The sequence below is a fragment of the Dendrobates tinctorius genome, unplaced genomic scaffold (assembly GCF_039654945.1).
Source record: "Dendrobates tinctorius isolate UK_male_01 unplaced genomic scaffold, ASM3965494v1 ptg000013l, whole genome shotgun sequence".
In the NCBI taxonomy this organism is placed as follows: Eukaryota; Metazoa; Chordata; class Amphibia; order Anura; family Dendrobatidae; genus Dendrobates; species Dendrobates tinctorius.
In genome coordinates, this window is record NW_027361681.1 from 1,939,357 (window position 1) to 2,516,072 (window position 576,716).

The following is a 576,716-nucleotide window of genomic DNA, read 5'->3' on the forward strand; positions in this document are numbered from 1 at the left end:
CGTAATAAGCTGTGTTTTTTCTGTGGAGATGCCTCGCATATTATTTCTGTTTGTCCTAAACGAGAGAAACGCTTTGCACACACGTTTTCTGTTGGTGGTGTTCAGCCTAAGTTTCTTCTGGCAATTACTCTGATCTGCTCCCTGTCCACATTTTCCTCCAAGGCTTTTGTGGATTCGGGAGCAGCACTAAACCTAATGGACTTGGATTTTGCTAAACGTTGTGGATTTCCGATGACACCTCTGCAGACGCCTATCCCTTTAAGGGGGATTGATGCTACTCCTTTGGCTAAAAATAAACCTCAGTTTTGGACCCAGGTGGTCATGCAGGTCGCCCCAGACCATCAAGAAAATTGCAGATTTTTGGTATTGCATGGTCTGCATGATGCCGTTGTTCTGGGGTTTGCAAATTCATAATCCAGTTTTGGATTGGAAATCTGTGTCTGTGGTGAGTTGGGGTTGTCGGTGTGCCTTTAGTGAGGCTCCGGTTTTTTCCACCTCTCCTCAGTCGCATGATGTTCCTGACTATTTGGCGGACTTTTATGATGTATTTAGTGAGAATGAGTCTGCGTCCTTGCCTCCTCATAGGAGTTATGACTGTGCAATTGAACTAAGCCCGGGGTGTAAATTTCCCAAGGGTCGGCTCTTCAATTTATCTGTACCCGAGCACGAGGCTATGCGGTCCTATATTAAGGAGGCGTTGGAGAAGGGTCATATTAGACCATCCTCTTCACCCTTAGGTGACGTTTTTTTTTTTGTGGCCAAAAAGGATGGTTCTTTAAGGCCTTGTATTGATTATCGTGCCCTCAATAAAATTACTATTAAATATCAGTATCCGTTACCCCTGATTTCGGATCTATTCTCTAGAGTTAGAGGTGCTTGCTGGTTTACCAAGCTTGACCTCAGGGGGGCGTATAATCTTATCCGCATTAAGCAGGGTGATGAATGGAAGACGGCGTTTAATACTCCGGAGGGACATTTTGAGTACCTGGTGATGCCTTTTGGGCTCACTAATGCCCCTTCTGTCTTCCAGTGCTTCATGAACGATATTTTCCGAGACTTTGTCGATAAATTTTTGATTATTTACCTGGATGATATTTTGATCTTCTCCAAGGATTGGGATTCTCATGTGGAACATATTCGGACTGTGTTCCGGATCTTGAGGGAGAATTCCCTGTATGTCAAAGGATCGAAATGCCTTTTTGGAGTACAGAGGATTTCATTTTTGGGATTTATTTTGTCTCAGTCAACTATTGAAATGGACCCGGCCAAGGTACAGGCCATTTATGATTGGGTTCAGCCCACTTCTTTGAAGACCCTCCAGAAGTTTTTGGGTTTTGCTAATTTTTATCGGAAATTTATAGCAAAATTTTCTAGTATTGCCAAGCCATTGACTGATCTGACTAAGAAGAGTGCTGATGTGTTGAATTGGTCTCCTGAGGCTGTTGCTTCCTTTCAGGAGCTGAAGCGAAGATTTACCTCCGCCCCGGTTTTGCGGCAACCTGATGTCTCACTCCCGTTCCAGGTAGAGGTGGATGCTTCTGAGATTGGTGCAGGAGCTGTTTTGTCCCAAAAAGGATCCTGTAACATCTAAAATGAATCCCTGTGCTTTCTTTTCCCGAAAGTTCTCTCCATCTGAACGTAACTACGATGTGGGGAATCGGGAACTGTTGGCCATGAAATGGGCATTTGAGGAGTGGAGACATTGGTTGGAGGGAGCTAAACATCAAGTTGTGGTCCTCACTGACCACAAGAATTTGATTTACCTAGAGTCGGCTAAACGCTTGAACCTTAGACAGGCTAGGTGGGCCTTGTTTTTTACACGTTTTGATTTTGTGGTCTCTTTTCTTCCTGGAACTAAGATTGTAAAGGCAGACGCCCTCTCTAGGAGTTTCTTTGCTGATTCTCCTGTGGTAACCAAGCCTGCTACCATCTTAGGCGAAGGGGTAGTTCTTTCTGCCATCTCGCCCGATTTGAGACTTGCTCTGCAAGAGTTCCAGGAGGACAAACCTGAGCGTTGTCCCAGTGGAAAGTTGTAAGTTCCTGACCAGTGGAAGAAGAGAGTGATGTCTGAAGTTCATTGCTCTGCATTGGCTGGTCATCCAGGTATTTTTGGTACTAGAGATCTGGTGAGTCGCTCTTTTTGGTGGCCCACCTTGTCTCATGATGTCAGGAATTTTGTGCAGTCCTGTGGGACTTGCTCCCGGTCTAAATCTTGTTCTCGTTCTAGTGGGTTGTTGATGCCTTTGCCGGTCCCCAGGAGGCCATGGACCCATATTTCAATGGATTTCATCTCTGATATGCCGGTCTCTCAAAGAATGACTGTTATTTGGGTGTTTTGTGATAGGTTCTCTAAGATGGTTCATCTTGTACCACTCCCTAAGTTGCCATCTTCCTCTGAGTTGGTGCCCCTGTTTTTGCAATAGGTGGTTCGCTTACACGGGATTCCTGAGAACATTGTATCTGACAGAGGAGTTCAGTTTGTGTCTAGATTTTGGAGGACTTTCTGTTCCAAGCTGGGAATTCAGTTGTCCTTCTCCTCTGCTTTTCACCCTCAGACCAATGGGCAGACAGAGAGAACAAACCAGACCTTGGAGTCGTATTTGAGATGTTTTATTTCCGCTGATCAGGATGATTGGGTTTCATTTTTGCCCTTGGCCGAATTTGCTTTAAATAATAGAGCTAGTTCTGCCACTTTGATGTCACCTTTTTTTTGTAACTTTGGGTTTCATCCTCGATTTTCTTCAGGGCAGGTGGAGCCTTCTGCCTGCCCAGGTGTTGACACTGTGGTGGAGAGAATGCACCAGATCTGGGACCAAGTGGTGGATAAGTTATCTCTCTCCCAGGAAAAGGCCCAGCGGTTTTCCAATCGACATAGGACCATTGGTCCCCAGTTTAAGATTGGTGATATGGTGTGGTTATCATCAAAAAATATTGCTATGAAGGTGGCTTCTCCTAAGTTTAAGCCTAGATTTATTGGACCTTACAAGATTTTGGAGATTATTAATCCGGTCTCTTTTCGTTTGGCTCTTCCTGTCACATTTAAAATCCATAATGTGTTCCATAAGTCCTTGTTGAAGAGGTTTGTTGAACCAGTTGTTCCTGGGGTGGCACCTCCAGACCCTGTATTGGTTGAAGGTAACATGGAATATGAGGTAGAGAAAATACTGGATTCCCGTCTGGCTTGACAGAGACTCCAGTATTTGGTTAAGTGGAAGGGTTATGGTCAGGAGGATAATTCCTGGGTCTCTGCCTCTGATATTCATGCCAAAAGATTGGTGCGTGCATTTCATCGGGCTCACCCTGATTGCCCTGGTGGCGTGGTTGAGGGTTCGGTGACCCCTCCTCAAGGGGGAGGTACTGTTGTGAGTTCATTTTCCCCTTCGTCACTGGATTCTGGTGAACTCCCTATTCTGGAGAAGGAAGGTAATGAGCCTGATTATCAGGCACCTGAGTCTAATGAGGATGACTGGCTGAGTGGAGTCACAGACTGGATATAATGCTGCCGACGCCCTTCTGCCCTGCGGGTGAATTCTCTGTGGACTCCTAGGACACCAGTCTGATTCCTGCTCCTAAAGCTAAGTTTTCTGTTTTGGCTGTTAGCCTTTTTGTTTTGTTTTTTGTTTTCCTTGCTTTTCAGTATTCTGCCATCCCCTGCTGGGGTGAGCTGAATCTCCTTTTGTCTGTAGCTCTGTCTTCAGTATATTCCTGAGTGCTGACATAGTTTTTTGAAGCCTAGCGTCTTCAGGGCTTTTTTCACTGTCAGTTTGTTGGCTCTTATTTTCATAGGGTTTTTCACGGATTGCAGACAGCAGCCTTCCTGTCCTTTCCTATGTAGTTAGCTTGGGCCCCTCTTTGCTCTATCTTTCTGTCTGTGTTAGTATTTTCATCTTGCTTCACCGTCATTATATGTTGGGGGCTGCCTATTGCTTTGGGGTCTGCTCTGGGGCAGTTTAGATTTCCCCTTTCTTTCTTTAGGCCTATTTAATTCTCCAGCTTTGATCGAGGGGTCTAGGGCATCGTACGAACCCCCCACGGCTACTGCTAGTTGTGTTGATAGGTTCAGGGGTCTGCAATCCGATAGCTGCCAACTTCTCTGGTTTTCTGGACTTAGCTAGCATTTCTGTTTTTGCCTCCTACGGTGACTCAATCATAACAGGGGTGTACGGAGTGGAGCCGTGTGTGTACCAGGTGTACGGAGCGGGGTCGCGTGTGTAGGGGTTGTACGGAGTGGAGCTGTGTGTGTATGGGGCGTTCAAAACGGAGCCCTGTGTGTAGGAAGTGTACGGAGCAGAGCCGTGTGTGTATGGAGCAAAACCGTGTATGGAGCAAAACCATGTGTGTACAGAGTGGAGCCACGTGTGTATGGAGTGGAGCCGCGTGCGTACGAGGTGTATAGAGCAAAGCCGCATGTGTACAAGGTTTACGGAGTGGAGCCATGTGTGTACAAGGTGTACAGAGCGTGGCCACGTGTGTAAAAGGTTACGGAGCAGAGCCGCATGTGTACGAGGTTTACGGAGTGGAGCCATGTGCGTACAAAGTGTACAGAGCGTGGCCACGTGCATAAAAGGTGTATGGCACAGAGCCGCATGTGTACGAGGTTTACGGAGTGGAGCTGTGTGTGTGCGAGGTGTATACCTTAGAGCGGAGCCGCGTGTGTACAGAGTGGAGGCGCATGTGTACAGAGTGGAGCTGTGTGTGTACGAGGTGTATGGAGCAAAGCCGCATGTGTACAAGGTTTACGGAGTGGAGCCATGTGTGTACAAGGTGTACAGAGCGTGGCCATGTGTGTAAAAGGTGTACGGAGCAGAGCCGCATGTGAACGGGGTGTACAGAGTTGAGACGTGTGTACGGGGTGTACAGGGTTGAGACGTGTGTACGGGGTGTACATGGTTGAGACGTGTGTACGAGGTGTACAGAGCGGAGCCGCGTGTGTACGGGGTGTACAGAGTTGAGACATGTGGGTACAGGGTGTACGGAGTGGAGCCGTGTGTGTACCGGGTGTACAGAGCGTGGCCACGTGTGTAAAAGGTTACGGAGCAGAGCCGCATGTGTACGAGGTTTACGGAGTGGAGCCATGTGCGTACAAAGTGTACAGAGCGTGGCCACGTGCATAAAAGGTGTATGGCACAGAGCCGCATGTGTACGAGGTTTACAGAGTGGAGCTGTGTGTGTGCGAGGTGTATACCTTAGAGCGGAGCCGCGTGTGTACGGAGTGGAGCCGTGTGTGTACCGGGTGTACGGAGCGGGGTCGCGTGTGAAGGGGTTGTACGGAGTGGAGCTGTGTGTGTATGGGGCGTACAAAACGGAGCCCTGTGTGTACGAAGTGTGCGGAGCAGAGCCGTGTGTGTATGGAGCAAAACCATGTGTGTACGGAGTGGAGCCACGTGTGTATGGAGTGGAGCCGCGTGTGTACGAGGTGTATAGAGCAAAGTCGCATGTGTACAAGGTTTACGGAGTGGAGCCATGTGTGTACAAGGTGTACAGAGCGTGGCCACGTGTGTAAAAGGTTACGGAGCAGAGCCGCATGTGTACGAGGTTTACGGAGTGGAGCCATGTGTGTACTGAGTGGAGCCATGTGTGTGCGAGGTGTCCAGAGCGGAGCCGTGTGTGTACGAGGCATAAAAAGCGGAACCGTGTGTGTATGAGGTGTGCGGAGCCATACATGTACAAGGTGTATGGTGGGGAGCATCCATACCTCCCAGCGGGACAGTCCCCATTTTGAGAGTCTGCCCCGGCCGGGAGCTTACTTTTCCCGCGGACACAGGATTACCCAGCGGTGGGCCGAGGAGCACTTTAAAATTCGCACATGACGTTCCACCGGAAGTGACCTGCTAGAAGCTGACCGGAAATGAGGTAATTTCGGGAGGAGATTGTGACTGAACCATGGAGGCACTTTGGGGAATGCTTCAGATCCATCACCGTGTCCTCCGACAACGTGGACAGCGGGATCGCCTTGGACTCGGGGATGCCGACCATGTGAGCGGATCATGATATGTCTTGCATCGGGAGGCTCAGGTGGGCACTACAATGGGAGCCGGGCTGCTATATTATCTTTATATAATCTTTCTTTCGCTCTCCTTTCTCTCTCTAATCTTTCTTTTTTCTGTCTCTCTCTGTTCTTTCTTTCCTCTCTTTCTCTCTCCTTTCTCTGTTCTTTCTTTCCCCTCTTTCTCTCTCTAATCTTTCTTTCTCTCTGCTCTTTCTTTCCCCTCATTCTTTCTCTCTCTCTGTTCTTTCTTTCCTCGCTTTCTCTCTCTGTTCTTTCTTTCTTTCCCATCTTTCTTTCTCTGTTCTTTCTTTCTTTCCCCTATTTCTTTCTCTCTCTCTCTGTTCTTTCTTTCCCCTCTTTCTTTGTTTTTTATTTAGTTCCCCATCTTTCTCTCTCCCTCTCTGTTCTTTCTCTTCTTTCTTTCTCTGTTTTTTTCTTTCCCCTCTCTCTCTGTTTTTTCTTTCCCCTCTTTTTCTCTCTGTTCTTTCTATTTTTCCTTTCTTTCTCTGTTCTTTCTTTATTTCTCTTTCTTCCCCTCTTTCTTTCTCTCTGTTCTTTCTTTCTCTGTTCTTTCTTTCCCCTCTTTCTTTCTTTTTCTCTCTCTGTTCTTTCTTTCCCCTCTTTCTTTCTTTTTCTCTCTCTGTTCTTTCTTTCCCCTCTTTCTTTCTTTCTCTCTCCTTCTGTTCTTTATTTCCCCTCTTTCTTTTTTTCTCTCTTTCTGTTCTTTTTTTCTGTCCGCTCTTTCTTTCTCGCTCTCTCTCTCTGTTCTTTTTTCATTCCCCTCTGTCTTTCTCTCTCTGTTCTTTCTTTCCCTGTTTCTTTCTTTCTTTCTCTGTGTTCTTTATTTCCCCTCTTTCTTTCTCTCTCTTCGTTCTTTCTCTCTCTGTTTCTTCTTTCTTTCTCTCTGTGTTCTTTATTTCCCCTCTTTCTTTCTCTCTCTTCATTCTTTCTTTCTCTGTTTTCTTTTTTCTCTCTCTCTCTGTTCTTTCTTTCTTTTCCTCAGTACCAGTCAGTGTGCCCACAGTACCGGTAGAATAAGAGGGGTAGGAAACTAGGTGGCACTGGTCACATTGAGCCTTTCATTCTTTTTACTGGTGTATAATCATATGCGCTGAGCACCCCCATAAAGTGGGCCAGCCCCAGACAACAGGGTACAAACAAATCACTATTACTATCAGTCCAAGTGGACAATTATATACGTAAAGTTAACGATGTCCCTGTGCCAAGCAGTGCGGAGGATCAGAATACACTGAGAATTATATGGGGTCCATTATGCTGTATGAAGTAATATATGGTGCCCATTATACTGTATGGAGTAATATATGGGGCCCACTATGCTGTATGAAGTAATATATGGGGCCCATTATGCTGTGTGAAGTAATATATGGGGCCCAATATACTGTATGGAGCATTATATGGGGCCCATAATACTGAAAGCAGTAATATATGGGGCCCATAATACTGTATGGAGCATTATGTGGAGATAGGGGATGACTTTCTGTTTGTTGTGGATCTGACCGCTGGGACCTCCATGATCCTGGGAAACGTAGCTTTGAAGAGCAGTGCAGCTGTGGTCAATCATACGCACTGTGGCGCCATTCACATGTGGCTCTTCAAGTAACTCCTTTGAGAGTGATGAGGGGACGACAAAGTATAGCAAAAAATTCACTGATCGGGGTGAGGAGTGTTATAGTTTGTGGGCTGGTGGGATTTGTGTGGCAGAGCTGCATTTTTGTCCCAGTCCGGCCCTGTGCCAGGCCTACCATTGCCATTAATGACCCTTCCTCTGGATACTTCTGTGTTGTTCTTGTATGTGCGTGTCATGGCGCTGACATCCTTGTGTTTGGACACCTTTTTTTTCTATTTATCTAAATCAAAATGTCCACTATTGTACTTAGTTTTACATATAGATATAAAAATTTACTTTGTGTGCGGGGGGGGCGTCATTTTGCTGTTCGCCTCAGGCAGCAGAGAGGCTAGGTTCACCCCTGTCTGGTAGTGTATCGACCGAGGACAGAAGAGATCGCCGCGGGACACTCGTGGATTCCTGCGGACAGGGAGTATACATGTTGTTTATTATTTTCTATTTTTTTTAGGGGAACGATGGCTTCGGGGAACAAGATGTGCTGTATGGTGAGTATGTAATGTATGTTGTATGTCATGTACATGTATTGTATGTACAGTATAGACCAAAAATTTGGACACACCTTCTCATTCAAAGAGTTTTCTTTATTTTCATGACTATGAAAATTGTAGATTCACTCTGAAGGCATCAAAACTATGAATTAACACATGTGGAATTATATAATTAACAAAAAAGTGTGAAAACTGAAAATATGTCTTATATTCCAGGTTATTCAAAGTAGCCACCTTTTGCTTTGATTACTGCTTTGCACACTCTTGGCATTCTCTTGATGAGCTTCAAGATCTAGTCACCGGAAATGATCTTCCAACAGTCTTGAAGGAGTTCCCAGAGATGCTTAGCACTTGTTGGCACTTTTGCCTTCACTCTGCGATCCAGTTCACCCCCAAACCATCTCAATTGGGTTCAGGTCTGGTGACCGTGGAGGCCAGGTCATCTGGGGTAGCACCCCATCACTCTCCTTCTTGGTCAAATAGCCCTTACATAGTCTGGAGGTGTTTGGGGTCATTGTCCTGTTGAAAAATAAATGATGGTTCAACTAAACGTAAGCCGGATGGAATAGCATGCCGCTGCAAGATGCTGTGGTAGCCATGCTGGTTCAGTATGCCTTTAATTTTGAATAAATCCCCAACAGTGTCACCAGCAAAGCACCCCCACACCATCACACCTCCTCCTCCATGCTTCACGGTGGGAACCAGGCATGTAGAGTCCATCCGTTCACCTTTTCTGTGTCGCACAAAGACGCGATGGTTGGAACCAAAGATATCAAATTTGGACTCATCAGACCAAAGCACAGATTTCCACTGGTCTAATGTCCGTTCCTTGTGTTCTTTAGCCCAAACAAGTCTCTTCTGCTTGTTGCCTGTCCTTAGCCGTGGTTTCCTAGCAGCTATTTTACCATGAAGGCCTGCTGCACAACGTCTCCTCTTAACAGTTGTTGTAGAGATGTGTCTGCTGCTAGAACTCTGTGTGGCATTGACCTGGTCTCTAATCTGAGCTGCTGTTAACCTGCGATTTCTGAGGCTGGTGACTCGGATGAACTTATCCTCCGCAGCAGAGGTGACTCTTGGTCTTCCTTTCCTGGGGCGGTCCTCATGTGAGCCAGTTTCTTTGTAGCGCTTGATGGCTTTTGTCACTACACTTTCAAAGTTTTCCCAATTTTTTGGACTGACTGACCTTCATTTCTTAAAGTAATGATGGCCACTCGTATTTCTTTACTTAGAATTTGTATTATGGTAAGGAAAAAGCAGCTAACAGTCTATTCAGTAGGACGATCAGCTGTGTATCCACCAGACTTCTGCACAATACAACTGATGATCCCAACCCCATTTATAAGGCAAGAAATCCCACTTATGAGGCTGTGTGCCCACGATGCAATTTTTAAGCGTTTTTGCCGCGATTTTCGGCGCGAAAACATTTAAAAATCTTGTACAGAACGCACCCCTTGCATTCATATGGCATTCCGCACATGCTGTGCTAATGCTGCGCTTTTTTCCGCGGCGGAATCGCATCGCGGAAAAAATCACCGCATGCTCATTCTTTTGTGCGGAATCGCAAAGAATTTCCGCGATTCCGCACCCATAGGAATGCATGAGAATCGCTTACTTCCCGCATGTGGCTATGCCCACCATACGCAAAGTTAAGCGTCTCATGTGCGGTTGGTACCCACGGTGTGGAGGAGAGGAGACTGTCCTCCAGGCCCTGGGTACCATACCCCTGTAAAAAAAGAATAAAAAAATCGGAGTATATTTACCTTCCGACGTCCAGCGCTGCCATCCCGGGCCTCAGCGTTCCCAGTAATGCCTTGCGGCAAGGTCCTGTAATGATATAGTCTTGCGTGACTCTAGCGGTCTCGTGAGATCGCTATAGCAACGCGAGACCAACGTCATCACAGGTCTCGCAAGGCATCGCTGGGAACGGGAGCGTCGCTGAGACTGCGCGGGACGTCGGAAGGTAAATATACCCCGATTTTTAAATTATTTTTTACATTCTTTCTTTTACTATTGATGCCGCATAGGCGGCCTTAATAGTAAAAACCTGGTCACACTTGTCAAACACTATATTTGACGAGTGTGACCAACCTGTCAATCACATTCCAAGCAATGCTACAGATCGCTTGGAAAGTGCTTGAATATCGCACGCGAAAATCGCGAACATAATGGCGGTAAAATCGCGCGGAACAAAAACGCGCGATTTCTGAGAAGGAGTCCGGTTTTCAGTGTCCGGATTTAAACGCTACGTGGGCACATAGCTTTAAACCTGACAGGGCACACCTGTGAAGTGAAAACTATTTCCGGTGACTACCTCTTGAAGCTCATCAAGAGAATGCCAAGAGTGTGCAAAGCAGTAATCAAAGCAAAAGGTGGCTACTTTGAAGAACCTAGAATATAAGACATATTTTCAGTTGTTTCACACTTTTTTTTGTTAATTATATAATTCCACATGTGTTAATTCATAGTTTTGATGCCTTCAGAGTGAATCTACAATTTTCAGAGTCATGAAAATGAAGAAAACTCTTTGAATGAGAAGGTGTGTCCAAACTTTTGGTCTGTACTGTATATTGTATGTGTTGTACTTTTTTTTTTTTTTTACATGCACGATTGTGCTAGGTCACCGCAGGGACTACTATCCCATCCTATATCCGGATGGGGGTAGCAGTCCCATACGCCGACTATGCACAATTGTGGTACTACTGTCGCATGGGGACTGACGCACACAGACACATACAGACTGACACACACATATACAGACAGACAGACACACAAACATACATACATGCATACAGTCATGGCCAAAAGTATTGACACCCCTGCAATTCTGTCAGATAATACTCAGTTTCTTCCTGAAAATGATTGCAAACACATTCTTTGGTATTATTATCTTCATTTAATTTGTCTTAAATGAAAAAACACAAAAAGAATTGTCCTAAAGCCAAACTGGATATAATTCCACACCAAACATAAAAAAGAGGGTGGACAAAAGTATTGGCACTAAATCACACCTGCAGCCAGTTGACATGGATTAAAGTTGAATCTACCTCTGTCCTGTGTCCTTGTGTGTACCACATTGAGCATGGAGAAAAGAAAGAAGACCAAAGAACTGTCTGAGGACTTGAGAAACCAAATTGTGAGGAAGCATGAGCAATCTCAAGACTACAAGTCCATCTCCAAAGACCTGAATGTTCCTGTGTCTACCGTGCGCAGTGTCATCAAGAAGTTTAAAGCCCATGGCACTGTGGCTAACCTCCCTAGATGTGGCCGGAAAAGAAAAATTGACAAGAGATTTCAACACAAGATTGTGCAGATGTTGGATAAAGAACCTCCACTAACATCCAAACAGGTTCAAGCTGCCCTGCAGTCCGAGGGTACAACGGTGTCAACCCGTACTATCCGTCGGCATCTGAATGAAAAGGGACTGTATGGTAGGAGACCCAGGAAGACTCCACTTCTTACCCCGAGACATAAAAAAGCCAGGCTGAAGTTTGCCAAAACTTACCTGAAAAAGCCTAAAACATTTTGGAAGAATGTTCTTTGGTCAGATGAGACAAAAGTAGAGCTTTTAGGGCAAAAGCATCAACATAGAGTTTACAGGAGAAAAAAGAGGTATTCAAAGAAAAGTACACGGTCCCTACAGTCAAACATGGCGGAGGTTCCCTGATGTTTTGGGGTTGCTTTGCTGCCTCTGGCACTGGACTGCTTGACCATGTGCATGGCATTATGAAGTCAGAAGACTACCAACAAATTTTGCAGCATAATTTAGGGCCCAGTGTGAGAAAGCTGGGTCTACCTCACAGGTCATGGGTCTTCCAGCAGGACAATAACCCAAAACACACTTCAAAAAGCACTAGAAAATGGTTTGAGAGAAAGCACTGGAGACTTCTAAGGTGGCCAGCAACGAGTCCAGACCTGAATCCCATAGAACACCTGTGGAGAGATCTAAAAATGGCAGTTTGGAGAAGGCACCCTTCAAATATCAGGGACCTGGAGTAGTTTGCCAAAGAAGAATGGTCTAAAATTCCAGCAGAGCATTGTAAGAAACTCATTGATGTTTACTGGAAGCGGTTGGTCGCAGTTATTTTGGCTAAAGGTTGTGCAACCAAGTATTAGGCTGAGGGTGCCAATACTTTTGTCCGGCCCATTTTTGGAGTTTTGAGTGAAATGATCAATGTTTTGCTTTTTGCTTCATTCTCTTTTGTGTTTTTTCATTTAAGACAAATTAAATGAAGATAATAATACCAAAGAATTTGTGCTTGCAATCATTTTCAGGAAGAAACTGAATATTATCTGACAGAATTGCAGGGGTGTCAATACTTTTGGCCATGACTGTACATACCAAATCGATAAGACGCCCCACATCGATCCCCATGCGATGGTAGCCTTCCATAATGGCGACGGCTTCTTCCCTACACTATACTCAGCCCACACACTTCCTCCCGCCTGACATCACTTCCTTATGCAGCGGTTTTGACACCCCAATCTGCAGCAAAAAACGCAGATCTGCGGTATTTGCTGCAGATTTTAAGGACTCTATACAAGTCAATGGGTGCAGAACCGCTGCAGAATCGCCAAAAGAATTGACACACTGCGGAAATGAACCCGCAGCGAAACCGCACGTTTTTTTCCGCACCATGTGAACAGCGGTTTTTATTTCACATTGACTTTAAGGGTACTGTACAACGCTACGGAAACTGCTGCGGTTCCGCAGGGGCAAATCGGCTGCGGAACTGCAGCAGAATCCGCAGAGTGAGCACACACCCTAATGTTATAGTGTGAGGCATAGATACATCGAGGAGACAGGTAGTAAAGTATAGACCTCCTGTCTTATCTGCTCGGTACTCCTCCATGCTTTATACTGCATCACTTCTTGTAGAGAATATCACTTCTATTAGACTATGGGCAACTTTTTGGGGATTTTTTTTGACACGGCAAAAAACCTCTTTAAGAGAATGCTCACTTTTTGGACTGTTTTTCAAGAATTTTTGCAGAGATTTCTATTCTAATCTTTTTATTTCTTTATGGGAGGAGGGGGAATTTCAAGGTTTAATTTTGCAGTGGCCAAGTTCCAAACTCAAAAAAAACCACTCAATGATGCCCAAAACAGAGCGTAAGGGCCCCAGAACACTGACACAAACTAGGGCCCCAGAACACTGACACAAACTAGGGCCCCAGAACATTGGAGAAGATGGAGGAGGTCTTTCTCTGTGGCCTCCAGAGATTTCATGGACTACAGAAGGTTCTGGTACCAGACTGGAGGCTCTGCCGACACTGATTATGGGGTCATGAACAGCATTAGTTACAAGGTGCTACCCAGGAGCGCCTACAGAGGCCCTCCACCTGTGGAACCAAGAGCGGGGCCCTCTGCAGGCAGGAAACTCTATAGTGGCCACTAATGGACGTGACCTGTAATGTTCGGAGTTCACAGATACGAAATACCCCATAGTTTCCTATTGCGGACGTTATAGCTGTGTTAGGCTGGTTTCACATTAGCGCTTTTGTGCGCAGCGCATCGTGTGCACCCGTGCGCATGCGTACTGCGTACCTATGTTTAACATGACGTGCGCATGGTCGTGCGCATGCGTTTTTTTGTCTTTCGCGCCAGGCGCGCCAGACACAACATGTTGCATTTTTTGGTCCGCTCTGTCTTGTAAAAAAAAAATGCATGCGCACGGAATGCGCAAAAACAACACACTGAAGTCTATGGGAACGCATGCGTGCGCATGGTCTTGAGCACGCTTGCGGTTTTTTGCACATGCGTTTTTGAGGTAAACAAGTCTGGAATGTGGTCTACACAATGGAAAAAATGTCACACCTAAAAACGCATGCGCATAAAAAACGCAAACGCATGCAAAACGCATGTAAAACGCAAGCAACGCTGCGTTTTGACGCATCAGCATGACGCTAAAAAAAGCGCGTTTGTTTTGCGTTTGCATGCGTTTTTCTTTGCGGTTTTTTATGCACACGATGCGCTGCGCAAAAAAACGCTAATGTGAAACTATCCTACTAAAGCTGTAATGGCCGCATGTGCTGCCCTCCGCCACACCGCATGAGACCACAGTGACGTGCAGTCACCCAGCTTTCCCAGACAGATGCACTCACGTAGGACAAGACTACAGGCAGCACAGTGGACCCCAAGGATACTCACTGTCGGTCTCCTCTCAGGCAATTACTAATAGCGACCAGTCAGAATCCATGACTCATAAACTCAATGCAGGACAGAATAAAATAGCCGAACTTTGATTGGCTGATGTAGTCACAACAGAACGTCCATTTAGGGGGCTTCTTCTTGGACGCTGTGATCTTTTGGCACTGCCCCCAGGACAGGCTGCTCTTTTAACTGGTTAAGTCCCCTGTCAGTCATGTGTCCATGGCGCCTTGTGAAGACTGATGTCTCCTGCAGTAGTGTGCAACTGTGCAGTCTGTGCTTATCCTAAATCATATTACAAGACTTGTTAAAGGGTTGACTGTGACTTGTAGGATCGCAACTACCAACAGATGGCGCTATAGAGTTCAAGTCCTCTTTCTCTAGCTGAAGAGGCAATTTGCATATGGCACATAACTCATGGTTATGTGTCATAGGGACAAGTTATGTTCCAGGGGGAAGATAAGAAATGTGCTGACTGGCTAAGATACAGCAGAGAGCATCGCTCGTGATGGGATTAGATACACAGCTCAGCAGGCAGTATCACACAGGATAGGATTACATACACAGCTCAGCAGGCAGTATCACACAGGATAGGATTACATACACAGCTCAGCAGTCAGTATCACACAGAATAGGATTAGATACACAGCTCAGCAGCCAGTATCACACAGGATAGGATTACATACACAGCTCAGCAGGCAGTATCACACAGGATGGGATTAGATACACAGCTCAGCAGACAGTATCACACAGGATAGGATTAGATACACGGCTCAGCAGTCAGTATCACACAGGATAGGATTATATACACGGCTCAGCAGGCAGTATCACACAGGATGGGATTAGATACACAGCTCAGCAGACAGTATCACACAGGATAGGATTAGATACACAGCTCAGTAGGCAGTATCACACAGGATAGGATTAGATACACAGCTCAGCAGCCAGTATCACACAGGATAGGATTAGATACACGGCTCAGCAGCCAGTAATCACACAGGATAGGATTAGATACACGGCTCAGAAGGCAGTATCACACAGGATAGGATTAGATACACGGCTCAGCAGGCAGTATCACACAGGATAGGATTAGATACACAGCTCAGCATCCAGTATCACACAGGATAGGATTAGATACACGGCTCAGCATCCAGTATCACACAGGATAGGATTAGATACACGGCTCAGCAGCCAGTATCACACAGGATAGGATTAGATACACGGCTCAGCACACTGTATCATACAGGAGAGGATTAGATACACAGCTCAGCAGACGGTATCACACAGGATAGGATTGGATACACAGCTCAGCAGATGGTATCACACAGGATAGGATTAGATACACAGCTCAGCAGATGGTATCACACAGGATAGGATTAGATACACGGCTCAGCACACTGTATCATACAGGGGAGGATTAGATACACAGCTCAGCAGCCAGTATCACACAGGATAGGATTAGATACACAGCTCAGCAGGCAGTATCACATAGGATTAAATACACAGCTCAGTAAACAGTATCACACAGGATAGGATTAGATACAGGGCTCAGTAGACAGTATCACACAGGATAAGATTAGATACACGGCTCAGCAGACAGTATCACACAGGATAGGATTAGATACACAGCTCAGCAGTCAGTATCACACAGGATAGGTTTAGATGCACAGCTCAGCAGACAGTATCACACAGGATAGCATTAGATACACGGCTCAGCAGACAGTATCACACGGGATAGGATTAGATACACGGCTCAGCAGACAGTATCACACGGGATAGGATTAGATACACAGCTCAGCAACCAGTATCACACAGGATAGGATTAGATACACGGCTTAGCAGACAGTATCACACAGGATAGGATTAGCTACATAGCTCAGCAAACAGTATCACATTATAAAATTAGATGCACAGCTCAGCAGACAGTATCACATTTGATAAGATTAGATACACAGCTCAGCAGAAAACTATCCAGAAAACTTATTTTATTATAAAGCTGAATACATGATGGGGGTTGTAGTCAAGTGCCAGGTGCACTCTCTGCTCCTCCCACCCGAATACAGTATATAATATTCATCTAGTCAGACATCATGGAGGGATTACACGACAGCCTCCTAGCGTGGGTTATTCTGTATAGAAACGAATACAATGACATTTGATCTCCTGTTACATTGTTAATGATCAGTAACCGAAAGGCACAAGTAGATCAGCAGAACCACAGTGCAACCTCAAAAGAGCGACCGAGGGTCGAGAAGGAGACTGGAAGAAGTTCTGAAGAACTCTGTGAAAGGCCCTGAACGCATTCTCCATGATGGTGGACCTTAGTCCATAGTTGTCTCCTCCAGATATGAAGACCATCCTTCAGCTATAACCAACAGGCCTCATCGTCAGCACCATGTCAGTGGAGGCTGAGTGTGATACTTCTCCAGATGTCCTACGTTGTACAGTATGCTTAGAAGACTACCGTCCCTATGGACCCCTGAAGCCTCGGATCTTGCCTGTGTGTCTCCACACATTCTGTGAGGGCTGCCTGGAAAGATTAGGGGTGGATAATGCCTACAGCATCTCCTGCCCAATATGCCGAGTGTTCAATGATGTCTTCGGAAAGGATGGCATCCAAGCACTGCCCATTAACACCAGGGTGCCCTACTTTGAGACCATAGAAGAGGAGATGGAAGAATCCGATATCCTGTCCTTCATTGACCCGTCTATTCCATCTTGTCCAGTGTGTGGCAGTATAACCCTCTTTGCCCCTTTTGGTTTGGAGGCCGATATAACCCAATGCCATACTTGTCAGTGGGTGAGTGTGGAGGTCATGGGGTTTGACAAGACTATCCTACCTGCTCCGGACACCATAGACATCAAGATTGACAGAAATGGACCAAGGGCTAAGTCTGGGCCACCATCCCAGAACTGTGTCTCAGAGGATCGAAAAAGGAAGTCTTTAGTGGGAAGACTTATGGGCTACTTGAGGTGAGTTATATCAGGTGGCAGGTTCATTAGGCTTGACTTATTTATGACTCGAGATCGAGTATACGATGACTCGAGCCCTAGCGCGGCATGGAATGTACCCACACATTATTATTTATTATTATAGCACCATTTATTCCATGGCGCTTTACATGTGAGGAGGGGTATACATAATAAATACAAGTAAAGTAATCTTAAACAATACAAGTCACGACTGGTACAGGCTGAGAGAGGACCCTGCCCGTGAGGGCTCACATTCACCCAGAATCGCAACCCCTGGCCTAAGCAGATGGACTATAGCTTTCATATGGAGGCTGCAGCCCAACGCCACTCATCCGACTAAATCACGCCCAGACTTCCCGACGTATGGTAGTATGAGACAGGTACTTTTGTGTTTTACAATTTAGAAAATTTTGGTAAAATTTTACATTGTCTTTCAAGTTAGAACATTTCGGTAATTACTATTAAATCTTTTAAACTAGAAAATGTTGGTCAAGTTTGACCTCAACAATTAGGCTAGAACATTTTGGTAAATTTTAAATAATTGCAGACATAAAGAATTGCAAATATACTTTTGTTAACTGACACTTTATTGTTCAGGAAACGGTTTTCTTCCCGCTAATGTGCATCTCCCTCCCCGGGGAATGAAGATGGAAATTCAGTGGAAGACAGAAATTGAAAGAACTCATCTTATGGCTCCGATGTGATTGTATCTGGTCACCACAAAAAGAATTCCTGATAAGTATTGGACACTGCCATGTTATCCCAAGCAGTGTCACACCTACCAGCCATTACTATTTCATATATATTTCATTTTTAGAAAGCAACCAAAGCTTTCTTGTTCTTAGCTAGACTTACAGAGCAGTCCTCCAAAAAGACCCATGTGGTGGAAATTCTCCCAACAGATTTCAAAATTTGCCCCTTACAGGGTAACTCCAACCTTACAGGCCTAGGATGTGCCATTACTTAATGATTGCTGGAGGTTGGACCTCTAGGACCCCACTGATTGTGAGCATAAAGGGGCCAGGGTGCCCATTCACAGTCTTTTCTCTCCACAGGGCCCCAGATGCAGTGGAAAAAGAAGCAGAGCTATGGCCTCTTTATTCTCAGGACTCCAGAGGTCTGACCCTAGTTAGTGATCTAGTGATGGCCTCCACTAATCCCCCCCCTTTTACTAGATAACTCTTACTTTTAGCTACATTTTGCTATGTTGTGAGAGGTCATCACAGCCCCTGTCCCTTCTTACCAGTTTTGGATTTGAAAATGCACATGATCTGAATGATGTGAATAATTAAACGATACAGCCACTAAAATATTTTTGTCTTTCTTGGCTGACAAATACTAATCTTCTTTGTCTTGTGTATACCGCTATTGTCAAGGGATCTCCTCCAGGATGCTTCCTGTAGATCAGTGGTCCCCAACCTTTCTGACCTTGAGAGCCACATTCAGCTTAGGGTCCCGTTACACTAAACGACGCACCAGCGATCCCGACGATACGACCTGGTCAGGATCGCTGGTGCTTCGCTACATGTTCGCTGGTGAGCTCTCAAACAGGCAGACACACCAGCGATCAGGACCAGCGAGGATGCTGGTATCCAAGGTAAATAGCGGGTAACTAAGCGCATGCGTGGCTTAGTTACCCACTGTGTACCCTGGATACCAGCGTGCTCACACTGGGAGCTGGTATCAATGGTAAACAGCGGGTAACTAAGCGCGCGGAGCTTAGTTACCCACTTTTTACCTTGGATACCAGCTCCTAGCGCGAGCACTAGAGTTGAGCGAAACAGGCCGGTCAGATTCAAAAGTCGCTGACTTTCGCCAAAGTCGGGTTTCATGAAACGAAACCCGACCACAGTGTGAAGTTGGCCATGCAGTCGGCGACCCAAGCGACAAAGTCGGGTTTCGCCGAAAGATTGCACGTGACTTTTTTCAGGAAATGAGAGAAGCGGAGAGGAGCTGGAGAGAGAGACAGAGAAAGGGAGAGAGAGAGATTTCGCCGCCTCTAGTGTTAAAATTCATGCCTGGTGTGTTTACAGTCCTCCACTCACTGCCGACTTTTTTCCCCATTGACTTGCATTGGGTTTCGTGTTTCACATTTCCCAACTTTTCCCTATAGTCGGCCGATTTCGTTCGACTCGACTTTTGAGAAAGTCAGGTTTCATGAAACCCGACTCGACCCTAAAAAAGGCAAAGTCGCTCATCTCTAGCGAGCACGCTGGTATCCAGGGTACACAGCGGGTAACTAAGCAACACGCGCACACGCTTAGTTACCTGCTATTTACCTTGGATACCAGCTCCCAGCGTCTGCTTACAGCGCTGGGAGCTCGCTGATCGTTGGTCTCCCGCTGTCACACGATGCGTGCTGGCCAGCGGGAGTCCAACGATCAAAAAATGGCCCAGGACATTCCTGCATGATCAGCAATACCCGGCGGGGGGGGGGCGGTCGCTGATGCGTGCCACACACAGCGAGATCGCTAGCGAGATCGCTGATGCTTCACAAAATTGGGGACGCATCAGCGATCTCGCTTAGTGTGAAGTACCCCTCAGACAGAGGGTCACGAGCCACATTCAGCTGCCACCCCCCCTCAAAGTAGAGTCAACCAAAGCCCCCATTACAGGTATAATCATAACCAAAGCTTTTCCACATAAATCACTCCAAAGCAGTACACGGAATATTCAGTATTTTCCCAACAAGGACTCCCACCACACTGTCACATCCAGCTTTGAGCACCTCCTCTGACAGGTAGTATCATCTTCCAGCGTACCATACCTAAAACATCTCTAAACCCCAAGACAGTATATGTGAATCCAGATCTGCTCTTCTGTGCAGGGCTACTCACAAAATTCACCATTTTGAGATGTTCTTTTCATACCTGTTTGCTAGACCTGGAGCTAACGCACCAAGCTAGCAGACAGTCGCGAGCCACAATTCATGGGACCGCGAGCCACATGTGGCTCCCGAGCTACAGGTTGGGGACCCGTGCTGTAGATGATGTACGGCTATTCCCCCACAAAAAGTCTCTTTTCTTTACTGCAGTCAGCTGAAGTTTGCACGGTGCCTGTGACATGCATGTTGCTACACAGAGCACAGCCAGTGTCTCCTCTCCTGTGTCCGTGTCTCCTCTCCTGTACCCATGTGTCTCGTCTCCTGTGTCCATGTCTCCTGTCCTGTACCCATGTGTCTCGTCTCCTGTGCCCGTGTCTCGTCTCCTGTACCCTTGTCTCGTCTCCTGTACCAGTGTCTCCTATCCTGTACCCGTGTCTCCTATCCTGTACCAGTGTCTCCTCTCCTGTGCTTGTGCTTCCTGCGCCCAAAATAGCCTATAAGAAACTATGAAGACCTTACACAGTACCATGTAATAATACAATAGAGCTATAAACCAGCTTCACTGAGGGGTGACCTTGGGTAATATGGTGACACAGTGCATGGCCGATAAGCTTATAGTCAGAGAAGAAATCAGATTAGGTCTGGTTTAGAGGATTACTCCGCCTGAGTGACTGCGCACTCACAGAATACTCATTATTACACACATCTATACAATATATGTTCTTTTCTTTTGCAGCTACCCTGGTTGTACTGCAAAGACGGTGGTAGTTCATGTTGCCTGTATCACATGATTTCCTGTCTGGGCGATCACATGTAGGTGCAGACATTTCTTTCTGCTAACACCAAACATTAAAGCTCCCCCTAGTGGGGGCAATAGGTATCCAGTACTTTACCTTACAATTCTTATGAAGTGTGAATGGAAGCAGGGGATTTGGAGCTATGTATCAGAAACATAAAGCTTCAAACTGTTGTTAATACACCCAATTTTTTTTATTTTCAAAAGGGATATTCTGATAAAGTGTTGGTTTTTGCTACCAAATGTCACCAATTTATGATATGTGGAACATCGGAGTCTGAAAACAAAAGGCCACAGCGCAGCCTTTAGTACTGCATCTCCTTTGCGCTCCTGCTAAGATACAGGTAGGACCCCAACGATCACGAAATAATGGCAAATCTCATGCCCAGAATACACCTTTAAGCTACCACCATTACCTACAAACCCTAGGATGCTTCTTGGTATATAAATCCTGAAATTGTTAAAAATGTTGCAGGATGGTGCATAGAATAAAGCAGTCCTGAGGGTGGACAACCGCTTGCAGACTAGTGTTTTCTGTTATCTGGCACATGGTTATTGCCGGGAAGCCTGGCGCTCATGGAAATAACGCTGATTAGTTGCATCTTATCCATTTACAATGTGGCTTTATTGTCTTACTTCCCCAAAATAATTAGTAAAATAAAGATGAGAATTGGCAAAAACAGCAACGCAAAGCAGAAAAACTCAGCAAAAAGAAAAATCACCAAAAGAAAAAGATACAAGCAGCGGCAACGTCGCTCGAGCTGGGTCAACCTGCTCATTAACCTGTGCGGATTCCGGATACAAGCCGGGAAGAGGAAAAGACGCCCGGTCCGGAAACGCTCGTGGAATCTGTATTCCAGTGACCCGCAAAGTCCAGGTCTCCTAACAAGTGGCTGTGGTGGGACATAGTCCTGCTGAACACAGACACCTCCACTTTCCATCATCTGCTCCTGCATCTTACGGACCTCCCATTCCAACATGGGTGTCGTCTGCCGACACATGGGACAGGTTACCCGGCAGAGGTTGGCACGGTTGGCCGTGTGGACCATGGTTTTGATACAGTTGTCACAGAACACATGGTTGCAATTGAGTAAAGACTGCTTGTGCTTGGTAGTATCATATAGCTCAGTGCATATTGGACACTCCTGATGGTCCTCCTCTAAAAGTTGAGAGGTCTCTTCTGGCTCCTTAGCCTTGTTTCCTTGCAGGTCTTCATCATCTTTGACCTGAGATCCAGAAGTTTTTGGCAAATCATAAAGCAAGTCAACCCCATGATTGTCCACTGGTCCACATTTGGGGCTTGCGTCTCCAGTGATGGATACATGTGTGACGCAAGATTCAACGCTTACAGCTTCTATGTCTATCTTACAAGAATCATTAGCGAGTTCTCGCTTGTTGACAACTGGCGGTCCCTCACAAGTCCTAGGAAGAAGATCACCCCCTTTATGAAGGTTTTCCATGACATCGGAGCTTTGATCTGCTGTCTTTTTGGTCAGCTTGGTACCACAGACATCACCACAGGTCACTACCAGTTTGGTCATTTTCACAGAATCCTGAGGTGAAGATCTCGCTTCCTCTGCTATGGTTGGGTCTTCACATTTAGCTCTTTGCTCACCCATTCCTCAGAACAATGGAGCTCGCAGGAACCGGGCCTGGTTCTTCATGATGGGACCTGCATGCAGAAGGTCAATTAGATGGGTTGTAAAGACAAGTGTGCAGCTGCCGTTCACCTTAGGCAGTGGTTTAGCTCTGTATTTAACATTCCTGATCCTCCTCCCCCCTCCATCAGTCTCGTCAATTGGGGAGAAGTCGGAAGACCCCCATAAACATTATCTGGCCAACAGCCTCATCTGACATTAATCTGTATGGGAACTTTTAGTTATATCTGCATCTAGGAAAGCTGGGTGATATCTATCCAAAATGGCTGACCTTAACAGTAGCTTTCATCCAACTTTCCCAGACTCCTGAATGGCAAATTGCCCAGCTATGCAGTTCTTACTCCTAAAATGTTCAAATCAGATTTGTCTTAAAGGGCAGAGGGAAAGCTGAGTGACAACCCTCTATACTGGCAGCCATATTGTATGCCTCCAGAATTTAGAGGAAGCAAATGGATTAACACTGTCGACAACCCAGCTTTCCCAGAAACAGATATGGACAAACCAAAGCTTAATTTCAACCCATCTCATGCCACCCCTAAAATGCACCCTAAAGGATTTTGTCAGCCCCTTCCCCCTAGGGTGGGTGGTCCTGACCTTCTTACAGATATCCGGGCCAGTGCCCAAAGCCTTCTAAACCCCCCCCTCACACACACACACACACAATCCCAATCCTTATGTCTTACCTCTTCTGAGATTTTTGAGAACCCTCACATCTTCCCCCAATCTGCAGCTCCACATCCAGAACCTCCAAGGTCTGTACTATGGCTGAGCACAGACCCTGCTCTGCCCTCCTCACTTCCAGTACAGGCAGCAAACTGGAGGAACTGGTCTGTCCACATTTATCACCAGCCAATAGCAGGAGATAAGAGCCTGATACAGAAGGGGCAGGAAGTGGGGACATGCCCAGGTGGTGTGGGACAGTCAAAGTCAGACCACTGGGGTCTACTACAGGCGACCCCCTGATGGGGAGGGTTATTGATGTATTTTGGGGATACTTAAAACCATCTTGCCTATTTATTGCTGCAAGTTCTTGAAAGGTAGAAGATCCAGGAACAGTCCCTTTGCTAAAGCTATCTATGCTTCAGAGCCCTGTTGCACTCCATCTGTGAAACTACAACAACCAGCATGTCTTGACAGGCAAATGTACCTGCCCTAGCATCTTCCAGAGCTGAGGACCAGGATGCATATGGGAGGGGTCTCAATTATATGGATATTACATGATAATTGGCCATTGCAGCCCCCAATACTCACCTCAGGAACCAGGCATGCACCAGACAATAGGAGGGGCCGAGTTTGTGAAGTCTCATTTCCAAGCCCCCCACCTCCTCCTGCATGTTCTGTAAAGGTATAGAGATAGGAAACTGCTGCACCCTTCACTCCTTTATCTACCACCCACCTGCTGCATCCAGTTCTGTGTGTGCGCGCTGTCTCTTTAAGAAGTACTGCCACCAAACAACTGCAGATTCTGATATCAGACTGGGGCTCATCCTACTACAGTGAGCCTGGTATGGCTGACACCGGAGGACAATAGCGTGACCAGCTTCACAGACAGGTTTAGTATCTCCTTAGGTTATATTGGGCGAGACTGAACCAGAAGCGCGATGCCGGAGCCGGTTCTCACCTGTAACAAGCGGCAGAAATATCCACCCTGCTCTGCTTGCGGGGTGAAGGGTTATTTTTGCAAATTACAACTAAAGACAGTAACAGAAAAAAAAGAGGATGAAAAGGAGAAAGATTGTAGAGCCACAGAGTGCAAAACAGTGTGACGACCCTGCAAGCAGCACCCAATATCTCGGGTTCCAGGAACGATAGGAGCATTAGAAGGGGTGTACTCAAATTTAAGTTTTCCCCTATCTACGGGATAGGGTATAACTTTCAGATCGCTGGGGGTCTAAATGACATGGCCCGCACCGTTCCCGAGAACCAGCCACGTCGGCAACACCTTTTTCGTGCTGTTGTGGAAGTGAGAGACACTGAATAACTCGGAAAACAATTTTAGTCTGCACACAAAGTGACTGTGAAATAATAAAGTAATTTAATATCACATATATACATATGTAGATGCCCTCCCTTTCAGTGGTCCGTATAGAAGTAGCTGTAAGTGGCTGCTGTCTGAGAAAACCAGCATCATACCTGTCCAATTCTTCTCTATAGACATTAGAAAATCCTACCTGTCTGCAGACAACACAAGGGGGAGCGCTCTGCACACATTTACATCCCTGAGCTCCCCCTAGTGGTGACTACAGGCAGCTGAAATTTTACAATTCAAGTATTGTGGCCCGACTGCAACTGTGAAGCCGAAGCGGAAGCTCGACTGTCGGATATTATGCACTTACACAGTGCAAAAATAATAATGCCCTGCGGAAATAAGCATAAACGCCTCCATGCTACCCATCCTGTGGGAGAGGACTGCACCTCCGAGTATAGCGCGGAGAGGACCTTTTCTCCAGCAGGATGTATGTAACGGGGGAGAGTCCTGGTCTCTTTAATGGTCCACAGCTCAGATCTCAGGGTCTGTAGTCTATGACCAGGTCTCGCTCTGGAAGCGTCCACATTTCTCCAGCATGACCAGGTACTGCTCGGCCTCCAAGGCAGACATCTGACCCTCAGATTGGAAGACGGATTTCAAGGCATCGGTCACTTGGGTTGGCATTGATTTTGCATTTCTATAGACATAATAAAGGGTAGCGTTGTCATAGCGCATTGAATTGAAGAGTGCGGGGCCCCAAAACGCAGAGACCCCCAGTGATGCTCTGTTGAGCAGATGGCATTACCCGGCTATGTAGATGAAGGCTTGTCTATTACCGATTAGCTCCCACAGATACGCCCCATTCTCCTGTATCCGATGCTGGACGTAGATTTTATCCTCCTGTGAAATAAGAAAACTTCCATTACTGGGACACAAGCCAAGTCATCAGGTGCAGCCATTGATAGTGAGGCCCATCAGCAGTGATGATCAATCGAACGGGGAGACGCAGCTGTCATCAGGTAACATCATCCTTGTCATGTAGAAAGTGAAGGACCGGTGGGCGATAGAAGTTTCTTCTAACGTGTCAACAATTCAAGGGGGCCCCACACTAATATTGCAACTCTTGGGGTGCCCTACACTGAAAATGCAACTCTTGGGGGGCCCCACACCGTGACTGCAACTCATGGGGGGGGGCTCACTTTGTAACTGCAACTCTTGGGGAGGCCGCACATAATGACTGAGACCAATTGGGGGGGCGGTGGTCGCACATCGTGACAGCAACCTCTGGGGGGGGGGCGCACATTGTGACTGCAACCCATGGGGGGCTGCACATCGTGACTGCGACCAATGGGGGGGGGTCGCACATCGTGACTGCGACCTATGGGGGGGCCGCACATCTTGACTGCAACCCATGGGGTGGCACACTGTGGCTGCCTCCTCTTACAGTGGGGCACACTGTGGCTGCCTCCTCTTACGGTGGGGCACACTGTGGCTGCCTCCTCTTACGGTGGGGCACACTGTGGCTGCCTCCTCTTACGGTGGGGCACACTGTGGCTGCCTCCTCTTACGGTGGGGCACACTGTGGCTGCCTCCTCTTACGGTGGGGCACACTGTGGCTGCCTCCTCTTACGGTGGGGCACACTGTGGCTGCCTCCTCTTACGGTGGGGCACACTGTGGCTGCCTCCTCTTACGGTGGGGCACACTGTGGCTGCCTCCTCTTACGGTGGGGCACACTGTGGCTGCCTCCTCTTACGGTGGGGCACACTGTGGCTGCCTCCTCTTACGGTGGGGCACACTGTGGCTGCCTCCTCTTACGGTGGGGCACACTGTGGCTGCCTCCTCTTACGGTGGGGCACACTGTGGCTGCCTCCTCTTACGGTGGGGCACACTGTGGCTGCCTCCTCTTACGGTGGGGCACACTGTGGCTGCCTCCTCTTACGGTGGGGCACACTGTGGCTGCCTCCTCTTACGGTGGGGCACACTGTGGCTGCCTCCTCTTACGGTGGGGCACACTGTGGCTGCCTCCTCTTACGGTGGGGCACACTGTGGCTGCCTCCTCTTACGGTGGGGCACACTGTGGCTGCCTCCTCTTACGGTGGGGCACACTGTGGCTGCAACTCATTTGGCTATCTGACAATTGTATGTTCATCGAAGACAAAAATCAGTCAATAAATATCTAATAATCACACAAACCTGATCCCGGCTGAACGCTGTGAATAACTTGAGGAGCCCCCTCATCTCCAGATCCCTCCACTCTTCTTCATAATAGAAATCTTTGTTTTTTCCTCTGCATCCAAAAAACAGAATATTCCCTAATGATAAGAGAGGGTATGATATTAGTTTTCTCCAGCAGAAGGCGATATTGTGGGAATCAGCAGCTAAAGGACGCATTACGTACCAGATTTACCAAGTGCTGCTCTCTCCTGTATGACTGAATGGAAAGGAGCCACTCCAGTCCCTGGTCCCACCATAACCAATGGGGTGTCTGAGTCAGTGGGGAACTTTAGATTCCCCTTTTTCACCCATAATGGAACCCGTTTATCTGTAGGAGAAAAACACAATGCTTAAAACTGAAGATGGCATAGTGAAAGTCATGCATTCAAGAGGCCAACAAATAATTACCATCCTCCAGACTGATGGACGCCAGCCACGAGGAGCACAGACCTCGCCGGACCTCACGCAGCCTTGTTTTGTACTGCACCACAGCCATCAGGATCTGCAGCTTGTTGGGCTTTGCCTTATTGACAGAGGGGTGCAGTGAGAATCTGCAGTCATATCACAAGCCAGTCTCATTTCCCAGCATGCACTGTGGCTGTTACCTGCATGGCGGAGGCAATGGAGAATGCTCGGGGTCGGATGCGAGGAATCAGATCCAGAAGGTAATCTGCGGGGATGCTGGAAGTCGTGTGAGGGAAATCAATGAGGACCTGCAAGAAACAAATAATATCCCGATATTAAACCTCACAGAGGCACAAGGCACGCGAGGACCCTACAAAAACATCAAAGCTTTGAGGAGAAACTTCCTGTAGCCACCATTAGGGGGAGTAACCTGCACATGTAGTCATCACCACATAGTAGTGGCTGCCATTCTTTACATTGTGGTGCAGGGTTAAGATTGAGACCTCACCTCCAGGGTCGTCCTCCGCGGCCGGTTGCAGTATGTATACAGTTCTTCCTGACCGGTGGCTGAGCTAAATTCCTGTAGCTTCTCTCTTTCCTGCTCGTCTGGAGAAAAGTAGGAAAGAAGTTGGAAGAAGGAGCGGCGCGGAACAGAGCGGATATCCAGGTATCTCTCCACCAGGTGCCGCACGGAGCAAGGCTGAGGAAGATGTGGAGGGGCCGGGGTGTCTGTGGTCGGAGAGTAAGAACAGACGGTGATAACATTCTAAGTGCTGGCGTCTACCAAGCAGGATGTCAGCCGGCTTCCCAAACCTATAAGATAACCCCCACCACACGAGTTACATGGATTTTTCTGAGTACTCACCGTAAAATCCTTTTCTCCGAGACGTTCATTGCGGGACACAGGTACTGTGGGTGTATGCTACCGCCATCTGGAGGCTGACACTAAGTAAACAACACAAGGTTAGCTCCTCCGCCGCCGCATACACCCTCGCCCCGATTACGGGCGGAAACCAGTTTAGTGCAAAAGTAGTCGGAGAATAACAAAAAAACAGCCTTAATGCAGATAACAATATGTCTGGAAAAGATCCACCCAGACATTAAAAAAAAAAAAAACAGCACATTAAATAAACCAGAGCCAACTTGGCTAACAGGGTGGGTGCTGTGTCCCCCAATGAGCGTCTCGGAGAAAAGGATTTTACGGTGAGTACTCACAAAAATCCATGTTTCTCCTTCGTCTCATTGGGGGACACAGTTACTGTGGGACGTCCTAAAGCAGTCCCTCGGTGGGAAGTTGACTCACCAATCCAAGCTACATGCACCTCCTGTCTAAAGGTGCGCCACCGCTGCTTGGAGAATCCTTCTACCTAGGCTCGCATCCAACGAAGCCTGAGTATGGACATTGTAATGTTTAGTAAACGTGTGCAGGCTGGACCAGGTCGCTGCCTTGCACACTTGATCCGTCGAAGCCTGGTGCCGAAGTGCCCAAGAGGCGCCCACTGTCCGAGTAGAGTGTGCTCTGATCCCTGCTGGAACCGGCGCACCCCAGATGCGGTAGGCCTCCTGAATAGTTAGACGGATCCATCTGGCTATGGTCGATTTTGAGGCTGCGAGTCCCTTCCTGTGCCCTTCGGGGAGCACAAACAGCATGTCCGTCTGACGAAAGGGTGCCGTCCGCGCCACGTACCTTCTGAGTGCTCTCACCAGGTCTAACGTGTGAAGAGCTTTTTCCACGCGATGTACTGGCGCTGGACTAAACGAGGGCAAGACAATATCCTCATTAACGTGGAATGAGGATACGGCTTTCGGCAGAAAGGGGGGAGCTGGTCTGAGCACCACCTTATCCTTGTGGAAAGTGAGAAACGGTGCTCGGCAGGACAAGGCCGCCAACTCAGAGACTCGCCTAATGGAAGTTATGGCTACCAAGAATACTACTTTCCGGGAAAGGTACGACAAAGGAACATCTTGAAGTGGTTCGAAAGGAGCTTCCTGCAGAACACTCAGGACCAGATTAAGGTCCCAGGTGTCCAGAGGCACCCTATAGAGCGGTACCAAGTGGGAGACTCCCTGGATGAAAGTCCTCACCTGCATATTGGTAGTGATTCTTCGCTGGAACAGGATGGACAACGCCGATATCTGTCTCCTAAGGGAGCCAAACCTGAGTCTAGGCCTGACTGGAGAAAGGCCAAGATGTTGGGAATCGAAAATGTCAGTGGAGAAAAACCACAGTCTCGACACCAAGCGAAGAAGACTTTCCAGGTATGATGGTAAATTCTCGCCGAGGTAGCCTTCTGGGCGCTAATCATTGTAGCGACCACCTCGCGCCCAAACCCCGCCTGGGTCAGAATCCAAGATTCAACGGCCATGCCTTCAAACACAGGGCCCCTGAGTTCGGGTGGAAGATCGGGCCCTGGGACAGTAGATCTGGGCGCTCTGGCAGTCGCCATGGGATGTCGGCGAGTAGCTGCACTAGATCTAGATCTGCGTACCACGCTCGACGGGGCCAGTCTGGGGCCAGCAGAATCGCTGGAACCCCTTCTGTTTTGATCTTCTTGATGACCCTCGGGAGTAGTGGCAGTGGGGGAAACAAATATGGAAGGCGAAACTGGTTTCATGGCAGAACCACCGCATCCATGGCGATCACTCGCGGGTCCTGAGATTGGGCGATGAACACTGGCACCTTGGCGTTCACTCTGGAGACCATCAGATCCACATCCGGTGTTCCCCACCGCTGGAAGACCTCAGGGTGCAGAGACCATTCCCCCGACGCGACACCCTGCCGGCTGAGGAAGTCCGCCGCCCAATTTTCCACGCCCGGGATATGGACTGCTGATATTACCGAATGGTTCCTCTCAGCCCAGTGAAGTACGTGTCCCACCTCACGCATGGTTGCTCTGCTGCGCGTGCCTCCTTGACGATTTACGTAAGCCACCGCCGTGGCGTTGTCCGATTGAATCAGGACGGGACGTTCTGCTAGAAGGTGCTGAAAATGTTGCAGTGCCAGCCGGATGGCTCGTATTTCCAACAAGTTGATCGAGAGGAGTGCCTCCTGCAGGGACCATCGTCCTTGGGTGGTGTGGTGGCAAAAAACTGCTCCCCAGCCGAGGAGGCTGGCGTCGGTTATGACCACTAGCCAGTGATCTGGGGGAAAGGGTTTCCACTGCAGAAGGGAGGACGTGCTCGTCCACCACTCCAGTGACTGTCTGACCTGCGAGGATAGCCGGCACTGATGATCGAGCGTGAATGGGTTCTTGTCCCAGGCTGACAATAGGGCGTGCTGTAGGGGGCGAAGATAAAATTGGGCAAATGGAATCGCTTCTATGGCTGCCACCATCTTCCCTAGCACTCTCATCCCAAACCAAATGGTGTGCGGGACTGGCTGTTGAAGCTTCTGGACTCCTTGCCGGAGCGCTAGAGCTTTGTCCTGAGGGACAATTACCAACCCTCGGGAGGTGTCGAAAATCATCCCTAAAAAAGAAATCCTCTGGGCTGGGACAAGGGATTATTTTTTCCTGTTGACCAACCACCCTAAGCGGGAGAGGGTATCCAGCGTGATGCTGACATTCTCCTCGCATGCACGAAACGAGGGGCCCTTCACCAAGAGGTCGTCTAAGTATGGTAAGACGACTATGCCCCGAGAGTGTAAGACGGCCATCACAACTGTTATCACCTTTGTGAACACTCTGGGAGCGGTTGCTAGTCCGAAGGGCAGTGCTGCAAACTGGAAATGTCGGCCATTGATGGTGAACCGCAGAAACTTTTGATGCGGAGGAAAAATGGGGATGTGCAGGTAGGCATCCTGGATGTCGATCGAGGCCAAGTATTCTCCTTGGCCCATGGCCGATATAACTGAACGGAGAGATTCCATTCGGAAATGTTTGATCCTGATGAACTTGTTCAGGAGCTTCAGATCCAAAACCGGCCTGACTGTCCCGTCCTTTTTGGGGACCGCGAACAGATTGAAATAAAAACCCTTCCCCTTCTCGTGCTCTGGTACGGGAACAATGACTCCGTTGCGCTGGAGTGAGTTGATGGTCCCTAACAACGCCCTTGCCCGGGTCTCCACTTTGGGAAGTCGGGACAGAAAAAATCGTTTTGGGGGAAACTTGAAAAACTCTATCTTGTATCCTGCGGACACCAGTTCCACCATCCATGAGTCGCGTGCTATCGTGACCCAGACCTGGCGAAAGCAGAGCAGGCGGCCGCCTACTCTGCTGATGTCGCCTAAAAAGTGCTCTGAGTCATTTGGCTGAGGGTCTCTGGGCCCCGGCTCCCCTCGCCTTGGGCTGGCGAGCACGTATTCTCCCCAATGGGTTGGTTCTATATGAGACCTGTCGCTCCCTATCCTGGTTGGAGCGACCTGGAGCGGCAGAGCTGGCCGCTGCTGTCCACCCGGGGTTGCGAAAGGCCCGAAACCGTACCTGAGCCTGGCGAAATGGCTGCTTGGCCCTTTGTTGCGGGAGGAAGCTGCTCTTTCCCCCCGTAGCATCGGAGATGAGCTGGTCTAATTTCTCCCCGAACAGGCGGCCACCTTGATAAGGCAGGGAAGTTAACGACTTCTTGGAAATAGAATCGGCCGGCCATGTCCTTAACCATAGGGCCCTCCTAAAGGCTACCGCATTTGCGGCCACGAGCGCCGCACAATTGGCAGCATCCAAGCAAGCGTTGATTAAGCAGTCACCAGCCATAGCGATTTGACTCGCGATCTCTGATATCTCTGTAGGCAGGTCTCTATCCTGCAAGACCTTGTTCAATGACTCTGACCATGACATCATGGCCTTGGCTACCCACGTTGCCGCGAACGAGGGAGAGAGTGCTGATCCTGATGCTTCAAAGACTGAGCGAGCCAAACTTTCTATGAGCCGATCAGTCCTTGATAGAAGAACCACTAGGTAGAGATAACACGGATTTCGAGGCCAAGCATGACACTGGTGGATCCACCACTGGGGATTCCGCCCATTTTTTACAGAGCTCCGGGGCAAACGGATATCTCGACTATCGTCTTCTGGCCCGAGAAACGCCTATCCGGCTGTTCCCTGTGACGCTGCACTATGTCCTCAAATTGTGGGTGAGAGCCAAACACTCTATGCGGTCGCTAAGTCCGCTTGAAGGATACCTTATGGCTTGACGCCAAGGTGACGTCATCCTCAACCTCCAGAGTCTGATTAACAGCATCGATGAGGCTGTCAATTGTTTCCCGACACCCCGGGGTATCTAGGTCCAGCGGCTCATCTGAGTCATAATCTGAACTCTGCCTGCTCCCGACAACTGGTGAAGGCGAGCATGATGCCGAACTCACGGATGCCGAGGCACCGGATAGGCCGGAAGATGCCCTGTGGGTTCGTTTCCTTTGCGCCTGCCTGGAATGAGAGCGGCCCCTGCAGGCCGGAGGCTCTTGTGAGGTGGAGGACCCCTCCCAGATCAGCGAGGCACTATCCTTGCCCCTATCTGGGGCGTGAAGAGACTCGATCGCCTTTGTAAGCAATGCCATAGACTGCGAGAGCGATAAGGCCCATTCCGGAGGATTTAAATCCCTGGGCTCAGTCAAAGGGGAGGGCTACTGGGCGCGTTCTGAGTCGCAGGCCTCACATAGTTTATTGCTCTGCGCCCGCGGAAATGAGGGCCTACAGGCGATGCATGCAGCGTATAAGAATGTGTGCGTCTTCCCTTTCACAGCCATATTGAATCCGCCCGGTCTCAATGCTGCCCTGCTAGGGGTTGGGGGGAGGAGGGACCTTTGCTGCGTGGCCTCACACAGTCGGGACCGCACTTACCCGGTCTTGTGTGCCCCACACGTCCTCTCCTGCTGCACAGTCCTGCTGAGGGCAGGCCGACCGTTATTTCCTGGTCGCGGCCTACCCTGAAGCGAAGCCGGGGCCTCAATTTATCCAGCGTCCGCCCAGGCTCCGGAGGGCGGGCCGCCGGAAGTGATGTCGCGCCGGGAGGGCGGGACTTCTGGCCGCGGCCTACCACCGGCTGGATCTCTGATGTCCGCCCGCGACGGGGGTGGCGTCGGGCGGGCCGGGCGCCACATAGTAAGGCCGGCGCCTGCGTCTACCGGCGCCAGGCACGGCGTCCACTCCGCCGCCACCACCACTGCAGCAACGTTACTGTGAGGACTGCTGTGGGGGGGGGGGGGCGGGAAAGGGGAGGGAAGAGGAAGGGGCCTATGCCTGGACTTCTGTCAGCCTCTGCTGAACGCCTGAACATAAGGACTCCGGCCCTCTGGACGCCGCAGGGCTCTCCCTGGCCATCCCCTTCATACCGTCTGGCCTTCTCCGATCGGGTACAGGAGGAAAGGGGGGTAAATACGGGATGGTGCAGGCACCCTAGCTCCGTCCTCCTTCCAGGGCTGAGGAGAGGGACCGTCCGCCGCCTTGCAGCACCGCCGTCTAGCGTTGGTGGAGCAGTGGGGGCCATACAGACTAGTCTTGTGCCTCTGTACAAGCCCATGGTTTCCATACCTAGGGGTGGAAAGGGCTAAGTCCGGCATCATGTCCCACGTCGCGGGAGAGTATACGTGGAGGGACACTCGCACGTGCTCGCCCGTTGATGGTTTGGGGAAATCGGACCCTTTCAATAGGATCCGTTGCCCCTGTCTAATCTTCATAGCAAAAGAGAAAGAAAAAAAATGTCTGGGGAAAAAATGGCCCAGATATGTCCCACAGTGCGGGAAAGGATACGTGGAGACGATACTCAACACGTGCTCGCCCGTTGTTGGTTTGGGGAGATCGGACCCTTTCAATAGGGTCTGTCGCCCCTGTCTTATCTTCATGGGAAAAAGAAGAAAAAAAAAAAAAAAGACGCCTGGAGCAACCCAGACATGTGTGCCTCCAAAGACACTAAGCATAAAACTGGTTTCCGCCTGTAATCGGGGCGAGGGTGTATGTGGCGGCGGAGGTGCTAACCTTGTGTTGTTTACTTAGTGTTAGCCTCCAGATGGCGGTAGCATACACCCGCAGTACCTGTGTCCCCCAATGAGACGAAGGAGAAATTATCCATCACATGAGATAAACTCCACCACACGCTGCTGCGTAAATGGTGATAACTCCTGGGGTTGAGAGACACTTAGGGTACCGCCACACTTGGCAACGCACCAGCGATCCCGACAACGATGCGACCTGGTAGGGATCGCTGGTGCGTCGATACGAGGCCGCTGGTGAGAGGTCAAACAGTCAGATCTCAACAGCGACGCAGCAACGATACAGAACGATACGAAGGTCAGTGGGACCCTGTCTCTCAGACCTGTAGTATTGAGGTCGTTCGTCGTTGTCCCTGTCAAACACAGCGATGCATGCTGGCCAGCGGGACACCAGCGATCAAAAAATGGCCTAGGACATTCGAGCACGATCAGCGACATCGCAGCAGGGGCCTGATCGCCGCTATGTGTCACACTTAGCGAGATCGCAGGCGAGATCGCTGTTGCGTCACAAAAACGGTGCCGCAACAGCGATCTCGCTATGTGAGACGGGGGCTTTATATGAGCGGTGATCGCGGCCATGTTTGTCCATAGATTTTCTAGATTACTGGAAGCACGAAGAAAGGAATTCCACCTTAAAAATGTATAAAAATATGTATTCACCTGGATCATGGGGCTGCAGGAGGAACGCACTGTCCGGGTCCAGGCGGAGAAGGGAACAGAACTCCTGAACATCCTCAGGGGAATTCTGAGGCTGAATCATCACAACATCACCAGGGGCAAAGCTGCGAGAAAAGGACACGAGGTACAATGATAAGCTAGAAGAAAATGTAAGTGCCCCCTTCCACATTCCTCCCATCCTATATGCATAGACATTAATATGGAGTTGTCCCCTCTGCAGATATAACAGCCTCCGCTCATCTGGGAAGGATTTCTACAAGATTTTCGAGGCGTCTGTGGGAATTTTTTCCCCTTCATTCAGAAGAGCATTTGTGGGGTCAGGCCCTGATGTTGGGGGGAGGCCGGGCTCACAATCTCCACTATGAGATGGGGCTGAGGTCCGGGTCCTGTGCAGCCGCTCATATCCACCATCCCCCTCCATGTCTGTGTAGTCCTTGTGCACTGGGCACTGTCATTGGGGACCGAAAAGGGTCTTACCCAAACTGTTCCCACAAAGCTGAAGCTACAATAGTTCACAATGTCTTGTGGAGAAGATTAAGATTTCCCTGTACTGGAACTAAGGGGCTGAGGCCGATCCCTGATAACAGGCCCATATCATTATCCTCCTCCATCATCTGTACAGTGGGCACAATGCAGTCAGGGGGTAACGTTCTCCTGGCATTTACCAAACCCAGACTCCTCCATCAGACGTTAGATAGAGAAGTGTGATCCGTCACTGCACTTGATATTTACTGGCCGTTATGTCACATATTAGTAAGGCGGTTATACACTGGAGGCAAGGTGCTGGAGGTTATACACCAGTACAACAGGATTGGATGTTATATACCAGGAAAGGTGGGACGAGGGGCTGGCTGTTATACATTGGGGGCAATAGGACTGAATGAGAAACCTGAATTCAACGATTAAGACATGTGGCCCAGTACTTTTCTCTATATACTGTAGCTAGCCTGATAGACATGAGACAGACTGATGCCTGCTACTATTAGGACACACTATTTTCCATGTTTCCTGTCTTTTCACTACTACACTGAACTCACTGTATGCCGGATTCGGTGATGTCAAACTCGATAAGCCGCACATCTTGGAAATGCTCCTGTGCGGTCACACGTTGGTTGGTCACAAGAAGAGCATGGTACGGCTGCTGTTCTGTCGGGGGGTCCGTGGTGCCTTCTCTCTGTGCAGAATTCCACGTAGTTGCCTCTTTATCCAGGAAGCGGAGGGAAAACTTTGGGGGCAACCTGGAAATATAATCAGGATTTCCTAATTTTCAGATGAGGAACAAAAGTATGAAATATGTTTTCCATTTAAAGGGAACTTGCCAGTCAGCAGCATGAATAAGATTAGTGAAGACCTGAGCTTCCTGTTGCTGCCACTAGAGGGCATTCTGTAAACAAATACTATACAGAATGATAGGAGCCATTCAGAGCTATGTAAAGATTGCCACCTAGTGTTGGCATGAGGAACAGCACTCTGCGCTAGATAAATGAAGCAATGGAGCTGTATCGCTGCATAAGATTGTTCCTCTCCTGATTTTAGCTTACAAATACTGATGTAAATTACTGACCAAACACTGAACATGGCTTAGGGAAATAGTCACTGCTGTCGACCGCAGAACATGGTCAATTATATATTTTTTGTTTCATTCTTACCCCTGCTTTTACCAAAAGTTAAAACCTTTTTTATTTTTCCATTTACAATATACATACCCATAAGAGGGCGTGTTGTTTTTTATTGTACCATTTTGGTATGGAATTTATTACTTTCTTATTGCATCATTCGTAAGAGATGAAGCAACCGGAAAATTACGGTGTGGAATTTTACAGATGTGGCATTACCAAATATGTTTGCTTTTCTAAATTAATGTCTTTATATTTTAACAAAGGGGGGGGGGGGGGGGGGAGTAAATTTTATGATTTTTTTTTTCTACTTTTAAAACATTGTACAACTTTCGCCTTTGACAGTCCCCATAGGGGACCTGAATCATTTGACTACTTTCTCTCCAGAATATTTCAGCGTCGCAGTATATGGTGAAAATGGCCATCTCCTATGAAGACCACCAACATGGCAGTAACAGAAGCCTTCAGCAAACCCCTTGCTGCCATTGCCAGCCTTTGGCACCCTGCGATCATGTTGCATGGAGGCCAAGGAGCACCCAGGCACAATTGTGTGGCTTAGGCTAGTTTCACACTAGCGTTCTCGGGCGCAGCGCAGGGACGCCGCTAAGCCCCGCACCTATTCCGGTCAGTTCCTCCTCTGATCGCATGACACTGCATGCGATCACCGTACCCTATATTTAGCGTTGGGTATGCTGACCGTGCGCTGACATGGATTTGCTGGCGCTGCGCCCAGCACACAAAAATGCAACACAGTGCGCTTTTGGGCGCTGGGCAGAGCGCCAGCAAAATCATACCAGCGCATGGTCAGCGTACCCAACGCTAAATATAGGGTACGGTGATCGCATGCAGTGTCATGCGATCAGAGGAGGAACTGACCAGAGGGGGCGCGGCCGGGGCTTAGCGGCGGCCCTGTGCTGTGCCCAAGAACGCTAGTGTGAAACTAGCCTCAAATCCTGCAGTCAGTGACGTTTAAGGGGTCCACAGCTTCCAAGCCTGCTCCGAATACCGACATCACAACATCATTTCATGACGTATACAGTATATCCGTTATGGAGCAGGAAGGGGTTAATACAGGAAGAAATGGCAATGAAGAACTAGTAGCATGTAGACTGTGCTTACATGACGAGATCACCGATGACACCGACACCGGGAGGGAGAGGATACAAGGACAGGACCTTATCCCAAAGGTCGTTCAACCAAGGGTCCACCGCGGCATCAGGGCTGCAAGAAAAACAATTCTATCCAGCATCACAATAAGTAGAGGGTGGTGCAATAACCGGTAGGTGGCCTCCATATCCCTGGTGATCAGTGGGGGCGTCCTCCTCTATAGAGCAGTGACAGGCCAGGAGCCAAGGTTCACATGCCCAAGCTACACCATACAGACCGGTCCTTACCCCAGATCATGCTGGTCATCCCCCAGGGCCGGTGACTGGAGAGGATTCGCTCCGAGCTGCAGCAGGCGCTTGTGCAGCTTTTTTGCAATGAAGTTAAACCTGATGTAAGAGAGAAAATGGGAATCTGGGTAACGATATCCAATGAGAAGTCACGGCATACAGCCACATAATTAATGGGGACCCCCACTAATGACCCCCAGCACAGACTGATCTGTTACAGTCCTCCACACCCAAATCACAGCAAACCTTCCCTCAGTAAAACAGAATTCTGAATGCAGCTCTGGATGTGACTGGAGGATGATACAAAAGCAGCAAAAAGGAAATAATGTTAAGTTTTCATATAGTATCTAAAAATGTACATTATTACGACCTCCTGTTTCTTGCACGGATGACATCATGTTCATCAATCATGTGACCGATACAGCCAGTCACTGTCCATGGCAGATATGTGCCCTGTGTGAGGTCACTGCAGGACCGGCGGAGGACAGAATAGTGATGTAAAGCTTCTCTTATTTCCACACATTTCCTATTCTTTGTTATATTTTTTAAACTCCTTTAAACCCTTGGAGACCTGACCATTTTAAGGGGCTTTTTGTGCTTTCATTTTTTTCCCTCCCTGGGCTTTACCCTGTGCTCATTTTTTCCTCCCTGTGCTCATTTTTTCCTCCCTGTGCTTCTTAAATGTCCTCGTCGTGATTGACAGCAGCAACTATGCGGCAAAAACATGGATTTTTGTGAGTACTCACCGTAAAATCCTTTTCTCCGAGACGCTCATTGGGGGACACAGATACTGTGGGTGTATGCTTCTGCCGCTAGGAGGCTGACACTAAGTGAAAAAAAGAGGTTAGCTCCTCCTCCGCAGTAAACACCCTCGCCCCTATTGCGGGCGGAAATCAGTTTGGTGCCAAAGCAGTAGGAGGACTAAAAAACAGCCTTAATACAGGTACAACATGTCCAAAGGAAAACACCACCCCTATATCAAATAAGAAAACACATATTCATTTAAACAAGAGCCAACTGGCTAATAGGGTGGGTGCTGTGTCCCCCAATGAGCGTCTCGGAGAAAAGGATTTTACGGTGAGTACTCATAAAAATCCATGTTTCTCCTTCGTCTCATTGGGGGACACAGATACTGTGGGACGTCCTAAAGCAGTCCCTGGGTGGGAGATTGACTCACCGATCCAAGCTACATGCACCTCCTGTTTAAAGATGCGCCACCGTTGCTTGGAGACTCCTTCTACCCAGGCTTGCATCCGCCGAGGCCTGAGTATGGATATTATGTTTGGCAAATGTGTGCAGGCTGGACCAGGTTGCTGCCTTGCAAACCTGTTCTGTCGAAGCCTGGTGCCGAAGCGCCCAAGAGGTGCCCACCGACCGGGTAGAGTGCGCTGTGATCCCTGCCGGAATCGGCGTGCCTCTAATGCAGTAGGACTCCTGAATAGTCAAACGAATCCATCTGGCTATGGTCGACTTTGCGGCGAGTCCCTTCCTGCGTTCTTCAGGGAGCACGAACAGCGTGTCCGTCTGAGGAAAGGGTGCCGTCCGTGACACGTACCTCCGGAGGGCTCTTACCAGGTCTAACGTGTGAAGAGCCTTCTTCCCCACGGTGCACCGGTGCTGGACAAAATGAAGGCAAAGCAACATCTTCAGTGATGTGACAAAGAGGACACGACCTTCGGCAGAAGAAGAGGGGCTGGTCTGAGGACCACCTTATACCTATGGAAAGTGAGGAACGGAGCTTGGCAGGATAGAGCCGCCAGCTCTGAAACCCGCCTGATGGAAGTGATGGCCACTAGGGGAACAACTTTCCAGGAAAAGTACCTAAAAAAGCGATATCCTGAAGCGGTTCCAATGGAGCTTCCTGCAGAACACTTAGGACCATGTTAGGAACCCAGGCGTCCATCGGCGCCATATAGGGAGGTATCAAGTGGGACACTCCCCGGATGAAAAGTTTTCACCTGCAAATTGGTAGCAACCCTGCACTGGAACAGGACGGATAAGGCCGACATTTGTCTCATGCGGAAACCTGGGGCAAAGCCCGAGTCTAATGCTCTACCGACTGAGCTATCCGGGCTCTCTGAGCCCGACTGGAGAAAAACCAAGATGTTGGAGATCGAGAATCTTAGCGGAGAAACACCGCGGCCTCGACATCAAGCAAAGTACACCTTCCAGGTGTGGTGGTAAATTCATGCTGAAGCAGGCCTCCGGGCGCTAATCGTTGTAGCGACCACCTTGCTCCCGAACCCTGCCTGTGTTAGAATCCAAGATTCAATGGCCCTGCCTTCAATCACAGGGTCCCTGAGTTCGGGTGGCAAATTAGCCCTTGAGACGGTAGATCTGGGCGCTCTAGCAGGCGCCCAGGAACATCGGCGAGCAGCTGCCTTAGATCTGCGTACCACGCTCCACGGGGCCAGCAGAAATCGCCAGCCCCCCTTCCGTCTTGATCCCTTTGCTGACTCTCGAGTAGTGGCAGTGGGGAAAATAGATATGGGAGGCGATACTGGTTCCATGGTAGAACCAACGCGTCCACTGCGAATGCCTGCGGGTCCCTGGCCCGAGCGACATATGTGGGCACCTTGGCATTCACTCTGGAAACCATCAGGTCCACATCCGGAGCTCCCCACAGTTGACAAATCTGTTGAAGAACTTTGGGATGTAGAGACCACTCTCCGGATGCAAGACCCTGCCGGCTGAGGAAGTCTGCCGCCCAATTTTCCACGCCCGGGATGTGGACAGCCGAAATCACAGAGTGGTTTGCTTCGGCCCACTGAAGAATGTGCTCCACCTCGCGCATGGTTGTTCTGCTGCGGGTGCCCCCCTGACAAACTATGTAAACCACCGCCGTGGCGATGTCCGATGGAATCCGGACGGGGCGGCCTGCTAGAAAGTGATGAAACTTCTGCAGAGCCAGCCGAATTGCTCGTATCCCCAATAAGTTGATCGGGAGGCGTGCCTCCTGTGGCGACCACCGTTTCTGGGTTGTGTGGTGGCGAAACACCGCTCCACAACCGAGGAGACTGACATTGATTGTCATTATCAACCCATGACATGGGGGGAACGGTTTCCCCTAGGCCAGAGAAGAACTGGTTATCCACCATCCGAACGACTGCCTGACTTGAGAGGACAGTTTGCACCACCGATCGAGCGTGAAAGGATTCTTGTCCCAGGCTGACACGAGGCGTGCTGCAGGGGGTGAAGGATGGAACTGGACGAAAGTTATCGCTTCGATTGCTGCCGCCATTTTCCCTAGGATCCTTATCGCGGATCGGATGGTATGAGGGACTGGTTGGCGTAGTGTCCGGACTCCCTGCCGGAGACTAGCGCCCTTTCCTGAGGGAGAATTATCAACCTTCAGCAAGCGTCGAAGATCATTCCTAGGAAGGAGATCCTCTGAGCTGGCACAAGGGATGATTTCTTTGCATTGACCTACCATCTAAGCGGCAAGAGTATCTAGCATGATGTTGACACCTTCCTCACATGCCCGTATTGACGGGCCCTTGACCAAGAGGTCGTCCAGATAAGGCAAGATGACTATGCCTCGAGAATGTAGTGTGGCCCTGACAATTGCCATAACCTTTGTGAATACTCTGGGAGCCGTGGCTAGCCCGAAGGGTAGCGCTACGAACTGCAAATGCTGAACGCTGATGGCGAAGCGTAGCCGCCTCTGATGAGGAGGAAAAAATGGGAATATGCAGAAATGCGTCCTGGCTGTCAATTGAGGCCAAGTATTCTCACTGCTCCATGACCGCTATGACTGAACAGAGAGACTCCATCCGGGAATGTCTGATCCTGATGAATTTGTTCAGAAGCTTCAGGTCCAAAAAACAGGCCTGACAGACCCGTCCTTTTTGGGAACTGCAAAAAGGTTGGAATGAAATCCCTGAGCTCTTCTGTGTTCCGGCACTGGAACAATGACTCCGTTGTGCAGGAGCGACTTGATGGCTCCCAATAGAGCCCTTACCTGGGTATCCACCCTGGGAAGCCGGGAAAGAAAAAACCATCTTGGAGGGTATCTGACAAATTCTATTTTGTAACTGGAGGACACCCAATTCTTTTACCCATGCGTCGTGAGCGATGTTGGCCCAGACGTGGTGAAAACAGAGTAGGCGGCCGCCCACTTTGCTGGTGTCGTCTGGTAAAGACCTCGAGTCATTTGGCCGATGATCCTTAGGATCTGGGTCCCCTCGATCTGGCCTGTTGAGCACGCATTCTCCCCAATCGGTTGGCTCTATATGGCCTGCCGCTCCCTATCCTGATTGGAGCAGCCTGAGGTGGCGGAATTGGGCCCCGTAGTCCACCCGGAGTCTTTTAACGCATGACCCCGGACCGGTCTCCTATTCGGGTCCCGGACCAGGCTCAGGCTGCTTAGCGGCCACCACCTGACCAATGCTGTCACGCCCGGCCTAGAATGGCCGGTGGCACTGCGAAAGGCCCGAAAACGTGCCTGAACCGGGAGACGAAAAAAAGATTTAACCTTCTGTTGAGGGAGAAACCCGCTCTGTCCTCCTGTGGAGTCGGAGATAAATTGATACAAAAATTGGCGGCCGCACCGATAAGGCAGGGAAGTCAAGGACTTCTTGGAAGTAGAATCGGCCCGCCATGTCCTCAACCACAGGGCTCTTCAGATAGAGATTGCAATAGCGGCAGCAAGTGCTGAACAATTGGCAGCATCCAAAGACGCATTCAATACATAATCTCCGGCCATCGTCATCTGACATTTGACCTCCGAGATCTCTGCAGGTAGATCCTGCTCCTGCGTGACCTTGTTTAATGTTTCTGACTATGATATCATAGCCTTGGCTACCCAAGTTGCTGCGAACGAGGGAGCGAGTGCAGACCCTGATGCCTCATATACTGAACGACCTAGGCTCTCAAAAAGACAGTCCGTGGGATCTTTAATCGAGGAAACCCTAGGGACAGATAACCGGGTCTTAGTGGCCAGGCGTGAAACCGGAGGATCCACTATCGGGGATTCCATCGATTGTTTACGGAGGTCTGGAGCAAACGGATAACGTTTCGAGTGCCTTTTAACCCGAGAAAAAAGCAATTTTGGACGTTCTCTGTGCCGCTGCACTATGTCCTCAAACTCAGGGTGAGAGGAACAAATTCTGTGCAGCCGCTTCACCCGTTTACCTGCCACTTTACGCCCCGTAGCCGCTGCGGTATCATCCTCAATCCCCAGGGTCTGATTGATGGCTTCTATGAGGCTGTCCACTGTTTCACGTGACCCTGGAGTGTCCAGGTCCATGGGCTCGTCTGAGTCACAATCTGAGGTCTGCTCGCTATCAACCACTGGTGACGGGGAGCGAGAAGCAGATCTTACGGATGCCGAAGGCACCGGATAGACTGGGCGACACCGTGTGGATTCGTTTCCCCCGGGTCTGCCTGGAGTGAGGGTGGCCCCTGCAGGCCGGAGGCTCCTGTGAGGTGGAGGGTTCCCTCTAAAGGCGGCGAGACACTGTCCCTGCCCCTATCTGGGGCTTGAAGGGATTCTATTGCTCTCGTAAGCGACGCCATGTACTGTGACAGTGATCGGGCCCACTCCGGGGCATTTGACACATTGGTCGCGGTCGCAGGGGAGGGCTCCTGGGCGCGTTTGGATTCGCAGGCTTCGCATAAATGCTGCTCTGCACCCGCGGAAACGCAGCCCGACAAGAGATGCATGCCGCGTAAAAGAACGTGTGCGTCTTTGCTTTTGTTCGGACATGCTGTATCTGTCCGCTGCTGGGGATATGGGGAGGAGGTAGCCTCTCGGGCAGCACTTACCCCAGTCCTGCGCCCCCCCGTCCTGGATGCTCCTTTAAATCGCATGCCGACATCTGTGGCGCGCACCAGCCTGTAAAATCGCTCTAGGGGCGGTACTCCCATCTTGCGGCCTAGCCCGTGCTCTGAAGCCGGGGCCTCGATTTTTACCGCCGCCGAGTGCGGGGCGGGCTGCCGGAAGTGACACGCGGCCCCGAGGGCGGAACTTCCGGCCGCGGCCTAGCTCCGGCCGAAGCCGCGGCCTCAATTTTTCCCATACCCGACCGGGGGGGGGGGGGGCGCGCGGTACCAAAAGTAGCACTACTGACCGGCGCAGTGTTCCTGTCCTGACGGATCCAGATCCAGCAGGTATGAGGGGGTCTTTGATAAAAAATAGGACGGTGCAGGCACCCTAGCTCCATCTAACCCCTTCAGGGGGTGAGGAGAGGGACCGTCCGCCACCTTGCAGCACCGCCGTCTAGCGTTGGTGGAGCAGTGGGGGCCGCACAGACTAGTCTTGTGCCTCTGTGCAAGCCCATGGTTTCAATACCTAGGGGTGGACAGGGCTAAGTCTGGCATAATGTCCCACGTCGCGGGAGAGGATACGTGGAGGGATACTCGCACGTGGTCGCCCGTTGATGGTTTGGGGAAATCGGATCCTTTCAATAGGATGCGTTGCCCCTGTCTTATCTTCATAAAATAAAAAACAAAGAAAAAAATAGATGTCTGGGGAAAAGTCCCAGAGATGTCCCTCGGCGCGGGAAAGGATACGCGGAGACGATACTCAACACGTGCTCGCCCGTTGATGGTTTGGGGAGATCGGACCCTTTCAATAGGATCCGTCGCCCCTGTCTCATCTTCATAGTAAACTAGAAAAAAATAGTCTGGAGAGATCCAGACTGTGTGCCTCCATAGGACACTAAGCAAAAAACTGATTTCCGCCCGCAATAGGGGCGAGGGTGTATACTGCGGAGGAGGAGCTAACCTCTTTTTTTCACTTAATGTCAGCCTCCTAGCGGCAGAAGCATACACCCACAGTATGTGTCCCCCAATGAGACGAAGGAGAAAATGTTGCGATCGGAGTTAGCTCTGATCATGCAGTTACTCACAGGTGCCAGCTGTATAACACAGCCAGCACCCACACTGTACAGATCAGGCTCAGCTCCTGACCCTCTCCATGTAGTGCATGTCCGACGTACATGTATTGCCTGGGTCCCCGAAGGGTTAACCTAATCCACGCCACTCATATAAAGGGGCCGCACCGAGTTGCTGCCACTGATCATCTTACTTTGAATAAGAGGAATCGCCCAAACCTAGAACGGCGTAATCCATCTGACACAAGGAATTATGGGGCAGGTGCCTGCGGAAGATGAATCTCCAAAAGTTCTGGGAAGAAATAAAGGAAAAGTTTGGCTTCATTAGGTCTGCAACTTTCTAATACGTTTGTGAATCACTTCCTCACCATTGTTAAGATTGTGATCAGTGAATGGAAATGGTCATATTAAACTAAAATCCCTCTCAGGAAAAGAAAGAGATTTGCTCTGATGAGGTGTTTGTTACAACTGTAACAAGCCTTCAACTTTGAAAAGAATTAAATTCCAGCAAAACTGTTCCCTTTCATTAACAATAAGTGCTAATTTCTTACACTGGCATTTCCCAGTCTCATCACTAGGAGGCGATGTTTCGCCATCACATTTACCTTCATGTTATCTGGGGGGTCACCTTGTCCGGTAGTAGCACAGACAAATATCACCAGCTGCTCATGGACAAGATTCACCTACAGAAAGAAAAAGGACAAAGTCTCCACCATACATCACATTTACAGTCCTCAGCTGTTTCCCATCTCTGTTCCTGTCTCAACACAGGCCAAGGCTTCTTCTTTATCCCTCATACTTTACACTGCAGCTGTGATTGATCACATTAAATGACCTCCAAAAACAGGATGAGACTTACAATATTGTAGCTGTCTATGGAGTCCACCTGGCAGGTGAAGTGTCTGCGCCGGGCCTCTCTCCCGACTCTCTCCGCCATGTCCTCCGCTGTCCCCATCTGACTACCATAAAGAATCAGCAAATTCCTCTCGGCTGTCTGGGAAGTCTAGAAAAATACAAAAATAAATAAAAATTTAATCAACACTGATTTATATGCCTTTAGAAAGCGCCAAACCTCTATACCCACTGATCCTATCACACCCTTCTATTTATACCCATTGATCCTATAACACCTCTTTTCTTATACCCACTAATGCTATAACACCCCTCTTCTTATACCCACTGATCCAATAACACCCCCAAACGTCTATACCCACTGATCCTAAATCACCCCTCTCCTTATACTCACTGATCCTAACACCCCTCTACTCATACCCACCGATCCTATAACACCCCTATACGTATGCCCACTGATCTTAATACCCCTCTACTTATACCCACCGATCTTAACACCCTTATAGTTATACCCAGTGATCATATAACACCCCTCTTATACCCACTAATCCTAATACTGCTCTACTTATACCCACCGATCCTATAACACCCCTCTATGTATACCCACTAATCTTAATACCCCGGTACTTAAACCCACTGATCCTAACACCCCTTTACTTATACCCACTGATCCTAATACCCCTCTACTTATACCCACTGATCCTATAACACCCCTATACTTATACACTCTGATCCAGTAACACTCCTCTACGTATACCCACCGATCCTATAACACCCCTCTATGTATACCCACCAATCTTAATACCCCTGTACTTAAACCCACTGATCCTAACACCCCTTTACTTATACCCACTGATCCTAATACCTCTCTACTTATACCCACTGATCCTGCAACACCCCTATACTTATACCCACTGATTCTATAACACCCCTATACTTATACACTCTGATCCAGTAACACTCCTCTACGTATACCCACCGATCCTATAGCACACCGATAAGTATACCCACTGATCCTAACACCCGTATAATTATACCCACTGACCCCGGCTTCTGCCCCCACAGATGGCCTCACTCAGAGCTCTGGCCTGTTACACTCTGTAATACCCGCTGATGGTCACATTATAGCCCCCTAATACACTGGGGGTCAGAAGATACAATTATGTGGATGTTTGAACGTTCTAATACATAAATATAGTGAGTACAAGTGTAGAGGAGTTATAGGGGGCGGTGGGTGCACGGATTACAGGGGTGTTGTGGCATGCAGCATGACCAGTAGTCAGAGGGTGTCATGGTAGTGTGGCAGTGGGTGTATGTACAAAGCATAGCCCCCCAGGGTCCCCTCCCTGCAGCCCCCTCACAGCCTTCACCTGCGCGGTCCCATCCATTCTTATTTCTTAGACCTAAACGCCGGTGACTTCACCCCGCCCCTCCCGATGACGTCACCGCAACGCGCCGACTAATGACATCATCGGACAGTGATGGCGAAAGTGCGAGAGGAGGGAGAAGTGGCAGCACCGGAGCTTGGTGAGAACCGAAACACCTCATAATGTAACGATATCCTCTAACGGTCTGCGTCCTGTATCGGCAGCTGCAGCCACATTGTATCGTGTGAGATATTACTCATTGCGAAATATAAACCTAAGTACAAGACCCCAGACTGACACAGTGTCTACATAGCACCCCCACACTGTGCTTGCGTAATACTGCTATACAGCGTCCATATAGCACCCCCATACTGCACTCACGTAACACTGCTATACAGCGTCCATATAGCACCCCCACACTGTGCTCGCGTAACACTGCTATACAGCGTCCATATAGCACCCCCATACTGCACTCACGTAACACTGCTATACAGCGTCCATATAGCACCCCCATACTGCACTCACGTAACACTGCTATACAGCGTCCATATAGCACCCCCACACTGTGCTCGCGTAACACTGCTATACAGCGTCCATATAGCACCCCCATACTGCACTCACGTAACACTGCTATACAGCGTCCATATAGCACCCCCACACTGTGCTCGCGTAACACTGCTATACAGCGTCCATATAGCACCCCCATACTGCACTCACGTAACACTGCTATACAGCGTCCATATAGCACCCCCATACTGCACTCACGTAACACTGCTATACAGCGTCCATATAGCACCCCCGCACTGTGCTCGCGTAACACTGCTATACAGCGTCCATATAGCACCCCCATACTGCACTCACGTAACACTGCTATACAGCGTCCATATAGCACCCCCACACTGTGCTCACGTAACACTGCTATACAGCGTCCATATAGCACCCCCATACTGCACTCACGTAACACTGCTATACAGCGTCCATATAGCACCCCCACACTGTGCTCGCGTAACACTGCTATACAGCGTCCATATAGCACCCCCATACTGCACTCACGTAACACTGCTATACAGCGTCCATATAGCACCCCCATACTGCACTCACGTAACACTGCTATACAGCGTCCATATAGCACCCCCACACTGTGCTCGCGTAACACTGCTATACAGCGTCCATATAGCACCCCCATACTGCACTCACGTAACACTGCTATACAGAGTCCATATAGCACCCCCACACTGTGCTCGCGTAACACTGCTATACAGCGTCCATATAGCACCCCCATACTGCACTCACGTAACACTGCTATACAGCGTCCATATAGCACCCCCATACTGCACTCACGTAACACTGCTATACAGCGTCCATATAGCACCCCCACACTGTGCTCGCGTAACACTGCTATACAGCGTCCATATAGCACCCCCATACTGCACTCACGTAACACTGCTATACAGCGTCCATATAGCACCCCCACACTGTGCTCGCGTAACACTGCTATACAGCGTCCATATAGCACCCCCATACTGCACTCACGTAACACTGCTATACAGCGTCCATATAGCACCCCCACACTGTGCTCGCGTAACACTGCTATACAGCGTCCATATAGCACCCCCATACTGCACTCACGTAACACTGCTATACAGCGTCCATATAGCACCCCCATACTGCACTCACGTAACACTGCTATACAGCGTCCATATAGCACCCCCACACTGTGCTCGCGTAACACTGCTATACAGCGTCCATATAGCACCCCCATACTGCACTCACGTAACACTGCTATAGAGCGTCCATATAGCACCCCCACACTGTGCTCGCGTAACACTGCTATACAGCGTCCATATAGCACCCCCATACTGCACTCACGTAACACTGCTATACAGCGTCCATATAGCACCCCCATACTGCACTCACGTAACACTGCTATACAGCGTCCATATAGCACCCCCACACTGTGCTCGTGTAACACTGCTATACAGCGTCCATATAGCACCCCCATACTGCACTCACGTAACACTGCTATACAGCGTCCATATAGCACCCCCACACTGTGCTCGCGTAACACTGCTATACAGCGTCCATATAGCACCCCCATACTGCACTCACGTAACACTGCTATACAGCGTCCATATAGCACCCCCGCACTGTGCTCGCGTAACACTGCTATACAGCGTCCATATAGCACCCCCATACTGCACTCACGTAACACTGCTATACAGCGTCCATATAGCACCCCCACACTGTGCTCGCGTAACACTGCTATACAGCGTCCATATAGCACCCCCATACTGCACTCACGTAACACTGCTATACAGCGTCCATATAGCACCCCCACACTGTGCTCGCGTAACACTGCTATACAGCGTCCATATAGCACCCCCATACTGCACTCACGTAACACTGCTATACAGCGTCCATATAGCACCCCCACACTGTGCTCGCGTAACACTGCTATACAGCGTCCATATAGCACCCCCATACTGCACTCACGTAACACTGCTATACAGCGTCCATATAGCACCCCCGCACTGTGCTCGCGTAACACTGCTATACAGCGTCCATATAGCACCCCCACACTGTGCTCGCGTAACACTGCTATACAGCGTCCATATAGCACCCCCATACTGCACTCACGTAACACTGCTGTACAGCGTCCATATAGCACCCCCGCACTGTGCTCGCGTAACACTGCTATACAGCGTCCATATAGCACCCCCATACTGCACTCACGTAACACTGCTATACAGCGTCCATATAGCACCCCCACACTGTGCTCGCGTAACACTGCTATACAGCGTCCATATAGCACCCCCATACTGCACTCACGTAACACTGCTATACAGCGTCCATATAGCACCCCCATACTGCACTCACGTAACACTGCTATACAGCGTCCATATAGCACCCCCGCACTGTGCTCGCGTAACACTGCTATACAGCGTCCATATAGCACCCCCATACTGCACTCACGTAACACTGCTATACAGCGTCCATATAGCACCCCCACACTGTGCTCGCGTAACACTGCTATACAGCGTCCATATAGCACCCCCATACTGCACTCACGTAACACTGCTATACATCGTCCATATAGCACCCCCACACTGTGCTCGCGTAACACTGCTAGCCAGCGTCCATATAGCACCCCCATACTGCACTCACGTAACACTGCTATACAGCGTCCATATAGCACCCCCATACTGCACTCACGTAACACTGCTATACAGCGTCCATATAGCACCCCCACACTGTGCTCGCGTAACACTGCTATACAGCGTCCATATAGCACCCCCATACTGCACTCACGTAACACTGCTATACAGAGTCCATATAGCACCCCCACACTGTGCTCGCGTAACACTGCTATACAGCGTCCATATAGCACCCCCATACTGCACTCACGTAACACTGCTATACAGCGTCCATATAGCACCCCCATACTGCACTCACGTAACACTGCTATACAGCGTCCATATAGCACCCCCACACTGTGCTCGCGTAACACTGCTATACAGCGTCCATATAGCACCCCCATACTGCACTCACGTAACACTGCTATACAGCGTCCATATAGCACCCCCACACTGTGCTCGCGTAACACTGCTATACAGCGTCCATATAGCACCCCCATACTGCACTCACGTAACACTGCTATACAGCGTCCATATAGCACCCCCACACTGTGCTCGCGTAACACTGCTATACAGCGTCCATATAGCACCCCCATACTGCACTCACGTAACACTGCTATACAGCGTCCATATAGCACCCCCACACTGTGCTCGCGTAACACTGCTATACAGCGTCCATATAGCACCCCCATACTGCACTCACGTAACACTGCTATACAGCGTCCATATAGCACCCCCGCACTGTGCTCGCGTAACACTGCTATACAGCGTCCATATAGCACCCCCATACTGCACTCACGTAACACTGCTATACAGCGTCCATATAGCACCCCCACACTGTGCTCGCGTAACACTGCTATACAGCGTCCATATAGCACCCCCATACTGCACTCACGTAACACTGCTATACAGCGTCCATATAGCACCCCCGCACTGTGCTCGCGTAACACTGCTATACAGCGTCCATATAGCACCCCCATACTGCACTCACGTAACACTGCTATACAGCGTCCATATAGCACCCCCACACTGTGCTCGCGTAACACTGCTATACAGCGTCCATATAGCACCCCCATACTGCACTCACGTAACACTGCTATACAGCGTCCATATAGCACCCCCACACTGTGCTCGCGTAACACTGCTATACAGCGTCCATATAGCACCCCCATACTGCACTCACGTAACAATGCTATACAGCGTCCATATAGCACCCCCATACTGCACTCACGTAACACTGCTATACAGCGTCCATATAGCACCCCCACACTGTGCTCGCGTAACACTGCTATACAGCGTCCATATAGCACCCCCATACTGCACTCACGTAACACTGCTATAGAGCGTCCATATAGCACCCCCACACTGTGCTCGCGTAACACTGCTATACAGCGTCCATATAGCACCCCCATACTGCACTCACGTAACACTGCTATACAGCGTCCATATACCACCCCCATACTGCACTCACGTAACACTGCTATACAGCGTCCATATAGCACCCCCATACTGCACTCACGTAACACTGCTATACAGCGTCCATATAGCACCCCCACACTGTGCTCGCGTAACACTGCTATACAGCGTCCATATAGCACCCCCATACTGCACTCACGTAACACTGCTATACAGCGTCCATATAGCACCCCCACACTGTGCTCGCGTAACACTGCTATACAGCGTCCATATAGCACCCCCATACTGCACTCACGTAACACTGCTATACAGCGTCCATATAGCACCCCCATACTGCACTCACGTAACACTGCTATACAGCGTCCATATAGCACCCCCACACTGTGCTCGCGTAACACTGCTATACAGCGTCCATATAGCACCCCCATACTGCACTCACGTAATACTGCTATACAGCGTCCATATAGCACCCCCACACTGTGCTCGCGTAACACTGCTATACAGCGTCCATATAGCACCCCCATACTGCACTCACGTAACACTGCTATACAGCGTCCATATACCACCCCCATACTGCACTCACGTAACACTGCTATACAGCGTCCATATAGCACCCCCATACTGCACTCACGTAACACTGCTATACAGCGTCCATATAGCACCCCCACACTGTGCTCGCGTAACACTGCTATACAGCGTCCATATAGCACCCCCATACTGCACTCACGTAACACTGCTATACAGCGTCCATATAGCACCCCCACACTGTGCTCGCGTAACACTGCTATACAGCGTCCATATAGCACCCCCATACTGCACTCACGTAACACTGCTATACAGCGTCCATATAGCACCCCCATACTGCACTCACGTAACACTGCTATACAGCGTCCATATAGCACCCCCACACTGTGCTCGCGTAACACTGCTATACAGCGTCCATATAGCACCCCCATACTGCACTCACGTAATACTGCTATACAGCGTCCATATAGCACCCCCACACTGTGCTCGCGTAACACTGCTATACAGCGTCCATATGGCACCCCCATACTGCACTCACGTAACACTGCTATACGGCGTCCATATAGCACCCCCACACTGTGCTCGCGTAGCACCCCCATACTGCACTAGCGTAACACTGCTATACAGCGTCCATATAGCACCCCCACACTGTGCTCGCGTAACACTGCTATACAGCGTCCATATAGCACCCCCATACTGCACTCACGTAACACTGCTATACAGCGTCCATATAGCACCCCCATACTGCACTCACGTAACACTGCTATACAGCGTCCATATAGCACCCCCACACTGTGCTCGCGTAACACTGCTATACAGCGTCCATATAGCACCCCCATACTGCACTCACGTAATACTGCTATACAGCGTCCATATAGCACCCCCACACTGTGCTCGCGTAACACTGCTATACAGCGTCCATATGGCACCCCCATACTGCACTCACGTAACACTGCTATACGGCGTCCATATAGCACCCCCACACTGTGCTCGCGTAGCACCCCCATACTGCACTAGCGTAACACTGCTATACAGCGTCCATATAACACCCCATACTATGCTCACGTGATACTGCTATACAGCGTCCATATAACACCCCCACACTATGCTCACGTAATATTGCTATAGAGCATCCATATAATACCCCATACTGCACTCAGGTAACACTGCTATACAGCGTCCATATAGCACCCCCACACTGTGCTCGTGTAACACTGCTATACAGCGTCCATATAGCACCCCCATACTGCACTCACGTAACACTGCTATACAGCGTCCATATAGCACCCCCACACTGTGCTCGCGTAACACTGCTATACAGCGTCCATATAGCACCCCCATACTGCACTCACGTAACACTGCTATACAGCGTCCATATAGCACCCCCACACTGTGCTCGCGTAACACTGCTATACAGCGTCCATATAGCACCCCCATACTGCACTCACGTAACACTGCTATACAGCGTCCATATAGCACCCCCATACTGCACTCACGTAACACTGCTATACAGCGTCCATATAGCACCCCCACACTGTGCTCGCGTAACACTGCTATAAAGCGTCCATATAGCACCCCCATACTGCACTCACGTAACACTGCTATACAGCGTCCATATAGCACCCCCACACTGTGCTCGCGTAACACTGCTATACAGCGTCCATATAGCACCCCCATACTGCACTCACGTAACACTGCTATACAGCGTCCATATAGCACCCCCATACTGCACTCACGTAACACTGCTATACAGCGTCCATATAGCACCCCCACACTGTGCTCGCGTAACACTGCTATACAGCGTCCATATAGCACCCCCATACTGCACTCACGTAACACTGCTATACAGCGTCCATATAGCACCCCCACACTGTGCTCGCGTAACACTGCTATACAGCGTCCATATAGCACCCCCATACTGCACTCACGTAACACTGCTATACAGCGTCCATATAGCACCCCCACACTGTGCTCGCGTAACACTGCTATACAGCGTCCATATAGCACCCCCATACTGCACTCACGTAACACTGCTATACAGCGTCCATATAGCACCCCCACACTGTGCTCGCGTAACACTGCTATACAGCGTCCATATAGCACCCCCATACTGCACTCACGTAACACTGCTATACAGCGTCCATTTAGCACCCCCACACTGTGCTCGCGTAACACTGCTATACAGCGTCCATATAGCACCCCCATACTGCACTCACGTAACACTGCTATACAGCGTCCATATAGCACCCCCACACTGTGCTCGCGTAACACTGCTATACAGCGTCCATATAGCACCCCCATACTGCACTCACGTAACACTGCTATACAGCGTCCATATAGCACCCCCACACTGTGCTCGCGTAACACTGCTATACAGCGTCCATATAGCACCCCCATACTGCACTCACGTAACACTGCTATACAGCGTCCATATAGCACCCCCACACTGTGCTCGCGGAATACTGCTATACAGCATCCATATAGCACCCCCATACTGCACTCACGTAACACTGCTATACAGCGTCCATATAGCACCCCCACACTGTGCTCGCGTAACACTGCTATACAGCGTCCATATAGCACCCCCATACTGCACTCACGTAACACTGCTATACAGCGTCCATATAGCACCCCCACACTGTGCTCGCGTAACACTGCTATACAGCGTCCATATAGCACCCCCATACTGCACTCACGTAACACTGCTATACAGCGTCCATATAGCACCCCCACACTGTGCTCGCGTAACACTGCTATACAGCGTCCATATAGCACCCCCATACTGCACTCACGTAGCACTGCTATACAGCGTCCATATAGCACCCCCACACTGTGCTCGCGTAACACTGCTATACAGCGTCCATATAGCACCCCCATACTGCACTCACGTAACACTGCTATACAGCGTCCATATAGCACCCCCACACTGTGCTTGCGTAACACTGCTATACAGCGTCCATATAGCACCCCCATACTGCACTCACGTAACACTGCTATACAGCGTCCATATAGCACCCCCACACTGTGCTCGCGGAATACTGCTATACAGCGTCCATATAGCACCCCCATACTGCACTCACGTAACTGCTATACAGCGTCCATATAGCACCCCCACACTGTGCTCGCGTAACACTGCTATACAGCGTCCATATAGCACCCCCATACTGCACTCACGTAACACTGCTATACAGCGTCCATATAGCACCCCCACACTGTGCTCGCGTAACACTGCTATACAGCATCCATATAGCACCCCCATACTGTACTCACGTAACACTGCTATACAGCGTCCATATAGCACCCCCACACTGTGCTCGCGGAATACTGCTATACAGCGTCCATATAGCACCCCCACACTGTGCTCGAGTAATACTTCTATACAGCGTCCTTATAACACCCCCATACTGCACTCACGTAATACTGCTATACAGCATCCATATAACACCCCCATACTGCACTCACGTAATACTGCTATACAGCGTCCATATAGCACCCCCATACTGTGCTTGCGTAATACTGCTATACAGCGTCCATATAGCACCCCCATACTGCACTCACGTAATACTGCTATACAGCGTCCATATAGCACCCCCATACTGTGCTTGCGTAATACTGCTATACAGCGTCCATATAGCACCCCCATACTGCACTCACGTAATACTGCTATACAGCGTCCATATAGCACCCCCATACTGCACTCACGTAATACTGCTATACAGCGTCCATATAGCACTCCCATACTGTGCTTGCGTAATACTGCTATACAGCGTCCATATAGCACCCCCATACTGCACTCACGTAATACTGCTATACAGCGTCCATATAGCACCCCCATACTGTGCTTGCGTAGCACCCCCATACTGCACTCACGTAATACTGCTATACAGCGTCCATGTAGCACCCCCACACTGCTCGCGTAATACTGCTATACAGCGTCCATATAACATCCCCATACTGCACTCACGTAATACTGCTACACAGCGTCCATATAGCACCCCCATACTGTGCTCACGTTATACTGCTATACATCATCCATATAACACCCCCATACTGTACTCACGTTATACTGCTATACAGTGTCCATATAACACCCCCATACTATGCTCACGTAATACTACTATACAGCGTCCATATAACACCCCCACACTATGCTCACGTAATATTGCTATACAGCGTCCATATAATACCCCATACTGTGCTCACGTAATACTGCTATACAGCGTCCATATAACACCCCCATACTGCACTCACATTATACTGCTATACATCGTCCATATTGCACCCCCATACTGCGCTCACGTAATACTGCTATACGGTGTCTGTATAACACCCCTATACTGTACTCACGTAATACTGCTATACAGTGTCCATATAACACCCCCATACTATGCTCACGTAATACTACTATACAGCGTCCATATAACACCCCCACACTATGCTCACGTAATATTGCTATACAGCGTCCATATAATACCCCATACTGTGCTCACGTAATACTGCTATACAGCGTCCATATAACACCCCCATACTGCACTCACATTATACTGCTATACAGCGTCCATATAGCACCCCCATACTATGCTCGCGTAATACTGCTATACAGGGTCCATATAATACCCCATACTGTACTCACGTAATACTGCTATACAGCGTCCATATAACACCCCCATACTGTACTCACGTAATACTGCTATACAGCGTCCATATAACACTCCCATATTGTACTCACGTAATACTGCTATATAGCGTCCATATAACACCCTCATACTGTACTCATGTAATACTGGTATACAGCGTCCATATAGCACCCCCCGTACTGCTATACAGCGTCCATATAATGCCCCCATACTGTACTCACGTTATACTGCTATACGGCGTACATATAACACCCCCATACTGTACTCACGTTATATTGTTATACAGCGTCCATATAGCACCCCCATACTGTGCTCACGTTATACTGCTATACAGAGTCCATATAGCACCCCCATACTGCACTCACGTAATACTGCTATATGGTGTTTGTATAACACCCCTATACTGTACTCACGTAATACTGCTATACAGCGTCCATATAACACCCCATACTATGCTCACTTGATACTGCTATACAGCGTCCATATAACACCCCCACACTATGCTCACGTAATATTGCTATACAGCATCCATATAATACCCCATACTGTACTCACGTAATACTGCTATACAGCGTACACATAACACCCCCATACTGTACTCACGTAATACTGCTATATAGCGTCCATATAACACCCTCTTACTGTACTCATGTAATACTGGTATACAGCGTCCATATAGCACCCCCCCGTACTGCTATACAGCGTCCATATAATGCCCCCATACTGTACTCACGTTATACTGCTATACAGCGTCCATATAACACCCCCATACTGTACTCGCGTTATATTGTTATACAGCGTCCATATAGCACCCCCATACTGTACTCACATTATACTGCTATACAGCGTCCATATAACACCCCCATACTGTATTCACGTTATACTGCTATACAGCGTCCATATGGCACCACCATACTGTGCTCACGTTATACTGCTATACAGAGTCCATATAGCACCCCCATACTGCACTCACGTAATACTGCTATATGGTGTTTGTATAACACCCCTATACTGTACTCACATAATACTGCTATACAGCGTCCATATAACACCCCATACTATGCTCACGTAATACTGCTATACAGCGTCCATATAACACCCCATACTATGCTCACGTGATACTGCTATACAGCGTCCATATAACACCCCCACACTATGCTCACGTAATATTGCTATAGAGCATCCATATAATACCCCATACTGCACTCACGTAACACTGCTATACAGCGTCCATATAGCACCCCCACACTGTGCTCGTGTAACACTGCTATACAGCGTCCATATAGCACCCCCATACTGCACTCACGTAACACTGCTATACAGCGTCCATATAGCACCCCCACACTGTGCTCGCGTAACACTGCTATACAGCGTCCATATAGCACCCCCATACTGCACTCACGTAACACTGCTATACAGCGTCCATATAGCACCCCCACACTGTGCTCGCGTAACACTGCTATACAGCGTCCATATAGCACCCCCATACTGCACTCACGTAACACTGCTATACAGCGTCCATATAGCACCCCCACACTGTGCTCGCGTAACACTGCTATACAGCGTCCATATAGCACCCCCATACTGCACTCACGTAACACTGCTATACAGCGTCCATATAGCACCCCCACACTGTGCTCGCGTAACACTGCTATACAGCGTCCATATAGCACCCCCATACTGCACTCACGTAACACTGCTATACAGCGTCCATATAGCACCCACACACTGTTCTCGCGGAATAGTGCTATACAGCGTCCATATAGCACCCCCACACTGTGCTCGCGTAATACTTCTATACAGTGTCCTTATAACACCCCCATACTGCACTCACGTAATACTGCTATACAGCATCCATATAACACCCCCATACTGCACTCACGTAATACTGCTATACAGCGTCCATATAGCACCCCCATACTGTGCTTGCGTAATACTGCTATACAGCGTCCATATAGCACCCCCATACTGCACTCACGTAATACTGCTATACAGCGTCCATATAGCACCCCCATACTGCGCTTGCGTAATACTGCTATACAGCGTCCATATAGCACCCCCATACTGCACTCACGTAATACTGCTATACAGCGTCCATATAGCACCCCCATACTGCACTCCCGTAATACTGCTATACAGCGTCCATATAGCACCCCCATACTGTGCTTGCGTAATACTGCTATACAGCGTCCATATAGCACCCCCATACTGCACTCACGTAATACTGCTATACAGCGTCCATATAGCACCCCCATACTGTGCTTGCGTAATACTGCTATACAGCGTCCATATAGCACCCCCATACTGCGCTCACGTAATACTGCTATACAGCGTACATATAGCACCCCCATACTGTGCTTGTGTAGTACTGCTATACAGCATCCATATAGCACCCCCATACTGCTCGCGTTATACGGCTATACAGCGTCCATATAACACCCCCATACTGCACTCACGTAATACTGCTATACAGCGTCCATATAACACCCCCATACTGTACTCGCGTTATACTGCTATATAGCGTCCATATAGCACCCCCATACTGTGCTCACGTTATACTGCTATACATCGTCCATATTGCACCCCCATACTGCGCTCACGTAATACTGCTATACGGTGTCTGTATAACACCCCTATACTGTACTCGCGTAATACTGCTATACAGCGTCCATATAACACCCCCACACTATGCTCACGTAATATTGCTGTACAGCGTCCATATAATACCCCATACTGTGCTCACGTAATACTGCTATACAGCGTCCATATAACACCCCCATACTGCACTCACATTATACTGCTATACAGCGTCCATATAGCACCCCCATACTATGCTCGCGTAATACTGCTATACAGGGTCCATATAATACCCCATACTGTACTCACGTAATACTGCTATACAGCGTCCATATAACACCCCCATACTGTACTCACGTAATACTGCTATACAGCGTCCATATAACACTCCCATATTGTACTCACGTAATACTGGTATACAGCGTCCATATAACACCCTCATACTGTACTCATGTAATACTGGTATACAGCGTCCATATAGCACCCCCCCGTACTGCTATACAGCATCCATATAATGCCCCCATACTGTACTCACGTTATACTGCTATACAGCGTCCATATAATACCCCCATACTGTACTCACGTTATATTGTTATACAGCGTCCATATAGCACCCCCATACTGTACTCACATTATACTGCTATACAGCGTCCATATAACACCCCCATACTGTATTCACGCTATATTGCTATACAGCGTCCATATGGCACCCCCATACTGTGCTCACATTATACTGCTATACAGAGTCCATATAGCACCCCCATACTGCACTCACGTAATACTGCTATATGGTGTTTGTATAACACCCCTATACTGTACTCACGTAATACTGCTACACAGCGTCCATACAACACCCCATACTATGCTTACGTGATACTGCTATACAGCGTCCATATAACACCCCCACACTATGCTCACGTAATATTGCTATACAGCATCCATATAATACCCCATACTGTACTCACGTAATACTGCTATACAGCGTCCACATAACACCCCCATACTGTACTCACGTAATACTGCTATATAGCGTCCATATAACACCCTCATACTGTACTCATGTAATACTGGTATACAGCGTCCATATAGCACCCCCCCGTACTGCTATACAGCGTCCATATAATGCCCCCATACTGTACTCACGTTATACTGCTATACAGCGTCCATATAACACCCCCATACTGTACTCACGTTATATTGTTATACAGCGTCCATATAGCACCCCCATACTGTACTCACATTATACTGCTATACAGCGTCCATATAACACCCCTATACTGTATTCACGTTATACTGCTATACAGCGTCCATATGGCACCCCCATACTGTGCTCACGTTATACTGCTATACAGAGTCCATATAGCACCCCCATACTGCACTCACGTAATACTGCTATATGGTGTTTGTATAACACCCCTATACTGTACTCACATAATACTGCTATACAGCGTCCATATAACACCCCCATACTATGCTCACGTAATACTGCTATACAGCGTCCATATAACACCCCATACTATGCTCACGTGATACTGCTATACAGCGTCCATATAACACCCCCACACTATGCTCACGTAATATTGCTATAGAGCATCCATATAATACCCCATACTGTACTCACGTAATACTGCTATACAGCGTCCACATAACACCCCCATACTGTACTCACGTAATACTGCTATACAGCGTCCATATAACACTCCCATATTGTACTCACGTAATACTGCTATACAGCGTCCATATAACACCCTCATACTGTACTCATGTAATACTGGTATACAGCGTCCATATAACACTCCCATACTGTATTCACGTAATACTGCTATATAGCATCTATATAGCACCCCCATACTGCACTCATGTAATACTGGTATACAGCGTCCATATAACACTCCCATACTGCTATTCAGCATCCATATAATACCCCATACTGTACTCGCGTAATACTGCTATACAGCGTCCATATAGCACCCTCCCGTACTGCTATTTAGCATCCATATAATACCCCATACTGTACTCACGTTATACTGCTATACAGCGTCCATATAACACCCCCATACTGTACTCACGTAATACTGCTATACAGCATCCATATAACACTCCCATATTGTACTCACGTAATACTGCTATATAGCGTCCATATAACACCCTCATACTGTACTCATGTAATACTGGTATACAGCGTCCATATAGCACCCCCCCGTAAAGCTATTCAGCGTCCATATAATACCCCATACTGTACTCACGTAATACTGCTATACAGCGTCCATATAACACCCCCATACTGTTCTCACGTAATACTGCTATACAGCGTCCATATAACACTCCCATATTGTACTCACGTAATACTGCTATATAGCATCCATATAACACCCTCATACTGTACTCGTGTAATACTGGTATACAGCGTCCATATAGCACCCCCCCGTACTGCTATTCAGCGTCCATATAATACCCCATACTGTACTCACGTAATACTGCTATACAGCGTCCATATAACCCCCCCATACTGTACTCGCGTAATACTGCTATACAGCGTCCATATAACACTCCCATATTGTACTCACGTAATACTGCTATACAGCGTCCATATAACACTCCCATATTGTACTCACGTAATACTGCTATATAGCATCCATATAACACCCTCATACTGTACTCATGTAATACTGGTATACAGCGTCCATATAGCACCCCCCCGTACTGCTATTCAGCGTCCATATAATACCCCATACTGTACTCACGTAATACTGCTATACAGCGTCCATATAACCCCCCCATACTGTACTCACGTAATACTGCTATACAGCGTCCATATAACACCCCCATACTGTTCTCACGTAATACTGCTATACAGCGTCCATATAACACTCCCATATTGTACTCACGTAATACTGCTATATAGCATCCATATAACACCCTCATACTGTACTCATGTAATACTGGTATACAGCGTCCATATAGCACCCCCCCGTACTGCTATTCAGCGTCCATATAATACCCCATACTGTACTTGCATAACACTGCTATACAACGTCCATATAACACTCCCATACTGCACTCACGTAATACTGCTCTGTATCGTCCATATAGCACCTCCATACTGCACTCATGTAATACTGGTATACAGTGTCCATTTAATACTTTCATATTGTACAATTTAGCTTACTAAATACTACTGTACAGCTTTAATATAATAGTCCCATTCTATGCTCACAATTTTTCCTTCTTTTAGTGCCTTATAAAACTTCCATGCACTGCCTGACACGTGCTGTCATAAAGACCCTAAATACCAGCACCATATAATAGCGACTGACTTAATATTTGCCCTCTTTTATACTCCCAAGTGGCACCAATTCTACTGCCCGCACCCTGCCCCGTGATACTATGGCTGCCATTCGTAGTCATCACCCAGCTTTCCTGAGTCCTGCCTTTCTAGTTATACAGCAGCACTGGAGCTGGCTATATCTGAGTGGTGGTCATTGACTCAAATGATCCCCCCTCCATCTTACTGGTGATCGGGGTTCCCCCATAATCATAGTTTACAGGTCACTGTACCTGCAGTTACTAACAATCTACGTTCCTGTCTCCTCAGTATGTTCTCCAGTGTAACCGCTACCCACAACCCATGGTGACCCCAGTGCTCTGAAGCCCCCCCTAGCACCATGCTGTTCTCGCTGCGGGAACTGGTCCAGTGGTTGGGATTCGCCCAGTTTGAAATCTTCATCCACATTTCTTCACTGCTGATATTCACCATCCTCTTGGCCATGAAGGTTGACAAACTATTGGACCTGGGCTGGTGGAACGTCTTCATCCCGTTCTTTGCAGCGGATGGATTGAGCACCTACTTCACGGCCATTGTCACAGTGCGTCTGTTCCAGGACGGGGAGAAGCGTCAGGCCGTGCTGCGTCTCTTCTGGATCCTCACCATCCTCAGCCTCAAGTTTGTGTTTGAGATGCTGCTGTGCCAGAAGCTGGTGGAACAGACCAAGGGGCTGTGGTTCGGACTTATTATGTCTCCAGTGTTCATCCTGCTGCAGCTGCTGATGATCAGAGCCTGCAGAGTGAACTAGGCGGCATCCACGAAGACCACTGATCACCTGATCTGCATGTCTATTTATTAAAGCTTTATGTAAAAGATCAGTCATATCTTTCCAGAATACATGATGTGTGATAACCAGTATGGCCGCGATTACTGCTCTTACAGGTGTATGTATGTGGTACTAGCAGGTACGCAGGATGCAGTGACGAGACGCGAGACGGTCTGGTGTTTCTAGTTATAACTTTTATAGGTAACTATCCGCAGGGGTAGTCTAAGCAACCGAACAAATAACAGGAATTGCCCTCACAGGGACTCAATACAAGCAAATACAGAAATATGAGAACACGACTACGTCCGGCAAAAGCCGGTCACTATAGGGCCGCTGTATGGCCGACAACGGGTCCTTAGCTATATCGTGTCACTTAACCGTCCCGACGTCCCTCGGCGTCCTGCACGATGGTTCTTCGGCGTAGCAGCTGCTGGTCCCAGCCGCTGAGGATCTGTCATAGTCTTCGAGCGTTCCGACGCTCCGGTGAGACGGGCACAACAGGCCCCGGAGGAGTCCTTGGGCAGATGGGCCGCAGCCCCCAGATAGGGGCAAGCAGCGGCGATGCGGGGTGGTGGCTGGCAGGCCACCCGCGCAGCCAGCGGCTGCAACGGGGGATCCGCGGCGAGCAACGGCCCAGCCCTTGCCGCGGAGTGGAGCGGGACAGTGGTGGCCGCCGACGGCACTGAACTAGCCGCGGCCATGGGTGGAAGCGGGGCGGTGGCGGGAGACAGGCCGCAGCCGCGGGATGGAGTGAGGCGGCAACGGCCGCTGGTGACCGCAGGCAGGAGCGAGGCGGCAATGGCCGTGAGTGACTGCGGGCAGGCCGCAGCCGCGGGCTGGAGTGAGGCGGCAGCAGTTCTCGGACGGTCGTCTTTGCGCCGTCCCACTGAGGTCCAGGGTGAGAGTCTCTCCTGCCTCTGCCCTCCTTCCTGGCGCCGGTAAGTTGCGCTAGCTCTCAGTCGCTCCCACGGTCTCCTGCTCCTTCTGTCCCGTTCTTACTGTGACGTTCCCCGCCCCTTTTATATCGGGCTCCTCCCCCAGACCACCTGTCAGTCTTCACGGCCCGTCCCTGAACTCTGTCCCCCGGAAACTGTTTCCCCCGGAACCTAGATGACGGTCCCCTTGGTTCCGGCCTGGACACTTGGCGGGGGCCCTTCCTCCCACACTTGCCCATCCTGTATGCTCGCCAGTCCTCGGGCGAGGGCTTTCGTAGGCTTGAGTTAGTCTCTGGAGACGACAGTTCTTGTCGCCATATGACCTGGTACTGTTCGTAATGCTTGGGGGGTTTGCCAGCTGTTGACCGCTCGGAGCGTCTAAGTTCGACTGTGGTAGAGCTTTCTGGGGTGTGGATGGTGGTAGGTTGGTCGATTCTGGCGGGCTGAGTCTGCTGCAATGTCACTACTTGGAGGGCCCGCGGATGTGGCTGGGAAGTCCTCGTCATCCAGGTCCCAGACCGTCGATGGGGGGTCGGGGACCTGAGGGATCGGCTCGGGTCGCATGGGATCGGTGGACACACAGGGGCGCAACATATTTCGGTGCACAGTACGAGTGAGTGGTGCACCGTCTCTTTCAGATTGTATTTCATACACGGCCCATCGGGGCTTACACGGCGCAACACTCGGTAAGGGTTTTCCTCCCACCGTGGATCTAACTTGTTTTGGGGGCGTTGATCTCGTACGAGTACTCGATCCCCCGTTTGAAAGTCAGTGGGTGGCGACAGCGCCCTTCCCGGGTGTTCTAGATCCTGTAGCTTTGTATGGACGATTCGGTGGAGGGTTTGTAGCCGGTGCCGGTGATTTCGGACCCATGATGATACTCCGGTCCAAGGTTGAGGTTCCTCCGGGTTTAATTCCACTTCTGTGATTCCTTTGCCTTCTCGCCTAAATAGCAGTGAGTAGGGGGTATAATCGGTCACCCGGTGCACTCGGTTGTTATAAACCCACACCAGTTCAGGAACATACTCAGGCCATCAGGCCTTTCGGTCACTCTCCAGGGTACGCAACATTTGAATTAGTGTCCGGTTAAATCGTTCGCAGGCTCCGTTTCCCTGCGGGTGGTATGGTGTAGTCCGGGACTTATCGATACCATAGAGACGATGTAATTCTTCCATAACTTTTCCTAGGAAGCACGCTCCCTAGTCTGAATGTATTCGTTGCGGGCAGCCGTACACTTGGATGAAGTTTTTACAAATTGCATAGGCGGCCGACTCTACAGTTTTGTCTTGGGAGGGGGTTGCCACGGCGAATTTGGTGAAATGATCCACCATAACGAGATAATGCTCATATCCCTGGTACGCGGGACCTATGGTTAAATAGTCCACCATGAGAAGCTCGAGGGGAGTTGATGTCTACTATTGTTTGCACCGGGGCTCGTTGCGCGGGTGGTTTAGCGAGCTCGCATGGGCGGCAGGTTCGGCAAACTTCCTCCACAGCAGCGTGCAAGCGCGGATGGTAAACTATCTGCTGTAACCATTGTAAAGTCTTTTGAGCACCGAAGTGAGCCCCTTTTTCGTGGGCTTCCCGAGCCAGTTCACCTAGTTGGGCTTCTGGCACGACCACCTGCCAAGTTATATCAGACGTTGCCCGTAAGGTACTCTGCGAACCACTCCGTCATTGCCCACACTACCGCGAGGAGCTCAAGCTTAAAAGAGCTGTAAATGTCAGGGTTACGTTTGGAGTCATGAAGTGCAGTATGAACGGTTGCGAGAAGTCCACATAAGCTAACACTGGGGTGCCCGAGAGTGCAGCCTTGAGGTCTTGAAAAGCGTCTTCTTGCGGTTGTTGCCACTGGATTTTCCGCCCATTCGCCCCGGCAGGAGCCCCCTTTAGCAGGTCTTGCAAGGCCCGGCGTGCAAAATTCTTTACGAAACGACGGTAGTATCCGGCTAACCCCAGGAAGGCCCGCACGTCTTTTACCGTCTCGGGAGTAGGCCATCCCTGGACTGCAGCAACCTTTTCCCGGGACGGTCTAACGCCTTCGGCCGAGACTGTAGGCCCCAGATATTCAATCTCGGTGCAGAACAGGTGGCATTTCTGGGGTTTTACCTTCAACCTGTACTTCTGCAGCCGGCCGAGTACCTGCCCCAACCGCCGCAGGTGGTCCTCAAACGTGGCGGCATAGATGATGTCATCCAGATATATCAGCGTGGCCTTGAAGTTGAGATCTCCCAGACACCGCTCCATCAGTCGCTGAAAGGTCCCCGGGGCGTTGGCCAGCCCAAACGGCATCCGATTGAACTCAAAACAGTCCCATGGGAAGAGTGAACGCAGTCTTGGCCCTGTCTTCTTCCGACATCGGCACTTGCCAGTACCCGCTGGCCAGATCTAGAGTCGAGAAGTACGTTGCCTTCCCCAGGGTGGATAGGGACTCTTCTATCCGAAGCAGCGGGTATGAGTCTTTGATGGTACACGCGTTCAATTTCCGATAGTCCACACAGAACCGCTAGGTGCCATCCTTTTTGCAAACCAATACGATGGGGGCTGCCCAGGGACTCTGGCTTTCTCGGATGACCCCCTTCCGCAGCATCTGGCCCAGTAAAGTTTTCATCTCCTGGTATAGTTGTGGGGGAATCTGCCGATACCGCTCTCTGATGGGAGCGGTTCCTGCCGTGGGAATGCCGTGCGTAATAGCTGTGGTACATCCAAAATCGTCTTCATGGCTGACGAATACCTCCCTGGTACTGGCCTAAAAGCGTTTCTAGCTGGAGAATTTGGGCTGGTGTATGGCCAGAGAGTTCTGCTCGCATTCTTTCCAGGATGGCTCGGCCCTTCTCTTCTGTCGAGGTCCCGATGGCCTGAAGAGACCGGATAGACACCGCCCAAGGGTCCCCTGCCTGCACTTTCAGTTGAAACGCAGGGGTCGGCAGCACCTCTTCCAAAGATCTCACCAGTTTTGCCATTTCGGCTCGTGGCTTCAGGACGATGTCTTCGTCTTCTAGGTTGATGCAGCGCACCAGGACGGTCCCCTCCCTCACGGTGGCTAGGGTGCGGGCCACCAGGACTCCAGAGGGCAGGCGCTCCGAGAAGCACGGCTCCACCTGCATCTCTACTCCCTCCAGGGGCCCGAATAGGCAAGGCTACTACCGTCTACCCATGTGGCAGCACGAGTAGAGTAGCTGCCGGCGCGATCACCTTCCCCAGTACCTCGCCCTCCTGGCAGTCCCGGAGGACTCGCGCTCCCCGCACCAACTGCTGGAAGACCCGCCCCTGGGCCGTGCGGGAGCCCCACTGGCTCAGAGTCTCTTGCGTGGGCTCATTGAGGAGGAGGTTGCCGAACTCGTAGTATGTTCATACCCAGAGTAACCGGATGTTTGCTGTTTGTGTTTCCCTGGGTCAGGACCACTCCCCGGCGGCCGAGTGATTTGCCGCTTATCGAAATCTGCATCTAGGCTACTCCGACGACAGGAACTGGTAGCTGGTTGGCGGCTACCAACTTTATCATGGACCCCCACTGAGGTCTCACTGCTTTGGGAAAATGCTGCCAAAAATAAGTCTCTGGCATGGTCGTTACTTGCAATCCCGTATCTACTAGGCATCGTACGGCACGGCCTTCGACCTCTGCCCATATCACTGGACACCGTGCGATCAGGTCTTCGTGACTTCCCTCACCCCGTGTGGTGGGCTGCGGCTCCAGCTCCGGGCGGCATCTTCACGGCTCAGGGTCCTCTGCTCTTCTTAGCCAGAGGGGCGGGTTCCTCCTGGAACGTGGGCACTCTCGGGCGGAGTGTCCCAATTCTCCACAATCGTAACAGGCGAATGGTCGTGGGGACCGACTTGGGTAAGGGCCGCGGTGGTTCATGCCTCCTTTACCCGGCCCTGGCCGACTCATTGTGGCCTCTTTCTTGGCTTTGGCCAATTCGCCTTTAATACTCTGTATCTCTTGCTTCACCTCTTGTACCCAGTGGGGTTCGCCCAGGGCGCTTACGGATACCTCGATACTCCGAGCCATCCCACGGTGACCGTCACCTCTTGCTCCTGTTCCCGAACACATGCCTCCTTCCCTATCTCTGAAAAGGTCAGATGTGGGTCCACTCGCACCCGCTCTCGCAAAGCCTATCTCGTCAGGGTGTCTCATAACCCAGTCACTAACAGGTCACGTAATGTTACGTCCACGGTCCCCACGCCAACTCCATCCTTCCTTGCAATGGCTAGAAGTTCCTGCAACACATTCATATACTGGGTCACTGTTTCCCCCTCTTTCTGCATGCGACTAAACATCCGGGTTCTCAGTTCACCCACATCGGTCGGGTCCCCATAGGCCTCTTCTAAGATCTGTAACACCCTGACGAAGGTGTTTCGCTGCCCCCAGGGCCTCAACATTACGGAATCCCGGGATTCCCCGTCCAACGCCATCAGGGCCACTTCTGCCTCTAGGTCAGGGGTAAGCGGATGCATCCTAAATAACCAACGCATTCGCTCCGTCCAGTTCCACAGCATAGTATTGCTGCTGGAGAACCTGGGTAGATTGCTTAGCATAGCCCCCAAAGAAATGCTGGGCAGGGGGCCCTCGTTGTCCGCGCTCGGAGACTGCATCCTGCCGACTACGCCAAATGTGGTACTAGCAGGTACGCAGGATGCAGTGACAAGACTCGAGACGGTCTGGTGTTTCTAGTAATAACTTTTATAGGTAACTATCCACAGGGGTAGTCTAAGCCAGTGGTCCCCAACCTTTTTTGCACCAGGGACCGGTTTCAAGCAAGACCATTCTTCCATGGCCCGGCAGGGCGGGGATGGAGGTGTGGCAGGGGCGGGGCTTTGGTCATAAGGGGCGGGGCTATGGACACGGTTGTAGTGTAGCAGTGCATACTTATAATTAAATAACATTTATAATGTGACTCAACTCACCATAGGTTTTGAATAAGTGCTCCATCACCCCCTTCTCCCCATCATTGCCTTCACCCCATCACTCCCTTCTCCCCATCATTGCCTTCACCCCATCACTCCCCTCTCCCCATCATTGCCTTCAACCCATCACTGCCGTCTCTCCATCATTGCCTTCACCCCATCACTCCCTTCTCCCCATCATTGCCTTCACCCCATCACTGCCATCTCTCCATCATTGCCTTCACCCCATCACTCCCTTCTCCCCATCATTGCCTTCACCCCATCACTCCCTTCTCCCCATCATTGCCTTCACCCCATCACTGCTGTCTCCCCATCATTGCCTTCACCCCATCACTGCTGTCTCCCCATCATTGCCTTCACCCCATCACTCCCTTCTCCCCATCATTGCCTTCACCCCATCACTCCCTTCTCCCCATCACTGCTTTCACCCCATCACTGCTGTCTCCCCATCATTGCCTTCACCCCATCACTGCCATCTCTCCATCACTGCCTTCACCCCATCACTCCCTTCTCCCCATCATTGCCTTCACCCCATCACTGCCATCTCTCCATCATTGCCTTCACCCCATCACTCCCCTCTCCCCATCATTGCCTTCACCCCATCACTCCCCTCATGGCCTTCTCCTCATGTCCCCATCTCCTCCAGGGCCAGGCTACACATACATACATGTACACACACAGACAGACATACATACATACATATATACACACAGACAGACAGACACAGACAGACATACACACACACCACCTCTCTCCTCTCACCTGTCGCAGCATCGCCCGCGCTTCCTCGCTCTGAAACAGCAGCGGCCGCGCTCTCCTCTCTGTGTCAGTCAGAGACAGGAAGCGCGGGCGGCGGGCAGGAAGCTGGACACAGTGGACGGGTCCTTGCAAATCCGCTCCTGCTATTCCCTCTTGCAGGCAGCGGAGCTGCTTGGATCGCTCCCTGGCCGCCGCTAAGAACTGCTGCGCGCCGCCCCAGCCCCCGCTACGCCACTGACCGCCCCTGGCTCCCCTTGTGTCCGCGGACCGGCAAGGGCACTGCAGCGGCCCGGTGCTGGGCCGCGGACCAGCGGTTGGGGACCCCTGGTCTAAGCAACCGAACAAATTACAGGAATTATCCTCGCAGGGACTCAATACAAGCAAACACAGAAATATGAGAACACGACTACGTCCGGCAAAAGCCGGTCACTATAGGGCTGCGGTATGGCAGCGGCCGCTCGTCGACGCGGGGCAGCGGTTCTCGGACGGTCGTCTCGGCGTCGTCCCACTGAGGTCCAGGGTGAGTGTCTCTCCTGCCTCTGCCCTCCTTCCTGGCTCCGGTAAGTTGTGCTGGCTCTCAGTCGCTCCCACGGTCTCCTGCTCCTGTCCCGTTCTGCTGACTCACTATGACTAGCGTTCACCGCCACTTTTATATCAGCTCCTCCCCCAGCCCACCTGTCAGTCTTCACGGTCCGTCCCTGAACTCTGTCCCCCGGAAACAGTTTCCCCCGGAACCTAGATGACGATCCCCTTGGTTCCGGCCCAGACACTCGGTGGGGGCCTTTCCTCCCACATGTACACAGTGACTGCACCAGCAGAATGGTGAGTGCAGCTCTGGAGTACAATACAGGATCAGTAATGTACGTACACAGTGACTGCACCAGCAGAATAGTGAGTCCAGCTCTGGGGTATAATACAGGATGTAACTCAAGATCAGTAATGTATGTACACAGTGACTGCACAAGCAGAATAGTGAGTGCAGCTCTGGAGTATAGTACAGGATGTAGTTGTACACAGTGACTGCACTTTGTATGTTCTTCAGTTCTGTATGTAAAGCTGTATACACACATCTGTGTTCCATAGTCTATGTACGAACTGCAATGCCCAGACCGGCCATAGGTATACAGTACAGATCAAAAGTTTGGACACACCTTCTCATTCAAAGAGTTTTCTTTATTTTCATAACTATGAAAATTGTAGATTCACTCTGAAGGCATCAAAACTATGAATTAAAACGTGGCATTATATAATTAACAAAAAAGTGTGAAACAACTGAAAATATGTCTTATTTTCTAGGTTTTTGAAAGTAGCCACCTTTTGTTTCGATTACTGCTTTGCACACTCTTGGCATTCTCTTGATGAGCTTCAAGAGGTAGTCACCGGAAATTGTCTTCCAACAGTCTTGAAGGAGTTCCCAGAGATGCTTAGCACTTGTTGGCCCTTTCGCCTTCACTCTGCGGTCCAGCTCACCCCAAACCATCTCGATTGGGTTCAGGTCTGGTGACTGTGGAGGCCAGGTCATCTGGCGTAGCACCCCATCACTCTCCTTCTTGGTCAAATAGCCCTTACACAGCCTGGAGGTGTGTTTGGGGTCATTGTCCTATTGAAAAATAAATGATGGTCCAACTAAACGCAAACCGGATGGAATAGCATGCTGTAAGATGCGGTGGTAGCCATGCTGGTTCAGTATGCCTTCAATTTTGAATAAATCCCCAACAGTGTCACCAGCAAAGCACCCCCACACCATCACACCTCCTCCATGCTTCACGGTGGGAACCAGGCATGTAGAGTCCATCCGTTCACCTTTTCTGCGTCGCACAAAGACACGGTGGTTGGAACCAAAGATCTCAAATTTGGACTCATCAGACCAAAGCACAGATTTCTACTGGTCTAATATCCATTCCTTGTGTTCTTTAGCCCAAACAAGTTTCTTCTGCTTGTTGCCTGTCCTTAGCAGTGGTTTCCTCGCAGCTATTTTACCATGAAGGCCTGCTGCACAAAGTCTCCTCTTAACAGTTGTTGTAGAGATGTGTCTGCTGCTAGAACTCTGTGTGGCATTGACCTGGTCTCTAATCTGAGCTGCTGTTAACCTGCGATTTCTGAGGCTGGTGACTCGGATGAACTTATCCTCTGCAGCAGAGGTGACTCTTGGTCTTCCTTTCCTGGGGCGGCCCTCATGTGAGCCAGTTTCTTTGTAGCGCTTGATGGTTTTTGCCACTGCACTTGGGGACACTTTCAAAGTTTTCCCAATTTTTCAGACTGACTGACCTTCATTTCTTAAGGTAATGATGGCCACTCGTTTTTCTTTACTTAGCTGCTTTTTTCATAGTCATGATGAAAACTCTGAATGAGGTGTGTCCAAACTTTTGGTCTACTGTATATGAGGCAGTATGTAGACCTATGGCAGGTCTCTAATGCTAATCTTGGTTGATGTGTAGGTTGCAGTAGCTGTGTATATACAATGGTGCTCTGTCCTATATTATAAGAAACAGAATTGTGGAATTATTTTTTCCTAAAAGTATTGTGTTTCGGAGGTGACACTTGAGCATGATGGGAGTGACATGTACGAAAGATTCATTTATTTAAGGGGCTTTTCCTACCACCATGACATGTATCACCTGTCCACAGGATACATATATGATCTCTGGGGGTCACAGTGCAGGTACCTTTCATACGCAACTTTAGGATACTTGTTCTGAGGAACCCTTGGGACCCCACAGATCACACATTTATTAGTCATCCTGGGGATAGATTTGCGTGCAATAATAGTCTTTTTAATTAATTCCTTTAAAGTGGTTCTCCAGAAAAGATGATTATGGCACATTGCAGAATTAAAGGGGCTATCCACTTAGACCAGTCCCTGCGTGTAAGGACACGTTCAGTATTTGGTCAGCATTTCACATCAGTATGTGTCAGGCAAAACCAGGAGTGGGTGATAAATACAGAAGTGGTGACAGGTTCCTATTATACTTTCCCATGGATTGTTCCTCTCCTGGTTTTGGCTTACAAATACTGATGTAAAATACTGACCAAAAACTGATAATGTGAACTAGCCTAAGGACTCATACTCATCTGTGAGGAAAAAGGGCGAGTGCAATCTGATAAAAAAAAAATCGGATTACACTTTGACCAATGTTAAACTATAAGTCACAGCTCAGCTGCTATTTTTTTCTCAGCCTAAGTCAGAATTTTCATTGCAGAGAGCTGTGAGCTTTCATTGCTGTGCAGTAGCGTGCACAATGTCAGCCGGAGCTATCCTGCTGCGGCCGGCGGTCATGTGTGCGAATACTTGAGAAATGAACGTGACTGCCGGCCGCTGCAGGAAGGCACCGGCTGACACTGTGCGCGCTACTGAAGAGCAATGAAAGCTCACTGCTCTCTGCGATGAACAGTCCCGGTGAGTATTCCTGCAACTGCTGGCAATGGAGCAGGACACTGCGAAGGAGCAGAGGTTGTCGCCTATCATTCTGAGAGGGACAGTGATGAACCTTTTCCTCTGTCCACGTCCGTGCTTTCTGATCTAGAAACTGCATCCGGATAAATGGGTGGGAAAGAAACACTAGGGAAGGGGAGAGACAAGGACAGCAAAGAACAAATAGAAAAAAAAATATTGAAAATGTAAGCAAAAATTCCTAACTTTAAGCAATAAAGCTCCATAATTTCCAGGAATAGAAAACCTGGTCTATGGCTATACCTGTGGAGTAAAACCAGCCCACTAGGAAGAGAAAAATTGTAGCCACAGAAAAAATCTTCAGGAAGGCGTAGCCCAACACCTTAACCGCACAGAGGATTAAAAGAACTATCCCCTGTTACAAGGCAAGCCAGGTCTCCCCCCAGGCACATAACCTCAATATTGTGCAGGATTACCCGCCTACAGAAGAATTCAGCTTTGATCACTTAAACAGAAAACTAAAGATATGCCTGCAGCGGTGAATACTTTTTTTTTTTTTTTTTTTCCCCTTTCCACTGTTTTCTTCCTGCTAAAACAACTTTTTTTAAAAAAAAAAAAAAATGCAAGAGGAGAAATAATGTATTAAAACAGGTATGACATTTCAGCGGAGGCCCATTAGGGTTGAGCTTCTACCACTCAAACGTTCCTTTCTTCTCTTTTGAGACCAAACCGGAGATGGAAGCGGTCCCATAAGGTTAGGAATGTCCAAGTCAGCAATCTTACGGACTTGAAGCCCCAACTTGTCACAAAAGTTTGGTAGATCCTCCAGGGTGCGCAGTGTTGCTGAAACCCCCCTCTCTCCATGCTGTTAAAGCAAAAGGGAAACCCCATCTATTCCGAGGTCTTTTAGGATGGACAACAGAGGCCTAAGGAGCATCCTTTTTTGCAAGGTGACACGGGATAAATCCAGAAACAACTGAACAGCAGAGTCCTGGTACAGAATCTCCTTTAGGGACCTGGCTTTTGACATAATTTTTTCTTTGGTTTCAAAGTCATGCTGGCAACAGATGTCACGTGGGTATGGTGATGAACCCTTAGGCTGCAGGGCTTGGTGTGCTCGATCAAATTTCAGGGCTGTAGAAACTGGGTCTCCCTGGATGGAATTAAAGATGTCCTGCAGAATTAGTTTAACATTTTCCTGATCATCAGCTTCAAGGACACCTCTCACCCCAATGTTACATTTCCTGCCCCTATTGTCCAAATCTTCCATCTGAACCTGGAGATCTCTAATCATTTTCTGCTGCAAAATAGTTGTTTGATGCAGCTCAGCCATATGGGATCTCGTTACATCATGTTCGCCTTCTAAGGAGTCAATTCTGCACGACAAAAGTTACAAGTCCTGCCGGACACAAGACCAAAAAGTGTCCTTTACCTCTGTTATTAAAGCTTTAAAATCAGCTTTTGAGGGAACACAAGAAAGAAACTTTAGCCATTGTGGGGGGAGATGCTCATCCAGATGTTCTCTTTCATCATCGGAAGACCCCCTCTAAATAATCACTCATCCTCCTCATTGATGATACTTGGGGTTAGTCTGGGGGATCATTTTGGGAGTTAGAAACCCCTTCTTTCCCCGGTCTACCAGACCCCTCCTTGATAGATACTGCCTGGTTTTGCTGCAACAAAGACGCTACAACCCATGCATGGTAAGGGGAAGGGGAGAGATGGCCTCCTTTTATTGATTGTTGCACACTGCCATATTTATCAGGATGGTAAGTGGGGGAAGACCAGCAACTGCTCCAATCCAGCAGGGCCACGCATGCCTGGGGGTGCTCTCCTTTCCGCCTCCTCCTTACACCCCCCCCCCATCGGTCCCGTTATCAGCCTGCTCCAAGCGCTGCAGCTCCTTCAGTCTCTCCTGCCGTCTCCTCTCCCCTACAAGATAGCCGGAACCTCGGCTGCACCCTGCTCCCACTGGAGAAAGGTGTCCAGGGCCGTCACCGAGTCGGTCAACCCCGTTCTGGAGAGCGCAGTATTGCGCCCCCTCCTGCGACCCATTGGGGGATATTAAGCAGCACTGGTGTTGCCCAACACCTGGTTGTCTAATGGTTAGACAGAGACCTCGAGAGGCATACAAGCCATAGTGTCTTGCACCCACTGTGATATTTGGTGGAGGATCGGTGATGATCTGGGGATGCTTCAGCAAGGCTGGACTTGGGCAGGTTAATCTTTGCAAAGGACGTATGAATCAAGCCGCATACAAGGTTATCCTAGAAAAACAGTTGATTCCTTCTGCTTAGGCAATGTTCCCCAATAATAATAATCTATTTTTATATAGCGCTAACATATTCCGCAGCGCTTTACAGTTTGCACACATTTTCATCACTGTCCCCGATGGGGGCTCACAATCTAAATTCCCTATCAGTATGTCTTTGGAGTGTGGGAGGAAACCAGAGTACCCGGAGGAAACCCACGGACTGGTTTTTACAGCAGGACAATGCGCCATGCCACACAGCTAGGTCAATCAATGTGTGGATGAAGGACCACCACATCAAACCCCTGTCATGGCCAGCCCAATCTCCAGACCTGAACCCCAATGAAAACCTCTGGAATGTAATCAAGAGGATGATGGATAGTCAAAAGCCATAAAACAAAGAACTGCATACATTTTTAAGCCAGAAGCAGTGTGAAAGACTGGTGGCAAGCATGCCAAGACGCGAGAAAGCTGTGATTAAGACTATGTGCACACGTGCGGCATTACCACGGCAATTGTGCAACTCACTGCCGCGGGAAATCCGCATGTGGAATTCCCACCAAAAAAATAGCGTTTTGCAATTGTAATTAGCTTACAGAATGCTAGCGTTTTCCAAGCGATCTGTAGCATCGCTTGGAAAACTGATTGACAGGTTGGTCAAACTTGTCAAACACAGTGTTTGTCACACTTGTCAAACTCGTTTACTATTGATGACGCATAGGCAGCCTCAATAGTAAAGATAATGTTAAAAATATAAAAAATTAAAAAAAAAATCGTGATATTCTCACCTTCCGGCGTCCCCAGGCCTCAGCGATGCTCCCGGTGAGTTGTTCCCAGCGATGCCTTGTGACAATGACCCCAGATGACATAGTGGTCTCGCGAGATGCTACGTCATCACAGGTCATCGCCGCAAGCCATCGCTGGGAACGGGAGTTGCCGGGAGCATCAGTCAGGACTAGGAAGGCTGCTGGGGCCACCGGAAGGTGAGAATAACACCATTATAATTTTTTTTTTTTTAACAGGGATATGGTACTACAGACAGATTTGAGTAAATTGGAGAATTGGGCTGAAAAATGGCAAATGAGGTTTAACACAGATAAGTGTAAGGTTATGCACATGGGAAGGAGAAACAGATGCTACAATTACTTACTAAATGGGAAACTGCTGGGGAAATCAGACATGGAAAAAGACTTGGGCATCTTAGTCAATAAGAAGCTAAATTGGAGTGCCCAGTGTCAGGCGGCTGCCACCAAAGCAAATAGGGTCATGGGATGCATTAGAAGAGGTCTGGGGACACGAGATGAAAACATAATTCTCCCTCTGTACAAATCACTCGTCAGACCACACTTGGAGTATTGTGTGCAATTTTGATGCTCAAGAAAGACATTACTGAACTTGAAAGGGTTCAAAGGCGGGCTACTAAAATGATAAATGGAGTTGGTTCACTACAATACCCAGAAAGGTTATCAAAATTAGGTCTATTTACTCTAGAAAAGAGAAGACTTAGGGGAGACTTAATATATATGTACATGTATATCAGAGGGCAATACAGAGATCTCTCCATTTAACTGTTTGTACCAAGGACTGTGACAAGAACAAGGGGGCATTCTCTTCGTTTGGAGGAAAGACAATTTCTGCCACCAGCATAGAAGAGGGTTCTTCACGGTAAGAGCAGTGAGGCTCTGGAATTCTCTTCCTGAGGAAGTGGTGATGGCCAACTCACTGAATGAATTTAAGAAAGGAATGGATGTTTTCTTGTGAGTAACAGTATAGGTTACGAATAAGCCGGATTACTTACCGGTAATGCTCTTTTAATGAGTCCACGACAGCACCCACTGGAGGTATCGGATCCGCCCATTTGGAACAGGAAACCCTACAGGAAAGATAAAAGGGGCGGTCCGCCTTTCCTCCTCAGTTTTACGTTTCAGAGTACCAGAAGGACCGCCAAGGATTAGGCAATGTTCTCTTATTTTCACATCTTTCTTAAAGTATATTAACCAAATAATGGATAAGAAAGATGTGAAAATAAGAGAACATTGCCTAATCCTTGGCGGTCCTTCTGGTACTCTGAAACGTAAAACTGAGGAGGAAAGTCGGACCGCCCCTTTTATCTTTCCTGTAGGGTTTCCTGTTCCAAATGGGCGGATCCGATACCTCCAGTGGGTGCTGTCGTGGACTCATTAAAAGAGCATTACCGGTAAGTAATCCGGCTTTTTACTCTTCGCCACGACAGCACCCACTGGAGAGGTTCCAGAGACCATCACATGGGTGGGACCACCGTGCCAAGGATAGTCCTGCCAAAGCTTAAGTCAGAGGTTGATGAAAGATCAAGTCTGTAGTGGTTATAGAAGGTAGAAGGGGATAACCAAACCGAGGAGGAAAGCGGACCGCCCCTTTTATCTTTCCTGTAGGGTTTCCTGTTCCAAATGGGCGGATCCGATACCTCCAGTGGGTGCTGTCGTGGCGAAGAGTAAAAACATAATATTATAGGTAGATGGCTGACCCAGCTTAGGGGAAGTAATTTTTTTCCCTATGGAGAAAATTGGCTTCTACTCTGTGGGTTTTTTGCCTTCCCCAGGATCAACAATGCAGAACAGCTGCACTAAAAATAGGCTGAACTAGATGGACGTAAGGTCTTCCTTCAGCCTTCAAAACTATGTTATGTTACTATGTTATGTTACCCAGGGCCTGGAGGACAGTCTCATCTCCTCCAGACCCTGGGTACCATCTGCACATTTTCCTCTTACTTTGCACATGGTGGGCACAGCCACATGCGGAAAGTAAGCGGAACAATGCAATCCTATGTGTGCGGAATTCCAGCGATTCCGCACAAAGAATGAGCATGCAGCGTATTTTTCGGCGATGCGCTTTTGCTGTGGAAAAATATGCAGCATTAGCACAGCATGTGCGGAATGCCACTGAATTCAATGGGTTGTGGATTTTTAGCGCTTTCCGCCGCGAAAAAACGCAGCAAAAATGCTAAAAATCCACACACGTGCACATAGCCTAAAATCATGGTTATTCCACAAAATATTGATTTCTGAACTCTTCCTGAGTTAAAACATTAGTATTGTTGTTTCTAAATGATTATGAACTTGTTTTCTTAGCATTATTTGAGGTCTGAAAGCACTGGAGTTTGTTTGTTTTTTTTTTAATTTTGACCATTTCTCATTTTCTGAAAATATAATACAAAATTTAGTGCTTGGAAATTCGAAGACATGTCAGTTAGTTTATAGAATAAAAGAGCAATTTACATTTTACTCAAAAATATACCTATAAAGAGAATAATCAAACTGAAAATATATGTAGATTCTCTGAAAATGAGATATGGTCAAAATAACAAAAATGACAGAATTGCTCTATGTAAAAGCACATGTTAAAATTTCATAGCTATCAGATCAACATTCGCATGTTAATCGGATACTAGCTGTTAAAATCGGATTGTACTCACATGATAATTCCATGACACTTGTCAGACTTTTCAGGACCGAAATTGGACTGTTTTTTCACGGTTATCGGTACAAGCCCTTAGAAAGATAAGCTGATCACAAAAAATCTTGGGTGCAAGGACCCCTAATGATAAATAGCCAATGTCGCTGTAGCACCACCACAGGTGGAGTGAAGCATTACACTGTCCATTATCAGTAGTGGTCAGGCTGTTAATATATAGTTATGCCAGGGACAGAGACGCTTTATTCTGTATGGCCAGCAGAGGTCACTGTTGCCCATTGCTCTCTGTGGCGCTGTCTCCGATGCGATCACGTTGCGCCATTTACACGTAGGTGTGACTCTTTTCTTTTCAATGGTTTTTTTATTGAATTTTGAAGGTATAATAACACCAACCTTAATAATCAAAGTCAAATAAGCAAGCATATGAGGGTGTAAGGTGTGACTCAATGTTTTGTATTTTGGCTGTCAGGGAATTTGGGTGTCACTACGTGACATCATTTACATTGTACGCAGCTAACACAAGCCCAAGGCCAAATATATATATAAATACACACACACACACAATATGTGACACTCCGGTAGGGAATGCACCACAGATTTACTTTGCAGCTTAGAGAAAACTACCAGGTGAAACGTCTGCTATGGCCGGCCAGGTGACCTAAACAGGAGCTCATCCCATTACCTGCAATCCAGAGACCAGTGGATTGTGGGAGCCAAAATAAAATTATGACTGCAGCTTTGGTTGTGACTGGAGAAATAACACGATGTAGTTTGTGGTCGTGCCTGTCCTGTGATGGTTTTGGCTCCCCGTCCTTTTAATCAGCAGTGATGATGATATCTGGCTGCGTTTTACGACGTGTGGTTACCTTCCTATGATTTTTGCATGTGACCTTGGTGTGCAGGAAATGTTGGTTTATTGTAGCGACAGATCTTTATGAGTGTGTGGCAAGTACAGAGAACCGGGAAATGGAGCCTAGAATAGCAGCGGGCACAGTGTTATCACAGGGGCAGAGGCAGTGGACTGTGGACCGCCACACGTGAAGCATCGGACCAGTATGGAACCGAGATGGGGGCTGAAGGGCAGGAAACTAAAAATGCTGTGCTGCTGGGAGACCCTGCCCAATATAAAGCTGAAACTCTGCACTTGTCTCCTTACACCCAACCTAAAATGCTCGGTGCTGCTCGGGAACCCTGAACCGCCCAATATCAAAATAAAATGTCATTCTACTCTAGTCCTTACACATGTCCTGAAATGCTCTGTGCTGCTGGGGCCCAGCACCTTCCACTATTGGTCTGTACTTTCCCACATCATGGTACTGCTCCATTACATGTAAATATGTCCTAGCCAACCTCATAATAATGGAATTAACATTGCCTTCTAACAAGAGATTTCTGAAATACTCTGTGCTGCCCCTTTCGTCAATCTTCAGTTTCCACTTTACTCCATATCCCTATGGAAGTGCCCATTTATAGAAACACTGGGCAAAGGTGATACACTGTCACGCCATGTGCAGGGGGCATGACAGAGGGGATATAGAGACAACCTCGTGCATATCCCACCCAAAGTAGAACAAGTAGCATGGGTCCTGGAGACCCCCTATTGCTGCTGGTGGTTATGAATGCGCCCACCTTCACCACAAAAAGCTCTGTTATACAGGGCAGAAAACACATTCTGGGCAGAAGGTACCTACAACAGCACCATGGTGATCTACTAGAGATAATAAATACTGCCTGTGTATAAGATATAAAGCGCTATACCGAGAACACCACATGTAACAATGCAGTCGAGGAATCTAGTGTACGCTTCATCAGAATGAGGAACAGAGAGCAGCAACTGCCATCCTTATACACATGTGAAACCCTAAACACAAGAAAAAAAAAAAAAACACCCACACAACTGATTACATCTAACAAAATATAAGTTGTATTATTGTACATACGGGCAGTATTATAGTAGTTATATTCTTGTACATGGCAGCAGTATTATAGTAGTTATATTCTTGTACATAGGAGCAGTATTATAGTAGTTATATTCTTGTACATAGGGGCAGTATTATAGTAGTTATATTCTTGTACATGGGAGCAGTGTTATAGTTACATTCTTGTATACAGGGGACAGTATTATAGTAGTTATATTCTTGTACATAGGGGCAGTATTATAGTAGTTATATTCTTGTACATAGGGGGTAGTATTATAGTAGCTATATTCATGTACATAGGGAGCAGTATTATAGTAGGTATATTCTTGTACATAGGGTGCAGTATTATAATAGTTATATTCTTGTACATAGGAGCAGTATTATAGTAGCTATATTCGTGTACATAGGGGCAGTATTATAGTAGTTATATTCTTGTACATAGGGGGCAGTGTTATAGTAGTTATATTCTTGTACATAGGGGGCAGTGTTATAGTAGTTATATCCTTGTACATAGGGGCAGTATTATAGTAGTTATATTCTTGTATATAGGAGCAGTATTATAGTAGTTAGATTCTTGTACATGGGAGCAGTGTTATAGTTACATTCTTGTATACAGGGGACAGTATTATAGTAGTTATATTCTTGTACATAGGGGCAGTATTATAGTAGTTATATTCTTGTACATAGGGTGCAGTATTATAGTAGCTATATTCATGTACATAGGGAGCAGTATTATAGTAGGTATATTCTTGTACATAGGGGGCAGTGTTATAGTAGTTATATTATTGTACATAGGGGCAGTGTTATAGTAGTTATATTCTTGTACATAGGGGCAGTATTATAGTAGTTATATTCTTGTACATAGGGGGCAGTGTTATAGTAGTTATATTCTTGTACATAGGAGCAGTATTATAGTAGTTACATTCATGTACATAGGGGTAGTATTATAGTAGTTATATTCTTTATATGCTTGTACATATGGAGCAGTATTAGAGTAGTTATATTCTTGTACATAGGGGACAGTATTATAGTAGTTATATTCTTGCACATAGGGTACAGTATTATAGTAGATATATTCGTGTACATATGGAGCAGTATTAGTTATATTCTTGTATATAGGAGCGGTATTATATTAGCTCAGAGATGAATAAAGGAGGCAGAGTCTTTGTTCCTTTTCCTGCAGTGAACATATTTATTGATCAGCTCTTTTCCTGGATATTCGGTTACATCAGGTAAACTAATGGGGTAAATCTACAACCATTACAAAAAGTAATATCATCCATAGTCGGGAAAGTAAATCCAACTTTACACAAGAACACTGGAAATGGAGGCTTTGGCCACGGTGAGCACATCTGGCTACGACAGGAACAGCTGAAGATTATTATATATTACATTCTATTTGTTACGTCTTAGAAACTTTAGGAAAATCAAGTGCAATGATTTTTTTTGTGACTTTTTACATTCCCCCTTTTACAGATAACATCACAGACTCGCACAAAGACACAATAGAGGAGTGGACTGGACACCGGAGTGTGTGAAAGTGCCGCAGAATATGGTGGTAGAACTAGAAGTCTCAGAAGGCTCTACCAAAGCTTGGCCTTGTAGTCTCACCACTCCACTACTGAAGAGTCGCTGGAGCGGCACAGGAGTGGAGAGTGCGACATGCTTGGTTCCTAGATTTGCATGGGTTCATGGAGATAACCATATGATGCAAATCATGAGGGAGGTCAGAGCAGCGGGCACCAATTCTGGGGTTTCTATGCCCTCTACAAAGACCCTGCAGGGTTACACAGGCGAGAACAGAGTGCAAATTGCAAATGAACATTACATGGCGCTCAGGGACATCGCTGCTAGGAGCGTTCACTCCGCTCCCCATTGTATCACAGCATGCAAATACGCACCACCATTAGCTCAGACAGACAGGTGCTGCCGGTTCCTATGTACAGAGTGCACACCTGTCCTCAACGCCCTGCAGCTCCTCCGCTGGAATGGGACCAGAGGAGGAGATCGACCACTACCACTCTGAGCATACTTAACTAGGATAAGCATATACCTTCCATATATCACTAGTGACTAGACGCCCTCGATTATCCCCTTTTTCTAGCAGTTTCTCATTTCTTTCTGAAAAAGTTGGGCAACACCTAATATGACCTTACATGGCAGCCACCAAGCTTTCCTATACCCTGGCACGGCTTCTGGACGCTAGTGCCGGAGATATCCAGCTACATAAGTGGGAAGATTTGACATTTAGGATTGAAGAGCAGTAAATTCACCCAGCTTTCCCACTCTCAGATAACCAAGACCTTAATGGAGGCAGTACAACTACAGATCTAATGGCTACATACTACTGGGAAAGCTGGAAGACAATTATAGATGACATTACAGCTTTCCCAGTAGTTGATAACCAAGATAGGAAAGCTGACCTCTGGGTTCGTAATCTCAGCCATTCTAATAGCAGATCACCATGAAATTTGAACAGGTGACATTACAGTTTTCCCAGTAGTTGATAGCGAGATAGAATGGCTGCCATTACAACACCCAGCTTTTCCAAGCTATGCAGAGAAAGGGAGCCGTACATGTGGCCATATTGGTTATTACTCAGCTTCTCCATATAGAACCGAGAAATGGTATGTATATATATATATATATATATATATATATATATATATATATATATATATATATATATATACACATACATATACATATACACACACACACATACACACACACACATATACACACACACACATACATTGCTTCAAGGACTGGAGCATTTATTTTTAGTGGAAACTTTTTTTTTGAATTTATAAATCTGATTAATAGCATTACCTGCATTACCCCAGAGTCCTCCCCAAAATAGTCACAGAGGTTAGAAAGAAGCCCAGTCATCTCCTTTTCGATCGATCACTGCCCTAAAGGCAATGGTCTCCGACCTGTAGCACTCTGACAAATGTCACTCACATACATACAAAAAAGATGTCTTCAAGTCACACCCCACAGTCCGCACACTGCGCCCCCCACCTCTAGAGGCGCTGGGACATAGAGTTAATCTCTCGGCAGGCTGGTTAATTAATATAATTAACATGGCTCCGCCGCAGGCAGCAAACAAGCTGCTACACTTACTATGGCGGATTTCATATAATCAGCCAATTTTGCGAATGCGTCATTTTTTTTTTGGGTAACCCCCACAGCAAGACTGCAGTCATTTCCCAGGAGGCTTTACAGCACAGGCGCCATTGATGAGGACAGACGTCAGGGCAGTGACCATAGTCCAGATATATCTGACTGTCCTCCATCTGCTGAGGTTAGAAGTACAGGGCCGGCTCGCTTCGGAAACCCATGTGAGCGCTGCTGTCGGCTGGCGTGAGCTGAAAGAGAGAAGAGACGGTTACAGATCACTGTTTGGACACAATGAACGCTACATAGCAGGTTGCATTGACCAAAATCACGTGACAAGGGTATATTCAAAAATGTGCAAACCGCGTTTCATTATCTTACTTCCAGGAGGTGATCTAATCATATGAAACTACAGGCCCAAAGCCTGAGGCTGCACTACTGAGGGAGTCTGACATTTCCTCTTGATTTCTCTTAGCGACAGTGCTGTCACAGAAACCTTGTGTGGATCAAAGTTAGACACATTAATGTCTACACCCTGCCTATTGCAAAGGTCTCCATCACAGTGCTAGGAGGAAGAATTTCAGTGGTGCAGCCTCAGACTTTTCAGCCGTAAACTTAAATGATTGTATGTCAGCCTAGAAGACTGGTATTCAACAACAGTTTTCACATTTATAATGCATGTTAAGCACACTGTACATTAGGAGAAAATGGATAAAAAAAAAAAAATAACCATTCCCAGAATCTTCAAGGGGAACTCCAAAGAGGAGGTTAGGGCTCACCATGTCCTCGCTCGGTGCATTGAGGTCCAGAGTTGTGGAGCCCCCTCTAGACGCTTCATCCTGCCATTTACTGTACTCCATGGAGTGTTTAGGGGTGTAATTTGATAGACCTACAGTGAAAGAAAATTTATAAAATACTATAGGACCGTATACTAGAAGTCCTATAGGACCGTGAAGAAGGCACATAGTGCTGAAACATGTAGTCCCTTGCTGGAATGTTACCAATTGTTTGGAGTTCCTCACATATTTTTTATATGATTTGATGGATAAATAAAGAAGAAGATTTTATAATTCTGGTGAACTTTCATCTTTTTGCTGGATCCCAATTCTCTTACATTCCTATTTGCTGGGGCATACTCCCTGCCTGGATCCGTGCAGAATATAAGGTGAACACCGACTATTGCATTAAGAGGAACTCCTTTATGGTGAGCTGGCTATATGTTTTTTACATTGTTTGAAAAAAAAAAAAATATATATATATATATATATATATATATATTATATATATATATATATATATATATATATATATATATATATATATATATATATATATATATATATTTGACTAATCCAATAATCTAGCACTTCTGTTTTCAAGATCATAAGACCTGTGAAAATTTACATTTTTCTGCACGACGGCTCGATCGTGCCCACTCATCCTCCTCGCTTCCACTTGCGTCACGGACCTGGACCTTTGAGCTATGAACTGCAGATGTTGCGTGGCCCCTGCACCAAGATATCGGGGGAGGGGGCACAACACACTTGTGGGTAGTTGCCGCACATTCATAGTTGGCGTTGTGAACACATGGGCATGGGAGCTTATCCTCTGCAATCTCAGAGGGGCTCCTGCCACAATGCACCGGATCAGAGAGAACTCCAATCCCAGATGTCGAACGCCTTAGGCTGGTTTCACATTAGCGCTTTTTAAGCGCACGCACGGCCGGGGGTGGCTCCGCCCCCGAGCCGGCTCTCTGCCCGGCGTGCCCGCCCCTTGCTTGTAGCGCCGCCTCCTAGCGGACAGCGGCGCCTGCGATCGGCGCACCCTATCTTTAGCATAGGGTGCGCAGATCGTGCGCAGGCCGTGCGCTAGTTGCGCTTTGACCTGCGCTGCGCACTTTTGACGGTGCGCCGTGCGCGCCAAAATCCGAAAAGTTCGATTTTGGCGCGCACGGCGCACCGTCAAAAGTGCGCGGCACAGGTCAAAGCGCAACTAGCGCACGGCCTGCGCACGATCTGCGCACCCTATGCTAAAGATAGGGTGCGCCGATCGCAGGCGCCGCTGTCCGCTAGGAGGCGGCGCTACAAGCAAGGGGCGGGCACGCCGGGCAGAGAGCCGGCTCGGGGGCGGAGCTACCCCCGGCCGTGCGTGCGCTTAAAAAGCGCTAATGTGAAACCAGCCTTAGACACTGTGGACAATGGCGACTGCTACATGTTAGGGGGTTTGTAATTAATGACAACCCTACTACTGCTCCCCCTGCCCCAACAGAATAGATAACTATTCTAATGTCCCCTGTTATCTGCCATTTCAGGCTTGGGAAGAAAATCTGCAATACAGGGAAGAATTGGAAGGAAATCCGCAATACGACGTGCAGACTTGATCCCCACTAGATTTCACATACTGATGAGTGACTGACACGGGTTGTTCCTCTCAACTCTTCATGTCACGCTTTTCCCCTGTGGTCAGGCATCGCACAGTCAGAATGGTGTGGCTGATAACAGTTTGCAGTAGATTTAACCTAACCACAGGGCAAAGTCAAATAAAACTAATTTTACTGTCTCTTTAAGCAGTGATGACTACTAATAAGCCGCCTGGTAATCCACATCAGCGCAGCTCCGCCGTGACTCATTGTAGTGACAATAATAAATACAATGAGGGATTAAAGGTTTCCGACACACGTGATCCGACGTCCACAGCACCACGGCGGAGAAATGTGACCAAAACATGTCACAGCAGAGCGATCAGCGTACACACCCTTCTAGGAAACGAGCACCAGACACTGCAGGTACAGCTGAGCCCAGTAGGCTGCACAGCAGGAAAGCGCTGCAGAGCAGAAATCTCTGAACCGAGACCCTCCATCAGCAACTACAATTCACAGCATGCATTAGGTGGGACTTGTGGAATGATATGTCACAGAACGCATCATTGCGGCCATTACCTGAGTTTGCAGAGTTGGCCCTCAGACCGTTCCCACCGGCACCACCACTCACAAATTGTGGCCGAGGTAGAAAGAGACCAGGGGGCTTCTCATCTTCCTCGGACTCCGAGCCAGACACCTCGTTGGCCTCATCTTCCCCCATATCTTCAGCCAGGGAATCCTCAGATGGGTATTCAAACATGGTGTGAATGTTCTGCTCATTAAAGGAGATCTTCATCTGCAAGAAAAGAATCCAAAGTGTCAATGTGTCCAACAGATCCCTGCACCACACACATCCCCACCATCAGCAACTACCAGGGGCAGCATCAGGCTATGTTCTCACATTGCCTTACGACTTTAGGAAAAATTCTAAGCCGATTTTTACAGTATTAACTAAAACTATGACATTTCAGAAGTCTCACACGCGTGCTTTTTTTTTCCTGACTAAATTGGAAAACAACTGCATCTGAAGACTGCAGCATGTCACTCCTTTCAGTGTTTCTGCAGCGGGTTTTTTTCACTCATAGAAAGCAAAAAGGGCAAAAAAGTAGCAAAGACATAGCAAAACGAAACGACTTTTTACACCATTTTGGGTGAGAAAAAAAAAAAAAAAAGCAGGTACAGCAGGATGTGAAACACAGTTATGGTATATTTGTAATTTTGCCAAGTTTATAACATAATGGCTTGTTCTCCTTACATGAGCATGGTTGTTTGTATTAGTACAGTACAGTTTCATTAACCCCTTAACGACCGCCGATACGCCTTTTAACGGCGGTAATTAAGGGTACTTGAACCACAGCACCGTTAATTCACGGCGCTGTGGAGAAAGTGAATAGCGCCCCCCAGTGTCGGATTTTCTCCGGGGTCTCGGCTGCCGGGGGTAGCCGAGACCCCAGAGAACATGAATCAGGTTGTTTTTTACCGACCCCACTTTTGCGATCGCTGTTATTAACCCTATAACGGCGACCACAAAAAAAAAGAAAAAGCTGCGATTTTGCATTTAAATCCTCTTTCCTCTGATGTGATTGCACATCAGAGGAAAGAGAAATAAGGTCCCCGATCCCCCCGGTACCTCTCGGTGGTCCAGGGTCCCCTCCCGGTGGTCCCCCTCCCCCGTTTATCATCCCCTTAGTTAGGCAAACATAATGAAAATATTTTTTTTTCCATTTTTCCATTAGGGTTAGCGGTATGTTGGGGTTAGGGTTGGAGTAAGAATTGAGGGGTTTCCACTATTTACCAACTTGGGGGATCTAAAAATTGGGGGTTTAAAAAAAAAAAAAAAAATCACTTGTGGAAATAAAAGACTTTTTATTTTCACGGCTCTGCGTTATAAACTTCTGTGAAGCACTTGGGGGTTCAAAGTGCTCACCACACATCTAGATAAGCTCCTTGGGGGGGGGGGGGGGGGTCTACTTTCCAAAATGGGGTCACATGTGAGGGGTTTATACTGTTTAGGCACACAGGGGCTCTGCAAACGCAACATGACACCTGCAGACCATTCCATCAAAGTCTGCATTCCAAAATGGCGCTCCTTCCCTTCTCAGCTCTCCCATGCGCCCAAACAGTGGTTCCCCCCCACATATTGGGTATCAGCGCACTCAGGACAAATTGTACAACAACTTTTGTGGTCCAATTTCTCCTGCTACCCTTAGGAAAATAAAAAAAGCGGGCTAAAAAAATCATTTTTGAGGAAAAAGTGATTTTTTCTTTTCACTGCTCTGCGTTATAAACTTCTGTGAAGCACTTGGGGGTTCAAAGTGCTCACCACACATCTACATAAGATCCTTAATTTCCAAAATGGGGTCACTTGTGTTTTTTTTTTTTTTTTTTTCCACTGTTTAGGCACATCAGGGGCTCTCCAAAAGCGACATGGCGTCCAATCTCAATTCCAGCCAATTCTGCATTGACAAAGTCAAACGGTACTTCCTCCCTTCCAAGCTCTGCCGTGCGCCCAAACAGTGGTATACCCCCACATATGGGGTATCAGCATACTCAGGACAATATCGCACAACTGTGGGGGTATGATTTCTCTTGTTACCCTTGTAAAAATAAAAATTTCAGGGGGCAAAAAGATCATTTTTGTGGAAAAAAAAAATGGATTTTTTATTTTCACGGCTCTACGTTATAAACTTCTGTGATGCACTTGAAGGTTCAAAGTGCTCACCAAACATCTATATAAGTTCCTTAAGGGGTCTAGTTTCCAAAATGAGGTCACTTGTTGGGGGTTTCCACCGTTTTGGAACATCAGGGGCTCTCCGAACGCAACATGGCATCCGATCTCAATTCCAGCCAATTCTGCGTTGAAAAAGTCAAACGGCGCTCCTTCTCTTGCGAGCTCTGCCGTGCGCCCAAAAAGTGGTTTACCCCCACATATGGGGTATCGGCGTATTCAGGAGAAATTGCACAACAAATTTTGTGGTTCATTTTCTCTTTTAACACTTGTGAAAATAAAAAAAATTGGTTCTGAAGTAAATTTTTTGCAAAAAAAAAAGTTAAATGCTAATTTTTTCCTTCCTCATTGGTATAGTTCCTGTGAAGCACGTAAAGGATTAATAAACTTCATGAATGTGGTTTTGAGCACCTTGAATGGTTTAGTTTTTAGAATGGTGTCACTTTTGGGTATTTTCTGTCATGTACACCCCTCAAAATGACTTTAAAAATTATGTCGTCCCTTAAAAATAATGGTTTCGTAAATTTTGTTGTAAAAATGAGAAATCGTTGGTCAACTTTTAACCCTTATAGCTTCCTAACAAACAACAAAAAAAAAAAAAAAATTTGCTTCCAAAATTGTGCTGATGTAAAGAAGACATGTGGGAAATGTTATTTTTTTAAGAAATTTGTGTGACATCTCTCTGATTTAAGGGCATAAAAATTTAAAGTTTTAAAATTGCAAAATTTTCAAAATTTGCGCCATATTTCCATTTTTTTCATAAATAAACACGACAGATAGAAGAAATTTTACCACTAACATGAAGTACAATAAGTCACGAAAAAAACAATCTCAGAATCAGCGGGCTCCATTAAAGCGTTCCAGAGTTATAACCTCAAAGTGGCAGTGGTCAGAATTGTAAAAATTGGCCTGGTCATTAGGCTGTGTGCACACGCTGCGGATTAGGTGCGGATTCATCCGCGCGGATTTTGTAAAATCCGCAGGTGAAACCGCAGGTCAAAAGACCTGCGGTTTTACCTGCGGATTGCTCTGTGGTTTGGCCCTGCGGTTTTTCATCTCCTCAATGGAAGAGATGGCAAACCGCAGGGGAATCCGCAGAAAGAATTGACATGTCAATTCTTTCTGCGGATTGAAAACCGCAGATAATCCGCGCGGAAAATTCCGCACCGTCTGCACTGCGGTTTTTGATTCCCATAGGGAATCATGGTACTGTACACCGCAGCAAAAACTGCTGCGGGTCCGCAGCGGCCAAAACCGCTGCGGAACCGCAGCAAAATCCGCAGCGTGTGCACACAGCCTTAAGCTGCAAACTGGCTGTCACTAAGGGGTTAAATTAGTGAGATCTGTGAAAGTATACAATGCCTGACCAATGTGTGGAAGTATACAATGCCTGACCAATGTGTGGAAGTATACAATGCCTGACCAGTGTGTGGAAGTATACAATGCCTGACCAGTGTGTGGAAGTATACAATGCCTGACCAGTGTGTGGAAGTATACAATGCCTGACCAGTGTGTGGAAGTATACAATGCCTGACCAGTGTGTGGAAGTATACAATGCCTGACCAATGTGTGGAAGTATACAATGCCTGACCAATGTGTGGAAGTATACAATGCCTGACCAGTGTGTGGAAGTATACAATGCCTGACCAGTGTGTGGAAGTATACAATGCCTGACCAGTGTGTGGAAGTATACAATGCCTGACCAATGTGTGGAAGTATACAATGCCTGACCAATGTGTGGAAGTATACAATGCCTGACCAATGTGTGGAAGTATACAATGCCTGACCAATGTGTGGAAGTATACAATGCCTGACCAATGTGTGAAAGTATACAATGCCTGACCAGTGTGTGAAAGTATACAATGCCTGACCAGTGTGTGAAAGTATACAATGCCTGACCACTGTGTGGAAGTATACAATGCCTGACCACTGTGTGGAAGTATACAATGCCTGACCACTGTGTGGAAGTATACAATGCCTGACCACTGTGTGGAAGTATACAATGCCTGACCAGTGTGTGGAAGTATACAATGCCTGACCAATGTGTGGACGTATACAATGCCTGACCAATGTGTGGACGTATACAATGCCTGACGAATTCAACTTCTCCCTGCTGTTTTTACATATGCAGTTATGCATTTGTTCACAAACATGTATAACCTTAGTTCCCAGGTTCACTTTATACATGAATCCAACTTTTTTGTCCAGAATAGGTTTTTTTTTTTTTTTTTTCAGGCCATGTTTTTCAACTAAATAATTTGATCAAATTGCCCTTTATTCCAAAAACGTTTTATGGTATCACATGTCTTGCATTGGTGGCCTAACACTCCTTATTCGGCAAGCTATAGTGCTTACAGAAGATTCATTGGGAACTCCCTGGAGCGCTCCCAATGATCAACTGTTTGGTGTTGTAGCTGCATGTGTCACGGCTGTGTGACAGTGAAAAATGAAGATGAATGAACTCATGGAGATCAATATCCAACACTGCGGAGACACCAATCACATGTTTCTCAACGCAGTGATTCTAGAGCAAGGCCCCCATACCTTATGGGAAATATGTAAAAACATGCAAAACACAAGCCGCTGAGACACAATCACATGTTTCAACGCAAGCAGTGTTGGATGTTGATCTCCATGAGTTCATTCATCCTCATTTTTCACAGTCTTTTACTAGGCATTGCTCCTACTAGCCAGTTTCCTACTCCACACTGATGAGGGGCAATACCCCGAAACAGCTGTATGTGGATGGATACCATGTTTTGGCATAGGTGGTTTCCTTCATTGGAGACTGCCCTTCCCGTGGTTGTTCCTTCCCAGGGAAAGACCTGGCTAGTCATTGCTTGCGTTGAGAAACATGTGATGGTGTCTCCGCGGCTTGTGTTTTGCATGTTTTTACGGCTGTGTGACAGTCACAACACACAGGCTCTCCATGCATGTGTGCATGTGTTGCGACTGTCACACAGCCACGACACGTTCAACTGCGGCATCGAACATTATCAGAGTGCTCCAGGCATCCAGGTTCCCGCAACAGCTTCTTCGATAGGCGCTATAGCATTGCTGAATAAGGAGGGGGCCAGAGATATTCGCTCATCTCTACCCAACACCTTGTATTATTTATTATTGCACACTGGAAGCAAGCTGAACTTTGGGAATCGGGAAAAAAAAAAAAGAAGCAAACCCTGCATTTTATTTTCAGCTTACTGCCAAGAGATCATGTTTTGGCTGCAAAAAAGAGCATCTGAATATAGCTTTATAACATTACCTATTTATAACATTATCTATTACCTAATGTTATAAATGGGTAATGATAATATTATCTATTACCTACTCATTACCTCTGACCATATCAGCATGGGTTTATGAGGAATCGCTACTGTCAAACCAATCTAATCAGTTATGAAGAGGTAAGCTATAGACTGGACCAAGGCGAGTCATTGGATGTGGTATATCTTGATTTTTCCAAAGCGTGATACCGTGCCACACAAGAGGTTGGTACACAAAATGAGAATGCTGGGTCTGGGGGAAAGTGTGTGTAAATGGGTAAGTAACTGGCCTAGTGATAGAAAGCAGAGGGTGGTTATAAATGGTATATTCTCTAACTGGAACGCTGTGACCAGTGGGGTACGGCAGGGGTCAGGAGGACCTATTCTCTTCCACATATTCATTTTAGATCTGATAGAAGGTTTACACAGTAAAATATCGATATTTGCAGATGATACAAAAACTATATAAAAGCAGTCAATACAAGACCATTGCTTAGATCTTACATAGGGGACAGTATTATAGTAGTTATATTCCTATAAATGTGGCCGTATTATAGTAGTTATATTCTTGTACATAAGGGGAAGCAATATAGTAGTTATATACTTGTACATAGGGGGCAGTACTATAGTAGTTATATACTTATACATAGGGGCAGCATTATAATAGTTATATTCTTGTGCTTAGGAGCAGTATTATAGTATATTCTTGAACATAGGGGCAGTATAATAGTAGTTATATTCTTGTACACAGGGGGCAGTATTATAGTAGTTATATTCTTGTTCAAAGGGGGAAGCAATATAGTAGTTATATACTTATACATACAGTAGGGGCAGTATTGTAGTAGTTATATTCTTGTACATAGGGGCAGTATTATAGTAGTTATATTCTTGTACATAGGAGCAGTATTATAGTAGTTATATTCTTGTACATAGGAGCAGTATTATAGTAGTTATATTCTTGTACACGGGGCAGTATTATAGTAGATATATTCTTGTACATAGGGAACAGTATTATAGTAGTTATATTCTTGTACACAGGGGCAGTATTATAGTAGTTATATTCTTGTATAGGGGGCAGTATTATAGTAGTTATATTCTTGTATATAGGGACAGTATTATAGTAGCTATATTCTTGTACATAGCAGTATTATAGTAGTTATATTCTTGTATAGGGGGCAGTATTATAGTAGTTATATTCTTGTATATAGGGACAGTATTATAGTAGCTATATTCTTGTACATAGCAGTATTATAGTAGTTATATTCCTGTACATAGGAACAGTATTATAGTAGTTATATTATTGTATATAGAGGGCAGTAGTATAGTAGTTACAGTGGGGAAAAAAAAGTACTTAGTCAGCCACCAATTGTGCAAGTTCATCCACTTAAAAAGATGAGACCAGTAATTGACATCATAGGTAGACCACAACTATGAGAGTCAAAATGAGAAAACAAATCCAGAAAATCACCTTGTCTGATTTGGCAAGATTTATTTTTCAAATTATGGTGGAAAATACGTGTTTGGTCATTAACAAAAGTTCATCTCAATCTTTTGTTATATATCCTTTGTTGGCAATTACGGAGGTCAAACGTTTTCTGTAAGTCTTCACAAGGTTGGCACAGATTGTTGGTGGTATGTTGGCCCATTCCTCCATGGACTTGTAAATCCCTCCAAAGGTTTTTTTGGGGGTTGAGATCTGGAGACTGGCTAGGCCACTCCAGGACTTTCATATGCTTCTTACAAAAGCACTCCTTCGTTGCCGTGGTGGTGTGCTTGAGATCATTATCATGCTGAAAGACCCATCCATGTTTTATCTTCAATGCCCTTGCTGATGGAAGGAGGTTTGCACTCAAAATCTCACGATACAAATTCTCCATTCATTCTGTCATGTACACAGATCAGTCGTCCTGGTCTCTTTGCAGAGAAGCAGCCCCAAAGCATGATGTTGCCACGCCCATGCTTCACAGTAGGTATGATGTTCTTTGGATGCAACTCAGCATTCTGTCTCGACGAGTTTTGTTTTTACCAAACAGTTCTACTTTAGTTTCATCAGACCATATGACATTCTCCCAATACTCTTCTGAATAATCCAAATTCTCTCTAGCAAACTTCAGACGGGCTCAGTCATGTACTGGCTTAAGCAGGGAGACACGTCAAGCACTGCGGGATGAGTCCCTGGCAGTGTAGTCTGTTACTGATGGTAGCCTTTGTTACAGACCCAGCTCTATGCAGGTCATTCACTAGGTCCCCTCATGTAGTTCTGGGATTTTTGCTCACCATTCTTGTGATCATTTTGACCCCACGGGGTGAGGTCTTGTGTGGAGCCCCAGATCGAGGGAGATTATCAGTGGTCTTGTATGTCTTCTATTTTCTTTTTATTGCTCCCACAGTTGAGTTCATCACACCAAGCTGCTTGCCTATTGCAGATTCTGTCTTTGGTCTTCACCATAGTGGAGTTTGGAGTGTGACTGAGGTTGTGGACAGGTGTCCTTTATACTGATAACAAGTTCAAGCAGGTGCCATTACTACAGGTAATGAGTGGAGGACAGAGGAGCCTCTTAAAGAAGTTACAGGTCTGTGAGTGCCAGAAATCTTGCATGTTTTTAGGTGACAAAATACTTATTTTCCACCATAATTTGCTAAATAAATCTTGCCAAATCAGACAAGGTGATTTTCTAGATTTGTTTTCTCATTTTGACTCTCATAGTTGTGGTCTACCTATGATGTCAATTACAGGCCTCTCATCTTTAAGTGGGAGAACTTGCACAATTGGTGGCTGACTAAATACTTTTTTCCCCCACTGTATATTCTTGTACATAGAAGCAGTATTATAGTAGTTAAATTCTTGCACATAGGGGCAGTATTATAGTAGTTATATTCTTGTACATAGGGGTAAGTATTACAGTAGTTATATTCTTGTATATACAGTTGTGGCCAAAAGTATTGACACCCCTGCAATTTTGTCAGATAATACTCAGTTTCTTCCTGAAAATGATTGCAAACACAAATTCTTTGGTATTATCTTCATTTAATTTGTCTTAAATGAAAAAACACAAAAGAGAATGAAGCAAAAAGCAAAACATTGATCATTTCCCACAAAACTTCAAAAATGGGCCAGAAAAGTATTGGCACCCTCAGCCTAATACTTGGTTGCACAACCTTTAGCCAAAATAACTGCGACCAACTGCTTCCGGTAACCATCAATGAGTTTCTTACAATGCTCTGCTGGAATTTTAGACCATACTTCTTTGGCAAACTGCTCCAGGTCCCTGATATTTGAAGGGTGCCTTCTCCAAACTGCCATTTTTAGATCTCTCCACAGGTGTTCTATGGGATTCAGGTCTGGACTCATTGCTGGCCACCTTAGAAGTCTCCAGTGCTTTCTCTCAAACCATTTTCTAGTGCTTTTTGAAGTGTGTTTTGGGTCATTGTCCTGCTGGAAAACCCATGACCGCTGAGGGAGACCCAGCTTTCTCACACTGGGCCTTACATTATGCTGCAAAATTTGTTGGTAGTCTTCTGACTTCATAAAGCAATGAACACGGTCAAGCAGTCCAGTGCCAGAGGCAGCAAAGCAACCCCAAGACATCAGGGAACCTCCGCCATGTTTGACTGTAGGGACCGTGTTCTTTTCTTTGAGTGCCTTTTTTTCTCCTGTAAACTCTATGTTGATGCCTTCGCCCAAAAAACTCTACTTTTGTCTCATCTGACCAGAGAACATTCTTCCAAAACGTTTTAGGCTTTTTCAGGTAAGTTTTGGCAAACTCCAGCCTGGCTTTTTTATGTCTCGGGGTAAGAAGTAGGGTCTTCCTGGGTCTCCTACCATACAGTCCCTTTTCATTCAGACGCCGACAGATAGTACGGGTTGACACTGTTGTACCCTCGGACTGCAGGGCAGCTTGAACTTGTTTGGATGTTAGTCGAGGTTCTTTATCCAACATCCGCACAATCTTGCGTTGAAATCTGTTGTCAATTTTTCTTTTCCGTCCACATCTAGGGAGGTTAGCCACAGTGCCATGGGCTTTAATCTTCTTGATGACACTGCGCACGGTAGACACAGGAACATTCAGGTCTTTGGAGATGGACTTGTAGCCTTGAGATTGCTCATGCTTCCTCACAATTTGGTTTCTCAAGTCCTCAGACAGTTCTTTGGTCTTTCTTTTCTCCATGCTCAATGTGGTACACACAAGGACACAGGACAGAGGTTGAGTCAACTTTAATCCATGTCATCTGGCTGCAAGTGTGATTTAGTTCTTGCCAACACCTGTTAGGTGCCACAGGTAAGTTACAGGTGCTGTTAATTACACAAACTAGAGAAGCATCACATGATTTTTCGAACAGTGCCAATACTTTTGTCCACCCTCTTTTTTATGTTTGGTGTGGAATTATATCCAATTTGGCTATAGGACAATTCTTTGTGTTTTTTCATTTAAGACAAATTAAATGAAGATAATACCAAAGAATTTGTGTTTGCAATCATTTTCAGGAAGAAACTGAGTATTATCTGACAAAATTGCAGGGGTGTCAATACTTTTGGCCACAACTGTAGGTGCAGTATTATAGTAGTCATTCTTGTACATAGGAGCAGTATTATAGTAGTTATATTAATGTATATCGCCATCTTCCAGCATTGATCAAAGCATGCTGGGAGCCATAGTTTCTCCACTAGTATACCTCAGTATATAGTGATATAAATGCCGGTAATAAGTTAGCGCAGCCTCCAATGTCCATACTAATTAGAGTTGGCTCAGTGACTGCACCTATCTCGCAGGAGCAGGGCTGTTCCTGGTACTGTACACAGCAGATAATCTACACGCCAGGTCCTTTCTTTGCACAGTGTTTTAATCAGGCAAGACAGAGCCCTTGAGAAAAAAAGCATGACAGATTTACATGCCTCTGTGGTGCAGTCTGCCCATACCACAATGAATACAACCTCCCATTGATTACAGATGCATTGCATTGGGGAACCACAACGAAATGTGTTTAGGGAAGCAGGTGACAACTCCGAAGAGATTTACTTGTGAGGGACTGGTGGTCGGCATCGAGAGCAGAAAAGCCAAGCAGGTTTCTATACTGAAAGGGAGTGTCCACTACTTTATTAACCCCTTCTCCTTCCTCATGTTTGGTCCCCCAAAAAATAAATAAAAATTTCAGCGCTGGTATCACTGTCCGCGCCTTCACAGAAATCTAACATCAGCAGGAAGTCCGGGCTGCGGCTGATCTCTCACTTCCTCTTGATGTATGATTTGTCTGAAGGCGGGGCCAGTAACGAAGGCACTGATTGGGTGCAGGGCTCGTGTGACACAGCAACAGCACGAGAGCACCGATAACGCGAGTGCCGACACCGCTGAAACGGCGCCGACATGGGAGGGGAGTATAAGTGTATTTTAACAGGGCCAAACATGAGGAATGAGAAGGGGTTGTCCACGTAGTGGACAACTCCTTTAATATGCTTGATTTAAAGTGGTGTTTCAGTGCCAAGTATAGAGGAAAATCGATTCAGACTTCCTCAGATTCCTATAAACAACGCAGCTGAACTGGAACCAGCGCTTAGACTAGTTTCACATTAGCGTTTACGGCCACGTCGGCTTGTGCACGGCCGCCGCTAAGCCCCGCCCCCTGCTGTGCCTCCACCGGTAGCTCCGCCTACGGACGCATGACGCTGCATGCGTCCTCTCTTTAGCACTGGGGACGCAGGTATGCGTTTGGCGGCGCATGTGTCCTTTTGACACTGCGCCGACCAGTGCCAAGCGCAACAGGCTGCAATTTGGTGCGCTCGGTGCAGCGTCAAAAGGACACATGCGCCGCCAAACGCATACCTGCGCACGGCCTGCGTCCCCAGTGCTAAAGATAGGGGACACAGGATGCATGCAGCGTCTTTCGTCCATTGGCGGAGCTACTGGCGGAGGCGCGGCAGGGGGCGGGGCTTAGTGGCGGCCGTGTGCAGCTCGACGCTGCGGCCGTAAATGCTAATGTGAAACTAGCCTTAGATTATCTAAATCCCCATCATACAATATCCGTTAAATTTTAAAATTCTGTTTGTATGCAGCCATCACTAAGGGGAGCTACAACTCGTACATTGAGCTGAACATTATAACAGTATGCCAAAGGCCTCCCCCTATTGGGACAGGCTCTTCTGTATCTCTGTATACAGGAAGCTCCCCCTAGTGGTGACTGCAGACAGGACCTTATGTATCTCAGTATACAGGAAGGTCCCCCTAGAGGTGACTGCAGACAGGACCTTATTATGTATCTCAGTATACAGGAAGGTCCCCCTAGAGGTGACTGCAGACAGGACCTTATTATGTATCTCTGTATACAGGAAGGTCCCCCTAGTGGTTACTGCAAAATTTAAAAGTTTCCTTCTATGAGCATCCTGAGTTTTTGGAGCTCTGTATCAGGAAAATAAAGCTAATACCCATTTCATAGATGGGCATTAATCTTAGTCATAACCTCAACAATAAAGAAGATGGGTCACCCCCATGTCACTACTAAGCTCCAGCAGTCTTTTCTCGATGTTGCAGGATCTGGAGTGACTCTTGACTTCTCTGTCATTAATAGACTAACAGTCCATCTGCCCCGATTAGTGGATTATAATGGGCACGGTCGGTATCCAGCAGTGGCTCAGCCACAAAGACTGCAATAGACTGCAACCTCTTAGGGATGGAAAAGTAATCAAGATGCACCAAAATTACCAGCAGGGTCAAAACGCAAAACAGTGACCCATAGATTAGGAAGCCCCAATATCTGATCAGTGGAGAGGGGGCATTTCATATTTAACCAGAGGTTCCCAAATATTTAGGATTTTGAAGCCTTTGATATGTGTTATCAATTCAGCCATGGCCATAACCATTTTCCTACACCAAATAGGATTCTGGTGAAATATGATCGATACATTGTTGCAACACAAAGGCCAATGTTGCACTTGTTCCCTAGCAACCAAATTGTTACACAATAAAATAATACCAGGGTACAAATAAAAAGATCACACCCAACCTCCGCCCAACCCAGAGCGGAGAAAGCCCGAGAAGACTGCTCCTCCGTGTGTTCTACAATGAAGTGAGTGGGTGTAATATCACATTACAATCACTGACTGCACCTAAAAGGAGTAGTAGTTTATGATTTCTGGAAACAGGTATCGCAAGCGGCTTCTTTTCAGCAGTTATAATAACTTGACGGCATTTTTGGGTAATGTTTAATTGAATCGTTATCAGATGTCAAAGCTCTAAATTGGCTCTGAAAAGTGGTAGCGCTGTTGCATTGAAGTCTATGCAGTACAGTGGTGGAAAGCGGTACTGTAAGCGATTCATGAATATGGACATGAGATTTAAAGGGTGCATTTCATTCCCATGCAATAGCAAAACAGCTATAAAAGAGAAACATCTTTTTTATGACAATTCTCAAGTGTTTATAGACATGGGCCGGGTGGCTCGGGCATTGTTCTAAGTTTAGCTGCACACCTGGCTGACCTTTGGAAAATGAAGTGACAGAAATGCAGCTTTTGTCTGTTGTTACGCCTAGTGGCAGCACTGCACATTAGGGATGAAAGGGCCATCGTTGATCAGATATATTCCAGGCATCACTCATACATTTAGCCACGTCACGTTGTTTAAAGGGGCAGAAACATGAGACAATGGCTGTTGGTACTAGGTACTTACTTCAGGAGCTTGAAGATCCCCCAGAATCAGCGTTCAACAAATTCAAAGTTTGAAGGGCTGTTCAAATAGAGATCATGATGCAGCGGTGGTCCCCCGCCTCCAGAAACTGTTAGCTGAATGATTACCTATTCCTCCACACCCCCAAACATAGCAAGCGTGCTGTGAATAGGGAATGGACCGCTACCAAACACCCTTCTGAATAAATGTTGGCGCATGTTGAAATTCACATGCCCAATCCATTATATCCCTGATCAGGGCAATAATACACATTAGATGGTTGTTCTCGTCTTCAGACCTTGACAAGTTCAGACAATATTAACACAATATGCATGGCTCCTTTTTAGGAGATGTGAAAACGGGGGTCTTAAAATGACACCGAATTAAAGGAGTTAAGGGTTAATGTGCTCCTTAGTTAAAAAAAAAAAAAGACAAGACAAATCCACTACAGTCCTAAATTGGTATTGTCCGATGACCCCCCTAACTTGTTAGAAGTCAGTAGGTACTCAGACATGGCTGCCATTTTTCAGTGAAAAGCATAGCCATAGGTGGCAGCCACTGACTTATGCTGACCGCATTGCTTTGAAAAGTCGTGCACTTCTGAAGACATTTTGTTTGGCTCCGATTTGTTGCTTTTGTGAATGTCTTCGTAGACTGCTGAGACCTCAAGAACGTCAAGATTGTTTGGTTCCATTACCCATAGCTTAACCCCAACCTTGTGTGATCATACAGCCTGGGACAACTGTGGTGACCTTGAACACCATCTTCTATCATACGGACCTCTTCCGACCAGGTTTCACTTTAATAGTTGGGTAGGACTGCAAGATGGACATCCCAAAGAGGACAACATTCTTCTGGTGGGATCCATATGGAGATGTGATTTATACTATTGCCTGAGGCTTCCACCACAGACAGTCACCTTCAACCCCGTTGAGATGCGAAAATTCATATTGGTTGGCTGCGACCATTGGACTTCCCTTGACTATTGGTGATCTTCAACTATAATGAAAGTTATGTAAAAAAAAAAAAAAAAACAAATTCCAAGGTGAAGGAAAAAAAAGAAAAAAAAAAAAAAAACACAAATGAATCATCGCCAACGCAAATGTGGCAAGAGTCATTCAAGATACACATTAGACCAACTATGGCCGAAACCGCTGATATTGGCCAACAGTCTCAAGTGTGTTAATGCCTCCTGAATCTCCACCCGACAATGAGTAGGCAAAAAGGCAGTGGTATTTGTAGCGAGTAAGAGGAGGTGGTGGCAGACAAGAGAGTAGCATTGGTGATCAAGGCCAGGAGGGGCGGCAGTTGAGGTAAAGCAGCAGTGGTGTTAGAAAAGAACAGCGGTAGTCAAGGACAGGAGGAGCGTCGGTGGAGGCACAGCAATGGGTTCAAATCCCACCAAGGACAACATCTGCAAGGAGTTTGTATGTTCTCCCCGTGTTTGCATGGGTTTCCTCCCACATTCCAAAGACCTACAGATAGGGAATTTAGATTGTGAGCCCCATCAGGGACAGCGATGATAATGTGTGCAAACTGTAGAGCGCTGCGGAATATGTTAGCACTATATAAAAAGAAAGATTATTTATCATTAATAGTGGTGGTCAAGGACAGGAGGAATGGCTGTCAAGGTCGAGCAGCAGTGGTGGCAGAGAGGAGCAGCGGTAGTTGAGGAGAATGGTGGTCAAGAAGGTTGGTACCGTAAATTATTTAAAGTGTGAAAATTGCTCACAACTCTCCAAGGAGTGCCAATATATTTTGGGTCCTTGTCTATGAATACATCCAGTCTACTAAAAAGTCACATTAGCCATAGTAAAGATCTTGCAAGCCCATACAGTCTACTGGTCCTGAAACCAAACAGAGGGCATCACAGGGCTTGGCACTATCCTCCCCAATGTTCTGCACTGTTAACTATAGGAAATGAGCAACCGCTAATGGAAAACCAGCAGAAATCTCCTCTTCCTTTGCTCGGCCTCCTGACTCCACTTGCAGCAGCCTTTCCAGTGCCGATACAGACGAGTATTCATGGCTTGTGGCAGGAAGGACTGCCGTGTCGCCATGATCCATACACCCAGGAGCGATTCCCATATAGATCACTAACAGATCATGGGAGAAGGACACTTCCGCCTGTCAGCTGCACATCAGGTTGGCACGGCCAATTGTTTAGTAAACCTGAGGGCAGAACTTTCCGATCACAACTTCCCCAAAAGCAGCGACTATTCGTCTCCCAATATTAGCAACAAACAACGCAGCCGTAGTAACGGCAGCCGAAGTCCTCATAACCACAGGCTACAACAGCGGCCAGAACAAGCCAGTGGCGACACAGTGTAAAACCTGTGCAATCATGTAGGCACAATACACCCAGCTGCAGGGAAGAGGATAAAAAGAAAAAGTGGAACGCAGCAAGACACTGCCCACCTGACTAACCCCTCTAAGGGGATTCTTTCTTTATATGGCACATGGACTGATGTGCCTATTAAATCTAAAAGAAAAAAAAAAAACAACCATTTGGCACCAAATAAACTAAGGACTAGTGAAGCGTGAGCATGCTATCAGAGCAGGTGTTATCCGAGCATGCTTGAGTGTTAGCGACCTGCTCAAAAATTATGCTTAAATCCCCACTGATGCACGTCTCGCAGCAGTTCGACAGCCGGAATGCATAACACATGTAGGAATTAACCGTTTGTTAGGCAATCCCTGCATGTTTTGTGGCTAAGAGCCGTGAGACATGCAGCTGCGAGGACTTGAACATATTTTTTGAGCATGCCACAGATGCTCTAACACTCAAGTATGCTCAGAGAACAACTTATCCATGCACGCTCACTCATCACTACTCAGGAAAGATTGGAGGCTGAGACTCTTCTCCCTCCTGCAAAGTATTATGCAATGTGACTTTTTAAAAATCTACTATACTGAAAGGCCCAATAAGAGGATGTAATCACTGAAAGGATCTGGTCTCCGTGACAGATGACCCGACTACATCTGCTTGGCATCTAATCTACTGGAGGGGCGCACCTGTAGTGTAAACCTCCTCGGGGTGCGGCCCACTCAGTCTTAAGTCAGAGGTCAAATCTGGATCAACATCTTGAACAAACTTTTCGGGGACTTCTGAGAACTAGGTAATAGTAGAGGTAAAGCTGACAGAATGATAACGAAGACCAGACGATGCCACGTATTGGCCGGATCATAGGGCACGCTCTACCCAAGAGGCCATGTAGGTCCAGAGAGTGGCAGGAGGCGTAGAGCTATGAACACACAGCTGACTCACCACAGCACAATGCACCTGGTACAGGTGAGGGTGACATGACACGGCTGCTGCAATCCACCACGTCTTAAAGGGGTACTGACCATAAACTCCATCTCCTGTCCATGAGCTGTGCATGTTATATGCAATTTATAGTTCTCTGTTATCAGCCACTAGGGGCTTGATCTTCAGGAGAGAAACTTAACTTCCTGATAATCACATCCAGAGGACCAGGATTAGAGGGCAGCCATAATCTGTACAGGGTCCTCGTTTGTGGATTAGCAGCTCTTGACAGCCAGTTTGTAAGACATTATTGTGTACACAGCTCAGTCGACAGTACCACACAATAGAAGCGGAGATATGCAGCAGAGCTGCATACACCCTTTGGACATAATGTTGAGAACTTCTCGGCTGTATGGGTTGATCTAGGACAGAAAGTTCCATGGAGTCCAGGTTACGACGTGTCAGACATTTCCCATTTGGCGCCGGACAATATGTGCGATTTCAGCCTATGGTCTGAGGGAGCGGACCTTCGCAGGCTCGGTCGTGACGGCCATCAGTGCTCGTCACCTGTATTTATACACACGATGTTACGGATTCTACCAGCGGTTTGCATTTCCGGGGCGGGGGGCCTGAAGGATTGTGCCCCCTCCTCCCTGGCTCCATGTGCTGAATTATTGAGCAGGAATCACATCGCATGCAGGCCGTGTCTGGCACGGTGACCTTTCACCCCAGCTTATCAATTATTGCTGGTTGGTCTGCAAATGAAACCGTGTGTGCCACATTATCTGACTGCAGCGAGATACTGAAAGTGAGAGCAGGATTCACACCGGGGATGGCAGCCAACGACATTTGCACGGCAGCCCCTCAACGCATCACATACATGCAACCAGTTCATATATTAATGAGGCAGAACTTTATGGCAAATCTGGCTATCCCTTTAATGGTGGCCATATTGGCTGTTATTCAGCCTTTCCAGAAACAAATAACTAAGAAGCTGCTTGTAAAGTACCATTCCAGTACCTATCCAGAAGCACCAGACCTTAGACCAAGTGATGCTCACACAGCTGAAGTGCGTTACAATGCGTCAGTACAGATCACAGAAATCAGCCCAGAGTCCAGGACAAGCGAGATCTGTGCTGCCCCGAAGCCTTTACAGTGTAGTGATGGCACCACCGACAATATAGACGGCCATCCATAGTGCCTGGCAATGGGAAACAACTCACACCAGAGAATCCAGTGACAACATTTAGGCAATTGCTCATCACTGACGTGATCCAGAGCCGCTGTATAGGAAATTATAAAATAGCTCAAATGTTGAAATTAATATGGATAATGAATGACAAGTTATCCTCCCTTTGCAGGGTTTAGGGTGGAGAACACACGAGTGATGCAAGCCCAAGTTACACCACGTCTGTACTTCTGTTTTACAACAGAACTCGCACCAAAAATATCTCCACCATAAAGTTCAGGAAACATCCTGCATTATACTCCAGAGCTGCACTCACTATTCTGCTGGTGCAGTCACTGTGTACATACATTACATATCCTGAGTTACATCCTGTATTATACCTCAGAGCTGCACTCACTATTCTGCTGGTGCAGTCACTGTGTACATACATTACATTACTGATCCTGTACTGATCCTGAGTTACATCCTGTATTATACTCCAGAGCTGCACTCACTATTCTGCTGGTGCAGTCACTGTGTACATACATTACTGATCCGGAGTTACATCCTGTATTATACTCCAGAGCAGCACTCACTATTCTGCTGGTGCAGTCACTGTGTACATACATTACATTACTGATCCTGAGTTACATCCTGTATTATACCCCAGAGCTGCACTCACTATTCTGCTGGTGCAGTCACTGTGTACATACATTACATAACTGATCCTGTACTGATCCTGAGTTACATCCTGTATTATACCCCAGAGCTGCACTCACTATTCTGCTGGTGCAGTCACTGTGTACATATATTACATTACTGATCCTGAGTTACATCCTGTATTATACTCCAGAGCTGCACCCACTATTCTGCTGGTGCAGTCACTGTGTACATACAGGATGTAACTCAGGATCAGTAATGTAATGTATGTACACAGTGACTGCACCACAGAATAGTGAGTGCAGCTCTGGAGTATAATACAGGATGTAACTCAGAATCAGTAATGTATTATACTCCAGAGCTGCACTCACTATTCTGCTGGTGCAGTCACTGTGTACATAGATTACTGATCCTGTACTGATCCTCCTGAGTCCACACTTGCTTCCTAACATCCGATCTCAGCTTCCTAGACTGCTGCCCCCTGTGGGCACCCCTAGTAATGACCTCCCTGGGTGAATGCGCTGTGCAGAGGACAGTCATTAGGACAGGGGAGGCCTCTAAACAAATGTCCTTATGTCTTCCTCACAATAAGCCCTTTCTTCCGTTCAATGCAAGCAAGCGTGTCCCCCTGCTCTGCAACTAACGCACGGTCACAGCCAACAAGCAGAGGACTGGGAATCCTCCCGCACGCTCAGTGTTGGGGACGGGGGACTGATAGCAGATTTTAGTGCCCTGTTTCTATGACTTCTGCACTGGCCGCACCTCGAGTCTCCTGACCCATTTAATGAAAAGTCAGTGGAATGAGAGGAATGTCTCCGCTATGCCACGTTCCCATGACCAGGATGCTGGGCGGCTATGCCAAGACAGAGGGGTGGGGGCAAGCAGACCATAAAGACAGGCAATTGCCCCCCATGATGGGCTGCTCCAGACAATCCTACAGCAGAGTAAGACCCTTCAGCATGTCTGACCTGTGCTAGCCAACAACCAATATGGCTGTAACATGGGCCTCACTGGCCGCCTGGCTCTCCCAACTGATGGGCTCCTTTTCGGTGCTCTTTCCTCTTTGGTTAATTGGAGGTCGGCGTTTCTCCCGGCATTAACCCAAATCGGTGCAGACGTGGGAAGAATTAAGGTCAATTATAGCGCGGGAACATTGTGAGGCCGACCCCACGTGCCCCAGACGCGGCTTACTGGTTATTACTGGACGGAGAGTGCCGCATACCAGTCTAAATCACACAACTGGAAAATCCAGATTATGTCCCAAGAAGGTGCTGAAGGGGCTTATGTCGGAACAAGGTCCAGGATCCAAGACCGCGGAGAATCGGGCACCGCACTCAGAGGACACCCACTGGCTCAGCCTGCGATTCCGGGTCTAAGGCCATGTTCACACGTTCAGTATTTGGTCAGTATTTTCTCTCAGTATTTGGTCAGTATTTTACCTCAGTATGTGTAAGCCAAAACCAGGAGAGGAACAATCAGAGGAGAAGTATAATAGAGACACGTCACCACTTCTGGATTTATCACCCACTCCTGGTTTTGGCTTACAGATACTGAGGTAAAATACTGACCAAATACTCAATGTGTGATCGTGGCCTAATAGGGGAGATCGATCTACAACCGATCACACCGCAAGGAGCCCCTACTGCCCCTTCCTGTGCCTGTCTTCATTTTAGAGGTCATGTAGCAGATGGCTCAGGATGAACACTTCATGCTTTGGTCTTTCCATCGCTTCCGATAATGGAGTATTTGGAATTCTCTCATTTCGAGGAGTCAGATGATCAGAATTTTGCTCCAATTCATCATCATACCCAATAAAAATCACATCACGGCGCGCGCGGCACCACATGGCCCTGCACCTGCCGCACGGCTCCCGGGATATGACAGAGCGCCTTCACCCAATTGTCTTAGTGACGAGGGATCGCAGTCATTGTAAAGGGATTAAGTAATTTGCCGTGTGTCTCCTCCGCCTTTGATGATGCAATAAATGCCTCTCCTCTTGTCACTGCTAATTCCCGAGCGGCAGCGTCCTCCAGGAATAACAGCGGCTCCTGCTCATCCCCGACCAGGAGACAGCAGAAAATCCATTGCCAGAAAGCCACTTGGTTTCTTCGCTCCACGTCAAGATCTCGGTTTGCCGTCAGTGGACTGGAGGGTCCCAGCCTGCGGTGCACACACAGCTGAGGGGTTTGGTACAATGTATCAGTGCAGGCAGAACAGATCCCATATGCCACACTGATAGGATGTAACAAAGTACACAAAGAATAATAAAGGGGAAATCCTCATCATTCCAAAGTGGGGGGCCCGGGCTGATGGGACGGCTTTGCCCACTCCACCCTTGCTGTTATTTTCCTATAACTCCAGGGTTATTGCCGGTAACGACTTTACAGTCTCTATATTTAGCCGCCGTAATCTGCACTGCGATTTATAACGGGTCAGTAAAAAAAAAAAAAAAAAAATAGTGATAATCCAGGAGCTGCGTCACAAGCGTTTACAGCCAGCGCTGGACTCCTGCCCTGGCTCCATACGAGCCGATTAAAAGCTTTGACTTGTTTTCTAAGTGGCTAATTCCAAGAATGTCGCCCACGGAGTGCGATGGGTTAAAGGGGCGATCAGAGAAATAAACATGGGGCGACCACAAGGTCAGTCACACATTAAAGAGACGGCAATGCGAAAAAGCTGAAGACTTCGGTAACGAGGCACCTCCATTTTCTCCCTATAATCACCCCGCACCCCCGTGTCTGCCGCTCTGCAGCACATTATGCATCGCGCCTCCTGCCCCAGGATCCGCTTTCACGGTCAGATTCTTATCTGGAGTGAAAATATGGTGCTGCGAGTGCCGACAACACCAGATCTGGTTTCTCTGATCCCTGCCAAGACTGGAGAACGCCACAAGGGAGAGGATTAAAGGAGGCCAGGCAGCTGCTCTGGTAGTAGGGAACGCAGACCCTGCAGCCATTGTGATGCTCAAACACTACAACTCCCAGCATGCACTGGAGAGCGACATGCTTTCCTTTCCCGGGCACTGTCCAATCCTTTTTTTTTTTTTGCAGGATGAGTCGCAGTTCTGAGTAACATTACTGAAAAACAAAACAGGTTCTAAGTGGGGAGAAGGGGTGGGAAAAACAATAAAAGGCAGCGCCACCATTGTTAAAGGTTTTGGTTTTACAGTGCCCATTCTGCAGTGAAGATGGCCCGACGACAATTATAATTCTCCCGGTCAGTCCAACTACAGCGATACCAAATATTATTACATACACACAATTTTTTTTTTTTTTTAATTAGTGGCGTATACACAAATTCCAAACTTTGTACAAAGAAGAAAAAAAAAATTGTGTTTGTTCCATCCTTCTGAAAATATTAGATGCCATCATAGATACCATTTTGGGGTACATGCGACATTCTGAATTCCCCTTGGGGTGCGATTTGTAGTTCATTTAATTTCCCTATACGATATTTAATGTCTATAGTTTCATAGATGGGATTTTTACGAATGAGGCGACAGCGAGTCATCACTTCTCAAGAGAAAAAATGCTTTATAACTGGGGGGAAGCGCGGTGCTTTTCATTCACTTCACACCACTTTTTGTTCTTGTAGAACAGAACCTGCGATCGTTCATACTCTTCAGTATCGCAGTCTATAGTGAAAGCCACGGTCTGTGATGAAGCCCACTGGAGTACCAAGATGGCGGTGACAGAGCCCGACAGTACACCCTTGACTGCCATGTCAATTTAGCGGTTCCTAAAGATCGCGTGACAGGGGATGGGTGGCTTAATGACCAGAATTAGGGCTGAACATAAATTTTAGGTTTTGGGTTTTTTTTGTGGGGGAAAAAAACAAAAACAAAAAAAAAACAAAAAAAAAAAAAAACCAACATGGTTTCTTACTTTCTACGTCGATTTAGCTAAATAATATAATTGAGTGTGTGTGTGTATATATATATATATATATATATATATATATATATATACACACACACACACACACACACACACACACACACATTAGGGTGCCAAGGAAAAGTGAACTTTGCAGATTGATAAGTCTTACCCCTCAAATTTGTTCCTTTTGGCATAAGGATTCACCATGTAAAGTATGTTGACATTAAATTTAGATTTACCACTTGCTTAAATAGATACTAGCTGAAGAGCCCGGCATTGCCCGGGCATAGTAACCAACTGTGGTTAGTTATAACAAATTATAATGATTATATTGCACATAAAAACCGTGCATCTAATCCTATCCTGTGTGATACTGTCTGCTGAGCCATGTATCTAATCCCATCCTGTGTGATACTGACTGCTGAGCTGTGTATCTAATCCTATCCTGTGTGATACTGACTGCTGAGCCGTGTATCTAATCCTATTCTGTGTGATACTGACTGCTGAGCCGTGTATCTAATCCTATTCTGTGTGATACTGTCACACATTTGGTATTGCCGCATTCAGAAACGCCCGATCAAAATATAAACTCAATTAATGTGATCGGTAAACAGCATAAAATACCATACATAACGCGGGATATGCATGACGATAAATACTAAAACATTTAAAACTGCAATATGATGTGCCATTGAGCAACCAGTAAATCTCTATATATAAAAGTGTGTGTGTGTCCAACCAATCACGAAGCATCTTTCAATTCACCAGAGCTGTTCAAAAGAAGCTGAGCTGTGATTGGTTGCTATGACCAACAGTTTTCCCACTTGACAACACCCCAGCAGACATTGACATGGTGGGAGAAATCTAGCATCCCTGGGAACATAAGCTCCCAGCCATTGTCTGCCCCCCTGAAAGGAGCAGAGAGCACATGAAAGAAATGAATCCCCCCTCCCGTGCCCATATCCCCATCACACATCCTCCCTCTTAAAGGGATCATTGGTATGGAAGTCAGAGCAAATCCATCCAGCGCTTTGGTTTTGACCCCAGGCCTCTGTTAAAGGGATCCCCGGTATGGAAGTTAGGACCGTTCCATTCAGCTCTATGGTTCTGACCCCAGGGTCTCTTAAAGGGATCATTGGTATGGAAGTTAGGGCAAATCCACTCTGCGCTTTGGTACTGACCCCAGGCCTTTCTTAAAGGGATCTCCTGTATGGAAGTTAGGGCAAATCCCTCGGCGCTCTGGTTCTGACCCCAGGGTTCTAAAGGGATCATTGGTATGCAAGTCAGGGCAAATCCACTCAGCGCTTTGGTTCTGACGCCAGGCTGACTGGATGATGTGGGATATTAGGAGTAGTAGTCCGGTGGCTCTGGCTGACGGGATGATGTGGGATATTAGGGGGAGTAGTCCGGTAGCTCTGGCTGACGGGATGATGTGGGATATTAGGGGTAGTAGTCCGGTAGCTCTGGCTGACTGGATGATGTGGGATATTATGGGGAGTAGTCCGGTAGCTCTGGCTGACGGGATGATGTGGGATATTAGGGGGAGTAGTCCGGTAGCTCTGGCTGACGGGATGATGTGGGATATTAGGGGTAGTAGTCCAGTGGCTCTGGCTGACAGGACGATGTGGGATATTAGGGGTAGTTGTCCAGTGGCTCTGGCTGACGGGACGATGTGGGATATTAGGGGTAGTAGTCCAGTGGCTCTGGCTGACGGGATGATGTGGGATATTAGGGGTAGTAGTCCAGTGGCTTTGGCTGACGGGACGATGTGGGATATTAGGGGTAGTAGTCCAGTGGCTCTGACGGGATGATGCGGGATATTAGGGGTAGTAGTCCAGCAGCTGTGACGGGATGATGTGGGATATTAGGAGTAGTAGATCGGTAGCTCTGGCTGACAGGATGATGTGGGATATTAGGGGTAGTAGTCCGGTGGCTCTGGCTGACGGGATGATGTGGGATATTAGGGGCAGTAGTCCGGTAGCTCTGGCGAATGGTATGATGTGGGATGTTAGCGGTAGTAGTCCGGTAGGGCGCTACACTCTAATATATATATATATATATATATATATATATATATATATATATATATTTTTCATTATAATTTGTTATGACTAACCGCAGTTAGTTGCTATGCCTGGGCAGCGCCGGGCTCTTCAGCGTGATAAAGAATCTTAAAAAAAAGAAAATTATAAAAGATCTATGACCAAAAAGGAACAAAATTAGGAGGTAAGACCTTCAAAAACTTGCTACTTAATTTTTACCATGCATTTCCTTGGCACCCTAATACACACACACGTTATAAGGGGATGTCCACTTTTTTTTCCCTATCGCTTAAGTTCATTAATTTTTCTAATTGGCCTTTATTAAACTTTTCACCGCTTGTCTTCTAATGACCGCAGACCACAACAAACGGTACAAAATGTTTAGTGTAGCCAACATCAAAGGTGATTTTTAGGCCCAAATACCTGTATACAGGTTATTAAAGATAAAGGCCCCATAAGACCACGAAAAATCATTGTTAAGAATAGAAAAACAAAAAAAAAACCCTGTCACAAAAACAGAGCCGCCTGAGAAAAGCTTCCCACCACCCCGCTCATTATACGGCCTCTGTGGCTTCGGCAGTGGCTGCTGTATGATGACAGCTCTGAGGCTCGCAGCGCCGCTCCCACACAATCACAGGCTGTATCTCCTGCGAGCGGCTATTAATACCCGGCAGTGGGAATACTCCTGGGTGTGGCGCTCATTTTCCCACTCGTTCAAATATTTATGACAACTGCAGTTTTGGGCACCATCGTTTCCACGTTGCAATAAACTTTGCACCACCAGGTCTAGACTGGGGTGAAACTACAAGTCCCAGCATGTCCTGACAGGCACACGTTCTGCTCTGCAGGATAGATGCTGGGAGTTGTAGTTTCATGTTATTATAGGATTGAGCCAGGTCTGGACCAGGGACTTGGCAGAGACGGACTACCCCACCCAATGGAGACAACTGCCCCCATTTTCCCTGTTCCTGACCGTTCTAAATATCACTGCTTGCTGTCAGTGAATGGAATACGCTGTACGGACATTGTGGGCTACAAGTGGCAGCCAGTATCATATAAATGGACGTTTCACAGGAGCCTGGGGTCACCAGCGTCTCAGCGGAGACATGGGGAGCAGGCGATCTGGAATTGTCATGTAAGCAATTCTCTACCAGGTCAGCCCACACTGCCTCCCCTGAGCGTTCACCGAAAGGTGCAGATAAATCAAAATTCTGCCTGCCAGACTGTCATGAAGCCGTCACTGCCCATCCTGCCCTACGAGAGCGCGGAGGCGGCCAACCTGTCCAACCGGAAAGATTAATCATTTACCTTTAAGACCAAAATACTGCTGATGTGACATCAGGAGGCTTATAGAGGTGACCGCACAGCATTCGCTGCCGAGCTGCCCCGCAATCCATGGGCTCCGTTTATCTGTTTGATGACACCCCCATATTGTAAGGACAATGCCGGAACCAATAACTACAGGGCAGAACGCGTAGTGTCGGGGTAGTGGGACCGACATTGCACCTCCATCATTCAGCATCCCCAGAACTGCAAACGCTGACAGCCAGAGCGGTGCCACTGAACTGCGTGCCTGGATCTGCCACAGCCAGGGAGGCTGCCAGACAACCACAAGGTTACTAGATCCTGTGATATAGGAACAAAATGGCTATTTTATCACCCAATCAAATGTGGACTGACCGGTAGTCATGGTCAACATCAGATTGGAGATAAAATGCAGGTCCCATTACAAATTTGGCAACATTCTATAATGCAGGAGAACATAACATACTGATCCCGAATTACATCCTGTATTATACCCCAGAGCTGCACTCACTATTATGCTGGTGCAGTCACTGTACATACATTACTTATCCTGTACTGATCCTGAGTTACATCCTGTATTATACTCCAGAGCTGCACTCACTATTCTGCTGGTGCAGTCACTGTGTACATACATTACATTACTGATCCCGAATTACATCCTGTATTATACCCCAGAGCTGCACTCACTATTATGCTGGTGCAGTCACTGTACATACATTACTTATCCTGTACTGATCCTGAGTTACATCCTGTATTATACTCCAGAGCTGCACTCACTATTCTGCTGGTGCAGTCACTGTGTACATACATTACTGATCATGAGTTACATCCTGTATTACACCCCAGAGCTGCACTCACTATTCTGCTGGTGCAGTCACTGTGTACATACATTACTGATCCTGAGTTACATCCTGTATTATAACCCAGAGCTGCACTCACTATTCTGCTGGTGTAGTCACTTTGAACATACAATACAGTGTAATGTACAGAGTAAAGCGACTCCACCAGCAGAATAGTGATTGCAGCTCTGAAGTATAACAGGATCAGTAATGTATGTACACTAGGGTGACCGCAAAAAAATCGATGTCAGAATTTTGTCCGTCTGGACCCCACAAAACGATTCCCCTTTCCAGATATTGAGATAGCCAAAATTTGAGCTCGATCAAACGACGAACCATCAGAGCACGCTAGGGTTGTAAATCCAAAAGTTAGGAAAGAAAAATTAAAAGAGGTAGGAAGTAACCGACTTTAACGACCTTCTGACAAAAGATGAAGAACAAAAGCAATATGTCCTGCAAGTTGTAAGCAAATGCCGAGCATTATATTCTGACGTTTCAAAAACTACTTTAACAAAAGCTCTAGAATAGATTAGATAACTATGTAAAATTATCCACTCATGTAGGTTAGAGTGCTATGATGGTTCATCTGTGCTACTGAGCAATTTATTAGCCATTAACAACTTTTCATTGTCTGTAATGGTGGGATCAAAAAACGATAATCCCACCAACTCTGCATTCAAATACCACAAATGGTTCGAAAATTTGGTCAGGGCTATTTCTGCAATGTTGTTGTCACATTCTTTATAGTCTAACAGACTATGCAAAATACCTAAATCTTAAAATACCTCAATTTGGATTTTTTTCAAACTTTGAGCGACGAGCGGCACGGGTTAACGTCGTTTGATCGAGCTCAAATTTTGGCTCTCTCAATATCTGGAAAGGGGAATCGTTTTGTGGGGTCCAGACGAACAAGATTCTGACATTTTTCCCCCCCATATGAGATTCGGTCACCCTAATGTACACACTGCACCAACAGAATAGTGAGTGCAGCTCTGAGGTATAATACAGGATGTAACTCAGGATCAGTAATGACTGCACTAAGCAGAATAGTGAGGGCAGCTCTGGAGTATCCCCTCTCGCACGTGTAAAGCTGTGTGCAGGATGCTTACTGGGATCATTAAAAGTGCAATTTACAAGGGCGCAGTAACTTTCCATTTCTCCTAACACTCATGCAGTAATGACAGGCTTTAAGACTGATAATAACGGAGTAGCTGCATGTGAGCGGCAGACAGTAAATGCAACCTCGATCCCGCATCACTGACGCTGTGCCAAATCATAGATCAAGAGCTCATGTGCCGGATTGGAGGGAGTTTGCTGGATTTTGTGTCTGTGCCATCAGTGGCTGCACCAGAGGCCACCAGTTATTCTTAAAAGTCAAATCTCCAATAATCCAGCGCACTGGTGGCCCCGGGGTATAGCGGATTATTGGACACTTACAGGTGTAGACACAAACTTGTCATCTTATTGTCTCTGACGTTTACTACATGTTAAAGGTCAATGATTAAATTGGAGGCTGAAGTTGCTGCATAATCCCAAAAGAATAAAAATGAGAAGGATCCACGGGTGCAGGCCGGATTCACCGAGAATGAGATGAAATGAAGATCCACGCTCAAAACAAGTGCAGTGAAGCTCAGTCTCATCATTAGATGTAGCGGTAAGAAAAAGGCGACTTCACACTGCGGCAATCAGCCGGGCGAAACAAAGCTATATATACACAGATACAGGAGAAACATGGACGATACATCAGCAGTGAGAGTCAACAATGATGTGATGAACCGCACACCTGCCAGATAACGTGCATGACACCTGTCAATCAGGCGCTACGGCAGGGTGCAGTTCGTAACATCAGCGGCACTCACTCACTTGTGACGAGGAGGCGAGAGGCTCCGCACGGCGCCAAATCACCCCTTTAACGGCCGAGAGAAAAAGGTAGCTGATCCAATATGAATCCCGGCACTGCAATCATTCTGGAATCTGCAGCAGAGTGGCCTCAACATGTGAACACACAGCCTGAAAAACCAGGGGGGCATACAATCAGATTTTATCAAGGAGCTAAAAAGAGGTGGAATAAACATGAAAACTAGAATAAGATAATAGAAAAAAATATTAAAATAAAATGAGGAAAAATAGAAAAAATCAAATAGAAAATTTAAGAAAACGAGAAATGTTAAAAAGTTAGAAAAAAAAACCTATTATAACCGACTGAATTACAAGATGTATGGGAGCAATTGTGTAACAATATGAGAGAGTAGTGAGCACAGACTGGGTCCTGCCCTGCTGCCGCCCAAAAGAAGTGTCAGCGCCGGGCCTGGATTGCGCTGGGACAATATTTGACTTTCTGTAATAATCATTGATCGCGCAGACGAGTAAATAATTGTCGCTGGCTGAGCGCGTTACCTGACAACTGGCGATCATTTACCTTTTTCCGCGAAGAGCCGATCTTGGACAGACAGGACTTGGACAGGGACTGATATCCACCGATCACCTGGATCTCCTCCGCGGTCGGGTAGCGTTTTTTCAGCAGCGCTCCCAGGTCAGAGTAGGGGGCCTCAGATCCATCCGAAGATTTCCTTTTAGACCTCAGATCATCCTCCTCATCATCTTCCACCACAGGGGTCCGGAAGGCCTCCTGCTCTGTGAGCGGTTTCCTCTTGGGTACCACGGTGAAGGTGTTGCCTCCTCTGTTGCGGACGGAGGACACGGCTGTGTGCGGCCTGTAGGGTGGCTCTTCTACTTTTGCAGCCGGATTGACCTCCTTGTCCTCGATGTGGACTATGTCGTCTATGTTGGTGACCGGTATGTCAGGTCTCACTGTGTCCTCGTGTATTTTTGTCACCGGCACATCGGTCAATACAACCGCCTCGTCCCCTTGCTGAACGCTACTAAAATACTCAAGCTCTGCCCCTAGATCAGTAAACGACTGACCTTCCGTGGACGATCGGGGTGGCAAGAGTCCACTTTTCCAGTCGAAATCGGACAAGGAGGGTACGCTGGAGGCTTTCAAGGTGTCAGGACTATCAGTCTTACGTAAATCGGCGTCGCCATCCACCTGGACATCTCGGGGTGACGCGCGAGTTTCATTTTTCCGCGGCCCGTTTGGGGTGGGAGCAACGTTTTTGACTTTTGGCTTGTCGTTAGTCTGGACCATGCCATCCTGTTGGGTGACAGAGGAGGCCTGCCTCTTCTTTGGGATAAAAACGAAAGAATTTTTGGATTGCATTCGGATATTCGCCAGAGCCTTCGCCTGCATGTCGTCGTCCGGGATACTGCTGAGATCCGGCTTGGGCGCAGGTCTGATCTCGAAAGAGTCATTCGAGCTGGTGGAAGCGGACACTTTGAGCCACTGACTAGGAGTGGTGGCACTGGCAGAGGCCTGGTCACAGTGGTTGATGGATTCGTTCTCAGAATACGTGGCACTGGATTTGGGAGGGATGCTGCTAGATTTTGGTGGGTCCACCTCAGACTTTGGCCTCCAAGTGTTAGCGCCTTTGGGTATCTGAATATTGGGGTCACTGGATGGCACTGGACCACTGCCCTCAGGCATCCTCTTTGCCACAGTTCCCTTGGGTCGCCTGCTCTTGGACAGAAGATCTTGAATACTGATAGAACCACCAGTCTTTACATGGGGGTCCACGTGACCGTTGGTAAGTGGGGGACAGTCCATCTCCGTCCCTCCTCCATCCATGCTGGGCAACTTCACCCTGTTAGTGGACACGGCTTTGGGGTTGATGAGGGTGGTGTTGCTTCCAACCTTTTGGGTAACATTGACCAGTTTTGGTAATGGAGGAACGTTGTTATTAGTGTGCCCCGCTTCGAATTTAACCCTGACCGTGGCCACGATGGGTGACGGCGGCGTGTCAGACATGGACAGGGGCGAAGAAGGGTCGATTGCCACTGGCGAAGTCACCGGACTAGAGGGTCTTTTATGAAACAGGTCAGGGTCTGGTAGAGGGTGGGGGACAAGTACCTTGGAGGGAAGCCAGGATGGGTTGTTGAGGGGGAAGCGCTTGCTGTCCTCTTCTAAGAAAGAGGCAGATGATGGGGACACTTCTCCAGATCGCTTAGGTGACCGGTTTCGGGGGGATTCAAGGATCAGAGGTTTTGGCAATATGGCGGGCTTATTGTCTCTCTCCAGGAGGTTCTCCAAGCTCCTGGTCCTCACCGGTCTACTTTGGCCATGGTCAAATTTCTCCAATAGCCGACTAACCCTCCCGGCTTCTTCCAAGACCTCCATGTGCTCTAGTGGCTCCTTTTTGGGGGTCTCCAGGACTTTCTTGGTTGGCTCCTTTTTAGGGAGCTCCTTCTTGGGGGGCTCCTTCGTGGGGACCTCTGGCTCATAGATGACCACTTCGGAGGCTCTGATCTCGGCCACCTTGCTGCCCCTCTTGGCCAGCAGCTCCTCCACAGGGTCTCCATGGCTGGTGCTGGCCTGGCTGAAGTAGCCGGGGTCGGACTCGATGATGATGATGTTCTCGGCTCGGATGGTCCTCATGCCCGGGACGTGGCTGTACATGTCCAGCAGGTGGCGGATGGGGGAGCTGCCTCTGCCCGGGGAGTGCTGGGACCGCCGGTGCCGCCGCCGCTCCTTCTCCTGCTTAATGAACGGGTTCTCATGGAGCGGCCCCAGGCTATCCTGCAGCACCAGCCGCTCCGGGCTGCCGGCACGGGACGGGGAGCGGGGCTTGCGGCTGGGAGACGTCTCCTTACCCCGGGACATCGCCATCTTCGCCCGCTTCCTCTCCAGCACCTCCAGCTTCCATGCCGGTACCTTGTGAGAGTGCGGGTCCAGCCGAGCCCAGCTGCTTGTGCCGCTCACTGCCATGTTTGCAGCACTAGACCCGCCGCGCAGCCCCGCAGCTCCTGACTGACAGACTGCAGCCGGGATCCGGGAGAGGCTCCTGTCACGGAACTCCACGCCCCTACTCCTGACGTCATTACATCAAGCAGGTGTCCACCAGAGGCGGGGAATCTCTTATATAACCCCGCCCCCTTAACTTTGGTCACACGCCCACTTTACCTATGTGCCTGTAACGTCCGCCCGTTATCCGGCCCTCGTCAGAAGACACGCCCCCTGCCTGAGCATCTGTGGAAAGACAGTGTGGACTCCCCTCCAACCTCAGGGGTGAGCTTGAGGCGTCCGGCAAGGAAGCCCCTCTGCTGCGTGGTTCTGACACTGGGACACGCCCCTTACAGTATCACACAGGATAGGATTAGATACACGGCTCAGCAGTCAGTATCACACAGGATAGGATTAGATATACAGCTCAGCAGTCAGTATCACACAGGATAGGATTAGATACACGGCTCAGCAGTCAGTATCACACAGAATAGTATTAGATACACGGCTCAGCAGTCAGTATCACACAGGATAGTATTAGATACACGGCTCAGCAGACAGTATCACACAGGATAGGATTAGATACACGGCTCAGCAGTCAGTATCACACAGGATAGGATTAGATATACAGCTCAGCAGTCAGTATCACACAGGATAGGATTAGATACACGGCTCAGCAGTCAGTATCACACAGGATAGGATTAGATACACAGCTCAGCAGCCAGTAATCACACAGGATAGGATTAGATACACGGCTCAGCAGTCACTATCACACAGGATAGGATTAGATACACGGCTCAGCAGTCAGTATCACACATGATAGGATTAGATACACGGCTCAGCAGTCAGTATCACACAGGATAGGATTAGATACACGGCTCAGCAGTCAGTATCACACAGGATAGGATTAGATATACAGCTCAGCAGTCAGTATCACACAGGATAGGATTAGATACACGGCTCAGCAGTCAGTATCACACAGGATAGGATTAGATATACAGCTCAGCAGTCAGTATCACACAGGATAGGATTAGATACACAGCTCAGCAGTCAGTATCACACAGGATAGGATTAGATATACAGCTCAGCAGTCAGTATCACACAGGATAGGATTAGATACACAGCTCAGCAGCCAGTAATCACACAGGATAGGATTAGATACACGGCTCAGCAGTCAGTATCACACAGGATAGGATTAGATATACAGCTCAGCAGTCAGTATCACACAGGATAGGATTAGATACACGGCTCAGCAGTCAGTATCACACAGGATAGGATTAGATATACAGCTCAGCAGTCAGTATCACACAGGATAGGATTAGATACACAGCTCAGCAGTCAGTATCACACAGGATAGGATTAGATATACAGCTCAGCAGTCAGTATCACACAGGATAGGATTAGATACACAGCTCAGCAGCCAGTAATCACACAGGATAGGATTAGATACACGGCTCAGCAGTCAGTATCACACAGGATAGGATTAGATACACGGCTCAGCAGTCAGTATCACACATGATAGGATTAGATACACGGCTCAGCACACAGTATCACACAGAATAGTATTAGATACACGGCTCAGCAGACAGTATCACACAGGATAGGATTAGATACACGGCTCAGCAGTCAGTATCACACAGGATAGGATTAGATACATAACACAGCAGTCAGTATCATACAGGATAGGATTAGATACACAGCTCAGCAGTCAGTATCACACAGGATAGGATTAGATACATAACACAGCAGACAGTATCACACAGGATAGGATTAGATACACGGCTCAGCAGTCAGTATCACACAGGATAGGATTAGATACATAACACAGCAGTCAGTATCACACAGGATAGGATTAGATACACGGCTCAGCAGTCAGTATCACACATGATAGGATTAGATACACAGCTCAGCAGTCAGTATCACACAGGATAGGATTAGATACACGGCTCAGCAGTCAGTATCACACAGGATAGGATTAGATATACAGCTCAGCAGTCAGTATCACACATGATAGGATTAGATACACGGCTCAGCAGGCAGTATCACACAGGATAGGATTAGATACACAGCTCAGCAGTCAGTATCACACAGGATAGGATTAGATACACGGCTCAGCAGGCAGTATCACACAGGATAGGATTAGATACATGGCCCAGCAGGCAGTATCACACAGGATAGGAATAGATACACGGCTCAGCAGTCAGTATCACACATGATAGGATTAGATACACTGCTCAGCAGACAGTATCACACAGGATAGGATTAGATACACAGCTCAGCAGACAGTATCACACAGGATAGTATTAGATACACGGCTCAGCAGTCAGTATCACACAGGATAGGATTAGATACACGGCTCAGCAGTCAGTATCACACAGGATAGGATTAGATATACAGCTCAGCAGTCAGTATCACACAGGATAGGATTAGATACACGGCTCAGCAGTCAGTATCACACATGATAGGATTAGATACACGGCTCAGCAGGCAGTATCACACAGGATAGGATTAGATACACGGCTCAGCAGACAGTATCACACAGGATAGGAATAGATACACGGCTCAGCAGTCAGTATCACACAGGATAGGATTAGATACACTGCTCAGCAGACAGTATCACACAGGATAGGATTAGATACACGGCTCAGCAGTCAGTATCACACATGATAGGATTAGATACACGGCTCAGCAGTCAGTATCACACAGGATAGGATTAGATACACAGCTCAGCAGTCAGTATCACACATGATAGGATTAGATACACAGCTCAGCAGTCAGTATCACACATGATAGGATTAGATACACGGCTCAGCAGTCAGTATCACACATGATAGGATTAGATACACGGCTCAGCAGTCAGTATCACACATGATAGGATTAGATACACGGCTCAGCAGACAGTATCACACAGGATAGGATTAGATATACGGCTCAGCAGTCAGTATCACACAGGATAGGAATAGATACACGGCTCAGCAGTCAGTATCACACAGGATAGGATTAGATATACAGCTCAGCAGTCAGTATCACACAGGATAGGATTAGATACACGGCTCAGCAGTCAGTATCACACATGATAGGATTAGATACACGGCTCAGCAGTCAATATCACACAGGATAGGATTAGATACACGGCTCAGCAGTCAGTATCACACAGGATAGGAATAGATACACGGCTCAGCAGTCAGTATCACACAGGATAGGATTAGATACACTGCTCAGCAGACAGTATCACACAGGATAGGATTAGATACACGGCTCAGCAGTCAGTATCACACATGATAGGATTAGATACACGGCTCAGCAGTCAGTATCACACAGGATAGGATTAGATACACAGCTCAGCAGTCAGTATCACTCATGATAGGATTAGATACACAGCTCAGCAGTCAGTATCACACATGATAGGATTAGATACACGGCTCAGCAGTCAGTATCACACAGGATAGGATTAGATACACGGCTCAGCAGACAGTATCACACAGGATAGGATTAGATACACGGCTCAGAAGTCAGTATCACACAGGATAGGAATAGATACACGGCTCAGCAGTCAGTATCACACAGGACAGGATTAGATACACGGCTCAGCAGTCAGTATCACACATGATAGGATTAGATACACGGCTCAACAGTCAGTATCACACATGATAGGATTAGATACACTGCTCAGCAGACAGTATCATACAGGATAGGATTAGATACGCAGCTCAGCACACAGTATCACACAGGATAGGATTAGATACACGGCTCAGCAGTCAGTATCACACAGGATAGGATTAGATACACAGCTCAGCAGACAGTATCACACAGGATAGGAATAGATACACGGCTCAGCAGTCAGTATCACACAGGATAGGATTAGATACACTGCTCAGCAGACAGTATCACACAGGATAGGATTAGATACACGGCTCAGCAGTCAGTATCACACATGATAGGATTAGATACACGGCTCAGCAGTCAGTATCACACAGGATAGGATTAGATACACAGCTCAGCAGTCAGTATCACACATGATAGGATTAGATACACAGATCAGCAGTCAGTATCACACATGATAGGATTAGATACACTGCTCAGCAGACAGTATCATACAGGATAGGATTAGATACGCAGCTCAGCACACAGTATCACACAGGATAGGATTAGATACGCGGCTCAGCAGTCAGTATCACACAGGATAGGATTAGATACACAGCTCAGCAGACAGTATCACACAGGATAGGAATAGATACACGGCTCAGCAGTCAGTATCACACAGGATAGGATTAGATACACGGCTCAGCAGACAGTATCACACAGGATAGGATTAGATACACGGCTCAGCAGTCAGTATCACACATGATAGGATTAGATACACGGCTCAGCAGTCAGTATCACACAGGATAGGATTAGATACACAGCTCAGCAGTCAGTATCACACATGATAGGATTAGATACACAGCTCAGCAGTCAGTATCACACATGATAGGATTAGATACACGGCTCAGCAGTCAGTATCACACATGATAGGATTAGATACACGGCTCAGCAGTCAGTATCACACATGATAGGATTAGATACACGGCTCAGCAGACAGTATCACACAGGATAGGATTAGATACACGGCTCAGCAGTCAGTATCACACAGGATAGGAATAGATACACGGCTCAGCAGACAGTATCACACAGGATAGGATTAGATACACGGCTCAGCAGTCAGTATCACACAGGATAGGAATAGATACACGGCTCAGCAGTCAGTATCACACAGGATAGGATTAGATACACGGCTCAGCAGACAGTATCACACAGGATAGGATTAGATACACGGCTCAGCAGTCAGTATCACACAGGATAGGAATAGATACACGGCTCAGCAGTCAGTATCACACAGGACAGGATTAGATACACGGCTCAGCAGTCAGTATCACACATGATAGGATTAGATACACGGCTCAGCAGTCAGTATCACACATGATAGGATTAGATACACTGCTCAGCAGACAGTATCATACAGGATAGGATTAGATACGCAGCTCAGCACACAGTATCACACAGGATTGGATTAGATACACAGCTCAGCAGTCAGTATCACACATGATAGGATTAGATACACTGCTCAGCAGACAGTATCATACAGGATAGGATTAGATACGCAGCTCAGCACGCAGTATCACACAGGATAGGATTAGATACACGGCTCAGCAGTCAGTATCACACAGGATAGGATTAGATACACAGCTCAGCAGACAGTATCACACAGGATAGGAATAGATACACGGCTCAGCAGTCAGTATCACACAGGATAGGATTAGATACACTGCTCAGCAGACAGTATCACACAGGATAGGATTAGATACACGGCTCAGCAGTCTGTATCACACATGATAGGATTAGATAAACGGCTCAGCAGTCAGTATCACACAGGATAGGATTAGATACACTGCTCAGCAGACAGTATCACACAGGATAGGATTAGATACACGGCTCAGCAGTCTGTATCACACATGATAGGATTAGATACACGGCTCAGCAGACAGTATCACACAGGATAGGATTAGATATACGGCTCAGCAGTCAGTATCACACAGGATAGGAATAGATACACGGCTCAGCAGTCAGTATCACACAGGATAGGATTAGATATACAGCTCAGCAGTCAGTATCACACAGGATAGGATTAGATACACGGCTCAGAAGACAGTATCACACAGGATAGGATTAGATACACGGCTCAGCAGTCAGTATCACACAGGATAGGAATAGATACACGGCTCAGCAGTCAGTATCACACAGGACAGGATTAGATACACGGCAGTCAGTATCACACAGGATAGGAATAGATACACGGCTCAGCAGTCAGTATCACACATGATAGGAATAGATACACGGCTCAGCAGACAGTATCACACAGGATAGGATTAGATACACGGCTCAGTAGACAGTATCACACAGGATAGGATTAGATACACAGCTCAGCAGACAGTATCACACAGGATAGGATTAGATACACAGCTCAGCAGTCAGTATCACACAGGATAGTATTAGATACGCAGCTCAGCAGTCAGTATCACACAGGATAGGATTAGATACACAGCTCAGCAGACAGTATCACACAGGATAGTATTAGATACGCAGCTCAGCAGACAGTATCACACAGGATAGGATTAGATACACGGCTCAGCAGTCAGTATCACACAGGACAGGATTAGATACACGGCTCAGCAGTCAGTATCACACATGATAGGATTAGATACACGGCTCAGCAGTCAGTATCACACATGATAGGATTAGATACACGGCTCAGCAGTCAGTATCACACATGATAGGATTAGATATACAGCTCAGCAGTCAGTATCACACAGGATAGGAATAGATACACGGCTCAGCAGTCAGTATCACACAGGATAGGATTAGATATACAGCTCAGCAGTCAGTATCACACAGGATAGGATTAGATACACGGCTCAGCAGACAGTATCACACAGGATAGGATTAGATACACGGCTCAGCAGTCAGTATCACACGGGATAGGAATAGATACACGGCTCAGCAGTCAGTATCACACATGATAGGATTAGATACACGGCTCAGCAGACAGTATCACACAGGATAGGATTAGATACACGGCTCAGTAGACAGTATCACACAGGATAGGATTAGATACACAGCTCAGCAGACAGTATCACACAGGATTGGATTAGATACACGGCTCAGCAGTCAGTATCACACAGGATAGTATTAGATACGCGGCTCAGCAGTCAGTATCACACAGGAGGATAGGATTAGATACACAGCTCAGCAGACAGTATCACACAGGATAGGATTAGATACACGGCTCAGCAGTCAGTATCACACAGGATAGTATTAGATACGCAGCTCAGCAGTCAGTATCACACAGGATAGGTTTAGATACACAGCTCAGCAGACAGTATCACACAGGATAGTATTAGATACGCAGCTCAGCAGTCAGTATCACACATGATAGGATTAGATACACGGCTCAGCAGGCAGTATCACATAGGATAGGAATAGATACACGGCTCAGCAGTCAGTATCACACATGATAGGATTAGATACACAGCTCAGCAGACAGTATCACACAGGATAGTATTAGATACACGGCTCAGCAGTCAGTATCACACAGGATAGGATTAGATACACGGCTCAGCAGACAGTATCACACAGGATAGGATTAGATACACAGCTCAGCAGACAGTATCACACAGGATAGGATTAGATACACGGCTCAGCAGTCAGTATCACACATGATAGGATTAGATACACGGCTCAGCAGTCAGTATCACACATGATAGGATTAGATACACTGCTCAGCAGACAGTATCATACAGGATAGGATTAGATACGCAGCTCAGCACACAGTATCACACAGGATAGGATTAGATACACAGCTCAGCAGTCAGTATCACACATGATAGGATTAGATACACTGCTCAGCAGACAGTATCATACAGGATAGGATTAGATACGCAGCTCAGCACACAGTATCACACAGGATAGGATTAGATACACGGCTCAGCAGTCAGTATCACACAGGATAGGATTAGATACACAGCTCAGCAGACAGTATCACACAGGATAGGAATAGATACACGGCTCAGCAGTCAGTATCACACAGGATAGGATTAGATACACTGCTCAGCAGACAGTATCACACAGGATAGGATTAGATACACGGCTCAGCAGTCAGTATCACACATGATAGGATTAGATACACGGCTCAGCAGTCAGTATCACACAGGATAGGATTAGATACACAGCTCAGCAGTCAGTATCACACATGATAGGATTAGATACACAGCTCAGCAGTCAGTATCACACATGATAGGATTAGATACACGGCTCAGCAGTCAGTATCACACATGATAGGATTAGATACACGGCTCAGCAGTCAGTATCACACATGATAGGATTAGATACACGGCTCAGCAGACAGTATCACACAGGATAGGATTAGATATACAGCTCAGCAATCAGTATCACACAGGATAGGAATAGATACACGGCTCAGCAGTCAGTATCACACAGGATAGGATTAGATATACAGCTCAGCAGTCAGTATCACACAGGATAGGATTAGATACACGGCTCAGCAGACAGTATCACACAGGATAGGATTAGATACACGGCTCAGCAGACAGTATCACACATGATAGGATTAGATACATGGCTCAGCAGTCAGTATCACACATGATAGGATTAGATACACGGCTCAGCAGTCAGTATCACACATGATAGGATTAGATACACGGCTCAGCAGACAGTATCACACAGGATAGGATTAGATATACAGCTCAGCAGTCAGTATCACACAGGATAGGAATAGATACACGGCTCAGCAGTCAGTATCACACAGGATAGGATTAGATACACGGCTCAGCAGACAGTATCACACAGGATAGGATTAGATACACGGCTCAGCAGACAGTATCACACAGGATAGGATTAGATACACGGCTCAGCAGTCAGTATCACACGGGATAGGAATAGATACACGGCTCAGCAGTCAGTATCACACATGATAGGATTAGATACACGGCTCAGCAGACAGCATCACACAGGATAGGATTAGATACACGGCTCAGTAGACAGTATCACACAGGATAGGATTAGATACACAGCTCAGCAGACAGTATCACACAGGATAGGATTAGATACACAGCTCAGCAGTCAGTATCACACAGGATAGTATTAGATACGCAGCTCAGCAGTCAGTATCACACAGGATAGGATTAGATACACAGCTCAGCAGACAGTATCACACAGGATAGTATTAGATACGCAGCTCAGCAGACAGTATCACACAGGATAGGATTAGATACACAGCTCAGCAGACAGTATCACTCAGGATAGGATTAGATACACGGCTCAGCAGTCAGTATCACACAGGATAGGATTAGATACACGGCTCAGCAGTCAGTATCACACAGGATAGTATTAGATACGCAGCTCAGCAGACAGTATTACACAGGATAGGATTAGATACACAGCTCAGCAGACAGTATCACACAGGATAGGATTAGATACACAGCTCAGCAGACAGTATCACACAGGATAGGATTAGATACACGGCTCAGTAGACAGTATCACACAGGATAGGATTAGATACACGGCTCAGCAGTCAGTATCACACAGGATAGGATTAGATACACGGCTCAGTAGACAGTATCACACAGGACAGGATTAGATACACGGCTCAGTAGACAGTATCACACAGGACAGGATTAGATACACAGCTCAGCAGACAGTATGACACAGGATAGGATTAGATACACAGCGCAGCAGACAGTATCACACAGGATAGGATTAGATACACGGCTCAGTAGACAGTATCACACAGGACAGGATTAGATACACAGCTCAGCAGACAGTATCACACAGGATAGGATTAGATACACGCAGAGGCGTATCTAGGCTTTCTGGCACCCGGGGCAAGAATTTGGTTCGGCGCCCCCCCCCCCCCCCGCCCAAGTACATATGCGACTTGCACAGTTAGTCATGTACCCACGAACTGCTCTCCCTAATGCTCTCAATGTTCAGTAAAAAACTGAAAGCAGGAAGAGAAGCTCGTTGTCACAGGACCATAACTATGAAAATCGCATATGAGTGAAGTGTCCGTGTGATGACCCTGGAACCTGCAGAGCTGAATCCTGACATTGCAGCTTCTGAATTCTCACAACGAATGCACTGCACACATTTAGGATTCTCCCTTGCCGATGTACAGTCATGTCAACACAAGTATGTGATTTGTATACTTCTGGCCACATTCCGACTAGACGTGCCCGGCCTCGCTCCGTTCACTTTCATTGAGTGAGGCCACACATGTCTAGTCAGCATGTGACCGCATGTATGTAAATTACCAGCACGAGAGAATCCTGACAGCGTTCAGTGAGCACTGTGAGAATTCAGAAGTCTGCAGTCACATAGAATGACAGCAGACTCAGCACAAACCTGGACAACCCCTGTAATGCTCCTGACATAAATAAAAAACATGAGAATTAGTCAATATCACAAATAATATTTACATCCAGGTACCTTATAGATGACGTCGTCTTTGGAGTCGTTCTCCTTTTCTTCTTCTTGTCCAGACTCCATGATGAGTTTTCTCATCCACATCTCGTCTCTGCAGACTTCCATCTTCTCCGGTCTTCTGCAGCAAAACTCCAAACGATCCCCTTAAAGATAGAAGTGTCATTATAATGCTCCTAAATAAAAATATCTGCAATATACTGTCACCTCACACTATTCACCTCCCTCCTCATACTATCGCCTCATATATTTACCCCCTCACTCTCTATACTGTCTGCTCACACATATCCCCGACTCCCCATACTGTGTCCACATGCATTCACCCGTTCGCACCCCTTACTGTCTGCACCCATCCCCCATACTGTTTCCTCATACATGCCCTCATACATACTCTTCATTTTGTGTCCTCAAATCTCCCCACATACATTAAATACCATCCCCACTCCAAATCCCCCCCATCCCCAATCCCCCACACACATTAAGTACCCCCCATCCCCACTCAATAACCCCTCGTCCCTACTCCCAAATCCCCCCACACATTATGTACCCCCACTCCAAATCCCCCCACACATTATGTACCCCCACTCCAAATCCCCCCACACATTATGTACCCCCACTCCAAATCCCCCCACACATTATGTACCCCCACTCCAAATCCCCCCACACATTATGTACCCCCACTCCAAATCCCCCCACACATTATGTACCCCCACTCCAAATCCCCCCCACACATGATGTACCCCCACTCCAAATCCCCCCCACACATTAACCCCCATCCCCACTCATTAACCCCTCCACACATTAACCCCCATCTCCACTCATTAATCCCCCATCTCCACTCATTAACCCCCATCTCCACTCATTAACCCCCATCTCCACTCATTAACCCCAATCCCCACATTAACCCTCCACATTAATCCCATCTCCACTCATTAACCCCCATCTCCACTCATTAACCCCCATCCCCACATTAATCCCATCTCCACTCATTAACCCCCATCTCCAATCATTAACCCCCATCTCCACTCATTAACCCCCACACATTAACCCCCATCTCCACTCATTAACCCCCCCACTCATTAACCCCCATCCCCACATTAATCCCCATCTCCACTCATTAACCCCCATCTCCACTCATTAACCCCCACCCCCACATTAACCCCCCTCTCCACTCATTAACCCCCATCCCCACATTAACCCCCCTCTCCACTCATTAACCCCCATCTCCGCTCATTAACCCCCATCCCCATCTTCGGTGGTTCTTCAGCTCCACAGAGGAGCACACTTACCACCAGCGTTCGCTCTGGGCGCCGGGAGTGACGTCAGCAGCGTGATCACATGACCTGATCACGCTGCTGACGTCGCTCTGACCCGGCGGTCAGAGCTTCAATTGTACTGGCGTCTATAGACGCCAAGTACAATTGCTGCCTGGGAGTCGGCGCGGCCTCCTTCTCTGCGTCGGCTGTCAGCTTGACAGCTGACACAGAGAACCGCCGACTCCCAGGACTGGTAGCGGCAGAACACAGCAGCCGGGGGGGGGGGGGGGGGGGGGGGAGATACTGGCATACTGCGGACCGCTGCATTAGGCGGCCGGGCGGCTCGACTGCGCCCCCCTGCTGCCTGCGCCCGGGGCAACTGCCCCGGCTGCCCCCCCCTGGATACGCCACTCGATACACGGCTCAGCAGACAGTATCACACAGGATAGGATTAGATACACGGCTCAGCAGTCAGTATCACACAGGGTAGGATTAGGTACATGGCTCAGCAGTCAGTATCACACAGGATAGGATTAGATACACAGCTCAGCAGTCAGTATCAGACAGGATAGGATTAGATACACAGCTCAGCAGACAGTATCAGACAGGATAGGATTAGATACACGGCTCAACAGTCAGTATCACACAGGGTAGGATTAGGTACACGGCTCATCGGCTCATCAGTCAGTATCACACAGGATAGGATTAGATACACAACTCAGCAGACAGTATCACACAGGAGAGGATTAGATACACAGCTCAGCAGACAGTATCACACAGGATAGGATTAGATACACAGCTCAGCAGACAGTATCACACAGGATAGGATTAGATACACGGCTCAGCAGACAGTATCACACAGGATAAGATTAGGTACACTGCTCAGCAGTCAGTATCACACAGGATAGGATTAGAAACACAGCTCAGCAGGCAGTATCACACAGGATAGGATTAGATGCACGGCTCAGTAGACAGTATCACACAGGACAGGATTAGATACACAGCTCAGCAGACAGTATCACACAGGATAGGATTAGATACACGGCTCAGCAGACAGTATCACAAAGGATAGGATTAGATACACGGCTCAGCAGACAGTATCACACAGGACAGGATTAGATACACAGCTCAGCAGACAGTATCACACAGGATAGGATTAGATACACGGCTCAGCAGTCGGTATCACACAGGGTAGGATTAGGTACACGGCTCAGCAGTCAGTATCACACAGGATAGGATTAGATACACGGCTCATCAGTCAGTATCACACAGGGTAGGATTAGGTACACGGCTCAGCAGTCAGTATCACACAGGATAGGATTAGATACACAGCTCAGCAGACAGTATCACACAGAAGAGGATTAGATACACAGCTCAGCAGACAGTATCACACAGGATAGGATTAGATACACAGCTCAGCAGACAGTATCACACAGGATAGGATTAGATAAACGGCTCAGCAGACAGTATCACACAGGATAAGATTAGGTACACGGCTCAGCAGTCAGTATCACACAGGATAGGATTAGAAACACAGCTCAGCAGGCAGTATCACACAGGATAGGATTAGATGCACGGCTCAGTAGACAGTATCACACAGGACAGGATTAGATACACAGCTCAGCAGACAGTATCACACAGGATAGGATTAGATACACAGCTCAGCAGACAGTATCACAAAGGATAGGATTAGATACACGGCTCAGCAGACAGTATCACACAGGACAGGATTAGATACACAGCTCAGCAGGCAGTATCACACAGGATAGGATTAGATACACGGCTCAGCAGTCAGTATCACACAGGGTAGGATTAGGTACACGGCTCAGCAGTCAGTGTCACACAGGATAGGATTAGATACACGGCTCAGCAGTCAGTATCACACAGGGTAGGATTAGGTACACGGCTCAGCAGTCAGTATCACACAGGATAGGATTAGATACACAGCTCAGCAGACAGTATCACACAGAAGAGGATTAGATACACAGCTCAGCAGACAGTATCACACAGGATAGGATTAGATACACAGCTCAGCAGACAGTATCACACAGGATAGGATTAGATACACAGCTCAGCAGACAGTATCACACAGGATAGGATTAGATACACAGCTCAGCAGACAGTATCACACAGGATAGGATTAGATACACAGCTCAGCAGACAGTATCACACAGGAGAGGATTAGATACACAGCTCAGCAGACAGTATCACACAGGAGAGGATTAGATACACAGCTCAGCAGACAGTATCACACAGGATAGGATTAGATACACAGCTCAGCAGACAGTATCACACAGGATAGGATTAGATACACAGCTCAGCAGACAGTATCACACAGGAGAGGATTAGATACACGGCTCAGCCGACAGTATCACACAGGATAGGATTAGATCCTAACAGACCGGACATTCAGCGTCTCCCACTCACACACCACCTCCTCACCTCGCCCCCTATCTGTCGGAGTCCCACAAGGTTCAGTCCTAGGGCCCCTGCTGTTCTCTATTTACACCTTTGGCCTGGGACAGCTCATAGAATCTCATGGCTTTCAGTATCATCTTTATGCTGATGACACACAGATCTACATCTCTGGACCAGATATCACCTCCCTACTAACCAGAATCCCTCAATGTCTGTCCACTATTTCATCCTTCTTCTCCACTAGATATCTGAAACTCAACATGGACAAAACAGAATTCATCATCTTTCCCCCATCTCACGTGACCCCCCCTACGAACCTTTCAATTACAGTAAATGACTGCCCACTCTCCCCAGTCCCACAAGCTCGCTGCCTCGGAGTAATCCTTGACGCTGATCTCTCCTTCAAACCACATATCCAAACCCTTTCCACTTCATGCCGACTTCAACTCAAAAATATTTCACGCATCCGTTCATTCCTCACCCAAGAATCTGCAAAAACCCTAGTCCATGCCCTCATCATCTCTCGCCTTGACTACTGCAACCTCATGCTCTGTGGCCTCCCCTCAAACACTCTCGCACCCCTCCAATCTATTCTAAACTCTGCTGCCCGACTAATCCACCTGTCCCCCCGCTATTCCCCAGCTTCTCCCCTCTGTCAATCCCTTCACTGGCTCCCAATTGCCCAGAGACTCCATTACAAAACCCTAACCATGACATACAAAGCCATCCACAACTTGTCTCCTCCATACATCTGTGACCTCGTCTCCCGGTACTTTCCTGCACGCAACCTCCGATCCTCACAAGATCTCCTTCTCTACTCCCCTCTTATCTCCTCTTCCCACAATCGCATACAAGATTTCTCTCGCGCATCACCCCTACTCTGGAACTCTCTACCACAACATATCAGACTCTCACCTACCATCAAAACCTTCAAAAAGAGCCTGAAGACCCACCTCTTCCGACAAGCCTATAACCTGCAGTAACCACCGATCGACCAAACCGCTGCACGACCAGCTCTACCCTCGCCTACTGTATTATCACCCATCCCTTGAAGATTGTGAGCCCTCGCGGGCAGGGTCCTCTCTCCTCCTGTACCAGTTATGACTTGTATTGTTTAAGATTATTGTACTTGTTTTTATGTATACCCCTCCTCACATGTAAAGCGCCATGGAATAAATGGCGCTATAACAATAAATAATAATAATAATAATAATAATAATACATCTATCACGCACCGAGAGATGCTACTGCACAAGCGCTGCCGCCGGCGCCATTTTGTTGTCGTGTACATTCTTTTGGCTGCAGCCGGCGGTGGCGCTTGCACAGTAGAATTTATCGGAACACGATAGATGCTGATGCGCATGCACACCCAACGGCACCATATTGATAGTGATTTTCTTTTCTCTGAAAGATTATAGGCACTAACCGACAAGAGAAAGTGCACAGGCACCGCCATTCTGATTAAGTGACCTATTTATTTCAACTACACACATTAGTATATTCATTATGTAAACTAGGGGGCAGGTCAGTGAGGGATCAGTGACCTGTCAGTAGGCTGCATTATGAATGCCTAAGCAGAGCACCACATGGAGTCCTCCCCACAGGCCACCCCAGAGCACGAGCACATCATTAACTACAGGCAGAAAATAAAGATTAAGAAACAACAACAAGATGGATTTCATCACCAGGTATCGTTGTAAGGCTGGGGTCACACTTGCGAGAAACTTGCACGAGTCTTGCATCTCAATACCCGGCACTGCTGCTCTCGGGACCGGAGTGTGCGGCTGCATGTATTTCTATGCAGCTGAGCGCTCCGGTCCAAGTGCCGGCGGCAGTGCCGGGTATTAAGATGCAAGAATCGTGCGAGTTTCTTCCAAGTGTGACCTCGGCCTAATCAGGCTAATGGCGCCGACCTGACAGTGCCTGTAGGTTACTGTGCACAATCCTGCTGATGGGTTCCCTTAAAGTATATAAGTATGTGTTGTAAGAGGGTGCCAGGACTTAGTCCTGGCTAATTGGCTGTCATTGTTTACCCTGTTATTACTGCCATGTTTGAGTGCATCATAAGTGACTTGTGTATGTGTGTTTGCGGCCATAGGGCATTATGTATAGACATTAGGTAGTGTAGTACTAGAAAAGGGACCCAAGATGGGGGCACTGAGCACATTTAGATGGGAGCCTTTAGGAGGGCACTAGAAGGGATAACTAGGGGGACATTAGAGGAGTGGCTAGCGGGAGCTAAGGAGAGACAGAGTTCCTGTTTGAGTCAGTGCAGCCGGGGGCAGCCTCATGGTACAGATGCAGAGGCAGAATTCCTGGTGAGTCTAGCTGACGGAGACTAGTGTTGAATCAGAGTCCCTCAGCCATCCTGAGAAGTGAGAAGCGTTCCTACAGCAGCAGCCAGTGAGAGAGTCACTGGAGGCCATTAGCTAGAGACTGGGAGCTAACGTGCTAGTGAGGCCAGTAGGGGAGCCTCTGGAGTCAAGTCAGCGTGTGTATAGAAGCTGAAGTGACACTGAAGCCAGACTGTTGGAGTCAGCCTGTGTCTGGGAGCTGTTGAGCCAGGGAGATCAATAGAGGAGTCCCTGTGGAGACGACAGCCGGAGTCTGGAAGCTGTTAAGTCAGGGTTTACAGAGAGTCCCTGTGGAGAGGACAGCAAGTGTGTGGAGCTGAGCAAGCAGTCGAGTGGGCCACTTGCCTAGGGCATGAACAGAATCACCAGTGCCGTAAAGGGGTGAACTGCAGCGTAGAAGACGGTTACCTTCGTGGTCTGTAGTCGGTTGCCAGGAGGGAAGACGAAGAGCCGCATTCACCGTGTTTCTTGTTCTGTGTTCGTCGTGTGATCCGCATAAGTGTGTCTGAAGAAGGGAGGTGCTGCTGTAGAAGATGTATTGCTGGTACCGTGCTGACAGCCCTAAAGGCAGAGTGGATGTGCTGTGTCCTGAGGAAAATAAAGTTGAACTGTTTAAGTTTATTCCGGCCTCTCACTACAATTCTTCGAATACCAGGAAGAGTGATCATCATACCAGGAATGAAGCAGCCTCCAGCACAGTGAGAACTGGAGCGGCTGAGGAGGCTACCCCCCCCCGGCGGCCGGTGTTTTACAGTGGCATCCTAACTCTAGATATCACATGAATCCAGAATAGAGTACAATACTGTGCCCCCCTGAAGGTCCAATTGCAACATGACAAAGTTTAAAAAAATGTGATGAGTTCTGAATGGTTGTACCATGTGAGATATACTGGGGAGAGTAAAAGATAAAGCTATATGGTTTGTAGAATAAAATGCGTAAATTGCATTGGTCACATGTAGAGATGAGCAACTTTGCCTTTTTCAGGGTCGAGTTGGTTTTCATGAAACCCAACTTTCGCAAAAGTCGGGTCTAACGAAATCTGCCGACTATAGGGAAAAGTCAGAGGCCGACTGAAACACGAAACCCAATGCAAGTCAATGGGGAAGCAAAGTCGGCAGTGAGTGGAGGACAGTAAACACACCTACAGTGCCCATTTCAATGCCAAAAACATCAATTCTTATTACTGAAGCTTGTCAACCTTAATTTACTTCATAATAATAGTTGCGCATTGAAAACTGGGGGTTATTTGGCTAAAGTTGTGGGGGGGTAGGGCTGGCTCCAGGTTTTCGTGTGCCCTGGGCCAAAGTGTCAGTGCGCCCCTTTAACACATACCACAACTCATGATGCTCCGATACGGCACAGAAATATAGGTACAGTAAAATGACACATACTTCACTGCTTACATGACATGACTGATCTATTTTAAATTGTGCAATAGCTCAAAAAAAGGACAGTATATTACTCCATACAGTATTATAGCCACCACATTGTGTGCCCTACAGAGTAATGAGGCCCATATATTTCTCCATACAGAATAATTGGTCACATATAATGTTCCATACATTATATGATGAGCTCCACATAATGCTCCAGTATATGATGGGCCTCATGGATGCTGCTCTAGTGTATGATGGGCCCAAATAATGCTCCATATATAATGGGCTCCATTTCTAATGCTCCAGTGTATAATGTGCCCCATAGATGCTGCTCCAGTGTCTGATCTGCCCCATTTATAATGCTCCAGTGTATGATTGGCCTCATGGATGATGCTCCAGTATATGATGGGCCTTAATAATGCTCCATATATAATGGGACCCATTTCTAATGCTCCAGTGCTTCATGTGCCCCATAGATGCTACTCCAGTGTCTGATCTGTCCCATTTATAATGCTCCAGTATATGATGGGCCTCATGGATGATGCTCCAGTGTATGATGGGCCCTAATAATGCTCCATATGTAATGGGCCCCATTTCTAATGCTCCAGTGTATAATGGGCCCCATAAATGCTGCTCCAGTGTCTGATGTCCCCAATCTGGAATGCTCCAGTATATGATGGGCCTCATGGATGATGCTCCAGTGTATGATGGGCCCTAATAATGCTCCATATATAATGGGCCCCATTTCTAATGCTCCAGTGTATAATGGGCCCCGTAAATGCTGCTCCAGTGTCTGATGTCCCCCATTTGGAATGCTCCAGTATATGATGGGCCCCATTTTTAATTAACCCAGGCATGGTATGTGAAAAGAGCTCCATGGAGTAATCTGAAGTGTGTGCTGCCGCATCCTTCACTTTTGGTGTGGGTGAAGGACACAAGGAAAGGGGTTGCTCCTGACCAGAAGCCTGCAGTTATGACTCAGTGCTTGCATTTTGTTAAACTTCAGAAGAGGAGGCGATAGAGCTGGAGACTGTTTCAGCAATGTAAGTCAAAAACAGTTCCTCATGCTCCAGCTTTAAAAGCAGTCTACCTACTCCCAGAAAAGGCCTTACAGGCCTTCCAGAGCTACACCATGACGCAGGCTCAACACCTCCTGCCTTAGCTGCTATTGTGTTTTTGGCACTACCAGCAGATGCACCACCACCACCGTCAGTACCAGGTGGCCCCCAACACCCACGTCCGCGTCCTCTTCCACCATACTTCCTCATGTTTTGGACAATGGACCCAAAATGCCAGCGGATATGGTACTGTATATAGTACTGTATCAGAAGCGTACAGCTCTATACAGTCTAGGGATAACAGTAAATCTCCGTATACATTTCATGAGTCATACACAGACGCTCACAGGCTCAGTATGGATTACCCAATAAAATAAAAAGGTGAAAAAGGGTACAGTATCACCAGATACAAGGTATATATAGTATAGTGTAAACATTCTTAATCTCCGTATACATTTCAGGAGGCAGACACAAACGCTCTCAGGCCCAGTATGGATTACACAAGAATATGAAAAGCTGTAAATGGGTAAGGTAACACAAGCATACAGCTGTATACAGTGTTGGGGTAATCTTAAAGCTCCTAATATATTGCCGGAGTAACAGACAGACGTTCACAGGCTCATTATGGAATACACCAGAATCTAAATAGCTAAAAAGGTTACTGTATCAGAAGCGTACAGCTGTATACAGTGTTGGCCAAATTTAAAATCTCGGTATATATTTCCGGAGTCACCCTAAGACGCTCACTCAGTCTGGGTTTGACCATAATAAAAAATGTTGTAAAAAAGGTACTGGATAGCAAGTATATATATTATAGGGTACAATTGAAATCTCCGTATACATAGTCCCGTAGTCACTCTCAGACGCTTACTCAGTATGGATTTGACCGTAATACCAAATGTCGAACAAAGGTACTGTCTAACAAGATACAAGCTGTATCGAGTATAGGGTAAAAATTGGTATCTCCGATTCACCGTATATATAGAAGGCGTAAACCACACACGCTCACTCACTATGGATGATACCGTAATACAAAATTTTGAACAAAGGTACTGTATCAGCACATAGCAGGTGTATCCAGTCTAGGGGTAATTGTAAATTTCTGTCTATACTTCCGGCGTCAGACACAAACACTCACAGGCTCACTATGTATTACAACAGAATTTAAAAAGTAGAAAACGGGAAAGGTAGTCGAAGCATACAACAGTATACAGTGTTGTGGTACTTTTAAATCTTCGTATATATTTCAATCTCAGTAACCCAGTTCAGACTCTCCGCTACTGGAAACTACATGGATACAAGTACAGACGGAAAGTCGAGTGTTAGCAGAAATTTGGGAATTACTGATCACGGGAAACCTCCCGGTAGATGTTGCAGAGGCAATGCAGACCCTCAATTACTGTGTCTGTGGAGACAGCAAAAAAGGTTCTTTGTGAAGAAAGGATTGCTTTATCGCAGTAGCGTGGATCACATCACCGTTACTCATCTCCATCAAATTGTGATCACAGGGAGAGATGTAGACATGGTTCTCACTGCCTATCACGATGTGTCTGGTCATTTTGGAGTGCAAAAGACAGAAGCCACAGGCCGTAGGTGATTCTATTGGATTGGCATGAGAGGAGACATTGAAAAATGGTGGTAGGAATCTCACACGTCTGTGACAGACTAGCACCACTGCATCCGCTTATAAGTTGACGTCCATTACAAATGGTAGCCATTGATCATCTGAAGGCAGAGGCCAGCAGGACAGGCCATAGCTACATCTTAACCATCCTCGATCAATACCCCAAATTTCCAGTGGCCGTCCCTGTGAAGGATTTAACTGCCTAGACTACACGGCGGTGGAGCAGGGAGAAGTATTGCAACTTGCAAGTGCTGTGGCCCTGACCAAGCAGGGGGGGCACACTCGTGGTCGACGGTACTTGGACAGGGCCCCTCATAGTACGCTGGTGTGTCTGACAGTGAGTGGGCCCCCTCACCGTCAGAGACACTGTACTGTACTATGAGGGGCCCTGTGCCAGTGCCGTCGGCCATCAGTGGGCCCATCCACCTGTTCAGAGCAACGGCACTTGCCCGGGTGCGCCAGGTGTTGACCCCAGCACTTGGGGGGGGCAGCCCAGTTAGGGAGGTTTAAAGATTGGCATATGTTGATGTGTTGGCTGGACATTCAGCTGCTGCAAAGGGCGGAATTGGGCAAGTCCGAGGAAGAAGAGGACAAAAGCGAGGCAGTTTTCTGGCAACCTATGTGTCATCAGGGGAAGGTGGGACAAAATCCTTTGAAACCCATGCATGGTTCATTTTCATGAAGGTTAGATCATCAGCATTTTGGGTCGACAGACGGGTCCTTTTTTCTGTCAGGATTGATCCAGCAGCACTGAAGACTCTTTCTGAAAACACACTAGCAGCAGGGCAAGAGAGCACCTGTAAGGCATATTGTGCCAATTCAGGCCAGGTGCCCAGTTTAGAGGCCCAATAGTCAAAGGGGAATGACCTGTGAGGGAGAACATCAATATGGGAGGAGAAGTAGTTTATAATCATAGTTGACAACTGCTGCCTCCTGTCACTTTTAATTGATGCAGTATTAGCAGTCGTGTGAGTGGTACTTGAGAAATCATTCCACAACATGGTCATTAAACCCCTGTCTGCAACGCCACTTCGACTGTGTGCACCACGAACACCTCTTCCATTGTGCCCACTATGGCTCGTGGGAGAACCAGCACCGCTGCTGTGTGCTGGGAAAGCCTCAAACAAACGGTTTACCAGAGTTGCTTGTTTGTTAGCCAATATTATCTCTAGGTTCTCCTGTGGCATGATGTTGTGTAATTTGCCTTTGTAGCGTAAATCGAGGATGCTGGCCAGCCAGTAGTCGTCATCCCTCATCATTTTGGCAATGCGGGGGTCCCTTTTTAGGATCCGCAAGGCATAATCGCACATGTGGGCCAATGTTCCAGGAGTCAATGATGCACTGCCACTGCTGGGTGGTGGAGCACTTTTTGGCAAATCCACATCCCTACAGTCACGCACAAACACTGTACCTGACCTTGGAACGCCAACATTTTCTCTTGCCCCCTGAGAAGCATCCTCCTGCCCAAAATAATCATCCCCCTCATCCTCCTCCTCCTCATCCTCTTCTTCCTCCACCTCGTCCAGGACAGTTCCCTGACCAGACAATGGCTCACTGTCATCAAGGCTTCCCTCCTCCTCTGTTGCAGAAGCCTGATCTTTAATGTGCATCAAACTTTGCACGAGCAAACGCATAAGTGGGATGCTCATGCTTATGATGGTGTCATCTGCGCTTACCAGCCGTGTGCATTCCTCAAAACACTGAAGGACTTTACAGAGGTCTTTCAGCTTTGACCACTGCACACCCGACAATTCCATGTTTTCCCTCAAACTGCCTGCCCGTGTATCCTCCCACAAATGCATTACAGCCTGCCTCTGTTTGCACAGCCTCTCAACCATGTGCAGGGTGGAGTTCCACCTTGTTGCAACGTCTATGATTAGGTGGTGCTTGGGGATGTGGTGCAATCGCTGCAGCTTCTGCATACGAGTGAAGTGGACATTTGAGCGACGAATGTACGAGCACAGTCTTCGCACCTTATGTAGCAGGGATGTTAACTCCGGATAATTATTAAGGAAGCACTGCACCACCAGGTTCAAAGTGTGAGCCAGGCAAGGTATGTGTGTGAGTTTTGCACGGGCTATGGCTGCCACAAAATTACGGCCGTTATCACTGACTACCTTGCCTGCCTCAAGATGTAGACTGCCCAGCCATGACTCGCTGCAAGTAGTCGGCCAGTAACTCCGCGGTGTGTCTGTTGTCGCCCAAAGACATCACCTTTAGCACAGCCTGCTGACGCTTACTACTAGCTGTTCGATAGTGGGACACCTCGTGTGCAACACTGCCAGCTGCGGATGGAGTGCTCGTGCGACTGCGCTCTGTGGATGAGCTTTCGCTGATGGAGGAGGAGGGTCGAAAGCCTACAGCCAACTGTTTCCTATACCGTGGGCTAGGCAGCACTGTTCCACCACCGCTGTCCCCTGTAGAGCCTGCATCCACCACATTAACCCAGTGCCCAGTGATGGACACGTAACGGCCCTGGCCATGCCTACTGGTCCACACATCTGTTGTGAGGTGCACCTTTCCACTCACTGACTGTTTTAGTGCATGGACAATGCGGTCTTTCACATGCCGGTGGAGGGCAGGGATGGCTTTTCAAGAAAAGAAGTACCGACTGGGTAGGTCATAGCGTGGGACAGCGTAGGTTATGAGCTCGCGGAAAGCTTTGCTTTCAACCAAACGGTAGGGCATCATCTCTAATGAGATTAGTTTGGCAATGTAGGCATTCAAACACAGTGTACGTGGATGAGAGGATGAGTACTTTCTTGTCCTACTCAGAGTGTCTGGTAGGGTGAGCTGGACTGGAGAGCTGCATATGGGGGAAGTAGCGGTGGACCGGAGTGAGTGAGAGGGGGTTGGTGATGGTATTGGTGGTGATGGCCTAGATTCAGTGTTATGTTGCAAAACCATTGTGATTCCCTGAGTGCTTTGGCTTTGCGACGACACCTCCACATTTAGTACTGGTGGTGTGCTTAATGGTGGCGGTGGTCTTACAGTGGGGGAAGCGATGGAGCGTTGCTGGCTACCTTCAGTCGGAGCAGGAGCACATGTGCTACCTGAGGTTTTGTAGTCCGTCCACGCTTGCAAGTGCATTTTGATTAAATGTCTAAGCATGCAACTGGTATTCAAATTTCTGAGGTGTTTACCTCGTTTAAAGGTCCTTCCGCACTTCTTACAGGTAACCTTTGCTTCGTCAGAAGGATTTTGGACAAAGAAGTGCCACACTGCACTCTTCCTACTATGGTATACATTTTCTGGCCTTGCACGCTGTGCTAAGTTCACCGTCTGGCCAAGCTGTCCTGCAAATCTTTTAGTTTTTGGTCCACGTTTTTGGACAGCAACGGGCCAGCCAGATAACCGCTGCGGCGATATCAATGCCTGCTGCGGATCCTTCTCCTTATCTGAACTATTGCCAGCGCCACCCTCCTCCCCCAATGAATGTCAATCCGCGACAAGAACGGGGTCATCCATCACCTCCTCTTCAAAGTCATATGCACCTTCCTCTTTACCTTCCTCTGTGTCACCGTGTAAGGTGGTATAGTATGCGGGAAGGGGCACCTGAGTTTCATCAGGGTCAGATTCTGGCTCAATAGACTGCGAGGGCAATGTAGTGCTCTGGGTCAATGTACCAGCAGAATCATCTAGTAGTGGCTGTGCATCAGTGCACTCCATGTCAGATTCATCTTGGACTGGGGAATTCAGGATTTGACTGGATAACCCAGGCATGGTATGTGAAAAAAGCTCCATAGAGTAATCTGAAGTGTGGGCTGCCGCATCCTTAACTTTTGGTGGAGGTGAAGGACACAAGGAAAGGTGTTTTTCCTGACCAGAACCCTGCACTGAGGACTCCGTGCTTGCATGTTTCGAACGTTCAGAAGAGGAGGCAATAGAGCTGGTGGCTGTTTCGGCAATGTACGCCAAAACCTGTTCCTGATGCTCCGGCTTTAAAAGTGGTTTTCCTACTCCAAGAAAAGGCAACTTTACAGGCCTTCTTGGGCCAGACGATGACGCAGGCTCAACACCTCCTGCCTTAGCTGCTATTGTGCTTTTGCCAGAACCAGCCGATGCACCACTATCATCAGTACCAGCTGCGCCCCCCTGCCCACGTCCGCAGCCTCTTCCACCATACTTCCTCATGTTTGGGAAAATGTACCAAAAATACCAGCAGAGAGATGGTACTGTATGAGGAGCGTCTACCTGTGTAAGGTGTATTAAAAAAATTAAATCTACGTATATATTTTGTTAGTAACAGACGCTCTCACAGTATGTATTTGACCGTAATCCAACAAGCAGATATACGGAACTGTATCAGAAGTGTACAGCTGTATACGTTTTTTGTGTAACTAACAATCTCCGTATATGTATTTACGGAGTGTCACACACACACACACTGACTCTGTATAGATGTGACTGTAATGCGAACGGCAGATATACAATACTGTTTGAGAATCGGACAGCTCTATATGGTGTGTGTATGGAAAATTGTCAATCTCCGTCTATTTGTATACGGACTGACACACACTGTCTCTGTCTAGTTTTGACCGTATCAAACAGCAGATATACGAAACTGTTTGAAAAGCAGACAGCTGTCTAAGGTGTAGGTCTGGAAAAATGGAAAATCTCCTCGGCTTGTTTTTCCAGAGTCACACACAGATAGCTTCTATTTGTCCGTGATACCAGCCGGTACACGGTAGTGTGTGAGGAGCGTACACCGCTATATGGTGTCTGTATGGAAAATTGTCAATCTCCGTCTATTTGTATACGGACTGATACACGCTGTCTCTATCTAGTTTTGACAGTAATCAAACAACAGATAGACGAAACTGTTTGAAAAGCGGACAGCTCCATAAGGTGTAGGTCTGGAAAAATGGAAAAACTCCTTGGCTTGTTTTTCCAGAGTCACACCCAGATAGCTTCTATTTGTCCGTGATACCAGCTGGTACACCGTAGTGTGTGAGGAGCGTACACCGCTATACGGTGTCTGTATGGAAAATTGTCAATCTCCGTCTATTTGTATACGGACTGACACACGCTGTCTCTGTCTAGTTTTGACCGTATCAAACAGCAGATATACGAAACTGTTTGAAGGTGTAGGTCTGGAAAAATGGAAAAACTCCTCGGCTTGTTTTTCCAGAGTCACACCCAGATAGCTTCTATTTGTCCGTGATACCAGCCGGTACACGGTAGTGTGTGAGGAACGTACACCGCTATACGGTGTGTGAAAAAATGAACGCTCAGTAACTCACCAGAACAAAATAATAAAAGTTGGAGTGCTTTGAAAAAAGCAATTTGAACAGCAGTGTGCACACAGCAATGCAGCTAGCAGGTAGCCTTAAAAGGCAGCCTAATCACCACCAGCGCTGCTGCACAGAACAAAAATACTCCCGTTTCACTGCAGACTAACTGTACAGTGAAAAGCACTAGCAGCAGAAGCAATTTTTTTCCTTCTTCCCTGCCTAACGCTCTCCCTATTCAGAATCATCAGCAGCAGCACCTCTCCCTATTGTAAGATCGGCAGAAGTAAGATGGCGGTCGGCGGTCACGGCCTTTTATACCCACTGTGACGCCACACAAAGCCAGCCAATCACTTCAATGCCCTTCTCTAAGATGGTGGTGGCCGCTGCGCATGTGATCGCGTTGGCCACAGTGTGCGTCCTCCATCATTGGCTGAGAAAAGGCGCTGGAAGCATTATTTGAAACGTGACTTTGGCGCTCAAGTCGGCGACCTCGTGGCCGTCCTCACGCTATGGTCAGGTTTCGATCGGCGAAACTCGACTTTAGCTAAAGTCTGCTATTTTTTAATTTGAGCGACCCGTTTCGCTCAACTCTAGTCACATGCTGTACTGGTGTCATGGCTCCCAGTGCTGCTCATTGCACATGTGGCCACAGATTGGCTGCAGTGGTTATATAATGACTGAGTTATTGGGGGAAACAAAAGGAGAGCATCGCTTATTTTGTCATTTTATTACACCTGTAGCAGTTATGACATTTTTCTTAAGATCTGATGAAAATCTGTTACAAATGCTGCAGATCTTCCCCAAGGTATCCACGCTGCAGTCCAGTAGGGAGAAGGCACTTCATTTTCTTTTCAAACAGTGACCACTTGTGGTAAGACTTGTTAATTTCATGCAGAGTAGAGTTCCACCTTTGGCACTTTTATTTATAAATTTTCCGTTAAAAGTGAACAATTCCAATAAGAAGGAACATCAATATATGGGATATAACTGAACTGTAATATCTCATATGGTGAGAAGGACTTATTTCTGCCACTATACAGTGACTATTCTAACTTTTCTGCTGCATGAGGCAAGTGCAATTTAAACCTGCAGTGAATAAGCATAATTTCATCATTTTTAAGTTAGGTTTTGCTTCTATGTTATTGAACCATTATTATTTAGTCCTCTTAGGGGACTGGAACATGTGATTGTCTGATTGCTTACACTATATACTGTAATATTACAGTATTGCAGAGTATTAAGTAAATCATTGTTTCCTATGAAATGATACATAACCAAAAGCATTATCACTACATGAATACAGTGCCAGAACCACTATCGGTACATGAAACATTACCAGAACAAACCATAAGTGCATGAATATAGCACCAGAATCACCATCAGTACATTAAGGGTGAGTGCACACATTGCGGATTCACCTGCGTTTTTTTCTGCGTAGATTTGCAGGTGAAACTGCAGGTAAAGTGACCTGCAGTTTTCCTGCGAATTTGCCAGTGGTTTTCCCCTGCGGTTTGACACCTGGACAATGGAACAGGTGGAAAACCGCTGCGGGATCCGCAGAAAGAATTGACATGCTGCGGATTTAAAATCTCATTGGCTGGACACTACGCTGACAGACACACAAACCTTCTTGCCACAGCTCACATTGATGTGCCATCCTGGATGATTTGCACTACCTGAGCCACTTGCGTGAGTTGTAGAGTCTGTCTCATGCTACCACGTGTGTGAAAGCACAACCAACATTCAAAAGTGACCAAAACATCAGCCAGAAAGCATTGGTACTGAGATGTGGTCTGTGGTCCCCACCTGCAGAACCACTCCTTTACTCAGGGTGTCTGGATAATTGCCAATAATTTCCATCTGTTGTCTATTCCATTTGTACAACAGCATGTGAAATTGATTGTCAGTCAGTGTTGCTTCCTAAGTGAACAGTTTGATTTCACAGAAGTTTGATTTACTTGGATTTATATTCTGTTGCTTAAGTGTTCCCTTTATTTTTTAGAGCAGTGTATATACTATTCATCAGACCGCATAATGTAGAGTGCTCCAAGTGCTATTGCAAACAAATAGTCACACCTGGTGGAAAAGAGTCTCAATGTATGGTAATGTGACTGTAAATCAGGTCAATGCCTGTAGATCCACATATATGAGTGCTAAAAGAGCAACCACTGCGCTTAACAAGCCTTATCAGTGGGATGTAAGCAGCATCATGAATGAGGCATTCTGAGTAATAAGCACCAAAATACAACAATGAGTTATAGGATCCTGCTTCCTCATGTCAAAAAGGAGTGTCAAAATTGCAAGCATCGGTATTGTAAGGTGTCATTAGTAGCTTAACATGTTTAAATTCATAGATATTGGTATACCATAATCAGCATACACATAAGTGAAAACACAATCAGCATGATTAGATCTCACCCAAGTAGCCAGAGGAGCCATTTGTTCAACATTTTTCTCTGATTGCAGCAACACAAAAATCTTTTCCATGCTCCCCAGATGATACCTTGTTTGGATTAAACGTGTCAGGAGACGAAAACTGTGATTGAGGCATAAACCTATCATCCTAAGACAGAGAAAAATATTGACACCTTACAATACCGATGGTTGAAATTCGGACCCTCGTTTTTGATATGAGGAAGCAGGATCCTATAACTCGTATTTTGCTGCACATTACTCAGAATGCCTCATTCATGATGCTGCTTACATCCCACTGATAAGGCTTGTTCAGCGCAGTTTGGTGCACTTTACATTATGAGGTCTGATGAATAGAATATACATTATCTCATTTATATGGTACAAATAAGTGGTGCTTATAAGAAAAGGATGTTATACCCATACATGTTATTGTGACTTACTTGGGCAAGTGGATGACATATCCTATGGGCAACTATAATCATTTTGCTATCAGGTCAGATTAATATTGAGGATCTGAGAGGCCAGTAGTACCTTTTTAACAACCCCCCTTTTTCTGTTCATTCTTTATAGGGCACTTCCTTCACTGTGGTACCCCTTTGTTTTTGTTCTTTGACTAATTTGACTTTTTAATTTTTGCCTAATAAAGGTTAAGTTTTAATATCCACCTTGTTACACAGATAATCTATTTTATGGATAGTTCTATTCCTGCTTTATATTCTAATTAAGGGATATTATTACTGCAGTGTTGTATTTATTTTATTTTTTGAGAATACTGTTTTAAATGGGGGACGGTTCTGTTACTGTGCTGAGCAAAATTGTCACTCTTTTTCTTCATCTGGTGTAGTTTAGAATTTAGGATAAAATTATGTAATGTGTTCTACAAGCGATGCTCTAGATAACTGTGTTATTTTCTGCAGAGACGAGTCCTGGCTGGAAGACGTGATGGCGGTCTGTGCTGGATGAAAGATGAAAAGCAAATTTGAAGGACTTCACCTAGAGACATCACTGGTGAGTCAGTGGGTTACCTGTGCACTGACTCCATACACTGCATACTGTATACAGCGGTATAATGTAACTGGATCGCCCGCCAAGGCAGTGGGGTACTCGATACCGGGCCGGTATCTCAGAGGGAAGTGTCACAGTAGCGGTGACCCGGTCCGTGGCCCTGGGCATCCATGTAAAAGGGGTTGAGTGTGGCTGATTAAAGTTTATAAGTGGATGATCCGTGACGCCATCTGTGGTGCTCAGCAATGAAGGGGTTAAGCCGACGCTGCAGGCAGATCCTCTGAGACAGATGGTATAAGGCAGCAAGATGTAATAGCTCCCCACAGGTAGAGCTGTAGTCCCAGGGCAGTAATGATAGGTGTTGAGGAAGAGGGTGTAGTGTTAGGCACAGAGATGTAGCAGTGCTGAAGGGGTTGCAGGACGAAGGCAAGGACACAACAGGGTGCAGTTTCTTTTACCTCTACTTTGCTTTGCAAGTGCAGTCCAGGATCCAGATTACAGATGGAACAGGAGTTGGCCAGCCTGGAAGCAACTTAGGAATCTCTCTATGCAGATGGGTTGTGTAGTCTCCTTTCTAGCGCTTATCTGAGGTACATGCAGTACTGAATTACACTGAAGTTCCTCTTGCTTGCTCTCTTTTAGAAGCCCCTCATATGGCAGACAGCTGTAGCCTCCTTCTCCTGGCTCACACGTTGCTGTTGTGCCTCCGAGTCTTATGTGGGAACAGAGCATTTACAGCTTCCTATTCCTCCAGTTTCTGCTGCAGGAACATCAGTATCCATACAACCTCGGAGACTGGACTCCGGAACATGCGCTACGCTAGAAGTGAGCCTGAACTCTGCTCAATCCTCCAGCTCTTCTTCTCCCGTCCACACACTTCGCCCTCCTCACAGGAATTGACTAACTTCCCCTTCTTGGCCCCCATAGAGCAGTTCCTCCCCCAGTTTTGGTTCAGAGCTCCCTCTGCTGGCCTGGAGTGGGAACTGTGCTGTGTGTTGAATTTACCTGACAGAGAGACCCTTTATTGCTTGCAAGCATGACATCACACTCCCTAGGAGGAAGGTAATGCCACTGTGGCGACCATACTCCTGGGGGCGTCACATAACCAGTGATCACTATATTACCTATACATTATATACAGAGCTCCTGTGTATAATGTCACCGGTAATCACTGTATTACCTGTACACTGACACTATATACAGAGCTCCTGTGTATAATGTCACTAGTGATCACTGTATTACCTGTACACTGACACCAAATACAGAACTCCTGTGTATAATGTCTCCATCTACACCTTTGGCCCGGGACAGCTCATAGAATCCCACGGTTTGCAGTATCACCTCTGCGCCAATGACATGCAGATCTACCTATCTGGACCTGACCTCACCTCCTTAATGACCAAAATCCCAAAATGTCTGTCTGATATCGCAGCCTTCTTTTCTGCTCACTTTCTCAAACTGAACATGGACAAAACAGAATTCATCATCTTTCCCCCATCTCACTCTACCCCTCCACCAGACCTATCCATCAATGTCAATGGCGCTCACTTTCCCCAGTCCCGCATGCTCGGTGCCTTGGGGTGATCCTTGACTCTGCCCTCTCTTTCAAACCACATATCCAAGCCATTGCTTCCTCCTGCCGCCTCAAACTCAAAAATATTTCCTGGATCCGTGCATTCCTCAATCATGAAACCACATAAACACTAGTTAACGCCCTTATCATCTCCCACCTCGACTACTGCAACCTCCTATTCTCTGGCCTCCCCTCTAGCACTCTGGCACCACTCCAGTCCATCCCACACTCTGCTGCCCGACTAATCCACCTGTCTACTCGCTATTCCCCAGCCTCCCCACTATGCCAGGCCCTTCCCTGGCTTCTTATTGCCCAGAGGCTCCAGTTCAAAACCCTAACCATGACATACAAAGCCATCCACAACCTGTCTCCTCCATACATCTGTGACATGGTCTCCCGGTACCTACCCACACGCAACCTTTGATCCTCTCAAGATCTCCTCTACTCCCCCTTATCTCTTCTTCCCACAACCTCATACAAGACTTCTCCCATGATTCCCCCATACTCTGGAACTCTCTTCCGCAACACATCAGACTCTCACCAACAACGGAAACCTTCAAGAAGAACCTGAAGACCCATCTATTCCGACAAGTCTACAGCCTGCAATGATCCTCAGTCTACTGAACCACCGCACAACCAGCTCTACCCGCTCCTAGTGTGTCCTCACCCATCCCTGTAGACTGTGAGCCCTCGCGGGCAGGGTCCTCTATTCTTCTGTACTTGTGTGTCCCTTGTCTTACACATGTTTATTGTACTTGTCTATATTTCCCCTTTTCACATGTAAAGCGCCATGGAATAAATGGCGCTATATAAATGAATAATAATAATAATAATGTCACTGGTGATCACTGTATTACCTGTACACTGACACTATATGCAGAGCTCTTGTGTATAATGTCACTAGTGATCACTGTATGACCTGTACACTGACACCATATACAGAACTCAAGTGTATAATGCCACTGGTGATCACTGTATTACCTGTATACTGACACTATATACAGAGCTCCTGTGTATAATGTCACTGGTGATCACTGCATTTCCTGTACACTGACACTATATACAGTGTTACGGGCTGGCGGAACACACCAAATAATAAGATGGTGTTTAGGTGCGTTCGCAGCCCGGGGTCCACCGTGCAGAGGTGTTAACTGCTGCTCGGTAATGGCGGACGCGATATGGCGGTGAAATAATGGCACACACGGGGTTAACCTCACCCAAGGTGTACCGAGGCGAACTCTTATGACTTAGAGCCGCACTACCGCAAATAATAGATGCCGTAGCCTGTTTTCGCTCACAGAGCTCGGCAGAGTAAGCGCTAGCGTAACGTCACAGAACTCAGCCCTTAGACAGCAGGACTGAAGTCCCTCTAGACCGCTAGCGCCCGGCACCGTGACTGCGATACCAACAGGGATCAAATAAATGGCGTGTGCAAGTGTGCAGACGGCCGGTATGCACTGTGGCCTACAGGCTAGCCACTAGCAGGCGCTGACTCAGACTCTAAACCCTAACAACAGACGTATCAAAGGGTAGGGGTTTCATAATGAGTCAGACACCAGATACATGCATCCATCATCATACACACCAAACTATTTGAGTCTATCTTAGCGCATGGCCGAGCGGCCATGCGAACCTTTTATAGCCGCAGGCGTCCGTGATCCTCCTTGCTTCTCGGATGGGCCAATCCGAACACGAGCAGGACCTGAGCACATGACCTTTGATCTCCAATGGGAGATCACTCCACAGGCATGCTCAGTGGCCCGACATGAGGACTTAGTCCCTGGAGGATCTTGCTGCAGAGCAGCATGCATTGCCAAAGCTGAACCAGGGGTGGCAGCAGCAAGCAAACCCACGGAGCTGGTCTGGACAGAGCGCCGGGACCGACGAGTTTGCTGAGCAAGCTCCTCTGCGGCTGGGGAGGAATGGGAGACCGTCGGAGGCAAGGCTCGGGATTCCCGCTGTGCAGCGCCGGAAATCCGACGCCTAACATACAGAGCTCCTGTGTGTAATGTCACCGGTGATCACTGTATTACCTGTACACTGACAATATATACAGAGCTCCAGTGTATAATGTCACCGGTGATCACTGTATTACCTGTACACGAACACTGCATACTAAGTACAGATCTCCTATGTATAATGGCACTTATGGTGATATTAGTATTGTTTTTTTTATTACTGATCAGTTTTGTAGTATTCAGTCACTATGTGGTGGTAATATGTTGTCTGGCCATGGTGTGGCGAAATTTGTTCCTTGGATGTGCTATTATTTGGTCACCATGTGATGGTAATATGTGGTCTGGTCATGTGTGGTGGTTTTTCCTTGTATGTGGTATTATTTGGTCACTGTGGTGGTAATATGCTGTCTGGCCATGGTGCAGTGGTATTTTTCCCTTGTGTGTGGTATTATAGATCACTATATGGTGGTAATATGTGGTCTGGTCATGGTACGATGGTATTTGTCCCTTGTATGTGATATTATTGATCATTTTAAAAATTGAAAAATAAATAATATACCGAAATTGTATTGGATATTTTAACAAATGTTTAATAGGTTAGAGTAGAGTAGGGCCTGGCCAAAATAGACTCCCTTTTTGTGGTGGCGGCTTAAAAAATCTTTTGGCCAAAACAAAAGCTGCTGGCTATATGTGTGATCCGGTGATGGGAACTTGGTGAGAAGTGGAGTTTTTCCAAGTGAGAGTGATGGGGCTGTGAATAGTTTCAGGGGTGGAGCCTGGGCAGAGTCTCAAGGGGGCCCTGAAAATTTTGCCAGTATGGGGCCCCAAAATTCCTAGTGGCATCCCTGCCTGTGTGCACATGGGCAATGTTTGCTCCCAGGAAGGTGCGGAGGCGGGACAAAACAGGAGGAATCTCCATTGTCCTTACAGCATATGTTACATTATTACTAAGCACTAATTTATAAGAATTATCACCAGTTTTATTCACAAGTATTTTGTGTCAGCAAAATGACCCCAAATCCTACCCTGGGTGTTGCTGATCTATCCAGGTTCTCTGCCCCCTGTGCCATGCTCCTAAATGCAGAAACACTGCGTTTTTCCACATTTCGTCTTTAATATACAGTGGGGAAAAAAAGTATTTAGTCAGTCAGCAATAGTGCAAGTTCCACCACTTAAAAAGATGAGAGGCGTCTGTAATTTACATCATAGGTAGACCTCAACTATGGGAGACAAACTGAGAAAAAAAAATCCAGAAAATCACATTGTCTGTTTTTTTTTCATTTTATTTGCATATTATGGTGGAAAATAAGTATTTGGTCAGAAACAAGCAATCAAGATTTCTGGCTCTCACAGACCTGTAACTTCTTCTTTAAGAGTCTCCTCTTTCCTCCACTCATTACCTGTAGTAATGGCACCTGTTTAAACTTGTTATCAGTATAAAAAGACACCTGTGCACACCCTCAAACAGTCTGACTCCAAACTCCACTATGGTGAAGACCAAAGAGCTGTCAAAGGACACCAGAAACAAAATTGTAGCCCTGCACCAGGCTGGGAAGACTGAATCTGCAATAGCCAACCAGCTTGGAGTGAAGAAATCAACTGTGGGAGCAATAATTAGAAAATGGAAGACATACAAGACCACTGATAATCTCCCTCGATCTGGTGCTCCACGCAAAATCCCACCCCGTGGGGTCAGAATGATCACAAGAACGGTGAGCAAAAATCCCAGAACCATGCGGGGGGACCTAGTGAATGAACTGCAGAGAGCTGGGACCAATGTAACAAGCCTACCATAAGTAACACACTATGCCACCATGGACTCAGATCCTGCAGTGCCAGACGTGTCCCACTGCTTAAGCCTGTACATGTCCGGGCCCCTCTGAAGTTTGCTAGAGAGCATTTGGATGATCCAGAGGAGTTTTGGGAGATTGTCCTATGGTCTGATGAAACCAAACTGGAACTGTTTGGTAGAAACACAACTTGTCGTGTTTGGAGGAAAAAGAATACTGAGTTGCATCCATCAAACACCATACCTACTGTAAAGCATGGTGGTGGAAACATCATGCTTTGGGGCTGTTTCTCTGCAAAGGGGCCAGGACGACTGATCCGGGTACATGAAAGAATGAATGGGGCCATGTATCGTGAGATTTTGAGTGCAAACCTCCTTCCATCAGCAAGGGCATTGAAGATGAAACGTGGCTGGGTCTTTCAACATGACAATGATCCAAAGCACACCGCCAGGGTAACGAAGGAGTGGCTTCGTAAGAAGCATTTCAAGGTCCTGGAGTGGCCTAGCCAGTCTCCAGATCTCAACCCTATAGAAAACCTTTGGAGGGAGTTGAAAGTCCGTGTTGCCAAGCGAAAAGCCAAAAACATCACTGCTCTAGAGGAGATCTGCATGGAGGAATGGGCCAACATACCAACAACAGTGTGTGGCAACCTTGTGAAGACTTACAGAAAACGTTTGACCTCTGTCATTGCCAACAAAGGATATATCACAAAGTATTGAGATGAAATTTTGTTTCTGACCAAATACTTATTTTCCACCATAATATGCAAATAAAATGAAAAAAAAACCAGACAATGTGATTTTCTGGATTTTTTTTTCTCAGTTTGTCTCCCATAGTTGAGGTCTACCTATGATGTAAATTACAGACGCCTCTCATCTTTTTAAGTGGTGGAACTTGCACTATTGCTGACTGACTAAATACTTTTTTTCCCCACTGTATATATTATTTCTTGCTAACAATCTGCTCCGATTATTGGGTCATTGCTGTATTTTTTATGTTTCCTAGTGTATGTATTTTTGGTGTAGATTTAATGCTGCGATTCTGCACCCTAAGCACCACTTTGTGTTTTTTTTGGGGGGTAGGCTGCCCTGGAGTGGTACTTCTAACCTATGGTCCCAGCCCTGCTCCTATACTCCATGCCATCTTCACCTTTTATTAGCACCATCTTGTGCCTGCAACTTCTGTCTGCAGGAAGTCAGGAGCAACAGAAGCACGCTATCAGGCCGCATTCACACATTCAGTATTTTACCCTCAGTATTTGTAAGGCAAAACCAGGAGTGGAACAATCAGAGGAAAAGTATAATAGAGAAACGTCACCACTTCTGGATTTATCACCCACTCCTGATGTGGCCATACAAATACTAATGTAAAATACTTACCAAATACTGAACGTGTGAATGTGTATTTAGGCTGGTTTCACACATCCTGATATTTCCGGCAGCGGAAAAACCGGTACTGGAGATATCCGTGTCCGTGTGTATAATACGTGTGGCAACTGTGTGCCGCCCAGGTGCCACATCCGTACCACATGGACATCTGCTGGGGAAGAAGCGCTACAGTAAGCATTGTTCCCCGACCAGGGGCGCATCTAAAATGAAGCAAGTTGATTACTTTGCCTCAGGCGGCATTTGGATCGCCCACAAGGGCAGCGGGGTACTCAGGACCGGGCCGGTATCTCAGAGGGAAGTGTCACAGTAGCGGTGACCCGGTCCATGGCCCTGGGCGTCCATGTAAAAGGGGTTGAGCATGGCTGATTAAAGTTTATAAGTGGATGATACGTGACGCCACCTGTGGTGATCGGCAATGAAGGGGTTAAGCCAACGCTGCAGGCAGATCCTCTGGGACAGATGGTATAAGGCAGCAAGATGTAATAGCTCCCCACAGGTGGAGCTGTGGTCCCAGGGCAGTGGTAATAGGTGTTGAGGAAGAGGGTGTAGTGTCTGGCACAGAGATGTTGCAGTGCTGGAGGGTTTGCAGGAAGAAGGCAATGACACAACAGGGTGCAGTTTCCGTTACCTTTACTGTGCTTTGTAAATGCGGTCCAGGGTCCAGATTACAGATGGAACAGAGGCTGGCCAGCTTGGAAGCAACTTAGGAATCTCTCTATGCAGATGGTTTGTGTAGTCTCCTTTCTAGCTGTGGCGTCCGTCCGCGGATCTGGACTGCAGTAGGGACAGCACCCTGAGAAACCCCGAGACCCTTAACCCCTATACAGCGATCTGGAATTGTAGCAAGGCCCAGGGGGTGGCTGCTTGGTGGAGCAGTACGCCAGAGCAGGACAGTCGCCAATAGGGAAGAAGGCGGGGAACCAAAAACGTAGTCAGAAACCGGGAGAGCAGCGGCGGTACAGAAACGGCAGGCAGTGGCAGAGTCGACAGTCCAGGCCAAGGTCACAAAACGGGAGAGTGGCAAGGTACAAAATCGTCAGGCAGTAGAGGGGTCAGAAATCCAGGCTGAGGTCAGAGTCAAACAATAGCAAATCACACAGTAGCACATAGGGGAACCAAGAATATATCCAGCGGCTTGCAAGACCAGTCCCAAGGTATTTGACGGATCAGGTCATCCCTCACAGGCTCCCGGACTGATGATGTCATCAGGACCGCCCCCAGGACCAGGCCAGATGGTGATGAACGAACCCCATCATGATTGACAGAGGAGCGGAGCCTGCGTCCATCAGATGCCTGCGCAGGAGCCCCTTCTCTGTCGCCGCCATCACTCGGGGGGCGAACCACGGCGCCTCCCAGTGGCCGAGGCAGGAACAGCAGGCCCCGAGTCTGACGGCAACATGACACTAGCGCTTTCTGAGGTACTTGCAGTACTGTGTTACACTGAAGTTCCACTTGCTTGTTCTCTTTTAGAACTCCCTCATATGGCAGACAGCTGTAGCCTCCTTCTTCTGGCTCACACGTTGCTGTTGTGCCTCCGAGTCTTATGTGGGAACAGAGCATTTACAGCTTCCTATTCCTCCGGTTTCTGCTGCAGGAACATCAGTATCCGTACAACCTTGGAGACCGGACTCCAGACCATGCGCTACAGCTAGAAGTGAGCCTGAACTCTCCTCAATCTTCCAGCTCGTCTCCTCACGTCCACACACGTTTCCCTCCTCACACAAACTAACTAATTTCCCCTTCCTGGCCCCCAGAGAGCAGCTCCTTCCCAATTTTGGTTCAGAGCTCCCTCTGCTGGCCTGGAGTGGGAACTGTGCTGTGTGTTGTATTTAACTGATAGAGAGACCCTTCATTGCTTCGTAATGCCACTGTGGCGACCATACTCCTGCGGGCGCCACACATTGAGTCCCTGAAGAAAAGTGTAAAGATCAATGTTTCAAATATATTCCTATTTAAAAATGTATGTATTTTACATGTGCGTCAGGTTAGGCTACTAAAGAGTAAACCAGATTTATTTGTACTGATTTTAATTTGGGGGGGCGCCATTTTGCAGTTTGCTTCAAGCAGCAGAGAGGCTAGGTTCACCCCTGATAACGGGCGATCAAAAGATCGTATCTGCACCAAAATAGTATAATTAAAACATCATCTCGGCACGCAAAAAATAAGCCCTGATCCAGCCTGAGTTCACAAAAAATGGAGACACTATGCGTATCGGAAAATGGCGCGTTTTAAACAAAGTTTTGATTTTTTTCACCACTTAAAGACCGCCGATATGCCTTTTAATCGCGGTAGTTAAGAGTACTTAAACCACAGTGGTAAATCCACGGTGCTGTGGAACAAGTGTATATCACCCCCCAGAGACGGAATTTCTCTGGGGTCTCGGCTGCCGGGGGTGGCCGAGACCCCAGAGAACATGGTTGGGGTCACTTTTTACCGACTCTGGTATTGCGATCACCGTTATTAACCGTTTAATGGTGACCGCAAAAAAAACTTTGTGCCAATTAATTTCTCCTCTCATGTGATTGCACATCAGAGGAGAGAGAAATGGGGTCCCCAATACCCCCCCCGGTACCTCCCGGTGTCCCTGGGTCTCCTGACATTCAACACCGGCTGCCAGCATTTTCTTCCAGTATGAAAATGGCGGGCACATGCGCAGTGCGCCCACCGAGATCTTCTGGCCGGCACCCAGCAACAATAGGAAGATTTTTAAAATTGGTTCATTTTGTTCACTGTGTTAAGACCCTATCACAGTGATCAAAATAAAGAAAAGTAAATAAACTCCCCTTCTGTCACCCCCTTAGTTAGGGAAACAATGAAATAAAGAAAATATATTTATTTTCATTTTCCCATTAGGGTTAGAGTTGGGCTAAAGTTAGGGTTAGGATAAGGGTTAGGGTTGGGATTAGGGTTAGGGTTGGAATTAGGGTTAGGGTTGGGATTAGGGTTAGGGATTAGGGTTAGGGATTAGGGTTTGGGTTGGGATCAGGGTTAGGATTGGGATTAGGGATAGGGGTGTGTTAGGGTTAGGTTTGTGGTTAGGGTTAGAATTGAGGGGTTTCCACTATTTAGGCACATCATGGGGTCTCCAAATGCGACATGGCGCCACCATTGATTCCAGGCAATTTTGTGTTCAAAAAGTCAAACGGTGCTCCCTCCCTTCCGAGCCCCGTGTGCCCAAACAGTGGTTTACCCCAACATATGGGGCGTCAGCGTACTCAGAACAAATTGCACAACTTTGGAGGTCTATTTTCTCCTGTTACCCTTGGGAAAATAAAAAATTGGGGGCTAAAAAATCTTTTTTTGTGGAAAAAAAAATTATTTTTTATTTTTACTTTCACAGCTCTGCATTATAAACTTTAGTGAAAAACTTGTGTGTTCAAAGTTCTCACAACACATCCAGATAAGTTCCTTGGGGGGGTCTAGTTTCCAAAATGGGGTCACTTGTGGGGGTTTCTACTGTTTAGGCACATCAGGGGCTCTGCAAATGCAACATGATGCCCGCAGACCATTCCATCAAACTGGACCACAACTTTTAGGGTCCAATTTCTCCTGTTACCCTTGTGAAAATAAAAAATAAATAGTGGCCTAAAAAATCTTTTTTGAGGAAAAAAATGATTTTTTATTTTCACGGCTCTGCTTGACAAACTTCTGTGAAGCAATTGGGGGTTTAGGCACATCAGTGGCTCTGCAAACACAGCATGACGCCCGCAGACCATTCCAGCAAAGTCTGCATTCCAAAATGGCGCTCCTTCCCTTCCGAGCTCTGCCTTGCGCCCAAACAGTGGTCCCCCCCAACATATGAGGTATCAGCGTACTCAGGACAAATTGAACAACAACTTTTGTGGTCCAATTTCTCCTGTTACCCTTGTGAAAGTAAAATTTTGGGGTGAAAACATCATTTTTGTGGAAAAAATATGATTTTTTATGTTCACGGCTCTTTGTTATAAACTTCTGTGAAGCACTTGGGGGTTCAAAGTGCTTACCACACATCTAGACAAGCTCCTTGGGGGGGTCTAGTTCCCAAGATGGGGTAACTTGTAGGGGGTTTCTACTGTTTAGGTACATCATAGTAACATAGTAACATAGTAACATAGTAATTTAGGTTGAAGGGAGACTTTAAGTCCATCTAGTTCAACCCATATCCTATCCTAACTTGCCCTAACATGTTGATCCAGAGGAAGGCAAAAAAAACCCATGTGGCAAACAGTAAGCTTCACATTGGGGAAAAAAATTCCTTCCCGACTCCACATACGGCAATCAGACTAGCTCCCTGGATCAACGCAACACTAAGGAAACTAGTGTATATACCCTGTAATATTATACTTTTCAAGAAAGGCATCCAGTCCCCTCTTAAATTTTAGTAGGGAATCACTCATTACAACATCATATGGCAGAGAGTTCCATAGTCTCACTGCTCGTACAGTAAAGAATCCGCGTCTGTGATTATGCTTAAACCTTCTTTCATCCAGACGTAGAGGATGCCCCCTTGTCCCCGTCACAGGTCTAAGAGTAAAAAGATCATTAGAAAGGTCTTGGTATTGTCCCCGCATATATTTATACATTGTAATAAGATCACCCCTAAGCCTTCGATTCTCCAATCTAAATAACCCCAAGTGTAATAACCTGTCTTGGTATTGCAGACCCCCCAGTTCCCTAATAACCTTGGTCGCTCTTCTCTGCACCCGCTCCAGTTCAGCTATGTCTTTCTTATACACCGGAGACCAGAACTGTACACAGTATTCTAAGTGTGGTCACACTAGTGACTTATATAGAGGTAAAATTATGTTCTCCTCATGAGCATCTATGCCTCTTTTAATGCATCCCATTATTTTATTTGCCTTTGCAGCAGCTGCCTGACACTGGCCACTAAATGTGAGTTTGTCGTCCACCCATACACCCAGGTCTTTTTCAGTGACTGTTTTGCTGTCACGTGGGGCTTAGTCCCACTAAGGCTGTAATACCCGGGGGCCCTGTGATGTCCCTATAACTAGGGGAAACCCTGTCTGACCCTCAACCCAGGGTTTTTGCTGATGGTGCAAATGCCTGAGCCTCCACCCTTTCCTTGTCTCCTGCTCAGCCCTGCACTTAACCCTCCACCCTCCACCCAGTGAGGAGACACACCACCAAAGCCCCCACACAAATAATGACAGACAGGGAGAACTTAAACTGCACCGCGCCGCATACACACAGGACTATACAGTAATGTGAACAGGGCACAACTAAACACAAATATGGGAAGGAGAAAGGATAACAACGGATCATACGACACCAGATACGAATCTCTCTCTCTGCAACACCTCCACTCCAGACCGGAACCACTTGGTATGAAACACAAGCTATAATCGGCGACGCCCATAGGCCAGCATGACTATTTAAAGACCGTGGGCGTGACTAACCATCCAACCTGGTCTCCAGCAGGATTAACCCCCGAGAGCCTGAAGATCAGGCCGGCGCCACTGAGGCTATAGTGGCTGGAGGTGGAACTACCTCTGCCTGCCGGACGCTGTGGTGTGAACAGCGTCCGACATGACATTTGCCCAGTGTTTTACAATTAAGCACATAATTATACATCTTGTTCATTCTACCCAAGTGCATGACCTTACATTTATCCTCATTAAAGCTCATTTGCCATTTATCAGCCCAAGCTTCTAGTTTACATAAATCCTCCTGTAATATAAAATTGTCCTCCTCTGTATTGATTACCCTGCAGAGTTTAGTGTCATCTGCAAATATTGAAATTCTACTATCTATGCCCCTTACAAGGTCATTAATAAATATGTTAAAAAGAAGCGGGCCCAAAACTGACCCCTGTGGTACCCCACTGCTAACCGTGACCCAGTCCGAGTGTGCTCCATTAATAACCACCCTTTGTTTCCTATCCCTGAACCAGCTCTTAACCCACCTACACATATTTTCCCCTATCCCCATTGTTCTCATTTTATGTATCAACCTTTTGTGTGGCACCGTATCAAAAGCTTTTGAAAAGTCCATGTACACCACGTCCACTGCATTCCCTTGGTCCAGTCCGGAACTTACCTCTTCATAAAAGCTTATCAGATTAGTCTGACAGGAACGGTCCCTTGTAAACCCATGTTGATATTGGGTCATAAGTTTATTCTTCTCCAGATACTCCAGTATAGTATCTCTTTGAAAACCCTCCAGGATTTTATCCAAAGTTGAGGTTACGCTTACCTGCCTATAATTTCCAAGTTCAGTTTTTGTCCCCTTTTTGAATATTGGCACCACATTTGCTATACGCCAGTCCTGTGGTACAGACCCTGTTATTATGGAATCTTTAAAGATTAAAAATAATGGTCTATCTATGACTGTGCTTAATTCCTGCAATACTCGGGGGTGTATCCCATCCGGGCCCGGGGATTTGTCAATTTTAGTGATTTTTAGACACCGCCGTACTTCCTGCTGGGTTATGCAGGTGACATTTAATGGACAATTTTTATCCCTGATCATGTTATCCGTCATGGGATTTTCTTGTGTAAACACTGTCGAAAAAAGTCATTTAGCATATTGGCTTTTTCCTCATCCTCCTCCACCATTTCACCCAGACTATTTTTAAGGGGGCCAACATTATCATTTTTTAGCTTCTTACTATTTATGTAGTTAAAGAATATTTTGGGATTATTTTTACTTTCTCTGGCAATGAGTCTCTCTGTCTCAATCTTTGCTGTTTTGATTTGCTTTTTACAGAATTTATTTAATCTTCTGTATTTAGTTAATGCCTCATCACTACCTACTTGCTTTAATTCTTTAAATGCTTTATTTTTATCTCTTATTGCGCCCCTTACAGCTCTATTTAGCCATAGTGGTTTCCTCCTATTTCTAGCATGTTTATTCCCATACGGTATATATTGTGCACAGGTCCTATTCAGAATGCTAATAAACGTCTCCCATTTTCTTTGTGTATTTTTATGTCTCAGGATATCGTCCCAGTTAATTGCACCAAGATCATCTCTCATCCGTTGGAAATTTGCTTTCCTGAAGTTTAGTGTCCTTGTAACCCCTCAACTACACATTTTATTAAAGGATACATGAAAACTTATTAATTTGTGATCACTATTACCCAAGTGACCCCCAACCCTTACATTTGATATGCGGTCTGGCCTGTTGGATAATATTAGGTCTAGCAGTGCCCCCCCTTGTTGGGTCCTGAACCAGTTGTGAAAGGTAATTGTCTCTCATAGTTGTCAAAAACCTATTACCTTTGCTGGAACTGCAGGTTTCGGTTCCCCAATGTATTTCCGGGTAGTTGAAGTCCCCCATAATAAGGACTTCTCCTTGAGTCGCCGCTTCATCTATTTGCTTTATGAGGATATTCTCTGTTGCTTCCATTATTTTTGGAGACTTATAACAAACCCCTATCAGTAATTTATTATTTTTCCCCCCTCCCCTTATCTCTACCCACAGGGACTCTACATTTTCATGAGATTCATATATATTATCATGAAGGATGGGTTTTAAGGATGATTTTACATATAAACACACGCCTCCCCCTCGTTTATTAGTACGGTCATTTCTGAACCGACTATAGCCCTGTACATTAACAGCCCAGTCATGGCTCTAGTCCAGCCATGTCTCAGATATCCCCACCATGTCATAATTATGCTCCAACAACATTAACTCCAATTCCTCCATCTTGTTGGCGAGACTTCTGGCATTAGTATACATGCACTTTATGTATCTCTCTGTACCTCTATTCTTTCTTAAATTATTAACTGTTCTAACCCCACCCCCCATGCCACCCCCACCCCCAATGTCATTATTTGTGCCCAGGTCTCTATCTGCACTGTTTTCCCCTCCTATAAAAGGAATACCCTCCCCCCCCGTCCCTAGTTTAAACACTCCTCCAACCTTCTAGCCATTTTCTCCCCCAGCACAGCTGCACCCTCCCCATTGAGGTGCAACCCGTCCCTAGCGTAGAACCTGTAGCCAACTGAGAAGTCGGCCCAGTTCTGCAGGAACCCAAACCCCTCCTTCCTACACCAATTCCTGAGCCACTTATTAACCTCCCTAATCTCCCGTTGCCTCTCTGGCGTGGCACGTGGTACAGGAAGTATTTCCGAAAATACCACCTTGGAGGTCCTTGCTTACAGCCTAATTCCCTGAAATCATCTTTAAGGACCTTCCACCTACCTCTAACTTTGTCATTTGTGCCAATGTGCACCATGACCGCTGGATCCTCACCAGCCCCTCCCAGTAATCTGTCAACCCGATCAGCGATGTGTTGGACTCGAGCGCCAGGTAGGCAGCACACTGTTCGACGATCCCTGTCTTTGTGACAGATTGCCCTATCTGTTCCCCTAATAATTGAGTCTCCCACTACCAGAACCTGTCTGGCCTGCCCTGCTCTCCTATTTCCCCCCTTACTGGAGCAGACACTCATCCGGCTTTCAGAGGTCATGCCTTGCTGCAGCAGTGCTACTCCTGCACTAACACTCCCCTCATCTGCCAACTTAGCAAACTTATTGGGGAGTGCCAGATCAGGACTAGCCTCCCTGGTGCTTTTCCCTCTACCCCGCCTTCTAACTGTCACCCAGCTAGCTGCTTCATTGTCCTGCAGCTCCAACCTAGCATCCCCCCCCCTCATCTATCCCATTGAGCGTCTGCTCAGTGAGCAGAAGACTCCTTTCCATATTGTCTATGGATCTCAGTGTTGCCAGCTGCACATTTAGATCCAGAATCTGGGCTTCCAAATGCACAACGTGCTCACATCTCGCACAGCAGTATGCACCCTCGACCGGCTGTTCAAGGATTTCATACATGCGGCAAGACGTGCACTGGATGGCATTGGCAATAGTGGAGCACATCCTAATGGGGATTGCAAAAGACAATACGATAAGCAAAAATAAATAAAAAGTATTAATAAAATATAACAGCAATTCAGTAATACCTCCCTTGGAAACTCCCTGAATCCAAAGTCACTGAATCTCAAGTCACACACTTACCACAGTTCGCACTTACGCTCAGGTCACACTCAGCTCGTTCACACTCGCTCAGGCAGAAGATTTAAAAGATTTTTTTTTTTTTCCCCTTTTACCAGCACACCACCTTGCTGCTCAATGCACTTCCAAAAGGAGTTAAGCCCCAACCAGCTGCCCGTTATAAACCCTTAATTACTGTATGAACTCCCACCCTTAATTAACCCCTTGTGAATATAGTTACACCTCAAGATTTAAATGCAATATAGTTAACCCTTAAAAACACAGATAGTAAAATAAGAGATTAAAGATTAGAGAGAAAAAAAAAAAAATAGGTTAAACAAGCCCCCAAGCCCCCCAAAAATTGGACAGGTAGAAAGCACTCAGCAACCTACAATTCAGCAACTCACACAGGTATTTGTTATAGGTTTTCCAAACACCTCTTCACTGAATCTTAAGTCACACACTTACCACAGTTCGCACTTACGCTCAGGTCACACTCAGCTCATTCACACTCGCTCAGGCAGAAGATTTAAAAGATTTTTTTTTTTTTTCCCCCTTTTACCAGCACACCACCTTGCTGCTCAATGCACTTCCAAAAGGGGCTCTGCAAACGCAACATGACGTCCGCAGACCATTCCATCAAAGTTTGCACTTCAAAACGTCACCACTTCCCTTCTGAGCCCCGACATGTGCCCAAACAGTGGTTCGATCCCCCCACATATTGGGTATCAGCGTACTCAGGACAAATTGAACAACAATGTTTGTGGTCCAATTTCTCCTGTTACCCTTTTGAAAGTAAAAATTTGGGGGTGAAAACATAATTTTTTGTGGAAAAAATGTGATTTTTTATTTTCAAGGCTCTACGTTACAAACTTCTGTGAAGCACTTGGGGGTTCAAAGTGCTCACCACACATCTAGATAAGCTCCTTGGGGGGGTCTAGTTTCCAAAATGGGGTCACTTGTGGGGGGTTTCTACTGTTTAGGCACATCAGGGGCACTGCAAATGCAACATGATGCCCGCAGACCATTCTATCAAAGTCTGCATTTCAAAACATCACTATTTCTCTTCTGAGCCCCGACATGTGCCTAAACAGTGGTTCCCCCCCCACATATGGGGTACCAGCGTACTCAGGACAAACTGGACAACAACTTTTAGGGTCCAATTTCTCCTGTTAGCCTTGTGAAAATAAAAAATAAATAGCGGCCAAAAGAATCTTTTTTGAGGAAAAAAAATGATTTTTTATTTTCACGGCTCTGCTTTATAAACTTCTGTGAAGCAATTGGGGGTTCAAAGTGCTCACCACACATCTAGATAAGTTCCTTATGGGGTCTAGTTTCCAAAATGGTGTCATTTGTGGGGGGTTTCCACTGTTAGGCACATCAGGGGCTCTCCAAATGCAGCATGGTGTCCGATCCCAATTCAAGCCAATTCTGCATTGAAAAAGTCAAACAGCGCTCCTTCCCTTCCGAGCTCTGCCGTGCGCCCAAACAGTGGTTTACTTCCACATATTGGGTATCGGCCCATTCAGGAGAAATTGCACAACAAATGTTGTGGTTCATTTTCTCTTTTTACACTTGTGAAAATAAAAAAATTGGTTCTGAATTAAAATGTTTGTAAAAAAAGTTAAATGTTAATTTTTTCCTTTCACATTGCTTCAGTTCCTGTGAAGAATGTAAAGGGTTAATAAACTTCTTGAATGTAGTTTTGAGCACCTTGAGGGGTGCAGTTTTTAGAATGGTGTCACTTTTGGGCATTTTCTGTCATATTGACTCCTCAAAGTGACTTCAAATGTGATGTGGTCCCTAAAAAAAGGTTTTGTAAATTTTGTTGTAAAAATGAGAACTCGCTGGTCAACTTTTAACCCTTAAAAGTTCCTAAAAAAAATTTGGTTTCCAAAATTGTGCTGATGTAAAGTAGATATGTGGGAAATGTTATTTATTAAGTATTTTGTGTGACATATCTCTCTGATTTAAGGGCATTAAACTTAAAAGTTTGAAAATTTCAAAATTTTAACATTTTTGCCATATTTCCGTTTTTTTTTCATAAATAAATGCAAGTCATATCACTAACATGAAGTGCAATATGTCACGAAAAAACAGTCTCAGAATCAGCAGGATCCATTAAAGCATTCCAGAGTTATAACCTCATAAAGTGACAGTGGTCAGAATTGTAAATATTGGCCTGGTCATTGAGCTGCAAATGGCTCTGTCACTAAGGGGTTAAATAAAAAAGAACTTCGGCATGTTTGGTGTCTATGAATTGGTAATGACCTGGAGAATCATAATGGCAGGTCAGTTTTAGCATTTAGTGGAAAAAAAAAAATGTGGGATTTCACTTATTTTGCAAATTCACCACACTTGGAATTTTTTATCCGTTTTCAAGTACACAACATGGTAAAACCAGTGGTGTCGGTCAAAAGTACAACTCGTCCCACAAAAAAAACCCCTCACATGGCCATTTTAACCAAGAAATAAAAAAGTTATAGCTCTGGGAAGAAGGGGAGCAAAAAATGAAAATGCAAAACCAAAAATACCTCTGGTCGTTAAGGGGTTAAAGCACGTGCACGACAGGGAAATAAGGAGAACTAAGGATAATAATAATTGAAACAAGAATAATCTCCCACCAACCTAACTGAGGAGAAAGGAAAGGTGCTGGGAAGGCAGACAAACAGACACACAGCAGAAATACAAACAGTCAGGAACACCGCACTGAACTTGCTCACTGAGCCAGTGCGCGGGTCCTGAGTAAAGCGAACTGTGCTCAAAGATACCTGTGGAGCGGGCAGCAGCCGAGTAGGTGTGTACTTCAGAACAGCAGGACCTGAAGCACGTGACTGCTGGGGGCGTGGCCTAAGCTCCAAAGAGCTAGTGTCAGGACTCAAATGTCAGGATGCTGTCAGCGTCGGCAAACTGCCACGCCGAGCAGGGTGACTTACCCCCACTATGGGAGAGCGCGGGGTCCAATACAGTAGTGATGGTTCAAGCAGACAGGACCTGCGGCACTGAAAATAATAAGGAGTCCCAGGACCTAGATCATGTGACTGCAGGGGGTGGTGTTATGAATGAGTCACCGTAGGAGGCAAAAACAGAAATACTATCTAAGTCCAGAAAACCAGAGAAGTTGGCAGCTATCGGATTGCAGACCCCTGAACCTATCAACAAAAACTAGCAGTAGCCGTGGGGGGTTCCTACGGTGCCCTAGACCCCTCGATCACAGCCGGAGAACTAAATAGCCTAAAGACAGAAAGGGAAATCTAAACTGCCCCAGAGCAGACCCCAAAGCAATAGGCAGCCCCCAACATATCATGATGGTGAAGCAAGATGAAAAAACACTCACACAGATAGAAAGATAGGCTGAGCAAATGATGGGGCCCAAGCTAACTAAATAGGAAAGGATAGAAAAGCTGCTGTCTGCAATCCGCCAAAACCCTATCAAAACAAGAGCCAAAGGACTGATAGGGAAAAAAGCCCTGAAGACGCTAGGCTTCAAAAAGACTATATCAGTACTCAGGTATTTTCTGAAGACAGAGCAAAAAGGAATTCAGCTCACCCCAGCAGGGAATGGCAGAAATCCAGAAAAACAAGGCAAAACAAAACCAAAACACAAATGCAAAAAGCAGAGCAGAAAACTTAGCTCTTGAGGAGCAGGAATCAGACTGGTCTCCTAGAATCCCTCAGAGAGATCACCAGCAAGGCAGAAGGGCGTCGGCTGCCTTATATCCAGTCAGCAATTCCAGTCACCTAGTCATCATCATCCTGCACAGGTGCTTGGTAATCAGCCTCACTACCTTCCTTCACCAGAAGAGGGAGTTCATCAGACCTCAATGGTGGAGGGGAAAGTTAACTCACAACAGTACCTCCCCCTTGAGGAGGGGTCACCGAACCCTCATCCATGCCACCAGGGCGATCAGGGTGAGCCCGATGAAAGGCACGCACCAATCTTTTGGCATGAATATCAGAGGCAGAGACCCAGGAATTATCCTCCTGACCATAACCATTCCACTTAACCAAATACTGGAGTCTCTGTCTAGCCAGACGGGAATCCAGTATCTTATCTACCTCATATTCCATGTTACCTTCAACTAATACAGGGTCCGGAGGTGCCACCCCAGGAACAACTGGTTCAACAAACCTCTTCAACAAGGACTTATGAAACACATTATGAATTTTAAATGTGACAGGAAGAGTCAAACGAAAAGAGACCGGATTAATAATCTCCAAAATCTTGTAAGGTCCAATAAATCTAGGCTTAAACTTAGGAGAAGCCACCTTCATAGCGATATTTTTTGATGATAACCAAACCATATCACCAATCTTAAACTGGGGACCAATGGTCCTATGACGGTTGGAAAACCGCTGGGCCTTTTCCTGGGAGAGAGATAACTTATCCACCACTTGGTCCCAGATCTGGTGCATTCTCTCCACCACAGTGTCAACACCTGGGCAGGCAGAAGGCTCCACCTGCCCTGAAGAAAATTGAGGATGAAACCCAAAGTTACAAAAAAAGGTGACATCAAAGTGGCAGAACTAGCTCTATTATTTAATGCAAATTCGGCCAAGGGCAAAAATGAAACCCAATCATCCTGATCAGCGGAAATAAAACATCTCAAATACGACTCCAAGGTCTGGTTTGTTCTCTCCGTCTGCCCATTGGTCTGAGGGTGAAAAGCAGAGGAGAAGGAGCTTGGAACAGAAAGTCCTCCAAAATCTAGACACAAACTGAACTCCTCTGTCAGATACAAGGTTCTCAGGAATCCCGTGCAAGCGAACCACCTGTTGCAAAAACGGGCACCAACTCAGAGGAAGATGGCAACTTAGGGAGTGGTACAAGATGAACCATCTTAGAGAACCTATCACAAATCACCCAAATAACAGTCATTCTCTGAGAGACAGGCATATCAGAGATGAAATCCATTGAAATATGGGTCCATGGCCTCCTGGGGACCGGCAAATGCATCAACAACCCACTAGAGCGAGAACAAGGTTTAGACCGGGAGCAAGTCCCACACGACTGCACAAAATTCCTAACATCACGAGACAAGGCGGGCCACCAAAAAGACCGACTCACCAGATCTCTAGTACCAAAAATACCTGGTTGACCAGCCAATGCAGAGCAATGAACTTCAGACATCACTCTCTTCTTCCACTGGTCAGGAACATACAACTTTCCACTGGGACAACGCTCAGGTTTGTCCTCCTGGAACTCTTCCAGAGCACGTCTCAAATTGGGCGAGATGGCAGAAAGAACTACCTCTTCGCCTAAGATGGTAGCAGGCTTGGTCACCACAGGAGAATCAGCAAAGAAGCTCCTAGAGAGAGCGTCAGCCTTGACATTCTTAGTGCCAGGAAGAAAAGAGACCACAAAATCAAAACGTGTAAAAAACAAGGCCCACCTAGCCTGTCTAGGGTTCAAGCGTTTGGCTGACTCCAGGTAAATCAAATTCTTGTGGTCAGTGAGGACCACGACTTGATGTTTAGCTCCCTCCAACCAATGTCTCCACTCCTCAAATGCCCATTTCATGGCTAACAGTTCCCGATTCCCCACATCATAGTTACGTTCAGATGGAGAGAACTTTCGGGAAAAGAAAGCACAGGGATTCATTTTAGATGTTACAGGATACTTTTGGGACAAAACAGCTCCTGCACCAATCTCAGAAGCGTCCACCTCTACCTGGAATGGGAGTGAGACATCAGGTTGCCCCAAAACCGGGGCAGAAGTGAAACTTCGCTTCAGCTCCTGAAAGGAAGAAACAGCCTCCGGAGACCAATTCAACACATCAGCACCCTTCTTAGTCAGATCAGTCAATGGCTTGGCAATACTAGAAAATTTAGCTATACATTTCCGATAAAAATTAGCAAAACCCAAAAACTTCTCGAGGGCCTTCAAAGAAGTGGGCTGAACCCAATCATAAATGGCCTGTACCTTGGCCAGGTCCATTTCAATAGTTGACGGAGACAAAATAAATCCCAAAAATGAAATCCTCTGTACCCCAAAAAGGCATTTTGATCCTTTGACATACAGGGAATTCTCCCTCAAAATCCGGAACACAGTCCGAACATGTTCCACATGAGAATCCCAATCCTCGGAGAAGATCAAAATATCATCCAGATAGATAATCAAAAATTTATCCACAAAGTCTCGGAAAATGTCATTCATGAAGCACTGGAAGACAGAAGGGGCATTAGAGAGCCCAAAAGGCATCACCAGGTACTCAAAATGTCCCTCCGGAGTATTAAACGCCGTCTTCCATTCATCCCCATGCTTAATGCGGATAAGATTATACGCCCCCCTGAGGTCAAGCTTGGTAAACCAGCAAGCACCTTTAACTCTGGAGAATAGATCCGAAATCAGGGGTAACGGATACTGATATTTAACAGTAATTTTGTTGAGGGCACGATAATCAATACAAGGCCTTAATGAACCATCCTTTTTGGCCACGAAAAAAAAACTGGCACCTAAGGGTGAAGAGGATGGTCTAATATGACCCTTCTCCAACGCCTCCTTAATATATGATCGCATAGCCTCGTGCTCGGGTACAGATAAATTGAAGAGCCGACCCTTGGGAAATTTACACCCCGGGCTCAGTTCAATTGCACAGTCATAACTCCTATGAGGAGGCAAAGACGCAGACTCATTCTCACTAAATACATCATAAAAGTCCGCCAAATAGTCAGGAACATCATGCGACTGAGGAGAGGTGGAAAAAACCGGAGCCTCACTGTGAAGCCTTCAACAGCTTTCTTCATAATTGTTTATTTATTGTCCTTCTGTGATTTCTTATGCTTGTCATTTATAATGCAACAGCGCCACCTACTGTCTGTCTGTACAAACAGCTTTGGAGTTCGTTCTAGTCTACTTCTCTTGTTTGATCTATCCGGCCACCGTAGTCTCTACCTTTGACCCCTGGGAGACATCATATAACCTTATTCTCCAGGAGCCATTTTAGTTTTTAATTCCATGTGGTACTGAAGCATCTCTCTGCCTCCCGGCTTACAGAAGCACTGTCGGTAAGGAGATTCAGGTTTTGACTTAGGACTATCTATACGTCAGCGCTTTGTGTTTCTCCTTTGTAGTCAGCATTAGTTAGATCTTGTTTCCGTTTAAATAGGAACTACTTATGTACATATCTGTGATTTCAGTTCATGTATTACTTTACTATGTATGTACCATGTACTAAATCCTTCTATTGTTGTTTCACAGTTTCACTCTGCTTCATTGCAATAAAAGTTGAATACGGAAACTTCTCCAATCAATGAGTTGCGTGAAGGGAGTTAGCTTTATGTCGATTTATGTACGCCTTACACATAAAGAGGACAGAACAGTGAAACGACGCTTCTAGAAGCTACGCAGTGCACCGAACCCAATCAGTACTATAGATCAGTGACGTTAGAACCAACATGTCAGCAGCAGAGGGAAGCCAATGTGAGACACGGTCACACGTCTCTGTCAACTCCGGAAGCTCGACTAGGTCAGTGACCAGCTCCGCAGTCGCCAGAGCTCGCGCGAGAGTCGAAGCCGCAAAGGCACGAGCGACCTTTTCAGAAGAGGAAAGACGATTGAAATTAGAAAAAGCACATCTAGAAATGGCATTAGACAAACTAGCAGCCGAGAAAGAAGTTGCAGCCGCCATTGCTGAAGCAGAGGCCTTACAAGAGGCCGCAGATGCGTCAGAGAAAGAACGTGACAGCATATCCTGTCACTCACAGCGCGTTCTAGACTATGTAACGCAACACGTTAAGATAGACGACAACTTGCACCCAAGAACTACACCAATTCCTGCCAATGAATTCACACAGAAACCTATTGCACTGAATGCAACCCTTATGACCCAAACTCCTTATATGGACCAATATGATCATCCCGTATACCGTGAACCCGCAATGCGGACGTCACCTAGATCAACAAACTTCCACAACATGAGCACAGGTTTCGAGAAAGTTGATGTTTACTATGCAGATGAATGTAAAGATTACTACGGTCGACCAGCCCCGACAAATGACAACTCAATGAGTAGAGATCAAGGTATGCCTGACTTTCTTAAGTTTTACGCACGACGAGAGCTTATAACCAAGAGCCTCCTAAAATTTGACGACCGTCCAGAAGGTTATAGAGCTTGGCGTTCTTCATTTAAGAACGCTATCAGAGATCTCGAGCTGTCAGCAAGTGAAGAAGTTGATCTCCTAATCAAATGGCTAGGTAAAGACTCCGCAGAGCACGCAAAGCAAATTAGAGACATTTGCATCAACCACCCTAGTAGAGGGCGAGCCCTTATATGGGAAAGACTCGATGAATGTTTTGGATCACCAGAAGTGATAGAGAACACTCTCTTCAAAAGGGTTGAAGACTTCCCTAAGATTTCTAACAAAGGGTACCAGAAGCTGAGAGAACTAGGGGACCTGTTAATGGAGCTCCAAGTCGCCAAATCTGAAGGTGACCTACCAGGTCTCGCGCTGTTAGACACTTCACGTGGGGTCAACCTCCTAGTGCAAAAGTTACCTTATAATTTACAGGAGAGGTGGATCACCCAAGGCTCAAAGTACAAACAACGACATGGTGTTTTGTTTCCCCCCTTTGCCTTCTTCGTAGAGTTTGTGAATCAACAGGCAAAAACCCGAAACGATCCTAGCTTTGATCTGTCTCCGCTTGACGCTGCTTGTCTTAAAGTAGGTAAACCCACATTACTTCGCAGCGGGAAAGGCATGCCAATAGCTGTCCACAAAACTAGTGTATCCTCATCAGACTCTTTACACAATCCTCTACCCTTAGAGGACCCAGAGAAGCCCCATGCAAGAGACTTAAGCAAAGAGTGCCCTCTACACAACAAACCCCACTCACTACTAAAGTGCCGAGGATTCAGGAGCAAACCCCTGAAAGACCGCAAGATATTTCTTAGAGAAAACCGCATTTGCTTCAGGTGCTGTATAACAACTGCTCATTTGGCAAAGGACTGTACAACAGAAGTCAAGTGTGCCGAATGTGATAGCAGAGAGCACAACACAGTATTACATCCAGGATCAGCTCCTAAGTTCCTTACTCCTCTAGACCAGGCTACGGACCACGGAGGGGAGGAAGACGCCACAGCATCTCCCGAAGTGACGCCCCAATGTACCCAGGTTTGTGGAGAAGGCCTCAGTAACAAATCATGCTCCAAGATCTGTCTTGCTGTAGTCTATCCCGTTGGACAGAGAGAAAAAGCGGTAAGAGTATACGTCATCCTCGATAATCAGAGCAACAGGTCTCTTGCTAGCTCAGCTTTCTTCGACATGTTCAAAGTTGAAGGAAACACCTTTACGTATCTGCTCAAGACGTGCACAGGTGTGAGTGAGACGGCGGGGAGAAGAGCAACAGGCTATCAAATTGAATCTATAAATGGAGAACTATCTCTACCTCTGCCTACGCTGATTGAGTGCAATCAAATCCCAAACAACAGAGAAGAGATCCCTACTCCTGAGGCGGCATTACATCACAGACACCTGAGAGCCATAGCCGACCACATTCCTGCACTAGACCCAAAGGCTCAGATTATGCTTCTGCTAGGAAGAGACATTATAAGATTACACAAGGTGAGGCAGCAAGTAAATGGCCCTCATAATTCGCCATATGCGCAGAAGCTCGACCTAGGCTGGGTCATTATAGGTGACGTCTGCCTAAGGGATTTTCACAAACCAACCACCGTGAGCTCTCTGTACACAAACTCGCTAGAGAGTGGACGCCCATCCTTTTTGCCACCCTGCCCTAACAAGTTCCTATTTAAAGAGAATCTTAGTGGCCCTGTGCACCTTACCTTTAACGAGCGAGAAGACTACTCTGGTGGTACAGTCAACGACCATCTAGGATGTACAGTCTTCCACAGAACAAAGGAAGATAACAAGATAGCCCCTTCAATCGAGGATAAAGCCTTCCTAAAGATAATGGAGCATGAGTTTCTCCAGGATGAGACAGGAAGCTGGGTCGCACCACTCCCTTTCAAGACACAAAGGCGTCGCCTCCCTGACAACAAGAGTCAAGCACTAAAACGCTTTACTTCTCTCAGACACAACTTTCAGAGGAGACCAGACATGAAAGAACATTTTTTACTGTTCATGAAAAATATATTTCAGAGAGGGCATGCAGAAGTAGCTCCACCTTTAAAGGAAAAGGAAGAATGCTGGTACCTACCAATCTTCGGAGTCTACCACCCTAAGAAACCAGGACAGATTCGGGTAGTCTTTGATTCTAGTTCCCGTTATGAAGGCGTCTGCCTTAATGATGTTCTCTTAACGGGGCCAGATCTTAACAACACCCTCCTTGGGGTCCTCATCCGATTCCGTAAAGAAGCAGTTGCCGTCGTCGCCGACATACAGCAGATGTTCCATTGTTTCTTAGTGAAATCAGAGCATCGGAACTTCCTAAGATTCTTCTGGTTCCGAGAGAACGATCCTACCAAAGACGTCATAGAGCATCATATGAAAGTACATGTTTTCGGCAACAGCCCTTCCCCTTCAGTTGCTATTTATGGACTCAAACTGTCTGCACAGAAAGGAGGGGAAGACGTCAGGCGCTTCGTAGAAAGAGACTTTTACGTGGACGATGCCCTAAAGTCTTTTCCATCAGCAGAAGCCGCTATCAATTTGCTCAAAAGGACCCAGGACGTGTTAGCCCATTCAAATCTCAGGCTACATAAGATTGCTTCAAATAGCGAAATTGTTGTGCAATCTTTCCCCAAGTAAGATCGCGCTAACGATCTGAAAGATCTAGACTTGCCTACAGATTCCATCCCTGTTCAACGGAGTCTGGGGCTCAATTGGGACCTCAATACTGACACCTTTATTTTTCAGGTTGTCCGTGATCAAAAACCATTCACAAGACGCGGCGTCTTATCCATGATAAACAGCTTATACGATCCGCTTGGGTTTGCAGCACCAGTGACGATCCAAGGTAAGGCTCTGCTCAGAGAGCTAATTACAGATACGTGTGACTGGGACACTCCACTCCCTCTTGAAAAGGAACTGTTGTGGACAGTGTGGAGAGATTCTCTAGAGGTATTGTCAAGCTTACGCATACCCAGACCATATGCACTTGTCCCTCTTGATGAGGTCCAGTCTAAGAGACTACACATCTTCTGCGATGCTTCCAAAAAAGCAATTGCTGCGGTAGGTTACCTCAAAACTACAGACATTGGAAATCGAGCTCATATCGGCTTTGTAATGGGCAAGACGAAGTTGGCACCACGTCTGGAACTCACGATACCGAGACTAGAGCTTTGTGCTGCCGTCCTGGCAGTAGAACTATCTGAACTGATTGCAGCAGAAATAGACGTAGATCTCGAAGATACAATGTTTTATACAGACAGTAAAGTAGTGTTAGGCTACATTCACAATGAGACCAGGAGGTTTTACGTCTACGTAAGTAATAGGGTCCAGAGGATCAGAAAGTCAACACAACCTACCCGGTGGCACTATGTGTCAACTAACCTAAACCCAGCAGACTGCGCCACGAGAGGTGTAGCAGCGTCTCGCCTCAGAGACACTATGTGGCTCACAGGACCAGTATCGTTATACGAGACAAAACCTGAAACTCTGGAAAGAAATTCATTTGAGTTGCTAGAACCAGAATCTGACATAGAGATTCGTCCTCGAGTCTCTACACTTAATACAGTTGTTTCAGACAAGCAACTCGGTATTGGACGTTTCAACAAGTTTTCTACCTGGCGGTCTTTGTGTAGAGCTATAACCCATCTACGTCACATAGCTAGATCCTTTAAAGCTGAATCACCACAGTCAGAACATTGCAAAGGTTGGCATTGCTACCGCAGACCTTGTACCTCAGATGAACTCTCACAAACTCAGGACTTTATTATACAATGTGTTCAACGAGAAGCTTACGCGCAAGAGTTTGAATGTTTAATGAACCAAAGATGTGTCTCCAAAGACAGCCATCTTAGGAGACTCGACCCATTCTTGGATAAAAACGGATCGCTTAGAGTGGGAGGTCGCATTTCAAATGCAAGGATAGAGAGCAACCAAAGCTACCCATTAATACTCCCGAGTAATCATATTGCGTCCTTACTTGTGCAACACTACCACGAGCAAGTTAAACATCAAGGTCGTCTGCTCACCCAAAAGGTTGGTACAGTTGCTGCACCTACTGATGAGTTTCCTTCAAAAGACCTATACAGGTGCCAGTGGAAGAAAGTACAAACTCTTTCTAATACCTTCTGGGAGAAATGGAAAAAACAGTACATTTCTGTTCTCCAGACACGAGACAAATGGCAGGTTGACAAACCTAACATGCAGGTTGAAAGTGTTGTCTTAATCAAAGACCCTCAATCAAAGAGAAACCAATGGCCTCTAGGACTGGTCACCAAAGTGTTCCCGAGCGAAGATGGAAAAGTTAGGAAAGTAGAAGTGAGAGTTTGGAAGCAAGGTCACTCAAAACTTTTCTTGAGACCCGTTACTGAATTGATCCTGTTAGTTTCCCCTAAAGTGTGTTAAAGTGATATCTTCAAGACATCAGACGGGGAGTGTGAAGCCTTCAACAGCTTTCTTCATAATTGTTTATTTATTGTCCTTCTGTGATTTCTTATGCTTGTCATTTATAATGCAACAGCGCCACCTACTGGCTGTCTGTACAAACAGCTTTGGAGTTCATTCTAGTCTACTTCTCTTGTTTGATCTATCCGGCCACCGTAGTCTCTACCTTTGACCCTTGGGAGACATCATATAACCTTATTCTCCAGGAGCCATTTTAGTTTTTCATTCCATGTGGTACTGAAGCATCTCTCTGCCTCCCGGCTTACAGAAGCACTGTCGGTAAGGAGATTCAGGTTTTGACTTAGGACTATCTATACGTCAGCGCTTTTGTGTTTCTCCTTTGTAGTCAGCATTAGTTAGATCTCGTTTCCGTTTAAATAGGAACTACTTATGTACATATCTGTGATTTCAGTTCATGTATTACTTTACTATGTATGTACCATGTACTAAATGCTCCTATTGTTGTTTCACAGTTTCACTCTGCTTCATTGCAATAAAAGTTGAATACGGAAACTTCTCCAATCAATGAGTTGCGTGAAGGGAGTTAGCTTTATGTCGATTTATGTACGCCTTACACATAAAGAGGACAGAACACTCACTAAGGGCACACCGACAACCCCAACTCACCACAGACACAGATTTCCAATCCAAAACTGGATTATGAATTTGCAACCAGGGAAACCCCAGAACAATGGTATCATGCAAATTATGCAACACCAAAAATCTGCAATTTTCTTGATGGTCTAGGGCGACCCGCATTACCACCTGGGTCCAAAACTGAGGTTTATTTTTAGCCAAAGGAGTAGCATCAATCCCCCTCAACGGGATAGGCGTCCGCAGAGGTGTCATCGGAAATCCACAACGTTTAGCAAAATCCAAGTCCATTAGGTTCAGGGCTGCTCCCAAATCCACAAAAGCCTTGGCGGAAAATGTGGACAGGGAGCAGATCAGAGTAATTGCCAGAAGAAACTTAGGTTGAACACCACCCACAGAAAACGTGTGTGCAAAACGTTTCTCTCGTTTAGGACAGACAGAAATAATATGCGAGGCATCTCCACAAAAAAAACACAGCTTATTACGCCTTCTGAACTCCTGACGTTGCTCCCTGGACAAAACTCTATCAACATTGCATAGGTTCAGACACTTGTTCAACAGGTGGCAACACCTCTCGTGCAGTCCTGCGTTCACGTAAACGCCAATCAACCTGAATGGCTAATGACATAGAATCGTCAAGACCAGAGGGAACAGGAAATCCCACCATAGTATCTTTTACGGCTTCTGACAAACCCTTCCGAAAGAGAGCTGCCAAGGCATTATCATTCCGCCCACTTTCGGAATTTTTGACAGTACAATTCTGCAGAATCTCGACCCTGGCTCAATGCCAACAGGGTCTTTTCAGCCTGATCAATAGCATTAGGTTCGTCATACAACAACCCCAAGGCTTGAAAAAATGCGTTCACATTAGTCAGAATAGGATCATCTGGTTTCAAAGAAAACGCCCAATCCTGGGGATCGCCACGCAGCAAAGAGATGACAATTTTAACCTGCTGCGCGGAGCTCCCTGACGAGTTAGGCTTCAAGGCAAAAAATAATTTACAATTATTTTTGAAATACAAAAATTTAGACCGATCCCCAAAAAACACATTAGGAGTAGATATCTTTGGTTCAGCAGCATGTGAATGAGCAAGGTAGGCGGAAATTCCCCACACTTCCGCAGCGAGCTGCTCCACACGATCAGACAATTGCTTTATCTCCATTGAGAGAAAAAAAAATTCCCCCTACGGCCTCAGAGATATAGAGGAAAGAATATACACCCTAGGATCTGCGGTATGGCTGGTGATTCTGTTATGAATGAGTTACCGTAGGAGGCAAAAACAGAAATAATAGCTAAGTCCAGAAAACCAGAGAAGTTGGCAGCTATCGGATTGCAGACCCCTGAACCTATCAACAAAAACTAGCAGTAGCCGTGGGGGGTTCCTACGGTGCCCTAGACCCCTCAATCACAGCCGCAGAACTAAATAGCCTAAAGACAGAAAGGGAAATCTAAACTGCCCCAGAGCAGACCCCAAAGCAATAGGCAGCCCCCAACATATAATGACGGTGAAGCAAGACGAAAAAACACTCACACAGATAGAAAGATAGGCTGAGCAAATGATGGGGCCCAAGCTAACTAAATAGCAAAGGATAGAAAAGCTGCTGTCTGCAATCCGCCAAAACCCTATCAAAACAAGAGCCAACGGACTGATAGGGAAAAAAGCCCTGAAGACGCTAGGCTTCAAAAAGACTATATCAGTACTCAGGTATTTTCTGAAGACAGAGCAAAAAGGAATTCAGCTCACCCCAGCAGGGAATGGCAGAAATCTAGAAAAACAAGGCAAAACAAAACCAAAACACAAATGCAAAAAAGCAGAGCAGAAAACTTAGCTCTTGAGGAGCAGGAATCAGACTGGTCTCCTAGAATCCCTCAGAGAGATCACCAGCAAGGCAGAAGGGCGTCGGCTGCCTTATATCCAGTCAGCAATTCCAGTCACCCAGTCATCATCATCCTGCACAGGTGCTTGGTAATCAGCCTCACTACCTTCCTTCACCAGAAGAGGGAGTTCATCAGACCTCAATGGTGAAGGGGAAAATGAACTCACAACAGGGCGGGGCTTAGCGTCCTACTGCTGCAGATGATATAAAGTACCTACTGCAAGGAAACTGTAGTAGAGGAAAACGCAGGTCAGACAAGAGAGGGTTCGTACACGGAGAGGGCTGTGCGGTACCAGAGGGACGAGCAGAGAATTGTCAAGTCACGGGCAGAGGGTCATACACAGAGAGGTAGCGCAGTACAAGAGGGACAGGCAGAACTCGTAACAGGGACAGAACCGGATCAAAACCCAACAAGCAAGCAAGATATCAGGCACAAGGCACACGTACGCACGAGGTCAACTAACTCAGCCGAGGGCAGGAGTATAACTGACACCGGACCTAGGTCAAGTGAGCATTAAATAGCCGCCCTCTGCCAGAGAGAGGCAGAAATAATTATCCCCTGTCTGACCAGGACGGGCCAAAGACAAAGCCCATCCTGGATCATGACAGCTAGGAGCTGCAAGAGAACTCCTAGCAGGGTAACTGCGAGACAAAGTTACCAAGGGGCATAGACAGGGAGGATAATCAGGACGTAGCTAATGAGTCATACACAGAGATAGCTGCGAGGTAGAAGAGGGGCGAGCAGAGAGTAGTCAGAAAACAGGCAACGAGTCATACACAGAGAGGATAGCGCAGTACCGAATCAACAGGCAAACTCACAACGGGGGAACAGAACCGGGTCAGAACCATATAAACAAGCTATAACAACAAACAGGCACACGGAGGCCACCACACTCGGCCAAAGGCAAAAGTATAACTGACAGGGGTTGGAGCTTCCCAGGGGTTTAAGAAGCTCTCCCAGAACCAAAAATAGGCAACAATCATTAACCCGAAGTGTCAAAACCTGCACTGAGCTCCAGACATTAACCCCTGTCGTGCAGCTCAAAAACCTGCACTGGGATCATGACAGTACCCCCCTCTCAACGGGGGGCCTCTGGACCCCCATGCTTCCCCGGGTACTTGGCATGGAAAGCCCGAACCAGGCGATCTGCATGTACAGAGCGAGCAGGGACCCATGAGCGCTCCTCTGGTCCATATCCCTTACAGTGGACCAGATACTGCAAAGAGCGGCGCACCCGCCGAGACTCCACAATATGTCCAACCTCATACTCCAATTGACCCTCCACCAGCACTGGAGGAACAACAGGCTTGGAGTCCTCTTTGACAGAACCTACGGATTTCAACAGAGATTTATGGAACACATTGGATATTTTTAAGGAGGCGGGGAGACGCAACCTATATGCCACTGGGTTGACTATCTCCATAATCTCGTACAGACCAATGAACTTTAGTCCCAACTTAGCTGATGGTACCTTTAAGTTGATGTTACGTGTGGAAAGCCAAACTTTCTCTCCCACCTGAAACATGTCACCCGAGGCTCTCTTCTTGTCAGCAAAATATTTGTACCTCCCCAGGGCCCGAGAGATATTACGCTGGACTTCAGCCCAGAGGTTTTTTAACCATTGTACGGACCCCTCTACCCCTGGGCAACCGGAATCCACCCGTGAAAACTCCCCAAAATGCGGATTAAACCCATAGTTAATCAGGAATGGGGACATGTTGGTGGACTGACTCACCCGGTTGTTAAAAGCGAATTCCGCCAATGCTAACGCATATGTGGCGCCCCCAGGAGTATGGTCGCCACAGTGGCATAGCCTTCCTCCAGGGAGGGTAATGTCAGGCTTGGAAGCAATGAATGGTCTCTCTGGCAGTTAACCATAACATGCAACACAGTTCCCACTCCGGGCTAGCAGAGGGAGCTCTGAACCAGAATTGGGGGAGGAGTGCTCTCTGAGGGCCAGGAAGGGAAAATAGTCAGTTCTGTGAGGAGGGCAAAGTGTGTAGACGTGGAGAGAGATGCTGGGAGACTGAGCGTAGTTGAGAGCTCGTTCCCAGCTGGAGCGCATGATCTGGAGCCTGGTCTCCACGGTTGTATGGATACTGACGGTCATGCAACAGAAACCAGAGGAATAGGAAGCTGTAAATGCTCTATTCCCATCTAAGACTCGGAGGCACAACAGCGATGTGTGAGCCAAAGGAGATAGAAGGCTACAGCTGTCTGCCATACGAGGTAGATCCAAAAGGGAACAAAAAGGAGGAACTTCAGTGTAACACAGTACTGCATGTACCTCAAGTAAGCGCTAGGAAGGAGACTACACAACCTATCTGCATAGGGACATTCCTGAGTTGCTTCCAGGCTAATCAGCTCCTGTGCCATCTGTAATCTGGACCCTGGACTGCACTTACAAAGTAAAGGTAAAGAAACTACATTCCGCTGTGTCCTTGCCTTCTTTCTGCAACTTCTTCAGCACTGCTACATCTCTGTGCCAGACACTGCACCCTCTTCCTCAACCCCTATTCTCTTCATCTACTCTGCCCTGGGACTACAGCCCTACCTGTGGAGGGCTATAACATCACTGCTGCACCCTACCATCTGTCCCAGAGGATCTGTCTGCAGTGTCGGCTTAACACCTCCCTTGCCGAACACCACAGGTGGCGTCACGAATCACTCATAAACTTTATTTCATCACTCAATCCTCTTTTACATGGGCGCCCAGGGCCACGGACCGGGTCACCGCTGCTGTGACATTCCCCTCTGAAGGACCGGCCCGGTACCGAGTACCGCACAGCCCTGGGAGGGCGACCCATTTTGGCGTCACGAACAGGATTTACAGAGTCCGGTACCCCCGGGTCCTGTGTGCCAGAGACTGCGTTGTGTGCATTTGACTGTTTGTATCATTGCCGCCATTATCCCGCTGCTTGGCGTGCGCGGGAAACCAAAGAGGCGGGCCGTCGTGGGTGGAGCATGCCGAAGAGCGCGAAGTGAAATGTTGCGCGGGAAGAGACCAGCGAGCGAGAAGTGGGAGGAGCAGAGGCCTACAGCCCCGATCATCCAGCCTGCAAAGCTGCAGCTGGTAAGCCTGCTCAACCCCGGGGCCTAGCTAACGTTAACTAGGGGGGGAAGAGAATGTCGGAGGCATGCGCCGATGCAGCGGCGGATGCCCCCGCCAACCCCTCAGCGCTGCAAGATGCAAGGCCCAATGCAGCTGCGGCTCCAAAAGCACCCACCGCAGCAGTCCCCATAATGCCGCTGTCTATGCCTTACTGGGAGCAGCGTGGCTACCGCAGTATTCAGGGGAGTCACATACCCTGAGTGACTTCAAAGAGAGACTGTGCAGTTTGTTTGAAGTGTATCCTCTGTCTGAAAGCCAGAAGGTGAACATTCTTATTGGGCAGCTAACAGGTGCAGCACAGAGAGAAGTAAAAGCCTGGCAGGACACTGATAAAGAGACTGTTAAAAAGATTCTGGCTAAGCTAAGAAGCACCTTTGACACACGCGCTGCAGCTGAAATCAAGATGAGATTCTTTGGGTGTAAGCAAAGAGTGCAGGACAGTATTCGGGACTATGCTCTTAACCTGCAGGAGGCGCTGTGAGCCGTCAAGCAGATTGACCCAGACAGTGTGAAAGATGGAGACGGACTGTTAAAGGAGCAATTCAACGAGGGACTCCTATCCAGTACCCACAGAGCACAGCTGCGCATCATAGCCCTACAAAACCCTGACCTAGACTTTGTTGATTTCAAAGACAGGGCTATCCGGGTGCTGCATGAACCAAATGTCAGCCGTCCAGCGCCCCCTAGGCGCCCAGCGATTACATACCACCAGGAAGCAACATCTTTCCCTTCCATCCCTGTGGAGGCTGATGCACAGACTCTGGACAAAGATCCATCTGCAGAACTGCGTCTTCAGGTCCAGGAGTTGACCAAGGGTATGGCTGCACTTGCTAAAACCGTGCAGTCCCTGCAGGTATCCTTCAAGGAGAAGATCCAGCTCGCCTCCAGTCCAGAGGATGTCCCGTGGCTAAAGAAGAAGAGGATCCCGCCACTCCGAGGAAGGAACAACGATCGCTATGACCAGGACGGACGTCCCATCTGTTGTCACTGCCACAACGCAGGCCACCTTGCAAGATTCTGTTATTTAAACGAGCAACCCCTGGGGCAGAGGGCCAACCCCCAGGAGCAGGACCACAAGGCCCAAAGAACTGGCGAGCCAAGTATGCTGGAGGGAGACCAGTCCTCCCAGTGGTGATTGACGGTATCCCCATGAACGCTTTGTTGGCCACTGGCTCCCAGGTGACAACTATGCCCTATATCCTTTACAAGCGGTATTGGGCTGATTCTGAACTTAAGGGGGTTTTACACTAAGCGATATCGCTAGCAATATCGCTAAAACGTCACTGGTTTTGTGACGTTATAGCGATATTGCTAGCGATATCGCTATGTGTGATACTTACCTCCGACCGGCTCCCCCGCTGTCCATCGCTGATCGCGCGAGAATGTCTGGCTCCATTTCTCGTCGGGCGCTTCCTGCTGAGACTTCCTGCTGTGACGACGAGCAACGCTGGACGCGGGCGGGAGGACGTCAGGATCGCTGTGTGTGAAAGGTGAGTATCGTCTGCTATATCGCTGCTGCATCGCTGTGAGATCTTTCTGTATGAAAGCTCACTAGCGATCATTTAGCGATGCACCAGCGATCCTGACCGGGTCGGATCGCTGGTCGGATCGCTGGTGCATCGCTAAATGTAAAAGGGCCTTTACTCGCAGCCCAAGTGATGAACTCACAGTAGTTGCCAGTAATGGTCAGTCTTTACCGCAAGTGGGATGTAAAGAAATTACTGTTAAAGTGGGTCAAGTAGAGATAAAATCTCAAGGTCTGATAGTTGTGGATATTGATCGACGAGAATGTAACCCAATGATGACTCTTGGTACCAATGTGATTGAAAATTGTCTTTCTGAGGTAATTGTCTTGTTGCAACAGGTGGCTGAGACTGCTAGCTCCAGTGAACAACAGTCCTGCAGAAGGAGATCAGAGCCCTGATGCAAAGACAGCAGGTAGAACTGTCTGGTGGAGAAATTGGCAGCGTCAGAGTGAGTGATTCTTTCCCAATTGCAATACCCCCCAGATGTGAAATGTTGATTTGGTGTCGGGCAGCCATAGGCCTCAGAGGAAAAGATTACCAGACAATGGTAGAACCAGTGTACTCTGATAGCAGGCCCACTGTCCTGACAGCCAGAGGGGTAGTTGATGTCCGTAAAGGGAGGGTACCTGTACGCCTCTTGAATTGTGGGGAGGAGGAGGCCACAATACCTCGGTTTGCCACAGTTGCTAAGCTGCTTACTGTCAGTAACAAAGCAATGCAGGCAGCAGAGCCCTTGGTCTCATCCGACCAGGTGGAGGACAATGGCTCTGTAAAGCAGCTGGAGGAATGGTGCCAGCAACTGCAGGTGGGGACTGACTCCACCCCTTCATACCAAAAGAATTGGGTTTACCGAGTGACTCAGGAATATGAGCGGGTATTCAGTAAACACCCTCTAGATTTTGGGAAGGCAAAAGGGGTTCAACACCATATCCCCACTGGAGATCATCCACCCATTAAAGAAAGGTACCGGCCTATAGCCCCAACACAATATCAATGTGCCAAAGGTATGTTGCTGGAAATGAGCCGACTCGTCACTTTACTCGATACGGGTTTTCTTCCCACAGATTTTGGATCCGTCCATGGGTAGTCCTCTTCTGTATCCAACTCCAGCTCTGTGATACCTTTTCCTGCTTAGCCGAATAAAAGATTATAGGGAGTATAGCCAGTGGTTCAGTGCACTCTATTGTTGTACACCCATACTAGTTCTGAGACATACTCAGACCAGCAGGCTTTCGGGTCTTCCTCCAGGGTCCTCAGCATTTGAATTAGTGTCCGGTTAAGTCGTTCAAAGGCACCGTTACACTGAGGGTGATACGGCGTGGTGCGGGACTTCTCAATTTGGTACATACGATGCAACTCCTCCATCACTTTTCCTAAAAAACAGGCCCCCTAGTCAGAATGGATTCACTTAGGACAGCCATAGACTTGAATAAAATTTTTACAGATGGCATGTGCAGCCGACTCCGTGGTCTGATCTCAGGTTGGAGTCACAACGGCAAATTTTGTGAAGTGATGCACCATTACTAAACAATATTCATACCCCTGATGGGCCGACCCGATGGACAGATAATCTATCATTAACAGTTCTAGGGAGGCAGACGTCACATTAGTTTGTGTGGGGGCTCTCTGCTCCGGTGATTTAGTTAATTCGCATGTCCAACATAACCTACAAGCCTCCTCCACCACAGCCTTCAGGCGGGGGTGAAAGACAAACCACTGTAACCACTGAAAAGTTTTTCTTGACCAAAGTGAGTTCCTTTTTTGTGCACCTTAGTGGCTATTTCAAGCAACAACGATTCTGGAACTAAGACCTGCCAGGTGGCACCCAGTTCTTACTGAAGCAGCACCTTTCAATACAGTACTCCATTCTTCATCTGAAGGCGTTCCCAGTGTCGAAGAATCCGCAGAGTCTCCGGAGATAGTCTCTCTCTCGAACTAGGTAGTCGCTTTGATGTCACCCACTGCCTCAGCAAAGCAAGTTCTCTATCTTCTTGTTGCACCCGGACCCACTCATCCCGGAATCGCCCCAAGACTTCTTCCCAAGTCAAAGTTTGCACCTGGTCCTGGATAAAGCATCGACATGAGTGTTTTCAGCCCCTCTTTTGTAAGCAATCTTATACAGAAACTTTGCCATTCTGGCCACCTATCGTTGTTCCAAAGCTCCCAGCTTCGCATTCTCCATGTGAGCCAACAGATTGTTGTCAGTGCATACTAATACTTTGGACCCAGATAAATATTCCACGAACCTCTCTGTCATAGCCCACACTAACACCAGCAGCTCTAACTTGAAGGAACTGTAATTGTCCGGTTTACGTTCGGAATCATGAAGGGACCGACTTTCATAATGTTAGCAGCGGATTAATCAGCGTAACATCCAGAGTCAGCAACACAGAATGTAGATTTATTCATATCCAGGTTGAACAGCTTACAGCATGAAATGTGATCAGTCTGGTATCTGCTGTGGCTTGCAGCATGGGAGTATTACAACAACAAGAAGGGAAGAGAAGGAGGGGGCATCTTGTCTGTTTTTTTTTTTGCTGAACTTTGTTAACAATCTCACAATATGCACAATATATAAAACAGTACAGTAGTAGTAGTTGCAATACATACAGATCAATATGCATTATTCCAACACCCCCACTTAACAACTACTTATCCTCTTAGTCCCAGTGTGGTTCTCAATTCTTGGAACCTGGCTCGTGGCAATGGCTTTGTCATAATGTCAGCTGCGATCTTATCAGTTTCACAATAGACGAACTGAATTATGCCACGATCTATCAAATCACGTAAATGATGTCTGACGTCAATGTGCTTGGTTCTAGCACTGATCTTTTCACTGCATGCAAGTTTAAGGTATCCTTGGTTGTCCTCATTAGCAGCATTGATCCACTTTGTTCTTTCGTGGACAGGTAGTCCTTGCATTTCATCCCATGACTGCGGCTCTGATTCAGGTAGTGTCTTGACTATGTAGGATAGATGTTTAGCTGGTACGCCTCTGTTTGATCTTGAAGATCTCCTGATTTCAGATTCACCTGATTTTTCTGTTGTTCCTTCAGTGGTTGAAGAATCCAGCCAGACCTCTACATCCTCCTTGTTATTGTCTTGTAATTGTGACTTCAGCTGGACTACTGGTGTGATGTCACAAAACTTGGGGGACACAAAGTTCTCATCAATCACTACATCTCTACTTATTGTGACCTTGTTTGTTTCTGGGTGTAGAATCCTATAACCTTTCTGGGTTTCACTGTAGCCTACCAAGATCCCTTCCTTAGCGTGAGATTCCCACTTAGTTCGCCTTTCTTTGGGAACATGTACAAGCGCTTTACTTCCGAATATTCTTATGTGATGTAGTTTTGGCTTTCTGCTGTTCCATTGCTCAAACAGAGTTTTCTCTGTAGCTTTACCTGGTAGTCTGTTCTGAAGATAGCAAGCTGTCATGATTGCTTCACCCCAATATGCTGTGGGCAGATTTGCATCAAACAACATACTTCTTCCACTTTCACAGAGTGTTCGGTTCCTTCTTTCCGCGACACCATTTTGCTCAGGATTGTATGGTACACTGGTCTGAAATAGGATTCCATTTTTCTTTAAAATGCTCTGTGTCTGATCACTTGTGTATTCAGTCCCATTATCTGCACATAGAATCTTTGGCATTCTCCCAAATTTATTATATACCTCAGCTAGATATACTTCAAGTTTCTCTGGAACTTCTTTCTTGCTGTGAAGCAGATGGACAACTGTATATCTTGAATGATCATCAATAAATGTGAGAAAATATCTCTTCTTCCCAGGAGTCTGAGTGCTCATTGGACCACAGACATCTGTATGTATTAAATCTAGTGTCTGTTCTGTTCTTGTAGTACTTCTCTTAGGAAAAGCTTTTCTAGACATTTTCCCTTTGATGCAGCTAGTACATTTCATTATCTGGTTACATAGATCAATTGTAATGTCCTCAGCTAGTTGCTTTTGAACTAACTTCCTTATTGCTTCTGGGTCTCTGTGTGCTAGGCGCCTATGCCATACATGAATGCAGTTATTGTGCCTTTCTTCCTGAGCAGTGTACACACACTCTTTGCATTTAAGCTGGTAAAGTTCATTTGTGATTTTTTCCTTCTGCTAGTGTGTGGCCCCCTTTTTAGATGATGCAGCTATCATGCTTAAATGTAACTTAATTTCCTTGTTTTGTGAGTTTCTTCACAGATAGTAAATTACTCTCAAGACTAGGCACATAGAGCACATCTTTTACTGGGATCTTCTTGCTTTGTGTTGGTGAGATTTGACAATCAATATAACCATCTCCTATACCTTGTGAAGTCATGTACTGACCATTAGCCATAATCACTTTCTTTGACTTACTTTGGTTAAGCTTAGAAAAGAAGTCCCTGTTATTAGTCATGTGACTAGTTGCTCCAGAGTCTATACACCATGCATGCTTTGATGTATTTACACTGACAGTAAATGCAGTTTCAGTATTCACAGAATCAGTTTCTGCAGACAGAGCACTTTTAACCCTTTGAAGACTGCTTTGCTTTTTCAGCTGATTAATTCTAGCTTTCCAGACTCTGCAGTCGGCTTTCAAATGTCCTGATTTCTTGCAAACAAAACATTCACGTGTTTCTTTTTGGTGCTTTCTGTTATCATTTAGATGTTGTGTCTGTAAAGCAGATTCTGCATCGCATGTCCTGCTGTTTACACCTTCCGCTTTCCGCTTTATATTCATCTATGAGCTTCCCTCTGACATACTCCAATGTAAGCTCATCATCTGGGCGCACATCTAGTGCGGTTACAATCGTGTCATAGTTTTCTGGAAGACCACTAAGCAGTAATGCGGCTACATGAAAGTCCTTCAAATCTTCCCCAATGCCTCTCAGGCGTTCTACAATCTCTAGAATGCTTGTTATGTAGTCCTGCATATCCTGGCCATTCTGTAGTTTAGACTGGTACAATTTTCTCATGAGATAAAGTTTATTGCTTAAATTTATCCTCTCATGCACCTTTTGCAGCTGCTCCCACATTTCTCTTGCAGTTTCACTTTTACACACATGCGCAATCTGATCATCATCTATACTGAGTGATATGGTACTTTGTGCTTTCTGATCCATCTCTATCCACTCCTGTGATACTGGGTCAGGTTTAGGCTCCTGTGTGTATTTCCACGTACCTTCTCTTATCAGCAGCATTTTCACTTTGAATTTCCAGGATTGATAATTCTGGTTAGTGAGACTTGGTACTGTAAACTTCATGGAGTTGCTGCTGCTGGTGGCCATCTTTGCTGTCTTCCTTTCTTTTCTTTTCTCTGTGCTCTGGGGATCTGGGACTCTAGGACTCTGGGCCCATAACCTGTTAGCAGCGGATTAATCAGCGTAACATCCAGAGTCAGCAACACAGAATGTAGATTTATTCATATCCAGGTTGAACAGCTTACAGCATGAAATGTGATCAGTCTGGTATCTGCTGTGGCTTGCAGCATGGGAGCATTACAACAACAAGAAGGGAAGAGAAGGAGGGGGCATCCTGTCTGTTTTTTTTTTTTGCTGAACTTTGTTAACAATCTCACAATATGCACAATATATAAAACAGTACAGTAGTAGTTGTTGCAATACATACAGATCAATATGCATTATTCCAACACATAAGCATTCATCTTCTCTCTCCCATCCTATATCTGTGACAACACAGCCCCAAGTCCATGCAAACTCCCATCAGTGTGGAGAATAAACGGTTGAGAAAAGTCCACATAAGCCAACACAACTTTCTGTCAAGGCCTTCTTCAGGTCCTGAAAAGCTTTTTCCTGATGCTCTTTCTACCGAATAGTCCAGTTCTTTGCACCCGGGGGCACTCCCTTCAGCAGTTCTAGCAACGGCTTCAATATGCGTGCAAAATTCTTCACAAAATGGCGGTAGTACCAGGTCAGGCCTAGGAAAACTCGGACATCTTTCACTGTTTCTGGAGTGGGCCAATCCTGTATCACAGCAATTTTCACTCCCTCAGCAGAGACCACATGACCCAAGTACTCATTCTGGGTGCGGAACAAATGACACTTTTGGGGTTTCACTTGTTTTTGAAGGCAACTTAACACCCTTCCCCTAGTCTTTGGAGATGATCCTCAAGTGAAGCAGCATAGACTATGATATCATCCAAATAAATTAGCATAGCTTCAAAGTTCAAATCACCTAAACAATTTTCCATAAGACGCTGAAAGTTCCAGGAGCAGTGGCTAGACCAAATGGCATTCGATTGAATTTAAACAAGACCATGGGTAGTATGAAGGCGGTCTTTGCTCGGTCCTGTTCCAACATTGTTACTTGCCAACAGCCACTGGCGAGGTCTAAAGTGGAGAAAATTGTAGCATTTCCTAGTGCAGACAAGGATTCTTCAATTCTGGGCAATGGGTAAGAATCTCTCGCGCTACAGACATTGAGTTTACGATAGTCCACACAAAAACACAGAGTGCCGTCTTCTTTCTCACTAGGACTATAGAGGATGCCCACGGACTCTGACTCTCTCTAATGATGCCTTTCTGTAAAATCTGACTTAGCATACTCTTCACTTCTTGGTACAACTGTGGGGGAATTTGCCGATAATGCTCTCTTATGGGTGCAGTATTTTCAGTTGGTATTTCGTGTGTGATGGACATAGTGCAGCCAAAATCGTCCTCATGATGGGCAAATACATCGGCATAGGTTCCCAACAGATCTTCTACCTGCAGCACCTAAGCCTGAGTGAGTTCGGTCATCTCGGCCCGCATCTGCTCCAAAATATACCGTCCCCCCTGGATATGCTGGGGTTCCGGCGTTGAAGAGGAGTTTACCGTTACGATCTAGGGTTCTCCTTGCTGTACTCTCAGCTGCAGAGCCTGAGGTGGTATTACTTCCTCAGGCATGCCCATAATCCAAGCTATTTCACTTTTGGGAGAAACCGTGATGTCTTGATCTTCTAAGTTGACAAAATGCACAAGAACTGTTCCATCATGCACAACGGCTAACGTACGCACCACCAGAAGTCCCGGAGGAAGCCGCTCTGAAACAGAAGGCTCAATTTGGACCTCTACCCCTTCTAATGGGGTGCGAGCTCAGACTGGCAGTGTGAGTACCGTCTGCCCGGGGGGCAGAGTGAGTTTGGAAGAGATCTGTCCCAGATCCTTTCCACAAATAGATATTTGCATCCACACCACCTCTGTGACCGGGATGGGCAGTTGATTGGCAGCCGTCAACTTTATCACTGGGCCACACTCAGGCCGCCTGGCCTTAGGGAAATGTCGTTGGAGCTAAGCTTCTGGCATCATAGTCACCTGTTGTTACGCCACGCTCACCTGGTGCTGGGACTCCTCGCCCGACGTCACCACTTCCGGTGCCGCGGCCGCTCCGTGGATCCCATCCGGTGCGCACGCGCACCTCTCACACTTGATCCTGTGGCTGCACGGCTATGCCTAGAGCGCATGCGCGCCCTTCTCTGCTCTGACTGCAGCCACGCCATTTCTATGGTCCTGGAGGAGCTAACCCGGAAGTCCCAGTGCTCTTGCCCTATATCAGGCTGCTTCTTCCTATGGGAGGTGCTTGATTATTGTTGTGCTTCCCTGCTTGGCCCCTGCTCGGTCGCTCCCTGTACTCAGGTCCCCTGTACTGTGCTCTGCTGTGCTTCCTGGCACATGCTCTGTTCCTGTACTGTGCCTTGTCATGCGTCTTAGCACTCTCTCTGCCTCTGCCTTGTGCTCTGCTGTGCTTCTTAACACACGTTCTGTTCTGTGCTCTGTCGTGCTCCTTAGCACACGCTCAGCTCCTGCCTTGTGTCCTGTCGTGATTCTTAGCACACCTTCTGCCTTGCCTTGCACTCAGGCGTGCTTCCCAGCGCGCGCTCTGTCTAACCTTGTACTCAGGCTTGCTTCCGAATGTGCGCTCTGTCTAACCCTGTACTCTGGCGTGCTTCCCAGCACGGGCTCTGTCTTGGCTTGTACTCTGGCATGCCCCTTGTAACGCGCCCTGCTTTGCCCGTGCCCAGGCGTGCTTGTCTGTGCGTGCCATACGTGCTCCCGTGTACTCGCCTTGCACTATCCAGTATTCAGGGCACCCCCGTGTACACATCCTGAACCCTCCGTACTTTTGTACACATGCCTTGTACTGTCCTATACTCTGAGTGCCCCTGTGTGCACGCTTTGCGCGTTCCCTGCTAGATACACTCACTCGAGTCTTCTGTGAGCCGACCACCTGGTTCCAGCAGTCTGGGTACTTTGCCCCCCTGGGTCTGCCCCTGACACTCCCCGTATAGGGGGTCGTCCTCACTAGGTTAGCTCACCCAGGGTGGTCCACTCCAGAAGTCGTCACACCTGTGAACTGGTGTCCACCAGGCAACGCACTGCTCGACCATCAAATTCGTCCCAATCTAGGGGGCACATTGAAACTAAACTTGTGGGACTTCCTCTACTCCCCCGTATCTGTACTGTCTCAGGGCGGCATCCCCCAGGCTCAGAGCCCTCTAGTTTAACGAACATTCCTGCGCCACATGTCCAATCTCGCCGCAATTAAAGCAGGTGAGGGGGCTCGGTCGACGGAACATTCTAGAATCACAGCGGGAATCCGGGTCTTCTCTGCCTCCTAACGAATTTGAGGCAGCCTTAGCCTTCTTTTTAACATCAGCCAACTCTCCCTTAATATCTAGAAGTTCCTTCCTTAATTCTTCCACCCATTGGGGTAATTGCACTTACAGACGCTTCCCCACTCCGGACCTTTCCTAACGGGACTGTCACCGCCTGCTCTTGTTCACATGTGTGCGCTTCACTTCCTATCTCAGAAAAAGTCAGGCAAGGGATCACCGGCACACGCTCTCGCAGGGCCTGTTTCGTCAGCGCGTCCCGCAAGCCCGTCACTAAAAGGTCTTGCAGCATTATGTCCGTAGGACCTATGCCAATGCCGTCGTTCCTGACTATACCAGTATGCAATACCTGTCTCCCCTTCTTTCTGCATGTGACTAAAGAGATGCACCCTCAGCTCCCCTACGTCCATGGGGTCGCCATGAGTCTCTTCTAAAATCTGGAGTACCTTATTAAAGGTGTCTCTCTGGGGGGCCATGACTGACTGAGTCTCTGGCTTCTCCATCTAATGACATGATAGCCACCTCGGCTTCCAATGCAGGGGTCATGGGGTGCATTCTCATCATCCAATTTATGCGCTCAGTCCAGCTCCATAACATGATGTTGCTTCCCGTAAACTTTGGTAAATTATTCAACATGGCCCTCAGAGAGATACTGGACCTAGGTCCGACCCCAACTGTTTGGTCTGCCACCTCCATGCAGTTAGACTGCATCCTGCTGACTACGCCAATTGTAAGATGCTAGCAGGAATGCGGGATGCAGTGACGAGCAGAAGACAGAGCAAGAGTTAACAGGCATTTTATAAAGAATAGTAATAACAGTGAATACTCCGCAGGGAGCGATAATAAAGATTTACAAGGAATACACCACAATAGAGTAATAGTAAGGGTTAACTTATCAGTCTGTGCTTCCCGGACAGCGGAAGCTTGAAGATCCCATGGTGGCGTCGTAGGTGACGCGCGAAGTTCCAAACTGGTCCCGGAGGAAAGTGAAGAAATGTCTTTTAACGGTAGCGATGTATTCCTGTCTCCTCACGCGTAGTCTTGTGGTCCTGAAACAAGGTCCTGCCCGAGTGGTAATCTTCGGCCCCGCGGTTGGTGAGCTCAGTCCTGGAGTGGAGACCGTGGTCACGCTAACACCTTCAGCGTGCACTGTCTGTTGAGTCCCATGTCGCGGATCTGAAACGGTCAGCAGTGAGGAATAGTTTGGACTAGTCATGACAGGGATGACAGGAGTAGTGGTCTCTGGAACTACACAGTTTGTATGCCAATTCTGGCCCTGATACAAGAGGAAGATACAAGAGGAACACCACCAGCCTTGTAGGTATATCTCTCTACAAGGTCACTGTCATGACACAGCTTAACCCGGGACCAGGGGCTCCTTTTCTGTCCCTAACACTAGGGGGGTGCCCAAGCTCACCCTATACCCAGGGATAATTCTGAAGGTGAAGATGTCGGGGCCTCCACCCTTGCCTTATCTCCTGAGTTAGCCCTCCATCTGTTCTCTTGTCCCAGCCAAGAAAGAGGGGCGCTACTGTGCACCGTAGTACACCAACGCGACAAACAATGCAACACAAACAAAGTATAATAGAAAAATCCAGACATACAAAATATTCAGTCACATATAACAGAGGAATGCATCGGGTTGTGGAAGTTGAGGAATAATCCAAACGAAGCGAAACAGTCAAAGATAACTCCTCCAACTATCCTTCTCATATGAACTCCTCTCCCTCCGTTAGCCATACTGAAAATGCTAGCTCTGACAAGGATTTGCATCAGAGCCCACATTATAAAGGGGAAAGGAGTGGCTAACCAATCTCAGCTGCGAGCACAGGGATTCCAACAAGGCGGATTAACCCCTGTTCTGCCAGAAGGAATAAGCACCATTAAAATGAAGAAGTGCTTCTTCTCAGCGACGGAGTAGGAGCAATCAGACCTTGCAGTCTTCTGGCTCCACGGGACATATGGAGGCCAGGAAGAATATATGGGGGGACCAGGACAAGGGACATATGGGGGCCAGAATGGATATAAGGGGGGACAGGATGCACATATGGGGGACAGAATGCATATGTGGGGTCAGGATACGGGACATATGGGGGCCAGGATGGATATATGGGAGTCAGGAAGCACATATGGGGGCCAGGACAAGGAACATATAACATATGGGGGCCAGGTTGGGTATATGGGGACCACAATGCACATATGGAGGCCAGGACAAGGGATATATACGTGGGTCAGAATGGATGTATGTGGGGACCAGGATGAATATTTGGGAGGGGGGGCAGGATAAGGGACATGTGTGTGGCCAGGATGGATATATGTGTTCCAGGACATATGGGGGCCAGGATGGATATATGGGGGTCAGTTTCTGGGGTTTACTCCCTAGAAATCTTCCGTGCCCGCACCCCCAGAACAATCGTGCAGGTTTCCTTTAAGAAAATAAAAATGTTCCTGGCTCTAGCTCTAGATAATTGTTGCTCCATACTTGTTATGGCGCCTCAATTTACTGGTTTCACAATGTTAGGAATCTAGGAGGGAATGAAAAGAACACCAGAGGGCGCCATAACAAATATGTAACAGCAATAATGGAAGTAAGGAGAGGACTGCTACATTACGGCATTTATTTATTGATTTTTACTTAAATGCATGTATTTATATTAAAATACAGTTACATAAATTATTTTTAACCCAAAATATTTGCATGAAACTAAATTTAAAAAAAATTAGCCTTGAAGATATCATCATGTCATGTCCTTCAAGAGCCTTCTGGCAGGTGTGTAGCAAAGGTAGAACGGCAAGGAATGCACTTTGCATGTTGGCTGCCTGTAGATGGCACCATCATGCCAGTCTGTCTTGGCTAGGGTATTCAGATGAAGTGGAGTACAGGGGCGGTTTGAGCCGGAACGGAGTTCTCTTTGCCCTGAAACCTTTCTTCTAAACAGGAGTCAGTCATGAGTATGTGGTGGGTGGAGTTGGTTCTTTACTCACTGCTACTTCAGAAGTTGTTTCTACCTCCCCGTCCATGGGATTGGGTCCGGCTGTAGCTGCAGGCAAGACCGGAGACCTTGGGTGCGAGGTAACAGGTTCAGCTTTAGGCCGAGGTCAGACTTCTCATGTATTTCTATGCAGCTGAACGCTCCGGTCCCGAGTGCCAGCTGCAGTGCCGGGTATTGATGTGCGAGACTTGTGCGAGTTTCTCGCAAGTCTGACCCCGGCCTTACTGTGCAATTCGGTTACACACAGCTGCAGCATACATAATAAGACATAGTCCCATTTTAGTGATGTTTCCTTTGTTTCCTGGCCTGCCAGTCTTCGTCTCCTTTCTGCCCGAGTTGTCCTTAGCCCAACTGCTCTTGCTGAACCTAGGGACTCTTCTTGCATAACAGCTTCCCTGAGGACCCCTATCCTTCCCTTTCTCTGCGACTCAGCTGACATCTTCCACACAGGGGTATGACACTCAATACCTCTTTTAAACCTCAAGTCCAAGACTGCCTTGGAGTCCAGATTAAACTTTGGATGTGTTCTCATGCTGTGGTGAAACTTGACCTGACAGCACCTGTTCAGCCTCGCGCATTCCCAGGGACAGCCTTAGGCAAAACCTCTAGGAGAACCAAACACACACTGGCCATAAGAATATAATAAAACTCTTTTTATCACACATATAAATATTGTAAGGCTTCGCTTACTGAATATATTGGGGACACTCACTTGGCTGCAGGATTTAAGGCACAAAGGAACATTTTTCCGCTTAAACAGTCTATGTGGCTTATTATGCAACTCATAAACCTCTCTAGGCCATGTTACACAGACCTCACATAGTCCATAGCACTTCGTAGTATACGGCTTTGAATCAACAGTCTGTTCCAATGGCAGATACTTGTCTGCCCTTACTATAGCCCCCTTGTCTGGAGTTACCTTACAGGAGCTCCTGTTCTCCTCGCTGACTCCTTGTCAGTCCTGGCTTCTCGGGAAGCTGCCTTACTGGGATCACCGTCTCATCCGATTCCTTGGGACAAGAGCACTCCTGACAGTCCAGACCCTCAGAAGGTCCATAGCTTCCCCAACGCAATGCCGTCACATACTCTGCGAGTACATAGTCTCACCCTGTGCTATTCAGGAATCCCATCCACCCGCAGGACCTTCCAACACAGAGACTTTCCATGTCCACAGCCTCACCATGTGCTCTTCAGGAAGTCCGTCCACTCATCGGACCTTCCAACACACAGGCCTGACCTCTTGCAGAACCTTACAACATAGACCATGTGACCCACCCATGGTCACTTTATGTAGCTGGAACCACCCTCCATAGGTGGGAGATGTGTGTGGTTAGCCAGTCCCACCCAGCGCTCCGAGTAACCCTGTAAGCCCCCTAGTATAAACAAAAACAAAGCTCGTGGAACTACAGGTCCAAGAGCAACATTTCAGGCTTACAGTGCAGAGGACCTCCTCCGCTGTGACACATACCGGCCATTTACAACAAGGCCCGTCACTGTCTCACAATATTCACACATCAACATCAGTAGGTCAAACTACAAACAACATCATAACAACCCCCTGTTGCCATGACATCTTCATCAACCCAGCCTCCCCCCTACATGCTCCCATGGCTAAACATGGTCATTCCCCGACCATTTTTATCACACGAAAATCTAAATAGCAAAAAAAACCTGTAAAAAAAGTTCCAAACCCTTCTTTTCCTTTCCCGTGAACAATGTCCATGTCTATTTATACTGTCGGTCCTCCGACTGTTCCAGTCCATTCAGTGAGGCAATGGCCTCCAACAGCAATGCGATACCATTTGAAAACAATGGACTCTGGAACGTTCAACTCTGTGTCAGGATGAGCCATGTAGAACTTGTTTAGACAGTTGGCTTTGAAACATGGCCACTGCAGGAACGGCTTTCCAGGAGTAGGAAGAGCCAGCTGACCTCAACTTTTTTTTCTCTCTTAGAGAAGCCAGTAGGGCGTGGGAACGTTGGACCCGGCCACCACAACATTCATAGAATTGTTGTTTGTGAAGGAAAAATTTGAGACAGCCACATGAGGAGATTCGGCAACGGAGCAGTTATCCTCTCTGGCCCTATTAAGATTTGGTACTCTGGTCTGGGTACCCGCACTAACCTTCCAAGGCAACTTGGGCAGTTCAGATGCCCGGTGTCATGATCCATGCTGGATCAGGACTGATAAAAAGCACAGGTAACCTTTTTTTTTCTTAAGCCGTGCTTAAGTTTGGTTTTTGCCCCCGGTGGCCATTAGGATTATTGCACTGTGGTGTCGTTTGTTCTAAGTTTGCCCCCGGTGGTGGTGAGCGTCATTGCACTCTGGTTTCTTTAGTTAAGTGCACATGATTATAATGCAGGTGTGATTGCTCTGGCTCTGCTATAAAAGAGTCACAGGTGTTGCAATCAGTGTTGGTGATAGTGTTCATTTCAACCATCCTTGGTGGAGGAAGGAGCTGGAGAGCATTCCTTGCAGCACTGTCTTAGCCCTGGTGTGGAAGGAGTCATAGGGGATTTCCTTGTAGCTTTGACAGAGCTTGGTGGCAGCGATTCAGGAGGAGAGCTGCATTCTGGTGGTGGACTCTGTTGCCAGGAGCAAGTGCAACAGAGTAAAGCTAAGTGGGGTTTCCCTGTTTGTGTTTTTCCTTAGTGTGTATTAGTACAGCGGTGGGGCCAGTGCCTGCGCCACCCAGCTCCCTAGCAAGGGATAGGTGTAGGGTGTGCTAGGGCGACAGGTTCCTGATCGGCGCCCAGTGCGGAATCGGCATAGGGAGCGTTAATAGCGGTTGGGACACTGATTCAGGGGAGTGTAGAAGGTCTCCACGTCCCTTTTCCCTATCGCAGGGCCCACCGTTGTAACTGTTTCCCCTTTCCCCGTGTCTTGTTGTTTTAGTTATCGGCCTGCAGGCCGTGTCACACAGGACAGTATCACGTGCCGCGTCTTGTTGTTTACAGTTACCGGCCTGTGGGTCGCGTCACACAGGATGGGTCCACATGACATTATCACCAACCAATAATTTTTTTTTCTGCTGAGCCATGGACCCAGTTCAGCCCTTTGCCCAAATGCTGCAGATCCTTACTAATGAAATTAGGGGGCTGCGCGGAGGGTTGGTGTGGCACTGGCAGCTGCGGCTGTTGGTGGGATCTGGGGGCTTGGTTCAGGAACAGGCTCAGCCAGAACCCAAGATATCCCTCCCTGACAGATTTTCTGGAGGGAGAGATCAATTCTTGATGTTTCAACAAGCCTGAAAATTGTATTTCAGGCTGCGCCCTTGTTCATCAGGGAGTGAAGAGCAATGGGTGGGAATCATTATGTCCCTTCTTAAAGGGGATCCCCAATCCTGGGCCTTCTCCATATAGGACAATTCTCCATCATTAGAGTCCGTGGACGAGTTTTTTGCGGCCTTGGCGCTTGTGTATGGGGATCCTGATGGCGTTGCCCTGGTGGAATCCCGAATCCGTAGGTGTAAACAGGGAGCCCGGATTTCTGAGGAGTACTGCTCAAAGTTTAGGAGATGGGCCACTAACACTCAGTGGAATGACCCTGCACTTAGGAGTCAATTTGTACAGGGTTTGTCTCCAAATTTGCAGGATACTCTGGTGCAGTACGCCACCCCCAGGTCGCTGGAGGCCGCCATGTCCCTTGCCATCCGGGTGGATAGACGCCCTAGGGAAAGGCATATACAAAAAGTGCCCCCTGATGTCCTCGCTAGGGAGGAGGACCCACCAGTGCGGACGGAGGAACCCAGACAGCCCGGTGTTGTTGATACAAAAAAGGGGTTGTCTGCGGCTCGTCATGGTGGGGGGGTATGCTTTTCCTGTGGGAAGCCTGGCCATTTTATGAGAGCCTGCCCAGTTCATGCCAAGTCTCCTGATGAACCCATGCAAGTAGGAGGAGTTAGTTTGTATTCGTAGCTGCCTATGGTTCGGGGAGTGGTGTCGGCATGTTTGTACTGTGGGCAGACTGGTCATGTCCTGAAGGCTTGCCCATTGCGCGCCAAATTATCTGTGCCATCTGAGAAGCCGCATTCCCCTGGTCGCTTGGAGGGAGGCGACCAGGGAGTATACATTTCCTCCATTTTGCCCTCCCAAGGTACCATGTCAGCAGAGGTCTTGACTGGCGGGATACTGGAAGTGATACCGGTGCTTGTGGACAGCGGAGCAGGAGTCAGTCTGGTAGATGCTCGCTTTGTCCAGACTCATGGTGTGAGGTTTAGGACGCTAGCCCAACCTATTAGCATCCAGGCCATAAACTCTGTTCCACTGAGCCAGGGGAGCTTGACCCAAGTCGTAGAGAATATCCATCTGCGTATAGGACATCATGAGGAGTCCTTGTCATGCTACGTCTTGGAGGGAATGCCAGTACCTATCGTTTTAGGCCTCCCTTGGCTGAAAAGACACAACCCGGTAATAGATGGGCGGGCGAGGGAAGTGGTCAGCTGGGGGCACTCGTGTGAGGGCTGCTGCCTAGGAACTACTGTCTCTGCCGTGTCTCTTCAACGGACCCCTTCCTCTCCGATGAGAGCAGCAGATGTGCTACAGGAGAGTAGGGGCAAGTCTCAACTCTCGCCATTGGCCAACCCTGGGAGGCGCAGACCTGGTGGTGGAAAGGGTTGGAGGGTGGTGTACCCCTTGGTGAAGTGCGGCGCTGTGAGTGTGGTGACACAGGGGGACGCCTCTGTTGTCAATCCCAGAAAGAGTTCTCCAAATGGTGGCAAACGAACGAGTGGCAATAAACGTTCAGGTCCGGACCTTTGTGTGAACGAGCGTGTATGGGTGGCCACCAAAAAACATCCAGTGGAAGTGTGTTGTGGAGTGTTACCAGCTCATACCAAACATACACATACACTACTCGTTCCCCAGGTCAGCGCTTCAGAGATGTGTGGTGCCTCCAGAACATACGTTGCCAATACCAGCGGGCTCGTTTGTCATCAACCTGACATGCAGGTAGTTGCTGGGGTGAACTCTGGGTCTGGGCGTCCCCGCTGTAGGTGGTTCCCTGATGAGGAGCAGTCTTCAGGGTCCAGAGGCCCCTCATTAAGGGGAGGGTACTGTCATGATCCATGCTGAATCAGGACTGATAAAAAGCACAGGTAACCTTTTTTTTCTTAAGCTGTGCTGAAGTTTGGTTTTTGCCCCAGTGGCCATTAGGATTATTGCACTGTGGTGTCATTTGTTCTAAGTTTGCCCCCGGTGGTGGTGAGCATCACTGCACTCTGGTTTCTTTAGTTAAGTGCACATGATTATAATGCAGGTGTGATTGATCTGGCTCTGCTATAAAAGAGTCACAGGTGTTGCAATCAGTGTTAATGATAGTGTTCATTTCAGCCATCCTTGGTGGAGGAAGGAGCTGGAGAGCGTTCCTTGCAGCACTGTCTTAGCCCTGGTGTGGAAGGAGTCATACAGGATTTCCTTGTAACTCTGACAGAGCTTGGTGGTAGCGATTCAGGAGGAGAGCTGCATTCTGGTGGTGGACTCTGTTGCCAGGAGCAAGTGCAACAGAGTAAAGCTAAGTGGCGTTTCCCTGTTTGTGTTTTTCCTTAGTGTGTATTAGTACATCGGTGGGGCCAGTGCCTGCGCCACCCAGCTCCCTAGCAAGGGATAGGTGTAGGGTGTGCTAGGGCGACAGTTCCCTGATCGGCGCCCGGTGCGAAACTGGCATAGGGAATGTTAGGAACGGTAGGGACACTGACTCAGGGGAGTGCAGGAGGTATCCACGTCCCCTTTCCCTATCGCAGGGCCCACCATTGTAACTGTTTCCCCTTTCCCCATGTCTTGTTGTTTTAGTTACCGGCCTGCGGGCCGTGTCACACAGGACAGTATCACGTGCCGCGTCTTGTTGTTTACAGTTACCGGCCTGCGGGTCGCGTCACACAGGACGGGTCCACGTGACACCTGGAGCATGTACTATGCGGGTGGGGGTGGATGTCGTTGTTGGTGTTCCTGCTCAAAATCCACTTCTCCCTTCCAACAGGTGATCTCTCCACCGCATACCACCCTTTTCTGCACAAAACCTTGCAGAAATTTACTTTCTCTCCCATGTAGAGGCTATGCAGGCGGTAGGGCAAAGTCTCTCTTTTAACCATGGCCTGATTTACATGCACCTCATCGACCGTGCCTTGCTCTTTGATTAACCCATAACCTTTTACGTGGCTAAAGTGCACAACATGGCCTTCGGTACATCGTAGCAACCTATTCCACTCATTGATCACGCTGTCAAAAAGTTTTTTCTAATATCTAATCTGTATCTTTTGTCTTTCAGTTTCATTCCATTGCTTCTTATGTTTCCATGTGCAAATGAGAATAAGGATGATCTCTCTACACGGTGACATCCCTTCAGATATTTGTAGACAGTTATTAAGGCTCCACTTAGCCTTCTTTTTTTGCAAGATAAACATTCCCAGATTTTTTAAATGTTCCTTGTAGGACATACTTTGCAAGTCCGCTCACCACATTGGTAGCTCTTTTGTGAACTTGCTCCAGTTCTTCAATATCTTTTAAAATGGGGTGCCCAGTACTGGATACAATATTCCAGATGAGGCCTGGCCAAGGAGAAGGGGATAATTGTTTCACGTGATGTAGACTCTACGCTTCTCTTAATGCATCCTAGTGTTAGGTTCCTGCCTCTACACAGGAGGAATCCCGAGTCTTGCTTTCTGCGGTCTCCCATTCAGTCCTGACCGCAGAGGAGGTTGCTCAGCAAAGGCGTTGATCCCAACATCTTGCTCAAGCTAGTGCTGTCAGGTTGGTTGCTGCTGCTGCTGCCACCTCTGGTTCAGCTTTAGCAATCCGCACTAGTCAGCAGCGAGCAGCTCAGGAGGCTAAGTCCTTTTTGCAGCCTATTGAGCATGCCCGTGGGACGACCTCTCATTGGACGTCGGAGGTCACATGCTCAGGCACTCAAGCAGCTCGGATTGGACCATCAGGAAGGTCCCGGAAGAACGCTGCTATAAAAGGCTCGCATGGCCGCTCGGCCATGCGCTAATATAGACTCTAATGGCTATGCGTGTGTATGATGATGGATGCTTGTGCCAGGTGACTGACTCATTATGACTCCTCCCTTGGTTGTGCATGAGTTAGGATTTATAGAGTCAGAGTCAGCGCCGAGTTGTGGCACTGCCTAGCACCGCAGTGCTCCCAGCTCCTCACACATGCTAGCGCCAGAGTGTGCCATTCAGCACAAAGCACTACGTTACCGCATATACTGCGGCATCCGTCAGAGCGGCGCCGTGCGCAGATAGTGCAGTTTCCAGCTCTAAGTTAAGCTGGTTAGTGGCATCCGCCAGTGCGGCTCTGCATGCTCCAGTAGCGGTTGTCTTTAGTTCTGTTCTCCTGGCATCGCAGTTGCGGTGCCGCACGCTAGTGAGTCAAGAGGGACTCTAACCCTGTGTCCTTGGGGCAGAGTCTTGTATCTCTACACTAGCGCTCTCCTTGCCGGGCTCTGTGAGCACAACAGGCTCCGGCGTATGTGCCAGCGGCTCTGTGAAGTAACAGAGTTCGCTCCTGTACACACCGGATCAGTAGTTAACCCGCCGGTGTTCAGTGCTCCGCCATTACTGAGCAGCAGTTTTCCATCTCTGCACGATGGACCCCGAGTTGCGATCGCACTTCCTTATATTTTATATTTAGTAAGATTCGCAACCCTAACACCTAGAAATGTTTGCTTTTTTTGCTGCTGCATCACACTGTTGACTCATGTGCAGTCTGTGATCTATTAGTATACCCAATTCTTTTCACACGTGCTGGTGCTTAGTTCTATTCTTCACATTCTTGCAAATGTAATTTTTATTTTTCTTGCCCAGATGTAAAATCTTGCATATATCCCTTTTTAAATAAAAATTTATTAGTCACTGTACATTGTTCAAGCTTATCTAGATCCTTCTCAATCCTTCCTCCATCTTCTTTAGTGTTTGCTATCCCTCCTAGCTTTGCATTGTCTGCAAATTTGATCAGTTTATTTTCAGTTCCCTTATCGAGATCATTTATAAAAATGTTGAACAACACTGGGGCCAGGACAGAGCCTTGTGGTTCTCCACTTGAAACACATTTTCAATTGGATGGGCAACCATTTATTACCACTATTTGGGTCCGATCACTGAGCCAGTTATGAATCTACCTAACCATAGTCTCGGCTCACTCGGACCCATATAAGTCTATAGGTGCGAGTGGCACAGCGCACATCATTCGGATATCACCTGAGTGCGGTGCGATATACGCTGACCCCGGCAATGGAGGAGATGGAGAAATTAGTTTCTCAGCCTCCTCCGCAGCTGTGCTCTGCTCCTCTCTGTGCGAGAGGATCAGAGCATAGTCGCATGACACTCGGCGCCCGCTTACAGCAGAGCAGGAGCTGAGGGTCATTAGTATATCGCATCTGATGCCATATGATAGTGTGACCCCAGCCTTAGTCCGAGACCGGAAAAATCTTTTCTATGCCAACTGGTCTAACCCCTCCCAAACTGTGGGCTAAACCCAACTCTTAACTGTCTTATCCCCAGTGTAGTGCAATCTATATTTCTGTACTTAGTGTTGGCCCTCTAGTGGACAGACCTCACGCATTCCCAGGAATAGACTTAGGGAAAGCCTATAGAACCAAACACACAGCGGCCATAGGAATATAATTTATTTATTTTACTCATTTATATAACGCCATTAATTCCACAGCGCTTTATAGACATCATCATCGCTGTCCCCGATGGGGTTCACAATCTAAATTCCCTATCTGTATGTCTTTGGAATGTGGCAGGAACCGGAGTACCCGGAGGAAACCCACGCAACACGGGGAGAACATACAAACTCCCTGCAGTTGTTCTCCTTGGTGGGATTTGAAGATAATAAAATCTTTTTTATCACACATATAAATATTCATACATCAACATCAGTACATCAGGCTATAAAACAACATCATAACAACCCACCTGTTACCACAACGTCTTCATCAATCCAGCCTCCCCCTACACAGATACAGGGCTATGGCAGGAAGCTGAAGCTTTGCCCCGAGGGCAGGAACAAGCAACTTGCTATGAACGATTCTCTGCCAGGATTGTTTTCAGGGACATGTGAGACTGTGAGCCCTCGCAGGCAGGGTCCTCTCTCCTCCTATACCAGCCCTGACTTGTATTGTTTAAGATTACTGTACTTGTATGTATTATGTATACCCCTCCTCACATGTAAAGCGCCATGGCATAAATGGTGCTATAATAATAAATAATAATGACGTTGCCTGCCTTGAGAAGAAGGGGGGATCCCGTACCTCCTTCACCCGCTGACCCCTGGCCCACCTTTCTACCAGCCGTTATACAGGACAAGGTTTACCAGCATTGCAGGGTATCCCTTTACTATCACCGCTGGGTATGCATGAGCAGACATTTCTGGTTTTGCTCACAGCCCCTGTCCCCAGCATGGCTGATAGCAGAAAACAATTGATTGCTTCCCTCCCCCTGTACTCGCAGTGTCCCATTTATGTCCCGTTGCAGCACGTCCATTTGCTAATTTGTGATTTCTGTTCCGTTTTCTGTGTGTGCTGCTGGCACCAGTACAAGGTTCTCATACTGGAATAATCTGCACTTTCTTGGCTGGGGCAGAGTATAGGAGGAGCCTGGGTAGACCTTAAAAAATCACGGGAGGAAACACCCAGAGCGCAAAATCTCCCACAACCTCTACCCTGCAGTGACACCACAGAGCTCAGCGAGTGGAGGCAACGTCGGCAAAGTAAGACTCAACCCCTACTTCTATCTGCCTCTATCAAATCCTTTGGAAACTGCCCATATAGCAATCCCCCAATAATTCTGGAATTGCTCCTGGGATAAGCTGACGCGCTCCATGATGCCACAGCCACATGGCATTCTTTTATGGCAGCCTGTAGCCTGGCAGGCACTGATTCTGCCATACTTAGAGGGGATCCCCCACTTTTGTTAGAAGGGTCCCCTCACTATAAGATGATTGTCTATCAATCAGCAGCAATCCATGTTGGCAACAAGCGCTCAGTTCCTCTGCAGCGCCGCCACAGGTGAAATTCATGCACTGCATGATGTCCATTCAAATCAATGGGCTGTCTGTGTAATGTATGGCCGTGCCGGGTCCTCCGCAGCGAGACACTCTGCTCTCCTGAATACTTCGTATTATCTGCAGGATTCAGAGAAGCTTTGCAGGTATATGCATGTCTCCCATGGAGCCGGAGGGACACTCCCAGAGTTGGGGGAAGGTGGGGGGGGGGGGATTCCTCTGCAGCCAGGAAGGTTGGTCTCTTTTAAATCACTGCTGTTCTGTTTGGGTCAATATGACCCAAAATAAAATTTGAGACCCTGCAGATTTTTTATTATGCGGATCTGAAACTTGTGATTAATTGACTTCCTCATTTGAGGGGTTGATATTATGAGTCTTGGTTTTTTTGTTTGTTTTTTTGTTTACTTCTTGCTACACGCTTGTTGTTACACTTGTACTGTTCTGGTCAGTATGACCCGATAATATTTTATACTGTTCAACAGGTCAATAATTATTTCTGCCTGCAAAATTTCTGTGCACTTCATCTCATGATTCAAAAGGGTGGAGGTTTCACTGTTCTTATCAGTGAGCAAGTACCGTCCTCATCCAGGCATTTCTCTTTCCATTCTGTGAGAGAGGACACTGAGCTGTGAGGACACATCTTTATCGCTATGTAGCACATACACTAGGCTTTTCTTCTCAAATTATTCAATTCTGTTCTTTAGACTGCATATTGTAAAGCCATTTTTTTTTATTACTGTGTCATGATGTAAGCTTCATTCTTCATTTGTTTATGATCAACCATGTTCACATACAGTTTAATAATGAAATAGGTCTTCAAATAAAACACAGTAGCTAAAATCATCCTTTCTAATAGGTTGGGTCATATTGACTCGAAACAGTACAAGTGTATAGTAAATGCGATCAGAACATCATGTTAATTGTATCTTCACCTTAAGGGTGAGTGCACACAGTGCGGATTCAGCTGTGGATTTTTCCACACGGATTTGCAGGTAAAACTGCAGGTAAAATGACCTGCGGTTTATCTGCGGATTTGTCAGTGGTTTTCCCCTGCGGTTTGACACCTGGACAATGGAACAGGTGTCAAACCGCTGCGGAATCTGCAGAAAGAATTGATATGCTGCAGTTTTAGCCTAAGTGCACACGTACCGGAACTCTCGCGGAAATTACCGTGAGAATTCCGGAATTCCAGTCCGCGGGAAAATCGCATTTTAAATTCCCGCGATTTTCCCGCGGAAAAACTAGCATTTTGCAAGCGTATTTAGCTTGCAAAATGCTAGCGTTCTCCAAGCGATCTGTAGCATCGCTTGGAGAACTGATTGACAGGTTGGTCACACTCGTCAAACATAGTGTTTGACAAGTGTGACCAACTTTTTACTACTGAGACCGCCTATGCGGCATCAATAGTAAAAGATAGAATGTAAAAAAAAAATAAAAAATGGTGTTATTCTTACCCTCCGACGTCCCTCGCATCCGTTCCCAGTAATCCTTTGCGAAAATGCCCGCGATGACGTCAGTTCTCGCGGGATCGCGACGTCTCACGGTAATTCGCGATGACGTCGCGCGAATGACCGCGAGACTTCGCGATCCCGCGAGAACGGACCCCATCGCTGGCATTTTCGCAAAGGACTACTGGGAACGAGAGCGTGAAGAGAAGCAGGAAGACTGCGCGGGACGTCGGAGGGTGAGAATAACAATATTTTTTATTTTTAAATTCTATTTTTTACAGGGATATGGTACCCAAAGCCCGGAGGACAGTCTCCTCTCCTCCGGACCGTGGGTACCATCCGCAAATGTTTTGCTTACTTTCCGCATGGTGTGCACAGCCACATGCGGGATGTAAGCGGAACAATGCATTCCTATGGGTGCGGGATCGCCGCGATTCCGCAAATTAATGAGCATGCTGCGGTTTTTACCGCTAAGCGATTCCGCCGGGGTAAAAACCGCAGCATTAGTACAGCATTGCGGAATCCCATAGGAATGCATAGGATGCTTATTTTTCGCGTTTTCGCGGCAAAATCGCGCGGTTAAAACCGCCGCGGAAACGCGAAAAAAACGCCACGTGTGAACTCAGCCTTAAAACCGCAGCAAATCCACGCGAAAAAATCTGCAGCATGTGCACAGCGTTGTTAAAATCCATTGCTTTGCATTGTACTGTACAATGTCTGCGGAACTGCTGCGGATCTGTAGGGCCAAATCCAATGTGGATCCGCAGCAGAATCCACAGCGTGTGCACATACCCTAAGGACTCATTTATAGTTGAATAGAATGGTGGATCATTTGCTCCCTGCTGCACCATTCGCCTGTGTTATGTCACATCATATGGCGGCATAATTCTGTGCGAGTATGTAGGGCCATCATACTGTGTAGAGGTATCAAAAGAAGCATAATAATGTGGGGGACTTCATACAATGCTTGGGCATCATAGGGGACATAATACTCGGGGGCATCATATGGGGGCATAGACCTGTGAGTGGGCACCACACTATGTGTGGGCATCATATGGAGACATAATACTATGGGGGTATCATATGGGGGCATAGTCCTGTGAGTGGGCATCTTACTATGTGTGGGCATCATAAGGGGACATAATACTATATAATAATCTTTATTTTTATATAGCGCTAACACATTCCGCAGCACTTTACAGTTTGCACACATTATCATCGCTGTCCCTGATGGGGCTCACAATCTAAATTCCCTATCAGTATGTCTTTGAAGTGTGGGAGGAAACCCACGCAAACACGGGGAGAACATACAAACTATGGGGGCATCATAAGGGGGCATAGTCCTGTGAGTGGGCATCAGACTATATGTGGACATCATATGGGGGCATAATACTATGGGGGCATTATACTATGTCTTGGCTCCATGTGGTGACATAATACTATGGGGGCGTCATACTATGTTTGGGTTCCATATGGTGACATAATACTATGGGAGCATCAGACTACATGTGAGCATCATATGAGGATATAATACTATGGGAGCATTATACTATGTCTGGGCTCCATATGGTGACATAATACTATGGGGGCATGAGACAATATGTGGGCATCATATGGGGAAATAATACTATGGGAGCATCATACTATGTTTGGGCTCCATATGAGGACATAATACCATCATATGCGGGCATGCTGCTGTGGGAAGGCATCATATGGGGGCATCATACGATGTGTGGGCATCACATAGGAACAAAATACTATGGTAGCATCATAATGTATGAGGGCATCCTATGGGGCATAATACTATGAGGGACCGTTATATGGGGACATAAAACTGTGTGGGGGCATCATATAGTGGAAAAGTATGTACATGGAGGGGACAACCACAGATGGAAGAGTGCAGCGTAGGGCTGTGAGATTTTACGGTAATGCAGCTCTTACCCAGGCTATTGGGGACAGCTCAATTAATTTACATGGGTTTCCGCAGAGCGGTCATATCCAACCCTTCCCTTTGGCGTCCTGTCTGAGCAGCTCCCTGCCTTCTTCCATGGTGTAGTGGAATGACATCTCCCCCATCCCTCTCTGATTACAGCTCCTATCATTGTCGCATATGAAGAATATTTAGCAGGGCTGTCGGTACACGGCCGGGATTTATTAGATCTTACAGTTATATTAAAAAGAGGCCGTGAAATGACATTTTAATCCTTCTGCTACTTTTAAAGTGGAAGAAGCCAATTATGACAAGAGCTGCAGATCAAAATAGGTCTGATCACCTAGCTTTTCTAAGATACTGAATGGTGTGTTAAGTAAAATGAGGAGTTACAGTTCTACAGATTGTTTTCTTTTGTGGTTGACTAGTATTTAACATTTAATGTCATAATTTCCCAACAGTAATGGAAAAGGAGGAGGAAGAAGTCACAAGCCCGGAGGGCACTACTGTCACTGGCATCGACAGCAACATAGAGGAGGATCCAGACACGACAGGATGTCTACAGAAGATGCGACATATTAATCCAAAGGCCATTCTCCAGGAGATGCGGAAGATCATAATACTAGCTGGACCAGCGGTAAATAAACTGAAACTCACAATATTCCACAGTGCGCCACATACAGTTGTTATCCAAGGCACAGACGGCTTCTGGGTAGGAAGCATTAATCTATAAGCCAAGTACCAAAGCCAATAACACTATTGGAGATTAATTTGGCATTTTATTACACTCTCACATATTCTTGCATATAGGGGCAGTATTATAGTAGTTATATTATTGTACATAGGGCAGTATTATTGTAGTTATATTCTTGTACAAAGGAGCAGTATTATAGTAGTTATATTCTTGTACATAGGGGCAGTATTATAGTAGTTATATTCTTGTACATAGCGAGCAGTATTATAGTACTTATATTCTTGTACATAGGGCAGTGTTATAGTATTTATATTCTTGTACATAGGGGGGCAGTATTATAGTAGTTATATTCTTGTACATAGGGGCAGTATTATAGTAGTTTTATTCTTGTACATAGGGTCAGTATTATAGTAGTTATATTATTGTACATAGGGCAGTGTTATAGTATTTATATTCTTGTACATAGGGGGGCAGTATTATAGTAGTTATATTCTTGTACATAGGGGCAGTATTATAGTAGTTTTATTCTTGTACATAGGGGCAGTATTATAGTAGTTATATTATTGTACATAGGGCAGTGTTATAGTATTTATATTCTTGTCCATGGGGGGCAGTATTATAGTAGTTATATTCTTGTACATAGGGGCAGTATTATAGTAGTTATATTCTTGTACATAGGGGCAGTATTATAGTAGTTATATTATTGTACATAGGGGCAGTATTATAGTAGTTATATTATTGTACATAGGGCAGTGTTATAGTATTTATATTCTTGTCCATAGGGGGGCAGTATTATAGTAGCTATATTCTTGTACATAGGAGCAGTATTATAGTAGTCATATTCTTGTACATAGGGGCAGTATTATAGTAGTTATATTCTTGTACATAGGGCAGCATTATAGTAGTTATATTCTTGTACATAGGGGCAGTATTATAGTAGTTATATTCTTGTACATAGGGGGTAGTATTACAGTAGTTATATTCTTATACATAGGGGGCAGTATTATAATAGTTATATTCTTGTGCATGGGGGCAGTATTATAGCAGTTATATTCTTGTACATAGGGGGCAGTATTATAGTAGTTATATTCTTGTATATAGGACCAGTCTTATAGTAGTTATATTATTGTACATAGGGCAGTATTATAGTAGCTATATTCTTGTACATAGGAGCAGTATTATAGTAGTTATATTCTTGTTCATAGGAGCAGTATTATAGTAGTTATATTCTTGTACATAGGGGCAATTTTTTATTAGTGAAAAACAAACAGTACATATTACTGTACATTCTGATCATAAATGTCAAAACATTAATCATTCAACAAAAGCAATACAAGTCCAATAAAATGAAATGTTACAATACTATTAGTTCAAGTGCATTGCTCTGGAAAGAGGGAGAAAAAAAAATAAAATAATAACAACCAACACAAATGGTAAATCCAAATTAATCACATTAATCCATATGTACATTTCTCCATAATGTTTTGTAGTTTCCGTTCTTCCTCATCTCTAGACATTTTATACACCTCAGTTCCGACATGATCAGGTTCACTGCTGTCGTATGATGGAAGGGTTCCTACTGATGGCGACTCGGGTTCTCATATGCCAGTGATACTTTATGACTGTTATAATCAGATACAAGGTCCCCTGGTTGATGTAACTTACAGTAGATGGTACACCATAGATGATTTCTGTGTATTTTAGGGACTGCAATCTTGGGACTTTTAACTTGCAGGATATTTCTTCAAATATTTTCCTCCCACCCCAGCACTCTGTTATAAAATTTGCCATTCTTATACATAAGGGTAAGTATTTGGCTGAGTTCACATGTGGCGTTTTTTTCCGTTTCCGCGGCGTTTTTAACCTCGCGATTTTGCTGCAAAAACGCAAAAAATAAGCATCCCATGCATTCCTATGGGATTCAGCAATGCTGTGCTAATGCTGCGGTTTTTACCGCGGCGGAATCGCTTCACGGTAAAAACCGCAGCATGCTCATTAATTTTGCAGAATCGCGGCGATCCCGCACCCATAGGAATGCATTGTTCTGCTTACTTTCCGCATGTGGCTGTGCACACCATGCGAAAAGTAAGCAGAATAATTGCGGATGGTACCCACGGTCCGGAGGAGAGGAGACTGTCCTCCGGGCTTTGGGTATCATATCCCAGTAAAAAATAGAATTTAAAATAAGAAATATTGTTATTCTCACCTTCCGACGTCCCGCGCCACCTTCCCGCCTCTCTCCACACTCCCGTTCCCAGTAATCCTTTGCGAAAATGCCCGCAATGACGTCCGTTCTCGCGGGATCGCGAAGTCTCGCGGTCATTTGCGCGACGTCATCGCGAATGACCGAGAGACATCACGATCCCGCAAGAACAGACGTCATCGCGGGCATTTTCACAAAGGATTACTGGGAACGAGAGCGTGGAGAGAGGCGGGAAGGCTGCGCGGGACGTCGGAAGGTAAGAATAACACCATTTTTTATTTTTTTTGTTATTTTTTACATTTTATCTTTTACTACTGATGCTGCATAGGCGGCCTCAGTAGTAAAAAGTTGGTCACACTTGTCAAACACTATGTTTGACGAGTGTGACCAACCTGTCAATCAGTTCTCCAAGCGATGCTACAGATCGCTTGCAAAATGCTAGTTTTTCCGCGGGAAAATCGCGGGAATTTAAAATGCGATTTTCCCGCGGAATGGAATTCCGGAACTCTTGCTGTAATTTCCGCAAGAGTTCCGCTACATGTGAACTTAGCCTTATAGTAGTTATATTCTTGTACATAGGAGCAGTATTGTAGTAGTTATATTCTCGATCATAGAGACAGTATTATAGTAGTTATATTCTTGTATATAGGGACATTATTATAGCAGTTATATTCTTGTACATAGGGGCAGTATTATAGTAGTTATTTTCTTGTACATAGGGGGCAGTATTATAGTAGTTATATTCTTGTATATAGGGACATTATTATAGCAGTTATATTCTTGTACATGGGGGCAGTATTATAGTAGTTATATTCTTGTACAGAGGAGAGTATTATAGTAGTTATATTCTTGTACATAGGGCAGTATTGTAGTAGTTATATTCTTGTATATAGGGGGCAGTATAGTAGCTATATTCTTGTACATAGGGGGCAATTTTTATTGTATAAAACCAACAAATACAATTAAAATAAACAGAATTCTTCCTTAATACAAAACAAATTCTCATGAATGCATCAGACAATTATAGAACTAAATTAATACATTAGGAATAAAGGTAACTTAGAGTTCACTCCTGTGGAAGGAAGAATATGAAATAAACACTTTTAGTAACACGGTCATGTTATTATCCCACAGACACATTCCTCCATAGTTTCCCATTACTCTGACTTTTCTTTATCTCTATCGCTCTTATCCATCTGAGCTCGGACAGTATCTTTGTGGCTGCGGTGACGGGATGGAAGGGCTCGCTGTGGAGAGACACTCGGGTTCTCATGTGCCAGTGGTAATACTTAATGGTGGTAATGATCAGGTACATTGTCCCCCTGTCGATGTTACCGTCAGTGGATGGGACTCCATAGATAATGTCAGGGTATTTCAGGGACAGCAGTCTGGGGATTTTCAGCTTGGTCGATACTTCCGTCCATATTTCCCTACCTCCCCAGCAATCACAAATAAAATGCTCCATGGTTTCCTCCTGCTGACAACCAAGGGGACAGTTCCGATCCGAAACACTTAAATATTTTAAGTTCCCCCTCACAAAGAGCTTCCCATGTAGTGACAGCCAAGCAATGTCAAAAAACTTTGCTGGAAGTCGCCTCCCATTGAGGAACCGGAGACTGTCCTGAAGGGTCTTGGTGGCACAATCTCTTAGGGCCAGTGGAGAGTAAAAGAAAGTCCTACATATATGAGCACACAGATCTTTCCTCGTATTACTCTCAATGTAAGACTTCTGCAGTCCCCACTTCCTGACACACTTCAGACCATATTCCAGATACTGGGGGAGGTGGTCACCTGTCCATCTCCTCCTCTTGAGACTGCCGCCTCGCACCCAAGATTCCGCAAAAGGCAATATCCAATACCTGATACTATTCGCCCACAGGGAGCTACTGTTTGAATCCATACTCCCAAAATTTACTTTCAGAAACAAGGAGTCAAAGAAAACCCTTGGATTTAACATATCCAGCCCGCCCTCACTCCGCCGTAGGTACGTTATTCCCCTCTTTATCAGGTTCATCCTGTTCCCCCACAAGAGCAGGAAGAACAGGCTGAGGAGCCTCGCCGAGAAGGATTCTGGCAAAGGAAAAACGACAGAGACATACAAGAAGACGGGGACCAGGTACGTCTTCAACATAGCAACCCTTTCTCTGTAAGTCAGCCTCCAGTTCATCCATCGCTGAACCTTTGCATTTCCGGTCTCCAATTTTTCCTCCCAATTTAGGCTGGCATTATCTTCCCTCCCAAATTTCACCCCTAAGATCTTAATATGGGTGGAGGCCTTAACAAACTGCGGCAGATCAAAGTCTGGGTCAGATTGCAATGTCCACAGAGCTTGACTCTTCTCAAGGTTGACCAGAGACCCGGAGGCCTCTGAGTAACTTCTGATGGCCGCAGACAACATCTGCACCTCATGAGGATTAGATATCACCAGCGTCACATCATCCGCGTAGGCAACCACCTTCAGAGGCAAGCAGTGGGGGACCGGCACCCCCCAAAAGTTACACTCCTGCAGTGACCTCAGAAACGGGTCTATGGCAAAAACATACAGGAGTGGACTCAGCGGGCAGCCCTGTCTCACCCCCGCCTCAACTCCAAAAGTGCCACCCTGCCAACCATTAATCAGAGGAAAGCTCACCGCCTCTCTGTACAAAGTCTTCAGCCAATCCACAAATTGTCCTGGAATACCGTACTTTGACAAAGTGGCCCACAGATAATCATGATCAACTCTGTCAAAGGCTTTAGCCTGGTCCAGACTGACAACATATCTCCCACACCGCAGAGCTTTACATCTCTCAAACATCTCCCGTATCGAGATGACCGCTCCAGAGATGTTCCGCCCTTTTACTGTGCCAAACTGAGAGCCTACCAACAGTGCCGGCGACAAACAGACTAACCTAGAAAACAGGATCTTCGCCAGAATCTTCCTGTCAACATTCAAGAGGGCAATTGGCCTCCAATTCTTGATGTCGCTCGGCTCCTTACCTTTAGACAGCAGAATTAATGAGGACACTCTCATGGATGGAGGCATCAGGTGATTTTCTAGACAATTTTTGTAAACATCCACAAGAATTGGAGCCAGGAGGTCTCTGAATTTCTTATAAAATTCTGCTGTTATACCATCCGGACCTGGTGCCTTCTTCAGATGTAACTTATCAATGGCCTCCTTAACCTCCTCCACCGTTAATTCTGCTGTCAAAGGAGAAAAGTCCAGATCATTAGTATCAGGCGTTGGAGTTGCCTCCAAGAATTGAGTCATTTTATGTTTATCCAAAGCCTTCCTCTGAAACAAGTCAGTATAATAAGAATTCACAACTGCCAGGATACCCTCCCGAGATTCCTGCAATACACCCTGGGAGTCAATGAGACCTGTGACCAATTTATTGGCCACCCACTCCCGGCAATTCTCAAAGGGATCAGGTGCCCCTAAGACCTCATAATCCCGTTCAAGAACCAAGGAGGTATACCTGCTGTACTGATACTGCCTTATCTCAGATTTCAACCGGTCGATCTTCTCTTTGTTACCCCCGCCCTCCGAATAGAGTGACTCCAATTCTTTGCGCAGCCTTAGGTACTGGCTATACTTACTCCTGCCCTTCTTAACTGACAGTCTCTTCAAGAGGTATCTGATATCATCCTTGACGTCCTCCCACCAGTCGGCCATGTTGTCATAGAAGTCCACTCTCTGTAGATGACCCTGCAAAAGGGAGTGGACACAACTCTGGACAGAGACATCATGGAGGAGGCTGGAATTGAGTCTCCATAACCCCCTACCAACATCAGCTCGCTTAGTGGCCCCCAGGCAGAAATATAGGGCAAGATGGTCTGAGTATGGGACGACTCTCTCACTCATGGCACCAATGACTTCCGTGGGACTTACAAAAGCCAGATCTATTCTACTGCCTCTATTGGAGCAGGAATAGGTTAATTTTGGCTTTCGACCTCCCCGTTTAAAGATGTCCCCTAATCCGGCCTGCAGGACTATGTTATTCAAGATCCTACCATCCCTCGTCACGGTTCTACCTGAGGAGTTGTCACCTGATGTCAGTATGGCATTAAAGTCCCCCGCCATTATCACTGGAAGAGAGGTGAACAGATAAGGCTTGACATCATTAAATAACTGTATCCTGTCAGTCACCGTCTGTGGCCCATAGATGTTAATAAGCCTAAGTCGCCTCCCATGGACAGTGACTTCCAGGACCAGACACCTTCCCATAACCACCTCCGTCATCCTATGTACTGTCACATCCCTGGTGTTAAACAGAATGGCGACCCCGGCGTACGACTCCACAGCCAGTGACCAAAAAGAGGGACCAGACCGCCATTCCCTCTCAGCCTCCCTCATGAGCCCCTGAGTCGTCAGCCGCGTCTCCTGCAGAAAGAGGACATCTGCGTCCAGGTATCGGAGATGGTCATAGACAGCGTGCCTAGTCCTCCTCACCTTAATGCTGTTCACATTACTGGATGTTATTTTTAATGCGAAATCCGCCATCACAATGCCACAACAGAGGAGCAGAGATGTAAAAGCCGCCATCATAAGTCTGGGTCACAGATGTTCTGACTACCACCGGTCTCCATGTCAGACTGTATCTCAGTGTCAGCAAGTACGGGCTTCCGTTTTGTAGGGGGATCGTCCGCTACGTCCCTGTCATACTCAGTCTCTATTCTTTTTATCTCTTCCTCCAAGTCCCCATCAGACTCAGACAAAACATCAAACTTATTGGACACGACCATCACACCTGCCGAACTCTGGACTTTTTTCCTGCCACCCTGGCTAGTGACATACTCCTCCTCAGGTTTACGGGAGTCCTTGTCCTTTTTTTTCCTTTTTACCTGATTACAGCCACTTTCTTCAGCTAGAGATGGTGATACTGAAGAGGTGGCAACATGTGGCTGCTGGACCTGAGGGACGACCTCCATGCTCCCCTCTGTACAAAGCTGCTCTGATGTTACCTGAGCGGACCCCTGGTGGACCTCTGACCTGGTCAGTACTGTCCCTGACATTAAAGCCTCCTCCTCCTGAGCCTCTGTCCATGTCACTAACTCCTCATCAGGAAGGAGCTTGCATATATTGTGCCAGGCATCAGGACAGTCCCTGTGAGGGTGGCCGATCTCCCCACAGAGATTGCACTTGATGTTCTGGCAATCTGCCGCTAAGTGGCCGACTTCCCCGCACAGGCTGCACTTTACCACGGTACAGGTGTTTGCCAGGTGACCCACTTTACCACACTTAAAACACTTTCATGGCTGCCCAGGGTAGAAGCAAACCCCCTTCTCCCTCCCGATAAAGAAGGAGTTGGGTAAGTGAGCCGTGATATTGTTGTGCTGGCGCAGTTTCACCAGCACCTTCCATCCACCGGTCCATATACCGTCCACATCCCTGTTTTTGGTGAGGTCGGAGACAAGGTCACAATGCCTCCGGAGCCACACCACAATGTCCTGCGGGGGAACAGCCTCATTCCAAAAGATGATATTAACCGTGGCGGTATCCAGTTTAGATATTGGAATGAAGCTGAACTTATTCCAGCCATCAACGTCCCTGAACTTGGGGAAATTGGCCCAGAATCTGTCCAGATCAGACATAAGCTTAAAGCTGATATCATAGCCCTGTCTGTCTGGCAGATTGATGACCGCCAAGATATTAACCGGCGCAAACCCCATCTGGCGTCACAGAAGCTCCCTGACCACCAGCCTCCTGTCCGGCAGATCCTCCTTGGCACCTCTGTGCCTGAACCGCACCACATTCCTCCTTTTGAAAGCCTGCCCAGTGTAATTGGAGCTGGAGGTAAAGGATGGAGCGCCGCGGCTCCAAACATTACTGGGAGGGACCTGTGGGGCCACACTGGGCTGACTGACAGGGCGAGGGTCTGCAGCGGAGGGGCCTGTTGCACCTTGTGTGCTGGAAACCAAAGGGGGGAAATCACAGACATTTTGCACATTATTATCATCATCATCAATCTCAATAGCATCATCAGGATGCGCAATGTCCACCACAGTCTCTGTACCCCCTTCAGCCCCCAACCCCACATGAACAGTATCAATATTCCCAGAATTAGTGCTCTCCTGGGCTCCAACAGTAGATGCAGTCTCATGTCCACTGTCTTGCTGTTGTGCTGGGCATGCTGGGACTTGTGGTACCGCTGGGATCTGAGCCTCTTGCTCCTGCTTGGGGTCTGCCGCAGGTAGTTGCGGCTGCTGGTGCAGTATCTGACCCTCCTTAAAACAGAAGCTAGCAGGCTGCAGCACCGGCCGTACCTGCTGCCGGGTCCCACCTGGGACAATGTCTGTGCGGGAACCAGCAGAGTCCTGCGTGCAGGACCTAAACCGCTCCTGGTTCCTATATGTCTCTGCCAGGGGCCCTATCCTCACCAGCACACAGTCTATGTCCCGCACCACAGTCGCTAGTTCTACCCCCAGTGCATTCAGTCTCTGGTCATATACAGAGTGATCCCCAGGATTCGCAGCCTTCAACTTGTAAATACAGTCAATTTCCATTTGCAGAAGATTCCTCTGCTGCTGCAACTCACCCATCCTCCTGACCAGTCCTGGTATCTCCTCTGCCAGCTGTAGCTCCGGGGCACGCGGCGGCTCCTTCTGGGGTCTTGCTTTAGGGGTTGACACGTTGGTTTTTAATGTCGCTGGTTTTGTGGCTCCAGCATCCGCAACACTTTTACCGCTGCCACCAGCCTGCAACCTCGTGCGTCCAGAGCTCGCCATGCTGGTCACCACATGTCCCAGCTGAAGGTTCTCCTGGAGTGTTTGCTTCTCCAGAGATGTCCGTCTCTGTCTGCCTAGAGTGAGCTGCACACCTGAAGCTGGTGATGGACTCTGCCTCACCTTCTGTGCAGCCACCTGCCCTCCAGCACTCAGGTTCTCAGCAGAAGATGCCTTCTGGGATTTCCTTCCAGGTTCTGGACACTGTTTGCCTTGACTGGCCAACCAGGGTGGCCCCTCCCTGGGCTTGCTCCAGACATGAGGAGAACCACAGACACACAACCTCACAGCTAGGAGGCAGTATTATAGTAGTTATATTTTTGTACATAGGGGACAGTATTATAGTAGTTATATTCTTGTACATAGGGAGCAATACAATATTATAGCAGTTATATTCTTGTACGTAGGGAGCAGTATTGTAGTAGTTATATTCTTGTGCATAGGGAGCAGTATTGTAGTAGTTATATTCTTGTACATAGGGGCAGTATTATAGTAGTTATATTCTTGTACATAGGGGCAGTATTATAGCAGTTATATTTTTGTACAGAGGACAGTATTATAGTAGTTATATTCTTGTGCATAGGGCAGTATTGTAGTAGTTATATTCTTGTACATAGGGGACAGTATTATAGTAGCTATATTCTTGTACATAGGGAGCTGTATTATAGTAGTCATATTCTTGTACATAGGGAGCAGTATTGTAGTAGTTATATTCTTGTACTTAGGGAGCAGTATTGTAGTAGTTATATTCTTGTACTTAGGGAGCAGTATTGTAGTTATATTCTTGTACATAGGGGCAGTATTATAGTAGTTATATTCTTGTACATAGGGAGCAGTATTATAGTAGTTGTATTCTTGTACATAGGGAGCAGTATTGTAGTAGTTGTATTCTTGTACATAGGGAGCAGTATTGTAGTAGTTATATTCTTGTACTTAGGGAGCAGTATTGTAGTAGTTATATTCTTGTACTTAGGGAGCAGTATTGTAGTTATATTCTTGTACATAGGGGACAGTATTATAGTAGTTATATTCTTGTAAATAGGGAGCAGTATTATAGTAGTCATATTCTTGTACATAGGGAGCAGTATTATAGTAGTTGTATTCTTGTACATAGGGAGCAGTATTGTAGTAGTTGTATTCTTGTACATAGGGAGCAGTATTATAGTAGTTGTATTCTTGTACATAGGGAGCAGTATTGTAGTAGTTGTATTCTTGTACATAGGGAGCAGTATTGTTGTAGTTATATTCTTGTACATAGGGGCAGTATTATAGTAGTTATATTCTTGTACATAATAAATAATAATCTTTATTTTTATATAGCGCTAACATATTCCGCAGCGCTTTACAGTTTGCACACATTTTCATCACTGTCCCCGATGGGGCTCACAATCTAAATTCCCTATCAGTATGTCTTTGGAGTGTGGGAGGAAACCGGAGTGCCCGGAGGAAACCCACGCAAACACAGGGAGAACATACAAACTCCTTGCAGATGTTGTCCTTGGTGGGATTCGAACCCAGGACTCAAGCGCTGCAAGGCTGCAGTGCTAACCACTGAGCCACCGTGCTGCCCGATAGGGGCAGTACATAGGGGCAGTATTATAGTAGTTGTATTCTTGTACATAGGGAGCAGTATTGTAGTAGTTGTATTCTTGTACATAGGGAGCAGTATTGTAGTAGTTATATTCTTGTACATAGGGGCAGTATTATAGTAGTTATATTTTTGTACATAGGGGCAGTATTATAGTAGTTATATTCTTGTACATAGGGCAGTATTATTGTAGTTATATTCTTGTACAAAGGGGCAGTATTATAGTAGTTATATTCTTGTAAATAGCGAGCAGTATTATAGTAGTTAGTAACATAGTTAGTAAAGCCGAAAAAAGACATTAGTCCATCCAGTTCAGCCTATAAAATTATATTCTTGTACATAGGGGACAGTATTATAATAGTTATATTCTTTACATAGGGAGCAGTATTATAGTAGTCATATTCTTGTACATAGAGAGCAGTATTATAGTAGTTGTATTCTTGTACATAGGGAGCAGTATTATAGTAGTTATATTCTTGTACAGAGGACCAGTATTATAGTAGTTATATTCTTGTACATAGTGGCAGTATTATAGAAGTTATATTCTTGTACATAGGGCAGTATTATAGTAGTTATATTCTTGTACATATGTGCAGTACTATAGTAGTTATATTCTTGTACATGGGGCAGTATTATAGTAGTTATATTCTTGTGCATAGGACCAGTATTATAGTAGTTAAATTCTTGTACATAGTGGCAGTATTATAGTAGTTATATTCTTGAACATAGGGCAGTATTATAGTAGTTATATTCTTGTACATATGTGCAGTACTATAGTAGTTATATTCTTGTACATAGGGGCAGTATTATAGTAGTTATATTCTTGTACAGAGGACAGTATTATAGTAGTTATTGTCAGGATCCTGACAGCGCCGGCGTACAGCCTCCGCTGAGCAGGGAATCACCCGCACTGTAGGGACCCCTGGGGACAGGAACAGCTGGGAAGAACAGATGCACAGGACCTGAATGCAGAAGTTTAGCAAGCCGACACAGGACCTATGGTCATGTGACTGCAAGGGGCGGGGCTTAGCGTCCTGCTTTCAGAGAAGGTAGAAAACTCAGAGTCGGGCAAAACGGAGGTCATGCACAGTACGGGCAAACGAGGTACAGGAGGGATAAACAGATGGGAGGTCAGACAAAGCCAAAGGTCATACACAAGAGGGCGGTGCGGTACCAAAGAGACGAGCAGAGAGCAGTCAAGTCACAAGCAGAGAGTCATACACAAGAGAGTGGTGCGGTACAAGGCACACGTATACAAGAGGTCAACTAACTCAGCCGAGGGCAGGAGTATAACTGACACCGGACCTAGATCCAGTGAGCATTAAATAGCCACCCTCTGCCAGAGAGAGGCAGAAACAATTAACCCCCTGTCTGACCAGGACGGGCCAAAGCGAAACCCCGTCCTGGATCATGACAGTTATATTTTTGTACATAGGAGCAGTATTATAGTAGCTATATTCTTCTACAGAGGACAGTATTATGGTAGTTATATTCTTATACATAGGGCAGTATTGTAGTAGTTATATTCTTGTACATTGGAGCAGTATTACAGTAGTTACTTACAGTAGATGGTACACCATAGATGATATCTGAGTATTTTAGGGACTGCAATCTTGGGACTTTTAACTTGCAGGATATTTCTTCCCTTATTTTCCTGCCGCCCCAGCACTCTGTTATAAAATGTGCCATTGTCTCTTCTTGCTGACAACCCAGAGGACACATTCGATCTGACACACTTAGATACTTCAGGTTACCCCGAACATAAAGCTTCCCAACCAGGCGATGTAAAAAAACTAAGCTGGGAGCCTCGCTGCATCGAGAAACCTCAGACTTTCCTGTATGGTGGTAGTTGTGCAGTCTCTCAGAGCAGGCTGTGCACAAAAGAAAGTCCGGCATTTCCTGACATACAGGTCCTTCTGGTCTTATTCTCAATAAAACACTTCTCTTCTCCTCACTTCTTCAGACACCTGAGACTGTACTCCAGATGCTGGGGGAGATAGTCACCTGTCCATCTCCTCCTCTTGAGACTGCCGCCTTGCACCCAAGACTCTGCAAAAGGCAATATCCAATCCTTGATACTATTTACCCACAAGGAACTAGAGTCCAGGTTACCAAAATTAATTTTCAGAAACATGGAGTCAAAGAAGGCCCTTGGATTCAGCATATCTAGCCCACCCTCTTTACCCTGCAGGTAAGTAATCCCTCTTTTCACTGGGTTCAATCTATTCCCCCACAAGAGCTGGAATAATAGGCTGAGGAGCCTCGCCGAGATAGATTCTGGCAAAGGAAAAATTACAGAGATGTACAAGAACACAGGAACCAGGTAAGTCTTCAACATAGCGACCCTTTCTCTGCAGGTCAGCCTCCAGTTCTTCGATCGCTGAACCTTTGTTTTTTCGGTTTCCAACTTTTCCTCCCAATTCAGTTTGGCGTTATTCTACCTCTGGAATTTAACCCCTAGAATATTAATATGGGAGAAGACTTTGGCAAACTGCGGCAGATCAAAGCCTGGATCAAAATCCAATGTTCACAAAGCTTGACTCTTCTCAAGGTTGACCAGAGACCCAGAGGCCTCTGAGTAACTTCTGATGGCCGCCGATAATATCTGCACCTCATGAGGATTAGATATCACCAAGGTCACATCATCTGCGTAGGTGACAACATTTAGAGGCAAGCAATGGGGAACCAGCACCCCCTGAATGTCACACTCCTGCAGTGACCTCAAAAACGGGCCTATAGCAAAAACATACAGGAGTGGGCTCAGTGGGCAGCCCTGTCTAACCCCTGCCTCAACTCCAAAAGTATCACCCTGCCACCCATTAATCAGAGGAAAGCTCACCACTTTCTATACAAAGTCTTTAGTCAATCCAAAACTTGTCCCAGAATACCGTACTTTGACAAAGTGGCCCACAGATAATCGTGATCAACTCTGTCAAAGGCTATAGCCTGGTCCAGACTGACAACATATCTCCCACAACTCAGAGCTTTACATCTCTCAAACATCTCCCGTATCGAGATGACTGCTCCAGAGATGTTGTGCCCTTCTATTGTGCCACACTGAGAGCCTGCCAACAGTCTCGGGGACAGACGCACTAACCTAGAAAACAGGATCTTTGCCAGAATCTTCCTGTCGACATTCAAGAGGGCAATTGGTCTCCATTTCTTGATGTCACTCAGCTCTTTACCTTTAGACAGCAGAATTAACAAAGACAATCTCATGGATGGAGGCATCAGGTGATTTTGTAGACAATTTCTGTAAACATCAGAATTGGAGCCAGGAGGTCTCTGAATTTCTTATAGAATTCTGTTGTTATGCAGTGGGTATAAAAAGTATTCAGACTTAAAATTTTTCACTTTTTGTTTCATTGCAGCCATTTGTAAATTCAAAAAAGTGATTTTTTTTTCTCTTTAATGTACACTCTGCACCCCATCTTCACTGAAAAAAAGTAGACATTTTTGCAAATTTATTAAAAAAGAAAAACTGAAATATGCATGTCATCCAGGAGGCTGGAATTTAGCTTCCACAATCCTTTACCTATGTCAGGACGGTTAGTGGTCCCCAGGCAGAAGCACAAAGCAATGTGGTCAGAGTAAAGGATGGCCATGGCACTGACAGCTTCAGTAGGACTCCCAAAAGCCAAATCTATCCTACTGCTGCTGTTGGAACATGAGTAAGTGAATTTTGGCTTCCAACCTCCCTGTGTGAAAGCGTCAGTCAGTCCGGCCTGCAAAATGATGCTATTTAAGACTTTTTCATCTCTGGTCACTGTCCTGCCTGAGGAACTGTCACCAGATGTCATTATGACATTAAAGTCACCCGCCATTATCACCTGGAGAGAGGTGAAGAGATACAACTAGACATTATTGAACAGCAGGATCCTGTCAATCACTGTCTGTGGCCCATAGATATTAATAAGCAGGAGCCATCTACCATGAACTGTTGCTTCTAGGATGAGACACCTTCCCATAACCACCTCCGTCATCCTAGGTACAGTCACATTGCTTGTGTTAAATAATACAGCGACCCCAGCGTAAGGCTCTACAGCCAGTGACCAGAATGATGGACCTGACCTCCATTCCCTCTCAGCCTCTCTCATAAGCACCAGAGATATCATTTGCGTTTCCTGTAGGAAGATGACACCTGTGTCCTGGTATATAAAATGGTCATATACCGCGTGTCTCATTCTCCTGACCTTAATGCTGTTCACATTAGTTGTAATTTTTAAAGAAAACCCTCCATAACAATACATATAAGGAGCAGAGTAGAAGAACCCATCATCATAATTCAGAATTGTTCTGTCCACCACCGGTCTCCATGTCTGATGCTACATTAGTGTCTATGGGTAAGGGCTTCCGCTTTGTAGGCGGATGGTCCTCTATATCCCTGTCACATTCTACCTCTATTCTTGTCAGTTCTTGTTCAAAATTTCCATCTGACTCAGACAGAAATTGATATCTGTTAGACACGACCATCACACCAACACCGCTGATCAGTTTTTCCTGGCATTTTTGTCACTGTCTTGTTTACGGGAGGACGTGTTTTTTCCTCTTTTTGGTCTGCTTGATGTTACCATTATCAAGTAGTAATGGAGATACAGATGCACGGGCTTCCAGAGGCTGCTTGCCGTGGGGGATGACCTCCATGCTTGCCTGTGCTCCCTGTGAACACTGCTGCCCTGGTGTTACACGGTCTGACTCCTGGTGGATTTCTGATCTAGTGAGTATATCCCCTGACATTTACGGCTCCTCTTCCTGAGCCTCTGCCTCTACCATCAAATCCTCATAAGGAAAGTCCCTTTAGAAGTTATGACAGGCATCTGGGCAATCCTTGTGAGGGTGGCCAATCTTCCCACACAGGTTGCACCTTATATTTTGGCAGTCTGCAGTTACATGGCCTACTTCCCTGTACAAGCTGCACTTGACCACAGTACAGGCGTTTTCCAGATGACCTGCGTTGCCACATTTAAAGCACTTACGAGGCTGCCCAGGATAGAAGCAAATGCCCTTCTCAATCCCAATGAAGAAGGAGTTGGGTAAGGGGTAGTGATGTTGTTAAGCTGCCAAAGCTTTACCTGGACTTTCCACCCTCCCGTCCAGATACCATCATCATCAAATTTTACACTATTAATACCAGGATTCCAGCCATGGACAATTTCCAACATGTTACAGAAAGGGACTTGAAGGAATATTTTTCCACACACAAAAAAAGAGAGAATCTAATATGACTTACAAACAAAGAATTGCGCTCAAACAATTAAGGCAGAACTCAAATATCACAATGCGAGCAGCTGATAAAGAAGGATCAATTGTCATTATGGATAATATGTTATATCATAAGTCAGTTATGAATCTTCTGTCAGATTCTTCTACCTGATGTTTGACATTATACCTGAGCAAGACTCACACTGAGCCTTTTTCAAGCAGTGATCTTCACACACAGGTGAGTATATATAGTGTACACAAAATCTTTTAACAATCCTCATTAGACATAATTTTATCATCAAGTGCAAAAATGTATAAAACTATATATTTAAATCTGCTCATTTCACTGTGCAATAATTTCATCTCAAGTGCCTCATTTAAAGTGCCTTGTGCAAAGAAGTGAATTGTATATTACTTACAATAATCATTATTTCTTACTTAACCATAATAAGATAGTGTAAACATCTGTGTAAACCTGTTGTAATGACTCACCCAGTCAGGATTATTTGTCAGTACATGGAGGATGCAAGAAAATGTGCCATACCGGCGTTTCTATATGTTAACTGCGCATATTCCAGTGCATCATCACACCATCATAGGCTACTGGCCAATCACCATATCTGTGTGACATATTCTAAGTATGCGCATGCGCACTACCACTTTTCAGACAAGCCCGCGCCATCTTGGATATGGGACGGACTAATAAACATTATTAAAATTCCTTTTAACATAAATATATTGTTCCTTTTATTGCACAGCATTGCATCTTCTTATAGCACTGGTATATTAAACCTTATATGGAGCTTTTAATTCACTCCTAGGCATCTCCGCGACATCCATCTTATATTTAACTCTCAGTAATTATAGACCCCTACAATCTCTTAAAGGGCCATCATTCCTCTTTTTTCAGACAGTGTGATATGATTTCTTAATGCTCCAAACTAAAACAATATATTCCATTAACCATATTTCAATGGCTTTATATAAGGAGCAAAGTGCATAAAAGGATATCAATACCCTTAATCACTCTGACGAATAGGGCTGCTCCCTGCTTGGGTAGCACCCTATTGTCAATGACACTTATGGGAGGTATGCACCCCTACCGGGATGGGTCCCTCAACCACATAGTTATCATAAAGGCTAGTATTATCCTAGCACAAAGTACTTATCCTACTAATAACCAGCAGTCTATATTGCGCAATACGCAAAACATAATTTTTTTTATATAAAAAGAGAACCTTTTTATTGGCCAGCAGTCTACAACCAATGGTGAAAAAAATAAAGAAAAATGTAATACAAAATAAAAATTTTTTTTTACATATTACAAAAAAATGTTATCACAAAAAATAACTAACAAAAACTCTTTTACTGGAAACCTTTGTCCTCCATACCGCCTCATGTCCACTTTGGGTGAGTTATCTTGTGATAATGATAAAGTGAAGCGTATCTGTAATAAAAAAAATAAATCATTACAAATATGCCAATTTTTAAAAATATTAAAAACAACTTAAAACTGAGGTGCCTCTACTCATACTATATACAGAAGGAAGACACAGAACTCATAACATAAATAATCATCTTATGATAGAATGAATTTTAAAATCCACATTTAATCCTTTAGGCGTTAGGGTATCCAATTTATAGATCCACTTCAATTCCCTTTCTTTTAATAGGCGTACCCTATCTCCACCCCTTCTTTGTACTGGGATTGTATCTATAATTCTGAAACGTAACTGTTTTTCAGTATGGTTTAATTCAGTAAAGTGCTTAGAAACCGGGAAATCCAACCTTTTCTTTCTAATCGTATATCTATGATGATTAATGCGCGTTTTAAATTCACAAGTTGTCTCCCCAACATACATTAAATTACAGGGACATTGTAACAAATAAACAACGTGATCAGAATTGCATGTCAAAAAATGGTTAATCCTATACATTTTAGGGTGTTGGAAACTTGATCCTTTCATCATAAGTGAACAGTTTATACACATTAAACATTTCTCTACCTGTTTGTTGAGATCTCTTAAAAGAACCTATTGTTAGGGTCGGCGGAACGCACCAAATATAAATAATAATAGGTGCGTTCGCCGCCCGGGGTCCACCGTGCGGTAGGTGTCAAGACCGCTGCTGAACAATGGCAGATGCACCTAGTAGGTGCGGTACTGCGCTCGGGTTAACGTCACCCGAACGCTACGGGCTACCATACAAACACAGAGTCGCTTGTCGAACACTAACGCAAAGGCGCGTCGCAGCCGCGAACACCAATAGCTGCTGTTACTACAGCGCAGCGGCAGAGAAAGCCGCAAGCGTCGGCGCCGAGGACCGGGCGCCGACGGACGCTAGTGTAGGCGTGGAGCAAGTGGCGTGTAGCTTGCCACAACCCTGGAGCTGACTATACACACTCGGTCACCACTCGTAATATCAGAGGGTAGGGGTTTCATAATGAGTCAGACACCAGTCCATGCATCCATCACCATACACACAGAATAATATGCTACACTAGCGCATGGCCGAGCCGCCATGCGGGGCTTTTATAGCCATGCGCTTCCGGGACCTTCCAATACTTTGGGAAGGACCAATCAGATCCGACACAGGACCTGCACATGTGACCCCTGCTCTCCACTGAGAGGGCACGTTGCGGGCATGCCCAGTAGCACGGCACGAGGACTTAGCCTCTGGAGCGGTTCCCTGCAAAGCAGGTTGCGCTACCATTGCTGCACCGGAGGTGGCAGCAACATCCAGGCTCACAGAACGAGTCTGAGGAGAATGCCTGGCTCGCCGTGATTGCTGAGCAGGAGTCTGAGCGGTCGGAGGAGAATGGGAGACCGCAGGATGTCTGGCTCTGGATTCCCGCTGTGCAGTGCCAGGAATCTAACACCTATATCTGATTTTATGATATAGTCCTTGACATTCTTACTCCTATAAGATAAATGTGGTTGCTCCCTCTATCTGTGGGAGACAATTAGTTAGCATTCACCAATGTTTATTAATGATATTTTGCCGCTGCACCGCTCTCTTCTGTAAATGTCGAAAGAAATGGAATCCTGGTAAATCCTCTCTTCTCTTTTCTTGATCTAATCAACATATTTCTATCCTCTTTAAGAACTTTTTCTATACGCAAATCCAACAAATTTTTAGGGTAACCCCTTATCAAGAAATGTCTTAACTAGAGCCTCAAAACCCCATTGACCTCCTCTCTCTCACTTACTATACGACATACTCTCAATAATTGACTAAGTGGTATATATTTCACCATACTCCGTGGATGCTGACTACTGTATAACAATAAATTGTACCTATCTGTCTCCTTTACAAACAAGCTCGTTACAAGTTTATCATTCACCTATCTGATTAAAACATCCAAAAACTGTCTAGCTGTGAAGACACCAAAGTAAATTTAATTGTACTACTCATTTGATTAAAAAAATCGTAGAGCAGATTTAACTCTTCTTGGGTGCCTGTCCACAGGAGGAAGACATCGTCTATATATCTCCGCCTCACCAGCACATGCCGGAAGTGGACATAGATAAGGTCCTCCTCCAAAGCACCCACAACCAAATTTGCATACGCAGGGGCCATTTTGGCCCCATAGCAGTGCCGCACTGCTGAAAATAATTATCACCGAACAGAAAATAATTACACCTCAAAATTATATTTAGAATTTTTAATAAAAAAATCACTTCCTTCTGGTGACAAATTTTCCTCCCTAAATTTGTTCTCAACTACTCTAACGCTAATTTCATGTTCAATTGATGTATATAGAGATATAACATCAATTGATGCCAGTATAACCTCCCCTTTTAAATGTATTGTGTTGTGAGTTCATTTTTGCCTTCACCATTGAGGTCTGATGTTCTCCCTCCTCTGGTGAAGGAAGGTAGTGAGGCTGATTATCAAACACCTGGGCAGCTAGATGATGACTGGGTGGCTGGAATTGAGGACTGGATATAAGGCTGCCGACTCCCTTCTTCCTGGCTGGTGATTTTCCTGCTGGATTCTTGGAGACCAGTCTGATTCCTGCATCTCAAAGCTAAGTTTTTCTGCTCTGCTTTGTACTCTTCAGTTTTGTTTTTGTTTTTCCTTGTTTTTTGGGAGTTCTGCCATCCCCGGCCGGGGGTGAGCTGAATTCCATTTTTGTCTCTGATCTGTTGATCTTTTGCTCTGTCTTCAGAATATACCTGAGTGCTGATATAGTCTTTTGAAGCCTAGCGACTTCAGGGCCTGTTTTTCCTATCAGTCGGTTGGCTCATTTTGATAGGGTTTTTGCGGATGGCAGACAGCAGCTTTCCTATCCTGTCCTATGTAGTTAGCTTGGGCCCCATCATTTGCTCAACCTATCTTTCTATCTGTGTTAGTGTTTTCATCTTGCTTCACCGTCATTATATGTTGGGGGCTGCCTATTGCTTTGGGGTCTGCTCTGGGGCAGTTTAGTTTTTCCCCTTTCTGTCTTTAGGCTATGCAGTTCTCCGGCTGTGATCGAGGGGTCTAGGGCACCGTAGGAACCCCCTACGGCTACTGCTAGTTGTTGTGGATAGGTCCAGGGGTCTGCAATCCGATAGCTGCCAACCTCTCTGGTTTTTCTGGACTTAGCAGGTATTTTGTTTTTTCCTCCTTCGGTGACTCATCATAACAGAATTACCAGCCATACCGCAGATCCTAGAGTACTCAATAGCAGGAGAGAATTGTAAAAAAAAAAAAAAAAAGTGTCAGAATTTTTTTTTGTTTTTTTGTGTGCATATTTTTTCCTCTATATCTCTGAGGCCGTAGGGGGAATTTTTCTCTAAATGGAGATGAAGCAATTGTCTGATCGTGTGGAGCAGATCGCTGCTGAAGTGCGGGGAATTTCCGCCTATCTTGCTCATTCACATGCTGCTGAACCAAAGATTCCCACTCCTGATGTGTTTTTTGGGGATCGGTCTAAATTCTTGAATTTCAAGAATAATTGTAAATTATTTTTTGCCTTGAAGCCTAACTCATCGGGGAACTCCGCGCAGCAGGTTAAAATTGTCATCTCTTTGCTGCGCGGCGATCCCCAGGATTGGGCGTTTTCTTTGAAACCTGATGATCCTATTCTGAATAATGTGAACGCATTTTTTCAAGCCTTGGGGTTGTTGTATGATGAACCTAATGCTATTGATCAGGCTGAAAAGACCCTATTGGCATTAAGCCAGGGTCGGGATTCGGCAGAGTTGTACTGTCAAAAATTCCGAAAGTGGGCGGTCCTTACTACCTGGATTGATGGTGCCTTGGCAGCCCTATTTCGGAAGGGTTTGTCAGAAACTGTAAAGGATACTATGGTGGGATTTCCTGTTCCCTCTGGTCTTGACGATTCTATGTCATTAGCCATTCAGGTGGATCGGCGTTTACGTGAACGCAAAACTACACGAGAGATGTTGCCACCTGTTGAACAAATGTCTGAACCTATGCAATGTGATAGAGTTTTGTCTAGGGCGCAACGTCAGGAGTTCAGAAGGCGTAATAAGCTGTGTTTTTTTTGTGGAGATGCCTCACATATTATTTCTGTCTGCCCTAAACGAGAGAAACATTGTGCACACATGTTTTCTGTGGGTGGTGTTCAACCTAAGTTTCTTCTGGCAATTACTCTGATCTGCTCCCTGTCCACATTTTCCGCCAAGGCTTTTGTGGATTCAGGAGCAGCTCTTAACCTGATGGACTTGGATTTTGCTAAACGTTGTGGATTTCCTATGACACCTCTGCGGACGCCTATCCCTTTGAGGGGTATTGATGCTACTCCTTTGGCGAAGAATAAACCTCAGTTTTGGACCCAGGTGGTAATGCGGGTCGCCCCAGACCATCAAGAAAATTGCAGATTTTTGGTGTTGCATAATTTGCATGATACCATTGTTCTGGGGTTTCCCTGGTTGCAAATCCATAATCCAGTTCTGGATTGGAAATCTTTGTCAGTGGTGAGTTGGGGTTGTCGGTGTGCCCTTAGTGATGCTCCAGTTTTCTCCACCTCTCCCCAGTCCCATGATGTTCCTGACTATTTGGCTGACGTTTATGATCTATTTAGTGAGAATGAGTCTGCGTCTTTGCCTCCTCATAGGAGTTATGACTGTGCAATTGAGCTGAACCCAGGGTGTAAATTCCCCAAGGGTCGGCTTTTCAATTTATCTGTACCTGAGCACGAGGCTATGCGATCCTATATTAAGGAGGCATTGGAGAAGGGTCATATTAGACCATCCTCTTCACCCTTAGGTGCTGTTTTTTTTTTCGTGGCTAAAAAGGATGGTTCATTAAGGCCTTGTATTGACTATCGTGCCCTCAACAAAATTACTGTTAAATATCAGTATCCGTTACCCCTGATTTCTGATCTATTCTCCAGAGTTAAAGGTGCTTGCTGGTTTACCAAGCTTGACCTCAGGGGGGCGTATAATCTTATTCGCATTAAGCATGGAGATGAATGGAAGACGGCGTTTAATACTTCGGAGGGACATTTTGAGTACCTGGTGATGCCTTTTGGGCTCACTATTGCCCCTTCTGTCTTCCAGTGCTTCATGAACGATATATTCCGAGACTTTGTGGATAAATTTTTGATTATCTATCTGGATGATATTTTGATCTTCTCCAAGAATTGGGACTCTCATGTGGAACATGTTCAGACTGAGTTCCGGATTTTGAGGGAGAATTCCCTGTATGTCAAAGGATCAAAATGCCTTTTTGGGGTACAGAGGATTTCATTTTTGGGATTTACTTTGTCTCCGTCAACTATTGAAATGGACCCGGCCAAGGTACAGGCCATTTATGATTGGGTTCAGCCCACTTCTTTGAAAGCCCTCCAGAAGTTTTTGGGTTTTGCTAATTTTTATCGGAAATTTATAGCTAATTTTTCTAGTATTGCCAAGCCATTGACGGATTTGACTAGGAAGGGTGCTGATGTGCTGAATTGGTCTCTGGAGGCTGTTTCTTCCTTTCAGGAGCTGAAGCGAAGATTCACTTCTGCTCTGGTTTTGCGGCAACCTGATGTCTCACTCCTGTTTCAGGTGGAGGTGGACGCTCCTGAGATTGGTGCAGGAGTGGTGTTTTCCCAAAAAGATCCTGTGACATCTAAAATGAATCCTTGTGCTTTCTTTTCCCGAAAGTTCTCCCCATCCGAACGTAACTATGATGTGGGGAATCGGGAACTGTTGGCCATGAAATGGGCATTTGAGGAGTGGAGACATTGGATGGAGGGAGCCAGACACCAAGTTGTGGTCCTTACTGACCACAAGAATTTGATTTACCTGGAGTCGGCCAAGCGCTTGAATCCTTGACAGGCTAGGTGGGCCTTGTTTTTCACACGTTTTGGTTTTGTGGTCTCTTTTCTTCCGGGCACTAAGAATGTCAAGGCAGACGCCCTCTCTAGGAGTTTCCTTGCTGATTCTCCTGTTGTGACTATGCCTGCTACCATCTTAGGCGAGGGGGTAGTTCTTTCTGCCATCTCGCCCGATTTGAGACGTGCTCTGGAAGAGTTTCAGGAGGACAAACCTGAGCGTTGTCCCAGTGGAAAGTTGTATGTTCCTGACCAGTGGAGGAAGAAAGTGATGTCTGAAGTTCATTGCTCTGCATTGGCTGGTCATCCAGGTATTTTTGGTACTAGAGATCTGGTGAGTCGGTCTTTTTGGTGGCCTGCCTTGTCTCATGATGTCAGGAATTTTGTGCAGTCCTGTGGGACTTGCTCCCGGTCTAAACCTTGTTCTCGCTCTAGTGGCTTGTTGATGCCTTTGCCGGTGCCCAGGAGGCCATGGACCCATATTTCAATGGATTTTATCTCTGATATGCCTGTCTCTCAGAGAATGACTGTTGTTTGGGTGATTTGTGATAGATTCTCTAAGATAGTCCATCTTGTACCACTCCCTAAGTTGCCATCTTCCTCTGAGTTGGTGCCCTTGTTTTTGGAACAGGTGGTTCGCTTGCACGGGATTCCTGAGAACATTGTATCTGACAGAGGAGTTCAGTTTGTGTCTAGATTTTGGAGGACTTTCTGTTCCAAGCTGGGAATTCAGTTGTCCTTCTCCTCTGCGTTTCACCCTCAGACCAATGGGCAGACGGAGAGAACAAACCAGACTTTGGAGTCGTATTTGAGATGTTTTATTTCTGTCGATCAGGATGATTGGGTTTCATTTTTGCCCTTGGCCGAATTTGCTTTAAATAATAGAGCTAGTTCTGCCACTTTGATGTCACCTTTTTTTTGTAACTTTGGTTTTCACCCTCGATTTTCTTCAGGGCAGGTGGAGCCTTCTGCCTGCCAGGTGTTGACACTGTGGTGGAGAGAATGCACCAGATCTGGGACCAAGTAGTGGATAAGTTGTCTCTCTCCCAGGAAAAGGCCCAGCGGTTTTCCAACCGGCGTAGGACCGTTGGTCCCCAGTTTAAGGTGGGTGATATGGTTTGGTTGTCATCAAAAAATATCGCTATGAAGGTGGCTTCTCCTAAGTTTAAGCCTAGATTTATTGGACCTTACAAGATTTTGGAGATTATTAATCCGGTCTCCCTTCGGTTGGCTATTCCTGTCACATTTAAAATTCATAATGTGTTTCATAAGTCCTTGTTGAAGAGGTTTGTTGAACCAGTAGTTCCTGTGGTGGCACCTCCTGACCCTATATTGGTTGAAGGTAACATGGAATATGAGGTAGAGAAGATACTGGATTCCCATCTGGCTAGACGGAGACTCCAGTATTTGGTTAAGTGGAAGGGTTATGGTCAGGAGGATAATTCCTGGGTCTCTGCCTCTGATATTCATGCCGAAAGATTGGTGCATGCCTTTCATCGGGCTCACCCGGATCGCCCTGGTGGCATGGATGAGGGTTCGGTGACCCCTCCTCAAGGGGGAGGTACTGTTGTGAGTTCATTTTTCCCTTCACCATTGAGGTCTGATGAACTCCCTCCTCTGGTGAAGGAAGGTAGTGAGGCTGATTATCAAACACCTGGGCAGCTAGATGATGACTGGGTGGCTGGAATTGAGGACTGGATATAAGGCTGCCGACGCCCTTCTTCCTGGCTGGTGATTTTCCTGCTGGATTCTTGGAGACCAGTCTGATTCCTACATCTCAAAGCTAAGTTTTTCTGCTCTGCTTTGTACTCTTCAGTTTTGTTTTTGTTTTTCCTTGTTTTTTGGGAGTTCTGCCATCCCCGGCCGGGGGTGAGCTGAATTCCATTTTTGTCTCTGATCTGTTGATCTTTTGCTCTGTCTTCAGAATATACCTGAGTGCTGATATAGTCTTTTGAAGCCTAGCGACTTCAGGGCCTGTTTTTCCTATCAGTAGGTTGGCTCATTTTGATAGGGTTTTTGCGGATGGCAGACAGCAGCTTTCCTATCCTTTCCTATGTAGTTAGCTTGGGCCCCATCATTTGCTCAACCTATCTTTCTATCTGTGCTAGTGTTTTCATCTTGCTTCACCGTCATTATATGTTGGGGGCTGCCTATTGCTTTGGGGTCTGCTCTGGGGCAGTTAATTTTTCCCCTTTGTGTCTTTAGGCTATGCAGTTCTCCGGCTGTGATCGAGGGGTCTAGGGCACCGTAGGAACCCCCCACGGCTACTGCTAGTTGTTGTGGATAGGTCCAGGGGTCTGCAATCCGATAGCTGCCAACCTCTCTGGTTTTTCTGGACTTAGCAGGTATTTTGTTTTTTCCTCCTTCGGTGACTCATCATAACAGTATTGCATGTAGTTTATTTAGAAAGTCTATGTTGTCCTGTATATATGATCTATGTCTTTTAACCTTAGGATCAATACACTATTTTATTATGGTTAATTAATGAATAATGATTATTGTAAGTAATATACAATTCACTTCTTTGCACAAAGCGCTTTAAATGAGGCACTTGAGATGAAACTATTGCACAGTGGAATGAGCAGATTTAAATATATAGTTTTATACATTTTTGCACTTCATGATAAAATTATGTCTAATGAGGATTGTTAAAAGATTTTGTATATATACTCACCTGTGTGTGAAGATCACGGCTTGAAAAAGGCTCAGTGTGAGCCGAAATGTCGCTACGCCATATGGGTTTGAAATAAAACCACATTTTTTTCACCTATATCTATGGAGTGCAGTCTACATTTTTTTCTTTGTCTGGATTGGGGCAAGTATTGGATGCTTTGCTGAGGCGGCTTTTTGCACCCACTTATTGGGATTGTGCTGTTCCATTTTTTGTGTATATATAGGTGCCATTATACACAGGAGATCTGTACTTTGTATACAGTGTCAGTGTGCAGGCAGTATACAGTGATTAATGGTGACATTATATAGAGGCGCTCTGTATATAGTGTATAGTGTACAGGTAATACAGTAATCACCGGTGATGACATTATGTACAGGAGCTCTGTATATAGTATACAGTATATGGTGTAAGTGTACAGGTAACACACTGACTCATCAGTGACGTCTCAAGTTGAAGTCCTCCATCTTCGCTTGTCATCTTCATCCAGCGTACACCGCCATCACTTCTTCCAGTCAGGACTCGTCTCTGCAGAAAATTACACATTTTTTCACCTATATCTAATGGCACTTATAGTGATATTAGTATTGTGTTTTTTTATTAATGATCAGTATTCGGTCAATATGTTGTGGTAATATGTGATCTGGTCATGGTGTAATGGTATTTGTTCCTTGTATGTGCTATTATTTGATCACTATGTGGTGGTAATATGTGATCTGGTCATAGTGTGGCTGTATTTGTTCCTTGTATGTGCTATTATTCGGTCACTGTGGTGGTAATATGTGGTCTGGACATGGTGAGGCGGTACTTGTTCCTTGTAGTAATATTCGGTCACTATGTGGTGGTAACACATAGTCTGGTCATGGTGTGGTGATTTTTGTTCCTTGTATGTGCTATTATTTGATCGCTATATGGTGTTAATATGTGGTCTGGTCATGGTGTGGCGATATTTGTTCCTTGTTTGCGATACTATTGGTAATTTTAAAAATTGAAAAATAAATAAAAATATACCAAATTGTATTGGCTATTTTAACAAATGTTTAGTAAATTGCAGTAGAGTAGAACCCAGCCAAAAGAGTCTACCTTGTCCTGGTGACAGTTTAAAAAATCTTTTGGCTAAAACAAAAGCTGCTGGCTATGTATGTGATCTGGGAACTGCAAATGTGTGATTGGTGAGGGCGTGGTGCAGAACTGGAGTTTTTCCAAGAGCGGGCGGTGGGAATGTGGACGGTTCAATGGGTGGAGCCTGGGTGGACTCTCGATGGGGCCCCGAAGATTTTGTCACTATGGGGCCATGAAATTCCTAGTGGTAGCCCTGCCCGTGAGTATAGTAAACCACTGCTATCCAGAGCTCAGGCTATCGCCAGCTCCAGAGACAGGCATAATCTCCTGGATGGTAAAAAAGTGGGAAATAAAAAGGAGGCAAAGAGATATTTTTCTAATGGTATCACATTTACCACCACTTATAGCCTCTAATTACTATGATATCTTAAATATTTGAAAAAAAAAATCTCCCATTACTATATCAAGATGGAGTCTTGTCTAAAATTCTATGTTCTGGGGCGAACTTTTCAGCTCGCAGAGCCATTACCCTTACAACCTCGCGTGTTTCACAGTCATGGGAACAAAAACACCAGCACATGGCTGTCTTGTAAAGGTAATTATAACTGTGGACAGAATAGATGTGGTTTGTGCAAATATATGAACAAGACATCTGTGTTTATATCTTCAGGTCACAAACGTACTTATGACATTGCAACTTTCATAAACTGCAGCACAAGTTATGTAATATATTCAGCCCTGTGCTCCTTGTGCGACATGCAGTGTATTGGTTGCACTTCTCGCAAGTTGAATTGCTGAGCACAATAATGATGCGCTACCAGATCCTTTAAAAGTAAAAAAATCTGATTTATCTAAACATTTCCATGATACTCACCAAGGAAATTGTTCCACTTTATTAATTACAGGTATAGAAAGAGTCAACCGCCCCGAGAGAGGTGGGGACTGGTTGCAACCTTTTGGATTTTTCACCTAGCCTCCAGATTCCCCAGTGGGTTAAATTATAAAAATGACCTTATGTACCTCTATTGTAATGTCTAATTATCACAAGGAAATATACTGTGTATTGTCTTTTGATACTTTGAGAAACTTGGATTAGTTTTATCCACAGAGGAGAAATTATTCTTTTTCTTCTCCCGGCTTTGATACAGCTTTATACGTATGAGAGGAATGCTGGTATAAAGGTATAACAGTAGATATACTTAATTATTATTAATATAATAATTTTGAAAGTTAAAATCGCCTATGATGAAAATATTGTTTGAGTAATATTTGAGTTATTTGTGTTATATTATATGTAGATATTTCTTACAGAATATTACTACACATCTTTGTGAAACATGTTCTTTGAGTCTCCACACTCTTTCTCCCCCTCCCCCTCCCATTCCTTTCTTTTCTTCAGTGTACACATAGGGTTAACAATCAAACACATTTGTTATTTGTCTATCCCACAGCTATTTTCTATGCTATATATTTTCACAGCTCCTTCATGTTAATTGTCATGATTTAAGAGCTAGTGTAGCTCGAAATGCCTCGACTATTATCATGTTTCTTAAATTTTTCCTTTTCATGTTGTAATCTACTAATAAATGTGATATTTTATGATTTGTGCGGTTGCTGGATTTTCCCTTTTTTTTGCAATATTATAGTAGTTATATTCCCGTGCGTACATAGGGGGCAGTATTTTACTAGTTATATTCTTGTATATAGGGGGCAGTATTATAGTAGTTATATTCTTGTACATAGGGGACAGTATTATAGTAATTATATTCTTGTACATAGGGGGCAGTATTTTACTAGTTATATTCTTGTATATAGGGTGCAGTCTTATACTAGTTATATTCTTGTACATAGAGGACTGTTATGAATAAGTCACCGAGGAGGAAAAACAAAAACAAGCTAAGCCACAGAAAACCAGAGAGGTTGGTAACTAAGCGGATTGCAGACCCCTGATCCTATCCACACAACTAGCAGTAGCCGTGGAGGATACCTACGATGATCCTAGACGCCTCGTCACAGCTGGAGAACTAAATAAACCTAAAGCAAGAAAAGGGGAAATCTAAACTGCCCCAGAGCAGACCCCAAAGCAATAGACAGCCCCCAAACATGTATTGTCGGTGAGACAAGATGAAAACACAAACACAGATAGAAAAATAGGCTGAGCAAACGACGGGGCCCACACTAACTAGAAAGGACAGGAAAGGAAAGATGCTGTCTGGAATCACGCACAAAACCCTGCCAAAAAATGTCCAACACTTTCTGATAACAAAAACCCTGAAGTCACTAGACTTCAATTTCCTATATCAGCACTCTGGTATATTCTGAAGACAGAGCAAAAAGAGACCAATCTGATCAGGGACAAAAAGCAAACTGGCATAAACAGAGACATAAAAATGGAAATTCAGCACAGCCCCAACAGGGGCTGGCTGACCACAAAAACTGAGTAAACAAGACCAAATCTCATGTGAAAAAATAGCAGAGCACACTTAGCTTGAAAAGGCAGGAACAGAACTGGAAACCAGAACCTCAGGGCAGGAAAAAATCACCAGCACAAAATTAGGGAGCCGGCTGTCTTAAATCCAGTCAGAGACTCCTGATGTCCACTCACAGTCCTCCTCCTCAGGTGGCAGGTCTCTGCCATTTAGATCAGCTTCATTACCTATTGTTAGCACTAGAGGGAGCCCGGATGGAGAACTCACGACTCCTCTGTCAAAACATCCAGCGCCACCACCCTCACCAGAATCCAGAGGTAAACCAGAAAATGAGTTCACAACTGTACCCCCCCTTGAGGAGGGGTCACAGAACCCTCATTCACGCTACCGGGCCAATCAGGATGGGCCCGGTGAAAAGCAAGAACCAATCTGTCGGCATGAATGTCAGAGGCAGGGACCCAAGAATTGTCCTCCTGGCCATAACCCTTCCACTTGACCAAATACTGGAGTCTCCGTCTAGCCAGACAAGAATCCAGCATTTTCTCTACCTCATATTCCACATTACCTTCAACCAACACAGGGTCAGGAGGTGCCGCCATAGGAACCACTGGCTCAACAAACCTCTTCAACAGAGACTTATGAAACACATTATGGATCTTTAACGTAACTGGAAGAGCCAATCGAAAAGAAACCGGGTTAATAATCTCCAAAATCCTATAAGGTCCAATAAATCTTCGCTTGAACTTTAGAGACGAAACCTTCATAGAGATATTTTTTGACGACACCCAAACCATATCACCCACTTTAAACCGGGCACCAATGGAAAACCGCTGGGCCTCTTCCTGAGAGAGGGACAACTTATCCACCACTTGGTCCCAAATCTGCTGCGTTGTCTCTACCACAGTGTCAACACCTGGGCAGGCTGAAGATTCCACTTGCCCTGAAGAAAATCGAGGATGAAACCCAAAGTTACAGAAAAAGGGTGACATCAATGTAGCAGAACTAGCTCTATTATTTAGGGCGAATTCGGCCAAGGGCAAAAATGAGACCCAATCATCCTGATCAGCAGATATAAAACATCTCAAATAAGACTCCAAAGTCTCGTTTGTGCTCTCAGTCTGCCCATTGGTCTGTGGGTGAAACGCAGAGGAGAAGGATAACTGAATTCCCAGCTTGGAACAAAAAGCTTTCCAAAATCTGGAGACAAACTGGACTCCTCTGTCTGACACAATGTTCTCAGGAATCCCATGCAACCGAACCACCTGTTGTAAAAACAAGGGCACCAACTCTGAGGAAGATGGCAGCTTTGGGAGTGGTACAAGATGGACCATCTTAGAAAATCTTTCACAAATCATCCAGATAACAGTCATTCTCTGAGAGACAGGAAGGTCAGAAATAAAATCCATTGAGATATGGGTCCATGGCCTCTTGGGCACCGGCAAGGGCATCAACAACCCACTAGAATGAGAACAGGATTTAGACCGGGAACAAATCCCACAAGACTGCACAAAATTGCTGACATCACGAGATAAGGCGGGTCACCAAAAAGACCGACTCACCAAATCTCTGGTACCAAAAATACCTGGATGACCAGCCAACGCGGAGCAATGAACTTCAGACATCACTCTCTTCCTCCACTGGTCAGGAACATACAATTTTCCCATAGGACAACGCTCAGGTTTGTCCTGAAATTCTTCCAGGGCACGTCTCAAATTGGGCGAGATGGCAGAAAGAACTACCCCCTCACCTAGGATGGTAGTAGGTTCGGTCACAATAAGAGAATCAGCAAGGAAACTCCTAGAAAGGGCGTCTGCCTTAACATGCTTAGTGCCCAGAAGAAAGGAGACCACAAAATCAAAACGCGTGAAAAACAAGGCCCACCTAGCCTGTCTAGGATTCAAGCGTTTGGCCGACTCCAGGTAAATCAAATTCTTGTGGTCAGTAAGGACCACAACTTGATGTCTAGCTCCCTCCAACCAATGTCTCCACTCCTCGAATGCCCACTTCATGGCCAACAATTTCCGATTCCCCACATCATAGTAGCATTCAGATGGGGAGAACTTTCGGGAAAAGAAGGCACAGGGATTCATTTTAGAAGTCACCGGATCTTTTTGGGACAAAACAGCTCCTGCACCAATCTCCGAAGCAACTACCTCTACCTGAAATGGAAGTGAGACATCAGGTTGCCGTAAAACCGGAGCAGAAGTGAACCTCCGCTTCAGCTCCTGAAATGCCAAAACAGCCTCTGGAGACCAGTTCAGCACATCAGCACCCTTCTTGGTCAGATCAGTCAGAGGTTTGGCAATACCAGAAAAATTAGCTATAAATTTACGATAAAAATTAGCAAAACCCAAAAACTTCTGGAGAGCCTTCAAAGAAGTGGGCTGAATCCAATCATAAATGGCCTGTACCTTGGCCGGGTCCATTTCAATAGTTGACGGAGACAAAATAAATCCCAAAAATGAAATCCTCTGTACACCAAAAAGGCATTTCGATCCCTTAACATACAGGGAATTCTCCCTCAAAATCTGGAACACAGTCCGAACATGTTCCACATGAGAATCCCATTCACTGGAAAAGATCAGAATATCATCCAAATAGATGATCAAAACGTATCCACAAAGTCCCGGAAAATATCATTCATGAAGGATTGGAAGACAGAAGGGGCATTAGTGAGCCCAAAAGGCATCACCAGGTACTCAAAATGTCCCTCCGGAGTATTAAACGCCGTCTTCCATTCATCCCCATGCTTGATGCGAATAAGATTATACGCCCCCTGAGGTCAAGCTTAGTAAACCAGCAGGCACCTTTAACTCTGGAGAATAAATCAGAAATCAGGGGTAACGGATACTGATATTTAACCGTAATCTTGTTAAGGGAACGATAGTCAATACAAGGCCTTAAAGAACCATCTTTCTTCGCCACAAAAAAACCCCCAGCACCTAAGGGTGAAGAGGATGGTCTAATATAACCCTTCTCCAACGACTCCTTAATATAAGATCGCATAGCCTCGTGTTCAGGTACAGATAAGTTGAAAAGCCGACCCTTGGGAAATTTACACCCAGGCCTCAACTCAATTGCACAGTCATAACTCCTATGAAGAGGCAGGGACGCAGACTCTCACTAAATACATCATAAAAATCAGCCAAATAGACAGGAACATCATGAGACTGGGGAGAGGTGGAGAAAACCGGAGTGTCACCAAGAGCACACCAACAGCCCCAACTCACCACAGACACAGATTTCCAATCCAAAACTGGATTATGGATTTGCAACCAGGGAAAACCCAGAACAATAGTATCATGCAAATTATGCAGCACCAAAAATCTACAATTTTCTTGGTGGTCTGGGGTGACCCGCATTATCACCTGGGTCCAAAACTGAGGTTTATTCTCCGCCAAAGGAGTAGCATCAATACCCCTCAAAGGAATAAGCGTCCGCAGAGGTATCATGGGAAAACCACAACGTTTAGCAAAATCCAAATCCATCAGATTCAAAGCCGCTCCTGAATCAACAAAAGCCTTGGCGGAAAATGTGAATAAGGAGCAGATCAGAGTAATTGCCAAAAGAAACTTAGGTTGTATGCCACCCACAGCAAATGTGGGTGCAAAATTTTTCTCTCATTTAGGGCAGACAGAAATACTATGAGAGGCATCTCCACAGAAAAAACACAGCTTATTACGCCTTCTATACTCCTGACGTTGCACCCTAGACAAAACTCTATCACATTGCATAGGTTCAGACATTTGTTCAAAAGGTGGCAACACCTCTCGTGTAGTTTTACGTTCACGTAAACGCCGATCAACTTGAATGGCTAATGACATAGAATCATCAAGACCAGAGGGAACAGGAAATCCCACCATCATATCTTTTACGGTTTCTGCCAAACCCTTCCGAAAGAGAGCTGCTAAGGCACCGTCATTCCATGTAGTAAGGACCGCCCACTTTCGGAATTTTTGACAGTATAAGGCTAGTTTCACACTAGCGTTTATGAGCACAGCGACGGCCTGCGCATGGCCGCCGCTAAGCCCCGCCCCTGTCACGCCTCCGCCGGTAGCTCCGCCCACCGGCGCATGACGCTGCATGCGCCCTGCGTCCCCTATCTTTATCACAGGGGGCGCAGGCCGTGCGCAGTATGCGTTTGGCGGCGCATGCGCCTTTTTGACGGTGCGCCGACGCAACCAAACTGCAGCAGGTTGGCGCACCGTCAAAAGGACGCATGCGCCGCCAAACGCATACTGCGCACGGCCTGCGCCTCCAGTGATAAAGATGAGTTAGGCTTCAAGGCAAGAAATAATTTACAATTATTCTTAAAATTCAAAAATTTAGACCGATCCCCAGAAAACACATCAGGAGTAGGGATTTTGGGTTCAACAGCATGTGATTGAGTGAGATAGGCGGAAATTCCCCGCACTTCAGCAGTGAGCTGCTCCACACGATCAGACAATTGCTTAATCTCCATTAAGGAAAAAATCCTCCTACGGCTCCAGAGAAAAAGAGGAAAAAATGCATATAAAAAAAAAAAAATTCTGACACTTTTTTTTTCCTGCTTTTGAGTACCCTCGAATCTGTGGTATGGCTGGTGATTCTGTTATGAATGAGTCACCGAGGAGGAAAAAACGAGGAGGAAAAACAAAAACAAGCTAAGCCACAGAAAACCAGAGAGGTTGGTAACTAAGCGGATTGCAGACCCCTGATTGTACATAGGGGACAGTATTATAGTAGTTATATTCTTGTGCATAGGAGGCAGCATTATATTAGCTATATTCTTGTACATAAGGGCAGTATTATAGTAGGTACATTCTTGCACATAGGGTTAAGCATTATAGAAGTTATATTCTTGTAAATAGGAGGCAGCATTATAGAACTTATATTCTTGTAAATAGGAGGCAATATTATAGTAGTTATATTCTTGCACATAGGGACAGTATAGTAGTTATAGTCTTGCACATGGGGACAGTGTTATAGTAGTTATATTCTTGTATACTGGTGCAGTATTATAGAAGTTATATTCATGTACATAGGGGATGACAGTAATATAGTAGTTATACTTTTGTACATACTGTAGGGGCAGTATTACAGTAGTTATATTCTTGTACATAGGGGCAGTATTATAGTAGTTATATTCTTGTACATAGGAGGCAGTATTATAGTAGTTATATTCTTGTATATAGGAGGCAGTATTATAGTACATAGGAGGCAATATTATAATAGTTATATTCTTGTACATAGGAGGCAGTATTATAGTAGTTATATTTTGGTACATAGGGGTCAATATTATAGTAGCTATATTCTTGTACATAGTGGGCAGTATTATAGTAGTTATATTCTTATACATAGGGATAAGTATTATAGTAGTTATATTCTTGTACATAGGAGGCAGCATTATAGCAGTTATATTCTTGTACATAAGAGGCAGTATTATAGTAGTTATATTCTTGTACATAGGAGGCAGTAGTATAGTAGTTATATTCTTGTACACAGGAGTCAGTATTATAGTACATAGGAGGCAGTATTATAGTAGTTATATTCTTGTACATAGGCGCAGTGTTTTAGTAGTTATATTCTTGTACACTGGTGCAGTATTATAGAAGATATATTCATGTACATAGGGGATGACAGTATTTTAGTAGTTGTACTTTTGTACATACTGTAGGGGCAGTATTACAGTAGTTATATTCTTGTACATAGGGGCAGTATTATAGTAGTTATATTCTTGTACATAGGAGGCAGTATTATAGTAGTTATATTCTTGTACACAGGAGGCAGTATTATAGTACATAGGAGGCAGTATTATAGTAGTTATATTCTTGTACAAAGGGGCAGTATTATAGTAGTTATATTCTTGTACAGAGGGGAAGTATTATAGAAGTCATTCATGTACATAGGGGATGACAGTATTATAGTAGCTATACTTTTGTACATACTGTAGGGGCAGTATTACAGTAGATATATTCTTGTACTTAGGGGCAGTATTATAGTAGTTATATTCTTGTACATAGGAGGCAGTATTATAGTAGTTATATTCTTGTACATAGGAGGCAGTATTATAGTAGTTATATTCTTGTACACAGGAGGCAGTATTATAGTACATAGGAGGCAGTATTATATTAGTTGTATTACTGTACATAGGGGTAGTATTATTATAGTTATATTCTTGTACATAGGGGTAGTATTATAGTAGTTATATTCTTGTACATAGTGTGAGGTAACGCTGTCATTCAAGTAGGGGATACTTGCTTAGCCGCCACAAAACCAGATCCGGCATGGGTTTTCCACAAAACATTCATAGTCCCTTCGGTTTATTCAGCATCATAAACCCTCTGTTATCCTGTAGTCATATAAGTTATGCACTGTTCAATGCGCAGGCTTCCTAGCCCCAAGTTATCTCACGCTGTCAGGGTTTCCTCATGCTGCCTCACCATGCTGCACACGTTCTTTCCCTCCAGGGAACTAACAGGCACACGTCGCCATTACTTACAGCCACTTCACCGGCTCTTAGCCAGGAAGCCCCATCTCAGCGGGACCTTCCACACTGGACCAACTGGGTCCCAGCATTCACCACATGTGACCTACCCTGGCCACCTTATATGGTCCATAGTCACGCCCACCGGGTCACATGGCTATGACCTCATCACCCGTCCTTGAACCATTCACACACTTTTATCACAACTTTCTAGATCACATCCCCTAGGTGGGTTTGTAGGTAACTGAGGCCACCCGTCTCCCCAGTTACCTGGAGACTTCTCCCTGACACATTGAAACAACACCTCAGCAATATCATTGCTGATCAACACACACACATAAGTCTCCATCTCAAGGCCACCCACCTTGAGATACATAACAGTCCTTCAGGATTCTGCCACTCATCCTCTCTCTTGGGACAGCCACACAGAGCCCCCTAGCGGACACAGTGGTCACTACACCACATACCTCCCCCCTTTGTTCAAACTTGTGGGGTTGAACACACATTAAACCAGGATCTCGTGACCGGACACTCATTACACCTTGCCCCACAGGTCGAGAGAACCGTCTCCATCTGTCATACGGCCTCATCTCTACGTTAGGCCTCCCCCGCCCCCAGCGGTCAGAATACCGGCCCTGATCTTTGGCCCTCCAGTTACAGTCTGTCTGCGTCATCAGAAACTGTCACCACCCTCCTACAGTGCGCTTCGTCACCTGACCTTTTTCCCAGTGACCGGCTCTCCCGGTTGGTGCGGTCATCAGTCTTAATCCGGCCTACTGTCTGGCCTGAGTCTGACCCATTCAGCATCTCACAGGAACTAATGTCTCTCAGCTTCGTACGGCCCGTCGAACTGCCATTGGCTGACATTCTTTGGCCACCTGCCATGTCACTACTTGGAGAAACCGTTCGGGTCCTTACATCTTGGGTTGAAGGTGGCCGCCACCTGGTGTTCCGTGCCTCTTTATTGATTCGCCAACGGTCCCACCTCAGCTGCTCAATCTCTTGCAGGTACCCCACTCGATACTCTACAAGCATCCGAAAGTCTCTCAGGCTCTCCACGGAGCCAACCACCATGATGGGAATTCTACCCACTTCACTGGATACTTAGTCTTCATCATCACGAGGGATCCTCACCCTCACCACGCCGGAGATATTCACAAGGTCTTGCATTACCTTCCCGGATCTTCCAATGATTCTTCCAATCAGAGCTTTGGGTACCGGAACCACATCTTTCCGCAAACCCAGCCGATCCATAGCCACCTTCGCTAACTCTAGGCGTCGAGCAGCCTTCATATTACTCCGCCTGACCAGCTGTTTGGCGTGGAGACATTGTGAATGCATCTCTTTCAGGACAGCTACCCAGTTTGCAGAATCTTCTCTGGCTGATATTATCACCAACTGCCGAGTCTCAGGTGCCCAGTGCACCTTACACGCCTTGACCGCCTCTTTGAAAGCCTCATGTACACCTTCCTCCGCACAGGCTTCTTGCATGTCTTCGGGTACCTCGATCACAGATTTGAAGGTCATGGTCTTGCTCTCTTCCTGGACAGAAGACTCTGGCTTTACCACGGACACTTCCCTCACTACAGTTGACCCGACCGGGTGACTGTCTTCTTCCGTTCGTTGCTCATCAACTTCACAAGATTTTATCTCTTCACGACCCTTTGCCAAGATGGATACTGGCAGTTCTGTCTTATCACTCGCGCTCACCCGCAGTAAGTCTTCGTCCAACTTCCTCTCCTGCCGAAGACCTTTTAACTACTCCTCTGAGTTCTTCCATCTCTTCCCTAAGGGTCTTGTTCACATTTTGCCACGTTGACAGGTGACCTCTGAGCTCCAAGACTTCTTTCTCGAGCCCCTCCACCCTGTGCTCGGCCATTTGTCTCAGGACCCTTTCTCATTCGAGATGTTCTTCCACTGTCTCTTTTATAAACTGTATCTTATGGTCTTGTTCTTTTTCGGCCATCACGTGTCGCACCACCACTTCTCTAATTATATCTTCAATGGGTACCACTGGGTCTGCCCTATCAGTCGAGTGAACCCTCCAGTCACCCTCTGACCGTGTGTCTAGTCTAGTCATCTCATCTCCCAGCCCACCATCCGTCATGTCACGAGACGTCAGGTCCGTACGTTGGGCAGATGTACCTCTTCTTCCGGTCAGTTCTACCTCTGTCCTATCCACTTTAGGAGGCATCACCGTCTCAGCGTCCGCTGGCCCCACAGTCGAAATGTTTCCATCGTCCGACCCTACGTCATCAAACAAAACAAAGTCCCGGCCCCTCTCCAAGGCATAGACTAAGTTAGGTGGTATCCCGCCCCCTTGGCACTCAACGCTATGGGATGGGTCAAACATTACTCTGTCTACTGCATAGTTCACCATGACCCCATGTTTACAGCGAACCTGGACCATTTTCTCGGTCAGCCCGAAAGTGAGCGAAGTTCCTGTCAGAGTCACCTGACTCTTTGAGTCCAGCCGACTAGAGAATCTTTTCCGGCGCAACATCACAGTACACACCTGCGGCCCATCGTTACTAACCGGAAAGGATATCTCACATTCTGACCAAGGCATACACACACACTGTGGTTCCCCAGACATACCCACTGAGGTACCCAGTGCTGTTATTTCTTCAAACTTGGCCCCTTTCTGGACCACCACCCCACTTTGGGTTGCCACCCCCTCCTGGGACTCCACCCCTTTTTGGGTTACCACCCCAATTTGGGACTCCACCCCCTTTTGGGTCACCGCCCCCTCTGGGACTCCACCTCTTTTGGGGTTACCACCCCAATTTGGGACTCCACCCCTTTTGGGCTACCAACCTGATTTGGGTCACCGCCCCCTTCTGGGACTCCACCCCCTTTCGGGATCTCCAAATGTCCGTTATACCGGTCTTCTCAGACCACAGTTCACACCACACAGTTTGTGTCTCTTACGATACCAAACAAGTCCTTGCTGGCACCACCACAGCTCCTGTCACCGATCACCGACACCACCGGCTGCTGCTCACACACAGCTGCTGGTGTCCTCTTCATAACCCCGCCGAGTTACAGGAAGCTGCTTGTCCCCTTCGTAACCCCGCTGAGTTACTGGAGGCTGCTTGTCCCCTTCGTAACCCTGCCGAGTTACAGCAAGCCGCTTGTCACCTTCTTGACTCCCACTGAGCCACCGCAGGCTGAGTCGAGAAAAGAAGAGAAAAAAAACACTCCACACAAAACTCACGTGTCCTGTCTGTGTGCTATTCAGGAAGTTCCGTCTCCTCCTGAGACCATCCAACACACAGGGCGCACCGGGTACTATTCAGGGAGCCGACCCTCCTCCCAGGGTTTCCCAACACACCGGCCTCACCAGGTCCAGGGGCTCAGCGGGTGCTCTTCAGGACATCCGTCTCTGCCTGAGACTGCCCAACACTCACGCCTCACCAGGTCCAAGGTCATACCACATGCTCCAGGGATCCGATTCTTCTCCCAGAACCTCCCGACACTGACCCTCCAGGACCTTGCTCACTGACCCAGGTCAGTACAACACGAACACCTGTTTGTTACCTGTGTCGGCCACACAGGTCCTCAGGTTCCTCTTCTCCACAGAGGCACCCTAGCAATCACCAGTCTCTTTCTCCTGACCTGCTGTCAGTATATCATACAGCTTTCACAACCGTCAGCCCTCCTGGCTCAATGTTGCCAGCACTGCAACATGCGCTTTTTTGGAAACCGTTGCCCTTAGCAACCGAATTTTGCAGTCCTCTTCCGTTGCTCCCAGCAAGAAGGCTACAACCTTGCCCATAGCTTTCTCCACCAATTGTAAGGTAGTGCTGTCATTCAAGTAGGGGATACTCGCTTAGCCACCACAAAACCTGATCCGGCACGGGTTTTCCACAAAACAATCATAGTCCCTTCAGTTTATTTAGCATCATAAACCATCACAGCAACAGAAAACAGCATATAATTAGCATAGCGTCCATTATAGAGTTTCCCTCTGTTAGCCTGTAGTCATATAAGTTATGCACTGTTCAATGCACAGGCTTTCTAGCCCCAAGTTATCTCACCCTGTCAGGGTTTCCTCATTCTGCTTCACCATGCTGCACACGTTCATTCCCTCCAGGGAACTAACAGGCACGCGTTGCCATTACTCACAGCCACTTCACCGGCTGTTAGCCAGGAAGCCCCATCTCAGCGGGACCTTCCACACTGGACCAACCGGGTCCCAGCATTCACCACATGTGACCTACCCTGGCCTCCTTATACGGTCCGTAGTCACACCCACCGGGTCACACGGCTATGACTTCATCACAGGTCCTTGAACCATTCACACACTTTTATCACAACTTTCTCAAACACACCCCCTGGGTGGGTTTGTAGGTAACTGAGGCCACCCGTCTCCCCAGTTACCTGGAGACTTCTCCCTGACACATTGAAACAACACCTCAGCAATATCATTGCTGATCAACACATAAGTCTACATCTCAAGGCCACCCACCTTGAGATACATAACGGTCCTTCAGGATTCTGCCACTCATCCTCTCTCGGGACATCCACACAGCGCCCCCTAGCGGACACAGTGGTCACTACACCACAATAGGGACAGTATTATAGTAGTTACCGTACATAGGAGGAAGTATTATAGTAGTTACCTTCTTGTACATAGGGGAAAGTATTATAGTAGTTAAAGTCTTGTACATAGGAGCAGTATTATAGTAGTTATATTCTTGTAAATAGCAGGCAGCATTATAGCACTTATATTCTTGAACATAGGAGGCAATATTATAGTAGTTATATTCTTGCACATAGGGGACAGTATAGTAGTTATATTCTTGCACATGGGGACAGTGTAATAGATATATTTTGTACATAGGAGGCAGTATTATAGTATGTAGGAGCAGTATTATAGTAGTTATATTCTTGTTTATAGGAGGCAGTATTATAGTAGTTACATTCTTGTACATAGGGGAAAGTATTATAGTAGTTAAATTCTTGTACATAGGAGCAGTATTATAGTAGTTATATTTTTGCACATATGAGCAGTATTATAATAGTTATATTCTTGTAAATAGGAGGCAGCATTATAGCACTTATATTCTTGTACATAGGAGGCAATATTATAGTAGTTATACTCTTGTATATATTGGCAGTGTTATACTAGTTATATTCTTGTACATAGGAGGCAGTGTTGTAGTAGTTATATACTTGTACAAAGGGGCAGTATTATAGAAGTCATATTCATGTACATAGGGGATGACAGTATCATAGTAGTTATACTTTTGTACATACTGTAGGGGCAGTATTACAGTAGATATATTCTTGTACTTAGGGGCAGTATTATAGTAGTTATATTCTTGTACATAGGAGGCAGTATTATAGTAGTTATATTCTTGTACACAGGAGGCAGTATTATAGTAGTTATATTCTTGTACATAGGAGGCAGTATTATAGTAGATATATTCTTGTACTTAGGGGCAGTATTATAGTAGTTATATTCTTGTACATAGGAGGCAGTGTTATACTAGTTATATTCTTGTACATAGGGGCAGTATTGTAGTAGTTATATTCATCTACAGAGGGGCAGTATTATAGAAGTCATATTCATGTACATAGGGGATGACAGTATCATAGTAGTTATACTTTTGTACATATTATAGGGGCAGTTTTACAATAGATATATTCTTGTACATAGGGGCAGTATTATAGTAGTTATATTCTTGTACATAGGGGCAGTATTATAGTAGTGATATTCTTGTACATAGGGGTCAGTAGTATAGTAGCTATATTCTAGTACATAGGGGGCAGTACTACAATATATATATTCTTGTACATGGGGGCAGTATTATAGTAGTTACATTCTTGTACATGGGGGCAGTATTATAGTAGTTACATTCTTGTACATAGGGGCAGTATGATAGTAGTTATATTCTTGTACATAGGAGCAATATTATAGTAGTTATATTCTTGTACATGGGAGCAGTATTATAGTAGTTATATTCTTATACATAGGGGTATTATAGTAGCTATATTCTTGCACATAGGAGGCAGTATTATTGTAGTTATATTCTTGTACTTAGGGGTAAGTATTATAGTAGTTATATTCTTGAACATAGGGGTAGTATTATAGTAGCTATAATTTTGTACATAGGGGACAGTATCATAGTAGTTAGTCATATTCTTGTACATAGAGGACAATGTTATAGTAGTTATATTCTTGTATATAGGAGGCAGTATTATAGTAGTTATATTCTTGTCCATAGGAGAGGATAGACGTATGTTTGTGAGCTCCTAGCAGGGCGGAGGCATGGCTTCTGACCCAGGTGGAGGGGAGGGAAGCTGGGCTGATGATCCAGGGAAAGCCCCCAGCCTGGAATGTGGCCTATCGCATGGACCTGGTGGTAATGGAAAGCTGGAAATGGTGGCTGATGAGTCTAAACCTGTTTTTTATGCTGCTGGATTGAGAGGCAAAGTATTTTTAAGATGGAAATGCAAATCAGCAAATTACAAGATGAAATTAAGAACGAGAGCTGGTCATTCGGTAAGAAAACCTGGACAAAGATGTAAACCCTGTGCCCAGAAAGGAAACTTGGGCTATGGAGAAAAAGAGAGGAACCAGAGCCCAGAAGGCAAGTAGACAACGCCTTATTGGTAATAAGGACATTAAGGCTATGTACCCACGTATGCAGAAACTTCCTGACTAAGAACTGGACTCCTTCCCAGGAAACGTGCGGTTTTTTTCCCCACTTTTTCAGCGCGATTTTTGCGCGGTTTTTTATGTTTTTTTCCGGAGCATCACCAGTCTCATAGAATACAGTTAGAAATGCATATTTTTCTGCGAAATTAATGAGCATGCTGATTCTTGTTACCGCGATGCGTTTTTTGTGTGGAAAAAAACGCATCATTATGCACAAAAAGTGCGTAATTCATTAAAATGAATGGGATGCTTCTTGTACTTCTTAAAAAACGTGAAAAAAATGCTTACGTGGGTACACAGCCTCAATCTAAAACTGTGCACGGTGTGGAGCAAGGAAGTCCGCTAAGAAATGCAGCACTTATATCAGCCGCACAATGTGAGGGGTCTGAGGCAGCAGACAATGCTGGGAATGCTGCAGAAGAAAGTGTGTCAGCAAACAAGGGGTTAACTATAGTGAACTCTGTGTGCAGCAATGAAGGGAGCACTGCTCTTGTGAGTGATAAAGTACGGTAAGTGCCCCCTGTACTGACACTGTCAGTGAATAGAGATCACACTGCAGTAATAATGGACTCTGATCTGTCAATGGTAATGGACTCTGAACCCTCTGTCAGTGAATGGAGACCACATTGTTCAATAATCAGTAGTGGATCTGGGCGTTTTTGCAGCACAAACACGGGCCAGTAATCATGGGGCTGGGGAGAGCTCCAGCATTGATCCTCCTGCGGCGGTGGAGATTTCCAGCACTAGTCCACCTGTGGCTGGGGAAAACTCCAGCACTAATCCACCTGTGGCTGGGGAACACTCCAGCACTAATCCACCTGTGACTGGGGAAAACTCCAGCATTAATCCACCTGTGGCTGCGGAAAACTCCAGCACTGACCCATCTGCTGACCAGCATCAATTCAGTAGACTGTTCTCCAATGTCTGAAGACTAGTGAACCCTCCACCTCAGAGAGGAACGCAGTCAGGATAAAGTGCACAGGACCAGAGGAGAACATCCCATCCAGAATTTATATTGGAAAAGTTCTTCTGAAAGAGTTTATGAAGTTTAAGGCGTCTGAGGTCTACGCTCTGATCCATCCAGCAGGATCTATGACATCAGTTTTAAGCTCCAGTCTGATTTGGATATGTTCTGGAACATCTATAATGACACTAGAGATGATGAGATCTGGGATAATCTCCATTGTATACAGCTGTCTAAGCCGCAGGAAATAACGGCCACTGTCCTGTTCCAGTCTGAGGTGGTGGCGCTGGCGGATCTGCAGCACTGGCTGAGTCGGCAGTGCATGGTGAGAAGTCATCCCCAGAAGATCTATGATGAAGAGCAAATATGGAATGGAGGATATTGTGAAAATCTAGCTTCTACAAGAGAATGGTGCAACCAGACATCTGCCACACTCCTTCTACCTGGGCTCAGAGAGGGGGATATGCTATTACCCCGGTCAGCCATGTCTGTGCCATAGATGTGGGGCAGGCACCTCGCCATGAACTGCTCTCGAATCACGTGCTCATTGTGTGGACAGTTCGGACATACAAAGGACAAATGCACAGGACTTGTCATCTGTAACCTGTGCTCAGGACCCGAGCATACGTTTCGTGATTGCCCTCATGCAGAGCATAATAAATATAATGGCCAGACCTCCTTGAAAATTATGGAAAAACATGTCACAAGAGGTGCAGATGCTATCCAAGAAGCCGGCACTGATAAGGTGGTAAGACACATTAACAGTGAAACTGCTCCAGAGTCTGATATAATATTAATGGATGCTGCACTACTAGGACCACCAGCCACTGAAGAAACACCTAAAGTACCACCAGCCAGAGCTAAACCATCCTCAGCCATTAAAATAAGATTTAAGTAATGGTCAGCTACTAAAGTAAGATTTAAAATACCAGTCAGTGAGGTGTCCTGAAAACCTTTTTCCAAACCATCCAAGCTTCAGCTCAGTACATCTGTAGAAGCAGATAAATTGTCCGCAGTGTCCAGTGTGGATGAGGAAGGCTTTGTGACCATAAAAAGGAAAAGAGCCTTTGCGGATTCCTCCAGAAAAGTCACAACAGTCCAGAAAACCTCTGAGCCTCCAGTGATGGCGAAAAGCCCGGACATTACAATGTACTGGGATAAGAAGATAAAGAAGAAGAGGCACAAATGGAGCAAGGTTCTTCATACATCATAGAAAATGTTTCTGATGAGGTGGATCCTGACCCTCCCGTGTCCACGAAAAGATGGGGCACTGCAGGTAACAGCAGTGGAAGGAAGAAGAAGACCAGAAAATCTAAGTGATCAGGATGCAGCTGAGAATAGATTCCATTATTGTGACCAGTGTGAGGACTGGTAGCCGACGGCAGGCGATCTACCAGCGTTTGTCTGACGAGAGATCTGACGTCTTCTTCTTACAGGAGACGTACCTGAAATGCAATGCCCATGTGTATGCAGCCAAGAGAGACTGGAGACTAGGTCCATCAGGCTGGAGAGGAATGATGGTGTGGGAATCCTCTTTAATACCATGGATGTACAAGTAGACAGAGTTCGGGAGATCTGTCCAGGCCGCTATCTGATGCTGGACTTTATAATGAACTCCATCCATTATAGAGCAATAAACATTTATGCTCTGCAGGCCAGGAAAGAGCGGAGGGAACTGTTTGATCATATGAAGCCATATTGCTTTACCTCTAAAGTGCTTATGGGTTGCCCTCCCAGGGCTGGTACTCGGTACCGGGCCGGTGTCAGCGGGATGCGTCACAGCAGCAATGACCCTGTCCGTGGCCCTGGACATCCAAGTAATGGGGGAATTGAAATGGTGGAATGTAGTTGATTAAATAAATAGTTTGTGACGCCACCAGTGGTGTTCGGCAAGTGAGATGTAAAGCCGACGCTGCATGCAGATCCTCTGGGACTGATGGTGTGTTGCAGCCAAGATGGTGAAGCTCCCCACAGGCGGAGCTGTAGTCCCAGGGCAGTGTAGATGTAGGGGTAGAGGAGCGACACAGGCGGTGTAGAAGCTAGGACCACAAGATAGTGGTACAGGGTGTGTTAGAGCAGGAATAATTGGAGGACACCAGAGCATGTAGTTCCAAAGCTTTACTCACAGTCCGTAGTACACACAGGTGCCTGCCTCCATGCCGTGTCCTCTGGGTCAGGGAGTCAGTCAACCTCCAGGTCAGATGGAAGTCTCCCTTCCAACACTCCGCCAACATGTGCCTTTCTGAACGTCTCCTCTTATAGCGCCTTTGGTGTGAAGTACTCCTAGTACTGAGTTACACCGGAGTTCCTCCTGACAGATGTTCCCAAGAACCATACTTGTACGGCAGACAGCTGTAGCCTGCTTTGGGGACACCTTACTCCTGAGTCCCGGCTCACTATCCAAGTTGCTGTTGTGCCCCCAAGTCTTAGATGGGAGTAGTGCATTTACAGCCCACTACTCCACCGGTGTCTGCTGTAGGACCATTAGTATCCATACAACCTCGGGGACCGGGCCCCGGCCTTGCGCTTAGAACTTCTAGGCAGGGTTCTCTTCTAACCCACGTCCTTGTCATGATCTCAGTGCGGGTTTGACTCGCACACGTGGAGTTAATGTCTGGAACCAGTGCTGATGACTGGCATTTCTGGGGTTAAAGGTCGAGATCCCAGTGCAGGCTTACCTGCACACCTGGGGCTATGATTGTGGCCTCTCCCTGGTTCTGGGAGAGGCTTCTTATAGCCTCAGGATGCTCCCATCCCTATCAGTAATACTCTTGCCCTTGGCATAGTGTGGTGACCCCTGAGTGTGTTTTTGCTGTGTTCTGGTTGCTTGATAATCTGTGTATGACTCGGTCTGTTCTCTGGATATTGCTTTGGATTCTGCTTGGTACCTTCTATGTCTGTTTGGTTTTGACTGCTGCTTGGCCCTGACTATCGGCTCTGTCTCATCCTTGGTACGTTACGGCTATCTCTGTGTATGAACCCCGTTTTGCCTGACTCTGAGTAATTCTGTATAGTGTCAATCCATCTCACTAAGCAGCACGCTAAGCTCCGCCCCCTTGCAGTCACATGATCGTAGGTCCCGTGTCTGCTTGCTAAACTACAGCATCCACAGGTCCTGTGCATCGGTACTTTCTGGCTTTACCTGACCCCGGTACCCCTACAGTGCGGGTGAGTCCCTGCTCAGCGGAGGCTGCACGCCGGTGCTGACAGGATCCGGACACTCAGGACACGCGCACTGGCTCAGTGAGCAAGTACAGTGCGGTGTTCCTGACAGTCCTCTGTTCCCTTTTACTCCTACGTTCCGTACTCATCTTTCCTTCTTATGGAAGATCAGGTTTCAGTTCAATGTCTTTCTCTTTCTTTCCTTTCCCGTGCCAGCAGACCCAGGTCACTGAGGTCTGCTGCAGCACCTCCTTCCTCCATCCCTCTCCCAGGGATCTTCTCTCCTCACTCTCTCCACTCCACTCACAGACTGACTGACTTTCTCTCTCCGAAATCCTAACCCTTCCCGCTCTTTTATGTATTCTAACTCCACCCGCCATCCAGCACGTCTCGTGTTCCAAGCAGGGAGCCACCAAAGGTGCTCTACTACACTCCAAGCAAGGAGCCGCAATGTGGCTTTGCTGAACTACTGTGTTGTGTGGGATGCAGGTGTTGGAGTGTGGTCAGGAGCCTCCAACTTACCTGGATGGTGGGGTACCACACCTCACAAGGAGGTGCAGTACCTCTGTGGCAACTGAACCCTCAGGGGCGCCACACTTATATTGTGTGGGGATTTTAATAATGTATCTTGCAATGTGGATAGATCCAGCAGTCATAAGAAACTGAGATATGATGAGACGTTCTTAAGAATATAGTCCAGCAGGCCCACCTAGTAGACCCCTATGGTTCCCACCATACCAGTAAGACGTATACATACCATAAGGGTGGTAATGCCAGTAGAATAGACAGGGTGTATGTAAAGAGATAGGTGAGATGCTCTCAGTACAGGATCAGCCCTCTGGAGTTCTCTGACCATTGTATGGTGAGCATAACACTGGATCTGGCCAAAGCTGTGGTCTGTGGAAAGGGGTACTGGAGGGTGAATAGCTCCGTGATCCAAGATCCACGGTTCTTTGGTGCCTTCACCATCTTCTATAATGATCATAGGACCACCCAATGTACGTGTGATGACACAGCCGAGTGGTGGGAGACCATGAAATGTGACATCAAGCAGTTTATTATACGAGCAGCCAGGAGACATAGTAGTATGGAGTATATGAGATACTCTGTCCTGAGACTGCAGCTGAACCGGCTATATAGCAGGATGAATGGTGGTGAGGAGGTGGATGGACGGAGCGTCAGCCGTATAAAGCAGCAAATGAGGGAGCTGCAGTACGATCGCCTCAAGTCTCTCAAGGCGGAGGGAGAGTTTGATAATTGGGGCATCCAGAACCCAGATCCTTTTATTGCCTGTAAAAACATGGTCAGTAAGAAGCTAATCACTGGCTTATTGGATGAGAATGGGGTGGAGCAGTCAGAGCAGGAGAAAGTCCACAAGATCATTGCTGATTATTATAGAGATCTGTATAAAGGGGCTCATATTGATAAGGAAGACATTAAAGCCTACCTGAAGGGGGTGTCCCTACCAACATTAGACCCAACACAGGCAGACAGTATGGCCGGTCCCATAACTGAGGAGGAGGTGAAGAAGAGCATTGACTCCTTAAAGGCCAACAAGAGCCCGGGGCTGGACGTCCTGACCAGCGAGTTTTATAGAGAGTTCAGGGACTTATTACCTCCGGACCTGGTGCAGGTCTATAATGATTGCCTCTCGGCAGGGAAGCTTCCCAGTATAAATCTGTTCTGGCTCTATTGGCAAAAAAAGGAAATCTAAAAGATTTAAAGAACTGGCGTTCATTGTTTTTGCTGAACACGGATTTTAAAATTCTGGCCAAGATCTTGTATTATCGGATGAGTGAGGTGGTTGGTGAGCTCATCATCGTCAACCAGACGTATGGTGTGAAAGGTCGGACGATAGAGGACTCTATGCTGTTGAGAGAAGCTGTGACTTACATTAAGCAGCACCATGTGGGGGCGTATATTGTGGGCTTAGACCAGAGTAAAGCTTTTGATAGAGTCCATCATGACTTCCTGTATAAGGTGATGTTACAATATGGCCTCCCAATGTGGTTTGTGCAGTGGCTGTGGGTCGCCCTCCCAAGGCCGTGGGGTACTCGGTACCGGGCCTGACGAGCTTCACTGGGAGATGTCACGGCAGCTGGGACCCGGCCCGTGGCCCTGGGCGCCCATTGTAAAAGGGGGAATGTTCGGTGTGCTTTTGATGATTAGAATGAATGAGTCGTGACGCCACCTGTGGTGTTCGACAATGAAGGAGTTAAGCCGACACTGCAGACAGATCCTCTGGGACAGATGGTGTGGTGCAGCAATGATGTTATAGCCCTCCACAGGCTGGGCTTGAGTCCCAGGGCAGAGTAGGTGAAGTGACAGATGATGTAATGTCGGGCGCAGGGGGTGTAGCAGTGCTTGGCAGGTTGACGCAGGAATAAGTGGAGGACACCGGGCATGTAGTTCGTCACCTGCATTTTTCAAATCTTCATCTTTATTCAAATCCTTCATCTCTTTATTAAAAAATTAGTCTAAACTCTGTAAAGCATTCACTATTTACTTTCTCTATCAAAAATGCTAGACATTATTAATAAGTTCAATATAGACATTGATCCAGCCAAGATGTCTTGAAATGTCCTTATTCTTAATGAGGTAGTCCTTATTCTTAAAAGACTTATGTTAACCCCTTTACCCCCAAGGGTGGTTTGCACGTTCATGACCGAGCCAATTGTTACAATTCTGACCACTGTACCTTTATGAGGTCATAACTCTGGAACGCTTCTATGGATCCCGGTGATTCTGACAATGTTTTCTCGTGACATATTGTACTTCATGTTAGTGGTAAAATTTCATTCAAATAACTTGCGTTTATTTGTGAGAAAAACGGAAATTTGGTGAAAATTTTGCAATTTTCCAACTTTGAATTTTTATGCCCTTAAATCACAGAGATATGGCACCCAAAAAACTTGATAACTAACATTTCCCACATGTTTACTTTACATCAGCACAATTTTGGAACCAAAATTTTTTTTTTGTTAGGAAGTTATAAGGGTTAAAAGTTGACCAGCGATTTCTCATTTTTACAACACCATTTTATTTTTACGGACCACATCACATTTGAAGCCACTTTGAGGGGTCTATATGATAGAAAATACCCAAAAGTGACACCATTCTAAAAACTGCACCCCTTAAGGTGCTCAAAACCACATTCAAGAAGTTTATTAACCCTTTAGGCGCGTCACAGGAATTTTTTTGAATATTTAAAAAAAAATGAACATCTAACTTTTTTTCACAAAAAAAATACTTCAGGTTCAATTTTTTTTTATTTTACCAAGGGTAACAGGAGAAATTGGACTGCAAAAGTTATTGTGCAATTTGTCCTGAGTACGCTGATACCTGATATGTGGGGGGGAACGACTGTTTCGGCGCATGGCAGAGCTCAGAATGGAAGGAGCGCCGTTTGACTTTTTCAATGCAAAATTGTCTGGAATTCAGATCGGACGCCATGTCACGTTTGGAGAGTCCCTGATGTACCTAAACAGTGGAAACCCCCTACAAGTGACCCCATTTTGGAAACTAGACCCCCCAAGGAACTTATCTAGATATGTGGTGAGAACTTTGAACCCACAAGGGCTTTACAGAAGTTTATAACGTACAGCGGTACAATTAAAAAATCATATTTTTTCCACAAAAATGATCTTTTCACCCCAATTTTTATTTTCCCAAGGGTAACAGGACCCTAAAAGTTATTGTGCAATTTGTCCTGAGTACGCTGATACCCCACATGTGGGGGTAAACCACTATTTGGGCGCATGGCAGAGCTCGGAAGGGAAGCAGCGCCATTTGACGTTTTTGGCTGGAATTGAGATCGGACATCATGTCGCGATTGGAAAACCCCTGATGTACCAAAACAGTGGAAACCCCCAACAAATGACACCATTTTGGAATCTAGACCCCCTAAGGAACGTATCTAGATGTGTGGTGAGAACTTTGAACCCCCAAGGGCTTCACAGAAGTGTATAACATAAAGCCGTACAATTAAAAAATCATATTTTTTCCACAAAAATGATCTTTTCACCCTCAATTCTTATTTTTCCAAGGGTAACAGGACCCTAAAAGTTATTGTGCAATTTGTCCTGAGTACGCTGATACCCACATGTGGGGGTAAACCACTATTTGGCCCCATGGCAGAGCTCGGAAGGGAAGCAGCGCCATTTGACGTTTTTGGCTGGAATTGAGATCGGACACCATGTCGCGATTGGAAAACCGCTGATGTACCTAAACAGTGGAAACCCCCCACAATTGACACCATTTTGTAAACTAGACCCCCCAAGGAACTTATCTAGATGTGTGGTGAGCACTTTGAACCCCCAGTGCTTCACAGAAGTTTATAACGCCCGGGCGTGAAAATAAAAAATTCGTATTTTTTCCACAAACATGATCTTTTAGTCACCATTTTTTTATTTTCCCAAGGGTACCAGGAGAAATTGGACCCCAAAAGTTGTTGTCCAATTTGTCCTGAGTATGCTGATACCCCATATGTGGGAGAAAACTACTGTTTGGGCACACGTCGGGGCTCGGAAGGGAAGTAGTGACGTTTTGGAATGCAGACTTTGATGGAATGGTCTGCGGGTGTCATGTTGCCTTTAGAGAGCCCCTAATGTACCTAAACAGTGGAAACCCCCCACAAATGACCCCATTTTGAAAACTAGACCCCCTAAGGAACTTTTCTAGATGTGAGGTGAGCACTTTGAACCCCCAAGGGCTTCACAGAAGTTTATAATGCCCGGGCATGAAAATAAAATAATTGTATTTTTTCCACAAACATGATCAATTAGTCCCCAATTTTTTTATTTTCCCAAGGGTAACAGGAGAAATTGAACCCCAAAAGTTGTTGTCCAATTTGTCCTGAGTACGCTGACACCCCATATGTGGGAGAAAACTACTGTATGGACACACGTCGGGGCTCGGAAGGGAAGTAGTGACGTTTTGGAATGCAGACTTTGAGGGAATGTTCTGCGGGTGTCATGTTGCCTTTGGAGAGCCCCTAATGTACCTAAACAGTGGAAACCCCCCACAAATGACCCCATTTTGGAAACGAGACCCCCCACGGAACTTATCTAGATGTGTGGTGAGCACTTTGAACCCCCAAGTGCTTCACAGAAGTTTATAACGCTCGGACGTGAAAATAAAAAAATCATTTTTTTCCACAAAAATATTTTTGCCCCCAATTTTTTATTTTCCTAAGGGTAACAGGAGAAATTGGACCCCAAAAATTGTTTTGCAATTTGTCCTGAGTAGGCTGATACCCTACATGTGGGGGTAAAACACTGTTTGGGCGCATGTCAGAGCTTGGAAGGGAAGGTGCACCATTTGACTTTTTCAACTCAGAATTGGCTGGAATTGAAATCAGACGCCATGTTGCATTTGGAGAGCCCCTGATGTGCCCAAACAGTGGAAACCCCCAATTCTAACTCCAACCCGAACCCCAACACACCCCTAACCCTAATCTCAGCCCTAACCCTAACCCTAGCCCTAACCCTAGCCCTAGCCCTAACCCTAACCCTACCCTAACCCTAACCCTAGCCCTAACCCTAATGGAAAAATGGAAATAAATACATTTTTTTTATTTTATTATTTTTCCCTAACTAAGGGGGTGATAACGGGGGGTTTGATTTACTATTTATGGCGGTTTTTATGTTTGGCGGCTGTCGCACGCTAAAAGACGCTTTTTATTGTAAAAATAGTTTTTGCATCACCACATATTGAGAGCTATAATTTTTCCGGATTTTGACCCACTGAGTCATGTGAGGTCTTATTTTTTGCGGGACGAGTTGACGTTTTTATTGGTACCATTTTCGGGCAGGTGACTTTTTTGATCGCTTTTTATTCCGATTTTTGGGACGCAGAATGAACAAAAACTAGCGTTTCATGAATTTCTTTTGGGGGGGTGCGTTTACACCGTTCCGCGTGCGGTAAAATTGATAAAGCGGTTTTATTCTTCGGGTCAGTACGGTTACAGCGATACCTCATTTAGGTCGTTTTTTTATGTTTTGTCGGTTTTATGCAATGAAAACTATTTTATATAAAAAATAATTATTTTTGCATTGCTTTATTCTGCGAGCTATAACTTTTTTATTTTTTCGCTAATGATGCTGTGTGGTGGCTCGTTTTTTGCGGGACAAGATGACGTTTTCAACGGTACCATGGATATTTATATGCGTCTTTTTGATCGCGCGGTATTACACTTTTTGTTTGGCGGTATGATAATAAATCATTATTTTTTGCTTCGTTTTTTATTTTTATTTTTTAAGGGGTTCACTAAAGGGGTTAACTAATGGGACAGTTTTATAGGGCGGGTCGTTACGGACGCGGCGATACCTAATATGTGTGCTTTTATTGTTTTTTTTTTTGTTTTTTTCAAAAAATGGATTTATTTGGGGGAATATTTTTTTTTTTTTGTAATTTGGCGATTTTTTTAAAATTATTTTAACACTTTTTTTTTATTTTTTTTTTACTTTATTAAATAGTCCCAGGTGGGACATCACTGTTCTGTGACAGATCGCTGATCTGTCACATCACAGATCACTGTGACAGATCAGCGATCTGTCACAGGCAGTGCACAACTCTTCCTCATGCCTGCTCTTTGCAGGCACTGAGGAAGCCAGCTTCCTGCAGGCCCCCGAAGGCCCCCGTCACCATCTTGGACTCGGGGGCCTGCAGGAAAGGAGCCTCCGGCAGCAGCGCTGCACATTGCGCTGCCGTGGGGGGCTCAGGGAAGCTCGGAGGGAGCCCCCTCCCTGCCGATGCTTCCCTTTAACCCCCGGTACACCGCGATCATGTTTGATCGCGGTGTGCAAGGGGTTAACGTGTCGGGGGCGGTCCGTGACTGCCCCTGACACAATGTGCTGGGTGTCAGCTGTGATAATCAGCTGACACCCAGCCGCGATCAGCGGCGCTCACCACGTGGGCGCCGCTGATCGCGGTAGACGTACTATCCCGTCCATGGGCATAGGGGCCCGGGTCCCATGGACGGGATAGTACGTCTGATGTCAGGAAGGGGTTAAACAAGAAAGGGCACCTAAAGAGGTGCAACTATATACAATAAAGTTCTGGATCATTCAGTGTCCATGATCTCCACAGTTCAGTAAGGAAAAAAACGCTGCCAATAAAACTGGGCAACAAAACTGGAATCAAAGAAACATAATAAACAATAGGGCACAACGGTGCAAATACCCTCCTGGGTAACAGAGTTAGTTATCTTTAGTGTTGGTGGGCCCCTCCTGGGGTACTGGAAGCTGATGACTTGGGCTGCTTCCAGGGGAGAACTTGTGGACAACCTTTTCCTGTTGACTGTTTACCAATTGCAGGTACTCCTTTTCTCCTGGAGCGAGGTGGCATCTACTTGTATAGGTAGCACATCAAATGCTGCTGGTGATATCTCTGCTGCCTGTAATTCTGCAAAAGTTGCAATTCGTACCAATGGATGTGGTTCCTCAATTTCAGGTGGCACTGCAGTTAATGGCACCACTATCTGTTACTGCCGGTATAGCGACATTTGGGTGCTGTCGCTTGATGCCTGCGCAATCACTGGACCGTTTCTGTCCACAGGCGCTGTCCGTAACACTAGGATCATGGTCGGAGCAGAGACCGTACCTGGTGCTTCTCGATAGAGCTCCGGTTCCTGCGTGGGTACAGGGGGGCGAATGATGGCAGCCATAACCCCCGAGTCTGTCCGGTAGACAGATGGCAGCTTTGTCTGTACTGGTACAGAGTTGGCTCCTGCCAAGGCCTCCGAGGTGGACATGCGCAGACGCGCCAGGTCCGGGTAGGGCCTCAGCCCCTGCTCCACCGCTTGCTCCGGGACTCTCATGTACCTCCTCCGGGCAGGCCGCATCCAGTGGCGGCATCGGTTTGGAGGTGGAGGTGGGAGCTGTAGGTGGTATCGCAGCGGTCGTATGCCCCGCAGGGGCTGCCTGGGGGCAAATGGTTTCTCATCGCGTTCTCCTGGCCTCCGCCCGTCCTCCATTATGGCGTTCCTCCTTCTGGGGCGGCGTCTTCTTCCTACTCCTCCATACCAGGCCAGTATACAAACCCCTCGGGGGGTGGGCCATGTTGCAGTTGCATAGAAGTTCAGGCAGGGGAGGCCCAGGACAGTTCGCGGTCTTTTCTTAGGACCACCCATATTGTAACACCCTTCTTCTCCGTGCCGGCGGCCATTTTTAGAGTCCATTTTACAGTCTATTAATTTGGCCATTCTGCACATTCTCAGCAATGTTTAAGTCCAATAAATCTTACACAGAACCCGGTGGCACCGGGCTTCGTCATCCTGTTCATGACGCCAAGTTGGGTCACCCTCCCAGGTTCTTGGGGTACTCGGTACTGGGCCCGACGAGCTTCACTGGGAGATGTCATGGCAGCTGGGACCCGGCCCGTGGCCCTGGGCGCCCATTGTAAAAGGGGGAATGTTCAGTGTGCTTTTGATGATTAGAATGAATGAGTCGTGACGCCACCTGTGGTGTTCGGCAATGAAGGTGTTAAGCTGACTCTGCAGACAGATCCTCTGGGACAGATGGTGTGGTGCAGCAATGATGTTATAGCCCTCCACAGGCAGGGCTTGAGTCCCAGGGCAGAGTAGGTGAAGTGACACTTAGATGATGTAGTGTCGGGCGCAGGGGGTGTAGCAGTGCTAGGCAGGTTGACGCAGGAAGTGGAGGACATCGGGCATGTAGTTCCAAAGCTTTACTTGTGGCGCCCCTGAGGCTCAGTCGCCACAGAAGTACTGCACCTTCTCCTAAGGTGTAGTTCCCCACCATCCAGGTAAGGTGGGATCTCCTTTCCATGCTCCAACACCCGCACCCCACACACACAGGGTAGTTCTGCACAGCCACAAGCGGCTCTGTACTTGGAGCGTAGCAGAGCACCTTTGGTGGTTCCCTGCTTGGAACACTGGACGTGTTGGGAGGTGGGTGGAGTTAAGGCATATAAAAGATTCGGAAAGTGTAGGATTATGGGTCAGTCAGTCTGGAGTCAGATAGAAGGTCGGCGGAGTAGTAGGACACTCCGGGAGGAGTGAGGATCCCTGGAAGAAGGGGTGGAGGAAGGAGTGCTGCAGCTGCCTCAGTGATCTGAACCATCTGGCACAGGAAAGGAGAGAAAGGAGAAAGACATAGAACTGTAACCTAAGTTTCCATAAGAAAGAGAGTCAAGTCCGGAACGAAGGAGTAGAGAACAGAGAGGAGACGCGGGTTGGAAGAGGAACCCTGCCTATAGGTTCTCAACGCAAGGCCGGGGCCCGGTCCCCGAGGTTGTATGGACACTTACGGTTCTGCAGCAGACACCGGTGGAGTAGTTGGCTGTAATTGCACTACTCCCATCTAAGACTTGGGGCACAACAGCATCTGTATAGAGAGCCAGGACTCAGGAGAAGGGAGTCTCCGAAGCAGGCTACAGCTGTCTGCCATACGAGTAGAGAACACAGGAACATCTGTAAGGAGGAACTCCAGCGTAACTTAGTGCTAGGAGATCTTCACACTTAAAGGAGCAAAAGAGGAGACGTTCAGAAAGGTACATGTTGGCGGAGTGTTGGAGGGGAGCCTTTCATCTTGCCTGGGGGTTGACTGAGTCCCTGACCCGGAGGACACAGCACGGAGGCAGGCACCTGTGTGCACTACAGACCGTGAGTAAAGCTTTGGAACTACAAGCGCCGGTGTCCTCCATTCATTATCGCGCCTACACCCTCAGCACCACTACATCTGGGTACCAGCTCCTACACCGACTATGCCTCTCCTCATCCATTCCACCTACACTGCCCTGGGGCTACAGCTCCACCTGTGGGGAGTTTCACCATCTTGGCTGCCACACACCACCAGCCCCAGAGGATCTGCAAGCAGCGTCGGCTTAACACCTCACTTGCCGAACACCACAGGTGGTGTCACGAACTATTCATTCAAACTAACTACAATACAAATTCCCCCCATTACTTGGGTGCCCAGGGCCATGGACCGGGTCACCGCTGCTGTGACTCATCCCGCTGACATCGGCCCGGTACCGAGTACCCCATGGCCTTGGGAGGGCGACCCAACTTGGCGTCACGAACAGGATGACGAGACCCAATGCCATCAGGTTCTGTATACCTGAGATTTGTTGGACTTAGAACTTTTGAAAATGTGCAGAAGACCCAATTTAATAGACTGTGACATGAACATTGAAAATGGCCGCTGGTGTGGAGAAGAAGGGCGTGAAGAGATGGAGGTCCTAGGAAAAGACCACGAAGAGTCTTGGGCCTCCACTGCCTGAATCACTATGTGACAGCAACATGGCCCACCCCCCCGAGGGGTTCGTATACTGGCTTGGTATGGAGGCGCTGGAAGAAGACACCGCCCCCAGAAGGAGGGGCAGAAGAAGCCAGTGGCGGGAAAGGGGCCGAGGCAGGAAGAAGAACGCCAGAACACAATTTTGGAGAGAGAAGGAAGGAGGCCTGGAGAGCGCGTGGAGGTTGAGTCGGATCTCCCCGGCGCCATGGCTGAAGGCTCCGACCACATCTCCGAGATGAACCGCCAGCAGCTGGAGGACGAGATTGCCCAGCTGACGCGCCGCCTGCAGCTGAGGCAGGAGGCCTTATGGAGGTTGAGCAGGCAGCCCGCCCAGGAGGGGCCTACAACACCGGCACCCTCGGACCCGGTACCTTTCCAGTCGGTAAAACCTGTTACAGCTGCCACTCCGGTACCTGTTACCGCTGAACCGGACCGTCCTCAGGCAGCGCCAATGTACACCTCCACGCTGTCCATACGGCTGGTCGCGGCCTGCCTGGAGGAGTCACCGGAGGCCCCTGCGGACCCGGAGCTGCCATCTGCTCCACCGCCGCCGACACCCGGACCCGCCATTCCAGTGGATGTCCCTGCAGCTGCCCACCGTCTCAAGCCTGCACCGGAACACCGCCAGGAGGCCCCAGGTATGTCTGCAGTCCCTGCAGCTGGGAAGGCCCTGGGGTGTACACCCGTGGCAGCGGCAGGACAAGTCGTACTGGACCTCGTGTGGGATCGGGATGCCGGTCCAAGGGGGGAAGAACCAGAACCCCTAACGGTGGCGCCGCAGGCCCCAGTGGGTAGAAGCAGGTCCCGGGAAGAGAGGGAGGTTGAGGCCTATTGCTAGCAGACCCTCTGCCAGCTGGCAGCCGAGCAAAGAGAGCGAGAACAGCGGAGGCTGGCTGTGCTGGGCCCGGATCTGGATAGGAAGGAAAGGGCCCGTGCAGGTCATTATGATCCCCGGGACGCAGCTGGATGGGGACAGGTCCTCAATGTGAACCGTGAACGGGGGTTTGGGTTCATAGCAGACCCCCAGAGGAGCTCGGACTTGTTTTTCAGCCTGAGGGATGTAGAGTCTCACCCCTGGAAGCGACACCCAGCATGTGACCTGCAGGCAGGGGAATATGTCACCTTTACCCGGCATGAGGGGCTACGCGGCTGGTATGCCCTGAACATACGCCACATACCGGAGGACTTGTTGGCAACGTACCTGAAGGATAAAGCGTGTGTTCCCCCAGCAGGAAAATCTATTACTAAAACCAGTCACCACTTCTGCTGTACCCCAGGCAGCAGCTGAATCTCGGCGAGACCACCCAGAGCATCTCCCCTGGAAACAGTCCAAGTCAATAGTTTCCAGTACTCCAGGAGGAGCCCATCGCCATTAAAGGAGAGAACTCACTTTGCACAGTTGTGCCATTGTTTTGCACCAGTTTTCATCATGGTTTTGTTTTTCTTAGAGTTGCCCTGTTTTACTGGCAGCCTTTACATTTGAACTGAGCGATCATGAACTTGGAGTGATCCAAAAACTTTGTTGTAAATAGTTGTGCCTCTTTTGGTGCCCTCTCTTGGTTTTACATAAAGAAGCTTTGCGAAGATTAGATGTTTTACATGAAGACACTTTGCGAAGATTAGATGTTTTACATAAGGACACTTTGCGAAGATGATGTCTACCTCAAGGGACACTGCAAGAAATCCCGGCTGGGAACAGTGTTCAGCACTTACAAGAATTTTTGAATGTTTTATTGTGAAGTATTTGATAATGTCTCTTATGATAGCTTTTACATAGAATTAGGAATGTTTTAAGGAAGAAATGAGAGATTTCAATAAAGAGTTGGAAAAGCAAATTATGATTGTCACTCAGAGTAAAAGAGAATGTGCACTAGAGATGAGTAAGAAATGTGGAGATGAAGAGTACTGAAGTGATAGTGAGTAACAGATGATAGCACTTTGAATTAAGTATTGTGTGAAGAATTGCACCTTTGATTTAGCTAGATAATTAATTAAGAATTGTTTGCAACGGTTAAGGACAGTGCCTCTCATATTGGGAAGTTTAGTATAGGCAATGTTTAGCATTATAAAATTTTTTGCATGTTCATGTACTGTCAACTTTGTTTGCCTTGCAGCCCGCGGACGTGCTGTGTTTGACGGGGGGGTATGTGGCGCCCCTGAGGCTCAGTCGCCACAGAGGTACAGCACCTTCTCCTAAGGTGTAGTGCCCCACCATCCAGGTAAGGTGGGAACTCCTTTCCACGCTCCAACACCCGCACCCCACACACACAGGGTAGTTCTGCACAGCCACAAGCGGCTCTGTACTTGGAGCGTAGCAGAGCACCTTTGGTGGTTCCCTGCTTGGAACACTGGACGCGCTGGGAGGTGGGTGGAGTTGAGGCATATAAAAGATTGGGAAAGTGTAGGATTATGGGTCAGTCAGTCTGGAGTCAGATAGAAGGTCGGCGGAGTAGTAGGACACTCCGGGAGGAGTGAGGATCCCTGGAAGAAGGGAAGGAGGAAGGAGTCCTGCAGCTGCCTCAGTGATCTGAGCCAGCTGGCACGGGAAAGGAGAGAAAGGAGAAAGACGTAGAACTGTAACCTAAGTTTCCATAAGAAAGAGAGTCAAGTACGGAACGAAGGAGTAGAGGACAGAGAGGAGACGTGGGTTGGAAGAGGAACCCTGCCTATAGGTTCTCAGCGCATGTTGGCGGAGTGTTGGAGGGGAGCCTTTCATCTTGCCTGGGGGTTGACTGAGTCCCTGACCCGGAGGACACAGCACGGAGGCAGGCACCTGTGTGCACTACAGACCGTGAGTAAAGCTTTGGAACTACAAGCCCCGGTGTCCTCCATTCATTATCATGCCTACACCCTCAGCACCACTACATCTGGGTACTAGCTCCTACACCGCCTGTGCCTCTCCTCATCCATTCCACCTACACTGCCCTGGGGCTACAGCTCCACCAGCCCCAGAGGATCTGCAAGCAGCGTCGGCTTAACACCTCACTTGCCGAATACCACAGGTGGCGTCACAAACTATTATTTCAAACTAACTACAATACAAATTCCCCCCATTACTTAGGCGCCCAGGGCCACGGACCGGGTCACCGCTGCTGTGACATATCCCGCTGACACTGGCCTGGTACCGAGTACCCCACGGCCCTGGGAGGGTGACCCATTACTCACAGTCTGTTGTGGCCAGGAGCTCAGCCAACTTCCAGGCAAGATGAAGTACTCCTTTCCAACACTCCGCCAACATATGTGCCTTTTCTGAACGTCTCCCTCTTAGCACCTTTAGTGAAGTACTCACAGTACTGAGTTACACTGGAGTTCCTCCTGTCAGATGTTCCTATGAACTCTAATTGTACAGCAGACAGCTGTAGCCTGCTTCGGGGACTCCTTGCTACCAAGTCCCGGCTCACTATCGTTGCTGTTGTGCTCCCAAGTCTGGTGTGGGAATAAAGCGGTGAAAACTTCTATTCCTCCGGTGTCTGCTGCAGGACCATTAGTATCCAAACAACCTCGGGGACCGGACCCCGGCCTTGCGCTTAGAACTTGGGAAGGGTTCTCCTCTAACCCTGATCCTTGGTTCTCTTCCTCTCCTCACATTCCGTACTAATTCTTTCCTTCTTATGGAGAGTCAGACTTTCTATTCCAGTTCCTTTCCTGTGCCAGCAGACCCAGATCACTGAGGTTGGCTGCAGCACTTCCTTCATCCATCCCTCTCAGGGGATCTCCTTTCACAGACTGACCTCGTCAGACTCCTGTGACTAACTAACTAATTCCTATCCTCTTCCCGCTCTTTTAGTGCAAAACCTAACTCCACCCGCCTCCCAGCACGCTTCGTGTTCCAAGCAGGGAGCCACCAAAGGGTGCTTTGCTACACTACTATGTTGTGTGGGATGCAGGTGTTGGAGCATGGTCAGGTGTCTCCACCTTACCTGGATGGTGGGGTACCACACCTCAGGAGGAGGTGCAGTACCTCTGTGGCGACTGAACCCTCAGGGGCGCCACAGTGGGTTAATCTAACAAAGGGTTAACGTCACCATTCGATTGTAAGGTGACATTAACCCTTTGTTAGATTAACCCATTCGCCACCGCTACAGGGCAATGGGAAGCCCACACATTTTTTAACAACGAATTAACCCCTTAAAATAACAACTACAACTCCCAAATTTTGCACACAAACGCTCATCTAATTATTAGTCAGGGACATATTAAAAAACATGAAATGAAATGCTTTACTGAATGTAAACCATGTGTCATTTCATGTCGGGTTGGGGAATGATTTGATTGAAGCCGGCAATTTAATTAGCGGCTATTCTGCTATGAAGAACTCTGTGAAATATAAATATATATATATATGTTTGTCTCAATGACTTGTGTGTATATATGTATATATATATATGCATTCTATGTGTCTATATCTATTATTTCGTTTCTGTTAGAAACCCTGTCATAGGGCTCCATTATATGTCCATTTTGCAAGGCGGCGAAAAAATCTTGCCATACGGATTGCATACGGATGCCATACGGATTACATACGGATGCAGACATGCGCAAAATACGCAACCACACCTTGCTTACGGATGACATACGGAGCACTATTTAGGGGTCATTCATCCGTATTACGCCTGTAAACTACGGACCGTATTTTGCGTCGGTTAGTGCGACCCCGGACTTATAGTAGTTATATTGTTGTACATAGGGGCAGTATTATATTAATTATATTCTTGAACATAGGAGCACTATTATAGTAGTTACATTCTTGTATATTGGAGGCAGTATAAGGCTAAGTTCACACGTACCGGAACTCTCGCGGAAATTACCGCGAGAATTCCAGAATTTCATTCCGCTGGAAAATCGCATTTTAAATTCCCGTGATTTTCCCGCGGAAAAACTAGTATTTTGCAAGCGTAATTAGCTTGGAAAATGCTAGCGTTTTCCAAGCGATCTGTAGCATCGCTTGGAGAACTGATTGACAGGTTGGTCACACTCGTCAAACATAGTGTTTGACAAGTGTGACCAACTTTTTACTACTGAGGCCGCCTATGCAGCATCAGGAGTAAAAGATAAAATGTAAAAAAAAATAAAAAATGGTGTTATTCTTACCTTCCGACGTCCCGCGCAGCCGTTCCCAGTAATCCTTTGCGAAAATGCCCACGATGACGTACGTTCTCGCGGGATCGCGACGTCTCACGGTAATTCGCAATGACATCGCGCAAATGACCGTGAGAACGGACGCCATCGCGGGCATTTTCGCAAAGGCTTACTGGGAACGAGAGCATGAAGAGAGGCGGGAAGGCTGCGCGGGACGTCGGAAGGTGAGAATAACAATATTTTTTATTTTAAATTCTATTTTTTACAGGGATATGGTACCCAAAGCCCGGAGGACAGTCTCCTCTCCTCCGGACCGTGGGTACCATCCGCAAATGTTCTACTTACTTTCCGCATGGTGTGCAACGTGTGAACTCAGCCTTATAGTAGTTATATTCTTTTACATAGGAGCACTATTGTAGTAGTTATATTCTTGTACATAGGGCAGTATTACATTAATTATATTCTTCTACATTTCAGCAGTGTTATATTAGTTATGAAACAAAAAAAGAAAATGAACCAGGTCACCCACAGCGGCATACGGGTTGCTGAAACGCGGAACTCGTGTGGTCAGCACTGATGAGAAAAAGGAAGGTGTGCTCCAGCTTCTTTAGAATCCAAAATGTGTTAGAAAAATGCTTCTCAAAAAACCATGACAATGAAAAAGTTACATGGTAAGATATAGTAATGCATTTCAAAAGATCAAGGCATCCTTTATCAAACTATACAGGTCTTATACAACTTTTATGCAGAATGTGACCAATAAAAATGTGATTTAAAATCACATGACAAACATGCAAATCACATTGAAATTCCATGTGCAAACAAAAGGGAAAACAAGAAAAAACAACAGAAAAAGAGCGTAATACAGAAAATCATGTTAATACATGCATATACTCAAAAACAATTGAGAGAAGAGTTAATAATGAAACATAAATTCCTTGCGACCATTCAGAACCACAGGATGGCATGTTCCCAAATAGAAAATCCAGTATGTCTCTGGTCATTAGAAGTCTCTTGATGTCTCCTCTTCTCAATGGATGTACAATACGTTCTGTTCCAGAAATCCTAAATGAAGCTGTGCTTATTTTGTAGGATCGTGAGCTGACTGGGGGGGGGCGGTCCCTTTCGGCCGCATACAGACTGGAGACAGAAACCAACGTGCGTTCAAACAGGTCCTCTTTATTGGCCTTCCTCTCGACGACCACAGCAGCACGACAGCAACACGACAGCTTCACGCACAGGCCCTGGTACCTTTCTCCTTCTTCTCTCTCCTAAAGTGACGTCCCTCGCGGTTCTATCTCTGTGGCTGCCCTAGGCCTACCTCCACAGCGCTTCGCCTGGCCGAGTCCGTCCGTCTGGTACCCCGGGCATCTTCTGTCCTGCGGCTATCCTGTCAGGGCCCTGACTGTCTCTCCTTCCAGTCCCTTCCGGAGCTCTTCCTGCTTCAGTCTCTTCCTACGCTGAACTCCTCCTCCTGGACTGGCTTCCCTGGGGCTCTCTCTCTCCCTTTTTATCCCCCTGCCTGGGAATTCCCCTCTCTAGCCCCCGTAACTCCGCCCACCATGACTTTGCGGTTTCTTTAGCATTAGCTGCTGTTAAGTCTTTTTCCTGTTTTCTTCTGTCTCCCTCTAGTGGCCAAACCTTAATACTGCACCGTCTCCTTTTCTGCTGTTCCTTGTCTCCCCCTAGTGGCCAAACCCCTGGGCCTACACCTTCTCTTTCTGATCCTAACTGTTTCCCCATATGTATATACAAGTCCAAGTCAAGTATATTTACTGCACCTCTTACATTTACTGTTCCTCTTCAGACAGGTCCATAGGTCAGTCCACTTCCCTACACTTTGACAGCTTTGACTGCTAATAAAATGTTTGGATGTAAATGAAATGGCACAATTTGAACTAGAAAGAGAAATAATGTCAGTTATGTGTTTAGAAATTTTTATCTTTAAAGCGAATCTGTCTCCAAATTTGGCCGATTTAGGATATGGCCGCTGCCTTTCATGGCTTATCTACAGCATTCTATGATGCTATAAATAAGCCTCCGATCTGACCTGAAAGATAAGAAATTAAGTTTTATTATACTCACCTGCGAGGTGATCCGGTCTGATGGGTTTCGCAGGTCCGGGTCTGGCGCCTCCCATTTTTTTATGATTTCCGCCCTCCTGCTTGCTTAATGGCTCCCCGGCATCATGTCCCTGCGCACGTGTACTTATCTGCCCTGTGGAGCCTCAGGGCCTCTCTGACCTTTCCCAGCGCCTGCGCTTCAACAGGGCAGAGAAGTACGCCTGCTCAGGAGCACGATGCTGGGGAGCCATGAAGAAAGCTTGAGGGCTGCATTGTAAGAAGGTGGGAGGCGCCGGACCCAGACCTGCTACACCCATTGGACTGGACTGACTCCCGGGTGAGTATAATAAAACTTATTTTTATTATCTTGCAGGTCGGATCGTGGGTTATGTACAGCATTATAGAATGCTGTAGATAAGCCCTGAAAGGCAGCGGCCACATCTTAAATTGGCCAAACATGGTGAAAGGTCTTCTTTAACCCCTTCACCCCCAAGGGTGGTTTGCACGTTCATGACCGGGCCAATTTTTACAATTCTGACCACTGTACCTTTATGAGGTCATAACTCTGGAATGCTTCCATGGATCCCGGTGATTTTGACATTGTTTTCTCGTGACATATTGTACTTCATGTTAGTGGTAAAATTTCATTCAAATAACTTGCGTTTATTTGTGAGAAAAACGGAAATTTGGCGAAAATTTTGAAAATTTCGCAATTTTCCAAATTTGAATTTTTATGCCCTTAAATCACAGAGATACGGCACACAAAAAACTTGATAACTAACATTTCCCACATGTTTACTTTACATCAGCACAATTTTGGAACCAAAATTTTTTTTTATTAGGAAGTTATAAGGGTTAAAAGTTGACCAGCGATTTCTCATTTTTACAACACCATTTTATTTTTAGGACCACATCACATTTGAAGCCACTTTGAGGGGTCTATATGATAGAAAATACCCAAAAGTGACACCATTCTAAAAACGGCACCCCTTAAAGTGCTCAAAACCACATTCAAGAAGTTTATTAACCCTTTAGGTGCGTCACAGGAATTTTTTTGAATATTTAAAAAAAAATGAACATCTAACTTTTTTTCATAAAAAAAATACTTCAGGTTCAATTTTTTTTATTTTACCAAGAGTAACAGGAGAAATTGGACTGCAAAAGTTATTGTGCAATTTGTCCTGAGTATGCAGATACCTGATATGTGGGGGGGAACCACTGTTTCGGTGCATGGCAGAGCTCAGAATGGAAGGAGCGCCGTTTGACTTTTTCAATGCAAAATTGGCTGGAATTCAGATCGGACGCCATGTCACGTTTGGAGAGTCCCTGATGTACCTAAACAGTGGAAACCCCCTACAAGTGACCCCATTTTGGAAACTAGACCCCCCAAGGAACTTATCTAGATATGTGGTGAGAACTTTGAACCCACAAGGGCTTTACAGAAGTTTATAACGTACAGCGGTACAATTAAAAAATCATATTTTTTCCACAAAAATGATCTTTTCACCCCAATTTTTATTTTCCCAAGGGTAACCCTAAAAGTTATTGTGCAATTTGTCCTGAGTACGCTGATACCCCACATGTGGGGGTAAACCACTATTTGGGCGCATGGCAGAGCTCGGAAGGGAAGCAGCGCCATTTGACGTTTTTGGCTGGAATTGAGATCGGACACCATGTCGCGTTTGGAAAACCCCTGATGTACCAAAACAGTGGAAACCCCCCACAAATGACACCATTTTGGAAACTAGACCCCCTACGGAACTTATCTAGATGTGTGGTGAGCACTTTGACCCCCCCAGTGCTTCACAGAAGTTTATAATGCCCGGGCGTGAAAATAAAAAATTCGTATTTTTTCCACAAACATGATCTTTTAGTCACCATTTTTTTATTTTCCCAAGGGTACCAGGAGAAATTGGACCCCAAAAGTTGTTGTACAATTTGTCCTGAGTATGCTGATACCCCATATGTGGGAGAAAACTACTGTATGGGCACACGTCGGGGCTCGGAAGGGAAGTAGTGACGTTTTGGAATGCAGACTTTGATGGAATGGTCTGCGGGTGTCATGTTGCCTTTGGAGAGCCCATAATGTACCTAAACAGTGGAAACCCCCCACAAATGACACCATTTTGTAAACTAGACCCCCCAAGGAACTTATCTAGATGTGTGGTGAGCACTTTGAACCCCCCAGTGCTTCACAGAAGTTTATAACGCCCGGGCGTGAAAATAAAAAATTCGTATTTTTTCCACAAACATGATCTTTTAGTCACCATTTTTTTATTTTCCCAAGGGTACCAGGAGAAATTGGACCCCAATAGTTGTTGTCCAATTTGTCCTGAGTATGGTGATACCCCATGTGTGGGAGAAAACTACTGTATGGGCACACGTCGGGGCTCGGAAGGGAAGTAGTGACGTTTTGGAATGCAGACTTCGATGGAATGGTCTGCGGGTGTCATGTTGCCTTTGGAGAGCCCCTAATGTACCTAAACAGTGGAAACCCCCCACAAATGACACCATTTTGTAAACTAGACCCCCCAAGGAACTTATCTAGATGTGTGGTGAGCACTTTGAACCCCCAGTGCTTCACAGAAGTTTATAACGACCGGGCGTGAAAATAAAAAATTTGTATTTTTTTCCACAAACATGATCTTTTAGTCACCATTTTTTTATTTTCCCAAGGGTACCAGGAGAAATTGGACCCCAAAAGTTGTTGTCCAATTTGTCCTGAGTATGCTGATACCCCATATGTGGGAGAAAACTACTGTATGGGCACACGTCGGGGCTCGGAAGAGAAGTAGTGACGTTTTGGAATGCAGACTTTGATGGAATGGTCTGCGGGTGTCATGTTGCCTTTGGAGAGCCCCTGATGTACCTAAACAGTGGAAACCCCCCACAAATGACCCCATTTTGAAAACTAGACCCACTAAGGAACTTATCTAGATGTGAGGTGAGCACTTTGAACCACCAAGAGCTTCACAGAAGTTTATAATGCCAGGGCATGAAAATAAAAAAATCGTATTTTTTCCAGAAACATGATCAATTAGTCCCCAATTTTTTCATTTTCCCAAGGGTAACAGGAGAAATTGGACCCCCAAAAGTTGTTGTCCAATTTGGCCTGAGTACGCTGACACCCCATATGTGGGAGAAAACTACTGTATGGACACACGTCGGGGCTCGGAAGGGAAGCAGTGACGTTTTGGAATGCAGACTTTGATGGAATGGTCTGCGGGTGTCATGTGCGTTTGGAGAGCCCCTGATGTACCTAAACTATTGAAACTCCCCACAAGTGACCCCATTTTTGACACTAGACCCCCCACGGAACTTATCTAGATGTGTGGTGAGCACTTTGAACCCCCAAGTGCTTCACAGAAGTTTATAACACTCGGACGTGAAAATAAAAAAATCATTTTTTTCCACAAAAATGATATTTTTGCCCCCAATTTTTTATTTTCCTAAGGGTAACAGGAGAAATTGGACCCCAAAAATTGTTTTGCAATTTGTCCTGAGTAGGTTGATACCCTACATGTGGGGTAAAACACTGTTTGGGCGCATGGCAGAGCTTGGAAGGGAAGGAGCAACATTTGACTTTTTCAATTCAGAATTGGCTGGAATTAGATCAGACGCCATGTTGCATTTAGAGAGCCCCTGATGTGCCCAAACAGTGGAAACCCCCCAATTATAACTCCAACCCTAACCCCAACACACCCCTAACCCTAACCCTAGCCCTAACCCTAGCCCTAACCCTAACCCTAGCCCTAACCCTAGCCCTAACCCTAACGGGAAAATGGAGATAAATACTTTTTTTTTAATTTTATTATTTTTCCCTAACTAAGGGGGTGATAACGGGGGGTTTGATTTACTATTTATGGCGGTTTTTATATTTGGCAGCTGTCGCACGCTAAAAGACGCTTTTTATTGTAAAAATAGTTTTTGCATCACCACATATTGAGAGCTATAATTTTTCCGGATTTTGACCCACCGAGTCATGTGAGGTCTTATTTTTTGCGGGACGAGTTGACGTTTTTATTGGTACCATTTTCGGGCACGTGACATTTTTTGATCGCTTTTTATTCCTATTTTTGGGACACAGAATGAACAAAAACCAGTGTTTCATGAATTTCTTTTGGGGGGGTGCGTTTACACCGTTCCGCGTGCGGTAAAATTGATAAAGCGGTTTTATTCTTCGGGTCAGTACGGTTACAGCGATACCTCATTTATGTCATTTTTTTATGTTTTTGTCGGTTTTATGCAATGAAAACTATTTTATATAAAAAATAATTATTTTTGCATCGCTTTATTCTGTGAGCTATAACTTTTTTATTTTTTCGCTGATGATGCTGTGTGGTGGCTCCTTTTTTGCGGGACAAGATGACGTTTTCAACGGTACCATGGATATTTATATGCGTCTTTTTGATCGCGCGTTATTACACTTTTTGTTTGGCGGTATGATAATAAATCATTATTTTTTGTTTCGTTTTTTATTTTTATTTTTTAAGGGGTTCGCTAAAGGGGTTAACTAGTGGGACAGTTTTATAGGGCCGGTCATTACGGACGCGGCGATACCTAATATGTGTACTTTTATTGTTTTTGTTTTTTATTATTTCCAAAAAATGGATTTATTGGGGGAATATTTTTTTTTTTTCTAATTTATTTGGCGATTTTTTTTTAATTATTTTAACACTTTTTTTTTTTTTTTTACTTTATTAAATAGTCCCAGGTGGGACATCACTGTCCTGTGACAGATCGCTGATCTGTCACATCACAGATCACTGTGACAGATCAGCGATCTGACACAGGCACTACAGAAGGCTTCCTCATGCCTGCGCTTTGCAGGCACTGAGGAAGCCAGCTTCCTCAGGCCCCCGAAGGCCCCCGTCGCCATCTTGGATCCGGGGGCCTGGAGGAAAGGAGTCCCCCGCAGCAGCGCTGCACATTGCGCTGCCGTGGGGGGCTCAGGGAAGCACGGAGGAAGCCCCCTCCCTGCCGATGCTTCCCTTTAACCCCCGGTACACCGCGATCATGTTTGATCGCGGTGTGCAAGGGGTTAACGTGTCGGGGGCGGTCCGTGACCGCCCCTGACACATTGTGCCGGGTGTCAGCTGTGATAATCAGCTGACACCCGGCCGCGATTAGCGGCGCTCACCACGTGGGCGCCGCTGATCGCGCTAGATGTACTATCCCGTCCATGGGCATAGGGGCTCGGGTCCCATGGACGGGATAGTACGTCTCATGTCAGGAAGGGGTTAAATTACCGGTGTTACAACCTATATAGATCAAATTGCATTCAATGCATCTAATCATGTACACAACGTTACATTAGTTGCAGTTTATATATTGTTGGATTTTGTGTTGTTGGGTATTGTTAGAATTGGAGAATGTACGAGTTGCTACAGTGTGATTGCACGTTCTACATCTAAATCCGCCACAGCCAAAAAAGCCAGGATAATTTAACCATGTCTTTTGTCTAGCTGTGGGATTAAAGATACTAGGGAAAATAATACATTTCCCGGTGTCGCAGCTCTTTTAGGTCCATGTCTTTTTAGGTCCATGAGAAAGACACATCACTGTGTCGATACGCGTGGGTTTGGGGGTCCCATGTAACCTACCCGGTAGCTTGTTCATCCTCAGAAACCAGGTGATATCATGCTAGGAAAGGGACTTGTTAATGTATGTTTATTTGTGTTGGCAACATGATAAGTATTCAATTTTCTGTCCATGGTATATGTAGAATCTCTATGTAACCATAGTAGTTATTGATAATATGGTATTTTTGATCCAAGGTCATGATTGTCATTACAATTGATTTGATAGACCCTAGGTTATGGTAACTAGCAGATACCTGGCATTATACTGAATGGTTGGCCTTGGGACCCATAGTATTTAACTATTTATCAAAATGACCCATTGTCTTTGTTTTGTTAACAGTGTCTGGTTGTTCAGACTTTCTAATTGTTTTTAAACAAAGTGTCTGTTTGTTGTGTCCATTAATAAAATTGATACTTTTTGATTATCATATTCTTGTGGTGATCCCTATTTGTGTGCATATACTTTCTTTTCTTCATGTGTTTTCAAACTAAGAACGCATACAAGCGCATAGAAACGCTGCGTTTTTTTCATGCATGCTCATAAAAATGCTTGAAAAAAACGCAGCATTTGTATGCGTTTTTTTCAATGCGTTTTTTTGCGGGAAAAACACGCTGCAAAACAAAGCAAGTGTGAAAGTAGCCTTAGGGGTGGGTTGGAGTTGGGATTAGGGCTAGGCTTGTGGTTAGGTTTAGAGTTGGGATTAGGGTTAGGGGTGTGTTGGGGTTAGGGTTATGATTAGGGTTAGGGGTGCGTGGGGTTAGGGTTGGAGTTAGAATTGAGGGGATTCCACTGTTTAGGCACATCACGGGGTCTCCAAACACGACATGGCACCACTATTTATTCCAACCAATTTTGTGTTCAAAAAGTCAAACAGTGCTCCCTCCATCTCGAGCACCGACATGTGCCCAAGCAGTGGTTTACTCCCACATATGGGGTATCAGCGTACTCAGGAAAAATTGCACAACAACTTTGGGGGTCTAATGTCTCCTGTTACCCTTGGGAAATTAAAAAATTGCGGGCTAAAAATATCATTTTTTGAGGAAAAAAAATATTTTTTTATTTTCACGGCTCTGCGTTATAAACTTCTGTGAAGCACATGGGGGTTCAAAGTGCTCACCACACATCTAGATAAGTTCATTGGGTGGTCTAGTTTCCAAAATGGGGTCACTTGTGGGGGGTTTCCACTGTTTAGGCACATCAGGGGATTTGCAAACGTAACATGACGCCCGCAGACCATTCCATCAAAGTCGGCATTTCAAAATGTCACTACTTCCCTTCCAAGCACCGACGTGTGCCCAAACAGTGGTTCCCCCTACATATGGGGTACTAGCGTACTCAGGACAAACTGGCCAACAACTTTTGGGGTCCAATTTTCCTTTTACCATTGTGAAAATAAAAAATAGCGGGCTAAAAAATCATTTTTTGAGGAAAAAAAAATATTTTTATTTTCACGGCTCTGCCTTATAAACTTATGTGAAGCAACGGGGGTTCAAAGTGCTCACTATGAATCTAGATAAGTTCCTTAGGGGGTCTAGTTTCCAAAATGGGGTCATTTATTGGGTAGCTCCAAAGTTTAGGCACACAGGGGCTCTTCAAACTCGACATGGTGTCTGCTAATGACTGGAGCTAATTTCCCATTCAAAAAGTCAAATGGCGCTCCTTCCCTTCTGAGCCCTGCCATGCTCCCAAACCGTGGTTCCCCCCCACATATGGGGTACCAGCGTACTCAGGACAAACTGGACAACAACTTTTGGGGTCCAATTTATCCTGTTACCCTTGGGAAAATAAAAAATAGCGGGCTAAAAAAAGCATTTTTGAGGAAAAAAATAATTTTTTATTTTCATGGCTCTGCGTTTATAAACTTAAGTGAAGCACTTGGGGGTTCAAAGTGCTCACTACACATCTAGATAAGCTCCTTGGGGGGTCTAGTTTCCAAAATGGGGTCACTTGTGGGGGGTTTCTACTGTTTAAGCACATCAGGGACTCTGCAAACGCAAAATGACGCTCGCAGAACATTCCATCAAAGTCTGCATTCCAAAATGGCGCTCCTTCCCTTCTGAGCTCTCCCATGCGCCCAAACAGTGCTTCCCCCAACATATGGGGTATTGGTATACTCAGGACAAATTGCACAACAACTTTTGTGATTCAATTTTTCCTGTTAGCCTTGTGAAAATAAAAAATAGCGGGCTAAAAAATAATTTTTGAGGAAAAAAATGATTTTTTATTTTCACTGCTCTGCGTTATAAACTTCTGTGAAGCACTTGGGGGTTCAAAGTGCTCACTACACATCTATATAAGTTCCTTTGGGGGTGTAGTTTCCAAATAGGGTCACTTGTGGGGGAGCTCCAATGTTTAGGCACACAGGGATTCTCCAAATGCGACATGGCAATTGCTAAATATTCCAGCATATTTTCCATTCAAAAAGTCAAATGGCACTTCTTCCCTTCTGAGCCTTGCCGTGCGCCCAAACAGTGGTTTATGACCACATATGAGGTATCGGTGTACTCAGGAGAAATTGCCCAACAAATTTTAGGATCCATTTTATCCTGCTACCCATGTGAAAATGGAAAAATTGATGCTAAAAGAAAATTTTTGTTGGAAAAATTAAAATGTCCGTTTTTTCCTTCCACATTGCTTTAGTTCCTGTGAAGCACCTGAAGGGTAATAATCTTCTTGAATGTAGTTTTGAGTAGCTTGAGAGGTTCAGTTTTTAGAATGGTGTCACTTTTGGGTATTTCCTGCCATATAAACCCCTCAAAGTGACTTCAAATGTGAGGTGGTCCCTAAAAAAATGGTTTTGTAAATTTTGTTGTAAAAATGAGAAATCGCTGGTCAATTTTTAACCCTTATAACTTCCTAAAAAAAAAAAAATTTGTTTCCAAAATTGTGCTGATGTAAAGTAGACATGTGGGAAATGTTATTTATTAACTATTTTGTGTCACATAACTCTCTGGTTTAACATAATAAAAATTCTAAAGGTAAAAATTGCAAAATTTTCGCCAAATTTCCATTTTTTTTCACAAATAAACTCAAAAATTATTGACCTAAATTTACCACTAACATGAAGCCCAATATGTCACGAAAAAAAGTCTCAGAATCGCTAGAATGCGTTGAAGCGTTCCTGAGTTATTACCTCATAAAGGGACACTGGTAAGAATTGCAAAAAAAAGGCCAGGTCATTAAGGTCAAAATAGGCTGGGTCAAGAAGGGGTTAATATAAGCCGCATTCAGTACGCACCGCAGTCCATGGGGTACTGGTAACACGCCAAGTTCCTAGTCTTTCAGGATTGCAGTGATAGGCAGTCCTAGGAGAGATGCTCCCCTTCCCTTGAGGGGAGTACAGACTTTCCAGAGGTCTCCGGTTAAAGAGACAGTCTCTCCTATTTCCAACAGAATGGGTGCAACAAGCGCAAGAAAAAAAACAAAGAGTCCATAGGCTCCATTTCTTCAGCCTAGTTCGCAGTCCTCTAGGCCATAAATATACACTGCAAACAACGCTTATCTTCAGCGCGCCAAAAAAACCCCAAACACTTCCGCTCACCATAAGTGGGGGGGGAACCTTTTTCTAGGGCTGCAGTGCCCTCAGGGATGCGGAATAGTGCCAATGTATAAAACAATGCAACAGGCATAACACATGATGATCCGCAAACTTCATCGGCACGCATCTCATGTCGCTCTTTCAGGTGTCATCCCTGCAGCCGCAGAGGATGTGGATGGTGCCACTACAGCACCGTCAGATCTCCGGGTTTCAGCCGATGATGGGGCCTGTACCAACTCCTAGAAGAGACCCATGTCGTCCTCCATCATAGTGGGTAACTGCTACCGCGTAATACCCGCGCGGACAGTCTTCCTTAAAGAAGGAGACCCGGTTTCCCATGTTCAACAATCTCCCGAATTTGACCTTGGCATCCGTCCCTTCCTCCAAAATAAAGCTGTAACCCCCTTCAGTGTCGGTATACACCAGCCAGCCGCTGGTACGCCATCCTGCCAGAGCACCCTCACACAGCTGTCGCAGCTATCTCCAGACCTCTAGCTCTCGTTGCTTCTTAAGGATCACCCCTTCTACCCAGGCGGCCTTCCTGGGCATGGGAAAGGGGCCCTCTATGGCCGGTTGGGAATGGGTAACCCCCAGAGCTGTGGCCAAATAGGAGACCGATTGAACCCTCCAACGGCTGGGGTGAAGGGGTTGGTTCTTCCATAGGAACGCGGGGGTGGACGACGGCCTCGGGGGTGGAACTGTGCGTTGAGGGCCTCCCTTCCAGGGTTGCAGACAAGGGCGCACTCACCAGTTCCACTGATGTAGAAGCAGTCGCTGCTCTCAGGACACTAGTTCCTTCAGCGGGAACCCCCGCACGTGTGACGATCGACTGGCGTACCGATTCAGGTGAAACTTCCGGTCTCGGTTCCTTCTGAGCAACTATCGGCTCCGGTCCTTGCTGAATTAGCAGGGGATTCCGGTTCACCCGATCCTCGAGCCCGAGGCTGCTCTGTTGGTTCTGCACCACCAGCATCCTGCCTCCGGAAAGATGGTATCTCCGCCAGGTGGACTCTCCGGGGTTAAGACAATTCTAAAGTTGGATGGGTGGGAGCCTCTGCTGGCTCCTCGCTGACTGCTGGAGGCTGGGCACTCGTTCTCTCCTGCCGCCACCTCCACTCAATGCGGCCCACGCCTTGGCACGAGTGCTTCATAGTGGCTGGTTCATGGGTACAAGATGGCGCAGCACAGCATCTTCCGGAGTTTTCTTCAGAGTCCCACCCATCACCGGGTGGGACCGCCTCCAGCCGCCTCTCCCCTCCATTACTGATCAGTTGCAAAGGGCGAGGCCTCCTTCTTTTCATCCGCTCCCACCAGGGGCGGACCCAGGCATACTGACAGGCAAGTTTTGGTGCCAAAGAGTGACGGCAACGCCCATGAAGGAAGCGGTTTCGTTGTTTACTTCTTCCCTGCCATTTCCCGTCATTCTCACCGCCGCCATCTTGGTAACAGTGAAGGTGTTAGTTTTCCTCTCCAATCAGTCAAATTCAATGCAGTAGTCAAGTCCGGTGTTGTAAAAAAATTAGTCGTAGGCAAATTCAGTGTTTCTTCATCAAACACAACTTCTGGCTCCTTCTCCTGGTCATCTTCCGTCATCTTCCAGGGGGACAGCAGTCGCACATACATTTTCATCTTTTCTTTCAGCAGATTCTCCACATGGCAAGGCAACTGCATCCTGCCAAACTTCATCCCTCACAAGTTCATCACTTGCAGTATTCCCTCTCTGCACGGTGTCGACATCCTTCCGACTACGCCAAGTGTAAGGGAGGGACAGGACTGTAGTCGTGACCTGTATTACTGTAGCAGCTGTGTCCAGTCCTTCCCCTACATGAAACAATACTCTTCTCCTTGGCATACCTGCATCTCCAGACTCAGCTTCACCTGGGCACTTCCCAGGCCATAACGGTCCCTCTTTTAGGCGACTCCCATCAATGGAGACACAGTCCGAGACAACTTTCACACTTTCTTTACTTAGAATTTCGCACGTTACATCCACAGTTGGTACATCATAACATTTGCTTGCTTCCTCATCTTTCCTTTGCTCATGGCTACTTCTGCGCAGTACATGCCCGAACCGGACCGCCTTAGACTGCTTCCCAGTTCTTGTTGTGTGCGCTCCGATGGGAACATCGCGCATGTGCGGGAGTTCCGAGGTAGTAGCACCGCGGGATTTTGTCTCCTGACGCCTGCCTAGCCTGCGGCTGCGCTCCTACACTGTGCATCCCCTGGGAGCTTATTCGTTCAGGGCAGCGCTTCTGCTTCCCCGCACATATATGTGATTATTTACTATAGGTTGATTTTCGGCGCTAAAGTCATGAGGCGCTTCCATTGGAGATGAGGAGGTCAGATGATGATGGACATGTCTTCTGAATAGCGATTGGTGTTTCATATCTATGGTGACCGCTATGCTATGTTTAGGATTGGCTGATCACATTAGAGAATGATGCTTACTATGATAATTTATCATATCCACTGTTAATTCTGATGATTTTATGTATATATGATGTTTGTTACATTATGCACTGATGTTGTAGATGACTTGATGGATCTCTTGTTTATACTTTTGAATGTATTGACTATGGGGTGTCTTGTGAAAGGTGATTGGTTGTTCCACACCATATAAGGTCACCCCTTTCACTATTTGGTGTACTTGAAAAAGACCAGATTATGGTCGAAACGTTGTACTGATGTACTGATGGCAGAATAAATGGACTGACTTTTTTCACCCGGATTGGATGCTGTTCCTTCTTTTTATTCACTGTGAGTCATGGTTCCTGTTGGGTCCCGGGACTTTTGGAGCGTGCATCCCCTTATTTGATCTGTGTGCTGTTGGCTGTATCTTCTCTGTTCTACTGCTGTGGACCCTAGCAAGCGTGCACCGGATCTACTATGGATATCACTAATCCAGAGGTGGGTGAACTGGATACTGCCATGATATTTACATATACAGAGGATGATGCAATACGGATTTTATCTGGTACTCAGGTTGACATGTCTTTTTTGAATAAACCCACTGCAGATATGCTCAGGAAAAAATATGAGAATGAGAGGAGACTCATTTCCTTTGAGCTACATGCCACAAGCCTTTGATGAACCTGCGATAATAGTTCGCAAATCCCAAGAAGCGCTGGAGTCCTTTAAGGTCCTGAGGCTGGACCCACTCCACAATGGCTTGCACCTTCTTGGGATCCATCCGAAACCCCTGTAGAGAAATTATGAGCCCTAAAAACGTTAATTCCTATCCAAAAAATGTACATTTCTCAAGCTTGACGAATAGGTGATTTTCCCTGAGTCTTTGAAGAACAGTTTTAACATGCAATAAATGAGAATCCTTGTCAGCATAATATATGATATCATCTAAGTAGACAACCACAAAGCAGCCAATGAGGTCTGCAAATACCACATTGATGAAGTTTTGGAAGACAGCTGGTGCATTGGAAAGACCAAACGGCATTACTAACTTTTCAAATAATCCCTCTGACGTAAGAAAAGCTGTCTTCCATTTGTCTCCTTCCCTCATTCTTATCAAGTTATAGGCCCCTCTAAGGTCCAATTTGGAAAACCACTTAGCCCCAGAGAGCTGATTACACAAATCTGGAATCAGGGGTAAGGGGTATGTGTTCCTGATGGTAATTTTGTTAAGTTCTCGAAAGTCGAGGCAGGGAAATAGGCCACCATCTTTCTTTTTAACAAAGAAAAAACCTGCTGCTACCGGGGAAACTGAAGGTCTTATATGCCCTTTACGGAGACTTTCAGCGATGTATTCTTTCATAGCAAGGCGTTCAGGGCCTGACAAATTGAATAACCGGGCTTTGGGCAATTTGGCCCCAGGAATCAGATCAATAGTGCAGTCAAATGGCCTATGCGGGGGTAATGCCTCGGCCTCGCTTTCAGAAAACATGTCCTCAAAGTCCTTAAGGTACTCCAGAATACCCTCCAGACTGACAGAAGACTCGAAGACAGATTTTGCAGGTGTCACACAAAGAACAGATTTATAGCAACAGTCAATACATTTGGACCCCCATTTGACAATTTCCCTTTCTTCCCAATCAATCACTGGATTGTGCCATTGAAGCCACCGCATACCCAGTACCAGCCCCGCGGGCAATTTGTCCATCACAAAACATTTTATTTCTTCCCGATGAGAAGAACCAATTTGCAGAGAAAAACTTTCAGAAGCATAAAGAATCCCTGAACGGGTGAGGGGGGAAGAGTCTATGGCCACAACTTTCAGTGGGGTCTCCAGCCTGACTGTCCCTATCTTGAGTTGGGAGATGATACAGGAGCTGACCAGATTGAGAGATGAACCACAGTCCACCAGAGCTGTAGAAACAAAATGAAAATTGTCTACCAATAGTTCCACCTTAAGCAAGATTTTAGGGCATGAGGAAAGAAGTACCTGAAGGTCTGGGCAGCCTCCTCGACCACTACCCAGACCTAGTAGTTTCCCGTCGCCTTAGAGGATGACGGACACGATGGACAATCCCTTCTCCAATGTCCTGATTCTACACAGTTGAAACAGAGCTGCTTCTCTCGACGGCGTTTTCTCTCTTTCTCCTTAAATGAGGTGACGCCAATCTCCATGGGCACGGGACTGGCATCCGCCTATTTACTACCAGAAAATAGTGATGCTTCTGAGTGCATAACTCCTCTGGCCCTTAGCTGGCGATCCATCCGTGCGACTTGGGTCATGGCATCCTCCAGAGTGTCAGGTGGCAGATGTAGGGCTAAAGCATCCTGAAGGCGCTCTGACAGGCCTCTACGGAATAGCCCCCGAAGGGCGGCATCATCCCAGGAGATCTCCGCTGCCCACCGTCGGAACTCTGAGCAGAAGCACTCCGCTGAGTGCCGACCCTGACGTGCATTCATCACCATATCCTCAGCCATCCGGACCCTGTCTGGTTCATCATAGATGCGACCCAAGGCCTCAAAAAAAGCATCCACAGTCATTCGTTCCGGGACCGTGGGAGCAAGAGAAAACGCCCAGGCTTGTGGGGCACCCCGAAGTAGGGAAATAATGACCTCCACCCTCTGAAATTCATCCCAGGATGAACGGGGTCTCAGAGAGAAGAACAGTTTACACCCTTCCCTGTAAGCCCTGTATTCCCTTTTGTCTCCAGAAAAGGGATCACGCAGCTTAACAGGGGACTCAGGGGACATAAGTGACACATCCTTACTCTCAGGACCGAGGACCCCTTGCACTGTATCTACCAGCTGCTGCTGGGTATGGGCCATAGTGCGTTGTTCCACATTTAATTTCTGGAACATTTGAGTCAGATGTTTTACTTGATCTGACAGCGCTTGCATGGGATCCATGACACCAGCCTATAGCAAACAAACACTCTCCTTTCCCCCCGAAACAAAAAACGGTAATGGTCGTTTATAATCTCACGAGGTGGATCTATAGAACCACCACCCAGGTTGCAGGGACACAGACAATGCGTATATGGAGGACTCTTACCCGCAGCTGCGAGGGTCCAGTGTATAACGTGGGTATGAGCAGACAAGCTCTAGGACCTGCGGGAGGCGGAGCAGTTGTGAAGCGCTTGGTACTCACAGGACCTGTGGGCATGTGACCGCGCGTCAAGGAGCGGGGCGGGGTTACAACAGAGCCACTCCGGGGCCGACAGCAATACAGCGGTGCAGAGGAGAAAACCGTAGCCAGGTCAGACAAGCAATGGAGTCATAAACAGGGCGGGCGGCGAGGTACAGGAGGGATGATCAAAGGGAGGTCAGAACGTAGCCAAAGGTCATACACAGAGCGGGCGGCGAAGTACAGAATCAGTAGACAAGAGACGTTAACCGTGACGGGACCAGATCAAGCACCAAGCAGACATACAACGATAGGCATGAAGCACAGACAGAACAGGGTCAGGCACACTCAGCTAAGAGTATAAACGACAGGGAACGGCTCCACCATGAGGCTATAAGAACTCTCCCCAGATCCATAGAGAGGCTTTCCATATTAACTCTTACACCACCTAACATGAAACTTCAGTAAACCATGACAAATTGATAACCAACAAGTTTGCAATAGTGAAATGGAAGCTATTAACAAGAGGTTAATGGATCTTGAACAGCAGTTGACAACCCAGATGACAGCACACGATTTTGATGTTTTTAAAATGCAATTGGAGGATAAACTCCTGAAATATTGGCGTGATATTGAAGAGACCAAGAGGACCAAGTGGTTCCGTGATGCAGAGGACTATAAAACTGGTCGTATTTTTTCATGGCATACTGGTGCACAGAATCCCTCTTATAATAGGAGGGAAAGGTTTGTAAAACCAGGAAGAAGAAGAAAACAACATGCTAAAGATCAACATAAATTTGGTTTTACAACGGCAGAGTCAGACTCTACTGATGATTCTAATATGAGTGTACCCTCAACCACCACTTTTTTAGGAAAGGAGAAGATGGACAGACCTACGCCGCGGTGGGAGGAAGCACAGGAGGAAAACAAATGGGCTATACACAGGGGACTTTGCGCAACAGCCCGATACGAACACGCAACATGGAGGTGAAGAAGAAGGGCATTTGAGTCATCAAAATCTGGTGGTAAATATATCCTCATATGGACTGTCCGATGTTGAAATTAGTCTATTATCTAAAGGGTTAACATTTTGCCTTACAAATATACCGGATTGGTTTGAAATTGAATGTGACCTGTTTGCTTTTTTTAGGAGATTGAGATTAACTACTTATTTTTCTGACAAACAAGGATCTTCATGTATTTCTGATAATTGTATTTCTACTGGTTTTACTTTACAAAGCGTGGGTCTATACAATAAGAGCAATTTTCAGCCCCCGGTTAAGAATAATTTCGTTGAGGCATATATCCAATTGGTAGAGAGAGACTTTCTACAATTAAAGAAAAACTCTCACAGGCCTGTTGAGGGGAATCTTAACAGTACTGAGAGACAAGCACTAACTCAATTGTCCAATAATTCTACTATTACTATCAAGAGTGTAGACAAAGGTGGGGCTGTAGTGGTGATGGACACCATTAAATACAAGGCAGAGATCATGAACCAGTTAGCTGATACAGCTGTATATACTAAACTATCTTGTGACCTTACTCTATAAATTCCTAAAAGAGTTGCGTTTTCTCATCAGTGAGCCCCTGTCCAATGGACTCATAGATCAGAAACTTTATGAATTTTTGTTAGTGGATGCCCCAGTAGTACCACTTCTGTACATTTTACCGAAGATCCGCAAAGATCTTTTGAACCCTCCCGGATGCCCTGTAGTGTCAGGGAGGGGGTCGTTGTTCAGCAATGTTGCCATTTTTCTTGACAAAGTAATGTGACAGTTTGCTACATCAGCTAAATCATGTATTATGGACACAAATGATTTTTTTAGATAAAATCAAGGAAATCAGCGTGACCTCTGACACAGTATTGGCCTCATTTGATGTGGTCTCCCTATATACTTCTATCAAACACAAGGGATTACATGCCATTGATGTGGCCCTATTAGGCTCGGACATGGTTTCTGGTTGTGTGCATCTGGTCCTCACCCTCTTAGGTTTCATCCTCAGGAGGAATTATTTCCTCTTTGATGATGATTTTTACCTGCAGGTTAGGGGTACAGCCATGGGGTCCAATGTGGCCCCCACTTATGCGAACATCTATATGGCGGTATTCGAGGACCAGTATGTGTACAATTCCAACTAATTCCAACTACTGGTGCCATGTCCGGGCCTGGTGGCACTACATCGATGACATTTTTTGTGTATGGGAGGGTGATATAAATGACCTGCTTGATTTTCTGGTTGAACTAAATAATGTGTTCCCTGATTTAAAATTCACTTTGACCCATTCGACTGATCAAGTACAGTTTCTTGACACTATGGTATATAAACGTGATGGACTTTTATGTACTGACCTTTTTGTAAAGGAGACAGACCAAAATAGCATTCTCTCCTATGATAGTAACCATCCCAAAAGGATGGTGGAATCCCAGCCTTGGAGCCAGATGTTAAGAGTACCGAGGATTGTAAAAGATGAGGCTAGACTCGAGGTTAGACTTGTTGAAATGTGTGACAAATTTACAAGGAAGGGATACCCTATTGGAGATGTTAAACCTTATAAAGAGAAAGTACTCAGTTTGACGCCTGAAGAGTTATGTGATAAACGGGACAGAGTGACATCTAAACGTGTCCCATTTGTATCGACCTATTGTCCTATGAGTAAGAGAATTGGTGGGATTTTAAATAAGCACTGGAACCTCCTTCAGAGGGGTTTGCCTCAGATTACTGAGTTTGCCAGTATACCAGTGCTTTCTTACAGACGAGGTTACAATTTGAAGGACAAGCTTGTGAAAGCTGATGTTGGCACTGCAAAAGTCTCTATACAGAAAACGTTATGTCCACCAAAGTTGGGCAATTTCCCCTGTTTAGGATGTGCGTGTTGTGGTAACATGATAAAGTGTGACAGTTTAAATCACCCACGCACTGGAAAAAAGTTTTTCATCAAAGAGAGATACACATGTTCCTCGAGTTTTGTTATTTATCTGTTTATTTGCCCCTGCGGTCTTCTGTATGTATGGGAGACGACCATGGAAATTCGGGCGAGAATTAGTAAACATGAAAGTACTATTAGGACACAGCTTTTAGAATTACCAGTGCCGAAGCATTTTTTTGACTGCAAACACTCTGTCAATCAAATGAGGTTTAGGGTTATTGATGGAGTCCCTACTTTGAGGAGAGGTGATAGGGTTAAATTATTAAAAAGAAAAGAGTTAAGGTGGATTTCTACGTTAGATTCTGTGACGAGCATCAGCTTATGCCAAGTCGTTTTCCTTTTTAGAGTGAACCCTCTGGGCCGTGGCACCCACCCACCTAGGGCGAGCTGACCTATTGAGAATCCACCCTGTTATGAGCTCATTTTCTGCTCCACCAGCTGGGAGTTCTCCTTCTGTTCTCCCTCTGGTGGTGACAGAAGGTGGTGAGGTTAGTTTAATTTGTAATTGTCTGCCACCTGACGAGGAGGATAATGATTGGATCTCTGGAGTATGAGACTGGATATAAGACAGCCGACGCCCTATCCTGTTGCTGGTGATTCAGTCTGTTTCTCAGGTCTTGGACTTCAGCTCTGCTCTAGTCATCTCAAGTTAAAATTTGTTTCTTGCTAATGTTCACACTTGCTCTTGTTGGTCAATTCAGTTTTTGTGTGGTCAGCCAGCCCGGCTGGGCTGTGCTGAATTTCCACTCTTATTTATCTGTATTTGCCAATTTGCCTTTTTGTCCTTTATTAGATTGGCCTCTTTTTGCTCTGTCTCAGAATATTCCAGAGTGCTGATATAGTGGGAGAAGTCTAGTGACTTCAGGGTTAATTTTGTTATCAGAAGCATTGGACATTATTTTTGGTAGGGTTTTTTGGCAGATTGCAGACAGTATCTTTCCTTTCCTGTCCTTTCAAGTTAGTTTGGCCCCATTGTTTGCTTAGCCTATTTTTCTGCCTTTGTTTGTGTTTTCATCTTGCTTCACCGTCAATACATGTGGGGGGGGCTCTCTTTCCTTTGGGGTCTGCTATGGGGAGTTAGTTTTCCTCTTTTCTTACTTTAGGCTTATTTAGCTCTCCGGTTGTGACGAGGCGTCCAGGACCACCGAAAGCACGCTCCACGACTGCTTCTAGTTGTGTGTTAAGATCAGGGCTCTGCAGTCTGCATAGTTACCAACCTCTCTGGTTTTCTGAGACTTAGCGTGTGTTTCTTTTTTCCTCCTCGGTGACCCATTCATAACACCACCACCTATACAGGGAGTGTCAGGGGCAAGACCAAGGGGGTGAGCCACCACAGCAGCTGGACCAGATGGCCGGCTCAGGGAGACACTATTGAGTGTCTGGCAACAGGACGGGCAGGATACGAAACACAAAGCGAAGTCACAGGGTTTCTTCAGCAAACATGTTACACACTTTATTCAGATGCTAGGCATAAACAGGGAATCAGGTGCAGGGCACAAACAGTGAAACACGGCAAGGTGCATGCAAGGGCACGCCAAATGTTCCAGACATAACACGTGCAGAAAACATACCAGGGTCCAAGGCAGGGTACGTGTTAGGGATCACACCAGAGTTCCTAAGAGGGATGCGTGCTAGGACACGCCAGAGTCCAAGACAGGGTGCGTGCTAGGAGACACGCCAGAGTCCAAGGCAGGGTGCGTGCTTAGGAGACACGCCAGGGTCCAAGGCAGGGTGCGTGCTTAGGAGACACGCCAGGGTCCAAGACATGGTACGTGCAAGATGGTAGGCAAAGCAAAATGGTAGGCAAAGGCACGCTGGCATCGGACTCCGGACATCTGGCAATGATCGACATGATCAGGGCATCAGGCTGCGGACGTCAGCTCCGGACATCAGGCCGCAATCATCAGGCTTACGATCTCTGGCAGCGATCGGCAGGTTCCGGGCATCCGGCAGGCAAACCAGGGTTCCATGCAAGGAGACAAGACAGGTTAGCAGCACGATGCGTGTTAAGGAACATGCCAGGGTCAGACTCAATGACGGAGGCCTGTGCGTGCAGAGGGACACGCCAGGGTCAGGCAAGACAGAGTCCCGCGCGTGCAGAGAAGCTTGCCAGGGTCAGGCGAGGCAGAGTCCTGCGCGTGCAGAGAGGCACGCCAGGGTCATGCGAGGCAGAGTCCTGCGCGTGCAGAGAGGCACGCCAGGGTCAGGCGAGGCACACCAGGGTCAGGGTTCAAGGACAGGGTTAGGGCCTGTGCATGCAAGAGGGCACGACGGGACTTTTACAGAAGCACAGGGAGGTATGCCATGGGCAGGCGAGGCCTGTGCGTGCTATAGAGAGCACGTAGAGCACAGTGCAGAAACAGCGTGAGGTGCAAGGGAGCACAGAGAGCACGGCTGGGGCATTGGCTAGCTGATCGGGCTGCGGCACTGACAGACGGGCAAGACTCCAGCGAACCCGGCTGAGGCATGGCAGGCGACACAGCTGTCACTGACCAACTAGCACGGCTGAGGCACAAGCAGGCAGGCACGGCTAGGGCGGGCACGGCTGAGGTACAAACAGGAGGCTAGGAAAGCCAGGCACATGCAAAGGGCACACGAAGCAACAAGGCAAAGCAAGGCACGAAACTAGGCAGAGCTTAGGCAGAGTACGGAACCAGGAACGGAAGCATAGGCAGAAACACGGAATCAGGTCAGAGCAGGAACAGGGCTAGCAGTGGTGCGTAGGCCGAAGCCCAGAGCCGGGCCAAGGTAAAGCCTTGGGACTAGCCAGGGAACGTGCTAGAGAGCACCATAGAACAGAGAGCAAGAGTAACAGGCAGAAATAGAGGAGAAAACACAAGGCAGAGCATAGCAAAGGCAAGACATGTCAGAAACAGGCAAGGCAGAGAATAACAGAAGGACTACAAGTCCAAGCAGGACAAGGACGAACATGGCACAATGGACAAACATAAGACAAGGTACGGGACAAGAGACGAAGTACGAGCACGGAGCGTGTGCAGAGACGCACAACAGAGCAAAGTGCAAGGGCACAGAATAGAGGGAGCAATCCCGCAGACCAAGCAGCCATGCAGGGAAGCAACACAATACTCAGGCCCTGAGCATAGGAAGGGGCAGTCTGATATAGGGCATAGCACCTCCACTTCCGGGTCAGGACCAGGGGAGAACTTCCAGTTCAGATCCTCTAGGATCACAGGGAGCAGTCACATGATCAGGATTCCAGACATGCAGGGATGATTGCAGAACCAGTGCTGAAACCTAGGCAGGTCACATGATCAGAATTCCAGACATGCAGAGATGATAGCAGAACCAGTGCTGAAACCTAGGCAGGTCACATGATCAGAGTTCCAGACATGCAGAAATGAATGCAGAACCAGCCTCTGCTGGAACATAGGAAGGACACATGATCAGGGGTTCAAGACATGACGAGACGATCACAGAAGGCAGAGCAGAAACGCAGGCATCCCGCAGCTCAACAGTCATGAGGTGAGTGTGCACACTGCTCTAGGGAACATGCAGGACAGCAGACATGAGATGTGCGTGCACACCGCTCCCAGGGTCATGAGGCAAAACAGACATGGCGGACATAACAGACAAGGCAGACATGGTGGACATGACAGACATGGCAAGCATGACAGATACTTTACAGCCAAAGGGCTTGAATGTGGATTATAATCTACATATTTGCACTATTTAAAGCCTCCCTCCTTTCTTGTATAGCAACATACTCTGTTATTGTCAATGTATTCATTGATAGGTTTTAATGTTTTTTCATGACTAATTTTTTCTTTTTGTGTTTAGATTCGATGGTTGGGAATGACTTGAGGACATGGGGACTGAATAGTCCTGAATTTATGTCCTAATTTTGTATGTTAATATTTCCCTGTGATGTTCGCTCCCCGTGCCCTCTTCTCTTCCCTATATGTTATCACATATTGTTGCTTTGTAATAAATGTGGTGATATAGTGTGTAAAGATTGATGCCTTATACTATCATGAATTTATTAAATGTATATTGTTATTTATATGTATGCCATGGATTTGGTAGTATTGGACTAATGACTTCGCTGTTTTGCGGGGTGAGCTGGCGTACTGTCAGTAAGGGATAGTTTGTTTACATGGCGCGTCATTTGACGTGTCTTGTGACGGCCCCCTTATGCTGACGTGCGCTGTCTTCCTAATATGCGAGGATCAGATGTCTGGCCCATATAGAGGGGACGGACTCAGTGAGCGTGCGTGATCGCGGGTGAGCCGGGGGGAGGCATATTCTTGTTGTGTGCATGCGCGGGAGTACCAGGGTAGTAGCACCGCGGGATTTTGTCTCCTGACGCCTGCCTAGCCTGCGCTCCTACACTGTGCATCCCCTGGGAGCTTATTCGTTCAGGGCAGCGCTTCTGCTCCCCAGCACATATATGTGAGTATTTACTATAGGTTGATTTTCGGCGCTAAAGTCATGAGGCGCTTCCATTGGAGATGAGGAGGTCAGATGATGATGGACATGTCTTCTGAATAGCGATTGGTGTTTCATATCTATGGTGACCACTATGCTATGTTTAGGATTGGCTGATCACATTAGAGAAGGATGTTTACTTTGATTATTTATCATCTCCGCTGTTAATTCTGATGATTTTATGTATATATGATGTTTGTTACATTATGCACTGATGTTGTAGATGACTTGATGGATCTTTTGTTTATACTTTTGAATGTATTGACTATGGGTAGTGTTGAGCGATACCATTCGATACTGAGAAATATCGGATCGGATTGGATCGGACCGATACCCAAAAAGTATCGGGTATCGCCGATTCCGATACCGCAAGTCTATGGGACAGAAATATCGGAAGTAAAAAAAAAAACCTTTCTTTCCTTGCACATCCAGTTCGGGAGGGGGGAAGAGTGTGGGCAGTGCGTGGGCGGACACTGTGCGTGTCTGTGTGTGCGGGCGGGGTCTGTACGGGCCTCTCGGGGGCCTATGTGGGCCTCTCGGGGGTCTGTGCGGGCCTGCCGGGGCCTGTACGGGCCTCTCAGGGGTCTATGCGGGCCTGCCGGGGCTCTGTGCGGGCCTGCCGGGGGTCTGCGCAGGCATCGTCCGATGGGACTACAAGTCCCATCGGGCGATGCCTGCTACAATGACAGTGATTGACACATTAGCCAATGATGGGACAGTAGTCGTCCCATCATCCGGCTAATGTGTTGAATGTAAAAAACAAAAAACAAACATACATACTACATACATACATACATACTATATACTACATACATACTACATGCATACTACATTCATACAACATACATACATACTATATACATACTTCATATATACTACATTCATACAACATACATACATACTACATACATACTTCATATATACTACATTCATACAACATACATACATACTACATACATACTACATTCATACATACATACTACATACACTGGTTCCGTACAGGCCCCCGACAGCTGGCACAGGCCCCCGGCAGGCCCGCACAGGGCCCCGGCAGGCCCGCATAGACCCCCGAGAGGCCCGTACAGGCCCCCCGACAGCCGGCACAGGCCCCCGGTAGGCCCGTACAGGCCCCGGCAGGCCCGCATAGACCCCCGAGAGGCCCGTACAGGCCCCCGACAGCCAGCACAGGCCCCCGGCAGGCCCGTACAGGCCCCCCGCAGTCGGCACAGACCGCGCATCATGATGACATCATTTCAGCAGCCAATCACAGCCACAACAGTGGCTCATTGCATTATGGGGACTTCCGATTCCGGTATCCGATATTGAAAAAATATCGATACTCGGTATCGGAATTCCGATACAGCGAATATCGGCCGATACCCGATATTTGCAGTATCGGAATGCTCAACACTAACTATGGGGTGTCTCCTGAAAGGTGATTGGTTGTTCCACACCATATAAGGTCGCCCCTTTCACTATTTGGTGTACTTGAAAAAGACCAGATTATGGTCAGAACGTTGTACTGATGTACTGATGGCAGAATAAATGGACTGACTTTTTTCACCCGGATTGGATGCTGTTCCTTCTTTTTATTCACTGCTTCCCAGTTCCTTCCTGGCCTGACCTCGCTATAATGACATTTCCTTCACCCTGTTTCGCCCCAGACACGAATTCATCAGTCACTACGTTTGGTGGCCCCTGGTGAAGCATCCGGCTCATCTGTACCGATCTCGTCAAAGCTCCAGCTCCCTATAGCCGCCCATTATCTCCTGACTCCTGAGCAAATGGACTGCAGCATAGGGCAGCGTTGTTCATATTATGCATATCCAGCCTGCAGTGTGAGCTGTCGCCCCAGCGAGGGGCTTCAAGCGTGTCCTGTGAAGGTGAACGGGTGGGAGGTAACGGCACTGCTAGACTCCGGGAGTTAGTGACCTTTGTGAGGGCCACACTTCCTCTTCAACTCATCCCAGGGAAAAAGGTCAGCTTTCGGTGCATACATGGTGATGCTAAGGACTACCCTATGGCCAGAATGGAAATTCAAACTGCCCACGGTACTGAGTCCCATGAGGTCGGCGTAGTTCGGAACTTGTTGCATCCTATTATTATAGTCCGGGACTTTTGTTTGTTTTGGGACCTGTGGTGGAAGAGTTCTGAGTTCACTGGTGCGAAGAGACAACCAGTGAACCCTAGTATGGTGTCACCACACCCGGAGTCAGGCGGATTTCCCTTTTGTGTCCTTGTGGTGGATGAGAAGGAAGTGTCCCCTGAGTCTGACATTCCAGAGTCAGGGGTGACCAGTGAGAATTTTGGGTCTGTCCAAAATAAGGACCTAACTCTGAAGGAAGCCTTTAAGAGTATATTTCCACTGTCAGTAAATGCTGCAGGTTGGACTCTGCGTACATCCGCAGCGTCCAACCCACAGCGGCCAGATGTTACAGCATAGTGGAAGGGATTTCAAGAAATCCCATGCCCACTATACGTGCGGGGACGCCTCCGGCTTATATGCAGAATTGGACAAGCATCATGTCTTTTCATACTGCAGCATGTCAATTTATGTAGTGGAAGCGCTCAGGAACGCAGCTTACTACACATGTGTACTAATTTAAATAATGGAACCAAAAAGAATTAGTTGGACAGGTAAAATAAATGAAGAACAAGAGTGAATATTAAAATACTTTTATTTTTAATGGTAAATTGTACTATCAATGCAACATGCTCGCATGAAACATAAAATAATATAAAATTAAAATTTTGTATAACACCACCTCAAGGATAATCCGTTTATATAAAAAAATGCCAAACCACCAATTATAGCAGCAATATAGGGCAAAATAAAGTGTCAAGTGCAAAATCAATTCAAGTGTATAGCTGGGTGCACAAATATAATAAAAATATCAAAATTGTATGTGCTGTTCAAAACAACAACACACCAAACATAATGAACAATATAAAAATAATAGTGGTATATAAAATATATTTAATAGTGGACAATCACTATATGATAAAGTGCTGAAGGTGCAAAAATGAAAATTAAGTGCACAACCACAATAAATGCAGTGCTTAAATTGCCAATGGTATAATGATAAAACAAGAGACAATTTATGCACCAGTAGTGCATATGAACAATAAGATAATGCTTAATAGCATTGTCCAGTGGCAGGTTAAGGCATTACAATTAGGCCATACAAAATATATTACCTGAGGGGGGATAAGTAAGAGACGCAGAGCACACCCCGATGCGCATTTCGGTTACTTCTTCGTCAGGGATTATCTTATTGTTCATATGCCGGGTAAAGTGCGGCTGCGGACTGCTATTTTTAGGCTGGTGAGGGCCAAAATCCTTGGGCATCGTCAGACTGAGAATACCAGGCTGCAGCTGTCTGCTTTTTCCTTGGCTGGTTAACAAAAATAGGGGGACCCTACGCTATTTTTTTTTTGAGGGGTTCCCACTATTTTTGCTAACCATCCAAGGTAAGCAAACTGCTGCAGCCTGGTATTATCAGGCTGGTAAGGTTCAAGGATATTGGATCCTTACCAGCCTGAAATACCAGTCCTAGTAGTCTGCTTTACTCTGGCTGGTTAACAAATATATATTTATTTATTATAAAAGGATGGGACCTGTCTCTGTGCTATCAATCACTTCCTGTGTCATGTACTTCCAGCTGTATCACAAGATTTACCATTATTTAAATTAGCACACATGTGTAGTAAGCTGCATTCCCGCACTTATTACGCATGTGATTAGGAATATAATGCGGTTATACCGCATCTAATGAAAGTCTATGGGTAATTTACGCAGCAGAGATGCTCTCTCCGCTACATAAATTGACATGCTGCGGTCTGGAAAGATGTCCATCTTCACGGGTGAGCCGTGGGCGCCGGTGCATGCATAGTGGACATGGGAGTTATTGAAATCTCATCCAATATGCTGTAGCAGCTGGACGCTACAGGTTGGATGCTGCGGATGTACGCAGCGTCCAACCCGCAGCATTTACTGACCATGCGCACATACCCCCAATATATCTGCAAACCGGAAATCACTTTTTTTCCTTCCCAGAAGTCAACTTTCAATTAGCTTTATTTCAATTGCCAAAAAAAACCTGCATACAATGAAAAACACATCAAAAACGCATGCGGCAAAAACACAACAAAAACACATATAAAAATGCATCAAAAGCGCAGGTGAGCTGCCATTGATCTCAGATGAAGATTTGGTACAGATTTCACCTGCGTCAAATCCTGAACAAATATTGAACCATTCCTGAGAATGTACACGTGCCCTAATAATGTCACCATCATAAATGGGGTTGAACAGGAGCCGGCGGCTGACATAAGGTTTCCTTATTTTATGATGAGTGGGGAGTTGTTGTATCGGGTCATGAAAGTGAGGGAGGAGCTAGTGGAACAGTTAGTAGTGTAGGGCCCCTATAGGTGGAAGGTGTTGGACATGGCCCATTCACACATCTTGGGGGGACATCTGGGAGTGGAAAAACGCAGGAACGGATCGTGCAGAGGTTCTATTGACCCGGGTGTCACCGGAAATATTAAACTATTGCAGGTCCCGACCTACGTGTCAGTTAATCGCCCCCACCTCTCACCTTCATAATCCCCTCGTGCCATTGCCCATTAAGTGCCGTTTGAGAGAATTGCTAAGGACTTGGTCGGTCCCCTGATTATATCTGCTCTTGGGCATCAATACATATTGGTCATCCTCAGTGGTGGGATTCAAATTTTTAACAACAGGTTCTGTGTTTGTGTGTAGGAAAGCCACACCCATTTTTAAGCCACACCCATTTTTAAGCCACACCCATTTACACGCACCTTTTCCTCAAACATATACAAGTAGGGGCGCAGTCAAACAGTTAAAAAAAATAATAAATTGGAATGAGATCAGAACAGTGCACAGGTCCCAAAAAGGCAGCCCAGGTCCCCAATAGGCAGCCCAGGTCCCCAATAGGCAGCCCAGGTCCCCAATAGGCAGCCCACGTCCCCAATAGGCAGCCCACGTCCCCAATAGGCAGCACACGTCCCCAATAGGCAGCACACGTCCCCAATAGGCAGCACACGTCCCCATTAGGCAGCACACGTCCCCATTAGGTCGCACATGTCCCCATTAGGCAGCACACGTCCCCAATATGCAGCACACGTCCCCAATATGCAGCACACGTCCCCATTAGGCAGCACACGTCCCCATTAGGCAGCACACGTCCCCAATATGCAGCACATGTCCCCATTAGGCAGGACAGGTCCCCAATATGCAGCACTTGTCCACATTAGGCAGGACAGGTCCCCAATATGCAGCCAGCACATGTCCCCATTAGGCAGCACAGCAGGTCCCCATTAGGCAGCAGCAGCACATACTGACCTGACACAGCAGCACCGGTGTGACCAGTCCAGGATGATGAAGATGGCAGGCTGGGCCCGGGGTGACTAGGAAGGCAGGCCGCAGACCACGCGCTGCTCACACTGGGTAGCGGCGCGCGGTTCGTCCTGGTTAGTATCAGTGCGCGGGGCCCGCTGGGGTCCGGCGGGGTGTGCTCAGTCCCCGTCAGTGCCTGCGGCTGGCCGGCTGCACGTATCAGTGCGCGGTATCCTGCGCGGCGGGCGGGACTAGGAAGCAGAGCAAGAGTCCTCCTCTGCTCCTGCTCCTTGCCGGCTGCTGCAGGAACATCAAAGTACCGGATCGCGGCTGTGAATCTCCCCGGTTCGGGGAACCAGCTGCTTTTTTAACAACCGGTTCCACCGAACCGGGGAGAACCCGCTGAATCCCACCCCTGGTCATCCTGGATTATGTCACACGCTATTCTGAAGCAATTCCCCTGAGAAACGCCTTCGCAAAGAGTATAGCCCATGAATTGGTACATGTTTTTTCCTGGACAGGTCTACAAAAGGAGATTCTGACTGACCAGGGAACACCTTTTATGAGTAAGGAGACGCTGTAGAAGGCCCAAAAACAACAGTGCCAGGAGTTGCTCCAGAAGAACAGGGACCTTGTTATGATGAGTCACCGAAGGAGGAAAAAACAAAATACCAGCTAAGTCCAGAAAAACCAGAGAGGTTGGCAGCTATCGGATTGCAGACCCCTGAACCTATCCACAACAACTAGCAGTAGCCGTGGGGGGTTCCTACGGTGCTTTAGACCCCTCGATCACAGCCGGAGAACTATATAGCCTAAAGACAGAAAGGGGAAAAACTAAACTGCCCCAGAGCAGACCCCAAAGCAATAGGCAGCCCCCAACATATAGTGACGGTGAAGCAAGATGAAAACACTAACACAGATAGCAAGATAGGTTGAGCAAATGATGGGGCCCAAGCTAACTACATAGGACAGGATAGGAAAGCTGCTGTCTGCCATCCGCAAAAACCCTATAAAAATGAGCCAACAGACTGATAGGAAAAACAGGCCCTGAAGTCGCTAGGCTTCAAAAGACTATATCAGCACTCAGGTATATTCTGAAGACAGAGCAAAATATCAACAGATCAGAGACAAAAATGGAGTTCAGCTCACCCCCGGCCGGGGATGACAGAACTCCCGAAAAACAAGGCAAAACAAAACTGAAGAGTACAAAGAAGAGCAGAAAAACTTAGCTTTGAGATGCAGGAATCAGACTGGTCTCCAAGAATCCAGCAGGAAAATCACCAGCCAGGAAGAAGGGCGTCGGCAGCCTTATATCCACTCCTCAATTCCAGCCACCCAGTCATCATCTAGCTGCCCAGGTGTTTGGTAATCAGCCTCACTACCTTCCTTCACCAGAGGAGGGAGTTCATCAGACCTCAATGGTGAAGGGAAAAATGAACTCACAACAGTACCTCCCCCTTGAGGAGGGGTCACCGAACCCTCATCCATGCCACCAGGGCGATCCGGGTGAGCCCGATGAAAGGCACGCACCAATCTTTCGGCATGAATATCAGAGGCAGAGACCCAGGAATTATCCTCCTGACCATAACCCTTCCACTTAACCAAATACTGGAGTCTCCGTCTAGCCAGACGGGAATCCAGTATCTTCTCTACCTCATATTCCATGTTACCTTCAACCAATATAGGGTCAGGAGGTGCCACCACAGGAACTACTGGTTCAACAAACCTCTTCAACAAGGACTTATGAAACACCTTATGAATTTTAAATGTGACAGGAAGAGCCAACCGAAAAGAGACCAGATTAATAATCTCCAAAATCTTGTAAGGTCCAATAAATCTAGGCTTAAACTTAGGAGAAGCCACCTTCATAGCGATATTTTTTGATGACAACCAAACCATATCACCCACCTTAAACTGGGGACCAATGGTCCTACGCCGGTTGGAAAACTGCTGGGCCTTTTCCTGGGAGAGAGACAACTTATCCACTACTTGGTCCCAGATCTGGTGCATTCTCTCCACCACAGTGTCAACACCTGGGCAGGCAGAAGGCTCCACCTGCCCTGAAGAAAATCGAGGGTGAAAACCAAAGTTACAAAAAAAAGGTGACATCAAAGTGGCAGAACTAGCTCTATTATTTAAAGCAAATTCGGCCAAGGGCAAAAATGAAACCCAATCATCCTGATCGGCAGAAATAAAACATCTCAAATACGACTCTAAAGTCTGGTTTGTTCTCTCCGTCTGCCCATTGGTCTGAGGGTAAAATGCAGAGGAGAAGGACAACTGAATTCCCAGCTTGGAACAGAAAGTCCTCCAAAATCTAGACACAAACTGAACTCCTCTGTCAGATACAATGTTCTCAGGAATCCCGTGCAAGCGAACCACCTGTTGCAAAAACAAGGGCACCAACTCAGAGGAAGATGGCAACTTAGGGAGTGGTACAAGATGGACCATCTTAGAGAATCTATCACAAATCACCCAAATAACAGTCATTCTCTGAGAGACAGGCATATCAGAGATAAAATCCATTGAAATATGGGTCCATGGCCTCCTGGGCACCGGCAAAGGCATCAACAAGCCACTAGAGCGAGAACAAGGTTTAGACCGGGAGCAAGTCCCACAGGACTGCACAAAATTCCTGACATCATGAGACAAGGCGGGCCACCAAAAAGACCGACTCACCAGATCTCTAGTACCAAAAATACCTGGATGACCAGCCAATGCAGAGCAATGAACTTCAGACATCACTCTCTTCCTCCACTGGTCAGGAACATACAACTTTCCACTGGGACAACGCTCAGGTTTGTCCTCCTGAAACTCTTCCAGAGCACGTCTCAAATCGGGCGAGATGGCAGAAAGAACTACCCCCTCGCCTAAGATGGTAGCAGGCTTAGTCACAACAGGAGAATCAGCAAGGAAGCTCCTAGAGACGGCGTCTGCCTTGACATTCTTAGTGCCCGGAAGAAAAGAGACCACAAAATCAAAACGTGTGAAAAACAAGGCCCACCTAGCCTGTCTAGGATTCAAGCGCTTGGCCGACTCCAGGTAAATCAAATTCTTGTGGTCAGTAAGGACCACGACTTGGTGTTTGGCTCCCTCCAACCAATGTCTCCACTCCTCAAATGCCCATTTCATGGCCAACAGTTCCCGATTCCCCACATCATAGTTACGTTCGGATGGGGAGAACTTTCGGGAAAAGAAAGCACAAGGATTCATTTTAGATGTCACAGGATCTTTTTGGGACAACACCACTCCTGCACCAATCTCAGAAGCGTCCACCTCCACCTGAAACGGGAGTGAGACATCAGGTTGCCGCAAAACCGGAGCAGAAGTGAATCTTCGCTTCAGCTCCTGAAAGGAAGAAACAGCCTCCGGAGACCAATTCAGCACATCAGCACCCTTCCTAGTCAAATCCGTCAATGGCTTGGCAATACCAGAAAAATTAGCTATAAATTTCCGATAAAAATTAGCAAAACCCAAAAACTTCTGGAGGGCCTTCAAAGAAGTGGGCTGAACCCAATCATAAATGGCCTGTACCTTGGCCGGGTCCATTTCAATAGTTGACGGAGACAAAGTAAATCCCAAAAATGAAATCCTCTGTACCCCAAAAAGGCATTTCGATCCCTTGACATACAGGGAATTCTCCCTCAAAATCTGGAACACAGTCCGAACATGTTCCACATGAGAGTCCCAATTCTTGGAGAAGATTAAAATATCATCCAGACAGATAATCAAAAATTTATCCACAAAGTCTCGGAATATATCGTTCATGAAGCACTGGAAGACAGAAGGGGCATTAGTGAGCCCAAAAGGCATCACCAGGTACTCAAAATGTCCCTCCGGAGTATTAAACGCCATCTTCCATTCATCCCCATGCTTAATGCGAATAAGATTATACGCCCCTCTGAGGTCAAGCTTGGTAAACCAGCAAGCACCTTTAACTCTGGAGAATAGATCAGAAATCAGGGGTAACGGATACTGATATTTAACAGTAATTTTGTTGAGGGCACGATAGTCAATACAAGGCCTTAATGAACCATCCTTTTTAGCCACGAAAAAAAACCCAGCACCTAAGGGTGAAGAGGATGGTCTAATATGACCCTTCTCCAATGCCTCCTTAATATAGGATCGCATAGCCTCGTGCTCGGGTACAGATAAATTGAAAAGCCGACCCTTGGGGAATTTACACCCCGGGTTCAGCTCAATTGCACAGTAATAACTCCTATGAGGAGGCAAAGACGCAGACTCATTCTCACTAAATACATCATAAAAGTCAGCCAAATAGTCAGGAACATCATGCGACTGGGGAGAGGTGGAGAAAACAGGAGCATCACTAAGGGCACACCGACAACCCCAACTCACCACAGACAAAGATTTCCAATCCAGAACTGGATTATTTATTTGCAACCAGGGAAACCCCAACATATAATGACGGTGAAGCAAGATGAAAACACTAACACAGATAGAAAGATAGGTTGAGCAAATGATGGGGCCCAAGCTAACTACATAGGACAGGATAGGAAAGCTGCTGTCTGCCATCCGCAAAAACCCTATCAAAATGAGCCAACAGACTGATAGGAAAAACAGGCCCTGAAGTCGCTAGGCTTCAAAAGACTATATCAGCACTCAGGTATATTCTGAAGACAGAGCAAAATATCAACAGATCAGAGACAAAAATGGAGTTCAGCTCATCCCCGGCCGGGGATGGCAGAACTCCCAAAAAACAAGGCAAAACAAAGACAAAACTGAAGAGTACAAAGAAGAGCAGAAAAACTTAGCGTTGAGATGCAGGAATCAGACTGGTCTCCAAGAATCCAGCAGGAAAATCACCAGCCAGGAAGAAGGGCATCGGCAGCCTTATATCCACTCCTCAATTCCAGCCACCCAGTCATCATCTAGCTGCCCAGGTGTTTGGTAATCAGCCTCACTACCTTCCTTCACCAGAGGAGGGAGTTCATCAGACCTCAATGGTGAAGGGAAAAATGAACTCACAACAGACCTGTTCTCGGAATTGCCGGGGTGCACAAAGGTCACAGAAAGTTCTGACGGAGCTACATGGGAGCGTATGTTGAAACTCGAGGTAATTGAGGAATCTAAGAGTGGTTGGTCAAGTCCAATTGTCCAGGTCCCAAAGCCCAACGGTGAATGGAGGTTCTGCAAAGACTATCGGAAGTTGAATGAGGTCTCCAAGTTTGACGCATATCCCATGCCACGCGTCGATGAGCTGATCAAGAGACTTGGGCCCGCAAGGTACATAACCACCTTGGTTTTGACTAAGGGATATTGGCAGATCCCTATGGCACAGGGAGCCAAGGAGAAGACTGCATTTTCTACGCCATACAGATGCTTCTAGTATGTCCGGATGCCGTTTGGACTGCAGGGAGCTCCGACGATCTTCCAGAGAACTATGGATAGAAATCTTTTACCCCATAAGCAATACACCGTGGCATACCTGAACGATATTGTTATCTTCAGCCTGGACTGGGAAAGTCATCTGGAAAAGGTCCAGGTGGTGTTTAATGCTCTAAGGAAGGCAGGGTTTTCAATCAACCTGAAGAAATGTGCCTTGGGGAAAGAAGAAGCTAAATACTTGGGATATGTAGTGGGTAGAGGCGAGATCAAACCCCAAATCAGTAAAGTAGAGGCAATCAAAACATGACCAAGAGCACTGTCAAAAAAAGCAATTTAGAGCCTTCCTGGGGAAGGTGGGAAGCTACAGGAGGTTCTTCCTGAACTTCCACATGGTGGCCGCGCCAATGACTGACCTCCTTAAAGGGACAAAATCGGTAAAGGTCAAACGGTTTGAAGAGGCAGAGAGGGCCTTTCAAAAAATGAAAGGGGCTCTGTGTAAGCAAACAGTTCTGGTTGCCCCCAATTTTAAGAAAGAGTTTATACTCCAAACGGATGCCTCAGATGTCGGTTTAGGTGCAGTCCTTTCCCAGGAGATTCACAGGGAGGAGCACCCTGTTCTCTACCTGAGTAGGAAGCTATCGTCATGTGAGAGGAATTATTCAGTCGTAGAGAAGGAGTGCTTGGCCATAAAGTGGGCTGTGGCACATTACGGTACTACTTAGTAGGATGTAAGTTTAGATTGGTGTCTGACCATGACCCACTCGAATGAGGAAAACAAAGGGTAAAAATGCAAGGGTTACCTGCTAGTTCTTAGCCATACAAGACTTCATCTTCCATGTAGAGCATAGAGCAGGGAAGCTACATGGTAATGTTGATGCCCTCTCGAGAATCCCTTGTCTTGTAGTAGAAAGTACCAAACCCCATGGCTTTAGGTAGAGGGGGATGGTAGGTAGTGTGGCTAATGGTTGCGAAGTTGATGGGAGGTATGTGTCGTAGAGATAGCTTGTCTTTGTGATGTAACCCGGAGTATTTTCTCTAGTGCATGAAAGCACTATGAGGTTCATTTGTTGCACATTTGACCGGGTTATGGGTAGCTGTGAGAGATGGGCGGGTGTAGCTACCTACATACCTCACCTCTGGGTGTGGCTAACAGCCTATATAATTGAAGCTGTTGTTTGGCACATGGTCTGTATGTTGGGAGGGAAAAGGCCTCCTGTGTGCTACAGACCGAGACTGAATACTGGACACTACTCTAACCTGTGAGCCCAAAGGCCTGACAGAGAAGAGCCCTGCTATGGACATTTGTATTTTGTTTGCTTGATCTGAAAGCTGTTTGTTTTTCTGTTTTGCTTCTGGGTTTATGAAGTAATAAACCCACATGAACTTTTAACAGAACAAGCCACCTGTCTTCCTCCTGACGCGCCCAAGTGAGTACAACCCTTACAGTATGTATTAGCATGATTTTATGTATTACGCTCTTTTTCTGTTTTTTCTAGGTTTTTTTTTTTTTTTGCACATGGAATTTCAATGTGATTTGCATGTTTATCATGTGATTTGAAATCGCATTTTTATTGGTCACGTTCTGTATAAAAATTGTATAGGACCTGTTCATGTATAGTTTGATAACGGACGCCTTGATCGTTTGAAATGCGTTACTATATATTACCATGTCAACTTGTTGATTGCCATGTTTTTTAAGAAGCATTTTTATAATAAATTTTGGATTCTAAAGAAGCTTCAGCACACCTTCCTTTTTCTCGTCTTATATTCTTGTACATAGAGGGAAATTTATATTGTAAAAATCAACATAATTAAAATAAACAAAAATCCTCCATTAATACTTATCTAAATTCACTTGAATCAAAGACACAATGGTTACATATCCAGATGATACATATCGGACATCTCCCCTGCTTTGATGAGGGCTCCGGCGCTGAGCCCGCATCAAAGCCGGGACATGTCAGCTGTTATGAACAGCTGACATGTGCCCGCAATAGGCGCGAGCAGAATCGCCGTCCGCCCGCGCCTATTAACTAGTTAAATGCCGCTGTCAAAGCTGACAGCAGGCATTTAAATAGCATTTCCGGCCGCCGGGCCGGAAATGACGTCATCGCCGACCCCCGTCACGTGATCGGGGGTCGGCGTCACATTGCCTGGACAACCAGAGGTCTCTATGAGACCTCTATGGTTGTTCCAGGCATATGGCTTTCAGCGCCACCCGGTGGTCGGCGCTGAAAGCACAGCAGTAAATCTGCTACATATGGGCGATCTGCTCATCGCCCATATGTAGCAGAGCCGATCAGGTTGCGCAAGCTTCTAGCCTCCTATGGAGGCTATTGAAGCATGCCAAAAGTAAAAAAAAATGTTTAAAAATAAAAAAAAATTAAAAAAACATAAAAGTTCAAATCACCCCCCTTTCGCCCCAATCAAAATAAAACAGTAAAAAAAAAATCCCACATACACATATTAGGTATCGCCGCGTTCAGAATCGCCCGATCTATCAATAAAAAAAAAGCATTAACCCGATCGCTAAACGGCATAGCGAGAAAAAAATTCAAAACGCCAGAATTACGTTTTTTTGGTCACCAAGACATTGCATTAAAATGCAATAACGGGCGATCAAAAGAACGTATCTGCACAAAAGTGGTATCATTAAAAACATCAGTCCGGCACGGAAAAAATAAGCCCTCACCCGACCCCAGATCATGAAAAATGGAGACGCTACGGGTCTCGGAAAATTGCGCACATTTTTTTTTTTTTTTTTTTTTTTTAGCAAACTTTGGAAATTTTTTTCACCACTTAGATAAAAGAGGACATAGACATGTTTGGTGTCTATGAACTCGTAATAACCTGGAGAATCATAATAGCAGGTCAGATTTAGCATCTAGTGAACCTAACAAAAAAGCCAAGCAAAAAACAAGTGTGGGATTGCACTTTTTTGGCAATTTCACCACACTTGGAATTTTTTTCCCGTTTTCGAGTATACGACATGCTAAAACCAATGGTGTCATTTAAAATTACAACTCGTCCCGCAAAAAATAAGCCCTCACATGGCCATATAAACGGAAAAATAAAAAAGTTATGGCTCTGGAAAGAAGGGGAGGGAAAAATGAAAATGCAAAACCAAAAATACCCCTGGTCGTTAAGGGGTTAACAAGTCCACACCTGTGGGGGAAAAAGATGAAAAATAAACACTATACAATATTAAATCATTATTTCGACCCAATGACACTTTCTTCCATAATGTTACATTTTTCTGACTACTCCTATTTTCTAACGATTTTTTCCATCTGAGTTTGGAAATTATCTGATTGACAGCAGTGATGTGATAGAAGGGCTCACTGTGGAGATACACTCTTGTTCTTGCGTGCCAGTGATAATATTTGATATCGGTGATTATTAGGTACACTGTCTTCTTATTGATGTTACAGTCAGTAGATGGGACGTCACACCCTATATAATATCAGGGTATTTCAGTGACAGCAGTTTGAGGATTTTTTAGCTTAGGCTAGTTTCACATTTTTGGATGTCAGAGCTGCGGAGGGCTGCGTAGTTCCTCTGTGAAGCTCCGCCCACTGCTGCACCTCCTCCGTTTAGCTCCGTCTACATCTGCATGTGACCTGCGTACCTATCTTTAACATTGGGTACGCAGGCCATGAGGATGTATGCGGATGCGTCCGCATGCATCATTTTGACGCTGTGGCGACCGCAACAAAATGCAACATGTTGCATTCGACGCAGGTCGCCTCCGCGTCAAAACGATGCATGCGGATGCATCCGCATACATCCGCATGGCCTGCGTACCCAATGTTAAAGATAGGTATGCAGGCCGCATGCAGATGTGGGTGGAGCTGAACGGAGGAAGTGCGGCAGTGGGCAGAGCTTCACGGAGGAACTACGCAGCCCTCCACAGCTCTTACATCCACAAATGTGAAACCAGCCTTAGATGACACTTCTGTCCATAATTTCCTACCTCCCCAGTAATCACATATAAAATGTTTCATGGTCTCCTTCTGCTGACATCCAAAGTAACAATTGCTATGTGACACACTCAAATGCTTCAAATTACCCATGACAAAGAGTCTCCCATGTAGTGACAGCCAAGAGATGTAAAAAAAAAATGAGGAAGAAGTTGTTTCTCATTGAGAAACTTGAGAGTTTCTTGGAGGGTCATGTTGACACAATCTTTCAGAGTCATGGCGAATAGAAGAACGTCTTACATAAATGAACATACCTGTCTTTTCTCATATGTAAAACTTCTCTAGTCTCCACTTCTTGATACAATTCAGACCGTACAACAGGTACTGGGGGAGAGATAGTCACCTGTCCCTCTCCTCTTCTTGAAACTGCCACCTTGCACCCAAGATTCTGCAAAAGGCAATGTCCAATGCCTGATACTGTTCAACCACAAAGAGCTGATGTTTGAATCCATTGAGTCTATGCTCCCAAAATTTACCTTTAGAAACAAGGAGTCAAAGAAAACCATTGGATTCATCATATCCAGTCCATCCTCTCTCCTTTGTAAGTAAAGGCCCCGTCTCACTAAGCGACTTACCAGCGATCCCGACACCGATATCAAGGTGTCAGGATCGCTAGTAAGTCGCTATGTGATCGCTGGTGAGCTGTCACACAGACAGCTTCACCAGCGATCAGCACAGCGATGCCGAGCGCCCGGCATCGCTGGCCATCCTGTAAAAAATAGAATCAAAATAAAAAATATAGTTATTCTCACCATCCGATGTCCCGCGCAGTCTTCCGGCCTCTCTCCACGCTCCGGTCCCAGTGATCCTTTGCATGAATGACCGCGAGATGTCACGGTCTCGCGGGATAACAAAGTCTCGCGGTCATTCGTGCAAAGGATCACTGGGACCGGAGCGTGGAGAGAGGCGGGATGGCTGAACGAGACGTCGGAAGGTGAGAATAACTATATTTTTTATTTTTTTATTATTTTTTACACCTGATCGCTGGTCTCCCGCTGTCACACACAGCGATGCGTGCTGGCCAGCGGGAGACCAGCGACCAAAGAAATGTCCAGAGATTTCTTGCAGCGATCAGCGATACCGGCAGGGGGGCCGGTCGCTGATCGCTGTCACACACAGCAATCTCGCTGGTGAGATCGCTGTTACGTCACAAAAGTTGTGACTCAGCAGCGATCTCGCTACCGAGATTGCTTAGTGAGACGGGGCCTTAAGTTATACCCCTCTTTATCAGGTTCAGCCTATTTCCTCACAAGAGCTGGAAGAACAGGCTGAGGAGCCTCGCCGACAAAGATTCTAACAAAGGAAAAATGACTGAGACATACAAGAAGACAGGGACCAGGTAAGTCTTCAATATAATGACCTTTTGTCTGTAGGTCAGCCTCAGGTATTCTATCGCTGAACATTTGCATTTCCAGTTTCCAACTTTTCTTCCCAGTTTAGTTTGCCATTATCTTCTCTCCTGAATTTAACTCCCAGGATCTTAACATGGATGGAGCCTTTTGCAAACTGCGGGAGATCAAAGCCGGGTCAGCATTTAATTTGCATAGAGCTTGACTCTTCTCTGATTTGACTAGAGACCCGAATGCTTCTGAGTAACCTCTGATGGCCGTACATAACAACTGAACCTCATGAGGATTAGATATCACCAATGTCACACCATCCATGTGGATAACAATAGACAGAGGCAAGCGGTGGGGGGACTGGCACCCTCTGAAAGTTACACTCCTGCAGTGACCTCAAAAACGGGTCTATAGCAAAAACGTACAGGAGCAGACAAAGCGGGCAGCCCTGTCTCACCACTGCCTCAACTCTAAAAGTTTAACTCGGTCAATCATTAATCAGAGGAACGCTCACCGCCTTCCTATACAAAGTCTGAAGCCAATCTAAACATTTTCCCGAAATACCATACTTTGACAAAGTGGCCCACAGTCCTGGTCTAGACTGATGAAATATGTCCCACACCACAGAGCTTTACATCCCTCAAACATCTCCTGTACCAAGATGACCACTCCAGAGATGTTCAGCCTTTTTACTGTGATGATTTGAGAGACTGCCAACAGTGTCGGGGACAGGCACATTAACATAGAAAACACGATCTGTGTCAGACTCTTGCTGTCAACATTCAAGTGGGCAACTGGCCTCCAGTTCTTGATGTCGCTTGGCTCTTTACCTTTAGATACCATAATTAACGAGGACATTCTCTTGGACGGAGGCATCAGGTGATTTTCTAGACAATTTTGTACACATCCATGAGAATTGGAGCCAGGATGTCTCTAAATTTTGTGTAGAATTCTACTGTTTTAACATCTGGACTTGGTGCCTTCTTAAGATGTAACTTATCAATGGCCTCCTTAACTTCCTCCGCCGTTAATTCTTCTGTCAAAGTAGAAAAGTCCAGATTATTAGTATCAGGCACAGGAGTTGCCTCTAAGAATTGAGTCATTTTATCTAAAACTTTCCTCTGAAACAAGTCAGCATAGTAAGATTTAATCACCCCCAGGATATCCTCCTGAGATTTCTGCAATACACCATGAGTCAGTGAGACTTGTGACAGATTTAATGGTCACTCACTCCCAATTCTCAAAGGGATCAGGTGCCCCTAAAGACCTGTAATTCTGTTCAAGAAACAGGGATGTATACCAGCTGTACTGATACTGCCTTATCTCAGATTTCAGCCATCAATCCTCTCTTTGACATCTCCACCAGAAGAATAGTGACTCATTCTTCACACAGCTTTAGGTAATGATTGTACTTATTCTTTCCTTTATTCACTGATAGTCTCTTAAAGAGGCATCTGATATCATCTTTGACATCCTCCCACCAGTCAGCCTTGTTATCATAGAAATACACTCTCCCCAGCTGACCCTGAAAAAGGGAGTAGACACATCTCTGAACATAAATGTTATCCAGGAGACTACAATTAAGTTTCCACAACCCTCTACCTGTGTCAGGGCGTCTACTGGTCCCCAGGCACAAACACAAAGCGAGGTGATGAGAGTAAAGGACAACTCTCTCACTCATGACACTGACAATCACAAAAGACAAATGAATCCTACTGCCTCTGTTCGAACAGGAATATGTGAATTTTGGTTTCCTCCTCCCTGTGTAAAAATAGCACTGAATACTGCCTGAATGATTTTATTTAGGACTTTGGCATCTCTGGTCACTGTCATGACTGAGGAGCTGTGTCAATGTACCTGATGTCAATGTATCATTGAAGTCCTCCACCATTTTTACTGGAACAGCGGCTTTATCTCATTAAACATCTTAATCCTGTCAGTAACTGTCTGTGGCCCATAGATGTTAATAAGTCGGAGCAGTCTACCATGGCCAGTGACTTCTAGGACCAGACATCTTCCCATAACCACCTCCATGATCCTATGTACCGTGACATCATTGGTGTTAAAAAGCAGAGCGACCCGATATAAGGCTCCACAACCAGTGACCAGAAAGATGGACCGGACCGCCATTCCCACTCCGCCTCTCATATAAGATTCGCTAGTTGTGTCTTCTAAGGGAAGATGACATCCGCATCTATACAGTATATCTAAGATAGTCATATACCGCATGTCTTGTTCTCCTCACCTTAATGCTGTTTGCATTACTAGATGTCATTTTTAATGAAAACCCCACCATTATGTGCAGTATAAGAGGAGCACACAAGTAAAGGCCTTCATCATAAGTCAGAGTTGATTTGTTTACCACCGGTCTCCACGTCAGATTCTGAGTGTCAACAGGTAAGGGTTACTGCTTTACAGATGGATGGTCCTCTACGTTAGTGTCACACTCTGCTTCTATTCTTTTCATTTCTTGTTCAAAAATCTCCTTCTGACTCAGAACGTTAAACCTATTTGACATGACCATTGCACCTGCAGCACTCAGGACTTTTTTTCTGTTACCTTGTCCAGTGTCATATTCCACCTCAGGTTTACGAAAGTTTATGCTCTGTTTCATCCTTTTGGCCTGTATGGCCTTACTTTCATCATATATAGATGGTGATACTGAAGTATTGGTTACCTGTGACTCCTGGTTCTGAGAGACAACCTCCATTCTTCCTGGTGTATTCTCTAAATGCTGCTGCTCAGTATTACCCCTGACATTAAAGCCGCTTCCTCCTGAGCCTCTGCCCCAGTCACCAACTTCTCATTAGGAAAGTCCTTACAGATGTGCTACGTGTCTGGACAGTCTCTGTGAGGGTGGCCTATCTTCACAGAGAGGTTTCACCAGATCTTCTGGTAGTCTGCAGCTACATGGCCGACTTACCTGCACAGGCTGCACTTCACTATAGTACAAACACTTGCCAAGTGACCTGGTTTCCCACATTTAAAACAATGGGCTGATTGAGATACAAATGAACTTCCTTCTCACTCCCAGTAAAGAAGGAATTGGGTAAGTGGACAGTCATATTCTTGCACTGGCGCAACTTTACCAGGACCCTTACACCCTCCTGTCCAGATACCATCATCATCTAGTGAGGTCACAATATCTCCAGAGCCACACCACAATGTCCTGCTGAGGAATAGCCTCATTCCAGAAGATGATGTTGAAGGTCATGGTCAATGGGTATCCATTTGTAACCCAGTCCTGCTCTGCCCTTATTCACATTGATGTCACTTTGACACATGGTAAAGTTTTAATAAGCTTTTAATACTAGAAGTTATGACCATCCCAATTGTGGTACACCTTGACGTTGGCCTGGATGGTTTAATGTTTTTGGGTTTTTTTTTAAATAAAAACGGTGTTTACTAAGTACCCTACATATATTATAAGCACCATTGCTTCTACTCATTTACTTACAGCAAGGTATATGTTTGTTTGTTTCTGTCTTGGGTTTTATAGTATACAACCCCTGGCAAAAATTATGTAATCACCGGCCTTGGAGGATGTTCATTCAGTTGTTTAATTTTGTAGATAAAAAGCAGATCACAGACATGGCAGAAAACTAAAGTCATTTCAAATGCCAACTTTCTGGCTTTACGAAACAATAAAAGAAATCAAGAACAAAAAATGTGGTAGTCAGTAAAGGTTACTTTATTAAACCAAGCATAGGGGAAAAATTATGGAATCACTCAATTCTGAGGAAAAAAAATATGGAATCACCCTGTAAATAATAATACCCTTCCCATAATTTTTGCCAGGGGTTGGTATGAACATGAATTTCTATGTCCCTGCATTCTAGATGGATAATAAAAGATTTTTTTTCTTCTCATAAAATTACTGAAAAATAATGAAAAACACTTACAATATTGTAATTTTAATGCACTTTTTTTAAATAATAAACATCAAAGATCATATTTGTTGTTCCTCTAATCGCAGCGATCTGTACAAAACAGTGATCAGATTACTTACGAGGATTGGTAAATGGCGTAAAAAATGATGTAATTGATATTTTTCTCTAATAAACCCATAAAAAGTAATAAAAATGTAAAGTTGAGGCCGTATTCATACATACCGTAAATGTTGCATTTTTGTACAGGGTGGGCCATTTATATGGTCACACCTAAATAAAATGGGAATGGTGGGTGATATCAACTTCCTGTTTGTGGCACATTAGTATATGGGAGGGGGAAAAGTTTTCAAGATGGGTGATGACCATAGCGGCCATTTTGAAGTCAGCCATTTTGGATCCAACTTTATTTTTTTCATGGGAAAATGGTCATGTGACACATCAAACTTATTGAGAATTTCACAAGAAAAACAATGGTGTGCTTGGGTTTAACGTAACTTTATTCTTTCATGAGTTATTTACAAGTTTCTCTTTGTTTACAGCCATTGACATGTCACAGAGGATAACACGTGAGGAGCGGATAGAAATTGTGTTGATGTCTGGTGAACGCAGATTTCAATGAAAGACACCCTACGCAAGAAAACTGTCACCATTCCCATTTTATTTAGTTGTATCCATATAAATGGCCCACCCAAAAAAGTTTGCCTCATCACTGAACATAATGTTCTGTGTAAACTGAGGGTCCTGTTCCAATTTTTATTTTGCCCATTCTGCAAATTCAGAGCGTCGATCTGGGTCACCAACCATTCCCTTTTTATTTAGGTGTATCCATATACAGTAAATGGCCCACCATGTACATTTTCTGCAAGTGTCCGCACCATACAATGCCATAACAATGTTCTCTGATTATTTTGTGTATACTGTGCTTATTTTATGTGTTTTCCCCCATATTTTATCACTTTTTGGTGCAGATCTGAATCTGCGTTTTAAATGCTTTTTTAATAGTACCGAAAAACGTTAATTCTGCGCTTAAAAGTGCAACAGCATTTTTTTATTAACTTTATTAACAACAACGGTTGTGACAAATAGTACCAGATAACATAAATCATAGGAACATAATAAGGGGAATGCAGCAAAAGTATCTCAATCAAGAAGCATCAAAATAAATAAAAGGGCAGAAAACCATATAACAACCAAAACAAAAGTGGGAAAAATAACAAATACTCAAACTAGGAATATTAAGGTAGCGGACGAAAAAATGGGTATTTTACAGTATATACAAAGGAAATAAAATACATAAGGCTCACACACATATGAACTCCCTAAATATAGCAGCTATAATTGAGTTGGTCATTGAGCCCTCCTGGGGTCATGGTATTCAGACAAAAAATCCATTTAGTCTCCTTTTGTCGAATGGTACGATCCCAATTACCACCTCTTGGTGGTTTTTTTACCCTTTCAATCCCCAGAAATTGGATGGAATTAATATTCCCTCCTTGACACTGATTCATGTGGCGTGAAATGGGGGTATCTCTCTTATGAGTGATGTCTCCAATATGTTCCCCCACCCTTCGTTTAAACTCCCTTATAGTTTTGCCTACATATTCCTTACCACACAGGCAAGTGGCCTTGTAAATCACTCCCTTACTGCTACCCATTTTTTCGTCCGCTACCTTAATATTCCTAGTTTGAGTATTTGTTATTTTTCCCACTTTTGTTTTGGTTATTATATGGTTTTCTGCCCTTTTATTTATTTTGATGCTTCTTGATTGAGACACTTTTGCTGCGTTCCCCTTATTATGTTCCCATGATTTCTGTTATCTGGTACTATTTGTCACAACCGCTGTTGTGGGGGGAGGCCTTTTAGAGCTGCACGGCCTGTCTGTCCGCTTGTGAACATCGGCGCACGGACTGATTAATGCGCGCATGACCGGAAGTATGGGGGCCATATTGCCTTCTGGCGGTATTGGTAATCGGAAGCGTTGCGACTTCTGCCGCACGGCTTATTTCCGCCCTTTTAGTTGTGCACTGACAGAATATGAGTGCGCATGACCGGAAGTATGGCGGCCATTTTACTTTTGGGCAGTGTGATTAACCGGAAATAAGGCGGCTCCTGCCGCGGGACGCGCTCACCTATGTACACTCTTGCCTGGAACTGAATGAGGTAAATGAGGTGGGCGTTATTATCAATGCACTTATCATGTGCCTGCGTTCCATTAGGGCTAATGGCAGACGGCGTGCGTCCCAAGAAACCTCAGGTGGGTGTATTCATTTTGATTGGCAGTTTTTTTAAGTGCCCTCTTAATCAGTCTGCCTCACTCCATTGTCATCTTAGGAGGCAGCCTGTATACTCTGTTATGATGCCCAATATGTGCTAGTAGGTCCCCTGAAGAGTCAACAAGTGACAAAACGTGTCGGGATGCACAGGGATTTTGTAGGGCCTTTATTGTGAGGGTCAGATGTGGACTGCCCTTGTCAGGGCGGGAGTCATGAGTGTTAGAATTGTTATCTCCTTTAGGGCTTGAATAGGGCGAATGCTTTTTTTTCCTGACCTGACATGACTCAGATGGGACATCTGACCTTGGACGTCCTCCATTTGCATGTGGTGAGACCTTTCCTTTTCACATAATGTTTATGGATTTGTTATTTTGATGTCTTCTCTATATGCATGAATAGGCATATTCCTTGATAACCTGTACAGGGTAGAGGTTTTTCTTATATATTCCTCTGATAAGGAAACTGTTCATTGTTTGTACCTGGTCTTTACTTGAATGGTTTAGACCAAGTATTCTTTAGTCCAATCTTTTCAAATTTTTGGACTTGGAATAGCCACATGTATGTATTGGGGGTGATCTGTTGCAGAGATTTATACAGACACTTTCCATTATGGTCTGTGGTATTTGATTCAGTGTGTTTTTATCTGCACTTTAATCTTTGGTAGCTTTTATTATATCCATTAAAGGTTATGTTTTATGATTTTTCTCTATTGCTGATTTGCTACTCTGTATCGTGAGAATTTGTGGGTACATAATCCACTTATTGCTGTATCTCTATGCTTTTTTTCTATAAAGACTTCTATGTGGAGTCTAAGAAAATGCATTTAAAAATGTGCAGATACAGGTGCTTCCACAAAATTAGAATATCATCAAAAAGTTAATTTATTTCAGTTCTTCAATAAAAAAAAGTGAAACTCATTTATTATACAGAGTCATTACACACAGAGTGATCTATTTCAAGTGTTTCTTTGAGAGCAGCCTTCAGCTCTTCTGCATTGTTGGGTCTGGTGTCTCTCATCTTCCTCTTGACAATACTACATAGATTCTCTATGGGGTTAAGGTCAGGCGAGTTTGCTGGTCAATCAAGCACAGTGATACTGTTGTTTGTAAACCAGATATTGGTACTTTTGGCAGTGTGGAGAGGTGTCAAGTCCTGCTGGAGAATGACATTTCCATCTCCATAAAGCTTGTCGGCAGAGGGAAGCATGAAGTGCTCTAAAATTTCCTGGTAGACAGATGCGCTGACTTTGGTCTTGATAAAACACAGTGGACCTACACCAGCAGATGACATGGCTCCCCAAACCATCACTGATTGTGGAAACTTCACACTAGACCTCAAGCAGCTTGGATTGTGGCCTCTCCACTCTTCCTCCAGACTCTGGGACCTTGATTTCCAAATGAAATGCAAAATTTACTTTCATCTGAAAACAACACCTTGGACCACTGAGCAACAGTCCAGTTCTTTTTCTCCTTGGCCCAGGTAAGACGCTTCTGGCATTGTCTATTGGTCATGAGTGGCTTGACACAAGGAATGCTACACTTATAGCCAATGTCCCGGATACGTCTGTGTGTGTGTGTGGTGGCTCTTGAAGCAATGACTCCAGCAGCAGTCCACTCCTTGTGACTCTCCTCCAAATTGTTTGAATAATTCTTTATTTAAACATTTTAGTAAACAAAATTACACAACTATGACCAGTCATGAGATGCAATGGAATAATGCTAACATGTGCTGTCACAAGAGGCACCCTAAGGTGCTTAAAACATTTTGAGACAAGGGTACTGACAAAATTGGAAAGCAGACAGCTATAACTACTAAATGGAAAAAAAGAAAAAACAGAATACCTAGAATATTCACGATATATCAGGCTGTATCAGAACAGAAAAGTAGTATCATGTGAGATCAGTGTAACACTTCAATAGTGCATATAATAACAGCAGAGAGAAGAGAACATAGAATCTGACATTAAAAGACGGGTTAAAAACTTCCTTAATTCATTAGGCCAGATTTCCATCTCTCACAGACTTTAAGTAATTGAGGGTGTGTGAAGGAGTCTCAGCTAGTGAGTTCCTCAAGACGTACCACATGGTCAAAATTTTATGTGATTTTTATTGCAATAAGGAACATCTGTAGAAACCGTGAGAGTTAGATAAGATAGAATCACGTTCATCTTCAGATAGCAAAATATTTAATTATTTTTCTCAGAAATATATAAAGGTTGGTTTATAGGGGATTGAGGTGAGATCACATGGTTCTAGAGCTTTGAGATTGCTCTAGGGATGGGATATGAAAGCTTGCTTAGCATATCAAGCCAGGTCCACTTTCTAGTGGTAGAGAATTTTTATTTAAAGGGAATCTGTCACCCCATTTTATCCCTATAAACTGGGGCCACCACCATCAGGGGCTTATTTACAGCATTCTGTAATGTTGTAGATAAGCCCCCGATAAAGCCTGAAAAAGAAGAAAAACACGTTAGATTATAATCACCGGGGGACGGATGCGGTGGGTGTCGTGGTCCGGTCCGGCACCTCCCATCTTCATACGATGATGTCCTCCTCCTTGCTTCTCCCTCGGCTCCTGCACAGGCGTACTATATCTGCCCTGTTGAGGGCAGAGTAAAGTACTGCAGTGCGCAGGCGCCGGGAAAGGTCAGAGAGGTCAGCAGAGAGTACTGCAGTGCGCAGGCGCCAGACCTCTCTGACCTTTCCCGGCACCTGCGCACTGCAGTACTCTACTCTGTCCTCAACAGGGCAGATATAGTACGCCTGCGCAGGAGCTGAGGGAGAAGCAAGGAGGAGGACATCATCGTATGAAGATGGGAGGCGCCGAACGGGACGACGACACCCATCGGACCAGACCGAACGCCAGGGTGAGTATAATCTAACTCTTTTTTCTTCTCTTTCAGGTTATATCGGGGGTTTATCTACAGCATTACAGAATGCTATAGATAAGCCCCTGATGGCTGTGGCCGCAGCTCATAGGCCGAAAATGGGATGACATATCCCTTTTAAACATTGAACAGACATGAGTTATATGATTTTGCTATAAAAAATTAGAAAGACGTACAGAAGATCCAATCGGCCATGAGCCTAGCATGTGGATTATATTCGCCAAGAACTGAGTGATAGTATAATACAGTAACTCTGACTATAGATTATAAGGGTCTGAATATTCAGGATCCAAAAGGAAAGGGATAGCGGATATAGGAGATTGGGATAAGGGTGCAAGTTTAGGGGACAGTTATTTTTCTAAGGCTCGCTTAATGGCAAAGTTGTGGAGGTAATGACATTGGCCCAATGTATCAGGAGGTATTGTCACTCTACTCCAGATGTATTTATGAGGATTTTTACCTAAGGCCGGGGTCACACTAACCGACGCAAAATACGGTCCGTAGTTTACAGGCGTAATACGGATTAATGACCCCTAAATAGTGCTCCGTATGTCATCCGTAAGCAAGGTGTGGTTGCGTATTTTGTGCATGTCAGCATCCGTATGTAATCCGTATGGCATCCGTATGCAATCCGTATGGCAAGATTTTCTCGCCGCCTTGCAAAATGGACATATAATGGAGCCCTATGACAGGGTTTCTAACAGAAACAAAATAATAGATATAGACACATAGAATGCATATATATATACTATATATATATATATATATATATATATATATATATACACACACACACAAGTCATTGAGATAAACATATATATATATATATATTGTGGGGATGTGACTCACTCAGGTGCAGCGGGAGACAATCAGGAGACAGGTTCTTCCAAAGTTCATAAGGTTTATATCTGTCATAAACCATAAAACAGCGTGTCACCAAAAATAGCCTCTAGTTTAGGCAAACAAAACATAACCGTTCGTGGTTGCAGACTCAGACCGCGAGTCTCAGCACATGCTGGGAGGTGTAGTCCTCCCCACATACAGCTCCCTGGTTCAGGAGCAGGCCACATTATATGGCTGTAGCCACACCCACGAACCCAGCAGCTGACTGGTCACCTGACTGTGACCTCACCACAGGTCCTTCAAACAACAACAATAATAATATCTGGTAGGCTTTACATTATAGAGACAAGCCATTTATGAGGCACATATCGCCCATCGATTACACGACCCTTAGCCCTGCCACATACCTCCCCCCTCTGCCTAAAGCCGTAGGGCTTGGCACTTTCACCTACCAGGCAAGGGATTCTGGAGAGGGCATCGGCATTCCCATGTAGCTTCCCGGCCCTATGCTCTACATGGAAGCTGAAGTCTTATAGGGCTAAGAACCAGCGGGTGACCCTAGCATTCTTGCCCTTTGATTCCCTCATCCACCTGAGTGGGGAATGGTCGGATATTAACCTAAACTTCCGTCCCACCAGGTAGTACCGTAATGTGTCCACTGCCCATTTTATGGCCAAACACTCCTTCTCTACAACTGAGTAATTTCTCTCACAAGAAGTCAACTTCCTACTCAAGTAGAGAACAGGATGCTCCTCCCCACGTATCTCTTGGGAGAGGACTTCTCCTACCCCGACATCTGAGGCATCTGTCTGGAGGACAAATTCACGTTTAAAGTCTGGGGCCACCAAAACGGGTTGCTTACAAAGAGCTCCCTTCATTTCTTGGAAGGCTGACTCTGCTTCTTCGGACCAGCTGACCATCACTGACTTCGTCCCCTTAAGCAGATCAGTTAGAGGTGCAGCCAATGTGGCGAAGTTTGGGATGAACCTCCTGTAATATCCCACAATCCCCAGGAAAGCTTTAACTTGCTTCTTTGACAGAGGTCTCGGCCATGTCTGAATTGCTTCCACTTTATTGATTTGGGGTTTGATCTCGCCACGCCCCACTACATATCCGAGGTACTTGGCTTCTTCTCTCCCCAAGGCACACTTCTTCGGGTTTATTGTAAACCCCGCCTCTCTTAGAGCATCAAACACTGCTTGGACCTTCTCCAGGTGAGTCTCCCAGTCCGGGGTAAAGATGACGATATCATCTAGATATGCGGCAGCATATAGCTTATGAGGCGCAAGGATTCTATCCATCGCCCTCTGGAAGGTTGCTGGAGCTCCCTGTAGGCCAAACGGCATCCGGACATACTGGAAGCACCCGTCTGGTGTGGAGAATGCCGTCTTCTCCTTGGCTTCCTGTGCCATGGGAATCTGCCAATATCCCTTTGTCAGATCCAAAGTGGTTATGTATCTGGCCGGTCCAAGTCTCTCGATGAGCTCATCAACGCGTGGCATGGGATAAGCGTCGAACTTGGAGACCTCATTCAGTTTTCGGTAATCGTTGCAGAACCTCCATTCACCATCAGGTTTTGGGACCAGGACAATCGGGCTCGACCAGCCGCTCTTGGATTCCTCAAGGACCCCGAGCTTCAACATACGCTGCACCTCCTTGGAGATTACCTCTCGCCGGGCCTCAGGAATACGATAGGGTTTCACGTTCACCCGCACATGTGGCTCGGTCAGAATTTCGTGCTCCACCACCTTCGTGCACCCCGGCAACTCTGCGAACAGGTCGCGGTTTTTCTGGAGTACCTCCCGGCACTGCTGTTTCTGGGCCTTCGACAGAGTCTTTGCTATGGTAACGGCTCCAACCTCCCCTTCTAGGTTGCCCAGCAAGCACGGAGTTACCGCTGGCTCTCTATCTTGCCATGGCTTGATAAGGTTAACATGGTAAACCTGGTATGGCTTCCGTCTTCCGGGTTGGTGGATCTTGTAGTTTACGTCTCCCAGCTTCTCCACCACCTCATATGGCCCTTGCCACTTGGCCAAGAACTTACTTTCCACCGTCGGGATTAGCACGAGAACTCGGTCTCCCGGATTGAACTGCCTCACTCTGGCTGACCGGTTGTAGACCCTGGCCTGAGCCTCTTGTGCCTGGCGGAGATGTTCTTTAACAATGGGCATCACCTTCGCAACCCTCTGCTGCATCAGTGCCACATGCTCAATGACGCTTCTGTGGGGCGTGACTTCGGCCTCCCAGTTTTCCTTGGCTATATCTAGGAGACCTCGCGGATGCCGGCCGTACAGAAGCTCGAAGGGGGAGAACCCCGTGGAGGCCTGGGGAACTTCACGGATAGAAAACAGTAAATACGGTGAGAGACAATCCCAGTCTCTACCATCTTCCTCTATGACTTTTCTCAGCATGCTCTTCAGTGTCTTGTTAAACCTCTCAACAAGGCCATCTGACTGCGGATGGTACACTGAAGTCCTTAACTGGGAAATTTGCAAGACTCTGCACAATTCTCTCATCACCTTGCTCATAAAAGGTGTCCCCTGGTCGGTCAGGATCTCCTTCGGCAAACCCGTCCGGGAAAACACATGGACCAGCTCGCGGGCTATACTCTTCGCGGAGGAGTTTCTCAGGGGAATGGCCTCAGGATAGCGTGTGGCTTAGTCCAGGATGACTAATATATACTGATGGCCCTGAGCTGATTTAACTAAGGGACCGACCAAGTCCATGGCAATTCTCTCAAATGGCACCTCAATAATGGGCAGTGGCACAAGAGGGTTCCAAAAATGAGATGTGGGGGCAGTTAACTGACATGTCGGGCAGGACCTGCAATAGTTTACTATTTCCCGGTGACACCCAGGCCAATAGAACCTCTGTACAATCCGTTCCTGGGTTTTTTCCACCCCCAGGTGTCCCCCCAAGATGTGTGAATGGGCCATGTCCAACACTTTTCGTCTATAGGGGGCTGGTACTATTAACTGCTCTGCCACCTCCTCCCTTATTTTCGTGACCTGGTACAACAATTCCCCACTCAACATAAAATGGGGAAACCTTGTGTCTGCTCCCGGCTCTTGTGCAATCCCATTAATGACGGTGACATTGTTAAAGGCTTCCCTTAGTGTGGGGTCCCTATGTTGGGCAGTCCCAAAATTCTCCCCGGCCACCCCTAACTCCGGGATGTCAGGTACAGGGGACCCTTCCTCTTCATCCCCAACAAGGACACATAAAGGAAACTCGTCTGCGTCTGGTGGTGGCGATACCTCAGTGGGGTGGATTGGTTCCTTGCTCTGGCTAGCATACTCAGAACCCACCCCCCACAGATCCCAAAACAGACAGAAATCCCGGCCAATAATTATAGGATGCAACAGGTCTCGAACAACGCCAACTTCATGCGACTCGGTGCCATGCGCAGTTTCAATATTCACCCTAGCCATAGGGTAGTCCTTGGCATCGCCATGTATGCACCGAACACCAATCTTTTTACCCGGGAATATGTTTAGAGGAAAACTGGCCCTCACAAGGGTCACCAAGCTCCCGGAGTCCAGAAGCGCCATTACTGCTCGACCGTTCACCTTCACGGGACACGCTTGTGGCCCCTTGTTAGGTAGCGAGTTCACACTGCAGGCTGGATATGCGTAGTATGAACTACGGCGTCCCATGCTGCAGTCCATCTGCTCGGTGGTCTGGGAACAACGGGCCGCTATATGTCCTGGCTCATGACGCTTCCAGCAAATAACACCCGAGGGGACCTTGGGCACCGCCTCCCCCGCCCCTTTTGACCTTGGACGCACCACCCCTTTTTGTGACTCCGCCCCCTGCTGGGACCCCCAATACAGAATGGGCTGCTTCCCCAAGGAGTCTTCCATCCCCTGGTATCTCTCGACCAGCCCAACCAGTTCATCAGCATTTTGGGGATCACTCTGGGCAACCCAAGTCTGTAGAGGTCTCGGCAGAGAATGCACAAACCGATCCATCACAACTCGCTCTACCATCTGTGCCTGGGAAGCCGACTCTGGCTGCAGCCATTTCTGGACCAGGTGCAACAGGTCAAACATTTGGGAGCGCGGGGGTTTGTCCCGGTGATAGGCCCAACGATGCACTCTCTGTGCCCTGGTAGTCATAGTTACCCCCAAGCGGGCGAGAATTTCCGCTTTTAATTTGGGACACCCTCTGGCATCTTGTACCGTCAGGTCAAAGTACGCCTTCTGGGGCTCCCCCGTTAGGTATGGGGCCAGTACCTCCGCCCACCGCTCTGGCTGAAGTTTTCCCCTCTCAGCCACCCTTTCAAACACCGTCAGGAAGGCCTCAACATCATCCTCAGGGGTCATTTTCTGTAATGCGCGTCTTACCGCCTTCTCAACGTCGGTGGCATCAGCCCGACCTGGGGTTGGGGCGCTCGTCCTGCCCTCCTGGATGGCGGTTGCCAGAAGCTGCATCTGCTGCCGTTGTTCCTGCTGGCTCTGCTGGAACTGCTGCCGCTGCTCCTGCTGGCCTTGCTGGATCTGCTGTAACACCAGCTTGTTGGTTTCCTGCTGCAGTGCCTGGGACTGGACCAGGTGTTTCAGCAGGTCCTCCATGATTCCCGGCAGTGCTTGTTGCCCCGCTGCAAACTTCACCCAGGACATGCAGCAACTGTCTCAAGTCTCTGCTGGGACCGCTGCCCGCACGTGTACCACCAATTGTGGGGATGTGACTCACTCAGGTGCAGCGGGAGACAATCAGGAGACAGGTTCTTCCAAAGTTCATAAGGTTTATTTCTGTCATAAACCATAAAACAGCGTGTCACCAAAAATAGCCTCTAGTTTAGGCAAACAAAACATAACCGTTCGTGGTTGCAGACTCAGGCCGCGAGTCTCAGCACATGCTGGGAGGTGTAGTCCTCCCCACATACAGCTCCCTGGTTCAGGAGCAGGCCACATTATAAGGCTGTAGCCACACCCACGAACCCAGCAGCTGACTGGTCACCTGACTGTGACCTCACCACAGGTCCTTCAAACAACAACAATAATAATATCTGGTAGGCTTTACATTATAGAGACAAGCCATTTATGAGGCACATATCGCCCATCGATTACACGACCCTTAGCCCTGCCACTATATATATATATATATATATATATATATATATATATATATATATATTTCACAGAGTTCTTCATAGCAGAATAGCCGCTAATTAAATTGCCGGCTTCTATCAAATAATTCCCCAACCCGACATGAAATGACACATGGTTTCCATTCAGTAAAGCATTTCATTTCATGTTTTTTTATATGTCCTTGACTAATAATTAGATGCGGGTTTGTGTGCAAAATTTGGGAGTTGTAGTTGGTATTTTAAGGGGTTAATTCGTTGTTAAAAAATGCGTGGGCTTCCCATTGCCCTGTAGCGGTGGCAAATGGGTTAATCTAACAAAGGGTTAATGTCACCTTACAATCGAATGGTGACATTAACCCTTTGTTAGATTAACCCACTCGCCACCAATATAGGGCAATGGGAAGACCACGCATTTTTTAACAAAGAATTAACCCCTTAAAATATCAACTACAACTCCCAAATTTTGCACACAATCCCTCATCTAATTACCCCATCTGCCACCCTCTACAGGGCAATGGGAAGAGAGAGGGTAAGTGCCGGAATAGGTGCATCTTACAGATGCGCCTTTTCTGGGGTGCCTGGGGGCAGATTTTTTTAGCCAGGGGGCCCAAAAACAATGGTCCCTCTATAGACTATTAATTTCTGCCCTCAGTCACTGGCTTGCCGTCTCTGGCGGAGAAAATTCCACTGGAGCCCACGCAAGTTTTACTGTGAATTAATCCTTTAACCCCTTTCCTACAATGGACGTAATATTCTGTCCATGTGACCTGGGACATAAGTCCCATGGACGGAATATTACGTCACAGCGATCAGCGGCGCCCACGTGGTGAGCATCGCTGATCGCGGCCGGGTGTCAGCTGATTTTCACAGCTGACACCCGACACAATGTGTCACGTTAACCCCTTGCACACTGCGATCAAACACGATTGCGGTGTCTCGGGGGTTAAAGGGAAGCATCGGCTGCTGCGGGGGGCTCCATCCCTGCAGGTCCCCGAATCCAAGATGGCGACGGGGACCTTTGGGGGCCTGCAGGGAGCTGACTTCCTCAGTGCCTGCAAAGCGCAGGCATGAGGAAGGCTGCGTCTATGCCTGTGACAGATCGCTGATCTGTCACAGTGATCTGTGATGTGACAGATCAGCGTTCTGTCACAGGACAGTGATGTTTCCCCTGGGACTATGTAATAAAGTTAAAAAAAGTGTAAAAATAATTTTTAAAAAATCGCTAATTAAATTAAAAAAAATATATATTCCCTAATAAAGTCATTCTTTGGAAATAAAAAAAAAAACAATAAAAGTACACATATTTGGTATCGCCGCGTCCGTAATGACCCGCCTTATAAAACTGTCCCATTAGTTAAACCCTTTAGCAAACCCCTGTAAAAAAAAAAACGAAGCAAAAAATAATGATTTATTATCATACTGCCTAACAAAAAGTGCAACAACGCACGATCAAAAAGACGCATATAAATATCCATGGTACCGCTGAAAACGTCATCTTGTCCCGCAAAAAACGAGCTGCGACACAGCATCATCAGCGAAAAAATAAAAAAGTTATAGCTCGCAGAATAAAGCGATGCAAAAATAATTATTTTTTATATAAAATTGTTTTCCCCTTAGTTAGGGAAAAATAATAAAATTAAAAAAATGTATTTATTTCCATTTTCCCATTAGGGTTAGGGCTAGTGCTAGGGTTAGGGTTAGGGCTAGTGTTAGGGCTAGGGTTAGGGATAGGGTTAGGGATAGGGCTAGGGTTAGGGCTGAGATTAGGGTTAGGGGTGTGTTGGGATTAGGGTTGGAGTTAGAATTGGGGGGGTTTCCACTGTTTGGGCACATCAGGTGCTCTCCACACGCAACATGGCATCTGATCTCAATTCCAGCCAATTCTGCGTTGAAAAAGTCAAATGGTGCTCCTTCCCTTCCAAGCTCTGCCATTTGCCCAAACAATGTTTTACGCCCACATATGGGGTATCAGCCTACTCAGGACAAATTGCAAAACAACTTTTGGGGTCCAATTTCTCCTGTTGCCCTTAGGAAAATAAAAAATTGGGGACAAAAATATCATTTTTGTGGAAAAAAAATATGATTTTTTTATTTTCACGCCCGGGCATTATAAACTTCTGTGAAGCCCTTGGGGGTTCAAAGTTCTCACCACACATCTAGATAAGTTCCTTAGGGGGTCTAGTTTCCAAAATGGTGTCATTTGTGGGGGGTTTCCACTGTTTTGGTACATCAGGGGCTTTCCAAACGCGACATGGTGTCCGATCTGAATTCCAGCCAAAAATGTCAAATGGCGCTGCTTCCCTTCAGAGCTCTGCCATGCGCCCAAATAGTCATTTACACCTACATATAGGGTATCAGCGTACTCAGGACAAATTGCACAATAACTTTTAGTGTCCTGTTACCCTTGGAAAAATAAGAATTGAGGGTGAAAAGATCATTTTTGTGGAAAAAATATGATTTTTTAATTGTACGGCTGTACGTTATAAACTTCTGTGAAGCCCTTGGGGGTTCAAAGTTCTCACCACACATCTAGATAAGTTCCTTGGGGGGTCTAGTTTCCAAAATGGGGTCACTTGTGGATGGCTTCCACTGTTTAGGTACATCAGGCTTTCCAAACGTGACATGGCGTCCATTTTGAATTCCAACCAATTTAGCATTGAAAAAGTCAAACGGCGCTCCTTCCCTTCTGAGCTCTGCCATGCACCGAAACAGTGGTTCCCCCCCACATATCAGGTATCAGCGTACTCAGGACAAATTGCACAATAACTTTTGCAGTCCAATTTCTCCTGTTACCCTTGGTAAAATAAAAAAAATTGAACCTGAAGTATTTTTTTGTGAAAAAAAGTTAAATGTTCATTTTTTTTAAATATTCAAAAAATTCCTGTGAAGCACCTGAAGGGTTAATAAACTTCTTGAATGTGGTTTTGCGCACCTTAAGGGGTGCAGTTTTTAGAATGGTGTCGCATTAGGGTATATTTTCTATCATATAGACCCCTCAAAGTGGCTTCAAATGTGATGTGGTCCCTAAAAATAAAATGGTGTTGTAAAAATGAGAAATCGCTGGTCAACTTTTAACCCTTAACAAAACAAAATTTGGTTCCAAAATTGTGCTGATGTAAAGTAAACGTGGGAAATGTTACTTATTAAGTTTTTTGTGCGCCGTATCTCTGTGATTTAAGAGCATAAAAATTCAAAGTTGGAAAATTGCGAAATTTTCAAAATTTTCGCCAAATTTCTGTTTTTTTTCATAAATAAACACAATTTATTTGAATGAAATTTTATCACTAACATGAAGTACAATATGTCACGAGAAAACAATGTCAGAATCACCGAGATCCATGGAAGCGTTTCATAGTTATTACCTCATAAAGGGACAGTGGTCAGAATTGTAAAAATTGGCCCTAGGAGTTAACGTACAAAACACCCTTGGTAGTGAAGGGGTTAATTTAACACCTACAGCTCCAAAATTTTACACACACACACACACACTACTAACATTATTAGTGAGGGACATATATAAACTTAATGGATATGCAATGTTTTTCTGTATGTAAACCATGTCTCATATTCTGTCGAATTCTGTAATGATTTTATAGATGCCGACAATTGAATTTTTACCTATCCTGCTATCTACAGTATATCTCTATGAAATATAAATATTTAAATATATGTGTGTGTGTGTGTGTCAGTGACTATATATATATATATATATATATACAGTGTATATATATGTATATACTGTATATATATATACATATGTATACTGCTCAAAAAACTAAAGGGAACACTAAAATGCCACATCCTACATATCTCTGAATGAAATATTCCAGTTGCAAATTTTTATTCATTGCATAGTGGAATGTGTTCAGAACTATAAAACATAACAATTATCAATGTAAATCAAAATGAATATCCCATAGAGGTCTGGATTTGGAATGAGAATCAAAATCAAAGTGGAAAATCAAATTACTGGATGATCCAACTTCAGTGGAAATGCCTCATGACAAGGAAAAGATGTTCAGTATTGTGTGTGGCCTCTACGTGCCTGTATGACCTCCCTACTGTACAATGCCTGGGCATGCTCCTGATGAGGCGGTGGAACCCAAGGCCAACGGCACCAGCATATGGTCTCACAAGGGGTCTGAGGATATCATCTCAGTACCTAATGGCAGTCAGGCTACCTCTGGCGAGCACATGGAGGGCCGTGCGGCCCTCCAAAGAAATGCCACCCCACACCATTACTGACCCACTGCCAAACCAGTCATGCTGAAGCATGTTGTGCAGGCAGCAGATCGCTCTCCACGGCATCTCCAGACTCTGTCACGTCTTTCACATGTGCTCAGTGTGAACCTGCTTTCATCTGTGAAGAGCACAGGGCGCCAGTGGTGAATTTGCCAATCCTGGTGTTCTGTAGCAAATGCCAAGCATCCTGCACGGTGTTGGGCTGTGAGCACAACCGCCATCTGTGGACGTCGGGCCCTCAGACCATCCTCATGGAGTCGGTTTCTAACCGTTTGTCCAGACCCATGCACATTTGTGGCCTGTTGGAGGTCATTTTGCAGGGCTCTGGCAGTGCTCCTCCTCACACGAAGGCTGAGGTAGCGGTCCTGCTGCTGGGTTTTTGCCCTCCTATGGCCCCCTCCACATCTCCTGGTGTACTGGCCTGTCTCCTGGTAGCGCCTCCAGACACTACGCTCACAGACACAGCAAATCTTGCCACAGCTCGCATTGATGTGCAATCCTGGATGAGCTGCACTACCCGAGCCACTTGTTTGGGTTGTAGAGTCCGTCTTATGCTACCACGAGTGTGAAAGCACAACCAACATTCAAAAGTGACCAAAACATCAGCCAGAAAGCATTGGTACTGAGATGTGGTCTGTGGTCCCCACTTGCAGAACCACTCCTTTTATTGAGGGTGTCGTGATAATTGCCAATAATTTCCATCTATTTTCTATTCCATTTGCACAACAGCATGTGAAATTGATTGTCAATCAGTGCTGCTTCCTATGTGGACAGTTTGATTTCACAGAAGTTTGATTTACTTGGGAGTTGTATTCTGTTGTTTAAGTGTTCCCTTTATTTTTTTGAGCAGTATATATACCTATACTATTTGTATACATGTATTCTATCTATTCTATTTTAACCTGTCAGTGTGATTTTACAGTATAGCCCACTCAATTAGTAACGCTACCTAAGGCAAAGTTCAATGTAAGTACAATTGAAAACTAAATTATTAATCTTAGAATATTTTACAAATCATTTCTATAGCGAGAAGGGGTTTGGCCCTGTTTGCTACACTGTGATCTGCACAAGATAGGAATACTAGACGACTTTCTACGACTCTTTGAACCTACCATGGGTACAGCAGGTTCACTGCTGACTGTGGGCAAGTTTTCTGATTCTTCCTCATGCAAAGCATTAGTGGTTGGAATTAGCGATTCGTCGCTTCCAGAACAATTTGGTGCTCTGGTGAAGACCTTTGTGGGAACACCATCACTGGAACTACCACTGCATTGTTAATCTGTCACCTACTTTTGGCATGCGATGAAAACGAGGTCGGTCCGGTCCGATGGGCGGTGTTCCCGATGTGTACCGCCTCCCCATCCTTGGCTGCCGTCTGCAGTTTTTTGAGGAATAGGAGTAGGTCTCAGCCATTTGTTGTGTGTGCGCTAAGCATTCTTAGCTAGTGCTTGTGCAGTATGCTTTGCCCAACTGCAGGCAAAGCCGAAAAGCCTGTGTGACGAGTGTCAGCTTACACTGAGTCGTTCTTCTTAGAAAGAGTGGACCCACTGGGCCGTGGCACCCACCCACCTAGGGCGAGCTGACCTAGTGAGAACCACCCCCTATACAGGGAGCGTCAGGGGCAAGACCAAGGGGGTGAGCCACTACGGCTGCTGGACCAGACGGCCGGCTCAGGGAGACAAGACAAGACGAGTCATTAATTCAAAGGAACTTTATTAAGGAAGACTTCAGGTACAAAACGTGAACACACAGAACATAAAGCAGGGTGCGTGCAAGAGCACGCCGAGGTCCAAGACTTGTGGAACTCTTCAGGGTGCAACAGCAAACGTGAACACACAGTTCATGAAACAGGGTGCGTGTGCAATGGCACGCCGAGGTCCAGACATGGAACGTGCAGATGGTACACGGACATCGGACTCCGGTCAACGGTCCACGATCAACCAAGGCATCAGGGTCTGTAGCTCAGAGGGAGATCGGCAGGATCCGGACATCCAGTAGTTAGCCAGGGTTCCATGTAAGGAAACACGACAGGGTTAATAACATGGTGCGTGTCAACGGACATGCCAGGATCAGGTTCACAGGACAGAGACCTGCGCATGCCGAGGGGCATGCCAGGAACGGGTCAGGTTCACAGGACGGTGGCCTGCGCATGCCAAGGGGCATGCCAGGGATGGATCAGGTTCAATGGCATCGGAATCCAGGGTGCTGGCATCGACCGACAGGGTCCAGGAATCAGGCTACTGACATCAGCTCCGGACATCAGGCCGCAGTCATCTAGGTCCGGACCTCTGGCAGCGGTCGGCAGGTTATGGAATCCGGCAGGCAAACTAGGGTACAGAAAGGAGCAAAAGGAGACAAAGGCTTTGTGCAAGAGTAGCACGAAAAGGCACAGTGCGAGAACCAGCGTGAGTGCAAGGGAGCACAGAGACCACGGCTGGGAGCACCGGCAGGTGGTACTGACGATGGCAGTTGCAAGCAGGCTCGACTAGAGGCGGCACCGCACAGCCAGACCACTATAGCACTGGACGGGGCACGGCTGGGGCACAGAGGCGAGCATGGCTAGAGGCGGCACGGCTGAGGCACACCAGGTAGGCACGTGCACAGAGGCACGGAGCCACAAGGCAGGGCTAGGCAAAGACACAGGACAGAGACGCGTACAGCCAGTACGGCAAAGCCTAGTGTGAAAAGTGCAAGGGCGCACAAAACATCAGGGACAATACAAAGAACTAGGCAGAGACCTGCGCATGTAACGAGCATGCCAGGGACAGGGACAGTCTAGCAGCGGAGCGTAGGCCGAAGCCCAGAGCCGGGCCAAGGAAGGACCTTGGGACTAGACAGGGTACACAGGTGAGGCAGAGTCCTGCGCGTGCAGAGAGGCACGCCAGGGACAGGCGAGGCAGAGTCCTGCGCGTGCAGAGAGGCACGCCAGGGACAGGCGAGGCAGAGTCCTGCGCGTGCAGAGAGGCACGCCAGGGACAGGCGAGGCAGAGTCCTGCGCGTGCAGAGAGGCACGCCAGGGACAGGCGAGGCAGAGTCCTGCGCGTGCAGAGAGGCACGCCAGGGACAGGCGAGGCAGAGTCCTGCGCGTGCAGAGAGGCACGCCAGGGACAGGCGAGGCAGAGTCCTGCGCGTGCAGAGAGGCACGCCAGGGACAGGCGAGGCAGAGTCCTGCGCGTGCAGAGAGGCACGCCAGGGACAGGCGAGGCAGAGTCCTGCGCGTGCAGAGAGGCACGCCAGGGACAGGCGAGGCAGAGTCCTGCGCGTGCAGAGAGGCACGCCAGGGACAGGCGAGGCAGAGTCCTGCGCGTGCAGAGAGGCACGCCAGGGACAGGCGAGGCAGAGTCCTGTGCGTGCAGAGAGGCACGCCAGGGACAGACGAGGCAGAGTCCTGCGCGTGCAGAGAGGCACGTCAGGGACAAGCGAGGCAGAGTCCTGCGCGTGCAGAGAGGCACGTCAGGGACAAGCGAGGCAGAGTCCTGCGCGTGCAGAGACACGCCAGGGACAGGTTCAGAGTGGAGGCCTGCACGTGTAAGGACACGCCAGGAACAGAGACAGAGGCAGGGTACCTGAAGCCACAAAGCAGAGCGAGACATGACACGAGGACAGAAACAAGGAACAGAAACAGTGCAAACAAGGACTACAAGACAAAGCAGAGCAGGGACAAAACATGGCACGAGAGACAACACAAGACAAGAGACGGAATACAAGCACGGAGCGTGTGCAGAGACGCACGACAGAGCAGAGTTCAAGGGCACAGAATAGAGGGAGCGCCCCACAGACCAAGCAGCCATGCAGGGACACCACACACAATACTCAGGCCCAGAGCATAGGAAGGGGCGGCCTGATATAGGGCATAGCACCTCCTCTTCCAGGTCAGGACCAGGGGAGCACTTCCGGGTTCAGATCCACAGGATAACAGAGCGTAGTCACATGATCAGAGTTCCAGGCATGACGAGACGACTGCAGATCCAGTGCTGAAACCTAGACAGGTCACATGATCAGAGTTCTAGACATGACGAGATGATTGCCGAACCAGACAGTGCAGGATCCAGGCAGGGACACATGATCAGGGACTCTAGACATGACAAGAAGATCACAGAAGACAGAGCAGAAACGCAGGCATCCTGCAGCTCAGACACGAGGTGAGTGCGCACACTGCTCTAGGGAACATGCAGCATAGCAGACAAGATATGCACATGCACATCGCTCCAGGAGTTCTTGAGACAAAACAGACATGGCAGACATGGCGGACATGTCAGCCTGACTGCGCATGCTCCGGTTAACAAAGCCCCGGAACACAGCAAAATACTTCCGGGGCTTAGTTAACCGGCGCATGCGCATGCAGCTTGTGGCCAAGAACTAGGGAATTCACCTAGAACAGTGTGAAACTTGGTATCAGTCTTTTCCATCAGCTGAGGATCTTCCTTAGTCTCAACTCTTTCACGCAATTGTGCTGGACATACTTTCAGATTGTCTCTGGATACAGTAGTACACGTTTTTCCACCGTCTTTGGAGATGGTACACACTTTGCTTTTGTCAGAGCTAGATAGTTGAATAGTGTAAGGCTGAGCCTCCCATTGGTCATCTAACTTGTGGTTTCTTCTCTTTTTCTTCAACACTTGTTCACCTGTTGGTAAGGGGGTTGCCACAGCATGTCTATTAAAGTTCCTTTCCTGTTTTTGCCTAGCTTGAGCAAGACTTTTTTCTACACATTGCTGAACTTTTTGATACTGTAGTTGTCTTTCTGTATTCCAATCAGTATCCAATTGGCTGAATATGTTTTCAGGAGTTAGGACTCCCATTTCCAGGTCGATGGGGAGTTTACCTGGCCGTGCACGCATCAAGTAAGCTGGAGCATATCCTGTTGCACTGGTTAGGATATGATTATACATTTCGATCAAATCAGGCAATTTCTCAGGCCATTGGTTCCTTTCTTCTAGTGGTAGGACCTGCAATAAATTGATCACCAGATGATTCCGTTTTTCACAAAGACCATTGTCTTGTGGGTGGTATGGTGTACTTCTGATCTTTTTACATCCATAGAGGGAGCAAAATTCTTGAAAGACTTCTGCTTCGAAGGCTGGACCTCTGTGTGTCAGCACTTGATCTGGGTAGCCATGGGGTCTGCAGAAATATTCTTGGAATGCCTTTGCAGCTGTTCTTGCTGTTTGGTCTTTCACCGGAACGACCACTAGGAAACAGGAATAGTGATCCACTATTGTTAAGGCATAGGCATACCCTGATCGGCTTGGGATTAGTTGCACGTGGTCTAGGGCCACCAGTTCCAAAGGTTGTTTAGTGATGATGGGCTGCAAGGGGGCACTTTGATTGGCAGAATTCTTTCTTCTGAGATTACATGGGCCGCATTCCCTACTCCACTGTTCAATAGACCGTCTCATACCTGTCCAGAAGAAGCTGTCGCGGATGACTACTTCCAGCTTTTTCCAACCAAAGTGTCCAGCTTGATTGTGGTAAGCTTCCAAGACCATGGGCACGTCTTTTCTGGGGACCACAATCTGCCATACCAGTTCATGCGTACATGGGTTAATAGCTCTTTGGATCAACTTGCCTTCAAAAAGGAACAACTTCTTTCTCTCTTTCCACAACTGTTGGACATCCGCAGGTGCATCAGGAGCTGGAGACAAATCTGCTTCTCCAAGGAGTTCTTTGACTATACATATAGCCGGGTCACTGCTCTGCGTCTCTGCCCAACCATGGTGAGGTAGTGGATTAAGGGAAACTCCATGAACGGCAAGACTTCTCCCTGTCACGTGGTTTGAGTCTTGGGAGGCACCGTAGCGGTGGAATACCGGCATCTCTATTTCTTCCAGGTCTTCTAGATCTTCTGCTGGATCAGAAGCATTTGGCATACGGGACAAGGCATCGGCATTGGCGTTTTTAGTGCCAACTTGGTATTTAATGACAAACTCATAATTGGACAACTGAGCCATCCATCTTTGTTCCAAGGTGCCAAGCCTGGCGGTCTCCAGATGGGTTAATGGATTGTTGTCCATATAGATGGTAAATTTGGATGAAGCCAAATAGTGCTTGAACCTCTCGGTCACTGCCCAAACGATAGCCAAGAATTCTAGCTTGAAGGAGGTATAGTTGGTAGGGTTCCTCTCAGTAGGACGAAGCTTCCAACTGGCATAAGTAATGACTTTCTCCTTACCCGACTGCACTTGAGATAGGACAGCTCCTAACCCAACATTTCTGGCATCGATGTGCAGGATAAATGGCTGATCATAGTCTGGATACGCTAAGATCTCTTCTCCTGTAAGTGCTTGCTTAAGGCTGTTGAATGACTCATCCAACCTAGCATTCCACTCAATCAGGGGACTCTTGCCTCTAGCCTTTTTGGGTTGGCCAACTAGGAGATCTTGACGAGGGGCTGCCAATTTAGTAAAGTCTTTGATAAAGCATCTGTAGTATCCCACTAGGCCTAGGAATTGTCTGACCTCTTGGATGTTGGTGGGTACCTGCCAGCCTCTGTTGACAGTCACCTTGTCTGGGTCGGGTGCTACTCTGTTGTGAGCTCATTTTCTCGTTCACCTTTGATGTCCGATGAACTCCCTCTGCTGGTGAAAGGAGGTGGTGAAACTGATTTGGATGGGAGAAACCTGTCACCTGAACAGGTGGATTGCGATTGGACATCTGGAATCTCTGAGTGGATATAAGGCAGCAGACGCCCTGTAGGGTTGCTGGTGATTTCTCTGCTCTTAGCTCTGGCCTGTCTTCTAAAGCTAAGTTTTGCTCTGTTATTGTTCCATGAGATTTTGTCTGATTTGCTTAGTTTTGTGCTCTGCTGAATTTCCATTTTTGTCCCTGATCGGTTAAATCTCTTTTGCTCTGTCTTCAGAATATATCGGAGTGCTGATATAGGGATTTTGAAGTCTAGTGACTTCAGGGCCGTTTTTCCTGTCAGACGTGTTGGGACATTTTTGGTAGGGTTTTTGCGGATTGCAGCCAGCATCTTTTCTGTCCTTTCCTATCTAGTTAGTTGGGCCCCATCGTTTGCTCTGCCTGTCTTTCTGTCTGTGTTTGTGTTTTCATCTGTTTTCACCGACAATACATGTTGGGGGCTGTTTATTGCTTTGGGGTCTGCTCTGGGGCAGTTTAGATTTCCCCTTTCTTTCTTTAGGCTTATTTAGTTCTCCAGCTGTGAAGAGGAGTCTAGGACCACCGTAGGAACGCTCCACGGCTACTGTTAGTTGTTGTGAATAGAAGAGGGGGAGACAGGGCGCTTCCAATGCGTAGGTCTGTATGGAAAGTAGATGAGTGCACAGCAAGTGTTAGGCTCACCTGATAGGGTTGTGACAGTCACAACACCTATAATCACATAAAACAGCTGTAGCAGTCTGCACGAGGTCCAAGGACTTGGTACAAAGAGAAGGCTGGTAGTGCAATAAGAGACTGCGCTGCTGTGGTAGAATTCAAGATATCTTTATTGCCAACGCGTTTCCTGAGCCAGTCCCTAGACTAGATTGCCCTAGACCCCTCGATCACAGCCGGAGAATTACATAGGCCTAAAGAAAGAAAGGGGAAATCTAAACTGCCCCAGAGCAGACCCCAAAGCAATAGGCAGCCCCCAACATATAATGACGGTGAAGCAAGATGAAAATACTAACACAGACAGAAAGATAGACTGAGCAAAGACGGGGCCCAAAACTACCTAGATAGGAAAGGACAGGAAGGCTGCTGTCTGCAATCTGCCAAAACCCTATCAAAGACATAAGCCAACAAACTGATATGAAAAAGGCCCTGAAGCAGCTAGGCTTCAAAAACTAAATCAGCACTCAGGTATTTTCAGAAGACAGAGCTAAATGAATTCAGCACACCCCAGCAGGGAATGGCAGAAATCCAGAAAAACAAAGCAAAACAAAGTCAAAGCACCAAAGCAAAAGGCCGAGCAGCAAACTTAGCTTTAGAGGAGCAGGAATTCAGACTGGTCTCCAAGGATCCCACAGAGAAATCACCCGCAGGGCAGAAGGGCGTCGGCAGCCTTATATCCAGTCAGTAACTCCACTCAGCCAGTCATCATCATCAGCCTCAGGTGTTTGATAGTCAGGCTCACTACCTTTCTTTACCAGAAGAGGGAGTTCCTCGGGCCTCAGTAATGAAGGGGAAAATGAACTCACAACAGACTCCTCTATGCGCGGTAAGGGGTATGCATCTTTGTGAGTAATTTTGGTAAGCTGTCTGTAATCTACACACATGCGCATTGTACCATCTTTCTTTTTGACTAAAACCAGGGGAGCTACCCAAGGACTATAGCTATCCCTGATTACCCCTGCTTGTTTCATTTCTCTTAGCATACCTTTTGAACACTGATAATGAACTCGAGGTACAGGACGATACCTACCTTTCTTTGATAGGTGGGTGATCTCCTGTGGGGATGTTATGTTGAAACCCTTTTACCTGCCCAAAATCCAAGGGATGCTTACTGAAAACCCTCTCGTATTCTTGTACCACTCGCTGCACTCCATTTTTCTGATGTACAGGAGTGGAGTCGGTGCCAACATCTATCTTTTGGAACCACTCCTCCGTCTGAACAGAAGAGTCATTGCCATCCGTCGCTTCTGACGGATCCAAGGGTTCTACAGCCTGAATATCGTTGTTCCAGACTGTGAATAGTTTGGCTACGGTTGCATAACGGGGCAAGCAAACTTCCTCCTCTTCACAGTTCAGAACACGTACCAGGACCCTGCCCCTTTTAACATCAACAAGTCCCCTGGCTGTCATCACAGTAGGTCTGCTATCTGAGTAGACTGGTTCAAGGAGGGCTTGGCAGTCCCATCCTCTGATGCCTATGGCTACTCTGCACCAGATGAGGGTCTCACTCCTAGGGGGAAGCATGGAGTAGGGATCACTCACCCTTACACTACCAATCTCTCCACCAGTTAACACCACCTGCTGTTGCTGCACAAGGGCCTTGGTATCTTTATTGAGGGCATGCTGTTCTTTGTATGGGGCTGACTCGGCTATGTCTTTCAAAATGGTAATGACCTCACTTAAACAATTTTCAATCACATTTGTGCCCAATGTTATGATAGGTTGACACTCTGCTTTGTCTACCTCTACCACCACAAGTCCTTGAGCTTTGAGCTCCACCTTCCCCACTTTAATGACAACCTCCTTGTACCCCACCTGTGTCAGAGGTTGACCATTACATGCTATTAATGACAAGTCACCATCAAGAAGTTAGGTGAAATCAGCATCAGTCCAATATCTCTGGTACAGTGTGTAAGGCATTGTGGTTACCTGTGATCCAGTGTCCAAGAGGGCGGTGAAGGGGATACCATCCACTACCACGGGTATAAGTGGACGTCCTCCAACATACCTGTTTCTCCAGTTAGTTGGACCAGATTGTCTTACTCCTGGGGGTTGGTCCTCGGCCCCAGGGGTCGCCCATTTAAAGGACATTCCCTTTCAATATGATCAACCTTATGGCACCGTCTGCAGATGGGTTTCCCAGAAGAGTCAAATCGGTCCGTTGTTCTCCTGCCATTGCGAGTCAGTCGTCGCTGATGTTGCGGCATCCTCTTTGGCTGTCGCCATGGGAGATCATCCGGGCTTGATGCTAATTGGATCCGCTCTGTTGGGTAACAAGTCTGGAGAGTCTGAACAGTTTTACATAGAGCAGCCATATTTTTAGTCAGTTCCTGTACTTGCAGCCGTAAATCTGCAGTAGAATCATCAACTGGAATCTGCACATGCTGTACTGTAGGCACCTGGGGTGAGGATACTGCCCCCTGGTGGTATGTAACTGCTGGATGTTTAACTGGCTCAGTGCAGACATGGGTAGATTCTCTTAAGATATGGATGGATCATCCTTAAACTGAACAAAGTCCATATCAGGGTTCTGCAATGACATCATGTGCAGTTGAGCCTTACTAGAGTCAGACAAAAGACCTTTAATGAACTGCTCTTTCAATATTTTGTTCTCATCTCTTAAGGCCCGTCACACACAGCGATATCGCCAGTGAGATCGCTGATTTTGTGACGCCACAGTGATCTCGCCAGCGATCTCGCTGTGTGTGATATGTATCAGCAACCGACCCCCCTGCCGGGTATCGCTGATCGTGCAGGATCGTCCTTTGATCGTTGGTCTCCCGCTGGCCAGAGCGCATCACTGCATGTGGCAGCGGGAGAGTAACCATCAGCGATGCTGCACCAGCGTGCAGGCTGGTTTCCAATCTAAACAGCGGGTATCTAGGAGCCGCGCGGCTCTTAGAAACCCACTGTTTACCTTGGAAACCAGGGTGCAGGCTGGTTACCAAGGTAAACAATGGGTATCTAAGAGCCGCGCGGCTCTTAGAAACCCGCTGTTTACATTGGATACCAGCTTACTCGCTGGTTCTGATCGCTGGTGAGTCTGTCTATGTGACAGGTCACCAGTGATAAGCTAACTATGTCCCAGCAATCCCATCCACGTCGGATCGTTGGTGGGATCGCTGGGACATTGTTACATGTAACGAGGCCCTTACACTGGCTGGATCAATTTGTTTAATGGCCTGCAGCGCCTCCTGCAGGTTAAGGGCATAGTCTCAAACAGTGTCCTGTGGTTATTGTCTGCAGCTGAAAAATCACATCTTTATTTCTGAAGCAGTACTGGTGTCAAAAGTATCCTTTAATTTAGCAAAAATTTCTTTTACAGTCTTTTTATCAGTTGCTGGCCAACATTAAACTTCTCTCTGAGCAGCGCCACTGAGCTGACTTGTAAGTATATTGACTTTCTGCTCTTCTGACATAGGGTAAATTTCAAACATGCTGCGCAGCTTCTCTTTGAAGTCACTTAAGGTGTGCGATTCGCCAGTGTACTGTGGCAGCCATGTTGCACCTGGTAAATAAGGCATGGTGAGAGGCAATATGGGAGCTGTAGCTGCTGCAACCTGAGTGTCGCCGAGATTAGACATCTTCCCCCCTAGTTAACCCTTCCAGGGGTGCGACTCACCGCTTCAGTTGCTGCAGGTCATTGCTCCTGTAGGACTTTAGGCACGCACAGAATCCTGTTCGAATTCTGTTCGTGACACCAAAATGACGCGCCCAGGGGCTGTGGGATACTCGGTACCGGGCCGGTCGTCTTAAAGGAATATGTCACAGTGGCAGTGACCCAGTCCGTGGCCCCAGGCGGTCATGTAAAAGGGGTAGAATTGAATGGGAATAAAGTTTATGTAGTGATACGTGACGCCAGTTGGAGTGGTCGACTGTAGTATAGGCGGCACTGCAGGATGATTCCTGGGGGACTAGTTGGTGAGGCAGTGTAGATGTTTAACCCTCTCCAACCAGGGCTGACCCCCAGAGATTGTGATGGAAGTAGAAGGCACGAAGTAATAAGGCAGGAGACAAGGAAAGTCACTTTTTCATTTACTGTAGTTCAGGTGCAGTTCAGAGGAGATATTACAACTCTCACCAGGTTACAGTCTGCTCTGCAGAATGGGAGTTATCCTTCTCTCTGCTGTGACTCGGTGTAAGCTTCCTGCTATTCTAATCCCTTAAGGGACCAAGGCTTCCCAGAGTTTGGAACTTCTAGTACAGCCTCTACTCACTGTTTTCCTCCTCTGGCAACTTGCAGCTTGGATCCTGCGTGAAGCTCCTGTTCCTTCTTGCACAATCCCTCACTGATCCTAATTTGCTGCTGTCTTCCCGGGGAAAACACTGCGCTGTTGGTTGTATAAACTCACACAATATCTCAGCTTACCACCCTGCTCTGAAAGCATGAATGGCCTAGGGGCTGACTACCTGAATCTTATTAGCTTTACTGCTGGAGGGAGCACATGGCATGGCTTCCAAGAGCGTCCTCCATTCTCTCCTTCTTCACCACTGAAAACAACAACATTCGACTCCTCCCCCTCTCTGTTAAGGCATGTCTGCAAAGCTCTAAGCTTCAGACAAGTAAGGGAGTGAGGTAAATTGTGTGTGTGTGTGTGTTGTGGTCTCTAGCAGAGAAAGCATAACTCCCATTGCTCACAAAACACATACAAAACAGTACATATTTAACCCTTTTGTGGCGATAAAGACGCAGGGCACCACATCAGCATTCAGAAGCGAGATTGGGCAGTAGCTAGCACACTGAATAGGATCTTTCACCTCCTTGTGGATAATCGATATATGTGCCTCTAGCGTTTGTTTGGTGGGGACATTTCCACTCAGATAGGAATTAAATAAATGTATTAGCTGAGGTTGTAAAGAGTTAATAAGTGTTTTTTGTAGTAAATAATTGGAAGGCCATCTGGACCAGGGGATTTCCCATTGGGAATAGTTTTCAACTTGTCCATTATTTCTTGTGGAGAAATTTGAGAAGTTTATTTTGTTATATCTTCAGAATAAAGCGATGCAAAAACAATTATTTTTTCTATAAAATAGTTTTTATTGTGAAAAAGTGGCAAAACGTAAAAAAAATATATAAATGTGGTATCACTGCAATCGTACTGTCCTGAAGAATAAAGCTGCCTTATTAATTTTACTACCCGTCATTAAAAAAAATAAATAAATAAATTTCCAGAATTCCTGGTGTTTTGTTTTATCAACCAATCTCTACCTTTGATGCAAATCTTTTAAATAAATGAGCGCTCTATATTTTTCTTATGGGAGGTAATTTTGCTACCCCTATTGCCATGAAGATATTTATTTTGCTTACACCTGTGATAAAGCTTTGCTGAATTAATGTTCAAGACATCTTTAGTTTTTTTTTCTCAAATTCAGGAGATCCTTTTGTGCTGCCGAAACTAAGGATTTTTTCGTGTCTTTTCTAATGTGCTGATTTGGTGAAGTAGAGAGGAAAATTCCTTTTCTCTAGACTTTTTTAATGTGAGCGCTTAACACGATCAACTCTCCTCGAATAACTGCTTTATGAGCCTCACATACAGAGTCGGACTGGCCCTGGGCCCAGGCACTGACACCTGCTGGCGTACAGGTCGGCAGCTGCCTAGGGCCCCCACTGCTCCAGGGGTCCCCAGCCAGTGGCGTGTCGCTAATAGCGGCACACCATGCAGCTGCTATGGGGCCCATGAGTGATGGGGTCCCGCTCGATGTCAGCGGAGCAGCAGCGGGTGACAGGAGGCAGGAGTCGGCTGCTGTGGCTAAAGCCTGTCCCTGCTGCTAAAGGGAAATGAATATTCACTCTTCGCCACACCCCCATAGGGGGGGAGAGGAGAATGAATATTCATTTCACTTTAATAGTGGGCAGTGTTAGCTGCAGGCTGCGGCTAACACTCCCCACTATCAGGGTCGGCAGTCCCCAGTGACCCCCAGCCCATGTGAACACTATGGGGCCTGTAAGTCATGACGGTCAGGCACCAGTGCCGCCCCCTAGTGCGCACCGCATTCAAGTGTATCGACATCATAGATTCCGATACAGTTGAAAGCAGTAATGGAGGAGAGAGCGTCATCTGACACTCCCTATCATCATCATTCCCCCTCTGCCTCTGATACAGCAGGTGCGTGATGATGTCACTTCATCACGTACCCGCTATGTGTCAGGCAGACGGAATTGTAGCTGCTGATACCAGAGCAGAGCCAGGATCAGCGGGGGAACGAGGAGGAGAGGTGAGTATTGTGTTTGGTTTATATATAGGTTCACCTTCCAACAAGACAATGACCCTAAGCACACAGCTAAAATTACAAAGGAGTGGCTTCAGAACAACTCTGCGACTATTCTTGACTGGCCCAGCAAGAGCCCTGGCCTAAACCCAATTGAGTATCTCTGGAGAGACCTGAAAATGGCTGTCCACCAACGTTTACCATCCAAACTGACGGAACTGGAGAGGATCTGCAAGGAAGAATGGCAGAGGATCCCCAAATCCAGGTGTGAATAACGTTGCATCATTCGCAAGAAGACTCATGGCTGTACTAGCTCAAAAGGGTGCTTCTACTTAATACTGAGCAAAGGGTTTGAATACTTATGACCATGTGATATTTCAGTTTTTCTTTGCAAAAATTTCTACATTTCTGTTTTTTTTCAGTCAAGATGGGGTGCAGAGTGTACATTAAAGAGAAAAAAATGAACTTTTTTGAATTTACCAAATGGCTGCAATGAACCAAAGAGTGAAAACTTTAAAGGGGTCTGGGCCTTTCAGGACCCAATATGGAAGCAAAATATTTCTGTAGTGATTTTCTTTAGAGTTTCTGGAGCATATGATTCTGGGACCCTCTTTAATCTTAGATTTTTGCGCCTGCTCTTATTCTCTTGATCTTCTGTGGCCAGCATAGCAGAGTTCATTTGGTATTTTTGTTTGTCCATTTGGTCTCTTTCAAGGTTTCCGAAAAGTCTAGTACGTCAGTTTGCATAGATTTGAGGGATTCAACCCTGTGACCCACTTGTTTTAGATCTGACCTAAGTCCAGCCAATTCCTGCAGTAGTGGTTGTGTAAGGGAGTGAGATATGCTCTCTTTCTTGCTTCCCTTCCTCGAATTACCCTTCAAATGTTAATATGTACATAATTGATAATGTCCTTGATAAATGCCTGCGGTACTGCTACATAGAAATACAGTCATGGCCAAAAGTATTGACACCCCTGCAATTCTGTCAGTGTAAGCATCGTTCCTATTCTGCTGTGTTCCGGACTTTGCCCTTACTGTTGCCCTTAAGCCTGGCTTCGTTCGGCCATACTGGTTCCTGTGACATCACCGCCTGTTGGTCCCGCCCGCCGGGTTTAAATAGCTTTCCTGGACGTTACTACCTTGCTTGTATATCTCGTTCTGTACCTGATCTGCTAGCTGGGAGTTGCACGCTGTGCTACCTCCTTCCTTCCTGTTGAATCCACCTGGATTACCTGCTGCCTAACTGCCGCTGCCTGGACCTTCTGACGGTGTCGGCCTGAAGGCTCCTTCCAGCCCTGCCTCCACCGCTCACCGCTACTACAGCACTCACGGTATGCGCTGAAGATCTTGACTGCTGTGTGCGTTCCACCTGAGAGACTATCCCTGCTACCTTTGCACATCCAGTATCTATTACCTAGTGACTTTCTCTGCCACTGCACTGTGCCCGAAGATTCCCCTCCCGCAAGGGAGAGGGCTAAGTGACTGTCCTTGCCTGCATTCTTAAGACTGTGTCTGCTTACATCTACATAGTGCTGGTGTACAACTTGCTATCTACTGGACTGAGTTCTGCTGCTGTTACCACTGCTGTCATTATCTGGCTCCGCCAGCACCTGTGCTGTTCTGTGCTGCTTGTTTAATACAAACTACTTTCACGTATACCTGTGTCTGTGACTCTATCATCTAGCCACTGTCTTCATAGAAACCTACTATACATCGTTACAGGATATACAAGCCACCAATATGGAGACCGCAGGTGTAGAGTCCCTGGAGAAACGTGTAAGCAAGCAGCTTGCTTTGATACGGCAGGATGTGGCAGGCATTAGGACCCAGCTGGACACGCTGGAGCAACGTATCGAACACAACGCCGGGGCAGCAGAGGCACAGTTGCAACGACTGGCAAATCGGATTACGGCGCTGGAACAAGCAGCTCCTCTTCAGGGTGATCGTGTTCTGGCGTTGGAGCAAGCGATTCCTATGCAGCTTGATCGGATTGCTGCTCTGGAACAGGCCCCAGCCGCGCAGGTAGCAGGTGTTGCCCGGGATACTACACCGACCTTCCCGAAGCTTCCACCCTTCCGGTTCGCTGGCGAGAGGGATAAATTCCGAGGATTTTTGAACCAGTGCCGGATCTTCTTTGCTGCTCATGCCCCACAGTTCACTACGGAACGCTCCAAAGTTCTGACCATAGTCATGCTGCTGTCTGGTAAGGCGCTCGCGTGGGCCAACCCTTTGATTGAGACCGACGACCCTCTGCTTAACTCTATGGACAATTTCATTGCCGCAATGACGCAGATGTTTGATGACCCGAACCGAGCTAATACTGCTGAGACGACGCTGCTGACCCTTCGGCAGGGGAAGCGTTCGGTGCTGGAGTATGCATTGGACTTTCGTAGATGGGCTTTAGACACCACCTGGAACGGGGCAGCCAAGCAGGCCATCTTCCGCAGGGGATTGTCCACGGCAGTTAAGGATGAACTGGCACGCGGGGACTCGCCCGTGCTTCTTGGGGACTTCATCAACCACTGCATCCGCATTGACAATCGACTCTCTGAGCGCAGACAGGAGCGCTGGTCTGATCTACGGTTTAATAACACTGTTCCGTTCTCTTCTCCCTCCAGAGATGTCACCAGCAGGAGGAATCCCGAGCCCGAGCCCGAACCGATGCAGGTGGATGCCGTACGTAGAAATCCTCCTGATGCCCGCAAGGAGCATCGCTTTAAGGAAAACCTGTGCTTCTACTGCGGGGGGACCGGTCACTTCATCTCCGAGTGTCCAGTCAGGAGACGTAAGACGGCTGCAGCTATCATTGATTGTAACTCCGAGGCGGGGGAGTCCTGCGTCCTAGATCTGAACAATTCGGGGGGCAGAGACAATCAGAGAGACCTGGACTTTGCCGATATGAATTCGCTGGCATCTCTTCCATTGAACGCAGTGGTGATCTCGATGACATCCGTCGTTTCCTCCTTCGCTACTAAGAAGAATTCCCACTATTACCTATCCTTGAGGGTCTGCTTCCAGGGTCGGTGTGTCGAGAGCGCCGCCATGTTGGACTCCGGGGCCAGTGGAAACTTCATGGATATCGCGTTTGCTAGGAAGCATGGAATCAGGGCAGTGAAGAGGGAGTCGTCAGTCTTGATGGAGACAGTAGACGGGTCACCACTTACATCGGGACCGGTAACCATGGAGACTGAGTCGGTGAAGGTATGCATTGGAGAGGACCATGTGGAACATTTGTCCTTTTTACTAATATCTTCTCCTCACTTTCCTATTATCCTGGGGTTACCTTGGCTCCAGGTTCAGAATCCTCGCATCAACTGGGAGACCAGGGAAGTGCAGTTCCCTCCAAGTTCTAACAGCAACCCCGCTATTCCTAAGGTCGCTGCTATCCCCAAGGTAGTAGCTACGACTGAGGGACAATTACCAATGGAGTATCAGGATCTGGCAGAGGTATGTGATAAGAAGAGGGCAGATATGTTACCTCCCCACCGGCCTTATGATTGCCCGATAGAACTGATATCTGGGGCGGAGATCCCATTCGGGCGTATTTACCCTTTGTCTGGTCCTGAATTAAAGGCCTTGAAGGATTTCATCGACGAGAATCTCGCCAAGGGCTTCATCCGACCGTCTACTTCTCCTGCGGGTGCACCAATCTTCTTCGTGAAGAAAAAGGATGGGGGTCTGCGTCCTTGCATGGACTACCGTGATTTAAACAAGGTAACGGTCATGAATCGGCACCCGCTACCCTTAATCTCTGAACTACTGGAGAGGGTGAAGCAGGCTAAGATATTCACCAAACTGGATCTTCGGGGAGCCTACAATCTCGTGAGAATTCGGTCTGGAGATGAGTGGAAGACGGCCTTCCGCTGCCGTTATGGACACTTCGAATCACGGGTCATGCCGTTCGGACTACGAAATGCTCCTGCAACCTTTCAGCATTTTGTTAATGACATTTTCCGAGATGTGCTTGATGTATTTATGGTTGTGTATCTCGATGACATTTTAATCTTTTCCAGTGATCTCGAGGAACATCGGCTCCACGTGAGGACAGTGCTGCAACGCCTGCTGCATAACCATCTTTACATCAAGTTGGAGAAATGCGAGTTCCACAGGGCAACAGTGCAGTTCCTCGGTTATGTCATCTCTCCACAGGGTCTCCAGATGGACGATCAAAAGACCAGAGCGATCCAGGAGTGGCCAGCGCCAGGATCGGTGAAAGAAGTTCAGAGGTTTGTGGGATTCGCCAACTTCTATAGGCGCTTCATCCGTAACTTCTCTGAGATTGTGGCTCCCATCACCCAACTGACCAAGAAGGGGGTACCGTTCCGGTGGACTCCGCAAGCCCAGGAGGCGTTCACACGGCTGAAGGACAAATTTGTGTCGGCTCCCATCTTAAGACATCCAGACCCAGACCTGAGCTTTACTCTTGAGGTGGACGCATCGGATGTCGCCATCGGCGCAGTGTTGTCACAGAGAGGAGGTGAGAAGGCAGTTCTTCATCCTTGTGCCTTTCTTTCTCAGAAGCTATCCCCGGCGCAGAAGAACTATGACGTAGGGAACAAGGAGTTACTGGCGATTGTGACGGCATTCAAGGAGTGGAGACACTTGCTGCTGGGGTCCTCAACTCCGATTACAGTTCTTACCGACCACCGAAACTTGGAATTCATGCAGTCCGTAAGATGTTTGAACCCACGTCAGGCACGTTGGAGCTTGTTTCTAAACCAATTCAACTTCATCATCTCCTACAGGTCGGGGGCACGGAATGGTAAGGCAGATGCGCTATCTAGGATTGCTGCTCCTGAGGAAGTGATTAAGTCGTCTCCTAGTACTGTTGTGTCTCCCGCTCATTTCATCTCTGCAATCCATCATCAGGATCTTCTGTCTGAGATCAAAGCAGCATACGTAGCAGATCCGTTGCTAAGGCAACCTACCCCCGAAGTAAGCCTAAATTACAATGGAGGAGTGTGGTTACAGGAGAATCGGCTGTATGTACCAGAGGTGACAAGACTTGAAGTCCTCCGACTGATTCATGATTCTAAGATTGGGGGACATCGTGGAATAACAAAGACCCAAGAGTTCCTGGCTCGGTACTTCTGGTGGCCTTCGTACCGGAAGGACGTGGAGGGATACGTGTCATCCTGCGAGGTATGTGCTCGGTTCAAGACGCCTCGTGCGTCGCCTTCCGGGTTGTTACAACCCTTGCCTATACCATCTCGTCCCTGGAGATCCATCTCAATGGACTTTATTGTTGAACTACCGATCTCCAAGGGTAAGAACACCATTCTAGTGGTCGTGGACCGCCTCACTAAGGCAGCACACTTTATCCCTTGCGCTGGATTACCCACAGCAAAACAGACTGCAGACTTGTTGATTCAAGAGGTGGTCCGTCTGCACGGAGTCCCGGATGAGGTGATCTCGGATCGTGGGGTGCAGTTCACGTCTAGGTTCTGGAGGTGTTTCTGCGCGGCTCTGGATATTAGAGTAAGTCTGTCTTCGGCTTACCATCCACAGACTAATGGACAGACGGAACGTACGAATCAGACCCTGGAGCAGTACCTCCGTTGCTACTTAAGTCATCTGCAGGACGATTGGGTAGATCTGCTTCCCCTGGCAGAGTTCACATATAACAACTCGCAGCACTCCTCGACTAAGCAGTCACCGTTCTTTGCTAATCAGGGTTACCACCCAAGCATCTTGCCGCAGTTCCCCAAGGAGGCTGCAGTGCCTGCTGTGTCTGACCATCTTTCTTTCTTACAGCAGAATTTGGAAGCTCTGAAGACCACCTTGACGACTGCGCAGGAAAGGTATAAGAGAGCAGCAGATCGTACCAGGAGGCCGGCTCCGGTGTATAGGGTGGGAGATACGGTCTGGTTGTCTACCAAGAATCTGAGGGTGAGGGCACCGACTGTCAAGCTGGGGCAGAAGTTTGTAGGGCCATACAAGATCGTGGCTCTAGTGAATTCGGTAGCGGTGCGTCTGAAATTACCCCCTGCCTGGAAGGTTCACCCGGTGTTCCATGTTTCACTACTAAAGCCAGTTGTACCAAATTCTTTCCCAGGGCGTACTTCCTCTCCTCCAGCTCCAGTGCTCGTTGATGGACATGAACAATATGTCGTGGAGAAGATTCTGGATTCACGGATCTTCAGAAGGAAATTGCAATACCTGGTCAAGTGGCAAGGATACTCTGTCGAGGAGAATTCCTGGGAACCGGTGGAGAATATCTGTGCTCCGCGGCTGCTGGAGCAGTTTCATCTAAGGTACCCGGACAAGCCTGGTCGAAGATTGTCCGGAGGACATTCTTTAAGGGGGGAATAATGTAAGCATCGTTCCTATTCTGCTGTGTTCCGGACTTTGCCCTTACTGTTGCCCTTAAGCCTGGCTTCGTTCGGCCATACTGGTTCCTGTGACATCACCGCCTGTTGGTCCCGCCCGCCGGGTTTAAATAGCTTTCCTGGACGTTACTACCTTGCTTGTATATCTCGTTCTGTACCTGATCTGCTAGCTGGGAGTTGCACGCTGTGCTACCTCCTTCCTTCCTGCTGAATCCACCTGGATTACCTGCTGCCTAACTGCCGCTGCCTGGACCTTCTGACGGTGTCGGCCTGAAGGCTCCTTCCAGCCCTGCCTCCACCGCTCACCGCTACTACAGCACTCACGGTATGCGCTGAAGATCTTGACTGCTGTGTGCGTTCCACCTGAGAGACTATCCCTGCTACCTTTGCACATCCAGTATCTATTACCTAGTGACTTTCTCTGCCACTGCACTGTGCCCGAAGATTCCCCTCCCGCAAGGGAGAGGGCTAAGTGACTGTCCTTGCCTGCATTCTTAAGACTGTGTCTGCTTACATCTACATAGTGCTGGTGTACAACTTGCTATCTACTGGACTGAGTTCTGCTGCTGTTACCACTGCTGTCATTATCTGGCTCCGCCAGCACCTGTGCTGTTCTGTGCTGCTTGTTTAATACAAACTACTTTCACGTATACCTGTGTCTGTGACTCTATCATCTAGCCACTGTCTTCATAGAAACCTACTATACATCGTTACAGTCAGATAATACTCAGTTTCTTCCTGAAAATGATTGCAAACACAAATTCTTTGGTATTATTATCTTCATTTAATTTGTCTTAAATGAAAAAACACAAAAAGAATTGTCCTAAAGCCAAATTGGATATAATTCCACACCAAACATAACAAAGAGGGTGGACAAAAGTATTGGCACTGTTCGAAAAATCATGTGATGCTTCTCTAATTTGTGTAATTAACAGCACCTATAACTTACCTGTGGCACCTAACAGGTGTTGGCAATAACTAAATCACACTTGCAGCCAGTTGACATGGATTAAAGTTGACTCAACCTCTGTCCTGTGTCCTTGTGTGTACCACATTGAGCATGGAGAAAAGAAAGAAGACCAAAGAACTGTCTGAGGACTTGAGAAACCAAATTGTGAGGAAGCATGAGCAATATCAAGGCTACAAGTCCATCTCCAAAGACCTGAATGTTCCTGTGTCTACCGTGCGCAGTGTCATCAAGAAGTTTAAAGCCCATGGCACTGTGGCTAACCTCTCTAGATGTGGCCAGAAAAGAAAAATTGACAAGAGATTTCAATGCAAGATTGTGCGGATGTTGGATAAAGAACCTCCACTAACATCCAAACACGTTCAAGCTGCCCTGCAGTCCGAGGGTACAACGGTGTCAACCCATACTATCCGTCGGCATCTGAATGAAAAGGGACTGTATGGTAGGAGACCCAGGAAGACTCCACTTCTTACCCCGAGACATAAAAAAGCCAGGCTGGAGTTTGCCAAAACTTACCTGAAAAAGCCTAAAACATTTTGGAAGAATGTTCTCTGGTCAGATGAGACAAAAGTAGAGCTTTTAGGGCAAAAGCATCAACATAGAGTTTACAGGAGAAAAAAGAGGCATTCAAAGAAAAGTACACGGTCCCTACAGTCAAACATGGCGGAGGTTCCCTGATGTTTTGGGGTTGCTTTGCTGCCTCTGGCACTGGACTGCTTGACCGTGTGCATGGCTTTATGGAGTCAGAAGACTACCAACAAATTTTGCAGCATAATTTAGGGCCCAGTGTGAGAAAGCTGGGTCTACCTCAGAGGTCATGGGTCTTCCAGCAGGACAATAACCCAAAACACACTTCAAAAAGCACTAGAAAATGGTTTGAGAGAAAGCACTGGAGACTTCTAAGGTGGCCAGCAATGAGTCCAGACCTGAATCCCATAGAACACCTGTGGAGAAATCTAAAAATGGCAGTTTGGAGAAGGCACCCTTCAAATATCAGGGACCTGGAGCAGTTTGCCAAAGAAGAATGGTCTAAAATTCCAGCAGAGCATTGTAAGAAACTCATTGATGGTTACCGGAAGCAGTTGGTCGCAGTTATTTTGGCTAAAGGTTGTGCAACCAAGTATTAGGCTGAGGGTGGCAATACTTTTGTCCGGCCCATTTTTGGAGTTTTGTGTGAAATGATCAATGTTTTGCTTTTTGCTTCATTCTCTTTTGTGTTTTTTCATTCAAGACAAATTAAATGAAGATAATAATACCAAAGAATTTGTGTTTGCAATCATTTTCAGGAAGAAACTGAATATTATCTGACAGAATTGCAGGGGTGTCAATACTTTTGGCCATGACTGTATGTATTATCGCTCATCTCTTATGGTATTGCCACAAGTATGTTTGAGTTACCATTATGTAAAGGACTGTTTTAGGGTATGTGCACAGGTTGCGGATTCTGCTGCGGTCCTCAGACGGCACAAATTAGAATGCCGCTGAAAACACTTTTTCGGCAATTACTAGCTACTTCCCTTTTCTTTTCAATACATCATGTCATGCTACAGCTTAAAGAAAAAAACTGTTCTTGCAAAACCACATACTATGTCTGTTCTAAAGACTGGAGAAAAGTGATTAAAACTTTAAAAACTTTGCAACCTCTTTTAACCTGCTTAAAAGGGAAAAAAACAAGAATATTTAGTGAATAACCCAACGCCGGTAAAAATTCTCTTTTTAACAAAAACTGAAAAAAGAAGTGAAAACTAAAACCTAAAAAAACTGATAAAATGTCACAAAAAGTGGAGAAAACCTAAAATAAATAAAAAGGGAAAATGATTTTTTAAAGATTTTAAAACCAAAAAAAGTTGATAAAATCAAAAAGTATATAGTATATAAACTTTAAAAGAACCACTTAAAAAACACAATAAATTCAGGGAAAAAAACCGAGGAGAAAAAAGAAAAGGGAAAAAACAAAAGGTACAAATCAAGAAGTTGGTAAACCTTGGAGAAAAAAAACACTCCAAAAAGAAAAATAAAAATCGGTACAACTTCCAAAAATAAAAGGGTTAATTCAGAATGCAGGCACCCAACTTCCTCTTTTTATGCCTGCGTCTCTGTAAAATCTGAGAACAATGTAAGGGGAGGGGGGCTATTGCCCAAAAAAACTCAACTTTCCCAAAACTTCTAACACTGCAGTAACAAAAGCCTCTACCAAAAAATGCAAAATAAAACATAAAATAGGGAAAAGCAGAGTCCAAACTTTAACAATATGAAATATATATATATATATCAGGGGCACACCCTGCAGGCAAAAGAGGAAGTTTACAATAAAAAAAGGCAAAACTCTTTCTGCTTCAGATCTTTGCGGAAACCTGCAATGAATTCACATATAGACGTCCGGGGAGAGAGATCGAAAGCCCTTCTGTGACACGTCAAACAGCTGCTGACAACCGGCAACTGCCAATCACCCGTGGCGCTTTGGTTGGCACCGGGATGTATCACCCTCCGTCTGCTGGGAGACGGGAGCCGTGATATCCCACTAGATTATCACCCCTCCGTGTGCACCCGGGGACCGTGGTAATCTCTCCAGTGATCAGTCTGTGATATCTCTCCAGTCTGCCAGCCTCCGCTTGATGCGGGGACGTGTGACAGCCGAGGGATTCGTAGGTGATACCTCCTTGAAGCTGACGCCTCCGTGTATGTGTGCGGGGACCGTGACAGCTCTTTCAGAGGAATTCACCCGTGATATCCCGTCTAAGTCAAAACCTCCACGTGGTGCGGGGACGTGATTTGACTTAGAGAGACTCAGTCTTGTTATCGGTGTCTCAGCAGCCACAAATCAAGTCACAGTCTCCACCAACTCTCTCACCCGGATCTCAAACACACAGGATCACAGTAGACACTTAGCTTATCCCAGGGTTTGGATTTGCGCGTGGACTTTTTTAACACTACCTGGGTTTGGTGACCACACTGACCGGCTAGAGTTGCTGACCCGGACTGGGCACAGGGAACATTCAGGTAAGATAACTAGATTTTCTTACCTTACTTATGGAGTTGTGCAAATCTCCGTTCCCATGAGCCAAGACATTGGCCGGCACCTCTGTCCTCTCCGGTCAGCAGGATCCCCGTGCGTTTTCGTCCACGGCCCCACGTTGGGCGCCAATTGATGTGGATTTTTTGGTTGGGTGAATTTACCCCTGTGTGTACTGTGGCCTGTCCTGATTAGACAGAGTCTTATTGAGCGCTCAAGGAAGGAAAGACGCCACACATGGTTAGCAGCAGTACCTTCCAGCAGAACTCTGGAAGCTTTATTCATATTCATGGTCTTTTATCAGTTCGTATAAAGGAGTGGTTACTCATTAACATAAAGGCTTTACTTCTTATCTAATTGATCAGTTTGAATACATGAACATATATGGGTGTCCGACCTGGGGTTACTTAGACACCACATGATTTACTGTCCGGAGTCTTGCACTCTTCAGCAAGTCTCCAATATTGGCTGGACCATCTGGCCTTGCTTCCTCATTCCCTATGTCTGCTAGATATTTCTCAAGTCACAAGACAATGAGATGATTGGGTAGCAGGTTATTTCCACCAACTAGTTATAAGGTTCAAACTGTGAATATGTATCTGTGTGCAGTATATAAGAGTATATAGCAGTATATAGCCTATAGCAGGCAAGTGAGATCTAGATGAAATACATATATATTTCCATAACAATAGTAGGTCCATGCAAGGTATCCACATGAAGGGAGCTATTCATAAGGTGACACAATGTAACACCCGCAACCCCATTAAAATCCATGCATACAAAATCCACTGATGCATGCTAACAGTATAACAAGGGAATAAAGAGTGTATAAGGGGCTGGGAAAAGAGCTAGTTTCTCACCAGGTACTGTGGCGCCATACTGGGCGCACCCCGACGTGCATTTCGCTGCTGTCTGCCTCGCTTTCACAAGGGAGCAGTATTATAGTAGTTATTGTTACGGTTCTGCAGCACAGGACTAGGGTAGGAGGGGGGAAAACTGACCCTGCCCTGCGACTAGGCTGATACTCTACGATGGAGTGGGCGACCCATTCCTTGTGAAAAGACGCACCGACGATCCTAGGTTAATCTCAAGCGAAGACCTATAGATAGGGGGAAGGGGGTCCCTGAAAGATCTAAGGACTGGGTACAAAAACGGGTCACCTCCTAATAGAAAACAAAGAGAAGGCTGCAGAAAAACACTGAAAACAGAAACTAAGACTAGCAGAACCAGAGGTCCCAGAACTGCACTAATTAAACACACAGAAGGCAAAGCAAGGCTCCAAGCCAGACTTTAAGCAAATTAACACTGTTGTCCAGCAAGGAATGGGAGACCGATGCAGGTTAATAAAGGGTGAAACAATCACCTGACCCAAGACAAACTCAGCACCAGGGGAAAAAGACCAGCAGCCAGAACACTACAAGAAATTGGCGGATAGTCACAAACTGAACAGATTCTAACAGTACTTCCCTTTAATGAGGATCCCCCGGATCCTCTAGGCTGAGCCTTATTTGTAAATCTCCTGTGAAAAGCCTTAATTAATCTTGAGGCTGAGACGTCCACAGCTTTTACTCAGGAATTGTCCTCCGGACCGAAACCCTTCCAGGACACGAGATACTGTAAGCCTCCTCTGTGCCACCCGGAATCAAGAATGCGTGAAATCTCAAACTCACAGTCCTCATCAATTGGAGGAGCAGACAGCATAGCCACCTTATCAGGCGTATCACCTTTCTTCAGCAAAGATACATGAAAAACTGAATTAATTTTCCAGGACGATGGAATGTCCAATCTGACTGCTGCCGAGTTGACAATCTGAACCACTTTGAAGGGTCCTACAAACTTAGGCCCCAACTTTTTAGAAGGGATCTTTAAACGCAGATTTCTAGAGGACAACCAAACCATGTCCCCAACAACCAACCTCACCTCCCTTCTTTTCTTGTCAAAATATTTCTTAGACCTCCTATTAGCCTGATTCAGATTATGGCGCACACTGATCCAAACCCTTTCCAAATTTCCAGAAAAACTGTCCTCCTCAGGCACCACTGCCCCAATCCTAGAGAAAGGACCGAAAGATGGATGCTTCCCAGTACAACAAAAAAAAGGAGAACACCCAGCCGAAGAAGACGTATGATTATTGAGAGCAAACTCAGCTAATGGTAGATATTCCGACCACATCTCCTGATTGTCTGCTACAAAACATCTCAAAAACTGCTCAACGTCCTGGTTCTTCCTCTCGGTCTGTCCAATGGACTCTGGATTATAACCCGACGAAAATGACAAATGAACCTTAAGTCTGTCACAAAAAGCAAGCCAAAATCGAGCCACAAACTGTGGTCCCCTATTGGAGACAATGCCCGTGGAGACACCATGAAGTCTGATAATCTCTTTCTCAAATTCCCTGGCAAGTGTCTTAGCACAGGGTAATTTATTGAATGGGACCAGATGACCCATCTTACTAAACCGGTCTACCACAACCCAGATGACAGAAAAACCCTCAGAGACTGGCAGGTCTGTGATAAAATCCATTGCAAGATGCATCCATGGGGAACTAAGAACCTCTAATGGGTACAGCAACCCTGCCACTGGAGTGACGCGCCCCAGAGGCCGTGGGATACTTGGCGCCGGGCCCGTTGACTTCAATGGGAAACGTCACAGTGGCTGAGACCCGGTCCGTGGCCTCAGGCAGTCATGTAAAAGGGGTAGAGTGGAATGGGGATGAAGTTTATGTAGTGATTCGTGACGCCACCTGTGGTATCTGGTCAAGTTGACCAGCGCTGCAGTGTTGCTTCTCTGGGACAGATGTTGTGGTGCAGCAATGATGTTGAAGCTCTCCACAGGTGGAGCTATTGTCCCAGGGCAGTAGAGATGGTTTTGTAGATGGTGAGGTAGTGTAGAAAGGAAGATGTAGCAGTGCTGAGTCATAGGTGCAGGAATAAAGTGGAGGACACAGTGGCATGTAGTTCAAGGGCTTTACTCACAGTGCTGCCGTACGTACAGGCCCGCTTCAGTGCTGAGTCCTCCAGGAAAGGGGTCCAGATAACTTCCAGATAAGATGAAATACACCTTCCCTGCTTTCCCCGTCAGTGTGTTCCTTTCCTGGCCGTCTCCAACTAAATGCTGCTTTTCCGCCTTACACTCCAGCACTTCACAATTATTGTTCTGGGCCAGCAACTGCGAATCCTGTCCAGACAACGCCTCACCGTTTCTGTGATTCTATATAGTCGCCTTTCCAGTCGGACTAATTGTGGTAAGGGCGATGGTCCATAAAGAAACCAAAGCTATTGGCTTGCTAGTGGCACCCAGAGGAATGCGAACTAGGCTAGGGGCTATTCCCTTTGCGACCAGTCTGATTCCTTCCTCCACCTGATGGCGGTCAGCGTGAAACGAGACCCATGGGATATATTTCCAACCGTGTCCCTGGAAGAACCAATCTCTCCTACAGAGAATCTGCAGTTTTAGTCCAAACCGTCTGGCAGTCCGCATACAGCAAGGAGCTGCGTAGACTACGTCCTTCTCCTTCCCTCCCTCTCAGGGGATCTGCTCTCCAACCTCAGACTAGACTCTCCCTTGCTACGCTCCGCCCACCTCCCAACACTCTTCGTGTTCCAAGCAGGGAACCATAAAGGGTGCTCTGCTACACTACTGATGTGTGTGGGAGTGTTGGTCTGCTGGTCGGGTGCATCCACCTTACCTGTTAGTGGGATACCACATCTCTGGGTGAGGTGCAGTACCTCTGTGGCCTCTGGACCCGCAGGGGCACCACATTAGCATGAGAAGCCTTAGATCTGGCGCACACGGTACACTGACGACCCCCAGTTGACGATTTCTCTTAGCCACCCCGGCCACCAGAAATTCCGACCGATCAACTTTCTAGTTTCAGCAATCCCTCGATGACCCGCCAAACAAGACTCATGACATTCCGTAAACAAAGCTCTCCTCAGGGCTTTAGGCACAAATAATTTCCCATACGGAGTGTTGGTTGGTGCTGCATCCTGGGCTTTAAGAATGCTATTTTCCAGCTCAGAACCTAAAGCTGCTACCCCCACCCCTTTCTGCAGAATAGATTCCTCCTTTTCAGTATTAACCGCTGGGGAGAAACTTTGAGACAAAGCATCAGCTTTAACATTCTTTGTCCCATGGATATATGTCACAGAGAAATGGAACCGGGCAAAAAACAATGCCCACCTAGCTTGACGAGCATTTAAAAGTTTAGCAGCATCCAGAAAGATCAGATTCTTATGATCAGTAAAGACTTTTATAGGATGTCTAGCGCCCTCCAAAAAATGTCGCCAATGCTCAAAAGCTTAATAGCCAGCAATTCTCGGTTCCCAACATTGTAGTTGAGATCCGCCTCTGAAAATTTCTTAGAAAAGAATGCACAGGGATGTACCCCATACTCTCCCTCCTGTGACAGAACAGCCCCCACTCCTACTGATGAGGCATCCACCTCTACCAGAAACAGCTTAGTCACGTCTGTCTGGATCAACACAGGAGCAGAGCTAAACTTCTCCTTGAGATGCTCAAATGCCTTAACAGCCTCAGGGGACCATTGGACAGTATTGGCACCCTTCTTTGTCCGATCAGTAAGAGGTTTGGCGATAACAGAAAAATTCTTTATGAATTTTCTGTAATAATTAGCAAACCCCAAGAATCTCTGAATTGACTTCAAGCATTCAGGTCTTGGCCACTCCAATACCGCCTGAACCTTCACCGGGTCCATCTCAAACCCATCACTGGAAACAATGTACCCCAAAAAGCTAATTTTCTGCACTGCAAACTTGCATTTCTCCAGTTTAGCAAAGAGTGCGTTTTCTCTCAGAATCTGCAGAACCTTGCGGACTCTCTGCCAATGCGACTCCAGATCGGGCGAGTAGATCAAAATATCATCCAAATAAACAATAACACTCCTACCGATCAGCGGCCTCAGAATGTCGTTGATGAAATTTTGAAAGAACGCTGGAGCATTTGTAAGGCCGAAAGGCATTACAAGACACTCAAAATGACCTTCTGGGGTATTAAAGGCTGCATTCCATTCATCGCCTTCTTTAATTCGCAGCAAATTATATGCCCCACGGAGATCAATCTTAGAGAACCACTTGGCTCCAACTAATTGGTCAAACAAATCCAGAATTAGCGGCAAGGGGTAAGGATTGTGCACAGTGATCTTGTTAATGTCCCTGAAATCCAAACATGGCCTAAGACCCCATCTTTCTTTTTGACAAAAAAGAATCCCACAGCCACAGGGGACTTGGAGGGTCTTTTATGACCTGCAGCAAGACTAGTCTGAAGGTATTCCTTTAAGGCCTCCCTCTCGTGGATCGTCAGATTAAATAAACTACTCTTAGGGAGATTAGCACCTGGGACGAACTCAATAGCGCAATCGTAATCTCTATGCGGTGGTAGCGCTTGTGAGTCAACTTCAGAAAATACATTCCAGAATTCCTGAATGGCTTCAGGTAGCTCATTTTTCACCACAGCAGCGATGTGTACATCACAACATTTCCCATAACGCCTGTGGTGTGACTGGTGGTCTCGTGGATAATGGGAGGTATGTCACAGGGATGGATGCTCCCTGTGATGCAACCTGGAGTATTTTGTTGTTAGTGCACATGAGCACTAATATGGCGTTTAGTGCACTGGGTCCAGGTTGCGGGTAGCTATGAGAGATGGGAGGGTCTGGCTACCCATATTGCCTCACCTCTGGGTGAGAGTGCTGACTGTACCCTTGTTTTCCTTCAGGACCTGCAGGAGTTTCAGGATCTGCCGTGGGGTCATGACCATGTGACCAGCCCATGTGATCCATACCTCACCTGTGGGTGTGTTTACAGCCCACATAATGGAGGCTGTGTTTAGCACATGGACAGTGAGTGTGAGGGAGTCTGTCAGAGTGTGGACAGACTTCCATGTGTCCAGATGGGACACTACAGAGTAGTCTGTGTTCTTAGGAAGGAGAAGCCCTCCTGTGTGTACAGTTCAAGTCGGAGCCTCCGGGCTGGACACTGCCCTGGCCTGTGTGTGCACAGGGCCTGAGGGAACAAAGCCCAGCTAAGGACTGGTTATGTTGCTTTCGACTGCTGTGAAGGCTGATAATCTTGTTTTGTTTCTGTGAGGTTTATGGAGCTAATAAACTGAATGGACTCTTTTTATCCCTGAGTGTGCCAGTGTTTACCTCCAAGACCGGCAACGTGAGTAATCCCCGTCCACAGACAGTGTGGAACGTTACAATTGGTGGAGAATGCGGGCAATGGTCCAAGAAGCACATGTGGACTGCTGGCGATTCTGAGCAAGGAGAGCATACGGTCTGACAACCGTGAGTAATACTGACCGGGGTCAGTGAGAGCTATTTTTGGGATACCTCTGCGAATAAGAGGGATTCGCGAACCTGCGTGGCCAACAGGTAACGGAACAGAGTCCATGTTATGCTGACCGGGGTCAGAAAGACTGTGTATTGATATTTGAGGGATACTTCTGTGGAGAAGAGGTACCCAGGAACCTGTGTGGCCGACACCAGCAGGTAACGGACAGGAGTCCGTGTTGTACTGTCCGGGGTGAATGAGAGACTGTGGTTGTGTTTTATTTTTTTCTCTATAAAGTTGAAGGTGTTTGCTGTGACTCGGCGGGGTCACAAAGTTTTTTTTTTCTCTCAAGTCAGCTTGCTGTGACTCAGTGGGGTTACGAAGATGACAAGCATCTGGCTGTAACTCGGCAGGGTTATGAAGCTTGCGGTGGATCGGCGGGTCCACGAAGTCTGCGGTGCAGAGTTGTGCAGAGACTTGCGGGAGCTGCAGTTGCAAGTTGCAGCAAGAGGTTCTGCAGCAGCAGGAGCTGCAGTGGCAGCAGCAGCGGCGGCTTGTGAGCGTCAGCCGGAGGTGCTGGTGGTTTGTGGCTACAGCCGGAGCTGTGGTAGTGCCAGTAGGAGCTGGTGAGGTGCTATAAGGACATTAGAGGTCCAGAACGAGCGACCTATTAAAGGGGCAGTACAAGCCCAGAAAGACCTAAGTGTACGTTGGTACTGTTGGGGCAGATAGACTGCTGTGTACAGGCCTCTAGAGAGGACATGGGGAAATCCCGAAAGGGGGTGGTGGCCCAAAAAGGGGTGGAGTCCCAGAGGGAGGCGGAGTCCCAAAAGGGGATAGTGGCCCAAAAAGGGGCGGCACTGGTTACCTCAGTGGACATGTCAGGGAAACAGCGGTGTTTGTGTCTGACTTATTCTGAGTGCGGCATAGACTTTCCGTTTGACAACAAGCCACAGGTGTGTACCGTGATGCTACACCGTGAATGAGTCTCTGGATGGCTGGACTCAAAGAGTCAGGTGACTCTGACAGGAACTCCTCTCGTTTTCTGTCTGACCGAGAAAAAGGTCAAGGTTTGCTGCAACCATGGGGTCACTGTGGACTATACTGTGGACAGAGTGATGATTGAGATGTCCAAAAGTGTTGAGTGCCAAGGTGGCAGTATACCACCGAACTTATTGTATCCCTTTGAGAGGGGCCGGGACTTTGTATTGTTTGAAGATGCAAGGGAAGATGATGAAGTGTGGGGTGGCTCAAAGGTGGAGGTAGCACCCCCTAAGGTTGATAGTCCAGAGACCCGGGTGACCAAGAGAAAGTGTGGGTCTGACCAACTCGGGGACGTAGCTGGGGTGACCAAACGTGTGACCGAGGGAAACAGGGTACCTCCAGGAAAGGGGTCCCACACCTGTGTGAGTGGGAACTTGCTGTTTCAGGATGACAGGGTGAGTGGTGACTCCAATTCAGACTGTGACTTGAACACAAGGGAAAAAGTGTGTAGTAAGGAGGTCACTTTATCTCGGACAAACCCCAGAACAGAGGGAGTTAGTGATGGGCTGGAATTAAAACAGACCTGTATTAGACCCGCAGAGACCATAGAGGTGGATGCAGGAACAGGTGGAGCTCTGAAGAGACAGAGTATGGGTGGGCAAAAGAGCCCATCTGAAAATCTGATTAAAGAACTGATGGTGCGACACGTACTGGCCAAAAGAGAGCAGGACCATAAGATAGAGCTGTTTAAAGAGACTGTAAAAGAGCATGTTGAACGAGAAAGGGTCCTAAGACAAGTAGCTGAGCACAGAGTGGATGAGCGGGAGAAGGAAGTCTGAGCTCAGAAGTCACCTGTCAGTGTGTCAAACTATAAGCAAAGCTATAGTGAAAGATATGGAGGTGCTCAGAGAGGCCCAAGAGAAGCATCAGCAGGAGCTTCTCTGGAGAGAGGATGAGCGTCGCTGCCTGGCAGAGGAGCGAGGAAAAGTTCTTAGAGAGCTCATGATAGGGGGGGTGTGGCCTAGGCACCGTCAAGAGAGGAAGCTTCTTCCAGGAGCTCCTGACCTCAAGCCTGGAAATCAACATCCATCGGCCACACTGTTGCTGTAAATCATCTTGGCTTAACGTCTAAGCCTCCATGACAGTGTGCTGCGCCTGGTGGACCACAAGAAAATAGATTTTACAGACTGTGAAGGGATCTCTGGAACCTGAGCCTCGAGGCCTGGTGAGTGTGACAGGCCTGTGCTTCCCCTGAGAGGGAGGGCCTGTTATTTGCTCCCTGCACTCCTTGCTTCCCAAATACCTAACAGCAGAAAAGCCAGCGCTTTTATCATCTCCCAGAAGTTTCCCTAATCCTTTCCTGCTCACAGCCAGATTAAGGAGATTCCCCCTGAGCGGAGCGGTGATTACTGCCTGCACACGCTTGCAACAATAGACCCGTTCTCACAGTGTGGGGGCTGGGAAGGATCTTTCTTCTCTGAGCGGGCACAGCTGAGTGTGTGCTACTGTCACCCTCCTCCATAAAAGAAGATAAACTACTTCTTTGGAATCCCATCCTTTCTCCAGTAACAGCACACAGTAGAACAATAAGACATTTATCAGAGACAGTGTCTTTTTTGCATGTTTCTCCTCTCTACTAATATCACAGCCCTGACTGTGTTCCTGCTTTTGCAACATCATCACTGGGTCGTACTCTCGGGTGCACTGTTCTGGGCTTGTCCCACACCTAACCTTGTCATGCTGGACCTAAAATGAGGTGACGAGCTCCGGCACCACCAGACATAACGCGGCTCATACCGGCTTTCACTGACTCTCCTGACCGCTGAGGCGCTTACTGCTGGCATCGTAGCACGACTGAGCACATGATGACCCGAGGTAGATCTCAAAAGAAGGCCTCTCCTCCTCGCCTGCCAGATTTCTTCCCGTGGTCACAGACCGCACATGCTGCAGGGAAAATGGCGGCGGCTTCTCCCTCCAGATCATCACACTCCTCCCATGGTTCCCGTGACTCAGAAAGAGGTGAGGCCTCAGCAGGAGCACAATATAGCAGCTCCGCACCTATGACCAGGGGGGATATGAAGGAATTCCTCACATCTATACGCGCCTCATTAAAAGAGGATATGCAGGACATGTTGAAGGAGATAAGAGGAGACATTAACTCTTTAGGGGCCCGCACGGATCATTTGGAAAACAAAATGTCCGAATATGTCTCTGTAATTAACGCTCTGGTGGATGAAAACCAAGCTATAAAGGGCAAGTTAGAAGGGGCGTTTGATAAACTGCACGACTTAGAGGACAGATCCAGGAGGAACAATATTCGCGTGAGAGGAATCCCTGAAGATGTTGAAGATAAAGATTTAGCTGCTTTCCTCCAGAATTTTATGCAGGCTGTCCTGCCCTCACTTTCCTCTAGAGATCTACTGACGGATAGGATACATAGAACACCCAAGCCCAAGCATCTAGATCCATCTCTTCCTAGAGATATCCTTGCACGGATTCATCTGTACACTACTAAAGAGACATTCCTGCGGCAGATAAGGAACCCCCCCGATCTACCCCATGAATTCCAGGATCTCCAGGTCTTCCCGGATTTGTCAGCTGCTACCCTGGCCAAAAGGAGAGAATATGTCCGTGTCTGTAAAGCTCTGAGGGACTCCAACATACGTTACCGATGGGGGTTTAATCCTGTGCGTTTGATTATCACATACGAAGGACTCACAGTCGTCTTCTCCTCACCCAAACAGGCAGAGGAGAAGCTTATGGCCTGGAAAATACCCTTTGCTCCCAGACCTGCGGACACAGGAAGGAAAATAGCCTCGGACTGGTCAACGGATCGACAGTGTCACATGGACAGTGTCTGGACTGCTGAGCTCTCCTACTGCACCCCTTAGTGGGCCTTTGGATTGTGAACCTCTCACTTCCACCCCCCCACGCAGATTTTGTTCTGCGGATTGTCTGGACTGTTCCCGACGTTCCTACAAGGATTACCTATGTTTTGTTTTTTTTGTTTTTTTCTTTTTCTTTTCCTTTGTTTTTACTCCTTTTTATTTTTTGGTTCTTTTTACTCTGTCCAGCATACATTAAGAGTCTCCTCCCGATGTGACTACATACTTGCCCTTCCCCTTTCTTCCCTCCAGGTTTTTTCTCTCCAAATCCCCGGGCATTCTCTGTCTATATTGATTTTTGATTGCTATTATGGAACTGGCAGTTATTTGTATGTAAGTTTCGGCACACCATTGGTGAGGCCACTGGATAATACTGGCAGTATAGACTTTAGTATAATGGTACCATGAGTTTACAAATTCTTTCTTTGAATGTCAGGGGTTTAAACTCCCCTGAGAAGAGATCTATGATGTGAAGGGAGGTGAAGCGGTCAAAAGCAGATATTATCTGCTTGCAGGAAACCCATTTGTTGGCCGAGGATAATTTCAGGCTTCGTCATCCCCTCTTCCCGCACATTCTATTTGCTACTGGCCCAACCAAAAAGGCTGGTGTGTGCACCATGGTGAAAAATACAATCGCTTTTAAATTGATAGTGCAAAATAATGACCCCATGGGTAGATGCTTAACTATTACGTGCCTACTGAATGGTGAGTTAAGGTACTGTCACACTTAGCGATGTACCAGCGATCCCGACCAGTGATATGACGCGGTCAGGATCGCTGGTACATCGCTAAGTGGTCGCTAGTGAGCTGCCACATAGGCAGATCTCACTAGCGACATCGCTGGGGACGGGGATCGCTACTTACCTGTCACACCAGGCGATCCTGCGTCCTCCCGCCCGGCTCCACGCGTCGCTCGTCCTCACAGCAGGAAGCGCCACAGGAAGCAGACGACGAGAAACAGTCCTGAACGTTCTCGCGCGATCAGCGATAACCAGCGGGGGAGCCGGTCGTAGGTAAGTATCAGACACAGAGATATCGCTAGCAATATCGCTATAACGTCACTAGTTATAGCGATATTGCTAGCGATATCTCTTAGTGTGACATGCCCTTTACACACGTTGACAAATCTTTACGCTCCCAATGAGGGACAACATAAATTCCTGAGAACAACCCTTCATGAAGTCTCTACGAATGTGAAGGGTAGTAATATAATATGTGGTGACTTCAATCTCCCCATGCATGTGGACCTTGATTGATCTTCTGGTAGCATACGACCTAGAGGGGACTTGACTCTCCTCACAGGCGAATTCCACTTGCATGATTATTGGAGATATTCACATGCATCTGAGAGGGATTATACCTTTTACTCTTCCAGGCATTCCACATACTCTCGTATTGATTATTTTCTATCAGACAGTGCAACTCTGTCCAGATGCAGATCCGCAACTATAGGCTTAATAACATGGTCTGATCACGCTCCCATCACTCTGAGTCTTACTTCTGCACACCAAGCTAACCCAGCCTTTAGGTGGCGATTAAACGACGCATTGCTGCTGAATAGGGAGGTGTTAGGTAGAATCTCCTCGGAGTTGGAACATTACTTTCAGATAAATGATAATGGAGAGGTTTCTGATGAGACCATATGGTCGGCACATAAAGTGGTGATTAGAGGTGTGCTCCTCCAACAAGCTTCCTACCTGAAACGGAGGAGGGAGAGTGGCAGAGAGGTATTACTCTCCCGCCTGCAGTATTTAGACACTATTAACAAGTCTGCTCCCACGCCTTCCATCTCCGAGGAGATCTATCAGACTAGGTTTAAATTGAGAGAAAATCTCTTGGCTAGATATGCACATAACATGAAGAAATTCAAGACTAATCTATATGCTGCAGGTGATAGGGCGGGTGCACTCCTGGCACGCAGAGTACGCAAGAGGGAAGCTAAATCAAGAGTGGACCATATCTTAGATAGAAATGGGAAGGCCCTCAGAAACCCTCAGGACATAGTCCAGGCCTTTGCAGAATATTATACCGGCTTGTATAATTTAAAAGATGACCCTTTTACCCCCCAACCGGATCACCAATCTATCTATAAATATCTAGACTCTATAAAATTACCCCGTATCACATCTGAGCAGCTAAACTACCTTAATTCTCCCTTCACTGATGTAGAAATTAACTCGACGATTAAACAAACTAAATCTCATAAGGCCCCAGGTCCAGACGGGTTGACGATTGATTATTATAAATCCTTTCATCTGCTGTTGACTCCATATTTGCAGAGATTATTCTCGGTGTGGAGAGACTCGGGTACTGTGACGGCTCCTGGTTTGGAGGCTACCATATCTACCATACCCAAGCCTGGGAAACCCCTCACACGCCCTAGTGACTTTAGACCCATTGCTCTGCTCAATTCGGATGTCAAAATATTCACTAAAATTATAGCGTCCAGACTAAAGCTTATCATCCCAACTATAATTTCGCCGGACCAAGTTGGTTTTGTGGCTGGACGTGAGACGAAAGATGGGGTGCGGCGCATGCTGAATCTGATTAAAATAGCCGAGCTGTCTGGCCTGCCCAGTGCATTCCTGTCACTTGATGCTGAGAAGGCTTTTGACAGGGTGCACTGGGGGTACCTTCGGGCAGTATTGGAGAAGTTTGGACTGTCAGGCCCCATATTCTCAGCAATCTGTGCTATGTACACGACTCCTTGTGCCAGGGTCTTGACGTCCGGTTTTTTAACTGGTTCGTTTCAGATCACGAATGGCACTCGTCAAGGTTGCCCACTCTCTCCTATTATCTTTGCACTGTGCATGGAGCCGCTTGCTGAGCGCATAAGAACTTCTATTAATATCACCGGAATCAGGGTTGGACAGATGGAGCACAGAATTGGCCTATATGCTGATGATGTTATCCTGTCCTGTGTCAACTTGGAGACATCCTTGACAGCTATTACCTTGGAACTCGGGGAATTCAGTAATGTGTCATATTACAGGTTGAATCCCACGAAGTCCTTGTTGTTTCCGGTGGCGGTTCCATGCATGGCCAAGTCAAAAATGGAAGCAGAATTTCCATTTACGTGGATGACAGAGGGTATCCCGTACTTGGGAGTTATATTGACGGGTTCTGAACAGATTGTCGAGAAGAATTTCTCTAAGTTGATCACACAGGTTAAGGCACAACTTTTTTCACATGGTTATGACGTCCTGGATTGCAAGGATTAATGTTTTCAAAATGATGATCCTGCCTAAAATACTGTATCTCCTTAGGTGTATCCCATTAAAAATCCCCAAACTTTTGATTTTGAAATTACAAACTATGTCATACAATTTTATTTGGTCACACAAAAAATCTAGAATTTCTAGGACCTTGATGTACTATCCGTTCAAACGGGGAGGGCTGGGAATGCCGAACCTCCTGCTGTACCATAGAGCGGCCATACTAACTGGACTCAAAGATTGGTGGCAGGCGGACAAAAACCATAGATGGCTCCAAATAGAGAACTACTATGCCAAAACTAGATCTACCCGCACAATTCTTGAGGCTGAATCAATTGCAATCACTGATTATTCCCCTACCTTACCAACCATGAAAACCGCGCTCCACTACTGGAGGACACTGGTCCCTTCCTTGATTAAATTATCTCATGATTCCCTATCCCTAAAAGCCCTTGAGACACACATCCCATTTCTTAATCTCCAGCCTTGGGTTGATGCTGGAATCGTAACATTAGGGCAGATATTGGGTGCCACTGGCCTTGTCCCCTTTGACCACTTGGCCTCTAACTTCCCGAATATCCGAAGATATTTCTATCAATACTTGCAAATACGTCATCTACTTCATAATTCCCCAAACTCGCCTTTTCTCAACTCACATTTAAATAACAGGGTTAATGGTTATATCTTGTTGCCTGACTCTGGCCCGAAGGGAATTTCAATATTATATAAAGCCTTAAACGACCCAGCAGAAGATGTTAAACTGCCATATATGATCAAGTGGGAACAGGACTTGAACTTCCTATCTGACCCGATAGACTAGGAGGGGGGGCTGGGTGAGGTGTTACGGGTATCTGCCTGCGTCAATCATCTCGAACAATTAAAAAAAGTACACCTTAGATGGTATCAATATCCGGTTCAGGTGGCTCACTATGACCCTGCCAGGTCGGACAAATGTTGGAGGGGTTGCGGTCACAGGGGAACTCTGGAACACGCCTGGTGGTCGAGTCCAATTCTTCGGCCCTGGTGGAGAGATATGGACCTTTTAATTGCACAGGTCTTGGGGATCCAGCTGACTCTGTCACCTAGGCAGGCCATTCTTCACATTGGCCTGGAGGAAATTCCACACATACTTCGAGGTACACTATCACATATTCTAATAGCTGCCAGGTTATTGGTCGCCTCAAGATGGAAAGACACTAATTCTCCCAATATTAGTGAATTAATTGATAAACTTAATGTCCACTGCCAATATGAACTCGCCTTGGCTCACTCCATGACTGCCAAAACCAAAAGACAGAATATTTGGCACCCCTGGTTACATAGTGGTAATTCCTCTATTAACCCACTCCACCTTGTTTGACCGTTTACTTGAGTGGGAATAAGTAAGCATCATTGACATAATATTCTCATTTTGCCATAGTTTGCCAGGAACCCTTGTCTATAACTGAACTGCTAGACAGTGCCTTGTGAATGCCTATACTCCTTTCCTCTTCCCCCTATTCCCCTTACCGTTCCTACCCCCCCCCCCTCCCGCTTCTCTCCCCTACTTCTTTTTCTTTTCCTTACTTATTTCTGGTCATGTTTGGTTAACCTCTGTTACTGTTATTACTGTTTGATGGCACTGTATTGTTTTGAAAATCTTTAACACTAATTGATAAAAAAAAAAAAAGAGAGCTCATGATAGAGAAGGAGACTAATGCCCAGCTCCAGAAATCCACGGATGAAAGGGAAATCGAACTGTCATGCTCTCCCGATCTGATCGCTATGAAGGAGAGTGAACTGGAGAGGCTGACCAAAGAAGGGGCCTCCACGGAGAAAGAAATCCAGCAGGGGAAGTGCCATGCAGTTGGCCATACAAGGGACGTCGATGTGTTGGAAAACTGCGCTGACGCTCAGGACGAGGAGGTCCAACAGCTTGTCCAAGAAGGGGAGACTTCGCTTTTCAAGTGTATAATAGAAGTACTCAAAGACATTCGAGAAGCGTGTGGCATTGAGGATGTGCAGGAGGCCTTTAGAAAGGCTATAGAAGCATGTAGTGTGAACTGGGTACCAGAGACAAATCAGTTGGCATACTGTCAACTAGGGAAGTCACAGTAAAGCGAGTGGCTGTCCTGAGGGATATGCATCTACAATGCTTCCGAACGAAGCAGATGATCCTGTTGAGGAATAAGGAAGCCGCTCGACGTCTAGAGCGTGAGAGGAAAGTTCACAGTCAGCGGGGCATTGCAGAAGACATCATTCAAGTGCCCAGAGGTCTGGTGAGGAAGGTCATTGGAAGGTTTGGGAAAGTGATGCAGGAGATGGTGAATAGGTGCGGTGTGATGAGAGTGAGGATTCTGGCTGATGAAGAAGCCCAGGTTGTGGGTGAAGATGGGATAGTTCCATTCCTCGTTGTCGGATCCATGGAGAGTCTTGGGACTATCCGGATGCTCCTGGAGTATCGTGTGGCCTATCTGAAAGAAGTAGATCAGCTAAGACTTGAGAGGGAACAGATCAACAGAGAGCTGCAGGAAATGGAAAGACGATGGCCGCAAACTTCAACTCGCGGTATAGAGAGGCAAAGACGTTCGCTTAAGACTGGAAGTCCTCAAGCTGGAGATAACAGAGTACATAGAGATACATGGAAGGGCTGCTCTCAGGACCATATAGACCAGGGGTCTCAAACTCGGCAGAGTAAATGGGCCGCACATAAAAAAAATTTGAGCTGGGGGGCCGCATTCCTTTCAAACTTAAAGTGAACCTGTCACCCCCCAGGCGTTTTTAAGTAAAAGAGCCACCTTGTGCAGCACTAATGCTGCATTCTGTCAAGGTGGCTCTTTTATTTGGCGTCCCTTCCACCGCAGAAATAAGCTTTTTTAAAATTTGTCAGACATACCTGAAGTTTGTCCGGGGGGCAGGTCTTTCCCCCTCGGACACAGACGCCTCACATCCATAAGTCATTTCCTCCTTCGGTCTTTTGTCCGCCTCCTCAGCGTTCATTTCAATTCCTGGCACCTTTTCTTGGGCATGCGCAGTTAGCGCTGCCCGTCCCCTGAAATCACATGATGTCCTTCCTATCGCGCCTGCGTGGACGCGCGGCCAGAGATCCTGCCCCGCAGTCTCTTCTGATTTATTCACACTGCGGGGATGGGAATATTGGGCATGCGCAGTAATGCTCGGCGGCTCTCCGACTCCCTCAAATCCCTCCGCCTCTTTCCTACTGTGCAGCGTCATAGGAGGAATCGTCAGCTCATCCCTAATTGCTGTGGCATACACCTAATACACACAGGGCTCCTCACACCTCAAACACGCAGGGCTCCGCTCCGTACACCTCGTACAAACAGGGCTCCGTACACCTCGTACACACAGGGCTCCGCACACCTCGAACACACAGGGCTCCGCTCCGTACACCTCATACACACAGGGCTCCTCACACCTCGAACACACAGGGCTCCGCTCCGTACACCTCATACACACAGGGCTCCTCATACCTCGAACACACAGGGCTACGCTCTGTATACCTCATACACACAGGGCTCCGCACACCTTGAACACACAGGGCTCCACTCCATACACCTCGTACACACAGGACTCCGCTCCATACACCTCATACACACAGGACTCCGCTCCGTACACCTCATACACACAGGGCTCCGCACACCTCGAACACACAGGGCTCCGCTCCGTACACCTCATACACACAGAGCTCCGTTCCGTACACCTCGTACATGGGTCGCCCTCCCAGGGCTGTGGGGTACTCGGTACCGGGCCCGATGAGCTTCAATGGGAGATGTCACGGCAGCTGGGACCCGGCCCGTGGCCCTGGGCGCCCATTGTAAAAACGGGAAAGTTTATAAGTGACGCCACCTGTGGTGTTCGGCAATGTAGATGTAAGCCGACTCTGCAGACAGATCCTCTGGGACCGATGGTGTGGTGCAGCAATGATGTTATAGCCTTCCACAGGCAGGGCTGTAGTCCCAGGGCAGAGTAGGTGAAGTGACACTTAGATGGTGTAGTGTCGGGCGCAAGGGATGTAGCCGTGCTGGCGCGTTGGCGCAGAAATAAGTGGAGGACACAAGGGCATGTAGTTCCAAAGCTTTACTCACAGTCTGCTGTGCACACAGGTGCCCGCCTCGGTGCTGTGTCCTCCAGGTCAGGAGCTCAGCCAACTTCCAGGCAAGATGAAGTACTCCCTTCCAACACTCTGCCAACATATGTGCCTTTTCTGAACGTCTCCTCTTATAGCGCCTTTGAGTGAAGTACTCACAGTACTGAGTTACACTGGAGTTCCTCCTGTCAGATGTTCCTATGAACTCTACTTGTACGGCAGACAGCTGTAGCCTGCTTCGGGGACTCCTTACTACCTAGTCCCGGCTCACTATCATTGCTGTTGTGCCCCCAAGTCTTGTGTGGGAATAAAGTGGTCACGACTTCTATTCCTCTGGTGTCTGCTGCAGGACCATTAGTATCCATACAACCTCGGGGACCGGACCCCGGCCTTGCGCTTAGAACTTGAGAAGGGTTCTCTCTTCCAACCCCGATCCTTAGTCCTCCTATTCCCCTTACGTTCCGTACTAATCCTTCTTTCCAATGGAGAATCAAGCTTCCTTTCTCTGTCTCTTTCCTGTGCCAGCAGACCCAGATCACTGTGGCCTGCTGCAGCACTTCCTTCTTCCATCCCTCTCTCGGGGATCTTCTCTTTCTCACTCTCTGTCCTTCTACATCCTCACTCACTGACTGAATGAAAGACTGACTGACTGACTCAACTCTTCCAGCACTTTTATGCGAACTAAACTCCACCCATCTCCCAGCACGTTTCGTGTTCCAAGCAGGGAGCCACCAAGGGGTGCTATGCTACACTCCAAGCAGGGAGCCGCCGAAGGTGCTTTGCTACACTACTTTGTAGTGTGGGGGTGCAGGTGTTGAAGTGTGGTCAGGTGTCTCCACCTTACCTGGATAGTGGGGTACCACACCAGGAGGAGGTGCCGTACCTCTGTGGCGACTGAACCCTCAGGGGCGCCACACACAGGGCTCTGTACACCTCGAACACACAGGGCTCTGCACACCTTGAACACACAGTGCTCCACTCCATACACCCCGTACACACATGGCTCTGCTCCATCCACCCTGTAAACCCCTCCTGACCCCACACATAAACTTACCTTCAGCCAGCATCATGGCAACCAGCACAGACAGCAGTGTCCAGCACACACTGAGGCCCCTGATCATGTGACCTCTGACTCCTCCCCCTCCTGTGACCTCATCACAGGTCCTGTGCAGTGTGTGCACACAGAACAGCCAATGCCATTACCGCTCCTGAATGTGTGCCTTCTCCCTGCCTCAGGGAGTGAGACATGTGGTGCACCGCGGGCCACAGATGCCTGCCTCAGGGGCCGCATGCGGCCTGCGGGCCGTGTGTTTGGGACCCCTGATATAGAACATAGGAGAAATGGCCAGCAGAGACACGACAGTAGGTGGCCTGATGGAAGAGGAAGTAGTGATGCCCCAGTTAGCTCAGGGCTGAGTGACCTAGGTGGGAGACCCTGTAGCAGACGTGGTGACAAAGCGTCAGTCCAGACAAGAGGTATGGGTGCAAGAGAGTCGCAACACCAAAGTGACTGCCGGGGATGCGGGTGGTCTGATAAGGGGGCATCTTTATCAAAGAATGAGACCGAGTCGGATAATGGACGCCTACAGAAGGGTTCAGTAGCAGGGCCCGACTTTGATAGCCGATTTGACTGGCAGAGACGACCGAGAAGGATCTCTGGTCAAGTAATAGAAAGTGCCAAGCCCCACGGCTTTAGGCAGAGAGGGGGAATATGTGGTGTGACTGGTGGCTGCATGGTTAATGGGAGGTATATGACACAGGGATGGATGCTCCCTGCGATGCAACCCGGAGTATTTTGTTGTTAGTGCACATGAGCACTAATATGGCGTTTAGTGCACTGGGTCCGGGTTGCGGGTAGCTATGAGAGATGGGAGTGTCTGGCTACCCACATTGCCTCGTATACACTTATTACCCTCACCCACAAAGCCCTCCATGGCTCAGCACCACCCTACATCTCCTCCCTTGTTTCAGTATACCACCCTACCCGCGCCCTCCGTTCTGCTGATGACCTGAGGTTAGCATCCTCAATAATCAGAACCTCCCACTCCCGTCTCCAAGACTTTACACGTGCTGCGCCAATTCTTTGGAATGCCCTTCCCAGGTCAATATGATTAGTCCCCGATCCCCATAGTTTTAAGCGTGCCCTGAAAACGCATTTATTCAGACTGGCCTATCACCTCAACACATTAACCTAATCTATCCCTGTGTGGCACAGCCAAAAGTTTTACCATAACCAGGTTCCCCGCATCATGTTCCCACATGCTTTATGCATCCATTAGCCCTCTGTGTCTGTACTGTTACACACTTAACATTATGGCTGGTCCATACAATCAGGGCAACTGTTACCACCCACCTTTCGTGTCTACCTCTTTCCTAATAGACTGTAAGATTGTGAGCAGGGCCCTCATTCCTCTTGGTATGTGTTATAATCTATGTGATTATTGTTATGCTGTAATGTCTATTGTCTGTAAAAGTCCTCTCTGAAATGTAAAGTGCTGTGGAATATGTCGGCGCTATAGCAATAAAATTTATTATTATTATTATTATTATCTCTGGGTGAGGGTGCTGACTGTACCCGTTTTCCTTCAGGACCTGCAGGAGTTTCAGGACCTGCCATGAGGTCATGACCATGTGACCAGCCCATGTGATCCATACCTCACCTGTGGGTGTGGTTACAGCCCACATAATGGAGGCTGTGTTTAGCACATGGGCAGTGAGTGTGAGGGAGTCTGTCACAGTGCGGACAGACTTCCATGTATCCAGGTGGGACACTACAGAGTAGTCTGTGTTCTTAGGAAGGAGAAGATCTCCTGTGTGTACGGCTCAAGTCAGAGCCTCCGGGCTGGACACTGCCCTGGCCTGTGTGTGCACAGGGCCTGAGGGAATAAAGCCCAGCTAAGGACTGTTTCTGTTGCTTTCGACTGCTGTGAAGGCTGGAAACCTTGTTTTGTTGCTGTGAGGTTTATGGAGCAAATAAATCGAATGGACTCTTTTTAACCCTGAGTGTGCCAGTGTTTACCTCCAAGACCGGCAACGTAATCCCCGTCGACAGACAGTGTGGAACGTTACACACCCCTGACCCCAGGATCTTATAGTATTTGACGACCAGTCCAGTACAGGATTGTGCACTTTTAACCAGGGTAACACCAGGACAACTGGAAAAGGCAATTTATCAAGTACAAACAAATCTAAAGATTCCTGGTGCTCCATATTCGCAGTGAGTGGAAACCCGGTGACCTTTCGGGCAGCGCACCCATGCTCTAGTGGAGTGTTATCTATTGCCACTACAGGAAAAAGGATGATAAAGGTACAAACTCAATCTTATACTTGTCTAGAAATTGTTGATTGATCAAATTCAGTGCAGACCCACAGTCCACCATCACTTGAAAATCCATAGTATGACCATGACAGATAGAACTACCAGAAAAAGAACCTCCTGCGGACCGTAAAAATGCAATACGAATGGGAGGGTTACTCTGACCCCCTTTTTTTTTCTTTTCCTGATTTATGCGACCTTCACATTGATAAAATAGCCAGTCTTACCACAATAAAGGCATAGCTGTTATGAATGGGTCACTGAGGAGAAAAAAACAAAACAAGCTAAGTCACAGAAAACCAGAGAGGTTGGTAACTATGCAGATTGCAGATCCCTGATCCTAACCACACAACTAGCAGCAGCCATGGAGCATACCTACAATGGTCCTAGACGCTTCGTCACAGCCGGAGGACTAAATAAGCCTGAAGCAAGAAAAGGGGAAAACTAACTGCCCCACAGCAGACCCCAAAGGAAAGACAGCCCCCCACATGTATTGAAGGTGAAACAAGATGAATGCACAAACACAGGCAGGAAAATAGGCTGAGCAAATGATGGGGCCCAAACTAACTAGAAAGGATAGGAAAGGAAAGACACTGTCTGCAATCTGTAAAAAACCCTACAAAAATAAAGTCCAACACTTCTGATAGCAAAATTAACCCTGAAGTCACTAGACTTCTCCCACTATATCAGCACTCTGAAATATTATGAGACAGAGCAAAAAGAGGCCAATCTAATAAGGGACAAAAAGCAAATTGGCAAATACAGATAAATAAGAGTGGAAATTTAGCGCAGCCCCAGCCGGGGCTGGCTGACCACACAAAAAACTGAATAGACCAACAAAATCAAGTGTGAACATTAGCAGAAAAACTTAGCTTTAGATTACTGGAACAGAGCTGAAAACCAAGACCTGACAAGTCAGAAGGAATCACCAGCAGCAGAATAGGGCGTCAGCTGTCTTAAATCCAGTCTGAGATTCCTGAGGTCCAATCGTCATCCTCATTATCAGGTGGCAGATCTCTACTGATTAAATCAGCCTCACTACCTCCTGTTACCACCAGAGGGAGCCTGGAAGGAGAACTCACAACTGGTGGACCAGAAAATGAACTCACAACACATAGCCCCTCAGAGAACCTTCTCTCCCTTTCCTGGGAACGAGAGGACATCGCGCCAGGTTGCATCGGTTCCCCATAGTCCACGGGGTCTCTTGAGAGACAGGACCCTGCAGAATTGAAGCCTTCTACTCATTCTGCCTGTCTCTCAATTTTCTATCCACCTTGATAGCTAACTGCATTGCTGCTTCAAGTGTAGCAGGTGCAGGGTATGCAATTAGTAAATCTTTAACCCTGTCATTCAAACCTGCTAAAAACTAACTTTTGAGTGCTGGATCATTCCAGCTGACTTCTGAACTGGGTACAATATCCCTCACCGTCACCAGAACCCTGTTTCAGCCATCTGAGTTTTGCCTCGGCTGTAGCGACCTGATCTGGATCATCATATATTAACCCCATAGCAGAAAAAAACACTTCTACTAACATCAAACAAGGGTCATCAGGACGCAATGAAAAGGCCCAAACTTGCGGCTCCCCTCGCAATAAGGACCTAACAATGCCCACATGCTGTAACTCTGCCCCTGAAGACCTGGGTCTAAGCTGAAAATAAAGTATACATGCATTTTTGAACGAAAAAAATTCCTGCCGTTTACCAGAAAAACATTCAGGCAAACTCACCTTAGGCTCTTCAGGGTGGACCCCTGGGCAATTACTCACGTGCTGTTGTAAGCTGGAAACTTCCAATGTTAACTGTTGCAGGCATTGACCAAGATCCTGAACGCTGTTCATATTGCAGAAATCCGGGAGGGTTTTTTTTTTCTTTCCGGGCTGGACAAACTGTTATGGTTCTGCAGCACAGGACTAGGGTAGGAGGGGGGAAAACTGACCCTGCACTGCGAATAGGCTGATACCCTATGATGGAGTGAGCAACCCATTCCTTGTGAAAAGACCCACCGACGATCCTAGGTAAATCTCAAGCGAAGACCTATAGATAGGGGGAAGGGGGTCCCTGAAAGATCTAAGGACTGGGTACAAAAACGGGTCACCTCCTAATAGAAAACAAAGAGAAGGCTGCAGAAAAACACTGAAAACAGAAACTAAGACTAGCAGAACCAGAGGTCCCAGAACTGCACTAATTAAACACACAGAAGGCAAAGCAAGGCTCCAAGCCAGACTTCAAGCGGATTAAGACTGTTGTCCAGCAAGGAATGGGAGACAGTTAATAAAGGGTGATACTATCACCTGACCCAAGACAAAACCGAGCACCAGGGGAAAAAGACCAGCAGCCAGAACACTACAAGAAAATGGCAGATAGTCACAAGCTGAACAGATTCTTACAGTTATATTCTTGTACATAGGGTACAATATTATAGTAGTTATATTCTTGTACATAGGGGACAGTATTATAGTAGTTATATTTTTGTATATAGGAGCAGTATTATAGTAGTTATATTCTTGTACATGGGGCAGTATTATAGGAGTTACAGTATATTCTGGTACATAGGGGACAGTATTATGAGTTATATTCTTGTACATAGAGGTCAGTATTATAGTAGTTATAGTCTTGTACATAGGGGGCAGTATTATAGTAGTTATATTCTTTTACATAGGAGGCAGTATTATAGTAGCTATATTCTTGTACATAGGGGCAGTATTATAGTAGTTATATTCCTGTACATAGGGGGCAGTATTATAGTAGTTATAGTCTTGCACATAGGGGGCAGTATTATAATAGTTATATTCTTGTACATTGGGGGCAGCACTATAGTAGTTATATTCTTGTACAAAGGGACAATATTATAGTAGTTATATTCTTGTACATAGGGGGCAGTATTATAGTAGTTATATTCTTGTACAAAGGGGCAATATTATAGTAGTTATATTCTTGTACATAGGGGACAGTATTATAGTAGTTATATTCTTGTACATAGGGGCAGTATTATAGTAGTTATATTCTTGTACATAGGGGTAATATTATTGTAGTTATATTCTTATACATAGGGGCAGTATTATAGTAAATCACATTTTACCCACAAAAATGTACTTTTAGCCCCAAATTTGTTATTTTCACAAAGGAAACAGGAGAAAATAGACCCCCAAATTTGTTGTGCAATTTCTCCTGAGTACGCTAATACCCCATATGTGGAGGAAAACTACTGTCTGAGTGCATGGCAAGACTCGGAAAGGAAAGAGTGATGTTTTGGAACACAGACTTTGATGGAATGGTCTGCGGGCATCATGTTGCATTTGGAGAGCCCCTTAGGTGCCTAAACAGTGAAACACCCTCAAAAGTTACCCTATTCTGGAAACTATTCTCCTCAATGTTTTTATCCAGGGATGTAGTCAGTATTTTGAACACACATGTACTACACACAATTTGATAACATTAGGTCGTTATTATGAAAATTTTCCTTTTTTTCCCCGAAAATGTTGTTTTAGCTTCAAATTTGTTCTGAATGCGAAAATAACCCATATGTGGTCAAAAACTTCCGCTTGGGCACATGGCAGGGCTAGGAAAGGAAAAAATGCTATTTGTCTGGAATAGATTGTGAATGCTATGTCATATTTTGAGAGCCCCTGACATGCAAGAAAAGCAGAAAGTGACTTCATTTTGGAAACTAGACCCCTCAGGAAATTCATCTAGGGGTGTAGTGAGTATTTTGAACCCATAGGTGCCTCACAGAATTTTATAACATTGAAATGTGGAATTATGACATTTTAGTGGTAAAAATGTAATTTTTGCATTTGCTGCAAATCTGTCAGGAACACAAGAGTTAATAGGTGAAACTAGACCCCACAATTTATTGTGCCATTTCTCCTGAATGCGGTGCTGCCCCATATGTTGTCAGAAATTACTGTTAGGCCATACGTCAGGGCTGAGAAGGAAGGAGCGCTATTTGGCTTTTGGAGCACAGATTTTGCTAGAACAGTTTACAGGTGACATTTGCGGAGCCCCTAAAGTGTCAGAACAGCAGAAAACCCCCTAAAATGACCCCATTGTAGAAACTGCACCTCTCATTTAATTTATCTCTGGCTGCAGTGACAATTTTGTAACATCCACGCCAGGCTTTTTTTCTGGAGAATTGCAAATCTGCCAATCTAGTGCTCATACATTGTGTCCCCATACAGTGTAGAGACCCATGCATTGTAGCGATCCCATACATTGTTCCCATCCTGTGGTTCTGGCGATATGCACTCGTTAATTAAGTGCGTTCTTTCCATTACAATAATGCCAAACCTGTGGCCTCTTACTGCAGTTTAGGCACAGTGGGGCTCAGAAGGAGGGGGCACAGATTTCACTGAATTTTATTTATGGGGCTGAGTGGGGGCTGATTTTGTGCGGGATAAATTATGGTTTTATCAGTAACATTTTAGGGTACATAACATTTTTTGATTGCTTCCATATAAGGCTGGATCACATTCTTGTGTTCTACGCTGACCACTTACATCGGGGTTTCCGTGTAAATCCCATAAAAATGCAATTATGACAAAACCTCCAACAGAACCACCCACCATGAGGCAGATGGAGACAAAGACACTTTGCACTCCATTTGGCATCTGTTTCAGTGGTATCCATCTTTTTAGGCATGCACAGATCTGTATTTGCCATACTTGTGCAATAAAAATGATGCGACAATGCTGGAGCACAGACCAGTCCAAAGTGACACCATCTGCCTCATAAGTGAGTGGTTCCGTCCGAGGTTTTGTCTGAATCGCAGTTTTGAGGAATTTTCACAGAAACCCCGTTGTAAGCGCTCAATGGAGAGCACAGGATTAATGTGAGTCAAGCCTTATTCCAATTTTTGTGAGGCATAGTGAACAAGTAGAAAGCAGTACAAGAATAGTTTTTATTTTTGTGCAGTTCACCGTGAGAAGACGGATTTATTCTTCGGGTCTGTGCGATCCCAGCGATACCAGATGTTTATCGTGTTTTTTTTCTTTTTAGGTTTTGCTGCTATCACACAGTAAAAATCATTTTTTAATAAAAAGTAGTTTTTTTGTCAGCATATTCTGAGAACTGTGTTTTTTTTGTTTTTTTTTGCGAACAGAGCTGTGTGAGGGCTTATTTTTTGCAGGACAAGTTGTAGATTTTTTTGGTACCATTTTGGGGTGCATAGATTTTTCTATCACTTTTTATTCAGACTTTTCAAACACAGAATTAACAAAAAACATCAATTCAGATATTGTTTTGATTTTGTATTTTTTGCGCCATTCACCACGTGGGAAAAGTGATAAGATCGATTTGTTCCTCGGGTCGGTACGATTGCAGCAATACCAGATTTACATTTTTTTTATGCTTTGCTATTTTTACACAATAAAAACAATATTTTATCAAAATGAATTTATTTTTGCATGATCATATTCTGAGAGCTGTAACTTTTTTATTTTTTTGCCTAATGAGCCACATTAGGGCTTGTTTTTTTTGCAGGACGATTTGGCATTTTCATTTTTACATAAGACTTTTTGATTGCCTTTTATTCACTTTTTTTGTGAATCACTGTGATGAAAAAGCAATATTTTTGGCATATTTTTAAATTTTTTTTTACATAGTTCGCCATAGTGAATAAATAACGTGCCAGTTTTATAAAGATGGGTCGTTCTGGATGAAGCGATACCAATTATGTGTACTTTTTTTGTTTATTTTTGTTTTTATCCCAAACGCTGCGTTTTGAGTGGCGAAAGGAATTTTCATGATTTGTGTGCACTTTTGTGTGTTTTTTTTAAACTTTTTTTTACATATTTTATTTACCTTTTATTATTTTTTACTGTAGGATCATGCATCATTTTTACTTTGATCACTGGTCTCATACACTGCTGTACTCATGTACAATGTTGCAATTCCACAATTGTTTTTTTTTTTACCATGTTCACTAAATGCAAAAACTGACCAGCCATTATGATTCTACAGGTCATTACGAGTTTGTAGATACAAAACATGAATAGGTTCTTTTTTATTTAAGCGGTGAAAAAAAATCCAAAGTTTGTAAAAAATTTTTTTTAAAAAGTCGCCATTTTCCAATACCCAATATATGATGCACAGCCAATATTTAAAAAGAATAGTACAATTTTTAATAATTACATGATTAAAATCAACACGGAAAACAGCTACTGTATATATAATCTCCAGTTGGCCGCTGTCCCCGAATCCCATAAGGCCCGCGCCTGCACAAGTGACATACACGTCTCCACTATTGCCACGCAGTCGCAGTAACAGCCGCGTCGTTACTATGCATGAGCGGGAATAGCGGTAACGTGTATGTCACTTGCGCAGGTGCAGTTCGTGGCCGTGACATCATGTCACCGCTATTCCCGCGCATGAGCAGTAACAGCCACAACTGCGCGCTCTACCCACGCATGCGAGGTAAAGATGCGGCTGTTACTGCGCCTGGTTGGGGAACACCGCACTCCCGATGTGATAGCATCGGGCCTATCTCTAGAATGAATATAATGAAGGGAAACAAAAGGAAAGGGAAAGTCCTCATGAAATGCAGTCACAAGGGCTAATACAGTGGTCATCAGATTAGGTAAGATGTCAGATTAATACAGTATATTGGCAAAACAGGCAATAAAGTGTTTTACAAAGGTGTCTTTAAGGTAAGAGGGCAGTGTTTCAACTATGGGTCTTAAAATATAGTCAATAAATCTGCATATACAGGGTGGGCCATTTATAAGGTTATACTTGGGTGGGCAATTTATATGGATACACCTAAACAAATGGGAATGGATGGTGATATCAACTTCCTGTTTGTGGCACATTAGTATATGGGAGGGGGAAAACTTTTCAAGATGGGTGGTGACCATGGCGGCCATTTTGAAGTCAGCCCACCCAGGTGTATCCATATAAATGACCACCCTGTAGATACATATAAGTTTTCTATACCTGAGAAAATTGGTCAACCTTGTGAATCTTAGGTAAAAGGTGGAGATTCTTGAATTCTTATTGAGAAGACATTCCATTTCCATAATTATTCCCCTGGAAAGAGCCTCAGCCAGAATGTTATATAGTTAGTCCTGTTAACTAGAAAGGGGGTTCAATGTTAGTTTTTTGTATGTAGTTTGGTCGTTCAGTTGTCGTCTCACTTCCTTCTCATATTTCACAGTTGGCCAAATTACAATGTTACCCCCATTATCTGAGGGTTTGATGATTTTGTTCTCCATTCGTTTCAATTCCTCGATGGCGTTCCTTTCATCTTTCGTAGCTATCATATGGTAATGTTTTTGGGATCTTTTTAAATTCTTCCCCAACTAGTTTTACAAATAAATCAATGTGCGGATATAAGGACAAATGGGGACATTTTGGTGACGGCCCGGGGACATGATGGATTTAGGAAGCAAACCTGAAGTTTGTATTCGTAGCTCATCCAAAAGACTCTGTAGCACCACAACTGCTTCCCGTTCTTTTGTGGTTAGAAAAACAACATCATCAGACTGTTTATGAAAAATCTTTTTAAAAATTAATTTTCGAACAGTATTTTAGTGCAGTAAATTAATCAAACCTATTTGTAGGTGAAAAGGTGAGTCCTTTGTTGAGAACATCAGTTTGTAATTTTGTAAGTACTATATCAGATAAATTGATTACCTTTATTGTGGACTTAAAATTTGTGTTCCTATTTTTAGGATTTTTTCTAGGGTCAAAATTTCTATGTCCTTGTCTGGTGTGATAATTGTAGCGAGGTGTTGACAGTTCGCTGGATACGATACTATGCATGGTGTATGCGATCACTACAACTCACACATGTGAGAGATTCAATTACGGCAGGTGCGAATGGATTGGCTATCCGTCCTTTGTATTACCCCTCACCACATTACATCTCAGTTCCCTGTTGAATCCGTAGACGAAACACGCGTCGGGCAGGTGCAATCACAATGCGTTAGTATTTACTTTGCCACATCATACTTATCATCTGTTTGTATCTTCTTACCTCTGGTCATAATATCATTGCCGTGCCATCTGTACACTTGTTTGTGGCCATGCATGTTCTTCCACAGGTTTTACACTTGCAGTAACCTTTTGTTACATGTGGCGACATTGTAAGGCTGGTTTCACATTAGCGCTTTTTAAGCGTACGCACGGCCGGGGGTAGCTCCGCCCCCGAGCCGGCTCTCTGCCCGGCGTGCCCGCCCCTTGCTTGTAGCGCCGCCTCCTAGCGCACAGCGGCGCCTGCGATCGGCGCACCCTATCTTTAGCATAGGGTGCGCAGATCGTGCGCAGGCCGTGCGCTAGTTGCGCTTTGACCTGCGCTGCGCACTTTTGACGGTGCGCCGTGCGCGCCAAAATCAAACTTTTCGGATTTTGGCGCGCACGGCGCACCGTCAAAAGTGCGCAGCGCAGGTCAAAGCGCAACTAGCGCACGGCCTGCGCACGATCTGCGCACCCTATGCTAAAGATAGGGTGCGCCGATCGCAGGCGCCGCTGTGCGCTAGGAGGCGGCGCTACAAGCAAGGGGCGGGCACGCCGGGCAGAGAGCCGGCTCGGGGGCGGAGCTACCCCCGGCCGTGCGTGCGCTTAAAAAGCGCTAATGTGAAACCAGCCTAAGGAGGAAGACCGGACCGCGGGTACCGGGGAAGGCAAAAAGGCCCGGACTGTTACGAGTCGGGTTCCTGTCGCTGCACAGCAGGATTCCCGATCCTTGCCTTCGGCAGTCTCCCATTCTTCTCCGCCCGCAGAGAAGGCTGCTCAGCAGACTCGTCGATCCTGCGCTCTGCTCAGCCCAGCACTGTGGATTTGGTTGCTGCTGCCACCTCTGGTCCAGCTATAGCAATGCATGCTGGTCAGCAGCGAGCTACTCCAGGGACTAAGTCCTCCTTTTGGTCCACTAAGCATGCCCATGGGACGATCTCTCATTGGAGATCAGAGGTCACATGCTCAGGTCCTTCTCAAGATCAGATTGGACCATCAAGAAGGTCCTGGAAGGACGCTGCTATAAAAGGTTTGCATGGCTGCTCGGCAATGCGCTAAGATAGACTTTTGTCGAGACTTGTGTGATTGATGATGGATGCATGAAATTCGTGACTGACTCATTAAATAACCCCTCCCTTTGATGTGTTAGGGTTAGTTTAGCTTGAGTCAGTGCCTCATGGAGGCAAAGCATGTGCCACAGTGCTCAAGTCTAAGGGTCCTGTTACATTTAGCGATGCACCAGCGATCCCGACAACGTTACGACCTGGTCAGGATCGCTGGTGCACCGCTAAATGGTCGCTAGTGAGCTGCTAAACAGGCAGATCTCACCAGCGATGCAGCAACGATCCAGCGATGCTTGGTGGTCGCTCTTACCTGTCACACCACAGCGATGATGACTTCCGCCTGCGTCCAAGCGTCACTAGTCAACGCCAGCGGAGCGCCAACGAGAAAAAAATGGCTCAGGACATTCGAGTGCGATCAGCGATATCCAGCGGGGGGGGCGGTCGCAGGTATGTGTCACACAAAGCGAGATCGCTAGCGATATCGCTGTTGCGTCAGAAAATCGGTGACGCTTTAGCGATATCGCTAGCGATCTCGCTATGTGTAAAAGGCACTTATGCACAAAGGTTAGCGCCATAGTGCCGCCATATTTCCCGTACCTCTGGGCGTTACAAGTCTATCCGCTGCACCCTGTGACAGCTAACAGGGCACAGCATTTTCCTAGCGTCACTGTCTGGTGCCGCTGCAGTGGCTCCGTGCGCAAGTGGGTCTAGAAGGACTCTGACTCCGTGCCTCTGGGCAGAGTTCTGTGACCACATCGCTTGCGCTCATATTTTATTAGTACGACCTTGTGAAGTAACAGGGTTCGCCTCGTACACTCCGGGTGAGGTAACCTGAGCATGCTACTATCCGCCATTACCTAGCAGCAGGTTACATCTCTGCACGGTGGACCCCGGGCTGCGAACGCACCTCTTACCATCATAATTATTTTGTGCATTCCGCTAGCCCTTAACACGGACAGGAAAGCGCGCAGCATGAAGCAGTTTCCCGCCAGCAGTGACAGAGGCAAGGTGCATGCGCATCATGCTCCGTGGGGTGCGCAGCCAGATCGTAATGACATGCTACCGATTCGACCGCAGGACGCTGCCGGAACCCACCGCAGTAACAGGGAGAGAGCCGAGAGCCCTTTTCAGAAAAGCGCCGCACATCATCCTAAGAGGCAGGGCAGAGTGCAGGACTGTTCGCTGCTGCCCTCCCTGCCGGACATTGCCACACCGCTTGACCAGGACCCTGACTGTACTGCAGCCTTGTTTGCTTTGGCCACAGCCACTCATGGACTAAGGGCTCAGTGGAAGGTACTGGAGACCGACCACTGCAGCCAGAAGATGGACGACCGTTGCCTGCAGTACCTCATTGGAAAAGCACCGAGCCAGCCGTTGTTGGCACTACTGACTTCCAAGCATCATCAGGGCCGCCATCAGGGCATTACTGCCCTGACTGGCGTATGGGTCCATCTGCTCCCCGGGCCCCTACCGGCACGCTAAACCGGGCCCTTAGCGGCGCTGCACTGCGGCAGCTGAACGCTATTGACATGCGGGCCCGACGGCCCGCCCCTCAATAGTTAACAGCCACCAGCCAATCGGAGGCTGGCAGCTGACGTCAGCCGCAGCGCACCCGTCGCCGGCGTCTGACTTCACGTTCAGTCGCCGGCGAGTGCGCGCTTCAGCAGCGTGGAGGGATCGCGAGCATCACCGCTGGAGCGCGACCAGGTAAGGAAGAACTTTTTTTTTTTAATTGAAAGCGGCGATCCGGGGGGCCCGGGGCAAAATGCTGGACATGATGGGGCAGATTGCTGGACATGATTGCAGAATGTTGGACATGATGGGCCAGAATGCTGGACATGATGGGGCAGAATGCTGGACATGATGGGGCAGATTGCTGGACATGATGGGGTAGATTGCTGGACATGATGGGGCAGATTGCTGGACATGATGGGGCAGATTGCTGGACATGATGGGGCATAATGCTGGACATAATGGGGGCAGAATGCTGGACATAATGGGGCAGATTGCAGACATAATGGGGGCAGAATGCTGGACATGATGGGGCAGATTGCCGGACACGATGGGGCAGAATGCTGGACATAATGGGGGCAGAATGCTGGACATGATGGGGCAGATTGCTGGACATAATGGGGGCAGAATGCTGGACATGATGGGGCAGATTGCTGGACATAATGGGGGCAGAATGCTGGACATGATGGGGCAGACTGCTGGACATGATGGGGCAGATTGCTGGACATAATGGCAGCAGAATGCTGGACATGATGGAGGCAGAATGCTGGACATGATGGGGCAGAATGCTGGACATGATGGGGGCAGAATGCAAGACATAATGGGGGCAGAATGTGACAGTGAGACACAGGAGGGGGCAGAATGGACATGGGGCAGAATGTGACAGTGCGACACAGGAGGTGGCAGAATGTGAGGCACTGGGGCAGAATGTGGCAGTAAGACACAGGAGGGGGCAGAATGTGGCAGTAAGACACAGGAAGGGTGCAGGATCATGGGACGGGATGAATATGATGGAGACAGATGGGGACATCATATGGGGCACAATGGATACTCATGAGGGCGGGATGGGAGAACATATGGCTGAAGCCAGGAATGAGACACGCGGGAGCCAGGATGGGGAATATTATTACCATAGGGGCTAATTAAGGTATATTATTACTGCAGTGATGTCTTTATTTTATTTTTTGAGTATACTGTTTTAAATGGGGGGATGGTCCTGTTATTGTGTAGAGTGACACTATGTCGCCTTTTTTTCTTCATGTGATGTAATGTAGACGTTGGGAAAAAAATAAGTAATGTGTTCTGCAAGCAGAGCTCTAGATAACTGTGTTATTTCCTGCAGAGACGAGTCCTGGCTGGAACATGTGATGGCGGTCTGTACTGGATGAAAGATGAAAAGCAAAGATAAAAGACTTCACCTAGATACATCATGGTGAGTTAGTGTGATACCTATACACTGACACTATATACTGTATACTATATACAGAGGTGCTGTGTATAATGTCACCAGTGATCACTGTATTACCTGTACATTATATACAGAGCTCCTGTGTATAATGTAATTGATCACTGTATTATCTGTACACAGACACTGCATACTAAGTACAGATCTCCTGTGTATAATGGCACTTATGGTGATGGTATTGTGTTTTTTTTATTACTGATCAGCATTGTAGTATTCAGTTAGTATGTGGTGGTAATATGTGGTCTGGACATGGTGTTGTGGTATTTGTCCCGTGTATGTGCTATTATTTGGTCACTTTGTGATGGTAATATGTGGTCTGGTCATGGTGTGGCGGTATTTGTTCCTTGTATGTGGTATTATAGGTCGCTATGTGGTGGTAATATGTGGTCTGGACATGGTGCAATGGTATTTGTCCCTTGTATGTGATATTATTGGTCATTTCAAAAATTGAAAAATAGATAAAAATATACTGTACCTAAATTGTATTACATATTTTAACAAATATTTAATAGGTTACAGTAGAGTAGGGCTCAGCCAAAAGAGTCTACAGTGTTGTGATGGCGGCTTAAAAAATCTTTTGTCCAAAGCAAAAGCTGCTGGCTATATGTGTGATCTGGTGATGGGAACTGTTAATGTGTGATTGGTGAGAACATGGTGCAGAAGTGGAGTTTTTCCAAGAGAGTGGTGGGACTGTGGACAGTTTGACGAGTGGAGGCGGGGCTGGGGTGGAGCCTGGGCGGAGTCTAAAGTGGGCCCCGAAAATTTTGCCAGTATGGGGCCCCGAAATTCCTAGTGGTAGCCATGAGCATCATCTTCAGCCTGAGGAACCTCTGATACAATAAGTGTTTGAAAAAACATTGTTCATTGTTCATTAACTCCGTATATCCTTCACAACTGAACTGTTTATTCCCTCATTTAACTGTTTGTCTCCCTGCAAGGAGCATCCCATTGTTAAATTAAATTGTTAACTTTTGCTCTGCCTCTCGTGCGTCACTGCATCCTGCAACCTGTTCACAACATTTATCCAGCTACAACGTATGCAGCACTGACTATTTATATTCCAGGCCTCTTCGCTCTTCAAAGTCAATTGCTTTGTTCATTACCATCACTATCTTATATTTAGTTTTGGGTTACTTATGTTCTTTCACGAATTTAATGGGTACACAGCAATTAGTTATCTGATTTAGTTGTCTTCATTTTCCGAGACCTGTAGCGTCTCCATTTTTCCTGATCTGGGGCTGGGTGAGGACTTATTTTTTTGCGTGCCAAGCTGACATTTTTATTGACACCATTTTGGTGTAGATGCAATCTTTTGATCGCCCGTTAATACATTTAAATGCAATGTTGCGGCGACCAAAAAACTGTAATTCTGGTGTTTTTAATTTTTTTTTTGTTACGCCATTTACTGATCGGATTAATTCTTTTTGCATGTTGATAGATCGGGCGATTCTGAACACGGCGATACCAAATATGTGTATTTTTTTTACTTGTTTTATTTTGAATGGGGAGTAATTTAAATTTTGAGATTTTTTAACATTTTTATTCCCTTTAACCCCAAAGATGGTGTGCACATTAATGACCAGGTCAATTTTTACAATTCTGACCACTGTCACTTTATGTGGTTATAACTCTGGAACGCTTCAACGGATCCCCGGTGATTCTGAGATTGTTTTTTCATGACATATTGTACTTCATGATAGTGGTAAAATTTCTTCGATATGACTTCCATTTATTTGTGAAAAAAAACAGAAATTTGGCGAAAATGTCACAATTTTCAAACTTTGAATTTTCGTGCCCTTATATCACAGAGATATGTCACATAAAATAGTTAATAAATAACATTTCCCACATGTCTACTTTACATCAGCACAATTTTGGACCCAACATGTTTTTTTGTTAGGACGTTATAAGAGTTAAAAGTTGACCAGCGATTTTTCATGTTTCCAGCAAAATTTACAAAACCATTTTTTTAGGGACCACCTCACATTTGAAGTCACTTTGAGGGGTCTATATGACAGAAAATACCCACCATTCTAAAAACTGCACCCCTCAAGGTGCTCAAAAGAAACACATTCAAGAAGTTTATTAACAATTCATGTGCTTCCCAGGAATTTTTGGAATGTGGAAAAAAAATGAACATTTTACTTTTTTTCACAAAAAATTTACTTCACGCCCAATTTTTTTTATTTTGACAAGGATAACAGAAAAAAATGAACCCCAAAATGTGTTGTGTAGTTTCTCCTGAGCAAGCCGATACCCTATATGAGGGAGAAAACTACTGTTTGGGAGCACGGCAGAGCTCGGTAGGGAAGGAGTGCCATTTCACTTTTTGAAAGTAAAATTTCCTGGAATCATTAATGGACATCATGTCTCAATTGGAGAGCCACTGATGTGCCTAAACAGTGAAGAAACCCCACAAGTGATCCCATTTTGGAAACTAGAAATGTATTTGTGATGTGTGGTGAGCACCCTGAACCCCCAGGTGTTTCACAGAACTTTATAACGTTGAGCCGTGAAAATGATAAAATCACATTTTTGCCACAAAAATGTTACTTTAGCCTCAAATTTTGCAATTTTCATAAGGGTAACAGGAGAAATTGCATCAAGCAATTTGTAGTGAAATTTCTGCTGAGTATGCTGATACCCATATTAGGGAGAAAACTACTGTTTGGGTGCACGTCAGAGCTCGGAAAGGAAGGAGCGTCATTTGACTTTTTGAATGTAAAATTACCTGGAATCATTAGTGGCTGTCATGTCCCATTTGGAGAGCCCTGATGTGCCTAAACAGTGGAAACCCTCCACAAGTGACCCTATTTTGGAAACTAGACCCCTCAAGGAATGTATTTAGATGTGTGGTGAGCACCTTGAACCCCTAGGTGCTTCAAAGAGGTTTATAATGTTGAGCCGTTAAAATAAAAAAAATCACATTTTCCCCACAAAAATGTTATTTTAGCACCAAATTTTGCATTTGCATAAGGGTAACAGAAGAAAACTGCACCATGCAACATGTTGTGCAATTTATCCTGAGTATGAAGATACCCCATATGTGGGGGAATACTACTTCTGAGGCACAGTGCAAAGCTCAGAAGGGAGAGGTGCCATATTGGAGGTCAGATTTTGCTGGAATGGTTTGAGGGTGCCATGTCACATTGGAAGAGCCCCTGAGGTGTCAGAACAACACAAACCCCTATATGTTAACTCATTTTACAAACTACACTCCCCAATCAATTCATCTAGGGGTGCAGTGATCATATTGACACCACATGTGCCTTACAGAATTTTCTACCATTGAGCGGTGAAGAAAAAATAAATTACATTTTTACCACTGAAATGTTGTTTTAGCCCCAAGTTTTTAATTTTTCTAAGGGCTAATAGGATTTTTTTTTACAACAAACTGAGGTCCATTTTTTCCTGAGTGTGCCATTACCCGACATGTAATCGGGAAATATTTTTCAGGCACAGTGCAAAGCTCAGAAGGCAAGTAGCACCACCAGATTGTACTGTTATGGTTTGCAGGTGCCCTGACCCACTGGGAGAGACCATGAGGTGCCAGAACAGCAGAACTCCCCATAAGTGACCCCATTTTACAAACTACACCTCTCAATGAATTCAACTAGAGGTGCAGTGATCATATCGACACCACGGGTGTGTCACAAGATTTTATACCATTGGGCAGTGCAGAAAAAATAACTACATTTTTACCACCAAATTTTTGTTTTAGCCCCAGATTTTACATTTTCATATAAGAAGTGCGTAAACATAATTTGTCCCACAATTTCTACTGAACGTGGCAATACCCCATATGTGGCTGCACAGTACTACTTAGCCATACGGAGAGACTCTGGAGGAACGGAGCACTATTTGCCTCCTGGATTTTCCTAGAAGTTTGCAGACTCCATATACGGAGCCCCTAATTTTGATTACATGGATATTTTTCCAGAAACAAGCAGTAATGAATGTTGCCAAGTGAAAATTGCAAATTTACGTTGTAGTGACTAGTATGCTGTAGTGACCAGTACATTGCAGTCATCAGTACATTATGCCCAGCCCGTAATTCTGGAGACATTAACCAGTAAGTTAGGAGGGCTCTCATTGCTTCAGAAATGACAAAGATGTGGACCCTATGTGTGGTTTAGGTACACTGTGGGGCTCAGAGTTGAGAGGGCATTATGATTTGGAAGCGGACAATTTGTTGAATTTCTTTTGGAGGGTTAGGGGCCATTTTGCTTTTCCAGAGCCTTTGTGCTACCAGTAACGTTAAAAAAACCCTATTTTATAGAAAAAATAATTATTTTTGCATAGCTTTATTCTGAGAGATATATATATATTTTTTCTGCTGATGGAGCTGTGTGGTGGCTTGTATTTTGCCGGACAAGATGACGTTTTCAGGTTTTCAGCAGTACCATGTTTAGGAAGTGGTGATGGCCAACTCACTGAATGAATTTAAGAAAGGAATGGATGCTTTTCTTGTGAGTAACAGTATAGAAGGTTACAAATAACAGAATATTATAGGCAGATGGCTGACCCAGCTTAGGGGAAGGAGTTTTTTTTCCGTATGGAGAAAATTGGCTTCTACTCTGTGGGTTTTTTGCCTTCCCCAGGATCAACAATGCAGAACAGCTGCACTAAAAATAGGCTGAACTAGATGGACAAAAGGTCTTCCTTCAGCCTTCAAAACTATGTTACTATGTTACTTTGGGACTATCATTTTTTGCAGTGATGGCTTGTATAGCAGCATCTCTATGATATGCAAACTGTCAGCTCTGCACTGACAGAGAAAGTTGCTGACCATGCTCTGAGCATTGTGACAAAGTCACTGGTAATATAATAGAGGGGAGATATGTGTCACTGCGCTTAATGGCATCAGTGATATGAAACCAGAGTATTTTTCTCCAGCACACAATGTGGTGGGAGGATTAAGTTAACCTTTTATGACATCGAGCGTAATAATACGCCAATGTCAGACACCCTCCTTTTGATGTGGGCTCCGGCGGTGAGCCCACATCTTTTCCGACACACGTCAGCTGTTTTGAACAGCTGACATGTGCTGCTAACAGCAGAGTGAAGAATCGTGATCCTCCCGCGGCTGTTAACTCGTTAAATGCCCCTGTCAAACTCTTGATTGACAGCGGCAGCTTGAATACACGCATTTGGGTTTTTATATCAAAACACAATAAAGCTTACTGTCCTTCATAAACTTTACAGCTCCAAACTGAAAACAGCCTTTCTTCAGCACAAATGAATAACAAAACAGTCCTTTCTCTAGGTAAGGCTGGCGTCACACTAGCGATGAATACGGATGAGTGCTATGCGATAAAACATTGCATATCACTCGGACCAGTATTCATCTATGGGGCAGCTCCCATCAATGGTTTTTTTCTCGACCGTACTCTACGTGCGAGTGACTTCGCAGCATGATGCGATTGTCACCGACACTCGGCCAAGTCTCAGCTCACTCGCACCCCATATAAGTCTATGGGTGCGAGTGACACAGCGCACATCACTCAGATATCATCCGAGTGCTGTGCTATATACGCTGACCCCGGCAACGGAGGAGATGGAGAAATTACTCCTCCGCAGCTGTGCTCCGCTCCTCTCTATGCGAGATGCTCGGAGCATAGTCACATGACACTCGGCTCCCGCTCACAGCTAGTGTGACCCTGGCCTAAGGCAAAGTAAATGACATGGTCTCACAAACTTGGTATTACAGGCACTTCTCAGTCTCTAGCATAGACTGTCCATCATTAACAGTCTTTCTCCAGCTCCAGCACAACACACTGTAACCCAGCTGACTGTTATTATGCCTGTAAGACCCAGATTGGAGTATGGGAGCGACCTTTCCTGCTAAGACTCTTTTGGTTGCTCCTAAATCCCAGACCGAAAACCAGTCATATAAACACCCTTTCATTAACCTACTGGTCCAGACTTTACATTATCGAGGCCTACCACTTCGGTGACACATACCTGCAATCCAGGTCCTTTCCTACAAATTATACACAGAAAATGCCCAGGTAATAGCAGCACGGTGCATGAAGCTGTATAACACATTTATCCTGTTTTCTCTCTTTAGTTCCTGTCGCAATTGATGGCTTTCATGATAAGTGTGGTGAGCTCCATATTTTGCGGACATTTGGGAAAGGTGGAGCTAGACGCGGTGTCACTAGCAATTGCGGTAAATTGATGTCTATTTCGATCTAATATAAATGTGTGGAATCTGTGGGGTCTGTGACTTATAACCCCCACCAGTGTTCTACATAAGGGGCGTCCTATCTTTTAAAGACAGATATATGACAGCAGGAAGCTGAAGAGGAGGAGAGAGAAGACAAGAGAGCACTACCTAAGCGCAGTAAAAAACTTTAAAATGACAATGGTGATGCGTTTGTATATGCTCATCTGTAGGGGTTGTGCAGAATAGGCACAACTCTATGTATACGTGCAAAAAATGGAGTAAACTGATTCACCACAAAAGAGTAAAAGCAAGATAATTTTTATTAGGCTGATATATAGAAGGCACAGAAAAAACAGACATAAAAAGAGTCATATCAAAGACAGGGTTTCAACTAGACAAAGACTCAGGTGCGGCAGAACCATGTGCAAACAAGCAGCACAACCTAGCAAGATGAGGTAATAAAGTATACAATTCCCAATAAAGTGACAGTGCTTCAAGTATAACCCAAGATAGTAGATTAGTGAGACAAAGTGTAGCCGTGTCAGTTTAGATATAAGAAGTACCATACACTACCGTTCAAAAGTTGAGGGTCACTTAGAAATGTCCTTATTTTTGAAAGAAAAGAACAGCTTTTTTCCAATGAAACTAACATTCAATGATTCAGAAATACACTCTATACATTGTTAATGTGGTAAATGACTATTCTGGCTGCAAATGTCTGATTTGTAACGCAATATCTTCATAGGTGTATAGAGGCCCATTTACAACAACCATCACTCCAGTGTTCTTATGGTACTTTGTGTTTGCTAACTGTGTAAGACGGCTAATGGATGGTTAGAATACCCTTGAAAACCCTTGTGCAAGTATGTTAGCACAGCTGAAAACAGTTTGGCTGATTAGAGAAGCTATAAACCTGACCTTCCTTTGAGCTAGTTGAGAATCTGGAGCATTACATTTGTTGGTTCCATTAAACTCTCAAAATGGCCAGAAATAAAGAACTTTCATGTGAAACTCGACAGTCTATTCCTGTTCTTAGAAATGAAGGCTATTCCATGCGAGAAATTGAAAGAAACTGAAGATTTCCTACAACGGTTTGTACTACTCCCTTCAGAGGAGAGCACAAACAGGCTCTAACCAGAGTAGAAAGAGAAGTGGGAGGCTCCGCTGTACCACTGAGGAACAAGACAAGTACATTAGAGTCTGTAGTTTGAGAAATCAACGCCTCACAGGTCTTCAACTGGCAGCTTCATTAAATAGTACACGCAAAACCCCAGTGTCAATGTCTACAGTGAAGAGGCGACTCTGGGATGCTGGCCTTCAGGGCAGAGTGGCAAAGAGAAAGCCATATCTGAGACTGAATAATAAAAGGAAAAGATTAATATTAATATGGGCAAAAGAACACAGACATTGGACAGAGGAAGATTGGAAAAAAGTGTTATGGACAGACGACTTTGAGGTGTTTGGATCACACAGAAGAACATTTGTGAGACACGGAACAACTGATGCTGGAAGAGTGCCTGACGCCATCTGTCAAGCATGGTGGAGGTAATTTGATGGTCTGGGGTTGCTTTGGTGCTGGTAAAGTGGGAGATTTGTACAAAGTAAAAGGGATTTTGAATAAGGAAGGCTACCACTCCATTTTGCAATTCCATGCCATACCCTGTGGACAGCGCTTGATTGGAGGCAATTTCATCCTACAACAGGACAATGACCCAAATCACACCTCCAAATTGTGCAAGAACTATTTAGGGAAGAAACAGGCAGCTGGTATTCTATCTGTAATGGAATGGCCAGTGCAGTCACCAGACTTCAACCCCATTGAGCTGTTGTGGGAGGAGCTTGACTGTTATGAATGAGTCACCGTAGGGGGCAAAAGCAGAAATACAAGCTAAGTCCAGAAAACCAGAGAAGTTGGCAACTATCAGATTGCAGACCCCTGAACCTATCAACACAACTAGCAGTAGCCGTGGGGGGTTCCTACGATGCCCTAGACCCCTCGATCACAGCCGGAGAAATACATAGGCCTAAAGAAAGAAAGGGGAAATCTAAACTGCCCCAGAGCAGACCCCAAAGCAATAGGCAGCCCCCAACATATAATGACGGTGAAGCAAGATGAAAATACTAACACAGACAGAAAGACTGAGCAAAGACGGGGCCCCAAAACTACCTAGATAGGAAAGGATAGGAAGGCTGCTGTCTGCAATCTGCCAAAACCCTATCAAAGACATAAGCCAACCAGCTGATATGAAAAAGGCCCTGAAGCAGCTAGGCTTCAAAAACTGAATCAGCACTCAGGTATTTTCAGAAGACAGAGCTAAATGAATTCAGCACACCCCAGCAGGGAATGGCAGAAATCCAGAAAAATAAAGCAAAAACAAAGTCAAAGCACAAAAGCAAAAGGCCTAGCAGCAAACTTAGCTTTGGAGGAGCAGGAATTCAGACTGGTCTCCAAGGATCCCACAGAGAAATCACCCACAGGGCAGAAGGGCGTCGGCAGCATTATATCCAGTCCCTAACTCCACTCAGCCAGTCACAATCATCAGCCCCAGGTGTTTGACAATCAGGCTCACTACCTTTCTTTACCAGAAGAGGGAGTTCCTCGGGCCTCAGTAATGAAGGGGAAAATGAACTCACAACAGTACCTCCCCCTTGAGGAGTCACCGAACCCTCAACTATGCCACCAGGGCGATCAGGGTGAGCCCGATGATAGGCACGCACCAATCGTTTGGCATGAATATCAGAGGCGGAGACCCAGGAATTATCCTCCTGACCATAACCCTTCCACTTAACCAAATACTGGAGTCTCCGTCTAGCCAGACGGGAATCCAGTACTTTCTCTACCTCATACTCCATGTTACCTTCAACCAATACAGGGTCTGGAGGTGCCACCCCCGGAACAACAGGTTTAACAAACCTCTTCAACAAAGATTTAAGGAACACATTATGGATTTTAAATGTGACAGGAAGAGCCAAACGAAAAGAGACCGGATTAATAATCTCCACAATCTTGTAAGGTCCAATAAATCTAGGCTTAAACTTAGGAGAAGCCACCTTCATAGCAATATTTTTTGATGATAACCACACCATATCACCAACCTTAAACTGGGGACCAATGGTCCTATGTGGGTTGGAAAACCGCTGGGCCTTCTCCTGGGAGAGAGATAACTTATCCACCACTTGGTCCCAGATCTGGTGCATTCTCTCCACCACAGTGTCAACACCTGGGCAGGCAGAGGGCTCCACCTGCCCTGAAGAAAATCGAGGATGAAACCCAAAGTTACAAAAAAAAGGTGACATCAAAGTGGCAGAACTAGCTCTATTATTCAAAGCAAATTCGGCCAGGGGCAAAAATGAAACCCAATCATCCTGATCAGCAGAAATAAAACATCTCAAATATGGCTCCAAGGTCTGGTTTGTTCTCTCTGTCTGCCCATTGGTCTGAGGGTGAAAAGCAGAGGAGAAGGACAACTGAATTCCCAGCCTGGAACAGAAAGTTCTCCAAAATCTAGACACAAACTGCGCTCCTCTGTCAGATACAATGTTCTCAGGAATCCCGTGCAAACGAACCACCTGTTGTAAAAACAGGGGCACCAACTCAGAGGAAGACTGCAACTTAGGGAGTGGTACGAGATGAACCATCTTAGAGAACCTATCACAAATCACCCAAATAACAGTCATCCTCTGAGAGACAGGCATATCAGAGATGAAATCCATTGAAATATGGGTCCATGGCCTCTTGGGGACAGGCAAAGGCATCAACAACCCACTAGAGCGAGAACGCGATTTAGACCGGGAGAACGTCCCACAGGACTGCACAAAATTCCTGACATCACGAGACAAGGAGGGCCACCAAAAAAACCGACTCCCCAGATCTCTAGTACCAAAAATACCTGGATGACTAGCCAAAGCAGAGCAATGAACTTCAGACATCACTCTCTTCTTCCACTGGTCAGGAACATACAACTTTCCACTGGGACAACGCTCAGGTTTGTCCTCCTGCAACTCTTCCAGAGCACGTCTCAAATCGGGCGAGATGGCAGAAAGAACTACCCCTTCGCCTAAGATGGTAGCAGGCTTGGTCACCACAGGAGAATCAGCAAGGAAGCTCCTAGAGAGGGCGTCTGCCTTGACATTCTTTGTTCCAGGAAGAAAAGAAACCACAAAATCAAAACGTGTAAAAAACAAGGCCCACCTAGCCTGTCTAGGGTTCAAGCGCTTAGCCGACTCTAGGTAAATCAAATTCTTGTGGTCAGTGAGGACCACGACTTGATGCTTGGCTCCCTCCAACCAATGTCTCCACTCCTCAAATGCCCATTTCATGGCCAACAGTTCCCTATTCCCCACATCATAGTTACGTTCAGATGGAGAGAACTTTCGGGAAAAGAAAGCACAGGGATTCATTTTAGATGTTACAGGATCCTTTTGGGACAAAACAGCTCCTGCACCAATCTCAGAAGCATCCACCTCTACCTGGAATGGAAGTGAGACATCAGGTTGCCGCAAAACCGGGGCGGAGGTGAATCTTCGCTTCAACTCCTGAAAGGAAGAAACAGCCTCCGGAGACCAATTTAACACATCAGCACCCTTTTTAGTCAAATCAGTCAATGGCTTGGCAATACTAAAAAATTTTGCTATAAATTTCCGATAAAAATTAGCAAAACCCAAAAACTTCTGGAGGGCCTTCAAAGAAGTGGGCTGAACCCAATCGTGAATGGCCTGTACCTTGGCCGGGTCCATTTCAATAGTTGACGGGGACAAAATAAATCCCAAAAAAGAAATCCTCTGTACTCCAAAAAGGCATTTAGATCCCTTGACATACAGGGAATTCTCCCTCAAGATCCGGAACACAGTCCGAATATGTTCCACATGAGAATCCCAATCCTTGGAGAAGATCAAAATATCATCCAGATAGATAATCAAAAATTTATCGACAAAATCTCGGAAAATATCGTTCATGAAGCACTGTAAGACAGAAGGGGCATTAGTGAGCCCAAAAGGCATCACCAGGTACTCAAAATGTCCCTCCGGAGTATTAAACGCCGTCTTCCATTCATCCCCATGCTTAATGCGAATAAGATTATACGCCCCCCTGAGGTCAAGCTTGGTAAACCAGCAAGCACCTTTAACTCCGGAGAATAGATCAGAAATCAGGGGTAACGGATACTGATATTTAACAGTAATTTTGTTGAGGGCACGATAATCAATACAAGGTCTTAATGATCCATCCTTTTTGGCTACAAAAAAAAAACCGGCACCCAAGGGTGACGAGGATGGTCTAATATGACCCTTCTCCAACGCCTCCTTAATATAGGATCGCATAGCCTCGTGCTCGGGTACAGATAAATTGAAGAGCCGACCCTTGGGAAATTTACACCCCGGGCTCAGTTCAATTGCACAGTCATAACTCCTATGAGGAGGCAGAGACGCAGACTCATTCTCACTAAATACATCATAAAAGTCCGCCAAATAATCAGGAACATCATGCGACTGAGGAGAGGTGGAAAACACCGGAGCCTCACTAAAGGCACACCGACAACCCCAACTCACCACAAACACAGATTTCCAATCCAAAACTGGATTATGAATCTGTAACCAGGGAAACCCCAGAACAACAGTATCATGCAGATTATGCAACACCAGAAATCTGCAATTTTCTTGATGGTCTGGGGCGACCCGCATTACCACCTGGGTCCAAAACTGGGGTTTATTTTTAGCCAAAGGAGTAGCATCAATTCCCCTCAAAGGGATAGGCGTCTGCAGAGGTGTCATCGGAAATCCACAACGTTTAGCAAAATCCAAGTCCATTAGGTTTAGGGCTGCTCCCGAATCCACAAATGCCTTGGCAGAAAATGTGGACAGGGAGCAGATCAGAGTAATAGCCAGAAGAAACTTAGGTTGAACACCCCCAACAGAAAACGTGTGTGCAAAGCGTTTCTCTCGTTTGGGACAGACAGAAATAATATGCGAGGCATCTCCACAGAAAAAACACAACTTATTACGCCTTCTGAACTCCTGACGCTGCTCTCTGGAAAAAACTCTATCACATTGCATAGGTTCAGACATTTGTTCAACAGGTGGCAACACCTCTCATGCAGCTTTGCGTTCGCGCAAACGCCGATCAACCTGAATGGCTAATGACATAGAATCGTCAAGACCAGAGGGAACAGGAAATCCCACCATAGTATCTTTTACGGCTTCTGACAACCCCTTCCGAAAGAGAGCAGCCAAGGCATTATCATTCCAGGTAGTAAGTACTGCCCACTTTCGGAATTTTTGACAGTACAATTCTGCAGAATCACGACCCTGGCTCAATGCCAGCAGGGTCTTTTCAGCCTGATCAATGGCATTAGGTTCGTCATACAACAACCCCAAAGCTTGAAAGAATGCGTTCACATTAGTCAGAATAGGATCATCTGGTTCCAAAGAAAACGCCCAATCCTGGGGATCGCCACGCAGCAAAGAGATGACAATTTTAACCTGCTGCGTGGAGCTCCCTGACGAGTTAGGCTTCAAGGCAAAAAATAATTTACAATTATTTTTGAAATTCAAAAATTTAGACCGATCCCCAAAAAATACATCAGGTGTAGGAATCTTTGGTTCAGCAGCATGTGAATGAGCAAGGTAGGCGGAAATTCCCCGCACTTCCGCAGCGAGCTGCTCCACACGATCAGACAATTGCTTTATCTCCATTGAGAGAAAAAAAAAATTCCCCCTACGGCCTCAGAGATATAGAGGAAAAAATATACACTTTTTTTTTTTTTTTTTATAATTCTTTCCTGCTATTGAGTACCCTAGAATCTGCGGTATGGCGGGTGATTCTGTTATGAATGAGTCACCATAGGAGGAAAAAGCAGAAATACAAGCTAAGTCCAGAAAACCAGAGAAGTTGGCAACTATCAGATTGCAGACCCCTAAACCTATCAACACAACTAGCAGTAGCCGTGGGGGGTTCCTACGATGCCCTAGACCCCTCGATCACAGCCGGAGAAATACATAGGCCTAAAGAAAGAAAGGGGAAATCTAAACTGCCCCAGAGCAGACCCCAAAGCAATAGGCAGCCCCCAACATATAATGACGGTGAAGCAAGATGAAAATACTAACACAGACAAAAAGATAGACTGAGCAAAGACGGGGCCCCAAAACTACCTAGATAGGAAAGGATAGGAAGGCTGCTGTCTGCAATCTGCCAAAACCCTATTAAAGACATAAGCCAACCAGCTGATATGAAAAAGGCCCTGAAGCAGCTAGGCTTCAAAAACTGAATCAGCACTCAGGTATTTTCAGAAGACAGAGCTAAATGAATTCAGCACACCCCAGCAGGGAATGGCAGAAATCCAGAAAAACAAAGCAAAAACAAAGTCAAAGCACAAAAGCAAAAGGCCGAGCAGCAAACTTAGCTTTGGAGGAGCAGGAATTCAGACTGGTCTCCAAGGATCCCACAGAGAAATCACCCGCAGGGCAGAAGGGCGTCGGCAGCATTATATCCAGTCCGTAACTCCACTCAGCCAGTCACAATCATCAGCCCCAGGTGTTTGACAATCAGGCTCACTACCTTTCTTTACCAGAAGAGGGAGTTCCTCGGGCCTCAGTAATGAAGGGGAAAATGAACTCACAACACTTGACCGTATGGAACGCAAAAAGTGCCCACCAAGCCAAACCAACTTGTGGGAGGGGCTTCTGGAAGCTTGGGGTGAAATTTCTCCAGATTACCTCAGCAAATTAACTGCTAGAATGCCAAAGGTCTGCAATGCTGTAATTGCTGCAAAGGGAGCATTCTTTGACAAAAGCAAAGTTTGAAGGAGAAAATTATTATTTCAAATAAAAATCTTTTTTCCGAACCTTGTCAATGTCTGGACTAGATTTTAGATTAATTTGGTAACTCATTTGATTAATAAAAGTAGGAGTTTTCATGGAAAACAATTGTCTTGGCGACCCCAAAATTTTGAACGGTAGTGTATATAATGTATCATAATAATTGTGATATTACTAAAGTTAACTGTAAACATGCAAGTGTAATATTGTTACTCTGGAACACCACCTGGAGGTTGCTCCAGAATCAAGGTCTTTTTGGGATTCCAGTTACTAGAGGGAAGCCTCCAAAAAAGCTTTTTCTCCTATATTTAAAGGCAGATAGATATGGATCCTATTTATATTCTTCTTCAACTGCTTCTCTTACAGATAGTAAATATTACGGGAATCGCAGTGGGGACAGGGTTGTCCGGTGCATGTGATACACTAATGTCGCAGGTCAGTAAATGTATCCTTGCAATTGTGCATTTAATACAGTTCTGGAAAATCTGTTAGCTCCTACTGGAAAGAGTCAGCAAGCTGGTTGTCAAGCATGCCCTTAGAAGCATAGCCAAGCTTCTATAATGCAGGGGCCAGTTATTCTATTGTTTCCTGGCGACAGCTAGCATTTCCCAGAATGCAGACACCGAACACGCAGGGGATGCAGGGAGATTTGGTAAAACAGATTTATTTTTCAGAACTATGGTAGCAAGAACCTGAAGATGATTGGCACCATCCTGCAGAGAGGGATCCTCATCCTACTCCTGTTCTGTTTCCCCTGCTGGGCCCTATTTGTGAATGCAGAACCAATACTTCTCCTCTGCCGGCAGGACCCAGAAGTGTCAAGGTGATACATATGTGCAAGGCCCGAAGGGGCAGATACTAGGGTACAAGGTATTACCTGTATTATGCATCACCAGCTGTGGCACCACCAGGTGAGATGTCAGGGGCCTGTCTCCCCCTGTACCAGACATTAATGTCCCGTCCAGCAGATAGTTGAATCTGGGCTTCACCAAAGTCCATCAGAATGCTCACTATCTGCGTCACATGAGGTCTCAGCATTGCATCACACACAGCCAGGACACAATACCGCAGAATGGAGACCACGGCCCACATCCCCACGGGGCATCTGTGTAATGAGACTCAAATGCCATCACTTATATCATGTCTTTTTCCTTATAGACTGACTCAGACTTACGTCTTCATATTCATTCCAGCCCTTCCGGTAAGAAGATCAGCATCTCACACCACCTGCTGAATGTAGACATGTACGGTGGTCCCAAGAGGAAAGGGGCACAGGGGTATAATGATACTGACACTCAGGGTACAGGATAATGATGCTAATGCTTGGGGTACAAGATAATGACACTGATATTCAGAGTATGGGATAATGACGCTGATACGTGGCGTTCAGGATAGTGACATCGATGCTTGAGATACAGGATAATGTCACTGACACTCGGGGTACAGGATAATGATACTGACACTCGGGGTACAGGATAATGATACTGACACTCGGGGTACAGGATAATGACGCTGACACTTGGGGTACAGGATAATGACGCTGACAGTCAAGGTAAAGGATAATGACGCTGACACTCAGGGTACAGGATAATGACAATGATGCTGACACTCGGGGTACAGGATAATGATACTGACACTCGGGGTACAGGATAATGATACTGACACTCGGGGTACAGGATAATGACGCTGACACTTGGGGTAAAGGATAAAAACGCTGACACTCTGGGTAAAGCATAAGGACACTTGGGGTACAGTTTTGTCTGTGTCACTACATCTCTTATGCTGTTACACTGCTCAAAAAAATAAAGGCAACACTAAAATACTGCATCTTAGATATTACTAAATGAAATATTCCAGTTGCAAATCTTTATTCATTACATAATGGGATGTGTTGAGAACAATAAAACATAAAATGATCAAACTTAATATCGCATGGAGGTCTGGATTTGGAATGATACTCAAACTCAAAGTGGAAAATCAAATTACAGACTGATCCAACTTCAGTAGAAATGCCTCAAGACAAGCAAATGATGCTCAGTAGCGTGTGTGGCCTCCACGTGCCTGTATGACCTCCCTACAACGCCTGGGCATGGTACTGATGAGGTGGCGAATGTTCTCCTGAGGGATCTCATCCCAGACCTGTACTAAAGCATCTGCCAACTCCTGGACAGTCTGTGGTGCAATGTGACGTTGGTGGATGGAGCGAGACATGATGTCCCAGATGTGCTCAGTCGGACTCAGGTCTGGGGAATGGGCGGGCCAGTCGATAGCTTCAAGGTCTTCATCTTGCAGGAACTGCTGACACACTCCAGCCACATGAGGTCTGGCATTGTCCTGCATTAGGAGGAACCGAGGGCCAACCGCACCAGCATGTGGTCTCACAAGGGGTCTGAGGATCTCATCTCGGTACTTAATGGCAGTGAGACTACCTCTGGCAAGCACATGGAGGACTGTGCGGCCCTCCAAAGAAATGCCACCCCACACCATTACTGACCCACTGCCAAACCGGTCATGCTGAAGGATGTTGCAGGCAGCAGATCGCTCTCCACGGCGTCTCCAGACTCTGTCACATGTGCTCAGTGTGAACCTGCTTTCATCTGTGAAGAGCACAGGGCACCAGTGGTGAATTTGACAATCCTGGTGTTCTGTGGCAAATGCCAAGTGTTTTGCACGGTGTTGGGTTGTGAGCACAACCCCCATCTGTGAACGTCGGGCCCTCAGACCATCCTCATGGAGTCGATTTCTAACCGCTTGTGCAGACACATGCACATTTGTGGCCTGCTGGAGGTCATTTTGCAGGGCTCTGGCAGTGCTCCTCTTGTTCCTCCTTGCACAAAGGTGGAGGTAGCGGTCCTGCTGCTGGGTTGTTGCCCTCCTACGGCCCCCTCCATGTCTCCTGGTTGTGCCTCCAGCCTCTGGACACTACGCTGACAGACACAGCACACCTGCTTGCCACAGCTCGCATTGATGTGCCATCCTGGATGAGTTGCACTACCTGAGCCACTTGTGTGGGTTGTAGAGTCCGTCTCATACTACCACAAGTGTGAAAGCACAACCAACATTCAAAAGTGACCAAAAAAAACTTCAGCCAGAAAGCATTGTTACTGAGATGTGGTCTGTGGTCCCTACCTGCAGAACCACTCCTTTATTGAGGGAGTCTTGATAATTGCCAATAATTTCCATCTGTTGTCTATTCCATTTGCACAACAGCGTGTGAAATTGATTGTCAATCAGTGTTGCTTCCTAAGGGGACAGTTTGATTTCACAGAAGTTTGAATTACTTGGAGTTATATTCTGTTGTTTATGTGTTCCCTTTATTTTTTTGAGTGTATTTTGACCCAGTCATGATTCCCCATTTCTAGGTGAAATATAATGGCTTCTCTGTTTTCTTTCAGGCCTCGTTTTTATACCAGATTCAGGCTAAATACTTACAGAACCAGGTACTGAGAACGCTGCGGTCCCAGACACGGGACGTCCTCTCACAGTGTAAATTTGGGGAGGTGTCTTGTCACACTCTGCGGTTTCTCATAGCAACCAGTCAGAACTCTTGTTTTATTTTCAAAATGACCTATGAAAAATAAGAGCTGCAGGTTGTTATGGGCACCTGCTTCCCATTGGCACAAATTTTGATACATTTTCCTTGGGATTGCTCTTTTACTTTAACCTATATACTCAGCCTCCTACTGACCATATACCGTATACTCAGTCCTAACATTAGCGCCACCAAGACGGTATACTTAGTCCTGACATTTGTGCCCCCTTACAGACCGTATAGTCTGTCCTGACGTTAGCGTCTCCTAATGACTATACCCAGTCCTGACGTTAAAGCCCCTACAGACTGTATACCACATACCCAGTCCTTATATTAGTGCCCTTACAGACTGTATAGTTAATCCTAACGATAGTGCTTCCTAATGACTGTGTATCAAGTCCTGACGTTAGAGCCCCTACAGACCGTATACAATATACTCAGTCCTGACATTAGAGCCCCTACAGACCATACACCTACAGATCGTATACCATATACTCAGTCCTGACATTAGCGCTCCAACAGACCGTATACAATATACTCAGTCCTGACATTAGCCCACCTACAGACCATATGTTCAGTCCTGACGTTAGAGCCCCTACAGACTGTACAATATACTCAGTCCTGACATTAGAGCCCCTAAAGACCATATTCTCAGTCCTAACATTAGAGCCCCTACAGATCGTATACCATATACTGAGTCCTGACATTAGCGTACCTACAGACCGTATACAATATCCTCAGTCCTGACGTTAGAGCCCCTACAGACCATATACCATATACTCAATCATGATGTTAAAGCCCCTACAGACCGTATGCCATATTCTCAGTCCTGACATTAGAGCCCCTACAGAGCATATATCATGTACTCAGTCCTGACGTTAGAGCCTGTACAGACCGTATACCATATACTCAGCCGTGACATTTGAGCACCTACATATCGAGTACCATATTCTCAGTCCTGACATTAGAGCCCCTGCAGAGCTTATACCATATACCGTACTCAGTCCTGACGTTAGCGCCTCCTACTGACCGTTTACTCAGTCCTGACGTTAGCGCCTCCTACTGACCGTATTTGTTCTTATCTTCATCTTGTCTTTCTACAGGGAGTTATATTTCCTCAAGTCTTATCTGGATTCATTGCCAACCTGTTCAATGCAATCATCAACTACATTTTCATGTACCGCCTGGGTCTGGGGATCATGTACGTACTGCTGGAATATTACTATGGGGGATTGTGGATGACTGCAACCTAAAACTGCTCCATAAATTTAAGACTGTACTCTTCCGTTAATGTTAATAATTTCATGTATCAGTTGGTAACATGATTCTCCAGGTCTCCACGATTAAGGCAATACCAAACTTATGTATTTTTTATTTTATTTTAGAGTTTCAAAAAGTCAGAACTTAAAAAAAAAAAGTCACGGAGCTTGAAGGATATTTATTGAAAATTTTAGGAATAGGAATTAGAGAGGCTGTCCATATTTTGAAGAACTCCTGTCCTGGCATCAGGTGTAGGAAAGTTTTTCTTTTTTCTCCCTCAGGGGCTCGGCCTTGGCCAATACGTTATCTCAGTACATCCAGGCGGTCCTGTTATTCTTGTACATCGTGTGGAGGAGGCTCCACGTGGACACATGGGGAGGTACCGGCCTGCAGAGCTCACATCTTGAATCGTATATTAGTACAATACTTGCTCTGCTCATTCTTTGTACTTAACAATTCATTCTTTTGTCCCCTGTTATCAGCCAATTCAGGCTTACTATAGTGTTCCTCAATAGGATGGCCAAAGAGATGTTTCAGGGCATCCACAGGTCTCAATTGTGCTATTTTTGTCCATTTTTTTCAAATTGGTATTGGTTGATATTTGTTGCGCCAAATTCTTGAATTGATGAATTTTGCATAAATTAAAAAAAAAAAATGCTATTTATTTTTGTTTTTAAACTTCTCAGCTCAAAAAGTTGAATTTTCTGCTAAAAAGTTGTAAATTTTTTCCTGAAACGTCTAGCATAAAATTACTTCCGGAGGGACATTTGCACCAAATTTTGCTACTTTTTAGGGTATGTGCACACGTTGCGGATTGTCCTGCGGATTTTGCTAAATCCGCAGGTAAAATGACCTGTGTTTTACCTGCGGATTTAGTGCAGATTTTGTGGGGATTCCACCTGCATTTTTAAACCTGCGGATTCCTATAATGGAGCAGGTGTAAAACGCTGCGGAATCCGCACAAAGAATTGACATGCTGCGGAAAATAAACAGCTGCGTTTTTCAATTTACATAGAATGGTACTGTACAACGCAGGAGAATCTGCTGCGGACCCGCAGCAGAATCCGCAACGTGTGCACATACCCTTAAAGTCTCTATTGATGAATTAGTCGAATATAAACTGCTCATAAAATAAAGGGAATACTAAAATATCACATCCTAGATATCACTGAATGAAATATTACAGTTGCAAATCTTTATTCATTACATAGTGGAATGCGTTGAGAACAATAAAACATAAAATGATCAATGTAAATCAAAATTAATATCCCATGGAGGTCTGGATTTGGAATGATACTCAAAATCAAAGTGCGTCACCAAACCACAAAACTTCAAAGTGCGTCACCAAACCACAAAACTTCACACAAGGCAAAATGAATAAAAATAATCTTTATTAGGAGATAATCTTTATTAGGAGATATCATAAAATATGAAAAAACTGGGCAAGCGCCACAGGTACGAAGCATTTCATTGCGAAACGTGGGTCGGGTGTGGTGGGTTCCGCAGGAGTGCACTCTAGGTAACTATGCCTTTTTATGTGTTTACACGTTGTCATTTTTATATTGTTATGCGGGGCTTAGGTCAAAGGAGGCTGACAAACCCGGGCCCCTGCGGAGTCCCTCAAACTAGGGAAAACCCTGTCTGACCCTCAACCCAGGGTTTTTGCTAAAGGTGCAAATGCCTGAGCCTCCAGCCTCTCCTTATCTCCTGCTCAGCCCTAAGCTGAACCCTCCACCCTCCACCCAGTGAGTTGTAAAACCACCAAAGCCCACACAGTAATGACAGACAGGGAGAACTCAAACCACACCGCGCCGCATACACACAGGACAATACTATAATGTGAACAGGGCAAAACAAAGCACAAATATAGGAAGGCGAAAAGGTAACAACGGATCATACGACACCAGATATGAATTTCTCTCTCCAACACCTCCTCTCCAGACCGGAACCACTTGGCACAAAACACAAGCTATAATCGGCGACGCCCACAGGCCAGCACGACTATTTAAAGACCGTGGGCGTGACCAAACATCCCACCTGATTTCCAGCTAGATTAACCCCAGATAACCTGAGTAAAATCAAGCCGGCGCCACTGAGGCTATAGTGGACGGAGATGGAACTACCGCTGCCTGCCGGACGCTGTGGTGTGAACAGCGTCCGACATGACAGTACCCCGTCTTCTACGAGGGACCCCAGGGCCCTCAAGACTCATAGGACCCGGCTTGTCCGGATGGCGGCGGTGAAAGGAACTGACCAGTCGATCCGCGTGTATGTCCGAGGCTGGTACCCAAGACCTCTCCTCCGGACCATACCCCCGCCAGTGCACCAAATACTGAAGAGTACGGCGCAGTACTCGAGAGTCCACCACCTTGGAGACTTCAAACTCTAAATCGCCATCCACCATGACTGGAGGTGGCATCGGCGTCGTGTCCACAGAGCCTACCACCTTTTTCAATAAAGACCTGTGAAACACGTTGTGTATCTTGTATACCGCAGGAAGCTCCAACCGATAAGCGACCGGGTTAAAGATGGCAGCAATCTTAAAAGGGCCAATAAATCTTGGACCCAATTTCAATGATGGAACTTTGAGTTTTATGTTTTTAGTAGCTAACCACACCCAATCACCCACACACAGGTCCGGACCTGGCAGGCGTCTAGAGTCAGACACATGTTTGTATCTTGCACTCATGCTCAGCAATCGCTGTTTCACACTCCTCCAGACCGATGATAGTTGAACTCCTAACCGGTCCTCCTCTGGGACGCCCCCAGAGACCCCCTGACGCAAGGTACAAAATTGAGGATGGTGCCCATAAACACAAAAGAACGGAGACTCTCCCGATGATTCTTGGCGGTGATTATTTAATGCGAACTCGGCCAAGGGAAGGAACGTCGACCACTCCTCTTGGTTGTCAGACACAAAACATCGCAAATACTGCTCCAGATTTTGGTTCATGCGCTCAGTTTGACCATTTGACTGCGGATGAAACGCCGACGAATGAGACAACTTGATCCCCAATCGTGAGCAAAAAGCTTTCCAAAACTTCGCCACAAACTGGGTACCCCTATCAGACACTATGTCCAACGGAACTCCGTGCAGTCTGACCACCTCCTGCACAAAGACCTGAGCCAACGTCTTCGCGTTGGGCAAGGAAGGCAACGACACAAAATGCGCCATCTTCGAAAATCGATCAACCACCACCAGGATGACCGTGTTCCCCGCCGAGGCAGGCAAATCTGTGATAAAGTCCATGGAGATTTCTGTCCATGGCCTACTAGGTATCCCCAGCAGCTGTAGAGTGCCAGCAGGACGGGTTCTGGGCGACTTGGCCCTGGCGCACGTGATGCAAGCTGTCACGTACGAAACCACGTCCTGACGGATTTTTAGACACCAGAAGCGGCGCGATACCAGTTCCAAGGTGCCCCTAACCCCTGGATGACCGGCCAGGACCAAGTCGTGGTGTTCCCCCAACACCTTAAGATGAAGACGAAGATGAAGGGGTACGAACGACTTATTAGCGGGAAGTCCTGGTGGTACCTCCTCCTGGGCCTCGGCAATCTCCGCCTCTACCTCAGTCGTGAGAGCCGAAACCACTACACCTTCCTGGAGGATGGGTACCGGATCTTCCCGAGGTTCTCCCCCCGGAAAACACCTGGACAAGGCATCCGCCTTGGTGTTTTTCGCCCCAGGATGGTAAGTCACCAGAAAGTTAAAACGTGTAAAAAACAATGCCCAGCGAGCCTGCCTGGGAGACAGACGCTTGGCCGACTCCAGATAGAGCAGGTTTTTATGGTCGGTGATGACTGTGACCTGGTGGGCCGCCCCCTCCAAGAAGTGTCGCCATTCCTCAAAAGCCAATTTGATGGCCAACAACTCCCTGTTGCCGATGTCGTAATTCCGTTCGGCCGGCGACAGTTTCTTGGAGAAGTAGGCGCATGGACGCAAATTGCTCAAGGACGAGCCCTGTGACAGTACTGCCCCCACTCCCACCTCAGACGCATCGACCTCCACCGTAAAAGGTTTAGATACGTCCGGTTGCACCAGAATGGGGGCTGAAGCAAAACGGTTCTTCAGAAGCTCAAATGCACGCACCGCATCCTCAGACCAGATAGCGAGATTGGTACCTTTTTTCGTCATGTCCGTGAGCGGTTTGGCTATAGTAGAGAAATTCTTAATAAACTTCCTATAATAGTTAGCAAACCCAAGGAACCGCTGGAGAGCTTTTAGATTACCAGGCCGTTCCCATCGCAGCACTGCTTGCACCTTCGCAGCAACCATTTTAAACCCTGCGGCGGACACAATATATCCCAAAAAAGGCAACTCTTGAACAAAAAACATGCATTTTTCGAGCTTAGCATAGAGCTTATTCTCACGGAGCAGCTGTAACACCTGCCTGACATGCTCTAAATGAGTGTCCTGGTCGCTCGAATAAATGAGGATATCATCCAGGTACACAATCACAAATTTCCCCAGCACATGAGCAAATACATCATTTATGAAATGTTGGAACACAGCCGGCGCGGTTGTCAACCCAAATGGCATAACTAGGCTTTCAAAATGACCCTCAGGGGTATTAAATGCCGTCTTCCACTCATCCCCGTGACGGACCCTTATGAGGTTATATGCCCCCCTGAGGCCAAGTTTGGAAAACCACTTCGCACCCGCCACCTGGTTGAACAAATCAGGGATCAGAGGCATCGGGTAGGGATCACGGACCGTAATCTGGTTTAACTCCCGGAAATCCAGACACGGGCGTAACCCCCCATCTTTTTTCTTAATGAAGAAAAACCCCGCTGCTACAGGTGAGGATGAAGGCCGGATGTGCCCTTTACTTAAACTCTCCGCAATGTAATCCTTAAGAGCTTGTCTCTCCGGACCTGAAATACTAAACATCCTCGCCTTTGGCAATTTAGCCCCGGGTTTTAACCTAATCTGACAGTCATAGGCTCGATGTGGAGGTAGTTCTGAGCAACCCCTCTCAGAGAATACGTCCGCAAAATCCAGCAATGCCTCCGGAAGGCTGGACTTCACGGCGGACACACATGTGGCCAAGCAATTCTCCTGGCAGAAACTGCTCCACTGGACTATGTCCTGGGTTCTCCAGTCAATCACCGGGTTGTGCTTAGACAACCATGGGAAACCCAGGACTATTTGTGCTGGGAGATTATTGAGTACCTTACAAGTAACCCACTCAGAATGTAGGACCCCAATGTGGAGTTTAACCTCAGCTACAAACTCAGTAATCTCCCCCTGTGGGAGGGGAGCGGCTTTAATGGTAACCACGCGAATAGGATGAGGGAGTTTTTCGATCTTGAAACCTGCCATGCGTGCAAACTCCTCATCCATGAGATTGGTGGCTGAACCGCTATCCACAAACACTGATATTGGTAGCTCTCTGCCCGCAATAATAACCCTAGCAGGGAGCATACATTGAGATACCATCATGGAGGATATGCATACGCTCAGTTGGGCCTCCTCCATACCCTCTGAGCTTACCAGTTTTCCGCCGGTGTGACTTTCTTTGGTAGCACAGGACAAGCATTTACATAATGATCTCTTTTACCACAGTAAAAACATGCTCCATGCTTCCTGAACCCAGGAACGCGGCGCAGCACATGCGATACCCCCGCGATTTGCATAGGTTCCGTGGGGTCACCTGCAGCAACCACACTGGCACCCCTGCTTTCCCCCAGAGGCAGCGTCTCCTGCGCCCCTTGACGCAAACGGCGATCAATACGAATAACCAAACTCATGGCAGACTCCAACGATGCCGGAGTCTCATACATCAGGAGGGCCTGTTTAACTCTTTCTGAGACCCCATGAATAAACTGACTCCGCAGCGCTGGGTCGTTCCACTGTGTGTCTACTGCCCAACGGCGAAATTCTGAACAATAGTCTTCCGCCATACGTTCCCCCTGACGGAGGGCGCGGATTTTAGATTCCGCCAAAGCCAATCTGTCGGGGTCATCATAAATGAGCCCGAGTGCTGAAAAAAGATTCTCAACCGAATGAAACGTAGCAGAGTCGGCTGGTAAGGAAAACGCCCATGCTTGGGGGTCCCCACTCAGTAAAGATAACACCAGACCCACCCGCTGAGCCTCATTTCCTGAGGAGACCGGGCGCATGCGGAAGTATAACTTGCAGGCCTCCCGAAAGATGACAAATTTGCTGCGTTCCCCAGAAAATCGTTCAGGCAGCGGAATCTTAGGCTCTGCACCTGCACCTGCAGAAGCCGCTTGCACATTAGCTACAACCAGGACCTGCTGCTGAACTGCCCCCTTCAACTCGGTGACCTGTACGGACAGCGCCGCCAACTGGCGGTTTATGGAAGTCATGGAATCCATGGAAAAATGTTGGGCCGATTATAATGTTATGCGAGGCTTAGGTCAAAGGAGGCTGACAAACCCGGGCCCCTGCGGAGTCCCTCAAACTAGGGAAAACCCTGTCTGACCCTCAACCCAGGGTTTTTGCTAAAGGTGCAAATGCCTGAGCCTCCAGCCTCTCCTTATCTCCTGCTCAGCCCTAAGCTGAACCCTCCACCCTCCACCCAGTGAGTTGTAAAACCACCAAAGCCCACACAGTAATGACAGACAGGGAGAACTCAAACCACACCGCGCCGCATACACACAGGACAATACTATAATGTGAACAGGGCAAAACAAAGCACAAATATAGGAAGGCGAAAAGGTAACAACGGATCATACGACACCAGATATGAATTTCTCTCTCCAACACCTCCTCTCCAGACCGGAACCACTTGGCACAAAACACAAGCTATAATCGGCGACGCCCACAGTCCAGCACGACTATTTAAAGACCGTGGGCGTGACCAAACATCCCACCTGATTTCCAGCTAGATTAACCCCAGATAACCTGAGTAAAATCAAGCCGGCGCCACTGAGGCTATAGTGGACGGAGATGGAACTACCGCTGCCTGCCGGACGCTGTGGTGTGAACAGCGTCCGATATGACATATATATATTTATGCCTTTGGTATCTGCGTTAGGGTTCTCATACTGTTGTGATATTTTTTATTTGTTTGCTATCTTGGACACATTGTTTTTTACATACTTGTATTTATTTGAGCATGCTTATGCTTTTACTTCTTACTATGTGTCCTAGGTGGCTCACAAAGGATTGCTATATACACTGTGTTCCAAATTATTATGCAAATTATATTTTTCTCTGATTTTCCTAAATAGTCGGTACAAATGACAGTCAGTCTAATAAAAGTCATCACCGGTTAGAGTATACATCAAATTTTATTGAAGAAACCTCCCAATAATAACAGTACAATCGCCAAAATGAATAAAAACTCAAATTGCACTGTTCCATGTTTTAAAGAACTGAAAATGCTCATTTGTGGAATTTGCAGCATTAGGAGGTCACATTCACTGAACAAAAAGGATATTTTGGCATTAAATAGCTTAACAGGCCAAGTTACATGTTAACATAGGAACCCTTCTTTGATATCACCTTCACAATTCTTGCATCCATTGAAATTGTGAGTTTTTGGAGAGTTTCTGCTTGTATTTCTTTGCATGAAGTCAGAATAGCCTCACAGGGCTGCTGTTTTGATGTGAACTGCCTCCTATCCCCATAGATCTTTTGTTTGATGATACTCCAAAGGTTCTCTACAGCAGGGTTCCCCAACTCCAGTCCTCAAGGCCCACCAACAGATCATGTTTTCAGGATTTCCTTTATATTTCACAGGTGAAGCAATTATCACCGGAGCAATACTAAGGAAATCCTGAAAACATGATCTGTTGGTGGGCCTTGAGGACTGGAGTTGGGGAACCCTGCTGTACAGGGTTGAGGTCAGGGGAAGATGGTGGCCACACCATGAGTTTATCTCCTTTTATGCCCATAGCAGCCAATGACTCAGAGGTATTCTTTGCAGCATGAGATGGTGCATTGCCATGCATGAAGATGATTTTTCTCCTGAAGGCACGTTTCTGCTTTTTATACCATGGAAGACAGCTGTCAGTCAGAAACTCTATATACTTTGCAGAGGTCATTTTCACACCTTCAGGAACATTAAAGAGCCCTACCAGCTGTTTCCCCATGATTCCGGCCCAAAACATGACTCTTCCACCTCCTTGCTGATGTCGCAGCCTTGTTGGGACATAGTGGCCATCCACCAACCATCCACTACTCCATCCATCTGGACCATCCAGGGTTGCTCGACACTCATCAGTAAAAAAAACTGTTTCAAAATTAGTCTTCATGTATGTCTGGGGCCACTGCAACCATTTCTGCTTGTGAACACTGTTTAGGGGTGGCCGGATAGTAGATTTATGCACCACAGCAAGCCTTTGAAGGATCCTACACCTTGAGGTTCGAGGGACTCCAGAGGCACCAGCAGCTTTAAATATCTGTTTGCTGGTTTGTAATTGCTTTTTAGCAGCCACTTTCTTAATCCAATGAACTTGCCTGGCAGAAACCTTCCTCATTCTGCCTTTATCAGCACAAACATGTCTGTGCTCAGAATCAGCCACAAATCTCTTAACAGTACAATGATCACGTTTATGTTTTTGGGAAATATCTAATATTTTCATCTCTTGACCAAGGCATTGCACTATTTGATGCTTTTCAGCAGCAGAGAGATCCTTTTTATTTCCTAAATTCCTTGAAACCTGTGCCCTGCTTAATAATGTGGAACATCATTCTTAACTAGCTTTCCTTTAATTGAACTCACCTGGCAAACTAATTATCACAGGCATTTGAGATTGATTTCAGTGATCCAAAGAGCCCTGATACACAATACCATCTATGAGTTTATTTGAAAAACAAAAAATTACATCTTTATGACACTTAAATCCAATTTGCATAATAATTTGGAACACAGTGTATATTAATTATAATATACTTCTACGGCACTTATGATGTTTAATTGGTAGTTCCATTTTCTTTGTGCATAGTTACATAGAACCAACATTGGTTTTTCATCTATATGTGCATGCTATACAACTGTATGACCATTAATGTATATGTGTTATTGGTCACTCCCTGGGTCACCCCCTTTTTCTCCTGTACCTGTGGTGCTTGCCCAGTTTTTTCATATTTTATGATATCTCCTAATAAAGATTATTTTTATTCATTTTGCCTTGTGTGAAGTTTTGTGGTTTGGTGACGCATTTATGTTTACTTCATGGCTTTGCTTTAGCGATATATTTAGGTGTTGTTCAAAATCAAAGTGGAAAATCAAATTACAGACTGATCCAACTTTAATATAGAAGAAATGCCTCAAGAGAAGGAAATGATGCTCAGTAGTGTGTGTGGCCTCCACATGCCTGAATGACCTCCCTACAACACCTGGGCATGCTCCTGATGAGGTCGCAGATGTTCTCCTGAAGGATCTTCTCCCAGACATGGATTAAAGCATCAGTCAACTCATGGACAGTCTGTGGTGCAACGTGGTGTTACCGGATGGAACGAGACATGATGTCCCAAATGTGCTTGATTGGAATCAGGTCTGGGGAACGGGCAGGCCAGTCCATAGCATCAATGCCTTCATCATGCAGGAACTGCTAACACTTGAAGCCTAGCATTGTCATGCATCAGAAGTAACCCAGAACCCAGTGCACCTGCATATGGTCTCACAATGGGTCTGAGGATCTCATCCTGGTACCTAATGGCAGTCATGGTAACTCTAGCTAGTACAAGGGGGTCTGTATGGCCCTCCATAGAAATGCCTCCCCACAGCATTACTGATCATGCTGGAGGATGTTGCAGGCAGCAGAACCTTCTCCACGGCGTCTCCAGACTGTCACATGCGCTCAGTGTGAACCAGCTCTCGTCCGTGAAGAGTACAGGGTGTAAATGTCAAATCTTGGCGTTCTGTGACAAATGCCAATTGCCGTGCACGGTGTTGAGCTGTAAGCACAACACCAACTTGTGGACGTCAGGCCCTCATACCACCCTCATGAAGTCTGTTTCTGACAGTTTGAGCAGACACATGGATGTTAGTGGCCTGCTGTGTCACGGACGTGGTTTGTGGAACCACTGTGCCACGGACTGCGGAGAGCCTGGAGGGGCGTGACTGTCGAGCACCTGACTTCACTAGAGCCTCTGATGGTGAGGTTAGACTTGGCTCCTGATGAACGCCAGGTGCCACTCCAGGACAGACCAACGGTCATGCAGCAGCTGGGGACTCAGAAGGACAGACTGGATGGAGCAGAAGGCAGAGTTTGTATCAGAGTGCAGCAGGCAGGGTCTGCATCAGGCAGGAACTTCACCAGAGTGCAGAAGGGAGTGGTATGCAACCTTACACAACATAGACTGCAAAACAGGAAGGTTGCTCAGGCATCTCCCCAGTAGGGAGGAAGCAATATATACATAATGCCTCTCAGCCATTGGCTGGGGAGGAAATAGCAAGTGCACACACTAGCCCTTTAAGAGGGCGGAAGCGTGCGCGTGCCCTAAGGACATGGCTGGAAGCTCTGGTGGGAGCATGCAAAGCATAGGGAAGGGAAGAAGCGACCGCAGCGCGGGTGAGTGAAGTGACACGCCGGAGACCCTGCCTTTCAGAGCAGTACTCCGGCGTGGTGCTAACATGCTGGAACTCATTTTGTAGGGCTCTGGCACTGCTCCTCTTTGCACAAATGAGGAGGTAGCCGTCCTGCTGCTGAGTTGTTGCCCCTTCCATGTCTCCTGGATGAGCTGCACTACTTGAGTAACTTCTGTGGGTTGTAGACACTGCCTCATTCTACTGTACAGTACCTCTAGGGGTGAGAGCAATGACAAAATGCAAAAGTGACCAAAGCAACAGCCAAAAAGGATGAGAACCAGAAATGGTCTGTGGTCAACGCTGCAGAACAACTCTTGCTAATTGCCTCTCATTTCTTCCTGTTGTCTGTTCCATTTGAACAACAGCAGGAGAAATTGATTCACAATCGGTGTTGCTTCATAACTGGACAGGTTGATTTCACAGAAGTGTAATTGACCAAGTTACATTGTGCTGTTTCAGGCTATGTGCCCATGATCCAAAACACTGCGTTCTATGGAATGCAGGTAAATCTGCATGTGTTCACTGACCTGTGGGGATTTACCGCATCCAATACATTCTATTGATGTAATTTCTGTTGCAGAGTCTAGCGTCTAAGCAAGAGAAATCCACAAGCTGTAGTCCTGAAAGACGCACCCCATGTCAGTGATCCACAGGTGGACATACACGCATAGTGGACATGGGACTTCTAGAAATCTCATCCACTATGCTGTAACATCTGGCCGCTGCGGTTTTGACGCTGCACAAATATGCAGCATCAAAACCGCAGCAATTCATGATCGTGGGAACATATCCTAAGTCTTCTCTTTATTTTTTGAGCAGTGTATTTGGAAACTCCAAACCTCGCCCGCAGTAGTGAATAAAAAATAAAATTAAAAAAAGGAAACATAAAATAACAAAATAAAAGGCGCTGAGGAAAAGAATACAGCGCAAATAAAAAACACGAGAAAAATACACGAAAAAAGGTGCAAATGCAATAATTAAATTGAGATGTTTTTAATGTTTACCATTTGCAAGATCTTTGTTAGCTGGCAGTGAATGGAAATGCTCCGGCATACATCATGACTTAATGAAAAGTCTCTGCTCACGTGTTGTTTCCAGATTTTTGTTCCTACAATCGATGTACCGGACGCCATAATGGGGTCAGTCTGGTTTCCACCACAGTGTTTGGTATTTTTGGCCAGATGTGTCCATGTGAACAAAACCTGACAAGACCCAACACATCTCACAGTTGAGGGTTTGTTACAATTGCATCAGTCTACACAATACTCTGTGAAATAAACAGGTTACTTGTCCTGACAGTTTGTTGCAGTGTATCAGTGCAGAGAATGACAGATTACCATTGTTTCCATTCATTGATATCAAACAGACATGAGAAATGAATATAAAATTAGTCTGAAGCATGGTGAATGGGGCCTAACTGCAGCTTTTCCCAGGGTGGTCCGTGGCCTGCTTTGAGGACTGGGGTCCCTTCATCCGTCTCGCCATTCCCAGCATGCTCATGGTCTGTATAGAGTGGTGGGCATTTGAGATTGGAACCATATTGTCCGGTAAGTTACAGGCGACTCTCTGTAATCTGGCCAGATGCCATACTGCATCCTTATTCCTTGTATGCTCCTTGGGATAAGCGGTGCCAGGCAGCCACGTCTCCCCAAGTGTATGCCAATCCCAGACGGGCCCTGTAATCATACATAGCGGGCTATAATAATTCTCCATCCCCTCAGGGATCCTCAGCATGGAAGATCTCGGGGCTCAAACGATTATCTATCAGCTGGCGATCATTGCCTTCATGGTAAGGACCCCCATTCTTTCCTCTCATCTTACCCTCTTCTGTGCCCACCATGTATTATCCCCTGCCATGATTCATGAGAAGCAGCCCCTAACTGAGAAGTCCCAGAGGGACCGGAGGGTCCACACAGAGCAGAATCCGCTGTGGCGGCAGCAGGTCTTATAATACTGCACTATTTCTGCTCTACAGGTGCCACTTGGGTTCAGCGTCGCGGCCAGCGTCCAGGTTGGTCATGCCCTTGGGGCAGGAGACATTGTACAAGCCAAGAAATCAATGGTTGTTGCCATATCAATGACAGGTGATGAAGAAAATAGCTACACAAACATCTACTGAGCCTTCTGAAACACTCTGTGCTGCTGTGGCTTCTATCCGTAGCTGCCATCCCACTTTTCCACAATTCTTGCCCTGTCCTTACTAATGTTATCATGTGTACAGTCCTCTCAAATAGCCTTTTTTTCTATAGAATCCTGTGCCCTGATCTCTACCATTCTGCTAATCAGCCTGAAGAACGTGATTGCCTACATATTCACTTCAGATGAGTAAGAGGGGGCAATGTTCTTTTAAACGTATCATCACAGGATGTGCAATATCCGAGTAGATAAAGCACCATGGTTCATGCTTTGCGCAGTCTGGAGAATGCTCTGATGCTTCAGTGTGTATGCTGTCTATGAAGCTTGGCACTGGAAACAGTCAGCAAGCTATGACTCTACAGTGCTATCACTCTAAAGCTGTTAGTCTGTCCTACATTAGATGAGTGCACGTAATCAGTGCAGGATCAGTAGTGTACGTACACAGTGACTGCACCAGCAGAATAGTGAGTGCAGCTCTGGGGTATAATACAGGATGTAACTCAGGATCAGTAATGTAATGTAATGTATGTACACAATGACTGCACCAGCAGAATAGTGAGTGCAGTTCTGGGGTATAATACAGGATGTAACTCAGCATCAGTAATGTATGTACACAGTGACTGCCCCAGCAGAATAGTGAGTGCAGCTCTGGGGTATAATACAGGATGTAACTCAGGATCAGTATTGTAATGTATGTACACAGTGACTGCACCAGCAGAATAGTGAGTGCAGCTCTGGGGTATAATACAGGATGTAACTCAGGATCAGTAATGTACGTACACAGTGACTGCACCAGCAGAATAGTGAGTGCAGCTCTGGGGTATAATACAGGATGTAACTCAGGATCAGTACAGGATCAATAATGTACACAGTGTCTGCACCAGCAGAATAGAGAGTGCAGCTCTGGGGTATAATACAGGATGTAACTCAGGATCAGTAATGTAATGTATGTACCCAGTGACTGCACCAGCAGAATAGTGAGTGCAGCTCTGGGGTATAATACAGGATGTAACTCAGGATCAGTAATGTAATGTATGTACACAATGACTGCACCAGCAGAATAGTGAGTGCAGTTCTGGGGTATAATACAGGATGTAACTCAGCATCAGTAATGTATGTACACAGTGACTGCCCCAGCAGAATAGTGAGTGCAGCTCTGGGGTATAATACAGGATGTAACTCAGGATCAGTAGTGTAATGTATGTACACAGTGACTGCACCAGCAGAATAGTGAGTGCAGCTCTGGGGTATAATACAGGATGTAACTCAGGATCAGTAATGTACGTACACAGTGACTGCACCAGCAGAATAGTGAGTGCAGCTCTGGGGTATAATACAGGATGTAACTCAGGATCAGTACAGGATCAATAATGTACACAGTGTCTGCACCAGCAGAATAGAGAGTCCAGCTCTGGGGTATAATACAGGATGTAACTCAGGATCAGTAATGTAATGTATGTACCCAGTGACTGCACCAGCAGAATAGTGAGTGCAGCTCTGGGGTATAATACAGGATGTAACTCAGGATCAGTAATGTATGTACACAGTGACTGCACCAGCAGAATAGTGAGTGCAGCTCTGGGGTATAATACAGGATGTAGCTCAGGATCAGTAATGTAATGTATGTACCCAGTGACTGCACCAGCAGAATAGTGAGTGCAGCTCTGGGGTATAATACAGGATGTAACTCAGGATCAGTAATGTATGTACACAGTGACTGCACCAGCAGAATAGTGAGTGCAGCTCTGGGGTATAATACAGGATGTAACTCAGGATCAGTAGTGTATGTACACAGTGACTACACCAGCAGTATAGTGAGTGGAGCTCTGGGGTATAATACAGGATGTAACTCAGGATCAGTAATGTATGTACACAGTGACTGCACCAGCAGAATAGTGAGTGCAGCTCTGGAGTATAATACAGGATGTAACTCAGCATCAGTAATGTATGTACACAGTGACTGCACCAGCAGAATAGTGAGTGCAGCTCTGGGGTATAATACAGGATGTAACTCAGGATCAGTAATGTAATGTATGTACACAGTGACTGCACCAGCAGAATAGTGAGTGCAGCTCTGGGGTATAATACAGGATGTAACTCAGGATCAGTAATGTATGTACACAGTGACTGCACCAGCAGAATAGTGAGTGCAGCTCTGGGGTATAATACAGGATGTAACTCAGGATCAGTCCAGGATCAATAATGTACACAGTGACTACACCAGCAGAATAGTGAGTGCAGCTCTGGGGTATAATACAGGATGTAACTCAGGATCAGTACAGGATCAGTAATGTACAGTGACTGCACCAGCAGAATAGTGAGTGCAGCTCTGGGGTATAATACAGGATGTAACTCAGGATCAGTACAGGATAAGTAATGTATGTACACAGTGAGTGCAGCTCTGGGGTATAATACAGGATGTAACTCAGGATCAGTAGTGTATGTACACAGTGACTACACCAGCAGTATAGTGAGTGGAGCTCTGGGGTATAATACAGGATGTAACTCAGGATCAGTAATGTATGTACACAGTGACTGCACCAGCAGAATAGTGAGTGCAGCTCTGGAGTATAATACAGGATGTAACTCAGCATCAGTAATGTATGTACACAGTGACTGCACCAGCAGAATAGTGAGTGCAGCTCTGGGGTATAATACAGGATGTAACTCAGGATCAGTAATGTAATGTATGTACACAGTGACTGCACCAGCAGAATAGTGAGTGCAGCTCTGGGGTATAATACAGGATGTAACTCAGGATCAGTAATGTATGTACACAGTGACTGCACCAGCAGAATAGTGAGTGCAGCTCTGGGGTATAATACAGGATGTAACTCAGGATCAGTCCAGGATCAATAATGTACACAGTGACTACACCAGCAGAATAGTGAGTGCAGCTCTGGGGTATAATACAGGATGTAACTCAGGATCAGTACAGGATCAGTAATGTACAGTGACTGCACCAGCAGAATAGTGAGTGCAGCTCTGGGGTATAATACAGGATGTAACTCAGGATCAGTAATGTACGTACACAGTGACTGCACCAGCAGAATAGTGAGTGCAGCTCTGGGGTATAATACAGGATGTAACTCAGGATCAGTAATGTACAGTGACTGCACCAGCAGAATAGTGAGTGCAGCTCTGGGGTATAATACAGGATGTAACTCAGGATCAGTAATGTACGTACACAGTGACTGCACCAGCAGAATAGTGAGTGCAGCTCTGGGGTATAATACAGGATGTAACTCAGGATCAGTACAGGATCAATAATGTACACAGTGTCTGCACCAGCAGAATAGAGAGTCCAGCTCTGGGGTATAATACAGGATGTAACTCAGGATCAGTAATGTAATGTATGTACCCAGTGACTGCACCAGCAGAATAGTGAGTGCAGCTCTGGGGTATAATACAGGATGTAACTCAGGATCAGTAATGTATGTACACAGTGACTGCACCAGCAGAATAGTGAGTGCAGCTCTGGGGTATAATACAGGATGTAACTCAGGATCAGTAATGTACGTACACAGTGACTGCACCAGCAGAATAGTGAGTGCAGCTCTGGGGTATAATACAGGATGTAACTCAGGATCAGTACAGGATCAATAATGTACACAGTGTCTGCACCAGCAGAATAGAGAGTCCAGCTCTGGGGTATAATACAGGATGTAACTCAGGATCAGTAATGTAATGTATGTACCCAGTGACTGCACCAGCAGAATAGTGAGTGCAGCTCTGGGGTATAATACAGGATGTAACTCAGGATCAGTAATGTATGTACCCAGTGACTGCACCAGCAGAATAGTGAGTGCAGCTCTGGGGTATAATACAGGATGTAACTCAGGATCAGTAATGTATGTACACAGTGACTGCACCAGCAGAATAGTGAGTGCAGCTCTGGGGTATAATACAGGATGTAACTCAGGATCAGTAATGTACGTACACAGTGACTGCACCAGCAGAATAGTGAGTGCAGCTCTGGGGTATAATACAGGATGTAACTCAGGATCAGTACAGGATCAATAATGTACACAGTGTCTGCACCAGCAGAATAGAGAGTCCAGCTCTGGGGTATAATACAGGATGTAACTCAGGATCAGTAATGTAATGTATGTACCCAGTGACTGCACCAGCAGAATAGTGAGTGCAGCTCTGGGGTATAATACAGGATGTAACTCAGGATCAGTAATGTATGTACACAGTGACTGCACCAGCAGAATAGTGAGTGCAGCTCTGGGGTATAATACAGGATGTAACTCAGGATCAGTAATGTACGTACACAGTGACTGCACCAGCAGAATAGTGAGTGCAGCTCTGGGGTATAATACAGGATGTAACTCAGGATCAGTACAGGATCAATAATGTACACAGTGTCTGCACCAGCAGAATAGAGAGTCCAGCTCTGGGGTATAATACAGGATGTAACTCAGGATCAGTAATGTATGTACACAGTGACTGCACCAGCAGAATAGTGAGTGCAGCTCTGGGGTATAATACAGGATGTAACTCAGGATCAGTACAGGATCAATAATGTACACAGTGTCTGCACCAGCAGAATAGAGAGTCCAGCTCTGGGGTATAATACAGGATGTAACTCAGGATCAGTAATGTATGTACACAGTGACTGCACCAGCAGAATAGTGAGTGCAGCTCTGGGGTATAATACAGGATGTAACTCAGGATCAGTAATGTAATGTATGTACCCAGTGACTGCACCAGCAGAATAGTGAGTGCAGCTCTGGGGTATAATACAGGATGTAACTCAGGATCAGTAATGTATGTACACAGTGACTGCACCAGCAGAATAGTGAGTGCAGCTCTGGAGTATAATACAGGATGTAACTCAGCATCAGTAATGTATGTACACAGTGACTGCACCAGCAGAATAGTGAGTGCAGCTCTGGGGTATAATACAGGATGTAACTCAGGATCAGTAATGTAATGTATGTACACAGTGACTGCACCAGCAGAATAGTGAGTGCAGCTCTGGGGTATAATACAGGATGTAACTCAGGATCAGTAATGTATGTACACAGTGACTGCACCAGCAGAATAGTGAGTGCAGCTCTGGGGTATAATACAGGATGTAACTCAGGATCAGTCCAGGATCAATAATGTACACAGTGACTACACCAGCAGAATAGTGAGTGCAGCTCTGGGGTATAATACAGGATGTAACTCAGGATCAGTACAGGATCAGTAATGTACAGTGACTGCACCAGCAGAATAGTGAGTGCAGCTCTGGGGTATAATACAGGATGTAACTCAGGATCAGTACAGGATAAGTAATGTATGTACACAGTGAGTGCAGCTCTGGGGTATAATACAGGATGTAACTCAGGATCAGTAGTGTATGTACACAGTGACTACACCAGCAGTATAGTGAGTGGAGCTCTGGGGTATAATACAGGATGTAACTCAGGATCAGTACAGGATCAGTAATGTATGTACACAGTGAGTGCACCAGCAGAATAGTGAGTGCAGCTCTGCGGTATAATACAGGATGTAACTCAGGATCAGCAGTGTATGTACACAGTGACTACACCAGCAGAATAGTGAGTGCAGCTCTGCAGTATAATATAGGATGTAACTCAGGATCAGTAATGTAATGTATGTACACAGTGACTGCACGAGCAGAATAGTGAGTGGAGCTCTGGGGTATAATACAGGATGTAACTCAGGATAAGTAATGTATGTACACAGTGACTGCACCAGCAGGATAGCGAGTGTAGCTCTGGAGTATAATACAGGCTGTAACTCAGGATCAGTAATGAAATGTATGTACACAGTGTCTGCACCAGCAGAATAGTGAGTGCAGCTCTGGGGTATAATCGAGCATATTTGTATATGTGAAGATGAAGACACCCTTTAAAGAGAGAATCAAGGTGTGTTGTATGTATGAAGGTGTGAAGTACAATTATAGGGACTAGTCATATATGGTAACAATCTCTGTCCTATAGGCACATAGTGAAGCTGGTCAGCTACGTTCTACCTGTATATGCCGGGAGTCATCTTTTTGATGGATGTGTGGTGAGAATTTTTTTTCTTTATAAATGCAGATCCCATGACCCTGTCCGGGTCGTGGCCATCCTTTAACAATATCAAAGGGGCACTGTGGATGCAATGATGATGGACATTGCTCTATACCAACCCAAATAATGCCCTTGTGATAAAACTACTCGTTACAATTAAAAATAGAAAGTTTTGTCATGAGGTCAGAGTAAACACAAAGAAGTAAAATCCATTTGTTTATCTCTGGTACCAGATCATTGTGAATTGATGATGACTCGTTCTCGATTATGTTTTTTCTTGTAGACCACATGTGCTGGCGTTCTGCGTGGCACTGGAAAGCAGAAAATCGGGGCCATTTTTCATGCTGTTGGTTATTACGCCATTGGTCTTCCGGTGGGAATCTCTCTGATGTTTGCGGCCAAAATGGGAATAATAGGTAGTCGCTTTTTATAATGGAATTGTCCCATGTATCCCTCCCTGGTACATCATCTTACAACATGTGTCCTTCATTCCCAACCAAAGCTGCATTTAGAGTCCTGCTCAGTGCTCTTGTACAGACTCTAGCTTTGCTACCAATCATGGGGCCCAAAAACTTAAGTGTAAGATTGCGACTTTCCTATGAGCACCCACAATCTAAGACACTATGGGATGTATTAGGATGCAGATTTGGATATGAGTAGAGGATAAGCATTGAGTAGCTCACTTTATAAAAGAGGCCTAAAAATATAACTCTCACATTGAGCTCCCACATTCAACTGAAAATCAGCAACAGTTTAGATGCAGATCTTGATGTGAATAGAGTATCAATGATAAAGCTGTAAAAGTGGAGTTGCCCTTTAAGCACCTCACATTGTAAAATATTGATATTCTATGTGAGGAATGTAGAAAACACAAGCTGAAGTATCAGTATGGTTGCCAATGATATCACCGCTGCCTTGCTTGGTCCTAGGGTTCTGGATCGGGCTCCTGCTCTGTGGTTTCCTGCAGGTCATCATTTTCTTAGTGTTCGTATTCAAGATCGATTGGGAAAAGGCATCACAAGAGGTCAGAACCCGCGAGGTGTAGTCGAGCTCGGTCGTGATGGGTGCTGTAACTTCTCCACTCTATTCTTATTTTAGGCACAGGCCAGGGTCAAGCAGAGGGTCTGGACAACACGAGATTCGCAGAACACAGCAGCCATTTATCAGGGGGCGGCCATGACCGGTATGTCAACTACAATTCACCCAGTCGTCCTTTTCAGTCAAGTTGCTAAAATTTCCATTGAGCCCGAGACACGTCTTGTCCTGAGAAAGCTGGGTGACAAGCAATGTATTCACTGTTCCTGAGCCCAGGAGCGTTTTTACCTGGGGGTCATCACTGATCCCTTGATCCCTGCCATACTGCATACCAGGCTGGTGCCAAGTCTGGGGAGACAACTTGCCAGTAATAGTGGCCATATTGCTTGTCATATTTGGGTGTAATTGGATGATAGAAGATGTTGCCCCTCGAGACCTCACTCTTTACCATCTCGCTCCTGACCATTTCCTAATTTTACAGAAATCACAGAAGAGCCCACGGCCACAGAAAGTGCCCAGAAGCCGGACACCTTGCAGGCCGACTCCCCACACCCTGAAGGAACCTATAGCCCCTTATCCAAGAAGCAGCTGTTCCTGCGCAGATCTTTAATTCTCATCGCCTCGCTCACCGTACTAATGATTGGGATCCTAATAAGGCTCTGCGTATAACCACAGCTCCGGGGAACTAAACGCAGCCCGCAATTATAGCCATGCTGTTCAGGGAGGCAGCTCATACGTAAGACACACATCTTCCTGCCTCACTGATGATACTGGCAGGGTGTGGACCCATCCAGACAAAAGCACAGCAGGCAGTAAAGCAAGACTGTGCCAGGCACCCAGGGAGGTTTCATCATGGTGCATTCACAGAGAGCTTTATTTTTATGGACTTCTATGCCAAGCCTCCAGCATGGGGAAGAATCACGGACACGTTCCCCCGCATCACTGTAGTATACACTGTGTTTTTATTTATCACCATTGTCAAGATCTCTGGTTCCTTTTACACACAGCAAGTATTCATATATTGTACCCTAGGACTGAAAACCTGTTCAGCCATAATCCTTCTCTGATGGCCGCTACGGTCGGATACAGTTTACAAATTGTTTTTTGTTGTTTTTTTTGCACTGATACATTGCAGTAAGCTATCAGAAAACAGAATTAGACTTACTGGTAGTTCGGCTTCTAATAACATACCACGACAGCACACAGGAGGATGTCATCTTATCTTAATAGGGACAGGAAACACAAAAAAGGTCAAATAGCCCCTCCTACCTCCATTCCCCAGTGTTATAAAGGACCACAATATAATGAATGCTTAACAATATTTATTACTACTAGATCCAATAGTTGAGTAGAGGAAAGGGAATTACCCGTGCTATCGTAGTAGGTTATTAGAAACCGCATTACCGGTAAGTCTAATTCTATTTTTTCTAATAACCACCCACAACAGCCAACAGCACACAGGAGCAATACCAAAGACTAATGCTTTAGGGAGGGACAACTGCCTGGAGAATCTTTCCCCCAAACGATAGATCTTTGACGGATGTTAAATCGAGTCTTTAATGTCTGACAAAGGTGTGAACAGATGACCAGGTGGCAGCAGCTCTGCATATCTGCACGATGGAGGCGCTGGCTTTCTCAGTCCAAAACCGCTACTGCTTTGGTGGTGTGAGATTCTGAACCTGATAAGCTTCAATGATTGCTCTCTTTATCCATTTTGCCACCGTAGTCTTGGATGCCTTCTTTCCTCTATTCTGGCCATAGGGTTGAATAAATAGGTTCTTATATTTCCTCCATTCTTTGGTTATGTGGAGATAATATACAATCACTCTCCTTAGTCAAGAGAATGGAACTCTTCTTTTTCCTGTTCTTTGGGTTTTCGCAAAAAGAAGGTATTATTATGTCCTGATTTTTATGGAAGTCTGTAACCACTTTTGGTACAAATGATGGATCCAGGCGGAACACCAGCCGGTCTTCCAATATCCTCAGGTAGGACTCTCCTATTGAGAGAGCCTTAACTCCCCCACTCGCCTGGCCGTTGTGATTGCAACCAGGAACGCCGTCTTCCAGGACAGTCTGTCCAACATTATCGGCCGTAGGGGCTCAAACGGTGGAAGCGTTAATCCTTTATGGACGATATTGAGGTCCCAAGTGGGAACCAGACTGATTGATCTAAGACGAAGTCATGTAGCTGCTGTCATGAATCATTTTAGCCACTGATGTTCAGCAAGGGCCTGGCCTGGTCAAAGTATGAGCTCCACACTGCCACCTGTACTTTAAGGGTACTGGGTCTTAGTCCTTTCTCTAGACCTTCCTGCAAAAAAGTCTAGGATCTGGGTGATAATGGCCTGTCGGGGATTCGGCCGTTCTGGTGCATATCATGACACAAACGTCCTCCAGGTCTTTTGATATATGGTGTTTGTCACCGCCTTTCTACTTTTCTGTAGAGTGTTGATGACTCTCTCGGAGAGACCTTTGGCCTTCAGAATCGAGAACTCAGAAGCAAAGCCGCTAGATCCAAGTTCTCTATGTCCAGGTGATAGACTGGCCCCTGGTGTAGGAGATTCTTGATTGGTGGAAGGATTAGAGGACTGTCTACACCTAGGCTGGCTATGGTGCTGTACAAGCTTCTCTTCGGCCAGAGGGGTGCCACTAGAATATCCTTGATAAGAGCGGGATCAGAGGAAAGGCGTAAAGCCAGATTGAATTGCCACTGGTGGGCCAAGGCATCTATGCCTAGACATGTGTCGTCTGGACTTAGTGAAAAATAGTGGGTCACTTTTGCATTCTGGCGTACTGCAAATAGATTGACCTCTGGATAACCCCATCTTTTGGTCAACATCTGGAATACTTCTGGATTCAGACTCCACTTTTCCAGATGAATATCCCTTCTGCTCAGGAAGTCAGCTTGCTTGTTGCCTGTTCCCTTTATGTGAATGGCTAACGCCGAAAGAAGATATTTTTCGATCCAAGAGAATATTCTTGCCGAGATGGCTTTTAGATCCTAGTACTTCGAATTTCCCTGGTGACGAAGGTGTGCGATCGTGGTTACATTGTCCAAGTAGACTCACGTGGGTACCTAGGATCACCGAAATAGCTGCCCTAAGGGTCTCTTCCACCACCTTCAACTCTCGGAAGTTCAAAGACTGTCTGCTGACCAGAGACCCTGGAAGGATGTCTGGGAGACTACGGTCCCCCTTTCCTTCTTCCTGGCATCTACCTCTATGGTGACTAGCGGGGACTGGACCCAAGGCACTCCGTTGTTCAGTTTCCTTGGGTTGCCCCACCAAGACAACGAAGTTCATATCTGGACTGGTATTGACACCTTCTTGTCCAGTGATCTGGGGGAACCGTCCCACTCTAATATATACAGTAACTTTGCAGGTCTCTGGTGTGTGCCTGGACCCAGGCTACTGACTGGACACAAGAGGTCATGAAGCCGAGTACTGACATGGCAAATCTTATGGGCACCAATCTTCTGCTCCGCAGGATGTTTATCTTTGCCCTCAGTTGGATCTGTTTTTCTTTAGGCAAGAAGGATGTTTGTGCTCGAGAATCCAGGAGGACTCCTAAGAAGGTCTTCCTTGAGGAGGGAGCGATATTTGATTTCTGTTGATTTATTAACCATCCCAGTGACATCAGTATCTGAGATGTCTGTATGTGCCCCTGAAACGCCTGTACTGATGGTGCTACCAGCAGAAAGTCTTCGAGATACGGGACGATACAAATCTGCTGACCTCTGATAGAAGCCATGGCTTCTGACAATTTGTGAAAATTCGGGGTGCCAACGATAATCCGAATGGGAGTACGTTGAATTGGTAATGAATTATCCGTTCCCCTTGGGTAACTGCGAATCTCAGGAACTTCTGATCGTTGGGGTGAATCGGGACACGATAATAGGCATCCTGCAGATTGATAGTAAAAAGCTTCGCCATGGCAACAATCAGGGGAACTGCCGATTTGACTGATTTCATCTTGCACCTCCTGTAACATATATTGGCTTAGAGGTTTCAAATTTTTTATAATCCTGTGGGATCCGTTTGGTTTTCTTATTAAGAAGAGCCTGGAGTAGTGACCCCTGTTCTTCTTAGTCTCGGGGACTAGTGAAATTGCCCTTGAAGATAATAGGTTTCTGAGGCCTGACTCCAGGGCGCTTTGGAGTGCTTGCGCAGATAGCTGCGTAACTCTTATTCTCTGCAGAGGATAGTAGGTAAATTCTATCCTCACCCGTTCCTGGATGGATTTTAGGACCCATGGGTTGGTGGATATGTCCCGCCAATTTGGAAGGAAGTGAGAAATGCGACCTCCTACTCTTCTATGAGTGTCATGGTTTACTCTGACACAGGCCTTGGGAGAGAAAATGATTCCTACCCTGGCCTCCTTTGGGGGTAGGCTCCATCTTCCTGTCTTTCCTTTACCCTCTATACTAGGAAGACTGCTCCTGAGGGGGCCGAAAGGACCTCCTTTTGGCACTCTTTGGCTCCGGTAGAGAATTCTTGTTGTCAGAAATCTTCTCCAATAAATCATCCACTGCAGGCCCGAACATATATTTCCCTTTAAAGGGAATGGAACATAGCTTGATCTTAGATGCTACGTTCCCGCTCCATGAACTCAGTCACAGGGCTCGTCTCACTGCGTTGGATTGGGTCGTTGATCTAGTCGCCACTCTGAGGGACTCCGCCGAGGCACCTGCCAGGAAGACTGAAGCATTTTGGAGAAGGGGAAATGAGGCGAGGTTCTCTTCTCTGGAGTTCCCTGTTGCCAGGTGTTCTTCCAGCTGCCCCATTCAGCAAGACATTGATCTAGCGACCGGTGTAGAGACCGCATTTGTACTTAACAAGGCCATTGATGTTTCCCAGGTATTCTTGAGAAAGCCCTCCGTCTTACTGCTCTAGAGCGCATTCCCCAACTCCAGTCCTCAAGGCCTACCAACAGGTCATGTTTTCAGGATTTCCTTTGTATTGCACAGGTGATGCATTTATCACCTTGGCAATACTAAGGAAATCCTGAAAACATGACCTGTTCGTGGGCCTTGAGGACTGGAGTTGGGGGAACACTGCTCTAGAGGATCTTTTAACTGAGAGGAATCCTCAAACGGCAAAGTAGTTTTCTTGGCTACCTTGGGCACCTCGGACCAGCGTTCTGCAGTCTCGTCATCCACTAGGAATCTATCCTTTAACTCTGAGGGAGGGCTCAGTCTCTTCTCTGGAGTTTCACACTATTCCAGCACCAGCTCCCAGATATTCTTGTGTATCGGGAAAAACAGCTTCTTTTTTGATTGGAGGCCTCCAAACATTACCTCTTGTTCTGTACGTGCTGGTATTTCTTCTTCCAATTCCATGGTTCTTCTTACCGCTGTGAGGAGCTCCTCAATGTTCACTGCGGAACAGTAGTATCTCTTCTCTTGTGTATTTGGGTCAGAACTCAGCTCGCCTTCTTCCTGGAATTCCTCCGGCATGGACTCCTGGGAGTCCGAATCCTCTTCCTGCTGAAACTTCCTCTTTTTTTGCTGCTGGAGAACTAGGGGTCGGTATTAGCTGGGAGAAGGATGCCAGGGAAGCTTGTATCTCCTGACATACAATCCCTTTAATGTCTTCTCTTAAGGAGGGCTGTTCCTCCTTCAGAACTTTCTCAATACACTCCTGACATAAGAGTTTCCCATGTAAGGAAACATAATGCACATTTGCGGCTAGTGACTTTGGATTTACTCCTGAGTGCAGGAGCCTTGCCCCCGAAAGATAGAAGGTAGAAAGGATTTCAGTATCTCTACCTGCACCATGGAGGAGACCCAATGCCTCTATACTTACAGGGATCGGAACAGCGCTGGGCTCCACAGACGTCGAGCAGTAAGGATCAGATTCCATGCTACCCAGTTTGTCCTACCTTACTTGACCTTCTGTCCGGGGCTTCTTAAATAGGGCGACCGAACCAGCGCCTTCCTCCAATCAGTGGGGCTCCTCCCCCACTTTCCTCGGTTGGTGGAATCCTCCAGGGGCGTACATCTGGGTCCTCTGCTTGAATTTCCCACTGCATTCCGCCTTGGAATGCAAAACTGGAAGTGATAATCTCAGCATGCCGGCCATCGTCTGACGTCCCTTACAGTTGCCGGGACCGCACAATTTACACCAAGAGAAGCTGGAAGCCCGCTTCCCTCGCATCACAGCGGTCCGCGACAGCAGGAACAGGGGGGAGGAGAAGGGACCCGGAGAGCTCAAAGAGGTCTCCCGCCGTAAAATCCCCCAGACTTTATCCAGAGGCATAGACAGGGGAAAAGACTACGTCCTGAGGAGTCAGGAACAGCATCACTGAAAAGGAGGGCAAGACCGATCGATCTCCTGCTGCCTGGCTAAGCTATATGTCCGGTGTCTGTCGCCAGCACAGAAAATCGAGGATGACCTCCTCATTCCTATAGGGACAGGAAAAACACTGGGGAATGGAGGTGGGAGGGGCTGACCTCGTTCGTGTTTCCTGTCCCTATTATGATGAGATGACATCCTCCTGTTTGCTGTCGTGGGGGGGTTATTAGAGAAAAAAAGATTTGTGCTGTTAATGTGTTTTTCTGGACTGGATATGTATAAAATCTTTGTTCCAAACCCTCATTTACCAGATCTTTGCTTGCTGTCGGTGAATAGAAACACATATTTTCATCTGGAGACTGGAATCAGAACAAGCTGTGTTTTAAAAAAAAAAAAAAAGGAAAAGCTGGAGAACTACAATGCAACGAATATCCTGGCAGCTTACAGTCACATATGGACAGATACTGAATAAATTAGATGAATAAACAGATGTATCACTGAGTGTAATGCATTAATATAAGGGAGACTTTAGGGTTACTACAAAGGGGAGAGCTCTCCACATGTCAGCATTGAGCTCCCACAGAACGGACACAGATCCTTGTCTCTTCTGTAGGCTGCACCATTTTTATTATATTACAGCTCAATATAAAAATACTATAATACACTAACTGTCATCTCATCCCCTCACCCCTTAAACATTCAGTCCGGTCTGATCACGTGCTGGGGGCATTTCCTCGTACGTCAGTGGCTTTAACAAGATTACCAGCCTCCCTCTTGAGAACGTTCAGTAAAGTCTGTGAGCTTTCCAGGATCTGTAATAAATCCAAAAAGAGAAGCTGAAGACATTAATATCTGCTACAAGTGATGATCCCATAACATTCCTGTACCTATAAAGCACCATTATAGCAGTTATAATCTTGTACATAAAGAACAATAATATAATTATACCTCCTATGTACTAGAATATACCTGCTATAATACTACTCCTATGTACAAGAATATAACTACTATAATACTGCCCCCTAAGGATTTTTTTTCCCCAAAGTGAAGCTTACTGTTTGCCACATGGGTTTTTTTTGCCTTCCTCTGGATCAACATGTTAGGGCAGGTTAGGATAGGATAGGATATGGGTTGAACTAGATGGACTTAAAGTCTTCCTTCAATCTTAATAACCTTCAACCTTACTATGCACAAGGATATAACTACTATAATACTGTTCCCTATGTACAAGAATATAACTACTATAATACTGCCCCCTATGTACAAGAATATAACTACTATAATACGGCCGCTATGTACAAGAATATAACTACTATAATACTGCTCCCTATGTACAAGAATATAACTACTATAATACTGCACCCTATGTACAATAATACAGTCATATGTAAAAGTTTGGGCACCCCTATTAATGTTAACCTTTTTTCTTTATAACAATTTTGGTTTTTGCAAACAGCTATTTCAGTTTCATATATCTAATAACTGATGGACTCAGTTATATTTCTGGATTCAAATGAGGTTTATTGTACTAACAGAAAATGTGCAATCTGCATTTTAACAAAATTTGACCGGTGCAAAAGTATTGGCACCCTTATCATTTTAATATTTTGTAGATCCTCCTTTTGCAAAAATAACAGCCTCTAGTCGCTTCCTGTAGCTATTAATGAGTTCCTGGATGAAGGTATTTGTGACCACTCCTGTTTACAAAACAATTCCAGTTCAGTTCAGTTTGATGGTCGCCGAGCATGGACAGCCCGCTTCAAATCATCCCACAGATGTTCAATGATATCTAGGTCGGGGGACTGGGATGGCCATTTCAGAACATTGTAATTCTTCCTCTGCATGAATGCCTGAGTAGATTTGGAGCGGTGTAACTGGCTTGTCCAAATGTGATTTTGCATACCTCAGGTGACTCTGTTTGTGGTGTGCTTGCAGAAATGACTTCTTTCGCATCACTCTCCCATACAGCTTCTCCTTGTGCAAAGTGCGCTGTATTGTTGACCGATGCACAGTGACACCATCTGCAGCAAGATGATGCTGCAGGTCTTTGGAGGTGGTCTGTGGATTGTCCTTGACTGTTCTCACCATTCTTCTTCTCTGCCTTTCTGATATTTTTCTTGGCCTGCCACTTCTGGGCTTAACAAGAACTGTACCTGTGTTCTCCCATTTCCTTACTATGTTCCTCACAGTGGAAACTGACAGGTTAAATCTATGAGACAACTTTTTGTATCCTTCCCCTGGAGAGCTATGTTGAATAATCTTTGTTTTCAGATAATTTGAGAGTTGTTTTGAGGAGCCCATGATGCCACTCTTCATAGGAGAATCAAATAGGAGAACTACTTGCAAGTGGCCACCTTAAATACCTTTTCTCATGATTTGATACACCTGGCTATGAAGTTCAAAGCTCAATGAGGTTACTAAACCAATTTAGTGCTTCAGGAAGTCAGTAAAAAGTAGTTAGGAGTGTTCAAATCAAGAAAACGATAAGGGTGCCCATACTTTTGCACCGGTCAAATTTTGTTTAAATGCAGATTGCACATTTTCTGTTAGTACAATAAACCTCATTTGAATCCAGAAATATAACTGAGTCCACCAGTTATTAGATATATGAAACTGAAATAGCTGTTGCAAAAACCTAAATTGTTATAAAGAAAAAAGGTTAACATTAATAGGGGTGCCCAAACTTTTACATATGACTGTATAACCACTATAATACTGCTCATATGTACAAGAATATAACTACTATAATACTGCCACCTATGTGTGCCGCTGTGGGTGAAAATGGCTGCAGTGCTCTGTGGTGTGGGGGTTGCCAAGATCTAAATCTGAGCATGCGCCGCTCCCAGCGCCCATGTTCCCGGAGCCCCCCTCACACATCCATTACTGTGACGTGGTGGCCTCCGGGAAAATGGCCGCCGGGGGCGGCGCATACTCGGATTGAGAACTCGGCAACAACAGGATTTTGGTTGCTTACCGTAAAATCTGTTTCTCAGAGTCTTCATTGGGGGGACACAAACTCTGGGTGTGTGCTGCTGCCTCTAGGAGGTTGACACTATGCCATGAAAAAAAATGTTAACTCCGCAGTACCATCAGTTAGTGAAAAAGCAGTAGGAGGAGACATCATCATGTAAGTCATCATATATTCATTGCAAGTAACAAAATCATGGGAGGGCGCTGTGTCCCCCAATGAAGACTCTGAGAAACAGATTTTACGGTAAGCAACCAAAAGCCTGTTTTCTCTTTCGTCTCATTGGTGGACACAAACCGTGGGACGTCCAAAAGCAGTCCCTGGGAGGGAGAATTGTTATGAATGGGTCACCGGAGAGAGCACAATAGGCTATGCCACCAGAACACCAGAGAGGTTGGTCGTTCAGCGGATTGCAGACCCCTGAGCTTAACAACACAACTAGCAGTAGCCGTGGAGCGTTCCTACATTGCCCTAGATGCTTCGTCACAGCCGGAGGACTAACTAAGCCTAAAGACAGAAAGGTGAAATCTAAACTGCCCCGGAGCAGATCCCCAAAGGAATAGACAGCCCCAAACATATATTGTCGGTGAGACAAGATGAAGCACAAACACACACAGAAAATAGACTGAGCAAATGATGGGGCCCACACTGACTAGATAGGACAGGAAAGGCACTGTCTGCAATCATGCAAAAACCCTAACAATTCCAACACGACTGATGTACAAAAACACTGAGGTTTGCACAAACCTCGCCCCCACTACACTGTGTTCCAAATTATTATGCAAATGATATTTTTCTCTGATTTTCCTAAATAGTCGGTACAAATGACAGTCAGTCTAATAAAAGTCATCACCGGTTAGAGTATACATCAAATTTTATTGAAGAAACATCCCAATAATAACAGTATAATCTCCAAAATGAATAAAAACTCAAATTGCACTGTTCCAAATTATTAGGCACAGTAGAATTTCTAAACATTTGATATGTTTTAAAGAACTGAAAATGCTCATTTGTGGAATTTGCAGCATTAGGAGGTCACATTCACTAAACAAAAAGGATATTTTGGAGTTAAATAGCTTAACAGGCCAAGTTACATGGTAACATAGGAACCCTTCTTTGATATCACCTTCACAATGCTTGCATCCATTGAACTTGTGAGTTTTTGGAGAGTTTCTGCTTGTATTTCTTTACATGAAGTCAGAATAGCCTCCCAGAGCTGCTGTTTTGATGTGAACTGCCTCCCAGCCTCATAGATCTTTTGTTTGATGATACTCCAAAGGTTCTCTATAGCAGTGGTCCCCAACCTTTTTTGCACCAGGGAGCGGGGATGGAGGTGTGGCAGGGGTGGGGCTTTGGTCATAAGGGGGCGGGGCTATGGACACGGTTGTAGTGTAGCAGTGCATACTTATAATTAAATAACATTTATAATGTGACTCAACTCACCATAGGTTTTGAATAAGTGCTCCATCACCCCCTTCTCCCCATCATTGCCTTCACCCCATCACTCCCTTCTCCCCATCATTGCCTTCACCCCATCACTGCTGTCTCCCCATCATTGCCTTCACCCCATCACTCCCCTCTCCCCATCATTGCCTTCACCCCATCACTGCTGTCTCCCCATCATTGCCTTCACCCCATCACTCCCCTCTCCCCATCATTGCCTTCACCCCATCACTCCCTTCTCCCCATCATTGCCTTCACCCCATCACTCCCCTCTCCCCATCATTGCCTTCACCCCATCATTGCCTTCACCCCATCTTTCCCTTCTCCCCATCATTGCCTTCACCCCATCACTCCCCTCTCCCCATCACTGCCCTCATGGCCTTCTCCTCATGTCCCCATCTCCTCCAGGGCCAGGCTACACAAACACAGACCAACGCACGCACGCACACACATACACACACACATTATACACACACACACACACACACACAGACACCACCTCTCTCCTCTCACCTGCCCGCCGCCCGCGCTTCCTCGCTCTGACACAGCAGCGGCCACGCTCTCCTCTCTGTGTCAGTCAGAGACAGGAAGCTGGACGGGTCCTTGCAGCTCCGCTCCTGCTATTCCCTCTTGCAGGCAGCGGAGCTGCTTGGATCGCTCCCTGGCCGCCGCTAAGAATTGCTGCGCGCCGCCCCATCCCCCGCTACGCCACTGACCGCCCCTGGCTCCCCTTGTGTCCGCGGACCGGCAAGGGCACTGCAGCGGCCCAGTGCTGGGCCGCGGACCGGCGGTTGGGGACCCCTGCTCTATAGGGTTGAGGTCAGGGAAAGATGGTGGCCACACCATTAGTTTCTCCTTTTATGCCTATAGCAGTCAATGACTCGGCGGGATTCTTTGCAGCATGAGATGGTGCATTGTCATGCATGAAGATGATTTTGCTCCTGAAGGCACGTTTCTGCTTTTTATACCATGGAAGACAGCTGTCAGTCAGAAACTCTATATACTTTACAGAGGTCATTTTCACACCTTCAGGAACCTTAAAGAGCCCTTCCAGCTGTTTCCCCATGATTCCGGCCCAAAACATGACTCTTCCACCTCCTTGCTGACGTCGCAGCCTTGTTGGGACATAGTGGCCATCCACCAACCATCCATCTGGACCATACAGGGTTGCTCGACACTCATCAGTAAACAAGACTGTTTCAAAATTAGTCTTCATGTATGTCTGGCCCCACTGCAACCATTTCTGCTTGTGAACACTGTTTAGGGGTGGCCGAATAGTAGATTTATGCACCACAGCAAGCCTTTGAAGGATCCTACACCTTGAGGTTCGAGGGACTCCAGAGGCACCAGCAGCTTTAAATATCTGTTTGCTGGTTTGTAATGGCTTTTTAGCAGCCACTCTCTTAATCCAATGAACTTGCCTGGCAGAAACCTTCCTCATTCTGCCTTTATCAGCACAAACATGTCTGTGCTCAGAATCAACCACAAATCTCTGAACAGTACAATGATCACGTTTAAATTTTTGGGAAATATCTAATGTTTTTTTTATCTCTTGACCAAGGCATTGCACTATTTGATGCTTTTCAGCAGCAGAGAGATCCTTTTTATTTCCTAAATTCCTTGAAACCTGTGCCCTGCTTAATAATGTGGAACATCATTCTTAACTAGCTTTCCTTTAATTGAGCTCACCTGGTAAACTAATTATCACAGGAATTTGAGATTGATTTCAGTGATCCAAAGAGCCCTGATACACAATACCATCTATGAGTTTATTTGAAAAACAAAAAATAACATCTTTATGACACTTAAATCCAATTTGCATAATAATTTGGAACACAGTGTATATCCGCACTCAGGTGTGAACTGGCGGCTAGCAACAGGCTAATACAGCAGGGGACTGAGCAAACAAACAGAAGATACAAAAATACAGGGCAGGAGCCAGCAGCCCCGGGGGGAGCAAGCTGACCCCTGACAGCAAGGCAAAAATCAGATGCAAAGGGTTTAGCAAATGACACTTATCTGAAAAATGCAGGATCAGGCAGGAGACAGAAATCCTCAATATGCAAAGAAAGGAGTATCACCGGCAGCCACTGGGAGAAGTCTGCTCGCTTATGTAGTCCCAGTCACTATCCCCACTCCTCCAATTATCTTCTACAGCTGTTGGGATAACATCATGTTGACCAGCTCCACTACCAGCAGTATCCACCAGAGGGAGCCTTGCCTCAAAAGTCAGATTAAAGGGCCTGTCACACTAAGAGATATCGCTAGCAATATCGCTATTACTAGTGACGTTATAGCGATATTGCTAGCGACATCGCTGTGTCTGATACTTACCTACGACCGGCTCCCCCGCTGGTTATCGCTGATCGCGCGAGAACGTTCAGGACTGTTTCTCGTCGTCAGCTTCCTGTGGCGCTTCCTGTTGTGACGACGAGCGACGCGTGGAGCCGGGCGGGAGGACGCAGGATCGCCTAGTGTGACAGGTAAGTAGCGATCCCCGTCCCCAGCGATGTCGCTAATGAGATCTGCCTGTGTGGCAGCTCACTAGCGACCACTTAGCGATGTACCAGCGATCCTGACAGTGTCATATCGCTGGTCGGGATCGCTGGTACATCGCTAAGTGTGACAGTACCTTAAGAGAGTTCACAACAGAGAATATAGAAACATCCTTCAGGTCGGAGAACTCACCACTGCCGCCTGAAAAATTCTTCTGCCTAGACTGGCGTCCGCTGAAGTATAGGTATGGATCTTATAGAACCTTGAAAAGGTATGAACGGACGACCAGGTGGCTGCCTTGCACAATTTCATGGCTGATGCCCTATGGTGTGCCGCCCACGAGGCGCCCACCGCCCTGGTTGAGTGAGCCTTGACCCCAGCAGGGGACTCACCCGGTAGGCTTCCGGAATTGCCATTCTGATCCAGCGGGCAATTGTTGCCTTAGAGGCCGGCATGCCTCTTCTCACTCCATTAGGAATGACAAAGAGCGAGTCGGTTTCCCTGAAAGGAGCAGTCCTAGCCAGGTAGACCTTTACCGCCCTGGCCAGGTCCAGCATATTGAAAAAAATAAAAAATAAAAAAAAAAAACGCTCCAGAGAATGAGTTGGGGTAAAATGACAGTAGGATTATGTCCTCGTTCAGGTGGGAGGCCAATACCACCTTGGGGAGGAAGGAGGAGGCCGCAAAATAACCCTGTCTTGGTGCATAATCAAAAAAAATGGAGAGCGACAGGACAGGGCCGCCAACTCTGAAACCCGCCTGATAGAGGTGATGGCTATGAGAAATACCACCATCCAGGACACAAGGAATATGGGAGCTTCCCAGAGGGGCTCCAAGGGTGAATTTGTCAAGGCTTCCAAGACCAGGTTAAGATCCCATGGATCCACTAGGGATCTGTAAGGAGGAGCTGTATGCCACCCTTTTGAAGAAAGGTTTTAACCTGCAGGCGAGAGGCCAAATTCCATTGGAAAAGAATAGAGAGAGCAGATACTTGGCCTTTCAGGGAAATTAGGGCGATACCGGCATCTAATCCTGCCTGGAGGAAGGCTAGGACAGATGGTAGGGAACAGGGTATAGGTGTGATGTGATTAGACTCACACCAGCCAAACTGAGCCTTCCAGGCTTGATAATAGGCCCTGAAGAAAATGGCTTCCTAGCCTGGATCATTGTATTAATGTTTCGGTCCGAAACAACCCCGCTGCTCTCAGTATTGTGGTTTAGATGTCCAAGCCGTCAAATTGAGCAACCGAGAATTCGGGTGGTAAAACGGCCCCTCAGCCAGGGGATCTGGCCTGTCGGGAAGTCTCCAGGGGGGTGCTTGCGAGAAGATTGATAGTTTCCGCCAACCAGGCCCTCCTGGGCCAGTATGGGGTGACCAATATGACCGGCACCCCTTACGTCCTGATCCCCTTTAGTAACCTGAGTAGGAGAGGAAGGGGAGGGACCAGGTAACGGAGTCTGAACTGTGACCAGGGAATAACCAGCACGTCGACCCCTATCGCCAGAGGATCGCGGCACCTGGAGACAAACTATTGGACCCTTCTGTTCTGTCGAGATGCCAGAAGGTCCACATCCGGAGTCCCCCATATTAGGCAGATTTGATGGAGCATGTACTGGTGCTAGGACTAGTCTCCTGCTGCGAGCCCTTCCCGACTGAGGAAGTGGCGGCCGTGTTGTCTGTGCCGGGAATGTAAACTGTCGATATTGCCGGAATCACGGCTTCCGCCCGGCTGAAGGTTCTTGATGCCTCTGCCGATGACCGGGGACTCCAGGTTCCCCCCTGGTGATTGATGTATGCCACTTCTGTGGCATTGACCATCTGAATCCAGACTGGCTGATCCTTGAGGCATCCTTCCCGATGTAGGAGTGCTGGAAAGACCCTGGTTGGTTCTAGAATGTCGATCGACAGTGAGGATTCTCGCCTCGACCATTGCCCCTGGACCGTCAGGTGACGGAATACCGCACCCCAGCCCAGGAGGCTGGCATCCGTAGTTATCCCCTGCCAGAGGACAGGGGGAAAAAGGACCGCCCCAAATAAACAAGGGGGGAGGTCAGTCACCCTTGAGGTACTTTCTGGCCTGACTGGGAGGGAGTAAGGGCGATCCAGTGAAGAGACGGACCTGTACCACTGAAGGAGGGTGTCCCTCTGAAGTATCCTGGAACGGGACAGGGCAAAGGGTATTGCCTCTGAGGCTGCCACCATCCTCTGCAGGACTCTCATGGTAGTGCGAAAAGAGTCGTGATTCTAGCAGAGACCAAATTCCCTGCCGGAGAGTAATCCACTTCCTTTTGGGAAAAGAGGCCCTCGAGCGGCAGGTGTCGGTTAGCATCCCTAAGAACTTTAGGCGTTGTGTTGGCGTAAGGAGGGATTCTTTCCCTGTTGAAGAGCCAACCAAACCGAGACAGCATGACTAGAACCGCAGATAGGTTTTCCTGAGCCTGATCGAAGGAGGGTGCTTTGACGAGAATATCATCGAGATATGGGACTAATACTATACCTCTGACCCTTAAAATGGCTACCATAATCTACGTAACAATTCTGGGGCTGTCGCCAGCCCAAATGGTTTGGCCCCCAACTGGGAATGCTGCTGCACAGCGCAAAAAATCCTTGATGCCCCTGAAAAATGGGGCCGCGCAGGTAGGCGTCCCAAATATCTATGGAGCATAGGAATTCCTGATCCTCCAGAGAGGCAATCACCGGCTGGATCGACTCCATCCTGAAGTGGCGTAGGCGGACCCATTTGTCTGACTTCGTGAGGTCTAGTATGGGACAAACCGAGCCATCTTTTTTTTAAGTTTTTTTTTGGTATCACAAACCGATTTGAGAAAAGGCTTGTAAAACACTCCTGCTCGGGAACGGAACAGAGATGATTACTCCTGCGCTGAGGAGTTGATTGCCGCCAAAAAACCTGAGGCCATGGCAGCGTCTCTTGGTGGTTGAGATAGAAAAATGGCCTCGCGGAAGCGCGCTGAAGTCCATCTTGCATCTTGTGGATACCACCTCCCTTACCCAGGTATCCATTACTGAACTCCACCAGACATCTCTGCAGAAGAGAATGCGGCCCCCAGTTCTGGGAGAGGGACTGGGAGGGGAGCTGTAATCCATGCAGGCATCAGGCTGAAGAGGATCTGCCTGGCCCCGACCTGGTAGTTCTGATGTGGAAACTGCGAGGGCGCCATGAAGGAGAGGCCCGAAAGGACACCTGCTTCCTGTCCCTAGGCATCTGCGACCTCTGTGGGCCCTGAACATAGGCATCTGCCGTTGGGGCACGACGAAAGGGACAAAAGGATTGGGCCTTTCGTTTGAAAGCCTATCGACGAGACCTGGCCTGAGGGAGAAGGAAGTTTAAGCCCCCATCTGCATCTTTAACGATTTGATCTAACATGGGACCAAAAGTCAGGAATCCTGAAAAAACAGATTGGTTAGGGATCTCTTTGGGCAAAAATCAGCCTGCCAGGCCTTTAGCCAGACCGTTCACCGGATGGCTACCCTGTTGCTGGATGCTTGGCTGCGCAGGATGCGGCGTCCAAAGCTGCGGACACCATATACTTCCCGACTAGAGCGATTCGGTCTGCGAACTCCGCTAATTCTGCTGGCGGGACCTCGGCCAATATGCCCTGTCTAAGCTGTTTGACCCATCTTGACACCGACTTAGCTACCCAAGCTGAGGCGAAGGCCGGACACAATATAGTGGCTGCTGCCTTAAAGGTGGATCTCGCCAGGGATACTACCCTCCTATCATTGGTATCCTCCAGGGGTGCCCCACTGGTGAGTGGAGGGACTGTTTTGGTAGAGAGTCTGGACACTGATGGATCCACCAAAGGTGAGGAGGTCCAGTTGGTAGTGAGATCTGGATATGAGATCCCAAAATGGCTTCCCCTCTGAAACCGCCTGGTCGGGTTTTCCCTTTCCTTGGCCAACACCTCCTCAAAATCCCTGTGGGTGGCGAGGACCCTGGAGAGGGACCTATGCCGCTTAAATGAGAGAGCCTGATCCTTAGGCTTCGATGTGGCGTCCTTAATGTTAAGGTCTCATTGACTGCAGCAATGAGTTCCTGGACCATATCCTTGATGCCCTAGGCTGTTCTGGCCCGCATTCAGAACCCTCCTCAGAGCGTGTCTTTAAAAATGCCTCACACGATTCTGGGGAGGAACGGGAGGAGGCAGACAGCCAGAGAAACTCTGGCGGTGAGATGGAGTAAGAAGGGGACCTGGGTTGGTGGTCCTGTCTCAACCTTTTATGGCCTCTAGAAGGTCAAGAAAAAGGACTCCTTTGATGCACCTGTGTCCACTGGAGTCCGAGGTGGCAAACTGTCAAGCACCGTTACCAGGTACTGTGATACCTTGGTAAGGTTAGCCACGGATTTAGATAAGGAAGAGGCCCCCCGAACACTCCTGTCTCCCGAGGTAACAGCTGACTCCTGGGCGGCAAGCAGCTTCCTGGCAGGAAAAGCGGGGAAGCTGCTCCATAGCATAGGTAATACAGTGGGTCTGCTGTGAGGACTGACCCCAAGGAAGCTTGTTATTTCCTGAGGTACATACAAAATCTTTAAGGGAGAGAGGAGAGGAGAGAGGGAGAAGAGAGAGGTGTTATGAATGGGTCACCGAGGAGGAACAACAAAAAGCAATGTCCCAGAAAACCAGAGAGGTTGGTTACTATGCAGATTGCAGATCCCTGATCTTAACCACACAACTAATAGTAGCAGTGGAGTGTTCCTACGATGTTCCTAGACGCCTCGTCACCGCCGGAGGACTACATAAACCTAAAGCAAGAAAAGGGAAAACTAACTGCCCCAGAGCAGACCCCAAAGGAATAGACAGCCCCCACATGTATTGACGGTGAAGCAAGATGAAAACACAAACACAGGCAGGAAAATAGGCTGAGCAAACGATGGGGCCCGACTAACTAGAAAGGACAGGAAAGGAAAGCCACTGTCTGCAATCTGCCAAAAAGCCCTACCAAAAATAATGTCCAACACGTCTGATAGCAAAATTAACCCTGAAGTCACTACACTTCTCCCACTATATCAGCACTCTGAAATATTCTGAGAGAGCAAAAAGAGGCCGGGGAGAGCCCTTTAGCCCCGCCCAAAACCGGTGGGCGGGGCCAGACTTCCTGGAGCACCAAGATGGCCCCCGCAGGGCTGGGCCTACCCCGGAAGCAGGGATTTGACTTCGAACGCACGCGTGCTGGATGACCGCTGGAGCCCAAAAGCATAATGCCGCCGCGGGAGGAAGGATTGGAGGCTGCGCAGCAATCTGCATTCCTGCAGTGTTTGGAAGCAGGTACTGGCTTTTAAGATAAGTTATAGCCACGGAGCACAGAGTAACAGTGCTCCCTCCATAAATGCAAGAAAAAGAGCTTCTCTTTTTTCCCCAATGAAAAATGCTGCAGCCTCTTACCTTCGGTTCCCCCCGTGACAGGGAGCAGTTACCTGACGAAAGGACTGATGTCCCAAATCTTTTCTGCATGGCGTCTCACTCGATCATCAGGCTCTGGAGGGCGAGTGATGAGAGACGAAGGTCAGGACCAGATACGATCACCTGAACACAAGTCCGTGTTAGGGTCCTGCCCATGGGATATATGAGGATACGGGGTGGCAGAACACGCCGTACTCATAATCCCGGTGTGGGAATACAGATGTAGCCGCTCTACTCTGTATCCCTCCATGGTTACCTGAAAAGGAATGACACACATTGAGGTAGGCATGGGTCTGTAAGAGACCTCTCTCCACCTCCTGCTGACACTAAGCTAAACTGATTGTCCTACAGCCGGTCGGAGGGGTGTATACTGCGGAGGCAACATTTTTTTCATGGCATAGTGTCAACCTCCTAGAGGCAGCAGCACACACCCACGGTTTCTGTGTCCTCCAATGAGACGAAAGAGAAAAGGTCTCGTCCCTAGATCTCGATCTGAGCATGCGCCCCTCCCCCGCACCACAGCCATTTTCACCCACAGTGGCGCACATTGGAACACCCCCTCATCCCAGGCTGGGGCCTGCAGCAACGCACCACTTTTGCCTTCTAAAGCAGTGATCCTGGCACCCCGCTTCACTGCAGCCACCAACCCACAGTAAGCAATAAGACGCACTGATTATAAGAGGCACCATCATTTTATTAAAAAAAAGGTTTTTTTTCCCTATTTTTCTTCTCAAAGTTTGGGGGGGGGGGGGGGGTCTTATAATCCGCAAAATACAGTAATTACTATACTACTGCCCCCTCCTATACTACTGCCCCCATATACAAGAGTATAACTACTATTTGGGTTCAGTCACACCAGCGTATACATCAGATGTGTGCAATCCGATTTCAATGGGGCATTGCTGATGCACAATTTTTTTTTTTTCACGGACAGAAGCTGTCAGCGTTAAAACAAAAAAAACAGGATGGTAAGATTTCACTTTGAAATCGGGTGTCACTCACCCATTCTAGTCTATGGGTGCAGAAAGCATCAGACTGCACTTGGATGACATCCAAGTGCAGTTCGATTTCCACAAATTCAAACAAAGAAGATGGGAGAAATTGTGTCCTCCATCTTCTCCTCAGTGTGCTATGGTTCTCATCTGAGAAAATCGGATCACACTGATGCTGACACTGATCAGAATATCATTTGCATAGTTGACCCGATTCTTTCGGATGAAAGAATCTACAGCCATCTGAGCGTAACCTCATAGTTCTATTCTTGTACACGGGGGCAGTATTCTCTGTTGTACCCACAGTATATGATGCCTAGTGCTAGTCTCTACCTTCATGTATGCAGCCTGTGTTTCGGCAATTGTTTTATCGAACTCGTTCCGAGACGCCATTTTCCTGGCGAGGCTCTCATTGACCCTGGACAGTTTTTCGGTGAGGATCCGGATATCGTTCTGCAGCTTGTTCTTCTCCTCCTCCTCTTGCTGGATCTGTCGGTTCAGTTCGTCCCTTTTGCTGCAGAGATCTTCAACACCTAAAGCATCAGGGAGGACAAACACCAAAGTGAGGACACACACTGGAGTGAGGTTACCGGTCCATAGGAAGGTGAAAGAGGGGGATGACTTGTGGATGTGGCCACAATTTAGGTGCCCACAATACACTGCTACAGCAAGAAAGGTGGCTTCTTTGAAGGATCAGTGGTTATCCTCTGGTCAGGTGTCATTAATCAGCAATGCTCAATCCCTCAGAAAGCTACTAAGAGTCATCACAAATGTCAAAGCGATGGCGCAGGTCCGGAGAGGAGAAAGAAGAAAGGAGGAGGAGGACGAGAAGGGCGACGGCGCAGGTCCAGAGAGGAGAGGAGAGGAGAGGGGGGGGGGGGGAAGGACGAGAAGGGCGACGGCGCAGGTCCAGAGAGGAGAAGGAGGGGGAAGGACGAGAAGGGCGACGGCGCAGGTCCAGAGAGGAGAGGGAGGGGGGGGGGGGGGGGGGAAGGACGAGAAGGGCGACGGCGCAGGTCCAGAGAGGAGAAGGAGGGGGGGGAGGGGGGAGGGGGAAGGACGAGAAGGGCGACGGCGCAGGTCCAGAGAGGAGAAGGAGGGGGGGGAAGGACAAGAAGGGCGACGGCGCAGGTCCAGAGAGGAGGGGGGGGGGGGAAGGACGAGAAGGGCGACGGCGCAGGTCCAGAGAGGAGGGGGAGGAGGAGGGGGAGGGGGAGGGGGAGGAGGGGGGAGGGGGAAGGACGAGAAGGGCGACGGCGCAGGTCCGGGGAGGAGGAGGAGGAGGAGGGGGGGGGGGCGACGGCGCAGGTCGGGGGAGGGGGAGGAGGAGGGGGAGGGGGAGGAGGAGGGGGGGGGGAAGGACGAGAAGGGCGACGGCGCAGGTCCAGAGAGGAGGAGGAGGGGGGAGGGGAGGAGGAGGGGAGGAGGAGGGAGGAGGGGGGAGGGAGGAGGGGGGAGGGAGGAGGGGGGAGGGGGGAGGGAGGAGGGGGACGAGAAGGGCGACGGCGCAGGTCCAGAGGGGAGGGGGGAGGGGGAGGACGAGAAGGGCGACGGCGCAGGTCCAGAAAGGAGGGGGGGGGGGGAAGGACGAGAAGGGCGACGGCGCAGGTCCAGAGAGGGGGGGGGGGGGGAGGGGGGGGGGGAGGGAAGGACGAGAAGGGCGACGGCGCAGGTCCGGGGAGGAGGAGGGGGGGGCGACGGCGCAGGTCCGGGGAGGAGGAGAGGGGGGGAGGAGGAGAGGGGGGGAGGAGGAGAGGGGGGGGGGGGGAAGGACGAGAAGGGCGACGGCGCAGGTCCAGAGAGGAGGAGGAGGGGGAGGGGGGAGGACGAGAAGGGCGACGGCGCAGGTCCAGAGGGGAGGGGGAGGGGGAGGGGGAGGGGGAGGGGGAGGACGAGAAGGGCGACGGTGCAGGACCGGGGAGGGGGGAGGAGGACGAGAAGGGCGACGGCACAGGTCCAGGGTGGTTACGACAGGAAGGGGAGGGGATGGGGAGTCACTGTGCAAATCTATAGGACGGGGGATAGGTTCAGGGCTCATGAGCATGTCCGAGTGTGGGACAGGACGGAGGTGAAGGTGCAGAACTTCCGAGGCGAGTTTGGGTCATATTCCCCGGCTTCCTGCCCCTCACATTTCACCAGCTCGTTGTTGTAGGTCTGCAGCGCGGCTCCCTGCTGGGTCATGGCTTCTGCAGTGCAATCCTAACAACCGCTCACCCCCCCACCCAGAGCACAGCTCCTGGACCCCGCCCCTTTACCAGGCACCAGCCTATAAGAAGCGAAGAGGCGTGTCATGTGACTGCATACACTAGCCGGAAGCTGTGCTGTGACGTCATGTGGTGCAGGCCGGCGTTCCTCGCTGCCATGGAGATGGCGGGTAGCGCGTCTCTCCTACGTCATCAGCAGCAGCCGAGCGCGAATCTGCAGTGTGCGACGCCTGGCCTCTCGGTGACAGGGGCTAGCGCGCGGAAAGAGACCATGTCACAGTCTAACCTGGAGGATTTGTCGGCCGCCTGGAACACCCTGAGCATCGGCCTGGTGCCCGCATCCGCCCTCGGTTTGGTCAGTGACACAATGGTGATCCACGTACTTGATACTGCTGAGACCTGTAGTGCTGCTAATAACCGTTCATTCATTTCTTATCTAGAACCCAATACAAAGCTCACAACCCTTCATTGTACAGAACACATACATTCTCCAGAGGTACACTCACCATTCTGTTATGTATGCACAGTGACTGCACCAGCAGAATAGTGAGTGCAGCTCTGGGGTATAATACAGGATGTAACTCAGGATCAGTAATGTAATGTATGTACACAGTGACTGCACCAGCAGAATAGTGAGTGCAGCTCTGGGGTATAATACAGGATGTAACTCAGGATCAGTAATGTAATGTATGTACACAGTGACTGCACCAGCAGAATAGTGAGTGCAGCTCTGGAGTATAATACATGATGTAACTCAGGATCAGTAATGTAATATATGTACACAGTGACTGCACCAGCAGAATAGTGATTGCAACTCTGGGGTATAATACAGGATGTAACTCAGGATCAGTAATGTAATGTATGTACACAGTGACTGCACCAGCAGAATAGTGAGTGCAGCTCTGGAGTATAATACATGATGTAACTCAGGATCAGTAATGTAATATATGTACACAGTGACTGCACCAGCAGAATAGTGAGTGCAGCTCTGGAGTATAATACATGATGTAACTCAGGATCAGTAATGTAATGTATGTACACAGTGACTGCACCAGCAGAATAGTGAGTGCAGCTCTGGAGTATAATACATGATGTAACTCAGGATCAGTAATGTAATGTATGTACACAGTGACTGCACCAGCACTATAGTGAGTGCAGCTCTGGGGTATAATACAGGATCATAGAATCGTAGAGTTGGAAGGGACCTCTGGTCCAACCCCCTGCTCAAAGCAGGATTCGCTAAATCATCCCAGTCAGATGTCTGTCCAGCCTCTGTTTGAAGACTTCCATTGAAGGAGAACTCACCACTTCTCGTGGCAGCCTGTTCCACTCATTGATCACTCTAACTGTCAAAAAGTTTTTTCTAATATCTAATCTGTGTCTCCTCCCATTCAGTTTCATCCCATTGCTTCTAGTCTTTCCTTGTGCAAATGAGAATAAAGTTGATCCTTCTACAATGTGACAGCCCTTTAGATATTTGTAAACAGCTATTAAGTCTCCTCTCAGTCTTCTCTTTTGCAAACTAAACATTCCCAAATCCTGCAACCTTTCCTCATAAGACAGGGTTTGCAGACCGGTCACCATTCTGGTCGCTCTTTTCTGAACTTGCTCCAGTTTGTTGATGTCTTTTTTAAAATGTGGTGCCCAAAACTGGACACAATATTCCAGATGAGGTCTGACCAAAGAGGAGTAGAGGGAAATAATGACTTCACGTGATCTAGACTGTATGCTTCTGTTAATACATCCTAGAATTGCATTTGCCTTTTTTGCTGCTGCATCACACTGTTGACTCATATTCAGTCTGTGATCTATTAGTATACCCAAGTCTTTTTCACATGTGCTGTCACTTAGCTCTATTCCTCCCATTCTGTATATGCTTTTTTCATTTTTATTGCCCAGATGTAGTACTTTGCATTTCTCCCTGTTAAAAACCATTCTGTTAGTTGCTGCCCACTTCTCCAGTTTATTTAAATCTTTTTGAATCCTCTCTCTCTCTTCTCTAGTATTAGCTATCCCTCCTAGCTTTGTGTCATCAGCAAATTTAATCAGTTTACCCTCAATTCCTTCATCTAAATCGTTGATAAAGATGTTGAACAATACAGGGCCCAGGACAGAACCCTGTGGTACCCCACTTGAGACATTCTTCCAACTGGATGTGCAGCCATTTACGACCACTCTTTGGGTCCGATCACTAAGCCAGTTATGAATCCACCTAACAGTTGCCTTGTCCATTCCATACTTAATCATTTTTTCAATAAGGATTGTATGAGAGACTTTGTCAAATGCTTTGCTGAAGTCAAGATATACTATATCTACAGCATTTCCTTGATCCACCCAATCAGTGATACCGTCATAGAAGGAAATTAAGTTAGTCTGACATGACTTATTAGTTACAAACCCATGCTGACTCTGTTTAATCACTTCATTCTTATCCAGGTATTGACATACATGTTGTTTAATAATTTGTTCAAAGATCTTTCCTGGTATACAAGTCAGACTCACCGGCCTATAGTTACCTGGGTCCACCTTCTTCCCCTTTTTGAAGATAGGAACAACATTTGCTCTTCTCCAGTCTTCTGGCACTTCTCCTGTTCTCCAAGAATTTTCAAAGATTATAGAGAGGGGTTCAAAAATTTCTTCTGCTATCTCCTTCAGTACTCTGGGGTGTAATTCATCTGGACCTGGAGACTTGAATTCATTTAGGTTAGCTAAGTGTTTCCTCACTATCTTTCTGTTTATAGATATCCTGGATTCTTCTATTCCCTTAATAGGACAATGAAGAACAGTTGATGTCACATTTCCTTTCTGAGAGAAAACAGATGCAAAATAGGAATTTAAAAGTTCGGCCTTCTCAACATCCTGTCTTACCATTTCATCATTTTCATCCTGTAAAAATCCTATAGCATCTTTGACTTTTCTTTTACTTTTGACATATCCCCAAAATCCTTTATTATTAACTCAGGATGTAACTCAGGATCAGTAATGTATGTACACAGTGACTGCAGCAGCAGAATAGTGAGTGCAGCTCTGGGGTATAATACAGGATGCAACTCAGGATCAGTAATGTATGTACACAGTGACTGCACCAGCAGAATGGTGAGTGCAGCTCTGGGGTATAATACAGGATGTAACTCAGGATCAGTAATGTAATGTATGTACACAGTGACTGCACCAGCAGAATAGTGAGTGCAGCACTGGAGTATAATGCAGGATGTAACTCAGGTCAGTACAGGATCAGTAATGTAATGTGTGTACACAGTGACTGCACCAGCAGAATAGTGAGTGCAGCACTGGAGTATAATACAGGATGTAACTCCGGATCAGTAATGTATGTGCGCAGTGACTGCACGAGCAGAATAGTGAGTGCAGCTCTGGGGTATAATACAGGATGTATCTCAGGATCAGTAATGTAATGTATGTACACAGTGACTGCACCAGCAGAATAGTCAGTGCAGCTCTCGAGTATAATACAGGATGTAACTCAGGATCAGTAATGTATGTACACAGTGACTGCACCAGCAGAATGGTGAGTGCAGCTCTGGGGTATAATACAGGGTGTAACTCAGGATCAGTACTGGATCAGTAATGTAATGTATGTACACAGTGACTGCACCAGCAGAATAGTGAGTGCAGCTCTGGAGTATAATACAGGATGTAACTCAGGATCAGTAATGTAATGTATGTACACAGTGACTGCACCAGAAGAATAGTGACTGCAGCTCTGGGGTATAATACAGGATGTAACTCAGGATCAGTAATGTAATGTATGTACACAGTGACTGTTCCAGCAGAATTGTGAGTGCAGCTCTGGGGTATAATACAGGATGTAACTCAGGATCAGTAATGTAATGTATGTACACAGTGACTGCACCAGCAGAATAGTGAGTGCAGCTCTGGAGTATAATACAGGATGTGACTCAGGATCAATACAGGATCGGTAATGTAATGTATGTACACAGTGACTGCACCAGCAGAATAGTGAGTGCAGCTCTGGGGTATAATACAGGTTGTAACTCAGGATCAGTAATGTAATATATGCACACAGTGACTCCACCAGCAGAATAGTGACTGCAGCTCTGGGGTATAATACAGGATGTAACTCAGGATCAGTACAGGATCAGTAATGTATGTACACAGTGACTGCACCAGCAGAATAGTGACTGCAGCTCTGGGGTATAATACAGGATGTAACTCAGGATCAGTACAGGATCAGTAATGTATGTACACAGTGACTGCACCAGCAGAATAGTGAGTGCAGCTCTGGAATATAATACACGATGTAAATCAGGATCAGTACCAGGATCAGTAATGTATGTACACAGTGACTGCACCAGCAGAATAGTGAGTGCAGCTCTGGAATATAATACACGATGTAAATCAGGATCAGTACCAGGATCAGTAATGTATGTACACAGTGACTGCACCAGCAGAATAGTGAGTGCAGCTCTGGGGTATAATACAGGATGTAACTGTAAAATAATGCTTATCCTGTAAAATACTCAGGACTAGTTACCAGATAAAAATATAGTGGTTTATTTGGATTCTTCCATCAAAGAAAGGTTATTACAGAAAAACAGGTGAATAAAAATAAGTGAAAGAGAGATTGTCCATTGTTCATAGCAAAGCAACATGTATTCTTCTTCTCGCCGAGATCCTGAATAGCAAATGGCTGCTGTCTCTCAGTTCGGCTTCTCACATCGCCGTCAAGTAATATACTAGCTGTTATGTCATGTCATGGCCCAACACAGGCGACATCTTCGTGTCTGTCTCTCATGATGGTGAGGGAAGAAGACAGCGACCTCTACAGTTAGCCCTGAATTATATACATCTCTTGAAGCACGTGATCTCGGTATATATGGAGTTTGACATTTACCTCAAGGCTAAACTTAAATATGTAGTGAGCTGACATTTCTACCATGAGCCAAGCTTAAAAATAGCCTATGTCATATAAGCTAAAGCAATCTACAGAACTGGGTGTAATAAGAAATATTTAACGAATTATTAATATTTAACAGTAACTCAGGATCAGTCCAGGATCAATAATGTACACAGTGATTGCACCAGCAGAATAGTGAGTGCAGCTCTGCGGTATAATACAGGATGTAACTCAGGATCAGTACAGGATCACTAATGTAATGTATGTACACAGTGAATGCACCAGCAGAATAGTGAGCGCAGCTCTGGAGTATAATACAGGATGTAACTCAGGATCAGTAATGTATGTTCACAGTGTCTGCACCAGCAGAATAGTGAGTGCAGCTCTGGAGTATAATACAGGATGTAACTCAGGATCAGTACAGGATCAGTAATGTAATGTATGTGCACAGTGACTGCATCAGCAGAATGGTGAGTGCAGCTCTGGAGTATAATACAGGATGTAACACAGGATCAGTACAGGATAAGTAATGTATGTACACAGTGTCTGCACCAGCAGAATAGTGAGTGCAGCTCTGGAGTATAATACAGGATGTAACTCAGGATCAGTACAGGATAAGTAATGTATGTACACAGTGTCTGCACCAGCAGAATAGTGAGTGCAGCTCTGGAGTATAATACAGGATGTAACTCAGGATCAGTACAGGATAAGTAATGTATGTACACGGTGACTGCACCAACAAAATAGTGAGTGCAGCTCTGGAGTATAATACAGGATGTAACTCAGCATCAGTAATGTATGTACACAGTGACTGCACCAGCAGAATAGTGAGTGCAGCTCTGGAGTGTAATACAGGATGTAACTCTGGATCGGTACAGGATCAGTAATGTAATATGTGTACACAGTGACTGCACCAGCAGAATAGTAAGTGCAGCTCTAGGGTATAATACAGGATGTAACTCAGGATCAGTAATGTAATGTATGTACACAGTGACTGCACCAGCAGAATAGTGAGTGCAGCTCTGGGGTATAATACAGGGTGTAACTCAGGATCAGTACTGGATCAGTAATGTATGTACACAGTGACTGCACCAGCAAAATAGTGAGTGCAGCTCTGGAGTATAATACAGGGTGTAACACAGGATCAGTAATGTAATGTATGTGCACAGTGACTGCATCAGCAGAATGGTGAGTGCAGCTCTGGGGTATAATACAGGATGTAACTCAGGATCAGTACAGGATAAGTAATGTAATGTATGTACACAGTGACTGCACCAGCAGAATAGTGAGTGCAGCTCTGGAGTATAATACAGGATGTAACTCAGGATCAGTACAGGATCAGGAATGTATGTACATAGTGAGTGCAGCTCTGGAGTATAATACAGGATGTAACTCAGAATCAGTAATGTATGTACACAGTGAGTGCACCTGCAGAATAGTGAGTGCAGCTCTGGAGTATAATACAGGATGTAACTCGGAATCAGTACAGGATCAGTAATGTATGTACACGGTGACTGCACCAGCAAAATAGTGAGTGCAGCTCTGGAGTATAATACAGGATGTAACTCAGCATCAGTAATGTATGTACACAGTGACTGCACCAGCAGAATAGTGAGTGCAGCTCTGGGGTATAATACAGGATGTAACTCTGGATCGGTACAGGATCAGTAATGTAATATGTGTACACAGTGACTGCACCAGCAGAATAGTGAGTGCTGCTCTAGGGTATAATACAGGATGTAACTCAGGATCAGTAATGTAATGTATGTACACAGTGACTGCACCAGCAGAATAGTGAGTGCTGCTCTGGAGTATAATACAGGATGTAACTCAGGATCAGTAATGTAATGTATGTACACAGTGACTGCACCAGCAGAATAGTGAGTGCTGCTCTGGAGTATAATACAGGATGTAACTCAGGATCAGTAATGTAATGCATGTACACAGTGACTGCACCAGCACCATAGTGAGTGCAGCTCTGGGGTATAATACAGGGTGTAACAGGATCAGTGCAGGATCAGTAATGTATGTACACAGTGACTCCACCAGCAGAATAGTGAGTGCAGCTCTGGGGTATATTACAGGATGTAACTCAGGATCAGTACAGGATCAGTAATGTAATGTATGTACACAGTGACTCCACCAGCAGAATATTGAGTGCAGCTCGGGTATAATACAGGATGTAACTTGGGATCAGTACAGGATCAGTAATGTATGTACATAGTGACTGCACCAGCAGACTAGTGATTGCAGCTCTGGGGTATAATACAGAATGTAACTCAGGATCAGTAATGTATGTACACAGTGACTGCACCAGCAGAATAGTGAGTGCAGCTCTGCAGTATAATACAGGATATAACTCCGGATCAGTAATGTATGTGCGCAGTGACTGCACGAGCAGAATAGTGAGTGCAGCTCTGGAGTATAATATAGGATGTAACTCAGGATCAGTAATGTAATGTATGTACACAGTGACTGCAACAGCAGAATAGTGAGTGCAGCTCTGGGGTATAATACAGGATGTAACTCAGGATCAGTAATGTAATGGGTGTATACAGTGACTGCACCAGCAGAATAGTGAGTGCAGCTCTGGAGTAGAATACAAGATGTATCTCAGGATCAGTACAGGATCAGTAATGTATTGTTTGTACACAGTGATGCATACAGGATGTCAGTCAGGTTCAGTAATCTGATGTAATTATTCACTATAGGTTTTATAGTCTCTGTATGTGCAATATATCAATCATTTTGGGTCTTCTCATACAGGCTGCCCCCAGATCGGGTATTGTTGAGTCTTATTGGGAAGATGACCTGAAAGCGGCTCTGGAGGTTCTTCTGGAATATGATCTGCAGTCCGTCCTGGAGGAATGGTTCACAGAGGTGCTGCAGATGGACTTACAGAGGAACATTGCTCCCGAGTTCTGGAATGGGATGAACCAGCAGGAGAACTCTGTAGAGGAGCAGCAGTGCACCGCCCTCTTGCTGGACACCTTCCGCCTCCTCATTACCCGTCTAGACCCTTATTTAAAGAGCTTGGACATTTTGGGTAAATGGGCAGATATGGCCCTGCTGCCCGGTTCAGACTCTCAGACCTTACGGGAGAAAGTTTTTACTATGATTAAAGCCATCCTCTTCTTCTCCACCTCCAAGACCTTCCAGAGTATGATCCAGCAATTCTACAGCCGCACCTTCAAGATCTTTATGAGGCAGAAGAAGAGGGCGTCAGACAGCGTGAGTGACTGCGACAGCAGCATGGACGAGAACGAGCGGGAGAGGAGCTCCGAGGACAGAGCAGAGGAAGAGGGGGACGAGTGTGCCGGTTGTGAATGCAGCAAAGATCAGTGCTGGTGCCAGTCCGCCATGGAGCAGTTTCAGGAGCTCAATGGGATTTTGTAAGCAACATCCATTTAGGGCTTTGGGAAAGCAATTGTAAGAGCTGGAATTGGAGGCCGTATCATCCAGTGTTCCCAATGGCATTGCCTCTAATCCTTCCACGCTCCTTGGTGGATATATCCAGCATGGAGCGGGTCCGGAGCTGGCCCTTGTACACACAGGGCTGATGTCGGCTGTGCTATCACTGGGATCCAGGCATTGGGAACGTTCAAGGGGCTAAAGAATTCAGGGCAAGGTTAACCAGATTAAAACGTTTTAGAAATGTGGAAAGTAAAAATCACATCAAAGGTCATACATGACTGTTTATGGATCTTTCAGAAGTAGCTAAGTGATCAGCGTGCAGACATACCGCAGATAATGGTGTCGATGGGGTCCAGACTGACACGTGTTTGATCTGCAGCCACAGGTTGAATCTGCTGGAGAGAATCTGCTCCGAGCCGGTGACTACCCTCCTGCACAAAATGATCGAGCTGAGGATGGAGAAGAGATGTCGGGGGGATTACGAGCGGTCCTTCCTTAATGAGTTTCATGAGGTAAGAAGTGCCCCCTATAGTAAAGAGATAGAGAACCCAGGGTTCATATTGCTTGTGCTGATTTCTTAAAGGAGCACTCCAGGTAAAACTAGTATCTTGTTATGCTCACCTAGATCTTTTACCTGGAGTGCTCCTTTAAGAGGTTACTGTAATAATGCTCTCCTCTGTTTCGGTAGTGGATTGAGAAGGTGATTGGCTGGCTGAGCAAAGTCTTCCTGCAGGACGGCCCATTGTCCACTCCTGAGTCCAGCAGCACTCTGAAGCGATGGCGCTGCCACGTCCAGCGGTTTTTTTATCGTCTCTATGCCAACATGCGCATCGATGAACTGTTCTGCATCATCAGAGGTGACTACGGAGGGGGGGGGCGGAAAGAAGGATTAAAAACATGGCTACTTGCTTCCAGAATTGGCACCACACTTGTCCTTGGGTTAGGGCAGGTATTGCAACTCTACTGAAGTTAATGGGGCTGAGTTGCAATTCCACACACATCCTGTGCACAGATGTGGCGCTGTTTCAGGAAGAAGCAGCCATGTGTTTTCCTATCCTGTATTGTGTCCAGATTTCCCCGAGTCAAAGCCGGCCATCGAGGATTTAAAGTTCTGCCTGGAACGGACCAATCAGAGGCAGCAGCTGCTGTCATGTCTGAAGACAGCTCTGGAGAGCAGACTTCTTCACCCAGGTAAGAACCGCGACTCCCTCATTGCCAGATCCCTGAAGTCTGACTGCATACAATCTACTACTCTGTTATCAGCCTTTCCAGCTGATTGAGGCAGCTTATACTCACGGGCCATCTGTTTCTGTGTTGCAGCAGACTGAAGGCGTGAGAAATACAATTTATTGTGCCCAGTTATCGGCATATTTATGTGACAGGTGAATCCTGTGGGGACTCAAAGGGCATTAAATTCCGAAAATAAAAACTAAAACACAATGACTCCAAAATTGTATTTGTTTTTTTTTTTTTAGGGGAAGTTACTCAAAAATAGTTGTTCTGCCATTTTCATTTTTTTTGTAATGTTTTCTCATCACATATTTTGATATTTTATGACTCTAGACAATACCTTTTGCATGTTTTAGGTTTTGTTTCTGATGTGTAGGGAGAGGGTTACGATGTGAACTTCAGTATTTTTCATGTTTCTTATTAGATCCCTTAGGATAACGCTTATACAATGCACTGCTCGTTTACAAGGTCTCCGCTCCTCTCCTTCTGGGTGTTTGTAAAAGCATGAGAGAGGGTTTAGGATCACAGTGAGGAGCTAAATTGTTGGTGACCGTCAGTGGTACTGATCAGTACAGTGAAAAACTAAGAAAAAGAGGACATGCCAATTACAGGGATCACAAAACATAAATATCAAAAAATGGTTTTATTGGTACACACAAACGGCAAACATTAAGAACAAACTAAGCAAGGTAAGCCCATGGTAAGGCTGTGTTCAGCCTCTCCCCTATCATGAAATCATGTCCAAGTAATGGGACTAAAAGCACAACAACAAAGCAAGCATTGCAGCTAAAAGAGAAGTCTGTAGAATATTGGCCAATAAATAGTTGTTGAAGTGTTGCTTTGCTGTGTGAACAGCAGGCTACCACAGATCCAAGGAGAAATGTACATAAATGGAGCGTATAAGGCTGGTTTCACACTAGCGTATGGAGGAGCTGCGGAGGGATGCGGACTTCCTCTGAAGCTCCGCCCATGGCTGCACCTCCTCCGGTCAGCTCCACCTCCATTGGCATGCGGCCTGCGTACCCCATCTTTAGCATTAGGTACGCAGGCCGTGCCGATGTATGGGGATGCCTCCGCATGCGTCGTTTTGACGGTGCGGCGACCTGCGCCGAACACAATGTGTTGCATTTTGGTGCGGTCGCCACACCGTCAAAACGACGCATGCAGAGGCATCCCCATACATCGGCACGGCCTGCGTACCTAATGGTAAAGATAGGGTACGCAGGCCGCATGCTGACCGGAGGAGGTGGCTGTGGGCGGAGCTTCACGGAGGAAGTCCGCAGCTCATCCATACGCTAGTGTGAAACTAACCTACAAGGGTAAAGCCATTTCCGTGGGTGGGTAAGTCCAGGAAGATGGCAGGGATCATAGTACTACCTATGTAGCATAATGAGCTTTTAAGTGGAAAGGTAGCCCTGTGGGCTGAAAGGTCCTGTGATAGCGGTGCAGAGAAGAGGGCTAGGGCAGGACTGCGAATGCCCGACACTTGTCGCCATATGAAATTGGCCTCCTCAGGGGCTTAAAGGGAATCTGTCACCCCATTTTAGCCCTATAAACTGCAGCCACCGCCATTAGGGGCTTATCTACAGCATTCTGTAGATAAAATAAGAAACAGCCGGTTAACCTTGGAGCGGTGGGCTTGCAGGAGGTGCTGTCCACGCTTGCCTGGAAGTGACGTAGCGACACAGTATACAACGGTTACTAGGGAAATTCTCTGGTAGCACATGCGCAAAGGGACAGGAACAAATACAGTGTCACCGAGGGCGGCCAACAGCACCAATTCTGTTAGTTGGTGCTGCTCGCTGTATCATAAACTGGGGATAGATATGTGGCGTGTATCATGTTCGCAATTAGATACGCTTAGAGCAGTGGTCCCCAACCTTTCTGACCTTGAGAGCCACAATCAACTTAGAGAGAGGGTCGCGAGCCACATTCAGCTCCCACCCCCTTGAAAGTAGTGTCAACCAAAGCCCATATTACAGGTATAATGATAACCAAAGCTTTTCCACTCCAAAGCAGTACACTGAGATCCAGGGGTTGTTCCGATAATACCCCATTCAGTATTCTCCCACCACACTGTCACATCCAGCATTGAGCACCTCCTCTAGCAGGTAGTACCATCCTCCAGCGTACTATACCTAAAACAACTCTAAACCCATAAGACCAGTAAATATGCATCCAGATCTGCACTTCTGTGCAGGTCTACTCACAAAATTCACCATTTTGAGATGTACTCTTCACACCTGTTTGCTAGATCTGGACCTAACGCACCAAGCTGGCAGACAGTTGTGAGCCACATTTCATGGGACCGCGAGCCACAGGTTGGGGACCCCTGGCTTAGAGTAACACATGCTGGAATTAGATACAGGGCTCAGTGTAGTTTATCACATAATAGGATTAGATATTGAGCTCAGTGGAGTGTATCACACAGGAAGGGGTTAGATAATGCAGTATCTAATGTATGTAAGATGTGACCCCCCCCCCCCCCCCCCCGCTCTGTCCACTTCTATGGGAGCAGTGGTGTAATTTGTGACCTCTCTTCGTACACTTCTATGGGGGCAGTCGTGTAATTGCAGTTGTTATGGGTGGTGACGTCAGTAAGTACACTGCTCATCAGAGTCACGCTGCCTTCTGTATAATGTCCCCCACATAATGCTCCATACAGTATAATGGGCCCCACATAGTGCTCTATACGGTATAATGGGCCACACATAGTGCTCTATACAGTATAATGTGCCCCACATAGTGCTCCATACGGTATTCTGGGCCCCACATAGTGCTCCATACAGTATTCTGGGCCCCACATAGTGCTCCATACAGTATTCTGGGCCCCACATAGTGCTCCATACAGTATTCTGGGCACCACATAGTGCTCCATACAGTATTCTGGGCCCCACATAGTTCTCTATACAGTATAATGGGCCCCACATAGTGCTCTATACAGTATAATGGGCCCCATATAGTGCGCCATACAATATAATGGGCACCACATAGTGCTCCATACAGTATAATGTACCCCACATAGTGCTCCATACGGTATAAAGTGCCCCACAGTTTAATGTGCCCCAAAGTATTAAATATTTGCCACCTTTCCTTTAATAACCCCTCGTCTGACATCTCTCACTCAGGAGTAAATACGTCCGACATCATCACTCTCTACATCTCCGCCATTAAAGCCCTACGGGAGCTGGACCCATCTATGGTGATTCTGGAGGTGGCCTGTGAGCCGATCAGGAAATATCTAAGGTAAGATCCGGGCCTATCGCTGGTTCCTGAAAATCCACAGAAAACATAATATGGTTGTGGAACCCGCTAAGTTCTTTCTAATATTACTTGGACGTCATATAATGCCTTTTTATCCCCTGTGGTGGCGCTGTGTGGTGGATATTGGACACTACTGTAAGTTCCATCTGATCACCAAGGGGGCTAACAAAAAATCTTCTATTTTTACACGTTGTCCCCAGGACTCGGGAGGATACTGTGCGGCAGATTGTTGCTGGTCTGACTGGTGACGCTGAGGGAGATTTGGCCAACGAGTTGTCAAAAGCAGACCCGGTGGTTCTAGAGAATGGGCAGGAGAGTGATGACGACGTGTCTGAGCCGGAGGACTGGACGCCGGACCCTGTGGATGCGGACCCGGGTGTGTATGAGAGCCCAACCATGATCCTCTGTTCAGTTTCATCCTTTAGAAACAACCCAAAGAGAACCAGCAGTCAAAAGATCCATAAAATGCAATAGTTTATTGAATAATGTTTAAAAAAATATATATTATGGACATACAGTGCATTGTTAGGGAGGAACAGAAAATATGGACACACAGTGGTCATAGGACCAGCCACACTGCAGACACAGCACCAGAAAACAGCAATGATAAAATAATTGCAAGATACTAATAATGAGTCAGGGACACATAGAAAAATAATGATCTTATAGCAAGGAGTGTTTAGGAAACATCACCATGTAGCAAGTGCTACTGCCCTTATATAAACTAAAAGAGTTCCCTGATAGTTGGAGACACACATTATGGCTCAAAGAGCATCGCAAATGGAATAGCTGATAACTACATTCATGTACCTGGAAACAGTGGTGGCAGTGGGGTCGATCCAGTCCCCGATGCGCGTTTCGGAGCCAAAGGACTCCTTCCTCAGGGGGCGTGGAAAAAGGCGCGACCACCGGGTTTATATAGCGCGCCCGCCAGAGGCCGTCTGCGCGCATGAAATGCCCGCCCTGCATCAGCCGGATCCATGCTGTGGCGTAACCGGAAACACGCGGGCCCACGTGATCCAGCGCTCCAAGCAAGGAACACAGATGACCGCACGACGGACACTGGGCATGCGCGCAGACAGTGTCGGGCCAGAGCCGCCATATCTAAAAGGGGCAGGGGTGAGGGCAAAACAAAAAGTGCATCAAATGGTACTCATTATATATACATGAATAAAATATACCATTTGTGCACTGCATATTAATCAGTACATAAAGAATGGCATAGAAATAAGGAGCTTGGCATAGCATGTGGAAATGAATAAATTCCACGTATTCATAAATAGGCCACATCTGTAACATATGGTAACATGTAAATTACTATTGTCAAAATTGGCGCTAGAAAGGACTCACAATTAGACAGGATTCATTATCCGGTACATAATATATAAATGCACTATATCCATATGTAGATATAGCCATAATGGTATAAGAAATTTATATCACATTTGCTAATGCCAAAGCACCTAAAGGGCATCGAAAGATACCCCATAAAACTGCACATATATGAGGAAAATACAACAATACACAGATATGTGTGTGTGTGTATATATATATATATATATATATATATATATATATGTGAATAATAAAAGAAATGTACAAAACGCTACACAAAATACAAAAATAATAAAATGAAGGATACAAAATACATATAGGTTATATGCCGATATAGATAACACCCAAACCCATCACTCATCATGGGTAGGTATACACTACCCCATATGTATATAAAAGAACACACACAAAGAAATCCAGAAACATCATCGTGGATCAATCCGTCAAGCAGCTTTTGTGATTCCAAAGAATCCTCGGACACCTTCCACAATTTCAAGACACAGTATGTCATATTCAAGTCACTAAAAAAAAAATAAAATAGCATATTAATAAAACGCAAGACCACAATGCTCTCATTAATGTCCACCCAGATGGATTACAAGTATGGGGCATATGAAATATTTTCATTTAACTCACGTGGATAGATGGTACCGAAAGTCCAGATCCATCTGGTTTCTGACCTAGCCAACCGATTAAACAATTTACCACCCCTTATATTGATGTTAAGAGCATCAATACCCCTTACTCTTAGGAGTGTAGCATTGCACTGATGGAATTCCTTGAAGTGCCTGGGTAGCGTCTTCAAGTTTGAATCATCAGTGCAAGTGGCAGCAGCCAATATACCCAAGACATGCTCCCTTGTGCGTACCTTCAACTGCCGTGTGGTCATGCCCACGTAAATGAGCCCACACGGACAGGTGGCATAATATATCACGTACCGAGTGGTACAAGATATACGTTGCTTAATGGAAAATGTCCTGGTACCATCAAAGTTAGTAAACGAGGTACTCCGTTCGATATTAGGGCAGGCTATACATCTGCTGCAAGGAAAGCATCCATGTCTAATCGGAAGGTCATCCAAAAAAGTATGTACTGGATGATCAACATAATGACTAGCCACCAATTGATCACGTAGATTCCTAGCCGTGTCTGAGCCGGAGGACTGGACGCCGGACCCTGTGGATGCGGACCCGGGTGTGTATGAGAGCCCAACCATGATCCTCTGTTCTGTTTCATCCTTTGTCAAGGATTGACCCAAAATTCGGGATTACCCTGTAACTCCTTCCTGATGTCGAGGTGCGGGGTGTATAGGGTGAGCTCAGGAGCAAAGTCCTCACTTACGGAAAAATAAAAAAAACTTAAGTCTTGTAAAAATGGGAAAAAATGAAAGTGGAAAAATTGCTGCAGCAGGAAGGGGTTAAGGAGCCCTAATGACGTGGATGGTTTTGGGGGTTCTGTGCCATGCTGTGCCCCCTCCTAGCCTTGCATTAGGCAGAACGCTGCATACATGGAGTGTCAGGTCCTAGAATTCCTTCTCTTTCCAGGGAAAAGCGGCTCCAAGCGTCGCTCCTCGGACATCATCAGCCTCCTGGTCAGTATTTATGGCAGCAAAGAGCTGTTCATTAATGAGTACAGGACCCTGCTTGCTGACAGACTCCTGCACCAGTTCAACTACAGTTCTGAGAGGTAAGATGGAGAGCAGTGAGGTGAGGAAAGCAGTGTTTTTAGTACCGATGCCATGCACTACAAGTCCCAGAATAGCAATTCCTGCAGTTGCTGTTTCAATGCAGACTCCTGATTTTAGGGAACTGCTATAAGAGGAGTTTTCCCGTGCATTTGCCAGCTGTGGATGCAGTTTTAGACTTTTTTCCCATTTTTTTTCTTCTAGGGAGATCCGTAATGTGGAGCTTTTGAAGCTGCGGTTCGGAGAGGCTCAGATGCATTACTGCGAGGTCATGTTGAAGGTACCGCACCATTATCACTGACCTTTCATGTGATTTCACAAGGGACCATATAACTAGGAAACCTCCTCCTCACAGGACATGGCAGATTCTCGAAGGATCAATTCTAACATCCGGGATGAAGAGGAAAAGCTCCTGGAGGAGGAGAGGCCACCATTTAACCTGGTGTCAGTCATACTGTCCAGCGAGTTCTGGCCGGCGCTGAAGGAGGAGAAGCTGGAATTACCAGAACAGATCAAAGAAACTATGGATATGTACACCAGAAGATATGAGAAGCTCAAGGTGCAGGGCTGACTGATTACCAATGCAAATGTTGAATTCATTTCTTTTAAATGAGTGTAGTACTACATTTAGCCTCCAGGTGTCACTTCTGCTTTGTGCAGATTGCCAGAGAATTGCAAGGTGAACAGTGCCACCTGCAGGCTTAAAGTGTAATTTTGAAAATGAAAAGTGATTTTTGCTTTTTTTTTTTTTTTTTTTTAATTCTTCCAAAAACCATATCAATTTTTCCCCACTGACCGGCATCAAGGGCTTGTTTTAATTTGCAGGACGAATTATACTTTTGAATGGCACCATTCATATTACCATTCAATGCACAAAAAAAAAGATTTTTGCTTTGTTTCCATATTCTCAAACCCATATTGACATCCTTGGAGTCGTGTGAAGGTTTATATTTGGTGTAGTGAGTTTTTATTGCTACCATTGGGTACACGTCATATTTTGATCGCTTTTTGTGGCATTTTTTGAGGAGGGTGTCATTGTAAATTTTACATTTTGAGCGGAATTTTGCAGATGGAAGTAATTTGTAGTAATGCTGAAAATGTATTTTCTTTTTTACTTTTAAAGGAAACAATGGGCTAAAAAAAAAATATATATATATATATATATATATATATATATATATTTTCCACCATTTTTAAAAACTACTTTCTTACTACATTCTTTTTAGTCCCCACTTTTTCCTTCTATATGCTGCATATCTCTGTATTACATACTAGCACCTGCCATGCGTGAAGCGAACACCGTTCCTCAGCCCACTCCATACATTGCCCCTGACGTAGGATGAGCTATTAAGTCCTATGCTGGAAGGGGGCTTAAAGGGATTTCATGCATATAGAGCATTGTGTAAGGCCTCATTTACACATCAGTGTTTGTATGCCTAAAGCAGCAGTAGGACATACAGAGAAATACTGTCATTAAAAGCTTGACTCCTATTCTGTGATTTGGAGACACTCCTGGTTTGGTCACACAAATACTGACGTGTGAATGAGGCCTAAAGGCCCTTTTACATTTAGCGATGCACCAGCGATCCGACCCGGTCAGGATCGCTGGTGCATCGCTAAATGATCGCTAGTGAGCTTTCATACAGAAAGATCTCACAGCGATGCAGCAGCGACGCAGCGCACGATACTTACCATTCACACACAGCGATCCTGACGTCCTCCCGCCCGCGTCCAGCGTCGCTCGTCGTCACAGCAGGAAGCCCAGCAGGAAGCGCCCGACGAGAAATGGAGCCGGACATTCTCGCGCGATCAGCGATGGACAGCGGGGGAGCCGGTCGCTGGTAAGTATCACACATAGCGATATCGCTAGCAATATCGCTATAACGTCACAAAACCGGTGACGTTTTAGCGATATTGCTAGCGATATCGCTTAGTGTAAAACCCCCTTAAGAGAACGTTCTGCAGCTGCAGGCTGTCTGCTTGCTGGTAACGAATGAGAACCATTTTTTGTCTACATGCAGTAATCCATGCACAGCGGAGGCTTTGTATGAACCCCGGTCCGATACACTTTACAGCCCTGGCGAGGGATTATCTAGAGGGAATTGGGATGGCTCCGGGGTTGGGATTTTAGTCCATAAAGTTTAATAAGCACGCTTTCATCCAAGACAATAAGCACAGGCATTAATTTAATTCGGGTCCTCTCAGGCTATGCGAACGCTGAACTGGAAGCATCACCTCGGCTTAGTGAGCTTGGATTTGGAACTGGCGGATCGCACCCTGTCCTTCTCAGTGTCTCCGGTACATGCAGCCATCATCCTAAACTTCCAGAATAAAAGTAAGTACCAGCAGGCCCAGGTAGAGACCGTCATTCACCATTTCTATCTAGACAGATGGCCGCCGTGTTCATGTGGTGCCGCTTATCCAATAGGTTAGACCTTCCTGATCGTTACTGCAGGACCATACAGACCGATCATCCCTGGAGTCAACTAATTAAATGATCTAATTAGAAATGACTAGTCATGGCATGCTGGGAGCTGTGGTTTTGTAATTCCTTATAAGCTTAGTATTTGGGGACCATTTCCTACCATAGGTACCTGGACCTTAGAAGAACTGAGCGAGGTCCTGAAAGTCCCGGTTACCTCTCTCCGGAGGAAGATAACCCTCTGGCTTCAACAAGGCGTCCTCCGAGAGGATCCACCCGGGACCTTCACTGTCATAGAGGAGGAGCAGAAGGATCAGGCTGAGAAGGTGGTCCTGATAGACAGTGATGAGGAAGGGGACTCTGCTATGGCTTCTCAAGCAGATCAGAAGGAAGAGGAACTTCAGGTGGGTGCCTAGATATGTCATTAAATTCTGGACTGCTTCCCCTATCAATCACTTCAATGGGGCACAAGGGCTTGGTGTGGATGGGGTCTATTAATACAGGTGTAAATCAATATGGGTTCCATTCTAGCTCCTGCAAGAAACTACTGTAACTGGGAGCTGTAATAGCAGCCATGTCCTCCAGCTCTTGTATAGGCAAGCGGGGATTCACAGAGTTACCATCAGGGATCTAGGAAAGCTGAGTGACCATCCCTTTTTGCAGAATCAGGTAACCGGAGATGTAGGTAAAATGTTAATGGCCGCTCTTTTGATCCTCCTCCTCTCCTGCAGCTTTTCTGGACCTACATCCAAGCGATGCTGACCAACCTGGAGAGCCTACCCCTGGAGCGGATCCACAGCATGCTGAAGATGTTTGTGATGACCGGACCGGTGGTGACTGAAATCGATATCCAGGAACTGCAGGGATTTCTGCAGAAAAAGGTCAGCGATCAGCAGTTGGTGTATTCTGGAGGGGTGTACAGGCTACCCAAGAACACCAGCTAATAATGACTAACCCTCCCCCCAAGACTGTTGGGGTCCCAGCGTCCATCTGCACTGCTAGTGTCTGCAGGATCGATGCTGCATTATGGTGTCTGCTCCACAATTGCTTCCAATCGCTCCGACCTGGATGACGTCTTACAGTAATGACTGCTCCATACGATGGATATATTTAAGATAATAAACTTTTACCATGGATAATAGCTCTTCATGGGAGAGTGACGCCAGATCTCATTTACAGGGGTGTAATGCAGGGAGTGACCACGAGGTGGCACACAAGTCATATCCTGCACTACAGTCTGCACTGCCCACATCATGGCTTTCTATAGGGTCTGTCCATGGCAAAACGACGGAAGAGGACAGTGGGTGTTTCCCATAATTACCAGGAAAATATTTGCTGTGGGTGTCCGCTTTGCTCCGATGCAGTAATAAGTCCCCTGCCCTCCCTTATACATCCTGACTCGCCACCTCGGATATAGTGGCAGAATCTGTAGAGTAAAGGGGGCCTGGTCTTATGGAAATACAGCTGATTATCTGAAAATAGTCAGGCTACAACTCTACTGGTTGTCAGTGAATGGGGGCACTCCTCTCCTGGTTGTCAGTGGATGGGGGCACTCCTCTCCTGGTTGTCAGTGGATGGGGGGCACTCCTCTCCTGGTTGTCAGTGGATGGGGGGCACTCCTCTCCTGGTTGTCAGTGGATGGGGGGCACTCCTCTCCTGGTTGTCAGTGGATGGGGGGCACTCCTCTCCTGGTTGTCAGTGGATGGGGGCACTCCTCTCCTGGTTGTCAGTGAATGGGGGCACTCCTCTCCTGGTTGTCAGTGGATGGGGGGCACTCCTCTCCTGGTTGTCAGAGGATGGGGGGCACTCCTCTCCTGGTTGTCAGTGGATGGGGGGCACTCCTCTCCTGGTTGTCAGTGGATGGGGGGCACTCCTCTCCTGGTTGTCAGTGGATGGGGGGCACTCCTCTCCTGGTTGTCAGTGGATGGGGGGCACTCCTCTCCTGGTTGTCAGTGGATGGGGGCACTCCTCTGTGCTGATCTGACGTAGGAGCCAGGCTTGGTACAAGGCATCTGCTTACAAGGCAAACCAACAGGAGAGAAGCCAATGTTTCTATTCATGTCGGCAAGCAGAGATTTTGATTCTGGTGGAGGTTTTGAACATTGTGACTCCAGCCTGACCTGGGGTCCCTGTATGTCTGGAGCGGTCTTGCATCCAGACAGAGACACAAGGGATCAGTGTGCGGACAATACACGGACTGCGTCCATGAGTGAATCATTTACACATTCATCTCCGTACTGTTCTGCCTGTCAAATGGAAATGCTGGTGGTTGTAGTCTGAGAACGGCACAGCTAGTGGTATGGGCCTGGTAACTGTTACCCCATGACCTTCATTTCCATAGACCCCCAGATACGTCCTAATATTCCAGCACAGACCATCTACAATAGTTGGGGAAACTACAACTCCCAGCATATGGCTGAATGGGCATGCTGGGAGTTATAGTTTCATAGTAACTGGGTTATCTCCTGATTACGTTAGGACAGAATTTGGTAACTCCGCATTACTGAGACTCTGAGCGTGCTGCCGGCATGTTGGGGGTTGTAGTCTCGCAGGTTTATGGCCCACTGGAATGATAAGACCCCCCCCAGTGCAGCGCTGCCAACAGAACAGTGGGGCCCAAGCATAAGAGAAGATGAAGGGGTCTTTGCAGATGACGCTTAATCATTGCCCAATGTGCTTTTCCTCCCCATTATCAAGAGCTCTTATTTGCTTCCAGTGACAGGTGACGTTCTTGCCGTCTTCCTTCAGAACTCTAAGGCTGAGTGCAGACATACTTTTTAGCCCTACGGATTTTTCCACGCAGAATGGAGGAAATCCGCAGGTCAAATGACCTGCATTTTTCCTGCGGATTTCTTCCATTTTTCCTGCGGTTTTTGTGCGGTTTTCCATTGCGGTTTTCCCCCTGCGGATTTGGTGACAGGGGAGATGGAAAACCGCACAAAAGAAGTAACATGCTGTGGATTTTGTACCGCAGGAAAACCGCGCGGAAAAATCTGCAGCGTCTGCACAGCGTTTTTTTTTTTCATTGATTTTAAGGCTACTGTACATCACAATGCGGATATGCAACGTTTCTGCGCGGTAAAATCCGCTGCGGATCCGCTGCAAATCTGCATCGTGTGCACACAGCCTTATCCTGCTCACCATAGAGGCTTTGTTTCAGTTGCATCCAGCCTAGACTTTGCCTTGGGACTGATACATATTCCCTCCGCGGATACATTGCAACATATCTTCAGCAGCGGAGAAAAATCTTTATACAGAGGTTAGATACTTAGTGCAGATATTTGTAGGCAAGAAGACGGATAATTGTAGCTGTGGGGTAGAGTCTATTCCTAGCACAGAGGTAATCGCCGCGCCTGACATTCCTGAAATAGACGACCTGCACCACACTTCATCATCTGATCTATAAAGTGACGCTGTCATCCTGCTCTGCCATTAAATGTGTGGCCCCACGTCATACGAGTGCAATCTGGACACCATTAATTCTGTATATGGGGACGTCATGGGACAGAATGTGTAGCTCTGCTCATCCTGAGCCCCTTGGTGCATGACATGGAGTCTCCCCATGGCACTGCTCTTCCAAGTGAAGCTAAAAGTCGCCCCTGCCCCCTCCAAATTTATTTAACGCCTTGCACAACAGAGGCACTAATTCCATTCTGATGTATATGACTTTACACCACAATCTCCTTACAGCCGCTCACTGGGACAATGAGATTTTTCTGATATTTCCCCCTGCTCCGCCCCGCGACCTCTTCACCGGCCCTTTCTATAGGTGATAGAAACATGAAAGCCCGGGAACACATACTGCGACCCCGACAATGTGACCTCCTGTCATAGGCCACTTAGTGACGGCATAGTTTATTTAATTTGTATTTTCTTATTTTATATACTTTATATTTTCTGAGTATAAGTTTCTATTGTATTTGTGTTTTTCACTATTTTAATCTATCTTTAAGGCATTGCTTTTTTATTTTCTTTTTTTTTTGCTTATCTAAGATTTGTTATACATGTTTGTTGCTATTTATTTATATTTAAATAGACATATGCATGTATATTTATTTTAAAATAGTTTTTTTCTTTATTCTATCCCTTTCCCTTTTGTTGTGTATATCATAGGAGGTGATCACCCCCTATTTTGCAATTATTTCCTAGTGTCCAAGTGATGGAACCACAATTGCTACTTTTTATTTTGTATTTTTAAGAATTTTATTTCTGTTTTTATTCTTCACAACAGTAAATCGGACTTATTTTTTGGTCTTTTTTTTATTCTTTTTTTTTTTTTTTATTGGAGCAATTGTATTTTATTTTTAATTTCACCTTCCGTACTGTTTTGTCATCTTTAAAATGGAGCGATGACTCTTGTTTCAGTAGTCTCCATCACAAAACAAAAATAAATTTGGAGGGACAAAATTATTTAAAAAAAAAAAAATCTATAGTTATTTAAGTGTCTGCTTTTTAGCAAGTTTAAGCTTTATTGTTTTCTGTATATTTACTTTTTTTTACGATGTAATGTATGGTCGGTTTAAGTAATCTCAAAAAAAAAAATGACATAGTCCCAAATCCCGCAGGTGTCGTATAGAAAGGATTTCACTATCATTGAAAATATATACATATTTAGGATTTTTTTTAATGTTTTGGGATTTTATTTTTTTTTTTTTTATAATGTATAGGGAGTCTAAAGTAATGTAGCCACGAAACCCACAGGTATCCGACAGGGGAGAATTTGCTATTTATTAATACCGTAAATATAAACATTTAGGTTTTTATTTTAGTATTTTTTTATTTTATTGTTTTGTTATTTTTATTTTTTTCACACTATACAGTTGTGGCCAAAAGTATTGACACCCCTGCAATTTTGTCACATAATATTCAGTTTCTTCCTGAAAATGATTGCAAACACAAATTCTTTGGTATTATCTTCATTTAATTTGTCTTAAATGAAAAAACACAAAAAGAATTGTCCTAAAGCCAAATTGGATATAATTCCACACCAAACACAAAAAAGAGGGTGGACAAAAGTATTGGCACTGTTGGAAAAATCATGTGATGCTTCTCTAATTTGTGTAATTAACAGCACCTGTAACTTACCTGTGGCACCTAACAGGTGTTGGCAATAACTAAATCACACTTGCAGCCAGATGACATGGATTAAAGTTGACTCAACCTCTGTCCTGTGTCCTTGTGTGTACCACATTGAGCATGGAGAAAAGAAAGAAGACCAAAGAACTGTCTGAGGACTTGAGAAACCAAATTGTGAGGAAGCATGAGCAATATCAAGGCTACAAGTCCATCTCCAAAGACCTGAATGTTCCTGTATCTACCGTGCGCAGTGTCATCAAGAAGTTTAAAGCCCATGGCACTGTGGCTAACCTCCCTAGATGTGGACGGAAAAGAAAAATTGACAAGAGATTTCAACACAAGATTGTGCGGATGTTGGATAAAGAACCTCGACTAACATCCAAACAAGTTCAAGCTGCCCTGCAGTCCGAGGGTACAACAGTGTCAACCCGTACTATCCGTCGGCATCTGAATGAAAAGGGACTGTATGGTAGGAGACCCAGGAAGACCCCACTTCTTAACCCGAGACAATAAAAAGCCTGGCTGGAGTTTGCCAAAACTTACCTGAAAAAGCCTAAAACGTTTTGGAAGAATGTTCTCTGGTCAGATGAGACAAAAGTAGAGCTTTTGGGGCAAAGGCATCAACATAGAGTTTACAGGAGAAAAAAAGAGGCATTCAAAGAAAAGAACACTGTCCCTACAGTCAAACATGGTGGAGGTTCCCTGATGTTTTGGGGTTGCTTTGCTGCCTCTGGCACTGGACTGCTTGACCGCATGAATGGCATTATGAAGTCTGAAGACTACCAACAAATTTTAAAGCATAATGTAGGGCCCAGCGTGAGAAAGCTGGGTCTCCCTCAGAGGTCCTGGGTCTTCCAGCAGGAAAATGACCCAAAACACACTTCAAAAAGCACTAGAAAATGGTTTGAGAGAAAGCACTGGAGACTTCTAAGGTGGCCAGCAATGAGTCCAGACCTGAATCCCATAGAACACCTGTGGAGAGATCTAAAAATGGCAGTTTGGAGAAGGCACCCTTCTAATATCAGGGACCTGGAGCAGTTTGCCAAAGAAGAAGGGTCTAAAATTCCAGCAGAGCATTATAAGAAACTCATTGAGGCTATGTGCCCACGCTAGCGTTTTTAAACGCTCCGGAAAAGGATCCCCTTTCCCAGAAAACGCGCGGAAAAAGACGCACGTTTCTTGCGTGTTTTTTTTATGCGTTTTTTTGACACGCGATTTCTGGGAACATTGGGGATGGCTAAAAACGCTCAGCTATGCGGAAAATAAAATTCCAGCAGAGCATTGTAAGAAACTCATTGATGGTTACCGGAAGCGGTTGGTCGCAGTTATTTTGGCTAAAGGTTGTGCAACCAAGTATTAGGCTGAGGGTGCCAATACTTTTGTCTGGCCCATTTTTGGAGTTTTGTGTGAAATGATCAATGTTTTGCTTTTTGCTTCATTCTCTTTTGTGTTTTTTCGTTTAAGACAAATTAAATGAAGATAATAATACCAAAGAATTTGTGTTTGCAATCATTTTCAGGAAGAAACTGAGTATTATCTGACAGAATTGCAGGGGTGTCAATACTTTTGGCCACAACTGTATATAATGGGTCTAAGATAAAGTTCTTCCCAAAAAAGAGCAATGTGGCCCCCGATCCTGCAGATGTGGAACAATTGCAACCATTTACATCATTAGACAGGTGTGTGTGTGTGTGTATGTATGTACAGTGCCTACAAGTAGTATTCAACCCCCTGCAGATTTAGCAGGTTTGAAAAGATGCAAATAAGTTAGAGCCTTCAAACTTCACACAAGAGCAGGATTTATTAACAGATGCATAAATCTTACAAACCAAAAAGTTATGTTGCTCAGTTAAATTTTAATAAATTTTAAACATAAAAGTGTGGGTCAATTATTATTCAACCCCTAGGTTTAATATTTTGTGGAATAACCCTTGTTTGCAATTACAGCTAATAATCGTCTTTTATAAGACCTGATCAGGCCGGCACAGGTCTCTGGAGTTATCTTGGCCCACTCCTCCATGCATATCTTCTCCAAGTTATCTAGGTTCTTTGGGTGTCTCATGTGGACTTTAATCTAGAGCTCCTTCCACAAGTTTTCAATTGGGTTAAGGTCAGGAGACTGACTGGGCCACTCCAACACCTTGATTTTTTCCCTCTTGAACCAGGCCTTGGTTTTCTTGGCTGTGTGCTTTGGGTCGTTGTCTTGTTGGAAGATGAAATGATGACCCATCTTAAGATCCTTGATGGAGGAGCGGAGGTTCTTGGCCAAAATCTCCAGGTAGGCCGTGCTATCCATCTTCCCATGGATGCGGACCAGATGGCCAGGCCCCTTGGCTGAGAAACAGCCCCACAGCATGATGCTGCCACCACCATGCTTGACTGTAGGGATGGTATTCTTGGGGTCGTATGCAGTGCCATCCAGTCTCCAAACGTCACGTGTGTGGTTGGCACCAAAGATCTCGATTTTGGTCTCATCAGACCAGAGAACCTTGAACCAGTCTGTCTCAGAGTCCTCCAAGTGATCATGAGCAAACTGTAGACGAGCCTTGACATGACGCTTTGAAAGTAAAGGTACCTTACAGGCTCGTCTGGAACGGAGACCATTGCGGTGGAGTACGTTACTTATGGTATTGACTGAAACCAATGTCCCCACTGCCATGAGATCTTCCCGGAGCTCCTTCCTTGTTGTCCTTGGGTTAGCCTTGACTCTTCGGACAAGCCTGGCCTCGGCACAGGAGAAAACTTTCAAAGGCTGTCCAGGCCGTGGAAGGCTAACAGTAGTTCCATAAGCCTCCACTTCCGGATGATGCTCCCAACAGTGGAGACAGGTAGGCCCAACTCCTTGGAAAGGGTTTTGTACCCCTTGCCAGCCTTGTGACCCTCCACGATCTTGTCTCTGATGGCCTTGGAATGCTCCTTTTGTCTTTCCCATGTTGACCATGTATGAGTGCTGTTCACAAGTTTGGGGAGGGTCTTAAATAGTCAGAAAAGGCTGGAAAAAGAGATAATTAATCCAAACATGTGAAGCTCATTGTTCTTTGTGCCTGAAATACTTCTTAATACTTTAGGGGAACCAAACAGAATTCTGGTGGTTTGAGGGGTTGAATAATAAATGACCCTCTGAATAAACTTTTCACAATTTAAAAAAAAAAATAAACAAAGAAATAACATTCTTTTTTGCTGCAGTGCATTTCACACTTCCAGGCTGATCTACAGTCCAAATGTCACAATGCCAAGTTAATTCCGAATGTGTAAACCTGCTAAATCTGCAGGGGGTTGAATACTACTTGTAGACACTGTGTGTGTGTGTGTGTGTGTGTGTGTGTGTATATATATATATATATATATATATATATATATATATATATATATATATATATATATATATATATATATATATATGTTCATTTAGTTGAATAATTGTTGGAATCAGAATGATAAAGTGACCCCCCAGTCCTCCAATTTGACAGGAGGCTTTTAGCTTCAGGTATAGAGAACTCGGTTGATTTGAAGTTTTTTTTTTTGTTTTTGTTTTTGTTTTCCTGTTTTTTTTGGGCTATTTTTTTTTTTTTTAGTTTTTTTTTTTGCAATTTTGCCTCCGGAACTTGTGGAACAAAAACGCTGTTTAATTACAAGTGCAAGCTTTTATGGTAGGACACCTAAACCCAGTGTGAGGCAGAGCGATGGCGGTTTTCCAGATGAATGGGCCTGGCGGTGTCACAGGTGTCCATAGCAGAGGCCATCACGTAAAGTGGCTTCCTTAATTATAATGTAAATCACAGTAATTGCCGTTTGGAGCGCACGCTGTTTCCTATAGTGACAGGCAGGGCTGCCGAGCATCTGGAGAGAGTTGGTGATGGATTTCCAGCTGTGACAGAAAATCACACTTTTTTTTTTTTTTTTTTTCCGAAATAGTAACTTAGTTTCCAGGAGACAGAGACCGGTCCCTCCCGCTCCATCGCTCCTTTGACTCCTCCGTCGTACGCACGGCATAATCAATACAGGTGCTTTGCGAAGAATGTACAAAGGCTTGTCATCTTTCAGGTTTTTTATATAACATTTTTTGTTTTGGGGGGGGTGTGCTCTAGTCAATTGTCATTCTCCTCTATGTCACCAAGGGACTAAATGATTTGTGAATTCTGAGCGGAGCAGTATACAATGACGTCGCTGCAGCGCCTCCTGTAGGCCATTGGTGGAAATGCATCAAAAAGAAAGAGTGCCAACTCTGCCCTAGACATTTGATCACTTTGCACTATTCTCAGCAGGTTTATAGCCGGCTGGCAATTAATATGGGATATGCCATAAATGTCTCTGAGACCCTCATTATTTGGAGACCAGGGGTTCTCCTCCCTTATCCTGCCAGTCACAGACTGAATAGAGAGGTGATGTTTGCATGCTCGTTCAGATCGGTCCATGCGCATATGGCAACACACAATATTCTGGTCTTTCGCAGCCAAAGACCAGTCGGGCAGCCAGCCACAATACTGAGACGGACCCTCCTGCAATTCGTGGTCACGACTGACCCATTATTCCTTACAGTCATCTGAACCCGATTGCTTTCCTATAAAACTCCAGTTCAGCCTGTACCCCAAGTGGACTCTCCCGATAAATGCGTAACAGTGCCACTCCTGAGCACAGGCTGTGTGTGATACTGCAACCGATCCCCAGAATAGGCATAAACTGCGCTACCACCCCAGCCTCCCAACAGTGGTGCTGTTTCCATCCTCCACAATGCATTTGGTATCCATCACCTGTAGCTTGCCCCATAACAGCTGGTGAGCCACAGGTCGCTCAGGACTGCCCCCTGCTGACCTCATTTTAAAAGCCGGGTCCTTTGCTGCCTTTATGCACAGGAGATGAGGGCCTAACAAACTTGGGAGAATGATGAGCGTCTCCTCAGGGGGTCCCCATCCCAACTTCAGAAGCACCAACACTGTGATTGATGTCTGGAGGGAGTCAGTAAAGCCATTAATTTTCATGTGGGTTTAATTGACTATGAACAATAGCATGGGGGGCTTCTGTGTATCATTACCTCCGCCCCCCCCTGGCTTCTGCAGGAAAAGAAGGGGGGAGAAAGTAAAAGTTGAAAGAGCTCAGAGAGATTAGGAGGGAGATTTACAAATGAGCTGCGGTGAGGGCTTCTTATGTGACTCTGCGCCCTGTGATTTGTTTATCCAGAGAAATGGCAGTCTCGGGGCTAAGAAAGTGCTTCACGTCAGTATACAGGACCCTGAGGGGCTACTCGCACTGTACATGTGCCTAAAAGCCTAAAATCACATCTTTCCATATGCTACTTGCCCTTTCCATGTATCAGTAGCCACTTAGCATTCCGCCACAATGTGACATGGAGGTGCCGAGTGCCAGGGTTCATCAGGACCCCAACACAACGTAGCTTAGAAAGACCCTCGGCCCACAAGACCTCTGCTGCAGTCAGTCAGGAGCAGGGCTCGCTCCGGGATGGTTCCCTGAGCTCTCTGCCTCCCTCCCCGGCCTCCTCCCTGCTCTTTTTCTACCTGCACTAATGAGCGATTTTGAAGGTGCTTAGAAGACGGAGACGTGTCAGGGATTACACCTGTAATTGTGGAGCTGTTTCTGGTTCAGGGCTGCGCGAGCGCCCGCTGAGAGCAGTTGTGGATGCAGCGCAGAGCCCTACATATACCCTTCTATAGCGGACGTATGGCACAGCTGTGGTGCCATCCATCCCCTGTGCCGCCGCTCATGTTCTTCAACCAAACTCCCCCCTCTTGGTCTGTATGGCCCTTGTGCTCTGGGCACCATCATGGGGAACAGAAAAGGGTCTTCCCAAAACTGTTCCCACAAAGCTGAAGCTACATTTGTCCACAATGTCTTGTGCTGAGCCCTGATTACAAGTCCATAGCGTTATCCTCCGCCACCATCTGTGCAGCGGGCACAATGCAGTCAGGCAGGTAAGGTTCTGAGGGTATTCACCAAACCCAGACTCCTCCATCAGACATTGGATAGAGAAGTACGATCCGTCACTGCACAGAATACGTTTCTCCTAGAGTCCAGTGGTGGCGGCTTTACACCACTGCATCCAACTATCGGCATTGTGCTTGGTGATGTACGGCTGCATCCAGCTGCTCGGTCATGAAGCTCCTGGCGGGAGCCAAAGCGATGGGTATTCTACACCAGAGGCAACAGGGCTGAGTGACAGACCTGACTTTGGTGTAGTGCATCCCAGGACTCTTCCCCATATAGCACATGGATCTCTTCTCCAGATGTAATAATGGCATGATGATGACACATTTATTCCTTTCAAAAAACCTTCAATGAATTCTTCAGACATCAAAGTTTCTTTGAGAGATTCTGACTCCCATCCTCCATCGCTTTCCCCTCTTCTCCATGAGAAGTTCTCTACTGACAAAAAGACCTCATTAGTGGTTTCCATTTCTCCCTCCTCCCCACTAATCCTATTAAGACTCTGCTATTCATTGGTCTTTTCCTGCAGTGACCTTACAGCGGGGACAGATAGACACCGATGACCTCAGGACATCATCTTAATAAGACCACAAGGGTCGACGAAACGGCCCATCAACATCTCATTAAAGGATCATAGGCCCATCCCTGGCCCTCAACCCACTCATCCATATGTTGGCACCAGGGCAATGACCACCCAAAATCTGCACAACAGCCATATCTGTGCCCATAATGGGCAGCAGTGACATCAGCCCACATTATATTCTGCCACAGAGGTTGTCACCCAGCTTTCCCAGACTCCTGTGTGTCTAGGTGCATAATGATAGGGAAACTAGGGGTTATCCTGTGTGATGCTGTGTATCTAATCGTATTACGTGATACACAGATCAGCAGAAAGTATCTAATCCTATCTTGTGTGATACTGTCTGCTGAGCCGTGTATCTAATCCTATCCTGTGTAATACTGTCTGCTGAGCTGTGTATCTAATCCTATCCTGTGTGATACTGTCTGCTGAGCCATGTATCTAATCCTATCCCATGAAATACTGTCTCCTGAGCTATGTATCTAATCCTATCCTGTGTGATACTGTCTGCTGAGCTGTGTATCTAATCCTATCTTGTGTGATACTGTCTGCTGAGCTGTGTATCTAATCCTATCCTGTGTGATACTGTCTGCTGAGCTGTGTATCTAATCCTATCCTGTGTGATACTGTCTGCTGAGCTGTGTATCTAATCCTATCCTGTGATACTGTCTGCTGAGCCGTGTATCTAATCCTATCCCATGAAATACTGTCTCTTGAGCCATGTATCTAATCCTATCCTGTGTGATACTGTCTGCTGAGCCATGTATCTAATCCTATCCCATGAAATACTGTCTCCTGAGCTATGTATCTAATCCTATCGTGATACTGTCTGCTGAGCCGTGTATCTAATGCTATTCTGTGTGATACTGTCTGCTGAGCTGTGTATCTAATTCTATCCTGTGTGATACTGGCTGCTGAGCCGTGCATCTAATCCTATCCTGTGTGATACGGTCTGCTGAGCTGTGTACCTAATCCAACTCTGTGTGATACAGTAGCTGAGCTGTGTATCTAATCCTACCGTGTGTTACAGTAGCTGAGCTGTGTATCTAATCCTATCCTGTGTGATACTCTCTGCTGAGCCATGTATCTAATCTTATCCTGTGTAATGCTGTCTGCTGAGCCATGTATCTAATCCTATCCTGTGTGATACTGTCTGCTGAGCTATGTATCTAATCCTATCCTATGTGATACTGTCTGCTGAGCCATGTATCTAATCCTATCCCATGAAATGCTGTCTCTTGAGCCATGTATCTAATCCTATCCTGTGTGATACTGTCTGCTGAGCCATGTATCTAATCCTATCCTGTATGATACTGTGCTGAGCCATGTATCTAATCCTATCCTGTGTGATACTGTCTGCTGAGCCATGTATCTAATCCTATCCCATGAAATGCTGTCTCTTGAGCCATGTATCTAATCCTATCCTGTGTGATACTGTCTGCTGAGCCATGTATCTAATCCTATCCTGTATGATACTGTCTGCTGAGCCATGTATCTAATCCTATCCTGTGTGATACTGTCTGCTGAGCCATGTGTCTAATCCTATCCCATGAAATACTGTCTCCTGAGCTGTGTATCTAATCCTATCGTGATGCTGTCTGCTGAGCCGTGTATCTAATGATATTCTGTGTAATACTGTCTGTGTAATACTGTCTGCTGAGCTGTGTATCTAATTCTATCCTGTGCGATACTGGCTACTGAGCCGTGTATCTAATTCTATCCTGTGCGATACTGTCTCCTTAGCTGTGTATCTAATCCTATCCTGTGTGATACTGCCTGCTGAGCCGTGTATCTAATCCTATTCTGTGTGATACGGTCTGCTGAGCTGTGTACCTAATCCTACCCTGTGTGATACAGTAGCTGAGCCTTGTATCTAATCCTATCCTGTGTGATACTGACTGCTGAGCCATGTATCTAATCCTCTCCTGTGTGATACTGTCTGCTGAGCCGTGTATCTAATCCTATCCTGTGTAATACTGCGTGCTGAGCTGTGTATCTAATCCTATCTTGTGTGATACTGTCTGCTGAGCCGTATATCTAATCCTATCCTGTGTGATACTGCCTGCTGAGCCGTGTATCTAATCCTATCCTTTGTGATACTGTCTGCTGAGCCGTGTATCTAATCCTATCCTGTGTGATACTGTCTGCTGAGCTGTGTATCTAATCCTATCCTGTGTGATACTGTCTGCTGAGCTGTGTATCTAATCCTATCCTTTGTGATACTGTCTGCTGAGCTGTGTATCTAATCCTATCCTGTGTGATACTGCGTGCTGAGGTGTGTATCTAATCCTATCCTGTGTGATCCTCTCTGCTGAGCCGTGTATCTAATCCATCGTGTGATACTGTCTGCTGAGCCGTGTATCTAATCCTATCCTGTGTGATACTGTCTGCTGAGCCGTGTATCTAATCCTATCCTGTGTGATACTGACTGCTGAGCCATGTATCTAATCCCATCCTGTGTGATACTGTCTGCTGAGCTGTGTATCTAATCCTATCGTGATACAGTTTTAGTTATAAAAACTATGGACTGTCTCTTTAAGAGATAATGTTATAGCATGGGCAGGGATCTGGTAGATCCAGAGGCTGTGCCCAACCTGACTGTTATGGGGTACTATGGTCACTGTTATAGTTGCATTGTCTCTGTTATGGGGGCACTGTCTCTGTTTTGGGACACTATGGTCACTGTTATGGGGGCACTATGGTCACTGTTATGGGGGCATTATGGTCACTGTTATGGGGGCATTATGATCCCTGTTATGGGGGCCCTATGGTCACGGTTATGGAGGCCCTATGGTCACTGTTATGGGGGCACTATGGTGACTGTTATGGGGGCACTATGGTCACTGTTATGGGGGCACTATGGTCACTGTTATGGGGGCACTATGATCCCTGTTATGGGGGCATTATGATCCCTGTTATGGGGGCCCTATGGTCACGGTTATGGAGGCCCTATGGTCACTGTTATGGGGGCACTATGGTGACTGTTATGGGGGCACTATGGTGACTGTTATGGGGGCACTATGGTGACTGTTATGGGGGCACTATGGTCACTGTTATGGGGGCACTATGGTCACTGTTATGGGGGCCCTATGGTCACTGTTATGGAGGCCCTATGGTCACTGTTATGGGGGCCCTATGGTCACTGTTATGGGGCCATTATGGTCACTGTTATGGGGGCACTATGGTCACTGTTATGGGGGCCCTATGGTCACTGTTATGGGGGCCCTATGGTCACTGTTATGGGGGCATTATGGTCACTGTTATGGGGGCCCTATGGTCACTGTTATGGGGGCACTATGGTCACTGTTATGGGGGCCCTATGGTCACTGTTATGGGGGCCCTATGGTCACTGTTATGGGGGCCCTATGGTCACTGTTATGGAGGCCCTATGGTCACTGTGATCATTGTGACAATCCACAACCCGCTTCCATTCCGGAGAAACTATGAGGTGTCCTCCGGGACCATCTATCTCACAGATACAATACACACAAAGGGGTCTTTCTCTACCTCCACCCCCCAATGCATCACTTTCCCTCCATTTTGAGTGATAATGGGGCTGTCACAGCAGAAAAGATATATGAGCCCTTTAAATTGTCCTGGCACTAATGGTTTTGTCACTGGTGTCAGCAAACATCCAGCGATGTGAGAATAGTGAGCAGGAGACCATGGCTGCCATTAGTAACCCCAATCTCTAAGAGTATTCTTTAGGAGGGTGATGGAATACTATAGAGACTGGACTGGGAGGAGAGGGGCTACAAGGAGTCATGATGGCAGGGGGCAATGCTGGAGTGATGGCACAACCATGCAAGTGGCTTCTGCAGATTCCGCTCACAGTGCCCCTTTCACTCTGACTGCTATAACCAGGGGAGGAATCATTTTCATCTCAAATCTATCTGTCCGTCCTATGCTTCAGTTCATCCTTCCTTACATCTTTCTTTTTTCCTTCTTCTCTTCCTTCTTTCCATATGTTTTTCCTTCTTTCCTTCCTCTCTGCTTTCTTCCCACTCATCTGTTCTTCCATCCGTCTTTCCTTGCTTCCTCTTTCTTTCTTCCTTGGTCTTTGTTCTTTTCTTCCTTCCATCCATCTTTCCTTGCTTCTTTCCTCCTTCTCTTCCTTTCATCCAATCTTGTTTTGCCATCCTTCCTTTCATCCATCCTTTCTTTCATCCATACTTTTTCTGCCATCCTTCCTTCCATCCTTTCATAATTCCTACCCTTCCTTCCCTCCCTCCTTCCCAGATTATTCATATGGGCACAGAGGATTCTCTGTCTCCGTTCGTCCATCGTCCTTTCACTGCTAGGTGTACTTCCCCTACTGGCCACTAGATGTCCCCTCATCCCCCTGCTATGAGCTGTATGTACCAGGCACGATGCATTATGGCCTATGATCCATCTATTCCAGATGCAGAAATATCAGAAAGAGAAAACTAAACTTTAGTAATTAGACTGAAATACTTATATGATGTTAAACGTCCATGAATGTAATTTTGTGGGATTTTGGGATGACTTAGCTTCTTTGTGTGAACCATGAGAGAATAAGCTCCAGCCACTCCCAAGATCACTCCTGTCCTCGCAAACTTACTAACAGGGCGTTGAGCCATCAGCCATGTCAGGATCTCCATGAGGCAGTCATGGGCCGAGCACAGGAGGGAAGCCTCACAGTCAGAATTAACAAACTGTCTACAAAAACCCTTTAGGGATGAAAACTCATCCCAACAGATTACCCAAAGGGTAAGGGATTTGTGTGTAAAACTTGACATTTATTCAAATTAGTTTAATATAAATGGTCTAGATTGTTATTCATAACACTACACATGAGTGGTAAGACTGAATAATAAATTGTAATAGGAAAATGATGCTAGACGTAGGAATCTATCGGCTATTATTTCTCCTACCTACAGCCCTATAAGGATATATGTAATATTAATAGTTAGATACAGAACCACAAAAGCTAATTAAGACTGGCTCATAGCCTCCTTGACATGTTTCTCTTAAACGGGCTTCATCCGGGGGCTGAGGCTAGGATATGTTTAGGCTAATGTTATGGAGCATTGTAGATGGCACTGGTTTGGACCATTATAGGTGTCACTGCTATGGAGCACTGTTCTTGGCACTTGTAATGGAGCACTGTGGCTGGCACTGTTATGGGGCTCCGTTGCTGGCACGTTTATGGAGCACTTTAGGTGGCACTGTTATGGGGCTCCGTTGCTGGCACGTTTATGGAGCACTTTAGGTGGCACTGTTATGGGGCTCTGTTGCTGGCACGTTTATGGAGCACTTTAGGTGGCACTGTTATGGGGCTCTGTTGCTGGCACGTTTATGGAGCACTTTAGGTGGCACTGTTATGGGGCTCTGTTGCTGGCACGTTTATGGAGCACTTTAGGTGGCACTGTTATGGGGCTCTGTTGCTGGCACGTTTATGGAGCACTTTAGGTGGCACTGTTATGGGGCTCCGTTGCTGGCACGGTTATGGGGCATTGTGGCTGGCACGTTTATGGAGCACTTTAGGTGGCACTGTTATGGGGCTCCGTTGCTGGCACGTTTATGGAGCACTTTAGGTGGCACTGTTATGGGGCTCCGTTGCTGGCACGGTTATGGAGCACTTTAGGTGGCACTGTTATGGGGCTCCGTTGCTGGCACGGTTATGGAGCACTTTAGGTGGCACTGTTATGGGGCTCCGTTGCTGGCACGGTTATGGGGCATTGTGGCTGGCACGTTTGTGGATCATTAAGGCTTACACTGTAGATGGCATAGTGATGAAGCACATTACTTGGCACTGTTCTAAGGCATATATGGATGGATCTGTTAGATATTATATACTTGTGTCATATACAGTGTGTCCGTAAAGTCATGGTGCACTTTTGACCAGTCACTGGAAAGCAACAAAAGACCATAGAAATGTGAAATCTGCACCAAATACAAGAAAAACTCTCCCAGTTTCATACCTATTCAGTGCAGTTCGACGTGGGCTCCATTTGATGCCCTACACACATCCAGACGATAGTGAAATTCTTGCCACACACGGGTAAGGACGTCTGGTGTAACAGTGTGAATAACGTCTGTGATTCGCTGTTTTAAATGATTAATGTCGTTGATACGTTCAATGTACACATGTTGCTTCACATAACCCTAAAAGTCTAAGGGCGTCAGATCCGGGGATCGTGGTGGCCATGGCTTTGACCTGTGACTGGTCAAAAGTGCACCATGACCTTACGGACACACTGTATATGGATATGTTATATCTATTATATGTGATGTTTAAGTCTATTGTGCCCCTTCTGCCCCTGTCACCCATGCTCCGTTCCCATTTCCAAATATTTTCAGTAATGGCCACCTATGTTTTGATTAACTTTATTTTTACAGTATTGTAATAAACATCTACAGCTGTTGGTTCATGCTGGGAGTTGTGGTTTTAGCAGGACTGTTGGGGCTGGGAGACAATGCCCTGATGTTTTGGGTACATGGAGGGCACACTGAGATCAAAAGGTTTCTGGGCAGGTAGTGAAAGCAGCGACCCAGGGCAGGTAAACAGAGTCCACCTCCTGTCCTGCCACTCACCTGAGATGTCTGCGGCCCCCAGGACCTCTATACTATGGTAATGAGATGAACTCACCCCTCCCCGGCACCAAATCCTTTATCACCCATCTACAGGGTTTCAGATGGGTCAGATAGGCCTCAGAGGTCATAGGACGGGCAGCAGCCATAACTGAGGTCAGAATATAAACGGTCTGGCTAGGTTTTGTTTTTTTAACCTTCTTACGAACGATCCCATAAATGGCCCATAATGAGATATATTTTCCATTTAGAAATTTGGGAAAACGTTGCGCCCCCATGTGGAAGCGATAATAGCCACCTTTTCAGTTTTTTTTTTTTTATTAATTTTTTTATTTTATTTAAAAAAGAAAAATTCAAAATAATTTCCACCTCTGTTTGGTCTGGTAGTTCCTTACTGTCCATGAAGGGTTAATTTACCTATTCATTGCACCCATTAAAAAGCGTGTCGGCTCATTACCGCGGCCTAACGATCAATAAGTAATTTAATAAACAATCAATGTGGTGAAGGCAGATTACCACGACTGTTTTATGGGGAAGTCAGAGCGAACAAATAATTTAATCTACACACACAAGTGTGGGGGTATTTTTTCATTTCGTTTATTTATGGAAAGTTAGATATAAGATGTTACATTTCTCACTTCGTGGTGCTGAATTGTAAAATATCCAGTGGTACCCGAGGTTGAATTTTTAATTTTTTTTGCTTTTTAAAGCAGCAAAAATTTAATTTTCTCATTTCCACTTATATTAAAATTATCTTTTTTTATCACATAATTCCCGTTTTTATTTTCCTTTTTAATTTAGATATTTTACTTCTTTGCTTTTGTATTAAAAATCTGTCATTTATTTTGTTTTTTTCATTAAAAATGGAGCGATACATACAGGGGTCATTAAAAATCAAATTCCAAATTGAAATCAAACAATGAAATATTTTTGCAACCCAAAAATTGACAGAAATACAAATTTAAGTTAAATTATTAAAAACATTACAGAAAAAAGCCAAATTGTCCTGACTGGCTCATGGACTGTAAGTAGACAGCTCGTCACATGACGGGCCAGGCCCGGGGTTCCGTAAATGGACTGAAAAGCCCTCCATTGTCGTTTTGAAGTCATTTGTGATATAAAACAAAGACTCAGTGGAAATCATGGAGGACATGTGGAGCTTTTCTGGTGCTGACCCTGGAAGACTAGATCATCCAATGCACTTTCTTTAAGGGTCTGAATATTATCTATTAAGGGCATCAAAGTCTTACAGCCCCTTGGCTGCCGGGGTCTCCCTCCATCCTACATCAACATCCATTCATCTCTCCCAAGACTCAATTAAAATATGAAGAGAATCAAAGACCAAGAGGAGGAGAGGAGCTGCAGTGCCCAAGAAAGCCTCTTCCTCTGAAAGACATTGGGCCTAATTTATCCTATTAACTGTTCCGATTCCAACAACATATGCTGTCACATTGTATGCCTTAAGTAGGGTTCACATACTTATTTTGATCACCTGTGTACTCAGACTGAAGTCATAGGAAGGCCATTAGAGTGGTTCAATATGGCCTCCCTATCAGATCATTACCAAAATTAGGTGACCACTAGCTCTATGGGATCTGGAACTGTGACCATTTTGTTTGCCACCTTAAGTTCCAGTAAATGGACAACTTCAAGGGTTTCATAGCATTCATGGTCCATGAAGGGGTTAATGGGGAAGAGCCGCCGCATTATATGTAAACCAGTTATGGTAGCAAGCTGCAGCTCGTCCTGCCACAGGCTAATATATGTGCATGGAAAGGAATGTGCTGTGTGTGTGCAAGTAGCTGGGATGAGATGCTGAAAGGGGTTAACAGGATATAGGGTCGGGGGGCACGATTGGCCTTGGGTGGGCTCAGGAGCTGTGTTATAGGGGGCGAGTCTGACTGCTGTGATCGGAGATAGCTCTGAATGTAATGGCCCTTAGATGCTGTGGTCAATTGAGACTCGGCACTGAAGAGATTGGAAACAGGGCACCTACTGAAGGGCGCTCCTTAGGGGATGGTACTCTTCCAATATCACAGGGCATTGTACAAGTGATTCATAGGAGGTCCACCAATTGAAATGGGGCAAAAGATTTCAATGTCAGAAGCACTGATTTTTGGTCACATCACCTCCCCATAGAATAGTGTAAAAAGAGACCAGAAAGTCGTATGGACTCCAGAATGGTACCGATATAAACTGCAGCTCGCGCCACACGAGACAAGCCCTGACGCAACCACCGAAAAATACTGATGTCACAGGTCCTGAAGGTGAGGTGGAAAAAGCGAAGAGTCCAAGGCCCTGAATAACATGGAGCCGGCCCTGCGAGGGTGTGTATGTATATACCGTGTATACGGCCGGAGTCACACTACAGCGAGATACGGCCGAGTCTCGCAGGTTAAAACCAAGCTCTGGCGCCGGCACTCCGGAGCGGAGCGTGCAGCCGCACAGTAATACATGGAGCTGCACGCTCCACTCCGGAGTGCCGGTGCCAGAGCTTGGTTTTAACCTGCGAGACTCGGCCGTATCTCGCTGTAGTGTGACTCCGGCCTAAGGCAGCTGCTCGGAGGCGGGATGTAGGATCCCGCAGTGATGTCACCCTGTCAATCATATGCTGATAATCCACACAGCACTCCTTTTTCCTGGAGACCGCATGACAGTTTGCTTTTCTAATGTGGCGGACGGCGACCATGACAGTACGTTGGCAGTCGCCCAGCTGCCTGCACCAATCTTGGTGTTTTTCATGAGGCAAAATGATCTGGATACAAACTTTGTGGAGGACAGCGACCATTGTGACCGCTGGGCGGCCATGATTACATGTGACATTGTATTGTTGGTGAGTCAATATTGCCTTGTGCATTGTGTGACTTGATCTTATTATCTGCACAATGGAGCTGTTGCCAGGCTCGATTTATGGCGACGTCTCCGGACTCCGCTCCAGGGAACACAATGGGGACAGTGGTCATGTGACTGTCACTATGAAATAATAATGACCATTGTATAAATGTCACAGGAGGGAGCAAACATGGCGGATCAAAGGCTGCTGACCGCCCTCCTCCGCTATTATCACAGTGACTGCCACGTGTGATTAAAAGCTACCCCTGGTTTAAGAAATCAGGCACAATAATCAAAAAATGGCTATTCTTGTCCATAGCAACCAATCAGGTGCAGCTTTCATTTTACCACTGCAACCAATCAGAGCTCAGCTTTCATTTTACTACCTCAACCACTCAGAGCTCAGCTTTCATTTTCTTACTGCAACCAAGCAAGAGCTCAGCTTTCATTTCCCTACTGCAACCAATCACAGCTCAGCTTTCATTTTCCTACCACTACCATTCATGGCTCAGCTTTCATTTTACCACAGCAACCAATCAGAGAGAAGCTTTATTTTACTGTAGCAACCAATCACAACTCGGCCTTTATTTTACCACAGAAACCAATCACAACACAGGTTTTATTTTATCACAACAATCGATGACAGCACAGCTTTATTACAGCAACCAATTACAGCCCAGCTTTCAATTTGTCACAGCAACCAATCACAGTTAAGCTTTTAGTTTACCAGAGCAACCAATCACAGGCCAGCTTTCATTTTACCACAGCAACCAATCACAGCTCATCGTTTATTTTACCAGAGCAACCAGCCAGATTGAAGCTTATTTAAATGATTTTTTTTCAATAAAAATTGTTTGCATCCATTAAAATATTGCAGCTCAGAGATCATTTGCATCATGGCCCTTCTTTGTATGTGGAAAACAAAAAAGAACTGGATTCCAAAATCCACCAAAAGAATTATAAAATCAGAAAAAACTTTATTTATCTCATATTAGAGATACCAAGACAACATAAAAACAAATCATATCATTATAGAGTAATTTGTACAGGATTTTAAGGTGCAGCAAAAAGAGTGCAACAGCGCATAACCAACCAATGGGAAACTTCTTAATCTCATTCAAATTGTATTAAAGTGACAGTGCTAGCAGTAATTTTGTATCATACAACCTACATATCAAATGAAAATGGACACCGGTGCAGTAGAACTATGAGGCCCCACAAGAAATTGGTCATCATAGCATAGTAGCCATAGCGACCCCACACTAACAGCACAGATGATCACAGTATTCAAGATACCCTACCCATGGATGCTACGCACGTCGCACCGCTCGCCCCTACGCGCGTTTCGCGTAGGCTTCGTCAGGGGGCTGAGGTTATGTATTCTGTCCCATAACTCCTTTTAAACCCCCTTAGGCTGTGTGCACACGCTGCGGATTAGGTGCAGATTCATCCTCGCGGATTTTGTAAAATCCGCAAGTCAAAATACCTGCGGATTGCTCTGTGGTTTTGCCCTGCGGTTTTTCATCTCCACAATGGAGGAGATGGCAAACCGCAGCGGAATCCGCAGAAAGAATTGACATGTCATTTCTTTCTGTGGATTGAAAACCGCAGATAATCCGCGTGGAAAATTCCGCACCGTCTGCACTGCGGTTTTTGATTCCCATAGGGAATCATTGTACTGTACACCGCAGCAAAAACTGCTGCAGGTCCACAGCGGCCAAAACCGCTGCGGAACCGCAGCAAAATCCGCAGCGTGTGCACACAGCCTTAGCAGCTGTAGAGTGTTGCACAAAGTAGCGCGTGTCACCGGCATATAGGACCCGGAAGTCGCGTCACCATTAGGCGTCAAGATGGCCGCGCGGTTCACCCGGAAAACCCGGTGACATCACTGAACCGCAACCGTCATCAGCCGTGGCTGGAAGTGACGCGCCGGCTGTCTCCGTGCCCGTGACATGCGCACAAGCAACCTTCAAATGCTGTGTGATGTGCTGGAAAGGTCCCACCCAATTACTACATATTCAGAGGGAAACCCACCCTCATGCAGGTACTGGTTTATAGTGATGGAGACAACCCATATATTACAATAGATAAAAATCCCCATATATATATATATATATAATGTGCATAAAGCATGTAGTGCTAATTATGTCTCGATCGAGATATAATTATTAATTAGGAGAACAAAAAGGAAATCCAGCAAGAACTCAGCAAACCAGGATTGGAGTAAAATGATGCTTTTCTTTATTTCTTCAACAAGGTATAAAAACGACCCACAAGGATCAGGAACCAGAGTGCATGGCAGAAATAAGCGCAAATGGGACTACGCGTTTCGGCGGTCTAATCCGCCTTCTTCACGGTCCAATCCAAGGGACCTTGCTGGAATGCTACTAATTGATTAGAGTTCCTCATACTTTTTATGACATAATGGATTAATAAAGAAGAAGTTTTTATAAATCTGGTGAACTTTCATCCTTTTGCTGGATCCCCATTTCCTCATATTTCTATTTGTTGGGGCATACTCCCTGCCTGGATCCGTGCAAAGTACAGGGTGAACACCGATTACTGCATCAAGAGGAACTCCTTTATGGTGAGCTGGCTATATGTTTTTCTCATATATATATATATGGAGATTTTTATCTATTGTAATATATGGGTTGTCTCCATCACTATAAACCAGTACTGCATGAGGGTGGGTTTCCCTCTGAATATGTAGTAATTGGGTGGGACCTTTCCAGCACATCACACAGCATTTGAAGGTTGCTTGTGCGCATGTCACGGGCACGGAGACAGCCGGCACGTCACTTCCAGCCACGGCTGATGACGGTTGCGGTTCAGTGACGTCACCGGGTTTTCCGGGTGAACCGCGCGGCCATCTTGACGCCTAATGGTGACGCGACTTCCAGTTCCTGTATGCCGGTGACACGCGCTACTTTGCGCAACACTCTACAGCTGCTAAGGGGGTTTAAAAGGAGTTATGGGACAGAATACATAACCTCAGCCCCCTGACGAAGCCTACGCGAAACGCGCATAGGGGCGAGCGATGCGACGTGCGTAGCATCCATGGGTAGGGTATCTTGAATACTGTGATCATCTGTGCTGTTAGTGTGGGGTCGCTATGGCTACTATGCTATGATGACCAATTTCTTGTGGGGCCTCATAGTTCTACTGCACCGGTGTCCATTTTCATTTGATATGTAGGTTGTATGATACAAAATTACTGCTAGCACTGTCACTTTAATACAATCTGAATGAGATTAAGAAGTTTCCCATTGGTTGGTTATGCGCTGTTGCACTCTTTTTGCTGCACTTTAAAATCCTGTACAAATTACTCTATAATGATATGATTTGTTTTTATGTTGTCTTGGTATCTCTAATATGAGATAAATAAAGTTTTTTCTGATTTTATAATTCTTTTGGTGGATTTTGGACTCCAGTTCTTTTTTGTTTTCACCATTATGGGGAGTGATTCCATGGCTAATGCATGCAGTGGTTTGGGTACTATGACCTAGGACCATTATGTAAGATGTATCTTGTTCCAAAGATCTTGTTTGCTTTTGTATGTGGGGCAGATGGCGGTAGTGGATACCAGTATGTTCTGATTGGGGCTGTATAAGAAGACTCGCTATTGGTGTAGGACTACAACTCCCAGCATACTGTCCCCCACTTCCTCAGTAGGGTCAGGGTGCAGGCCAGGAGTTGTCCTCTGGGTGGCAGCAGTGAGTTACCCACATATGTCTTTCTGACAGCTGGACACGCCCCTGCCGGTTGATTGGTGCCGGTAGGCGGCCCCGAGTGACGTCACAGGCGCGGTTATATAAGCAGGGGCCGCGGACAGCTGCAGACAGTGGATGCTCAGCTCTGGGATCTGTATGATACAAGACAGGAGATCTCTGCGCCCCGGGACCTAGTGGATCTGTACTGAGCAGCGGACAGGTGGGTGGCACCGGAGATGCCGGCGTGTGCCCGACGTGCACAGTGGGGGCTGGAGTTGGCAAGTGTGAGAAGACTTTGTCCGCTCCGTGCTCTTCTCTGCAGTTCACATCTATCTGTAGCCGTAGAAGTGTAATATAATAACTGGCGTATTATACTGTATTACATGGCAGTGTGATATAATGGCTTCGTGCTGTGGTCTATTACAGTGGTATCTGGGATATGATAATGTGGGGCTGTAAAATATATACACTGGGCTCTAATAATGTGTACGGGGCCGTAAAATTATATACTGCTGTAATAATCTAACATACTGGGCTGTAATAAGTCTCTAAGGGGCTGTAATCTACACTGGGTTGTAGTAATCTACAGGGGGCCGTGATCTATACTGGGCTGTAATTTATAATATATAGGGCTGTATTCTCTACGGGGCTGTAATAAGCTACACTGGGTTGTCGTAAACTGTAATAATCTATACTGGGCTGTAATAAATCTCTAAGGGGCTGTAATCTACACTGGGTTGTAGTAATCTACAGGGGGCCGTGATCTATACTGGGCTGTAATAATCTATGCGTGGCTGTAATATACATAGTGGCTGTAATATTCTATACTGGGCTGTAATATATAGGGGGCTGTAATATTCTATACTGGGCTGTAATATACATAGTGGCTGTAATATTCTATACTGGGCTGTAATATATAGGGGGCTGTAATATTCTATACTGGGCTGTAATATACATAGTGGCTGTAATATTCTATACTGGGCTGTAATATACATAGTGGCCGTAATATTCTATACTGGGCTGTAATATATAGGGGGCTGTAATATTCTATACTGGGCTGTAATATACATAGTGGCTGTAATATTCTATACTGGGCTGTAATATATAGGGGGCTGTAATATTCTATACTGGGCTGTAATATACATAGTGGCTGTAATATTCTATACTGGGCTGTAATATATAGGGGGCTGTAATATTCTATACTGGGCTGTAATATACATAGTGGCTGTAATATTCTATACTGGGCTGTAATATACATAGTGGCCGTAATATTCTATACTGGGCTGTAATATATAGGGGGCTGTAATATTCTATACTGGGCTGTAATATACATAGTGGCTGTAATATTCTATACTGGGCTGTAATATACATAGTGGCCGTAATATTCTATACTGGGCTGTAATATATAGGGGGCTGTAATATTCTATACTGGGCTGTAATATACATAGTGGCCGTAATATTCTATACTGGGCTGTAATATATAGGGGGCTGTAATATTCTATACTGGGCTGTAATATACATAGTGGCCGTAATATTCTATACTGGGCTGTAATATATAGGGGGCTGTAATATTCTATACTGGGCTGTAATATACATAGTGGCTGTAATATTCTATACTGGGCTGTAATATATAGGGGGCTGTAATATTCTATACTGGGCTGTAATATACATAGTGGCTGTAATATTCTATACTGGGCTGTAATATACATAGTGGCCGTAATATTCTATACTGGGCTGTAATATATAGGGGGCTGTAATATTCTATACTGGGCTGTAATATACATAGTGGCCGTAATATTCTATACTGGGCTGTAATATATAGGGGGCTGTAATATTCTATACTGGGCTGTAATATACATAGTGGCCGTAATATTCTATACTGGGCTGTAATATATAGGGGGCTGTAATATTCTATACTGGGCTGTAATATACATAGTGGCTGTAATATTCTATACTGGGCTGTAATATATAGGGGGCTGTAATATTCTATACTGGGCTGTAATATACATAGTGGCCGTAATATTCTATACTGGGCTGTAATATATAGGGGGCTGTAATATTCTATACTGGGCTGTAATATACATAGTGGCCGTAATATTCTATACTGGGCTGTAATATATAGGGGGCTGTAATATACATAGTGGCCGTAATATTCTATACTGGGCTGTAATATATAGGGGGCTGTAATATTCTATACTGGGCTGTAATATACATAGTGGCCGTAATATTCTATACTGGGCTGTAATATACAGGGGGCTGTAATATTCTATACTGGGCTGTAATATACATAGTGGCCGTAATATTCTATACTGGCTGTAATATACATAGTGGCCGTAATATTCTATACTGGGCTGTAATATACAGGGGGCTGTAATATTCTATACTGGGCTGTAATATACATAGTGGCCGTAATATTCTATACTGGGCTGTAATATACATAGTGGCCGTAATATTCTATACTGGGCTGTAATATATAGAGGGCTGTAATATTCTATACTGGGCTGTAATATACATAGTGGCCGTAATATTCTATACTGGGCTGTAATATACAGGGGGCTGTAATATTCTATACTGGGCTGTAATATACAGGGGGCTGTAATATTCTATACTGGGCTGTAATATATAGGGGGCTGTAATATTCTATACTGGGCTGTAATATACATAGTGGCCGTAATATTCTATACTGGGCTGTAATATACAGGGGGCTGTAATATTCTATACTGGGCTGTAATATACATAGTGGCCGTAATATTCTATACGGGCTGTAATATATAGGTGGCTGTAATATTCTATACTGGGCTGTAATATACAGGGGGCTGTAATATTCTATACTGGGCTGTAATATACATAGTGGCCGTAATATTCTATACTGGGCTGTAATATACATAGTTGCCGTAATAATCTATACTGGGCTGTAATATACATAGTTGCCGTAATAATCTATACTGGGCTGTAATAATCTATACTGGGCTGTAATATACAGGGTGGCCGTAATAATCTATACTGGGCTGTAATAATCTATACTGGGCTATAATATTCAGGGCTGTAATAATCTATACTGGGCTGTAGTATACAGGGCTGTAATAATCTATACTGGGCTGTAACTTGTAATATACAGGGCTGTAATCTATATGGAGCTGTAGTAATCTACAGTGGGTTGTAGTCATCTGTAACATACAGGGCCATAATAATCTATACTGGGCTGTAATATACAGGGGGCCGTAATAATCTATACTGAGCTGTAATATACAGGGGGCGTAATATTCTATACTGGACTGTAATATACATAGTGGCTGTAATGTACACGGGAGCCATAATAATCTATACTGTGTTGTAATATTCAGGGCTGTAATTATACTGGGTTGTAATATACAAGGGGCTGTAATCTATGCTGGGCTGTAATATACAAGGGGCCGTAATCTATACTGGGTTGTAATATACAGGGGGCTGTAATATACATAGTGGCTGTAATATACAAGGGGCCGTAATAACTTATACTGGGCTGTAATATACAAGGGGCCGTAATCTATACTGGGCTGTACTATTCAGGGCTGTAATAATCTATACTGGGCTGTAATATACAGGGCTGTAATAATATATACGGGGGGGCTGTAATAACCTATACTGGGCTGTAATATACAAGGGGCCGTAAACTGTACTGGGCTGTAATATACTGGGGGCTGTAATATACATAGTGGCTGTAATATTCTATACTGGGCTGTAATATACACGGAGCCATAGTAATCTATACTGGGCTGTAATATTCAGGGTGTAATAATCTATACAATATACAGGGGGCTGTAATAATCTATACTGGGCTGTAATAATCTATACTGGGCTGTAATAATTTGCAATATACAGGGCTGTAATCTATACGGGGCTGTAATAATCTGCACTGGGTTGTAGTAATCTGTAACATACAGGGCTGTAATAATCTATATTGGGCTGTAACATACAGGGGGCCGTAATAATCTATACTTTGCTGTAATAATCTACACTGGGCTCTAATATACCGGGCTGTAATATTCTGTGCAGGGCTGTATGATGTGCAATATACAGGGCTGTAATAATATGCTGGACTCTAGTATGATGGTCTGTAATATGCTGAGCTGTGATGTGTTACAAATATTGAGCAGTGTAATATGTATTATCTATAGGTCACTATAATAAAGCTGTGTGGTGTAAGATATATTACAGTACAATAGTCTGTCTATTATGTAATGACATATAATGCACTGGTCTGTACTGTAGTAGCCGATGCTATAATGTATGGCATATTAAGAGGACAGTGCTATAATGGCGCGTGCTGTAATATGTGCACTCTAATGTACTGTACTGTAATAGTGCGTACAATACTATCATAGCCGATGCCATAGAATCAGAATATAAAATGACTACTGTTATAATAATGTGTAATATACAGTATCGGCAGTTAGAGCCTATAATCTGCTATTATACGCTCCTGCACTGACTACGCTGTTCTATGCAATAATATTGTGCTGTAATCTCTGAGTGCAGTGTGACCCGCTCTAGTGCATATTGCCGTATGCCAGGCCCTAAATGAGTTGTGCTGTAATGTAATATACCATGGAGTAGTACAGCCCCTCATGTACTAAACATTCACTCTACTCTAATAACGCTGTCCAGATAGATTACAGGCTGCACTGTAATATGCACAGATGGAGCAGATTTAACTTTGTGAGTGTTCACCTGCAGTCCCATGTAAAACCTCGCATGGAATGTCAGCAGATGCCAAGCTCCGCTCTGCTGCCCGTTTCTGACATGAGATTCAGTTTTGTGATTTCCAAGTTGTATAATGGAAAGTGGAGAACTACATCTCCCAGCATGCTCTCATGGTTGTATGTGGCAGGGGAAACCCCAGTATCAGGAGTTATTGGGTCTAGTGTTCCATAGAAGAAGCTCAACCCCCCCCAGGCTGGCACTCCGGTACCCGCCACCACGTCCTACTTGGATTTCATCCGCAGCTGCGATGGTTTCAGCCTTTAGCTTCTTTTCAGCCCTCTGTAGATAATGGGGGGGGGGGATTGTGCTGAATCCCAAAGTGTTTAGCCCCTGAAGCCCCCACAGCTTTCTCAGTCTCCGCTCATCCTGCTAGTTTCACACTGTTTCCATCCACTGGCAGCCAGCAGAGATCTTTACAATCACTAGGTTAGAATGCACAAAGTACATTGAAAAGTGTCAGAACTTTCCATCGGGGACCCTTTCTAACTTGGGAGAAGGGCAGATGTGTCCCCCAGGAGCGCGTGTATCACCAAGGGTCCCTAGGATGACCCTATACAGGTAGAGCAGCCTTTAGTGCAGACCTGTAGCGAGAGTCATCCTGGCTCGGCAGGTATGAATGTTGTTGGAGGGCGCCCCTGAGCTTGCATTACCCATAATTCCCACCTCTGCACGTCTCAAGTTTTTAGTCGCAGACCCCTCTAACACATCCTGTGCTAACAGCCCTGGAAGTCATCTTTTTGGTGGGACAGGTTTGAAAGGGTTAAAGCATGATTGGTGTAAATTCCTTGTCATGGGTCTGGGCGTTTGGGTCTTATGGCACCCTCCTCCCCCCAGATTATGTTGGTGGGTAACACATTTGCCCCTAGTTAATTGGCCCCTCGCCCTCCCTTGTAAATCTCCCTTAATCTTCCCGTTTTAGAGGTTTCTCCAGTGTCCCCCGGGGCGGAGGAGCTGGGATTTACTGGGTAATTGGCATCGGATTTGATAACATAATGTAATCGTAAGAAATGAGGCTCGTTACGCGGCAGCCTTGGCCTCTCCTGCCGGTGCCAGGTATGCCTGCGTTCTGAAAAGAAATTGGCGTCTGGCATTTAAAGGGACACTCCTCCCTAATACCCCCTCCCCCATTGCTTCATTCGCTCTTCAAATTTGTTTCTTTAGTTATCTATAGCTATAAAGGATAAAATTAAGGGGAATGCCACTTTAAATTTTACCACCTAGGCCCCTAGGTGTAATGGATCCCTGACTGGTGGTGACGCCTTGTGGTTGTTCGGTGAATTGCAGGCCTCTTAAAACTTTAAATTTACTCACTTTTGGGGGGATGGCAATCCGTCCTCAAATGTCGATGTGACTCATTTTCTGGCACAACGTATGTTTAGGGTTGCTGGCGTAAAGCAAACTACATGGCTTCTCTTTCCATACCCAGCTTTTCCAGACACTTGCTATTCGCAAGTGCAGCAAAGTTGGACTTGGCCCCAGTTACCAATATTTCGCAGTTTGAAAGTGTAAGCCTACTTTCACACATCAGTTTTTTGCCGTCAGGCAGGATCCGGCTATTTTTAGAAAAAACGGATCCGGCATAAATTTTGGAGAACTGTAGAAACGGATCCGTTTTTCTGCTGGATCCGTCTAGCAGGTTATATCTGTTTCCTGGGGGCTGGCCAATTGGATCTGAGCATGCGCAGACTTAAAAAAACGGATCCGGTGGCTGGATCCGTCTTTTTCTGGATCCGGCGCCCATAGACTTTCATTGTAGCAAAAAGTTGGAAGCGTCGGATCCGGCGCTTCGGGCTTTTTCGCCGGAGACAAAAAACGTTACAGTAGCCGTTTTTTCCAGACGCCGGAATGAGACAAGTAGCCGGATCCGGCAAAAAACGGATGAAACGCAATGCCATCCGGCGCTAATGCAAGTCAATGGGGAAAAACTGGATCCGGCATTGCATTTTGCCGGATCTAGTTTTACAAAACAAAAGCCGGATCGCGCCTGACGGCAAAAAACTGATGTGTGAAAGAGGCCTTAACGTTTCTGGTAGCATGAAGGTTATAATTAATCGCGGATTTTTTGGTGATGCTGAAAATGTCTCGTCAGTCGCCATTTTGTCATTATACTGTCCCTTTAATTGAACGACCCACTTCTTTGCTGTGTAATACAGTACAGACCGCTGCCTGCGCATTGGATAGATGTGCTGCTCCTCCTGGCAGACGCTGTGGTATTAGAACAACCCCTTATTGAGTGCAGTACCCCAGCTGTAATAACGCCTCATTGGGCCCTGCGCTGGAGTACGTGACACTGATATGCAGTGGGAGCAGAGCAGTGTTGCTGTGCGAAACATCTATTATAATGGGGTGCTGTATAGCCGCCTAGCGCCATTAGTGTTGACACTAGGGCATTTACAATGATTGGGAGGCCCTAATGTGTGGTGATGACTGCTGGCAGTGAAAGGGTGTGGGCTCCCGGCAGTAGGAGTTGCGGGGTGATTAGCTGCGCTCTCGGGGGACGGCTGTGTAATAAGCTATTTTCTGGTGCTTGAGCAAAGTGCTTCTTTCAATCACTTAGGTCTCTGCAGCTGCCACGCGCCAGCGCCAGTCACACACGTCCTCACCCTCCGTCTCCACTGTTTGCCTTACAGGACCAGGGATGGTGAACAACCGGACGTCCGAAGCAACCACCACGGCGGTCAGCAGCAACGGCTCCCCCCCTAAAGCCTGCGCAGGCTGCGGGGGTAAGATCGCAGACCGCTTCCTCCTGTACTCCATGGACCGGTACTGGCACACCCGCTGCCTCAAGTGCTCCTGCTGCCAGGCTCAGCTAGGGGAGATTGGCACCTCGTGTTACACAAAGAGTGGCATGATCCTGTGCCGGAACGACTACATTCGGTGAGTGCAGGATCCATCAATAATCGAGCTCAGCTGCTGGGACTAGTAGTTCCACAACTGTCATCAAATGCATAATTTTCGTTAGTGCTGCTGCGTTACTGATTACTACATTGGAGCCAAAATGGTGGATGATGCATCTCGCACAAGGGTGGCCAGTCAAGGATTAGTAGATTTATCTCAGACCCCAGTTAGGGAGCTTAGAAAGTTGGGTTTTATGAAATATGGCTGCCATTGTCTCACTTTCCCGACTACTTAGTGGTTGGTTATGTAGTTACTTAGTAGTCCGGAAGTGTATCGTTAGGATAACCAACCACTCAGGAAATTGGGAAAATGAGTTGTCTGTATTATGGGAAAGCGGAGTGACCATGACTGAACAGAATAGAAACCAGGGCTAATATTCCTGGGAATTTGGAGGATAAATGTGGTGGAGGAATGCGGGCATGGACTCCATCTTGTCCACTGCCGCTCGCTTTCTGCACTGCACCCTAGAGCAAAAATAACGAGGGAAACAGATGGGAACATAAAAGTTTGTACACCCCTTCCTAAAGTTATTTAATCCCTCATTCTGCTTCAGGGTTAAAAGTTGAGACATTTGTAATTCTGGGAGAACTGAGTGAAGACCAATAAGGCTGCCATCACTGCTCCCATAGGCAGTGTCACCCAGCTTCCCTAAGTTGTCATGTGACCAAATGTCATTTTCTGCTCTAATATTCCTGTCTTCAGTTCTGGGGATTTAGGAGGAGTGTCCCTTTAGACTAGTTTCGGGGCTGCTCCAGCCCTCAGCAGGGGGGCAATATGTTTCATATACTCTGCTTGTGTTGTGCAACTGTTGCAAGTCACAGACCCTGCTATAAACCCCCGATTCAGCTTCCCCCACGCCCCTTGGTCGTATCAACACAAAGGGTCCTTGGATATTAATTCCCATACAGGCCTGGTGACCCCTGAATAGCTCCCCCCTTTCTTCCCCGGCTCCCACTTGGCAGGTGAAGTTCCCTGTTGGCAATATTGAAACATATGGCATCAATTAAGCCCCTGTTATTTTCTATTAAGTTCAATTCCGTTCCTCACCGGGAGGGCTCAGAATCCTCCGAAATTATCAGCTCTGTCCCACCCCCAAAGCCGAATGCTTTAACACTTTGTGCGCCAATAATTTCACTCCTCTCCCTCCCCCATGCTGCATCCAAAGTCCATAATCCTGAACATTGGCCCTAAATCGGGTGAGGAATACAAGGGGTTAAACTTTAATATGGCTGCTTAAAGGGGTTGCCGATTTCCCGGTTATCGGTTGGATGAGTTTGTCTGCATGTCTCCTTTAAGTTAAAGGGACTTTGTGTACCCACGCCATCCTCATGATTCTGTAGTTGTGGCGCAAGTGCCGACATACTCCACAGTAGGTCACCAATGTCTCCCCTATAGGCTTCAAGGGATTCTCCACTCTTTAAAGTTTGACAAGGGTCCATCATGAATTCCCTCCCTGAGAAAAAATCTCAGCCGGTGACCACTAGGCCTCCATCCACACGGTGACCGGTTGCTAGGGAAAAGCTAATGAAGTGTTCATTTCAATAAACTTTATTCACAGTGCGAGGCCAAGGCCTCTGATCTGCATGAGGATTGTGTTCCCCGGCCCAGCGCTGTCCCCGGCTCATCCTCCTGCTCCTCGCCTCTGCGTCCACCCCCACCCGCCCCTCCTCTCCTTCGGCCGCTTAAATTACTGTTTAAATTAAGATCGAAAATTCATTACGCGAGTCCTTTTATTAGATTGGACGGCACTTTGGCGGCTGCACTAGGACTGTGTCAAAGAGCCAGAGAACAGGATATTAAAGGCAAACTCACATCAATTACACGGCCGATTCAGACGAGATCTTCAAGGAGACGGAGGGAAAACATTTAATAAAGGGAGAAACTCATTTAATAGAAGACCACCCCCCTCCTTATAGAAACGCTGAAGGTTCTATGGACATTTCATTCTTCTGTTTGCTGCAGTCTATTCTGCCTGGAGGATGGGTCCCATAGGGTTGAAATTTGGAGCCATATTCTGTTATAAAATGTACGATATGTATATATAATGTGTGTTTGCTAAAAAGAAAAATATGTATATAAATATATACACACACAATGTTATGTATACATACGTGTGTGTTTGTGTATGTACAGCGGGTGAAATAAGCATTGAACACGTCACCAATTTTCTAAGTAAATATATTTCTAAAGGTGCTATTGATGTGAAATTCTCACCAGATGGCTGTAACAACCCATCCAGTTCACACAGGCAAAGAAATCACCATAGATGCCCATAACTTGCGTTATGTGCAATAATGCGAAATGACACCGAAAAAGTATTGAACACATGAAGAAAGAGGTGCAAAAAGCCATGGAAAGTCCTGACACAAGGTGACATCTATCAGTAACTAGAAAGCAATCCTGCCACTTAGTGAGAAATAATATCAGCTGATGGCCTATAAAAATGTATCTCATTACTAAGACGCCACACAGGAAACATCTCATGATGGGTAAAACCAGTGCGCTTTTCCAAGACATTCACAACCTTATTGTTGCAAAACCTAAAGATGGCATTGGTTAAAGAATAATTTCTAAACTACTATCTTTAGGGTAGGTCATCAATGTCTGATTGGTTGAGGTCTGACACCCGGCAATCCCTGCCGATGAGCTGGTAGCGGTGGGGAAAATACTCTATTGCGGAGCTGCTCTATCTTCAGATAGTGACCACTGCTGGGTATCGCATATCTGACTCCTCTTCAAATCAATAGGAGGCTGATGTGCAGTACCCGGCTGCACCTGCTGTCGCAGCTCCTCAGTTGAGCATTTCTGGCCGGCGGTTGCAGATACCAAGAACAGTTGATGGGGAGGGGGGGTGCGCCGGTTGTCAGACCCCGACCAATCAGACAATTGGACATTGATGTCATATCCTAAGGATAGGTCATAAATGATAAAATAGTGGACAACCTCTTGAAGGGCCCAGTGAGCACTGTTGAGGCCATAATCCGGAAGTGGAAAGAATATAATTTCACCATAAACCATCCATGAGCAGATGCTACCCACAAGATTTCAGACAGGAGTGAGAAAAATTGTCAGTTTTGTCAGACTGCCAAGGAGCCCCTGTGGAGAGCCACAGAAAGACCTGGAATCAGCAGGTACAACTGTTTCAAAGAAAACTTTAAGTAATGCAGTCATCTTCCATGGCCTGTATGCACGCTCATCATACAAGACTCCATTGCGGAACAGAAGGCAGGTTCAGGTGCATTTAAACTTTGCTCAACAACATTTAGACAAGTCTGTGAAATACTGGGAGAATAGAGGAGACCAAAATTGAATGGTGTGGATGCCATAATACACACCATGTTTGGAGTCCAAAAGGCACTGCACATCGCCCCAAAATCACCATACCGAGCTCCAGCTTACAGGGGGGGAACATCATGGAGTGGGGCTGGTTTTCAGTATATAGAACTGGCAAACTTCATGTAACAGAGGGAAGGACGAATGGACAAATATACCGAGACATTCTTGTGTGCGTGTGTGTGTGTGTGTGTGTGTATATATATATATATATATATGTTGTGTATAATATATATATCTCTTCTTAAATATAAAAGAAGGCGCCACTCATTCCACACTTCATTCTGCTCACAGAAAACCGGTAATAAAGCTGCAGTTTTGCCAAATTGGCTTTGTCTGCATTGTTTATCAGGTTTATATGCACTATGGACTGCTTGTGTCCTCCACTTCACTGCTGCAGCAACATTCTGGAGATTATCTGCATGCTCTGTGGTATAAAATCCACAGTGTGTTCGCCACGTGCGCTGAGGAAAGCTGGGTGACCGCACCAGTTACAGTTGCAGCATATTGGTTGTCAATTATATCCTTCATATTGACATAGTGATTAAATGGTGCTCCCAAATTCGGGGGTCTTATTGCTGAGCGTGCCCCTTCCCTTCCGCAGCGATCCTGAGAACGGGGCTATTCACCACCTTGTAGCGGAGGTCCCACTGCTTGGCCTCTGCTCCATTGGTGGTCAATGGCACTAGTGGAAATAGCGGATTGATGTAATGTCATATCTTTTACTAAAGTCAACACTTTGCTTAATTTCTTTGGTGTCCAGCCTGGTGCAGACCGTATGACTGTTCTTGGGGTTGAGGTTCCCTTATAATTTAAAGGAGACCTGACCCATATTTAGAAGGTATAGATGTAATTGCCGGGGTTTGTGATGCTGTCTGTCCCTATGTGGGTGATGTATAATGATGGTGTACGCAGCATCTGATGTTGCCTCTTCCTCACAGATTGGACATTTATGGGCCTCCTGGGACGCACTTTTCATAGTCTGAAGGTCTTGGCAATTAATTTGTGTTTCTGCTGCAGGGCAGCGGGAGTGTGAGATTACACTACAATCAGGCCGGATTAATCGATAACGCTCATCTAATCTGAGCACCACCTCACCTCCGCACCGGCTGTCAGCAAGGAAGGGAAGACCGGTCAGCCACGTTATATCATGTGGGAACTACAAGGCTCAGCTGGCAGCCTCCACATGGCCAGGGCTTGGCATTGTGCCTTGTGCCTAACTGCAGCTTTTGAGTTATGGAAAAGATGTGAAAGGTGATCTGAGACTTGTAGTGCTGCTGTCACATAGTCTGCCTATGGCCATAGTGCATGATGCAGCAGAAACGTCTGTGTGGAATTCTGGCCTAAGACCTTGCTCACAGCCAAGGCAGGAGGACAGACCTTTCTACTGCATCATTAAAAAGACGTTTTCATACTTCAAAACTGCCTGTGCCGTGGTATCCCTATACTACAGGATAGACCTTAACGGGACGCTCGCGTGGACACAGAACGCTGTTTGCACAATTAAATGTGTTCCTGTAACCCGCTGTTTACTGGGATGAAGTGACGAAACAGGACGGAAAAGCAAAGCCGAATTTTGCATAAATGGCTTTTAGGGAAATAAGAGAACAAAAGCTTCCCTAGACGCAGAGGATGAATCTGTATTATTGTCGGCAGGCCCACGGCATCTGCATGGATGTATAATGTGTATTTAGGCATGGCAGCCAGGAGTCATCTTGGTGTGTAAAGCCTGTCTGAGTAGTATATAAGGGTTTTTTGGGTATGTAAGGTGTATCTGGATGCCTCTCGCCTGGATATAGAGTCTGGGTGGCCCCCCTCGGGGTCTGTCTGGGTATGTGCCTTGTAGGATGTATGGTGTTTCTGGGCATCCTGGGTGTGTCTGGACCGCAGTATTGCAGTATCTAGGTGTATATGGACCCCCAGTTATGTATCTGCGTATTTGGTGGATACCTCTGTAGTATGTTACAGTTTGGGGTACACCGGGGCACCTCTTTATCATATCTGGACATCCTAATCGGACACTATGTGGGTATACACTATATACCGGTGTTGTGTAAATAGATCATGTACAACATGACGGGTGGAGTCCGAGTCCAGTAATGGCCACTGCCCTTGTAACATTAGTGTCTGTTTTAATGACCCTTTAAATCACATTCTGTGATTGCTTCTACCTCGGTGCAATAAATTAACATAGCTGCCAGACGGTGATGGATACGATGATCAATGCCGTTTGATTGTTGCGTCCAGTTAACGGTCTTGTGTGCGGAGTCATTTATATGGTCCTTATATGTAATGACACTTGTGTTTCTCTATGGCAGGTTATTTGGGAGTAGTGGAGCGTGCAGCGCATGCGGACAGTCCATCCCAGCCAGCGAAATGGTGATGAGGGCACAGGGCAGCGTGTATCACCTGAAGGTAAGCATGTCAGGAATTCTTAAAATGTGAGGATTTAGATTTTTATTTTTTTTTTTATTAGGGAATGAAGCCTATTTTTGTGGTTCTGAAGATTTACTTCCCCTTTAAGAGAAGCATTAATTTCTGTAAGGGTTGGCTGTAACTTATCTTTTACCTCCTTTTTTCCTTTAGTGCTTCACATGTGCCACGTGTAGGAACAGACTGGTACCAGGAGACAGATTCCACTATGTCAATGGCACCATTTTCTGCGAACATGACCGGCCCTCGGGGCTCCTTAACGGACACTTAAATCCTCTGCAAAATAACCCTCTTCAGAGTGGTCCCATGCTACCTGACCAGAAAGTAAGTGTAAGCTCTTGGGACGATTTTTCCTGATATATGAAATAGTGATTATATTAGATGAATTTATACTCGACTCACATCCAAAGCTGCATGTGGGCTTCTACTATTGGTTTATAATTTGCATTGTAGGTTATACTCTATTCACATCTGAAGCAGCATTTAGAGCATTAGGACTGACATACCTTATACTCCATTCACATATGAATCTGCGTTTAGATCGCTAGGACCCCGACATGCCTTATACTCCAGTCACATCTGAAGCAGCCTTTTGAGCATTAGGATTGGCATGCCTTATACTCCATTCACACATGAAGCTGTGTTTAGATCACTAGAACCCTTATATTCTATTCACATCCGAAGCTGCGTTTAGAATTGTACAGCCAGCTCCTAGGCTGCATGTGCTCAGGTTACATCACCTCTTACCCTACATTGTCAAGCATTCCTATGCTGTTCACTTCCAGGCTGCTGTGACCTCATTTCTTACTCTAGTTACAACCAAAGCTGTAAAACATGAAGTCTTCCCATCTCATGTTTATTGCTTAATTTTCTGCTGTCTTGCATTGTGGGAGATGTGCACAATACCTTATAGAAAAATAGAATCCATCTCCCAGAGTGCCACGCGGTATGTGTTTTGGGTTTTGCGCTAAGCTTTCTCTCCTCTCGTTTCAGGTTTGTTAGTGAACGGGAGATGCGCATCCTCTGTGCCTTCTGTTAATAATTCCTCGGAGACACATTGTTGACATATAGAAATATCTATAAATATATATATATATTATATACTCCTCTTCAAGTTTTGCTTGTCTTCGTCTGGTGTTCGCACACATCCGGCATGGTTCATGGCGGCCGCGCCGGGTCCAAACCGGAGGAGGATTAAGAACTTGTAAATGACTTGTAAAAAGAGAATTATTTTGCAAAGTGACAGCCTGAAGAATTTTTTTTTCCCGTTTTTTGGACTTGGGTGAATGTTAAAGGCAAATGTTAATTCTGTATATAGGACTTGTAAATCCTCATGACATCACTGATGACATCACACACGGACTGTCCAATCAGGAAGCCACCACATTAAAAATCACCAGGAGGATCCAAACCATGGTCTCCACGTCACTGGATGGGGGCCTGGGAGTGGACGATGGGTTTGGAGTGCACTGGTGGAGGCACCACACTGATGCGAGGGTTTGGAAGCCATCAGCATGGAGCAATGTAAAGATTAAGATTGTAACATTACCAGTTGATTATGGTGGACATAATCTTGCTTGTATGTGGTCTGACTCTGCCAGGCTTCCAGCTGTGGATTTGGTGCCAAGCTCCTCAAGACTTATGTTGACCCTAGGTGGTGCCACCACACATTTTTCAAGTTAGTTCTCCTTGGTAGGGTTCCTAGACCCTGACTTGTTCCCTCATACAAAAATTAGGTCTGCTTAGTTGGGGAAGGCTATTAGGCTATGTGCACATGTGTGGAATTGCTGCAGAAGTTTATGCGGCAATTCCGCATCTCCCTGCCGCGAGAAATTCGCAGGAAATTCACATGCGGAATTCCAGCAAAAAATTAGCGGTTTGCAAGCGTAATTAGCTTGCAGAATGCTAGCGTTTTCCAAGCGATCTGTAGCATTGCTTTGAAAACTGACAGGTTGGTCACACTCGTCAAACATAGTGTTTGACGAGTGTGACCAACTTTAACTATTGAGGCCGCCTATGCGGCATCAGTAGTAAAAAGATCTAATGTTAAAAATAATTAAGAAAAAATGAAAGGTGTTTTTCTCACCTTCCGGCATCCCCCGCAGCGTTCCCAGGCCTCAGCGATGCTCCTGGCAGGTCCCGTTCCCAGCGATGTCTTGCGACAATGACCCCAGAGGACGTAGCATCACGCGACACCACTACGTCATCACAGGTCATTGTCGCAAGGCATCACTGGGAACGGGACCTGCCAGGAGCATCGCTGAGGCCTGGGAACGCTGCGGGGGACGCCCGAAGGTGAGAAACACCATTTTTTTATTTTAAATTTTTTTTTTTTTCAGGGATATGGTACCCAGAGCCTTGAGGACAGTCTCCTCTCCTCCAGACCGTGGGTACCACCTGCACATTTTCCACTTTCTTTGCGCATGGGGGGCACAGCCACATGCGGAAAGTTATCGGAGCAATGCATTCCTATGTGTGCGGAATACCTGCAATTCCACAAAAAGAATGAGCATGCTGCGTATTTTTCTGCGATGCGATTCCGCCGCGGGAAAAAACGCAGCATTAGCACAGCATGCCATTGACAAGAATGGGTTGCAGATTTTTTTGGTTTACGCAGCGTTTTCGTGGCAAAAAAACGCTAAAAATCCGCAACGTGTGCACACAGTCTAAATCAGAAAAACACCCCTGCTCATCTTGGTCAGATTGCTTCTGCCTGACTTGGATCACACCTCCGCTTACTTGATTAACAAAAAAATTTTTTATATCCTCTCCCACCAATTGGAAGTTGTGTTGCGTGCGGCGTGACGTGTAGTCACATGGATTGCAGATTATATAGAGTATAAGCCGCACTCCAGCCTTTCTGCCCTCCCCCACCGCGTACTCTAGTTATACCCACTCGCCTTTGCTTCCTTACCCTGTACAGCACTGCGTACACTGTCGGCACTCTATAAATATTTTTGTATCTTCCAGATTGTCTTATTTATGGTGTTTATGAAACTTTTTGTTGAAAACTGCACCATGGGAGGTGTGGCCAAAAGTGGATAGATAGGATTAAAAAAGAACTCAAAAAGCTGTCAACTGCCTCAGTTTATTATAAGGGGGGGATGGTGCTATTGGAGGGGTTATTTCTGTTGGTATCAACATGGATGAGTCTTGTGCCAGCTTATTTGGGGGAAGGAAAAGGTTGGTGGTAAGCTCATCAAATGAAAAACACCCCCTGCTTATCTGTCAGATTGGTTCAGGCCAACTTGGGTCACACCCCTGCTTAACGGATTCCCTGAAATGTTTTTTTTTTTTTTGTTTTTTTTTCTCTGTTGTATTATATTATGGATATTATATCCGTAATCACAGCTGCACTTAATGACCTGAGCTAACCGCACCACACGGGTTTGCGGACCCATAATCGGGCCAGCGGTAGGATCGGTAGGATCTGCCTTACTTTGATTGGAAAATTCACATATTTGCAAAATTTTTCACATTTTTTTTGCACGCTTCCACTCAAAATTTCCTCCTAAACTTGTGCTGATATCGCAGTATTTTCTTCTCGTACATCTCTCTCCCCCCGACCCCCTGAGGTCTAATGTATATGCAAAATAACAAGACTGAAATGTAACTAATTTACGAGGCAAAGCGTTGTGTTTTATTGTCGAGATACCGATCGTGTTTTGTTTTTTGTTTTTTTTTTCTTTGTCATTTTCAGTCCTGGGGCAAGAAACCATTTTGTTACAAAAGATTTTGATCCTTATATTGACTAATAAAACAAAACGAGGTGGTTTCCATGGCAACCATTTCACAATGTCTTTTTAATTAAGCTGTTAAGAAAAAAAAACTGCTCGAGTTTTACCTGTTTCTAGTGATTTATGGGGAAATGCTTCATGCAAAACTGACAAAAGGTGATTACAAAGACCACAGGTTTACACAATAATGTTTCTAGAGTTACTTTTTTGTTCATAGACTGTAATACCCCAGTCTGCCTCTAGGGGAGCTGTAGAGAAACAGTTACTGAGACTGAGCCGCTGTGATAAGCAGATCTATGGATCCAATCTGAAAAATTAAAAAAAAAAGCTTTGGGTTAGGAAAGCCCAAAGTTGGAAGGAAGTGGAATAACCCCTTGCCCTCTATAATCTGCAGTCACACATTGTTGGGGTGCAGTTCCTGCAGTGGTCTCGTTTCTGCATTCCCTTTGTGACTATTTATGACCCCAGTGATACTTCTGGGAAAACATGAGGCAATGTTCACTGAGTCACTGTGTGAACCAGCTGACCTAAGCTGTAAAACCCCCACTTTAAAAATAGTGTCCTCTTTAGTTTTTCTTAAGGGATATCACTCCTGCAGTCGAGTTAAATCTATTGCACTGTTATCTACCAATGTGGGCTGCCGACAGGTTACCTGAAGTGTTCTTTAATTGACTCAAATGAATATTTTATATTACATATTAACATTTAATATCAGCATCTCATCTTCTAATGTTCCTATACTATTATAGGCAGATTCACAAGATATTTCACTGTATGTACACAGTGACTGCCCCCAGCAGAATAGTGAGTGCAGCTCTGGGGTATAATACAGGATGTAACTCAGGATCAGTAATGTATGTACCCAGTGACTGCACCAGCAGAATAGTGAGTGCAGCTCTGGGGTATAATACAGAATGTAACTCAGGATCAGAACAGGATAAGTAATGTAATGTATGTACAGTGACTGCACCAGCAGAATAGTGAGTGCAGCTCTGGGGTATAATACAGGATGTAACTCAGGATCAGTACAGGATCAGTAATGTAATGTATGTACACAGTGACTGCACCAGCAGAATAGTGAGTGCAGCTCTGGGGTATAATACAGGATGTAACTCAGGATCAGTACAGGATCAGTAATGTAATGTATGTACACAGTGACTGCACCAGCAGAATAGTGAGTGCAGCTCTGGGGTATAATACAGGATGTAACTCAGGATCAGTACAGAATAAGTAATGTAATGTATGTACACAGTGACTGCACCAGCAGAATAGTGAGTGCAGCTCTGGGGTATAAAACAGGATGTAACTCAGGATCAGTAATGTAATGTATGTACATAGTGACTGCACCAGCAGAATAGTGAGTGCAGCTCTGGGGTATAATACAGGATGTAACTCAGGATCAGTACAGGATCAGTAATGTAATGTATGTACACAGTGACTGCCCCCAGCAGAATAGTGAGTGCAGCTCTGGAGTATAATACAGGATGTAACTCAGGATCAGTACAGGATCAGTAATGTAATGTATGTACACAGTGACTGCACCAGCAGAATAGGGAGTGCAGCTCTGCAGTATAATACAGGATGTAACTCAGGATCAGTAATGTAATGTAATGTATGTACACAGTGTCTGCACCAGCAGAATAGTGAGTGCAGCTCTTGGGTATAATACAGGATGTAACTCGGGATCAGTAATGTAATGTATGTACACAGTGACTGCCCCCAGCAGAATAGTGAGTGCAGCTCTGGGGTATAATACAGGATGTAACTCAGGATCAGTACAGGATCAGTAATGTAATGTATGTACACAGTGACTGCACCAGCACTATAGTGAGTGCAGCTCTGGGGTATAATACAGGATGTAACTCGGGATCAGTACAGGATCAGTAATGTAATGTATGTACACAGTGACTGCCCCCAGCAGAATAGGGAGTGCAGCTCTGGGGTATAATACAGGATGTAACTCAGGATCAGTACAGGATCAGTAATGTAATGTATGTACACAGTGACTGCCCCCAGCAGAATAGTGAGTGCAGCTCTGGGGTATAATACAGGATGTAACTCAGGATCAGTACAGGATCAGTAATGTAATGTATGTACACAGTGACTGCACCAGCAGAATAGTGAGTGCAGCTCTGGGGTATAATACAGGATGTAACTCAGGATCAGTACAGGATCAGTAATGTAATGTATGTACACAGTGACTGCACCAGCAGAATAGTGAGTGCAGCTCTGGGGTATAATACAGGATGTAACTCAGGATCAGTACAGAATAAGTAATGTAATGTATGTACACAGTGACTGCACCAGCAGAATAGTGAGTGCAGCTCTGGGGTATAAAACAGGATGTAACTCAGGATCAGTAATGTAATGTATGTACATAGTGACTGCACCAGCAGAATAGTGAGTGCAGCTCTGGGGTATAATACAGGATGTAACTCAGGATCAGTACAGGATCAGTAATGTAATGTATGTACACAGTGACTGCCCCCAGCAGAATAGTGAGTGCAGCTCTGGAGTATAATACAGGATGTAACTCAGGATCAGTACAGGATCAGTAATGTAATGTATGTACACAGTGACTGCACCAGCAGAATAGGGAGTGCAGCTCTGCAGTATAATACAGGATGTAACTCAGGATCAGTAATGTAATGTAATGTATGTACACAGTGTCTGCACCAGCAGAATAGTGAGTGCAGCTCTTGGGTATAATACAGGATGTAACTCGGGATCAGTAATGTAATGTATGTACACAGTGACTGCCCCCAGCAGAATAGTGAGTGCAGCTCTGGGGTATAATACAGGATGTAACTCAGGATCAGTACAGGATCAGTAATGTAATGTATGTACACAGTGACTGCACCAGCACTATAGTGAGTGCAGCTCTGGGGTATAATACAGGATGTAACTCGGGATCAGTACAGGATCAGTAATGTAATGTATGTACACAGTGACTGCCCCCAGCAGAATAGTGAGTGCAGCTCTGGGGTATAATACAGGATGTAACTCAGGATCAGTACAGGATCAGTAATGTAATGTATGTACACAGTGACTGCCCCCAGCAGAATAGTGTGTGCAGCTCTGGGGTATAATACAGGATGTAACTCAGGATCAGTAATGTATGTACACAGTGACTCCACCAGCAGAATAGTGAGTACAGCTCTGGAGTATAATACAGGATGTAACTCAGGATCAGTACAGGATCAGTAATGTAATGTATGTACACAGTGACTGCACCAGCACTATAGTGTGTGCAGCTCTGGAGTATAATTCAGGATGTAACTCAGGATCAGTACAGGATCAGTAATGTAATGTATGTACACAGTGACTGCACCAGCAGAATAGTGAGTGCAGCTCTGGGGTATAATACAGGATGTAACTCAGGATCAGTACAGAATAAGTAATGTAATGTATGTACACAGTGACTGCACCAGCAGAATAGTGAGTGCAGCTCTGGGGTATAATACAGGATGTAACTCATGATCAGTACAGGATCAGTAATGTAATGTATGTACACAGTGACTGCACCAGCAGAATAGTGAGTGCAGCTCTGGGGTATAATACAGGATGTAACTCAGGATCAGTACAGAATAAGTAATGTAATGTATGTACACAGTGACTGCACCAGCAGAATAGTGAGTGCAGCTCTGGGGTATAAAACAGGATGTAACTCAGGATCAGTAATGTAATGTATGTACATAGTGACTGCACCAGCAGAATAGTGAGTGCAGCTCTGGGGTATAATACAGGATGTAACTCAGGATCAGTACAGGATCAGTAATGTAATGTATGTACACAGTGACTGCCCCCAGCAGAATAGTGAGTGCAGCTCTGGAGTATAATACAGGATGTAACTCAGGATCAGTACAGGATCAGTAATGTAATGTATGTACACAGTGACTGCACCAGCAGAATAGGGAGTGCAGCTCTGCAGTATAATACAGGATGTAACTCAGGATCAGTAATGTAATGTAATGTATGTACACAGTGTCTGCACCAGCAGAATAGTGAGTGCAGCTCTTGGGTATAATACAGGATGTAACTCGGGATCAGTAATGTAATGTATGTACACAGTGACTGCCCCCAGCAGAATAGTGAGTGCAGCTCTGGGGTATAATACAGGATGTAACTCAGGATCAGTACAGGATCAGTAATGTAATGTATGTACACAGTGACTGCACCAGCACTATAGTGAGTGCAGCTCTGGGGTATAATACAGGATGTAACTCGGGATCAGTACAGGATCAGTAATGTAATGTATGTACACAGTGACTGCCCCCAGCAGAATAGGGAGTGCAGCTCTGGGGTATAATACAGGATGTAACTCAGGATCAGTACAGGATCAGTAATGTAATGTATGTACACAGTGACTGCCCCCAGCAGAATAGTGAGTGCAGCTCTGGGGTATAATACAGGATGTAACTCAGGATCAGTACAGGATCAGTAATGTAATGTATGTACACAGTGACTGCCCCCAGCAGAATAGTGTGTGCAGCTCTGGGGTATAATACAGGATGTAACTCAGGATCAGTAATGTATGTACACAGTGACTCCACCAGCAGAATAGTGAGTACAGCTCTGGAGTATAATACAGGATGTAACTCAGGATCAGTACAGGATCAGTAATGTAATGTATGTACACAGTGAGTGCACCAGCAGAATAGTGAGTGCAGCTCTGGGGTATAATACAGGATGTAACTCAGGATCAGTACAGGATCAGTAATGTAATGTATGTACACAATGACTGCACCAGCAGAATAGTGAGTGCAGCTCTGGAGTATAATACAGGATGTAACTCAGGATCAGTAATGTATGTACACAGTGACTGCACCAGCAGAATAGTGAGTGCAGCTCTGGAGTATAATACAGGATGTAACTCAGGATCAGTAATGTATGTACACAGTGTGTGCAGCTCTGGAGTATAATACAGGATGTAACTCAGGATCAGTAATGTATGTACACAGTGACTGCACCAGCAGAATAGTGAGTGCAGCTCTGGGGTATAATACAGGATGTAACTCAGGATCAGTAATGTAATGTATGTACACAGTGACTGCACCAGCAGAATAGTGAGTGCAGCTCTGGAGTATAATACAGGATGTAACTCAGGATCAGTAATGTATGTACACAGTGACTGCACCAGCAGAATAGTGAGTGCAGCTCTGGGGTATAATACAGGATGTAACTCAGGATCAGTAATGTAATGTATGTACACAGTGACTGCACCAGCAGAATAGTGAGTGCAGCTCTGGAGTATAATACAGGATGTAACTCAGGATCAGTAATGTATGTACACAGTGACTGCACCAGCAGAATAGTGAGTGCAGCTCTGGAGTATAATACAGGATGTAACTCAGGATCAGTAATGCAATGTATGTACACAGTGACTCCACCAGCAGAATAGAGAGTGCAGCTCTGGAGTAGAATACAGGATGTAACTCAGGATCAGTACAGGATCTGTAATGTACAGTATGTACACAGACTCCACCAACAGAATAGTGAGTGCAGCTCTGGAGTATAATACAGGATGTAACTCAGGATCAGTACAGGATCAGTAATGTAATGTATGTACACAGTGACTGCACCAGCACTATAGTGTGTGCAGCTCTGGAGTATAATACAAGATGTAACTCAGGATCAGTAATGTAATGTATGTACACAGTGACTCCACCAGCAGAATAGTGAGTGCAGCTCTGGAGTATAATACAGGATGTAACTCAGGATCACTACAGGATCAGTAATGTAATGTACAGTATGTACACAGACTCCACCAACAGAATAGTGTGTGCAGCTCTGGGGTATAATACAGGATGTAACACAGGATCAGTAATGTAATGTATGTACACAGTGACTGCACCAGCAGAATAGTGAGTGCAGCTCTGGGGTATAATACAGGATGTAACTCCGGATCAGTACAGGATCAGTAATGTAATGTATGTACACAGTGACTGCACCAGCACTATAGTGTGTGCAGCTCTGGAGTATAATACAGGATGTAACTCAGGATCAGTAATGTATGTACACAGTGACTGCACCAGCAGAATAGTGAGTGCAGCTCTGGAGTATAATACAGGATGTAACTCAGAGGATCAGTACAGGATCAGTAATGTATGTACACAGTGACTGCACCAGCAGAATAGTGAGTGCAGCTCTGGAGTATAATACAGGATGTAACTCAGGATCAGTAATGTATGTACACAGTGACTGCACCAGCAGAATAGTGAGTGCAGCTCTGGGGTATAATACAGGATGTAACTCAGGATCAGTAATGTAATGTATGTACACAGTGACTGCACCAGCAGAATAGTGAGTGCAGCTCTGGAGTATAATACAGGATGTAACTCAGGATCAGTAATGTATGTACACAGTGACTGCACCAGCAGAATAGTGAGTGCAGTTCTGGAGTATAATACAGGATGTAACTCAGGATCAGTAATTTAATGTATGTACACAGTGCCTGCACCAGCAGAATAGTGAGTGCAGCTCTGGAGTATAATACAGGATGTAACTCAGGATCAGTAATGTAATGTATGTACACAGTGACTGCCCCAGCAGAATAGTGAGTGCAGCTCTGGGGTATAATACAGGATGTAACTCAGGATCAGTAATGTATGTACACAGTGACTGCACCAGCAGAATAGTGAGTGCAGCTCTGGAGTAGAATACAGGATGTAACTCAGGATCAGTACAGGATCCGTAATGTAATGCATGTACACAGTTACTGCACCAGCAGAATAGCGAGTGCAGCTCTGGAGTATAATACCGGCTGTAACTCAGGATCACTACAGGATCAGTAATGTAATGTATATACACAGTGATTGCACCAGCAGAATAGAGAGTGCAGCTCTGGATTATAATACAGGATGTAACTCAGGATCAGTACAAGATCGGTAATGTATCTACACAGTGACTGCACCAGCAGAATAGTGTGTGCAGCTCTCGAGTATAATACAGGATGTAACTCAGGATCAGTAATGAAATGCATGTACCCAGCGACTGCACCAGCAGAATAGTGTGCAGCTCTCGAGTATAATACAGGATGTAACTCAGGATCAGTACAGGATCAGTAATGTATGTACAGTGACTGCACCAGCAGAATAGAGAGTGCAGCTCTGGGATATAATACAGGATATAACTCAGGATCAGTAATGTAATGTATGCACACAGTTACTGCACCAGCAGAATTGAGTGCAGCTCTGGGATATAATACAGGATATAACACAGGATCAGTAATGTAATGTATGCACACAGTGACTGCACCAGCAGAATTGAGTGCAGCTCTGGAGTATAATACATGATGTAACTTAGGATCAGTACAGAATAAGTAATGTAATGTATGTACACAGTGACTGCACCAGCAGAATAGAGAGTGCAGCTCTGGAGTATAATACAGGATGTAACTTAGGATCAGTACAGGATCCGTCATGTAATATATGTACACAGTGACTGCACCAGCAGAATAGAGAGTGCAGCTCTGGAGTATAATACAGGATGTAACTCGGGATCAGTACAGGATCAGTAATGTAATGTATGTACACAGTGACTACACCAGCAGAATAGAGAGTGCAGCTCTGGAATAGAATACAGCATGTAACTCGGAATCTGTACAGGTGTCACTGTGTACATGCATTACATATGAGTATGACCTTGTTGAGCAAAGATCTTTAGGGTTGGGGGGTCTTGGAGGAATGTGGCCTCACATCAGAATTCCTTTTTTCCTGACCCAGGCCTGTGGAATGAGCTGTGTTTTGCTGCAATGTAACCCAAAGCCTTAATTGCTGTGTGCGGTAAGTCATGTCTGTGAGGCACAACACGGGTAGGTATATGAATGGTGGCCCCCGGCCCTGTGCTCTGCGTCTGTGCTCGTTAATGGAGAGGTGTTCATTAGTGGGGATTAATGAGGCATTCATCTTTTTTGCAGCTCAGATTGTTGAAACTAATGAGCCTCACCACCCTCACTGGTTCCCAGCCTGAGACTCCTGTCTGTCTGCCTGGCAGATGTTGGTGCACGGACCCTTTCAATGCCTGATCTGTAGGGTAAACCCTTGTTACAAGCCCCAATGTCTGTTGGACCCCCCCATAGGGTTAAAGCAGCTTGGACATGTTTGCTTTATAATTAACTCCTTATGATGCATCACTATGATCATACATACAGGAGAGTCTGATATAACACATGCACCGACACAATGGTAAATCATCATATGGAAGAAGTGAGTAATTAGGTGTCAGGCACTAGTGTGCGTCTCACTGGTGAAAGTGGGTTCAGCCTTAGCAAATGGTGTGGGAACAGAAATGCAGTAGCAGTCCCATATACTGTATTCCTTTGGGAATTCTACATGACTAATTGCATCGACACATATATGGCATACGTGCTCACTTATAATGTATCGCTCGCTTGCATTATACTTGTTTAGGGTTTTTTTTAGCATATATGTATTTATTCTGCCTCTTTAACATTGTCTACATCATAAGCATGCAAGCCATCCTGGAGAGCAATCGCCTTTATACCTACATACATATAGTATTCTCTTTCCTTCCATTGCTTTCATGCCTAAAACATAGACATCGTGTGCTTGTTTATGTACATCTTTTTTTGCATCACATTAACTTCTCCTGAGATTGCTTTTTAGTGATAAGTACATTTCCTTAGTGCTTGCTTATAATGTATACATGTCCAAGTGTGTGGGTTTACATGTGTATACTCTATTATTGCTTGCTTACTTGGATCTGCTTACATGTACATCTCATCTAAGATTGCTTGCTTTTAGTGCATGCTAACTTATCACTCATTTCTTACTTATGATTAATATACATATTAGTACCTGTATACATCTTCTATCTACTTGATCTCATGTGCGTGTGACACATATACAGCTCTGGCAAAAATTAAGAGACCACTTTCAAATGTTCAGTTTGTCTGATTTTTCTCTTTATAGGTATATTTTGTAGTAAAATGTAAATTGTTCTTTTATTCTATCAACTTCTGACAACGTCTCCAAATTTCCAAGCAAAAAAAATTTTGTATTTTTTTTTCTGACAAAGAAAAATGGTCAAAATAAAAAAAAAAAAAAAACTCCAGTGCTTTCAGACCTCAAATAAGGCAAAGAAAACAAGTTCATAATCATTTAGAAACAACAATACTAATGTTTTAACTCAGGAAGAGTTCAGAAATCAATACTTTGTGGAATAACCATGATTTTTAATCACAGTTTTCATGTGTCTCTGCTTTCCACCATCTTTCACACTGCTTTTGGTGCAAAAACTTAAGCAGTTCTTCCTTGTTTCTTTGTTTGATAGTTAGTGACTATCCATCATCCTCTTGATTACATTCCAGAGGTTTTCAATGCTGTTCAGGTCTGGAGAATGGGCTGCTCATGACAGGGGTTTGATGTGGAGGTCTCTTAATTTTTGCCAGAGCTGTATATAATATATGTATATGTACACACCTCACTTGGCCTGCTTCCTGCTTGCTTATACACATTTTTCCACTGCTTGCTCGCTTATAATGTACACATCTTTCTGGTGCTTGCACCCTTATAAGCAAGAAATCACTGGTAAGATGTGTAATATGGAAGCTAGTACATAGAACATGCGGATGTTCTAAGCGAGCAAGCACTGGAAATATACAGATGTTATAAGCATAAAAGCAGTGGAAACATTTCCAGTTCTTGCTCAGTGTAATATCTGTTTCTTTTTTCAGTTTGCTCGCTTATAACATCCATATTTTTCCAGTACTTCTAAGCAAGGTGTTATAAGATACACACATTTTTAATGCTTGAGGTTTTTTTGTATTTGTAATATGCAATATGTTGTAAATACTTGAAAGAAATGGATGTTATAAGTGAGCGAGCACTGGAAAGGTGTATATTATTCACATCTTGCCACTACTTTTATGCTTATAACTTCTGTATATTTCCAGTTCTTCATTACTTAAAACATCCAAATCTTTGTATTAGCTCGCTTATTATACATCTCCAGTGCTTTCTTGCTTATAAATGTGCAAGCATTAGAAATGTGTACAGTATGCCATAAGTGAGCAAGCAAACAGAGGTGTGGATGTTAAAAAGGATCAAGCAGTGCAAAAATGGGGATGTTCCAAGTAGGATACTTGAAAGAATTGGACGTTATAAGCTAGCACAAAATAAAAATTCAGAAGTTTTGAGCGAGCAAGCACTGAAAAGAATCGGTTATTATAGTGCGCAAGAACTGTAAAGGCGTATGTTATATGCTTCTTTCCAGTGCTTTTATATCTAACATCCATATCTTCTCTATACTTACTCGCTTATAATATCTGTATCTTTCCACTGCTTGCTTATAACATCCATACCTTCCTTGCGCTTGCTTGCTTATAACATCTGTATCTTTCTGCTGCTTGCTCGCTTATAACATCTATCTTGTCAGTGCTTGCTTATAATATCTGTATATTTCTGCTGCTTGCTCGCTTATAACATCTGTATCTTCTTTGCGCTTGCTTGCTTATAACATCTGTATCTTTCCAGTGCTTGCTCACTTATAACATCTGTATCTTATTTGTGCTTGCTTATAATATTCACTTAAGGTACTGTCACACTTAGCGATGTACCAGCGATATGACGCGGTCAGGATCGCTGGTGTATCACTAAGTGGTCGCTAGTGAGCTGCCACACAGGCAGATCTCGCCAGCGACATCGCTGGGGACAGGGGTCGCTACTTACCTGTCACACTAGGCGATCCTGACGTCCTCCCGCCCGCGTCCACGCGTCGCTCGTCGTCACAGCAGGAAGCCCAGCAGGAAGCTGACGACGAGAAACAGTCCAGCCTGTTCTCGCGCGATCAGCGATAACCAGCGGGGGAGCCGGTCGGAGGTAAGTATCAGACACAGCGATGTCGCTAGCAATATCGCTGCTACGTCACAAGTTATAATGATATTGCTAGCGATATTGCTTAGTGTGACAGGCCCTTTAATCTCACTCCCTGCATAAAACATTTATATCTTCATTATTCTTGCTTATCACCAAAATTAGTAACTGATGGAATTCCCCTTTAAGAAAAGGTTTATACCTTTAAATGTTGATGTAGCAAGGCTGTGATATCTGCCCTATGTAGGTTGTTGCTAGCAAAAATTGAATGTAAAATCTTTGTATATCCACCCTCAACTGAGACCACCCACTGCTGAAGCTGGCCGGACTTGAAATCCAAGATCTGAATTAACAACGGCTCTTCTTCGGGCACTTGCGGGTAATATAAACCCCCATGTATCGGAATGCTAGTGCTCCTGCTGTCCACCCTTGGCCCTATCCAGGGCCACAGAGATGCTCAATTCTCAAGGCCTGAAATGCATCTGCTGCGCCCTGCCAGATGCGGGCTGGACATCTGAGGCCATGGCTAAAAGCTTGTGTCATTCCCAACTGTGTCACATGATCCAATTAACTCTATGCAAATATTGTGAGTTCTGTTATTTTGTAATATTTGTTTTTTGTTTTTTTTTTACCATTTTTCAAAAATTACTAGACAAGTAGGTGGAGCTTGGAGGGAGGAGCCTTGTCATGTTGGTTTAGGGGAGGGGCTTAAATATTTTGTGAATTGGAAGTTCTACCAGTGGCCTATGATAAATATGAATTGGCTTGTAAATGATAGGATTAAACAATGGGAAATTTATTAGAAAATTTCCGGTAAGATTTAAGACGTTGCTTTCCTTCCATGTCTAATCTGCTTGTCTTGATATTTGCTCCAGCGTGGCAGGGGTTACATTCAGTGAGGTCATGCATTACAGTAAATGAACCATCATGGCCCCCGTATATCATATAAATGTCAGAAATTAATTATAAGAGTTCAGAAAGTGCACGACAAAAGGCAGACGCCACCGCGGTGAGTCGGAATAGGAAGATTTTGTTCCAAGATCTATCGCAGCCCTATAAGATATGGACATAAAATGTCTTACAGTAACTGTTGTGTTACCAAGATTTAAAGGGCACCTGTCCACCATGGAGGCAGTCATAAGAATCCATTACATCTTGGTTCTCCAGGATGATCAGCAAGAAATCCTTGATCAGATCGAATGATAGGCTGAAAATCCTATATGAGATTGGTAAAGGGCTAGAAATCCTTGGTAAGGCTAATTTAAGGACCTATGCAGCATATGAGGTAGTATGTATTTTAAAGTCTTAATATTTTAATTTGAAACAGAACAGAATCAAGAACTAAGAAAAAAAAACCTTATGGCACGGTTTGTCATTTTTTAAATGTTACTGTCCCTTTAAGTCATTCATCCACCCTAATGTTGTGATACTTTGTAGCTTTTAGTACAATCCGCCAATGTTCTGTTGTGAAGCTTTGTCCTTGGGGCTTGGACTGAATACATTTTTTTTTTTTTTTTTTAAAGTCCCTTCATTGTGTTTCACCAGAGATGAGCGGCGACGGTGGCCGCTTATCTCCACCTTGTTGAAACTACAAGTCTATACTACAGAGACTTTGAAATTTTGTGCCAAAAAAATTGTTCCTCTCCCTCTTGTCCTAAATGACCTTGACAGGCAGGGTTAACCCCTCATTAACCGTAGGGTTGCCGCTGCCCTGGCATCGGCGGGGTTAATATCCGCCGCTGCTCGTCTGTGAGAAGGGAGAAGACGGCTTAAATCAAAAAGCTTCAGGGTATGAAAAAAATTCCCCTCTCACCCAATCAGAGTCTCGTGAATAATTAAACTGATCAGCGTAATTAGCTTAATTAAGTTAATTTGACTACGGGACATGGCCATATGGCGAGGAGGAAACAAAAGAGGGAAACTAATTAAAAGTAAAATAATGCGGATTTTAATTAACTCGATCCCCAGACATCAGCAGATCCGGGCCCAGGCCCCAGCGTAGTAATTAAAAAGCGCGGTTTCTCCGGTAACATTTCTAAATCCACCCCAACCCCTCCCCCCCCACCCTGCAAACCCTCTGCGCTAAGTGCCCCCTCCTACCGCAGACGAGAACTAATTAAAACTGTAAATGAATTAGCTGCGTTGTATTTTTGGAAGAGGATATGTGATTAGAGCCGCACGCTCTCTTCCTCAGCCACGCTCTCTTATACTAAAGATGTCTCTCGCGCTCCTCCAGAAAACATCTGAATTATAACAGGAATAATAAAAATCATGTAAAAAAGCGTCAAATCCATGATTAAGGAGTCCAAAAGACAGCATGTGCTGCAGAGGATGTATGAAAATGATGGAACAGCCACTATCCTGATAAAATACACTGCTCAAAAAAATAAAGGGAACACTTAAATAACAGAATATAAAGCTGGAGTCACACATAGAGACTCACCAGCGATCCCGACAACGATATCAACGTGTCAAGATCGCTGGTGAGTCGCTACATGATCGCTGGTGAGCTGTCAGACAGACAGCTTCACCAGCGATCAGCACAGCGACGCCGAGTGCGCGGCGTCGCTGTGTTCGTTAGTTACCAGTGCGCTGATGCAGAGAGCTGGTAACTAAGGTACACATCGGCTATCTAAGGGACGTGCGTCCCTTAGATACCCGATGTGTACGTTAGTTACCAATTCCGTGCATCAGTGCGCTGGTCTCCTGCCTGTCACACGCAGCGATGCGTGCTGGCTAGCGGGAGACCAGCAATGGAAGAAATGTCCAGAGGTTTCCAAGAGCGATCAGCGATACTGGCAGGGGGGCTGATCGCTGTCACACACAGCGATCTCGCTGGTGAGATCGCTGTTGTGTCACAAAACTTACGACTCAGCAGCGATCTTGCTATTGAGATCGCTATGTGTGACGGGGCCTTAACTCCAAGTAAATCAAACTTCTGTGAAATCAAACTGTCCACTTAGGAAGCAACACTGATTGACAATCAATTTCACTCACTAAAGGATTGGTTCTGCAGGTGCGGACCACAGACCACATCTCAGTACCAATGCTTTCTGGCTGATGTTTTGGTCACTTTTGAATGTTGGTTGTGCTTTCACACTCGTGGTAGCATGAGATGGACTCTACAACCCACACAAGTGGCTCAGGTAGTGCAGCTCATCTAGGATGGCACATCAATGCGAGCTGTGGCAAGCAGATTTGCTGTGTCTGTCAGAGTAGTGTCCAGAGGCTGGAGGCGCTACCAGGAGACAGACCAGTACACCAGGAAATGTGGAGGGGGCCGTAGGAGGGCAAAAACCCAGCAGCAGGACGGCTACCTCAGCCATTGTGTGAGGAGGAGCACTGCCAGAGCCCTGCAAAATGACCTCCAGCAGGCCACAAATGTGCATGTGTCTGGACAAACGGTTAGAAACCGACTCCATGAGGATGGTCTGAGAGCCCGACGTCCAAAGATGGCGGTTGTGCTCACAGCCCAACACCGTGCAGGATGCTTGGCATTTGCTACAGAACGGGATTGGCAAATTCACCATTGGCTCCCTGTGCTCTTCACAGATGAAATCAGGTTCACACTGAGCACATGTGACAGAGTCTGGAGACGCCGTGGAGAGCGATCTGCTGCCTGCACAACATCCTTCAGCATGACCTGTTTGGCAGTGGGTCAGCAATGGTGTGGGGTGGCCCTCCATGTGCTCTCCAGAGGTAGCTGACTGCCATTAGGTACCGAGATGAGATCCTCAGACCCTTTGTGAGACCATATGCTGGTGTGGTTGGCCCTGGGTTCCTCTTAATGCAGGACAATGCCAGACCTCATGTGGCTGGAGTGTGTCAGCAGATCCTGAGTTACATCCTGTATTATACCCCAGAGCTGCACTCACTATTCTGCTGGTGCAGTCACTGTGTACATACATTACTGATCCTGTACTGATCCTGAGTTACATCCTGTATTATACTCCAGAGCTGCACTCACTATTCTGCTGGTGCAGTCACTGTGTACATACATTACTGATTCTGTACTGATCCTGAGTTACATCCTGTATTATATCCCAGAGCTGCACTCACTATTCTGCTGGTGCAGTCACTGTGTACATACATTACATTACTGATCCTGTATTAGTCCTGAGTTACATCCTGTATTATACTCCAGAGCTGCACTCACTATTCTGCTGGTGCAGTCACTGTGTGCATACATTACGTTACTGATCCTGTACTGATCCTGAGTTACATCCTGTATTATACTCCAGAGCTGCACTCACTATTCTGCTGGTGCAGTCACTGTGTGCATACATTACATTACTGATCCTGAGTTACATCCTGTATTATTCTCCAGAGCTGCACTCACTATTCTGCTGGTGCAGTCACTGTGTACATACATTACTGATTCGGTACTGATCCTGAGTTACATCCTGTATTATACTCTAGAGCTGCACTCACTATTCTACTGGAGTCACTGTGTACATACATTATATTACTTATTCTGAAACTGTATAGTCTTGAAAGGTTGAAAATAATGAATGCAGCACTGAAATATAATACAAAAATACTTTTACCTGTGCCATAGCTACCGGGTAGGCAAAGAGGGCAGTTGCCCCGGGCCCTGCACTCAGAGAGGCCCAGCCAGAGCTACTGATACCCTCCAATAGTATCAGCATGTACATTTAAAGCGGTTTTCCCGTGAATAAAGTTAATTATAAAGTTGATTATAATCAATAAATCTTGGAATAATAATCACTTCCACAAATGTTTCTGTGCTGAGATAATCTTATAAATGTGCCCATGCTGTGTACTGTGTAATGGCTGTGTCTGACCATACAGGAACATGGTCTGATCATACCACAGCTCCTGGGCAGGGGAGGAAGCACAAAGAGTATACAGACATTACAGCTGGGGATCACAGCTGATTCTTTTTGTGAGATAAAGCATTTGCAGGGGAGGAAGCACAAAGAGTATACAGACATTACAGCTGGGGATCACAGCTGATTCTTTTTGTGAGATAAAGCATTTCCCTGCCTGTTTTTAAAATGTTTTACCTGTATTCTGGGCCACTCCATGATTACAATACATAACTCATTTTCAGTAATTCCTTCCCTCACTGTCCCAGGCTGCTGGCAGCTGTGAGAACAGACTGCGTGATGGCCAGTGATGGGGGTCTGCAGCTTCTAATCTGCACAGGGGATGGCAATCACTGATGTAATCTGTTGTGTGACAAAGCCTCTGCTGTGCGAATGAGACAGCTCTGTGTCACTGATGTCTTCACACAGCTGCAGATTTGGTGCAGTGTATGTGTGAGCACTGTGTCTCTAATGACCCAAATACTGATGGGAGCAGTCTGTCCCAGAATACAGGATGATTTTCCCTCCTCACTAGTTTCACTTTCCATAGATCACTGTTCAGCGTGTGTTTGGGGGAGGAGCAGCTGCTCTCTGCAGTGAGGCTGCTAGAGGGGGAGGATTTGTTACTGTGTGATGAGGGCTTCTTCATGTGGACGGGGAGGGCCTATAGCTATGGAGGGTGGGGTTGTTGCTATAGAGGGCATGTTTGGAGTAGAGTAGGAGGTTACGACTAGTTCTCATTTCAATGCCATAACACCACCCCCCCTTGGACGGTCTGTTCAGAATATCTAGAAAACCGTGCAAACTAGTGACAGAAAGTAAATTACTTATTGTCATAATTCTGCAGCCCAGATATGTGCTGAGATTGTGAAAAGCCCGGACAACCCCTTTATTTATAATAATTTTATATTAATATAATTTTATATTAATATTAATTGTATCACTTAACATTGAGAAGAATTAAGTATGCTGACATCCTCCTATATACAGTATAAACCTGCACACAGAGCACCTATATGCCATATGAGCCTGCACACAGCCCCCTATATACCATAACAACCCACACACAGCCCCTATATACAGTATGAGCCCTCACATAGCCACCTGTATGCAGTGTGTGCCCCACATAGCCCCTATATACAGTATGAGCCCCCACATGGCCTCTCTATATATAATATGACCCCTCACATAGCCTCCTAAATACATACAAACATCCTATACACGAGAGAAAAACTAATATCCCATTCCTTCCACGTTCTGTTCCTGTGCACTGACTCACAACACAGAGTCAGTGCATCTGCTAGCTCAGTTGCACATGTTGATTGGTGGAAGAAGGAGCCAGCGGCCACTCCTCCACCAATTTGTTCACCTCCGTTTGTATCCCGAGGATGCAGATAGCTGTGACAGCAGGCAGATGTATTTCGGGCAAAGGTATGTTTTCACCTCTTCAGCCATCTCTGTCCACGGGCCAGACTGGAAAAGCCAGAGGGCCGGATGTCACCCGCAGGCCGCAGTTTGCCCAGCTCTGATCTAGATAGTTCATGTAATTTCAACCCACATATGACAGACCGCCATATAGTTCTACGATAATTAGTGTTGAGCATTCCGATACTGCAAATATCGGGTATCGGCCGATATTCGCTGTATCGGAATTCCGATACCGAGTACCGATATTTTTACAATATCGGATACCGGAATCGAAAGTTCCCATAATGCAATGAGCCACTGTTGTGGCTGTGATTGGCTGCTGAAATGATGTCATCATGATGCGCGGTCTGTGCGGGCATGCCGGGGGTTGTGTGTGTGTGTGCAGGCATCGTCCGATGGGACTACAAGTCCCATCGGGCTATGCCTGCTACAATGACAGTGATTGACACATTAGCCAATGATGGGACAGTAGTAGTCCCATCATCCGGATAATGTGTTGAATGTAAAAAAAAAAATAATATATGCATACTACATACATACTACATATATACAACATTCATACAACATACATACATACATAGTACATACTACATATATACTGCATTCATACAACATACATACATACTTCATATATACTACATACTACATACACTCACTGGCCACTTTATTAGGTACACCTGTCCAACTGTGTGTTAAGACTTAATTTCTAATCAGCCAATCACATGGCGGCAACTCAGTGCATTTAGGCATGTAGACATGGTCAAGACAATCTCCTGCAGTTCAAACCGAGCATCAGTATGGGGAAGAAAGGTGATTTGAGTGCCTTTGAACGTGGCAAGATTGTTGGTGCCAGAAGGGCTGGTCTGAGTATTTCAGAAACTGCTGATCTACTGGGATTTTCACGCACAACCATCTCTAGGGTTTACAGAGAATGGTCCGAAAAAGAAAAAAAATCCAGTGAGCGGCAGTTCTGTGGCCGGAAATGCCTTGTTGATGCCAGAGGTCAGAGGAGAATGGGCAGACTGGTTCGAGCTGATAGAAAGGCAACAGTGACTCAAATTGCCACCCGTTACAACCAAGGTAGGCAGAAGAGCATCTCTGAACGCACAGTGCGTCGAACTTTGAGGCAGATGGGCTACAGCAGCAGAAGACCACACCGGGTACCACTCCTCTCAGCTAAGAACAGGAAACTGAGGCTACAATTTGCACAAGCTCATCGAAATTGGACAGTAGAAGATTGGAAAAACGTTGCCTGGTCTGATGAGTCTCGATTTCTGCTGCGACATTCGGATGGTAGGGTCAGAATTTGGCGTAAACAACATGAAAGCATGGATCCATCCTGCCTTGTAACAACGGTTCAGGCTGGTGGTGGTGGTGTCATGGTGTGGGGAATTTTTTCTTGCCACTCTTTGGGCCCCTTGGTACCAATTGAGCATCGTTGCAACGCCACAGCCTACCTGAGTATTGTTGCTGACCATGTCCATCCCTTTATGACCACAATGTACCCAACATCTGATGGCTACTTTCAGCAGGATAATGCGCCATGTCATAAAGCTCGAATCATCTCAGATTGGTTTCTTGAACATGACAATGAGTTCACTGTACTCAAATGGTCTCCTCAGTCACCAGATCTCAATCCAATAGAGCATCTTTGGGATGTGGTGGAACGGGAGATTCGCATCAGGGATGTGCAGCCGACAAATCTGCGCCAACTGTGTGATGCCATCATGTCAATATGGTCCAAAATCTCTGAGGAATGCTTCCAGCACCTTGTTGAATCTCTGCCACGAAGAATTGAGGCAGTTCTGAAGGCAAAAGGGGTCCAACCCCTTACTAGCATGGTGTACCTAATAAAGTGGCCAGTGAGTGTATATACTACATTCATACATACTTCATATATACTACATTCATACAACATACATACATGCATATATACTATATTCATACAACCTACATACATACTACATACAGTCATATGTTAAAGTGTGGGCACCCCTATTAATATTAACCTTTTTTCTTTATAACAATTTTGGTTTTTGCAACAGCTATTTCAGTTTCATATATGTAATAACTGATGGACTCAGTTATATTTCTGGATTCAAATGAGGTTTATTGTACTAACAGAAAATGTGCAATCTGCATTTTAACAAAATTTGACCGGTGCAAAAGTATGGGCACCTCAACATAAAAGTGACATTAATATTTCGTAGATCCTCCTTTTGCAAAAATAACAGCCTCTAGTCGCTTCCTGTAGCTATTAATGAGTTCCTGGATCCTGGATGAAGGTATTTGTGACCATTCCTGTTTACAAAACAATTCCAGTTCAGTTAAGTTTGATGGTCGCCGAGCATGGACAGCCCGCTTCAAATCATCCCACAGATGTTCAATGATATCTAGGTCTGGGGACTGGGATGGCCATTCCAGAACATTGTAATTGTTCCTCTGCATGAATGCCTGAGTAGATTTGGAGCGGTGTTTTGGATCATTGTCTTGCTGAAATATCCATCCCCTGCGTAACTTCAACTTCGTCACTGATTCTTGCACATTATTGTCAAGAATCTGCTGATACTGAGTTGAATCCATGCGACCCTCAACTTTAACAAGATTCCCGATGCCGGCATTGGCCACACAGCCCCAAAGCATGATGGAACCTCCACCAAATTTTACTGTGGGTAGCAAGTGTTTTTCTTGGAATGCTGTGTTTTTTAGTCTCCATGCATAACACCTTTTTGTATGACCAAACAACTCAATCTTTGTTTCATCAGTCCACAGGACCTTCTTCCAAAATGTATCTGGCTTGTCCAAATGTGCTTTTGCATACCTCAGGTGACTCTGTTTGTGGCGTGCTTGCAGAAACGGCTTCTTTCGTATCACTCTCCCATACAGCTTCTCCTTGTGCAAAGTGCGCTGTATTGTTGACCGATGCACAGTGACACCATCTGCAGCAAGATGATGCTGCAGGTCTTTGGAGTTGGTCTGAGGATTGTCCTTGACTGTTCTCACCATTCTTCTTCTCTGCCTTTCTGATATTTTTCTTGGCCTGCCACTTCTGGGCTTAACAAGAACTGTACCTGTGTTCTTCCATTTCCTTACTATGTTCCTCACAGTGGAAACTGACAGGTTAAATCTCTGAGACAACTTTTTGTATCCTTCCCCTGAAAAGCTATGTTGAATAATCTTTGTTTTCAGATCATTTGAGAGTTGTTTTGAGGAGCCCATGATGCCACTCTTTATAGGAGAATCAAATAGGAGAACTACTTGCAAGTGGCCACCTTAAATACCTTTTCTCATGATTTGATACACTTGGCTATGAAGTTCAAAGCTCAATGAGATTGCAAAACCAATTTAGTGCTTCAGGAAGTCAGTAAAAAGTAGTTAGGAGTGTTCAAATCAAGAAAATGATAAGGGTGCCTATACTTTTGCACCGGTCAAATTTTGTTTAAATGCAGATTGCACATTTTCTGTTAGTACAATAAACCTCATTTGAATCCAGATATATAACTGAGTCCATCAGTTATTAAATATATGAAACTGAAATAGCTGTTGCAAAAACCAAAATTGTTATAAAGAAAAAAGGTTAACATTAATTAGGGGTGCCCAAACTTTAACATATGACTGTACATACTTCAAATATACTACATTCATACAACATACATACATACATACTACATATACTACATTCATACAACATACATACATACTACATACATACTTCATATACACTCACTGGCCACTTTATTAGGTACACCATGCTAGTAAGGGGTTGGACCCCCTTTTGCCTTCAGAACTGCCTCAATTCTTCGTGGCAGAGATTCAACAAGGTGCTGGAAGCATTCCTCAGAGATTTTGGACCATATTGACATGATGGCATCACACAGTTGGCGCAGATTTGTCGGCTGCACATCCCTGATGCGAATCTCCCGTTCCACCACATCCCAAAGATGCTCTATTGGATTGAGATCTGGTGACTGAGGAGGCCATTTGAGTACAGTAAACTCATTGTCATGTTCAAGAAACCAATCTGAGATGATTCGAGCTTTATGACATGGCGCATTATCCTGCTGAAAGTAGCCATCAGATGTTGGGTACATTGTGGTCATAAAGGGATGGACATGGTCAGCAACAATACTCAGGTAGGCTGTGGCGTTGCAACGATGCTCAATTGGTACCAAGGGGCCCAAAGAGTGCCAAGAAAAAATTCCCCACACCATGACACCACCACCACCAGCCTGAACCGTTGATACAAGGCAGGATGGATCCATGCTTTCATGTTGTTTACGCCAAATTCTGACCCTACCATCCGAATGTCGCAGCAGAAATCGAGACTCATCAGACCAGGCAACGTTTTTCCAATCTTCTACTGTCCAATTTCGATGAGCTTGTGCAAATTGTAGCCTCAGTTTCCTGTTCTTAGCTGAGAGGAGTGGTACCCAGTGTGGTCTTCTGCTGCTGTAGCCCATCTGCCTCAAAGTTCGACGCACTGTGCGTTCAGAGATGCTCTTCTGCCTACCTTGGTTGTAACGGGTGGCAATTTGAGTCACTGTTGCCTTTCTATCAGCTCGAACCAGTCTGCCCATTCTCCTCTGACCTCTGGCATCAACATGGCATTTCCGGCCACAGAACTGCCGCTCACTGGATTTTTTTTCTTTTTCGGACCATTCTCTGTAAACCCTAGAGATGGTTGTGCGTGAAAATCCCAGTAGATCAGCAGTTTCTGAAATTCTCAGACCAGCCCTTCTGGCACCAACAATCATGCCATGTTCAAAGGCACTCAAATCACCTTTCTTCCCCATACTGACGCTCGGTTTGAACTGCAGGAGATTGTCTTGACCATGTCTACATGCCTAAATGCACTGAGTTGCCGCCATGTGATTGGCTGATTAGAAATTAAGTCTTAACACACAGTTGGACAGGTGTACCTAATAAAGTGGCCAGTGAGTGTATACTCCATTCATACTACATATATACTACATTCATACATGCATACTACATACATACATATATACTACATACATACTACATACATACTTCATATATACTACATTCATACAACATACATACATGCATACTACATACATAAAACATATATACTACATTCATACAACATACATAGTACATACTACATACATACAACATGCTACAGACATACTTCATACAATACATACATATAGACATACAGTACATACAGTGGGGCAAAAAAGTATTTAGTCAGTCAGCAATAGTGCAAGTTCCACCACTTAAAAAGATGAGAGGCGTCTGTAATTTACATCATAGGTAGACCTCAACTATGGGAGACAAACTGAGAAAAAAAAATCCAGAAAATCACATTGTCTGTTTTTTTTTCATTTTATTTGCATATTATGGTGGAAAATAAGTATTTGGTCAGAAACAAGCAATCAAGATTTCTGGCTCTCACAGACCTGCAACTTCTTCTTTAAGAGTCTCCTCTTTCCTCCACTCATTACCTGTAGTAATGGCACCTGTTTAAACTTGTTATCAGTATAAAAAGACACCTGTGCACACCCTCAAACAGTCTGACTCCAAACTCATCTATGGTGAAGACCAAAACGCTGTCAAAGGACACCAGAAACAAAATTGTAGCCCTGCACCAGGCTGGGAAGACTGAATCTGCAATAGCCAAACAGCTTGGAGTGAAGAAATCAACTGTGGGAGCAATAATTAGAAAATGGAAGACATACAAGACCACTGATAATCTCCCTCGATCTGGTGCTCCACGCAAAATCCCACCCCGTGGGGTCAGAATGATCACAAGAACGGTGAGCAAAAATCCCAGAACCACGCGGGGGGACCTAGTGAATGAACTGCAGAGAGCTGGGACCAATGTAACAAGGCCTACCATAAGTAACACACTACGCCACCATGGACTCAGATCCTGCAGTGCCAGACGTGTCCCACTGCTTAAGCCTGTACATGTCCGGGCCCGTCTGAAGTTTGCTAGAGAGCATTTGGATGATCCAGAGGAGTTTTGGGAGAATGTCCTATGGTCTGATGAAACCAAACTGGAACTGTTTGGTAGAAACACAACTTGTCGTGTTTGGAGGAAAAAGAATACTGAGTTGCATCCATCAAACACCATACCTACTGTAAAGCATGGTGGTGGAAACATCATGCTTTGGGGCTGTTTCTCTGCAAAGGGGCCAGGACGACTGATCCGGGTACATGAAAGAATGAATGGGGCCATGTATCGTGAGATTTTGAGTGCAAACCTCCTTCCATCAGCAAGGGCATTGAATATGAAACGTGGCTGGGTCTTTCAACATGACAATGATCCAAAGCACACCGCCAGGGCAACGAAGGAGTGGCTTCGTAAGAAGCATTTCAAGGTCCTGGAGTGGCCTAGCCAGTCTCCAGATCTCAACCCTATAGAAAACCTTTGGAGGGAGTTGAAAGTCCGTGTTGCCAAGCGAAAAGCCAAAAACATCACTGCTCTAGAGGAGATCTGCATGGAGGAATGGGCCAACATACCAACAACAGTGTGTGGCAACCTTGTGAAGACTTACAGAAAACGTTTGACCTCTGTCATTGCCAACAAAGGATATATCACAAAGTATTGAGATGAAATTTTGTTTCTGACCAAATACTTATTTTCCACCATAATATGCAAATAAAATGAAAAAAAAACAGACAATGTGATTTTCTGGATTTTTTTTTCTCAGTTTGTCTCCCATAGTTGAGGTCTACCTATGATGTAAATTACAGACGCCTCTCATCTTTTTAAGTGGTGGAACTTGCACTATTGCTGACTGACTAAATACTTTTTTGCCCCACTGTATAACATAGAGTACATACTCACCATCACTTGTCTCTTTGTTCCCCGAAGCCAGTGTCATCTATAAAAAAATATTAAAATAACAAACAAGCGATATACTCCCTGATCCGCAGAAATCCACGAGTGTCCCACGACGATCTCCTGCACTGCATCACTGAGAGGTTACTATAGTTCACTGGTCTCACTTTATGGCAAAAGCTGCGTGGGAACTTTCTCACACAGCAATGCCAAAAGTGAGACTAGGGACTATTTTTTCACAGTGGCGGAGGAATACAGTGCAGAAGGATACCTATCTCCCGTCATTGGATTCCTGGGGCCCCTAGAGAGCGGTCGCATCAGCTGATGCTGCTGTTCTCCACGGGAGATCGTCGTGGGACACTCGTGGATTTCTGCAGATCAGGGAGTATATTGCTTGTTTGTTATTTTCATATTTTTTTTATAGATGACACTGGCTTCGGGGAACAAAGTGACATATGATGGTGAGTATGTACTCTATGTTATATGTACTGTATGTCTATATGTATGTATTGTATGAATGTATGAATGTATTGTATGTAGTATGTATTTTGTGTCGGTAGCATGTTGTATGTATGTAGTATGTACTATGCATGTATGTTGTATGAATGTAGTATGTACTATGCATGTATGTTGTATGAATGTAGTATGTACTATGCATGTATGTTGTATGAATGTAGTATATATGTAGTATGCATGTTTGTATGTTGTATGAATGTAGTATATATGAAGTATGTATGTAGTATGTATGTATGAATGTAGTATATATGAAGTATGTATGTAGTATGTATGTATGTTGTATGAATGTAGTATATATGTAGTATGAATGTAGTATATATGTAGTATATATGAAGTATGTATGTAGTATGTATGTATGTTGTATATATATATATTTTTTTACATTCAACACATTAGCCAGATGATGGGACTACTACTGTCCCATCATTGGCTAATGTGTCAATCACTGTCATTGTAGCAGGCATAGCCCGATGGGAAGTATAGTCCCATCGGACGATGCCTGCACACACACAACCCCCGGCAGGCCCGCACAGACCTCCCGCAGTCCGCACAGACCCCCGGCAGGCCCGCACAGACCCCCGGCAGGCCCGCACAGACCCCGCCTGCACACACAGACACGCACAGTGTCCGCCCACGCACCGCCCACACTCTTCCCCCCCTCCCGAACAGGATGTGCAAGTAAAGAAAGGGTTTTTTATTAATTCCGATATTTCTGTCCCATTGACTTGAATGGGACTTCCAGTATCGGAATCGGCGATACCCGATACTTTTTGGGTATCGGCCGATCCAATCCGATCTGATATTTCTCAATATCAGATGGTATCGCTCAACACTAACGATAATACTTCAATACACAGCACACATATTACCATTACGTAGATCCTAAATATTCCCCCCTTACAGAATCCACATAATACTACTGTAAAGTACTCAAATAATACTTCTTTAATGAGCCAACATTATACTGTCATACCGTTCCCATATACAGTTGGGCCCAGAAATATTTGGACAGTGACGCAAGCAGGTTGGGACTGGGGCTGAAATTCAGTCCTGGCATTTGAAAGCACACAGGCCCATGCTGTGACTGTCCCAAAGCACCAGATGGGGATATATTACCAATATTACCCTGGATGAAGGAAAGCAAGATTTGCTTCAAGACCAATATTTCTACCTGTGGCCTGTTGGGGTAAGTTAAGGAGTCAGAGACTTTGTGCTTCATCACAGCTTTTAACAGTATTGGTGTTTTGACGACACCGATTCTGTTAGCAACATAGCAGACAAGGCGGCCCATGACCAGTCAGACTCTTCTGGCATTTGCCAGAATTGCCAGATAGCCAGTATGGCACTGGACGCAAGTTATGGCATTTTAGCAGTTTACCAAAACATATTAAAAAATAGTTATATGATCAATATGGGCTTATAGTGCAGACTCTGAGCTTTAATTTGAAGGTATTCACATACTAATTGGAATAAGGGTTTATGAATTACAGATTTTTAATATGTAGCTAACTCTTTTTCTAGGGACCAAAGGTAATTCGGCAATTATCTAAACAGCTCTTTAATCAGCTGCATTGGCTTTTTCCTCATTAATCCATCATCAATTAAGCAGGTAAAAAGTCTGGAGCTGATTCCAGGTGTGGAATTTGCACTTAGAGGCTGCTGCTGTGAACCCACAACATGCAGTCAAAGGAGCTCTCAATGAAAGAGAAACAAACCATCATTAGGCTGAGAAAAAGAAAAAATACTTCAGAGTGATAGCATAAATGTTAGGAGTTGCCAAAAGTTTGGTGCATTCTGCAAAAAAAAAAAAAAAGAGTGCACTGATGAGCTTGGGAGTTAAAAAAAGGCCTGGATGTCCATGGAAGACAACAGTGGTGGATGATTGCAGAATCCTTTCCATGGTGAAGGAAAACCCCTTCACAGCAATCACCCAAGTGAAAAACACTCTCCAGGAAGTCAGTGTTTTAGTGTGTAAATCTACCATAAAGAGAAGACTTCATGAGATCAAATATATAGGAATCACCATAAGGTACAAACCATTAATCAGCCTTAAAAATAGAAAGGCCAGATTATACTTTGCCAAAGAAACATCTAAAGAAGCAGCCTAGTTCTGGAAAAGCATTCTGTGGATGTAACAACCCTGCCGGCATCACTGCATGGCATCCCATCTCCCATCTTACCACTCCGGGCCATGCTGTGAGTTCTGTCCTCTGCCGGCTCCTTGCTGTGCGCCTCATGTTCTTGCTTGCTGCATACTTCCTGACTGTGTACTTAGGGGGGCGGAGCTGGTTCTCCCTGACTCTTATAGAGGTAACGTGCACCTTCCTAAGGTGTCCCCAGCCAAATGTCAAGAGGCCTTATGTACTTAAGATCTCCCCTCCCATAGGAGGATGCCTGAGCCTATTTCCCCTCAGTCAGTATCTTGCTACTGAGGTGCCCAGTCCTATCCTGTTTCCGCCTTCTCTGGGGGCTGCATACCCAGACCTGTCTCTGTGCTTTGAGTGTCTTTTTTTCCTGCCTTCATGAGGGCTTCATACTCAGTCTTGCATCCTAGATCCTCTCCCTGTTCCTGTACCTGACCTTATCTGAACTCAGTCCCAACCTGTACCTGTTTGTATCCTTGTCTGGGGCTTCCTTTCCCTGCTGTGTGTATCCTTGTGATTACTACATCTGCCTTGCTCTCGCTCCGCATCCTGTGGTTATGCTCTTGCTCGGCAAACCTGAGGTTTTGCTCCTGCTCCGCAATCCTGCGATTCTGCTCTTGCGGCGCAATCCTGCGGTTCTGCTCTTGCTCCCCAATCCTGCGGTCCTGCTCTGCTTCCGGTCCGCATCCTGCGGTCTTGCTCTGCATCCGTGCCGCATCCAGTGGTTCTTTATCCCTCCTGTCTGAACTGTTTCCTAACAGTTCCTGTCCCTCCTGTCTGACCTGGCTCCTACCTGTTTCCACACGCTATTCATACCTGTCTGTGTACCTGTCCTTCCCGAATCAGTTCCAGCTCCTCTGGTCTGAACAGGTTCCTACCTGTCCCCATATACCCTCCAGTCTGAACAGGCCCATACCTGTTTCCATATACCTGCCCTTGTTCCTGTCCCTACCGAGTCAGTGCCTGTCCTGCCAGAGTGCCAGCCTTTCCCGCCTATCCTGCCAAAGTGCCAGCCATGCCTGCCAGAGTACCAGTCGTGACCGTCTGTACTTGCCCGCACCTGCTATCAGTGTTCAGTCCCTCAGTGGGATCAGCTGCTACAGCCAGACACCGCCCTGGAGTGGCACCTGGCAGCTACCTGCCGCACAAGCCGGACCTCACCATCAGAGGCTCCAGTGGACACTAATGTAGCTGCTTAGTCACGCCTCTTCCAGAGTAGTCTGGTTTGTGGCACAGTGGGGCCACAATCCCACGTTTGCGCCAACCAGTCAGTGCACGAGCGTAACAGTGGACAGATGAAACTAAGATGAACCTGTACCAGAATGATGGGAAGAAGAAAGTATGGAGAAGGCTTGGAACGGATCATGATCCTCAGCACAGCACCTGTAACACATGGTGGAGGCAGTGTGATGGCGCGGACATGCATGGCTTCCAATGGCGCTGGGTTACTAGAGTTTATTGATGATGTAACTGAAACAGAAGAAGCCGGATGAATCCTGTGTGTTCAGATTCAACTGAACGAAACAAGGTTGATTGGACGGCGCTTCACAGGACAGATGGACAATGCCCCAAAGCATACTGCAAAAGCAACACAGGAGAAGCCAAGAAGTGGAATATTCTGCAATGGTCGAGTCATCACCGTATCTCAACCCCATCGGGCAGCATTTCACATGCTGAAGACAAAACTTCAGTCAGAAAGACCCACAAACGAGTCACTGAAGTCAGCTGCAGTAAAGGCGGCAAAGCATCGCTAAGGAGGAAACCCAGCGTTTGGTAACGTCCATAGCTTCCAGACTTCAGGCCGTCATTACCTGCAGAAGATTCTCTACAAAGTATTAAAAAATATTATTTTATTTGTCCAATTATTTTTATGCCCCTGAAATGAGGAGGCTTTGTAGAGAATGGATGCAATTACTTAATGTTTCATAGGATATCTTCTTTTAACCCCTTTAATTAAACCTGAAAGTGTCCATTTAAACTGCATCTCAGTTTCATTTTAAATAAAAAATAGTGGCATGCAGAGCTGAAATCATGAAGGTTCAGTCACTGTTCAAATTTTTCTGGACCTAACTATAACACTGCTATACACAGCCTACATAATATCACTATAAAGTGTCCAATTAATACTCCTTAAAGAGCCCACATAATGCTGCCATTTAGATGCCATATAATATAACCTCAATTCACTTTAATAAATAATATCACTATGCGCTGCTGTGTAATATTGGATGGTTTTCATTTGTTCTTGGGGTTTCTGCCTTTAGTTGCCCCTTGTCAAGAGGAACCTTAGGCAACTGCCCAGCTTGCCACCCCCTGACCCCTATATACCCAGTGCCCAGTATAGCAATATAATACATATGATACCATCATGCTACATCTAGCAGCTCTGTAGCCACTGTAGGGTTAATCTTCCACGCTTGAAAGGATGGACCGCAGCGAAATGCCCGTTCCTAATCAGATATGCAAATTGCAGACTTGTCAGCTCAAATATACGGTTTAATTAAAAGCCCCATTTCCAAAGACAAGTGAAGAAGGAATTGGAAATGAGCGGGATACATTGTGCCTGTAAGAAGATACAGACTGGAGGCTCACCCCACACTGCCAAGACAAAGGGCCCTAATAATGGGCGGCCTGTCACATGTCACCCTCTCTGACGGGAGGCCGGCCATCTTGGATTCTCAGCACTTGGATTAATTACTGTCTCTTCCTTCCTATGGTAATGTGAACGGACAGAAGTGAGAAGTGATGCAGAAGAGACTCCACTGCGTGTCCAAATGTTGGGAGTATAAACTTCTAAATGTTAGGAAACAGGAGCACTAACCGCAGTGCGCCAATCAACTTCCTCAACATTACCCATCTCTTCACATGCACCCACACACAAAAATCATTCCGAGTCAAGCCCATGTGTATTTTCACATAGTATGGTCCTGCTTCCATGGCCCCACAGTTCCCACCACAGAATATGATACCCCCACAATCACCACCTAGTATGATACCACCACAGCCCCCTAAACAGCATAATACCTCCAACCCACACAGTAAAATACCCACACAGCATGATTCCCCCACTGTGACATGGACACACAGTATGATGCCCCCCACCGCCACCCCATAGTAGGATACACTCACATTCACCCATACAGTATCATGCCACCACAGCCCCTCTAGACAGCATAATGACCCCAGGACTCCCACACAGTTTAATGCCTGTACAACCTCCCACACACAATATGATGTCTCCACACAAGCATATCAGCTTATAGTGTTTAATGCTCTTCAGCATATTGAGCTGCTCCCTGCTATCTGGTGACATGACCTGAAGGTCCTTCAGTCCCTAAGTGAACGGGGAATGCTAAGGATTCAGGTACAGTTGAGGTAAGCAAATACCCTCGAATTCCAGGGAAAAGCAAGACAGTTCTTCAAATTCATCAATTTTACCACTGAATTCAAGATGGTTGGGAGGCATGAATATATTACAGAGGTCCAAAAGCCTAAATACTAAGCCCCAATGCAAAATCTATAACCATTCAATCAATATTGATGTCTTATTATGTGTCAGGAGGTCCCAGCTGTGACTGCTACCTTTGCACTCCCTACAATTGCCTCCTTAAAGGAGTATGGCCATCTCCAAGATCCTATTCCAATATGTAGTAGGTGTAAAAATATTACTATAGTTTTAATATAATAATAATAATAATAGCAAATACCTCTAGTTAGAAATGTTATAGAATTCTTCTGATTCGCTATGATGCTTACCCCATGTACAGGGCACTTGTCCTGCTGTGGCCGGTTTCCTTGGATAATGCCTGCTTCATGCCCCCTGAACCTTCAGCTCGCGACTGCAGCAAGCTAGTTGGCTGTGCCTCCCCAGACAATTTAGCCGGTTCACGGCCCTCCGGGGAATCTAGATGGGTCTCTCCTGACTCTGTTAGAGACTCTTCAAGGATCATTCTCTTCTCCCCACAGGGTTCTCTTGTCCTCGGTATTTGCAGGAACATCTTAGGAACGTCACTTCTGCCTGTCCCCGCTCTCGGTCCCACACCTTCACATCCTCATAGGTATAATGACGTACCAGGCCTGCTGTGTACCAACCTCTTCTGCACTCGCACTCAACGAATTCCACAATCTTGGCTGGGTAGAGACTGTGGAGTCAGGAATGCAGAAACGTAATTTTCACCACATCACAGCTCACATAGACCTCGTGCCCAGTCCACTCCTCTTCCAGAAACCCGAACCCCTCTTGATGTCAAACTCTATCACTCGGCCCCTGGCCTGGGCCTCTACCACCTTTTCCTGTCGGGCACTGTTAAACCCTTCCAGCCACCCCAGTTGTTAGTCAGGGAGGCTGTTGGTCAGTAGAGTGTGAAACAAGTCCCAGTCTATCTCCCGTCTGTTGATATGAGGGACCTTCCTCTCTTTCGATCTTACCTCTTCCATGCTGACATCAGACCTGACCTGTTTCTCCTCCTTCCCAGGGACTTTCCTGACCAAGGCCAGAATGGGGACCAGCCACACCGGGGCGCATTCGTCCTCTTCAGGGAGTGTTGTTTTGATGCTGGTGGTCTCTGAGGTCTTCTCTCCCTTGACCGAGGGAGCCTCATCTTCCAGCAATCGGCACCATGGGACTTCCTTACCCGCTTTCTTTGGGCGAGGAACTCACATCCTGCTGACTATGCCAAATGTAAGGTACCTGAGCAAAGTAGTCGTGAGCGAGCTGTTGCTTCTGCTCGCTTTGGCACCCTACAGACAAAATGTGTCCCAGTGAGCTGCCTTTTCCTGGGAATATCCCGCCCACACTAAATTACTGTCAACACATAAGCTTTTATATAAATAAGATAACTGAAGAGCCCGGCGCTGCCCGGGCATAGTAACTAACTACGGTTAGTTATAACAAATTATAATGATTATATCTATATATATATATATATATATATATAAAGCTGAGTGTAGTGCCCCGCCCACTTCGTATAGCCGCATCTATATACAGGGTGGTCCAAAAGTAGGTGGACAGTATGTGTAATAGGGTTATGAAAGGGGAGATTTATCAAACATGGTGTCAAGTGAAACTAACTCAGTTGCCCTTAGCAACCAATCAGCGTACACTTTTCATTCTTCACAGACATTTTGCAAAAATGAAAGGTGGAATCTGATTGGTTGCTATGGGCAACTGAGTCAGTTTCACAGTTCCAGTTTTCACAGATAAATCTCCCCTAAATCTGTTTTCTTTTAAGATAATTCAGATAACCCATAACGGCAAATAATTTAAATACAGATCAAAGAAAATGGATTTTAAAAGAGTATTGGAAATCTCAAAATGCTGAAACATTTAGGCTGTGTGCCCAGGATGCGATTTTTAAGCGTTTTTGCCGCGATTTTCGGCGCAAAAATGTTTAAAAATCTTGTACAGAACGCACCCCATGCATTCCTATGGCATTCCGCACATGCTGTGCTAATGCTGCGCTTTTTTCCGCAGCGGAATCGCATCGTGGAAAAAAATCGCAGCATGCTCATTCTTTTGTGCGGAATCGCAAAGAATTGCCGCGATTCCGCACTCATAGGAATGCATGAGAATCGCTTACTTCCCGCATGTGGCTATGCCCACCATGCGTGAAGTTAAGCGTCTCATGTGCGGTTGGTACCCACGGTGTGGAGGAGAGGAGACTGTCCTCCAGGCCCTGGGTACCATACCCCCTGTAAAAAAAAAATAATAAAAATAAAAAATCGGGGTATATTTACCTTCCGACGTCCCGCGCTGCCTTCCCGGGCCACAGCGTTCCCAGTAATGCCTTGCGGCAAGGTCCTGTGATGACGTAGTCTCGTGTGACTCTAGCGGTCTCGTGAGATCGCTATAGCAACGCGAGACCAACGTCATCACAGGTCTCGCAAGGCATCGCTGGGAACGGGAGCGTTGCTGAGACTGCGCGGGACGTCGGAAGGTAAATATACCCCGATTTTTTTATTTTTTAATTATTTTTTACATTCTATCTTTTACTATTGAGGCTGCATAGGCAGCCTCAATAGTAAAAAGCTGGTCACACTTGTCAAACACTATGTTTGACGAGTGTGACCAACCTGTCAATCACATTCCAAGTGATGCTTCAAATCGCTTGGAAAGTGCTTGAATATCGCACGCTAAAATTGTGGAAAAATCGCGATCATAATCGAGGTAAAATCGCGCGGAAAAAAACGCGCGATTTCTGGGAAGGAGTCCGGTTTTCAGTGTCCAGATTTAAACGCAACGTGGGCACATAGCCTTAGAGCAAATTGGGTTGAAACATTTGTTACTCAAGCCCCAAAGAGACAAACCATTTACCGCATTCGTGACAAATTCAATGCCACTGGCTCATTCCTTAATGCTCCAAAAACTGGTCGACCCAAAACAGCCTGTACAGAAAATAAGAACAACGTGTTGCTGAACATTTGTTCAGAGTCCAAAAAAGTCCACCAGAAGAGTCTCTTTAGCATTGGGAATTTCACGAGCTTCCATCATGCGAATCCTGAAATCTATTGGGTGGAAAGCTTATCGTCCACATCTAATTCATGGTTTATTGGAGGATGATCCAGACAGGCGGCTGCAATTTAGTGAGATTATGCCTAACGAAACTGAAGAAAATCCAGTAATTTTAGATAACATTATGTGGAGGGATGAAGCTTCTTTCACATTATCTGGCCATACTAACAGACATAATTGTATTTACTGGTATAATGAGAACATGCATTTAACATTAGAGCAACAACTAAATGAGCCTGGTGTCATTGTTTGGGGTGGTATTTCACGTTTTGGTGTTTTTGTACCATTTTTTTTGATGGAAGTCACAGGAGATAAGTATCTCGAAATTCTAATGAATCAAGTTGTTCCCCAGTTACAACAGCCTAATTCAAATGACCTTTATTTCCAACAAGTTGGGGCCCCTCCACATAAATCAAGACAGAGTAGTCCGCGAGTATCTTGATGAAACATTTCCTAATAAATGGATTGGCTGAAGAGGCCCACTTGATTGGCCGGCACGTTCACCAGACTTGACCCCAATGGATTTTTTCTTTTGGGAGTACTCAAGGACAAAGTTTATAGTCGAAAACCAAAAAGTGTCAGTGATTTGAAAAATTACATAAGAGATGCATTTCCAGAAATTAATACCCAAAGAGACTTGTGCAAAAATGTTTGTCGAAGCGTAAGAGGCAGACTTCAAAGCTGTGCAAATTGTGATGGAAAACAGTTTGAGCACCTGCGTTGATAAAATGTAAGGGCTTTTGTATTATTGTTCAGAATAAAATTTAATTGTCAATGTTATGCTTGTGTTAGTAAATATAATTTTATATATAAATCAAAATAAATGTTATTATTTTCTATCCACCTACTTTTGGACCACCCTGTATATAAATTTGAATGTATGTGTATGTATCACCAACCAATCACGACGAAGCATCTTTCATTTCACCAGAGCTCTTTAAAAGAAGCTGAGCTGTGATTGGTTGCTATGAGCAACAGTTTTCCCACTCCATGACAACACCTCTGCAAACACTGACTGGGTGGGAGAAATCTAGCATCCTCGGGAACATAAGCTCCAGCCATTGTCTGCCCCCCCCCAGAAAGGATTAGAGAGCATATGACAGAAATGAATCACCCCCTCCCTGCCCATATAACCATCACACATCCTCCATTCCATAGTCACATCTTCCCTCTTAAAGGGATCTCCGGTATGGAAGTTAGGGCAAATCCTTCATCACTCTGATTCTGACCCCGGGCTTCTATTAAAGGGATCATTGGAATGGAAGTCAGGGCAATTCCACTAAGTGTCTGGTTGTGACCCCAGGCCTCACTTAAAGGGATCCCGGTATGAAAGATAAGACCATTCCACTCAGCTTTGTGGTTCTGACCCCAGGGTCTCTTAAAGAGATCCTCGGTACGGAAGTGAGGGCAAATCCAATCACAGCTCAGCTTCTTTTAAACAGCTCTGGTGAAATGAAAGATGCTTTGTGATTGGTTGGTGATACACACATACATTCAAATTTATATATATAAATTTTATATATACAGATATACAGCACTGGCAAAAATTAAGAGACCACTGCACAGTTTTATAAAAATCAGCTTCTCTTCATGTCTGACAGCCATTCCAGTGTCAGTTGAATTCCAACCAGAGCACACCTCATTCTACTTAATGTGCTTCTGATTAGGTGATCACCTGAACTAAATCTTATTTAACGAAGGAAAGTATAAAACACCTTTCTGTGGTGTTCACATCTAGCAATAGGACAAGCTGGATGGCAAAACAAGTGCTAGTAATATCCCAAAAGTAATAGGAATGAAAAAATAACTTTTAACCATGCCAAAGGAGTTGAAAAGAGTCTAGAGTGAGGAAAAGAAGGGCTCAATTCTGGCTTTACTAGCAGAGGGATACAGTGAGCGTCATGTTGCCTCCATCCTTAAAATTTCTAAAATGGCAGTCCATTACAACAAGGTCAAGCAACAGACATTGGGGACAACAAAGCTACAGACCGGCAGAGGGCGAAAATGACACTCCCCTGACCGGGATGACCGTCATCTTATTCGAATGTCACTCAGCAACCACAGGTTGACATCAAGTGACCTACAAAAGGAATGGCAACTGGGGTGACGTGCACGGCAAGAACAGTTCGTTACAGGCTCCTAGAGGCAGGGCTCAAGTCATGTAAAGCTAGAAAAAAAGCCTTTCATCAATGAGAAGCAAAGGAGAGCCAGGCTGAAGTTTGCCAAAGACCATAAGGATTGGACCATAGAGGACTGGAGTAAGGTATTCTTCTCTGATGAGTCTAATTTTCAGCTTTGCCCAACACCTGGTCATCTAATGGTTAGACAGAGACCTGGAGAAGCATACAAGCCACAGGGTCTTGCACCCATTGTGAAATTTGGTGGAGGATTGGTGATAATCTGAGGATTAGAGTTGAGCGACTTTTGGTTTTTTAGGGTCGCGTTTCGTTTCGTGAAACCCGACTTTTCCAAAAGTCAGGTCGAGCAAGATCGTCCGATTATAGGGAAAAGTCGGGGTCGTCCCGAAACACAAAACCCAATGTAAGTCAATGGGGAATAAAAGTCGGCAGTGAGAGGACAGGAAACACACCTACAGTGCCCATTTGAATGCCAAAAGCATCAATTCTTCATTCTTAAGCTTGTCAACCTTAATTAACTTCATAATACAAGTTACGCACTGAAAAATGGGGGTTATTTGGCTACAAACTGTGGGGGGGAGGGCTGGCTCCAGGTTTTCATGTGCCCTGGGCGAAAGAGCACCCCTTTAACACATACCACAACTCATCATGCTCCGATACGGCAGAGAAATAGCGGTATAGTACAATGAAAAATACCTCACTTTTTACATCTCATGACGAGGCCCATCTATTTCTCCATATAGAATCATTGGTCCCATATAATGTTTGAAACAGTATATGATGAGCTCCACATAATGCTACAGTATATGTTGGTCCCCATGGATGAAGCTCCACTGTCTTATGGGCCCAAATAATGCTCCAAACATAATGGGCCCCATTTCTAATGCTCTAGTGTATAATGGGCCCTGTAAATGCTGCTCCAGTGTCTGATGTCCACCTTTGGAATGTTCCAGTGTATGGTGGGCCCCATCTATCATTCTCCAGAGTATAGTGCTCCCCAAAAATTGCTGTCCCAACATTGAAAACAATCAAATAAGTCTCCTCGCTAGGGAATCCCTGTACTTGTCTGGACAGGTGCTGTAGCTTGCTTAACAGCTCGCCAGCCGTTCTCACGCCCAGTATGGATTACACGTGATTGCACAAAGGTGAGAAAGGGTACCGTATCCCCAGATAACATGTATGGATAGCGTACACATTCAAAATATATGTCTCAGGAGGCAGGCTCAGACGGTGTTAGGCCCAGTATGGATTGCACGTGATTGCACAAAGGTTAGAAAGGGTACCGTATCCCCGGATAACATGTATGGATAGCGTACACATTCAAAATATATGTCTATACAGCATGAGGCAGGCTCAGACGGTGTTAGGCCCAGTATGGATTGCACGTGATTGCACAAAGGTTAGAAAGGGTACCGTATCCCTGGATAACATGTATGGATAGCGTACACATTCAAAATATATGTCTATACAGCATGAGGCAGGGTCAGACGGTGTTAGGCCCAGTATGGATTGCACGTGATTGCACAAAGGTTAGAAAGGGTACCGTATCCCTGGATAACATGTATGGATAGCGTACACATTCAAAATATATGTCTATACAGCATGAGGCAGGCTCAGACGGTGTTAGGCCCAGTATGGATTGCACGTGATTGCACAAAGGTTAGAAAGGGTACCGTATCCCTGGATAACATGTATGGATAGCGTACACATTCAAAATATATGTCTCAGGAGGCAGGCTCAGACGGTGTTAGGCCCAGTATGGATCGCACGTGATTGCACAAAGGTTAGAAAGGGTACCGTATCCCTGGATAACAAGTATGGATAGCGTACACATTCAAAATATATGTCTCAGGAGGCAGGCTCAGACGGTGTTAGGCCCAGTATGGATTGCACGTGATTGCACAAAGGTTAGAAAGGGTACCGTATCCCTGGATAACATGTATGGATAGCGTACACATTCAAAATATATGTCTCAGGAGGCAGGCTCAGACGGTGTTAGGCCCAGTATGGATTGCACGTGATTGCACAAAGGTTAGAAAGGGTACCGTATCCCTGGATAACATGTATGGATAGCGTACACATTCAAAATATATGTCTATACAGCATGAGGCAGGCTCAGACGGTGTTAGGCCCAGTATGGATTGCACGTGATTGTACAAAGGTTAGAAAGGGTACCGTATCCCTGGATAACATGTATGGATAGCGTACACATTCAAAATATATGTCTATACAGCATGAGGCAGGCTCAGACGGTGTTAGGCCCAGTATGGATTGCACGTGATTGCACAAAGGTTAGAAAGGGTACCGTATCCCCGGATCACATGTATGGATAGCGTACACATTCAAAATATATGTCTATACATCAGGAGGCAGGCTCAGATGGTGTCAGGTACAGTATGGATTTGACGGCCCAGATTACACAGCGGAGGAGCAGGGAGAGGTAAAGATTGTAAATGCTGGGGCCCTGCCCAAGCAAGGGGGGCCCACTCGTGGGCGTCGGTACTGGCACTGGGCCCCTCATAGTACAGCGGTGTGTCTGACGGCGGGTGTGCACCACCACCGTCAGAGACACTTGATTGCACTATGAGGGACCCTGTGCCAGTGCCCGCGCCCAAGAGTCGGCCTACCCACCTGTCCAGGGCAACGGCACTCGCACGGTGTTGTGCGGTAGGTGGTGACCCCGGCCATGGGGGGGGAGGCAGCACAGTTAGGGAGTTTTAGAAAGTGGCATATGTTGATGTTGGACATTCAGCTGATGCAAAAGGCGAAATAGGTGAAGTACCAGGAAGAGGTGGACCAAAGCAAGCCATTTTTCTGTCACCCTATGTGTCATCAGGGGAAGGTGGGACAAAATCCTTGGAAACCCATGTGTGGTTCATTTTAATGAAGGTTAGATCATCCACATTTTGGGTTGACAGACGGGTCCTTTTTTCTGTCAGGATTGATCCAGCTGCACTGAAGACTCTTTCCGATAGCACACTTGCAGCTGGGCAAGCGAGCTCCTGTAAGGCATATTGTGCCAATTCAGGCCAGGTGTCCAGTTTAGCGGCCCAATAGTCAAAGGGGAATGACCTGTGTGGGAGAACATCGATATGGGAGGAAAAGTAGTTTGTTACCATAGTTGACAACTGCTGTCTCCTGTCACTTTCCATCGATGCAGTATTACCAGTTGTGTGAGCGGTATTTGAAAAATCAGTCCACAACATTGTCATGAAACCCCTGTCTCCAACGCCACTTCTGCTGTGTGCACCACGAACACCTCTGCCAAGCTGCCCCCGGCCCGTACGGCTCGTGTGAGAACCATCACCGCTGCTGTGTGCTGGGAATGCCTCAAGCAACCGATTTACCAGAGTTGCTTGTTTATTAGCCAATATTAGGTCAAGGTTCTCCTGTGGCATGATGTTTTGTAATTTGCCTTTATAGCGTGGATCCAGGATGCTGGCCAACCAGTAGTCGTCATCGTTCATCATTTTGGCAATGCGGGGGTCCCTTTTTAGGATCTGCAAGGCATAATCTGACATGTGGGCCAATGTTCCCGGTGTCAATGATGCACTGCGAGTGCTGGGTGGAGGAGCACTTTCTGGCAAATCCACATCCCTCCAGTCACGCACAAACCCTGTACCAGACCTTGCCACGCCAACATTTTCACTTGCCCAACGAGATGCATCCTCCTCCCCTAAGTAATCATCCCCATCATCCTCCTCCTCCTCCTCTTCTTCCTCCACCTCGTCCAGGAGAGGTCCCTGAGCAGACAATGGCTGAATGTCATCAAGGATTCCCTCCTCCTCTTCCTCCTCATCAACATTGGCTGCAGACGCCTGCTCCTTAAGGTGCGTCAAAGTTTGCATGAGCAGACGCATAAGTGGGATGCTCATGCTTAGGATGACGTCGTCTGCGCTTACCAGCCGTGTGCATTCCTCAAAACACTGAAGGACTTTACAAAGGTCTTTCAGCTTCGACCACTGCACACCTGTCAACTCCATGTCTGCTCTCAAAGTGCCTGGCCGTGTATCCTCCCACAAATGCATTATGGCCTGCCTCTGCTCGCACAGCTGCTCCACCATGTGCAGGGTGGAGTTCCACCTTGTTGCAATGTCGATAATGAGGTGGTGGTTGGGAAGGTGGAGCAATCGCTGCAGCTTCTGCATACGAACGGAGTGTACAGGCGACCGGCGGATGTGCGCGCACAGTCTTCGCACCTTCTGGAGCAGGGCTGTTAACTCCGGATAATTTTTGAGGAAGCACTGCACCACCAGGTTCAAGGTGTGAGCCAAGCAAGGTATGTGGCTGAGTTTTGAAAGGGCTATGGCTGCCACAAAATTACGGCCGTTATCACTAACTACCTTGCCTGCCTCAAGATGTACACTGCCCAGCCATGACTCAGTTTGTCGCTTCAAGTACTCGGCCAGCACCTCGGCGGTGTGTCTGTCGCCCAAACACATCATCTGCAACACAGCCTGCTGACGCTTTCCACTAGCTGCTCGATAGGGGGACACATCGTGTGCAACAGTGGCAGCTGCAGATGGAGTGCTCGTACGACTGCGCTCTGTGGACGAGCTTTCGCTTCTGGAGGAGGTGGAGGAGGAGGAGGGTCGAACGCCTACAGCCAACTGTTTCCTATACCGTGGGCTAGGCAGCACTGTCCCACCACCGCTGTCCCCTGTGGACCCTGCATCCACATTAACCCAGTGCGCAGTGATGGACACGTAACGGCCCTGGCCATGCCGACTGGACCATGCATCAGTTGTGAGGTGCACCTTTCCGCTCACTGACTGCTTGAGTGCATGGACAATGCGGTCTTTCACATGATGGTGGAGGGCTGGGATGGCTTTGCGAGAGAAGAAGTGGCGACTGGGTAGGTCATAGCGTGGGACTGCATAGGCCATGAGTTCGCGGAAAGCTGTGCTTTCCACCAACCGAAAGGGCATCATCTCAAACGAGATTAGTTTGGCAATGTGGGCATTCAAACCCAGTGTACGCGGATGAGAGACTGAGTACTTTCTTGACCTACTCATAGTGTCTGGGAGGGTGAGCTGGACTTGAGAGCTGCATATGGTGGAAGTAGCGGTGGACAGGGCGGACTGAGAGAGGGTTGATGATGGTGATGGAGTTGGTGTTCTTTCTGATGGCCTAGAATCAGTCTTTCGTTGATATAACAGTGGGATTCCCTGACTGCTGTGGCCTTGCAACGACACCTCAACATTTGCTGCTGTGCTAACCGGTGGGCTTACAGTGGGGGAAACAATGTAGCGTTGCTGACTACCTTCGTTGTGATCAGTTGCACATGTGGCACTTGAGGTTTGGTGTTGTGTCCACGCTTGCAAGTGCATGCTGGTTAAATGTCTAAGCATGCAACTGGTATTCAAATTTTTCAGATTTTTCCCTCGGCTAAAGGTCTTTGCGCACTTCTTACAGATAACCTTGGCCTGATCATGAGGATTTTGTTCAAAAAAGTGCCACACTGCACTCTTCCTACTTTGGCAGACATTTTGCGGCCTAGCACGCTGTGATCTTTTGACCCTCTGGACAAGCTGTCCAGCAACTCTTTTGATGTTTGGAACCTGTCTTTGGAGTGCTCCGGGCCTGCCAGATAACAGCTGTTGCGATGTCGATGTCTGCTGTGGATGCTCCTCATCTGAGCTATTGGAAGCAGCACCCTCTTCCCCCAATGGATGCCAATCTGGGTCAACAACTGGGTCATCCATCACCTCCTCTTCTATGTCATGTGCACCTTCCTCTGTGTCACCGTGTATGGTGGTATAGTGTGCGGGAAGGGGCACCTGAGTCTCATCAGGGTCAGAATCTGGCTCTGTACACTGCGAGGACAATGTAGTGCTCTGAGTGAATGTACCAGCAGAATCATCAATCAGCGGCTGTGCATCAGTGCACTCCATGTCAGATTCATCTTGGCCTGGGTAATTCACCATTTGACTTGATAATCCAGGCATGGTATGTGAAAACAGCTCCATGGAGTAATCAGTAGTATGGCCTGCGTCATCCTTCAATCTTGGTTGGGGTGAAGGACACAAGGAAAGGTGTGGTTCATGAACATGAGCCTCCAATGACGACTCAGTGCTTTTACTTTTTACAACTGAAGAAGAGGAGGCGATAGAGCTGGAGGCTGAGTCAGCAATGTAAGACAAAACTTTTTCCTGATGCTCTGGCTTTAAAAGCGGTTTGCCAACTCCTAGAAAACTAAGCGTTCGAGGCCTTATGTAGCCAGACGATGACGCAGGCTCAACACCTCCTGCATTCGGTCCTATTTTGCTCTTGCCACTACCATCAGATCCACCACCAACACCATCATTACCACCTGCCAACCCCCGCCCAATTCCACGGCCTCTTCCACCAGCCTTCCTCATTTTTGGTAGAAATGTAGACAAAATCCAACAAACTATATAGTATGTAAAACAAGGTGTCTATAGGACAGGGGAGATTTTGAATTTCTGCACACACTTTTGGACACTGGACACTTTTGGATTGTGTGAGGCCCACTGATATCTGAGCGCTATGTGACAGGCTCGATGGCACAGCTGTGACCTAAGTGACTAGAGAATAAGTGAGATTTTGAATCTCTGCACACACTTTTGGACACTGGACACTTTTGGATTGTGTGAGGCCCAATGAATATCTGAGCGCTATGTGACAGGCTCGATGGCACAGCTGTGACCTAAGTGACTAGAGAATAAGTGAGATTTTGAATCTCTGCACACACTTTTGGACACTGGACACTTTTGGATTGTGTGAGGCCCAATGAATATCTGAGCGCTATGTGACAAGCTCGATGGCACAGCTGTGACCTAAGTGACTAGAGGATAAGTGAGAGTTTGAATCTCTGCACACACTTTTGGACACTGGACACTTTTGGATTGTGTGAGGCCCAATGAATATCTGAGCGCTATGTGACAAGCTCGATGGCACAGCTGTGACCTAAGTGACTAGAGGATAAGTGAGAGTTTGAATCTCTGCACACACTTTTGGACACTGGACACTTTTGGATTGTGTGAGGCCCAATGAATATCTGAGCGCTATGTGACAAGCTCGATGGCACAGCTGTGACCTAAGTGACTAGAGGATAAGTGAGAGTTTGAATCTCTGCACACACTTTTGGACACTGGACACTTTTGGATCGTGTGAGGCCCAATGAATATCTGAGCGCTATGTGACAGGCTCGATGGCACAGCTGTGACCTAAGTGACTAGAGAATAAGTGAGATTTTGAATCTCTGCACACACTTTTGGACACTGGACACTTTTGGATTGTGTGAGGCCCAATGAATATCTGAGCGCTATGTGACAAGCTCGATGGCACAGCTGTGACCTAAGTGACTAGAGGATAAGGGAGATTGGATTGCTTTTAAAAAAGCAGTTTGCGGAGCAGTGGGTAAACAGCAATGCCAGCCTGTCAGGAAGCCTTAAAAGGCAGCCCAACAACCAACACCACTGATACACCACTATATAGCCTCCCCTTGCACTGCACACAGTGACTGGTGTGTTGTGCAGGCCAAATTGCTATCAGCAGCAGAAGCAGTTTTTTTTTCTTCTCAGCAGGACAAAAAAAAAAAATTGGGATTGCTTTTAAAAAAGCAGTTTGAGGCCCAATGAATATCTGAGCGCTATGTGACAGGCTCGATGGCACAGCTGTGACCAAAGTGACTAGAGGATAAGGGAGATTGGATTGCTTTTAAAAAAGAAGTTTGCGGAGCAGTGGGTAAACAGCAATGCCAGCCTGTCAGGAAGCCTTAGAAGGCAGCCCAACAACCAACACCACTGATACACCACTATATAGCCTCCCCTTGCACTGCACACACAGTGACTGGTGTGTTGTGCAGGCCAAATCGTTGGCAGCAGAAGCAGTTTTTTGGTCTTCTTCCCTGCCTAATGCTCTCCCTACAGAATCAGCAGCAACCTTTCCCTATACTGAGATCGGCAGAAGTAAGATGGCGGTCGGCGTGCACGCCCTTTTATACCCCCTGTGACGCCCACCAAAGCAAGCCAATCACTTGCATGCCCTTCTGAAAGATGGTGGTGACCCGTGCCTATGTCATCACGTTGCCCACAGTGTCCGTGGATCCTGATTGGCTGAAAAAGAGCGCAAAACAAACTTTTGAAACGCGACTTTGGCGCGTAAGTCGCCGACCTCGTGGCCGACCTCATCCTAGGGTCGGGTTTCGTTTCATGAAACCCGACTTTGCCAAAAGTCGGCGACTTTTGAATTTTTTCGACCCGTTTCGCTCAACTCTACTGAGGATGCTTCAGTAAGGCTGGAATTGGGCAGGTTAATCTTTGCGAAGGACGTATGAATCAAGCCACATGTAAGGTTATCCTGGAAAAACAGTTGATTCCTTCTGCTCAGGCAATGTTCCCCAACTCTGAGGACTGGTTTTTCCAGCAGGACAATGCGCCATACCGCACAGCTAGGTCAATCAATATGTGGATGAAGGACCACCACATCAAATTCCTGTCATGGCCAGCCCAATCTCCAGACCTGAACCCCATTGAAAACCTCCGGAATGTAATCAAGAGGAAGATGGATAGTCACAAGCCATCAAACAAAGAAGAACTGCTTAAATTTTTGTTCCAGGAGTGGCATAAGGTCACCCAAAAGCAGTGTGAAAGACTGGTGGAAAGCATGCCAAGACGCATGAAAGCTGTGATTAAAAGTCATGGTTGATCCACAAAATATTGATTTCTGAACTCTTCCTGAGTTAAAACATTAGTATTGTTGTTTCTAAATGATTATGAACTTGTTTTCTTAGCTTTATCTGAGGTCTGCAAGCACTGCATTTTTTGTTATTTTGACTATTTCTCATTTTCTGAAAATAATTACAAAATTTAGTGCTTGGAAATTTGAAGAAATGTCAGTAGTTTATAGAATAAAAGAGCAATTTACATTTTAGTCAAAAATATACCTATATAGATAATAATCAAACTGAAAATTTTGCAGTGGTCTCGTAATTTTTGCCAGAGCTGTATGTATATGTATATATACACACACACTGCTTCCTGTCATTTGTGGTGGGGTTTGTGTAGACTCCAACTCTTTTGAGCCTGGATTGTTTCCAAATAGTCAAATTTGGGAAAGTCGGCTAATAAGCAATATGGACAATGGAAGCTCACGGGGTCCTGCTTTATTGACTATAGAGAGGCCATCTCTCACACATATACCATTACATTGCAACACGCTGGACCTGAGCCAGATCTTAAAGAACTGGAAATTCTATTACAAAATTGCAGAATTTTTCATTATACGACTGTACCAGCCCTTCAGCACGATGTGAGCTTATTTTTCACGTCCAGTTCTGTAAGGAGAGCGACGGCGCGGATGTATGGTATCTCTAACTTATCGCCTTCGCCTGGAAAGTGCAGGATGTCTGGCCCTGGGGTTCCTTCATGAGATTACACTGCTCCAGGGGCCCCGCTGTTCCTCATATCTCCTGTCTGTCCATTGTCCCCCAGGGGGACCGCTATGCGTCACATCATGATATCATCGGCTGCCGTTATCTGGCTCCATGTACTGGGGAACCAAAGGACCATTGTTCCTGTGCTATCAGCTGGGCGAATGCAGTCTCTCAGCGATAGGCAGCAGCGGGGCCGAGTCACCCAACTTACAAAAGGGGGTACATTACATAATCCTAGCACATTATGTGATTATATAATACACATCCCTGAGTGCTCCTACTGTTCATCCAGCCTAGCTGTGTCTCCCTCTTTTAAAGCTTTGCTTGAGTGTCAGTTTTCACTGCAGTTCTGGAATTCTATTCATGAACAAGGTAGCACAGGATGAATAAGCTTATAGGGACAATTAGCTGTAAGAAGTCCTCCTCAAATATCCCAATGAGAGAATTGGTGGTTGTCTCTGTAATAATCGGCTGCATCATATAAACGAATCCTGGCGCCGATCCCAGCATTTCTATATATAGATAATATATTACAGCTTTGCACCGGGAGATGCTGCTCACCAAATACATTACTAATTGTCTATCTATCTAATGAGTATCTATCTACTCTTATCATGTGTGAAACTGTCTGCTGAGCTGTGTATCTAATCCTATCCCGTGTGATACTGTCTGCTGAGCTGTGTATCTAATCCTATCCTGTGTGATACTGTCTACTGAGCTGTGTATCTAATCCTATCCTGTGTGATACTGTCTGCTGAGCTGTGTATCTAATCCTATCCTGTGTGATACTGTCTGCTGAGCTGTGTATCTAATCCTATCCTGTGTGATACTGTCTGTTGAGCCGTGTATATAATCCCATCCTGCGTGATACCGTCTGCTGAGCTGTGTATCTAATCCTATCCTGTGTGATACCGTCTGCTGAGCTGTGTATCTAATCCTATCCTGTGTGATACTGTCTGCTGAGCTGTGTATCTAATCCTATCCTGTGTGATACTTTCTGCTGAGCCGTGTATTTGTAAGGTTGATGGACTGTGCTGCAGCGTTCCTACCACTAAAGGCACCAATCTCATGATGTGTATTATGTAATGTGAATAATGTCTTGCTTCTTTTGTGTATATTGTGATGTAGAGTCTAATAAGTATAGTATACTACAGTACAATCTGTTATAGGTAATGTACTGTGTAATGCATAGTGTATAAGATGGGTAGTGTAGGGATAGATAGTTGACTGTAATTTACGTAATTACATTAGAAAAATAATTAATGTTTGGGACTAGCCAATAGTGGGCGGGGTGTCGTGTTAGGGCAAGTGACTGCTTCCTGTAATTAGGTAGAGTTTGGAGTGCTAAGTGAGCAGTGCTGCCTAGAGGGGGATCCATAGGAAGAGGAGACTTAAGCCTAGAGATAGCAAGATCCTGAAGAAAAATGACTGACTAGTCATAGTAGCCTGCCAGAAAAAACCTGTGTAGAGGACGCCGAGTCACGAAGCCCCAAGCTTGCAACGCTGAAGGAAACTAGCCTAAACAGAACTGAGTTTGTGGAACTAGTGGGGCTTCCGAGCGGTATATCCAGGGCGCCAGTAGTGGAAGAAATAAGATATGGAACCGGTGAGCGAGGAGAGGGACTTGAAGATCAGAACTGTGGCGTTCAGGCTGGACTGTGGTGACATAAGCCGAAACAGTGTATCTTCAAAGCCTTGGAGTAGAACTACAGAGGAAGAATATGGTGTGAGAGAAAATGTTTTATGCCGTAGACAAAATTATCATAAATCTTTGTGCCTGCTATCCAATGTACTATAACCTCTGCCAAGTTATCGCTCAGTAAAGACTTTATTTTTAAACGCCGGTCTCCATTATTGAACTGTGGAAACTTTGGTCCTGGCCAGCCAACACCACCGGCTATTTACAGCCTGTACCGGTATAAGGTCCTCAAAGGAAAAGTCCACACACCCAGCCAGGACCCACACTTTCATGTAGTGCGTCGGGGTGTAAAAGGAGACAAGTCCCTCGTGCAGCGCTACACTAGGCTTAATTGGCAGGATCGAGTCTTGCATCTGAGAGGGCAACGCGGTTCAAAGAGACTCAAGGGACGAGAAAAATGGCAACTGTTAAATGTTCTAGATGGTGCCAAACAAGGACCGCAAGATGGCGGTGACTGGTGCAAAATGGCCCACCGTGGGCTTAAGGTTAAGGGAAACAAAAGGGTGCAAAGTGGTGTCCAGGCCTTTATCAGGTACACTTACAGAGGGGAGTGCCATAACCAAAAGTGCCAGTCCACAGCGGGGAGTGACTGTCGTCGTAGAGTGAGGTGGAAAGAGAAGATCCGCCCAGTAAGGTGTAGCCCTAGGAAACCTTAAGGGACATTCGAGAAACAGTACGGTGAGTTAGGGTGGACTCTGCCCAGTGAAAGTCACAGTCATGACGGGCCTCAGGAGACAGAAGAGACAACACTATTTGCAGGTTGTAAGTTGTTGAGAGAACAGCATAGAGTTAGGATGGTGCAGTTGTTCAGAAGGTTGTCAAGAGATACAGAGGAATTGGAGCAGACTGGCTCATCGGTGGGAGAAACTGGAGCCTGAGGCCCAGATTAGAATGATTCCACTGGGCAGCCAAGACCTAGAGAGAGGACGCGGCCTACGCCTATGGGGTACCTGAGGACCGAAGATCGGTTAGCCAAGATTCAGCAGCTGGTAAGCAACCTGAGGGGTTGGGCTGGACAAAAGAGAGAAGACGGGCCAGAACCCGGATCTGATATATGCTGGTGGGTCTGCTAGCTGAAAAGTATTAATAACTGGTCTCCTGGGGAGTATTCATCCCCTACAACCTGCAGTGTATGCAGGGGCTCATAGTAGAATTTGGGACATGCCACAATATCCTTTTCAACCAGAGAGCACTCGAGAAGGAGCACCTTCCTCAAAGACTGCGGGAACTTACAGCCAGCTCAAGGGTTACCTTCCCAAAAATGGAGAGTCACCATCGATGGTATACTATTATTGTAATCCAAGAAGGCAGAAAGCAGGATGAGCCCTTATTGAGAAATGAGAGAGCCTGGGAGGAGGGTCTTTGAGACGGCTCGAGCCAGGGCTAGCACCTTCGGGGCATCAGAAGGTTCCTAGGGACCCCTTCCTTCCACACAATAGCCAGCCATGGTTAAAGTGTTGCAGGGGGCAGTGGGTCAATTTGATATGTCAGGAGCCCAACATTATCTGAGACCAGTTCACCTGCGGCACAGATGCCTGGCAACTGAGCTTCAGGAAGCAGGTGAAGTCATTTCCCAAGCTCTACAAAGGAAGAGAAGGAAAAGAGCCAGCTGAGAAAAAAAAGAGTCAAATGTCGAGTGGGTCCAGTTGTGCTGGTGGCATGTGTGTGCGTTACCTAGAGCTCGAGCAAGTCAGAGACCAACAGGTTCCACCATGTTGATGGCTGCAGATGGCCAAGAAGTTATTGTTTGCTCCCTTTCTAGTTTTGTTGTGTTCATTGCACATGCCCCTGCTGGATTGCAGAGACACTGTAGCTGCTGGAGGGTCCTAGACTCTCAGCCTAAGACTGGATTTCAGCCAGTGGGGGGAGGATGCATTGAATGGACGGTGTACCTGTCCTATGGACTAAAGGGGGTATAATGGACTTTGTTTCATATGGACTTTGCCATAAAAGGACTGTGTCCTTACTACAAGGACCAATGTTTGGGGGCAGGAGTGATGGATGAACTGATGTCACAACTGGGTTGAAGAAGGATGGACAAGGGCCCATGAACTGTTGGGCTATTGTTGTGTTTGCCTGTGGGTCCAAAGTTGAAAGAACCTAGTGGGACTGGGATCCGTGTTGGCCAGGGTCTCTGGAAGAGAGACTATTGTATGTTTCATGCACGGTATAGTGTCTTCCAGGTGTTCAGATGGTCAAGGATGACCATCCTTAAAGAGGGAAGGAATGTACGGGTAGTGGACTGTGCTGCAGTGTTCCTACCCCTGAAGGCACCAATTGCGTGATCTGTATTATGTAATGTGAATAATGTCTTGCGTCTTTTGTATATATTGTGATATAGAGTGTATTAAGTATAGTATAGTCTGTTATAGGTTATGTTAGTAATGTACAATGTAAGTCATAGTGTATAAGGTAGGTAGTAAAGCGATAGAAAGTTAACTAGTTTCGGTAGTGACATTAGGGTAAGAAAGAGTTAATGTTTGGGACTAGCCCATAGTGGCCGAGTGACTGCTTCCTGTAATTAGAGAGTTAGAGTTTGGAGTGCTAAGTGAGAAGTGTTGCCAAAGGGGGATCCATAGGAAGAGGAGACTTAATGCCAGGGCTAGCAAGATCTTAGGGAAAAGTGACTGACTAGTCATAGTCATAGCTGCCAAATTATACCCAACCATCTCCCACAATCCCTCTCTCCTGACCCTGTAGTGTGGCCTATATATGTAGTAGTTGCTAAGGGGAAGCACGCAGTGTGGGGTACAGCACGCAAGCATCCCATAAGCAAAGCATCACAGAAGATAAGCATCCAGCAAAACGGCAGTTATACATGGTAGTTAGTCAGGGCAGGAGTCAGGTAACCCACACCTTGCCTTCCCCTTTAACCATGTGCTTTATTTTTATGCTCCTGTGTTCCCTTGCCATCCACATTCATCACCCTATCCCCCCTCCATCACGACTCATACACATCAGCCCCTCTATACTTCCCTCTCCCATGTACAGCTCCCACACACTCCTCACCTTCCTGAGAAACCTCAGCCCATCTTGCCCAAACACATCGCAGAAAAAAACTACTTACAACTCCAACAACTATTGGCTCTTTATCTTCCTTCTCCTACTGATTTCAGGGGACATCTCCCCCAACCCTGGTCCACCATCCCCCAACCTCGACCCCTACCCTACCTCATATCGAAACCACAATAATCTGATTAACATTACTTGCACTCCCTCATCTTAATCTTTTAATTGTGCCCTCTGGAATCCACGGTCTGCTTGTAACAAGCTTCCTTTCCTACACAACTACTTTCTGAACAACTCTCTTAATCTGTTGGCCCTCACTGAAACCTGGATTCAGGATTCTGACACTGTCTCTCCTGCTGCCATTTCCTACGGTGGCTTACAATTCTCTCACTCCCCGAGACCCACAAACAGACCTGGTGGTGGAGTTGGCATACTCCTGTCCCCACAATCCACTTTCCAGGTCATCCCCCCAATCCCATCACTCTTATTCCCTTCTTTTGAGGTCCACACCATCAGGCTCTTCCGTCCCCTCTCCCTCAGGGTAGCGGTCTTATACCGGCCCCCAGGCTCACCCACCCTCTTCCTTGACCACTTTTCAGCCTGGCTGCCACACTTCATGTCCTCAGAACTACCAACCCTCATCCTGGGAGACTTCAACATCCCCATTAACAGCCCTAATTCCACATCTGCATCCCAGCTTCTATCACTAACCACCTCTCTAGGCCTCTCACAGCTTTCAACCTCTGAGACACATAAGGACGGTAACACCCTTGATCTGGTCTTCTGTCGGCTCTGTTCAATCTCCCACCTAAACAACTCACCGCTTCCACTCTCTGACCACAACATTCTCTCCTTCACGCTCACAAATCCTCGCCCACCCCAGCTCATTCCTACCTACCACACAGTCAGAAATCTACAATCTATTAACCCTCAGACACTTTCAGATTCCCTACACTCATCTCTGTCCCCAATCTCCTCTCTTTCCTGTCCTAATCTGGCTGTTCATCACTACAATGACACTCTTAGAAGCACCCTTGACCAAGTAGCTCCCCTCACCCTCAGAACCTCCAAACACAGAGTAAAAGAGCCCTGGCTCACATCGCAAACTCAACTTCTCCAGCGATGCTCCAGGAGTGCTGAACGCCTATGGAGAAAAACCCGCACACCAGAAGACTTCATCCACTTCAAATTTATGTTAAGAACCTATAACGCTGCCCTTCACCTTGCCAAACAGACCTACTTCACCACCCTGATCTCCTCACTAGCCAACAACCCCAAGAAACTTTTTGACACTTTTCACTCCCTCCTCAGGCCAAAAGCACAAGCCCCTATCACAGACATTTGTGCTGATGACCTGGCCTCCCACTTTACAGAAAAAATAGATAATATCCGTCAAGAAATCTGCTCCCAACCACCAAGTGCTGTGACTCCCATCCCTTCCTACATCTCCCCTGGCTCACTCTCCACATTTGATCCCATAACAGAAGAAGAAGTCTCCAGACTCCTCTCTTCTTCTCGTCCGACTACATGCACTACCGACCCCATTCCCTCACATCTCCTCCAGTCTCTCTCTCCAGTCGTCACAACCCACCTAACTACAATCTTTAATCTCTCCCTCTCCTCGGGCATTTTCCCATCCTCCTTCAAACACGCCATCGTTACTCCACTACTAAAGAAACCTGCTCTCGACCCATCCTGCACAAACAACTACAGACCAGTCTCCAATCTCCCCTTCATCTCTAAACTTTTGGAACGCCTAGTTTACTCCCGCCTTACCCGTTACCTCTCCATTCACTCCCTTCTAGACCCTTCACAGTCCGGGTTCCGCCCCCTACATTCGACTGAAACTGCACTCATCAAAGTGACCAATGACCTTCTGACAGCAAAACGTAACGGTGACCACTCTCTGCTCATTCTTCTTGACCTATCTGCAGCTTTCGATACTGTTGACCACCATCTCCTACTCTCTAGGCTCCAGTCACTAGGCATTAAGGACACTGCACTCTCCTGGTTCTCTTCCTATCTCTCTGACCGCTCCTTCAGTGTTTTGTTCTCTGGCTCCACGTCATCTCCTCTTCCTCTTGCTGTCGGGGTACCTCAGGGCTCAGTCCTTGGCCCCCTTCTTTTCTCTCTCTACACGGCCCCAATTGGACAGACCATCAGCAGATTTGGCTTTCAGTACCATCTTTATGCTGATGACACACAACTATACACGTCTTCCCCCGACCTTACCCCCGCTGTACTACAGAACGCCAGTGACTGTCTGTCCGCAGTCTCCAATATCATGTCCGCTCTCTATCTGAAACTCAACCTCTCCAAAACTGAACTTCTTCTGCTCCCGCCGTCTACTAACCTCCCTAAATCTGACATTTCCCTCTCCGTGGGTGGTACCACAATAACACCCCGGCAGCAGGTGCGCTGTCTGGGTGTTATGTTTGACACCAATCTCTCCTTTACATCCCATATACAATCCCTTGCCCGCTCTTGCCGCTTACACCTAAAGAACATCTCTAGAATCCGCCCTTTTCTCACTATGGAAACAACAAAAACCCTCACTGTTGCATTGATCCACTCTCGCCTGGATTACTGCAACGCTCTATTAATTGGCCTCCCCGTCACTCGACTATCCCCTCTCCAGTCCATACTCAATGCAGCAGCCAGGATCGTCCATCTGGGTAATCGGTACTCGGACGCGTCCGCTCTTCGCCAGTCCTTACATTGGCTGCCCATTCATTATAGGATCCAATTCAAAGTACTTGTTCTCACCCACAAAGCTCTCCACAGTGCGGCACCCCCTTACATCTCTTCTCTCATTTCTGTCTATCGGCCTAGCCGATCGCTGCGCTCTGCAAACGACTTTCGACTAACCTCTGCACTAATCCGTACCTCCCACTCCCGACTCCAAGACTTCTCCCGTGCTGCTCCTATCCTCTGGAATGCTCTACCCCAAGAAATCAGGACTATCCACAATTTGCATAGTTTTAGGCGCTCCCTCAAAACACACCTGTTCAGAGCGGCTTATCACATTCACTAATCAAAGTCATTCTCTGTGTAAGTGTGCGTGTGTAGCCCATTCACTATCTCCATCCATCCTTCACTCCCGCAAGATGGCTGGACCTTCATTGTAAATACACCATTGTAAATACACACCTGTACTCTGTATCTCCCTCACCTCATTGTAGATTGTACGCTCTCACGAGCAGGGTCGTCTTATTTCGTCTTATTTTGCTTTAATTATTGTATTGTTAGCGTTGTTACTTATGACTTGTGTTTTGAAACTGTTAAACTGTAAAGCGCTGCGGAATATGTTGGCGCTATATAAATAAAGATTATTATTATTATTATTATTATTATTATTATAGTGGCAATCCAGAGAATGGTCCATGTACAGGACGCCGTGCCACGAACCCCTGAGCTTGCAACGCCGAATTTAACGGGCCAAAACAGGACAGAGTTTGTGGGACTAGTGGGGGTCCTGAGCGGTTGATCCAGGGTGCCAGTGGTGGAAAAAATAGGATGCGGAACCGCTGAGTGAGGAGATAGACTTGCTAACAGGACTTTTTTTTTATTTTTGCAGTTTTATTTTCTTCTTCACCAGTCAGAAATATTTACCTTTCCCTTTGAAGTTATCGTACAACAGCAATCAGTTTTCTAACCATTTCTAAAATTCATAATTTAGTTGCTTAATTTTAAATTTACTTAAAATATTTTTTTCTAAAAAATATTTCTTGACATGTTACAGATTTAGTGATGACAATTTCATATTCTTCTATTATGGTATTTATATTGTCAGCAAAATGCCCTTATCCCGCATCAATGGGATCCAAATTCTGGATTATTGGATGGAGAATTGTATAATACAGATGCTTATCACAAAATTAGAATATCATCAAAAGTTAATTTATTTCAGTTCTTCAATACAAAAAGTGAAACTCGTATATTATATAGAGTCATTATAAACAGAGTGATCTATTTCAAGTATTTATTTCTGTTAATGCTGATGATTATGGCTGAAAGCCAATGAAAACCCAACAGTCTCAGTAAATTAGAATAATTAACAAAAAACACCTGCAGAGGCTTCCTAAGTGTTTCAAAAGGCCCCTTAGTCTGTTTCAGTAGGCTCCACAATCATGGGGAAGACTGCTGACTTGACAGATGTCCAGAAGGCAGTCATTGGCACACTCCACAAGGAGGGTAAGCCACAAAAGGTCATTGCTAAAGAAGCTGGCTGTTCACAGAGTGCTGTATCCAAGCATATTAAAGGAAAGTTGAGTGGATGGAAAAACTGTGATAGAAAAAAGTACACAAGCAACCGGGATAACTGCAGCCTTCTAAGAATTCTTATGAAAAGGCCATTCAAAAATGTGGTTGAGATTCACACGGAGTGGACTGCTGCTGGAGTCATTGCTTCAAGAGCCACCACGCACAGACGTATAGAGGACATGGGCTAGAAGTGTCACATTCCTTGTGTCAAGCTGCTCATGACCAATAGACAATGCCAGAAGCGTCTTACCTGGGCCAAGGAGAAAAAGAACTGGACTCTTGCTCAGTGGTCCAAGGTATTGTGTTCAGATGAAAGTAAATTTTGCATTTCATTTGGAAATCGAGGTCCCAGAGTCTGGAGGAAGAGTGGATAGGCCACAATCCAAGCTGCTTGAGGTCTAGTGTGATGTTTCCACAATCAGTGATGGTTTGGGGAGTCATGTCATCTGCTGGTGTAGGTCCACTGTGTTTTATCAAGACTAAAGTCAGCAAATTTTAGAACACTTCATGCTTCCCTCTGCCAATAAGCTTATTGGAGATGGAAATGTCATTCTCCAGCAGGACTTGGTACCTGTCCACACTGCCAAAACTACCAATACCTGGTTTACAAACAACAGTTTCACTGTGCTTGATTGGCCAGCAATCTCGCCTGACCTTACCCCCATAGAGAATCTATGTAGTATTGTCAAGAGGAAGATGAGAGGCACCAGACCCAAGAATGCAGACGAGCTGAAGGCTGCTATCAAAGCAACCTGGGCTTCCATAACACCTCAGCAGGCTGATCGCCTCCATGCCATGCCGCATTGATGTAGTAATTGACGCAAAAGGAGCCCCGACCAAGTACTAAGTGCAGTTACTGTACATACATTTCAGTAGGCCAACATTTCGGATTTTAAAATCATTTTTCAAGCTGGTGTTATAAAGTATTCTAATTTACTGAGATAATGACTTTGGGTTTTCATTGGCTGTAAGCCATAATCATCAACATTAAGGCCACATGCACACATTCAGCATTTGGTAAGTTTTTACCCCAGTATTTGTAAGCCAAAACCAAGAGTGGAACAGTCAGAGGAAAAGCATAATAGAAACATTTGCGCCCCTTCTGCATTTATCACCCACTCCTGGTTTTGGCTTACAAATACTGGGGTAAAAAAAAAATATCACCAAATACTGAATGTGTGCATGTGGCCTAACAGAAATAAACACTTGAAATAGATCACTCTGTGTGTAATGACTCTATATAATATACAAATTTCAGTTTTTGTATTGAACAACTTAAATAAATTAACTTTTTGATGATATTCTAATTTTGTGAGACGCACTTGTATATATTCAATGAAAAGAAAATGCAAAAAAAAAACATGTGCGGGTGATCAATGAGTGGAAAAGGCTGCCACGAGAGTTGGTGAGTTCTCCTTCAATGAAAGTTTTCAAACAGAGTCTGGACAGACATATGTCTGAGATGGTTTAGTGAATCCTGCTTTGAGCAGGGGATTGGACACGATAATCCTGGGTTCTCTTCCAACTCCAACATTCTATAATTCTATGATCCTATGAAGTCTCTCTAATCAAAGAGACTTCATCATCTTCACAGTCTTCTGCCACTGGTATTGTGCAATTCCACTTTATATTACTTTTCTATGATGGAAATTCCTTCTGGATTAGCAGACTCACTGGATTATTAAATCCCAGATTTTGGTTAGTTTGAGACATATGAAGCAATGATTGCAAAAATTATACTTTAAAAAAAAAGCAAAATATTTATATACTGTATATGTATATATATATATTTATTTATTTTTTTTAGCTGTAAGTGCATTTTTTTACCTATTTTTGACAGTTCACTGGGTCTTTAATTTTTTTTTTCAAAAGCAGCATGCTACAGAGGTAGCGCCTTTCAAAAGCATCTGTAAAGGGAAAAAAAAAAACCATGAAACAAAATTATATATACGTATAAGAAAACACATAGAAAAGCTTGTAAAGACATAGAAAAAAGTTGATTTTTTTTAAAATAATGTACTTGTTTTACAATCCAGAAAAAAAATACCAATGTAAACCATGCACAAAGCAAATCTACCCCCCGTTATTATTATTATTATTATTATTATTTTTATTAATAGCAATAATAATAATTCACTAAGGCTAAAATAACAATACTATGTGGAGACTAGAGTTGAGCGACTTTGGTCGGATCGGGTTTCATGAAACAAAATTTGTTTCAGATGAAACTGGTCCGACTAGGGCAAAAAAAGTCGGAGTTTCTTCCGAAACCCGACCCCAATGCAAGTCAATGGGGATTAAAAGTCGGCATTGAGTGGATGAATGTCATCCGCTCAATGCCGACTTTTATTTCCCATTGACTTGCATTGGGGTCGGGTTTCGGAGGAAACTCCGACTTTTTTGCTCTAGTCTGACCAGTTTCATCTGAAACAAATTTTGTTTCATGGACCCGATCTGACTAAAGTCCCTCAACTATAGTGGAGACCATTCAAATATGCATAAAATGAAAATAAAAATGGTTAATTTTTTATAATTTATTGCTATCTAAATATAAGCGATATCTATATATCACCTATATATAGATAATAAATACCTATGTATTAAAATACAAAAAACACATAAAGAAAAAATAGAAATAAGTAAAATAAAAATATAGTTTCATGAGATCTCTCTTTAAGGCCATGTGCGCACGATGCAGATATCCAGCGGATCCGCAGCGGATTTTTCCGCGTAGAAACGCTGCATGTCCGCATTGTGATGTACAGTAGCATGTTAATTAATAGAAAAAAAAAAACGCTGTGCAGACGCTGCAGATTTTACCGCGCGGTTTTCTTGTGGTTCAAAATATGCAGCATGTCACTTCTTTTGTGCGGTTTTCCACCTGCTTCATTCCCCAAATCCGCAGGGGGAAATCCGCAGGGGAAAATCGCACAAAAGCCGCAAGAAAACAGGAAGAAATCCACAGGAAAAATGCAGGTCATTTGACCTGCGGATTTCTTCAGTTCTGCGTGGAAAAATCCGCAGGGCCAAAAAGTACATCTGCACTTAGCCTAAATGATATATAAAACACATAAAAAATAAATAAATAAATAATGAAAAACAGAACCATAAAATTTAAATAAGTTAATTCTATCTCTATATAAATTAAAACCTAAAAATGCAAAATTAAAATTTAAAAAATATAACATTATTATATAAAGTATAAATAAGTATAGTATAAAAAAAGTATATAAAAATATATAAAAAAGTTTATTTCTTTCTCTATATACCTAAAAACTCCCAAATATACAAAGATGCAAATTAACAAAACTGAAAAAGAGATAAAAAATGCATACAAAAAAATTAAAATACATGTGGAAAAAAGTGAAATAAAAAAAAGATAAAAAATGTCCTTATCCTTCACAAATGACTAAATAATTTAGGCAGCCATCTGCATACATTCATAGTGAAAAATCTAAAGCCCCAGGTTACATAAGGTCACCACTCCCTTTAAGTCCTGCTCATGAGCGGGAACCCTTTTCGAGTTCAGGGTGTCAGCCCAATATTCTCCTGCAGTATTAGGAACAAGTTTTGTGCAAATATCTCTGTGCAGACTTCCAGCCGCCATACGTGGTCAGAAAACGTTATTTTCCATGCTCATTTAAGTGGTGGTTTGAGGGTTATAAAAGAGGGTCTTTGCTTCTCTCAGCAGATAAATTCTCAGCCATTGGAAAAAAAAAATTTTTTTTAGTATGGTCGACTGCCCAAAGTCTGAGCCGCAGATCAGAAATAAGGAGTGAGCCAGCAGAGACCTCCAATAAATTAATTGCGCTCTCCTGGTGGGCATCTTATGTGGAGTCCTAAACTAACAGCCACTAAGCCAATCAGAACCCTGCGCTGTGTTGACCCGATGGGCCGCTGCCGAAGGCTGAAGGCCAAGTATGCTTCCTGGACCAGACGAGAGGTGATTACACTTGAGTGAGGAAATGAAAAAAAATTAAACGTGAGGACATTCTAATCCTGGAGAGACGACTAATTCCAAATTGGAGATTTTTTTTTTCCGATCCACGTGCACGCTGGTATCCAACGTAAACATCGGGTAACTAAAAGCCGCGAGGCTCTTGGATACCCGTTGTTTACCCTAGATACCAGCGTGCGCTGGTATCTAGGGTAAACAGCGGGTATCCAAGAGCCGCGCGGCTCTTAGTTACCCGATGTTTACGTTGGAAACCAGCATCCAGCGTCGCTGATCGCTGGTCTCTCACTGCCACACGCAGCGATGCGTGCTGGCCAGCGGGAGACCAATGATCAAAAAATGGCCCGGGACGATCCTGCACGATCAATGATACCTGGCAAGGGGGCCGGTCGCTGATCCCCGTCACACACAGCGATATCACTGGTGAGATCGCTGTGATGTCACAAAATCAGCGATCTCACTAGCAATCTCACTGTGTGTGAGGGGGCCCTAAAGGTCACAGATGGCTGGTTCAAAGCAGGTCCCAGATGACGGCTTTCCTCACTGATCCAGTTGACTGCTTATACGGAGAGACCTGTCAGTCAAAAGCAAACTTCATTTCAGCTATTTTTAACTTTGATATTTATTGTTCTCTTTAACTCAGTTTCATACACTCTGACACTCGGGGTACAGGATAATGACACTGACACTCGGGGTACAGGGTAATGACACTGACACTCGGGGTACAGGGTAATGACACTGACACTCGGGGTACAGGATAAGGACGCTCACACTCAGGGTACAGGATAATGACACGGACACTCGAGATACAGGATAATGATACTGTCACTTGGGGTACAGGACAATGATACTGACACTCGAGGTACAGAATAATGACACCAACAGTTGAGTTACCTAATAATGACACTAATGGTATGGGATAATTACACTGACACTCGGGGTACAGGATAATGACGCTGACACTCGGGGTACAGGATAATGACGCTGACACTCGGGGCACAGGATGATGACACTGACACTCGGGATATGAGATAATGATGCTCACGGTATGGGATAATGACACTGACACTCGAGGTCCAGGATAATAATGCTAACACTCGGGGTACAGGATAATGACACTGACACTCAGGGTACAGGATGATGACACTGACCTGCAGGGTACAGGATAATGACAATGACACTCGGGGTATGAGATAATGACACTCACGGTATGGGATAATGACACTAACACTCGGGGTACAGGATAAGGACGCTCACACTCGGGGTACAGGATAAGGTTGCTCACACTCGGGGTACAGGATAATGAAACAGACACTTGGGGTACAGAATAATGATGCTGACATTCAGGGTACAGGATAATGACACTGACACTCGGGGTACAAGATAATGACACGGCACTCAGGGTACAGGATAAGGATGCTCACACTCGGGGTACAGGATAAGGACGCTCACACTGGGCACACAGAATAATGATACCGACACTCGGGTTATTTAATTATGACGCTCACGGTATGCAATAATGTCACTGACACTCGGGGTACAGGATAAGGACGCTCACACTCGGGGTACAGGATGACATGGACACTCGGAGGTACAGGATAATAATGTTGACACTCGGGGTACAGGATAATGACGCTGACACTCGGGGCACAGGATGATGACATTGACACTCGGGATATGAGATAATGATGCTCACGGTATGGGATAATGACACTGACATTCGAGGTCCAGGATAATAATGCTGACACTCGGGGTACAGGATAATGACACTGACACTCAGGGTACAGGATGATGACACTGACCTGCAGGGTACAGGATAATGACAATGACACTCGGGGTATGAGATAATGACACTCACGGTATGGGATGATGACACTAACACTCTGGGTGCAGGATAAGGACGCTCACACTCGGGGTACAGGATAATGAAACAGACACTTGGAGTACAGAATAATGATGCTGACATTCAGGGTACAGGATAATGACACTGACACTCGGGGTACAGGATAAAGACACGGACAGTCAGGGTACAGGATAAGGACGCTCACACTGGGCACACAGAATAATGATACAGACACTCAGGTTATTTAATTATGACGCTCATGGTATGGAATAATGACACTGACACTCGGGGTACAGGATATGGACGCTCACACTCGGGGTACAGGATGACATGGATACTCGGAGGTACAGGATAATAATGTTGACACTCGGGGTACAGGATAATGATGCTGACACTCAGAGTACAGGATAATGACACTGACACTTGGGGTGCAGGATAAGGATGCTCACACTCGGGGTAAAGGATGACACAGACACTCAGAGGTACAGGATAATGATGCTGACACTCAGGGTACAGGATAATGACACTAACACTGGGGGTACAGGATAAGGATGCTCACACTCGGGGTAGAGGATAAGGACACTCACACTAGGGACACAGGATAATGATATCAACACTCGGGTTATTTAATTATGACGCTAACAGGATACCGACACTCGGTTATTTACTTATGACGCTCACGGTATGGGATAATGACACTCGGGGTACAGGATAAGGATGCTCACACTCAGGGTACAGGATAATGATGCTGACACTCGGGGTACAGGATAATGACACTGACACTCAGGGTACAGGATAAGGACGCTCACACTCTGGGTACAGGATAAGGACGCTCACACTGGGGGCGCAAGATAATGATACCAACACTCGGGCTATTTAATTATGACGCTCACAGTATGGGATGACACTGACACTCGGGGTACGGGATAAGGACGCTCATACTCGGGGTGCAGGATAATGACATGGGCACTCAGGGTACAGGATAATGACGCTGCTACTTGGGGTACAGGATAATGACACTGACACTTGGGGTACAGGATAAGGATGCTCAAACTGGGGACACAGGATAATGATACCAACACTCGGTTATTTACTTTTGACGCTCACGGTATGGGATAATGACACTGACACTCGAGGTACAGGATATTGTAGATTCTATTTGGTGTCATCACTTTCTGAATTACGGCTTCTTTTCTTTCTGTTCGGATGGAGCTGAACTTTCAGTCTCGGTGCACACAATATTTGGAGTTGCACCGTCCACAGGCACTGCCCCCCAGGAAGTCACTATCTGTATCGGGGAGCTCTACTTACATCAATTCTCAATCACCCCCGGGGTCCATTATCCCTCAATGAAGGAACGGCCTCAATCTCTGGACACTTATATGAAAGGAAGACGTGAGGAACATGGGCCAAACCTCACAATGTAACAGCTCAGTAATCTGTGCCAGGTAAAGAGCCCATTAAACAGTAGACCACCCAACAAGAGCGAGCGGGCAGATCTCCAGCCAGCGAGCTTTTATCGAGCTTACATGGGAAAATTAATGGGCCGCATAATCTGTTTAATTCTGTTCGGTCCAGGATAAATACTGTTAGAACTGGAAAGCAAAATATGAAACAAACAAAACAAAGGACAGCGGACCCACCGTCCCCATCCCCCACTCTCCCCATTAACCCTGCAAATCCTTCTTCCATATATAAATTACTATAGAAAGTAAGAACTACGACAATAAGTGACTCCATAATGATCCGTGCACATGAGGAGAGGAGTATAAGTATCTGCCCAGCAGGCTGCACAACTTCATGGGAAGGTCCATGGTAATTATTTTTTTAAAGGCTAAGTATGGCATAAAACACTGGAGAAATTATAGTTGCCTCACTGATACCAACTCTCCTGGTCTGACACTGCCCTGTCCCCCACCGGCGACCCCTCAAAAAATACAACCTACTGGGGTGACCTAAAATGTACTCTTTACCCTTCACTGCCTTTACTTTAAATTAACCATAAATCCAAGCCGTGTTGTTATTTAGCTCGGTATGACAGAATTCTAGAGAAATACGGTAGAATTGCCGTATTGTGGACTCATATGAGAGGTAGTGTTTGTATGTGAAATGTGATTTACGTTCTCCATGACGGTATTACGTATTATTTAGACACTGTACATTGTATGGGGATATTATTTTGACACTGAACACGTAATTTGATGGCAGCATTATATGAGTAACCTGCGGCTTTGATAGGTAGGCATTATATGCTAGTGGTATGTGAATACTTAAGGTATTGCTTAGGCATTTTGTGGTCAGATTAATTGGTCAGTAAAAGGCAGTATTGTGAGGACATTGTGTGGCTGTATTCTGGAAAGAACATTGGTTAAAAGTGTCTATTTATCTATAATTTTTTTATTAATTTACATATAATTTTCTTTCTTACTTTTTTCTTTCTTTCATCTCTTATCTATCTCTCATATTCATCTACCTACCTAGTCCCATATTTTTTCTCATTTTTTCTATATCTATCTATAGTCTCATATTCTTTCTTACTCTTTCTTTTCTGTCATATTCTTTCTTACCTTCTTTCTTACATTTGCTTAATCCTTCTTTCCCTCCTTCTTTCTTTCCTTTCTTCTCTTTCCTTCCCTCCTCCTTTCCTTCCACCCTCTTTTCACTCTCTTCCTTCTTTCCCCATCTCTTCCTTACCCCTTCTCTCTTTTCCATTCTTCTCCCGCCTTACTTTCTTCACTCTTTTCCCTTTCTTCCTTTTCTCCTTCCTTCTGTTCCATCATTCACTCATTTCTTCCCTTCTACTACTTCCCTCTTTTTCCCTCTTTCCCCTACCTTCCTTCTTTCCCTCCATCCTTTCCTCTTACCCACCATTCTTCCTTCTATCCCTGCTTCCTTCCTTCTGTGGCGCCCCCAGGAGTATGGTCGCCACAGTGGCATTACCTTCCTCCTAGGGAGTGTGATGTCATGTTTGGAAGCAATGAAGGGTCTCTCTGTCAGTTAATCACAACACACAACACAGCTCCCACTCCAGGCCAGCAGAGCTGCTCTCTGGGGGGCCAGGAAGGGGAAATTAGGAGTTTGTGTGAGGAGGGCAACGTGTGTGGACGTGAGGAGAAGAGCTGGGAGATTGAGCAGAGAGTTCAGGCTCATTCCCAGCTATAGCGCATGATCTGGAGCCCGGTCTCCAAGGTTGTACGGACACTGATGGTCCTGCAACAGGAACCGGAGGAATAGGAATCTGTAAATGCTCTATTCCCACATAAGACTCGGAGGCACAACAGCGACGTGTGAGCCAGAAGAGAAAAGCTACAGCTGTCTGCCATACAAGGGAGTTCTAAAGAGAATAAGCAAGTGGAACTTCAGTGTAATACCGTACTGCAAGTACCTAAAAATAAGCGCTAGGAAGGAGACTACACAACCCATCTGCATAGAGAGATTCCTAAGTTGCTTCCAGGCTAGCCAGCTCCTGTGCCATCTGTAATCTGGACCCTGGACTGCATTTGCCAGGCAAAGTAAAGGTAAAGAAACTGCACCCTGTTGAGTCCTTGCCTTCTTCCTGCAACCCCGTCAGCACTGCTTCATCCCTGTGCCAGGCACTGCACCCTCTTCCTCAACACCTATCCTCACTGCCCTGGGATTACTGCCCTACCTGTGGAGGGCGATAACATCATAGCTGCACCACACCATCTGTCCCAGGGGAAATGTCCGCAGCGTCGGCTTAACATCTTCATTGCCGAACACCACAGGTGGCGTCACGAATCATTCACTCATAAACTTTATTCCATCACTTAATCCCTTTTACATGGGCGCCCAGGGCCATGGACTGGGTCACCGCTGCTGTGACATTCCCCTCTGAGAGACCGGCCCGGTACCGAGTACCCCACAGCCCTGGGAGGGCGACCCATTTTGGCATCACGAACAGGATTAACGGAGCCCAGTGTCCCCGGGTCCTGTGTGTCAGAGACTGTGTTGTGTGCCACAGACTGTCGGCGCCATCGCCGCCATTACCCCGCGGCTTGGCGCACACGGGAAATGAAAGGGGTGGGCCGTCGTGGGTGGAGCCAGCCGAAAAGCGCGAAAAAGTGAAGCGCTGCGCGGGAAGAGGCCAGCGAGCGGGAAGTGAGAAGCAGAGGCCTGTAGTCCCAGCGTCCCCCTGATCATCCAGCCTCCAAGCATGCGCAATCCAGGGCCTGGCCAACGTTAACTAGGGGGGGAGGAGAATGTCTGAGGCAAGAGCAGATGCAGCGGTGGATGCCACCGCACCCCCCACAGCGCCGCAGGATGCAGGGGCCAGCGCAGCTGCGGCTCCAATGGCACCGCAGAATCCAGTAGCCAGCGCTGCCTCCAGAGCGCCGCGAGAATCAGCGCCCACCGCAGCAGTCCCCATAATGCCGCTGTCTATGCCCTATATACCGGGAGTGGCCTGGTTACCACAGTACTCAGGGAAATCACATACCCTGAGTGAATTTAAAGAGAGACTGTGCAGTTTGTTTGAGGTGTATCCTCTGTCTGAAAACCAAAAAGTGAACATCCTTATTGGGCAGCTAACTGGTGCAGCACAAAGGGAAGTAAAAGCCTGGCAGGACACTGATAAAGAGACTGTTAAAAAGATCCTAGCTAAGCTAAAAAGCACCTTTGACACTCGCCTGCAGCTGAAATAAAGATGAGATTCTTTGGGAGTAAGCAGAGAGTGCAGGACAGTATACGGGACTATGCCCTTAACCTGCAGGAGGCGCTGCGAGCCATAAAGCAGATTGATCCAGACAGTGTGAAAGATGGAGACAGACTGTTAAAGGAGCATTTTATTGAGGGACTCCTATCCAGTACCCACAGAGCACAGCTGCGCATCATAACCCTACAGAACCCTGATCTAGACTTTGCAGACATTAAAGACAGGGCTATCCGGGTGCTGCATGAAGCAAATGTCAGCTGTCCAGCGCCCCCTAGGCGCCCAGCGATCATGGGTCGCCCTCCCAGGGCTGTGGGGTACTCGGTACCGGGCTGATGTCAGGGGGGAACGTGTCACAGCAGCGGTGACCCGGTCCGTGGTCCTGGGCGCCCAAATCAATGGTGGTCTGTAGTTAATGAAGTGGAATAGTTTGTGACGCCACCTGTGGTGTTTGGCAAGCAAGATGTTAAGCCAACGCTGCATGCAGATCCTCTGGGGCTGATGGTGTGTTGCAGCATAGATGGTATAGCTCCCCACAGGTGAAGCTGTAACCCCAGGGCAGTGTAATGGCAATAGATGAGAATAGGCGCAGGTGGTGTGAGGAATGTTGGTACCCAGATGTAGCGGTGCTGGCAGTGTTGGCGCACAATTGAATGGAAGACTCCAGGGCTTGTAGCTCCAAAGCTTTACTCACAGTTTGTGGTACACACTGATGCCTGCCTCCGTGCCGTGTCCTCCGGAGCAGAGACTCAATCAACCTCCCGGGCAACTCAGGCTTCTCCGCTCCAACTGTCACGCTCGCGCCTTGGCTGAATGGCGCGAGCCGGGGTTTGTGGCCCCACTGTGCCACAGACCAGACTACCCTGGAAGGGGCGTGACTGCGACAGCTACCTTGGTCTTCACTGGAGCCTCTGATGGTGAGGTCAGGCTTGTGCGGCAGATAGCTGTCGGTTGCCACTCCAGGGTGGTGTCTGGCTGTGGCTGCTGATCCCACTTGGAGACAAGTCACTTGGACAGATGTGACTAACAGGCAGACTGAGACACAGGGCAAGCAGGCGTGGCTTGGAGACACTGGGCAAACGGGCACGGCTTGAGACACAGGCCAGGCGGGCACGGCTTGAGACACAGGGCAAACGGGCACGGCTTGAGACACAGGACAGGCGGGCACGGCTTGAGACACAGGACAGGCGGGCACAGCTTGAGACACAGGACAGGCGGGCACGGCTTGAGACACAGGACAGGCGGGCACGGCTTGAGACACAGGACAGGCGGGCACGGCTTGAGACACAGGACAGGCGGGCACGGCTTGAGACACAGGACAGGCGGGCACGGCTTGAGACGGAACAGGTAGGGACCTGTTCACACAGCAGGTATGGATGCAGGCAGGCAGGAGTGGAATATGAAGGAACAGGTTTGGACCTGTTCACACAGGAGGTGCAGGTATGGATGCAGGCAGGCAAGAGTGAAATAAGAAGGGACAGGTTTGGACCTGTTCACACAGGAGGTGCAGGTGAAGGCAGAAGTGGAGAGAGAAGCTGCAGAAAGAGGTTCTGCAGCAGCAGCAGGAATGGAGCAAAGCAGAACCACAAGGTCTGTGGAGAGAAGCTGCAGCAAGAGGTTCTGCAGCGGCAGCAGGACTGAAGCAAAGCAGAACCACAAGGTCTGTGGAAAGAAGCTGCAGCAAGAGGTTCTGCAGCGGCAGCAGGACTGAAGCAAAGCAGAACCACAAGGTCTGTGGAGAGAAGCTGCAGCAAGGGGTTCTGCAGCAGCAGCAGGAATGGAGCAAAGCTGAACCACAAGGTCTGTGGAGAGAAGCTGCAGCAAGAGGTTCTGCAGTGGCAGCAGGAATGGAGCAAAGCTGAACCACAAGGTCTGTGGAGAGAAGCTGCAGCAAGAGGTTCTGCAGTGGCGGCTAGAGTGCAGATGCAAAGATAAATCTGCGAGAGTGCAGATGCACAGACAGGGAGGACACAAGGAAAAACACAGCAAGGAAGGGAGCCACGGACAAGGAGAAAGGGAGACTGATAGACAAAGGTAAGACTGAGTTCAGACAGAGACACAAAGACACAAGGACCAAGACTCAAGGGCCAGGATATTCTGCCTCCTGGCAGGCAAACAGAGAAATGCTAGGCAAGGTACCAAGACACAAGAGTACGCAGTAAGAGCCTTCAGAGAAGGCAAGATACAGAACAGGGCCTGGCTAGCTCAGCAGCAAGGAGCTAACTGAGTTTAGACATTGCACAGGCAATGTTTCGGTGGGAGTGGCGAAACTAAATAGTCAAGGGCTCCAGGTGATTGGTCAGAGACAGATTACACAGGTGCACCCAGACTGCATAAGAACCAGAGAGTTCAGGCGCCGCCCCCCTATACACACAGTCTGGAAACATGGAGAGCAGAGGCACAGAGCTGGCAACAGACAGAATTCACAGCATGGCTTGAAGCAGAAAGTAAGTTGGTGTGCGAGGGATGGGAGACCATGCAGTGATGCCAGCAGGGTTGTTACACCAACACTCCGCCAACATGTACCTTTCCTGAACGACTCCTCTATTGCGCCTTTTAGTTTGAAGAGCTCCAGTACCGTGGTACTCTGAAGTTCCTCCTGTCAACTCTACTTGCATGACAGACAGCTGTAGCCTCTATCGGGGACTCCTTTCTCCAGAGTCCTGGCTCTCTATTCAGTTGCTGTTGTGCCCCAAGTCTTAGATGGGAGTAGTGCATTTACAGCCAACTACTCCACCGGTGTCTGCTGCAGAACCTTAAGTGTCCATACAACCTCGGGGACCGGGCCCCGGCCTTGCGCTGAGAACCTATAGGAAGGGTTCCTCTTCCCACCCACGTCCTCTCTGTTCTCCTTACTCCTTCATTCCGTACTGATCTTTCTCTCTCTTATGGAAGCTTAGGTTGCAGTTCTACGTCTTTCTCCTTCTTTCCCTTTCCCGTGCCAGCTGGCTCAGATCACTGAATCAGCTGCAGCACTCCTTCCTCCATCCCTTCTTCCAGTGATCCTCACTCCTGTCTGAGTGACTTCTTACCCGCCTGACCTTCTGCCAGACTGAACCTGTAATACTACACTTTCCCACTCTTTATATATCTCAACTCCACCCACCTCCCAGCACATCCAGTGATCCAAGCAGGGAACCACCAGAGGTGCTCTGCTACTCTCTAAGCACTGAGCCGCAATGTGGTTGTGCAGAACTACCCTGTTGTGTGGGGTGCGAGTGTTGGAGCGTGGAAAGGAGTTCCCACCTTACCTGGATGGTGGGGCACTACACCTTAGGAGAAGGTGCAGTACCTCTGTGGCAACTGAGCCTCAGGGGCGCTACAGTAGTCCCAAAGAGGGAGGCATCAATGGTCTTGGAAGCATACCACAATGGAGCTGGACACTTCGGATGGAAGAAGTTGGAGGCCTTGCTCTGGGAGAGATTCTACTGGGCTGGTATGAGGAAAGCCATTGAAAACTGGTGTCGGGAGTGTGGACAATGTAACGTGCGCAGGAAGGACCGTAACAGCCAGCGAGCTCCTTTGCAGCCAATAATAACCAAACAACCACTTGAGTTGGTCGCCCTAGACCATGTGAAGCTGGTTCCAAGCCGTTCAGGCTACATTTATGCTCTTACAATCATTGACCACTACTCGAGATTCCTGGTAGTCGTGCCTGTCAAGGATCAAACAGCCAGGACAGCAGCCAGAGCATTCCAACAGCACTTTTGTTGACCACACGGATATCCTGAGCGAGTGCTTACAGATCAAGGTCCAGCCTTTGAGGCGGAAGTGTTCCAGGAATTCTGTAACTTGTACAGTTGCAAGAAGATCAGGGCAACACCGTACCATCCACAGACCAATGGCATGTGTGAAAAGATGAATCAAGTGTTGATCGATCTACTGAAGACCTTGCCTTTGGAAGAGAGGAATCTGTGGCCAGAGAAGTTGCCAGATCTGGTCGACCTCTACAATCACATTCCTGTGACTTCCACCAACTCCAGCCTACCTAATGAGAGCGAGGCCTGGCAAGTTGCCTATTGATTTGGATATGGGAGTCCTTACACCTGAGGAAACATCACCAGATGCTGACTGGGATACAGAGCGGCAGCATCAGTACCGTAGAGTGCAAGAGTGCATAGAAAAGAGTCTAGCTCAAGCGAGACAAAAACAGGAGAAGAACTACAATCAACATGCACCTGCAGTTCCCTTGTCGCCAGGAGAACAAGTCCTAAACAGGAAAAGAAGGATGCATAAATTGGATGACCAATGGGAAGCTGAACCCTACACCGTCTTACCATCAAACTTCGACAACACCAAAGTGTGCCTTATCAGTAAGGATGGAGGAGAAACCTCATCAGCAGTGTCGAGAGATCATCTGAAACTGTGCCCTGACCAGTTAAAGGAAAGGATGGAAGAACAAAACAACCTTCAACCCATAGAAGAAGAAAAGGTCAGCACTGTACTTGGAGAATTTGCTGCAAACTGGACAAGAATGGATCAAGCCATCGTAGTCCCTGTCATAATCTTTCCCCAGCCTACTGCAACTGAAGTAGCAGAGACTCAAGAGAACTCTGAAAATCAGGAAGTTCAGGCAGTGGATGTTACACCAGCAGTGGAGCCAGAGAACCTTTGCCCTGCCAGTGGTGAATCTGTCATGCCCATGGTGAGTCTAAGAGCTCACAGACAGTTACTACCTAGTTTACCCACACCAGTGCTACATAGGTCTGTCCGTAGTACCCAAGGTATTCCACCCCTAAGGTTCCGCATATAGATAAGTTTTGTAAATGTTAATCTGTAAATATGCAACGTTTCAAGTTTTGTGCCTACAGAGACTCTGTAAGACTTTTTGGATATTTTCTTTTGTTTCAATGGACAGTTGGACCACAGGACTATGTGTGGTCAAAACTCTACTTGTAAATAGTTTGCCAACTTGCTCAGGAATTGGACCATGGACATTGACGCATGGACTAATCGTCATCAGGACTATTTTTGAGCTTTGGTTTTTGTAATTTTTCATTTTTGAAATCTTGTTACAGTTATAATTGTTCATTTGTTAATATGTTTGCATGTTTTCTTCAGTCCGGGAGTACTGAATTGCACTGGGGGGGAATGTGGCGCCCCCAGGAATATGGTCGCCACAGTGGCATTACCTTCCTCCTAGGGAGTGAGATGTCATGCTTGGAAGAAATGAAAGGTCTCTCTGTCAGTTAATCACAACACACAACACAGCTCCCACTCCAGGCCAGCAGAGGGAGCTCTGAACCCAAAACTGGGGGAAGAGCTGCTCTCTGGGGGCCAGGAAGGGGAAATTAGGAGTTCGTGTGAGGAGGGAAATGTGTGTGGACGTGAGGAGAAGAGCTGGGAGATTGAGCAGAGAGTTCAGGCTCATTCCCAGCTATAGCGCATGATCTGGAGCCCGGTCTCCAAGGTTGTACGGACACTGATGGTCCTGCAACAGAAACCGGAGGAATAGGAATCTGTAAATGCTCTATTCCCACATAAGACTCGGAGGCACAACAGCGACGTGTGAGCCAGAAGAGGAAGGCTACAGCTGTCTGCTATATGAGGGAGTTCTAAAGAGAATAAGCAAGTGGAACTTCAGTGTAACACCGTACTGCAAGTACCTAAAAATAAGTGCTAGGAAGGAGACTACACAACCCATCTGCATAGAGAGATTCCTAAGTTGCTTCCAGGCTAGCCAGCTCCTGTGCCATCTGTAATCTGGACCGCATTTGCCAAGCAAAGTAAAGGTAAAGAAACTGCACCCTGTTGTGTCCTTGCCTTCTTCCTGCAACCCCGTCAGCACTGCTTCATCCCTGTGCCAGGCACTGCACCCTCTTCCTCAACACCTATCCTCACTGACCTGGGATTACTGCCCTACCTGTGGAGGGCGATAACATCATAGCTGCACCACACCATCTGTCCCAGGGGATCTGTCCGCAGCGTCGGCTTAACATCTTCATTGCCGAACACCACAGGTGGCGTCACGAATCATTCACTCATAAACTTTATTCCATCACTTAATCCCTTTTACCTGGGTGCCCAGGGCCACGGACCGGGTCACCGCTGCTGTGACATTCCCCTCTGACAGACCGGCCCGGTATCGAGTACCCCACAGCCCTGGGAGGGCAACCCACTTCCTTCCACCTTTCCTTAATACCTTCTATACTCCCCTCCATCCTTCCTTAATTCCTTCTATCCTTCCTTTTCCCTCCATCCTTCATTAATACTTTCTATCCTTCCTTCCTTCTATCCTTCCTGCCTTCCTTCATTCTATCTTTCCCTCCTTCTTTTCCTCTTCTCCTATGTGTGTACTACAGTCAGTCTTTAATATCCCAGATAAAAAGGGATATTTCATTAGCAGGACTAATTAATTACACGCTGAGCGGATCTGCGTTGTCCACGTCGCTGCGGAGTTACAGATCCTGTCAGATGCTGACTTTCCAATCCTCTTTGAAGTCCATTATTACATTATGGATATCACAGTCCCATTGGCGCTGCCAGGCCCGGCATGTGGCTCCGCTGCGGAGCGATAACCCGGCGGAATTGTAAAGAGCCTGAAGAAAGGAGTTTTGTAGCCGGACGGATGGGGTGCAGCTGACTGCAGACCTCACAGATATAACATCCTCTTTCTGCCAAATCTTATCTCTTTCCACACTGATCTCGCCCCTTATCGTTCTCCAACTTTTCTTTTATTCCATGTCTAGCTCGCTCTCAGGAGACCCTTGCATACGTCCTGACTTCTGACTAGAGAAGAGAAAACATTTCCTATCTTAATTCCATAGATTTCAGATGAAACTGAAGAGTAGGCGACTTACACAATGCAATGTGCCAGTCAAGGGGCGAGAAGAAGAGCACGTCAGACCCTATCACTGTAAGAAAATGGAAGTGTTGCCTGTTTTCCCCCTTGAACACACAAGTATTGTAATCATGCATTTGAATGTGTAATTTGTTTAGTGACATATGTTATTAGTCATAGAGATTGTCTGCCCAGCAGTAGGGAGTAATAGGGACAGTTAGGATTAATAGTTAAGACTAG

At 46.2% G+C, this 576,716-nt stretch overlaps 8 protein-coding genes across 18 annotated transcripts; 4 read left to right on the plus strand and 4 right to left on the minus strand.

The window, feature by feature from the left end:
* Positions 1 to 21,469: 21,469 nt before the first annotated feature.
* Positions 21,470 to 24,414, minus strand: LOC141067966 (ring finger protein-like). Its single transcript, XM_073558261.1, has 2 exons — positions 23,208 to 24,414; positions 21,470 to 22,538 (listed from the first exon to the last, which is right to left on the minus strand). Exon 2 carries the CDS (start codon positions 22,483 to 22,485, stop codon positions 21,499 to 21,501), a length of 987 nt encoding a protein of 328 aa, XP_073414362.1. The 5' UTR covers positions 22,486 to 22,538; positions 23,208 to 24,414; the 3' UTR covers positions 21,470 to 21,498.
* Positions 24,415 to 24,536: 122 nt separating this feature from the next.
* On the minus strand, positions 24,537 to 46,920 carry NDOR1 (NADPH dependent diflavin oxidoreductase 1). 4 transcript variants are annotated; one of them, XM_073558260.1, is made up of 15 exons: positions 46,782 to 46,920; positions 45,419 to 45,562; positions 45,165 to 45,242; positions 44,754 to 44,851; positions 37,724 to 37,822; positions 37,449 to 37,550; positions 35,751 to 35,951; positions 34,696 to 34,817; positions 27,622 to 27,719; positions 27,314 to 27,421; positions 27,117 to 27,231; positions 26,893 to 27,036; positions 26,688 to 26,806; positions 25,299 to 25,393; positions 24,537 to 25,190 (listed from the first exon to the last, which is right to left on the minus strand). In XM_073558260.1, exons 1-15 carry the CDS (start codon positions 46,797 to 46,799, stop codon positions 25,046 to 25,048), a joined length of 1,686 nt encoding a protein of 561 aa, XP_073414361.1. In that variant the 5' UTR covers positions 46,800 to 46,920; the 3' UTR covers positions 24,537 to 25,045. The 4 variants fall into 4 exon arrangements, with proteins under 4 accessions (XP_073414361.1, XP_073414358.1, XP_073414359.1 ...); XM_073558257.1 differs by having other exon boundaries at positions 27,622 to 27,842; XM_073558258.1 differs by lacking the exon at positions 46,782 to 46,920 and adding an exon at positions 46,457 to 46,762 and having other exon boundaries at positions 27,622 to 27,842.
* TMEM203 (transmembrane protein 203) lies at positions 46,801 to 63,210 on the plus strand. 2 transcript variants are annotated; one of them, XM_073558262.1, is made up of 2 exons: positions 46,801 to 46,938; positions 62,663 to 63,210. In XM_073558262.1, exon 2 carries the CDS (start codon positions 62,733 to 62,735, stop codon positions 63,138 to 63,140), a length of 408 nt encoding a protein of 135 aa, XP_073414363.1. In that variant the 5' UTR covers positions 46,801 to 46,938; positions 62,663 to 62,732; the 3' UTR covers positions 63,141 to 63,210. The 2 variants fall into 2 exon arrangements, with proteins under 2 accessions (XP_073414363.1, XP_073414364.1); XM_073558263.1 differs by having other exon boundaries at positions 46,863 to 46,938; positions 62,675 to 63,210.
* Positions 63,211 to 81,935: 18,725 nt separating this feature from the next.
* Positions 81,936 to 117,979, minus strand: TPRN (taperin). The gene is made up of 4 exons (XM_073558266.1): positions 115,455 to 117,979; positions 86,830 to 87,046; positions 84,671 to 84,780; positions 81,936 to 84,142 (listed from the first exon to the last, which is right to left on the minus strand). Exons 1-4 carry the CDS (start codon positions 117,855 to 117,857, stop codon positions 84,080 to 84,082), a joined length of 2,793 nt encoding a protein of 930 aa, XP_073414367.1. The 5' UTR covers positions 117,858 to 117,979; the 3' UTR covers positions 81,936 to 84,079.
* A 75,232-nt stretch (positions 117,980 to 193,211) lies between these two features.
* On the plus strand, positions 193,212 to 427,834 carry LOC141068060 (multidrug and toxin extrusion protein 1-like). 5 transcript variants are annotated; one of them, XM_073558271.1, is made up of 18 exons: positions 193,212 to 193,579; positions 207,347 to 207,522; positions 391,356 to 391,457; positions 399,633 to 399,701; positions 399,941 to 400,089; positions 400,425 to 400,467; positions 402,662 to 402,706; positions 403,902 to 403,999; positions 404,340 to 404,437; positions 416,000 to 416,113; positions 416,288 to 416,355; positions 416,542 to 416,650; positions 416,816 to 416,891; positions 422,660 to 422,729; positions 423,015 to 423,147; positions 423,661 to 423,755; positions 423,830 to 423,914; positions 424,248 to 427,834. In XM_073558271.1, exons 2-18 carry the CDS (start codon positions 207,349 to 207,351, stop codon positions 424,433 to 424,435), a joined length of 1,716 nt encoding a protein of 571 aa, XP_073414372.1. In that variant the 5' UTR covers positions 193,212 to 193,579; positions 207,347 to 207,348; the 3' UTR covers positions 424,436 to 427,834. The 5 variants fall into 5 exon arrangements, with proteins under 5 accessions (XP_073414372.1, XP_073414371.1, XP_073414375.1 ...); XM_073558270.1 differs by lacking the exon at positions 193,212 to 193,579 and adding an exon at positions 203,100 to 203,213; XM_073558273.1 differs by lacking the exons at positions 193,212 to 193,579; positions 207,347 to 207,522 and adding exons at positions 332,724 to 332,805; positions 339,321 to 339,382.
* A 2,823-nt stretch (positions 427,835 to 430,657) lies between these two features.
* SSNA1 (SS nuclear autoantigen 1) lies at positions 430,658 to 445,647 on the minus strand. Its single transcript, XM_073558275.1, has 3 exons — positions 445,509 to 445,647; positions 443,713 to 443,912; positions 430,658 to 430,871 (listed from the first exon to the last, which is right to left on the minus strand). The coding sequence occupies exons 1-3, from the start codon at positions 445,558 to 445,560 to the stop codon at positions 430,773 to 430,775; spliced, it is 351 nt and encodes a 116-aa protein (XP_073414376.1). The 5' UTR covers positions 445,561 to 445,647; the 3' UTR covers positions 430,658 to 430,772.
* ANAPC2 (anaphase promoting complex subunit 2) lies at positions 445,361 to 464,949 on the plus strand. 3 transcript variants are annotated; one of them, XM_073558268.1, is made up of 13 exons: positions 445,361 to 445,469; positions 453,226 to 453,851; positions 454,253 to 454,385; positions 454,562 to 454,730; positions 454,945 to 455,064; positions 458,232 to 458,349; positions 458,568 to 458,743; positions 461,247 to 461,388; positions 461,591 to 461,666; positions 461,742 to 461,945; positions 463,592 to 463,721; positions 463,977 to 464,212; positions 464,540 to 464,949. In XM_073558268.1, exons 2-13 carry the CDS (start codon positions 453,349 to 453,351, stop codon positions 464,750 to 464,752), a joined length of 2,220 nt encoding a protein of 739 aa, XP_073414369.1. In that variant the 5' UTR covers positions 445,361 to 445,469; positions 453,226 to 453,348; the 3' UTR covers positions 464,753 to 464,949. The 3 variants fall into 3 exon arrangements, with proteins under 3 accessions (XP_073414369.1, XP_073414368.1, XP_073414370.1); XM_073558267.1 differs by lacking the exon at positions 445,361 to 445,469 and adding an exon at positions 445,664 to 445,938; XM_073558269.1 differs by lacking the exon at positions 445,361 to 445,469 and adding an exon at positions 445,672 to 445,953.
* Positions 464,950 to 488,569: 23,620 nt separating this feature from the next.
* Positions 488,570 to 503,263, plus strand: LOC141068133 (LIM domain transcription factor LMO4-A). Its single transcript, XM_073558276.1, has 5 exons — positions 488,570 to 488,724; positions 495,878 to 496,124; positions 501,797 to 501,893; positions 502,065 to 502,235; positions 502,905 to 503,263. The coding sequence occupies exons 2-5, from the start codon at positions 495,886 to 495,888 to the stop codon at positions 502,911 to 502,913; spliced, it is 516 nt and encodes a 171-aa protein (XP_073414377.1). The 5' UTR covers positions 488,570 to 488,724; positions 495,878 to 495,885; the 3' UTR covers positions 502,914 to 503,263.
* Positions 503,264 to 576,716: the final 73,453 nt, after the last annotated feature.

Excerpts from the sequence above, each read along its gene's own strand:
- LOC141067966 (XM_073558261.1), bottom strand. The coding sequence starts at position 22,485 with ATGGGTGAGCAAAGAGCTAAATGTGAAGACCCAACCATAGCAGAGGAA.
- NDOR1 (XM_073558257.1), bottom strand. Across the intron at positions 27,037-27,116 it reads GTCCATCAGTCTGGAGGATG|ATAAACGGGTTCCATTATGG; the intron begins GTAATTATTTGT and ends TTTCTCCTACAG. Across the intron at positions 25,191-25,298 it reads GCCTTCATCTACATAGCCGG|AAATGCAAAATCAATGCCAA; the intron begins GTAATGCCATCT and ends TTATGTCTATAG.
- TMEM203 (XM_073558262.1), top strand. The coding sequence starts at position 62,733 with ATGCTGTTCTCGCTGCGGGAACTGGTCCAGTGGTTGGGATTCGCCCAG.
- TPRN (XM_073558266.1), bottom strand. The coding sequence starts at position 117,857 with ATGGCAGTGAGCGGCACAAGCAGCTGGGCTCGGCTGGACCCGCACTCT. Across the intron at positions 87,047-115,454 it reads TCGGCTCTTCGCGGAAAAAG|ATGAAGATCTCCTTTAATGA; the intron begins GTAAATGATCGC and ends CTTTTCTTGCAG. Across the intron at positions 84,143-84,670 it reads ATGCACCGAGCGAGGACATG|CTCACGCCAGCCGACAGCAG; the intron begins GTGAGCCCTAAC and ends TCTCTCTTTCAG.
- LOC141068060 (XM_073558271.1), top strand. The coding sequence starts at position 207,349 with ATGGAAAAGGAGGAGGAAGAAGTCACAAGCCCGGAGGGCACTACTGTC. Across the intron at positions 400,468-402,661 it reads TATTCATTCCAGCCCTTCCG|GCCTCGTTTTTATACCAGAT; the intron begins GTAAGAAGATCA and ends GTTTTCTTTCAG. Across the intron at positions 422,730-423,014 it reads ATCTTTTTGATGGATGTGTG|ACCACATGTGCTGGCGTTCT; the intron begins GTGAGAATTTTT and ends TTTTTCTTGTAG.
- SSNA1 (XM_073558275.1), bottom strand. The coding sequence starts at position 445,560 with ATGACCCAGCAGGGAGCCGCGCTGCAGACCTACAACAACGAGCTGGTG. Across the intron at positions 443,913-445,508 it reads CAACAACGAGCTGGTGAAAT|GTGTTGAAGATCTCTGCAGC; the intron begins GTGAGGGGCAGG and ends CTGATGCTTTAG. Across the intron at positions 430,872-443,712 it reads CACAGGCTGCATACATGAAG|ATCCTGGAAAGCTCACAGAC; the intron begins GTAGAGACTAGC and ends GATTTATTACAG.
- ANAPC2 (XM_073558269.1), top strand. The coding sequence starts at position 445,711 with ATGTGGTGCAGGCCGGCGTTCCTCGCTGCCATGGAGATGGCGGGTAGC. Across the intron at positions 458,350-458,567 it reads CCGATCAGGAAATATCTAAG|GACTCGGGAGGATACTGTGC; the intron begins GTAAGATCCGGG and ends CGTTGTCCCCAG. Across the intron at positions 463,722-463,976 it reads CCTAAACTTCCAGAATAAAA|GTACCTGGACCTTAGAAGAA; the intron begins GTAAGTACCAGC and ends TTCCTACCATAG.
- LOC141068133 (XM_073558276.1), top strand. The coding sequence starts at position 495,886 with ATGGTGAACAACCGGACGTCCGAAGCAACCACCACGGCGGTCAGCAGC. Across the intron at positions 496,125-501,796 it reads TGCCGGAACGACTACATTCG|GTTATTTGGGAGTAGTGGAG; the intron begins GTGAGTGCAGGA and ends TCTCTATGGCAG. Across the intron at positions 501,894-502,064 it reads GCAGCGTGTATCACCTGAAG|TGCTTCACATGTGCCACGTG; the intron begins GTAAGCATGTCA and ends TTTTTCCTTTAG.